Source organism: Neoarius graeffei, chromosome 28 (assembly GCF_027579695.1).
Source record: "Neoarius graeffei isolate fNeoGra1 chromosome 28, fNeoGra1.pri, whole genome shotgun sequence".
NCBI classification, from domain to species: Eukaryota; Metazoa; Chordata; class Actinopteri; order Siluriformes; family Ariidae; genus Neoarius; species Neoarius graeffei.
In genome coordinates this window covers 42,099,059-42,675,774 of record NC_083596.1, presented here as the reverse complement: position 1 = coordinate 42,675,774, position 576,716 = coordinate 42,099,059, and the positions used below count along the sequence as shown (strand labels likewise).

At 42.2% G+C, this 576,716-nt stretch overlaps 10 protein-coding genes across 14 annotated transcripts; 7 read left to right on the top strand and 3 right to left on the bottom strand.

Annotated features, from left to right (window-relative positions):
• Nucleotides 1-23,550: 23,550 nt before the first annotated feature.
• On the bottom strand, nt 23,551-27,653 carry mis12 (MIS12 kinetochore complex component). Its single transcript, XM_060913429.1, has 2 exons — nt 27,559-27,653; nt 23,551-24,718 (listed from the first exon to the last, which is right to left on the bottom strand). The coding sequence occupies exons 1-2, from the start codon at nt 27,581-27,583 to the stop codon at nt 24,084-24,086; spliced, it is 660 nt and encodes a 219-aa protein (XP_060769412.1). The 5' UTR covers nt 27,584-27,653; the 3' UTR covers nt 23,551-24,083.
• A 474-nt stretch (nt 27,654-28,127) lies between these two features.
• On the top strand, nt 28,128-42,220 carry derl2 (derlin 2). Its single transcript, XM_060912233.1, has 7 exons — nt 28,128-28,259; nt 38,159-38,224; nt 38,312-38,385; nt 38,486-38,579; nt 41,098-41,293; nt 41,395-41,485; nt 41,716-42,220. Exons 1-7 carry the CDS (start codon nt 28,167-28,169, stop codon nt 41,819-41,821), a joined length of 720 nt encoding a protein of 239 aa, XP_060768216.1. The 5' UTR covers nt 28,128-28,166; the 3' UTR covers nt 41,822-42,220.
• A 52,257-nt stretch (nt 42,221-94,477) lies between these two features.
• rabep1 (rabaptin, RAB GTPase binding effector protein 1) lies at nt 94,478-151,656 on the top strand. The gene is made up of 18 exons (XM_060912476.1): nt 94,478-94,621; nt 104,545-104,673; nt 110,369-110,572; nt 111,296-111,456; nt 111,617-111,736; nt 113,625-113,760; nt 114,030-114,208; nt 114,368-114,478; nt 119,403-119,825; nt 122,200-122,304; nt 126,330-126,446; nt 126,635-126,733; nt 130,510-130,650; nt 133,887-134,076; nt 144,919-144,974; nt 145,074-145,172; nt 145,794-145,910; nt 149,695-151,656. Exons 1-18 carry the CDS (start codon nt 94,576-94,578, stop codon nt 149,794-149,796), a joined length of 2,535 nt encoding a protein of 844 aa, XP_060768459.1. The 5' UTR covers nt 94,478-94,575; the 3' UTR covers nt 149,797-151,656.
• A 5,637-nt stretch (nt 151,657-157,293) lies between these two features.
• Nucleotides 157,294-192,059, bottom strand: nup88 (nucleoporin 88). The gene is made up of 17 exons (XM_060912477.1): nt 191,804-192,059; nt 189,081-189,250; nt 188,138-188,263; nt 186,689-186,775; nt 186,370-186,546; nt 186,052-186,232; nt 184,109-184,259; nt 183,926-184,024; nt 175,227-175,317; nt 174,891-174,995; nt 174,624-174,782; nt 169,624-169,749; nt 169,477-169,542; nt 169,279-169,359; nt 169,032-169,158; nt 167,011-167,129; nt 157,294-157,519 (listed from the first exon to the last, which is right to left on the bottom strand). The coding sequence occupies exons 1-17, from the start codon at nt 192,038-192,040 to the stop codon at nt 157,456-157,458; spliced, it is 2,166 nt and encodes a 721-aa protein (XP_060768460.1). The 5' UTR covers nt 192,041-192,059; the 3' UTR covers nt 157,294-157,455.
• A 7,713-nt stretch (nt 192,060-199,772) lies between these two features.
• On the top strand, nt 199,773-246,494 carry vps37d (VPS37D subunit of ESCRT-I). Its single transcript, XM_060912964.1, has 4 exons — nt 199,773-200,018; nt 219,800-219,971; nt 235,410-235,492; nt 245,576-246,494. The coding sequence occupies exons 1-4, from the start codon at nt 199,896-199,898 to the stop codon at nt 246,092-246,094; spliced, it is 897 nt and encodes a 298-aa protein (XP_060768947.1). The 5' UTR covers nt 199,773-199,895; the 3' UTR covers nt 246,095-246,494.
• Nucleotides 246,495-281,350: 34,856 nt separating this feature from the next.
• Nucleotides 281,351-295,286, top strand: prkrip1 (PRKR interacting protein 1). The gene is made up of 6 exons (XM_060912965.1): nt 281,351-281,496; nt 281,691-281,769; nt 287,656-287,756; nt 289,350-289,435; nt 294,794-294,858; nt 294,945-295,286. The coding sequence occupies exons 1-6, from the start codon at nt 281,371-281,373 to the stop codon at nt 295,058-295,060; spliced, it is 573 nt and encodes a 190-aa protein (XP_060768948.1). The 5' UTR covers nt 281,351-281,370; the 3' UTR covers nt 295,061-295,286.
• Nucleotides 295,287-303,748: 8,462 nt separating this feature from the next.
• upk3b (uroplakin 3b) lies at nt 303,749-315,374 on the top strand. The gene is made up of 6 exons (XM_060912360.1): nt 303,749-303,877; nt 311,104-311,268; nt 311,731-311,962; nt 312,111-312,190; nt 312,338-312,476; nt 314,950-315,374. Exons 1-6 carry the CDS (start codon nt 303,817-303,819, stop codon nt 315,194-315,196), a joined length of 924 nt encoding a protein of 307 aa, XP_060768343.1. The 5' UTR covers nt 303,749-303,816; the 3' UTR covers nt 315,197-315,374.
• A 10,771-nt stretch (nt 315,375-326,145) lies between these two features.
• rasa4 (RAS p21 protein activator 4) lies at nt 326,146-407,002 on the top strand. 3 transcript variants are annotated; one of them, XM_060913406.1, is made up of 21 exons: nt 326,146-326,426; nt 334,318-334,374; nt 341,739-341,852; nt 342,096-342,157; nt 365,518-365,650; nt 365,934-366,015; nt 368,441-368,575; nt 374,510-374,595; nt 379,797-379,914; nt 380,323-380,476; nt 380,577-380,641; nt 380,749-380,861; nt 388,281-388,473; nt 390,995-391,132; nt 391,583-391,727; nt 396,245-396,417; nt 396,504-396,641; nt 401,148-401,283; nt 402,486-402,606; nt 402,787-402,845; nt 404,486-407,002. In XM_060913406.1, exons 1-21 carry the CDS (start codon nt 326,362-326,364, stop codon nt 404,611-404,613), a joined length of 2,415 nt encoding a protein of 804 aa, XP_060769389.1. In that variant the 5' UTR covers nt 326,146-326,361; the 3' UTR covers nt 404,614-407,002. The 3 variants fall into 3 exon arrangements, with proteins under 3 accessions (XP_060769389.1, XP_060769390.1, XP_060769387.1); XM_060913404.1 differs by having other exon boundaries at nt 326,147-326,426; nt 374,510-374,601; XM_060913407.1 differs by lacking the exons at nt 379,797-379,914; nt 380,323-380,476; nt 380,577-380,641; nt 380,749-380,861 and having other exon boundaries at nt 374,510-374,601.
• Nucleotides 407,003-435,314: 28,312 nt separating this feature from the next.
• clip2 (CAP-GLY domain containing linker protein 2) lies at nt 435,315-570,735 on the top strand. 3 transcript variants are annotated; one of them, XR_009651807.1, is made up of 18 exons: nt 435,315-435,503; nt 453,803-453,989; nt 485,246-485,769; nt 520,266-520,390; nt 523,296-523,509; nt 529,860-530,057; nt 530,204-530,307; nt 530,411-530,471; nt 539,080-539,130; nt 539,951-540,823; nt 540,918-540,975; nt 541,174-541,257; nt 546,672-546,828; nt 552,195-552,354; nt 562,825-563,013; nt 563,264-563,326; nt 566,810-566,873; nt 570,649-570,735. XR_009651807.1 is itself a non-coding variant. In XM_060912136.1 (17 exons), the coding sequence occupies exons 2-17, from the start codon at nt 453,875-453,877 to the stop codon at nt 566,819-566,821; spliced, it is 2,988 nt and encodes a 995-aa protein (XP_060768119.1). In that variant the 5' UTR covers nt 435,316-435,503; nt 453,803-453,874; the 3' UTR covers nt 566,822-567,670. The 3 variants fall into 3 exon arrangements, 2 of the variants coding, with proteins under 2 accessions (XP_060768120.1, XP_060768119.1); XM_060912136.1 differs by lacking the exon at nt 570,649-570,735 and having other exon boundaries at nt 435,316-435,503; nt 566,810-567,670; XM_060912137.1 differs by lacking the exons at nt 539,080-539,130; nt 570,649-570,735 and having other exon boundaries at nt 566,810-567,670.
• LOC132875395 (protein GVQW3-like) lies at nt 466,482-466,873 on the bottom strand. The gene is given in 2 exon segments (XM_060912168.1): nt 466,482-466,804; nt 466,807-466,873. Coding segments are annotated over 2 exon segments (390 nt in total).
• Nucleotides 570,736-576,716: the final 5,981 nt, after the last annotated feature.

Genomic DNA, 576,716 nt, shown 5'->3' with positions numbered 1-576,716 from the left:
AGCGGCACGGTGGTGTAGTGGTTAGAGCTGTCGCCTCACAGCAAGAAGGTCCGGGTTCGAGCCCCGTGGCCGGCGAGGGCCTTTCTGTGCGGAGTTTGCATGTTCTCCCCGTGTCCACGTGGGTTTCCTCCGGGTGCTCCGGTTTCCCCCACAGTCCAAAGACATGCAGGTTAGGTTAACTGGTGACTCTAAATTGACCGTAGGTGTGAATGTGAGTGTGAATGGTTGTCTGTGTCTATGTGTCAGCCCTGTGATGACCTGGCGACTTGTCCAGGGTGTACCCTGCCTTTCGCCCGTAGTCAGCTGGGATAGGCTCCAGCTTGCCTGCGACCCTGTAGAACAGGATAAAGCGGCTAGAGATAATGAGATGAGATAAAATGGATTGCACGCAAATAACCAGCTGAGGGTAAAACCTTTTTTGTTTTGTTTTCTTTACTATTCATGAAACACTACAATTAAAATGTGATTAGTTAAAAACTTAACTGAGTTTTTTTTTCTAATATTTTTACTCAAACATTCCGCATGTTAGATTTGGCACAGTTTTACGCCGGATGCCCTTCCTGACGCAACCCTCTCCAAATTATCCGGGCTTGGGACCGGCACCAAGAGTACGCTTATGCACCCTCAGTGGCTGGATTTTATTATGGAGTCGATGGAAAGAGAAATGGTGTTGGTATTGTTTTGAGGAAAGAGTTGGTCAACGGTGTGATTGATGTGAAGAGGGTGTCAGATAGAGTGATAGGCATGAAGTTGGAGATTCAAGGAGTGGTAATCAATGTTGTGTGTGCGTACGCCCCACAGGTTGGATGTGAGAAGGAAGAGAAAGAGTCTTTCTGGGAAAAGATGGATGAAGTGGGAGAAAGCATACCGAGGGAGGAGCACGTGCTGATAGGAGCAGATTTCAAGGGACATGTTGGCGAGGGAAACAGAGGAGATGAGGACGTGATGGGCAGATATGGTGTAAGAGAGAGAAATGTGGAAGGGCAAATGGTGGTCGATTTTTCAAAGAGGATGAATTTGGGAGTTCCGGTTGAGCATGTGAGAGAGCAAGTCGCAGGTGGAGAGAGCTCCAGGGTGTTGCTAACAATTTTTCATATTTCACAGACATAGTAACACCCCTGTATTATTATCTTTAAAGTTTTAGAACATTTTGGGGTTTTTTTTTACTGAAATGGCATCAGAGAAATTGTGTCGGTACAAGATTACTACCACAGCTATGCCTGCTACTAAGAAATCTGACCATGCTAGCGCGTCGTCTGCTAGTACTCATGGCGCCTCCCCTGTTAAACTATCTGTGGATTTGGACAATCTTCGTTCTGCTTTAATGTCTGATCTAACATCGGTCATTACTGATCAACTTAAACTGGCGATAGACACTACTCTGGCACCAATTGCTGCTGCGATTGAGGGATTTACAGCGAGGACTGATTCTCAAGACCGCCGTATTGTTGATTTGGAGCAACACTTCTCCTCTTACAGTGACCGAGTTGTGTCGCTAGAAAGAGCAGTTGAAGGTCTTGCCACGGCTAACAAGCAGCTAATTGATAAAATGGAAGACCTAGAATCCTGCTCCCGCCGCTGCAATCTTCGTGTCATTGGCATACCTGAGGGGGCAGAAGGAGCTGATCCAGTGGCATATATGTCCAATTTTTTTGCCGACGTTCTGGGAACAGGTGTATTCCAATCACCACCACTTCTGGACAGAGCTCATTGCATCGGCCCTAAACCATCGAACCCCAATGCCGAGGGTCTTCATCGTTCGGTTCCACTATTATCAGGACAAAGAGCGAGCCTGGCGCTGGGGGATTGCCAACAAGAAACAGCTTATTCACAACGGTAGTAAGGTCTACATTTTCCCGGATTTCAATGCTAGCGTCGCTAAAAAGAGGGCTGCTTTCTCCAACGTGAGACAATGTCTGAAGGAGAAAGAGGTGCAGTTTTCCCTGCGTTTTCCTGCCCAACTTCGTATCGACCATGGCAATGAGAAACTCCACTTCAATTCGCCGGTTGATGCACAGAGCTGGTTTGATAGTAACTTTCCTTCAGGGTGAAGTAAGGTCCATTGGACTTTCTATATGCGACAGAATTTTGGATCTTTTGTAGTTTGTACGGCGGTTTGCCTCCTTATAGTTTACCCATCGATGGCAGTTAGCTTACTGGTAGGCTAGAACTAGCTATCTCATTAGCAGCTAACGTTACTTTACAGATTAACCTAGCTCTGTTAGCTTGCAAGCTAGCTTTGGAGGGAATAATCCTGTGCATGTTTTTATTTTAACTATGGTTTGCTATTCCTGGGTCTTTTATAGATGTTTTGAAATACTATTACTAGTTTACTTTGCTTATACATTAATATCCATAAATATGACTGATTTTGCATTGTGTTTAATGTTAGGTTAACAATGAGAATTCTCAAGGTGATTGAGCTGCGGTCTTGCTCTAGCCCAGTTAATACGGTTCTGACTTGCGTTTATCGCAGGGGTGTTTTGATAAACTAGTTTAAATACTAAATGTGAATTTTTCGCCGGGGAGCCTCTCTGTTCAGAAGAGGTGACTTGTTTTGTTTAGATGCATCGGAATCAGACGAGGAGTTTCCCCGCGATTTCTCTCCCATGGGGAGGGAGATTTAGGGACTGGGGGAGGAAGAGGGGGATCCTTTTACCTGTGTGCGCATGTGACTTTGTTTCGTTTTTATGTGTTTATTTCCTCATGTATGTGTTTTGATGTGATTTTGTTAATCTTACAGTTTTTTGTTTATATGGTGGTTGCTCTGATATTACCCCTCCTAGCTGAGGTCCTTTGGTTTTTGCTAGGTGTATGTGCTGTATTTCCAGTTTATTTCTCATACCCATCCTGCTGTTTTATTCACCCTGATTTAAGATATGGGTGATCTTGTTAAAACTGATTCATCCCTGAGATTCTTGAGTTGGAATTTAAAAGGGATGAATAGCCCTGTGAAGAGATCTAGAGTGTTCTCGCACTTAAAACAGTTGATGGTACACTACCGTTCAAAAGTTTGGGGTCACCCAGACAATTTTGTGTTTTCCATGAAAAGTCACACTTTTATTGACCACCATAAGTTGTAAAATGAATAGAAAATATAGTCAAGACCTTTTTCTGGCCATTTTGAGCATTTAATCGACCCCACAAATTAACGTGATGCTCCAGAAACTCAATCTGCTCAAAGGAAGGTCAGTTTTATAGCTTCTCTAAAGAGCTCAACTGTTTTCAGCTGTGCTAACATGATTGTACAAGGGTTTTCTAATCATCCATTAGCCTTCTGAGGCAATGAGCAAACACATTGTACCACGGGTGATTGCTCTAAGACAACGAGGGAGGCTCAGCCTCCTCTAAAAATGACGAACATCGTGTAGGATGAATTGCGCTAGGCTTATGTTATAGCCGACCTTATAACATTGCTATTTCAGATCCAGAATCATAGAAATATATGTGCTCAACCCAACTACAGTGGGAAATCATTTCGTTATAACTTTCCCCAGTTTGCCTAATGTGCGCATAAGTTTTTCCCCCTCGTGACAGCGCGATGCAGCCCAGCCTCAGTGAACTTCAATGGCATTTGGGAGTTATGCGCTTTTCAATATCAAAATGCAAGACGATTATTGGACAAATACTGCGAAAACGCCCGCCCACCGGACTCCCAGCCTCAGTGGACTTCAATGGCATTTGGGAGCTATGCGCTTTTCAATCTCAAAATGCAAGACGGTTATTGGACAAATACTGCGAAAATGCCCGCCTACGGACTCCCAGCCTCACAGTGGGAGGGACATGGCAAAGCTTTCCGCGAGGAGACTGGTGATTAGTGAAAGCGGACGGATATTTTCTTTGATTGACAGCTCGTTTCAAATATACAGGCAGCGGTGAATTTCAGTTCAGTCCCATGCGGATTCACAAGTGCTGTGGTGTATTGTAAGAGATCAGCTTACATTTCGATTTCATTCATTACATACGGTTTCTACCAGGTTTTTTAATTTGTATATATTTTCATTGTAAATAAAGTGTAAATATAGGGTTTGTCAAGTTTGCTATCTTAGTTCCAGAAATTTCGTTTATGCCAGTCTTCCTTTCGAGGAAAAAATTAAAATTAAAGAGCAGGGTAGACCAACGCCTCAAATTGACTTGGTGAAAAGGATAGGGAATAATACTCGCTCCTTTCAGCTCTCCTGGTACGAGAAAGTGAATTGGCTAACAGCAAGTGACCCACATCAACAACAGTAAATAGGCTACTTTAGTAATATGTCATGGATGGACCAAAAATATAGAATCTATTTAAAATGTTTATGCTGAGTATATTATATTGGAATATATATTTCTCTGGATATGAATTAAACACAGCTACAATTTGGAAAACATTTTTAAACAAAAACACAGCCGAGAACATTTCACACTACAGACCTGGATTAAAAGTGAAGGGTTATCAAAATTGTCAATAAAACATTTCTCAGTCAAAATAAGTAAAATATAGGGAAAGTGTCATTGAATGAAATGTGTGGCACCCAGCTCTATGTTTGGCTCCCCAAGGTCAGTGCTTGTGTCTATTCCAGAACACTCTGCTGTTACTGCTGAGGTTCCTGACAAAGAGCTGCTTTCAATAATGATCAATTTTTAAACAACATGCCACAATTTTAAAATATAAAATGTTAAAATATACCCCCCCCCCCAACACCACCATCATGTATATTGGACAGTAGGCTAATGGGCCAAAAGAACCTGTTATTTCACAGTTTGTGACCCTGCCAACAATCAGCCAGATCAGAGGCAAGAGTATGGGCAAAATTGATGTGTTTTTTCTTTTTTCTTTTAAAATCTGGAAATATCATAATCGACCAGCCTCCCCTGTTTGAAAGACTACCAGCCGCCACTGCTATAGAGCCCCTCTCTATTGAGGTATTTCACCTGACATCACAGGGTCACGTGATGCCCCAGTGTCCGCCATTTTGAACGTCAAGCTACATACTAACGCTGCAGACAGAGAGGGAGAACCGGCTTGAAAAAAAACATGTTACAGACACCTAGAATAGATTAATTTGTCAGTAAGCACTCTATAAATAACCATGGTGTTTGCTTGTTGTGCTGTGGGCTGCCACAACAGGCAGGACTCTCCTTTTACCGGTTTCTAGTGATGGGAATTTCGGCTCTTTTTCGGGAGCCGGCTCTTTTGGCTCTTCTTACTATAAGGAGCCGGCTCTTTCGGCTCCCAAACTCAGCTCCCACCGAAGACCCGGCTCCCGTCGTTCACTTCAAAGAGCCGGCTCTTTGAACCGGATCGTTCGCGACCGACACATCACTACCGGTTTACTACTGACCCAAACAAGAGGGATTACAGCTGTGAAGAGACAGGATTGGGAGCCAACAGAGTACTCCAGACTTTGCAGTGATCATTTCATTTCAGGTTAGTTTATCAGTTAACGCAATTTTGATAAAATGTATAGCAAAAAGTAAATGGGTCAGTGTTTGTTAACCCATCTGAGCAGTGAAACAAGACAATGTTAATTTGTCTAGGGTTGCATGTAGCAGACATCAGACATAAAACGCAATAACAGAGGCTAGAAAGAAACGGGACACAGAAATAAACAGGGAAATTAAGTAAAAAGAAAGAAAGAGGAAAAAAAAAAGAAAAAAAAGAGTGCGGATCTCCAAACACATGAGAAGCCTATCTTACGCACATATCACGTGGACTCCACACCTCCACACACGCATCGCGTCTGAAGTCATAACTCATCAGGGGAAATCGTGTCCGCATTGGCATGTTCAAAAAACAACCTCACGTCAACAATGATACCACACGCAAGAAAAAAAAAAAAAAACAGTCAGGCTACTCAACAACCAACCTGGCAGCAGCAGTCGTTGTCATGTAAACACAACACTTCGGATATGCAAATGATCCCCGTTACACACGATTGCTATGTCAATAAACATCATTTTGCCAATATTTTAGAGACCCCCCAACATTTCCCAAATCATGTTTTCAAAGGATCTCATGTCTGTTTCAGGGGATCTCGGATCCCCTGAGTAACAAGACAGTGTTGTGAACATAGCCTACCTTGTACCGTTTCAAACTGCTGGGGTCATCCTTCATCAAACTGTTGACTTCTGTCGACAACCTTGGCTCCATACCAAGGCTGGGTACAGTGTTTGTGATAAAAGACAGATCCAATTTAACACGAATCACAGCTTACTTTCTTGTTAAAATGTGCAAAGGTCTCCACCATCTCATACCGCCTTGCACTGAAGGACTTAAGCGTGCCGTCCAAAATGGCTGCATCACGTGACTTGGTCACGTGGGTGAAATACCTCAATAGCTATCAGAAATTCACCCTCATTCCTGGGGATAACCCGTAGGGGCATTGAACACAGGCTTGCGTTGTATGCAGATGACTTGCTTTTGTACATTACGGATCCTCTTTCTCAACTACCCAACACTCTGTCTTTATTACAAAACTTTGGCTCTTTTTCTGGGTACAAGCTCAATCTACAAAAGAGTGAATGTCTCCCTATAAACTCAAAGGCTCTAATGTAAACATTTCATCTGAATAACTGTAGCTTCAAGTACTTGGGAGTAACTGTTACTCGTACATTGTCTGCTTTATTAGATGCAAATTTTACCCCCCTACTCAGCCATATGAAGGCTGCTTTCCAGAAGTGGCGCAATCTACCCCTGTCTATGCTTGGTAAAATTAATGCAGTTAAGATGAACATTCTTCCAAAATTTCTATATCTTTTTCAATGCATCCCTCTATTTTTGCCAAAATCATATTTTAAATCTATTGCTCAAGCTGTCATTTCCTTCATATGGGGAGGAAAGACTCCTAGGATTAGGAAGTCCCAGGACTCTCATTGCCAAATTTTATGTATTATTACTGGGCAGCAAATATCCATAAATTTCTGTTTTGGGTACATAACCCCCAAACCCTGTGGTGCCAACTTGAGTTGAGGTCTTGTGTGTCGTCCTCTCTTCTCTTCTCTTCTCTTCTCTTCTCTTCTCTTCTCTTCTCTTCTCTTCTCTTCTCTTCTCTTCTCTTCTCTTCTCTTCTCTTCTCTTCTCTTCTCTTCTCTTCTCTTCTCTTCTCTTCTCTTCTCTTCTCATCACTCCCAACATCTCCCTCTCGTTACACAGATAACCAAATTGTCTGTACCTCCTTGAAAATTTGGTATCAATTCAGGCGCCATTTTAAGTCATACTCCCCCTCTACTCTTATGCCTATAACCCGCAATCATCTTTTCCCACCTTCTCTTTTAGACCCTGCATTTCGCTTGTGGGAGAGAAATGGCATACAGGCGTTCAACGAATTATACACAGGCAGAGTTTTTGGTAGCTTCACAGATCTTTCAGCTTCACATGATTTGCCCAAAACATATTTATTTAATTTTTTTCAAATTAGGCATTGTATCTTAAATATTTTTTCTGACTTCCCCCCTCTACCTCCTAAGCAGCCATGGGAAGACTTCTTTAAGCTCAAACCCAATCAGAGGTCACTTGTCTCCCAAATTTATCGAGGTCTTCTGCCATTTAACACTGAGCACTGCTCTAAAAGCTGTGCTGGCAGGAGCTGGGCTTGGAGGTTGAGGAAGATTTCTGGGAGAGAGCCATTAGCAGAATACGTCATTCTTCATCATGTGCCCGTTTGGGCTTGAATCAATTTAAAATTGTGCATAGATTGCATCTGTCGAGTTCAAGGCTATCAAAGATATATCCTGGCATTGAGGACACCTGTGTGAAGTGTGGAGGCACACCTTGCCACTTGGCTCATATGTTTGCGTTATGCCCCAAACTTGAATATTACTGGAACTCCATCTTTAAGATCCTCTCAAAAATATTAGGACTCACTCTGGAACCATGCCCTCTTGTAGCCATATTTGGTGTTTCACCCAGCCCACATGTCCTCAGCAAGACCCATGCAAATGTTGTGACCTTTGCCACCCTACTGGCTAGGCGTAGAATTCTACTTAACTGGAAATCTTCTATCTGTCTGGTTGAAAGACCTCATGTTTTTCTTAAAATTAGAGAAAGTCAAATTCACTCTAGGGGCGGCACGGTGGTGTAGTGGTTAGCGCTGTCGCCTCACAGCAAGAAGGTCCGGGTTCGAGCCCCGTGGCCGGCGAGGGCCTTTCTGTGTGGAGTTTGCATGTTCTCCCCGTGTCCGCGTGGGTTTCCTCCGGGTGCTCCGGTTTCCCCCACAGTCCAAAGACATGCAGGTTAGGTTAACTGGTGACTCTAAATTGACCGTAGGTGTGAATGTGAGTGTGAATGGTTGTCTGTGTCTATGTGTCAGCCCTGTGATGACCTGGCGACTTGTCCAGGGTGTACCCCGCCTTTCGCCCGTAGTCAGCTGGGATAGGCTCCAGCTTGCCTGCGACCCTGTAGAACAGGATAAAGCAGCTACAGATAATGAGATGAGATGAGAATGAAATTCACTCTATGTGGAGACACAAGTAGATTCTTCAAGCACTGGGGTCCTTTTATAGAATACTTTACTGACTTGACTTACAAACACTTCCATGATCTAGTATGTTTAAGATTACTTTCTAACCCACCAACTTTTAGCTGTTCTCCTTCTATACCAGCCTCCTACTTAGGATATGTATCTAATCTCCTCAATGGTACTGTAAAGTCTTCCTATTCTTCACTTTAGGGCCTCTATTACTCTCTTGTTATGATGTTATCACAAATACACCATAACTGTGATTGTTATGCAGACAACCATCAAGGATCTGGCCACCAATGTCCCCTATTTTTTTTATTTTCTTATTTTATTTATTTATTTTTATTATATTTTTTGAGGGGTTTGTATTTATTTACAGTTTATTTGTCTTGTGTTTGCCTTTTTTTTGTTCTCCCTTACTGTTAATGTTTTAGATGTCCTTGCTTGTGATTTGTGTGCCTGTGATGTATTTGTATGCCTGTTTTGTGAAGGGATGGGAATGGTTGGTTGGGTGGCCGGGAGGGGGTGGTGGAAGTTTGTGCTTTTTGACTTTCATACAAATATTTGTACTGTAAAATTTTATATTTGTGCTTTAAAAATGAATAAATAAACCTTGACCAAAAGAGGATGAATTTGGCAATAGTCAATACATACTTCGAGAAGAAAGAGCAGCACAGGGTGACGTTTAAGAGTGGAGGAAGATCTACACAGGTGGACTACATACTCTGCAGAAGGGGTAACCTGAAGGAGATTGGAGACTGTAAAGTGATGGCAGGGGAGAGTGTAGCTAGACAACATCAAGTGGTCGTGTGCAGGATGAGCTTGAAAGTGAAAAAGAGGAAGCGGGAAATAGTGGAGCCGAAGATTAAGTGGTGGAAACTAAAAGAGGTTGAACATCAGAAGGAGTTTAGGGAAGAAATGAGACAAGCATTGAGTGGTCATGGAAGTCTGCCAGAAGATTGGAGTACTACTGCTGTACTAGTAAGAGAGGCAGCAAGGAAGGTGCTAGGGTGGTCATCGGGAAGGAGGAAGGAAGACAAGGAGACATGGTGGTGGAACAAAGAAGTGCAGGAAATTATAAAAGAGAAGAGGCTAGCAAAGAAGAATTGGGACGATCAGAGAGATGAGGAAAGCAGGCGGTTATACAGAGAGACGAGACAGAAGGCAAAAAGAGCGGTAGCAAAGGCGAAAGCAGATGCATACCAGGAGTTGTACGAAAGACTGGAGACCAAAGAAGGAGAGAAAGACCTGTACAGACTAGCTAGGCAGAGAAACAGGGAAGCGAGGGATGTACAGCAGGTAAGAGTGATGAAAGATGGAAATGGAAATGTGCTGACAAACAGAGAGTGTATTAAGAAGGTGGAAAGAGTACTCTGAGGATTTATTAAATGAGGAGAATCCAAGAGAGAAAAGGTCAGATTCGTTGGAGACAGCAAATCAGGAAGCAGAGTTGGTTAGTAAGGATGAGGTGAGGGCAGCCATGAAAAGAATGAAGACTGGGAAAGCAGTCGGACCAGATGGTATCCCGATTGAGGCTTGGAGGTGTTTGGGTGAGACGGCTGTGGAGTTCCTAACAAGATTGTTTAATAAGATCCCAGAGAATGAGAAAATGCCAAATGAATGGAGAAAGAGTGTGCTAGTCCCAATATACAAGAATAAGGGAGATGTACAGAGCTGCAGTAATTACAGAGGAATAAAATTGATGAGCCACTCCATGAAGCTATGGGAAAGGGTATTGGGGGCGAGACTGAGAAGAGAGGTAGCAATCTGTGAACAGCAGTATGGGTTTATGCCAAGGAAGAGCACGTCGGTTGCAATTTTTGCTTTAAGAATGTTAATGGGGTGGCACGGTGGTGTAGTGGTTAGCGCTGTCGCCTCACAGCAAGAAGGTCCGGGTTCGAGCCCCGTGGCTGGCGAGGGCCTTTCTGTGTGGAGTTTGCATGTTTTCCCCGTGTCCGCGTGGGTTTCCTCCGGGTGGTCCGGTTTCCCCCACAGTCTAAAGACATGCAGGTTAGGTTAACTGGTGACTCTAAATTGACCGTAGGTGTGAATGTGAGTGTGAATGGTTGTCTGTGTCTATGTGTCAGCCCTGTGATGACCTGGCGACTTGTCCAGGGTGTACCCCGCCTTTCGCCCGTAGTCAGCTGGGATAGGCTCCAGCTTGCCTGCGACCCTGTAGAACAGGATAAAGTGGCTAGAGATAATGAGATGAGAATGTTAATGGAGAAGTACAGAGAAGGCCAGAGAAAGCTACATTGTGTGTTTGTAGACCTGGAGAAGGCATACGATAGAGTGCCGAGAGATGAGTTATGGTATTGTATGAGAAAGAGTGAAGTGAATGAGAAGTATATTAGAGTGGTGCAAGACATGTATGAGAACAGTGAAACAGCAGTGAGGTGTGCAGTTGGAACAACTGAAGGGTTCAAGGTGAAGGTGGGACTCCATCGAGGATCTGCTTTGAGTCCTTTCTTGTTTGCCATAGTGATGGATAGCTTGATGGACGAAGTGAGGCAAGAGTCACCATGGAACATGATGTTTGCAGATGATATTGTGATATGTGGTGAAAGTAGAAAGGAGGTTGAGTTGGGTTTGGAGAGATGGAGGTATGCATTGGAACGAAGAGGAATGAAGGTGAGCAGTAGCAAAACAGAATACATGTGCATCAGTGAGAATGGGGATGAGAGTGTAGTGAAGATGCAAGGAGTAGACATAAAGAAAGTTGGTGAATTCAAGTACCTGGGGTCAACTGTGCAGGAAAATGGGGGCTGCGATAGTGAGGTGAGAAAGAGAGAGCAGGCAGGGTGGAGCAGTTGGAGAAGGATTTCGGGAGTCATTTGTGATAGGAAAGTCCTAGCAAAAGTGAAAGGTAAGATGTATAAGACAGTAGTGAGACCAGCTGTGATGTATGGATTGGAGACCGTACCCTTAACGAAGAGACAGGAGGCAAAGTTAGAGGTGGCGGAGTTGAGGATGTTAAGGTTTGCGATGGGAGTTACAAGGTTGGACAGGATAAGGAACGAACACATCAGAGGGACAGCACATGTGGAGAGCTTGGGAATTAAGCTAAAAGAGATGAGACTGCGATGGTATGGGTGCATCCTGAGAAGAGATGCAGAGCATGTTGGAAGGAGAATGTTGAGGATGGAGCTGCCAGGCAAACGAAAATGAGGAAGGCCAAAGAGAAGATACACTACCGTTCAAAAGTTTGGGGTCACCCAGACAATTTTGTGTTTTCCATGAAAAGTCGCACTTTTATTTACCGCCATAAGTTGTAAAATGAATAGAAAATCTAGTCAAGACATTTTTCTGGCCATTTTGAGCATTTAATCGACCCCACAAATGTGATGCTCCAGAAACTCAATCTGCTCAAAGGAAGGTCAGTTTTATAGCTTCTCTAAAGAGCTCAACTGTTTTCAGCTGTGCTAACATGATTGTACAAGGGTTTTCTAATCATCCATTAGCCTTCTGAGGCAATGAGCAAACACATTGTACCATTAGAACACTGGAGTGATAGTTGCTGGAAATGGGCCTCTATACACCTATGGAGATATTGCACCAAAAACCAGACATTTGCAGCTAGAATAGTCATTTACCACATTAGCAATGTATAGAGTGTATTTCTGATTAGTTTAAAGTGATCTTCATTGAAAAGAACAGTGCTTTTCTTTCAAAAATAAGGACATTTCAAAGTGACCCCAAACTTTTGAACGGTAGTGTACATGGATGTGGTGAGAGAGGACATGAAAGTGGCAGGTGTGGTAGAGAAGGATGCGGAAGACAATGGAGACAAAAGATCCGCTGTGGTGACCCCTAATCGGGAGCAGCCAAAAGAAGAAGAAGATTTTTACTCAAACATGCTAACTTAAAAGGATAATGAAGAACAAATTGGGAATCCACAGCAATACAAAACATTGTTTACGCACTACATAACCATAAAAAAAATACCTAACACATAACCAAAAGGCAGACCAAGACTGAGCATAGAAGCTGAAAGTACTGTACATTTATCAGTTAGCTATGAGTTCTTAAGTCAGGACTAAATCACAATGGGATGTGCTGTAATGGGAAAATAATCAATGATGCAGTATTGAAGAGAAACTTAGTTACTGTCATCTTCCAAAAGTTGATTCTTTTCCTTTACCATCGTGAAATCTTTTATTCCTCATATACCACAGCAAATACAATTTTTAATAGTTAAGGAATGGCACTGTACTTTTTATCTACTTGTAGTTACATTTAATATTGTGAAAGACCCGTTCAGAAAGTTCCTATCACTTATGTTATAGTAAATATAAACAGTCGTTTAGTCTCTATTTTTATATCTTTTTTGAATACAATAAAACAAAATTAATTCTTCTTGTCACATCACAGAGAAACCTCAATATACGTATCTCAATACTGTATAAACATACTGTATATTCAGTGTAATGTGCGACAGTACGGATTCTTTTACTTCAAAAGGTCATGACAAAAAGGGCATGAGTTAAAATCTTCAAGCTGAGAGTCCTTGAACAACACTCTTAATCCTCACTTGTTCAGGTTATGTTGTATACTGCGTCACTTAGGTAACAATACCTGCAAATGCCCTCACTCTCATTCACCCTGACGCCATAGAGGCCAATTGGCCTGTCAGTTGCCAGCCTCTTACGAGGCTGTCTGCATCTATCTTGAGCACACTTCATCGCCCGCCAACTTGCTAGGCCTGTCGCAGCTTCCCCAGACAAACAACCATTCACACACATGACACCTCTTGGCGATTTATAACTGCATGTCTTTGGACGGTGAGGGAAATCAGAGCACCTGGAGGAAACTCACGCAAACACGGGGAGAACATGCAAACTCCACACAGAAAGGCTTCAGTCGGCCGTGAGGTTTAAACACAGAACCTTCTTGTTGTGCCGCCCACCTACAAACTGTAATGTGTAAATGTTTGGGTGTCAGTTCTTCTTCTTCTTTTTCACCCGTCCAGTGTGGGTTGGGTCTCTATCCTCTGGGTTGGGTCTCTTTCCTATGGTTTCTTGGCTAAGTAAGTACAGCCAGCTAGCCACTCCTCTGCTACACTGCTTTTGGTCATGGACAATTTAGAGTAGCCAATTAACCTAACCGCATGTCTTTGGATGGTGGGGGAAACTGGAGCACCCAGAGGAAACCCACACAGACACAGGGAGAACATGCAAAGAAAGTCCCCCAAGGTTTGAACCCGGAACCTTCTTTCCATGCCACCCACCATAGACGTCGCCAGACCCATTTTAGGGTAGCTCCAGCCACCCTATCTTATGGCAAAGCCACCCTATATTTTTTGCCCTTTTTAAAATTATTTATATTTTTATTTTTTTTCCCAAAAAAAACAAAGGCAGTAAAGCACTGAACATGAGCCATCAAGAACACAAGTTAATCCGAACAACAGTTTCTGCTTGCTTATTTATTGTTTAATGCAATATTATTAATATCATTATGATTCCTCCTCATTGGCTCTGTGTCAAGCGTCACGTCGAGTGGTAGGCTAGTAGGACTTAAAAAACTACGTGGGCATTCTGCAGCAGGCGCGGTGCGGGCTTCCATTGAGTTGGGTTTGCAGAGAGTCAGAATTCTATGCTTTCATTTGCAGACACACACGGTGAGATTATAATTTGATGTCAGTGGTTTGCATTTGCTTAACTTTACCTAGGCTGTAGGTGCTCTGAAAAATGTTCGGCGCGCGCTGCGCACGCACAATACCTTTTCTCCTCTGGGTGCTAAGCTACCCCTGCCACCCACCTGCAAACTGTAATGTGTAGATGTTTGGGTATCAGTTCACCAACTGCAAATTGCTTTGATGTATTAAAAGCTGTTGTCATCATGGGAAAGGTAAGTTCCATAAATAGATCTTGGAAAAGGATAAACTGAGCAAAAACTCAGACATACATTGTATATAACCCCTGACCAGGTAACATGGCACAGCCGCCCATGGGCAGCTGAAAAAAACTGATAAAAATTAAACGATTCAGTCTCCAGAACATTTTAGAATGGATCCTACAGCCATTTTTTTTAGTTCATTTGGTTGACAATACAACCCTCAACCCTTTCAAACAGTACTAAAGCTTTACAACCATACCACATATCTCTACTCTAGCATCATCACTATCATTATGCCAGAATTATAGCAGGGTCACCATTTAGTGACCTCCAGTTATGTCTTTTGTTTTGGCAAAAAGTGATTGTAACTGGTATGAGTTCTATTAGTTTTTAGTATTTTCTATGTTTTTGCATTTCCATTTAATTCAGGTCAGATTACCATGCTGATGACAAGTAGCAGCAATATTACATTTTCATAATAATTATATTTAAAAAAATTTTGATAAGCAAGAGACACAACAGATCTTTTTCTGCTCCACATACATGCGAGTGCTATTTGATCTACACTCTGACAGTGTACACATATAATCAAACCTAAATCCAAATTAATATCATGCTTTTCCAAAAAGGGAAAAATGTCAAAGCCAAGAGGCTTCTATTTCTAACCCACTGCCGTCGGCACACAAAGCAATCAAAGGTTCTCCAAAAACTTTGGCTGAAGAGAAGGTGACCTCCTCCTGGTTGTGCTGGGCTTCTTTCCCAAAGAAGAACAAACAGTCTGTCACCAGCTGTCCACCAACGCCATGCCAAGCTTTCTGTCCCCTCCCCCAAAGATTTGTTCTTGCCAAGGCCTAAAGGACCAGGGGATGGGCACATAACATGAATGCTCCTATCATCTCATCTGCATTCCATAATTTACATTAATAAAACTGATTTGAGTGCTTGGAATATTTCTGAATAACAATTGTCAACTCAGTGATAGAAATGGTTGAGCTGTTTAATGGGAAAGTCCATTTCAATGACTCAAGGAATTTCCCAAGGAATTCCTCTTGGTGGAGGATAAAGAGTAAAATATGCAATACTAAAAAACCCCAAGCATTAAATCATGTAAATAAAACTACAGTATGTATGGTATCTGATATATACAGGTGGATTATATAGTACGTTGCTTTTAAAAAAATTTTAAATAAATAATAATTAAAAAAAAAACCCACAATGTTACAAAATATTGCCAAACCAATAGACAACAGTCTCACATTAATCTCTGATATAATTTTTTTTTAATTACTATTTTCTTAAAGGAAAGCTATTGGTCATTGATTCATTTTCAGTAATGCTTCATCCTAGTCAAGAGGATCCAAAGCCTATCCCAGGAACACTGGCTGTAAGGTAGTTATATACCCTGGAGGGGACACCAGTCCTTCAGGAGCCTATCTTGGGAATACTGGGTATAAGACAGGAATACACCCTGGATGGGATGCCAGTCCATCCCTGAAGCCTATCCCGGGAATACAGGGCACAAGACAGGACTACACTCTGGACAGGATGCCAGTCCATCCCCGAAGCCTATCCCGGGAATACAGGGCACAAGACAGGACTACACTCTGGACAGGATGCCAGTCCATCCCCGAAGCCTATCCAGGGAATACAAGGCACAAGACAGGACTACACTCTGGACAGGATGCCAGTCCATCCCCGAAGCCTATCCCGGGAATACAGGGCACAAGACAGGACTACACTCTGGACAGGATGCCAGTCCATCCCCGAAGCCTATCCCGGGAATACAAGGTACAAGACAAGAATACACCCTGGATGGGATACCAGTCCATGAGGAGCCTGGGCTGGGAATACAGGGCACAAAACAGGAATACACCCTGGATGGGATACCAATCCATGAGGAGCCTAGGCTGGGAATACAGGGCACAAAACAGGAATACACCCTGGACGGGATACCACCCATGCACATTCCCACACTCATTCACACCTAGAGAAATTTAGCAAAGCCAATCCCTATTTCCAATACCAACATGCTTTGGGGACAGGGAAGGAAACTGTGGAACCCAAAGGAAACCCAAATAGACACAGAGATAAAATATAAAACTCTGCACAGGCAGTAAGTTCAGGATCAAACCAGGGACCTTCGAGTTGTTAAGCGTCAGGACACATTTTCTATTGCAGATAATGTGGTTTCGATGGTAAGTAATTTTGAATTTGCAGACTACTTTATCAGACTTCATTACAAAACATTAAGTAAGCAGTGACTCGTATGCTTCCTGAAGAATGAACTATGTTCTTCCAGATCCATCTTGCTCCTTCACCTTGCTTTGTTCCCTGGTTACAGCATGAATGGTATAGAAAAGGGATTGTGCAGGTCATTTAAACCTCACAGCTTGAACAAATGCCATGGAACAAAGACCTCTGACTTGGCAGACCCAAAAAAGGATCTCCAGTGAGTCACCAAGTGGGGTTTGATTAGTGAAAAGGAAATGTGAATTTAGTGCAGGCAGTTGAATAGACTGACACCTTCGCAAATAAATAAATAAATAAATAAATAACAAGTGTTGCCAGGCAAAACAAACCTCTCCTGGCAGCACTGGTTTTATAGCTATATGTTGATAACAGTAATATTTCTCAATCATCAGCTGTCAGGTCCTATGAAAACCCATGACCTTCAGTTTGACTTTTCAAGGACACTCAAAGTCAAAGATCATGGAGCCAAATGAAAGCCCATATGGCACTTCCCATAAGTTGATAATGGTAAATATCTGTCTACCATCAACCGTTTTCAAGTTATAGCCCTCTGAAAATCTGTGACCTTGAGTTTGACCTTTCAAGGTCACTCAAGGTCAAAGATCATGGTGCCAAATGAAATGCCATATGGGAGTTCTTATATGCTCATAATAGTAAACATTGGTCTATCTGCAACAGTTTTTGAGTTATAATGGAAAATGTTATTTTGACCAATGACCTCGACCCCCCTGACTTTTAACCCCCAGCTGCTATGGAGACTGTCCAAGCTACCTCATCATGCAGCATATGACTGGAAGCAGAATTGAAAGATGCACGTTTTGGTTTGAATTCAAAATGATGAATTTGAAGAAAGTTATCGCAAAAAAAATTATTTTGACCTTTCCGGTGACCTTAACCCGATTACCCCCAAAATTTAATCAGGTAATCTACGGACCATTGCCCACCTACCCTGAAAATCTGAAGTCAATCTGTGCAGATGCTAGACAGACAGACAAACAAACAAACAGACAAACAAACAAACTGTACTGATTACAATACCTCACCCCCGCTTACTCCATCGTGGGCAAGGTAAAAAAATTGATGACACAAAATGCAAAGATGAAACAGATATTCTTACATCCTTGTTCTGGGCTCTCAATGCTGCACCAATAGGTAACGTCTGAATGTCCCAGTGGAGTCAAAAAAGAGTGGGGGTGAGGAATTCATTTGGGAATTTTGAAGACCTATATCAAGAACCTAAGGAACTCCTTTTCTGAACCATTGTTATCAGTGCTGTGACTGCCTTATTTTACAACCCCGATTCCAAAAAAGTTGGGACAAAGTACAAATTGTAAATAAAAACGGAATGCAATAATTTACAAATCTCAAAAACTGATATTGTATTCACAATAGAACATAGACAACATATCAAATATCGAAAGTGAGACATTTTGAAATTTCATGCCAAATATTGGTTCATTTGAAATTTCATGAGAGCAACACATCTCAAAAAAGTTGGGACAGGGGCAATAAGAGGCTGGAAAAGTTAAAGGTACAAAAAAGGAACAGCTGGAGGACCAAATTGCAACTCATTAGGTCAATTGGCAATAGGTCATTAACATGACTGGGTATAAAAAGAGCATCTTGGAGTGGCAGCGGCTCTCAGAAGTAAAGATGGGAAGAGGATCACCAATCCCCCTAATTCTGCGCCGACAAATAGTGGAGCAATATCAGAAAGGAGTTCGACAGTGTAAAATTGCAAAGAGTTTGAACATATCATCTACAGTGCATAATATCATCAAAAGATTCAGAGAATCTGGAAGAATCTCTGTGCGTAAGGGTCAAGGCCGGAAATCCATACTGGATGCCCGTGATCTTCGGGCCCTTAGACGGCACTGCATCACATACAGGCATGCTTCTGTATTGGAAATCACAAGATGGGCTCAGGAATATTTCCAGAGAACATTATCTGTGAACACAATTCACCGTGCCATCCGCTGTTGCCAGCTAAAACTCCATAGTTCAAAGAAGAAGCCGTATCTAATCATGATCCAGAAGCGCAGACGTCTTCTCTGGGCCAAGGCTCATTTAAAATGGACTGTGGCAAAGTGGAAAACTGTTCTGTGGTCAGAAGAATCAAAATTTGGAGCTCTTTATGGAAATCAGGGACGCCGTGTCATTCGGACTAAAGAGGAGAAGGATGACCCAAGTTGTTATCAGCGCTCAGTTCAGAAGCCTGCATCTCTGATGGTATGGGGTTGCATTAGTGCATGTGGCAGGGGCAGCTTACACATCTGGAAAGACACCATCAATGCTGAAAGGTATATCCAGGTTCTAGAGCAACATATGCTCCCATCCAGACGATGTCTCTTTCAGGGAAGACCTTGCATTTTCCAACATGACAATGCCAAACCACATACTGCATCAATTACAGCATCATGGCTGCGTAGAAGAAGGGTCTGGGTACTGAACTGGCCAGCCTGCAGTCCAGATCTTTCACCCATAGAAAACATTTGGCGCATCATAAAACGGAAGATACGACAAAAAAGACCTAAGACAGTTGAGCAACTAGAATCCTACATTGGACAAGAATGGGTTAACATTCCTATCCCTAAACTCGAGCAACTTGTCTCCTCAGTCCCCAGACGTTTACAGACTGTTGTAAAGAGAAAAGGGGATGTCTCACAGTGGTAAACATGGCCTTGTCCCAACTTTTTTGAGATGTGGTGTTGTTATGAAATTTAAAATCACCTAATTTTCTCTTTAAATGATACATTTTCTCAGTTTAAACATTTGATATGTCATCTATGTTCTATTCTGAATAAAATATGGAATTTTGAAACTTCCACATCATTGCATTCCATTTTTATTTACAATTTGTACTTTGTCCCAGCTTTTTTGGAATCGGGGTTGTAGTTTTGACCAGGCACCGCCTGAACTGATAATCACATCATCAGTTTTTCTTTGGCTAATCAGACACAAGGTACATGTGGCACTCTTGCCAGAGCAGTTAGGGGTTAGGTGCCTTGCTCAAGGGCACTTCCGCCAGTCCTGCTGGTCCAGGGAATCATACCAGCAATTTTTTGGCCCCAAAGCTGCTTCTCTAATCATGAGGCCATGGCTTCCCTCAAATTGAGTGCCTTAAAGTTGAAATTTTGAGGAACAGACTGTTTTATTAGGCCAAATATGCATTGCGGTCAACAGATTAATCCTGACCTGACTTAAAATAAGTTTTAAAAAAAAGTCAATATGCATAATTACCACTCCTGGCTACAAGGTACTGATATAGATTAGCAACACGACACTTGAAAAATGCTGTATTGATTGTACGTGTGGTATTTATGGTTGCTGTGTGACATTCTGAACTCCTGATATTTTGTTCGCAGAGGGAAACTGCAAGTTTAAGTGATAAATGAGTCCTGAATTTCGCCCAAGAATACCAATCTCTAACACTATATCTCCAGCACAGAGAATAAAAAATGGCTGAAGACTTGGAACAAATGTCTTACGCTCTTAGATGAGCTTTCGCAGGCAGAGCGGGTGGATTTCAAGTCATATCATACTTTATCAGCCCCAGCATTTGACTTGGGAAAATACTGAAGACAAATGATTTCCAGAAGAATGACTATGAATCTATTTCTCTTGGGCTCCCTTGTGTACTCTGAATTTCATACATAATAGTGGCATGTAGCCATTATAACCAAGCTGTAAACCACAGCAATACATGACCTCTGCATAGCATTGGTGCTATTTAATTTTAACATTGCATTCATGGATTGTTGTGTAAGGTCAATCCAGCCGAGAGAACTTTCATATTTTTGCAAGACTGCAGTTTCGCGCATGAGGATGTATCTGACTCCAAGTTTAATCATAGTATATCCATTTTGTCTTGCCTCCACACCTTGTAGCCTCAGTTACTTTTAAACTGAAGCTCAACCCCTTTCTCATTGCCTCAAGTGTCTGTAGTGGTTGAGGTTGTAGATATGGACTCTTTATCAGCATACCCAACAATGTGTTGAGGTGAGGTGTTTCCAGTTCATTTTTTCGAAGCAAAGGTCATAGTTCATGTATAGTTAGTATTTTATACTAAAGCTTTTAACCGCTTTTCAGAATCATCCTGAATGCTAGAACTCAAGTCATCATCAAGTGTGAGTGACACACTGGTGCAGTGGGTAGTATTGGCATCTTACAGCTCTCTGGTTTGATCCTGAGCTTGGATTACAGTCTGTGGAGTTTTGCATGTTCCCCAAATATCTGCTTGGGATACCTCTGGGTTCCCTCCAAAACCATACCTGCAGCAGCCTTTATTTGTCAAAATTCTTCTCTTCACATATCCCAGTCTATTAGGAAGCTGGAGTCCAAGCTTGATATGGTGCCAATGGGTAGCAGGTAGGGTTAAGGGCCTTGTTCCACAGCCCAACAGCGGCAGCTTGGGGGTTTGAACCCCCAGCGTTCTGATCAGCAGCCCAAAGCCTTAACTACTGAGCCACCTCATCCTCTGAAATGGGGTGCTTTGGAGAACGTGTCCATCGATTCTGCAATCTCTCGCACGCTCAGCAAGCACTCTACCGTGTGAGCCAATTCCACTCGTAAACTATGATAAACTGGCCCTTAGTGTGAATGAGTGTGTGAATTTGTATATGCATGGTGCCCTGTGATGGACTGGCATCGTATACAGGGTCTATTTTCACCTCACAACTAGTGTTCCCAGGATAGGCTCCAAATCCTTCTTGACCCTGACCAGGATAAAGAACTGACTGAAAGTTAGTGAATGGTATTCTATGTCCTAGAGTCACATCATGACTTTAAGGTTTTGGTACATGTGCCTGAACAGAAGATGGCCACCAGATCATTCTTGCCACCCTTTTTTTTAGTTGCTCAACATCTATTAATGACTTTCTAAGAACTCAAAAGAAACATTAGCATTTGGGACACACTCCATAAGTGTGTGTGTGGGTTTGGCAGGCTGCCTGATCAGCACCACCTCCATCCTGCAAGGCTGGTAGTGGGCAGACTCCTGCTGTTCCGGCTTAGGCTTTAATGAGAGAGATGAAAGAGGCAGAAATTCACCCAGACTGCTAACTCGGGGTTGTGTTGTTCACTCCACCCAACCCCTTACTGCGCCCATTCCATCTTTCTCTCCCCTCTGTCTACAAGGAAGCCCAAGCTGTTCATCTTCATCATACTCTTTTAGTGACCAGTTTGTTCCTGGCCTTGACATCAAAACATACTGGTTTCAAATTTCTTCAAGAACTTATCTATACTCACTGGGAATCATTTATTAAAAGTAGACGGCCTTTCAATTTCATAAAATCGGTGAAATTTAGTTCCTTCCGAAATGTGGTCATTGTGATGTGTTTATTTTTGTAATATCTTTTTTTTTTAAACTAGCCTGTTCTGTGGCTAAGACGTTATTTAATTTGAGGGAATTCCCTAGCAAATAACGTGCATGAAATTGCTTGTTTCGCGCAAAGCATACAGAGAAAGTCCGTGAGCGCATGCGCAGGTTTACCTGAGTCGTCATCGTCTTCATCTTTTAGGTTTTACAGCACCTGCCATCCATTGTTGCATTACCGCCATCTACAGGTTTACCTTGACCGTGCACTGAGTTACATCATTCTGTCGCTAAAAGAACAGCTGAGCACACCGAGGTGCTCACTGACCGCAGAGATTTATTAGTTTGGTCAGGAATTTCCTTTCCTTTGCAACATAATGTCTTTTCTTCTCGCTTTCAGTTACTGTAGTCGGTTTTTCACGTTTCATTCGCACACTCACGTCCTCCGTTTTCCTCTCCTGTTTCAAATTTGTATCCCACAATGCCTTGTGCAAATAGGGAACACCCATCACGTGATGCATGACGTAGCATCTTGAATTGGGTCATGGCAAAGCAAGAAAAAAAAAAAATAGTGGAGAATTTAGGGCCACATGGCCCTGTATTCATTAATTGTTCTATTTATTTAAAAAAATAAAATTGGATGTCTGTGACTCAAATTCAGTAGTTTTTGGTCCACTAAACCAAACTAACTTGGTGTTAGGGAAAATTCTTTTTATGACCTACACTTGAAAAATCTGAAAGGCAGTCTACCTTTAAACTGTGTGTGGGTGAGTTTACTTGTAAATCGCTTGGATGAATATGTACAAAAGATGTGGCATTCATGTGGACAGTGTTTTTTTTAAATAAAATCATCCGTATTATACAAGAACTGCTGAGTTTATATAAATTTTGTCCAAGAAGACTTACTGACATTGACCTGGATTGATGCTCTTCCAATTGCATAACTGGCAAGGAGTTACTGCAATTTGATATAAACAAACCACGTTAAGTTTAAATAGCTTTTCAAATGCTAACATAATGGGCGGCACGGTGGTCGCCTCACAGCAAGAAGGTCCGGGTTCGAGCCCCGTGGCCGGCAAGGGCCTTTCTGTGCGGAGTTTGCATGTTCTCCCCGTGTCCGCGTGGGTTTCCTCCGGGTGCTCCGGTTTCCCCCACAGTCCAAAGACATGCAGGTCAGGTTAACTGGTGACTCTAAATTGACCGCAACTGTGAATGGTTGTCTATGTGTCAGCCCTGTGGTGACCTGGCGACTTGTCCAGGGTGTACCCCGCCTTTCGCCCATAGTCAGCTGGGATAGGCTCCAGCTTGCCTGCGACCCTGTAGAACAGGATAAAGCGGCTACAGATAATGAGATGAGATGCTAATATAATAAAGAAGTTTAAAAGAAATTTTAAAAAAATAAATAAAATCCACAAGCCTAGCATTTCTATTCAAAGAACTACATGGCAGGAGAGTTAACCTGTGTCTACGTCTACTGAAGATACTCTCATCATTTCGCTTTCAGCTCACTGGGAGCGTTACCTTTTATGGTGTTTTGTGGATGTCAGTACATTTCAATCGGCTGTATCATGAATATACCTTCCTTTGCCATGTTAACACGTGCATACAAAAGGATAAAGAACAATTTTTCTGAATCTGACAGGAATTCACATTGTTCACAATGCAAGAAAACTACAGCAACTTGATCACATATTAGGACTCAAAACATACAAGTAAAAATGAACACGGACTTTTATTGTGTTTACAACCATTACAAAGGAAAATTACAATTCATCGATTTATTTATGAAATCTAGGTTTTGATCAAAGTTAAAAGTGCCAGTTCTTCACAAAAATCATTCAATAACAACAGTATCTACAATAATGGTGCACAATGCACCATGTAAAAGAACTGACCCTTGTATGGATCTTCAGACCTCCTGCTGTGAAGAAGGAAAGCACACAGACTTGGGCTTATCAGAAATTCTGTTTCATCTCATTGCACTGGGGGGGAACCCACATGAACCAGGCCTTAGAGTAGCGCACACAACGGATTTGGTGGAAAAGGGGGGATTTGGGGTGATTGCGTTTCAAGTGTCAAAGAAGGACCTCCAGACTTACAAATGCAACGCCTCGCTGAGAAGAGCGCATCTGATGTTTCAACAAGGTGGCATTATCAGACTGTGCGCTGTCGCCCCCTTGTGGATGGACCGTCTTTACACAGCCAAGTACCATTGGTGTGCAATTGAAAAGAGAAAAAAAAAGGCATCACACTTCATCGAGGGATTTACTCTTCTTCTGGATCTTCCCCATTTCACCCTGCAGCTGGTTCACAGTCTCGATCATATTCTGGAAGCCATCCCGGATATTTCCCATTCCCTCTTTCCTCCAGGATAAACGTAGCTCGTCGAGCCACCGCAGCACCTCGTCCAGCTGCTCCTGCGTTTCCTTCTGCTCTGCGAGCTCAGCCAGGAGAGCTTGTTTCGCACACATCTCTGCCTCATAAGACTTTTGCAGCTCTGCGATCGAAGCCTCCAGCTTTAAAAGCTGTTCTGCACTCTCTGGATATTTCCGGTGCGACTCGTCTTCAGGCAGGACGACGTTTTCGGGAACAGAAAGCACACTGTTGACCAAAAGAGCTTCCATCCGACTCGATAGCTTCCTGAAGCGTTCCTGTAAGAAGTGCAGCAGCTTTTGCGTGCACTCTCGAGTCTTTATGCACAGCTCTTCAGGCGGATCTTTGCCCTGGGACAGTTTTCGGACAAACACGGACTCGACGACGATAAGCATCTCGTACAGACAGTCCTGGAAGGCGCTGTTCATCCTCATCATGCAGGTCTGAGGGGTGAAGCCGAAGAACTGCGCCTCGTACAGTTTGAGGGAATCCGAGGACAAGGATCCCACTGTGGAACATAGTTAGATCACATCTACATGAGTAAAATTTCATCAGACTCGGAAACAAACGTGTAGCAATTTCACATGAAATTAAAGACAGGAACTTATTCGTCCGAAGTGCAAACTGGAACTCAATCGCAGGATTGCTTTGGACCAACATTTTTATTGCAACAGCTAACTGAAAAGAAAGTACAGAGAGGATGATGCTCTACATGATATAAACCTTATAATAAATAGATTATTTATCTAGCCATCTATTTATTTATTTTAAATGAGTCAATGCTTTGTAAGAGTACGTTTTCCACTATGGGAAAGTCTTCAAAATGGATGACTTTCTTATTTCTCAATAACAAACTGCATTTTTAAAAACAGTGTATTAACTTCAAGAGACAAGGGGAAGAAAAAAAAAAAAATCACTTATATTGTCAGTCTTGTGTATAACAAGAACTAACTTGTTTCGTGAACGTTACAAACAACCAGTTGAAGTGTGACGAGTCACGCTGTTATAGGAAAACAAATGACAGGGTTGTGAGATGTGGCCAATGGTCATTACAAAAATGTCCCTTTAAAAAAATAAATCTCACAAATTAATAAGCAAGCATGCAATGTTTGTAAATTGGACAGTAAAACAAATGCTGGCTTTTGCAAGTTTTGCATCTTAACTGGTCAATGGGTTTATTGGGAAGGGATTCGATCGATAAAACCCAACAAATACAGGATGAAACCCACTACAAAGCTCAGTAGACAAAAACACTGTCTTTGCTTCAAACTCAAAAATCTTTTCCGTCAATAACATTTATACTCCCAGAATGCATAAAATATACCTCGACAATTACTGGTAGAGACACTGTTTTTGCCTTTATGTCAGCTACATAGCTACAACTAGCATCATGGCATACTTTATTTTTCAGGAAGACGATCAACAGCGGCGGCACGGTGGTGTAGTGGTTAGCGCTGTCGCCTCACAGCAAGAAGGTCCGGGTTCGAGCCCCGTGGCCGGCGAGGGCCTTTCTGTGCGGAGTTTGCATGTTCTCCCCGTGTCCGCGTGGGTTTCCTCCGGGTGCTCCGGTTTCCCCCACAGTCCAAAGACATGCAGGTTAGGTTAACTGGTGACTCTAAATTGACCGTAGGTGTGAATGTGAGTGTGAATGGTTGTCTGTGTCTATGGCTACGTTTACATTAGACCGTATCTGTCTCGTTTTCTTCGCGGATGCACTGTCCGTTTACATTAAACCACCTGGAAAAGCCGGGAAACGGGAATCCGCCAGCATCCACGTATTCAATCTAGATCGTATCTGGTCCGGTGCTGTGTAAACATTGAGATACGCGAATACGCTGTGCTGAGCTCTAGCTGGTGTCCTCATTGGACAACGTCACTGTGACATACACCTTCCTGATTCGCTGGCATTGGTCATGTGACGCGACTGCTGAAAAACGGCGTGGACTTCCGCCTTGTATCACCTTTCATTAAAGAGTATAAAAGTATGAAAATACTGCAAATACTGATGCAAATACTGCCCATTGTGTAGTTATGATTGTCTTTAGGCTTGCCATCCTTCCACTTGCAAGTAGTAAGTGATGTGCGCTGGGATCACACACACGGCGGCTCAGTCCTGAATCGTGGCTTGTGCACTTCACTCACGCGCTGTGTGAGCTGCGCAGGGCCGGAGTGCGCACCCTCCAGAGGGCACTCGCTGTTCAGGGCGGAGTGATTTGGAGCGCAGGATGCCTGCGGAGCCGAGCGTATCCGTGTATTGGTGTTGCTGTGTGCACGGCTAACAGTTTTAGTGTAAACGCGAATCGTTTTAAGAACGTTAATCTGATGATCCGCTGATTCGACGTAATGTAAACGTAGCCTATGTGTCAGCCCTGTGATGACCTGGCGACTTGTCCAGGGTGTACCCCGCCTTTCGCCCGTAGTCAGCTGGGATAGGCTCCAGCTTGCCTGCGACCCTGTAGAAGGATAAAGCGGCTACAGATAATGAGATGAGACGATCAACAGCCATTTTTAAATCTCTCCACAGAGAATAACCAAATGTTAGAAGACCCACTTCCCAAAACAAAGTCCATATGTTATGTTTCAAGCCAGAAGACAAACTGCTTCTTGGAATTCTGTTTTGACATCAGTCTTTTTCTCATGACATTTTATCTATAAAAATATATACAGCATGCACTTATTCTAGTGACTTAAAAAAAAAAAAAAAAAAGAGACTACAGTATGAAACAAATACATTAAATTCACTGTGAGTTGAGCATGAGAAACATTTCCTGACAAATAAATTAGCATATTTAAATATTCTAAATATCTAATTTGCATATTGCACTACTGTATTACAGATACTTTTAAATGGCTGTCATCTTATTTGACGTGTAAGACACAAACAACCCCCACACACAACAGTATGAAACAAATACCTTAAATTCACTGTGAGTTGAGCATGTTAATCACAATATAACTAAAAACGTTAGAAACATTTCCTGAAAAAAAATTAGCATATTTAAATATTCTAAACATCTTATTTGCATATTATAGCCTACTGTATTACAGATACTTTTAAATGGATGTCATCTTATTTGACGTGTAAAGGAAAGCTATGAGTATTTTGTAGAAGGTTTCAAATAAACTTTGAAGCGTTATAAAACAATATATTCATTATATTTTTATTTAATTTTATTTGCTGAAGTGTAACAGCACAACCTACAAACGCGCGCGCACTTTATTCACAAAGAAACGCTTTAAAACACGAATATTAAGGAAACTTAGAACTTCCTAACAGACAGACATATTAATATGTACTTATAACGATAAAAATTATTTTAAAAATTAAAAAAAAAAAAAATTTCTCACTGTTTGTTTCCTGGTCCTCCGCCATTTCCAAAGCCCGCGCGCCAAACGCTTTTCTTCTTCGTGGCCTTAACGATGACGCAGTGACGTCAGTACACCGCCCTCTAGTGGTGTATTCAGGACGGATTCATTTCCTGTTTCGAAATAATTTATTTATTCATTTGAACACACCATGCAAATAAACCAAAAAAAAAAATCCCTACATCACAGACCCAATCAGAGAATCTCATATTTTAGTTACCTGGACAAATCAGAAAGCGCCACTTAAACGTTTAAACGCAGCCAGCGGGAGGCAGGTTGAATCCTGAATGCAGTCTTGTTGCATGATTTAGGGCACTATATAGGGTGTATCACGCTTTATTGTATCTCTTTTCTAGGCAGCATATATAGGAAGCAGTGATCAATTTGGTATTTAGCCAATTAAAACGCCTCAGAAGGCTCGGACGTTCGGCTGAGCGACCAATCATGTTGCTGCGCGTGCCCTTGAGCTCTGTCAATAGCCAATAAGAAATGTCAATTTCTCAAGCCCCACCCTCTATATTTGTTTTTCTATGTAACGACGTGTCAGGAGATACCGGAAGTGTAACAGTCATCAGGCCAAAAAAAAAAAAATGGCTTACCAGACATTCCAGCAGGAATATCTACAGATCCCTGTGGTTACAAGGACGTACACGACTGCCTGTGTGCTCACTACAGCGGCTGTTGTAAGTTAAATACACGAAATATGATGTTTAATGTTGGTTTGAAGGAAGAGTGAGTGATGCTTTGGGAGAGTTGACTAGTTAGCTTAGCGGTTAGCTGTGAGTTATAGCATGGAGTGTCGTAAAAAAATAATAAATAATAATAATAACAGTTCTGATCTCAGATATGAGCCTTGGCAATCCGGTCCTGAGTGGAAAAAGTTCACCTGCTTCTCAGTACTTATCTTTCACTTTCACAGAATACGTCATAGAACGCTTCGGGACGTGCTGTTAGAGGAAAGTAATCAACGACAGGGCTGGTGTGATGCGTCCAGACGCGAAATAGCATTACTGTTAAAACACCCTGATGTGTTTTATTGCTCTTATCCCACAGCAGTTCTCTAACAATTTCTCATCTCATCATCTGTAGCCTCTTTATCCTGTTCTACAGGGTCGCAGGCAAGCTGGAGCCTATCCCAGCTGACTACGGGCGAAAGGCGGGGTACACCCTGGACAAGTCGCCAGGTCATCACAGGGCTGACACATAGACACAGACAACCATTCACACCTACAGTCAATTTAGAGTCGCCAGTTAACCTAACCTGCATGTCTTTGGACTGTGGGGGAAACCGGAGCACCCAGAGGAAACCCACGGGGAGAACATGCAAACTCCGCACAGAAAGGCCCTCGCCGGCCCCGGGGCTCGAACCCAGGACCTTCTTGCTGTGAGGCGACAGCGCTAACCACTACACCACCGTGCCGCCTCTCTAACAATTTATTTTATTATTATTATTTTTTAAACTTATTACACAACAACGCATCATACAGTACTTTTTATCCATTTACAGATACATTTACATACTTGTTTTGGAACTTTTGACAAGTTATTTGTTATGTTATAGCTGGTGTATGCAGTGACGCGTCTCTTGAAGTGAATAAGACAAAAATAATAACAATCAGAATCATGTTTATTAGCGAGTGAATGTGTGTCGAAAAATGTACAGTTAGGTCCATAAATATTTGGACAGAGGCAACATTTTTCTAATTTTGGTTCTGTACATTACCACAGTGAATTTTGAACAAAACAATTCAGATGCAGTTGAAGTTCAGACTTTCAGCTTTAATTCAGTGGGTTGAACAAAATGATTGCATAAAAATGTGAGGAACTAAAGCATTTTTTAAACACAATCCCTTCATTTCAGGGGCTCAAAAGTAACTGGACAAATTAAATAACTGTAAATAAAATGTTCATTTCTAATACTTGGTTGAAAACCCTTTGTTGGCAATGACTGCCTGAAGTCTTGAACTCATGGACATCACCAGACGCTGTGTTTCCTCCTTTTTAATGCTCTGCCAGGCCTTTACTGTAGCGGTTTTCAGTTGCTGTTTGTTTGTGGGTCTTTCTGTCTGAAGTTTAGTCTTTAACAAGTGAAATGCATGCTCAATTGGGTTGAGATCAGGTGACTGACTTGGCCATTCAAGAATATTCCACTTCTTTGCTTTAATAAACTCCTGGGTTACTTTGGCTTTATGTTCTGGGTCATTGTCCATCTGTATTATGAAACGCTGACCAATCAGTTTGGCTGCATTTGAGCACACAGTATGTCTCTGAATACCTCAGAATTCATCCGGCTGCTTCTGTCCTGTGTCACATCATCAATAAACACTAGTGACCCAGTGCCACTGGCAGCCATGCATGCCCAAGCCATCACACTGCCTCCGCCGTGTTTTACAGATGATGTGGTATGCTTTGGATCATGAGCTGTACCACGCCTTTGCCACACTTTTTTTCTTTCCATCATTCTGGTAGAGGTTGATCTTGGTTTCATCTGTCCAAAGAATGTTCTTCCAGAACTGTGCTGGCTTTTTTTAGATGTTTTTTAGCAAAGTCCAATCTAGCCTTTTTATTCTTGAGGCTTATGAGTGGCTTGCACCATGCAGTGAACCCTCTGTATTTACTTTCATGCAGTCTTCTCTTTATGCTAGATTTAGATATTGATACGCCTACCTCCTGGAGAGTGTTGTTCACTTGGTTGGCTGTTGTGAAGGGGTTTCTCTTCACCATGGAAATTATTCTGCGATCATCCACCACTGTTGTCTTCTGTGGGCGTCCAGGTCTTTTTGCATTGATGAGTTCACCAGTGCTTTCTTTCTTTCTCAGGATGTACCAAACTGTAGATTTTGCCACTCCTAATATTGTAGCAATTTCTCGGATGGGTTTTTTCTCTTTTCGCAGCTTAAGGATGGCTTGTTTCACCTGCATGGAGAGCTCCTTTGACCGCATGTTTTCTTCACAACAAAATCTTCCAAATGCAAGCACCACACCTCAAATCAACTCCAGGCCTTTTATCTGCTTAATTGCGAATGACATAACGAAGGAATTTCCCACACCTGCCCATGAAATAGCCTTTGAGTCAATTGTCCAATTACTTTTGGTCCCTTTAAAAACAGGGTGGCACATGTTAAGGAGCTGAAACTCCTAAACCCTTCATCCAGTTTTAATGTGGATACCCTCAAATGAAAGCTGAAAGTCTGGACTTTATGTCCATGTCCATTACATAACTATAACTTGAATATGTTTCAGTAAACAGGTAAAAAAAGAAAATTTGTGTCAGTGTCCAAATATATATGGACCTAACTGTATATATTAGGGCTGTTGATTGATTTTAAAATATTTAATCACAAATCAGGCTCTTTTTTTTTTTTATCTGTTCTAAACGTGCCTTAACTCTTTACCCGTTAAAGAGCATATCACGGGTAAATTCAGGAGCGAGATCAATGTAATTCTCCTGTTTTATATGAAACTTTGGTCAAATATCTGTCACATTCTGCATTCTCTGCAGTTTTTTTCCCTTGCGCAATACCAGAAAAATTCAGTTGAATTCAAGCCATTTGAGGTGAATTGGTCCGCCTCTGACAAAACTCGGCATTTGGATTTCCCGGCAAACACTGATTTCCGTGACGTCGCGTGTGGGACGCCTCCTTCTGAATCCTACGTCAGCGCTGGTTTGTTTATGAGAAAACGACCTGGTGGTTTTCTGCACATTTCTTCAACGTTATCGCGTAATTATTAAAATGGTTAACAGATGTATCGTAGGAGGGTGGAGCAACACCAATCTTGATGGGATTAGTACTCGTCATTTTCCAAAAGACCAGACGAGAGAAATGGGAGCGCTTGGTCTACACAGGCTGTGCACTGAAACCGTGCAAAGCTCTCGCAGCCTGCTGGCGCTTCCGCAGGTAACGTCACGAATCTGGCTCCAGAGTCCCTTGGGATTTTTCCAGACGCATTTTATTTTTTTCTGCTGTAGACAGATGGCCTTGTGCAAAATCACCTTTCTGGATGAGTGTGTAAAGGGATATACTTTCATATAAAAAAAAAAAACGAAATTGGTCCAGGATATGCACTTTAATGACGACATATGAGAACCCCGTGTACAGTATATCCCATAATGATGACATATGATGCTGGCGCGTATGCACCTTAACGGCGACATTTGACGACTCTGAATTTGCCTCTACGTACGTAGAGTGAAACAAGCTTTCTGATTGAAAGTTGCAGTAATCGTTTATTGTACGCCATTCTTCATGTAAAATGTGATCGGTTTGCACGCAGGTATTACTCACCTTTCAGACACGATCTGTGAGTTGGTGAATGTTGAAACGTAACTTTGAGTGATTTTTGTACTGTCTCATGCCCTCTTTTCAAAAATGTATATGTCGTCATGATTGTTTCAACATAATGAAGGAGAAAACTGATATGAACAAAACCTTGTCTTTAGACTTTTTTTTTTCTTGTAAATATGTTCTAAGGGGGGGGGCGGCACGGTGGTGTAGTGGTTAGCGCTGTCGCCTCACAGCAAGAAGGTCCAGGTTCGAGCCCCGTGGCCGGCGAGGGCCTTTCTGTGCGGAGTTTGCATGTTCTCCCCGTGTCCGCATGGGTTTCCTCCGGGTGCTCCGGTTTCCCCCACAGTCCAAAGACATGCAGGTTAGGTTAACTGGTGACTCTAAATTGACCGTAGGTGTGAATGTGAGTGTGAATGGTTGTCTGTGTCTATGTGTCAGCCCTGTGATGACCTGGCGACTTGTCCAGGGTGTACCCCGCCTTTCGCCCGTAGTCAGCTGGGATAGGCTCCAGCTTGCCTGCGACCCTGTAGAACAGGATAAAGCGGCTAGAGATAATGAGATGAGATGAGATGTTCTAAGGGTGAACAGTATATACATATACAAGGGTAGTTATAGCAACTGCTTTAAGGGGTAAAGTGTGAAAGAGAGACTTTTCAAGTTACTGGGGAGTGGGAGCCAGCGTTGTAGTCGAGTCACTAAACCTCAAGTCCGAGTCCAGTCTTGAGTCCCCAGTGTTCAAGTCCAAGAACAAGACTCGAACCGCACCGTTTGACGGTGGCTGTTTTAGCGCCATTAACATTAGTTTGTTCCTGAACATGTGAATGTGCATTCTTTTTGTCAAGGAGTGTGAAGTATTCTGTCAGAGATGGTTGGGAGACGGAAGTTAGAGCAGAAGGTGTGTTTATTAATACAGGTAAACAATCCAGAATGGCAGGCAAAATCGTAAAGCAGCGAAACAGGCGATAGGTCGAGCGAGGCTGTCGTTGACTCTGCAGAATCAAAGATGAGAATCAGGAAACCAAACAAGGAAATAAGGCTCGGCAATGTCTCAGCAATGCAACTCAATACTTCGCGAAGTAAATGGGTTTTCACAGTTTTTATATAGGCGCGCTGATTGCGCCTTAATCCTGCGCAGGTGTGAGTCGTTTACGGCGCACGTGCGCTGTCCGGAGCGCGCCTATCTGATGCATGCGCCAAGGCGCGCAGGTGTGACTCTCTTGCACGAAATTAGTACAAAATTAATGTAGATATAAATATCTTATGCCAAATTATTATAGCATGTTACAAAAAATCCAAGTCCTTGTCTCCAATTTACGAGTCCGAATGCAGTTAATGCACGAGTCCGAGTCATCAGTGCTCAAGTCCAAGTCGAGTCACAAGCCCTTAAAATTAGGGCACGAGTCAGACTCGAGTACTACAAGCCTGGTAGGAAGGGACAAATCTGCTTGCTTTATGCAAATGATGTGGCCAGGTTAGGAAGGATCAGGCTGCACTCGGCAAAAAAAATTTGGGGGGGTATTTTATTCCCCCACTGCATTAAAAAAAATATTAAAGCAGCGTTAACTTTATAATTTTGAGTGTTTTGCACAATTCAGCGTGAACAAAACAATATAGTATTTTCCTCTAGTTCTGTCCTTAACTTCCAGCCTCAACCTATACAATAAATTAAACGAAACTAAACTCGGTGATCTGGACTCTGGACAACGGTAGTGGTGGCGATCTTTTAAATAAAGAAAATAAAAATACAAAATGCGAATAAATACATTTGTTCAGGCACACAGCTCAGAAAGATGGTTTCCAGCAAAATGCAATAACTTGCTGGTAAATATACAGGACGTTCATGAGCAAAAACTGTATTTCTAAACACTTTTACGTCACTCACATATTTCTCAGACTAAAACAAACTCACTCTCTCCAGTGTGCACCCTGCGTGCACACACACACACCTGGACCTTAACACGTTGTCTTTTCTCCCCTCTGGATCATCAAAAGCATATAAAAATGCATATATTTTACGTAAACAGTCAGAATGCAACAATATAAGTTGATTCTGTACGTAAGTGCACTTTATCACAACTTACACCAACAAGCTACTCACTGCATCACTCGCTCGTGCTACATCACTTCCTGATTTCCCAAACTATGGGGGAGGGGCACAGAACATGCACGCGTTAATTGCGTGTCAAAAAAAAAAACTAGTGGCGTTAAAAGGAATTTGCATTATCGCGTTAACTTTGACAGCTGTAGTATATACACTGTATACATAGTTTTCACTGACGTCACGGCATTCCGGGGAACGCCCTCCAGCCGCCATCTTGTGGGTCAAACAAAACGGACCATCGCCATTACCGGCTACGTTATCTCGGACGAATTTATGAAGTTATATAGTCAGTTTTCTAAAATAAAGATCAGTGTCGGCAAAATCAAGCAAGCAGAAGTCTATAGATACATTAGACGACATCTCACGACAACGGTATGCAGCCAAACTGGCCTTGATTGGGGGAATTGACCCCTACGAAGTGGACAAAGATGCATTTTCAAGTGACTATGCAGGGCTGCCAAAGCCTGAAACTGACTTCATCAAACTTTAAAGGCTGTCTGATATATACAACTTTATATATTCTAGCATGGGCGGCACGGTGGTGTAGTGGTTAGCGCTGTCGCCTCACAGCAAGAAGGTCCTGGGTTCGAGCCCCGGGGCTGGCGAGGGCCTTTCTGTGCGGAGTTTGCATGTTCTCCCCGTGTCCGCGTGGGTTTCCTCCGGGTGCTCCGGTTTCCCCCACAGTCCAAAGACATGCAGGTTAGGTTAACTGGTGACTCTAAATTGACCGTAGGTGTGAATGTGAGTGTGAATGGTTGTCTGTGTCTATGTGTCAGCCCTGTGATGACCTGGCGACTTGTCCAGGGTGTACCCCGCCTTTCGCCCGTAGTCAGCTGGGATAGGCTCCAGCTTGCCTGCGACCCTGTAGAAGGATAAAGCGGCTAGAGATGATGAGATGAGATATTCTAGCATTAAATAGACTGTTGAATGTTATGCAACCGTAATAAGTTGATTAAACACAAATCAAATCATACAGAATAGGCCTAAAATGTTTTTCAAAAATGACCCTTGCGTGAGTGAAGTGACAAGTTTCAAATAGAAACGTGACAAACGAGCGATATTAAGTGTACATTACAATGTAAACGTACACTCAGCAGTTCCAGTTAGGCATTCTCCAGAGATTGTTTACACAATGTTTTGGTTTCCAAAAACAAACTTAAACACAATTGATTGTTTGTTTATTTAAACAACTTCCCACTTATAAAATGATCGGAGCAGACTTTGCTGTGTTTGGAAGGCTGATAATCCTTGCGGTTGATTCTCGCAAGCCATAGATTTCTCCTTTGTATGCTGAGTTTCTTTGTTTGCTCGCCTTCGTGCTCCCGTACAGTGGGAATTCCATAAAAGCTCCGCTTGACGTCATCATCTGACCTATTACGACAGCCGTGAATACAACAGGTGTGCACCATTGCTAGCTTTAAATAGCCTGCTTGGGTTCTTTTGAAGACTTTGTACTCGCGCGTTACAATGTGTGCTCAGTGACCCGTACGGTAAGCTTGACCCACAAGATGGCCGCCACTAGGGAATCCCCGACTCTGTGACGTCATGTGCAAACTATATATTGCCAAAAGTGTTTGCTCACCCATCCAAATTATCGGAATCAGGTGTTCCAATCACTTCCATGGCCACAGGTGTATAAAATCAAGCACCTAGGCATGCAGACTGTTTTTACAGTTTGGAGCTGGCCCCTTCCTCTTCCAACATGACTGTGCACCAGTGCACAAAGCAAGGTCCATAAAGACATGGATGACCGAGTCTGGTGTGGATGAACTTGACTGGCCTGCACAGAGTCCTGACCTCAACCCGATAGAACACCTTTGGGATGAATTAGAGCGGAGACTGAGAGCCAGGCCTTCTCGTCCAACATGTGTGTGACCTCACATATGCGCTTCTGGAAGAATGGTCAAAAATTCCCATAAACACACTCCTAAACCTTGTGGACGGCCTTCCCAGAAGAGTTGAAGCTGTTCTAGCTGCAAAGGGTGGACCGACGTCATATCGAACCCTATGGATTAGGAATGGGATGTCACTTAAACTCATACAGTGGTGCTTGAAAGTTTGTGAACCCTTTAGAATTTTCTATATTTCTGCATAAATATGACCTAAAACATCATCAGATTTTCACACAAGTCCTAAAAGTAGATAAAGAGAACCCAGTGAAACAAATGAGACAAAAATATTATACTTGATCATTTATTTATTGAAGAAAATGATCCAATATTACATATCTGTGAGTGGCAAAAGTATGTGAACCTTTGCTTTCAGTATCTGGTGTGACCCCCTTGTGCAGGAATAACTGCAACTAAACGTTTCTGGTAACTGTTGATCAGTCCTGCACACTGGCTTGGAGGAATTTTAGCCCGTTCCTCCTTACAGAACAGCTTCAACTCTGGGATGTTGGTGGGTTTCCTCACATGAACTGCTCGCTTCAGGTCCTTCCACAACATTTCCATTGGATTTAGGTCAGGACTTTGACTTGGCCATTCCAAAACATTAACTTTATTCTTCTTTAACCATTCTTTGGTAGAATGACTTGTGTGCTTAGGGTCGTTGTCTTGCTGCATGACCCACCTTCTCTTGAGATTCAGTTCATGGACAGATGTCCTGACATTTTCCTTTAGAATTCGCTGGTATAATTCAGAATTCATTGTTCCATCAATGATGGCAAGCCGTCCTGGCCCAGATGCAGCAAAACGGGCCCAAACCATGATACTACCACCACCATGTTTCACAGATGGGATAAGGTTCTTATGCTGGAATGCAGTGTTTTCCTTTCTCCAAACATAACGCTTCTCATTTAAACCAAAAAGTTCTATTTTGGTCTCATCCATCCACAAAACATTTTTCCAATAGCCTTCTGGCTTGTCCACGTGATCTTTGGCAAACTGCAGATGAGCAGCAATGTTGTTTTTGGAGAGCAGTGGCTTTCTCCTTGCAACCCTGCCATGCACACCATTGTTGTTCAGTGTTCTCCTGATGGTGGACTCATGAACATTAACATTAGCCAATGTGAGAGAGGCCTTCAGTTGCTTAGAAGTTACCCTGGGGTCCTTTGTGACCTCGCCGACTATTACACGCCTTGCTCTTGGAGTGATCTTTGTTGGTCGACCACTCCTGGGGAGGGTAACAATGATCCTGAATTTCCTCCATTTATACACAATCTGTCTGACTGTGGATTGGTGGTGTCCAAACTCTTTAGAGATGGTTTTGTAACCTTTTCCAGCCTGATGGGCATCAACAATGCTTTTTCTGAGGTCCTCAGAAATCTCCTTTGTTCGTGCCATGATGCACTTCCACAAACATGTGTTGTGAAGATCAGACTTTGATAGATCCCTGTTCTTTAAATAAAACAGGGTGCCCACTCACACCTGATTGTCATCCCATTGATTGAAAACACCTGACTCTAATTTCACCTTCAAATTAATTGCTAATCCTAGAGGTTCACATACTTTGCCACTCACAGATATGTAATATTGGATCATTTTATTCAGTAAATAAATGACCAAGTATAATATTTTTGTCTCATTTGTTTAACTGGGTTCTCTTTATCTACTTTTAGGACTTGTGTGAAAATCTGATGATGTTTTATGTCATATTTATGCAGAAATATAGAAAATTCTCAAAGGTTCACAAACTTTCAAGCACCACTGTATGTGAGTCAAGGCAGGTGAGCAAATACGTTTGGCAATCTAGTGTATGTATATGTAATAAATACGCAATCTACAAGAACTTGGATACAGTATCTATAATATCCAGTATACGTTATAAATCCGTATGCTATCGACTTTATAAACAGTACATCGTGTACAGATAAGATGCAGGATATTCTGTATTGTTCTTGAGAAACCAACATGAGGAAACTCCTCTAAAGTTTACCCCCGACACTGGAGACTCCTTCCAAAAAGGCTACATAAACATGTCCGAACAGAAAACTTCACCCGACCAATAATGTGTGGTTTATACGGCGTGTACGCCAGACAAGTCCCTGTGGAAGTTGTTACTATAGAAACAATACATATAGAAACTTGCATTACTTTCTGAATTTGAGAATTCATTTCATGGTTTCGTAATCTTTTTGGCCCCTTTTAAACGAGGGCCAAATACAAAGAACCAAAATTTGACTCGCGCTGCTGTTTAGTTGTTTATCTAAATGAGTATTTTGTTTTCCCGTCTTTCTCCTATTTCCTCCCTACAGCAATTAGAGCTCATTACACCTTTCCAGCTGTACTTCAACCCTGATTTGATATTAAAGCACTACCAGGTGAGTGTGTCGTATTTTTCTCCGATATTTCACCCTTTCAGAAATCAGCCTTGACTAAAGTGACACGCTCTACGTCCGTCTTCGCAGGTATGGAGGCTCGTTACCAACTTTCTCTTCTTCGGCCCCGTTGGCTTCAACTTCTTGTTCAACATGATCTTTTTGTATCCTTCATCGCGCGTTTACTTTTGCGACTGGAAATGTGTAGTCTGGATGAATGCTACCGGCTTCTCATTTCCAAAGTCCTTAACCTGATCATCACAGATACCGCTACTGTCGAATGCTGGAGGAGGGCTCGTTCCGAGGCAGAACCGCTGACTTTGTCTTCATGTTCCTGTTTGGTGGCCTTCTCATGACTGTATCCTTGACTGTAATTTTACCAAATTGTGATGGTGGAAAAGACGGAGATCAGTCTGTATCGCCGCACCCATCCAGGAGGGTTTTAGTCCTTACTTCACCATGACAACCCCTGTGTCTGAAATCACTTCCTACTCACTATGTAGTCTAGTGAGTTCGCCATTTTGTAGCGCTGTCCGAATGTATAGTGAGAATTATTACACCCTATATCGTGGACTTGTAGTATCCCTTAATGCACCGTGAAAAGTAGTGTACCGGTACAACCAACTGACGGTCACTAACCAAGCAGTATGAAGCAGCATCATGCATTGCAGTCGTGTTGAAAGAAAAAAAGTGTTGGGGTGAACGGACGGAGGAAGAAACGCGTTATAAACGGACGTTCAGGTACAATTAAAAATGGTAAGAGAACAGAAAAAATAGAATAAAAGTTACAGTATAGCGCGAGGAATTAATCAAAAGCCTCAAATTTGATTTAATAAAATGCAGCGGCAAAGAAGAAAAAATATTCAGCCTTGATTTAAAGGGCTGATGACACGTTTTTGACATTTTTGGCGATGTTTTATGACATAAAAAGTAATTCCCGATGATCCATATATTAATTCACGAAGGCGCCTATTTTACAAGTTATGATAAAAAACGCGGCTATTTGGGCAAATTTGACGGGGCTGCAGCACCCAGGAGACGAAAGAGGAGGAGGAGCTATATGACGTCAGCGAAAGAACCTTCCTCCTCACTTACCAGTTTGTTGTTGATGCGGCAGGTGTTCAGTTTATCATTATTAGTATTATTATTATACATTATTATAATATATAGTTATTATGCCTTCGCGTTGTGTTGCCGGCTTTTGCTCCAAAACCCACAAGGATGGGGTAAGTTTATTCAAGTTTCCCAGAGATCCCGAGCTGCATGCGAAGTGGGTGAAGCAAGTCAGGCGCACTCGTGACAAGTGGGAGCCCTCACCAACATCCGTCCTGTGCTCTGAACACTTCGATTTGGATTGTTTTGACACCCTTCCCAGCTTAAAAGAATCTCTTGGGTGTTCAGTTCAGCACAAACGTGTGCTGCTACCATCAGCAGTGCCTACAGTATTCCGGAGGGGGTCTACTAGTAGCTATGCCGGATCCAACAGTCGCCTGGGACAAGCCGACTCCTCCAAAGACAGTCCTCCTGTCAGAACATGTGTTGAGAAACGACATAAGATAAAGGTACGTAGAGCTATAGAGTGCTCCGACATGATGCTAAAAATAGTAACCATGCGGTCTGCGCGGCCATCTTGGAAGTGACTCGCTCCAGAGCGCTCAGAGTACACATTATAGAGTACACATTCATGATAATCATAAAGTCGGCATAATATCAGTCATGTATTTGCTTGTGAAAGCTTGTTTCTCAAAGCAAACACTGAGGGAAAGCTAACTTAGCCAGACAAGGAGGCTACAGATTGTCATTTGCTTACGCTGATGTAGGTTATCAAATATTTTGCTTCATTCAAGGATAAAACTAAGAAGCCGTAAACTAGAAGACGTGCCTGCCAATATTATCCTAAATGTATCACGGATCAGGCATAGTCGTAAGCTTATTATGTTAGCCGTTTGCATGCTCCATTAGGAACTATGTATTCAGTGTAGCATACGGCTTACATGATATAAGCAGTGTTTACACATGCAAGACAACAATACACAATATTAAAATACTGATTCCGTAACATTTTGAACAAATACGGGTTGACCTACCAATCCTTGTTATCCAACCTTGTGGTGTTCAATGCTGGGCTGTCTGCCTGTCCGCTGTCCATCTCGGAGTCGGAGTCGCTCTCAGATTGCACAGTAACAGGTTCAAACCTGTACGGTTGGATGCACCCGTGTTCGTCATCACTTGATTCTTCCGATCTATCCCACTCACAACACAATTCTAGACTCCCAGAAGAGGAAGAGCTAGAGAGTTCACCGGCGTTTTCATGCGCCATTTCCATTGAGTAGAACAGCCAGTGAACCGCAGCGTGTTCTTCCGCTGACGTCACAACATGGCCGCGAGACACGGACCCAGTTTTCTTGCGCTGTGCAATTAAAAGTTGGATATTCGCGTAACAAGTAATTATAACAGAAATCTAACATGTTTGCCGTGTTGTATAGTTTATTTAAGAAATTGCATAGAGTCATGTTCGTGTCATCAGCACTTTAAAGGAACTGAAAGATGCAGCAGAAACAAAGTGCTTTGTATTTATTAACGTGAGGAATAAGCTCGGTTTATTATTTTTGAAAACCCGTCAGCCGACCGATCTGGCACGTTTTAATTCTGCGCCGGTAATGACGTAAATAACGGCGCAGCAGAGTAGTGTCCGAAAGTGAGCTATAGTGAATAGGGAGTAGCGAATGAGTGAGTGATTTCAGACACAGCCAGTGTTTCTCTTCCTTGCTACGAAAGCGTGACGCTGGAAACTCCGATATCGGAGTTCTTTCCGAAGCCCTAGTTTGTTGCGTGCTCTTTTCTTTTTCTTTTTTTTTCCCTTAATGCACATGTAGATATTTGGCATGTTTGTGAGTCTTGTGTTCCTAGGCCAGGCATTCACGATTATGCTCGTGTATGTGTGGAGCAGACGCAACCCCAGCGTGCGCATGAACTTCTTCGGCCTGCTCAACTTTCAAGCCCCTTTCCTGCCATGGGTCCTCATGGGATTCTCCCTGCTGCTGGGTAACTCCATCATCGTCGACCTTTTAGGTACGTGGTCAAACGGGGCTTGTTACTGTCGACTCTTGGATAGCTTTCGTGAAGAGTATGAGTTTTTTTTTTTTTTTTAAATTTTAAATTGTTCTGTGCAGGCATTGCAGTCGGACATGTGTATTACTTCCTGGAGGATGTATTTCCCAATCAACCCGGTGGAGGCAGATGGCTAAGAACTCCTTCATTTCTGTGAGTTCGCAAGTGTTTTACTCCATTACACCACACAAGTCCTTGTGTAAGTTGTGACCTATAGAAATAACATACTGTCCGTTAAAGTGATCAGAACCGTAGCTGGAACGACTGTCAGAGATGATGCTGTACAGTAGAAACCGAATCGACACCTCCTGACCAATCAGAATCGAGAATTCATCAGTGCTGCCGTATAACTGGATATGTTCCACGTCTTGTTCTTTCCGCAGTAAAATGCTGTTTGATACACCAGAGGAAGATCCGAACTATAACCCCCTCCCCGAGGATCGCCCAGGGGGGTTTCCATGGGGCGAGGGCCAGCGCCTGGGGGGTTAAACTTCAGCGCCGCTGATCCGAGCGCACCTCCATGGACTCCTACTCGTGTTCTCTTGTGCTGTAAGAAAAGACCAGGACTTGATTCGCTCGTCCTGAGCGAGACCTGCAGTGTACGTGCGGGTACTTTTTTGTTCCCCCTCCAAGCTGCTTGCAAGACCCAGACTGACACTCGGACTGCGTGTGTGGGTTTGAGACAGAACGGGAGTTTCAAAGTTTCAACGCTGTTGCTCTTGCAGGTTTTTTTTTTTTTTTTTCTTCTTCTTCGTCGTGTTGTGCAACAGTGATCACTAATGTGGAGCTACTGCAAAAAAAAAAACCCACACACGCTGGATCCACTGAAGCCAGAGCAATTATAATTTTACTTTTTTTTATATATAAAAAATAAATGTATATAAAACATGCAAGTATTTTAAACTTGTTCTTTTTGGCTAAACATAGTCTTATTTAAAAAGGAGGGAAAACGGTACTATTGTCAAATATTTCAGCAAAAAGCAATCATTAGGAAAGATTGGTTAACATACAAGGTTAATAGTCATTTGCATATGGAAAAAAAATAATAAAGGCTGTTTAAATAGAAGCAGATGGTTCAGTATGCAGCGAAACTGCAGTTTCAGTTCTTTTCTACACAAGAGTAATCGTCACGCTGGTTTGCTCAGATCAGCTGCTGGCAGTGAGAGAGAGAGAGAGATCACGTTATGCAGCTGAGGCAATCAAGAGGATCTCATCTCATCTCATTATCTGTAGCCGCTTTATCCTTCTACAGGGTCGCAGGCAAGCTGGAGCCTATCCCAGCTGACTACGGGCGAAAGGCGGGGTACACCCTGGACAAGTCGCCAGGTCATCACAGGGCTGACACATAGACACAGACAACCATTCACACTCACATTCACACCTACGCTCAATTTAGAGTCACCAGTTAACCTAACCTGCATGTCTTTGGACTGTGGGGGAAACCGGAGCACCCGGAGGAAACCCACGCGGACACGGGGAGAACATGCAAACTCCGCACAGAAAGGCCCTCGCCGGCCCCGGGGCTCGAACCCAGGACCTTCTTGCTGTGAGGCGACAGCGCTAACCACTACACCACCGTGCCGCCCTATCAAGAGGATCAAATTTTCATAAATAACTTTTGAGAAAGGGGTGACACGGTGGTGTAGTGGTTAGCGCTGTCGCCTCACAGCAAGAAGGTCCGGGTTCGAGCCCCGGGGCCGGCGAGGGCCTTTCTGTGCGGAGTTTGCATGTTCTCCCCGTGTCCGCGTGGGTTTCCTCCGGGTGCTCCGGTTTCCCCCACAGTCCAAAGACATGCAGGTTAGGTTAACTGGTGACTCTAAATTGAGCGTAGGTGTGAATGTGAGTGTGAATGGTTGTCTGTGTCTATGTGTCAGTCCTGTGATGACCTGGCGACTTGTCCAGGGTGTACCCCGCCTTTCGCCCGTAGTCAGCTGGGATAGGCTCCAGCTTGCCTGCGACCCTGTAGAACAGGATAAAGCGGCTAGAGATAATGAGATGAGATTTGCGTTGCTGTTTGTGAACATTTCAGATTTGCATCCAGCTGTATTTTATTTATTTATTTTTTGTTAAAGCATTGAAGGGTTGTAGTAATTGAAATGAAATTAAGGTTTAAAGCGTCAAAGGTTTCCCCTTGTGTGAGTCACTGATTTTATATACAGTAGATGGGGTTTGTATACCAGGGATCCCAGACGTCCGCTATTTAGCGGAATTCCGCTATTTTTCTAGCCAAAGTGGTGTTTTTTTTTTTGTTTTTTTTTTTTTAAATCTCTTGTATATCTGTTAAAAATATGTTTGTTTAAGTAAAATGACCAGCAGAATACGTTCTGATTTGGTTTGCTTGTTTAGCGATGTTTTTGTCAGCTTCGTTTGTTCTCATTGACATTCGGGAACACTCGGAAGTTAAATTGATGTAAATACCGCGAGACTGTACGCGATAGAACGAGAAAACAATATGGCTGCGCCCATTTGCTAGAAAATGTGTTTTAACTCCGTTCGTGCTTTTGTTTCTAATGCATTGAACTTAATTCAATATGCAGGGCTGTGAAATTTCCACGGATTCTGTCGCGAAAAATATCTTCACAAAACGTCTATTTTTGCATTAAAAATCATTGGGGAGGGGGGTCTAGTCGGTTTTAATCGCCTTGCACGAGACCGGCGGCTCAATACAGCCGGACTCGCGGAGTTTTATGCCAGCTGAGCGTGGAACACGTCTTGACTGCGACTCAGGAGCAGTGTTGCCAGATTGGGCGGTTTCAAGTGCATTTTGGTGGGTTTTGAACATATTTTGGGTTGGAAAACGTCAGGAGTATCTGGCAACACTGCTCAGGAGTGCATGACAGAGCTAAAAATGGCTATTGCGTGACCTGGCACCGCGTACGTGAATTTTGTACTTACAGGGTGCAAGATCAGACATAGTTAAGATGCCATCAAAAAGGAAAGCTAAGGAGGTGTTTTGAGAGAGATGCAAAGAGGGCTAGAAAAGAACACACAGACAGACTGAAGCAAAAGATGAAAAAGAACAAGTTTGCAAAACTGAAAGAGATGGTGTTAAAGAAAAGAAAATTAAAAGACTTTCATTAGATGCTGTTTGACAGACTATGAACATTTTGTAAATAGCTTTAATAGAGGAATGCAAATACTATAGAACTAATAACTAATAGCCTTACTGAAAGATGGATTGAAAGAAATAGCTGGGAGTGATGCAAAGAGGAATAGAAGGAGCCAGAAGTAAAAGAAAAGATGTAAATAATATATTAGATAAGAAACATTAGTTTTTTTAAACTTTTGCTCTGTAGACAAGAGACATTGTGACAGACTCTTGGAAAAAGCCAGGACATAATACAAGAATTAAGTGTAATTTGGAAGACAACAGGTATCTCTCACTTAAATATTGAGCGTGATTTTTCACAAAGTCATTTTGAAAGGCCTATCAAAGTTTTCTCATCTCATTACCTCTAGCCGCTTTATCCTTCTACAGGGTCGCAGGCAAGCTGGAGCCCATCCCAGCTGACTACGGGCGAAAGGCGGGGTACACCCTGGACAAGTCGCCAGGTCATCACAGGGCTGACACATAGACACAGACAACCATTCACACTCACATTCACACCTACGGTCAATTTAGAGTCACCAGTTAACCTAACCTGCATGTCTTTGGACTGTGGGGGAAACCGGAGCACCCGGAGGAAACCCACGCGGACACGGGGAGAACATGCAAACTCCGCACAGAAAGGCCCTCGCTGGCCCCGGGGCTCGAACCCAGGACCTTCTTGCTGTGAGGCGACAGCGCTAACCACTACACCACCGTGCCGCCTCAAAGTTTTCTTTTATTAACATTTCTTTAAATTATTTACACATTTTTTTTAACTTTTATTTTGATTAAGAGAGAAAATACATAGGCACTTATTAGATATTATTATATAGATAATATTAGGTATTTTACACGGATCTTTTCATTTTAAAAGAGAAAACTGTTGATAGGTATTTTATATGGCAAAATGAAGACCAAGACTAGTTAAATATTTACTTGTTGAGATCAATTTTTTACTTGCAGGAAATGCTTAGAATACACCATTTAACACCTAAAATGGCTTGGTGTCTGGGGCCCTGTGGGCCCCAGACCCCCCCTTTTCCTCAGATTTCTTATTTACAATTTCACAGCCCTGAATATGTCATGGAAAAAAGATATCGTCCATAAAAGAGATAGCGGAACAGTGTCCGGGTTAGAAGAAGTATATTCTTCAAAGCTACATTTTCATCTAATTTTTATAAATAACAATTTTTTTTTGCCACTTATGTCATTGATTACAAAATATGGCATCAAATAGATACACATTATTGTTAAATTCTGTTGCTTTTCTATGTTAAATCTATGTAAAAAATGTGTTCTATAGCATCTTTAAATGTTAAAATCTCAACAGCTTCAGGGGGCTTCACCCCCTGTACCCCTAGCAGGGGCGCTGCCCCTGCACCCCGCAAAGGGCTTGCAGCCCCCTTGACCCCTGCTGATAGTTTCTTACATTCCTCTATTTTTTTCAATTACTGCTGGGATCCCTGGTATACATGCTTGTAAGATTTGGGAGAAAGAAAAAAACATTTTAAATGGAGAATGTTGTTTTCATGATTTGTTAGTATAGTTTTCATTGAAGAGTCAGAGAAACAACCACGTGCCAAAGGGTAACGCTCAACATGATTCTACCACCACCATGCTTCTCTGTCAAATGATGAGCAGTGTTGGGTTTCCATCAAACCTAGCTCTTTAGCCCATCTGAAGCAGTGAACACACAAATGAGCACATACGCAGGGCAGTGGGCAGCGATGCTACAGCACCCAGGGAGCGCTTGGGGGTTAGGTGCCTTGCTAAAGGGCACTTCAGCCATGGTGCAAAGAGAGGGAAAAGTGCTGTTTATTCACTCAAGTCCTCTCACGGTTTTCCCGCCGGTCCCAGGAATCAAACCGATGACCCTTTGGGCTCAAGGCTGCTTCTTTAACCTTCAGGCCATGGCTTTAATAAGTCTCACCACTCTATTATAAGGTCCAGATTTGTGGAGTCCCCAGGCTCTGGTAGTCCTGTCAGAACAGCATCTTCCATCTGAGCTGTGGATCTCTCAAACTCCCTCAGGGTTATCCTTTGGCTTCTTGCCTGGTTCTCTGACTGACTAATGCCCTGCTTACTCCATTTTTGGAGAATGGCCTCCTCTAGGCAGTTGCAGTAGTCATGATTTTCAAATAATGGTTTTAAAGCAACATTATGTGAGGAATTATATGTTTTGTTCCTGGGCTCCTCGTACAGTTAGAGTGTAATTTTACTTTTATGTCACTGGTGTAAATACAAATCACTTTTTGAGCTGCCTTCAATACACATGCATTTGTTGACAAGCTGAAGGCTACGGAGCTGGCAGAAGCCAAAGAACCATGTCTACTGACAAGGTAGAGTAATATGACAGGATTTTACACAAATATGACTATAGTTTTATATATTGTGACATTGCAGATAAACATTAACATAAAAAGAATGACAAAGTTTAAGTCATGTACTTTTGAATTGAAGCATCGGAATGTGTGTAATCAAGTCCAAGTCATGAAAGAAAATTTTGAGTCGAGTCCGAGAACAAGACTCCAACTGCACCATTTGACGGTGGCTCTTGCTGCTTTTATGTGAAACTGTCTGTTACTGTGTTGGACTAACGTTCCTGCTCGACTGCCCCGTTTTAGTTAACAGGCTACAGATAAGAAGCTTGTTCATCGCTCAGCAAGTCCCGCCCACTATCAACAGGGCAAATAACATGACAGAGGGTTAACACTAGCTAGTTCATCGGTCAGCAAGCAAACCCCGCTATCGACAGAGCAATGAACATAGCGTGTCACTTCCTTCTCTGGGTGGAGTCTCGCCAAATGGCGATTGAAGTTCGAGGTCGTCCCCGTCATCTCCTCGATAGTTCTTTTACATATCGAACACCTGGCAGTGCATTTTTTATTTTTTTTTTCCCCCACTTCTCAAGAAGTCTGTATAAGCAAAGCGGACAATCCTAGCGGCGTCCTTGTCTCCAATTTACGAGTCCGAATGCAGTTAATGCACGAGTCCGAGTCCATGTCCGAGTCATCAATACTCAAGTCAAGTCACGAGTCCTGAAAATTAGGGCATGAGTCGGACTCCAATCCGAGTCCTGGACTCGAGTACTGCAAGCCTGGTGTAACTGAATACAATTTTGTTGGCAACATGATACAGGCACATACCACACATCATGTACAGTTGTGTTCAAAATAATAGCAGTGTGTTTAAAAACGTGAGTAAAGCTCAAAATCCTTATAATAGTTTTTATTTCCATGCATTGGGGACACTGCACATTATATTCTACATCAAAACATGAAGAAAAATGTATGAATATTTTAATTACTTTACAGAAAATGAAGAAAAATGAACATTGGGCTGTTCAAAAAAATAGCAGTGTCTGCATTTTTCATTACAAACTCCAAATATTTACTGTATAAACTGAAAAAATCTTAAGGATTTAGTATTCCTGTGAATCACTAAACTAATATTTAGTTGTATAACCACGGTTTCTGAGAACTTCTGGCACCTGTGAACAGGTATTCCAGCCCAGGATGATTTGACAACATTCCACAATTCCTCTGCATTTCTTGGTTTTGCCTCAGAAACAGCATTTTTGATGTCACCCCACAAGTTTTCTATCGGATTAAGGTCCGGGGATTGGGCTGGCCACTCCATGACTTTCATTTTGTTGGTCTTGAACCCTGATGCTGCTCGCTTACTGGTGTGTTTGGGGTCGTTGTCTTGTTGAAACACCCATTTCAAGGGCATTTCCTCTTCAGCATAAGGCAACATGACCTCCTCAAGTATTTTGATATATGCAAACTGATCCATGATCCCTGGTATGCGATAAATGGGCCCAACACCACAGTAAGAGAAACATCCCCATATCATGATGCTTGCACCACCATGCTTCACTGTCTTCAGAGTGTACTGTGGCTTGAATTCAGTGTCTGGGGGTCGTCTGAAAAACTGTCTGTGGCCCTTGGACCCAAAAAGAACAATTTTACTTTCATCAGTCCACAAAATGTTTTTCCATTTCTCTTTAGGCCAGTCGATGTGTTCTTTGGCAAATTGTATCCTCTTCAGCACGTCTTTTTTTTAACCGTGGAACTTTGCGGGAGCTTCTTGCCGATAGATTAGCTTCACACAGGCGTCTTCTAATTGTCACAGTACTCACAGGTAACTTCAGACCGTCTTTGATCACCCTGGAGCTGATCATTGGCTGAGTCTTTGCCATTCTGGCTATTTGTCGATCCATTTGAATGGTCGTCTTCTGTTTTCTTCCACGTCTCTCTGGCTTTGCTGTCCATTTTAAAGCACTGGAGATCATTTTAGCCGAGCAGCCCATCATTTTCTGCACTTCTTTACAGTATACGTTTTACCTCTCCAATCAACGTTTTAATCAAAGCACGCTGTTCTTCTGAACAATGTCTGGAACGACCCATGTTTCTCAGGTTTTCAGAGAGAAATGGATGTACAACATGTGCTGGCTTCATCCTTAAATTAGGGCCACCTGATTGACATCTGTTTTTTCACAGAATGAATGACCTCACTAATTAAACTCCACACTGCTATTATTTTGAACACGTCCCTTTCTCTTAATTATTCGATTACACAGACTCAGGAGCATGCGTATGATGAATGTTGGGTCTGTTGGTTTTCTATGACTCTACTACACCTACTGGTAAATTATTTGCCATGTAGTAATATAATTTCCACCAAAAACAGTGATTGATTTGGTTAGTCGTGTTGGACTGCTATTATTTTGAACACAAGTGTATATTGAACAGTGTAATTTATTACAAGATAGCTGAGAGAGGTTTGTAAAGTTGCAAGCTTTCAAGGCTTATTTGACGTGAGATTGAAAAAGACCAACCAAATATTTTGGCACGAGATGAATTTATTTGCATGCTAGCCTGAGATGGGACTGAGGTTAGATGACTTTTGGCATTCAGAAAAGCTATAAATCTCCATGAGACGGGGATAACGCAGATAAGGTTATAACCTATGTCGCAATCTTTCATAAATAATACCGTTCACTCTGCTGTCGGATTGTCATTGTTTTCCTGTTAGCCGTGAGAAAGATCACTACTTACTTTGCACAAATATTGCACACAACTTGGAATAGTAACATTGCTAAGCTAATGCAACCAGAACCACAGACAATAACACCAACATACCTAATACTGGGGGATGCTAATGGACAAATAACAGCTAGTCAACTAAATTAACCTTACAAAACTTGGATGCCCTTGACATACAGTGATGCAAACTTGGGGGGGGGCAAAGTTCACCAACAAAGCTAGACAGCAACTGACACGAGCAGTACCGATGTCCGAGTGTTATCTACCAAGTGTCGTAAAGTGTTATGCAGTTCTCACAAGAGATCTCCAGGACGCAGGGCCGCTGACAGCTTTGGCTGGGCCCGGGACAAAATGCTCTGAATGGGCCCCCCCTGGGCCAACCCACACACACACCCACCTCTCTTGTCCCAGTCTCTACTCACTCCAACCCTTAAATGACAGGTATTCAAAAAGGTATTCCTAAACTCGTGGATAGTCTACTATAATCACGCGATTGGGGTGCTCTTGAAGGAGCAGCGATGGACGGGGGATTTCGGGCAGCGCTGGGGGCGAACATAGTATACTGTGCGTGCGTACTGTCCAGTGTGAAAAGCAGAGAACACACCGCTCGAGAAACGGCGGGATACGATTGCGGGCTAATGTGAATATTCTTAGCTTCAATCAGATATATGAAACACAATGTTATTAAGCTGTTGTGGTTATGAAATGATTCAATGCCCTGTGCGTTTGATATGGTGTTCAGTGTGACTTGCTCTCCCCTCGTTTGTAACATGAATTGCGTGCCGCGCGTGCCTTGGTTGGGGTTACTTTACGGGGCTGGAAAAAGTTGGCTGTGTCTTACCTGGCTCAGCTGCCCCACTGCCTTTGCTAGTACCTGCTGCATCATCCGAATCTTTTTTAAAATATTTATGCAGTGAGCCCCTGAGTCTCTTGGTTTCTTCCTCTCTTTCTCTTTTCTTTTCTGTGCTCCTGACTTGTGCATGTTGGCAAATGGCACGCACGCTGATTGTCGAAGCGCTATGATCGAACGATGTCGTTTTTTTCCCCTTAATCAAAGAGTCAGACCAAACCATTTTTGCATTAGGGGTGGTAGGGGGTTCTTGACGCCTTTTTCAAAGACAATAAAGGCAAAAGATCTAGAAATCATTTATTGAATGCAAATATAGCACATTTCTCCCCCAAATCAACACATTTTGAAATGAAATAAAATAATTTAATCGCAACTTCATGAGAGCCCAGTTCTGGGCCCTCCCCATTCCTGGGCCCGGGACAACATACCCGTTTGTCCCCCCCTGTCGGCGGGCCTGCCAGGACGCACCATCAGAGTTACATAGTCCTATAACTGGCGAACTGGGTGAGGAGACAAGATGGAAGACAAGACATTCTCCCTATTACAACTCGGTGTACCATCAAAATGATTTGAACCTGGTAAGGTAAATTTCCTACATAATGCTGATTTAATAGTGCTCCACTATGCACTATACCTGCTTGCTAATATTCCATTATTCCACTTAAATGGCTACAAGAAATGAAAGCTCCAGGCTATTGCTAAAAAAAAAAAAAAAGTCCCTTCCCCTTGCCAGAACCTGTTCTTCCCAGGCAGTCTCCTGTCCCGGTACTAACCAGGCCCTTGAGGCGCATTGGGCAGCATTGATCTCCACTTCAGTAGCTCTCGGCCTCTCGCCTATTACATAGCTGGGGTTACAGTGGGGGGCTGGTCCTCTGGTAACCACAAGAGTCTGACTCACTACTTGCATCTGTATTGCAGCGTGCCTCACCAGATGGCAGTAGGTACCATTTTGATAATGGTCTTTGGTATGACCCGACCACAAGTTGAACTCATGATCTCTCAGTCGAGAGGCAGGCTATGGTTACAGTGGTTAAAAGTTCAACAAGAAAGAAATGGACTCTTGATTGATCTCTTGATACTTACTGTATAACTTTTGAACCTACAAATTACTGAGTAACTAATTTCAAGAACAATGTTAGCTCAGGTGGCACGGTGATTTAGTGGTTAGCAAGAAGGTTCTGGGTTCGAGCCCAGTAGCCAACGGGGGCCTTTCTGTGTGGAGTCTGTATGCTCTTCCCGTGTCTGTGTGGGTTTCCTCCGGGTGCTCCAGTTTACCCCACAGTCCAAAAACATGCAGGTTAAGCTAATCGGTGACTCTAAATTGACCATAGGTGTGAATGCGAGTGTGACGATTTTATCTTCTATTTTTAGACATGTTTACTTCATCTTTGATTCCGGAGCTTGGTAGCAAATTTGAATTTCCCTCCGGGGATTAATAAAGTAATTCTGATTCTGAATGGTTGTTTGTCTCGATATGTCAGCCCTGCGATGGCCTGGTGACTTGTCCAGGGTGTACCCTGCTTTTTGCCCATAGTCAGCTGGAATAGGCTCCAGCTTGCCTGTGACCGTGCACAGGTTAAGCGGTTATGGATAACGGATGGATGGATGTTAGCTCACTTAACAACAAAAAATACTAATTACAGCAAGTTGTTCATGTGAGTCCTTGTTTCATGAATTTGTCTCATCACTAACTGACCAGTTCAACTAGCAACAAACGGCTAACTCGGTGTACTATTTTAGGTGACTTATAATGAAACAGCACATGAACTTTTGCGATGTAGAGCAAATGAACAAATAATTATGGTCTCGGTGGAACATCGACACAACAAGGGATGTATCCAACATTAGCTAGGTTGTATCTTCACAAATTACTAGTGTTGCTACAGTTGCTGCGGCAAAGCTAATATACAGAAAGTACACCAGCTCCAGACAACGATACGATACAATGCTCCCGCTACTACAACTTGCATCACAACAATAGCATATCCTGGCAAACTAAGTCATTTAACGTTACCTGACACACAAATGTGACCTGCTTGCTAGCTAACCAGTTGGGATTAGCTATCACAAATGGTATGAAATGGGACAAAACTTTACTGACCTATTGTTTCTGGGGAACATAGTAAAACTATCGAAAACTGTTACCCACTTGTCAAGCAGAAACAGAGCAACCTCCGTGTCCGTCTCCATGCCTTTCAAGCCTCTGAAGCCTCTCCACTATTGGAAAGCCTCACCAATGTAAAGATAGCTCTTGGCCCTTGCCTGATCCTCGGCCTTCTTCTCTTTGGCTGTTTCTGTTTTGGCCTATCTTTCTTGACAATACGATTGTGTTATGGAGTTCAGCACGTTAGCATGTTCCAGGTTTACCATCCCTCTTGCTCCCCTCCCCGTTCCTTCCCTGTGCACAAGCATGAATACCCCATGTTGCTGATTTGCTGGAACAGTGATGTGTAGCCTGGTCAGAGTCACTTTGTTTCCCATTTACAGAGCCAAGGCTGTGTACAAACACTGGATTTTTTTTTTTTTGTCAGCGCACACACAGAATGGATAGCTAGTGGACTGCGAAGAGATATTGGCCAAATTTGACAAAAAGTGTATTGGATTAGAATCGCTGACTGCACCTTTAAAGGCAGATAGTGAGTGCAGTTACACTCAGCTGCCACTGGATGGGGTTGTGCAGGGAAGAAAATATAGTACAAGCAGTGCAGAATATGAAAGCTATATTATTTCCTTCATTAAATTATTTAGTTTTTCATCCGTTTAGTCATCTAGAATTGAAGGAATCGGTGGTATTGTTAAATGATGTTGCATCTTTGATCAGGAATTTTGTTTATCAGTGTTTCTCCAAAAGAAAAAAAGTCTAAGAAATTCACTTGATGTTCCTCAACGTTATCCAAAGCAATGGTTGAGTTTGTATTTACTAGACAGTGGCTCCTGTGTTCTGTGTGCAGTATTTTACTTAAAATAGTAAATTGTTATTTAAATAACTGACCCAGGTGCATCCCTGAGAAATACTTGGGGAAAAAAAATCAAACTAGACTACATAAATCTCTTTGCAATAGACACATCAACATCATCAAGAAACAAAGTGCTAAGTTGGAAGGAGAGCTTGTGCCTCATCCCACGTCATCATAGTCCTCATTGTCGCTGTGGAGCTGATCAATATCATCATAGTTTTCTGAGGCACTGTCTGACTGGTTCTGTGATGGAAGAAGTTCCACTTCCAGGTAATCCGGCAACAATGTGAGATCATCGCGGCGTTGTTCCACTGCAAAAAGAAGCATGTGAATAAACATCAACTCAGATCAGATCAGATCAACCGTTATCAGACTACTTTCTCTGGTGAAGAGTCCATGTCTGAAGCAAATGTAATCCAACCGGTGGAAACCAGCACAAGCTGTTTTGCTTTTTATTGGTGACGTGCATTACAAACTTACCACAATGAAAAGCAAAACCTTTATTCGATTGTTCGAAAGCAAGGAATTGTAGTTTAAGAATTAAACACTGAGACTGCTTGAATATGTCGCAGTCGTGCCATACTGAACTGCAATCATTGTCCAAGCTAAGCTGTTCTCTGGGAGAAGGGCCTGAAAGTGTCATTTTTCCCATTGCTTTTCACTCTGGCACTGAATCTTCTCCAAAGTTTTCAACCTATATTTCTCATGCTGAAGAACATCTACTCTATGTACTGTATGCTATATGGCCAAAAGTGTGTGGACACCAGATCATCACATCCATATGTGCTTTTTGAACATCCCATTCGAGATTTAGTCTCCCCTTAAGGCTTTCTATTAGATTTTGGAGCCTGGATTTGGGAGTATTACTGAGGTCAGGCACTGATGGTGGGCGAGAAGGCCTGGCCTTCCAGTTAATCACAAAGATGTTCATTGGGGTTGAGTTTAAGGCTCTGTGCTTGAGTTTTTCCACTCCAACTTGGGCAAACGATGTCTTCATAGACCTTACTTGTCATGTTGGAACAGGTTTGGGCCTCTTAGTTCCAGTGAAGGAAAAGTGTAATGCTACTGCATACAAGGATATTCTTTACAATTGTGTGCTTCTAAATTTGTGGAAACATTTTCAAAAAGGGCCACATATGGGTGGGATGGTCTGCTGTCCAATTACTTTTGGCCATATTATTGTGGAATGTTGCCTCCAACTCGAGGAGACAACTGACTGCTGCTGTCTATACACCATATTGTGATATAAACTGAAAACATGAGTTGTTTATAGTGTATACATTCAAGCTGAAGTTTGTAATCATGATATTTCTCTACTCCTTTTGAATGCTGTACCTTTCACACTGAAAATGGTTCCCCTCAAGCATAGGGGTTGAAAGTAAAAGCCATTTGGAAAGCACTTCACTTCTGAAGTGAAGCTGAAGCCAGCAAGTTAATGAAGAACAAGCAAAGAAAGCGTCAAAAAAAAGAGGAAAGTCCCCACGCTACCACCATTTTGATTTCACGGCGACAGCTTGCTTCGCATGATTGTCAGTTTACACACCCAAACAAATCAAAATCCATGAGCTAAATGCTGTGACCAGAAGTAGAGATTAAAACATACAACCCACATCATAAATTGTTTGATTCAGAACTGTTATATTCTACAATTTACGCTTCAATTTGCTAATTTGAGAACATTTTGTGCATTTACATTTTGCCATTCAGCATGATCCGTCAGTTGTTTTCTTCCAAAATAACTACTGAAGGGACTTTTACAGTTGTTACTTGAGTGGGGATGGTCATGATAGAATGAACAGAAGGGGGCAGTACAGACCTAAAATCTTGACCATCAGTCATCTCTTTAGATCTTTTCCCCACTTCGATGTGGAGTTGATGTGGATCGGTTGATCTGATAGGGTTGACAGCCCAACAGTGGCAACTTGGTGGTGCAAGGGCACAGCTTGAGTCGAGCCTCCGACCCTCCAATCAGTAATCCAGAGCCTTAACGTGTTGAGCTACCACTGCCCAAGACCTTGACCATCAGTAATCCATCATAACTTAAGGAAGGGACTGAATGTATGAGGAAATGTCTTAAAAATGAAAGGTCAAGTCTTGTATTTATGGTGTAACCTTGCACTCTCAGAAAACAAAGTACATTATTGTTGGCAGCTGCCCATTGCTAGCGATGATGACTGCTTCATTAGGATGCGCAGAAACGCGGATGGGCCGCGATTTCCTAACGAAGCGCCTTGCACAGTAAGGTAAGGCAAACAATGTCATGCCCCCATTGTATTGTCTCTCTGGACTTCCAGACCTGATGCCAAGTGGTGCACAAAAGTGCCACAGATCTGACAGGTATGGAAGTTGCCCCACAGTGACAACTGACTTGCTGAGTGATGCCATCCGTTGGCCATTCGAGTGGCTCTTCCGCATGCCATCAGGTGGTGTGCCATTGACCCTGTTGGGTTCACCTGCCACATTGCACCCAAAAGCGCCCTGCTGCCAGTGCCTTATTTGTGATGTACTATTTAACCCATAGCTGGAACCCAGGCAGGTGCTACCACTCCAGGTCAGAGCGGACCTGGGAGCAATAGCGATTAAGGGGTAACTCCACTTTCTCCAATACTCAAGTCCTCCTGGACCCGAGACTCACCATCGTTTGCAGTTTAAAGTATGACATCATTGTACTATACCTTTTACAGGTACAGCAGCTTATCACTGGATCAGTACCCATTAAGGTACTTATTTGTACCCTTTATATCCTGCTTGGGAACATATCGGTACCTTTTTGAGCCTAAAAATAATGAGGGGGTACATTAGTGCAGCTTGGGAGACAGAAATGGACTCCTGTTGGATCTGACAGTGCATGTGTGTAGCCCAAAACTATGCAATTCAGATTACATTAATGGCATTTAGCAGATACTCTTATCCAGAACAACAATGTACAACATACCCAGAGCTGCCTGGGGTTAGGCACCTTGCTCAAGGGCACTTCAGCCAGGAATCAAACCAGCAATATTTTGGGCCCAAAGCTGCTTCTCTAGACTATGGCTTCCCTATTTTGGTTCACCAAGTTAACAGACCAAACTTTTTCCACAGCATACAAATTTCCTTTAAGGAAGTAAAGAAGTTCCTGAATCTAACCATGATTTGGTGGGTCAGCAAAATCATGCTTTTTTTTTTTTTTTTTGCCTCTCATGATATAAAAGACAAGAATGTTGAAGAATAACGGGAGTCGAAGGATAGGTATTGGGGCATCAAAATATTTCTAACGCATACTACTGTAGAAAGTTTTAAATTGTTCATTCTTCAATATTTTGTAAATTAATCTCGACGTATAAAATTTCTCAGAAGTATTTGTGGTTGTGCATAAATAGTGTAGCCTGATCTCACATAAATTCCACACAACCTTTGGGAAAACCTAAGCAACTGGAACTACTTTACACTTTACAGTTCTGTTTGACAAGTTGGATAAAACTACACGAGAGCAGCTTTGGTAAGACTTTCTCTTATGTTAGCCATGTGTTTTAAATATTTATTAGAAAGTTCAAGAACGCCCTGTGATGACCTGGCGACTTGTCCAGGGTGTACAGTACCCCGCCTTTCGCCCGTAGTCAGCTGGGATAGGCTCCAGTTTGCCTGCGACCCTGTAGAACAGGATAAAGCGGCTACAGATAATGAGATGAGATGAGAAGTTCAAGAACTGCCCTTGAATGATATTAAAGGGTAATTGTGAGTGATCGCAGATATGCTGCATATGGAGATACTGGGGTATTCCTTGAAGCTTGCTACCAGAGACAAGAGTCTCACAACAAAATTTGCTTTCTCTGGTACTGCAAGTGGCCATTAGCGTGAAATAACTGATGCACACTTCTGAGTCAAAATAATTGGAGATGGCTGCATTTTGAAACCACTATTGGAACACAAGCTAAGAACAAGGTACTTGTTCAAGGATCATGTCATTCAACCTCACCATCTGTAACTTTGTCCACATCATCGTAGCTCTCTGAGTCACTGCTGTTGTTGGTCTTGTCATCCTGAAAGTTGCTGTGGGTCTCATGGGAAATGCTGATAACAGGGTTCTGTAAACAGGAAGTTTCATCTGCTACCTTAGGGTTTTCAGGCATCTCTTCATAACTATTGGTCGCTGGAAAACAAAAACACCACAGCATTGTAAAATGATGAATTATTATTATTACTGAATTTCTGAATATTTAATATGATTTTAACTGAGTAATATTTCATCTTTATTGACATATTGAGTTTACTTTCAAGTGCAGTCTGAGAACAATGCATGAGGAACACAGGAAGGACAAAATTAACAAAAAGGAAGACAAAAAAGAACTGATACCAAAACAGCACATGCGAAAGAAGGCTCTATCTGTTAGTGACAGGAAATTCAAATTGATAGAAGTGTTTTTTTTAGTATCCTTTTCACATCACTGACCAACATTTAAATGAACAAAATCTTTTTTTTTTTTTCAAAGCAAAAAACGAGATCCTTGACATGTCACGTCGGTCATGAACCTTCATTATATATCCACTTTGGAGATCCAGTGCAAAAAATAATGATGTGAAATTCGGACATCAAACATGTCTTTACGTTTACGATGCATGAAACATTTGTTCAACATCAGAAGTGTGATCTCTGTGACTTTAACCGTGACATGGATGTTGGTACCAGATGGGCTGGTTTGACTATTTCAGAAACTGATACTAATCTCCTGGGATTATTACGCACAACAGTCTCTAGAGTTTACACACAATGGTGCAAAACACATTCAGTGAGTGTCAGTTCTGAAAATGGAAATGACTTGTTGAGAGAAAGTCAGGGGTGAATGGCCAGACTGGTTTGAGCTGACAGGAAGGGTACGATAACTGAAATAATCACTCTATACAACTGTGGTGAACAGAAAAGTATGTCAAAACCCACAACTTGTAGAACATTGAGGAGTTAGGGCTACAACAGCAGACGACCATGTCAGATTCCACTCTTGTCAGACAAGAACATGAATCTGAGCGTACCACGAGCACAGACTCAATGAAACTCGGCAGCTGAACATCAGAAAGACCAGATCACGATTTTCCTTCAGCTGTCTAGTTTCAGTGAGCCTGTACCCGCTGTGGCCTCAGATTTCTGTTCTTTCTGCAACTTGATGTTTTCTCTTTCAGAAAAATGGGAACTGCAGAATAATTAATCATCAAACAGCAACTTTTCATGATTTAAAGTTTCGCTAAAGCGTGTATTATTCTCTAAGCAGGGTTAATCACAGTCTTTTATGTTTCAGTTGTGTGGTTTTTGACTGTAAAAGAGTTTTTGCCCTCAATGCAACTTACATGAATAAAATGAAATGAACAATTAATCAATGAATCAATCGAAAAATAAAATGCTGATCCTTACTGGACTGTGTGTCAAATTGGCTTCTTGGAGGCAGTGGAGGTCTCCCATCTTCCTCATCATTATGCTGAAAAAAGCTTGATTTCCTGTAATGGAAATATGTCTTAGGTCTGATGTACTGTATCTTGATCACATTTTAAAGAGCATCAAGTTAAACAACAGACAGATTTCTACTTACATTTCGTAGCTTGACTTCATGTGATCTATGAACACTGCAGCACCTTCTGCAGCTGAAAGAGGAAAATAATAATAAGAAGTCGCTTCATCTCACACTGAAAAAATGAGAAAAATCCCATTTTCCCATTGAAACTGTACAGTATTTTTGAGTTGAGGTGACACAGAGGTCAAATTCCCTCAACGTCAACATGGGAAAGGTAAGAGAATGCACAAACCAAATGAGGGAGAAGTGTGTTGACCGTCATAAGTCAGGGAATGGTTATAAAAAAAATAGCTGCTCAGCTGGAAATGTCCATTTCTACTGTTACGGCAATAATAAAAATAGGTGCTCTATGGGTACATGTGGCTACTGCTTACAGTGGTGCTTGAAAGTTTGTGAACCCTTTAACATTTTCTATATTTCTGCATAAATATGACCTAAAACATCACCAGATTTTCACACAAGTCCTAAAAGTAGATAAAGAGAACCCAGTGAAACAAATGAGACAAAAATATTGTACCTGGTCATTTATTTATTGAGGAAAATTATCCATTATTACATACGGAATTACTGACCATAGTGCTACCTTAATAGATAATATATTTACTAATGATATAGATAATAACATTATAAGTGGAATATTAATCAATGATATTAGTGATCATCTAGCAGTTTTTACAATTTATGACTGTAATCATAAGAGAAATGTGACAGACCATAAACTTAAGTATAGAAGAATTAGGATTGAGGAAGCCATGTTTGTATTAAATAATGATTTATTAATACAAGAATGGGAATCAGTTTATATAGAGAATAGCATTGATAGAGCATATGATAACTTTTTAAGTATATTCAAATTATTATATGATAAAAATTGCCCACTGAAGCAATATAGTACAAAACAAAACTATAATGACCAACCTTGGATTACTAAGGGATTACAAAATGCCTGTAAGAAGAAAAACACTCTATATAGAGAATTTATTAAATTAAGAACCAAAGAGGCAGAAAATAAATATAAAAAATATAAAAACAAGTTAACGAGTATCATAAGGAGATGTAGGAAGGATTATTATGGTAAATTAATATATAATAGCAAAAATAATATTAAAGGAATATGGAATGTATTAATAAAGATGGCTCTGGACAAATACATTACCCTAAATACTTTAATGACAAAGGTATCAAAAATTATAACATGGATGTAGTTGCTAATAGTTTTAATAATTTTTTTGTTAACGTTGGACCAAGATTACCTCAATTTATCTCTGATCCGGTAACAAATGATGATTGTATAGATAATATTATAAAGAGGAATTCTTGTTCTATGTTTCTTACACCAGTAGATGAGAAGGAAATTATTGATATAGTTAATAAATGTAGTAATAAAATATCCACAGATTGTAATGATATTGATATGAAACTAGTGAAAATTATTATTGGGGGGATTTCTAAACCATTAACATACATATTCAAATTATTATATGATAAAAATTAGGACCCAATACTGACCCCTGAGGGACACCACAATCAATATTCAAATGAGTTGAGACAGAGTCACCCAACTTCACAAATTGTGTCCTGTTGCTCAAATAACTTCTTATCCAATTTAATACAACTCCCCTTATCCCATATTGTTCCATCTTATTAATTAATATATCATGATTAATAGTATCAAAAGCTTTTTGAAGATCAATAAATATCCCAGCGACATATTTCTTATCATCTATAGAGTCATTTCAAACCGGTACTTTCCAAGCAATATGAAAATAGCAAAAGTAATTCCATTGTATAAATCTGGGGACAAACACAACTTCACAAATTACAGACCTGTTTCTTTACTTCCTCAATTCTCCAAAATTCTTGAAAAACTATTCAATAACAGATTAGATAAATTCATTGAAAAATACAAACTACTCAGTGATCGTCAATATGGATTTAGCGCAAATAGATCAACAGAGATGGCACTAATGGAATCAATTGAAGAAATCAGTAACTCTATAGATGATAAGAAATATGTCGCTGGGATATTTATTGATCTTCAAAAAGCTTTTGATACTATTAATCATGATATATTAATTAATAAGATGGAACAATATGGGATAAGGGGAGTTGTATTAAATTGGATAAGAAGTTATTTGAGCAACAGGACACAAGTTGTGAAGTTGGGTGACTGTCTCAACTCGTTTGAATATTGATTGTGGTGTCCCTCAGGGGTCAGTATTGGGTCCTAAACTGTTTATTCTTTATATAAATGATATGTGCAATGTATCAAAGATATTTAAGATGGTATTATTTGCATATGATACAAATATGTTTTGTTCTGGAACAAATTTACATGAGTTAGAAAACATAATCTCTTCAGAATTGTACAGGTTAAAAAGTTGGTTTGATCAAAATAAATTATCATTAAATCTGTCAAAAACAAAAATCATGTTATTTAATAATTAAAATAAATAGGGCAATAAATGTACAGGTAGATGGTGTTGATATTGAAAGAGTTTCTAATAAATTTCTTGGGGTAATAATAGATCTCATCTCATTATCTCTAGCCTCTTGATGATAGAATTAATTGGAAATCACATATAAAATACATACTAATTAAACTATCAAGAAGCATATCTGTGTTGAGTATAGCTAAGCACGTCCTGGACTATAATTCACTCCACATTCTTTACTGTTCCCTGGTTTTACCGTACTTAAATTACTGCTCAGTGGTGTGGGGAAATACATATAAATGTTCACTTCATGCAATAACTATACTTCAAAAAAGAGCTATAAGAATAATTCATAGTGCTGGTTACCGAGATCATACTAATTCACTATTCTTAAATTCAAAATGTTTAAAATTCAGGGATATGATAGAATATAAAACTGCTTTAATAATGTACAAAGTAAGGAATTATAAAGTACCAAGGAATATCCTAACAATGTTCTCGGATAGAGAGGGGGGCTATAATTTTAGTGGGAAATTGAAATTTAAAATTCTCAGTGCTTGGACAACGTTAAAAATGTTCAGTATCTCTATTTGTGGAGTAAAGCTATGGAACAGTTTGAATGTGGAGCTCATGAAATGTACAACTATAAACCAGTTCAGAAAAAGGTATAAGGAACAGATCTTTATGAGGTATAGGGAGGAGGAATTACAATAACATTCTATTGATAATATAAGTGTATATATGTGGGTATGGGTACATACGGATATATATATGATATAAAATGTGAGTAATTTTGTGTATATATGCATAATTGTATATAATATATAAGCATAATATGCATAATTATGATATGGGTGTCTGTACGTATGGATGTGTATAGTTGTAGGTATGTGTATATGTAAGTACTGTATATATGTATTGTACTGTATGTGTTTATATATGCACAACATAAGTATCTGTATATATAATTTGATTTGGTCGAAATTATACCATGTTGGTATGTCTTGGTATGTTGGTATGTTTTTTTTTTTTGTTGATTTTGTTTTTCTTTTGCATATATGGTTTATTATGGTGGAAAGTGACGTTTGATTAGCGGTGGTATAGAGGGTTAGGATTTGATAAGTTATTTACTTCTTCCTAATCCTTTCCGAACATTATTATGTTACTGCCTTGTGGCTATGCTATTCTGTTTGTTTATGACGATGTTTTGATGATTGCATTTTTTATTTTTATTTATTTATTTTGTTTTTATATCTTCTTTACTGTTCGGAATCAATCAATCAATCAATCTGTAAATGGCAAAAGTATGTGAACCTTTGCTTTCAGTATCTGGTGTGACCCCCTTGTGCAGCAATAACTGCAACTAAACGTTTCCGGTAACTGTTGATCAGTCCTGCACATCGGCTTGGAGGAATTTTAGCCCATTCCTCCGTACAGAACAGCTTCAACACTGGGATGTTGGTGGGTTTCCTCACATGAACTGCTCACTTCAGGTCCTTCCACAACATTTCCATTGGAATAAGGTCAGGACTTTGACTTGGCCATTCCAAAACATTAACTTTATTCTTCTTTAGCCATTCTTTAGTAGAACGACTTGTGTGCTTAGGGTTATTGTCTTGCTGCATGACCCACCTTCTCTTGAGATTCAGTTCATGGACAGATGTCCTGATATTTTCCTTTAGAATTCACTGGTATAATTCAGAATTCATTGTTCCATCAATAATGGCAAGCCGTCCTGGCCCAGATGCAGCAAAACAGGCCCAAACCATGATACTACCACCACCATGTTTTACAGATGGGATAAGGTTCTTATGCTGGAATTCAGTGTTTTCCTTTCTCCAAATATAACGCTTCTCATTTAAACCAAAAAGTTCTATTTTGGTCTCATCCGTCCACAAAACATTTTTCCAATAGCCTTCTGGCTTGTCCACGTGATCTTTAGCAAACTGCAGACGAGCAGCAATGTTCTTTTTGGAGAGCAGTGGCTTTCTCCTTGCAACCCTGCCATGCACACCATTGTTGTTCAGTGTTCTCCTGATGGTGGACTCATGAACATTAACATTAGCCAATGTGAGAGAGGCCTTCAGTTGCTTAGAAGTTACCCTGGGGTCCTTTGTGACCTCGCCGACTGTTACACGCCTTGCTCTTGGAGTGATCTTTGTTTGTCGACCACTCCTGGGGAGGGTAACAATGGTCTTGAATTTCCTCCATTTGTACACAATCTGTCTGACTGTGGATTGGTGAAGTCCAAACTCTTCAGAGATGGTTTTGTAACCTTTTCCAGCCTGATGAGCATCAACAATGCTTTTTCTGAGGTCCTAAGAAATCTCCTTTGTTCGTGCCATGATACACTTCCAAAAACATGGGTTGTGAAGCTCAGACTTTGATAGATCCCTGTTCTTTAAATAAAACAGGGTGCCCACTCACACCTGATTGTCATCCCATTGATTGAAAACACCTGACTCTAATTTCACCTTCAAATTAACTGCTAATCCTAGAGGTTCACATACTTTTGCCACTCACAGATATGTAATATTGGATCATTTTCCTCAATGAACAAATGACCAAGTAGAATATTTTTGTCTCATTTGTTTAACTGGGTTCTCTTTATCTACTTTTAGGACTTGTGTGAAAATCTGATGATGTTTTAGAGTCATATTTATGCAGAAATCTAGAAAATTCTAAAGGGTTCACAAACTTTCAAGCACCACTGTGTGTGTATATATATGAGTTTATATATATGAGTTTATCAGCCTGCCACATCTAGACATGGCAATATTTGCCCAATCTTCCTTGCAAAACGCTCCATTTCTGTCAGATTGCAAGGGCATCTCTTGTGCACAGCCCTATTCAGGTCACCCCACAGATTTTCAATTGAATTTGGGTCTGGGCTCTGGCTGGGCCATTCCAAAACTGTTTTGTGGTCATTGTCATGCTGAAAGATGACAATGTCATGCTGAAAAATTCCTCTTCATCTTTCTAGCAGACACCTGAAGGTTTTGGGCCAAACTTGACTGGTATTTAGAACTGTTCATAATTCCCTCCACCTTGACTAAAGCCCCTGTTCCAGCTGAAGAAAAACAACCCCAAAACATGAAGCTGCCACCACCATGCTTCACCGTGGCTATGGTGTTCTTTTGGTGATGCTCAGAGTTGTTTTTGCGCCAAACAGACCTTTTGGAATTGTGGCCAAAAAGTTCAGCCTTGGTTTCATCAGACCAGAACACATTTTCCCACATGCTTTTGGGAGAGTTGATGTTTTTTTTTTTGCAAAATTTATCCGGGCTTGGATGTTTTTCTTTAATCCTACCTCATAGTCCAGACATATGGAGAATACGGGAGATTGTTGTCACATGTAGTACACAATCAGTACTTGCCAGAAATTCCTGCAGCTCCTTCAGTGTTGCTGTAGGCCTCTTGGCAGCCTCCCTGACCAGTTTTCATCTTGTCTTTTCATCAATTTTTGAGGGACGTCCAGTTCTCGGTAATGTCACTGTTGTCCCATATTTTCTCCACTTCTTGATGACTTTCTTCACTGTGCTCCATGGTATATCTAATGGTGTGGAAATGTTTTTGTCCCCTTCTCCTGACTGATACCTTTCAACAATGAGATCCCTTTGATGCTTTGTAAGCTCTCTGTGAACCCTGGCTTTTGCTGGAGGAGGCAACTGAGTCAATGTCTGAACTTTATTTGGAGTTAATCAGAGTCATTTTAACTGATGGTGGTGTGTACCTAAAAAGACTGAATGCTGTAATTAAATCAAAAGATGCTTCAACAAAGTATTAGTTTAAGGGTGTACACACTTACGCAACCAGCTTATTGTACGTTTTTTACTTTATGTTTTTCCCCCTAACAGATTTGTTTGTTTTTCAATTGAATTGTACAGGTTATAGGTCACATTAAAGGTGGGAAAAAGTTTTGAAATTATTTATCGTGGTCTCATTTTTTTACATCAGAAAAACCTAGCATTTCAACGGGGTGTGTACACTTTATATCCTATATATATGTATATATATTAGACTCCTCCCATAAATGTTAAAATAAGGGTCTATTTACACCACATCACAGATAATACTGTTTCTTGATAAAATAATAACATTCGCATTTACCTTTCCTTTTTATGCACATGTTGACGATGATGAATAAGAAGATTATGACCAATGTTGATGAGAACACACCTCCTAGTACCAGCAAGAGAAACACCTTAACTTCCATCCTGGTGATGAAAAAAAACACACACGGAAAAAAAAATATCCACAGTGTATCTTTCTTGGTGGTTAGTTTCAAACAACGCAACACACAATGACTATTATGATAGTCTTCAAAATGCAGGCAGTTATGAAGTGTTATACACACACAGTCCTGTGCAAAAGTCTTCGGCACGTGTAAAGAAATGCTGTAGGCCCGAAATGGCTTAAAAAATAATGAAATGAAATGTTTCAATGTTAAAAAAATACTATAAACAGTAATCAGTAAGCCATAATAAATGAAACAAGGTCGATATTTGGTGTGAGACGACCCTTTGCTTTAGTCTCGGGTCCAGTGAGTGCAGTTTTATAAGGAAATGTCCCAAGCTGTAGGTTTTACTGAGCATCTTGCAGAACCAGCCACAGTTCTTCTGGACACTTTGTGACACTCGCGTCTTCATTTTGCACCAAAACCCAGTAGCCTTCATTATTATTACTTTTTTTATTTGAAAAGTCCGCTCTTACGTATGTAGTATGCTGCTCAGACATATTACAGACTTTTTTTTTTTATAACATAATTTTGTGCTGGAAAATGTTTTTGTCATGTTTTGACTTGAAAGTCATAAAATAGAAATCTATAACAAAGTCTATATGAAAAAAAAAAACATAGGGTGCCTAAGATTTTCACACAGTACCGTATATGCCTATTAATGTCATTATCTCTGCTTGTATTTGTTCTTTTTTTCTTTTCTGTGGCTGACCACCAAGCACACACTTTGCTGAGGCTTGTACGCCAACCAAACTGATGTTTCCTGTGAGGAAAAGCATCATATGTAGTCATCGTCTCGAAATAACTTTTTATTTTTTCTACTTAAGTCGAAACGTGCAGGCTTAAATGTCTCAGCTCTATCTTTGCTCCTAAGGCCCAAAAACACCAAGTCACACACACTTTATCCATAACACACAACTTCCTGTCCAGCAGCAGAAAAAGACATTTTGCATTGTATAAATAGATTGAACTGAAAATGTTCTTTTCACATTGTTCAAGTTGCAACAGTCTAAAAGTATTAACACTGCAGAACCCAAGAGTGGATGAAGTCAATTAGAAAGGCAATGAAATAAAAAAAAAGTTCATACAAAAACAATTTCTAAAAGAAATGCACGTTAAATAAATGCATGCTCATGTTTCACATCATTGTATAGTTTCAAGATAACATTAATTGTAAAAAAAACCCCACTTTTGTTCATGACTTTCTATAGTCTTTAAATACTTTGTTAAATATATATATATATATAATTTCCATTACAGTTTTCTGCAAGCTACGGCATTGTAAATATCTACACTATTACAATTCTTCAATTGTCCACCTGAGGGAACTTTTTAAAAGTTTAACCTTTTAACCCAATCAGAAATCATTCCCATGAGAGCACTTTTGGGAAGCGAAGTACCATTATATATCTATGTATATCTTCAAGAACACTTCTTCTTTTTACTATGAATGTTATGAGACAAAAAATACACCACAAAACAACCCTCAAGCACGCCTTTTGTTTAACAAAATTATTATTTCTATATATATTTTTTAAATATAATGTCCATCAGTTACCTTTATCTCCTTTTTGGACCATAAATCTCCATGACTGTTTAAATGACCGAGACAGAGCGAAACTGAAGCGTGCGTGACTTAAGTTCTTGAAAAAAAAAAAAAAACAGCTTCCTGTTGAGCTTCCTCGAATGTTTTCATCCCTCCTACAAGAACTGACTATTGTATTACACATAAAATATTTCAGTAGTAGGATTGCAACTGCAATGTCAAAAAAAAAAGATAAGAATGAAAGAGTAGGATGAGGAAGATGAGGACGTACAGTGGTGCTTGAAAGTTTGTGAACCCTTTAGAATTTTCTAGATTTCTGCATAAATATGACCTAAAACGTCATCAGATTTTCACACAAGTCCTAAAAGTAGATAAAGAGAACCCAGTTAAACAAATGAGACAAAAATATTCTACTTGGTTATTTATTTATTGAGGAAAATGATCCAATATTACATATCTGTGAGTGGCAAATGTATGTGAACCTCTAGGATTAGCAGTTAATTTGAAGGTGAAATTAGAGTCAGGTGTTTTCGATCAATGGGATGACAATCAGGTGTGAGTGGGCACCCTGTTTTATTTAAAGAACAGGGATCTATCAAAGTCTGAGCTTCACAACATGTTTGTGGAAGTGTATCATGGCACGAACAAAGGAGATTTCTGAGGACCTCAGAAAAAGCGTTGTTGATGTTCATCAGGCTGGAAAAGGTTACAAAACCGTCTCTAAAGAGTTTGGACTCTGCCAATCCACAGTCAGACAGATTGTCTACAAATGGAGGAAATTCAAGACCATTGTTGCCCTCCCCAGGAGTGGTCGACCAACAAAGATCACTCCAAGAGCAAGGCGTGTAATAGTCGGCAAGGTCACAAAGGACCCCAGGGTAACTTCTAAGCAACTGAAGGCCTCTATCACATTGGCTAATGTTAATGTTCATGAGTCCACCCTCAGGAGAACACTGAACAACAATAGTGTGCATGGCAGGGTTGCAAGGAGAAAGCCACTGCTCTCCAAAAAGAACATTGCTGCTCGTCTGCAGTTTGCTAAAGATCACGTGGACAAGCCAGAAGGCTATTGGAAAAATGTTTTGTGGACGGATGAGACCAAAATAGAACTTTTTGGTTGAAATGAGAAGCGTTATGTTTGGAGAAAGCAAAGCACTGCATTCCAGCATAAGAACCTTATCCCATCTGTGAAACATGATGGTGGTAGTATCATGGTTTGGGCCTGTTTTGCTGCATCTGGGCCAGGACGGCTTGCCATCATTGATGGAACAATGAATTCTGAATTATACCAGCAAATTCTAAAGGAAAATGTCAGGGCATCTGTCCATGAACTGAATCTCAAGAGAAGGTGGGTCATGCAGCAAGACAACGACCCTAAGCACACAAGTTGTTCTACCAAAGAATGGCTAAAGAAGAATAAAGTTAATGTTTTGGAATGGCCAAGTCAAAGTCCTGACCTTAAACCAATCGAAATGTTGTGGAAGGACCTGAAGTGAGCAGTTCATGTGAGGAAACCCACCAACATCCCAGAGTTGAAGCTGTTCTGTACGGAGGAACGGGCTAAAATTCCTCCAAGCCGGTGTGCAGGACTGATCAACAGTTACCAGAAACGTTTAGTTGCAGTTATTGCTGCACAAGGGGGTCATACCAGATACTGAAAGCAAAGGTTCACATACTTTTGCCACTCACAGATATGTAATATTGGATCATTTTCCTGAATAAATAAATGACCAAGTAGAATATTTTTGTTTCATTTGTTTAACTGGGTTCTCTTTATCTACTTTTAGGACTTGTGTGAAAATCTGATGATGTTTTAGGTCATATTTATGCCGAAATATAGAAAATTCTAAAGGGTTCACAAACTTTCAAGCACCACTGTACAGTATCTTCCTCATGGAAAGTACCCCCTATCATGAGTTGTTGTATGGTGTAATAAATATACAATAATTTCAGAAATTCTGAAATGCTAAAAGATGATTGTCCAGTGTATCTAATCTGCAACTGATTTTTGATTTAATAATAACCAAGAAAGCTGAAAGTGGTACTCTACTAGCTACTGATGAGTTTAGCTGTGGTAGTGTGAGATCATTATCTTTATTCTCCATAGTAGCTTGTGTATTGTAATATCAGTGTCTGTATTTGACTTCCTGCTTGAGGTTGGCTGGATATTTTTACAGACACCACCGCATTGATGAAGTCTGATAGGGCAGAAGGTACAAATGAATCTTCTCAGACTGGATTTCTGAAAATAGTTCTGACTCATGAAATGTATACCATAGCCTATTAATGCACTCATTCTAACACGTTATTGTTTCTATAGCCACAACTTGGGCGGCACAGTGGTGTAGTAGTTAACACTGTCGCCTCACAGCAAGAAGGTCTTGGGTTCAAGCCCATTACCGACGGGGGCCTTTCTGTGTGGAGTTTGCATGTGTCTGCGTGGGTTTCCTCCAGGTGCTCCAATTTCCCCCAAAGACATGTGGTTAGGCTAATTGGTAGCTCTAAATTGACTGTAGGTGTAAATGAGTGTGAATGGTTGTTTGTCTCTATGTGTCAGTCCTGCGATTGTCTGGTGACTTGTCCAGGGTGTACCCTGCCTCTCGCCCATAATCAGCTGGGATAGGCTCCAGCTTGCCTGTGACCCTGCACAGGATAAGTGGTTACGGATAATGGATGGATGGACAGTCACAGCTTACCCAGGAACTTGTATGGTGATCATTGTACATGATCTAAAATGAATAATAAACAGATTAAAGATGAAGTTTTCAGTTTATTTCACACTAGCAGGTTACCTGGTGTTGCCCAGGTTTTGCAAAATTCTGGGTTGCCCCCAGACTTCCATGTCAAATTTGTTGAAGATCCATCGAGAAATTGTCATGATCCGCCCTGGACTTCCACTCCGGAGATTTACTATCTCCCAGTTCAGCGCAATCTGGATCCAGGATGGGACTTCCATCTTGCCAGCATTCACTTCCTGTTCTGCTCTGCTGTGTATAAATAGGCCGTTCTCAGAAGGGGATTTTGCCAGAACGTCTTGTCTGTTTCTCATGTTGTCTCTGTGCCATTTTTTGCTTCCTGGATTTTTGCTCTCTGTTTTGCCTAGTCTTCGCCACAGTTTTTTGCACTCATGTTTTGTCAGTTTTTCATGTTTTTTGCACTACGTTTTTTGTCTCCAGTTTTTGTCAGAGCTATTTTTCATGTTTTTTCATATGAGCACTTTGTCTACCTAGTTGTTGTCTGGATTATTTTTGCTAATTTTCTTCGTTGACTCTTTTTGGACTTGAATTAAATTATTTTTTATTAATTGGATTTTCTGGTTTGTGTTCTGCTATTGGATCCTAACTCACCACATCTTGCCATCTGGCCAACATGGATCCAGCAGAACTTAACCATCTGAGAGTGGCTATGCAGCAGCAAGGAGCCCTCCTTGGGACCCACCAACAGGAACTCGGGCAGATCACTCAGAACCTGGCCATCCTATCTGACTCACTCAACCTCCTAGCCACACAACTCCAGCACTCCCAAGCCATGCCTACCCCTGCCCAGCCATCTTTTTCTTCACCTCCCGCCACCGCCGCTCTCCACGAACCAAGACTCCCTTCGCCTCAGCCCTACAGTGGAGAGCCAGTTACCTGCAGATCTTTTTTGCTACAGTGTTCGCTGATCTTGGAGCTTCAACCTCTGGCTTTCCCCACAGAACGCTCCCGGGTAGCCTATACCATCATGCTCCTCACCTGCAAGGCCAGGGAATGGGGGATGGTGGTCTGGGACACCGATGCGCCCTGTTGTTCCAGCTTCAAGAAATTCTCTGAGGAAATGAGGCGAACATTCGACCGCTCTCTGTCTGGCCGGGAGGCGGCAAGAGAGCTCATGGAGCTGTGGCAGGGGTCCCAATCTACCTCAGATTATGCCATCGAGTTCTGGACGTTGGCAGCATCATGTGATTGGAACGAGAGTGCCCCGGTCGACGTGTTCCTACATGGCTTATTCAACGCCATCAAGGATGAACTCATCTTGCGGGAACTGCCGTCGGACCTCTCCAGCCTGATGGACCTTGCCAATCATATTGACACACAGGTCCAACAATGGAGGAGAGAGATGAGCCGCCGCAACTTCAACCCCTCTCCACCACTCGCCTCGTCCATTGAACCCATGCAGGTAGATCGGGTATGGGTGTCAACGGCGGAACGACTGTGCCGATGGAGCACGGGAGCTTGTTTCTACTGCAGTCAGCACCTCATCTACTGAGCCTGCCCGCTACAAGGACGAGCCCACCAGTGAAACGAGGGGCCCTGGTGGGCAATGCTCGGAACCAGTCCCCTGCTGACTGACTGTTGCTCCCCATCATCATCACTCCCAACACCATCTTCAGGTGCTCGTCAACTCGGGGGGCGGACAGGAACCTGATCTGCTCCACCACCGCCAAGGATCTCAGAATCCCGTTACTCGCCCTCAAGGTCCCTCTCACCGTCCTGACACTCAATGGCACTGGCTTGACCACCATCACTCACCTCACCACCCCTCTCACCCTAAGGATTTCAGGCAATCACTCCGAAACTATACAACTTCATGTCACGAACAACCCTCATGTTCCCGTTATTCTTGGATTACCCTGGTTGATGCAGCACAACCCCCACTTAAACTGGACTGACTACACCATCTTAGGCTGGAGTCCTTCCTGCCTGGCCTCCTGCCTGAACTCCACTCTGCCTCCCGCCAAACCACCTCAGCCAGTGAGTTTCCTGACCTTTCTCATGTGCCTCCGGAATATCTGGACCTCAACCCTGTCTTCAGTAAGACCCGAGCAGTGTCTCTTCCCCCTCATAGGCCCTATGACTGCGGTATTGACCTCCTGCCAGGGACAGCGCCACCCAAGGGAAGTCTCTACTCTCTTTCCCCCGTGGTATCGACCTCCTGCCAGGGACAGCACCACCCAAGGGACGTCTCTACTCTCTTTCCCCCGCCGAGAGACAAGCCATGGAGAAATACATCACTGAGTCTCTGGCAGCTGGGATCATCTGCCCTTCCTCCTCCCCAGCAGGGGCGGGATTCTTCTTTGTGGAGAAGAAAGTCGCTCCACCCCTGCATTGACTATTGAGATCTCAAAGCCATCACAGTCAAGAACCGCTACCCACTACTGCTCATGACTACAACCTTCAAACTATTCCAGGGAGCTAAGGTGTTCACTAAACTGGACTTACACAATGCCTATCACCTGGTTAGGATCAGGGAAGGGGATGAGTGGAAGATGGCCTTCAACACCACCACAGGCCACTATGAGTACCTCGTAGTCCCTTTCAGCCTGACTAAAGCACCCGCGGTATTCCAGGCATTGGTTAATGATGTCTTGAGGGACTTTCTTAACACCTTTGTCTTTGTTTACCTGGAGGATATCTTGATTTTCTCTTGCTCCCTGGAGGAACATTGGGGTCATGTCCGGCAGGTTCTTCAATACCTGCTGGAGAATAAGCTGTTCATTAAGGCAGAGAAGCGCGAGTTCCACCAAGGTTCTGTCTTGTTCCTGGGGTTCGTCATTTCACTAGCCAAGATCTAGATGGACCCCCTCAAGCTGGAGGCAGTCACTGACTGGCCCACCCCATCTTCGAGACGAGAGCTCCAGCGCTTCCTGGGGTTCGTCAACTTTTACAGGCGTTTCATCCACAACTTCAGCATGGTGGCCAGACCTCTCTCAGCCCTGACCTTGACCAAGACCAAGTTCAAGTGGGGGGAGGAAGCAGAGAAAGCCTTTTCCAGTCTCAAGCACTGGTTTACCACAGCAACCATTCTCACCATACCCGATTCTACCAAGCAGTTTATCATCAAGGTTGACGCCTCCAAGTCAGGGGTCAGAGCCATCCTATCCCAGAGGGCCAACAACAACAAGGCCCACCAATGCTCCTTCTTCTCCTGCCGGCTATCCTCAGCTGAACGAAACTACAACATCGGCAACCGAGAACTACTGGCCGTGAAACTAGCCTCGGAGGAGTGGAGGCACTGGCTCGAGGGGTCTGACCTCCCGTTCCTAGTCTGGACCGACCATAAAAACCTGGAGTACCTCAAGTCTGCCAAACGTCTCAACTCGCGTCAAGCCCATTGGTCTCTCTTCTCCCGATTCAACTTCACGTTCTCCTACCGCTGAGGCTCCAAGAACGACAAACCCGACACCCTGTCCAGGATGTTTTCTTCCCACCAAGAGGAGTCCAAGCCACCCGAGACTATCCTTCCTCCATGCTGCCTGGTGAGAGCTGCTGTTCTAGAAGTTGAGACGCTCATGCAGAAGGCCCTGGAGCAGGACCCCGGTGAAGGTAACTCCAACAATATTCCTTGTAACCATCTGTTTGTTCCCTGTCATGTGCGAACTCAGGTGCTGCAGTGGGGTCATGGTTCCAAGCTGGCCTGTCATCCGGGAGCTGCCAGAACCCTGGCTCTCATCCAGCAGTACTTTTGGTGGCCATCCATCAAGGAGGACGTCCAGGAGTTCGTGGCAGCCTGCGACACATGCTCCCGGAACAAGGCAGCCAATCGACCCCCTGCCGACTTACTAAGACCCCTTCCTACTCTACATCGACCTTGGGCTCACATCGCCCTGGACTTCATCACAGGACTCCCCAACTCAGGTGGCAATACATGCATCCTCACTGTCATTGACCGTTTTTCTAAGACCGTCCATTTCATTCCTCTGCCCAAGCTCCCCTCAGCCAAAGAGACCGCAGAACTACTCATCTACCATGTTTTCTGCCTACATGGTCTGCCTACCAACATAGTTTCTGACCGGGGTCCTCAGTTCACTGCACAGTTCTGGAGAGCCTTCTGCAAACTCATCGGGGCCACCTGTAGTCTCTCCTCAGGCTTCCACCCACAGACCAATGGCCAGGCAGAACGGGCTAACCAGGCTTTGGAGGTTGCACTCAGGTGCATGGCGTCCAGGGATGCCAGTTTTTGGAGCAAGTACCTACCTTGGATCGAATACGCACATAACACTCTCCCTTCCTCTGCCACAGGTCTCTCTCCATTCCAGTGCTTACTAGGGTACCAACCACCACTGTTCCCCAGCCAGGAGAAGGAGGTTGCCATACAATCAGCCCAGGCCTTTATACACCACTGCAGGAGAACGTGGGCATTGGCCCGGAGAAGACTCATTCGCTCTGCACTTGCATCCAAGAATCAGGCCAACAAACGTCGCTCCAAGGCACCCACCTACTGAGTGGGTCAACAAGTTATGCTCTCCACACGCCACCTGCCACTTAGGGCAGTCTCTCACAACCCATGTTCCATTAGACTGGCATTACCACTCACCATGCGACGTGTTCACCCCACCTTTCATGTATCACAGCTTAAACCTCTGGTTTCCAGTCCTTTGCTCCCACCCTCCAAAGCCCTCCTCCTCCTAGGCTCATTGATGGCAGCGAGGCCTACACGATCAAGAAACTGCTTAAGGTGCTGCGGCAAGGCAGAGGTCTCCAGTACCTGGTGGACTGGGAGGGTTACAGTCCCGAGGAGAGAAGTTGGGTCCCCGCCAGGTTCATACTGGACCCAACACTAATCACGGAGTTCCACCGACAACACCCTGACACTCTTCCTAAAGCGCCTGGAGGTGCTTGTTGAAGGGGGGGGTACTGTCATGATCCGCCCTGGACTTCCACTCCAGAGATTTACTATCTCCCAGTTCAGCGCGATCTGGATCCGGGACGGGACTTCCAGCTTGCCGGCATTCGCTTCCTGGTCTGCTCTCCTGTGTATAAATAGGCCATTCTCAGAAGGGGACCTTGCCAGAACGTCTTGTCTGTTTCTCACATCATCTCTGTGCCATTTTTTGCTTCCTGGATTTTTGCTCTCTGTTTTGCCTAGTCTTAGCCGCAGTTTTTTGCACTCACGTTTTGTCAGTTTTTCATGTTTTTTGCACTACGTTTTTTGTCTCCAGTTTTTGTCAACTATTTTTCATGATTTTTCATATTAGCACTTTGTCTTTGTCTACCTCGTTGTTGTCTGGATTATTTTTGCTAATTTTGTTCGTTGACTCTTTTTGGACTTTAATTAAATAATTTTTTATTCATTGGATTTTCTGGTTTGTGTTCTGCTATTGGATCCTAACATCTTGCCACCCTTAACAGTAATGGTGATGTTAACCCAAGATAAACAAAAATCCAAACATCTACCACCCAGGGGCCCACTAGGGACCCTCTGGAGCCCAAATATGGAATTTCTGAGTTCTGCCAAATTATCTCCTATACCTACGTGCCAAGTTTAGTGAAGATCTGTCGAGAGTTTGCGTTGATAAATGTAACGTGAAAAGCATTGACGGAGGGGGTGGGTGGATGTTGTGCCCCCCAGGGATCTCCCTGGGGCCTGTACATGAATTTTGTTTATACCTGCAAAATTCTGGGTCCTCCCCTGACCTACTTGCCAAATTTTGGTGAAAATCCATCAAGAACTGGCGACGTTAGCTCAAGACAAACAAACTTTGCTGCTTATTATACAAATTTATTGAAAGAGTCTCCGTTGTCAGCGCTTTGTGTACGTGTGTGTGTGTGTGTGTGTGTGTGTGTGTGTGTGTGTGTGTGTGTGTGTGTGTACATTTTCAGATATGGGAAAGTCTTGATGAAGGAAAGAGTTTGCACTTCCTGTGTTTTATTAAAACCAAAAGAAAGAGAACAAAAGAAGGCTGGTAAAGAAAGTTATAGCTCTTGTTGTGTTAAGTGACAACAAGAACTAAGTTGTCTTTGTGAATATTCGACAACATTGAATGTACTGTAACTATAAATGGTTAAAATGGTTAACAGTACTACAGCATGTAACTTTCATCCTTTAATGCAGAAATTACTTAAAAATATATCTATGTCATATCTTTAAAAGCATTGGATTTATGTTCAATTCCAGCATTGGTCCGATTTTATATTTTTCTAAAACCAACCTTAAATTGACTGTCTATAAATATGGACACCATGCATGAAAGGGTTAATAAATATAAAAATGCAATCTTGGAATTTGCAGTTGTTTAGAAATGGCTCCAAGAGACATTCCAGAGTTGTGTACATCTGCGATCCTCCTTCTCAGATCTGCACTGAGCTCCTTGGACTTTCCCATTTTACTGTGTGTTGGTCAATCCAATGAGTGCTGTAAACAAACCCTTTTTTAACGAAGACACAGAGAAGCTACCAGCTGTAGTCAATCATGATCACTAACAGGAAGTTAAGAGACCTCGGCCTTGGCAAGATAAGAGACATTTTGGAAGTTTCAGCACCTCTGAATTAATAATCTGAGTGACTGTATGTAAATTTTTGACCCTGTATGTATAATTTTGACCCTGCGTTGATTTCAGAAAACCCAAAGAAAATTAAAACTTGTGAACCAAATTCTAGTGTTTGTTTTTTTCATTAAAGATGTATGCTGTACAATCATTCAATCACAGAAAAAGAACAGTTAAAATAAATTACTGAAAGCCCAAATATTGCCATGACATTCATATCCAAGATGACATTCATGTCACTGTATGTAAACTTCTGACTGCAACTGTACCTATGGGCAATTTAGAGTGGCCAGTTAACCTACTGCATGTCTTTGGACTGTGGGGGAAACCAGAGCACCAGGAGGAAACCCAAACAGACATGGGGAGAAAATGCAAACTCCACACATAAAGGCCCCTGTTGGCCACTGGGCTCAAACCCAGAACCCTAGGGCATAATTTTGGGCAGGGACGCTAGGGACGTGTCCCTACCAATATTCAGCCGCTACTGTGTAATCACAATCAATAAAACCGATGTCCTAACCTGAGCAATGATTATATGGCACACAAAGGGTTAAATGTATGACACTGCGAATAATCCCCCCTCTAACGTAGATATCATTCTCTGATTAGCTACCTGTTTCTCGCTAACTTACATAGTTGGCTATCCCAGCTGTCACTCCATCTGCTGTAAAAGCAGCACACTTCCCACAGCAGCCGTGACTACCCGCCCATCAACCCCCCGTATCTCACACGTACACACCTGACCTACCCCACGCACCCCCCACTCTCCGTCAGCCTACAAATTGAGCTGGACTTCGATGTCCATGCATGCTTGCCCTACGACTCGCATGCTGACTTGAGTATCATGGACGACGCCCCCCCTCCCCCCCCCAAGAAACGAGACATTCGTTCATTCTTCTTCAAAGTCAAGAATGTTTTTTTTAATTTTTATTTATTTATTTATTTCGAACATGTATAAAAATGTATGTAACTATTTGTACATACAAAAGAAAGAAAATGAAAAAAGTGACAAAAAAGAATAAATAAAATAACATAAAGAGCTAAGACATTACAATACACTGCACATTGTTCGAAAAAGGAGTGGGAAGAAGTACAATACTTTTTTTTAATTTCCCACCCCCTTTTTAACTACCCCAAAATCCAAACTACATTAATACACCAATAAAAATATATACCATATATACACTTCATGATTATCCATATAAATATATAATTACAAAAATAAATATATATATATATATATATATATATATATATATATATATATATATATATACACATATACATACACACACATATATACATATATATATATATATATATATATATATATATATATATATATATATATATATATGAGTGACTCCACGCCCATGGGCACTGAAATGGGGACATGAACCCATTCACCCAAAACCATTTCCCCCTTCACCACCAGGTCACAAAACATGCAATCTTCAATGAATGACATGCCAAAAGATAACTTTAATTTTCTGAGATGCAATAAAAACACATTTATATGCCAAAGTCAAGCCTATGAGTTCCAAAATGATGTCTGTTACATTACTTCTGTTACGATTGTCCATCTCGCGTCTGTTACAAATTAATTACAATCTAGCTCTATACCATGTTAATCTTATTGAAAGAATGTGTATGTTTATTCTACTACACATGTTTATTAATTATATTTGCTAAAACATCACCTTCCTATGTTTCAAAAAGTAATTCTACATTGTTAAAATTGAGAATCTATATGTCCACAACACTTCTGTTATGTTCTGACTTTGGCATATAAATATGTTTTTACTGCATCTCAGAAAACCAAAGCCATCCCCCAACATATCATTCATCAAAGACCACATGCCCCGTGACCCGATGGCAAAAAAAAGAAATGGCCCTAGGTGAATTTTTAAAAATAAGTTCATGTCCCCATTTCAGCACCCACAAGCGTGGAATCACCCATACACACACATATATATACATACACATATACATACATACACACACACACTTCATAAATATCTATATAAATGTCTCATCTCATTATCTCTAGCCGCTTTATCCTTCTACAGGGTCGCAGGCAAGCTGGAGCCTATCCCAGCTGACTACGGGCGAAAGGCGGGGTACACCCTGGACAAGTCGCCAGGTCATCACAGGGCTGACACATAGACACAGACAACCATTCACACTCACATTCACACCTACGGTCAATTTAGAGTCACCAGTTAACCTAACCTGCATGTCTTTGGACTGTGGGGGAAACCGGAGCACCCGGAGGAAACCCACGCGGACATGGGGAGAACATGCAAACTCCACACAGAAAGGTCCTCGCCGGCCCCGGGGCTCGAACCCAGACCTTCTTGCTGTGAGGCGACAGCGCTAACCACTACACCACCGTGCCGCCCCTATATAAATGTTTAGTTACAAAATTAAATATATACTTCATTCCATATATACACTTCATAAATATCTATATAAATATATAATTACAAAAATATATATATACTTTATACCATATATACACTTCATAAATATCTATATAAATATATAATTACAAAAATATATATATACTTCATTCCATATATACACTTCATAAATATCTATATAAATATATAATTACAAAAATAAATATCTACTACATACCTATCCCTGTAAATATGAAGATATCTATCCCCATAAATAAATATATACCATATACTAAGTTAGTTCTAATATAACAATCAACCCTATTCTATTTATCCCTCATCATCCTCCATTAACATACTTCCTCTTCAATATACTTATTTAAAAATATTTTTTTGTACCTTTTTTTAAACAGATTTATATTTGCACTTTGTTTTATTTCTGTCTCCAGTCTGTTCCATAAAGTCACCCCACAGCTCGATACGCACATGCTTTTCATATTTGTTCGAACCTTTGGTTTTTAAAATTTAGGTCTCCCCTTAGATTATATCCCCCCTCTCTCTCACTAAACATTCCTTGTATATTTTTCGGCAATAGATTATTTCTCACTTTGTACATTATTTGTGCTGTTCTGAATTTGACCAGATCCATAAATTTCAACATGTGTGATTTTATGAATAGTGGGTTTGTGTGATCTCTGTATCCTGTTTTGTTTATTGTCCTTATTGCTCTTTTCTGTATTGTACATATCGGCTGCAGAGTGGTTTTGTAGGTGTTTCCCCAGACTTTGACACAGTAAGTCAGATATGGCAAAAATAATGAGTAATATAGAGTGTGCAAAGATTTACAATCAAGAATATCTTTTGTTTTCCACAGAATTGCCGAGCACTTTGCCAGTTTTGCTCGTACATATCCTACATGAGGTTTCCAGCAGACTTGATCCAAAATCACACCAAGAAATTTAATTTCCTGTACCATTTCTATCTTAGTATTGTCTATTATCAATTCTACATTACAATCTATTTTGTGTCTCCCAAACAACATAATCTTTGTTTTGCTTAGATTTAATGATAATTTATTTTTGTCAAACCATAGTTTTAGTTTATTTATTTCAGTTGTGATTATCTCTAAAGTCTGCTGCAAATTCTCATCGGAACAAAAAATATTGGTGTCATCTGCAAACAAAACAAATTTCAGTACTTGCGAAATTGTACATATGTCATTGATATATATTATGAATAATTTCGGACCTAATATTGACCCCTGTGGTACCCCGCATGTAATGTTCATGAAATCAGATTTATGGTCACCTATCTGCACAAACTGTTGCCTGTTTCTTAGATAGCTCGACAGCCAACTCCACCCAACTCCCCTAACACCACACTTTTCTAGTTTACTTAATAATATACTATGATCAATAGTATCAAATGCTTTTTTTAGGTCCACAAATACTCCAATTGCTATTTTTTTATTGTCTATACATTTTGTGATTTCCTCTATTAGTTCCATTAGTGCCATCGATGTTGATCTGTCCGTTCTGAATCCATATTGACTGTCTGTAAGGAGGTTGTGTTTTTCAATGAATTTGTCCAATCTATCTGAAAAAAGTTTTTCGAGTATTTTGGAGAATTGGGGGAGTAAAGAAACAGGCCTGTAGTTTGTGAAATGGTGTCTATCTCCATTTTTAAACAATGGTATCACTTTTGCAATTTTCATTTTGTCTGGAAATGTACCTGATTGAAAAGATAAATTGCAGATGTGGGTGAGTGGTTTCACAATTCCCTCAATAACTGTCTTTACTGTTAACATGTCTATATCATTCCAGTCTGCAGAAGTTTTGTTTTTACATTTTCTTACAATTTGGATAATTTCTTCCTCATCAGTTGCAGTTAGAAAAATTGTACTTGGATTTCTGGACCCCATATCTTCTATGTCCCCACATTGTGCTGTCTCGGGTTCCTTTATTTTTGCCGCTAAATCTGGTCCCACATTTACAAAGAATTGATTAAAACCATTCACCACATCCTCCATATTATTTATGGTCTTATCATTTTCAATGTAATACTCCGGGTAATTTGTAGTTTTGGATCCATTTCTCACAATACCATTTAGTACAGTCCATATACCTTTAATATTGTTTTTATTTTTCTCCACTAATTTATTATAATAGTCTTTCTTACATATCCTTATAATATTAGTTAATTTATTTTTATATTGTTTATATTTTTCCTCTGCCTCTATAATTCAATGCTTGAAGAATTGTCTGTATAATATATTTTTCTTTTTGCAGACATTTTGTAGCCCCTTGGTGACCCACGGACTATTTGTATATTTATGTATATTACTGTATTTCTTTATAGGACAATTTTTATTATATAGTTCATTGAATATTATTAAAAATTCCTCATATGCTTTATCAACATCTTTTTCTTTATAAACTACATTCCAGTCCTGTATTATTAAGTCATTTTTTAGTGCAATCATGGTTTCTTCAGTTTTCACTCTTATATATTTATAATTTTTAGTATCCTTTTTCTTGCTATAATTACAGTAATATACATTAAAAATAGGTAGGTGGTCACTGATGTCTGTTAATAGTAGTCCACTCTCTATATTATTTTCCAGGATATTAGTAAATATATTATCTATTAAAGTGGTGCTGTGAGAAGCGATCCTGCTTGGTCTAGTAATAGTTGGATACAGTCCCATACTGAACATTGAGTTAATGAACTCTTCTGTCATTTTGTGTTTCTTATGATTAAAGAGGTCAATGTTAAGATCACCACAGATGTACATGACCTTCTGAGTTGATTTTATAAACATACTTTCCATCCAATCTATAAAAACTTCTATGCTTGCTATGCACTTGAATGTTTCCGTCGAGCTTTAAAAACTCAACAAAATCCTTTTGATGTATGGAAACCCTTCATAAAAGTATTGCTGCGGCTCCTTAGGCAGGTTTAGCAACGTGACAGGACGCATCAGAGCTAGGCTACTGCATAGCTGCAGAGAAAAGGAATGCTGGAGCAATGTAACTTGGTGTTAGGTAATATCCTCGATGAATGAGTGTTAAATTTATAGACCTAATGGTTTTACAGAATGTAAGTAGTCAGATGTAGGCTACTGCATGGCCATGCAGATGTGCAACTTGCATTTCAGAATCAACAGCGTGACAGCCGCTGAGTCTGCTGCTGATTCTGCTGCATTCACCGTTTTACAGAGGCCTCTTTCTACTACTACTAGGCTAGGCTAGATACAACAAATCCATGGTCCTTTACTGCCACCTACAGACGAATATTGGTAACTGCAGCATGAACATAAAAGAAGTCACAAGCACATCTGCAGTGAAAATCACAACACACGTTAGGAACACAGAAACAGGCAACAAAAAGACATCTCATCTCATCTCATTATCTCTAGCCGCTTTATCCTGTTCTACAGGGTCGCAGGCAAGCTGGAGCCTATCCCAGCTGACTACGGGCGAAAGGCCAGGTACACCCTGGACAAGTCGCCAGGTCATCACAGGGCTGACACATAGACACAGACAACCATTCACACTCACATTCACACCTACGCTCAATTTAGAGTCACCAGTTAACCTAACCTGCATGTCTTTGGACTGTGGGGGAAACCGGAGCACCCGGAGGAAACCCACGCGGACACGGGGAGAACATGCAAACTCCACACAGAAAGGCCCTCGCCGGCCCCGGGGCTCAAACCCAGGACCTTCTTGCTGTGAGGCGACAGCGCTAACCACTACACCACCGTGCCGCCCGCAATCACTAAATTATATATCCAAATATCATTTTAACTAAATTTGAGCTTAATTACAGAATAAAAAATGCCACCAGTAGCACCTATTTATGAGTGTCTCAATAAGGCAGTCAGTGAATTTTGAAACCCCCCTCCCCCATGTCAAACAATACAGATACTGAATTTAAAAAAAAAACAATATTTAATGCTAAAAATGCTTAAAGTTTTTAATTCTTATTTTCATGTATTTCTGTGGAAGAGACAGAACGACTGCTTAAACACAAATTAGGAATTGTGTGGTGTAAAGGTAATAAATCATCAGATTCTAGAAGATCATGTGATATTATGCATCCATGTTTTTGTGGGGAATAAATTATAGTCTATGTAATAATTTTGTCCTTTTTGGCTCGCCCTTTTTGCTGAGGCTACAACCTTACCATGAAACTCTACAGTCATTCTATCCCTAATCTGTTCATATGTCATGCATCAACATATTTTTGTAAGGTGACAGACAGCAGAGAGGCTGGAGGAGATGAAAGACAGTGCAGAGAAGGTAGAGGAAGAGAGGCAGGAAGAGAAAGAGGAGCAGAGGCTGAAGGAGAGGATGGAGGAGGTAGAGGAGGGGAATCCACAGCTGGAGGAGATAGAGGAGGAGATGGAGAAGCAGAAAGAGAGGTTGGAAATTCACAGGTGAGGATAATCATGGATATGTCAGTCATGAGATTCAGCCCCACTGTGGCAAATGTTTGTTAGTGTGATGTTGATCTGAATAACAATGCTTCACCCATGTGGCTTTAAAATCAGAGCTTGTATTACTGGTAGTGTGTATGTGTTTACAGTAGTTGCAATATCTCATTATCTGTAGCCGCTTTATCCTGTTCTACAGGGTCGCAGGCAAGCTGGAGCCTATCCCAGCTGACTACGGGCGAAAGGCGGGGTACACCCTGGACAAGTCGCCAGGTCATCACAGGGCTGACACATAGACACAGACAACCATTCACATTCACACCTACGGTCAATTTAGAGTCACCAGTTAACCTAACCTGCATGTCTTTGGACTGTGGGGGAAACCGGAGCACCCGGAGGAAACCCATGCGGACACGGGGAGAACATGCAAACTCCACACAGAAAGGCCCTCGCCGGCCATGGGGCTCGAACCCAGGACCTTCTTGCTGTGAGGCGACAGCGCTAACCACTACACCACCGTGCCGCCCGTAGTTGCAATAGAGTTGATAAATTTACATTGTGGTAGCCTTTCGGAAGTTCTGCCTTGGATCACTTTTGTGTCCCCACCAATGTCAAAATCAAAGTTACTCCCTTGCCAGAACCTTCTTGCTGTGAAGCAACAGTGCTAACAACTGCACCACCATGCTACCAGAATTATGACTTAGCATCACATAATTGTTACTTAAGTTCTCATAATAATGACTTAATATCTCATATTAATGAGATAATTGTCTAATAATTATAACTTTCTATCTCAAGAGATCTTATGTCATAATTATGACTTCCAATCTCATAATAATGAGGTCCTATCGCATAATAGGATGGCGCAGTGGTGCAGTGGTTAGCACTGTTGCCTCACAGCAAGAAGGTTCTGGGTTGGAGCCCAGTGGCTAATGGGGACCTTTCTGTGCGGAGTTTGCTTGTTCTCCTCATGTCTGCGTGGGTTTTCTCCAGGTGCTCCGGTTTCCCCCAAAGACATGCAGTTGGGTTAACTGGCCACTCTAAATTGCCCATAGGTGTGAATGTGTATGTGAGTGTGCAGAAAGGAACTGACCATCCTACTACTGCAATTCTGGCCAAGTCAACCAAACATAGTTCGCCTCAAGCCTGGATCAGTTTCGGCAGTGATGACGATGATGATGATCATGTAATAATAACTTAGTATCCCATAACTATGATTTGTTATCTCATAAGAATGACATGACTTACTATCTCAGAATTATGACTTGGTATCTCATAATAACGAGATATTAAGTCATAATTTTGAGCAGAGATGGACAAAGTACCCAAGTTTATTACTTAAGTCAAAGTACAGATCCCAGTGGTCAAATGTTATTCCAATACAAGTGAAAGTTCATCTCATCTCTCATCTCATTATCTCTAGCCCCTTTATCCTTCTACAGGGTCGCAGGCAAGCTGGAGCCTATCCCAGCTGACTACGGGCGAAAGGCAGGGTACACCCTGGACAAGTCGCCAGGTCATCACAGGGCTGACACATAGACACAGACAACCATTCACACTCACATTCACACCTACGGTCAATTTAGAGTCACCAGTTAACCTAACCTGCATGTCTTTGGACTGTGGGGGAAACCGGAGCACCTGGAGGAAACCCACGCGGACACGGGGAGAACATGCAAACTCCGCACAGAAAGGCCCTCGCCGGCCACGGGGCTCGAACCCGGACCGTCTTGCTGTGAGGCAACAACGCTAACCACTACACCACCGTGCCGCCCCCAAATGAAAGTTGTACAGTCAAATTTTTCATTTCATTTCATTATCTCTAGCCGCTTTATCCTTCTACAGGGTCGCAGACAAGCTGGAGCCTATCCCAGCTGACTACGGGCGAAAGGCGAGGTACACCCTGGACAAGTCGCCAGGTCATCACAGGGCTGACACATAGACACAGACAACCATTCACACTCACATTCACACCTACGGTCAATTTAGAGTCACCAGTTAACCTAACCTGCATGTCTTTGGACTGTGGGGGAAACCGGAGCACCTGGAGGAAACCCACGCGGACACGGGGAGAACATGCAAACTCCGCACAGAAAGGCCCTCGCCGGCCACGGGGCTCGAACCCAGGACCTTCTTGCTGTGAGGCGACAGCGCTAACCACTACACCACCGTGCTGCCCAGTCAAATTTTTACTTAAGTTAAAGTACTGAAGTACTTGCTTTTAAAAATACTTAAGTATTAAAAGTACATTTTTTGTCAATGCATTGTTGTATTATTGCTACAACGCTTACAAAACCTAATGCCTCTGAAGCAACCTACTGGATTTACTGACTAACTTGTAGAACCTGTAGAATAAACACCTTTAAACACAAATGAACACAGATTTCTACATTCGCAAGATTATGCTGAAACATATTTCTGAAAGGACTTCAGATAAGTTAACATTGCTCATGTTAGCATCACTCTGTTTTTACATGCTAACTAACAGTGTCCAGGTTAGCTAGCTGTGTGCTAACGTTAGCTGTGGACAAGGCGATGGCAACTTGGCAGGAAAAACCATAGAAAGTCATTTGACTAACCAGACTGCATAGCTATTGCAACATTATCGCTAGCTCTTAAAGCACAGACGACTTCATTGCAAGCTTTCTCTTGGAATAAAACATTTACAGACGTCAATATGCTTCTGCAGGTTGGATGGCAAGTTTTTATAGGCCGTGACATGGTTCGTTTTAGGCAAACAAAGCAAACGATTAAAACGAAAAGAAACTTTAATCCTTTCAGAAAACTGAAACATGGGTTCTAGGTATGGCCATGGATGCGTGTGCGGAAGAACCGCCTCCTTCCTTTCTGCCATCAACTGATTGTGTTCAAATAATACTGCAGAGAAATCACTGAACTTGATTTTATACAGTCTGTGGACGTGACGTGACCCTAGTGATTACTGATTGTTTTTTTTCGCAGGTGACACTGAGAAAGCCAATCACGTTTTCGAAAAGAAAAGAAAAAAACCTCCACTTTCAAAGCTGCTTTATAGAAATGTCGTAGAGTAAAAAGTATATTTGTCTTTCAAATGTAGTGAAGTTAAAGTAAAAAAAAAAATACTCAAGTAAAGTACAGATATTCAAAAAGTGTACTTAAGTACAGTACTCAAGATGGCAGCACTCTGTTTGTCTCGTCCGACCTGCTGTTAAATTTGTTGCCTCGTTTGTCTAAATGTTATATGTTTTTACATTTTGCGCGACACTCAAAATCACAATTTTAAGTTTGGATAAAATCATACATGTTTTGATAGACTTTTAGTTACCTGCAACGTTGGGAGAAGCTAAGGCTAAAATTTAAGGCTACCTGTAGCACTATACTGGGCCGCCAACATTAATCAACACGTACTTCTTGTCGGTAATTCGGCGATTGGAAAGTCGCTGTTGTTCCCTGAAGGTCTTCCTGGATTACAAACTTGTGGAGCTCGGGGACTACCGTGACTGTGAGGGCAGCTGCAGCTCAGGTTGGTGATTTTCGCCTTTTTTCCTGGGCTTGTGGGCTGTCTGCCTGTTGAGCTGCATCGGGTCATCAGCACCAGTCGGTTACTCGCTCCGGAAAGCGAACGATAACCGATTGGAAAGTCGTAGTTGTTGGATACTGGGCTTGCTGGGGCCCCTGGGTTATCGTGGCAGCGGGACACTTGCAGTTAAGGTTGGTGATTTTTTTTTTGCCTCATCTGAATTCTCCAGCTGCGTATTTCCCACGTTCTCGCGCTGCTGTTGGCTTTGTCTGTCTGCTCCTCCGCAGAGAGGAGGGGAGTGTCTGTACGACTTCTATAACATCACGGCACGAGCATCATGAAGGTACTTTTTTTTATGTAGTTATCCACATTTTTGGGCTATGGGACTCTTCAGGGAATTCAGAAGGCAACGCAAGTGTCTTGATGCATCTTCACATGCATCTCCCATCAAAACACACGGACACCCTGTTTATATCTTGGGTGACTAGTCTTACGACATTGGATATTGTGCCAAAGATCTCATTCATCTTTGCTATTATGCCTGAGAGCATAGCCTTTCCATCTAAGTCTGTATTGTACTCTCCAAACAAACAGTGTAGTCCCCCATTAAAAAATTTAAGGCAACGATTTCTGGTGATGTTGTTGCTTTTATTGGCCGGAATAAATCCAAATCCTGGCCCTGCTGAAATTGTTCTTACTCCTCTGGAATTTTCAAGTCGGTCAGGCCTGGGGATTGTGCATTTGAATGTTCGCAGTTTATTGCCAAAATTGGACCAAGTACAGATTTGGGCCAACACGACCAAAGCAGATATCTTGGTTATCTCTGAGACGTGGCTTAAAAAATCCATATCAAATCACGATATTGCCTTGGTAGGGTATAACGTATTTCGAACTGATCGTAAAAGTAAAGGGGGCGGGGTTGCATTGTATATTAAGTCAAACTTGCACGCATCTGTTCTTAAATCAGTTTCTCTTCCTAAACAGTTTGAATTGTTGGCTATTGATCTGGAATATGGAAAGGATTGTCACTTGTGTTTAGTCGGCTGCTATAGACCACCTGCAGCTATTAGTGATGCTCTATCCTCATTATCGGCTGTCTTAACTGACCTACTGACCAAGGATTTTGTTTTATTGGGCGATTTAAATTGGGACTGGATGTCAACGAACTCAGATCAGTTCAAAGCCTTTTGTGACTCTGTGAATCTCACTCAACTGATTGAATCATCTACACGACTTAATCATAAGAATCCCAGCAAGTCCAGTTTATTAGATGTTATACTCACAAATAAACCCCATAAGTATTCTCATATTGGGGTTTTTCCTGATGATGTCAGTGATCACTGTGCGATAGTTGCTATAAGAAATTGCAAAATTCCCAAAGCAAAACCTAGGATTGTTATAAAGAGGAACTTTAAGCTGTTTGATATGCAAGGCTTTTTGCACGATCTGTTTTTAGCTGACTGGGACAGGATATTGTTAATACCTGATGTGTCCATTGCTTGGCAGTATTTCCACACCTTGTTTCAGAAAATTGTGAACAGGCATGCACCTGTTAAGAAATTCAGAGTAAAAGGCCGTGATAATTCATGGTTTTCAAATGAATTATCTGAACTTATTCATGAAAGAAATTTGGCCTGGGCCACAGCCAGGAAGTTGGACTCAGAAAGGGATTGGGTAGCTTTTAGAGCATTGAGAAATAAATGCACAGCACTGATACGCAGATTAAAATCTGATTATTATCTAAATGAAACTTCACAAAATATTAATAATCCTCTTAAATTTTGGAAAACTATAAAGTCTCTTTCTCCTTTGACATTATGTAATGACTTTCCTGATTATATTTTATTAAATGATCAGTCTATTACAAATAAGCTTGATATTGTAAATAGTTTTAATAAGCATTTTATTTCTTCAGGGTCAATTTTTAAAGAATCTTCTGTGAGTGATGCACCAAACTTATCTCCTCCTTTGAGAAGAAATGGTCCTATATTTAGCTTTTCAGCCATCACAAGAAATGAGGTTGTAAAGGCCCTAAAAAATCTGGATGTTAAGAAGTCTGCAGGGCCTGATGAAATTGAGCCTTATTTCTTAAAATTAGCTGCGGAGATTATTGCTGGGCCACTGTCTTATATTTTCAATTTATCACTAGAACAGAATGTTGTCCCAGATGTCTGGAAATCTGCTTTGGTTGTACCCCTGCCGAAAGGTGGCGATCCAACCATTTTAGATAATTATAGACCAATATCTAAGCTGTCAATTATTGCCAAAATTCTTGAATCTATTGTTAGTGAACAACTAAAGGATTTTCTGGTTAGTAAATGCATTCTGTCTAAGTTTCAGTCAGGCTTTAGAAAGAACCATAGTACAGTAACTGCTACTATGAAAGTTTTAAATGATGTCATTTGTGCGTTAGATTGTGGAAAATCCTGTGCTGCAGTTTTTATTGATTTGACTAAAGCCTTTGATACTGTCAATCATAGGATCCTTTTATCACGTCTTTACAGTATTGGTCTTTCAGAGTCCACAGTAGGTTGGATTTCTAACTACCTAAATGATAGGACCCAGAGGGTACAAATTAAGGGGTTACTTTCTGACAGGCTTAATGTTGACACTGGAGTGCCACAGGGGTCTATTTTGGGCCCCCTGCTATTTACATTATATATTAATAATCTTGGTGATAATTTATCTGATGCAAGTATACACTTATATGCAGATGATACTGTAATTTATTGTTCTGCACCCTCTATTGACAGGTGCATTTTAAAGCTGCAGGAAGCATTTGTAAGGGTTCAGCACAATCTTTTATCACTGAAATTGGTATTAAATGATAAGAAAACTAAATATATGATCTTTTCAAGGAGCCGGAAGTGTATTTCTTCTATACCAACTTTTTATACGTTGCAGGGCAGATCCATAGAATTGGTCTCCTCCTACAAATATTTAGGCTTTGTGTTGGAGGAAGATCTATCTTTTAAACTCCATGTAAAACAATTGCTTTTTAAGCTAAGATTAAAATTGGGGTTTTATTATCGCAATAGTGCTTGCTTTTCTCAGTCTGCCAGAAGAAAGTTGGTAGAAGCTACATTTTTACCTGTTCTAGATTATGGGGATATTTTTTATAGAAACACCACTAAGGCACTTTTACAATCTTTAGATTCTGTTTATCATTCCGCGTTAAGATTTATATCTCGTAAAAATCACTCTACGCACCACTGTGTACTGTATAATCTAGTAGGCTGGCCATCATTACATATTAGACGGCATAAGCATTGGCTCCTCTTTGTATATAAGGCGATACTTGGTCAGTTTCCTTTGTATATCTGTAGTCTTTTATCTTGTAGCAATCAAGGGTATAATCTACGCTCAAGTAGTTACATTCTTTTAAATGTCCCTAAAATGAAGACAGAATTTGGTAAAACTGCTTTTAGTTATTGTGCCTCAGCTGCGTGGAATGAGATTCAAAAATCACTCAGACTTGCTAGTTTTATGTCTGTCAACGAATTCAAATTTTATCTTAATCATACATTCAATACTGTTTGCACTTGTTTTTAATTTTTGATCTTGTTTTATGTATTTACTTAACTATACATTGTTTTTTATGTATTTACTATACCACACGCAAAATTGTTTGCACTTGTTTTATTTTTGATTTTGTTTTATGTATTTTCTTTTGTATTGTATTCTATATTTTATATTTATTTTATTTTTTCTGTTTTTTTTTTTTTTTTTTTGTATCTTGTGTGTTGTAATGTGTGCTGCTGCCTTGGCCAGGGCTCACTTGTAAAAGAGATATTTATCTCAATGTGATTTTGTTTCCCTGGTTAAACAAAGGTAAATAAAAATAATAATAAAATGTACTTTGTTACTGTCCACCTCTGAGGCACTTTTGAGACACTGTTCCCATTATTATGTAATGAGTAATATAATATATGTAGTATAATGTCCATCCATCCATTATCTGTAGCTGCTTATCCTGTCCTACAGGGTCGCAGGCAAGCTGGAGCCTATCCCAGCTGACTACGGGCGAAAGGCGGGGTACACCCTGGACAAGTCGCCAGGTCATCACAGGGCTGACACATAGACACAGACAACCATTCACACTCACATTCACACCTACGGTCAATTTAGAGCCACCAGTTAACCAAACCTGCATGTCTTTGGACTGTGGGGGAAACCGGAGCACCCGGAGGAAACCCACGTGGACACGGGGAGAACATGCAAACTCCGCACAGAAAGGCCCTCGCCGGCCATGGGGCTCGAACCCGGACCTTCTTGCTGTGAGGTGACAGTGCTAACCACTACACCACCGTGCCACCGTAGTATGATCTCATTCTATTATTTTTTTCACGGTCCGGTTTCCATCAAATCGTGCGCTCTGATTGGCTCGCGAGCGGTCCGGAATCCTACGATACGGACCCCAGTTATGGACCTTTGGCGACTCGGTCGTTCACAACAACAACATGCATAGTAGCAATTTTTTGTCAACATTTATTTTCACATTTCTCAGGAGAATAGCATTAATTTTACAGCATGGATAGCGATAATGACAGTGTTCACAGCGAAAGCTAGTTTTACTACCCTGATGAAGACGAAATAAAAGAAAACGTTTCAGGAGAAAGCCGAGTAGCAGGTTTGTTCTAAATATGGTTTCCCTTTTGGGTGCTCTCATTTTCTGTTAGAATTTGGTAAAGAAAAAAATAAATATATTATTTACCAGCTTAGTGTCGGTCCGTATTGTGAAATACCATGACCGAGGTCTTGAAAATACTGACTGAGGCCCAGAGACCTCGGTCAGTATTTTCAAGACCTCGGTCACGGTATTTCATGATACGGACCGACCTTAAAGCATATACACAGAACCATGGCCTCACTTTCATTGATAAACGCCTTGAGACCTCAAGAATGGCACAGGAATAGTTTTAAGCGTTAACAATAAATCCAATATAGTAATTTTTACAATTAAAGTAATTCATATAGGTAGCGGTCTGAGTGAATGACCTTGACGTCCGTAACGTCACAGCAGGAAGTCTATGGGTCTCATCGCCATTTCCGCTATACTAAAACACAGAGCTGACTGCAACTCCGATCCTCCATTTTGAGCTAATTTATCGCCATGCCATGTAGACCTGCCAGCAACATGACAGAAGGTGGATTTATGTTGCATTCATGGCCCAAGAATGTTCAAACTGCAAAGATTTGGACGAGTTTTGCGAGAAGTTCATGGGCACATTGGACGCCTACAAAGTGGTCTCTCCTCTGCTCTGCACATTTTACTGAAGACTCATATGAGACCTTTGATCTGTTGAGGACCGTTGGCTATAAGCCCATATTGAAAGAGGGTGCAGTACCAACAATTAAATAAAACTACAAGAAAAGGAAAGCATTTATTTAATTAATTATTTTAAAGGAAAGTAAGTTCAGTTGCACCAGTTCTCCCGGAGTGTGAGCCGAGGGTTGTTGGTAAAACCCAGGACGGAACGGGACGGGACATATCGCTCGGGCAGTGACCTCCCCGCGGTTGTTGCTAAAACCAGTAACGTTACATTCCTTCCCGAGTTTTAGTAATTGCCTGAGTCGAGCAGTAACGGCGGAGTATTCAGTATGGAGAAAATGGAGAATGAGTGGACCAGCCATCTGATTTCTTCCCTGGATATTGCTGCCATCTCGCCCTTATGTGTAAGAAGCAAATGAATGGAGAACTGAACAAACAACTGAAAGTCAGATTGTTTCAAAACAATCGGCCACAAGATTGGCTTTCAAGAAGCAAGAACGCAGACAGGTAAGCTCCGACTCTCATTTGGATAAAAAACAACAAAATCACGTTGTTTGCCTGCATTTAGATTCATACATATAATTTGTATTGTGTGTTTAAGTTACCGGTATAAGATGATTTAATTTGCTTCAGAATGCGATTGTCTCAGTTCATCTGATTATTTAATTAGCCTTTAAATGCATGCATGTACATGTATGTTGCATAAGTTATAGCACCTATCCTGTTTTAATGAGAGTCAACCCACAATCAATGAAGTCAAATCAGTCTTAATTGAGCAAGTCGGTAACGGTATTTCTGACTTTCACCATAAATTTTTATTTATATGACTTTGGTTTATAGCTGTAAAAGACCTCGGCCTTAAAGGGCACATCACGGGTAAATTCAGGAGCAAGATCAATGTAATTCTCCTATTTTATATTAAACTTTGGTCAAATATCTGTAACATTCTGCATTCTCTGCAATTTTTTTTACCTTGCGCAATACCAGAAAAATTCAGTTGAAATCAAGCCATTTGAGGAGAATTGGTCCGCCTCTGGAAAAAACTTTGCATTTGGATTTCCCGGGAAACATTGATTTTCGTGACGTCATCTGCGGGACGCCTCCATCTGAATCCTACATCAGCGCTGGTTTGTTTATGAGAAAACGACCTGGTGGTTTTCTGCACATTTCTTCAACGTTATCGTGTAATTATTAAAATGGTTAACAGATGTATCGTAGGAGGGTGTAGCAACACCAATCATGATAGGATTAGTACTCATCGTTTCCCAAAAGACCGGACAATGAGAGAGAAATGGGAGCGCTTGGTCTACACAGGCTGTGCACTGAAACCGTGCAAAGCTCTCGCAGCCTGCTGGCGCTTCCGCAGGTAACGTCACGAATCTGGCTCCAGACTCCCTTGGGATTTTTTCCAGATGTCTCATCTCATCTCATTATCTCTAGCCGCTTTATCCTTCTACAGGGTCGCAGGCAAGCTGGAGCCTATCCCAGCTGACTACGGGCGAAAGGCGGGGTACACCCTGGACAAGTCGCCAGGTCATCACAGGGCTGACACATAGACACAGACAACCATTCACACTCACATTCACACCTACGCTCAATTTAGAGTCACCAGTTAACCTAACCTGCATGTCTTTGGACTGTGGGGGAAACCGGAGCACCCGGAGGAAACCCACGCGGACGCGGGGAGAACATGCAAACTCCACACAGAAAGGCCCTTGCCGGCCCCGGGGCTCGAACCCAGGACCTTCTTGCTGTGAGGCGACAGCGCTAACCACTACACCACCGTGCCGCCTTTTTCCAGATGTTTTGTTATTTTATTTTTTTCTGCTGTAGACAGATGGCCTTGTGCAAATTACCCTTCTGGATGAGTGTGTAAAGGGACATACTCATCTCATCTCTAGCCGCTTTATCCTGTTCTACAGGGTCGCAGGCAAGCTGGAGCCTATCCCAGCTGACTACGGGCGAAAGGCGGGGTACACCCTGGACAAGTCGCCAGGTCATCACAGGGCTGACACATAGACACATTCACATTCACACCTAAGGTCAATTTAGAGTCACCAATTAACCTAACCTGCATGTCTTTGGGGGAAACCGGAGCACCCGGAGGAAACCCACGCGGACAACATGCAAACTCCGCACAGAAAGACCCTCGCCAGCCACAGGGCCTCTTGCTGTGAGGCGACAGCGCTAACCACTACACCACTGTGCCGCCCTCTTAAAAATATATACATTTTTATTCCTATTTATGCAGCATACAAGAGTCAAGGACGGAGATATTATCCGCTCAGAAATGTATTTAAAAATAAAGGTATCTCCTTTAAGCTGGTCAATTATAATGACGTAATAAGTCAAAACTATGACCTCATAATTATGATTGCGTTTTTTTTTTTTCCAAGTTTCGGAAACGGGCTTTCAGAGAATTCTGTGAAAATTAATAATAAACAAAAAAAAAAGTGAAAAATACAAACAGAGCGAGGGGAAGTATGTACATTATATGTAGTGTATATATTTTTAAATAACATTAACATCAGTAACACAGCCCATCTCCTCCCATCGAACTCGCGCATGCGCAGTGTGCCTTGTTTCTACAATGACGTTGCCTCGTCTATGGTGGCCTGTTTTGTTTGGCACTCCCTAGCTTTGTTTCTTCGAGCCGGCGATTAAAAGTCTGCCCGGGAGAAGCCATGGCCGAAGAGGCCTCGGGAGCCGCCCGGCCGCCCGAACACGACGGTAAGACTCGCAGGTCGTCAAACGGTTTAATTTTCGTTTCATTTTATGCTAACTCCTTGACTGTAGGCCTGTGGGCCTGTGCGCGTCCCCGGACTCGGCGGCGCGCAATAAGCCGGTGACGCGCTCGAGCTTAGCTGTTAGCAGTTCAGCCTCTGTTTCATGTCACCATTTATTTTTATTTTTTTTTTGCAGGGTTATTATTAAATATGTGGTTAGTCCGAGCAAGTGCACTTTTACAGCTGAGCTTGTTAGCATTAGCCAGCATGCTAGCAGCACTTGCAATGCATGCGCGAGGTGAGCTGTCACTCTGCTGCTGAACTTTGACAGCAACGATTTCATCCGCAGCTGTGGCTGTGTGCTCTGATGCAGATGTGTGCTCTGATGCAGATGTGTGGCTGTGTGCTCTGATGCACATCTGTGCATGGTGATCAACAACTGGTCACTCTGCCAGCTTCTTCAATTTCACAATCAAACCCAGGATTTTGGTGCACTTTAGGGATTGCACTTGCATGGAGATGTCAATCCTGTACATTTTTTTTTGGAATATTTTATTTTTGATTTTTTTCAAGAACAAGATTATATTTACAAACTGACAAGACAAACTCAAATCAAAGAAAAACTCAAAATCCACAAGGTGGCAAAGTAAAAATTAAATGAACTCACAATGACAGGACAATAGAAAGTGGATGGATAGATAGATAGAACCCTGATTCCAAAAAAGTTGGGACAAAGTACAAATTGTAAATGAGTGATTCCACGCTTATGGGTACTGAAATGGGGACATGAACTTATTCACCTAAAACCATTTCTTTTTTTTTTTACCATCAGGTCACAAAACATGTAATCTTTAATGAATGATATGTTAAAAGATGGGCGGCACGGTGGTGTAGTGGTTAGCGCTGTCGCCTCACAGCAAGAAGGTCCTGGGTTCGAGCTCCATTGCCGGCGAGGGCCTTTCTGTGCGGAGTTTGCATGTTCTCCCCGTGTCCGCGTGGGTTTCCTCCGGGTGCTCCGGTTTCCCCCACAGTCCAAAGACATGCAGGTTAGGTTAACTGGTGACTCTAAATTGACCGTAGGTGTGAATGTGAGTGTGAATGGTTGTCTGTGTCTATGTGTCAGCCCTGTGATGACCTGGCGACTTGTCCAGGGTGTACCCCGCCTTTCGCCCGTAGTCAGCTGGGATAGGCTCCAGCTTGCCTGCGACCCTGTAGAAGGATAAAGCGGCTAGAGATAATGAGATGAGATGAGATGTTAAAAGATAACTTTTTAATTTTCTGAGATGTAATAAAAACATATTTATATGCCAAAGTCAAATGCCAAAATGATGTCTGTTACATTACTTCTGTTACGATTGTCCATCTCGTGTCTGTTACAAATTAATTACAATCTAGCTATATACCATGTTAATCTTATTGAAAGAATGTGTATGTTTATTCTACTACACATGTTTATTAATTATATTTGCTAAAACATCACCTTCCTATGTTTCAAAAAGTAATTCTACATTGTTAAAATTGAGAATCTATATGTCCACAACACTTCTGTTATGTTCTGACTTTGGCATATAAATATGTTTTTATTACATCTCAGAAAATTAAAGTTATCTTTTAACATGTCATTCATTAAAGATTACATGTTTTGTGACCTGATGGTAAAAAAAAAAAGAAATGGTTTTAGGTGAATTTTTAAAAATAAGTTCATGTCCCCATTTCAGTACCCATAAGCGTGGAATCACTCAAATAAAAACGGAATTCAATAATATTGTATTCACAATAGAACATAGACAACATATCAAATGTCGAAAGTGAGACATTTTGAAATTTCATTCCAAATATTGGCTCATTTGAAATTTCATGACCGCAAAACATCTCAAAAAAGTTGGGACGGGGGCAATAAGAGGCTGGAAAAAGTTAAAGGTCCAAAAAAGGAACAGCTGGAGGACCAAATTGCAACTCATTAGGTTAATTGGCAATAGGTCATTAACATTACTGGGTATAAAAAGAGCATCTTGGAGTGGCAGCGGCTCTCAGAAATAAAGCTGGGAAGAGGATCACCAATCCCCCTAATTCTGCGCCGACAAATAGTGGAGCAATATCAGAAAGGAGTTCGACAGTGTAAAATTGCAAAGAGTTTGAACATATCATCATCTGCAGTGCATAATATCATCAAAAGATTCAGAGAATCTGGAAGAATCTCTGTGCGTAAGGATCAAGGCCGGAAAACCATACTGGGCGCCCGTGATCTTCGGGCCCTTAGATGGCACTGCATCACATACAGGCATGCTTGGGGTTGTAGATAGAACTTTATTGATCCCTTTGGGAGGGTTCCTTCAGGGAAATTAAGATGCCAGCAGCGTCATTACAGGATAAACAGAATAGAAAATAGAGAAAAAACTTGTAGATAAATTAAGTATTTACATATACAAATATAAAAAGAATAAGATATGGGGAAGGGGGGCAGCAGGAGAGATATTGCACTTTTATATTGCACATTGTCTAGTATTGCTTATTGTTAGGCTAGGCTACTGAAAGAAAAGAAAAGAAAGAAACCTTTATTTGTCACATGCACAGTGAAATTCATCCTCTGCATTTAACCCATCTGAAGCAGTGAACACATGCACGTGCCCGGAGGAAACCCACGCAGACATGGGGAGAACATGCAAACTCCACACAGAAAGGCCCTCGCCAGCCGCTGGGTTCAAACCCAGAACCTTCTTGCTGTGAGGCGACAGTGCTAACCTTCCTGTTACCCTTCCTCCCCCCCAGAGAGGAGTTGTACAGTCTGATGGCGTGAGAGTTTTTAAGTCTGTTCGTCCTGCGCTTGCGAAGGAGCATTCGGTCACTGAACAGGCTCCTCTGGTTGCTGATGACGGTGTGCAGAGGGTGACTGGCATCGTCCATGATGTTCAGTAGTTTGCCCATAGTCGTCATCTCTGCCACCGTCACCATTGAGTCCAGCTTCATGCCGACCACAGTGCCGGCCCGCCTGATCAGTTTGTCCAGCCTGGATGTGTGAATAAATAAATAAAAACAATAATAATAATAATGGCAATAAAAGAATAAATAAAATACATTATGCAATAATCGAAGATACAGAGAGAGACAAAGGGTAGCATCACTACGACGTACCGTAGATCATGTCAAACTCGAATACAGGGAAATTTAGTCAATCTGATGTGCTGGTAGATTTTCCATATAAATTAAAAATGGTTGCCGTATTTTGTAAAAAGTCTTACTTCTTTTCTGCATCCAATAAGTTTTTATTTTCTCTCGAAGCACACAGCTATTGATTTCACAAAGCCACGTTTTAATTGGAAGGGTGTGTGTGTGTCTGATTTCCACTTTATTGCAATACGTTTCTTAGCGATTGTCAAAAGGATTTCTGTTAGTAGCATAATTTGTCTCAAGAATGGAATTAGTAAAGTTCCCCAGTAAACAAATTTCAGGGTCCAGTGGAAATGCAACCCCGTGGATGGTTGATAGAGTTTCACATTACCCCCTGCCAAAACCCCTGCAGTTTAGAACACTGCCAGGTCGAATGAAGTAGTGTTCCTTCCTCTGTGCCACATCTAAAACAAAAAGGTGATATATTGGGGTTGTATTTATGTAATTTATATGGGGTAATATACAGCTGATTCAGGAAGTTGAATTGTATCAGCCTATATCTTGCATTTAAAGTAGACGTGACCCCATCTCTGCACAAGTCCCTCCATAACTGCTCCTTAATACTTATTCCCAGGTCCTTCTCCCATTTAACCCTTGATCTATCCATATCTGGTATTGATAAAGTCGACATACGAGCTGTATACACTCTTCAGATAGTTCTAAATAATGGTTGGCCATCATGACACAGATTCTCAACTGGAGATGTGCTATACATTGCTCTTTATTGTGGAGCTCAGAAACTGACCCTGGGACTATTGAGAGCATGTGCTTTGTTGTCACCCTGTACATCATATGAATCCCATTAAAGGCATGGCTCATGACATTCTCACACACACACACACACACACACACACCTCTTTTTTTTTTTTTTTTAAAGTGTACTCAGTGTTGACGTAAGGATATTTGAATACTAGTATGCTTTGTTGTGAACTCATTGCACTGAGTTAAAGATATGCAGTTTAAATCTTTTGAATCGAGAGCACGGAGACGGCTAACCCAAGAGTGCACAGGAGTGAGCATTAAACAGAAACGTAAACTGCTGTACCTTGACCTACAAGCAAACTGCCTCAGGCCTCAGTGCTCGCACGATCGAACTGCTCCATCTCCTACACGTACATCTGCAAAAGTTTCTCTGCATGCTCGCTTCACTATTGTGCGAACGCAATTCATGGCACCTTGGATTCATTCTGAAAGGAGAACTGAAGGCATATCATCAAAATTCTATTCCTCATTTTATTAAATATAGGAATGCATTTCTGACAGCTATATATGCAATAACTGTACTTCAAAAAAAGAGCTATAAGAATAATTCATAGTGCTGGTTGGCGAGATCATACTAATTAACTATTCTTAAATTCAAAATGTTTAAAATTCAGGAATATTCTAGAATATAAAACTGCCTTGGGCGGCACGGTGGTGTAGTGGTTAGCGCTGTCGCCTCACAGCAAGAAGGTCCTGGGTTCGAGCCCCGTGGCCGGCGAGGGCCTTTCTGTGCGGAGTTTGCATGTTCTCCCCGTGTCCGCGTGGGTTTCCTCCGGGTGCTCCGGTTTCCCCCACAGTCCAAAGACATGCAGGTTAGGTTAACTGGTGACTCTAAATTGACCGTAGGTGTGAATGTGAGTGTGAATGGTTGTCTGTGTCTATGTGTCAGCCCTGTGATGACCTGGTGACTTGTCCAGGGTGTACCCCGCCTTTCGCCCGTAGTCAGCTGGGATAGGCTCCAGCTTGCCTGCGACCCTGTAGAACAGGGTCTATATTATATTTGGTCTATATTATACTGTCTTGGTATGTTTTTTGTTTGTTGCTTTTGTTTTCTTTTATATATATTTTTATTATGGCGGAAAGTAACATTTGATTAGCGGTGGTATAGAGGGTTAGGATTTGATAAGTTATTTACTTCTTCCTTATCCTTTCCGAACATTGTTATTGCCTTGTGGCTACGCTATTCTGTTTGTTCATGACAATGTTTTGATTATTGCATTATTTTATTTATTTATTTATTTATTTTCGTTACTGTTCGGAATAAAGCAAGTAAGCAATCAATCAATCTTGTCACTGCTATCGCAAGTTATGAGTGTTTTGAAATATGCTATGTAATAGATCAGTCCATATGTCAAAGCAATGGCCGTAAACGAGATTTGTTGAGACCTGTGCGAGACATCGTAGGACGGAAGTAAAACGTACGGCGGAACTCAAACCCTGTGTCTGAAATCGCTCACTCGTTCACTACTCCCTATATAGGGAATTGCTATATAGAGGACTGTATAGTGAGGTAATTGGTACAATGAACAAATGCTTTTGGACACTAGTCCGTCGCGCTGGTATTTACATCGTTACTGTCGCACAATTAAAACGTGCCAGATCAGTCGGCTGGTGGGTTTTCAAAATAATAAATGCGCATGTATTTTTGTGATAAATCCATATTATAGAGATCTTGCAGTCACGTGACCGGAAAGTACACAACCCCCATCTTGTCGGTCAAAAACACCGCTGAATACTGCTGCACTCGTGTACAGAATGGATCAATTTAAACCGACGGACTACACGGCTCATTTTTCTAATGAACAGATAACTAGATATATGTCTAAAATAAACAATCTACAGATTTGTGACCCTTATGGCTTACTGGACGGAGTTTTCACGACCGGATTTTGAACTGCCAGCGGAATACCCGGACGTGTATGATTACCTCATCAACTTTCCCTCGCTGTTCAGTGGTGAAGCACTGCGTGCTTATAAATCTCTGGACGGTTTTCTTTACAGAAATTCAGGATTTGTCAGCGACTCAGATGTGGCATCTTGTAAACAAGGAAATAACAATCCTCATTGGATGGGTAAGTCACTTAAGTATTGAGTATAGCACTGACCAGCCGATTATAGAAGAGAATAAGGTAATTCCAGCTGTAATTCCAAATCGTCCGTCTTGTTTACATGGATCTGGCGTTGGAGAGGTAGAGGCTTGGCAGTGGAGGTTTGAGTGGCTGTTTTCTGAGCTTAGTCAACAGGCCGGCTCTGCCTGTAGCCTCGCTTCTGCTCCCGGCACCGCCTCCTTCGCTTTGTTTCCAATAACAATCCACGGAGACCCCGCTGTCTCGTCCGGAATGTTTTTTTTTCTCGTCCAGAATGTTGTGCATGCGATGGAAATCGCTACAAACCGTCATTTTCTGCTGGAAACCAATGTCCAGTAAGTCCATACGGTTGTAGTGGATATTGAAGTCTGGTACAGACGAACAACACGCAAAAATACACACAAAAAACATAAACGTGCACAGGTAGGGAGAGCTTGTAGCCGCAGCCGTTGTAGTAGAATTGTATATAGTAGGGTTTTCCAGAAGAAAAGGTAGAAGTAAAAGCAGAAGTAGAACCAGAAGTAGAAGGCGGAATATGGCGTTTGACCGACACGATGGCGTCTGTCACAATCTGGATCGGCTGTGACGTCACACGCAAGATCTCTATACTGAGCGCATTAACAACATTAATCAATACAAAGTACCTGCGTCTTTCAGTTATTTTTACATCAAGGCTGAATACTTTCTTCTTTGCCGCTGCCTTTTGTTAAATCGAATTTGAGACTTTTAATTTGATTTCTTTCAGCGCGACTGCAATGCATGATGGGATATATTGCTTTGGTTAGTGATCGTCATTGTACACTACTTTTTCATGATGCGTTGTGGGATCCTTTGAGTGCACTATATAGGGTGTAAATAATCCTCACTAAGGTTTCGGACAGCACTACAAAATGGCGTCCTCGCTATACAGTGCTCTATGTAGTGAGTAGGGAGCGAGTTCGGACACCAGGCAACATCTGCCAACGTTGTCATAAGACGCGCACATCCTCTTTCGAATGCTGACGTGATCAAGCCAGAAGTTTTGTTTGTTTTGATAGCAGTCAGGAAAGTTTGAAAAAAGTAGGCAGTAATCGTCATTTAAACTCGTTTTTGTGCAATATTTCATTTGGAAAACAGTTTTCAAAATGGCGGCACCGACACCTGGCTGACACTTCACGTTTCGAAGTCTCGCACAAGTCTTGTGAAGCTCGCCCGGATAAGCGACACCTGCCGTGGACCAAACGAACTACATTCAACATGGCTAAGAACCGAATAGGCCAATAAGTATAATATTTAGTTGCCAATACGAGTCATGATATAAGGTGACTAAAACCGAAAACGTAATTGAATAACACGTTAATTAAGAAATAAAGCAAATTTAAAAATAACTTCAGTTCCCCTTTAATGACAACAGTCGCTGCTGTCTGAATGCCATAAAGATAGAGGAAGATGCTATGGTTCCTCTTCTTGATCTTTTTTCTGAGCAAAAGTCTTGGGCATGTGTAAAGAAATGCTTTAGACCAAAAATGGCTGAAAAATTAACGAAATGTTTCAGCATTTCTTAAAAAAACAAACTATAAACAGCAGTAAGCCATAATTAAGTGAATAAATGCAAAGTCAGTATTTGGTGTGAGACGACCCTTTGTCATTGTTGTTTTTTTTTTTTTTTTTGTTTTTTTTTTAAATGCTGCTCAGATATAATTTTTTTTTCTGTAACGTTTAATTTTATGCTGGAAAACAAACGTTGAGAACTCTAAAATTGTTTTTGTACTGACTCAATAATGTAGAAATCTATAACGAAGTTTGTATGGGGGGGGGAATAGGGTGCCTAAGACTTTTGCACAGTACTGTCATTTCCTGTTCGCTCGAGCGATGACGTACACTAGCTCATGACATGCGATAGGCTACTAGTTATGATAGTAGCATCAGTATCAATGCATCATTAATACCGTCATCGTTGTCACGCAATATTTTGTATCGCAAAGTAAAAAAAAATATATTAATATTGTCTTATTTTTACATCTAAGTCCAGACAAGAATGCAGTCGTTTTGATTATTTTCGTCCATTTCAGTAAAATGACTTAACTACTGGCTAAAGACGCAAATGCCCCAGTAAGTCCTGTGCATCAAATCCCTTCCCTGACTCAATCATGCTTTTTATCTTTTTGCCTCTAAACAATCCTAGATGCCACTTACACCGTATGGCCAAAAGTTTGTGAACACCTGACCATTATACCCATATGCTCTTTCTGAACATCCCAGTCCAGATTTAGTCCTTGCTTTGCTGTTATGATAACCTCCACTCCACTTGCCAATGTAGATCTGGACAGCGTTTGATGGTGTGACTTTTTACAAATAATCTAAAGTACGTTGCAGAACTGAAAACCGTAACGAGCACGTCACTTGGTTTGATGCAGGTGTGCACTTTTTTACCAACTGGTATCACTTGGGGAAACGTTACTGTCAACAAATGTGATTTGAACACGCAGTTCACATGATGCTAGATGATCGTAATATGCATCCATTAGCTAAATTAGCCATAATAATGGTCATGCCTGCTATGTACAATATTAGTAGGCCATTATTGACGGTACGTTATTCACACAGTGTGACTATGTGATCGAATCGAACACTGACAGAAGTGAAGCTGTGATCTATGAAACTTTTATAATAATGCTGTGCATATATTGGGGATTAAAATTTCAAGCATCCACAAGTACGATTTATTAGAATGCACTGTTTAATATAAACATTTACAGTACATGCTCATATATACCTGTGCATTTGACATTTCTTTTATAATCTTGTGCCACCTTAAAAACAGGGCTATTTTTATCTCGGAAGCACAACAATATCCAAAAAAGCTGCTTACTCGATCTAAATGGAGCGCATAGGTAGAGATGGTGTTTTGAGTGGATCCTGTTATGATGTAAGAGTTGCCTGTGGTACAGGGTGATGTGCACCTTGTTTAAGGCTCCCCATGGGGAGCCAAGGGGAGACTTAAACAAGCATTACCAGGGTGACCCAGCTGAGGATATACATGTGTGGTCCCCCTTCAGATCCCTGCATCTGTTCCTGTATGGATTTTGGGGCTTTTGGTCACGCGTGATGATCCTGCATATTTCCAGAATCAGTCAAGTTTCATTTTCACACTTGGCCCAAATACTTGAGTCCACACCCAGGACCACTTTAGAGAGGGGTTCATAATTGGGTTGAAGAATTCCTTCTGAACTGTTACCCAGTTATACCATATCACTAACAGTTTGCGGACACCTGACCATCAGACCTACATGTGGGCCTTTCCTAAGCTGTACTGGTCTTTGTATGCTGTAGCATTACATTTCTCCTTCGCTGAAACTAAGGGGTCGAGCCCAAACCTGTTCCAGCCTGACAGTGCCCCTGTGCAAAAAGCGAGGTCCATGAAGACATAGTTTGCCAAGGTTGGAGTGGAAGAACTTGAATGACTTGCACAGACCTCTGAACTCAACCCCACTGAACACCTTTGGGATGAACTGGAACGCTAGCTGAGGCCTTCTCACCTCACCACATCAGTGCCTGACCTTCCTTCCTGGCTGAATGAGCACATTTGTAGTGGAAGAGGACAAGGTCTAGAATGGGATGTTAAAAAAATGAGGGTACAACCCTTGGGCCCAATAGTGTATTTTCCTTTGGTAGTCAAGTTGAACCAAACGTGTCACCCTGCTCGCAGTGCTGAGTTCGGGTAACTTAAACACATGATGTTGACCGAACCAGGAATCAATTGAAGCAAGCCCTAGACCACTATTGCCAAGAGGACTTCAACAAACGTACCCGATTCTTGGGCCTAATCACCCCGAAGTCAATGTGTGATGGGATTTTGAGAATTTGAATTAACATGGTGGTATTGCGCCAGTTGGCCCCAATGGTAAACAGTGTTTTCTTGTTATGGCAGGGCTTCTCCAGCAGCGTATCGAAGATCTGGAGCAGGAGCGGGCCGAGTTCCACAAGCTCAAACAGCAGCTGGAGATGGAGTTCAACCAGAAGCGTGCTAAGTTCAAGGAGCTCTATTTGTCCAAAGAAGGTGTGTTTGTCAATGGCTTAATTTCTGTTAAAGCCGAGAAAAGAAATTGTAAATCAGTTGGTGGTTCCATTGAATACTGTAACATGCCAGGGATCCCAGACGTCCGCTATTTAGCAGAATTCCGCTATTTTCTAGCGAAAGTGGTTGTTTTTTTTAAACGTTTATGTTTTTTTATATGTTTAAGTAAAATGACCAGCAGAATACGTTCTGATTTGGTTTGCTTGTTTAGCGATGTTTTCGTCAGCTTCGTTTGTTCTCGTTGACATTCGGGAACACTCGGAAGTTAAATTGATGTAAATACCGCGAGCAGTGTTGCCAGATTGCGCGGTTCTCCACCCAGTTGGGGGGTTTCAAGTGCATTTTGGTGGGTTTTGAACATATTTTGGGCTGGAAAACGTCAGGAGTATCTGGCAACACTGACCGCGAGACTGTACGCGATAGAACAAGAAAACAATATGGCTGCGCCCATTTGCTAGAAAACATGTTTTAACTCCGTTCGTGCTTTTGTTTCTAATGCGTTGAACTTAATTCAGAGCACTGCAGGAACATCAGAAAAGCAGAAGGAAAGATCAGAGAAACAAAAGCAGAGAAAACTGGAGGAAAGACAGAATGCACCCCAGAAAAGAGCATTAAATTCCTTTGCAGTGAAACCTTTCAAAAAGAGAGAGGTTTAAATCAAATATCTCCAGTATTTGCTGTACATATGTATATATCTAATATTACTGAATCATTGATTTCTGCTCATATTCATGATTTTTGAAAAAAGAATGTGGCTTATATTAGACTAGTTTTGACATTAACTTGAAACAAAAAAATAAACAAATGAGATGAACTATGGATACTATTGTTATAACAAAATCCGTGGAATATTTAGGCAAGTATATTCTTCAAAGCTACATTTTCGTCTAATTTTTATAATTTTTTTTTTTTTTGCCACTTATGTCATTGATTACAAAATATGGCATCAAATAGATACACATTATGGTTAAATTCTGTTGCTTTTCTATGTTAAATCTATGTAAAAAATGTGTTCTATAGCATCTTTTAATGTTAAAATCTCAACAGCTTCAGGCAGCCCCCTTGACCCCTGCTGATAGTTTCTCATCTCATTATCTCTAGCCGCTTTATCCTGTTCTACAGGGTCGCAGGCAAGCTGGAGCCTATCCCAGCTGACTACGGGCGAAAGGCAGGGTACACCCTGGACAAGTCGCCAGGTCATCACAGGGCCGACACATAGACACAGACAACCATTCACACTCACATTCACACCTACGGTCAATTTAGAGTCACCAGTTAACCTAACCTGCATGTCTTTGGACTGTGGGGGAAACCGGAGCACCCGGAGGAAACCCACGCGGACACGGGGAGAACATGCAAACTCCGCACAGAAAGGCCCTCGCCGGCCACGGGGCTCGAACCCGGACCTTCTTGCTGTGAGGCGACAGCGCTAACCACTAGCCTACACCACCGTGCCGCCCGGTGATAGTTTCTTACATTCCTCTATTTTTTTCAATTACTGCTGGGATCCCTGACATGCAAAATGTACGCCTACTTATAACTTGTGTACAGCAAAGCATAGGCGCCAACTTCATGTCAACATTGGGGGGTCAGAATTATGTTCTTGCACCGTGATGTCATGACGTCGGCAGTGTATGTGGCTGAATATCAAAGACTCCGTTCTAAGTCATTTTCATTCATTACTATTCACCGTTGCAAGTGGGAAGCGCCCATTTTAACGATAACTTATTATGATGCATTAAAAAAATCTCACGACTTTAAACATTGTATGAGAAACAATTTATTCAATAAACAAATTTAGTTTAATGCAATTTTCTTTGAGATGAATTTGGCAGATAACTGACAAGAATAGTGCAAAAAAAAAAAGTGCACCATACTCTATAAAAAAGGCTTAAGCGCGTTAAACTCATATATCCGCATCGGCTTTAACACAGACTTCAGTGTCTAAATTCTGCACAACGTGATCACCTTCATTGCTGGTGGCTGCCGGCCTATTGGTTCGGATAATCCACTTGTCCATTTTGCTTCGTTTCTATGTTCACTGTTCAGTGAAAACGGTTGCGGGAGGCCACACAGAACTTTTCGCCTCAGTAGTGCTGCCTTGGTTGCTACGCAACAAACCATTTTATTTATGGTTTTTTTTTTGCCTGGGCCGCGTAGGCCTAGTGCTATGCAGTGTAAATTTTGCGGAGTGCAACCTGTCAATCACTCACTGCCAACCATTGGAATATTGCAAGCGGAAAAGGGGGCGGGTCATGTCCGATCATAACATTTTAGGTGACGTTTCAATAGATTACTTATTTTGCATTCAAAGCTAGGCTATTATTTGTTTAGTTGGTTTCAATCGTCAGTTAACATGAATTCATCTGTACTGTTTACTACTTTTTCACGTTTCATTATTGGGGTGTTTTTGCCCCCCCCCCCCCAACTTTATCTTTGGGGGGTCAAAAAGGTCCGTGCCCCCTCGCAGATGGCGCCAGTGCAGCAAAGAAAGAATTTGACCCTGTTGATGGCAGGATTATTGTCAAGATGCATTCAAGTGTTAAGTCTTGCTCAGGAGCTGAACGGTGGTTCTTTGGTATTCCTGGGTTTTAAACTTGTAATCTTCCAATCACTGTATCATCGTCTTAACAAATAAGATACCAGGCTTTTTACATCCCTCCATCGCCTGTATATACCTGGATTACTATGAGCTAAGAGACACCATGCAGCAGAGCAGTGGTCCGTTTAATGGAAAACTCCAGCCATCCTTCCTTCCATCCATCCATCCATCCATCCATGTAACAGCTGGAAAAACAAACAGTACCGAATGGAAATGCAACCTGTTACAATTTATCTAAAAGAAAAATCCATTACGCTTTTTCCACCTCCTCCTTACCGCTAGACTGACTTCTCAACCTCAGTCACACTTTTGTGGAAATAAAAATGGAGGGGTGAGCTAATTTGAGCTAATGGTCCAGTGCATATTGTAAATTATTATACACACACAGGACGCTTTTTTCTTTTCCGATGGAATAAAAACATGTTCTGTTCCCTTCTAGCGGGTTTCACTCATTTGGTTTGATAGCATGCAGTTTTGTTAGCATATCGCTAATCCTACGTGTATTACGCCACTTTACTCAGTGGAAAATGAGTGTTGAATACGGTTTACGATATCGCATGTTGTCAAGACAACACGACATCACATGTCGAAGCTGATGCGAATATCCACCGAGAGAGTTTTCTGTTGCACACGCGCAGAATCATTTCTTTGTTCGCCGGGAAAGAGAAAGACGCATTGAACGCTCAAAAGGCTAGCAAAACTTCATTAGACGTTCTTCATGCATATTTACAAGCAGTGGCGAACCGTTACAATTGAGGTATTTCACCTGACGTCACAGGGTCACGTGACGCCCCGGTGTCCGCCATTTTGAACGTCAAGCTAGCTAATGTCAACAACAGTAGCTGGTATATTATTGTAGCAATGTTTACGTTCAGTCATTTGGATGACTGTTAAAACCTTTCAGTCTCAAGTTTTTCCTTTACTGGATTTACTAGTTTACTGAGCTAGTGCGCCGGCCGGCTAGCGCGCGCCGGCAGGCTAGCGTGCGCCGGCAGGCTAGCGCGCGCTAGCTCCCAGCTTGCCCGAGCGCGCTAGCTCAGTACACTAGTAAATCCAGTAAAGGAAAAACTTGAGACTGAAAGGTTTTAACAGTCATCCAAATGACTGAACGTAAACATTGCTACAGTAACATACCAGCTGTGATGTTGTTGACATTAGCTAGTGCTAACAGCTAGTTGCTAGTACACTGCTACAACACAGACACCGACCCTAATAATACAGTTCTTGGTCATTGCCTGGTAACAGCAAATTTATAACGGGCCATGTCTCAACAGACTAAGAAGTTATTTCAATGACATTTAATAACATTTTGTTTATCCTGAGGACCGGAAGTAAATGAAAATGTGAACAAACCTTAGCTGTAATAAGATGGCGACCACCGGCTCCAGGGACGACCCGCTGATGTAGGCATGTTACCCAGCCTGACACAAAATATTTGTAGGCATCCAAACTCTTATACGCTTTCAGATCAATACCTGTGTATGGCGATGGGTTTTTAACGACATAGGTATACAGATCATGTGGGCCGAAGTCAGGTAAAGACGAGGGCTTCGTGTACTTCCGTACGTCAGTGAACAATCCTGGTGGAAGCAGGTAAACGTCGTTCTCTAAGCCTGCTAACCTCAATTTTTGCAAATACCTCTCCCTCTGCTCGCCCTGTAAATGCCCTACGTCGCTGGATAGTGAAGGTGTTTTCTGCATCTCGCTCCTTTTTCTTTTATGTTTTTCGTTTGTCGCCTTCCTCGCATTCAAACTGATTCGAGCCGTGACGTCCAAAATGGCAGCATCACATGACTTGGTCACGTGGGTGAAATACCTCAATTAGAGCTGGGACTTGAGCTCAGCCAAAACTTAGCCAGACACCAAAAAAGCAACAGGGCAAAGGATTTTGCAAGGGATTAGCGGCAGGCTGCCAGGTCGCGCCGTTGTGTGTAGCTGTCTATTGATTTTAAAATTAAGTAAATTACTGTACATAGGGAAATGAATGCTTAAGTACGAGTGGAAGAAGAGTCTGGAAACGGAGATCTTAGTTTCTTGGTCATTAGCCTTGCTCTCGATAGCACTGGCTTGACTGCTTTATTAGCATTCGCTAACACTACTGATGAACGCTACACTGGCTGGAAGGTGACTTCACTGCTGCGCTGACAGCGCCAACATGCAGGTAAGCTAGCGTTAGCCTTCGAGAATGCTGATATCAAGAGTGTGTGTATGTATAATAATAATAAGAATAATAATATTGGCTGGCTTTTTTTGTGGTATATCAGATATATTCCATTCAGCTAGCATGATATTGAACTCGTCTTCATCTCATTCAGTATCATGCTAGCTGAATGGAATATATCTGATATACCACTCAACGCCAGCCAATATTATTTAATATTTTAACCTTCAGAGATTCGGAGCTTCCTCCTTTTTTAGTGACACGTTTTAGCTTAAGGTTCGTGGCTAAACTCAAATATACAAATCAGTATGGTGTTGGTTCTGGAATGGTTAATTTTTGAAGGCTGTGATGTAAATATACCAAATGTTCCATATTGTAAGGAAAACTGTTCTGGATTGTATCTTTCCACGATAGCAAAGGGTTAAAACCTTTGCCACATTTAGGCGCTCTCCCTCCCCCCCCCCCTTGTTGGTGTAGACTTGCATAAACAAATGGATGGAAACACTAATAGTCATGTAACTGTCACTTTTTACCACTGCGCCTTAAACAAGCACCTAAAACATTAATGCTTCCATCCAAACAAGCCTTCGTAGGTCTTCAGATATGGTCAAGTGAGACAGTTTGGAAAGAAATGCGTTTTCTGATGCGGAAACTGGTGGGGGTCCTCTTTTCAAATGAGCTTTGAATCAAATCCAAAAGTCTCAAATAATCAAATTCTAGCCCATAATTTTCCATTAGGTGAACCTGCTGATAAGAAAAAACAAAACAAAAAACTTCGCAGCAGAACCTCCTCCTTGCTGTCTACTGCCCACCCCTTTCTTTGACGGACAGCTAGTACAGGTATTCTCTCACGGTTCTTGAAAACGACGAAAACTCAAAGCTCTTTTTTTTTGATTCCTTGGTTTGCCTCTCAGAGGAGCTGAAGCGTCAGGCAGCGTCTCTGGAGAGCGCCCAGGTAGAGCTGAGCAACATGCAGGCCCAGCTGGCCGACGCCAAGGCCGAGATGGAGAACATCAAAGCTGTGGCCACCGTCTCGGAGAGCACCAAGCAGGAGGCCATCGACCAGGTCAAGCAGCAGTGGCAGGAGGAGGTGGTGTCCTTACAGGCCATCATGAAAGGTAGGCGTGCACCGAAATCCATGAGCGGTTCTGGTTTATCCCAGGTGGAGCGACGTTACAGTTACAGAGGTGCCAACTTGTACAGTTTAGTTGGATTTCCAGTTTTTGACTTGCTGCTACAGTGATACAGGAAGCACTTTTTTGGAGCGTGAATAAAATTTGCCTGCTGGAAAGGTCAGTTGAGCACATGGGATGTGAAAAATGCATTTGCGGTTACTTTTGCGTCGCACTGTTTATATTGGTGAACTTTTTAAATAAATTCGCGGACCTCAGTCTTGTAAAGGTGTCCTGTACGTCACCATTTCATATTTTCTTGACAGGTTTACTTCGTAATTAGCTTTATTTCTTATGGATTGAGCCATTTTGTGTTCCTTGGGCATACAATGTATTGTGTTGTAAGATATTTACATACTAATATTCGTCTAATACTAATACGTCTATGGTTTAAGTGCAGTATGATATGGGTATGGACCGGACTTGTTGGCAATGTCGGCACCTCTGTAGTCTTTTCCTAGTCACATGTCACTTCAGCTTGTTTTTATTAAATAAATTGAAGTGCTTGTTACACTTAGACGAATGCAAAAGCTATAGCACACAAACATGGTCTGGAAATTATGCTCCTAAAAATCCCTCCGCTATGACACAGCAGTTCCTGATTTAACTACTGCATTGAAGTAAAATGGTTACCGAATGATATTCAAGCTGTAGCCGATCTGCGTTCAGACACGTTGCGGGAGTACGAGGTGCAATTCCACCAACGACTGGAGCAGGAGCGAGGGCAGTGGGCGCAGTATCGAGAAGGGGTCGAGAGAGAGCTGGCGGAACTGCGGCGCAGACTCTCCGAAGGCCAAGTGGAGGAGAACCTGGAGAACGAGATGAAAAAGGTCTGTGAAAATCAGTGATGTTTTCTGAAGCCTAGTCAATCTGGTTCAAGAGAACGTTTTAAGGAACTGGTTTAACTTCGGTGAATAGTAGTCTTGTTTTCTCGGAATAAAAGCGAACGGAAAAAAAACGTTGACTGAGCGGAAACCGCTTTCCCCTCAGGCTCAGGAGGATGCTGAGAAACTTCGCTCTGTGGTGATGCCAATGGAGCATGAAATCGCTGCTCTGAAGGCCAAGCTGACAAGCGCAGAGGAGCGGGTTAAGGAACTTGAAGCAGCTAAGGTCGGTTTTGAGGAAGCGAAAGTCACAATGCTTCTATTTATTCTTGTTTGTTTCTTTTTTAACCTCAGCTGGTGGTGAAACACCTGAATTGCTCTTCCAATTTACAACCCCAATTCAAAAAAAGTTGGGTGGTTGTGTAAACCTTAAATAAAAACAGAATGCGACAATTTTGCAAATCATGGAAACCTTTTATATTTTAATTGAAAAGGGTACAAAGACAACATATCAAATGTTGAAACTGAGATTTTATTACACTAAGTAACTTTAAAAACGCACATTGATAAAACTTGCTGAATTCGTGCTGAGTTTATCTCAAGAAGAAAAGAAATATATCACAATGGAAAAATAACTTCGTTCCGCCTGAATAAGTTCCAAATCTGTGCTCAAATCAGAATTTAAGGGAGTTGTACTCAATAACGTACAATATGACTCGGGTAGTCAATGACATGGACAGGCTTTAATTTTCAAACAAATTTTGCATACACTGTACACACACAATCTTGCCTATAAATACCCGGGGGAAATGATGGGAAAATTGTCATTATTGAAGATGCCACGCCTAAGCCAAAATCAACGTGAACAGGCCATCGGGACGTTGCGTGCCGGAAGTACACAGACAGATGTCGCCCGGCACTTCGGTGTTCATCATTCGACCATTTCCCGTTTGAGTCAGCGTTACAGACAGACAGGGAGCACCAGGGATCGTCCACGCCCTGGTCAGCCTCGAGTCACGACGCCAGTTCAAGATCAGCACATCAGGCTAGCTCACCTCCGTGACAGATTCCTGACACCCTCAGTCACTGCTGCTGAGACCCCTGGACGACACAGACCCAGAATCTCCAGCGTGACGGTCCGAACATGGACCAACTGTCACTTTGAATTTTTTTATTGTGAATTAATTCTTGAGTTTGACAATAAATGTCCTTTATCGATGTTTCAAGATGTGTGTGCATTACATACAATATCATACATTTCAAATATATGCATGGATCTAAAGTGATATCGTGTTGAATTCCATTGTGCGTTTTTAAAGTTACTTAGTATATTTTTAGAAAAAAAAAGCTCATTTTTAAAAAAATTTGTCAGCAAAACATTTCAGAAAAGTTGAGACAGGGGCATGTTTAACACTGTGTTGCATCACCTCTACTTTTGTAAACGTTTGGGAACTGAGACAACCAGTTGCTGTAGTTTTGAAAAAGAAATGTTGTCCCATTCTTGCCTGATATACAGTTTCAGTTGTTCAACAGTTCAGGGTCTCCTTTGTCATATTTTGCACTTCGTAACGTGCCAAATGTTTTAAACAGGAGACAGGTCTGGACTGCAGGCAGGCCGGTTTAGCGCCCGGACTCTTTTACTATGGAGCTATGCAGTTTTGTCTTGCTGAAAGAAGGAAGGCCTTCCCTGAAAAAGAGTTTGTCTGGATGGCAGTATATTGCTCTGAAATGTGTGCGTGTGTATTATTCAGCATTAACGATACCTTCCCAGATGTACAGGCTACCCATGTCATGTGCACTAATGTACCCGCATACTATCACAGATGCTGGCTTTTGAACTGCGCGCTGATGGTAAGCCGGATGGTCCCTCTCCTCTTTAGCCTGGATGACGTGGTGTCCATGGTTTCCATAAAAAAATCTCAAAATGAGCGCATATTTTTCAAAAAAAAAAAAAATTCTCAGTTTCAACATTTGACATGTTGTCTTTGTACTATTTCCAATGAAATATCAGGTTTCCTTGATTTGCAAAGCTTCGCATTCTGTTTGTTTTACAGTGTCCCAAGCTTTTTTGGAATATTGGCGTTGTAGTTTCCTGGGAACTCTTAAGAATTGCAGCTTGTAAAAGGATAACAATATAAATGATCACGTTTGGAATATTTATTCTTGCTTCACAGGTGAAGGAGCTCAACCATGTTCTCGAGGCTGAGAAGTCGTGCCGGACCGATTTGGAGATGTACGTTGCTGTTCTCAATACCCAGAAATCTGTCCTCCAGGAGGACGCTGAGAAACTTCGGAAAGAGCTCCACGAAGGTGCGTATTTAGCAGCGATGGCCATGGCCTGCCATGTAAATCTGCTTTGAGGTCTCATTTTTCTTTTCGTTTTGTTAAATTCAAGCAGCTGCACCAGTCCGAATAACGAACTTGTGGTTGGAATCAGAATAGCAACAAATGGGTTGTCTTCTAACACCAGTCAACACTTCACATCCTAATGTTTACAAATGATTAAAGCCCTTACATCATAGAGCTTTTAAACGTTTCGACGGATAACCGCTATAAAGTAAGTCAGTGTGTATGTACAGTGTGTCACATGTTGGAGCTTGAGCGGCAGCAGCACAACCAGTTGAAACACACTTGGCAGCGCGCCAACGACCAGTTCCTGGAGTCGCAGCGGCTGCTGATGCGAGACATGCAACGCATAGAGAGCGTGCTGAGCTCTGAACAGCTGCGCCAGGTCGAGGAGATGAAAAGGAGGGACCAGGTACAACAGCTCACGTTCCAAAGTGACCGTTTTGTCAAACGTTGGACGACATTATAATGATGTCCTCCATTTATTTTCACTTGAGATGCCAATCAAATTCTCACACTGATGTATATTGATACGGAGACCATGTTTTTTTTGTTTTTTTTTTTTCTCCAGGAGGAGGATGAGAAGGAGCAGCTCAGTCAGGCTCAGGAAGTTGGCGAGGATGACACCGCAGACCACACGGAGGCCGGAGAGGACTCTTTTCTTGGCTTTTCTATAGAGGAGGTACCAAAACCACAGTACGACAAAGTCAAGGGCCGTTCTTCATACAGAGCTGGATCGAGCTGTCTGATTGATTGATTTGACATGATCTTGGATTTGTCTGATGTTTGTTTGAAGCTTTTGATGGACTTGTAGTTGGACAAGAAGCCGATGAAACTTGCTTACCAGCTACCAACTGTGCTTCGTTGCCAGTCACATCATTTTTTGACTTGCTGCTCATGCGGTAGAAGTTTAGCATAACGCGCTCGGAGGAGAGCACGACCCACCCTTGATACACTCGCGAGGTTTTGAATGAATTAGTTAAATTGTGCTCTTATTTCAAGCAAACGAGAACCAGGATAAGGCTACTCATGGGCACAATTGATTCGCTGATCATACTTTTTGAGTCGTGATCCAGCTTCCTTCAATCTGGCGAAACGAATCTCTCTCGAACTCTCGGGTGCATTTGAAGAACCAGTATATGCAGTTTATTATGCTGCATCATGAGTACAATACACCTTTATTAATTCTCCCAAATGGGTTTTTCAGAATTAATTTACATGAAACTTAAATAAAGAAAATTACAATAAAATATACAATTATATAATACTAGAATAAATGATGTATAAAATATATGCATATATACAAAATTAAAATCCGTGTCTCTTCAGTTCTGGTCTTGCTTGCCTCTTGAAGGAAGCGAGTGTTGTCGCATTCTTTACTTCCGGTGATAATTCATTCAAAGAATTTACGGCTCTGAAGAAAAAAAAAACGCTGCGCTGTTGCAGTGCGGCACTTGGGTACAGTGGTGCTTGAAAGTTTGTGAACCCTTTAGAATTTTCTATATTTCTGCATAAATATGACCTAAAACATCATCAGATTTTCACACAAGTCCTAAAAGTAGATAAAGAGAACCCAGTTAAACAAATGAGACAAAAATATTATACTTGGTCATTTATTTATTGAGGAAAATGATCCAATATTACATATCTGTGAGTGGCAAAAGTATGTGAACCTCTAGGATTAGCAGTTAATTTGAAGGTGAAATTAGACTCAGGTGTTTTCAATCAATGAGATGACAATCAGGTGTGAGTGGGCACCCTGTTTTATTTAAAGAACGGATCTATCAAAGTCTGATCTTCACAACACATGTTTGTGGAAATGTATCATGGCACGAACAAAGGAGATTTCTGAGGACCTCAGAAAAAGCGTTGTTGATGCTCATCAGGCTGGAAAAGGTTACAAAACCATCTCGAAAGAGTTTGGACTCCACCAATCCACAGTCAGACAGATTGTGCACAAATGGAGGAAATTCAAGACCATTGTTACCCTCCCCAGGAGTGGTCGACCAGCAAAGATCACTCCAAGAGCAAGGTGTGTAATAGTCGGCGAGGTCACAAAGGACCCCAGGGAAACTTCTAAGCAACTGAAGGCCTCTCTCACATTGGCTAAGGTTAATGTTCATGAGTCCAACATCAGGAGAATGCTGAACAACAATGGTGTGCATGGCAGGGTTGCAAGGAGAAAGCCACTGCTCTCCAAAAAGAACATTGCTGCTCGTCTGTAGTTTGCTAAAGATCACGTGGACAAGCCAGAAGGCTATTGGAAAAATGTTTTGTGGACAGATGAGACCAAAATAGAACTTTTTAGTTTAAATGAGAAGCATTATGTTTGGAGAAAGGAAAAAACTGCATTCCAGCATAAGAACCTTATCCCATCTGTGAAACATGGTGGTGGTAGTATCATGGTTTGGGCCTGTTTTGCTGCATCTGGGCCAGGACGGCTTGCCATCATTGATGGAACAATGAATTCTGAATTATACCAGCGAAGTCTAAAGGAAAATATCAGGACATCTGTCCATGAACTGAATCTCAAGAGAAGGCGGGTCATGCAACAAGATAACGACCCTAAGCACACAAGTCGTTCTACCAAAGAATGGTGAAAGAAGAATAAAGTTAATGTTTTGCAATGGCCAAGTCAAAGTCCTGACCTTAATCCAATGGAAATGTTGTGGAAGGACCTGAAGCGAGCAGTTCATGTGAGGAACCTCGCCAACATCCCAGAGTTGAAGCTGTTCTGTACGGAGGAACGGGCTAAAATTCCTCCAAGCCGGTGTGCAGGACTGATCAACAGTTACCGGAAATGTTTAGTGGCAGTTACTGCTGCACAAGGGGGTCACAGCAGATACTGAAAGCAAAGGTTCACATACTTTTGCCACTCACAGATATGTACTATTGGATCATTTTCCTCAATAAATAAATGACCAAGTATAATATTTTTTGTCTCATTTGTTTAACTGGGTTCTCTTTATCTACTTTTAGGACTTGTGTGAAAATCTGATGATGTTTTAGGTCATATTTATGCAGAAATATAGAAAATTTTAAAGGGTTCACAAACTTCCAAGCACCACTGTACATTTAAGAGATCCTTGCGTCTCGTATTATACCTAAGAACGTCAGAACGTTTGGTAAGCCTTGTACTTAAATAGTTATTAGGTGCCAAGTTATTTAAACATTTATAAACCATAGTAACATCACGCAGGCGTAACATATATTATCTACAGTCAGCCAACCAAGCTCATTTAGTGTAGGAGAGATGTGGTCATATTTTCTAGTATTAGTAAGTATTCATGCAGCAAAGTTTTGCATAAGTTGCAGCTTGTGGATATTCTGTTTAAAAGTTCCAAACCAAACAGTAGAACAGTACATTAATTTGCTAAAAACAACAGAGTTCAAAATTACATACAAAACTTCCTTGGAGAATAAATAACGAACCCTACTTATTTGACATAGACTCGACAAAAGTGATGAAGACAGTGCAGAAATATGATCAGTAAAAGTCAAACTGGAGTCCAGTGTAACACCCAGATCTCTTGCGGATAGTACGGGTGTTAACTGTTTGCCCAGGAAGGGTAATGTGATGTCAGATAGCTGGGATGTAAGTTGGCTCACTCCAAACAACACAAGCTTGGTCTTGTCGGGATTAATCAGAAGATGGTTTACACAGCACCAACCTGCCACAAGAAGGAGGTCTTCAGCTACCTGGCTGAGGCAAATGTCGAGGTCCTTAGTTGAAAAGGACAAGTAGATCTTAGTATCATCAACATACGACTCGATGTTACTAAACTTGATTACTTTGTGTAAATCGTTCAAATACACGGCAAACAGCATAGGCCCTAAAACTGACCCCTGAGGTACTCCGTGTGTTCTTGTAAGAGGTTCCGATAAGGATGTCCCAACTCGAGTACGTTGTTCTCTGTCCCTTAAATAGCTGTCGAACCAGCGGAGAGCCCTGTAGTAAATCTTGCATGTGGAACTGGGCCCAGCTTTGTTGAACTTCCTCATTTTATTGTTGGACACACACACGATCCTGAATTGAAGTGATTCCACTAAACTATTAGCTCATCTGTCCATAAAGCTGATGAGCTGTTGCGTTGGCGTCCATCGTCTGCCCATCCGTCATCCGCAATTCAGTTAAATCGTATCTCCTCCGTCAGTCCTCCACGGATTTCCGTTCTGATTGTTTTGTTTGAAAGAACTCATCGCTCCGCACAAAACTCGGTCGTTGTTTTGTCAAATTTTTTTGCTAACGAGTTAGGCCAAATTAACAAATTTTCCAGGCCTCTCACTAGAATTGTATCTCCTCTCTCGTTTCTTACCCGATACCAGTCCTGATAGATGTTTTTCAATTTGTTTACAACTTTGTTTATTTTCAGTTAAATCGTATCTCCTCCCTCCGTTCTCGATAGATTTCGGTTCTGATTGTTTGTTTTTTTTGAAAGAACTAGTCCTTCTGCACAACACTTGGTCATTGTATTGTCACTTTTTTTTTGCTCACAAACTGCTAAGGCCAAATAAAAAAAAAAATAGTGTGTTTCCGGTAACCCGACCGATCGAGAATTTCCGCGTCTCAATTGCCGACCGTAAAGTTTTTCTTACAAATTTCCCTCGATATTTTAGTGTAAGCGGCGTTAGTTTGTCATAATTTTTTGTTTCAACGCATTCAAGTTGTGAAAGAAACGATAAAAATTAAATGTTTTGCCACTTCTATCAGCCCTCCTGCATAAACATGGAAGCGCACTTGTATACTGAAGGAGGAAGGGAAAACTGAGCCGAGCCGCCATTTTGAATCCTCATTCAAGGCTGTAATGCAAATTGCTTCCTTTTCAGTATACAAGTGCACTTCCATGGCAGGGAAAAACACTACATTTTGCCGCCTATGTAGTCCCCTATTTATACAAATAGGAGTCATTCAGGATTCAGCCATGTTTTTGCTCGGTGTTTTTGCTCGACCCAAGTTCTACAGTAGGCTAGGCGAGGCCGTCTGCTTTTAATGGAAGTAGCCTAGCCTAGGACGTTATTTTCACGTTATTTCTTGATAAGGTGTTTTCATGTTATTACATGAAAATATCATGAAATATCGCTTCCGTAGATCATAACTCGAACTCTCGCGATATATTTTTTTTATTCGTTTAAAGATTTAAAACACTTATTATATTATGATGTGTGGTATAAAGGATTCTGTGCCAAAATACTATTTTGTAAGATGTTTACTTGTTAATTTTTTCGAACAAAATAAAAAAAAAATTAAGAAAAAAAAAAACCTTTCCTACCTACCGACCTTATTTTAGTATTTCATGTTACCAGAAACACACTTTTTTTTTTTTTTTGGCCTAACGAGTTTTCGGACTTTTCGTTAGAATTGTATCTCGTCTCTCATTCCTTATGCGAATTCAGTTCTGATCGATGCTTTGGGTCGATCTTCCCTTACGGAACAAAATTTACTCCTTTGTTGTGAACAATTTGTCATGGAGGTTGGTCCTCTTTCACATCGTCACATTTCAGTTGTGTTTGATGTTTTGGTCGTCATGGTTCTTTTGATGGCAGGCCAGATGAGCTACAATACTACGTCCTTGACATTCTGGTTTCTCTTGTGTCTCTCATGTCAGTCCCACCTGAATCACAGCATCCACAGCTCTATACACTCGCTGGACGAGGACAGGCCGGACTCGTGCGACCCCTGTAGGGATGGCCTCCGTCGTGTCCAGTCCACAGACAGCCTGGGCTCTTCTGGAAACGCCCTGCAACCTCAAGGACTCAACCACAAAGCCAAATCAGCCAGCAATCTGGACGAGTCAGAGTTCGGCCCGCTGGTCGGGGCCGAGTACAGCCCCTCTGTGGCACCCTCGATCGGTTCCCTTCCTTTCCTCCTCACCAAGGACCAGGAGAAGGCCATCAAGGCCATGACACCCGAGCAGGAGGAAACAGCGTCACTCCTCTCGAGCATATCACAGCGGCTCGACGCGACCTACCTGCCTCCAGCCGGCTACCGATTGGTCAGCGACTCGGAGTGGAACCTGCTTCAGCAGGAGGTAGGAAGATTAAACTGACAGAAAATGCGTGTGAATAGTATTTTGATTGATTTGATTGAAATGAAAAGCTTAGTAACAGATGTCAGTCCATTTCAACCATGTGATTGTGTGGAAGATGACTAAATGAGGAACACGCAAAACTGGAAATATAAGTTTAATAGACCGGCACCAGCAGTGTGACGAGGATTTGTCATCAACAGTGTTGTCGTCAATCAAAATTACTTTGTTTTTTACATGTTCCTCAATGAGGGGACTTTCACACTGTATCTACCGTACCTCACACCAAAAATTAAGGAGCGTGCACATATACATAAAATAATATATTTGTACCAGCCAAAAGTTTGGACACCCCTACTCATTCCTTTTTTTTCCCCCCCCGTAACTTGTATCTTCTACGTTGTAGAACAGGACTGAAGAAATCAAAACTATGGAATTGCATAGTGAGCAATTCCAGCGTTATGGACGTGACACTTGAACTCAAAATGGCAACAAATGACCCAGTGCATGTTTTATTGTCTCCCAGTATTTAAACAGGTGTTGCATATTTTAAGGCTGTACCATACTGGAGAAGTGATAGAACAAGAACAATTCCCATAGTACATCTAGGGCATGCCAGAAAACGCCAATAAAAGATGCGTTATGGATGTGACAGAAAAAGTATCACTTTTCTTGGGTGACTGTACATTTTTATCAAACTCTGTGAAATTGTAAACCTAATGTCGAAATGGAGATATCCATTTGATAGAGGGGTCCAAGGTGAATATTAAAAAATCTTTGTTTAAAATATTTTGTATTTCATGCAGAGTTTCGGAAGGAAAAGTCAGCGTTATGGATGTGACGAAATTCCGTTATGGATGTGACGCGTCTGAAATAGACATGGCATATGTTTAGAAAATCAGCAATTTAACCACCATAACCCTTTGAAAAACTCTCTAAATATCAGCTAAAACTATCAAAGTTCTTAAATAATATTTAGGATGGCTATTGTTTTGCTGTTTTGTGGATTTTAGCATACATTTCTGTGGCTTGTGGCAATAATATAGAATTGTACATGATCAAAGTTGATTTTAGCTTGGGGTTTACATTATAAGAAAGAAAGACTGACAGTGACATATTAGGTTGGTTACAAATTGGTTCAACTTATTCACATCTGTAAAATACAGGCCTAGGTGATATCTCTGGGAGTGGTTTTGATGTATTACATGTTGCTTTATTTTTGCATGGTGAGGTTGACATTTACATGGAATTGCCCACGTGTAAAAAAAAAAAAGGTTCATTACTTTGATGACACTTGGCATTCTCATAACCAGCTTCACGAGGTAGTCACCTGGAATGCTTTTCATTTAACAGGTGTGCCTCGTCAAAAGGTAATTAGTGGATGAGTTTCGTAACTCCTTAACGCGTTCGAGATCAAAGAGTAAATAATAAAAATGCCCTCTTTAAATAAACCTATTCCACACCACAACTGTAGTAATCGATCAAGAACCGCTCAACTGAGTAAAGAGAAACGACATCCATCATTACTTTGACATGAAGTGACAAAGAGCATATCACGGGTAAATTCAGGAGCGAGATCAATGTAATTCTCCTGTTTTATATTAAACTTTGGTCAAATATCTGTAACATTCTGCATTCTCTGCAATTTTTTTTTTTTTACCTTGTGCAATACCAGAAAAATTCAGTTGAAATCAAGCCATTTGAGGCGAATTGGTCCGCCTCTGACAAAACTTGGCATTTGGATTTCCCGGCAAACATTGATTTTCGTGACGTCGCATGCGGGACGCCTCTTTCTGAATCCTACGTCAACGCTGGTTTGTTTATGAGAAAACGACCTGGTGGTTTTCTGCACATTTCTTCAACGTTATCGCGTAATTATTAAAATGGTTAACAGATGTATCGTACCGGTATGAGGGTGTAGCAACACCAATCTTGATGGGATTAGTACTCATCGTTTCCCAAAAGACCGGACAATGAGAGAGAAATGGGAGCGCTTGGTCTACACAGGCTGTGCACTGAAACCGTGCAAAGCTCTCGCAGCCTGCTGGCGCTTCCGCAGGTAACGTCACGAATCTGGCTCCAGACTCCCTTGGGATTTTTCCAGACGCGTTTTATTTTATTTTTTTCTGCTGTAGACAGACAGATGGCCTTGTGCAAAATTACCCTTCTGGATGAGTGTGTAAAGGGACATACTTTCATATTAAAAAAAACAACAACACTAAATTGGTCCAGAATATGCACTTTAAGTATAAAGAACCCCATTGAAGTAGGTGGTGTCCAAACTTTTGACTGGTACCGTGTGTGTTTTAGTACTTTATACATTATAAAAATGATCGACTCTTTGCACTGTGTGTGTGTGTTTTGATCTGGTGTGCAGCTGAAGAATGCAGGGAGGAAGTTGGGCCGGCGCTGTGACATGTGCTCCAATTATGAGAAACAGCTTCAGGTCATTCAGGGGCAGGAGGCGGAGACACGAGATCAGGTCAGACTCGGGCTTCTCTTTTACACAGGAAAGAAAAAACCCCACACTCTCAACCCAGAGCCGTATTATTTCATTGTTCTGTTGTAAACTGTGTATGGAAACTGGAGAAAGTTTCCTCCTGAACCATTTCTGATGCTACTTTTAATTGACGCTAGGTGCAAGCGTGTTTGAAGCATAGCCAGGGGCTCTGTGATGGCCATTATTATTATTATTATTATTATTATTATTATTTTGGGAATTTGTTACGGTGGTGGACATGTGAGTTATAATTGATGTCTTATAATTATTAGCTAATGATTGGGGATTTCAATGAAACTGGTTTAATCCGGTATCTAGTCTTAGGCACCGTATTTTTATTATTATTTTTTTTTTTTTCCCCATCATACAAACTTTGTTATAGATTTCTATTTTATGACCTCTACATTGAGTCAAAACATTACAAAAACATTTTAGCGTTCCAAACGTTCATTCATTTTCCAGCACAAAATTCAATGTTACAGAAAAAAAAAAAGTTTGTATCTGAGCCACGCCCGGATCACCGCACAGGCTTCATATGGCTTCAGCCTAGGGGCCCCCACGCCCCCTGCCTCGCAGGGGGGCCCCCAATTGGTCAAAAGAAAAAAAAAACCCTTCATATTCATTGGCTCATGACCATAGGTCCTATGACCTATGGTCACGAGCTTTGGGTAATGACCGAAAGAACAAGATCGCGGATACAAGCGGCCGAAATGAGTTTTCTTCGCAGGGCGGCTGGGCGCTCCCTTAGAGATAGGGTGAGAAGCACAGTCACTCGGGAGGAGCTCGGAGTAGAGCCGCTGCTCCTCCACATCGAGAGGAATCAGCTGAGGTGGCTCGGGCATCTTTTTCGGATGCCTCCTGGACGCCTCCCTGGGGAGGTGTTCCAGGCATGTCCCCCTGGGAGGAGGCCCCGGGGAAGACCCAGGACACGCTGGAGGGACTATGTCTCTCGGCTGGCCTGGGAACGCCTCGGTGTTCTTCCCGAGGAGCTGGCCGAGGTGTCTGGGGAAAGGGAAGTTTTAGTCTGGCTAACGCGACTTCAAAGCTTTGTGAGCATTTGGTCTGGCAAAGATATTAAGCCCAGCCGTTTCCCAAAGCGCGTGGTTGACCCGCCTCCCTGAAATGCCTCAGTTTGCTACTGGTCGAAGCCAGAAAAGGCTGTGACGAAGCTTAAACCAATCACATCACTCTTTCCTCTGACGTATGCGACGCGACGGGGCTAACTGGTAGATTAAACTCTTACCGAAGCCGGTCGGGAGCAAGGCGAAAACGTCCTTCCTTTCAATAAATACCTCCAGGGCTGCTCTTTGCTCCGTTTTCAATGAGAACTTGCTCCATGTTCGTAATGTTTCTAGTGAATGAAGCGCTTCCGGCATAGATTCTGTAAACAATCTATGGCTTCCGGTCGCAGTTCTACTACGTCAGTGCCTTGAACACGCCTCTACCCAGGGCCGTTGGAGATGCTCAAAGTTGATTGGCTCCCGATTTTTCGGGAGCTTGGAAGAGTTGTAGATAGCTTGCCTTGCCAGACTAAGCTCGCAACAGGCCCTCGTGTTGCGTCACACTTAGGATGGGCGGGCCCAGGCTAGGGAAGTTCAGGCTTCCATGCTTAGACTGCTGCCTCCGCGACCCGGCCCCGGATAAAGCGGAAGAAGACGAGACGAGATATTCATTGGCTCAAAATGAATATTTAAATAAACGGACGCTGATTGGGTGAGGCAAATCCGCCTTCCATATATAAACGTTAGACGTCACGCACGACGTCACTCCACAGTTGAACAGTGAACATGTGTGACAGAAAATACGAGAGCGGTGCTCAAAAGCGCAAGGCGCAACGGCAAAAAGCCCAACGTGACAAAGCTCTATTGAGCAATATACCAAAACTAACAGGTTTTTTTTTTTTTTAAACCTAATGAAACCCAACTGGCAAGTGCAAGTCATCATGACACTAGCGTAGCAAACGTTATGTTAGCTGCAGCTGCAGCCAGTAGTACTACTAGCTCTGGTGAGGGTGAAGGACCATCCCTTTCAGACCCCGTCCTATTTGTGGATGAATGTGCCACTGCCACTAGTTTCACAAACGCGCGCGCGCACACACTCTCACTCCGATGACATTGACATGCATGATAGTTTCCTTTTTAATAACTTTTAATAAAAGTTTAATAATTGGAAAAAAAAAAAAAACTTTAAAATGTAGAAAATAGACAGTTCTTTACAGGTAGATGGGATAAGATGGTGGTGGCCGGTGGGGGCCTACAGCAACTTGTAGCCTAGGGGCCCCTGGCCATGTCAATCCGGCCCTGATCTGAGCATGTTGCATTTTTAAAGGACCCATGGCATGGTGGTTTGTTGATGCTTTAAACAGGCTCGTGGAGGTTTCCGGATGTTATATCCGCAGCCTTTCTTGAAATGAACCCTCGGCACGTAGATATAGCCTCCTGGGAGAAAGCCCCATTTCAGCGCTTTTCCCAGTGCGTCGTTTTGCTAATGAGAAGCAGGAGGCGGGGAAGGGTAGAGGGTGGGGGCGGGTCTTATCATTAATATTCATGACATGTAAACGTGTTACCTCTGATTGGCTAACAGCACTGTGACGCTACCTCCAGTGGGTCAGAACAAGCGGATGTGGGTGTCTTACTATGGCGAGAGAGAAGGAACAAACCGCGAAGGGAAAAATACTGCGCACTGACGTCATTAAGGTGCGACGCGAGGAAATAAAATAAATTCAACAAATGTTTGGGTTTTTACTGAACAAACAAACAAATAAAATGAACGAGTGACTTAAAAAAAAGAATGTGGGTGTCTTTTGTAAAAACTGTTTTGATTGGCTATTATAACAGAGCATGCTGCATGCTTTTTGGTTTTGTAGCACAGAGTACCTGGCTAACTGCAGGAAGCGGTTAGCTGCACAGCTAATGTAGCCATTGCAAGGCTAACGTGGCACCGATTTTAAAACACGGCAAAACGACTTAACAGTTCTACACTTACTTGTTCGGTGTTTGTGGCTGATGCGGCAGGGATGCTTGGTACGGACCCAGGCTTCAGTGACAGTTGATGTGCAAAACCTGCCCTGTACTGTCCCAAGTTGTGGAAACATTCCTCAGGAAAATGCTTCCGACAAACATACACCGTCTTAGATAGACTCGACGGCGTATTATTGGAGTAAATAAAATTAAGCCACTGCGTCTTCAGGGGCTCTCCCGTCGGCAGTAAAAACAGACTCTTTTCTGTGTTGTCACATCCATGTACAGCGCAACTTCCATGTTTCGCTCGCTTAGGTGATGCCATGTTGTTGTGTCCTCCTATGGTCTCCTCACTACAACTGGGCGGGCAATCCATACAGTGGGTGGGAATCCAGAGGGGGGGCGTGGGGATCATCTCCCTTGCTGACGTAGTAAAGGGAAGAGCTTATCAATGCGCCGTTTTGACGCGCCATTCTCAAATGTTGGGCATAGTTTGGTTTACACATTATGAAATTTCTAGCCACTGGGGTGACTTAAGAAGGTCAGAGGAACTCATTTTAACGTTAAAAAAACTCAAAGTGAAAATTTCATGCCATGGGACCTTTAAGAGCGCACTTTTCAGATTAAAAAAGAAAATATAACGAAGGCTACTGGGTTTTGGTGCAAAACGAAGACACGAGTGTGACAAAGTATCCAGAAGAACTGTGGCTGGTTCTGCAAGATGCTCAGTAAAACCTACAGCTTGGGACATTTTCCTTGTAAAACTGCACTCATTGGAAATGAGACCAAAGCAAAAGGTCGTCTCACACCAAATATCGACTTTTGTTTCATTTATTATGGCTTACTGATTACTGTTTTAATGTTGAAACATTTCGTTTCATTACTTTTTAAGCCATTTTTGGTCTACAGCATTTCTTTAGATGTGCCTACATGAAGTTCAGTAATTAAAAAAAAAAAAAAGTTCCATGAATGCAGTAGATGGGCAAAAATATTATTCGACATATTTAAATAATAAACCTCGCACTTGTTTCTCTTTGTCCTGTTCAGGTGAAGAAGCTGCAGGTCATGCTTCGGCAGGCCAACGATCAGCTGGAGAGGACGATGAACGAGAAGCAGGAGTTGGAAGACTCGATGAAGCAGGGCCATGAAGAAACCAACACTAAGGTAGGAAACATTTTCAGCCTCAACTTCAGCCGTCAGACAGACGGCGGCCTCGCGGCGACGGGACAAAAGCGTTCCACCTCGTCATCGTTTAGCAGTGATTAAAAATCATACACATGTGAGTGGAACTGGAACACTCACCGTGCTGGTTTAGTCAGACAGATGATGTCTGTCTTGGTCGTGTCCCAAAGGTCTCAGCGCTGATGCAGAAAGTCCAGGAGTCCGAGTCGACGCTGAGCGCGCTCCAGCAAGCCTTCAGCCAGGCCAAGAGGAACACCCAGGAACAGATGGTACGCTTACTTCACACACAAACATTGATCTTCAGCCCAGATAGGAGCCAAGGAGGTTTTAGTTCGAGTGCATTTTTCATCCATTTGACAAAGATCTCACAGTGGTGATGATCATCAGGAGTGGACAAATCGGAAATATGTACAGTCATCATTAGCAGTAGATTTTTTTTTTCCCCCTGTCTTTTGTTCAACAACCAGACAAAGTTTTTAAAAAAAAAACCTCACTCTCTAAACAAAACTTGTAACCTCCATAGCAGAGGTAATATTTTTTGGTGTTTTTTTTTTTTTTAAAGCAGGATTGTGCAAAACCTACCAACCCGATTTCCATGAAACTTGGTGGAAGGGTGCATCATTGGCCAAGGAAGAACCCATGATATTTTGGAGCGGATCCAAGTCACAGGATGGATCCACGAGTTTATTTTCCCTTTTGCCAGCATTGCGAGATACGGCATCTGGCCTTGGTGGAAGTCTGCACTCAAAAATGACAACCATCTTAAAATCCAGTAGATGGCAGTAAAGTGGCAAAACATAGCCAGTGTAGAAATGCGATGACCCCAGATCACAATCCACGTTCACGGGTACCAGTAATCCTCTGGAATACACACGTAGGCATGCAATTCTTTTCATTTTGGAAATATAAACAGCCGGACATATGAAATGGTTGAGGTTCCAGATTATCAGGAACAAACACTGACGCGAGCCCCGCCCCCATTATACCATTAGTTTGTTGTCTTGCTACAAAACCGCTCCAAGTCTCTTGTTAATGACCTGGTGGCCAGTGGAAGCAGAATATAATATTTCTGGTGCAAAAGGAGCCAGTGTTTTGCGCACAAAATCCGTAAAATCACAACGAACCTTTTTCGTAGTCGAGTTCTCTCTTCCGATTGTCCCGGTTTGATCTTAATTTGCTTTCAGTAAAGAGTTGTTTTTGCCTCTTGTTCTGTTTGTTACATGTGGTATTGTATCTTTTCTGGAACTGTGAGTTCTGTACCTTCCTGTGCTCGGCGTATTTGACGTCATGTGACAGGTGTTTTACAAGCACAAGATTTTATTGCTACTTGGAAGCGTTCGCTAGAGCCCTGCACTCCTGCGGGAGACTCGTGGGACCCGCCGCAAAGCAGTGCGGCGCGGGACAAATTTTGAAAGCTCATTGCGGGCGCGGGCGGGACCGGAAGTGCACATATGCGCGCGCGGGCGGGAGCGGGAGTGCACATATGTGGCGCGGGCAGGAGCGGTGATGAGCTGCAGTCCCGCTAACTAAAGATGTGTTTGAAATAAAATGTATAAATTATTAATTTATGTCTGTCACATATAATTTGTGCTGGATATTTTATTTGGCATTAATAAAAACATTTTAAGATGCCTAAATTTGCAGAGAGAGTCAGATTGCCAGAGAAATAGCATCTTAAATTTGCGGGAAATCCTTTGATCACTCTAATGACTCGCAGTTCACACCCAACTAGCAAAAAAACCATGAGTGAAGTGATTTATGGCTTGCGTTAGTCTACGACTTTAGTCAGAGAGACATGTTACACAGTGACGGTAGGCTTGACTCAATGCTATCCCAGAAATCCTTCCTGTAATATGCAAATTTGGCTGTCCAATCAGAGGCGGCCACATTTGCATATTACAGGAAGGATTTCTGGGATAGCATTGAGTTAAGCCTACCGTCACTGTGTAACCTGTCTCTCTGACTAAAGTTGTAGACTAACTCAAGCAGTAAATCAGTTCACTTCCCTTACTAGCTCTGCTTTGCAATAATAAAAAACAAAACAAAACTATTGCTACAAAGCAAGCCCTTTCACTTTTTTATGCTGATCAGAGAATTACAATGGTTTCTCATATGATAAAAATGTGTGATTCGCGATTAAATATTTTGTTTGACAGCACTAATTATTATTATTGTTATTAGAGACAGTACATGCTGAATTCTGAAACAAGGTAAATAATAACAACAACATGAGCTGTAGATATTCATGCTGAAATCCACTGAAAGTAGGGGGCGAGGCACCATCACGCTGTGTCAAGACAAGAACTTTCCTGAGAAATAACGCGAACGTCTGTATCATGCGGGATTTGCGGGCGGGAGCGGGACTGAAAATCATAATTTTTTTTGTGGGCGCGGGCGGGAGCGGGACTGAAAATCATAATTCTTTGCGGGCGCGGGCGGGAGTGGGACTGCACAATGCGGGCGGGAGCGGGACTGAAAAATCCGACCCGCGCAGACCTCTAGCGTTCGCTCCGTTCGACTATATTTCGGCCACACCGTTTACGTTTTTTGGGTCTCGGAGTGGTGCGTGCGACTTATTGTGTAACTCCGCCTCTTTGGAAAGAGACAGAAACGTGAGCCTTTTGAACGTAGGTTACGTGCACCAACCCGAGCCACAATTAAAATATTCTTGCGCCTGGTTAATAATCTATGCTTTTAAACGTTAAAATGGTTTTGGTCAACGTCCTGGAATTTTAATCAAGCCCAGTTTCTGAAGTCCATAGTTTAAATACCGTAATGGATTTGCCTTAGCCAGAAGCTAGAAACACTCGACTCATTTGTGGAATTTGGCATTCAGATCAGCTGGGTGGAGCGCTGAAAACTCTCTGGAGTTAATTTAGTAAGTCGTGCATTCCTTTCGATCACTCAGTCAAATTTGTAGACAACGTGGCACATTCACTTAAAGCTTCTGACTGCAACGTTGAATTCTGGGCAAGACGTTCCATTTCTATTGCTGTTGGAGTTTCGAGATGTTTCGCTGCTGCACGCACACACACATACACTGTGTGTAAATGTTTTGCTGAGATAAAATGCGTCCCGAAGCAAGTGAGCAACAATATCACGTGACCACCGCGCAGCATGTTTGACCTACTACTATCTAAAACAAGGTGGCGTGGGAAAAACGGCGGACTCTGCTTTCCCGCCAGCGGAAAAGAAAAGGAAAGCCTGCCTCGTGAGTGCACCTGCAAGATTACATGACGTGTCATTTTTTTCTGGACAGATAACTCAATCGTTCTAGCTAGCACTTAGCTATCTTAGCCTTAGAATCCACGGGCTCGACGCCACGATAGTGAGTATGGAGTTATACACCGAATGTTTTGATCTTACAGAGAAAGAAACAAGAACAGAGAAAAGATGTATGTTATTCGTCTTTTTTTTTTTTTCCCTTGGTGTGACGCGGTTCCATAGTTACGCTAATTAGTTTTAAAGCTCCTTGCGTTCGGCCGTTTCCTGTTTCCGCACAGTTTACCTCAGGAGGTACGAAAACAGTCCCAAAATGGAGATAAGCGACCATCAGGACAACAAAATGATCACATCTCGTCTGTAGTCAGTCCCTTTTAAATTATTAAGAAAAGCAAATACGGGGGGGGGGAAGTTTCTTGTTAGTGAGCGAAGATAAATAAGATTTATGACCCACTCTTGTGATGCTCCACTGTTGCAGTATATCGAAAAATAACATTTTATCACTTGTCTATTTGCTTGGACGCGATGTGATTATTGCGTTTAACTGTGCCACACAAGCAGCTCAAGTCCTCTTAATTTTCTGCCTCGGAAGCTACAACGAAGGCAATTATTTGCTGAAAACGATAAGTCTAAACTAGATACCAAGCTCGACTAGTTAGGTCTAGCTAGTCTGTTGTCGGTTTCAGCGCACTAGCTAGCTGGTTACAGTGACCATGTTGTACGAGATGATTTCTTTCAGCACAAAAGGTGTTCCAGCCATTTTTGTATGTTTAAAGTATCCTGGATATGCCATAAAAATCTCCGTGTGTGTGTGTTTCTCCAGTCTGTGTTGCTGAAATCCCGGGAACAGGTGGCTGAGGAGCTGAGCAGGCTGCAGAGAGACAACGAGAGTCTACAGGGCAAACACAGGCTTCACCTGACGCTGCAGCAGGAGGAGAACTTCCAGATGCCCACAACCACCCAGGTACTGCTGACGTCTTCATTTAAGAATGCAACAATTAAAGCTAGACTGCCTTTCAGATTTTTCAAGTGTAGGTCGTAAAAAGAATTTTCCCTGACACGCAGTTTTTTGTTTAATGGACCAAGAGCGACTGAATTTGAATCACAGACTTCCAATTTTTTTATTATTATTATTATTACTTTTAAAAATAGAATAGTTAATGAATTTAAGGCCACATGGCCCTAAATTCTCCGCTGTTTTTTTCCTGCTTCACCAATTCAAAATACTACGTCATGCATGACGTGGTGGGCTTTCCTCGTTCGTGCAAGGCATTGTGGGATACAAATTTGAAACAGGAGAGAAAAATGGAGGACGTGAATGAAACGTGACGGAAAGTGAGAAGAAAAGATGTTACGTTATATACGAAGGAAAGGAAACGCAGGACCAAACTAATAAATATCGGCGCTCAGCGAGCACCTCGGTGTGATCAGCTGTTCGTTTAGCGACAGAATGATGGAACGGTCAGTGCACGCTCGAAGGTAAACCTGTGCATGCATATGCACGCACGCATGCACTGACTTCCTCTGTCCGCCTGACTGTGCGAAGCGAGCGATTTCATGCACGTTATTTACTCGGGAATCCCTTCAAATTAAAAAATAACTTCAAGGCCACAGAATGGCCCGATTTTTGAGATATTACAGAAATAAACATATCACAATGACCACATTTCAGATGGAACCGAATTTCACCAATTTTATGAAATCGAAAGGCTTTAAGCGGAATCTTAAATGTTACGGGTATTGAACCTGTCCAGTCCTAGTTGTGGATTCATCTCTGTTACAGACCTGAACAGCTGATTATGTCGTCCTGTATTCTGAAAGGATGTCTATGGGGGGGAGAAAAAAAAAAAAAACAGAACCATGTTCATTAAAAAAAAAAAATCACATTTTAAAGGTTGAAGCGATGTAAGGTTTTATTTTTTTTGGTGTACGTATCTACGTGAAAGTTTTATTTCATTGTGTTCAATCAGAGATGTGTTCTGTGATGTTCCTCAAAGTATCAGTCACTAGTAGACACGTAATGATTCGACCGATTCATTCCGATTTGATTCACGATATTCGGTTCACGATTCAATTCTTTCATGATATTTTAGAAAAAAATATTAAATGAAGAAAAGTTTACCACCTTAAAAAAAGCAACATTTTATTTCCCTATCTTTATCAACTTAGGCCCACTTTACACGGGGACGGTCTGAAACAAAAACGCAAAAGTCCGTTTTCGTTCTCACTTTTTTCCGCGTCTACACGACCGTTTTCAAGGAGGAAATCTGCGTCTATACGGTGACGCATAAATGTGTGGAATTCAATTGGATGTGCATGCCAGGCGGCTTGGTGGCGCTGTGAAAGACCTCCGCTATGTCTGCACACATGCGCAACGTCTTCCGTCTTGTCCGATCTGCACATCTGCGCCGCGAAAACTTTGACTACTCTGCCTATGGCTACTCGTGAGGTTGCCAGAGCAGCTTGAAGGTCCGTTGGATCGATGTAATCAGACATGCTGTAGCCGTTCTATATGAGTGGGTGGAGCACAGGGGACGGCAGGACAGAGATCAGGTTTACAAATAGGCTTTATTGCCACACTTTTCAGTCTAATAAGATTTTTAAACCAACAGACACACGCAACCGGCGTCTAGCTTGGGGATGAGCGTCTCTGCTCTCCCTCTTTAAATAGGGCGCGGTCACTGGGAAGACACACAAACACAGGTTAATTGACATCAGGTGTAGTGATTCTGCCACTTACCTTCCCTGACTCCACCCTCCTGTCACAGACCGGCGCTTGACCGCGCCCCCGCTGCCACACATGCTCTTACTATGACGTAAACGCGTACCCGACGTGAGCAGATCCGAGCGAGTTTCGCGTATTGGGTAATTTTAGATGGATATGCAACGGGAGCTGTTTTTAACTTATCCACTCTGGAAGGCGTTTTCAAATTTTTCCGTTTTTCAGCCTCGAAAACGCCGTCCCTGTGTAGACAAAAGGCACTTCCGATAAAATATTTAGTCGTTTTTACCCGACAGCGTCCTCGTGTAAACGGGCCCTTAAATTTTATTTTTAAGTAAAAAAACAAACAAAAAAAACCTTTTGTTTAATTTTCTTTACAATAATTATCGCTCTGTCCGTCCGTCTGAAAACGTTTTAGTTTCCGGAGCATAACTCAAAACCTATTAGGAATTTTTCCACGAAACCTGACAGTTATATTAAGTGACTATAAAGGAGTTGTGCCTTTTGACATTTTGGGATTTCTGTGATTAATTTTTTCCGTATTTCCATGGCAGTTCAACGTAGGAAAATTTGGAGTGGGGGGCCAGGGGGAGACGTCATCTCCTCATGACTGGCTCTTTTTTATTTTTTTTAATGCCTCCGCCACCTTAAGGCGCAGGAGGCGTTATGTTTTTGGGTTGTCCGTGCGTCCGTCCATGCTTCCGTCCCGAAACCTTGTGAACGCGATATCTCAAAGGCTAATGAAAGGAATTTCACCAAACTTTCACCATTTGTGCACTTTGGGACAAACACGAACTGATTAGATTTTGAGGTAAAAAGGTCATAGGTCAAGATTACTGTGAGGTCAAATGTCCATCCCCAAATCACAACTTAATAAGGCGTGCAGTCTACCAGGCGGAGGCATCCCCGTCGAGTTCTATCTATCTAGTTTTAACCTATATTTGTAAAGGTTGGACTAAAATATAAAGCCCATTATCTAAAATATATTGTAAAAAATGAAAGTTAATTACAAACGGGCCTTTTCTTAATCAACTTTTATGAACATTTGTTACTCCCTGCATTTTCTTCTCTTTTCTTTAACGTTCAGCGGTCTGTAAAAAGAGAACTCTCGAATTTCTTGTTATATCTGTTTGTACGGTCATTTCCCATTTTGTGTGTGTGTGTGTTCACACAGCATTGGATCGGTGTTACTTCCTCATACAGTGAAGTCACATGCATTCTGGCAGTTGTACACTGTTGTCTGCTGCTGTCTAAACAATGCAATTATGGATAGGAAAAACAAAGATGATCGTTTTTTGCTTTTTTTTTTAAATTTCAGTGATTCGAAGAATCATAAATTTCTATCGCAGTTTATTCTAGTACAGTATATTGTTACATGCCTAATAGCGAGTCAGTTATTTCTGTGATGTTCGCTTGGACTATTTATTTGACAAACTTCAGTGAAGTAAAATTCTGTATGTCATCTCGACACTCCTTAGGAGCTCCAGTCTCTGGTGCTGCAGTACCGCGAGGACATCGTCTCCGTGCGCACTGCATCCGAGCACCTGGAAGAGAAGCTGAAGGCCGAGATCTTGTTCCTGAAGGAGCAGATCCAGGCAGAGCAGTGCCTCAAAGAGAACCTAGAGGACACACTACAGCTGGAGATCGAGGGCTGCAAAGAGGAGATTGGTGAGCCTTAATAACGAGTAGAAGCAGCTAGGAGTAACTTTTTAAAGCGTTAATAAATTTCTAGATGGTTCTATTCCTTTACATTTTACGCATCGGTTAGTTCCTTCATATTGAATCCGAGCGCAAAGCTGACGAGTACTACCTACCTTCTGCTCACGCGAAGTAGTTGGAGGAGGCGCGACCTTCCGTCCTCCCGGAGTTTGCAATTGGCTAGTGCTGCTCTGATTGACAGGACAGCAGCGTTCTTTTGAACCCTTGACCTCTCAAGCTAACATTTAAACCAGGGCTCATCAACCAAGCGCTATAAAAAAAAAAAAAAGTATATAGGGGAGAGTGGGGTAAGATGAGCCACTTTACATTTTTCATCATAACTACATGTTAAAGCCATTTTTGCTTCCAGTCTACACACCATACCAAATTTCAAAGTGTACTGTTACTATCTGAGCAAAACATAATTGATAAGCTCTTATGGTTAGAGTGATATTACCTCTTGAAAAAAAAATGTCAAGTGGCTCAACTTACCCCATGCACGGGGTAAGATGAGCCACTGTGTGGGGTAAATTGAGCCAACACAAAACATGTTAGGTTAACAAAGTAAACAACTTTTATTATTAGAAATGCAATCAATGAATCAAGTCAAGTCAATCAAGTGGGGGATAGGGCCGTTGCATAGAGAAGGGGAGATGAAGAGAGAGGTGATATAACGAGGGATAGATAGGGAGGGATAGATAGATGGATAGAGAGATATGCGTAGATAGATAGAAAGAGGGATGGTTAGAGAGGGAATGAGAGATATACTATATTATAGAAATTACTAAAACAGTAGAACAGTGCCAAAAAAATCTTATTTCTTTCAGTAGGTTAAAACATTGCTAAAACATGCAGCAATCATTCCATCAATCATTCAATCATTTCATCATTATTCAATGTTCCAAGCGTTCAAATGGCAAGGGAACACCATTTGCCTCTCCCTCCGTGCTGTCCCCCCAACAGTAAAGGGGCGGGGCAATTTTTTCACAATATCCTGTCTTGACAGGACAGCCTCATCTTTCTCTTTGAAGACAAAGGTTGGCTTTCATGCAGAGCCATGGCATGACCGGCTTCTTTTGAGAAATCTTGCCTCTATTTCGAAGACATCCAATTTGATTATCTGGCCAATGAAGAAATGCACTTTCTTCTTCCCCGTGTATTTTGCCACAACATAATCCCCCACAACTAACAACTGGTCTTCTTCATCTGATGTCATATATACAGGGATTAAAGTATTCCGGCCCCCTGCCGGATTTCCGGCATGCAGCGCTTGACTCCGGGCAATATATATATATATATATATATATATATATATATATATATATATATATATATATATATATATAATTATTAGGAGGAAAAAAACGTTCGATAACCCCATGGCTTTCGAGTGTGTTCATTCTCTGCCAATGATAGGAAAGAAGCGCAACTCTCCAGTTCTGAAACTAACAGTATTAGCCAATCAGAAGTAAAATGGGGCGGGTCTTAACACAATGTGCTTCGAGCAACTTCAGAGTAGAGAGAGCGGCATTTCATGGAGTGGGGGCGATGCAGTATATGAAGCCAGGGGAAAATACCCTCGCCATAGATAAAGGTCTGAAGAATAAATGGCGCTGGGCATGGCTGGAGGAGATTGGACGAGACTGCAAGCCATTTAGCAGTTGGTGTAGGAAGTTGAAGGAGCCAGGTGCTTGCTTCTGCATGCTGTGCTCCAAGAAGCTCATATATGCATCCAGCGGCAAAAAGGTTCTTCCTAGACACAAGTCAGACCCTGCTCACAGAGCAGCTGTGAGTTAAAAGTTAAAAGTTATTGAAATGTTGAAATTGTTGAATTATTTGAATTATTAAAACTGTTTCAAAAGTAAACCACTGTCCTTTTAATGTACCCTAAATTAAATGGTTACAAAGATTTTATTTTTCCAATGCTAGACTGAATTTCACATACCCTTGTAACAGTTCACCTTGTGATTGTAGGTCAATTTGTAACCTGTTAAGGACAAAGCTTAGCATCAAAACTTGATATCAAAAGAAATCCTAAATGCTACATGTAGATTTTGGTGAGGTGCACTTTTGCCATCTACTGGCCGTTTTTGGTATTGCATTTTCAAAAGTCAAACATATGCCGCTTTTCCACTACAAACGCGGCTGAGCCGTGCCGTGCCGAGTCGAGCTGAGTCGGGCTGAGCGGGGCTGTTGAAGTTGCATTTCGACTACAACCGCGCTGAACCGTGCTGGCTGGAAGTGGGTGGACACATTGGGTGGAGTTAGCGAAAGTGGGTGGACGTCATGTGATGTCGTTAAGCAGCGCAAACAGTGACATCAGTGACAGTGGCGGAACAAGTCAGAGCCGGGCCGGGGGCGGGGCAAATGACCGGGCCCTTTATTAAAGCTTATCATAACATCATTTTAGGCTACAAAATGTCCGCAACTGCGGTGTTTACCAATTTCAACACTACCGGGTGCAACTATGTTATTTAGTACATCAAGTCCTTCAAACGAACATGTAACTCAGAAACAAAAAACATTAGGATACTGTACATGGCTCATAATAAAACATCAATAGCCTATACTGCGCACATTATTTGAAGGGCATACGAATGAGCGCTCAGAGGTTGCAGCAGTGACAGGAAGAGTCAGAAATAAAAGGAGGGCGGTGCAAACCTCACTGAATGCACTGTGTTTACCAATTTCAACACTATGGGGTGCAACTATGTTATTTTGTACATTAAGTCCTTCAAACGAGCATGTAACTCAGAAACAAAAAAACATTCGGCGACATACTGTACATGGCTCATAATAAAACATCAATAGCCTACTGCGCGCATTATTTGAAGGGCATACGGCGAGCCTTGCGCTCCGCGAACTCGTCCACGATGCTCTGTATGTCACTGATTCAGTGAGCTTTTAAGCGGTAGTCTCACGACCCGAATAGTAAACAATAAACATGGAGGACATGGAGTCGTTAGTGTTGCTGGTCTTGGTGCTGTGGCTTGTTGTCACCGACAACGCCAACAGATACTGGCAAGAGCGTATAGATGAGGCGAGGCGCATAAGGCTTCAGAAATTCTCGTAATTCGTAATTATTATTCTTCCGGGTTTACGGTGTTTACAGATCCCAGCGCGCTCGCGGGGCGTGTGGGGGCATGTGAGGACACTCCTCCTCACCAATCAGTGCACAGGGGAGTGTCTGCTCACGCCCCCAACCTCAGTCGGCTCGCTTTGGCTCGCTTCAGCCCCACTCCAAAACGGTGCGAGTTTTAGGGGCTAAGCAGGGCTGAAGCGAGCCGAGTCGTGCTGGTTTTTGGTAGTCGAAACGCGAGCCGTGTCGGGCTGAAGTGAGCTGAAGCGAGCTGAAGTGAGCTGAAAAAGGGTAGTGGAAAAGGGCCATTAGTCTGCAATCATTCATGCAATCTTTTTGACCCTGTGAATGTGTTCATGTCGCATATTACGACCCCTGCAACCACATAAAACATATATATGCCTATATTGTGTGCCAACTCTTCCAACTGACCGGCCATATAGAGTCGCTTGCATGAGTCTAAAAAGTTCAGGCTCAGGATTTTTTTTTTTTTTTTGCTTTAATCCCTGTGTATATATATATATATATATATATATATGTTGTTGTCATATATGACCAGTAAATGTGAAAACTTAAGTGTCATCCATATTGGGTAAGCTCAGCCACCAATGGGGTAAGTTGAGCCAGTGGCTCAACTTGCCCCACATCTAATGGCTCATCTTACCCCATGGCCACCATTTTGTAGAAAAATGCTAATAAAGGGGATTAGGCTAATCAAAATTATTTTTATTAGCATTCATATCATAGCTTAGAAAGCCACTAACTTAACCCTAATGTGTCTAAATATTATTCTACTTTTGTCTTCTCTAAATCATCTTCACTGTGGACAAACATGGAATTGACTTAGAAAGCACAAAAACACATTTTTATAAATATGTCCCTCACTTAGTTTGACATGTGGTGCTCCTCTCCACAAGTGTAAGTAAATGGTCCCGGCCCCCTTTGAATGTGGTCACATGGTCACAATTGTTTACTGTTTCTTAGAAACAGGGGGTGGCTCATCTTACCCCCTGGCTCATCTTACCCCGCTCTCCCCTACGGCACTTTCTCGATGGAATAAAAACGTGTTCTATTCCCTTCTAGCGGGTTTCGTTCATTTGGTTTGATAGCATGCAATATTGTTAGCATATCGCTTATCCTACGTCTATTACGTCACTCTACCCAATGGAGAACGAGCGTTGAATACGGTTTACGATATTGCATGGTTGTCAAGGCGACGTAAAGCTTCCGCGCTAGTGAGCGGGCGGGACAATTTGTAAACAAACATGGCCGCCACAGAAGGTTTTGAAAGACAATGACGCACTGAACACCCGAAATGAATGTGTATGTATAATAATAATAATAATAATGTCTGGCTTTTTTTCCATGATATATCAGATATATTCCGTTCAGTAACTATTGACCCTTCCCACTCACATGACCTTCGTGAACGCGACCGCCATTTTGGACATGAAGTGGACTTCGGTTCGAATCGGTTTGAATGCGAGGAAGACGACAAACGAAAAACATAAAAGAAAAAGGAGCGAGATGCAGAAAACACCTTCACTATCCAGCGACGTAGGGCATTTACAGGGCGAGCAGAGGGAGAGGTATTTGCAAAAATTGAGGTTAGCAGGCTTAGAGAACGACGTTTACCTGCTTCCACCAGGATTGTTCACTGACGTACGGAAGTACACGAAGCCCTCGTCTTTACCTGACTTTGGCCCACATGATCTGTATACCTATGTCGTTAAAAACCCATCGCCATACACAGGTATTGATCTGAAAGCGTATAAGAGTTTGGATACCTACAAATATTTTGTGTCAGGCTGGGTAACATGCCTACATCAGCGGGTCGTCCCTGGAGCCGGTGGTCGCCATCTTATTACAGCTAAGGTTTGTTCACATTTTCATTTAATGTCGGTCCTCAGGATAAACAAAATGGCTAATTTTATTCGTCTTACCTCCAACAAAGTGGTCACTACACAAGCGCTGGTATGCCGAGGGCTGCCAATCTTTCCTGTTAATGGCCGCTATCCATCTTCTCCGTCGGTCAGCATCTGTCGGGATCCGATAAAATGATAAATCTTGCCGTGTGTGTTGATGGTTACTACATCCAGGTGCACAACAATATAATGGCATGATGGAAGTCTTGCTGAAAGTAAAAACTTTCTTTGATGGCTATACTCCTTTCGATGCTTCGCCGTCGTTCCTCGTTGTTGGCTGTGGTAGACTACTGGTAGTTCGTGTCCAAAATGGCGGCCGCGTTTGTCGTGACGTCACGTGGGATGGGTCAATAAGTTTCGTAAACAGGAGCCGGCTTCTGGAGCAGATTCTCAGCTTTGCTTTATCCAATCACATGCATTTATGTAAATAAGGCCGCTCATCAGGCCAGAGCTACAGGGCTCCAGCTGCCAAGTCAGAAAGTGAAACGTTCTGTTCAATCATCCATTTGCGCCCCCATTCCTATTCTGATTTCCTCTTCCATAGTGCCTACACTCAAAAAAACAAAACAAAAAAAACATTGGATTTACTTAACCGAGTTATGGCAACCGGTCCCACGAAACTGTGTTAATTTAGATGTATTGAATACAGTTATGTTGAGTTTTTCAACACATAACTGTATTCAGGGGTTAAATTGGGATTGGTTATGCGGGGGGGGCTCTGCCTCGTACCCGCCCCTGTCCCCGCCGCCCTGCCCCAATATACTTTTTGGAAAATAACCCTCTAATTTGATAACCATATCATATATTGCACAGAGATATACACCTTATCTGTGTGTTGTAGGCCTGTGTGTGTCTTGTAGTGCCCCCCTACACATTATGGCAGTTTGAATGTAGATTGGTTGGTCAGTGTAACAGATTGTACAGGTTGTTGTACATTGGTTTGAAGGAAATGATTAGTGGGGGGTCTGGGGGTCCTCCCCCAGAAGTTTTTTATTATCATACATGTTATTTGCTGAATTCTGGTGCATTTTAATAAGTTGTTAGCTGACTTTACAGAGGTAGGTTGAGCAATATCATGTTAAATCTTGTCACATGCCTACAGGTGAAAAATGTGAAGGAGAAATGTTCAGTGAGAAAATGTGAAGGCTTGCACAATCTTAAACCAAAACAGTTGATTTATTTTGGAGGATAAATGTTAAATATGCCAAAACACTGTCAGTCAAATTGTCAATCCAATATATTCATGCAGTGAATGCAACCAAATACAAACAACACTATAACATTGGAAGCATTTATTATTATTGTTATTATTATGTATTCAGTTATTTATTTGGCATGTGGTGCTTTTTGTATTGTCTAGAACATACATAAGATGAGCATATTATAGCAGCAAAATAGAAGCACAATCATTTGAATGCAGCAAAAGTTTTGCTGCATTCAAATGATTAATGCAGGTAAAAGGGGAGACGGTGTACGGAGAAAATTATAAACAAGTCACAACGCTGAAACACAAGCCCAAAAACCCGCAAACCACGACTTCTGATTTTTTTTTTTTTTTAAAGCGAGCTCACAAAAAAAGAAACCCCAAAGTCGCTTATAAAAAGCGGAATTGGCAACCCACGCAGTGTTCCAGAAACCAGAATCTCTGATCGCAAGTTCTGTTCTAAATAGCTTTGACAGGTCGTCTTGTTATCAGGAAAACTATGATCTATCTCATAAAAGTCATGGGTTTATTGATTAATAAAACGATATTTAATTATTCAGAACTGAAAATCGTGAAAAGGGTTTGTTGCTTTTGATGTGTGCGTGATCATATGCCATCCGCTCCGAGCTTATGTGCCGGGGCTCAGCCCCGGCCCAATTTAACCCGACTGTATTCAATACATCTAAATTAACACAGTTTCGTGGGACCGGTTGCCATAACTCGGTTAAGTAAATCCAATGTTTTTTTTTTGTTTTTTTTTTGAGTGTAAGCATATACTAAATCTGTTCACTGCTGCCCCCTAGTGGTACGGAGTGTCCTAGAAAAACCATGCATTCGACATTTTTTGTTCATCATCATTCAAAACATGAAGCACGTACTTAAATATATTTTGATTCAGTTACGGTTGCTGATTGTTGTACTTTCTTAATATCAAAAAACGGAAGCCCCAGTTCCTCTCATCTCTGATTCAAATCTTTGTTTCCCCTCCTTCTCCTTCTCCCTCCACTGGGGACATGTGTTCAGACATCCTGGAAGGTATGAGTCACTGGCTGTCATACATGTTGTGTCTCGGCTGTCTGTCTCCACTGGTAGTACTAATGCCATTTTAACGCTCCCCGTACACAGCGTAACATCACATTAATGTCACGCGAGCGCGCCGTGTCCAGCAGTGACAGCACCGCTTGCGCATCTAGAATCAGCTGTGTTTTTTTTAAGCATGCTACCAGTCCTCATGTAGCATGTTCATGTGTGTGTTTGAAAGCCACTAATAACACCAGGCATGTTTGTTTCCATGTCATAAATATTAGTAGACAAAAGGTGGTGGTGGTGGTGGTGTGTTGATAGCTTGCAGACATGATGCTGTTGATTTATTTTCCAGTATCGGCAGAGCCTGATGTTGTTGTATTCCTCTTATACCACAGCCATAACAGCTTCACGTTATCATAGCCGTTCCTTCATCACCCTCTTTTATTCTCTCTCGAAGCAACTTGAGACCGAGAAAGCACAAAATCTCTCTTTCTTTCTTAAATAACATGTTTATTGTTGGTCTTCGGCCGCACCTGAATTTTTAGTATGGACTATCGTACCTACTCGTCGTCGTCTCTGCCGAACCATGTTTGGTCGACTTGGCCGGAATTGCAGCAGTAGGGTGGCCAGTTCCTTTCTGCGCACCTGTGGACAACTTGGGGCCCGTTTACACGAGGACGCTGTCGGGTAAAAATGACTAAATATTTAACGGAAGTGCCTTTCGTCTACACGGGGACGGTGTTTCCGAGGCTGAAAAACGGAAAAAATTGAAAACGCCTTCCAGAGTGGATAAGTTAAAAACAGCCCCCGTTGCATATCCGTCTAAACTACCCAATACGCGAAACTCTGCTCGGATCTGCTCACGTCGGGTACGCGTTTACGTCATACATATGTCATATACTGTACATGCCAGCCCGGGAAGTAAGAAAGTAAGTAAAAAAGTAAGAGCATGTCTGATTACATCGATCCAACGGACCTTCAAGCTGCTCTGGCAGCTTTAATAAACGTCCAGGAGTCCTTCGAACATCTATACCGAATCTGCACATATACCGTTAATGAACAGAGGCGGGTATAGTATGCTCTTACTTTTTTACTTACTTTCTTACTTACCATAGCCAGAGTAGTCAAAGTTTTCGCGGCGCAGATGTGCAGATCAGACAAGACGGAAGACGTTGCGCATGCGTGCAGACATAGCGGAGGTCTTTCACAGCACCACCTGGCCGCCTGGCATGCACATCCAATTGAATTCCACACATTTATGCGTCACCGTATAGACGCAGATTTCCTCCTTGAAAACGGTCGTGTAGACGCGGAAAAAAGTGAGAACGAAAACGGACTTTTGCGTTTCAGACCGTCCCCGTGTAAAGTGGGCCTTAGAGTGGTCAATTAACCGACTGCATGTCTTTTTAACCGTGGGGGGGGGAACCCACGCGGATGCAAACTCCACACCGAAAGGCCTCGATCAGCCACTGGGCTCGAACCCGGCACCTTCTTGCCGTAAGGAGACAGTGCTGCCCGCTAAGTACCTACTACCTGACCATAACTGTAGTATGTTCCCGTCAGTACACGAGCGAGTACCAAGGACACAATTCGGACGTACTCCGCCACCCTGTGACCCAGATGATGTAGATCTACGTACGCTGAAGAAGTTATTTCTGCAGAAACAATTCTTGATGCATTTATATCAAGCACCAACCGCCATCGCTTTGGCCAGCCGTCGTCTTTCTATCTTTCTCAGCAGAAAAATATTCTTCTTCTTCTTTGGTTATCATCGAGCTGAATTGTGGGATCTTAATCAAATCTACCACGCACCGAGAGGCTCCGGTTGAAAGGGGCTGCACCCTTCAGAAAATAGTACTGCGCCAGTCACCAAAGAGAATCCGTCATTCCCAGTGTCTCTCAGTGCATCGTATGCTAGGTTTTTATTCTATCCACATTCACTGGATATGAGCGATCTGATCGGCTACTCTCCTACTAGGATATCGGCTCATATACCGTGAGTAGAGAAAAACAAAATGGCTGAGCATGTTGCTGAACCAACCGAGGATGAAATAAAAACTCTGCTCGGAAAGAAAACCCCGAAAAATGGAACAAAAGTATTTTTTTTATTTTATTTTTCTATTTCCTTTTATTTATTTATTTTTTGTGTAGTTTGATGTTTGAGTGTTTTGTCCGCCGGTTGTGGTGTAGCTCCAGACCCAGTATTGGGCGTCGGTTCCCTCCAGGCCTTGGTTCGCCGTGGGTGGTGCCTGTGCTCCCAGCTGTGGACTGCAGTGAGCTCGTTGCTCATTTTACATCGTGGTTGTCCAGCGCTCTGTGCTTTAGTGCTTGGCATGATGTTCCGAGCGATGTTGCTCGGTGGCGTCGCAGCAGCTGTGCAGTCGGTTTGGGACACACCAGTGCTCTGCGTGGCGGAGCTTCTCTGCTCGCTTTGTGGATCCATGGCGCGATGTCACGGCGGTGCTGGAGATGTGGGACTCGTTTTCGTGCGCCTTTTGGTGGGACTGTGGCTGCTACACCACGGGAATTACATCCTGACCCCTACTTGGTGGACTTTTTTTATTATTATTTTTATTTTTTTAATTTTTATTTATTTATTTTTTCTTTGTCTATAATTGTAAATCGTCCTTGGGTTTCTTGAAAGGCGCTATATAAATTTAACTTATTATTATTGATTGTAAGATCGTAACACCCCCCCCCCCCCCCCAGAATTGTTACCATTTTATAGCATTTTTCACAAATTGCTCTCATTTCGCCAGCTTGTTTACATTCTAAGCGTTCTGTATAATGTTTTTATCTGTCGAATTTGCAAAAAATAAAAATGCTCCGTTTCTCAAAATCCAGCGCATGTGGATAGAATAAATCCGTTATTCCACTCAATCTCGTCGTACACGGCTTATGATCCATCAGCTCATGGACGACTCGATTTTGTGGAATAACTTAAATGTCCCTCATCAGAAAATTCCAAAGTTTTAAGACCGAATCTCGGCACAAACTCGCTGGAGGCTGTGGTGTTTGTTGTTCACGTCGGAGCGACCTTCGACCTGCGCATGTTCCACGCTATCGCCTGCCTCGCTAGGCATGATCATGATACGGAAATACTCACGGAGCCACGGCTGTGACTCGAGTCGGCCGCATGGCTTGAAACCGCGATGTCAGTTCATGGTATATCCAGGATATACCATGACTGACTCGCACCATATCTATTTAATTGTGGATGTCATGAGATGCATTGCTTAATCAATGGTGGAACTATTTTACGTCGCGTGAGCAAATCCCTGCACGGGAATTTTTTGATGAGGGATCTAAAGTAGTAGAGCGTAACGTGGTACGTTTGCTTACTATGGCTGTAGTTCATCATCATCATCATCATCATCCTCCAGGTACCAACAACTACTATAAATGCCTACGAAGTACTTGGATGCATCCAGATTCCGCAGCGCTGTGGTGTGATGTACTAACATCTCGCCGGCACGAACGTCCTAGTGTCCTAACTCTAGATAAATGTTTTGTATTGCTAATGGGACGTTAGTCACAATGTTGAGTCTTTTAACTCTGACTTCCGTCTCCTCTTCCAGCGTCTTTCTCCAGCCTGAAGACGGAGTTGGAGCGAGTGAAGACTGAAAAAGAGCAGGTAAAGAACCCTCCGAACGAGCTGGAACGTCCTGAGTGAAGGTGTATGGATGGTAGGCATTTGAATTTGGCTGATCCTGAACTGTTCTGTCGCGAACAGCTCGAGAGCAGCCTGGCCGAGAAGAGCCGAGCATTAGAGAGCGTCCAGGGTCTGAAAAGCAGCTTGGAGGACCAGCTGAAAGACGCGCTCTCCAGCAAGGTGCGATCCATAACAGGAAGTTATTCGCTTGTAAAATATCCGCCGTTTTTGGTTAAAATTGCTAACCTGGATAGTTTAACGTGACCACGGTGGGTTGTGTTTCGAGGCATTTGTGCTGACTATGAATGACTTTTTCATCTGTCATTAAAAAAAGTTGTGAAAGGTCTTCGTGCACAAAGCACATCGAACAGCCAATCAGATTACAGCCTTCAAGATCCCAAAGCTTGTGATGAGCTCATTCTACAAAATGCCAACAGGAGTTTCGGCTCTTTCTAACGAGTCCGATCACTTGGTTCAGCTCACCAGTAAGAGTCGACTCTTTTTTTGGCTCCCAGACAGTACACGTTGGCGCTTCGAGAACCGTTTCTCCAGCGCACAATGAGAAGTCCGATTTCTTTCACAGACCCACAGGGAAGGGGGGGAGGGGAAGAATCGTTGAGCTGAGCCAAATGAATTTGACTCACTGAAAAGAGACCTAATTCCTGAGGGCAAGCATGACAAACCGACTCCCTGTGCAGTGCCGTAAGGAACCATGTGATCTTGAGATAAAACCCTAGAGTAAAAGGAGCTAGCTCTGGCGCCGCTCACTGACCACCTTGGTGTGCGTTCTGGATTTTACAGACTGCCCTGGAGAGTCAAGTGTTTGACGAGAAGGACAAAGCACAGAGACTACAAACAGAGCTGGATGTCAGCGAGCAGGTCCAGAGAGACTTCGTCAAGCTTTCACAGACTCTGCAAGTAAGTCGTGCGTTCTCTGTTTAACCAGAAGGCAGTCAGGGACTTGGCAGCCTGGAGTGAATGAAAAACGCTGTAGAAGGATCGTTTCGTTGTTTAAAGGGGTACCGAATATAATATATACTGTTGCTGATGTGACAAAGTAACGTATTCTATCAAATTTATATACTAGAAAACAACAAAATATCTTGGTAATTGTAAATATAATACTTTATACGCTAAACCGCACAAGAGTCGCCATTTTTAAAAGACCGTGACGTCAGCGCTACCCACTGCACTAGCGGAACTCTCCGAAATAGAGGAGATAAGCGTGTAATCATGGCGTCGGGCGCATCAAGTGAAAGCGACAGCTCTGTCGAATCATACGAAGAGATCCCGCAAGACACACTGCAAGCAGGCTATGGCTTAGAAGGGTACCAGTTTGAACCTAGGAGAGGTACTATGTAGTGGAAGTTCGTTATGTCTAACTATTAAAGCTATTTTAAGTTCGTTTCTTAAGACAAGGATTTTTTAAGATGTTCCCTTGTTGACGGTTTCGGCGAGAATCTTCCGCCTTCTTCAAAACAGTCAGCAGATGTCGAGTGGTGACGTGCCTTATCAGCTGATGTTACGCTACGGAGGCGTGAACGTCCCGCCCAGTTTGACAGGTAGTTCACGCCTCCTGCTGTCAGGTCGCTCCCCCAGGACACATCTGGTGACTGTTTTGAAGAAGGCGGAAGATTCTCGCCGAAACTGTCAACAGGGTAACATCTTAAAAAATCCTTGTCTTAAGAAACGAACTTAAAATAGCTAGGAGAGGTACTCTTGACTCCGGTGATGAAATAAGAGAAGAAAGCTCGGATGACGGCGAGGATGAGACTGATGCTGACCATGGGCGTGGCGAGCGTGGGGCAGAGCGTCTGCGTGCAGGTGACACGGCGTGGCGCTCGTGCGGAAAATGTAACGTGGAGTTGCTCACGAGTCCAGCAGAATTTATTTGCTGCAATGAGATAGGCGCCACCCGTGGACTTGCGAAATCGTCGCAAGAGGCAGAAACAGGTATTTCACACGTGCTATTCCCAACCTCAATGAGCCAACACAACTGGGCACATACATACGTCATGAGTGTTACGCAGAGAAAATGAACGTGCATTCTGATTGGATAAAATTAATATCATGGCGGGCTGTTCAAACTGCGGAAATAGTTTGCTCGAGCTACTTTCAAAACACTATAACTTTCCAACCTTAGAACAAAAAACTTTTGTAAGTCTTGAATAAGGTTCGTTAATGTGTGTTTTATTGTTATATTTACTCTATATATTGCCCTCTGTTCCCCTTTAAAGGGGAACCGAAGTCATTTTTAAACTTGCTTTATTTCTTAATTAACGTTACGTTTTCGGTTTTATTAACCCCATATCGTGACTCCTATTGGCATGTTATATTACACTTATCGGCCTTTAGCCATGTTGAACGTAGTTCGTTCGGTCCACGGCAGGTTTCGCTTATCCGCGCGATCTTCACGCTGCCGTTTTGAAAACCGTTTACACAGCGGTCAGATCGGCATATTGTTCCAATTTAGATTAATTTGGAGATTATGCCATACGACTTCAAACCATTGGTTAAATGGGGGGAAAAAACAAAAACGCTTTCGGACACTAGTCCGCCACACAATTAAAACGTGCCAGATCAGTCAGCTGGTGGGTTTCAAAATAATAAACACGTGCGTGTATTTTTGTGACAAATCCATATTATACTGAGCGCATTTCCTGCATTAATAAATGCAAAGTACCTGCATCTTTCTTCCTTGCCGTTGCCTTTTATTAAATCAAATTTGAGACTTTTAATTTGATTTCTTTCAGCGCGACTGCAATGCATGATGGGATATATTGCTTTGGTTACTGACCATCGTTGTGCACTATATAGGGTGTGAATAATAGTGCCCACGGAGCGATTTCGGACACGGGAAAACTTCCGGCTTGATTACATCAGCATTCGAAGGAGGGCGCGCGCGTCTTTTGACACCGTTGGCGGACGTCGGTCACTTTGATTTCCGCTGTACGTTTTTCTTCCGTCCTACGGTGTCTCGCACAGGTCTCGGCGAATCTCGTTTACGAAGTCCCGTTGCTTTGACATACGGACCGATATATATATTGCATAGCGTATTTCAAACACTCAACTTGCTATAGCGGTGACAAAGTAGCGATCAGAAATGCATTCCTATATTTTATAAAATGAGAAATAGAATTTTGATGATGATAAAAATAAATTTGCCTTCAGTTCCCCTTTAAAAACTAGGCAGCCATTTTGAAAATAATCAACTTCTGAGTGGTCGTAACTATACTTCACAATGGGTATTTTCCTAACAGCCAGTGTTGTAGTCGAGTCACTAAGACTACGTTCAGACTGCACCCTGAAACGACCCATATCCGACTTTTTTGCCCATATGCGACCTGTATCCGATTTATTGACAATCTGAACGACACAGATCCGATTTTTTTCACATGCGACCCAGGCCGCTTGGATATGTGGTCCTAATTCCGATGCATATCCGTTATTTTCACATGCGACTGCAGTCTGACCGGACAGGTCGCATTCATGCGACCTACACGTCATCAACAAGAGACAAACGTCACTATTCTGCGTTGGCTAATCCCGCCTCTTTGGTGGAAACTTGAAGAGTGCGCTTTTTTTTTTTGTTGTTGTTTACGTATTACGTAGATGTGCTTATTACGTGTCAATTTGCGCATGCGGGACACTTTTGGGTCGTTTTCCGTTCATATTGGAGATCGCATACAAGTCTCATGTAATTGGTAATGTGAACGGCCTAACAAAAAAATCGGATTTCACAACAAATCGGATATGGGTCGTTTCAGGTTGCAGTCTGAACGTAGTGTAAACCTCGAGTCCGAGTCAGCGCCATGAATGTGCTTCTCTTTATCAGGGAGTGTTTAGTATTCTGTCAGAGACGGTTGGGAGACGGATGTAAGTGCAGAAGGTGGGTTTATTAATACAAGCGAAGACGGTAAACAATCCAGAACGGCAGGCAGTAGGTCGAGCGAGGCACAAACAGGCTATCGTAGACTCGGCGGAACCCAAACGCGGAAATAAGGCTCGGTAATGTGTCAGCAATGCAACTCAATACTTCGCAAAGCAAGTGCGTTTTCACCGACTGCGCCTTAATCCTATGCAGGTGCGAGTTGTTTATGGTGCGTGCTGTCCGGAGCGCCCCGAGAGTCTCTCTGATGCACACGCCAAGGCGCGACACACTTGCATGAAATTAGTATAAAAATGAATGAAACAACAAACAAAATACTACAAGCCTGGAACGGCACACCCAAAAGTATTTTCTTTTTTTTTTCATACCAGGCAGTGACTTGAATTCAGGTCATGTTTAACGGTGATGCATTAAACCCCTTTCTCCCCCTCCCCAAGCTGACACGCTTCCCTGAGGTCTAAATGAAATGTGATTTTAGTCAAAATACCCCACTGCTCCCTTCTCGCCCCGTTCAAAACGATAACGAGCCACTGCTCACTCCACCCGCTTCTTCTGCCAGCTAAGTCAGGTAGCACTTTCGGCATGAATGAACGTTTGTCCGCAAAGGTAGTTCTCAAGCCATGAGAGGGCGGGATTATTCTAACGGGCTGTGCTCGTGACCCAGAACGAGGAGCCGGATTTGAACAGCTTGTTGAAACGGGTGCGAAAGAAACTGATTTTGTAGTTTGGTTGGTACTTCAGATACCCTAATGTTTGTGCACAATACGGTATGTCCCCTTTTAAAGATTTTTTTTTTTTTTTCCCCCGTCTCAGGTCCAGTTGGAGAGAATCCGGCAGGCGGACTCTTTAGAGCGAATCCGCGCCATCCTCAACGACACCAACCTGACAGACATCAGCCAGCTTCCTGAGACATGATACCCCCTCTTCATCCAGCATCCTCCTTTCTTCTCTCTCTCTCTCTCTCTCTCTCTCTCTCTCACACACACACACACACACACTTCCCTTGTTTCTCAGATCTCCGTACATCTCCATCCCTTACTGAGGGTCGGGCTGGGCTGGGCTTTTTAAAAACACTCCACTGTACCACTTTAAGAAAAAGAAAAGGCTCTGACACACGAGAGAACACTACGACTATTTACTACGGCTCTTCGAGCATGACTAAATGTGAAACGTCTCTGTGTGTCTTTCTCCTCATGCTTCACTTCGTTCCTGGCCTACTTTACTTTCTTGTTTCATCTGCTGAGCCGAAAAAGACGGGGACTTATGAAGGATCTGCTAGTAGTATTTGTACATACGCGTGTGTGTGTGTGTATACAGAATATATGTATATTGCATTAAGTTAATTTGGCCGTACGTGTGGCTTCCAGCGTCCGTGACTCATTTCATAGTTCGAACCCGTGCTGTCAGTATTCCTCTCGTTCAAAAGGGTTATCGGACAAATCGAGGACTCCCGCCACTCGACGGAGCAAAGGCGTCGAACGATTTCCCGACGCCGCAGTCTGTCCGGTGGGTCTGATGACGTTTGTACGTTTTCGGTTCTCCCCATCACCGATTCACGTCGGACGCCGAACGTGTAGCCGCTGCCATGTTCCAATGTCCAGTAACACTGTAAAGCTCAGTGAGGTGAGTACCGTGTACGTTCTTCATTACTATAAGAAAACGTAGCGCTTTTTATGTCCTGAATTAAAACCGCACAACGAGGAATCCTGATCCAAAGGCGAGCGCTATGGACGCGAGTCGAGTAGAAAATAGGACGGGAGTATTATCCGGCTGCTGCTCAAACCCCGGAATTAATTCTGGATCACTTCAAGGGTGGACAAATCGTAGATTTATGAGGCCTCCAGGCTCGGAAACAACAATAATAATAGGCAAAAAGAGCTAACGGAACGTTTTATAATATATCCCTGGCTATATGGTTTGCTAGTTGTGTATGCAAAATCCCATGCGAGTAGTGCGGCAGGTGGTTTAATTCGGAAAGGATAGCATGCCGTAGCATTGAGAGCACGTTTTGTTGAACAACCGAAGGACAAGTCCACACGCATCGTCGTCATCTGCACGAGAGTCATTTTTCTAAACCGGGCTATGTTGTTGTATATGAATAATTTGTACAAATTACACACGTATGATCATATCTTGCGTACAGTGCTGCTGATTCTCCCTGCAAACACAATGTCGAAATTGATTAATCAGCAAGTTCACTGTGTGGCCTGACACTTTTTTTTTTCTTTCTTTCTCGCCCATTGCGTAACGTTTCTTAGAGAATCAGTCGCTGATGAAATGCAGCTTCCTTCTTTCTCTCGTTCTGAACGGAACGTCTAGACGACACAAGTTTACACAACGCTGCTGGTTAAATGTAAGCAGCACCTTCCTGACCTGAAGTAGTGTTAGGGTTTTGTTTTTTTTTTTTTAATTATGAGTGTCATCTTTCTTTTTAATTCACATCCATCTGTTGGTTCATTGAAACAGGCTACAGTTATGGATTTTGCTGCTTCCCCATTTATTCGATAGGAACACCACACTGACACACAATGAACTTTTCTAACTACCTTTTAAAATATTCATGGAGCTCTAAACGACAGTGATATCGTGTGGATTAAACCGAGTGACGAGATCATGTTCCTCTAATCCAGTCTGATTTTATGGTTCTACTCTTGCCTTGTGGAAAACTAGTTTAACAACATTAACGTTCTGTTCGCATGGAAGATTTATATACTGTACTGTGTACATATCTCTGTACATATCTAATAAACCAGACTGTACTGAAAGCACAGCCGAGCGGTCGACTGGGATGATTTGAGTCGGTGCACTTTATCATACTCGATCTGACCTCAAGAAACAGGACGGTAACCCATACGCTCGCGTCATAAAGATCTCTGAAGGTGGACGAATGAGCACGTCCTGCTCATTTGGTCTCTTTTTGCTTCTGATATCATGCCACAAAAAATACAAAGCTTTAAAGAAGAAGAAACCTTTATTATTCATCACATTCACACTTCAAGCACAGTGAAATTCATCCTCTGCATTTAACCCATCTGAAGCAGTGAACACACATGCACACACTCAGAGCAGTGGGCAGCCATACCAGAGCGCCCGGGGAGCAGTCAGGGGTCAGGTACCTTGCTCAAGGGCACCTCAGCCCAAGGCCACACCACGTTAACCTAACTGCAATGTCTTTGGACTGTGGTGGAAACTGGAGCACCCGGAGGAAAACCACACAGACACGGGGAGAACATGCAAACTCCACACAGAAAGGCCCTCGCTGGCTGCTGGGTTCGAACCCGGAACCTTCTTGCTGTGAGGCGACCGTGCTAACCACTACACCACCGTGCCACCCCCTTTTAAAAAACCTTTATTATTCATCACATGCACACTTCAAGCACAGTGAAATTCAAGGGACCCTCCAGTGGATTTGAACTTGCTCTACGAATACTTAACAGTCAAACGTCCATTTTCGGAGACCAAATAGGGGTTTAGAAAATAAAATAGCAGATGGACCTCCCGTGGAAGCTTGGAGCAACTCGGTTCTTTATATCCTGGTTTTGCTAGTAGAGTTTGAACGAATCATCTAATGAGACGCTTTTATCGTCCAACGAAGAACGCTGGATTTCAACAGCGACTGGTTCAGCGGTTATCCCGCTTTCTGGTCAATTTGCGTTCCGAGGACATAAACGAAACAAACTACCAAAACTTCAAACAAGTGAGTTTCATGCAAAACGTTGAGTAATTCTCTTATCTGTTGTCTAGTCGACCGTACCTGAAGCTCAAACGAATGTTTCTCGATCAGGCGGTGGTTATTGTTGTTTAACGTTTTTTTGTTACCTGTACTTTCTTTCCAGTATACGAAAAAGAGCCTACAACTCACCAGGGATGGATCCAGACCAATGCGCATGCAGAAATGTATAGGCGCACCACTTGGCATCAGTCATGGGACGTTTGCTTACTTTACCGCTAGCCGACTACACGGGCTATAGCACCCCTGTGAAAATATTTCTGCAAATGTGTGTCCGTCTGATTCTTGGGCTGGATCCGTCCCTGTACTAAAGTCGAAACTAACCTCCCGGTGTTGTCGTCTCCGTTCCCGTTCGACGCTGCATCGGCGGACTTTTGGAGCGGAACAAATATTGCTGGCACGGCCTCGTCTTATCTTTTGATCCTGCAAGCCTCCATTAATCTTGCCCTTGATTACGGCGCTGTTTACACATACCCGGGTATTTTTAAAAACGCATATTTTCTAAACTCCGTTTTCCAAAATAACTTCGTGCACACAGCTGCGTTTTTTAAAAAAAATTACGTTTATATTAGTGCTGTCAAAAATGTCGCGTTATTAACGCGTTAACTTGACTCAATTTTAACGGCGATAATTTTATCGCGAGATTAACGCTCTGTGACATGCCACGCCCCGCACAGCCAGAGTCCTTTGCCCTCCCCCGAAGAGCCACGGTGCTCGGCTTAGGTTTCGTTTTCCCATCGGCGGCTCCAGCCCCACTTTGCAGTGGCTGTGACAAGACGTGTTATGCTCTGCAATAAAAAAAAAAAAACACATTGGTACAACCAGTGTTCGAACTATGCCGATATTTTCGGGGGGTCCCTTTTTTTTCCCTTGGGGGGGTGCTTGCGCTTGTCTCAGAGCACGGATCTCCATCGCACGCTCACTTCGGATATGCAAATGCTTCCCGTTACACACGATTGCTATGTCAATAAACATCATTTTGCCAATATTTTAGAGACCCCCCAACATTTCCCAAATCATGTTTTCAAGGGATCTCATGTCTGTTTCAGGGGATCTCGGATCCCCCGAGTACCCCCGTAGTTCGAACGGTGAGCAAGCTCGTTCACTTTTTTATGCTAAGAGAATTTACAATGGTTTTTCATGTGACAAAAATGTGCGATTTAAATTGCGATTAATCGCGAGTTAACTATGACAGTCGCGACATTAATCGCGATTAAATATTTTAATCGCTTGACAGCACTAGTTTATATTGATCCGCATAAATACGCTGTCAAGAGCTGTTAAACTACGCCAGAGTGTGCGGGCAACTTTTTTGCCGACATCGACAGAAGCGCGCATGTGAGTACACTCACCCTGTATGTACGGACGTACCAACTCTGCGAGTGACAGGAGTGAGGATCGCGACATTCTGAAATTTTCCTGCCATTCCTCCGGGACGACAACGCCATTCTCGAAATTCTCCCACCAGATAGCAGTCCGTCCAGGTCGAACCCAAAATCGCCGACGCTGGCGGTGGTACGGTCGGGCTCTTTTGGTCACCAGAAGCTCCGCAATTGCTGCCCTCCGAGCCCTAATGCGTCTCTGCTGGTCAATGAGCTTTATTCTCAAAAGCAAAACAGGCGAATATAGCTCTTAATAACAGAAATGCTGCTACTCTGAGTGTTTCCATGCTTGTCATATGTACAATGGTCGCTCTTTTGTGGCGCGAAGATTGCCTAAAACGCCGTTTTGGTCTCTTTACACACAAACGCAAAACGGAGTTTTCAAAAAAATCTCCACTTTTGCCGGGGTTTTTAGAAAGAATCGTTTTCAGAGGAAAAAAAACTCCGTTTGTGTATAGACGAAAGGCACAAACGAAGGCAAAGGTCTGCGTTTTTAAAAATACCCGGGTATGTGTAAACGGCGCCTTGATCGAAACAGGATGATTCAAAATGTTCGGAGCATGCGGGCACCACAGGCAAGTTGTTTTGAGGTCTTCCGATGGCACGAATCCATTTCTTGCGAGTAGTCGGACGATCCTGGCCAGGTAAACGGTGAAAAGATGCATCTTCTCGTCCTTTTTAGCATCATTTTGGAATTTACAGCATATGCTGCGCAACGAGACGTACTTATTTAAAAATGTATAAATTCAATAAAACCACGCTGTAAACAGAGGATATAAAGAGCAGAGTTGCTCCAAGCTTCCACTACACCACGTCATCACACGGGAGGCCCGTCTGGTATTTTCATAAAAATTTTATTTTTCTAGAACGCTATTTGGTCTCCGAAAATGAAACGTTTGACTGAAATCGACGAATGTTTAAGTAAGAGTAAATCTGCCGGAGGATCCCTTTAAATATCCCTTACTGGCATCTTGAAATGACTAGCGCTACATCTTACCTTTATATGTAGCCAGGTGTCCTATTAAAAGATCAGCTACGTGAGGAATAAAATAAAACCAGACAGACATGAGACAGAACTATGTTACAGAAAAATTTATTTTTTAAATTTATTTTTGGAAGGAGTTTCTAGTGTCAAGCGAGAATAACAGCTGTTATCTTTTTTTGCAGTGCGGTTTCCATCAAATCCTGCACTCTCATTGGCTGGCAACTCGCTCGTTCACAACAAACAACATAGTAGAATTTGTCAGCTTTTTTTTTTAAAATAAGTATCAAAAATGTTAATTTTTGCCAGCATTTCTCAGGAGAATAGCATTAATTTTACAGCATGGATAGTGATAGTCTGCACGGAGAAAGCTAAAAACCTCTAACTTGCTAACGCCGAGCAAAAACATGGCTGAATCCTGAATGGCGGCAAAATGTAGTGTTTTTTCCTGCCAAGGAAGTGCACTTGCATACCGAGGAGGAAGCAATTTGCATTACAGCCGTGAATGAGGATTCAAAATGGCAGCTCGGCTCAGTTTTCCTTTTTGGGCGCTCTCGTTTTCTGTTAGAATTTGGTAAAGAAAAAAATATACTCCGCAAAAATAACTTGACATTCATTATTTTTCAAATAGTGTTTAGAAACTTTTCTTGAGAGAGTTCTTGTTGTGATTATGGTTAAATGCATTGTCAAGGGCATTACGTCAAACATTCATTCTACTGGTTGGGCCTACGTAGCACGTGTGAGAGCACTGCACGCTAAAATCACGTTTCCACGTGACACAAGTGACGTGACCTATTGATACACGTGCAATTGATCTCACGGTAGCAGAGTACAGTGTCATCTCAGAAAAACAAGGTTTTATGGTTAATTATTCGTTAATTTTCAATGCCACGACTGTCAAACATTCAGCGTGAACGTGCCATTGGCATGCTGAATACGGGAACATCCGTCACTGACGTTGCGAGGGTTATGGGATGCAGTCGACAGACCATCCATAATCTCCAGACACGTCTCCATCAAACTGGCACCACAGCCGACCGTAAGGAACCCTCCACAGAACTTGCAGGAGCTTGGTGCCATGTTGGTACAAATATGGCGGCGCATTCCCCAAGCTGTGTTCAGACGCATCATCCAATCCATGAGGAGACGTTGTATCGCAGTTGTGAACGCCCATGGAGGACACACCCGATATTGACATGATTTCATTAAGTTGTGACTCACGGTTTTTGATCATGGACATTGTCGTCGCATTTCCGGTGGAACCGATTCCATGACAAACATGATCTGTATGCTATAGCATCTTTAATGACAAGATAATTGAATACAATCGTTATTTCAAACCTATTTTCCAAAATGTTCAAATTATTGACTTTGAAACGAGTGTAAAGTTTTTATTTTTGTTGAGTTTATATATATTACACTAAGTAACTTTAAAAACGCACATTGATAAAACTTGCTGAATTCGTGCTGAGTTTATCTCAAGAAGAAAAGAAATATCACAATGGAAAAATAACTTCGTTCCGCCCGAATAAGTTCCAAATCTGTGCTCAAATCAGAATTTAAGGGAGTTGTACTCAATAACGTACAATATGACTCGGGTAGTCAATGACATGGACAGGCTTTAATTTTCAAACAAATTTTGCATACACTGTACACACACAATCTTGCCTATAAATACCCGGGGGAAATGATGGGAAAATTGTCATTATTGAAGATGCCACGCCTAAGCCAAAATCAACGTGAACAGGCCATCGGGACGTTGCGTGCCGGAAGTACACAGACAGATGTCGCCCGGCACTTCGGTGTTCATCATTCGACCGTTTCCCGTTTGAGTCAGCGTTACAGACAGACAGGGAGCACCAGGGATCGTCCACGCCCTGGTCAGCCTCGAGTCACGACGCCAGTTCAGGATCAGCACATCAGGCTAGCTCACCTCCGTGACAGATTCCTGACACCCTCAGTCACTGCTGCTGAGACCCCTGGACGACACAGACCCAGAATCTCCAGCGTGACGGTCCGAACATGGACCAACTGTCACTTTGAATTTTTTTATTGTGAATTAATTCTTGAGTTTGACAATAAATGTCCTTTATCGATGTTTCAAGATGTGTGTGCATTACATACAATATCAAATTTCAAATATATGCATGAATCTAAAGTGATATCGTGTTGAATTCCATTGTGCGTTTTTAAAGTTACTTAGTATATTTACCAGCTTGAGGTCGGTCCGTATGGTGAAATACCGTAGTCACGGTCTTTCACGATACGGACCTCCCCGCTGCTAAACACCACATGTACTCACAAATAACCAAATGCTCTTAAATGTACAAAAAAAACTTATTTATTTTCCACATAACATCACTACTGTATTCAAACATGTTGGCTGATATTTCACCCGCAGCATCGATAAACAAGCCACTGCGAGTTGAATATAAACGAGATTTGTGGTAGGAGGTCAGCGAACCCTTGGCTTCTGCTCTTCAGAAACTGAAATGGTTCTTGATGTCTTTGATCTGCTTCATCATGTCAGCAATGTGTTCACCCCTACGAGAGAAATGAGATGACAAACAGCACTTAACTTGGAGTTCGTCGGTATTAGCGTCAAAACTACAGCTGTTGCAATAATTAAAAAAAAAAAAAAAAAAAAAGTGTCTCTTAAACTTGCAATGGGCAATTAAAGGTTTGGACTCATGATGTTTTCACTTGTAGAAAGAGGGTTCTGAATGAATAAATTTTACAACATATATACCTCTCTCATTTTCTACTCCTTTAAAAAAAAAAAGTTTGATCAGGTGTTTCCAGAGTCCCTCTTTCGTCCGTGGTGGAATTTCAAAAGGATATTGAGTACATGAATGTGATTTGGGAGAGGAATTTAAAATGTAAGTCAGTAGAGATGCCAACATTGAGAAATGAAAGCGCATCTCCTCCAAGTGAGGCTTCCTGTTAGGCTGGGGGCCACAGAAACCAAATTTCAGGGAAGCAGCCTTTTTGAGGAAAATAAAGTGCAGGGATTACTGTACGGAGTAAGCGCAATTATCCAAACTCTCTGGCGGCGGCGGGGGGGGGGGGGGGGGGGAGAAAAATAGTTTGGCGAACTAAGGGTGTATTCAGACCAGGATAGTTTGATAGTTCACTTGCTTTGGTCCAAACCAAATGTTTTTTTTATTTTTTCATTTTGGTGCGGTTCGCTTTCACACTGTACATTTTAGTAAGCGGACCCAAAATCTGTCAACAAAGCCACGCCTCAATTATATTTTGACCCCAGAATAGTATCCAGGTCATCGTAATAGATGAATTTCTTTTTTGCGTCGCTAGTACCACCACTTTTTGAAAGAATGTCCCTGATTTTAAAGGAACAGTCCACCGTACTTCCATAATGAAATATGCTCTTATCTGAATTGAGACGAGCTGCTCCGTACCTCTCCGAGCTTTGCGCGACCTCCCAGTCAGTCAGACACAGTCAGACGCGCTGTCACTCCTGTTAGCAATGTAGCTAGGCTCAGCATGGCCAATGGTATTTTTTGGGGCTGTAGTTAGATGCGACCAAACTCTTCCGCGTTTTTCCTGTTTACATAGGTTTATATGACCAGTGATATGAAACAAGTTCAGTTACACAAATTGAAACGTAGCGATTTTCTATGCTATGGAAAGTCCGCACTATAATGACAGGCGTACTAACACCTTCTGCGCGCTTCGACAGCGCATTGATACGGAGCTCAGATATCGATGCGCTGCCGAAGGTGTTAGTACGCCTGTCATTATAGTGCGCACTTTCCATAGCATAGAAAATCGCTACGTTTCAATTTGTGTAACTGAACTTGTTTCATATCACTGGTCATATAAACCTATGTAAACAGGAAAAACGCGGAAGAGTTTGGTCGCATCTAACTACAGCCCCGAAAAATACCATTGGCCATACTGAGCCTAGCTACATTGCTAACAGGAGTGACAGCGCGTCTGACTGACTGGGAGGTCGCACAAAGCTCGGAGAGGTACGGATCAGCTCGTCTCAATTCAGATAAGAGCATATTTCATTATGGAAGTACGGTGGACTGTTCCTTTAAAGGGGAACAGAGGGCAATATATAGAGTAAATAACAATAAAACACACATTAACGAACCTTATTCAAGACTTACAAAAGTTTTTTGTTCTAAGGTTGGAAAGTTATAGTGTTTTGAAAGTAGCTCGAGCAAACTATTTCCGCAGTTTGAACAGCCCGCCGTGATATTAATTTTATCCGATCAGAATGCACGTTCATTTTCTCTGCGTAACACTCATGACGTATGTATGAGCCCAGTTGTGTCGGCTCATTGAGGTTGGGAATAGCACGTGTGAAATACCCGTTTCTGCCTCTTGCGACGATTTCGCAAGTCCACGGGTGGCGCCTATCTCATTGCAGCAAATAAATTCTGCTGGACTCGTGAGCAACTCCACGTTACATTTTCCGCACGAGCACCACGCCGTGTCACCTGCACGCAGACGCTCTGCCCCACGCTCGCCATGCCCATGGTCAGCATCAGTCTCATCCTCGCCGTCATCCGAGCTTTCTTCTCTTATTTCATCACCGGAGTCGAGAGGACCTCTCCTAGGTTCAAACTGGTACCCTTCTAAGCCATAGCCTGCTTGCAGTGTGTCTTGCGGGATCTCTTCGTATGATTCGACAGAGCTGTCGCTTTCACTTGATGCGCCCGACGCCATGATTACACGCTTCTCTCCTCTATTTCGGAGAGTTCCGCTAGTGCAGTGGGTAGCACTGACGTCACGGTCTTTTAAAAATGGCGACTCTTGTGCGGTTTGGCGTATAAAAGTATTATACTTACAATTACCAAGATATTTCGTTGTTTTCTAGTATATAAATTTGATAGAATACGTTACTTTGTCACATCAGCAACTGTATATATTATATTTGGTACCCCTTTAATGTAGGTCTGACGGAGTTTCTTCACTTTTAGCCGACATTGTTCTGGGGAGCGCGTGAACCCCTTCTCCTTCATTTTCTCACTGAATACAGCAAACACGTCGGCATTTTTGTGTGTTCTCTCCAAAAGCTCAGATATGTGGACATCTGCCCATATATCCACAAGGGTGCGCGTTTCTTCCTCGGCCCATGTTTGCCCCCTACTCATTTTTTGTACTCTGTAGTCTAGCCTACCACTGGTGACTGAACGACTGTTGTAAGGTTTCCTTGACAACCGAAACAGTGTTTGCACTTTGCGGTGGAGTGTCAAGACTCTGTTTCCCATAATGCTCGACAAACGACGGAAGCTCCCGAGGTACAAAAAAGCAAAACTGTCGGATTAGGTCCGGTCTGCTTTCACACCTCCAAAAGATCCGCACCAGGGTTCCTTTGGTCCGGACCGAGTCCGACCTTGCAGCTCGGTCTCGGTCCGCTTGTTTGGTCCGGACCAGAGTTCGGTGGTTTGTATTCGGACCAAGGGAAATTTGGTTCGTTTTGTCCAGACCAAACAACGTAGGTGTGAATACGTCCTAAAGGCCTCTGCATGCTCTTGCGACAAGGCTTTCGCAGATAGCTTTTCGCAGACAGTTGTAATTTATCGTTGAGCGGGGAGTAATAGGCGTGCGCGATGTTATTCACCGCTACAACGCAAGGGGGCGCGAAATCGCTAGGAGTAGTTGGTGGGTGTGGTTAGTGGAGTGTTTATCCTCCGGTTACTTATAATGACTAGAACTGGAGTCGTATAGATGTACGTACTTCCTCACTTCCTCGATCAACCGCTCTTCGTGCTGCTCCATCTTCGCTCGTGTTTTTAAAAATGGCGGTCGTGAAAACAAACCAAACCGGGAAAGTAGGGAAGCGGAAGTGCGTGTACAGCGGATGTAGAGTGGACCAATCAGAGCCCTCTTGTCTGCGAGGCTTCTGCAGTGGTCAATTTTTGGGAGGTGAGCGCAGAGCATCTGCGAAGGTGGGGGGGCTACGCAGACGCTATCTGCGACACCGTCTGCAAGGACTGCGTTGTCAGCATAAATTGGCCTTAAGAGGACATTCAGGTAACAGAGCTTGTACTGTAATACAGGGGTTCAGTAGTTATGATCAACAACAACAAAATCACTACTGTATTCACTTCCTGAACTGTGCACCAGTCCACCGCTGGATTTACTAAAGTCAATACTGAAAGCTGCCCATCTGTACAACGTTTAATTAAACTGAACATGCTGAAGTTACGCAAGTAGTAATTTGTTGCTGACTTGACTTTTCAGTCAGGGTTTCTGCAGAAATCAGCAAATCTAATTGAATGCTTTTTAGTGGCAGTGGGGGCGTGGCCAGGGAAGGTGAATGGCAAAGTCAGTACACTTGTCGATTTAATGTTGTGTTTGTTGCAGTGACGGTGGAGGATAGAAAAGGAGGGAGAGAGCAAAGAGAAGAGAGCTCTCCTGACCAGAACGTACGTGAGAGAGAGAGAGAGAGAGAGAGCAGTGAGAGAGAGTGAATGAAGCTGAAAAGCAATGAAAATAGTAAAAATAAAAGGTGTGAGAGAGAGAGATCAGCCCCCACCTGCCATGCTTGAGTATTCCACCCACATCAGGGGCGCCGGGAATACTGAAGCACGGCAGATGGGAACCGATGTTCTCACTTTTTTTTTTTTTTTTTTTAAATTTCAGCTTCATGAACTCACTCATGTTCTGGTCGGGAGAGCTCTCTTCTCTTTGCTCTCTCCCTCCTTTTCTTTCCTCCACCATCACCGCAACAAACACACAACGTAATATATATATTAGGGTGCATCAGTTGCCCCCTAAAAATGAAAAGTTCCTCCGATCATGATGCATTTTTGTTTTTATGTTCCTTTTGGTAAGAAAACACACTGGGTGAAATATTTTGACAAAATTCAAAAAGTTTAATGGTGGCACCAGGAGCTCAAAGTTATGGAAAAAGCTGCTATTTTATGACTTTCATGACAAAATTTCGATCACTTTTCATGAAACATTACGGCACCTTATAGAGTATACCAAATATCTTAGATACACATTTTTAGTACATATTCTAAATATATTATCAAGCACAGTTTGAGTTTTAGCTGTTCATTGAATCATTGTTCAACTACTTTTAAACAAACAATACAAATGTATTATGAATCACATTAATGCTTCTCAATCCCTTGCAAAGGTTCTTAACATGATCTCTGGCTCACAGGAAATCAATAAATGGAGTCCAACATTGTGATTCAAACCTTACGCGAAAACATTAAGCGTTTTTTGGCAAAAAATTAACCTCATGGTGCCACCATTAGACTTTTGAATATGGTCAAAACATTTTACAGGATGTCTTTATTGGTGTAAAGCAGTGGTCACCAACCTTTTTATGCCCAAGATCCCTAACCTCTGCCTAGATGGCAAGCAAGATCTACCCCTTGAAGTGTTGACAGAAAAAGAAATCCAGACTAGACTGTTTCAAGTTGAGGCTTTTTATTTAGCCTAATTTTAACTGAATAAGATTTAAGATCCTGGTCCAACTTTTTAATTTCTTGTGAGAGCTGACGAAATGACTTAATTTCAGTACAACATACAATGGAAATTAACTATACACAAAAAATATATAGGCCTATATCTGTAGTGAGCAGAATGAATGAACCACCAATGACTCAGATTGTTAAGGCCAAAAAAAAAAAAAAGTAAAGTGTGTTTCCGGTTACCCGACTGACCCCAATCCGTACCGCCCGACCCTAAACTTTTTTTTTCATTTTTTTCCCCAGTCGCGACTTTTACATATAACCCAACTGCGTGAACCGGAAGTTTTTGTCACTCACTGGGAAAATCAGGGCTTTCCACAAGCGCCGGCTGCCGGCCATACAGCCGACTACACAATTAAGTCCAGCCGGCTACTTTAATGACTTATTTTTGTAGCCCACAGGCTCTAAATATTAATTTTTGATTTTAATAAAATTAAATGTTTATCTAACGGACTGACAATAATGTCAAACTGAACCGCATTCATTTAAGTTGTGATTCGCGCCGTTTGTACCGATAATAACCACAAATTCCCCGCCGACTTCGTTGATCAGGGGAGAGTAACTCATCCGCGGCCCCGACATGCGGTGTGCGCGCGCACTCGGCGGAGGCAGTAGTGTGTCGGGGCCGGCGGAGGGAACAGAAGCAGAGATAACGCTTATTTTGTCTTTCACCTAGAGACATGATTCAAACTTTAAAACGGAGACAAAATTCTCCTGTGTGGATCTGGCATTCAACTTTTTTGCTAGGTTCTATACTTTTTGATCAGTCACAGCTCAAACACCATGAGCAAATCTGGAGAAATTCAGACTTTATAATGGGTGTCTATTGCGTTACACACCAGTGGAGCTCAGGAGTTGAGTGTAGGCAGCCTGAAAAAAAAAAAGCTCTAACTTTCTCATTTAAACTGTTTTCTCAGCCACAATTTTCACTCTACACACACACTTTTCTCAAAAGTTGTAGTCACACATTGTGTGAATCAAGACAAGTGTCTACCTGAGCGATAGGATTTACAGTTTTTGAATGAGAAGCCTGAAAGTAAGGAGAGGACAGCCACGCTCTCTCATAGACTCACATAAACGTGGCAGCGCTTTTACTGCAAAATCAGAAAAGTCACTTGTTTTTAACTCGCTCTAGTGTCCACATTTTTTACACTAGGGACAAAAAAATTACATTAATGTGTTCATGGGAGCCTTGTAGTACTCAATGTGAAAGAATTGTGAATAGCTCTTTTCGTTTCCGTGTAAATCAGCGTTGTTCGAGGAGAGGGAACTCTGAGAAAAAGCGCTCTTTGCTTGTTATATTGTGTCTTTTCCCTGCACCGTTACCAAGGCGACGAGCTGCACTCAGGGAGCAGAGAGGGGCGGGGCTGCTCTCTCTCATGGTGTATTGAGCGGTTATATTTACAGAAAAATTCATGTTAAAAGGTGTCTCATGCTGCATCAGATTCATCAGAAGGTGGTAACTCAGGTGACCTGCAAAGAAATTCATTATATTTTGTGAAATTATTCCTGTCTAAATATAGGTTATGGCAGCCATCTTGAAAAAAAAAATTCAAAAAAAAAAAAAGCCTGCCTACCGACCCTAGTTTTGAAATCTACGTAACCGGAAACACACTTCTTTTTTTGGCCTAATATCAACTAATAATATTGTAATGAGAAAGCTGAACTGTTAACGTCAGTTGCACTGTCTTGTTTGTATTGTAACACTAAATTAATTAATTTCACAGCAACATAAAATGGAAATTGTCAACTGAAATTACAACACAACAGTGATGATACATCACAAATTGTAACTTAAGTGACAAAATGACAACTTCAATTCAACATGAACTGATTTTCTTTAACCATACATACACAATAAAGACAAATATGAACTTGCAGTGATGCTACTACCAATGACTGGGGTCATGCTACAGAGGTTACAGTTCATCACGCAACTCAAGTCAATGTGATGGCTGTGACTGAACACGGTCAGTGAGTGCCTTATAGTTAGGTTCATATCGCGTATCATATTACGGCAGGAACAAGCAGTAGGAACATCCATGACCTTACGCTTAAAGCTCGACAAAGGAAAAACTTGACAGCAAGCTAATTAGCATTTGTTAGCGGCTACAGTCGGTACTCGGCACGTTAAAAGTGGGTCAGCGTTGTAACGACATAACGTTACTGTACAAGCAATGCTTATTTAACGCTAACAAACTTAAGCCCTATATGTTGAAATTCCTCTCTTATTCGTTCGTTAATTTATCACACAGTCTTACCTCAGTCAACTTCTTCCCTCCTTCTGAGAAAATTCAACGTCTCAGACGCGGACACGAGTGGGCGGGGGATGCGTTTGATTAAGTCTCCTGATTGGCTGGTGATAGATTGGTGTCATTATAGCGCGTCGGAGCGGTTCATGCCAGGCTCGAGTCCGATCCACCACTCCGCGGAAACACTTCAAGAGCTACAGTAACACTGACAGCCAGGTTATATCCTCACGGTTTTATAGGCAATATCACGCTTCCTTTTGTAAAGGGGCGGCAGAAATTAAACGGGGGCGGGAATCACAGAAAGGGGGGCGGCCCGCACCTCTAAAACCCCTCGTGGAGAACCCTGAACTGTATTGCGAGGCTATCACCATGGTGACGACGCTCAGAGACGTAAGACGTAAGCAGCAGGAGTTAAAAAAAAAAATAATAAGAGCCCTGCGACACCGAGGGGGAAAGCTGTAGTGGGCCTATCGGAAGACATGTAATATGAACGCCAATCAGATATACTGCAGTGTATTTCTGTATAATCTTCCAATTTCTTTCCTCATCCCCCAAGATCGACTGGGAAAGCCTCCGAGATCGACCAGTCAATCGTGATCGACGGGTTGGTGACCTCTGGTGTAAAGGAACACCCAAACAAAAATGCATCAGATTTTATGAAAGTGAGGGCAACCAATGCACCCATATAGTGAAGAAAAACTCGAAGCTCTTAATTTATTGTAAAGTGTCTTGAGAGATGTATTTTATGATTTGGTGCTATACAAATAAAAATCACTGCATGTGTCTCTTACTTAGAGTATTTCTGAATCACTAGCTGGAACACCCTCGTCGGACGCGCACGGCTGGTGCTGCACAGCTGTGTTCAGACACCAGAGGGCCTCTGGCTGCAGCGTTGCGTTCGATCCAAATGATGCTCGAAGGTTGGCCGATTTTCCGACGGAAGCTGTGGTTGTGCTGGTTGTAGTAGTTGAAGACGTTACTTTTCCGTGACCGACAAAGTAACTAGACGCAATTTAACTGCTGTCTGCATGCGAGATTTAACGGCGTTGACGCCCATTGTAACCGCAAGTTGGCCTAGTGCCCGCCTCTCGATCAGGTCATACCAAAGACCATCATAAAAATAGTACCTACTGCCGTCTGGCAAGGCACGCTGCAACACAGATGCGAGTGGGGAGTCAAACTCTCGCGGTTACCAGAGGACCCGCCCCCCCACTGTAACCTTAGCTATGTAATAGGCGAGAGGCCGAGGGCTATAGAAACGGAGATCGGTGCTGCCCTGTGCGCCACATGGTATGGAAGGACTTTGATTTGACACACCGCAACATCCTTCTCCATCTTGACAATCAATCAACGGGCTGCAACTACATCCTCGTTTTCCAGTGACTTTTGAATTTCTTTTCTGCTTTAAGTTAAGTTTTCGTCCTTCCAGTCCAAAACAGCCGGTGTTACGGGAACTCTACACTGAATAGACCCTATATTATATATTTCAAAATAAATACTTTTCTTGAAAACTACCGAAAGAGTTTTAACGCTACTGGAAATCAAATTTAATGCCCCGTGGACTTCCGCGATATGACTGGTGGCGGCACGCTGAACCTTTGGCGATCACGAATTGCTTGTGTGTGACCAGGCTGCTCAGTCTCGGTCTTCACGTTTGGCTTGAACGCCATCTTATTGTTGGTTACAAGACTGACCACTCGCTCGCACTCTGCATTAGAGTGGAATATACACCGTACTGACAGCGTTCCCTTACGCGTCGCTCGCTGAAATCGCGCCTACACAGAGGTACGGTAGGCGTGGCGATTGTCCTGTTTCGACCGTACAATACACAGCAGCTAGAAATTGCTCCTCTTTAGGCGGAGACTCCATCATTCACGATCCACGGCCTGTCTTCACTTCATACCGGACACTAATTCGTGAGAGAAAACGAAAGCTGCAGTTCTCGAAGACGACTACGCATCACTGAGCGCTGTGATTGGCTACCTGATTCATGCTCTCGGCCAATCACAGCACGGCTAACATAAGGATACGGGCAAAACCGGCTGAAAAACGTATTATATTCAGGTTTACGCATAATTGTGCTATGCAAGTCAGGAAACGGACAGTGATGCTGCAGGCCCCTGGTTGGTTGCGGTGTTTTTGGTTTCTCTCCCCCACCCACTTCAGAAGCAGTGACGTGGTTTGAGTAACGGTGAAGATGTACAGTGCAGTTTTTTTAAAAACCCGACCTGAAATGTACCGATTTTAAAAGGACGGCCTCAACAGATAGTGAGTAAAAGCCGATGGCGTAAGTATTGGGTGCTGTGTGTTGACTCACTGTTCCTTTAAGACGCCCTGAACACACTTCCTCTGGTGGGCGTTGAGCGTTATGGTGGCTCGAGCTGAATACAAGCCTTTATCCATCTGCTTCTTCTGGTAATCCTTCTTCATGTTCACCTGAGAAATGTCACATCAGCAGACGAGGGTTATTAGATTATCTCTGGGTCTCGACGCAAACAAAACAGCTAAGCTTCGTTATCTAACGTGCACATGAATATTTTCTTAATATCGCTTGACCATTGGTCATGTGACCCCCACTGGACAAACACGTACACGGTAAACTCCCTGACCAGCATGACCACAAACTAGGCCTTGGTTTCTACTCTGTAAGAACGCTGGTGTTTGAGACGGCTGCGTAAGTATTCGCCCCCGTGAATGCTTCCGCATGTACAACCCCGATTCCAAAAAAGTTGGGACAAAGTACAAATTGTAAATAAAAACGGAATGCAATAATTTACAGATCTCAAAAACTGATATTATATTCACAATAGAACATAGACAACATATCAAATGTCGAAAGTGAGACATTTTGAAATTTCATGCCAAATATTGGCTCATTTGAAATTTCATGACAGCAACACATCTCAAAAAAGTTGGGACAGGGGCAATAAGAGGCTGGAAAAGTTAAAGGTACAAAAAAGGAACAGCTGGAGGACCAAATTGCAACTCATTAGGTCAATTGGCAATAGGTCATTAACATGACTGGGTATAAAAAGAGCATCTTGGAGTGGCAGGTGCTCTCAGAAGTAAAGATGGGAAGAGGATCACCAATCCCCCTAATTCTGCGCCGACAAATAGTGGAGCAATATCAGAAAGGAGTTCGACAGTGTAAAATTGCAAAGAGTTTGAACATATCATCATCTACAGTGCATAATATCATCAAAAGATTCAGAGAATCTGGAAGAATCTCTGTGCGTAAGGGTCAAGGCCGGAAAACCATACTGGGTGCCCGTGATCTTCGGGCCCTTAGACGGCACTGCATCACATACAGGCATGCTTCTGTATTGGAAATCACAAAATGGGCTCAGGAATATTTCCAGAGAACATTATCTGTGAGCACAATTCACCGTGCCATCCGCCGTTGCCAGCTAAAACTCTATAGTTCAAAGAAGAAGCCATATCTAAACATGATCCAGAAGCGCAGACGTCTTCTCTGGGCCAAGGCTCATTTAAAATGGACTGTGGCAAAGTGGAAAACTGTTCTGTGGTCAGACGAATCAAAATTTGAAGTTCTTTATGGAAATCAGGGACGCCGTGTCATTCGGACTAAAGAGGAGAAGGACGACCCAAGTTGTTATCAGCGCTCAGTTCAGAAGCCTGCATCTCTGATGGTATGGGGTTGCATTAGTGCGTGTGGCATGGGCAGCTTACACATCTGGAAAGACACCATCAATGCTGAAAGGTATATCCAGGTTCTAGAGCAACATATGCTCCCATCCAGACGACGTCACTTTCAGGGAAGACCTTGCATTTTCCAACATGACAATGCCAAACCACATACTGCATCAATTACAGCATCATGGCTGCGTAGAAGAAGGGTCCGGGTACTGAACTGGCCAGCCTGCAGTCCAGATCTTTCACCCATAGAAAACATTTGGCGCATCATAAAACGGAAGATACGACAAAAAAGACCTAAGACAGTTGAGCAACTAGAATCCTACATTAGACAAGAATGGGTTAACATTCCTATCCCTAAACTTGAGCAACTTGTCTCCTCAGTCCCCAGACGTTTACAGACTGTTGTAAAGAGAAAAGGGGATGTCTCACAGTGGTAAACATGGCCTTGTCCCAGCTCTTTTGAGATGTGTTGTTGTCGTCATGAAATTTAAAATCACCTCATTTTTCTCTTTAAATGATACATTTTCTCACTTTAAACATTTGATATGTCGTCTCTGTTCTATTCTGAATAAAATATGGAATTTTGAAACTTCCACATCATTGCATTCCATTTTTATTTACAATTTGTACTTTGTCCCAACTTTTTTGGAGTCGGGGTTGTATTAAATAGAACCTTGGGACCTGTGTGATGCTGTTGCCAAGGTGACGCAGCTGGTCGTTGATGGCCTGCAGCTCTTTCTTCATGTCTTTCTCGCTGTCGGACAGCACGGGAAGCTGACTGCGCAGGCTGCCCAGCACATGCTTCATCCTACACGCCCAAACAAACAAGAAGCACTTTGTACGTTTGTTGAATTGATGTGAAAATCCTGTTTACAACAAGCAAAGCAATTGCGATGAACGTTTCACCCAGCATTGTCTCAGAAGGCACCTGTTCATAATGGCTTCCTGTCGATATTTAGCGTCCTCATACTTGTCGGCCAGGCGCTCTGCTGCCTCCCTCAGGCTCTTTCTGTTCAACACACACACACACAGCAAAACTAATGACCGAGGACGAGCAGTGGGTTATTTATTCAATGCATTAGATATCCAAAAAAAAACAGCTTCAAAGATGCAGTGTGATAGCGACCTCTCCTCCCGGCACATGGTCAGGTCCTCCAGCTGCTTGTTCTTCTGGCTGGTCAGCAGTTTGACTCTGTGGACAAAAGCAGCCACGATAAATTGCACCATAATTAGGAGGAGTTTCTGTTCAGACGAAATCGATTTAAACGCGTACCTTTTCTGCATTTCCTCACGGGCCAGGTCCAGCTTGAGAATGTACTCCTCCCGAAAGACCTGCGTGGCTCTGCTCAGTAGCTGGAGACACTCTGGAGTGGGAGTAGAGGTGTCCTTATCCCCTGACCTGAAACGCATGCCACGTACAATCGCGTTTATAATCCCACTCATCAAAACAAATTCCTGGGCAGCGATTGGCCAAGCATGGCATTCAAAAGAAAAAAAAATATGGATAAAGCTATACGGCAAGTATTTGTGCGCGCGTGTGTGTAGATCTATGCATCATGATCATGCCTAGCGAGGCAGGTGATAGCATGGTATATTCGACATGCGTAAGGTCGCCCCGACGTAAACAACAAACACTACTGCCTCCGGTGAGGTTAGGCTGAGATTCAATCTTAACACATGGATTAAAGCAAAAAAAAATTATTTGACTGAAAATTTACGTGTGTGTGTGTGTGTGTGTGTGTGTGTGTGTGTTATGGGTGGATTTCGATGAAATTCTGAGAATGGTTAACTTAGAACTGATAACTTTATCAATTAATTAATGGATTAATATATTCAATTTATTGCACTCTCTTTCCATTGCTTCCGTATATTATTTCTTTGTGGCAAACCACACAAATGCAAGCGCCTGGAATGTTTAGTTTTTTGCACCATGAACTAAACGGCTTTCCGTTTTCACCTATTTCGTACAGCCAAGCCCACCTCCACTTGTTTTTTACACCTTTATCGATGGCAGACACATCAGTGCCTTCTTTCATGTAAAGCACATCCATGCTGCCGAAACCAAAAGCAGAACGACATGCTCCTCTGTGCTCGACGCCAATATAGATCTTCGCTTAAAGGTCCCATGGCATGAAATTTTCACTTTCTGAGGTTTAACAACGTTAAAATGAGTTCCTCTGACCTTCTTAAGTCACCCCAGTGGCTAGAAATTTCATAATGTGTAAACCAAACTATGCTCAACATTTGAGAATGGCGCGTCAAAACGGCGCGTTGATAAACTCTTCCCTTTACTACGTCAGCAAGGGAGATGATCCCCACGCCCCCCCTCTGGATTCCCACCCACTGTATGGATTGCCCGCCCAGTTGTAGTGAGGAGACCATAGAGGAAACAACAACATGGCATCGCCTAAGCGAGCGAAACATGGAAATTGCGCTGTACATGGATGTGACAACACAGAAAAGAGTCTGTTTTTACTGCCGACGGGAGAGCCCCTGAAGACGCAGTGGCTTAATTTTATTTACTCCAATAATACGCCGTCGAGTCTACCTAAGACGGTGTATGTTTGTCGGAAGCATTTTCCTGAGGAATGTTTCCACAACTTGGGACAGTACAGGGCAGGTTTTGCACATCAACTGTCACTGAAGCCTGGGTCCGTACCAAGCATCCCTGCCGCATCAGCCACAAACACCGAACAAGTAAGTGTAGAACTGTTAAGTCGTTTTGCCGTGTTTTAAAATCGGTGCCACGTTAGCCTTGCAATGGCTACATTAGCTGTGCAGCTAACCGCTTCCTGCAGTTAGCCAGGTACTCTGCGCTACAAAACCAAAAAGCATGCAGCATGCTCTGTTATAATAGCCAATCAAAAGAGTTTTTACAAAGACACCCACATTCTTTTTTTAAGTCACTCATTCATTTTATTTGTTTGTTTAGTAAAAACCCAAACATTTGTTGAATTTATTTTATTTCCTCGCGTCGCACCTTAATGACGTCAGCGCGCGGTATTTTTCCCTTCGCGGTTTGTTCCTTCTCTCTCGCCATAGTAAGACACCCACATCCACTTGTTCTGACCCACTGGAGGTAGCGTCACAGTGCTGTTAGCCAATCAGAGGTAACACGTTTACATGTCATGAATATTAATGATAAGACCCGCCCCCACCCTCTACCCTTCCCCGCCTCCTGCTTCTCATTAGCAAAACGACGCACTGGGAAAAGCGCTGAAATGGGGCTTTCTCCCAGGAGGCTATATCTACGTGCCGAGGGTTCATTTCGAGAAAGGCTGCGGATATAACATCCGGAAGCCTCCACAAGCCCGTTTAAAGCATCAACAAACCACCATGCCATGGGTCCTTTAAATTAAAATTGGGGTTTGACCTTACTTTGTGTTGAATACGACTTCAAAAACAATTCAAGATTTTATTAAGAGAAATATTGTGGCCGACACGAGTGTTAAGTTCCCTAAAAGATCGCGTGAAGTTGGCTGCTATCTGCTTTGCGTTCGTTCTCATTTTCCTCCATCATTTCATAGGCCAGAAACAGATGTTTTGACGTAATTTAACTTAGTAGGCTATGATTATTATTTAACCGTAGTCTTCTAGACATTTTGGCTGTTTGGGGCATTGAACGCTGGTGTATGATTTTCAGGGAATAAAGTTTAGCGCATGTCGGAGCATCATTGCGCTCGCAGCCTCCAACTCCTCAAACGTCCTTTAAATTGTGATATAACGTAGGCTATAAGGCACGGTTCTAACATACCTTACACACTGGCCTAACGAAAATAATTGTTGGGGCGTCTGCTGATTCGTTAGCTATAAATTTAGGTCTAATTACTTCTGACAGTCTGCAAGCATTGCACCGTCGGGTCTTCAAGTCTGGCTGAAGCAGAGGAGCGGGCTTTCCGGGGTTTATTTTTTAACAGCTCTATTTCTATATGTCCAGGTTTGAACTGAGTCATTTTGGCAAGATTTAATTTAATACAAAACAGAAATGGTCAGACACAAGCACGCCAAGCACATGGGAATGTATTTTGCCAATTTTGACAGCGCATGTTTTTTTAATGCCGCACCGTAGACGGCGAACGTTTAAACATGATCAAACATAGGAAATGAACGACACAAAGCATGGCTCAAAAACAAAAAAGTTAAATAAACCCTGCTGATAGTTGATGGTGTTGCAACACATCAGTGTTATAACCCAATCTCTACCCAACCACCCGTCATTTTAATTCTCCTCGGATCAGCACCGACCTCACGTTTGGCCTTGGGAGAGTTCAGTTGACGGAAATCCGTCACACGACGGAAAACTTTAATCCATGCTAACACTTGCAGTTTGGAATTTTTTGATGAGGGATGTAAAATCAAAACACACCATGCACTATGAGGCAGCGGCTGGAGTAGTACACTTTTCTGAGGGTCACCTCAGAGAATCTGTAATTTCAGCCACAGCCTCTCTGTGCACAGCAGATTTGATGATTCTTATACAGACCAATGGAGCCATTTGGAACTTTGAAGCCGTCTGCAGTTAAGATGAAAACTGACAAAACGTCCATCAGGTTGAGTCGGACCCGAGGCGGCGACAAGCTAAAAGCCCAGGACGTGGAGTGTGTTTAAAGTGCGTATCACGGGTAAATTCAGGAGCAAGATAAATGTAACTCTTCTATTTTATATTAAACTTTGGTCAAATATCTGTGTCACATTTTGCATTTTATGCAATTTTTTTTTTTTTACCTTGCACAATACCAGAAAAGCTCAGTTGAAATCAAGCCATTTGGATTTCTCGGCAAACATTGATTTTTGTGACGTCGCGTGCGGGACGCCTCCTTCTGAATCCTACGTCAGCGCTGGTTTGTTTGAGAAAACGACCTGGTGGTTTTCTGCACATTTCTTCAACGTTCTCACGTAATTATTAAAATGATTAACAGATGTATCGTACCGGTAGGAGGGTGTAGCAACACCAATCTTGATGGGATTAGTACTCATCGTTTCCCAAAAGACCGGACAATGAGAGAGAAATGGGAGCGCTTGGTCTACACAGGCTGTGCACTGAAACCGTGCAAAGCTCGCGCAGCCTGCTGGCGCTTCCACAGGTAACGTCACGAATCTGGCTCCAGACTCCCTTGGGATTTTTCCAGACGTGTTTTATTTTTTTCTGCTGTAGACAGATGGCCTTGTGCAAAATTATCCTTCTGGATGAGTGTGTAAAGGGACATACTTTAATTAAAAAAAAAAAAAAAACACTAAATTGGTCCAGAATATGCACTTTAATGTTTTTCTATGGGTGTGGTTTAGGGGTTTTTGGATTAGGTTTCAGAGGAGTTGGATCAGATCCAGCCCCGCCTCCTGGACTTTTGGTTCCGGAGCAAAAATTATTTCCAAACCGTCCCGCAACGCACTGCACCAGTCTGTTGGAACGACAGATGTGTCGTGAGTTCAATCAAAGCTTAGCCACTGATTCAGCTGGGGGCCAGAGTTCATTTCCAGGATGGAGAAACTGAAACAGAAGCCTGAGATAAAGATTCAGTTCATTCATTTAAAGCTAGACTGCCTTTCAGATTTTAAGTGTGGGTCATAAAAAGAATTTTCCCTAACACCTAATTATTTTTGTTTAGTGGACCAAAAGCTACTGAATTCGAATCACAAACTTTTTTTTGTTTAAATAGAACAATTAATGAAGTTAAGGCCACACGGCCCTAAATTCTCTGTTATTTTTTTCTTCACCATGACACTACGTCATGCATCACGTGGTGGGCTTTCCTCGTTCGCGCAAGGCATTGTGGGATACAAATTTGAAACAAAAAAACGGAGGCCGTGAATGAAACGTGAAAGATCGACTACAGTAACAAAGCGAAAAGAATGTCGCGAAGGAAAGGAAACGCAGGACGCAGCGAGCACCTCGGTGTGATCAGCTGTTCGTTTAGCGACAGGATGATGGAACTGTCAGTGCACGCTCAAAGGGAAACCTGTGGACGCGCACACGGACTTCCTCTACCTGCTTGACTGCACAAAGCGAGCTTTTTTTTTTTTAAATGCACATTTGCTTTAATCCCCTCAAATTAAATAACTTCCCAGCCACAGAATGGCCTTTGAGATATTACAGAAATAAACCTAGATCACAACGACCACATTTCAGAGGTCAATTTCACTGATTTACTGAAATCGAAAGGTTTTAATAGCCTGAATTTTTTTTTTTTTTTTAACAAAGGCGGGATTATTCTCGAAACCATGTGCAAACTCCGACTTTAAAGGTGATATTTATGGTGAACTCGTTCAACTTACCTGAGCATGATCGGATTGGTGGAGCTGCGTGCCAGTATGTTCCGGATGTGCTGCTCAAACGAGTCGTGAGCCAGTCCACGCAGCGGGGAGCTCACAGACCCCTCCTCCGCTCCCACCCGTGAACACAACAGAGGAGGAGACGGAGGACGTATAGAACTACTGCAGGATTGAACAGGGATTAAAAGCAACATTAATGCCTGTTGCGGATTTCTCTCATTATATATAACGCCAGGACGCTTAGCGAGAATAGAGGGACGTGTCTCTTACAGCAGAGGAAGCAGGAGACACTCGTAAGTGCTGGTGATGCAGATCATTGTGGCGCCCAGAGACAGATCAGATACGATCCAGAAACCACGAACTGGAGCTGGTAAACTACACACACAAACAAGATGGTGATCAAAAAGCAACCTTTTTTTTTTAAAAATCTGGCTGAGGATTTATATGCAGGTTTTTAAATCAAATCAGGACACATTAACGACCTGCAGGGAATACTTTTAATCTCCTGCATGATATCTCCAGGGTCATTTAGCCCCTCCAAAAATCTTAAAAAACACTCATGTATGAATTTTTTCCTTTCATGACTATGTTGGATTTTCAATCTACCTGCTTGCGAGAGGTTTGGTGCAGAGGATGTGTTCAACTATGCAGCGCTGCTCAGCTGCCAACTCTTGCAGGCTGTCCTTATCCTCCTCATCTGCAAACACACACACACACTTGCTTGGACTAGCACTAGATCCAAAAGACTTTCCCTGTGTCCGAAATCACTCACTCGTTCACTACTCCCTACATGGGGGAATTACCATATAGAGGACTATACAGTGAGCTCATTGATAAAATGAAAAAACGCTTTTGGACACTACTCCGTCACGCTGTTATTTACGTCATTACTGTCGCACAATTAAAACGTGCCGGATCAGTCGGCTGGTGGGGTTTCATCAAAAATAATAAATGCGTTTATTTTTTTCGCGGTCCAAATCCTGCGCTCTGATTGGCTGGCGAGCGGGTCTGTATCCTACGGTACGGACCTCTGGCAACTCGCTTGTTCAGAACAACAAACATTAGCATTTTTTGTCAACATTTTTTTTTTAAATAAGATTTTATTTATAAGATTATCAAAAATCTTATAAATTTTTGCCAGCATTTCTCAGGAGAATAGCATTAGTTTTACAGCATGGATAGCGATAACGACAGTGTTCACAGCGAAAGCAAGTTTTACTACCCTGAGGAAGAAGAAATAAAAGAAAACATTTCAGGAGAAAGCTAAAAACCTGTAACTGTTGCTAACGCCGAGCAAAAACATGGCTGAATCCTGAATGACTCAAGTTTGTATAAATAGGGGACTACATAGGCGGCAAAATGTAGTTTTTTTCCTGCCATGGAAGTGCACTTGTATACCGAGGAGGAAGCAATTTGCATTACAGCCGTGAATGAGGATTCAAAATAGCATTAATTTTACAGCATGGACAGTGATGATGACTGTTCACAGCAAAAGTGAGTTTTACTACCCTGAGGAAGAAGAAATAAAAGAAAACAATTCAGGAGAAAGCTAAAACGTGTAACTTGCTAACAGTTTGATCTCATTAGTTAATGAGGCCCATTTTGGACCACATATATAATATTACATTTGGTAAAAAACTTTAAACCAGTACAATCTATTCTTCAAAGTTTCACCAAATAGCTTTATGCAATATAAAGGTCATAATACTGTATAACTTTGGTCGAGCAAAAACACGGCTGAATGACTCAATTTTGTATAAATAGGGGACTATATAGGCGGCAAAATGTAGTTTTTTCCTGCCATGGAAGTGCACTTGTATACCGAGGAGGAAGCCATTTGCATTACAGCCATGAATGAGGATTCAAAATGGCGGCTCGGCTCGGTTTTCCCTTTCGGGCGCTCTCGCTTTCTGTTTAGAAGTTGGTAAAGAAAAATATATTTACCAGCTTAAGGTCGGTCCGTATGGTGAAATACCGTGACCTCGGCCTTGGTCAGTACTTTCAAGACCTTGGTCACGGTATTTCATGATACGGACCTCCCAGCTGGTAAATAACATATGTATTTTTGTGATCAATACATATTATACTGAGCGTATTTCCCACATTAATAAATGGGGCAGTCCATATGAAATCACTTGAGGCCTCCTGACGGACCATCTCCGATTTGCTTCATACTTCCACAAACAAATTATTATTCCCAGTAAACACCATACAAAATTTCAGCCTTGTATCTTTATTAGTTTTTGAGATATTGGGGCGTGACAAGGATCGTACTGTAAAAACCAGCAGTACAGAAAAAGACTCCTTCAAGAAGTCATTAGTTTTGAACCAATCGTGCTAGACGCATGAAGTTTTCAGGAGTTGTTCTTAGCTATTACACGTCTTTAACTAGTATAAAAGATGATCCACAGTTGCATATTTGTCAGTTTATAGCTTGCTGAAAACTGTTAAATGATTTTTTTTTTTTTGTGCTTTTGGAGCAGGTTTGGCCCTCTGTATTTCCACGCTGAAGCACATCAGATCTTTCAAATTTTGGTATTATTTCTCATGTTGTAGTACTAATTTTTTTTTTCCTAAAAGAAAGAAAAATCTGACTTATGAGACATTAAAAAAAAAATAATTTCACGCCTATATTTCAAGTGCACATTGCTCATGTATGACAAGGTCTACTATTAAAAGAATAACAATATATTCACAAAAAATACGAAGTTGGCATCTTGAACCAAACTATATTTATTAAAAGGTCTCACTGCATCGTTTTTTTTTTTTTTCCTTAAGGGTGTATTCAGACCAGGATAGTTCGATAGTTCACTTGCTTTGGTCCGAACCAAATGTTTTTTTTATTTTTTCATTTTGGTGCGGTTCGCTTTCACACTGTACATTTTAGTAAGCGGACCAAAATCTGTCAGCAAAGCCACGCGCCCTGAGGTCGTTCAGCTATTGGTCAGAGACGACACGCGCACAAAGCGTTAAGTTCAAAAGTAGTCATGGAGGCTTTCCGTGCTGTTCTCATCTCATCTCATCTCATTATCTGTAGCCGCTTTATCCTGTTCTACAGGGTCGCAGGCAAGCTGGAGCCTATCCCAGCTGACTACGGGCGAAAGGCGGGGTACACCCTGGACAAGTCGCCAGGTCATCACAGGGCTGACACATAGACACAGACAACCATTCACACTCACATTCACACCTACGCTCAATTTAGAGTCACCAGTTAACCTAACCTGCATGTCTTTGGACTGTGGGGGAAACCGGAGCACCCGGAGGAAACCCACGCGGACACGGGGAGAACATGCAAACTCCGCACAGAAAGGCCCTCGCAGGCCCCGGGGCTCGAACCCAGGACCTTCTTGCTGTGAGGCGACAGCGCTAACCACTACACCACCGTGCCGCACCTTCCGTGCTGTTATTCTTTTTAATGTCAAAGCTATATGTTTTTTCCAGTTTTTACTGTTTGCACAATTGTGCGATTACTATGCTGTTGTACAAGTAATTTATCAACGACGACGACAAAGGGCAAGGCGGCTACGGAGGATAGCGCTGATGAGCGCACATCATGTTGTGACAGTTCTGGCTCTTCACGCAATAGATGAATTTCTTTTTTGCGTCGCTAATACCGCCACTTTTTGAAAGAATGTCCCTGATTTTAATGTAGGTCTGACGGAGTTTCTTCACTTTTAGCCGACATTGTTCTGGGGAGCGCGTGAACCCCTTCTCCTTCATTTTCTCACTGAATACAGCAAACACGTCGGCATTTTTGTGTGTTCTCTCCAAAAGCTCAGATATGTGGACATCTGCCCATATATCCACAAGGGTACGCGTTTCTTCCTCGGCCCACGTTTGCCCCCTACTCATTTTTTGTACTCTGTAGTCGAGCCTACCACTGGTCTGAATGACTGAACGACTGTTGTAAGGTTCCCTTGACAACCGAAACAGTGTTTGCACTTTGCGGTGGAGTGTCAAGACTCTGTTTCCCATAATGCTCGACAAACGACGGAAGCTCCCGAGGCACAAAAAAGCAAAACTGTCGGATTAGGTCCGGTCTGCTTTCACACCTCCAAAAGATCCGCACCAGGGTTCCTTTGGTCCGGACCGAGTCCGACCTTGCAGCTCGGTCTCGGTCCGCTTGTTTGGTCTGGACCAGAGTTCGGTGGTTTGTATTCAGACCAACCAAAAAGGTCCGGACCAAGGGAAATTTGGTTTGTTTGGTCCGGACCAAACAACGTAGGTGTGAATACGCCATAATTGTGCGGTGGTCTCTAGTATGAATGAATGCCTTGTGAGCGGTTTTGGTGAAAAAAAAAAAAAAATGCTGTGGTTCTCCTGTTTCAGGCTGTTCTAGTTTGATGGAGGAGTGGGTGGGGAGAGAACGACAGGATTTCAGCTCTTACTCATGACATGTAAACATATCGCTTCTGATTGGCTAACAGCACTGTGACGCTCCCTCCAGTGGGTTATGGGCGAGGCCATGACTACTAATTTTCGAAGTGATGCAAGTTCATAGGCTAATACAGGGAATGGGGGTAGAAGAACATTTTCACGTGCAGCATGCATATGCAACTCGGAGTGACCTATGGCATTTCAAAAAGAGCAAGTACTAAACGGTTTGTCGTGGAATGACACCTTTAAAGGTATTGAATACGCCACGTTTTGCTACAGACGGACATGCCGTTTCAAGGCGTATGATACAGTAACTTATATACTCCAACTGATGCGTAAAACCTGGAAACTGACATTCATATAGATTTTTAATATTAGGCTATTATTAGCATCCTTCAGAAGCACATAGCTGTGTGCTTCTACTTGCTACCTAGATACAGTGGCTGATGTTTGAAGTTTTGCTTCTACGGACACCATAGTCTGTTTAAATTGTAGAACTGGGTATGGTAAAACTCGCAGAATCAAGATGAGCTGATTTTTTTTCCCCGTTTTATCTTTTGCAATTACGACCACCTGATATGTGCAATAAGTGTGTTTCATCTACTTTATAATTTCTCCAATTTAGCATTTCTTATGTATAAACTTATACCTGTAGTTTTTTTTTAAACTTGTGTGGCTTAATATGTCCTCTTCTGCTGCAAACAGGAAATTTCCCCATGGTGGGATAATAAAGGTCTTCCCTCATTTCGACATAAAATACACTACCGTTCAAAAGTTTGGGGTCACTTTGAAATGTCGTTATTTTTGAAAGAAAAGCACTGTTCTTTTCAGTGAAGATCACTTTAAACTAATCAGAAATCCACTCTATACATTGCTAATGTGGTAAATGACTATTCTAGCTGCAAATGTCTGGTTTTTGGTGCAATATCTCCATAGGTGTATAGAGGCCCATTTCCAGCAACTCTCACTCCAGTGTTCTAATGGTACAATGTGTTTGCTCATTGCCTCAGAAGGCTAATGGATGATTAGAAAACCCTTGTACAATCATGTTAGCACAGCTGAAAACAGTTGAGCTCTTTAGAGAAGCTATAAAACTGACCTTCCTTTGAGCAGATTGAGTTTCTGGAGCATCACATTAATTTGTGGGGTCGATTAAATGCTCAAAATGGCCAGAAAAATGTCTTGACTATATTTTCTATTCAGTTTACAACTTATGGTGGGAAATAAAAGTGTGACTTTTCATGGAAAACAAAATTGTCTGGGTGACCCCAAACTTTTGAACGGTAGTGTACAAAGAGTTCAATTTTCTGATTGTATTTTACATTTCGGTTTGTGGCGAAACATGGTGTATTTGATACCTTAAATATAGTTCAGTTCAAGATTCTTTTATAGTAGATAAAGACGTCTCATACCTAAGCACAACTCCAGAAAACCTCATGCAACTAGCACGAATAATTCAAAAGTAATGACTTACTGAACTACACACAGCTATGTGCTTCTGAAAGATGCTAATAATAGCCATCTAATATTAAAAATCTATATGAATGTCAACTTCCAGGTTTTATGTATTAGCTGGAGCATCTACTGCATCAAATGCCTCGAAACGGCATTTCTGTCTGTAGCAAAACATGGCGTATTCAATACCTTAAAGAGCATATCCTGGACCAATTTCGTTTTTTTTTTTTAATAAAAAAGTATGTCCCTTTACACACTCATCCAGAAGGGTAATTTTGCACAAGGCCATCTGTCTACAGCAAAAAAAAAATAAAACAACAAAACGCGTCTGGAAAAATCCCAAGGGAGTCTGGAGCCAGATTCGTGACGTTACCTGCGGAAGCGCCAGCAGGCTACGAGAGCTTTGCACGGTTTCAGTGCACAGCCTGTGTAGACCAAGCGCTCCCATTTCTCTCTCATTGTCCGGTCTTTTGGGAAACGATGAGTACTAATCCCATCAAGATTGGTGTTGCTACACCCTCCTACGATACATCTGTTAACCATTTTAATAATTACACGAGAACGTTGAAGAAATTTGCAGAAAACCACCAGGTCGTTTTCTCAAACAAACCAGCGCTGACGTAGGATTCAGAAGGAGGCGTCCCGCAGATGACGTCACGAAAATCAATGTTTGCCTGGAAATCCAAATGCCAAGTTTTTTCAGAGGCGGACCAATTCGCCTCAAATGGCTTGATTTCTACTGAATTTTTCTGGTATTGCGCAAAACGTTACAGATATTTGACCAAAGTTTAATATAAAATAGGAGATTTACATTGATCTTGCTCCTGATATGCACTTTAATAAATTATAATTTGATTCAAGATACCAGCTTCTTATTTTTTGTGAATATATTAATGAAGACCTGCTCTTTCCAGTGCTGTTATTCTTTTTATGGAAGACCTCGTCATAGATGAGCAAAACGCGTTTGAAATATAGGCGTGAAATGATTTTTTTTCTTCATTTTTAATGCCTCATAAATCAGAAAATTCTATTTCTTTTCGAAAAACACTTAAATCACCAAAATAGAACTAGAACACGAGAAATAAATACCAAAATGTGAACGATCTGATGTGCTTCAGTGTGGAAATACAGAGCGCCAAATCTGCGCCAAAGCACAAACGAATTTTTTTTTTTTTTTTAAACAGTTTTCAGCAAGCTATAAACTGACAGATATGCAACTGTGGATCTTTTATAGTAATTAAAAACATCTAGTGCCCAAGAACAACTCCTGAAAACTTCATGCATCTAGCATGAATAGTTCAAAACTAATGACTTCTTGAACTTGGCGTCTTTTCCTGTACCGCTGGTTTTTATAGTAAAATCAATGTCGCGCCCCATTTTTAAAGCCCCAATATCTCAAAAACCAATAAGGATGAGGCTGAAATTTTGTATGGTGTTTACTGGAATAATAAAATTACTTTGTGAAAGTACGAAACAAATCAGAGATGGGCAGTCGGGAACATTTTCCGAAATCTGGTGATTTGAGGTGGATTTACCCCGAATCCAAAGTAGTTTGTGTCTGCTGCATCTTTCAGTTCTTTTTAAATCAAGGCTGAATACTTTCTTCTTTGCTGAGGCTTTTGATTTGATTCCTTTCAGCGTGACCACAGTGCATGATGGGATATATTGCTTGGTTAGTGACCATCGGTTGTACACTACTGTTCGTGATGCGTTGTGGGATACGTACTTTGAGTGAGTGCACTATATACAGTGGGGAAAAAAGTATTTAGTCAGTCACCAATTGTGCAAGTTCTCCCACTTAAAAAGATGAGAGAGGCCTGTAATTTTCATCATAGGTACACTTCAACTATGAGAGACAAAATGAGAAAAAAAAAATCCAGAAAATCACATTGTCTGATTTTTAACGAATTTATTTGCAAATTATGGTGGAAAATAAGTATTTGGTCAATAACAAAAGTTCATCTCAATACTTTGTTATATACCCTTTGTTGGCAATGACAGAGGTCAAATGTTTTCTGTAAGTCTTCACAAGGTTTTCACACACTGTTGCTGGTATTTTGGCCCATTCCTCCATGCAGATCTCCTCTAGAGCAGTGATGTTTTGGGGCTGTCGCTGGGCAACACGGACTTTCAACTCCCTCCAAAGATTTTCTATGGGGTTGAGATCTGGAGACTGGCTAGGCCACTCCAGGACCTTGAAATGCTTCTTACGAAGCCACTCCTTCGTTGCCCGGGCGGTGTGTTTGGGATCATTGTCATGCTGAAAGACCCAGCCACATTTCATCTTCAATGCCCTTGCTGATGGAAGGAGGTTTTCACTCAAAATCTCACGATACATGGCCCCATTCATTCTTTCCTTTACACGGATCAGTCGTCCTGGTCCCTTTGCAGAAAAACAGCCCCAAAGCATGATGTTTCCACCCCCATGCTTCACAGTAGGTATGGTGTTCTTTGGATGCAACTCAGCATTCTTTCTCCTCCAAACACGACAAGTTGAGTTTTTACCAAAAAGTTCTATTTTGGTTTCATCTGACCATATGCCATTCTCCCAATCCTCTTCTGGATCATCCAAATGCTCTCTAGCAAACTTCAGACGGGCCTGGACATGCACTGGCTTAAGCAGGGGGACACGTCTGGCACTGCAGGATTTGAGTCCCTGGCGGCGTAGTGCGTTACTGATGGTAGCCTTTGTTACTTTGGTCCCAGCTCTCTGCAGGTCATTCACTAGGTCCCCCCGTGTGGTTCTGGGATTTTTGCTCACCGTTCTTGTGATCATTTTGACCCCACGGGGTGAGATCTTGCGTGGAGCCCCAGATCGAGGGAGATTATCAGTGGTCTTGTATGTCTTCCATTTTCTAATAATTGCTCCCACAGCTGATTTCTTCACACCAAGCTGCTTACCTATTGCAGATTCAGTCTTCCCAGCCTGGTGCAGGTCTACAATTTTGTTTCTGGTGTCCTTTGACAGCTCTTTGGTCTTGGCCATAGTGGAGTTTGGAGTGTGACTGTTTGAGGTTGTGGACAGGTGTCTTTTATACTGATAACGAGTTCAAACAGGTGCCATTAATACAGGTAACGAGTGGAGGACAGAGGAGCCTCTTAAAGAAGAAGTTACAGGTCTGTGAGAGCCAGAAATCTTGCTTGTTTGTAGGTGACCAAATACTTATTTTACCGAGGAATTTACCAATTAATTCATTAAAAATCCTACAATGTGAGTTCCTGGATTCTTTCCCCCCATTCTGTCTCTCATAGTTGAAGTGTACCTATGATGAAAATTACAGGCCTCTCTCATCTTTCTAAGTGGGAGAACTTGCACAATTGGTGGCTGACTAAATACTTTTTTGCCCCACTGTAGGGTGTAATAATTCACACAGCGCTACAAAATGGCGACCTCACTAGACTATATAGTGAGTTGGGAGTGATTTCGGACACAGGGCTTGTGTTAAAGCAGCACGTTTCCAGCGTGCACTCACCTGACTGCAGGAACTTGTGGAGTTTGTTGAACCACGTGAGTCCTACACTGTGAACACCTGCTTCGTGCGTACAGTGGTACCTGTGCTGACACAGAGGGTCTGAAAAACAACTTCAATAATCAGACAACTGTATGAATTATGAGTAGCTATTTGCACAAATCCCCCTCCTCCAAGCAGCCTGACCTCCGTGTAACCGGATCGGGCAGGTGAAGTCCGAATCTGCTGTATCCTCTTCTTCCCCAGTGGCCAGTTTGAGAGTGAGCTCCAACTCGACACACTCAAATACATAGAGCGATGGCACGGTGTCTGATCCTCGGGACCACCTCTCTACAGCCTCAACACACACCGCAAACAATAAAACATCCCCTTATGCTTTTAACTATGGGTCCGTCTCAGAAACTGCTCTCTCATTTGGGACATTATGGTCAAAAAATAAATTCTCTAATTTTACTATATATATATATTTTTTGCATTTCCCCAACACTCAGTGTTTCTTTTGTCATGTTTAATAAGAATAAAGAGAGCGTCTTGCTTTATCTGTCCTTCACTGCAGAATTTTTTTTTTGATTACAATTCAAATGCTTTTGTAAAATTGATTTCCATCTAAAATAACTCCATCATGAAGAATTAAAGCTCCTCCTTCACAGATGAGTGAAAATATTGAATAAATTTCCTCTTTTTGATTGCTTGGGTTAAAAATGCCTAGTGATGATGACTGAATTGATTATTCACGTAAATATGAATAATATGATACATTTTGTGTATTTGATATGGCGAAATAGGACACAATGGAAAAATCAAGAACACACCGGAAAGATGAGATTAACGGCGGTGGTAAAAGAACAGTGACTGTACCGGCTGAAGGTCGCGCGGGTCTCTGCTGCGGCACGCGAGCAACAGGACATCACTACCGCACCGGACGGAGCGCGAGGCGGGGGCGGGGCAAAATGACTGGCCGTAGATTCTATCAAAAGTTCAAACTAAATTGACCGTGGTTGCAAAATATTGGCCAAAAATACGCAAACACTACGAAATATGAAAGTAAGATGAAAAAGAAACAAATATTCTATTGCCTTATACTGCAAGACTAAAACAAAATAAAACTGTCAAAACTCACCTTTTCAGTGATAACGTCCGAACAGATCACCCGCGTAACAGAAAGACCGCAAATGGAAGCACGATCAACTTCTAACTGTTGGAGTGGAAAATTCCATTCTACACACGCAAATTGTTAATGCGTGTCCTTCCCCGCACACAAATAACACGCTACGGTAAAAAATAGACCACAACTCATCTTATAGCTCAGAAATTCATACAAGACCAGCTACCATCGTAACATATTCTGTAAGCAACATATTCTATACCTAACTTTCAGCTTTCGTTTTAAAAAACAACATCGCAGATTTACAACTAAATTTTTTTTATATGGCGTAGTGATTTTAAGTTACTGCTTTTGGTGAGGTAGTGACCTCGACCCTGAGGCTTTCCGTTTAGATCAAAACACACGATCGTATTGGTTTTGGGTCTGCGGAAAATGGAGTTACAATGGTGATGAAATATTTTGCGTGATGTTTTATTACGGTTATGATTATTCTGTGAGCGCACCAATCCTTAGGTGGATAAAGTTACAACTTAAAATACAATTAGTGATAACTGTAGACTTTTCAGTGGACTACGACCTTTGTAAGGGAATGCAATGTAGTCAAGCATTTATCATGTCCCAGATCAAGCCGCCATTTTTCCACAAATTTGCAGAATTTTTGCCAAATTCTGAATAAAGATTTAGTTTTGTCTGTATTATTTCTTTCATCATTTTATTTCAAATTAAAACCATCACCATTCAAAACCGGATAGTTTACTGACTGAGTATATTTAGTGGGGTTCCCCACAGTACCCAGTTTCTGAGACAGACCCGTATACACAATACTAAAGGAAACAGAAGCGACTTTTGTTTCAATACCACGACCAGAATATCAACACCACCCATCTCTTTAACCGAGGATGCTGATAATTCTGAAACCGACTGTGTATATTATGTACAACATAACGTAATATATCTCATCTACAAATCACTTATAGGATACCAAAATGTGTGCATTTATTAAAGGGATTTTGCTTGGACTTACTCCACCATCCTCTTCCTCCTCTGCTTCTAAAACGACACAGTGATAGAGGATTCCCGATTCAGTGGCGATCACCAGGATGTTGGGCACGCACGGCAGACAGAGCACGGCGCAGGCGTCGTAGCCGTAGTTATCCTCTGCAGCAGGGTACATGGGTAGAGGACCCAGGAGCTTCCCCAGATTACTGACACACACACAGTTTAAAAAAAAGTTAAAAACATTCACAACATTTTGAATATTACTTAAAATCGAGGACACTTTGTACATAAAAAAATGAATAGATAGGTATGCTTCTGTGTGTTTAGAAACAAGAGGCTTTACGCATAAGTAAGAGACGTGTAACTCAGAAAAGTTTCTCCATTCCCGTAGAGGATGTATAACGGGTAAACCAGCAGGTCTTCCTTCAGCCGTGTCCCGGTGAGGTGGCGAGGGGCGTCGACTAACAGTCCGAAGTCAAACGCCACTGCGATCTCGCCCAGAGAGGCTGCGTAGGATCGCCTAGGAGACAAGACTCAATACAGTGACAGCATACAGCACACAAGTGTTTATCAGGATCTACTGGGATTCAGTTAACTGGCAATTCAAGCTTCGGATCTTAATATAGCTTGGATTCAAATGCAAGTGTCGAAAACATGTCTACCCTCTTGGATGGATGCTGCTTTCCTCCTCAGACTGAGACACTGAAAGCACTCGTGCTGGAGTCTGAGGCTCTTTCAGACTGTAGAACCTGCACATCAAGACCACGTTGTTAACGGTGCATGAAGTAATACGGTCAAACCTACCATAAAACCAAAACCGTCAGCTAGGACCGTACTATTTTTTTCGATGCCGCTTGTTACTTTATCAATTGCGTTTCCCGTGCTGCCAAGGAAAGCGCTTCTATTTTTTTAAAATATACATGTTTATTAAATTTTCAACAGGTAAAACAAAAACATTATGATAAACATACATTTAGCTTACATACACACTAAAATTTGAGTTTATACATAGGCGAAAAAGGTTCAGGAGTCGCCTCTCACAACAAATACAAACAAATAGGTAAGCAGGTAACATGTATTGTGTGTGTGTGTATATATATATACACACACACACAGAGGAAGTAAAATAAATTGAAAGCACACGCCCATGCATGATACATCCACATAATCAGACAGAGAGGTACATAAGGCCCTTTTCCACTACCCTTTTTCAGCTCGCTTCAGCTCACTTCAGCCCGACACGGCTCGCGTTTCGACTACCAAAAACCAGCACGACTTGGCTCACTTCAGCCCTGCTTAGCCCCTAAAACTCGCACCGTTTTGGAGTGGGGCTGAAGCGAGCCAAGCCGTGCCGAGTGAGGCTGGGGGCGTGAGCAGACACTCCCCTGTGCACTGATTGGTGAGGAGGAGTGTCCTCACATGCTCACACACGCCCTGTGAGCGCGCTGGGATCTGTAAACACCGTAAACCCGGAAGAAGAAGAATTACGAGAATTTCTGAAGCCTTATGTGCCTCGCCTCATCTATACGCTCTTGCCAGTATCTGTCCGCGTTGTCAGTGACCACAAGCCACAGCACCAAGACCAGCAACACTAACGACTCCATGTCCTCCATGTTTATTGTTTACTCTCCGGGTCGTGAGACTACCGCTTAAAAGATCACTGATGTCACTGTTTGCGCTGCTTAACGACATCACCTGACGTCCACCCACTTTCGCTAACTCCACCCAATGTGTCCACCCACTTCCAGCCAGCACGGTTCAGCGCGGTTGTAGTCGAAATGCAACTCCAACAGCCCCGCTCAGCCCGACTCAGCACGGCACGGCTCAGCCGCGTTTGTAGTGGAAAAGCGGCAATAGAAACAAAATACATCAACCAAGCGGCCAAGTGTCATTTATGAGATCGAGTGTTCGGAGCTATACAACCAACCCTCTTGCCAGAATGGTAGACACATTCAAACCAATATAAGAGAGGAAGGGTTCCCATATTTTACGCGCTCTCTATTTTTGACAGCAACATCAATGACTTCCTGAGTGAAAAGTAACTCGAACATGACAGTCTTTGGATTAAAGATTAATTTCGTCATGGTATTCCTACACGCTCTTGTTCGTACCTGATGGTGTTGTCCGAGGTGAGCAGCACTAAATGGGGCTCCTCGGTCTCACTGGGATACCAAGCAGCCTGGCGCAGGGTCACGGAGGTCGAGCTGGTGAAGAAGCGCTCAGCCACAGGAATGGTCCTGAAAAAGAAAGCAGGGAGCGTAAATAGAAGCAACGGCACGAGTACCGACGCACTGAGGGAAAACGTTAAACATTGCATTACAAGTTTTGGGAATGCCCTCCTGTTGGACAACTGTAGTGCAATGTTGCATCTAAGTTACCTGATTTGATACAAGAAACGGTACCTGTTAATATGTGTGTGTTGCTTCTGAATGACCTGACTACTCTTAATATTTCCAAGCTCAAGAAGCGTATAATTTTTGCCGGGCTGACAGCAGCCAAGAAAATGGTTGGCACTCGCTGGAAGCCACCTCATTCTCTCACTATCGAGTCTTGGACTCTTTCTTTTCTGGATGTCGTATATTTGGAACTTTCAGCAGCCCGAATTAATGGTGCTAATGAGAGCACACTAAATGCCTGGCATAGTACTGCTGAGACTCTGAAAGATATGCTGTGAGCTTGTTTTTCACCACTGACTCTCATTCATTCCTGTGTCCCTGCATGTCAAGTTCCTCTCTGTTTTGTGTGTGTCCTGTGTCTGTATATGTGCATTTTTATATTTCCATTTTATTTTTTATATATATATTTTTTGCTTGTCATTAATAATGTTACTTCTTTCATGTTCTGTGGTGTCACATGACACGCTCCTTTGTCTCGGGCCTACTGTATGCCTAATGTGTAAACTGAGACTGTGTTGTGATGTTGAATCCCTAAAAGTCTTGGCATGCTTCTTTTTGACTTTTTCTCAAACTTCAATAAAAATTTGATCGCAAAAAAAAAAAAAAAGATTGCATTACAGGGCTGAGAACCAGCATGGCGCATGATGACTGAACTCACTTGCAGTTGATCTCAAGGCGTCCACCTTCGAATTCGGACTTCTTGCCCCAGCGCTGGGGTAACTCCAAGACTGTTGCCCCACGTTGACTAATGAGAGCCACATGATATTCAGTGGGACTGAGCAAAACCTGACACACTTCAAATAGTGGTGGGTTGATGCACATTAAAGTCTGTGGACAGGAGAAAAACAAAACACACACATCAGCAGTCAGATACATAAAAATCTAAGGAAATAAACCTGACAGGAAACCTGCTTTACTTTTAACTCAATTGTCAATGAGATCAGGAACAACTTTCACTTCTAAGTCGAATAATAATACTTAGCTAGCTAGCGCTAGCTAAGTATTATTATTTGACTTACACGACCGTTCAAAAGTTTGGGGTCACTTTGAAATGTCCTTATTTTTGAAAGAAAAGCACTGTTCTTTTCAATGAAGATCACTTTAAACTAATCAGAAATACACTCTATACATTGCTAATGTGGTAAATGACTATTCTAGCTGCAAACGTCTGGTTTTTGGTGCAATATCTCCATAGGTGTATAGAGGCCCATTTCCAGCAACTCTCACTCCAGTGTTCTAATGGTACAATGTGTTTGCTCATTGCCTAAATAAACTTGGTTGTTTATTGTAGCCCTGTGATAGCTCTATTTACCATGCAAAAAAAAAAAAAAAAGTGGTGATAACGTTATTTTTGATGAATGTACGGCAATATATGTCATATTTAGCAAAATTACTCGTGTCATTTAGAAAAAGTGCTTTTTTGACCACAGGTAGCTCCAAAAGGGATGCACTTACATCATTCTTTATACCATAAAACACATATTTGGTTCCATATCATTGGAAACATAGTTACGTTTTAATGTTGAATGCCAGAAAGTTTTCAGACTATTTTGATCAAATTAGTATGGAATTGTGTCAAAAAAAAAAAAGTCCTCTCCGAGACAGCTAATTTTTCAATAAAAGAATAACATAGCTAAAATGATTATTTTCATCCTAAAATGTGCTTTATATTTAAAAGCACTATGGAAGTCGTGGATTCTGAATTGTCCAAAAAAAAGTCACTTCATTTGTTTCAGGGTACGCAAGCTAAAAATCACATTTAACACTTATTATCTTCAATATCAAAAGGCTTAACTAAATAAACTTGGTTGTTTATTGTAGCCCTGTGATAGCTCTATTTACCATGCAAAAAAAAAAAAAAAAGTGGTGATAACGTTATTTTTGATGAATGTACGGCAATATATGTCATATTTAGCAAAATTACTCGTGTCATTTAGAAAAAGTGCTTTTTTGACCACAGGTAGCTCCAAAAGGGATGCACTTACATCATTCTTTATACCATAAAACACATATTTGGTTCCATATCATTGGAAACATAGTTACGTTTTAATGTTGAATGCCAGAAAGTTTTCAGACTATTTTGATCAAATTAGTATGGAATTGTGTCAAAAAAAAAAAAGTCCTCTCCGAGACAGCTAATTTTTCAATAAAAGAATAACATAGCTAAAATGATTATTTTCATCCTAAAATGTGCTTTATATTTAAAAGCACTATGGAAGTCGTGGATTCTGAATTGTCCAAAAAAAAGTCACTTCATTTGTTTCAGGGTACGCAAGCTAAAAATCACATTTAACACTTATTATCTTCAATATCAAAAGGCTTGACTAAATAAACTTGGTTGTTTATTGTAGCCCTGTGATAGCTCTATTTACCATGCAAAAAAAAAAATGGTGATAACGTTATTTTTGGTGAATGTATGGCAATACATGTCATATTTAACAAAATTACTCGTGTCATTTAGAAAAAGTGCTTTTTTGACCACAGGTAGCTCCAAAAGGGATGCACTTACATCATTCTTTATACCATAAAACACATATTTGGTTCCATATCATTGGAAACATAGTTAAGTTTTAATGTTGAATGCCAGGAAGTTTTCAGACTATTTTGATCAAATTAGTATGGAATTGTGTCAAAAAAAGTCCTCTCCGAGACAGCTAATTTTTCAATATAGAATAACATATCTAAAATGATTTTCATCCTAAAATGTGGTCAAGATATTGGGACATACACTACCGTTCAAAAGTTTGGGGTCACTTTGAAATGTCCTTATTTTTGAAAGAAAAGCACTGTTCTTTTCAATGAAGATCACTTTAAACTAATCAGAAATCCACTCTATACATTGCTAATGTGGTAAATGACTATTCTAGCTGCAAATGTCTGGTTTTTGGTGCAATATCTCCATAGGTGTATAGAGGCCCATTTCCAGCAACTCTCACTCCAGTGTTCTAATGGTACAATGTGTTTGCTCATTGCCTCAGAAGGCTAATGGATGATTAGAAAACCCTTGTACAATCATGTTAGCACAGCTGAAAACAGTTGAGCTCTTTAGAGAAGCTATAAAACTGACCTTCCTTTGAGCAGATTGAGTTTCTGGAGCATCACATTAATTTGTGGGGTCGATTAAATGCTCAAAATGGCCAGAAAAATGTCTCGACTATATTTTCTATTCATTTTACAACTTATGGTGGGAAATAAACGTGCGACTTTTCATGGAAAACACAAAACTGTCTGGGTGACCCTAAACTTTTGAACGGTAGTGTAGAAATAAGCTAGCTAGCTAGCTAACTTCCTTCCTTCCTTCCTTCCTTCAAGGGTGATTTAAAAAAAATACTTCCTTAACAAACCACACAAGCTAATTCGCCAACACATTAATGTCCTCACCTGGTATCTGTCTGTGTGTGAAGTAAACTCAGAGTTGAGCTGCCGCAGGTTTGTTGTATAAAACACACTCTCTACATTATCCCACACAAACAAATCTCCATTCAGACAAAACGTAAGGTTTTTAACTATCCTCCTGCTCGTCCCCTGTGGCTCCAAACTCCTGCTGTCTTGCAATTTACGGAATATTTCATGAGCAGGCAGCTCATCCCTCCAGCGGTCCCCGGCTAGCGTCGCCATTTTCCTTCTTTCCTTCCTCCCTCCCTCTCTGTGTGGTCGTCGCAGGATGATGACGTCAGACCACTGGCAGCCTATACGGTTCATCAGCGACTCTGGTTTCATTTTATTAAATATGTTTGTGCGTAAATATTTGTCGGTTGTTCCCTGAATCGCCAAGTTGATATGTAGTCCTGTGAAGGTTGAAAAAAGAAAAATTTAAATTCAAATTATGTAAAATCAAAGTGTATGTCATGTAGATAGATAGATAGATAGATAGATAGATAGATAGATAGATAGATAGATAGATAGATAGATGGGAAGGTAAATAAATCGTTGCGTCGATATTATTGGACGATATGAGTTCGAAATGACAAAAAAAACCCAGACTGAAGATAGATGCTTCAACCATGTCATGTGTTGTAATTGCGTGGTTTGTCCACTAGATGACGCACTGCAGCTACTTTTGTCAAACGCACGAATCCCAACAATCAGTTGATCCAAGCACACAGTTTTAAATGTATAATTTGTCTTTTATATTCATCTAACAGCCCCTCCCACACACACACACACACTTTCCTTTAAGAAGCTTTTATTTGTTACACGTAAAATTTAACCTCTGCATTTAAACCATCTGAAGCAGTGAGCACACACACGTACCCAGAACAGTGGGCAGCTATGCTACAACACCCAGGAAGCAGTTGGGGTGCCCTTGCTCAAGGGCACTTCAGTCTAACCTCAGGCCATGGCTGCCTCATGTTAACCTAACCGCATGTCTTTAACGTTCATTAGTAGTAGTATGCTATAGTTTATAATGGATCTGACATTTTATACATCCGTCCATAGCCGCTTATCCTGTTCTACAGGGTTGTGGGCAAGCTGGAGCCGATCCCAACTGACTATGGGTGAGAGGCGGGGGTACACCCTGGACAAGTCGCCAGGTCAGATAAACAACCATTCACACCTACGGTCAATTTAGAGCCGCCAATTAGCCTAACCTGCATGTCTTTGGACTGTGGGGGAAACCCACACGGACACGTGGAGAACATGCAAACTCCACACAGAAAGGCCCTCGCCGGCTGCTGGGCTCGAACCCAGGACCTTCTTGCTGTGAGGCGACAGCGCTAACCACTACACCACCGTACCACCACATTTTATACATATTTGGTATAAATACGGAGGTGATTATAGGAAATTGCCCACTGATTGGTCAAGAAATTAGGACTATTTCTCGATAATCACCTCGAGCGACTTGGCAAAATGTCCACCAATCGCTTTGTCACCGTAAGTAAGGAAGAAATACAAATTATGAAAGAAAAGTTTGGCCAAAACTATTCAAAGGTAAGGTGAATTGTGAGCTATTTTATCTATTTCAAAACAACATGTTTTATGTGAGTGTGGCATAGATAAATGACACAAGCCTTACATTTGCATGTTGCTTTTGAAGTTTGAAATAAATTATTTTTAAGACAATTTTTTAAATAATCACCTGTACATTTATACGAAAACAATTATCCACCTCAGGCTCGGTGAATATCGGTGAATAATGACCTTGACTTCGTCTCGGTTATTATTCACCGATATTCACTTTGCCTTTGGTGAATAATTGTTAAATATAACTGTTTTTTATTTTCATACATTCGACTCTTATTTATCAAAACTTTAATATATTTTGTTGTACATTTGTTCACAGTACTATTTATGACAATAAAACAAGTTTTTTTTTTTAAGCAGGATTATGTCACGTTATCTTGGTGAGGATTATTAAATAACTATACATAAATCTTTGGGAGGCGACACGGTGGTGTAGTGGTTAGTGCTGTTGCCTCACAGCAAGAAGGTCCGGGTTCGAGCCCCGTGGCCGGCAAGGGCCTTTCTGTGCGGAGTTTGCATGTTCTCCCCGTGTCCGCGTGGGTTTCCTCCGGGTGCTCCGGTTTCCCCCACAGTCCAAAGACATGCAGGTTAGGTTAACTGGTGACTCTAAATTGACCGTAGGTGTGAATGTGAGTGTGAATGGTTGTCTGTGTCTATGTGTCAGCCCTGTGATGACCTGGCGACTTGTCCAAGGTGTACCCCGCCTTTCGCCCGTAGTCAGCTGGGATAGGCTCCAGCTTGCCTGCGACCCTGTAGGACAGGATAAAGCGGCTAGAGATAATGAGATGAGATGAAAAAAACCATATGAATGTCAGGCTGATATATCGTTATCAGATTCTGGTCCTGGGTATGACTTTAAACTACAACCGATGGTGAGTCTCAGGTCTGGGACGACTTGAGTATTGGGGAAAGTGGAGTTACCCCTTAATCACCATTGCTCCCAGGTTATCTGACCCAGAGTGGTAGCACCTGCCTGGGTTCCAGCTGTGGATTAAATAGTACATTACTAATAAGGCACTGGCAGCAGGGCACATTTCAGTGCAATGTGGCAGATGAACCCAACAGGTTCAATGGCACACCACCTGATGGCATGCGGAAGAGCCAATGGATGGCATCACTCGGCAAGTCAGTTGTCACGGGGCAACTTCTATACCACAGCAGCAACAAAAACAACAGGGGACCGTACTACGAAGCGAGGTAACTAGCTTATCCAAGTTCAGGGGTAACTTTGTGATGTCAGGTGGAACTTCTCGATTAACCCATAAAGGTGGATAAGTTCTACCCAGGGTATGTTGTCATGGCAACTTACTCTGCCTCTCTTTAATGGTGACCAGTTTGGAGGCTGGGTGGCCCGAGTCGGTGCATGGTTCACACATTTTTTTGGGAATCCATTCTTGGGCAGAGTTTTGAATAAGGTAAGACGACCACCACCACCCTATATTTCACACATCTTGCTGTATTGTGATTTTTTTTTTTTAATCGTTCAAAGGGCGTTTTGATGGCCTGCTGCTTGGGGACAGAGGCTACCCATGTCTGCGGTACCTGATGACCCCCCCCCATCCTGACCCACAAACAAGTGCACAAAACAATTCTAATATGGTTCACAGTAACACAAGGGTCAGGATAGGGATGACATTTAGGGTCATCAAGGCATGCTTTGTTTGCCTGCAAGGTTGGAGGGTGTGTCTGGAGTGCGCTTGTGAAGGGTTTATCTGGGATTCCACCAGATGTAGTGGACCCAGTGATGTTGGATCACCCACCATGAAGAGCCATCAGAGAAGCCAACACTAATCAATTTTTCCACCACTAAAAGACACATGAAAATATTTTTCTTTATTTATTGCCATTCTCTCTTTCCTAAAAATTAAAACAAAAGTGACACATGGTAGAGACCTATTGATCAAAAGAATGGTCATCCATTCATTCATCCATCCATCCATCCATCCATTATCTGTAGCCGCTTTATCCTGTTCAGGGTTGCAGGCAAGCTGGAGCCGATCCCAGCTGACTACGGGCGAAAGGCAGGGTACACCCTGGACAAGTCGCCAGGTCATCGCAGAGCCGACACACAGAGACAAACAACCATTCACGCTCACATTCACACCTACGCTCAATTTAGAGCCACCAGTTAACCTAACCTGCATGTCTTTGGACTGTGGGGGAAACCGGAGCACCCGGAGGAAACCCACGCAGACACGGGGAGAACATGCAAACTCCGCACAGAAAGGCCCTCGCCGGCCACGGGGCTTGAACCCAGGACCTTCTTGCTGTGAGGCGACAGCGATAACCACTACACCACACTAAAGAATGGTGAATGTGTAGCAATACCATTTTGTCATATTCCAGTTTTTCTCTTTCCAGCTTAAGTTTTTTTTATTCTTCACATTTATTTTCTTCGCACATTGTCAGATCCAGCCTGCACAGTAAAACAACACATCAAGAGAAAGAACAATGCATGCAGGATTCTGAATCATTAATGTTACATATTGTCAGTATGAATAATCCTTTTAATAGCAAAGGAACAGCCCTTTGGGTTCTCGGAGAGGCCTGAGATGAGGTAGCTTCGGGTGGGGAGCGTGGTTGATTTAACTCCTCCTGAAAGATAATAACGTGACTGCCAACTGACCAAAGCTTTGCTATCTTGAATGTTTATTCTCATTCAGTAGATGCATGACTGAAAATATCAGCTCAAAAATATTTTAAACTGAGCAATCAAAACAATTGATATGATAAGATATTATCCTGTATATAAAAGGTGGACACTGAGCTGCCACCAGGGTCTGGACCGACTGCCCCCTCAACCCCCTTCATTATAGACTTTCCCCTATTGTTTGCAATTGCCAGCTCCTCTACATGTGATAATGTAGCAGGAGGTGGCCCTCCTCCATCCATCCATTCACCCATCCATCCATTGTCCACAACCGCTTATCCTGTGCAGCGTCATGGGCAGGCTGGAGCTTATCCCAGCTGACTGTGGGCGAGAGGTGGGGTACACCCTGGACAAGTCGCCAGATCATCGCAGGGCTGACACATAGACACAGACAACCATTCACACTCACATTCACACCTACGCTCAATTTAGAGCCACCAATTAACCTAACCTGCATGTCTTTGGACTGTGGGGGAAACCGGACCCAGAACCTTCTTGCTGTGAGGCGACAGTGCTAACCACTACGCCGCTGTGGCCCTCCTCCAGTTTTCACAATCTCAGCCTGTTTTCCGTTTGTCGTGAACACATTATAAGTGCACGCTGCACACCACATCTGTACACAGCATTAATAATGAAAACTATTAATACACACCACTTGATAGAATATTTTCATATTTCATCCTAACTTCTTGTTAGGTACGCTTTCCACTGGGGTTGCAGCTGAAATGACTGTTAGAATGAAGTTATTCTTAATATATTACATTCATACATGTAGCTGAGGGACTGTTGAGAGTTCTCGGATGTTACGTCACTGTCTGGTTCAGGAACTGCAACGTCGCTGAACAAAAGTCCCTGCAGCGGATAGCGTGGACGGTAGAGAGGACCACTGAGGTTCCTCTCCCTGCCATCTCCCAACATCGTCCGCTGTGCCAACAGCATAGTGCAGGACAAGTCCTGCCCATCACATGCATCACCTGCACTGTTCTACTTACTGCCGTCTGGCAGAAGGTTCAGTTGCATCTGAACACTGCACCAGCTTTATCCCCCAGGCAGTCAGAGTCCTCAACTCGCTATTACCCCTGAAGAACTAACACTTCAAACTGCTAGTTTTCTCATCCATTTCCACGACACATACACAATAATCACTTTGTCTTGTCATTTATGCTGTTTACTGAACTTCGATACCTAGATCTATACATCGCTAAATGTCTACTCAGATAGCCGTAGATAGTTATTTATATACCTTATTTTGTAATCTTCTACTTTCTCTATGAATGCACCATGAGGGAAACAGTATTTCAATGCACTGTATACTTATACACTCACCGGCCACTTTATTAGGAGCACCCATCCACCTACAGCGGTTTTATGCAGTTATCTCGTCAGCCAATCCCGTGACAGCAGCACAATGCATCAAATCACGCAGATACAACTCAAGAGCTTCAGTTCACGTTCACTTCAAACATCAGAATGGGAAAAAATTATTGTGATCTCAAAAAGTGTGACTTTCTTTCTTTCTTTCACTGTGGCATGGGGGTTGGTTTGAGCCAGATGGACCGGGTTGAGTATTTCCGAAACTGCTGATCTCCTGAGGGCTTTCACACACAACAGTCTGTAGGGTTGACACAGAATGGTGCAAAAAACAAACAACATCAAGTGAGTGAGTGGCAGTTCTGTGGGTAGAAAGAAATGCCTTGTTGATAAGAGCGGTCAGAGGAAAATGGACAGATTGATTTGAGGGTTTTTTTTTTGCCAGGAAGGATATAGTAGGTCATAGCAACTCTTTACGACCGTGCTGAGCAGAAAAGCATCTCAGCGTGCAATAGCAGAGGAACAGATTGGGTTCTACTCCTGCTTGAAAGAACGGGAATCTTAGAATCAAGAACAAGTTCCTGCTAAAGTGGTTGGTGAGTTGAATCTAGCCCTCCAGCCTATGTACTCCAGCAGGGGCATAGCTGTGTGTGTGTGTCCTGGGGTGCCCGTGACCCCCCCTTTGTCGGACCATACATTTTTCCAATAGCCGCATAAGAATATTAGAAAAGCACCCACTGTTATTTTCCTAACATTTAAAAAAAAAACTAGATTATCACCTCAGCCTCATTAGGGTTTCTATAACCTTGTCTGGACTTCCTGTGGTTTGGGCGCGAAAACCCAGTCCTGCACAAGCGCAACACGATCGCACTAGAAAGCATGGTCAAGCGGCCAATGTAGCTGCAGTCTTTTAAGTTGCAAATTACGAGTATTTCCTCTTGTGTTAATAATTCGCCATGTCAAAACAAGTGAAACTTTCCTCCTTCTTTCGACGTGAAGAGAGGTAAGCAATTTATTATCTCATCTCATCTCATTATCTCTAGCCGCTTTATCCTGTTCTACAGGGTCGCAGGCGAGCTGGAGCCTATCCCAGCTGACTACGGGCGAAAGGCGGGGTACACCCTGGACAAGTCGCCAGGTCATCACAGGGCTGACACATAGACACAGACAACCGTTCACACTCACATTCACACCTACGGTCAATTTAGAGTCACCAGTTAACCTAACCTGCACGTCTTTGGACTGTGGGGGAAACCGGAGCACCCGGAGGAAACCCACGCGGACACGGGGAGAACATGCAAACTCCGCACAGAAAGGCCTTCGCCGACCACGGGGCTTGAACCCGGACCTTCTTGCTGTGAGGCAACAGCGCTAACCACTACACCACCGTGCCGCCCAATGAAAAGTTTTTTAAATTCCAAATGTGAAAATACAATAAAAACAAAATAAATAAGGCCTCGGGGGCCCTGAGCAGTTGCCTGCCTTGCCTGTTCACAAGCTGCACGTCGGCTGCTGGGCTCGAACCCAGGACCTTCTTGCTATGAGGCGACAGTGCACTACACCTTTAGTACGAGTTTAATAACTCAGACTGAGTGGCAACCGGGTGCTCCAGTTTCCCCGACAGTCCAAAGACATGCAGGTTAGGTTAACTGGCGACTCTAAATTGACCGTAGGTGTGAATGTGAGTGTGAATGGTTGTCTGTGTCTATGTGTCAGCCCTGTGATGACCTGGCGACTTGTCCAGGGTGTACCCCGCCTTTCACCCGTAGTCAGCTGGGATAGGCTCCAGCTTGCCTGCGACCCTGTAGAACAGGATAAAGCGGCTCGAGATAATAAAATGAGATGAGATGAGATATTTTACCTCAGACAAAAATTCAACAAAGCTACCTTAAGAGTTGAAGGAGAGTGTTTTTATTTTGTTTATTTTTGAGGGGTGTTACAGTGGCGTCGTGGTTAGCGCTGTCGCCTCACAGCAAGAAGGTCGTGGGTTTGAGCCCAGCAGCCGACGAGGGCCTTTCTGTGTGGAGTTTGCATGTTCTCCGCACGGGCTTCCTCCACAGTCCAAAGACATGCAGGTTAGGCTAATTGGTCGCTCTAAATTGACCGTAGGTGTGAATGTGAGTGTGAATGTGTCTATGTGTCAGCCCTGTGATGACCTGGCGACTTGTCCAGGGTGTACCCCGCCTTTCGCCTGTAGTCAGCTGGGATAGGCTCCAGCTTGCCTGCGACCCTGTAGAACAGGATAAAGCAGCTAGAGATAATGAGATGAGATGAGATGAGATGAGATGAGATGAGTGGCAACCCTCTTGATGGAGTGAGTGAGTGTCATCGGACACGTACAAGTCGTTCGCCCCCTTGTGGCCAAGGAAAGTCTTGCACCACAAGCGCAAACGTGTGATATCCAATTGCATTGTCTCGAAACAGTGGTGTGCCTTCATACCGATGAGAGCTCCCCAGCTTGCTCCTCGCCTTGCACGAGCGCGATGCTTTCCCGAGTCGTTTAATTCGTTTTATTTATTCATTTCTTTTTAAACGGGGACGACAATGTCCCAAAAGAGGGAAGTGAACTCTTGCCCGGACGGGTACAGGGTCCTCAGTACTAGTGAACTACGGGAGCTTCTCCAAGATGAAGCCAAAATGGATAAGATCGTGCGCCTTAGTGAAAAGGTGAGATTGAGATCTTTCTCATGTGGAATAAACGACATGAAGGTGCGCGCGCGCGCTTTCCTTTTCTCTCTCTCTATATATATATATATTGATATGTGTGTGTATGTATATATATGTGTATATTTTTCCAATGCATGCTTCTTTTTTTGTCCGTCCAGATGTTTGAGTGATGAGCGATTGTGCTGTAGCAGCATCAGAGCCCGCATTCTCCCGCACTCTCCGCTGTCGGATTTACGACGCAGCTGTGTCGTTCTCTCTGCGGCGTGGTTCGCATCGTTAATAAGCGCGCGTGCTGTTCTCAGGCGCAGGTTTTACGACATGCAACAATGCGTCCTGCTCAACAGATAGCCGAGATCTTTAATAGATCTCAGATCACCAGCTCAGGTTCCGTTGCGTAATCACTGGCACCGTGCATGAACAAATTACAAATGAAGAACTGTCCAAACTTGGAGTGCCATTTCGAAGACTTTTCCCAGATTATCAAGAGCCGAGTCCATCCACCGTAATCCATCCACTCTGCCTCCTGACTCTGACGTGGATCGCAGACCTTGATCCATCCATCCATACATCCATCCATCCATCCATCTCCTGTCCTACAGGGTTGCAGGCAAGCTGGAGCCTATCCCAGCTGACTATGGGCGAGACCCTGGACAAGTCGCCAGGTCATCGCAGGGCACAGACAACCATTCACACACCTTCACACTCACACCTACGGTCAATTTAGAGTCACCGGTTCATCTAACCTGCATGTCTTTGGACTGTCGGGGAAACCGGAGCACCTGGAAGAAACCCTCGCGGACATGCAAACTCCGCACAGAAAGGCTCTCGCCTGGCCCACCCAGGACCTTCTTGCTGTGGTGTAGTGGTTAGCGCTGTCGCCTCACAGCAAGAAGGTCCGGGTTCGAGCCCTGTGGCCGGCAAGGACCTTTGTGTGCGGAGTTTGCATGTTGTCCGCGTGGGTTTCCCCCACAGTCCAAAGACATGCAGGTTAGGTTAACTGGTGGCTCTAAATTGACCGTGAGTGTGAATGGTTGTCTGTGTCTATGTGTCAGCCCTGTGATGACCTGGCGACTTGTCCACGGTGTGCCCCGCCTTTCGCCCGTAGGCAGCTGGGATAGGCTCCAGCTTGCCTGTGACCCTGAAGGATAAAGCGGCTAGAGATAATGAGATGAGAGATCAATTAGACCCCTAGTACATCCAAGAAGAACCTGACGTTCGGGCGACGTCAGCTGTTCTTTTGAGCTACCGTACTCTCAGCATAGTATTATATAGTACATACAGGACATTTTTTTTCGATGGACTAAAAACACATGTTCTATTCCCTTCTTCCAAACAGATTCCTTTCGTTTGGTTTGATAGCATGCAATATTATTAGCATTTCGCTTATCCTACGTCTATTACATCACTTTACCCAATGGAGAATCTTCTTCTTTTTCTTCTTTTGGCTGCTCCCAATTAGGGATCACCACAGCGGATCTTTCGTCTCCATTGCTCCCTGTCTTCCGCATCCTTCTCTACCACACCTGCCACTTTCATGTCCTGTCTCACTACATCCATGTATCTCCTCTTTGGCCTTCCTTGTTTTCATGTACCTGGCAGCTCCATCCTCAACATTCTCCTTCCAACATGCTCTGCATGTCTTCTCAGGATGTGCCCATACCATCTCCGTCTCATCTCTCTTAGCTTCTACCCAATGGAGAATGAGCATCGAATATGGTTTATGGTTTATGTTGACAGCATGACGTCGCACGTCAGAGACGTAAAACTTCCACACTAGGTAGCGGCTGTGACAACTTGGAAACAAACATGGCTGCCAGGTTTGTTTCATGAAATACAGCAGATTTTGAGAGAATTTTGAAAGAGAAAGATGCGTTGAACACCTGAAAGGAATGTGTATGTATAATAATAATAATAATAATAATAATAATAATAATAATATTGTCTCATCTTTGATTTGTTCAATATCATGCTAGCTGAATGGAATATATCTGATATACCATGAAAAAAAGCCAGCCAATATTATTTAATTATTGTTTCTTTAGGGGGGTGGCGCGGTGGTGTAGTAGTTAGCACTGTCGCCTCACAGCAAGAAGGTCCTGGGTTCGAGGCCGGCGAGGGCCTTTCTGTGTGGAGTTTGCATGTTCTCCCCGTGTCCGCGTGGGTTTCCTCCGGGTGCTCCGGTTTCCCCCACAGTCCAAAGACATGCAGTTAGGTTAACTGGTGACTCTAAATTGACCGTAGGTGTGAATGTGAGTGTGAATGGTTGTTCGTATCTGTGTCAGCCCTGCGATAATCTGGTGACTTGTCCAGGGCGTACCCCGCCTCTCGCCCATAGTCAGCTGGGATAGGCTCCAGCTTGCCTGCGACCTTGTAGAACAGGATAAGCGGCTACAAATAATGGATGGATGTATCTTTAGGGGTACAACGGCTTGTCACTGATCACTGGTGCAGTTGCCTCTAAAGTGCTTATTTGTACCCTTTATATACTGCTAGGGAACATATGTGTACCTTCTTGGCCCTAAAAAGGTACACATTTTTGGACCTTGAGGTGTTATAGCGGGTACATTAGTGTAGATTGTACCTTGGAAAACAGAAATGGACTCCTACTCTAGCCCTATTTCCTGTCTTTGACAGTGCAATGTTGACAGATTTTCACCAGTTCTGAGGAAACGTCAGCAGTTCTGTTGGCTGTTGGGTCAGTTTTGTTTGGCCGTGCTTTCACGCAATGTAATTTTGCTTGTCGTGCCACCAAGAGCCACAGACTTCCAGCCAACTTGGCAATTGTTATGAAACATGCTCTTTTACCAACATTGGTCCAAAGTTGTAGAGTTGTACAGGAGGGCCAACATGCCACCAGAATAGACTTTGAGATAACATCAGTTTGCTGCCTGTATAAGGCGCACACCCCTGATTCAACACTGACAAGAAGAACTCCATGAGAGAACATTAGAAGGAAACCTTAACCCATTCTCTTCTAAGTGACACCGGATAGTTGGATTGTAAATCATTATTCTTCTGCAGCTATATATACTATAAGGTCAAACAGTACTAAATGTGTTGAACAGATGTTTAGTTTGAGCATATTGTGAATAAGAATCTTGGAACAGTCTTTATGATGACAGAAGTGGTTCTGATCTACACATCTACAATCCAGATGATATTATCTACTGAAGCGAAGGGCAAAAAAAAAAGTTTTTAAGCAATACTCGAAATACTAATTTCCTTTTGCATTTGTATCGTCCAGGGCATGGCTGCTTGGATGGAACGGGGTGGAATTATCTTGAAATTATCTTTGCCACCCCAACTTAAGAGGTCTATACACTCACGGGCCACTTTTATCAGGTACACCCGTCCGTAGACCTGCTGTTTTATGCAGTTCTCTAATCAGTCGATCCCTTGACAGCAGCAGCACAATGCATAAAATAATGCAGATAGGCATCAAGAGTTTCAGTTAATGTTCACTTCAAACATCAGAATGGGAAAAATTATTATGATCTCACAGTGTGACTTTCTTTCACCGTGGCATGGGTGTTGGTTTGAGCCAGATGGACTGGTTTGAGCATTTCAGAAACTGCTGATCTCCTGGGGTTTTCACACACACACAACAGTCTGTAGAGTTTACACAGAATGGTGTGATAAACAAGCAACTTCGAGTGACCCTCCAGATTGGTTCGAGCTTTTTTTTTTGCCAGGAAGGATATCGTAACTCATAGCAACTCTTTACAACCGTGCTGAGCAGAAAAGCATCTCAGCACGCGACAGCAGAAAACCACATTGGGTTCCAGTCCTGCAGCCAAGAACAGGAACCTTAGAATCAAGAACAAGTTCCTGTTAAAGTGGCTGGCGAGTGTATGTAGCTGATGTTAACTGAAATCATAATTGTAGCACTACAGGTGTTTAATAATAGCGTAATAATAATAATCAAAATAATAATAGAGCAAGTCCTAACTCGCAGTAATGCTTTGTTATGGCCATTCATTCCACAGCACCATTGATAACCTATAATTCAAAACAAAGTGTATGCAAGCCTTTTGTGTGTGTCTGGGGCAGGGGAGGGCTTTAAACACAATCATTTTGCAGCCATTATCTCGTGCGCATATTCAAAGTGCAGGGAACATTATCTTTTCAAATATTTCCTGTTGTGTGAATGTGCTCCGTCCCTGACTGCACTGCTGAAAGTTTATCACTGCTGACCAGCCGGGGGGCTGTGGAGGGTCACGTGATCTGTCTTTGGCGCTCGAGCCTCATTGTGGGTGAGTGATGCATGATGCACGAGCCGAGTCGCGACGCCTAAATTCATTAGCGCGCAAAGGTCTCCAAGGGCAACCAGTCCGAGACTCATGCAACGGCTCAGTGAGACGGATGAGGGTCCTCGCCTGAGTGGGTTTTGCTTTACCGTGTACATTACCTGGCATTGTTGTCTTGAAACACTATTCAAGTATGCAAAGCTCCCGTCTGTCCGCTTTTAGCAGCGGAGATGAATGAGAGCCTGTTTTCTCGTTACTCTGAAGTAAATAAAGGACGCACTTCATAATCTTCACAGAGTCCTGAAGAATTTGGCAAATGCCCCTACCCCCTAACAACACACGTAGTGCTGCGTTCATGTGCTCCTCATAAAACTCACATTTACAACTTTGACTTGTAATTCCTCCTTGGAAAGATTTCAAGTGCTTGTGGTACGTATTGCCAACCAAGATGGATGCTGTTCTTGTTAGTTTTATTGGAGTACAGAGTTCTCTTTTGTTTTCTTTGTTCATTTCGTCTATTTTAAAAACAGCACAAGACATTCTGTGTTTCCGAATCATATACAGCGGTCGGCGTAACATGTTCTTCTTTTTAACCAGGAACAACATTTCAGTGAGGTCTACGCTCCAGAAATGTGTCAGAGTTAATATATGATTATCATAGTCCAGTATTGCCAATTTCTCGTTCTTTCATTCTTCCATAAACTGCTCTGACTCTCGTTAGACCTTTTTATTTGACGGAGTTAAATATTTTGGTTTAATATTGAAGTTACTTGTTGATTTCTGAATTTTGTTCCATGTCATCAGTGTCGTCAATAATTAATAATCCACTTATTAATATCATGCTCGGAGTATATTATTTCGAAAGTTACATGGGAAATGGTGGTGCATTGGTTCACGCTTTGGGCTGCTCATCCTATGGCTTACAACGACTTCAAAAATTCACATTAAGTGTTTATTTATAGCCAGCTAAGTAGCTTACAGCTTGACCTGATCAGCTGACATGACTGGAACCAGTAAGCTGATTTGGATAGTAATGTGTATATAAGAAAAACAAACTCAGGCAAACATTTTAAAAAGTGCAAATAGTCACATTTACACTGATCAGCCATGAAATTAAAAAACACTGATGGGTGAAGTGAATAACATTGATTATGTTGTTACAATGGCACCTGTCAAGGGGTGGGATATACAACCCCGATTCCAAAAAAGTTGGAACAAAGTACAAATTGTAAATAAAAATGAAATGCAATGATGTGGAAGTTTCAAAATTCCATATTTTATTCAGAATAGAGCATATACGACATATCAAATGTTTAAACTGAGAAAATGTATCATTTAAAGAGAAAAATTAGGTGATTTTAAATTTCATGACAACAGCACATCTCAAAAAAAGTTGGGACAAGGCCATGTTTACCACTGTGAGACATCCCCTTTTCTCTTTACAACAGTCTGTAAACGTCTGGGGACTGAGGAGACAAGTTGCTCAAGTTTAGGGATAGGAATGTTAACCCATTCTTGTCTAATGCAGGATTCTAGTTGCTCAACTGTCTTAGGTCTTTTTTGTCGTATCTTCCGTTTTATGATGCGCCAAATGTTTTCTATGGGTGAAAGATCTGGACTGCAGGCTGGCCAGTTCAGTACCCGGACCCTTCTTCTACGCAGCCATGATGCTGTAATCGATGCAGTATGTGGTTTGGCATTGTCATGTTGGAAAATGCAAGGTCTTCCCTGAAAGAGACGTCGTCTGGATGGGAGCATATGTTGCTCTAGAACCTGGATATACATTTCAGCATTGATGGTGTCTTTCCAGATGTGTAAGCTGCCCATGCCACACGCACTAATGCAACCCCATACCATCAGAGATGCAGGCTTCTGAACTGAGCGCTGATAACAACTTGGGTCGTCCTTCTCCTCTTTAGTCCGAATGACACGGCGTCCCTGATTTCCATAAAGAACTTCAAATTTTGATTCGTCTGAGCACAGAACAGTTTTTCACTTTGCCACAGTCCATTTTAAATGAGCCAATTGGCCCAGAGAAGACGTCTACGCTTCTGGATCATGTTTAGATACGGCTTCTTCTTTGAACTGTAGAGTTTTAGCTGGCAACGGCGGATGGCACGGTGAATTGCGTTCACAGATAATGTTCTCTGGAAATATTCCTGAGCCCATTTTGTGATTTCCAATACAGAAGCATGCCTGTATGTGATGCAGTGCCGTCTAAGGGCCCGAAGATCACGGGCACCCAGTATGGTTTTCCGGCCTTGACCCTTACGCACAGAGATTCTTCCAGATTCTCTGAATCTTTTGATGATATTATGCACTGTAGATGATGATATGTTCAAACTCTTTGCAATTTTACACTGTCGAACGCCTTTCTGATATTGCTCCACTATTTGTCGGTGCAGAATTAGGGGGATTGGTGATCCTCTTCCCATCTTTACTTCTGAGAGCCGCTGCCACTCCAAGATGCTCTTTTTATACCCAGTCATGTTGCCAATTGACCTAATGAGTTGCAATTTGGTCCTCCAGCTGTTCCTTTTTTGTACCTTTAACTTTTCCAGCCTCTTATTGCCCCTGTCCCAACTTTTTTGAGATGTGTTGCTGTCATGAAATTTCAAATGAGCCAATATTTGGCATGAAATTTCAAAATGTCTCACTTTCGACATTTGATATGTTGTCTATGTTCTATTGTGAATAGAATATCAGTTTTTGAGATTTGTAAATTATTGCATTCCGTTTTTATTTACAATTTGTACTTTGTCCCAACTTTTTTGGAATCGGGGTTGTATTAGACAGCAAGAGAACAGTCAATAATCAAAGTTGATGTGTTGGAAGCAGGAAAAATGGGCAAGCGTAAGGATCTGAGCGGCTTTGACAAGGGCCAAATTGCGATGGCTAGATGACTGGGTCTGAGCATCTCCAGAACGGCACATCTTGAGGGGTGTTCCCGGTATGCAGTGGTTAGTACCTACCAAAAGTGGTCCAAGGAAAGACAACCAGAGAACCGGTGACAAGGTCATGGGCATCCAAGGCTCATTGATTTGCATGGCTCAAGAAGGCTAGTCCAGTCCCACAGAAGACCTACTGTAGCACAAACTTCTGAAAAAGTTAATGTTGACACCTTTCTGTTTTAGCCAGCATTAACTTTTTCAGCAGTTTGTGCTACAGTAGCTCTTCTGTGGGATTGGACCATATGGGGATTGGACCTTCGTGCCCCATGCGAATCAGTGAGCCTTCGACACCCATGACCCTGTCGCCGGTTCACCGGTTCTCCTTCCTTGGACCACTTTTGGTAGGTACTAACCACTGCATACTGGGAACAACCGACAAGATGTGCCATTTTGGAGATGCTCAGACCCAGTCATCTAGCCATCACGATTTGGCGCTTGCCCATTTTTAGCTCATCCAGCCGCAGTCCAGGCCGGATGAGCTTATGCGATCATGCGTCGTCCGTCCGTCTGTCATCTGTCCACAATTTACAAAAATCACTACCCCTCCTACAGGATTGATCAGATTTCGAACAAACTCACAATGTTCCCCAGGTGGGTGTGCATCAAAGTTGTCAAGACGGTGGTGCCACCTATGATATTTACAATTTTTGAGTGACTCGTGACATTAAACGCTACTCTTCGATCGGATTTCAAACACATGCAAAAACAGTGGTCGGTATGAGCTACAGCCTTACTGAGGCTATTTTTCCTGCTTCCAAAACATCAACTTCGAGAACTGGCTGTTCTCCTGCTGCCTAATATATCCCACTCCTTGACAGGTGCCATTGTAATGAGATAAATCAATGTTATTCACTTCACTTGTCCGCGTTTTTTCATTTTATGGCCGATCAGTGTATAGTATATATTCTTGCATCATTAGGTCTATGGGTGATCTTAAAGCGTGCTCCTGAGCTGCTCTGAGGTCAGCAAGTCATACCCATGCTGATGTTACAAATATCGTTTGTTGTTTCAGGTGACATTTCACCCGATAGAACCCTTGGAAATGATTTCATCTTCAGTAAATATAGCTCCAGGCGAAAATATATGGATACTGTAGATCATGTTTATTTCCTTGACCAGACTTTCTCAGTTTTAATAAACTAGCTGTTGCTGTGTCCGAATTGGCGTCACAACGTGTTGATCGATTGTGCCGCAAATGCGTTTTGACTTGACAACTCCAGGAAGTGCAGGCATCAGTTTTATTGAAACAGACTGTGCTTGAGGATATCACCATCATCTATTTTTTATTTATTTATTTGTTTTTTTAAGCTACCGAGTCAGGTCTTGTTGTGGGGCTGTAATTCTCACTGATGAATGGAATCAGACGTGTATAGAGTCGATCCCCAGCTATTCATTTCACATTTAGATTTCTCATCGCTCCTGATGCTTTATACGGTATCACACTGCTCATGAATTGTTCAGTTGGTTAAAAAGGCGTTGATTTAATTTTCTCCAACGGCAGTTTGGCTAGTATTGACGGTTGTCAAGCAAATGGCAGGTTCATATTAATGCATTCATTGTAACACAGTCGACGTTTATTGCACGTTAAGTCAGAGGTGAAGCTGTAACTGCAATCTGTGGCACATTTCTCACACTTTTTATGACAGAGCTTCAGGATGGGAAGGCTCTCTCGTTTCTCTGGAACATGACAAGCTGCATAGTTTTTGCATTGTTAACTTTTATACAAAAAGTGAGGCTGGTTCTTGTGGTATAAAAGAGGAATAAAATACAACCCCGATTCCAAAAAAGTTGGTACAGAGTACAAATTGTAAATAAAAACGGAATGCAATGATGTGGAAGTTTCAAAATTCCATATTTTATTCAGAATAGAACATATACGACATATCAAATGTTTAAACTGAGAAAATGTATCATTTAAAGAGAAAAATTAGGTGATTTTTAAATTTCATGACAACAGCACATCTCAAAAAAGTTGGGACAAGGCCATGTTTACCACTGTGAGACATCCCCTTTTCTCTTTACAGCAGTCTGTAAACGTCTGGGGACTGAGGAGACAAGTTGCTCAAGTTTAGGGATAGGAATGTTAACCCATTCTTGTCTAATGTAGGATTCTAGTTGCTCAACTGTCTTAGGTCTTTTTTGTCGTATCTTCCGTTTTATGATGCGCCAAATGTTTTCTATGGGTGAAAGATCTGGACTGCAGGCTGGCCAGTTCAGTACCCGGACCCTTCTTCTACGCAGCCATGATGCTGTAATTGATGCAGTATGTGGTTTGGCATTGTCATGTTGGAAAATGCAAGGTCTTCCCTGAAAGAGACGTCATCTGGATGGGAGCATATGTTGCTCTAGAACCTGGATATACCTTTCAGCATTGATGGTGTCTTTCCAGATGTGTAAGCTGCCCATGCCACACGCACTGATGCGACCCCATACCATCAGAGATGCAGGCTTCTGAACTGAGCGCTGATAACAACTTGGGTCGTCCTTCTCCTCTTTAGTCCAAATGACACGGCGTCCCTTATTTCCATAAAGAACTTCAAATTTGATTCGTCTGACCACAGAACAGTTTTCCACTTTGCCACAGTCCATTTTAAATGAGCCTTGGCCCAGAGAAGACGTCTGCGCTTCTGGATCATGTTTAGATACGGCTTCTTCTTTGAACTATAGAGTTTTAGCTGGCAACGGCGGATGGCACGGTGAATTGTGTTCACAGATAATGTTCTCTAGAAATATTCCTGAGCCCATTTTGTGATTTCCAATACAGAAGCATGCCTGTATGTGATGCAGTGCCGTCTAAGGGCCCGAAGATCACGGGTGCCCAGTATGGTTTTCCGCCCTTGACCCTTACGCACAGAGTTTCTTCCAGATTCTCTGACTCTTTTGATGATATTATGCACTGTAGATGATGATATGTTCAAACTCTTTGCAATTTTACACTGTCGAACTCCTTTCTGATATTGCTCCACTATTTGTCGGCGCAGAATTAGGGGGATTGGTGATCCTCTTCCCATCTTTACTTCTGAGAGCCGCTGCCACTCCAAGATGCTCTTTTTATACCCAGTCATGTTAATGACCTATTGCCAATTGACCTAATGAGTTGCAATTTGGTCCTCCAGCTGTTCCTTTTTTGTACCTTTAACTTTTCCAGCCTCTTATTGCCCCTGTCCCAACTTTTTTGAGATGTGTTGCTGTCATGAAATTTCAAATGAGCCAATATTTGGCATGAAATTTCAAAATGTCTCACTTTCGACATTTGATATGTTGTCTATGTTCTATTGTGAATACAATATCAGTTTTTGAGATTTTTATATTATTGCATTCTGTTTTTATTTACAATTTGCACTTTGTCCCAACTTTTTTGGAATCTGGGTTGTACATGGGATATGCTGTTATTGGAAAGTAATCTACTTTGGGGTGTAACGTTCTTCATGTCAGGCTGCATCACATTTTCCCATAACAACACCCTTTTTCTTTTGTGTTTTAAGTCTTACTTCAGAGGAGTTAAGGTTTCTTTGACCTTAAAGTTGAGTGAGTTTGGTTGGTGTGGAAGCTTGTTTAGGGTGCTTCAGGCTGTTTAAATTGAATCGTGGGATGCTTATTCTCTGATGCATTGTGTTTGAGCAGGTGTAAATACAGCTATTATACTCGAGCAAAGTCATCAAGACCATGGCTGTTTGCACGAAGAGGTCTCGGGCTGTTTCGAACCAAACCCTGGTACAGTTCCATTGCAGTGCCAGCATGATTTAATTATAAAGGAAGCACCTAATAAGTCAAAGGCCTGGGGCAGACTTTCCAGCCCTGCCCCTTTCCACAAGCACTTCATTATTATTTATTTATTGCCAAAAAAAAAAAAAAAGACCGGATTGAAAACTTTAGCTATCACATCAGTTTGGATTGCACAAACTGACTAACCCCTTAGGAGCACAAATGAAGCGAACCTAGAAACGAGAAAACTATGTCCTGGAGTCTGGTTTGTGTAAACTGTAATACAGTTAGAAAAAACAAACAGTCGGATTTCATTTGTCTAGACGACTGTTGGTATGAAAACAGTCTGGATGCGCCACTATTTATGAAGTATATTTTGTTAAACCGTTGTACAAGTTTTGCCGTGACGGCAGGCAAAGAGTTACCACGGTCAATCAGAGAAGACCAGAAATGACTTCAGCAGTAACCGAGGGCTTGTGCTCTGAAAGACAGAAAGCTCAAATGATCAACGATGGCCTGACAAGTAAAGAGACCCATACTGCTGTCTTCTTTCAAACTTTTATATGCCTGCAGCTCACGTTCTGTCCCAGAACTCAAATGCAATATGCGCCATTGTCGTTCTTGCTGTCTTTGTGACATTTTGATAGTAAAACATAAAAAGCATTGCCAGGGAGCAGAACACAGTTTTCCATTTTATCTACAAACCTCATTGCCAGGCGACAATGGTAACCAGCTGCCTCTAATGCTCAGGCTGATGATGAAAGTATTACACAAATGTGTGGTGGTTCGGAGCAACAAAGTATAGTTTGAAAGCAATGTAGGGGCAGCAGGCGGAGGGATTCAGTCTCCTTAAAGGAAAACCGTCCTTAAAGGATAAATGCACCCTGAACGACTTGCATATTAAGTTTTTTTGGCATACGGCATTTATTTTGGAATGAAATTCTTGTTGATTTCTTTCACTGGTTTCTTACATTATCCACAATCCACAGTTTTACCTGCTGGTAGTGGAGCCAGTGGCACTGAGCCCTTGCTAATCTCTACCATCTCTACTTAAAGAGACCGATACGGCAGTGCTTTAGGTTCCTAAGGTTTAGCTTCCTAAAGCTGCTTTTACACAGGCAAGTTGTGCCCACTTTCCTTCGTGGTTACGTGCTCACTCTCTATTGGTGGCAAATCAGAAGTTAGACAGGTAAACACAAAAGTGTGCAAATCAGTGATCAGAAACAAAAGTCCTTTAACTTGTTGCTCGTTTTTCTGTTTAAACACTTGGTGAGTCGGTGGTAAATCGGCTCATTGCGACCTGATTTCTCCAAATCCGACTGGATTTCTACAGTACATCTCCCCACAACTAGATGAGGGTAAGAACTTTCTTCTTTAGTCCAGTTATCACTGCGATTGGCTTGGGAATCGCTTGACTCCATCGTTTAAAGGCGGAGAAGTTTGACAGGGAAAAGCATTCGAGAAGAACTGCCCATTGAATTTGCCGTGAAGCGGTCTCGTCCGGATGATAAATGACCCGGATGAACGCTACCGCACATGCGTAAGCCCTCCTACTTGCCACCGATTGTGTTTGGATGGTAAGCGGGAACAAGTTGCGCCCGGAACAAGATGTTCCAGAACAAGTTGCACCACCTCGTAAAGTGGAGCAAGTTGCACCCATCCATTATCTGTAACCGCTCATCCTGTGCAGGGTCGCAGGCAAGCTGGAGCCTATCCCAGCTGACTACGGGCGAGAGGCGGGGTACACCCTGGACAAGTCGCCAGGTCATCACAGGGCTGACACATAGACACAGACAACCATTCACACTCACATTCACACCTACGGTCAATTTAGAGTCACCAGTTAACCTAACCTGCATGTCTTTGGACTGCGGGGGGAAACCGGAGCACCCGGAGCAAACCCACGCAGACACGGGGAGAACATGCAAACTCCACACAGAAAGGCCCCCGTTGGCCACTAGGCTCGAAACCAGAACCTTCTTGCTCTGAAGCAACAGTGCTAACCACTACACCACCGTGCCACCCCAAGTTGCACCTACTGCTGTCAAATTTTTCCAGAACAAATCATGTTTAGACGAGCAGTTGCGCCGGGGCAACTTGTTCTGGTGCGAGTGCTTGTGTACATCTAGCTTAAGATTCAACTTTCATGCTAATCCCACCGTCATCACCATCACACTTGTCATCCCGTTTTTTGCCAACTAGCCAAGCCGAGTTCCTGCCGTAACTCTGTATCCTATAACTCCAAGTTCCAGAACGCAATGCAATCCTACTTCTATGTTAGATTTCTTATTAATATGATTGCTGGAGGGCGGCATGGTGGTGTAGTGGTTAGCGCTGTCGCCTCACAGCAAGAAGGTCCGGGTTTGAGTCCCGTGGCCGGCGAGGGCCTTTCTGTGCGGAGTTTGCATGTTGTCCGTGTGGGTTTCCTCTGGGTGCTCCGGTTTCCCCCACAGTCCAAAGACATGCAGGTTAGGTTAACTGGTGACTCTAAATTGGCCGTAGGTGTGAATGGTTGTCTGTGTCTATGTGTCAGCCCTGTGATGACCTGGCAACTTGTCCAGGGTGAACCCTGCCTTTCGCCCGTAGTCAGCTGGGATAGGCTCCAGCTTGCCTGCGACCCTGTAGAACAGGATAAAGCGGCTACAGATAATGAGATGAGATGTTAAATTTCTTTGCCTTGTACAAAATTATATATACACAGCACCAATACTTCAATAAAGCCACATTTAATGTATTTTTGGGGTGGGGTGTTCGTTTAATCAGCTGATGTCTTCATGTACCATTTTCTAGAACGGAACTCTGGGATATGCTATGGAATGGTTACCTGTAAGGCAGCCTAGAATGGTAAGACAGGCTTACTGGAAAAGTATCCGGTCAGTGATGGTTGTTTTATGATTCGGCGGCTGATAATCTGCCAAATTTGAATCCACGAAAATCCAGGAAACTGGATTTTAATCCAAGGATCGGTTTGCGTACTTTGAGAAGCAAGTTTGTATGGTTACTCAGTCGCTTAGTCCGTTTCTTTCTGACGTCAAGCACATCAAACTAAACAATGTGTACAAAATAGCCTGTGTGACATTTAATGCCCAGACACAATAGAACTGGAAAAACACTACCATCCATCCAGCGTAAAAGACTTCAACTTTTATTTTCTGACTGCCACCCAAGCGTGTGACTTCAAAGTGTGTTTCCAGACTGTTTGGTCTATGTAGCTTGCTGTAATACCCAAATAGCATGGCTTTGGAGTGTTTGAAGGAAGCAACCACATTTTTCTCACAGCTGGCGAAAGGCTACTCAAAGAATTTTAGACCAAGTGAATCATTTGCAGTAAACAGAACACGCAGTAAAAAAAAATAAAAATTTGACAAATCTGCCACGGTAAACAGGTCTATATCCATTTACTGGACTATATATCATCTAAACCACAAGGTCCTCGGAGACTTTGTATCCATGAAGTGAGGAAACCGAAATCAAGGCATGTGCGAGAGGAAATGGCTAATCCATGTTGATTCCTGTTTAGGGTAAGACTGGGAGCTGTTCAGGCTGCACTCCGTGCTGTGCAGAGATTGTCAGAATCACGGCAAGAGAGGAAACTGTAAGAATAAACACAGTGTTAAGTCTAAGCCAGTGATATTTTCTGATGAGGGGCCAAATGCTCGGGATTCCAAAGGCTCTGAAATGCAGCAGTGGTGGTTGACTCTGCAATCTCGCTATCCAAGATCGCATTCAAAACAGGCTGAGAAATGGCAAAAAAAAGAGAGAGAGAGAGAGAGAGAGAGAGAGAGATGAGGCTCAAATGGTTATGGACTCCGGGTGAGTTAAAACACATGGTGCAAAGTCAGCAGGCCGACGTATTAAACGCTCAGGAAGTGGGAGCGAGTAGAAGGTAAGAGAAGAACAGAAGACTTCATAAGTCTCTGAAAGACCATTTGCGGTGGTCTGCGTGTTTTTCTTGCTAATGTCACGGTGTAAAACCACATCCTTTACCAAACACGACTTATTCAGGATAAATTGCAAAAAAAAAAAAATCCCGTGTGGTTAAGATTCAGTCTGGTAAGTGAGAGATAATTGTGTTTAAAGAAAGTGAAAGATTTTTGTAATCAGTTGAATCTGTACCTTAAGATAAATAAAATACAATAAAGAGTTGAATTCAGCGAATGTCTTTGAACAGTATCCGAAGCAGAATTAATGAGAATGTTCGTCTGTAAACAGGACCAATTAACGCGTGTCTAAAATGAACTCGAAGGCTTTAGACGCCCCTTTTTTTTTAAACTTTTCATCATTCTTTGCAGAACCCTGAATATTCATTAGTCCAGTATGGCTCCTAATTAAAACCTGAACGCATCATCTGTTATACTATACACAATCAAGCTTAAAAAAACAACAACAACACATGCTCCTTTTTTTTTTTTCCAGTCCAATGAATATTCATTAGTTTAGTGTCGGAGACGTGAGTGCTCGCCTTCAAATGTTGGATAGCTTTAGTTTTGCCAGCACGGTTAAGATGTACATCCATAACCATACACATGCCAAAAAAAAAAAGGCGCGGGGGGGGGTGTCACAACCACAATAATTGGGAAGAAAGAAAATGCTCATAAATGTGCCCTACATTAACAACTTTGTGCCAATTAGAAGCAGTGGAAACTTTAAAAGTGAGCAAGCCGCTTTCATTAGCTTAAGTATTTGGCATGAATAATGTTTTCTCTGCGATCATAATGGACGTGCTGTGATATCGGCCACATAGAAGCGTTCGAGGGAGATCAAATTTACTGCACACAATAGCTCAAACCCAGTGGAAGCCAACTTTTTTTTCCCCTCTGTCTCTTCTGGAAACAGATTCATTACCCAATCCATTTGTCATTTTGTCGTCTCTATTGCCGAAAAGATCTCAAGATGTTTAGATGATCCATCCCAATGTGAAGTCTGTTTCAGCTCATACAGCTATTCAGCAGTGGAGAGTATGAGTGTCTCTAAAATGGATGGAGAATCCTTGAGGGATTCCATGGGAGCGGAGTTGGCTTTTATTTAGACTGTGAAACCAAAGAATCGGAGAATAATAACTGCTCATGATGGGTTTGCGCACAGAATTGTGGAGTGGTTTTTCTCACGCCAGTGTACAACCGAGTAAGGAATAAAACGCATGCTGTTTTCGGAAAATAATGAACGACAGGGTGGTGAATCAGAGTTCCTGTTTCCGATAACGTCATGGTTTGAAATGTTTTATTCCTTTTATATCACAGCAATACTTTTTTTTTTAAATCCATTTATAGTTGTTCATTTCATGTTGCAGAAAATCTCATTATCTCGAGCCGCTTTATCCTTCTACAGGGTCGCAGGCAAGCTGGAGCCTATCCCAGCTGACTGCAGGCAAAAGGCGGGGTACACCCTGGACAAGTCGCCAGGTCATCACAGGGCTGACACATACACTACGTTCACACTGCAGGCTGAAGTGACTCAAATCCGATTTTTTCGCCCATATGTGACCTGTATCCGATCTTTTATTGACAATATGAACGACACAGATCCGATTTTTTCAAATCCGACCCAGGCCGTTTGGATATGTGGTCCTAATTCCGATTCCTATCCGATCTTTTCATATGCGACTTCAGTCTGAACCGCCAGGTCGCATTCATCCGACTTACACGTTATCAACAAGCCACAAACGTCACTATTCTGCGCTGAAGTAGGCGGCGGGTCTCTCAAAAAAAGTTACAACAACAAAACCCTTGCCCTCTTCCTTCTCAACCTCCTCCTTAACATCAGGCTATTGTGCATGTTCTGGCTCCGTCGCAACAACAACTGCATCATCGCCAGGTACTCCATGCTGGCTACTGTCATACACAGGAAACTTTAGGTTACTTCCGTAAACACTGGCCATGCTCACTGCGTGTGACGTCGACGTATCCTGCAATGCGCATGCGGAACACTTTTAGGTCGCTTTTTGTTCATACTGAGGATCACATACAAGTTGCATATATTTGTTAATGTGAACGACCTCACAAAAATATCGGAATTGAGCATTAAGCCTTGCAGTGTGAACGTAGTAATAGACAACCATTCACACTCAATTTAGAGTCACCAATTAACCTAACCTGCATATCTTTGGACTGTGGGGGAAACCCACGCGGACAATATGCAAACTCCGCACAGAAAAGCCCTCGCCTGCCACGGGGCTCGAACCCGGACCTTCTTATTGTGAGGCGACAGCACTAACCACTACACCACCGTGCCACCCCTGCAGAAAATCTGTGAAAGTTCATTTCTGATTAGATTATCAAAGCTATAAAAAGTCATTCTCTAACGAGCCTCTCTGTTTCTTTTTTTTTTCCCTTAATAAGCCAAAAAAATACTTTCCTGTGTCAGAAAAGTTACAGTTTCACCTCTGACTGTGACTGGAGACTCCTTCCAACGATTCTAAATAAACGTCTCGTCCCAGAATGCTTCGCCGTATGAAAAAAAATCGCATACGTTTTTAATACCTTTCAGCCAGAGGTACGGTACTGTCAGAACTGTCGTTTCAGATAAAGAATCAGCACTTTCGAGCATTCAAGAGCGCTTTGGTATAAAGCGTTTAAAAACATTCTTTATTTCAGTGACGCCAGTCACAACAAAACATGTAATCACGAGGGTTATTTTGTCTAAGGTGACCAATGTTTTTGAATTAGTCAGTGGTAAGCATGCACAGTGTGACGCTTATGCATTTGCCGCTGTAATCTTTTTGTCTTAGAAAAGCTTGTTACACACACACACAAAATTACCACTCAGTGGGCTTTCTCCTAAAGGCACCATTTGTTGTACAGAAATTGAACATTTAATTTTCAATCTGTTAACACCCAGGGACAGAGGAAAGAACCATGTGATTCCGTCTCTGCGTTTGAATCCAAACCATGAATTTGTGTTAATTAGAAAATGATTACTTAAATGCTCTGAAGTTTCGCTAAGTTCATCTGAAAAGGGAACAGGTGCTGTTATGTGGGGAAAAATGCACAATACTAATGATAATTAGCCGCAGTGATGAATTGCACTGTCGGTGCTATGACGCATGGAATTTACAAAGGCAGTACATGGCCCTGCTGTGATTAAGAAAAAAAAAAGTTTGAATTTGGAAGCGCTTTAAAAAAAAAAGGAACCTTACATAACCCCCAAAAGATTTTTTTTTCTTTCCATCTCTTTAAGCAGCTCAAATACGACTCGTTTTTGCGAGCGCCCAAAAAAATCATCTTGCCTGTTTCACTTTCTTCTTAGCAAAATGGAGACTGAAATGGAAAAGGATCTTGTGGGGATACCAAAGCGGTGTTTGAAGTTATACAGAGGAACAGCAATACAGGCAATATTCTCATATTCATCGAGCAAATGGAACATTAATCCTCTTATATGCTCTGCTAAGTACAGTAAGGCTCTGCAATATTGAAACACACGAAACTAGTAGTTAAGGCCACCTCCTGGATTCGTCTTAATATTTCTGGCATAAACTAGGGGAAAGAAACACAAATTCCACAAAATTTCAGGACGACCCATACCTCATAGTCTGGCACGGGCAATTACACTTAGTGTAGAGAATGTGGTTTTGTTTTTTTGGGTTTTTTTTTTTTTTTGAAATGGCTGAACTTTTTGCAAATGCTTTCCATTAGAACATTGGTTTGGGGTTTTTGGAGGTTTAGAGGTTTGGATTTGTCTCTTCTGTTCCCCAAAGGGCTGGAGTTAGTGGTCTTGGACAATGTCATGGAGGGCAGAGTTACCAAATGACATTCTGAACTGTTAAGCAACCCATTATGTACAGGAGTTTTATAATTAGATCTACAGCGAGTGAGTCGTGGCAGACTGAGGCGGTCGTTCAATAAATATTGTCCCCACCACTGCTTTAGGCCTTGGCTCTTCCTGTGTGAGTTAAATATTCCAAATTGGCTTTCATCTGGAAGTCATTCATTTGCACCCACAGCAATAAGTTGGATTATTGGCTTTTGAAAAATTTTTTTTTTTTTTGAAGTATCTAGGATGATTTTGTTTATTTCCTGATTATTGTTTACAGACGTTCCACTTGATTGTACAAAGAACGTCAAGTTCCATGAATTTCACCTCTAGATAAAAATAAATCAAAAGCCTGAAAAGTGAATTAAGCAGAACCCCTCATAACTATAGCCAGTGCCAGGTTTATAGCTCGAAGTTTACAGCTACATGGTTCCATGCCAAACCCTTTAAAGCATTCACTCTGGCCCTGTGAAACACGAGCAGCGCTGTAGCCTTGACCTGGAATTCAAGCCCAATACCCAGCAAGGTGGATAGCCACGCTGGTATAAAAAGGCCTCTGGCTTGTACAGGCTCATGGGTGGTCGTCTATTCATTTTCAAGCTTACTTCGTCATGAATAGTGTGAACTATCCCCATGATTCGTCTCACACTGCTTATACACATCCAGTAATTAACACCCAAGAGCTCTATGTGCTAGCATTTCCTCTAAACCGTAGTCAGACCTTGAACACTGTCTCATATGAGGAACTGTGACAAGGCACCGTTGTTGGTTTATTGGGGTCCTGATGGATAATAAGAAGTCTTGGCCAGGGCAGAGTTGGAACACAGTGTGTGCAGGTGTGGATCAGAGATGTACAGTAAATCAAGAACAGATGATGTGCTTTGGGATTGAGTTTGATTGAGTATTTGTGTGATTGGTCCTTCAGTAGATACAAACACTGATTTTCTTTCTTTGTGCTCACTTTTTCTAATTGCTAGTGTTTTTTCTTTACCATTTTGGGTCCAGCCTTAAAACTTGATTAGGCTTTGTTTGAAGCCCTTGAACTTGCGCTACCTGTCCAAACTTAGCAAACAGATGGAATTGCCTATTGTTCCTGGCCTGCTTGGTTTAATTGGGAATTTGTGTTCAGTTTCAGGAGCTGCAGGTGGAGAGGGAAACCCTGCTGGTGACTAATCGAGGTCTCGCAGAAGAAAGCCTTACACATCGGCCCCGGCTCCAGAATGGTAAACTTCAGTTGGCTGCTAAGTATGAGGAACTTGCAAAGCTGACCGCTTCCTACAGGGAAAAGCAAAGCCGACTTGGTGAGTAACTTTGCTTAGCATGATGCCAAGGACCAAAATTCACAAGTCTGTTAACCATTGTGTTGTTCTGGTACCTCTTAACAAACGCTCATGGTAAATTCTAACAATAGAAGAAAGTCTGACCTAATTATTCACTGGTCCTCAGTAGCTTTCCTTCATTATTAGGATGGTTCATATATTTGTGTGAAGCTGATTAAGAGCATTGATGCTGTTCACTGGAGCAAGCCCTGTGTTAGAAACACTAAATCCCACCTCATTTCTGTCCATAGATACACATTCAGGACATGTTCTAGAGCAGGGGTTTTCAAAGTATGGGAGAGTCAGCCCCCCCTCGGAGAGCAAATAAACAACAGCGGCCCCCCCCACACACACACACACACAATTTTTGTTGTTGCTATACTTAATGTTCCAATTGTATTTTTAAAAAATGGTTGTTGTACACATTTTTATTTTTTTCTTTTTCACATTTTAAACATCTGTGCTTTTTAAAACATCTTGTTTTACACATTTTAAACATCTCATAGCATCGTTAGCTAGCATCTCTTGGCAGACAACACACTGTGGCAGTGGAGCGTCTTCAGATCCAGTCCATGAAAATCCAAACTTTAAATAATCGTGGTCATACTTCCTTCTTTTTCCAGTCCCCCCAGGATTTCGCGGGCCTTTTTTGTGATTGTTGCGGGCTAAAATGTCTGATGTTGCGGGGGGTTTTCCAAAAAAAATTGCGACGAAAGTTGCGGTGTTTTTTAGGTTTTTGTTGCGATTACATTGCGGGAGGAAGTGAAAGTTGCGAGAAATTGTTGCGATTTTCTCTTTCTGTGATTAAAATTGAGTGATATGTTAAATATTAAGTTATTACTGAAAAACTATTGATTAAAAAACAAAGACACTGAGAAATGGTCCTATAAACAACTTTACCAATATAAAAGATTACCAGGACTACAAAAATGCAGAAAAATAGGCTTTACTTATCCAAATGCACCTGTTGGTTCAAAAGTTCAAGTGCAGAGAACCTCACAGCACAACATGAAGTTACCTTCAAATATAATATAAATGCCTCAGCTTTCATGTAAGAAAAAAAACTTAATACTAGTACTGTGTGCAGGCAGTCTCTCCTGAAGACTAAATTAAACAATAATTATAAACTAATAAAATAAATGTCTCAGGGTTCATAGAAGAAAAAAAAAAACAATTTGAACAGAATCTCACAGTATGATGCTGAAGCTGCCTAAACAATGGAAAATAAAATACCATTTTGGCAAAAATGTTGGCATCCATTACTCTCTTGTATTAAGTAAAAAAATAAATAAAGTGCACACAGTGCTTCACTGTAAACATAACACACTCGCACATCATGCAATGTTGCCAGATACTGCTGACGTTTTCCAGTCCAAAATATGTTCAAAACCCGCCAAAATGCACTTAAAACCAATCTGGCAACACTGCACACATGCTGCTTCTCTTGAACTTAAACACGGAAGTAAGGCGGAAGGTAGTTTGTCGACGTCACCTCAAGACGACGCCAACGATTGGTCAAATTTGCGGGAAAGTTGCGGTGATTGGATATAATTGTAACACCGCCCTGAATTCGCGGGGATTGGTTGAATTTGTGCTGAAGTTGCAAATCGCAACATCCTGGAGGCTCTGGGTTTTTTTGCTTGGCCCAAACTCTATCTCCTCACTCACTGTAGCTTTAGGTACTAAAAAGCGATCCATTTTGTCTCTGGTAAAGGCTCCTCACGTTGCGCCCCCCCTGAAGAACTCTGGCGCCCCCCAGGGGGGGCGCGCCCCACACTTTGAAAAGCCCTGTTCTAGAGGAAAAAAACCCAAAGTGATTCGGTCATGAGGCAGTCAGCACTGCTGTACAAATCCTCCATGGAAAATGTGATCAGCACACTTTTTAAAATTAAAAGTTGTCATTAGTGCACCGTTATTTTTACCATTTGACAAAGCCCATGTTAAGAATAGTATTCTGACACTCTCAGCACCTGCTTTTGCTGGTCATATTGAAATCACATATCGCCATGTGAACTTGTTCCATAATAATGTGACCTATTGGTCTGGTGCCACCTCATCCATGTGACAAACAAACGATTGTTGGCATTGTGGCCTGTTCCCGAATTGATCATCCACACACCCCTTGACACTAGAACAGCCCACCCTCTGGACTCCCCACATCCAGGGTGGAGTAGTATAATTCAGTCCCAAAGGGTGATCCGAGGTCATCAGGTCTCCACCTGGCTTTCCCACCTCCTTTCAACAGGGGCCAGGAATAACTGCTGTTAACCAGAGCAGGCCTACTTAAAGTGCTCAAGTTACATTGCCCTAACTGAACCACACAATATTAAGGAAGCAGTTTGCATTTGTTGTTTTTTCCTCAATCATTCTAACCAGAATAAGAGAAATATTATTATATTCCTTCTCACTGTTCCTCTCTTGGCTAAAACTTTAGTTTGTCTAGTTCTCACGCCCCATTATTGTTCTGTGGACTGTAAGGGCCTCTTGGCTATTATCAGCTAATAAAAGTTTAAGCTTGTGGAGAGTTTATGAAAACTATAGAACATCTGATGGTAAACTGTGAACGAGGTGACCTCGATTGCAAAGTACAAGGGCCAACTTAAACGAAACAGAACCCACAAGAACAGCGAGCAAGTTTAAACCGCAATGGTCTGGACATTGGGTCTGAACAGGATGACTGCCCCTGCTTGCTTGCACTGGTGTTTGCTGGAAAACAAAAGGCTGTAATTAGAACGGCCCTGCAGGGACCTCAGAGGAAGATCTCCCGCTCCCTCTCTTTCTGTCCGTCTCTCCCTTCCTATCTTATGTCTTCTTGGTCTGTTTACACTCCCAGCCTATGAATGATTCAGGGCTGTTGGACGCACTCATATTCCTCCTGACTACATTAATTCTCATTAAGGATAGAGAAGCCCTGGAGAGCTACCTCGGCAACAGCCCACCACAATCCTTAAACACCTCTCACCCTCCTTCCTTAAACACCCTCTCCATCTCCATTTGAGGCGGGAGACTACATTCCAGCTCTCAGCCCAACAAAGCCAATATGAATTATTTGTCGACATTTTCCCAGGCCCCTCCCTGCCATTCTACAGATGCAAATGGCGAGGCAGATCCATTTGAAAGGGCCTTTGTTTGGACCATTACCTCCAGCGCTGTTCAGAGAACAAGGCCCAAGATTTGCAAGATTCTCAAAGGTCTTGACTGAATAAGTCTTGTTCTTTGGTGTACAGGAATAGCGCGTTACTGTGCACTAGTCCATATCGCCATTGCCATCTTCGTAGCTCAAGAAGTGCTGCTCTATCAACACAGTCTTCCTCTGTTCTTCTGTCTCCCCCTCGGAGCAGCTGGCCAGTGATGGAAGAAGGGTGGAATGTTCACCTTCCTGTCACCATGTTGCACACGCGAAGCTGCTTCTCCAGCTGCAGCCTGGAGCAGGATGGGTGGGAGAGAGAGATCCTTCCTCCAACTCGGAACATCTGATTCTCATTCTGCCAAGGCTACAAGAAAAGCGTGACAGAGTGAGAGATACAGGGTGAAAATGACTAGATTCCCGCGCATGACGAAGAGAAAAGCCTTGTCTTATGTCTCAGAGCTTTGCATAATCAGCCTCAGCCATCAGACAAGTCAAGAGGGAGCAACAGCTATTGAAGACTAGTCCAGTTTCAGGCTTAGAGCCTTAACCGTCTGTTCAGTGTGTTTTGCAGGGTTATTTTTCGGCGTAGTACAGTCAGTCTGCTACTGACGAACTTCACTGGCATACAGATAAGCTTCCTCAAAAATCTTCAGCAACGTTGTTCTGCTGCTAGGCCACATGTTTCCAATAGCACATTACTGGCCTACATTTTTCTCTGGAGACTGACAGCTTTGGTATGTTTTAGACTATTTGTTCTGCTTGTAAAGCAGAGATAGTTGTCATAGTTTTGTAATGTGACATAGCACCTTGGCCTGCTGCTGTGGGACATGAGGAAACCTGTTTTTGACCATTTCAGCAAGACAACTTGAGGAAAGACTGGTCTACATACCCATCCAGAGCATGTAAAATAAAAGAAATGAGGTGGAAGCAGGTGGAGGGATTTGGGCGGCTTTGGATAAAGTGGAGATGTAAATCATCATCCAGCGTGAAAAGGGATCAATTTTGTTTGAAAGCTCCAGTAAATCAAATGCGTCACTCTATAGCTTAGATGAAGGTTTCCCTAACCTTTTTAGTATCGAGTAAATTTAGAATCGGTGGGATTATAATATTTCTTAGAATAACCTTACTGGAATGAATCCCAATCAGGGTTGCCAGGTCTCAGCAGAAATTTCAAGCTTAACCAAATCTGAAAAACTGCACAAAAAGAGCCGAAACAAAAAAGTTTAGGCGTTAGAAAAGGAAGCTGTATTCATTTCTTAGGTCTTTGCATGGGAAACAAGGCGCAGTGGTGCTTACACGCACTTCTGATTTGCAGTAATCTATCATCACCCCCTGGTACGGACGTTATCCACTCCATAATCCCCTTCCCTCTTCCAATATATCTTACGACAGAAAAGCTCTGTATGTTGTGCATAGTGTCTGCACTTATAATTTCCTTCTGTTTGCCTAGGCTTGTGGCCACAGACTACTTTTAAACTAGACCAAAAATCCACCAGTAGAATTTTTTTTTTTTTAAATCCACAGCCTTGTTTCAAAATTAGCCCAATTTGGTGTAAATGCTGATCCTACCGGTAGTACAGGATAACTCTGTGCTTTGGTAGAAGCTGCAAACCATAAGGTTTCTTGACAATGTTTTATTCTTTTTTTTTTAATCCATAATATAGCCTACATTAACATATGTTATTCGATAGCTAGGGATCTATGCTGATTCATTCCAGCGAGAAGAATGGAAACTCAACAGGAGATTATAAAAGTGCCCAAGGTAGAAAACTAAATCTGTCTGCTTATATTGCTCATCAGGGTTCAAATGAATGTTAGCATAGCTATTATATTACCATTAACATCAGTCTACTTTCTAGCTGGCTTACCATACATTATAATCGTGCAAGCAAAGCCAGTGGAGTGAAAGACTATTAAAATCTCTCTCTCTCTCTCTCTCTCTCACTCACACACACAATTTTTGCTGATTAAAAACATTTTTAAATGTTTATTTAAAAAAATTAAATTTAAAATATTTTTACCCATTTTCATTATCATTCAGTGGTTATACTTTATTACATTAACATTTGCACATATGAAATATATCAAGTCAAATTTATTTGTATAGCGCTTTTAACAATAAACATTGTCGCAAAGCAGCTTTACAGAATTTGAACGACTTAAGACATGAGCTAATTTTATCCCTAATCTATCCCCAATGAGCAAGCCTGTGGCGACGGTGGCGAGGAAAAACTCCCTCAGACAACATGAGGAAGAAACCTTGAGAGGAACCAGACTCAAAAGGGAACCCATCCTCATTTGGGCGACAACAGACAACATGACTATAACATTAACAGTCCTAACATAAAGTCAGCTTCGTTGATGCTATAAACCCCCCACTGACGGAAACCCGAGCGCAATACCGTTCACGACAACCGCATTCCCAAAGTCAGCAAGTCAACTGCAGTCCCCAGCCACAAAAACACCATTGCAAGAGTCCAGAGTATCCTTCAGGCGCGACCCCCAACTGTCCACATGGGGCCGTCCTCCACAGGAGCGATGCGATGAGACTCCAACCAGACACAGGGCACCAGGATGGATCAGGCAGGTCCGAGGAGCAGAAGAGGTCAGCATCTCGATCCCAGGACCGACATGTAACTCAGAGGGACAGGTTTTTTTTGGGGGAGAGAGAGAGAGAGAGAAAACACAGGTTGTTAGGTATGCCCGATGTCACCTGAATAAGTAGGAACAGTATACATATTGTACCGAGTACAAGCAGGGACTTCGGCAACTAACTATGACAGCATAACTAAAAGGAGAGAGCCAGAAGGTAACACAGGCATGAGGGAGCCCCGGGACATAAAGCAGCCAGCCACTACACCGTCAACAAACTCGAGTGAGCAAGCGAGTGGGGACTGACAGCATCCATACATCCCAGTTTACCAAAACACTCTATGTCTGAGGACCCTCCAGATCTACTCCTTTACCTCATAAACACCGTTAACAAAAGGCTTGACTAAACAGATATGTTTTCAGCCTAGACTTAAACGCTGAGACTGTGTCTGATTCCCGAACATTACTTGGAAGGCTGTTCCATAACTGTGGGGCTTTGTAAGAAAAGGCTCCGCCCCCTGATGTAGCCTTCACTATACGAGGTAGCCTGCACCTTTTGATCTAAGTAGGCGTGGCAGGTCATAGAGGACCAGAAGTTCACTCAGGTACTGTGGTGCGAGACCATTCAGTGCTTTAAAGGTCAATAGTAGTATTTTATAATCAATACGAAATTTGATTGGGAGCCAATGCAGTGTGGATAAGACAGGCGTGATGTGGTCATATTTTTTAGTTCTAGTAAGGACTCTCGCTGCTGCATTTTGAACTAACTGGAGCTTGTTTATGCACTTATTGGAACATCCAGACAGTAAGGCATTACAATAATCCAACCCGGAGGTAACGAAAGCATGAACGAGTTTTTCCGCGGCATGTAGTGACATTACATTTCTTATCTTAGCAATATTTCTGAGATGAAAGAAAGCTATCCGGGTAATGTTATCAATGTGAGTTTCGAATGAAAGACTGGGGTCAATAATCACTCCGAGGTCTTTTCCTGCTGCACGTGAAGAAACAGAAAGGCCATCCAGAGTTACTGTGTAATCAGAAAACTTACTTCTAGCTGCATGTGGTCCGAGTACAAGTACTTCAGTCTTGTCAGAGTTAAGCAGAAGGAAGTTAATAAGCATCCAGTGTCTAATATCTTTCACACATTCCTCAATTCTATTAAGCTGGTGTCTCTCATCAGGTTTTGCAGAAACATACAACTGTGTGTCATCAGCGTAACAGAAATTCTTGTATATAAATTACAAATTCTTGTAAATATATAAATTACACCAGCCTATATTATTGGTTACAGGATGTTTTAGCTTCTGTAACTGATAATATTGCTTTACGGTGTTAGTAAAAGGCTTAATGACAATATTTCCAAAAGGGTCCGGCTCTACTAGTAACCAAAGAGGATTTTTTTTTCTTGTGACAGAGTGCTGTAGTTCTCACTGGTGGGAGAGTTTATATATAACAGGATTTTAGTCCCCTGCCTTTTGCTTCTCAGTATTTTAAATAAGACGGGGTGGATATCAAAGTTGGATTAGGGCTATTGAGCTACCCCACGCCTTGGCTTAGTCTCTCAGTAGGAGAACGAGGCCTCTCACAGACGTTTGAAATTCATCCCTTGAAAATCTACCCAACTGTACAAGTCCCTGGAATAATATACTTTCCATTATATCATCATTGCTAGCATTGGATGAGGGTTCACATGAGTTCAAGCACACTGAATATAAAAAGAACATTTGAGACCTGATTTAAAAAAACAACAAAAAAAAACATAGTGACAATTTAAGAAGGAAGTTTAAACTAATATGCAGTAATGGCACTTTCTTACAGTAAGCATGCTTTTGTTGCTTATGGTAGGTTTTAATTAAAACAAGACACTGGAGGATGATATTCAAAGTAAAAAACACCATTATCGTGTGTAACACAGTTGGCATGTACTTATTTAGCAACATTAGCGAAACTACTCAACTATTCAGCTTATCTCTTAACCCTCCAGCAATAGCTATTTGATTTTAGTAGCTAGGCTAAGTAATTGCTAGTAATACTAAGAAGTATCAAGCTACCTAAGATGTAATATTGTGTAAACCAAGTACCCAAGATCACTCTTAAGCTAGCTAAAGTTACTATACTGGGTAAACCTACACCCAAAGTTACTATCAAGCTAGCTAAAAAAATAATAATAAGGTACTATTTGGTGTAAAATAGTTCAAAAGGTCACTACCAACTTAGCTAAAATTAAAGCTAGTAAACTAGTTCCAAAGGTCAGTACAAACCAAGCTAAAATTAAGCTAGTAAACTAGTTCCAAAGGTTACTGCCAACCTAATTAAAATTAAACTCGTAAGCTAGTTCCAAAGATTACTACCAAGCTAGTTAAAATTAAGCTAGTGAGATAGTTCCAAAGGTTACTACCAAGTTAGTTAAAGTTAATCTAGTAAGCTAGCTCCAAAGGTCAGTACCAAGCTAGTTAAAATTAAGCTACCAAGCTAGTTCCAAAGGTTACTACCAAGCTAGTTAAAATTAAGCTAGCAAGCTAATTCCAAAGGTTACTACCAAACTAGTTAAAGTTAATCTAGCAAGCTAGTTCCAAAGGTCACTACCAAGCTAGCTAAAATTAAGCTAGTAAACTAGTTCCAAAGATTACTACCAAGCTAGTTAAAATTAAGCTAGCGAGATAGTTCCAAAGGTTACTACCAAGTTAGTTAAAGTTAATCTAGCAAGCTAGCTCCAAAGGTCACTACCAAGCTAGTTAAAATTAAGCTAGCAAGCTAGTTCCAAAGGTTACTACCAAGCTAGTTAAAATTAAGCTAGCAAGCTAATTCCAAAGGTTACTACCAAACTAGTTAATCTAGCAAGCTAGCTCCAAAGGTCACTACCAAGCTAGCTAAAATTAAGCTAGTAAACTAGTTCCAAAGGTTATTACCAAGCTAGTTCCAAAGGTTACTACCAAGCTAGTTAAAATTAAGCTAGCAAGCTAGTTCCAAAGGTTACTACCAAACTAGTTAAAGTTAATCTAGCAAGCTAGCTCCAAAGGTCACTACCAAGCTAGCTAAAATTAGGCTAGTAAACTAGTTCCAAAGGTTATTACCAAGCTAGTTCCAAAGGTTACTACCAAGCTAGTTAAAATTAAGCTAGCAAGCTAGTTCCAAAGGTTACTACCAAACTAGTTAAAGTTAATCTAGCAAGCTAGCTCCAAAGGTCACTACCAAGCTAGCTAAAATTAGGCTAGTAAACTAGTTCCAAAGGTTATTACCAAGCTAGTTCCAAAGGTTACTACCAAGCTAGTTAAAATTAAGCTAGCAAGCTAGTTCCAAAGGTTACTACCAAACTAGTTAAAGTTAATCTAGCAAGCTAGCTCCAAAGGTCACTACCAAGCTAGCTAAAATTAAGCTAGTAAACTAGTTCCAAAGGTTATTACCAAGCTAGTTCCAAAGGTTACTACCAAGCTAGTTAAAATTAAGCTAGCAAGCTAGTTCCAAAGGTTACTACCAAACTAGTTAAAGTTAATCTAGCAAGCTAGCTCCAAAGGTCACTACCAAGCTAGCTAAAATTAGGCTAGTAAACTAGTTCCAAAGGTTATTACCAAGCTAGTTCCAAAGGTTACTACCAAGCTAGTTAAAATTAAGCTAGCAAGCTAGTTCCAAAGGTTACTACCAAACTAGTTAAAGTTAATCTAGCAAGCTAGCTCCAAAGGTCACTACCAAGCTAGCTAAAATTAGGCTAGTAAACTAGTTCCAAAGGTTATTACCAAGCTAGTTCCAAAGGTTACTACCAAGCTAGTTAAAATTAAGCTAGCAAGCTAGTTCCAAAGGTTACTACCAAACTAGTTAAAGTTAATCTAGCAAGCTAGCTCCAAAGGTCACTACCAAGCTAGCTAAAATTAAGCTAGTAAACTAGTTCCAAAGGTTATTACCAAGCTAGTTCCAAAGGTTACTACCAAGCTAGTTAAAATTAAGCTAGCAAGCTAGTTCCAAAGGTTACTACCAAACTAGTTAAAGTTAATCTAGCAAGCTAGCTCCAAAGGTCACTACCAAGCTAGCTAAAATTAAGCTAGTAAACTAGTTCCAAAGGTTATTACCAAGCTAGTTCCAAAGGTTACTACCAAGCTAGTTGAAATTAAGCTAGCAAGCTAGTTCCAAAGGTTACTACCAAACTAGTTAAAATTAAGCGAAATACTCTGTAACTAAAACCACTGGTCAGGTTCAGAATTCTATTATGCAAATCATTAACCAAGTTTAAGCCTTCAGGCTCTCAGTATTAGTGAGGAATTCGTGAAGAAAAATTTGTTTTAGTCCAAAGGCAAAAAGCCTTGTAACATGATGCATATATTATAAAATAATAAGTTATAGTACGTTTAGTGATGTCTTAAAAAGTCTCTCTTAACTTGTGCCCTGTCATAAGCAGTATTCACTTCTCCTTAAGTAGCCCTCGAGGCTCTTTTCTCTTTGTCTCCATTTTTGAGCCTGCAAGTATTTATGTGTTTGGATGAGAGGAAACATTTCCGAAATTGACCCCAAACAGCCGCTGTATAAGAGCTCTTGTGCGCATTGCCTCTAGTCAATCTGCTCCTGTAATGCTCTCGTGAGGCTGAGCTGGAGAAATTGCCTGGCTACAGATGTCAGCTCAATGCCTTCATCAGGAAGTGAGTGAAAACAAGAGCCTGAGCAAGGAGTTTGTGCCAATCAAGCTCATTTTAGCGTCCAAACTGGTGCCTGAAGTCATTTTCCCTCCTCTTTTGTGAGCGAAACAGTCGGCGGTATTTATCTTCAAAAACCACAAGAGGACACCCACTGCTCTGGTGTTTTGACAGGAAGTGTGTATATTTGTGTGGGGTTGAATGTATGTCTAGGCACATGTACCGGTATGTGTGTGTGCAAAAATGAGAGATCCATTTTCCGGTGTGTAGAAAGTTAACAAAAATCAAACTATTGCTTTGTGGAATGTCTAAATCAAGACTGTCCATGGTGAAGGTGCTGGTCTGATTTCAGATTTTCATTCCAGCCAAGCAGGAGCTACAGCTGATTTCACTTGTTGAAATCTCGGCCATCAGGTGCGGCCGTGTTTAGATGAAATGAAAGCCTGTAGTCAGATAAAATCAGACTCCAATGCTGTATCCAGCTTGATCATTCTTTTAAGCTATGTGTCTAATTTTAAGCTTACCGGCGCTACTGCTAGTTTCAGACAAGGGCTAACCACTGGAAGCATATGCATAACTGTAAATACTGTTAATTATGTGGTTAGTGTGGAAAAAAATAGTATGAAATCTCAGAGAAAAGATGCTATTAGAAGAGAAGATAACTATTAGAGAAGAATCAGAAGGGGGAAAATCCTTCATGGTGGTTTGCACCAGTGGTTTTTCCTTCTTCTTAGCCTCCTATTGAAGGTTTTGTTTGCGCACCATAAGAACCATTTATTTGGTACAAATGGAGCTCGGAACCTATAATTTAGTCCTCCAGAAGCCTCTTATGCCTCCAGAACCCCGTATAATCCCATTAGTCCCAATCGTTTCATAGCATTCAGCAAGCTTGTTACAGCTATAGGTTCTTGCTCATATCCTGATTGTAAAAAAAAAAAGCTGCACTTATTAGCTTTGTGTCAGTCATTTATGCATTTTAATCAATTGAATGGGACTGGATTGATGTTCAAGTCTCAGTGTTTGTAGTTTTTTTTTATTTGAGGATATCAGGGGGTCAGGGTTGAGACCATTGTGACAGCCTTGCACTATGGGTCTCGATTCCCTGGTTCCCACAAGCCTCTAGATTTTATTGGCTCTAAAGTACCCACCCCCAACACACCCTTCATCCATGTGAAGTGCCGGAGCCCTGAGGGGCCCACTGGGCAAGTTCTCTCTAGAATGTAGGTCACCTACAGCTGCTCCCCAAGTGAATGTTTGGCTTTGCCTGTCACCTTCCATTACAACTACAACATCTGGCTAGCAGGGTCACGCAAGTGCCAAGCCATTCATACTCCCTTTACGGCCAGGCTGGGATGTGCGAGGTTTATAGCACTCAAAAGTGATCCATGAAATAATATCTAAAGCCTGTTTTAAATCATGTGATTACTGTAGTCTTTTATGATTATGACTTGTCACACTATACGAGATGATCCCAGTAAAGTCTTGGCTATAATCTATAACAGACGATCAGATTATACGATGAAATTCCCCCTGACCTGCGACTAAAGAAAATTCTACCTACATCATCAATTATTGCGATCTGGGTTCGAGCTGAAGGATAATTTTCTGTTCATTATGGTTCGCCATTGCCTCTGTCATATTTGTAGCGGTCCTTTGAGATTCACATCGTCCTATGCCAACCTCCTTCTTTTTTCTGACCCTGCAAGAACTTTATTGCCGGCCAATGGTGAGCATGTCTTATCATGCAATCCAAGACCACCACCAAACTCACAACTGTCATGTTGCTACATATTTCCATCACAAACTCCAGTTCCCATAGCCAAACACTCAAACTCAATTTCCCAGCATCATAATGAACTACAGACTCTACCACATGACCAGGCACATCATTCATACCCCAGATGCAGTCAACCATTTAAGAAACTCGACACCCCTGTTTCCAGTGACAAAGTGGACTTTCATTCATTCTGCCCAAAGTCTTGGTCTCGTAGCGCTTGTGGTGATTCCAAGCTTTTTTTCTTCATTGGTTGCCATTCTGGGGGTGGTGTAGTGGTTAGCACTGTCACCTCATAGCAAGAAGGTCCTGGGTTCGAGCCCAGTGGCTGATGAGGCCCTTTCTGTGTGGGTTTCCTCCAGGTGCTCTGATTTCCCCCACAGTCCAAAGACATGCAGGTTAGGCTAATTGGTCAAATGGGAACCCATCACCCAAATGAGGATGGGTTCCCTTTTGAGTCTGGCTCCCCTCAAGGTTTCTTCCTCATGTCGTCTGAGGGAGTTTTTCCTTGCCACTGTCGCCACAGGCTTGCTCATTGGGGATAGATTAGGGATAAAATTAGCTCATGTTTAAAGTCATTAAAATTCTGTAAAGCTGCTTTGTGACAAAGTCTGTTGTTAAAAGCACTATAAAAATAAACTTGACTTAATTGGTGGCTCTAAATTGACCGTAGGTGTGAATGTGAGTGTGAATCGTTGTTTGTCTCTGTGTGTCAGCCCTGTGATGACCTGGCGACTTGTCCAGGGTGTACCCCGCCTCTCGCCCGTAGTCAGCTGGGATAGGCTCCAGCTCACCTCTGACCCTCTACAGGATAAGTGGCTATGGATAATGGATGGATGGATGGATGGATGGATGGATGGTTGCTGCTCTGGTTTTGACCATGTAATGTTCATGTACTTTGAGCCTTGTTTTTGCCCTGATTAGTCTGGTTTTTTTTTTGATAATGATATGATACTGAATTTGTTTGCTGATTGATTGAACCACCAATTAACCTAACCTGCATGTCTTTGGACTGTGGGGGAAACCGGAGCACCCGGAGGAAACCCACACGGACACGGGGAGAACATGCAAACTCCGCACAGAAAGGCCCTCGCCGGCCGCTGGGCTCCAACCCAGGACCTTCTTGAGTGTTTTAATAAACTCCATGTTTGCATCCAACATGTGCCTCATTCCTGATAACTATGATGTGAGATTTCTGTCTGCGACAGCAAAATCAGGGTAAAAATCATACAGTGTAAAGCCGGCTTAAGAAGAACAGCGCACGTACAGGCAGAGGAAAGATGAGGATGTTATCAGTAGACACCTAAGGCTGGCTTAGTAAGGCAAATTAGTTTTGGTGAACTCTGTTACAAGTGAATCAGGCCTTTAAATGCCACAAGAAGTTTAAATATCTCCCAGCCTGCTGTGCTTGCGTTCATCACATCAACATTTTGCATCTTTATGGACTTTTCTCAAGCTGAGGATGAGACGTCAAGCCATTTTGGAAGGTATCATTTTCTCAGGGTTACACTGTTGACAAAATGCTTGCATGTTTTCTTCGTAAGGAAAATTCCTGTATCTGACTGGCTATGAATTAATACAGGAATTTTTTTGTGATCGTATAATTTACATCCAGTACAATACAGTAAGGCGGCATGGTGGTGTAGTGGTTAGCGCTGTCGCCTCACAGCAAGAAGGTCCGGGTTCGAGCCCCGGGGCCGGCGAGGGCCTTTCTGTGCGGAGTTTGCATGTTCTCCCCGTGTCCGTGTGGGTTTCCTCCGGGTGCTCCGGTTTCCCCCACAGTCCAAAGACATGCAGGTTCGGTTAACTGGTGACTCTAAATTGACCGTAGGTGTGAATGTGAGTGTGAATGGTTGTCTGTGTCTATGTGTCAGCCCTGTGATGACCTGGCGACTTGTCCAGGGTGTACCCCGCCTTTCGCCCGTAGTCAGCTGGGATAGGCTCCAGCTTGCCTGCGACCCTGTAGAACAGGATAAAGCGGCTAGAGATAATGAGATGAGAATGAGACAATCGTGACCAACCTAAAGTGAAGCTTTAAATCTCAGTATCGTGTCCTTTTTCTTATTACTTCTAAGAGTAAAGACTGTGTAGAACTGAGGTAAATACAAGCCACAGAAAACACTTTTGAAATTCCTCCCAAGCTATATCATTTTGTTGATTGCATTAAGTATACATCCACAAAGATGACGGCCTACCCTTGAGCGTGTAGCAGCAGACAAAAAAAAAAAAAAGGTTCCCTACAAAAAGAGGCGACATCTGCTTGTAAAATCACAGACGCATATCCACACGAGAAAATGATCAGACCACCCTTGAGTTGTTGGATATTTTGAGCTGGAATTTTCTCTCGTGTAGAGCGATAGAACTGCTGATCTGGCCAGAAATAAAATCACAGTAGCACCTGAAAGGGTGAAATTACCCATAAAATTACTGCTGACCGAACTCCATTTCTAACAAGTTGGCTCGAATTAAGGAACATAATGGAGGCCAGTTGGTGTCATAGTGCTGACCCGGATTTGCCCTCCTTAGCTACTAGCGCGCATACTGTCTTTGCTCATCTCCCCAGAGGGCTTGGACGTTAGTTAGCACACATTAAACTGGCTGGTCGCTATAGTAACCTCATGAGAACACTCTCTGTGGGACCAGACCACCCCCTGTACTTATTAGCGGAGATGAGCTAACAGAAAGTGATTGCTTCCTGTGTCCCCTACAAAGACTCTGTCACACAGCAAACAGCTCAAGCACACAGCTATACACGTGTACACCATAGTGTGTTTGTGCAAAGCTAACCATCCTGTCCTGGATGTTCATACGCTCATATTTCTTTCAATATGGACATACCAGGGGCGGCGTAGTGGTTAGCGCTGTCGCCTCACAGCAAGAAGGTCCGGGTTCGAGCCCCGTGGCTGGCGAGGGCCTTTCTGTGCGGAGTTTGCAAGTTCTCCCCGTGTCCACATGGGTTTCCTCCGGGTGCTCCGGTTTCCCCCACAGTCCAAAGACATGCAGGTTAGGTTAACTGGTGACTCTAAATTGACCGTAGGTGTGAATGTGAGTGTGAATGGTTGTCTGTGTCTATGTGTCAGCCCTGTGATGACCTGGCGACTTGTCCAGGGTGTACCCCGCCTTTCGCCCGTAGTCAGCTGGGATAGGCTCCAGCTTGCCTGCGACCCTGTAGAACAGGATAAAGCGGCTAGAGATAATGAGATGAGATGGACATGCCACCATATACCGACCCTCTCAGTGCGAATTTAACTCCTAGTGGTAATGACACCTGAAACGTGTTATACTTTCTCTGCTTTCAGAGACCCACATGCCGAAACACGGTCCACAGATGGCTCAGAATCTCCTGCAAGAGGAAGTGGCACATGCTGAAGAGCAATCTGAGGTAAACTGAACTCCTTAACTTCTCTTTCTTCAGTGTTTTTCTTCTCCTGTAAGCAGAAGCAGTCTTTTTTCCCCTCCAAATAATCAAAAATTCAGTCCTAGCGTTCTTACAGCGTAACTCGGATTGCTTCCAGTTACATCAAACACTTATGCAATGCTAAACACACCAGAGTGGAAATGGAGGGAAAAAAACTGGTTTGGAAATTGTTTATACTTTCTAGGTGACCCAGAAAAGCATGCTGAGATCTTCAGAAACATTATGAACCTGATGGACGAAGCTGTTTCCAGTTGCAGGCGTAATTAAGCTGCATTCTGTGCTAAAATCCATGTACGAAACTGGCATACGAATATAACCATCCAGTTTATGCACTTTGGTGAAAAGAAGTATTCAGACAAGCTGTGTTTTAATTCCGCTTGTCCATTGGGTTGCTTCGGTCGCCCTGTTCATAGCACGTACTGCAAATTAGTCACATTTACATCAATTTTCTTTAAATCTAGCAAAGAAATTTGACACCATTAAACAGGATACTTTTTTACTAGGCCTTAATCATGCCTTCCACTTACGCATTGTTTACTCGATCATTGTTAACATATTTAGCTCTTTGTTATGGAATGTGCATTTCCTGTTTAGTCCCAAGGTCTTGTTCAAGTCAATATTTGCCCATTTCCACCATTTTGTAGCTTTTCAACTGCAGTTTATGTGCCTTTAAATGTGCCTTGAAATGTAAAAGCCCATTTAGTATGCGGATTTCAAGCACATGTTGTGGCACATGAAGTCATGTTTGGGCTGTTTCACAATCATGGTTGCCATTTTGAATCACACCAACTAAGTCCGCCAACTAGGTCCAATATATATACACTACCGTTCAAAAGTTTGGGGTCACCCAGACAATTTTGTGTTTTCCATGAAAAGTCACACTTTTATTTACTACCATAAGTTGTAAACTGAATAGAAAATATAGTCAAGACATTTTCCTGGCCATTTTGAGCATTTAATCGACCCCACAAATGTGATGCTCCAGAAACTCAGGCCCTGTCCACACGGCAACGGATTCAGGTGACTCCGATACAATTGCTTATTGTTTAGGCCTGGCATCCACACGGCACCGGCGTTTTGGGTGCCCAAAACGCAATCTTTTTGAGAACGGGTTCCAGAGTGGAAAGATCTGGCAACGTTGCCGTTGTGAAGTCGTCTGGATGAGTAGAACGGATTTGTTTACGATGACGTCACAACCACATGACTGTGAGTGCTTCACGCCGGGTAGAAGTGTAACGAATATCACCAGGATATCACCAGGAAAAAGCCTTACAGAGCACTAGTGAGAGTGAAATACGAGCTTGGATATTATTATTATTATTATTATGTTCAGTGTTAGTTCACAGTAGTAATGCAAGAAGCAGAATAGTGACAGTAATAGTGAAGCAAAAACATGCAATTGTACAAACACTGCAGCGCTACAGCAAAATATTCATTTATGAAATGGTCTGATTCTTAACACCAGTAGTGCCAATGATCTTCTCATTGCGATGCGAGTTGTCAACAAATCCTATAACTTGGTTCATGAAACGCGCTTACAAAATATTTTCACTGTGAATATTTATTGTGTAATGGTGCAAAGTGAGAGAGAGAGAGAGAGAGAGAGAGAGAGACTCCCGCTAGCAAAAATAGGGGAAAAAAAAGGAGCGATCTCACCTCTTCAGATGTGGGTTTAAGTCCTACAATACATTCCTCAAAAAGGGCGTAGGAGAAATTAATCCATCAACGTGTAGCATTCAATTTATTCCGGACCATTAAAGACGCCGCCTTCAGCGTAGAATCATACGTCATCCTCGTCGCCATATTGGATGGGTCAAAGCGGAGAATAAAGATTCATGTGCTGCGTTTAACTGTACCAACAGGTTTACCGTCCAAACGAGATCACATGGGATTACCTTTCACAGGTGAGAAGCAACAAATTAATCCATCAACGTGTATCATTCAATTTATTCCGGACCATTAAAGACGCCGCCTTCCGCGTAGAATCATGTCATCCTCGCCGCCATTTTGGAGAGGTCAAAGCGGAGAATAAAGATTAGCTGCGTTTAACTGTACCAACAGGTTTGCCGTCCAAACGAGATCACATGGGATTACCTTTCACAGGTGAGACTGGAAAAATACTTTTCATTGTATTTGGTCATTTATAATGTAATTTTACGAACAGATTTTCCTGACTTTGTGGCTAATATGAAGTCTCGCGCATAATAGTTTATGCGCATGCGTCCTTACTACTTCTATTGTTCTGGTGTCTCCGAAGGGACCGTCTTACAGCGCCCCTAGAGGTGTGGCATGTGTATTGCATCGTTTTCAGCAAGCGTTGCGTTGCCATATGGACCTGATATTTTACTGATTGTTGCCAATTTGGACGCGATATATTTTTAAATAATATCTCGTTGCCGTTGTCGTGTGGATGTAGCCTCAATCTGCTCAAAGGAAGGTCAGTTTTATAGCTTCTCTAAAGAGCTCAACTGTTTTCAGCTGTGCTAACATGATTGTACAAGGGTTTTCTAATCATCCATTAGCCTTCTGAGGCAATGAGCAAACACATTGTACCATTAGAACACTGGAGTGAGAGTTGCTGGAAATGGGCCTCTATACACCTATGGAGATATTGCACCAAAAACCAGACATTTGCAGCTAGAATAGTCATTTACCACATTAGCAATGTATAGAGTGGATTTCTGATTAGTTTAAAGTGATCTTCATTGAAAAGAACAGTGCTTTTCTTTCAAAAATAAGGACATTTCAAAGTGACCCCAAACTTTTGAACGGTAGTGTACGCTGGAGTTTCTTCGACCTTATTTTACAGGGACACCTACAACCCTACCTATAGCAGTAATGTCTCTTATAAGTTCTTATAAATATGTTTAAGCGTGGGCGGCACGGTGGTGTAGTGGTTAGCGCTGTTGCCTCACAGCAAGAAGGTTCCGGGTTCGAGGGCCTTTCTGTGCAGAGTTTGCATGTTGTCCGCCTGGGTTTCCTCCGGGTGCTCCGGTTTCCCCCAAAGACATGCAGGTTAGGTTAACTGGTGACTCTAAATTGACTGTGAGTGTGAATGGTTGTCTGTGTCTATGTGTCGGCCCTGTGATGACCTGGCGACTTGTCCAGGGTGTACCCCGCCTCTCGCCCGTAGTCAGCTGGGATAGGCTCCAGCTTGCCTGCGACCCTGTAGAACAGGACAAAGCGGCTACAGATAATGAGATGAGATGTTTAAGAGTCAAATGCGGACTCGGTTTTGACCTTGTGGTCATTTCACTTAATTCTACTTTAATTATTACACTTCGATTTTACTGGTTAAATTCAGAACTGCATTTTTAACACTAACTTGGTTTTACTTTGGGACGTATACAGTACTTTCATTCACAACAGAAGGATATTTAAGTGGAAGTTACATCGTTTTGCAAATTAAGTGCCTCTGACAGGATCCTTTGTCCGTCAAAAATGTCCACTCAGGAAAACACTGACCGTATGATGAGGTTGTAAATGATTTTTGAAGAAAATATATTTGTCTCTTTTGAAACGGAATACTCTGCTGTTGCACAGTAAAAAAAAAATACAGGATTTGAAACAGACACATTTGCAGCGGAGCTTCACATGTGGTTATAATGTGAGTCCGTCAACAAGTGTCCTCTCCAGAAAACCACAAGGATTGACACCACTTCTAAAGTCGAAAGTCCTTCCGGCGCCTCAGGCGGCGCCAATCTCTGATTTTAATGGGAAATCCAGTCAGACGTCGAACGCTGGATCGCATACCTGGATGTTTTACTGAAACCAGTGCAGGAGTGAAGCAAAAGTGCCTCTACAGCGCAGATAATATAAAAGGAATGTAAAAGAAATGTGCCAGTAAAAGTAAGGCAGATAATAAAAGCTAGTTAAAATCCAAAGTGGAAAAAAATATGCTTTTAGCTGGGTTTTTTTTTTCTATCGGTGATGGATGGAGCCTGATGAATGTTTATTGGTTTATTGGTAATGTGTTCCACATCTGTGGTGCTTAAAAACAAAAGACTGCTTCAGAACGTTTTTTGAAAAAGTTTCATATACGGAATGTGGAGAAAGCACTAAATGATCTTAAGATGCGATTTGAAACTGTTTATCAGGGAATCGGTGATGTATGAAGGTGGTGTGCCAAAGAGATTTAAAAACTAGGAATACATTTTTAGAATATACAGTAGTATCTCCACTAGTATGTCAAATGAGATGTTATGAAACCAATTAACATGGCCTTGTATTTAGTTTCGCTAGAAGTTTGAAGTGGGCGGCACGGTGGTGTAGTGGTTAGCGCTGTCGCCTCACAGCAAGAAGGTCCGGGTTCGAGCCCCGTGGCTGACGAGGGCCTTTCTGTGTGGAGTTTGCATGTTCTCCCCGTGTCCGCGTGGGTTTCCTCCGGGTGCTCCGGTTTCCCCCACAGTCCAAAGACATGCAGGTTAGGTTAACTGGTGACTCTAAATTGACCGTAGGTGTGAATGTGAGTGTGAATGGTTGTCTGTGTCTATGTGTCAGCCCTGTGATGACCTGGCGACTTGTCCAGGGTGTACCCTGCCTTTCGCCCGTAGTCAGCTGGGATAGGCTCCAGCTTGCCTGCGACCCTGTAGAACAGGATAAAGCGGCTAGAGATAATGAGATGAGATGAGATGAGATGAGAAGTTCGAAGTTAACCGCACTTTTTTTTTTTTTTTGCCTCTGACAAGCCATAATTACTTAAATACTATATGTGTATATTTTTTGAGGCTCCTAATTGTTTTTTTTCTTCCAGTCAAGTTCAATTTGATTTGTACAGCACTTTTAACAGCAGACATTGTCACGAAGCAGCTTTAAAAAAAAAAAAAATCCAGATATAGGTTTCGATCCCTAATGAGCAAGCCAGGTTTGTGGCACAGCGCGAATGCAATGTGTAGCAAGATAATCAAACATGCTATTTTTATCCATTTCTAGCAGCCCTTTTTCCTTCACTGTGGTTTTCTTTCAATGTTACAAGCGCACACACACACACTCAATGAGGAATGCTTGATTTTTTTACATCCTGTTTATTTGTCTTTTCAAAGGTCCACACTATACTACATTTAATATTTAATCTCCTTGCATTAGGAAACCTCCAGCCACATAAAGCAATCCAGTGATAACATCAGATATCCAATTACCATAAACCTAATGCTATTAAATTAACCATAATTGAATCATGGATAGGATAAAATATACACATTTGCTGAGCAGCATGAAAATGACTCGTTCTTCTCCTGCTGGTGTGGCACCAAACCGAATCAAAAGAACATTATCAAGCTCACAAGTCGTTATAGCTTAACTTAAATTGCTCATTATGATCCATGAACCCCGCCACAAACTATTAAAATGGCGCGAAAACGTTTTGAGCATAACATGGCTTCGATATACGCAAATGACAGTCTAACCCTTGCGGTCAGATCTCGCTATGTTCTCAGCTGGTGTGCACCTGATTGATCGAAGATCCATAAATAAACATCCTGCTTTTCAGCCCACTGTCAAGGCCTGAGTGACAGCAGTGAGACTTCGAGTCATTAAGCTGCTCTGCTCTGATCGATGGCCAGGCTAAATGGATAGTCACCTTGTGCCTGGTGGTGCTGTCAGCCACGTACAAACGGGCTGCACTTTGTTGGAGGCAGACATCTCCGTGGTCTATCCATTTACCTGCTGGATTAGAGCCATCGATTTCCTGTTGGAGCAGAAAGACTAAGATGCAACACGTTCGTGTTATAAAATAGATACACGAAGCTGTGCAGTATATAATTATCTGATGCAAAAGCATAAATGAAGTTATATCGACTGTCTAACATTAGTCATTTTCTCAGAGGTTCCTAAAAGCTAGTTAGTTAGTTAATCCTGAAGACGGAGATTTCTCTGCCCATATTGAGTGTCCTTAGTAAAGACTCGAGACCAAAATTGCTTAGTATGTGTATCTGCAGACTTAAAGGAGATATGCAGAACCTTTATTTTTAAATACATTTCTGAGTGGATAGTATCATCATCCTTGACTCTTGTATGCTGCATAAATGAGAATAAAAAATATATTTTTTTGGGAGTTAAAATCGACCACAAAGTTGGCGTTTGAGCCGCCCCGCTGAGCCGGCCAGCCCTGACTGCGTGACGTCACAGCGATAACCGGTTTTAAGGCCGAGGCCTTTTACAGCTATAGACCAAAGTCATATAAATAAAAATTTATGGTGAAAGTAAGAAATACCGTCACCGACTTGCTCAACTAAGACTGATTTGACTTCATTGATTGTGGGTTGACTCTCATTAAAACAGGATGGGTGCTATAACTTATGCAACATACATGTACATGCATGCATTTTCACTGATAAAACGTAAAAGGCTCCTTAAATAATCAGATGAACTGAGACAATCACATTCTGAAGCAAATTAAATAATCTTATACCAGTAACTTAAATACACAATACAAGTTACATGTATTAATCTAAATGCAGGTAAACAACGTGTGTTGTTGTTTAAGTTGTTTTGTATCCAAACGGGAGTCACATCTTACCCGTCTGTGTTCTCGCTTCTTGAAGGCCGAGCTTGTGGCCGATTGTTTTTAAACAATCTGACTTTCAGTTGTTCGTTCAGTTCTCCGTTCATTCGCTTTTTCCACGTAAGGGCGAGATATTGCTGCTGAGGCGAGCATATCCAGCGGAGAAATTAGACGGCTGGTCCACTCATTCTCCATTTTCTCCATACTGAGTACTCCACCATTACTGCTCGGCTCAGGCGATTACTAAAACCCAGGATGGGACGGGACGTCACCGGTTTTAGTAACAATCACTGCCCAAGCAATAATATGTCCCGTTCCATCCCGGGTTTTAGCAGCAACCTTCGGCTCACACTCCTGGAGAACTGGTGCAACTGAACTTACTTTCCTTTTCTTATAGTTTTATTTTCCTTTAATTGTTGGTACTGCACCCTCTTTCAATACGGGCTTATAGCCAACGCTCCTCAACAGATCAGAGGTCTCGTACGAGTCTTCAGTAAAATGTGCAGAGCAGAGGAGAGACCACTTCGTAGGCGCCCAATGTGCCCGTGAACTTCTCGCAAAACGCGTCCAAATCTTTGCAGGTTGAGCATTCTTGGGCCATGAATGCAACGTAAATTCACCTTCTGTCGTGTTGCTGCATCCGCCAGCAACACATCTACGTGGCATGGCGATAAATTAGCTCAAAATGGAGGATCGGAGTTGCAGTCAGCTCTGTGTTTTAGTATAGCGGAAATGGCGATGAGACCCATAGACTTCCTGCTATAACGTCGCTATAGCAGGAAGTCTATGAATGACGTTAAGGTCATTCACTCAGACCGCTACCTATATGAATCACTTTAATCATAAATATTACTATATTCGATTTATTGTTAACGCTTAAAACTATCTTTGTGCTATTCTTGAGGTCTCAAGGCATTTATAAACGAAAAGCAAAGCCATGGTTCTGCGTATATGCTTTAAGGACTATTCAGAAGTTATGCGAGACTTCTGAAAGGGGGTGGAGTTTGAGTGAAAAGGCGTGACACATCCACTATAATAGAATGTGCTGGATCAAGTGCTATTTTATAAGCTGCTGCATACTGTAACTATTGATTAATGCGATTGCCATTTAGTTTCAGTACTTGGGATATATCGTATTATTCTATCCACATTCACTGGATATGAGCAATCGCGCACTCTGATTGGCTACTCTACTACTAGGATATCAGCTCATATACCGTGAGTAGAGGAAAACAAAATGGTGGAGCGCATCAAGTCAGATATCACTTTGTGATCTCATCTCATCTCATTATCTCTAGCCGCTTTATCCTGTTCTACAGGGTCGCAGGCAAGCTGGAGCCTATCCCAGCTGACTACGGGCGAAAGGCGGGGTACACCCTGGACAAGTCGCCAGGTCATCACAGGGCTGACACATAGACACAGACAACCATTCACACTCACATTCACACCTACGGTCAATTTAGAGTCACCAGTTAACCTAACCTGCATGTCTTTGGACTGTGGGGGAAACCGGAGCACCCGGAGGAAACCCACGCGGACACGGGGAGAACATGCAAACTCCGCACAGAAAGGCCCTCGCCGGCCACGGGGCTCGAACCTGGACCTTCTTGCTGTGAGGCGACAGTGCTAACCACCACATCACCGTGCCGCCCCCCACTTTGTGATCAAGTATTTAAAAGAAACCGGAATAGCAAATACTCCAACTCAGTCGGTGGTGGTAACGCACCTTTAAGTTGGTTTGCCAACCACCAAAAAACCCGGCGATGAAGAAAATGCCGGCGTGTGCTGCTGAGCCAACCGAGGACGAAATAAAAACTATTCGCAAACAAAACCCCAAAAAATACAAAAAAAGCAACAAAATATGGAATAAAAGTAGTATTTGATGGTAAGAACGTATCTTCTTTTTTGTTTTTCAAGAATTATTATCACATTTTTCACAAATTGCTCCTGTCATTTCGCCTGTTTGTTTACATTCTAAGCGGAAATGATTTTGTCGGACGTTTTGTACAAAGTTTCTAACTCATCGAATTTGCAAAAAAAAAAGAAATAAAAATGCTCTGTTTCTCCAAATCCAGTGAATGTGGAGAGAATAAAACAGTTATTCCACTCAATCTCGTCGTACGTGGCTTGTAGCCGAATCGGTGCTACGCTCCTCGTCAGCTATCAGCTCATGTATGACTCGATTTCGTGGAATAATGAGTGTTAATTAGTTCATTTAATTTATTTTGATAGGAATTCATAGTTGTCTCTTGCTTTTAAGTTATTACATTACATACACAGCAATGTAAAAAAAAAACCCCACACTATTCCATTTTCAGTCCATATTTTCTTTCCGCAATATTTTCAGGCTTAAAAGTTTGTGCTTATATTTAAATATTAGTAGTCTAGATGCGATGGCGGCACGGTGGTGTAGTGGTTAGCGCTGTTGCCTCACAGCGAGAAGGTCCGGGTTCGAGCCCCGTGGCCGATGAGGGCCTTTCTGTGTGGAGTCTGCATGTTCTCCCCGTGTCCGCGTGGGTTTCCTCCGGGTGCTCCGGTTTCCCCCACAGTCCAAAGACATGCAGGTTAGGTTAACTGGTGACTCTAAATTGACCGTAGGTGTGAATGTGAGTGTGAATGGTTGTCTGTGTCTATGTGTCAGCCCTGTGATGACCTGGCGACTTGTCCAGGGTGTACCCCGCCTTTCGCCCGTAGTCAGCTGGGATAGGCTCCAGCTCGCCTGCGACCCTGTAGAACAGGATAAAGCGGCTACAGATAATGAGATAAGATGAGATGGGTCTAGATGTGATTGGAAAAAAAAAACCCCACAGTCTCAGATGTTTCTACTGAAGAATTTTATCTGGCAAAATTAGCATAATCTGAATGGGCGGTCCAAGCAAGCAGCTGTGTAAGCAAACTCTCAGTAGGGATAACTTTTCCCATGTAAATATTGATGTAACTTTTGAATTCTGAACATGACCCTCATGGTGCAATGTAACAGAATGGCTAATTTGGATCAGATAAGCTCCAAATTACTATGACTCTTTGCAGCAGATGGCAAAAGCCACTGATTTATGGCTCGCTGATTTATGGCTGATCTATGCCTCGACACGGACTATATTGTGTTTACCAGGGTGGAAATCGGAGTGAGGCAGCGAGAAGACCCAGGTATCATGAATAATTTAATTACCCCATACTGGGCTGGATACAAGCCTACCACCTGCTCTCTAGAACAGAATCTCCTGTAGACAAATTAATATCATGTTAAATGAAACACATGCCGTAATCAGTCAGCTCACTTGTCTGTACAGAGTCCAGTTCCGGAGCTCTTGAGGTGTGACAAACAGGAAACAAGTACATGAGTGCCAAATGTGTTCCCAGTCAGTATTTGAGTTAGCAGTGAATTCCTCAGTTTTTATTTTTACACTGGAATAAATGTGCTCAAAATAAGCAAAAAAAAAAAAAAAAGAGACTTGGTCTGGAACAAGATGAGTCAAAGAACGCTGTATGCTTGCGAATCCTGTCTGACTTCCTGCTCTCTGATTGCTGTTGTTTGACCTCCATAGGAACTTCTGAAGAGATTCATGGAGGGGCACGTCCCACTGGAGGGCTTCCTGGACTCCTTTCAAAGCTTCAGAAAGACGTATCACGTCCGCCGTGCACAGGTTGAGAAGATCCAGGAACTCAACCGACCTGAGAGGAAGCAAACCAAGAGATCAGAGGAAGAGGAGGAGGAGGAGGAGGAGCAGGAAGAGAAGAAGAAAAAGGATGAGGGGAAAAAGGAGCTCCGGCCCAATGGCATTACCTCACACGGGTCAGCTCGTGTCTTCCAGGTGCGTTACGGCCTTACACCGGCCATCCTGGTGCCCCTGTCTACATCCCCAGCTCCAGCTACTAGCTTGTCTCCTCTGGACTCGTGCACAGGACAGCGGCAGGCTTTAGGGCATGGTGTCCCTCATTCATGTCCTGGGCAACCTGTTGGCCTCAGAGTGATAGGACAGTTACCAGGCTGGCCGATCAGACCGGTGCGGTTACAGCAGCTCTATAGGCCCAGTCCACATCAGCATGAACCTCCATATCGATAACGTCCAAACACTGTGCATCAGTAATGTCTGACTTGATCTGCTCAGAGACCTTTGGCTTAATGTAAAAAAAATCTTCATCGGTCGGCGCAAAGGTCGTTTTCATCCGCCTAAACGGGAGATGATTGGAAAGCCATAAAATGTCTTGTCTATGTCGTGAACAAGCCAGTGGATTACACAACTCCAGGGTGTCTCTGTCATTGTTGCCAGTTTGTGTCATTTTGTTTTCTTCCTGTCCCTTTTGTCGGGATATGGCTGCTGCTTTTGTGAGGTAATAAGAGTCGTTAAGACACTGATTTCTGACTGGAAGGACTTGTTTGATGCCAATGATGTTCTGAGAAATGCCAGGCTATGATTATGCCTTGTTATGGTGATGATGATCAATAAAGTCTATTATAATGTTTATTATAAACCAGTATTTTAGTGCTTCCAAAGCTCATTTATGTCCTTCGTCGTTTGTTGAACAATGCACTGCACTCTCAAAAAAAAAAAAAAAGACCAAGTACGGTATGCCAGTCACTGGGGTCTAAGCCTGAAGGGTAAGTTTAGTTCTTTTACTGTGCATCTTTTACATGGTAACGTGAATGTAAAGTTAAAGCATTACTCTAAAAGCTAATTAACAATACAAGACTGGCTCTTAAGGTCCACTTGTGTACTTTAAATCTTCTTTACGTTCAGATTACCATGTAAAATATTCACAGGAAGGAATGGTACGGTTTAGTACCCGCTGTTTTCATACAAGTTGAAGGCTTTTACAGCGCCCTCCACAATTATTGGCACCCATCGTTAAGATATGTTCTTAGGCTTCTAATAAATCTCATCTCATCTCATTATCTGTAGCCGCTTTATCCTTCTACAGGGTCGCAGGCAAGCTGGAGCCTATCCCAGCTGACTACGGGCGAAAGGCGGGGTACACCCTGGACAAGTCACCAGATCATCACAGGGCTGACACATAGACACAGACAACCATTCACACTCACATTCACACCTACGCTCAATTTAGAGTCACCAGTTAACCTAACCTGCATGTCTTTGGACTGTGGGGGAAACCGGAGCACCCGGAGGAAACCCACGCGGACACGGGGAGAACATGCAAACTCCACACAGAAAGGCCCTCGCCGGCCCCGGGGCTCGAACCCAGGACCTTCTTGCTGTGAGGCGACAGTGCTAACCACTACACCACCGTGCCACCCTTCTAATAAATTCATTTTTTTTAAAAATAATAATAATATAGGACAACAATGCAAAAAAAGAGAAAAATCCAACCTTTAATTCAAGTGCATTTATTCAGTGGGGAAAAAAATCCCACATTAAGAAATAATTCTTTTACATGAAATCATGTGTGCCACAATTATTGGCACCCCTGACGTTAATACTTTGTACAACTCTCTTTTGCCAACAAGACAGCACTTAATATTCTCCTATAACATTTCACAAGATGGGAGAATACAGAGAGAAGGATCTTCGACCATTCCTCTTTGCACAATCTCTCTAAATCGTCTTGGGTCCTCTCCTATGCACTCTCCTCTTCAGCTCACCCCACAGGTTTTCAACTGGGTTGAGGTCAGGGGACTGAGGCCAAGTTTACATTAGACGTATCGGTCTTGTTTTCTTCGCGGATGCACTGTCCGTTTACATTAAAACGCCTGGAAACACCGGGAAACGGGAATCCGCCAGCGTCCACGTATTCAATCCAGATCATGTCTGGTCCGGTGCTGTGTAAACATTGAGAATATGCGGATACGCTGTGCTGAGCTCTAGCTGGCGTCGTCATTGGACAACGTCACTGTGACATCCACCTTCCTGATTCGCTGGCATTGGTCATGTGACGCGACTGCTGAAAAACGGCGCGGACTTCCGCTTTGTATCACCTTTCATTAAAGAGTATAAAAGTATGAAAATACTGCAAATACTGATGCAAATACTGCCCATTGTGTAGTTATGATTGTCTTTAGGCTTGCCATCCTTCCACTTGCAAGTAGTAAGTGATGTGCGCTGGGATCACACACACAGCGGCTCAGTCCCGAATCACAGCTTGTGCACTCCACTCACGCGCTCTGTGAGCTGCGCAGGGCCGGAGTGCGCACCCTCCAGAGGGCACTCGCTGTTCAGGGCGGAGTGATTTGGAGCGCAGGATGCCTGCGGAGCCGAGCGTATCCGTGTATTGGTGTTGCTGTGTGCATGCGAATCGTGTATTGGCGTTGCTGTGTGCACACTAATCGTTTTAAAAACGTTAATCTGATGATCCGCTGATACGGTCTAATGTAAACCCCACCTGAGATGGCCATGGGAGGAGCCTGATTTTGTGTCTGGTGAACCATTTTTGTGTAGATTTGGCCACATGTTTAGGGTCATTATCTTGCTGAAAGACCCAGTGACGACCCATCTTCAGCTTTCAGACAGAGGCCACCAGATTTTGATTTAAAATGCCCTGGTATTTCAAAGAGTTCATGATGCCATGCACCCTAACAAGGTTCTCGGGGCCTTTGGAAGAGAAACAGGCCCACAGCATCACCGATCCTCCCCCGTACTTCACAGTGGCATGAGGTGCTTTTCCGCATACTCATCTTTTGTGATGTATTAGAGTGTTTGTTGCCAAAAAATTCTATCTTGGTCTCATCTGACCAAAGCACACGGTCCCAGTTAGCGAACTCCAGACGTTTAGGTTTATGCTTGTAAGTGAGAAAAGGCTTTTTCCGTGCATGCCTCCCAAACAGCTTGTTGGCATGTAGATAGCGCCTGATGGTTGTTACGGAGACTTTGTGACCCCAAGATGCTACTCTTTGATGCAATTCTCCAACAGTGAGCTTTGGAGAACTTTTTACTTCTCTTACCATCCTCTTCACTGTGCGTGGTGGTAAGATAAACTTGCATCCTTGTCCAGGCTTGTTTGCCACTGTTCCAGTTGTTTCAAACTTCTTGGCTGTAGATATGGGCAGGTGAAGGCGAGTGACTATTTTCTTGTAGCCGTTGCCTGACTTATGAAGGTCGATACGCATCTGCCTGGTGTGTTCTCTTGTCTTTCCCATGTTGAAGAGTGGATAAGAGAAATAGGCCTCTGTATCACATCATATTTATACCCCAGGGAAACAGGATGTGATGAATTACTAATTAAAGGTTCCTAGATACTCTGATCAACTTCATAAACTACAGTAGAAATGACAGAAATGCTTCAATTACATTTTATTTTCTAGGAATTGTTATGGGTGCCAATAATTGTGGAACAGGTGATTTTATGAAAAATAATTATTTCTTAGTCAGGGATTTTGTATTTTTTTTTAATTCACTTGAGTTAATGGTTACATTTTTCGACAATTTTCAGTGCGAGATTATGCTTCTGCAATAAAAATTGAATTTATTTTAAGGCTTTTAAGACGTCTTAACCAGGGGTGCCAATAATTGTGGAGGGCGCTGTAACTGAAAAATTCACTTCTGGAGATTTTTATTATTTATTCATTCACATGCATTGAGAGTGATGGTCCCAGGCTTTGCAAAAGACTTAGGTCTCAGAATATGTTCGTGATTTTGTTCCTGAACGCTGTTGTCAGAAGTGTGGGTCTGTTTCATGAGATACAGACAGTTTCATGAACCAAAATTGATTACAGCTTTCCAAATAAATTCTAAGCCACAAAAATGAATGCGAGTGTGTTCCCACATTATTCAGGCTGGAAGTCATATCAAAGAAGGCGGAATCTATTTATTTATGGAAATCCTGTTTATGGAGCGCTTTGCATCATTTTGAAATGCTGCTTGTATGCTCTGACTAATAAGACCGGTTTTAATTCCAGATGTGGAATATTTCATAGCCACATAAAATTAAAAATAACTTTTAATATCAATAACAGTACGTAGGTGGGTGGCACGGTGGTGTAGTGGTTAGCGCTGTCGCCTCACAGCAAGAAGGTCCGGGTTCGAGCCCCGTGGCCGGCGAGGGTCTTTCTGTGCAGAGTTTGCATGTTGTCCGCGTGGGTTTCCTCCGGGTGCTCCGGTTTCCCCCACAGTCCAAAGACATGCAGGTTAGGTTAACTGGTGACTCTAAATTGAGCGTAGGTGTGAATGTGAGTGTGAATGGTTGTCTGTGTCTATGTGTCAGCCCTGTGATGACCTGGCGACTTGTCCAGGGTGTACCCCGCCTTTCGCCCGTAGTCAGCTGGGATAGGCTCCAGCTTGCCTGCGACCCTGTAGAACAGGATAAAGCGGCTACAGATAATGACATGAGTACGTAGGTGACGATTGCTTTGTGGACAGTAGGTTTCGGCAAGACGCGAATATGAAGTCATGTAAGTATCGCAGGTATCATCAGTACTTCTAATACCATCTGTATTTAATTTTTCCTGCTTTTCCTTGTTAAATCGTTTCATTTTTGAAGGTGTTAAATAAACATGCTATTTGACCAAAAGTATCTGGACACCTGACCATCACACCCGTATATGGTTCTTCTCCGAACTGTTACCACAAAGTTGTAAGCACACGATTGTACAGACGTCTTTGTATACTGTAGTGTTACGGTTTCCCTTCACTGGAAATAAAGGACCCGATGACATTGCCCCTGTGCACAAAGCAAGATCCAGAAAGACACGGTTTCCCAAGCATGGTGTGGAAGAACTTGAGTGGCCTGTACAGAACCCTGTGGCTGAATGAGGATAAATCCTACAGCCATATTCCAAAATCTACTGGAAAGCCTTCCCAGAAGAGCAAATGGGGTACCAGTTCCATGTTGGAATGGGCACATATATACAGTATATGGTTGTGATGGCCAGGTGTCCACATACTTTTGGCCATCTAGGGTATATAATTCAAGCCACGGGTTTAATAATGTGGCACTGCTGTTTTACTCCCAAGTAAAGCTAAATATAGTGAAGTGCATCTCCTAACAAGAAGTCTTGAAGTGATTTTTTTTTTTTTTTTGCTTTATACTGCGACACTGTGAAATTCTCAATTCTGATTGGCCAGAAGGTGTTGCTTAGCTTCCTATAGCAGCAGCATCGATACCAGTGCGACAATCAAAGTCTAATAATAAACAAATCAGAAACGTGTTGCTATGTAACAAAGAAAAACCTTTATGCTTGTGTCACACATTGGCGTTTCAGCCTTGCGTATGTACGGCGTATCAGGATACGTGGCAGTAAGAAAGGGACGTCACAGCATCGCCAGCTTACGTAGCTAATACTCTAGGATGCGTAATACGATCTCCTTGTACGCCAGGGTGTGGCGTATTTTTAAGTCCGCACTTAAAAATCCATAGCACCTACGTAGCAGCTTTGATACGTCACACATACGTCACGTGTACGCCGTAAAAACAAAAGCTACGCAGCAGTGACGCAGCAGGAACGTTGCTCGAACACCTATTACGCTGTGCAAACGCTTTAGTTGACATGTATCTGATGAAGGTGGCTCCGGGGCTGGCTGGGTGGATGCGGCTGATGTCTTCCCTCTTCCCTTGCCCTTCTTGGGTCCTGACTTCTTCGCTGGCATGATGCTTTCTTGACTGTGACAAATGACAACGAATGCAGTGTGGGGCCCCCTTTTATACCCAACTGTGAACGCCACAGGTACGTAGCAGCAATGTCACACATAAGAACGAAACGCCACGGCAACGAAACGGTTATGCCACGACAACACATCATACACCACGCCTTATGGCCTCAGTACGCCATAACTTAACGTCCCTTGAACCCCATACAAACCCCAGATACGCCACACATACACCGTGTACGTCACAGGACTTTAATTTTGGACAAAATACACCTCATTTTTTTGCCGTTTGACCCACATGCCTCTTACATCGCAAGATACAAGACACTGCGACACAAGCATTAGTCACTGACATAGTGATTTTTTTTCTGGAAGTAGAACTTAACATTTTGGAAGGAGTCTCCAGTGTTAGCACTTTGCAACAGTCAGAGGAAGTATATTTGTAAACCAATTTTCATCACAGGAAAGTGTTCAACTCGGACGGCTTTGTGATTTCTCAGTAACACGACAAGTTGCTTTTTTCTGGCTTACTGTCTTCAAGAAAAAGTGATGCGATGACTGGCTACAGCCGCTATAATGTAAGCGATAACAGGAATTACTTGATTTATGGATGTTCCATAACATTACTGACAGAGATATTTGCTTAGCATGCTTGAAACTGGTACAGGCCGGTCTGATTGCTACTTATTCTTGAAACTGGAACAGGCAGGCTGTTCTGATTGCTATTTGTTTGGTTTGTTAAATCCTTGAGATTTATCTTCACTTACACATTCTGCTCTCTGTTTAATGAAGGTGATGTTGACCGGTTATGTCTTTCTTCTTTTCATAAGACTATGATCCCGACAGGTGATGTAAAGGTACATAATGTCGCTCTTCTTTCATACAGTAGTGTAGTCTCAATCAGTGATGTAATGCTTCATCACCCATTTACGTTATACACAGATAACTTTGCTTCGTCAATCACATCACCATCATCATCACCATCATCCAAAAGCTTTAAAGTACTGGATAAGCATGGTTTTAAGGTTCTGACCTTGCCAAGAAATTCCTTCTTCATACATTTTGTCATTTCATTGCTGCTATAGCAACAGCCAGCAGTACCTACACTACCATTCAAAAGTTTGAGGTCACCCAGACAATTTTGTGTTTTCCATGAAAAGTCACACTTTTATTTACCACCATAAGTTCTAAAATGAATAGAAAATATAGTCAAGACATTTTTCTGGCCATTTTGAGCATTTAATCGACCCCACAAATTAATGTGATGCTCCAGAAACTCAATCTGCTCAAAGGAAGGTCAGTTTTATAGCTTCTCTAAAGAGCTCAACTGTTTTCAGCTGTGCTAACATGATTGTACAAGGGTTTTCTAATCATCCATTAGCCTTCTGAGGCAATGAGCAAACACATTGTACCATTAGAACACTGGAGTGAGAGTTGCTGGAAATGGGCCTCTATACACCTATGGAGATATTGCACCAAAAACCAGACATTTGCAGCTAGAATAGTCATTTACCACATTAGCAATGTATAGAGTGGATTTCTGATTAGTTTAAAGTGATCTTCATTGAAAAGAACAGTGCTTTTCTTTCAAAAATAAGGAAATTTCAAAGTGACTCCAAACTTTTGAACGGTAGTGTATGACTGGAGATATCTCATCTCATCTCATTATCTCTAGCCACTTTATCCTGTTCTACAGGGTCGCAGGCAAGCTGGAGCCTATCCCAGCTGACTACGGGCGAAAGGCGGGGTACACCCTGGACAAGTCGCCAGGTCATCACAGGGCTGACACATAGACACAGACAACCATTCACACTCACATTCACACCTACGGTCAATTTAGAGTCACCAGTTAACCTAACCTGCATGTCTTTGGACTGTGGGGGAAACCGGAGCACCCGGAGGAAACCCACGCGGACACGGGGAGAACATGCAAACTCCGCACAGAAAGGCCCTCGCCGGCCACGGGGCTCGAACCCGGACCTTCTTGCTGTGAGGCAACAGCGCTAACCACTACGCCACCGTGCCACCCTGACTGGAGATATCATTTTATATATATAATGTTTTGTCTGTTATTTAAATATTTAAATGTCTCAGGACTGGAAGAGAGAAAACAAACCTTCCAAACTTCAAGGAAACACACATCTGACTCCTGCTGATGCCAAAGGACAAATGGGTGAAGAAAAATGAATTCAAATGCCATTTTGAATGCTTATATGCGACTTTCTTTGATGTTTGTGAGAACCTATTGGTGGTTCCTATAAAAGTCGAAAATTATATATGATTATTAACCCAAATAACATCTGGTCATCAGTGTTCCATTGATGGATGGAGGGGCGCTGATTAATTCTGCACAGAAACAGATGGGCTTGCAATGGACTGGTGTGTATCCAGGGTGTATTCCTGCCTCACACCCAGCATTCTCCAGATAGGCTCTGGATCCAGCCTGACCGGAGATAAAGTGGTCACTCCTGGAAAGTGAGTGAGAAAAACAGATGGGCTTTGGTGAATGATTGTATACCTTATCTATAATGTAGGTGTAGATGATAAAATGGCCAGGAAGTGTAGCTATAAGGTAGATGAATTCTGAAATCCAACGAGAATTGGTGTACTGTTGTATTTTCCATTTCCATTGGTGTGTTTCAATCTAGTACTTTTTCTAATGCATACAAAACTCGGTTTACTCATTTAATACATTTACTCATTTCGTTGACGCTTTTTATCCAATGACACTTACAACTGCTCCAACAGACTAACCTGGTCATAAATATACACTCCTTGGCAAGAAAAACTGGCCAAACCCAATGTTTCTCACTTGGGTTTTGGACACCCCCCCCCCCCCCCCCCCTTTTTTTTTTTTTTGCCCAGGAGTGTAGTCTAAGACTAACCTGGGCATAAACGAACACATACTACATCGCTGTTGAATTCTCAAATCTGATTGGTCAGAAAGTGTATAATAGGAATAAAACACTTTACAGGATGTAGTCTTATAGGACAGTATTTCACTCCTCTTCATGTCCACACACGCTCATATTTTATTTCCTGCATTTCCTGCATTTCAACTGGAGTCTAATTTAGCACCCCACCCTTTCGAGAGAATTTCCTAGATGCCACTTATCTGTAAACGAATCAGCCTGTAGGGTCAGCTGGGGTCTACGTTTGTCCATGGAATGACGTATCTACCAAAAATGCGACCCTAAATGGACCAAGTCTTGGACTCAGATATTCAGTATACAGATATTCAGCAGTGCCTCTTGTTCTAACACGAATCATTACAGCGTAGATCAGTGTTTGGATTACAAAAGACAAGATCTACAACTTTGCCAGAGAGATCCAAGGTGACATCTGAGTTCTGGAATAGAAAACGTTTTTTAAAATTCATGTCACAAATATGAAGCTGCCACACACGTGATGTGATTACAACAAAGCCTCCAGGTTCAAAAAGCTGCAACCTGATACTGCTCATTGGAGTGCGGTTGGTTCTCAAAATAAACATGACAACGGCAAAAATTCCCAAAACTCAACAGAGCATTTCTGAATCATGACTGCCTGGATGGAAGATGCAGGTTCATTGCCATTGCTTTCATTCTGGTCCCATGTAGTTCAGATCTTATTATATCTAACAAAACCATGGACGGGGGACAGTGCTGAGGAGCTGAAACGCTGCCAGATTTGTACTGTTTTGCATAACAAGAATGTCATCTAAAAAAAAAAAGGAAAAGAGGTGTCAGCTCCTTGAGACAAACCCTTTTGAAGAATGTCATACAGCATGCGTCTTGAGACGAACCGTCCCCTGCTGTCCTGTGGTGCATTTCAATAGCCCTGGCTTTTATGCAGGGAAGCTTCGGTTGTGTAAAAGTGAATGGTGAATGTAAATGAAGTGGGAGCTGCTATACCTCAGGGCTTTACGAGGGAATATCGATTTGTATGGCATCACAGAACCTGAACTGGTCTGCTTTCTGATATGTTGTCACGCACACATAAGCCGATGTGTTTGTGTTTAGAGATATGCACAAGGAACGGAAAGGCAGACGTACACCATGATCATTTCCAGCTCAAATGATATTGTTTAGGTTGCTGTAAACTGGGACAGGATCCAGGATTATGAATGCATGGTGGGATTTGTCACTACCAGAGCAAATGGTATCATCTGACGTATGTAATAGAAACATTTCATTTTCCTGGTAGATCTTGACGAATTACAAATCTGATTATAAAACGATGCCCATTGAAAAAAAAAAGATTTCTCAGTGAACTGTAAAATTCCCAAGAAATAAATCTGTACCATGAAGCTGCCCAATGAACATGCAAGCACATCAGCATCTACCTTTTAAGATGGCCACTTCTCATTTTATTATAATGCTATAAACTTCCTGGAACTAAGCTCCAAGCATCCCATCCATATGACGGAGCTCGTCTTTCTATCAGGCAGAACTGTCATCGTTGTTCATTTTCTGCTTGATATGATACCCTCAGAAGGAAGACAAAGGGTTACGACCCCATCCTCCCCCACCTCATGCTTCAGGCTGTTTGTGAACTGGCCAGCTGAACCCCCAGAGCAAGGCCAATCTAGTACAGGATAAGCACAGCAGGGTTTATCAATGCTGATGGCTTTGGATGGCAGGAGCTGTTTGTCTTCTTCAAGTGGTTCACGCAAACGACTCCATGATGTCGGTAATGCGAGTCAGCTTGGCCAACAGTGTCTCGCAACTAATCCCTACCGTTCAAATGGATGTGTTGCTCGGAAAGGCACAGTTTACTTGTCTTTGGTGTACTAAAAATCCTATAAGAGTGGAACTTCTTTGATTTGCAATGCGTTTTTTGAATTGAACCTACGACAGCTACCATATTTATAGTGTGTATGGTAATTGAATATACTTAATATCAGTATTTAATAAATAAATAAATAGAGTCCAGAATGTAGGCTCCAAAAGCCTTTTGTGAAGAAGTGTTATTTCATAATTTTCCAAAAAAAACATTAACTTAAAACATATTGGGGGTGTCGTGGCTCAGTTGGATAAAGCGCCATACCATAAATCCGGCGACCCAGGTTTGATTCCAACCTGAGTTCATTTCCCGATCCGTCTCTCTCTCCTGCTCATTTACTGTCTCTATGCTGTCCTATTCAATAAAGGTGAAAAAAAACCATATTATACTAAAGTACTGTTGAATTCTCGATTCTGATTAGTGTTTGATTAATTTTTAATACAAACTACAGATTTATACGTAAGGCCTAATAATACCTGAAATCTCTCATCTCATCTCATTATCTCTAGCTGCTTTATCCTGTTCTACAGGGTCTCAGGCAAGCTGGAGCCTATCCCAGCTGACTACGGGTGAAAGGTGGGGTACACCCTGGACAAGTCGCCAGGTCATCACAGGGCTGACACATAGACACAGACAACCATTCACACTCACATTCACACCTACGGTCAATTTAGAGTCACCAGTTAACCTAACCTGCATGTCTTTGGACTGTGGGGGAAACCAGAGCATCCACGGCTCGAACCCAGGACCTTCTTGCTGTGAGGCGACAGCGCTAACCACTACACCACCGTGCCATCCTACCTGAAATCTATGCAGTAATTTATAACAGTTTTCCACCATGGGTGAGTCTTCAAGACCGAGGACTTTCCACTTTTTTCAGAAACATTTGACTCATTCAAGAAAGACAAAGCTGGTGAATGATCGACTGTAATCTTAGTGCTAACAAGAACTAACTTGTTTCGTGGATGTTCCACAACATTAAAGGTAACTCTTTAACAATTATTCGCCAAAGGCAAAGTGAATCTCTGTGAATAATAGCCGAGATGAAATCAAGGTTATTATTCGCTGCTATTCACTGAGCCTGAGGCGGATTGTTTTAGTAGAAAGACACAGATGATTATATTGTATTTAAAAGATAATTTCTTTCAAATTTCAAAAGTGGCATGCAAAATAATAAAGGTGAGGCATAGACTTGTCACTTATCTATGCCAGGCTTGTAGTACTCAAGTCTGACTCATGCCATAATTTTCCGAACCCGTGACTTGAGCACTGATGACTCGGACTCGTGCATTAACTGCATTCGGACTTGTAAATTGGAGACGAGGACTTGGATTTTTTCTTTATTTTTTTGTAACATGCCATAATAATTTGGTGGAAGATATTTATATCTACATTAACTTTTATACTAATTTCGTGCAAGAGAATGCACGTTCACCTGTTCATACGCCATGTTCAGGAACAAACTAACGTTAACGGCATTAAAATGCCTGGACGGAACGCCCCTAGGATTGTCCGCTTTGCTTATACAGACTTCTCATGCAGTGGAAAAAATGCACTGCTATGTGTTCCATATGTAGAAGAACTATCGAGGAGACGACGGGGACGACCTCGAACTTCAATCGTCATTTGGTGAGACTCCACCCAGAGAAGGAAGTGACATGCTATGTTCATTGTTCTGTTGATAGCGGGGCTTGCTTGCTGAGCGATGAACTAGCTAGGGTTAACCCTCTGTCATGTTATTTGCCCTGTTGATAGTGGGCAGGGCTTGCTGAGCGATGAGCAAGCTTTTTATTTGTAGCCTCTTAACTAAGGCCCTGTCCACACAGCAACGGATTCAGGTGAATCTGATAAAATTGTTTATCGTTTCGGCCTGGCGTCCACACGGCACCGGCGTTTTGGGTGCCCCAAAATGATATTTTTTGAGAACGGGTTCCAGAGTGGAAAAATCTGGCAATGGCGCCGTTGCGAAGTCGTCTGGATGAGTAGAACGGATTTGTTTACGATAACGTCACAACCACATGACTAGAACAAGCAGCACTCTCGCTGTTTTGTATGAACCACTGCATTGCATTCACTTTTGTATACAGCTTTTCTTTTAAATAAACAAGTAACTGAACCATTTCTTGAATTTCTTTTTTTTATTGGATAAGACTGCTTTTCAAAATGTTCACACACAATATAAAAAGTTATATAAATTATATAAAAATGCTTTTCAAAATGTTCACACACAATAAGAAAATTAAGTTATATAAAACTATGCACACTAATAAAACTAATTTGTACACACAGAAGGCACGATTTCCTCGCGTAGTCGCAGCCATCTTCTTCTTGTTGTTGTGTGCTTGTTCCTGTGAGTGCTTCACGCCGGGTAGAAGAAGGGGTTTATGCGCATGCGTCCTACTTCTTCTATTGTTCTGGTGTCTCCGATGGGACCGTCTTACAGCGCACGTAGAGGTGTGGCATGTGTATTGCATCGTTTTCAGCAAGCGTTGCGTTGCCATGATATTTTACTGATCCGTTGCCCATGTGGACGTGATTTTTTTTAATAAAATCTCGTTGTGGCAGCACGGTGGTGTAGTGGTTAGCTCTGTCGCCTCACAGCAAGAAGGTCCTGGGTTCGAGCCCCGGGGCTGGCGAGGGCCTTTCTGTGTGGAGTTTGCATGTTCTCCCCGTGTCCGCGTGGGTTTCCTCCGGGTGCTCCGGTTTCCCCCACAGTCCAAAGACATGCAGGTTAGGTTAACTGGTGACTCTAAATTGACCGTAGGTGTGAATGTGAGTGTGAATGGTTGTCTGTGTCTATGTGTTAGCCCTGTGATGACCTGGCGACTTGTCCAGGGTGTACCCTGCCTTTCGCCCGTAGTCAGCTGGGATAGGCTCCAGCTTGCCTGCGACCCTGTAGAAGGATAAAGCGGCTAGAGATAATGAGATGAGATGAAAATCTCATTGCCATTGTCGTGTGGATGTAGCCTAAAATGGGGCAGTTGAGCAGGAACGTTAGTCCAACACAGTAGCGGAAATGCTTTCACATAAAGGCAGCAACAGGCACCATCAAATGGTGCGGTTGGTGTCTTGTTCTCAGACTCGACTCGAAATTTTCTTTCATGACTTGGACTTGACTCAGATTTGAGCACTGGGGACTCGAGACTGGACTCAGACTGGAGGTTTAGTGACTCAACTACAACACTGATCTATGCCGACTCACATAAAATACCTTGTCTTGAAATCAATAAAATAAATCACAATTCCACCTTACCTCGGAATAGTTTGAAACCAAACTTCGTAGCATCTTCAGTGATTTTAGGAACAGCATTTTCTTTCATCATTTGGATTTCTTCCTCACTTACAGTGACAAAGCGATTGGCCGCCATTTTGCCGAGTCACTCGACGTGATTATCAAGAAATAGTCCAAATTTCTCGACCAATCAGCGCACAATTTTCTTTCATCACTTCTGTATTTATACTAAAAACAGATAAAAAGTATGTGCCGTTCTTGAATGTTATTTAATTCTTAAGTGTAATTAAGAGGAATAAAACATCCTGGGATGTGCTGTTGTAGGAAGACAATCAACTTAGGGTTGGTAAGATTAACTTTGTTTCACATTGGGCTGCATCACATCACAACATTAATTATATTCCTAAAATCAATCAATCAATCAATCAATCTATCTATCTATCTATCTATCTATCTATCTATCTATCTATCTATCTATCTATCTATCTATCTATCTATCTATCTATCTAAATTTGGGGTTTACTATATAAAGTGTGCCAAAGAATTGCTGGCATGTTCTTCCAAACCATCTTTACAGTCATTTATTAAACGGGGGGCCACACAAAGGCTTCCTCATGAATTCTCTGCAATAATTACAACCTTGTCAATAATTAATATTCATTTTCTCCATGACATAGCAGCTGATGCTAATAGAGTCTGTTGATTGATAGACTTGCCCTCAGGCTCCTCTGAGTCTGGGCTTAATATTCCTGCTTTTATCCCTCACCCCCAGCCATGCTGGAAAAACCCACCACAATTCCAAATGTTCAAAGATGGATGGACTTGATTAAAACGGATAACGTCCCTCCTTTTCAAGTCAAGTTAAAACCTTAGAGTCAGACACATATGGGTTTGATGTTTGGTTAGAGGTCTCCTCCAATTAAAATGACCTTGTCTCTGGTCTTTGTGGGCATTTTTCTCCTGCACATTCAAACATGAGAACTGTCTCAAACCAGAACCAATGGAACTTGTAGCTCTAGTTTTGGTTTAATTTCCACCACCAAGGCGAGACAACTTTAAAAGTCACAATGACCACAGGAAAGGGACTGCATCATCATCATCATCATCATCATCATCATCATCATTATCATCATCACTGCAATGTCACCAAATGATATTGATGTTGTTTGGACTGATATCTTTTATGTATGTGCAATCAGGAATAATCAAGCCTCATAACTTATGCACATAAGGAATGGCAAGACTTCGCAACAGGCTTATACACATGAGCTGCTTAAATAGTTTTTTTTTTTTTTAAAGAGGGAATGTCCTAGAAGTGATGTAGAAATCACACGAGAACTCCTATCAACATAACAGGGAGGAGAAATAACACAGTTGAGAAATAAAACAGCAAAATCTTGGATGGTTAACTCAAACATAGCACCAACCAATGAACCAACCAACAGTCATTTTTTTATTCCGTATGGTGCCACTTTGCGATATGTGTATGTGCATGTGCATAACCAATCAAAGTTAAACACTGTTGCTGAGCCCATGTGAAGTGTGATGAGTGATTTCAGAATGCAAGCGTATAAACTATGTATTTTATTTGAGCATATTCATCGGCGGCGGCACGGTGGTGTAGTGGTTAGCGCTGTCGCCTCACAGCAAGAAGGTCCGGGTTCGAGCCCCGTGGCCGGCGAGGCCCTTTCTGTGTGGAGTTTGCATGTTCTCCCCGTGTCCGCGTGGGTTTCCTCCGGGTGCTCCGGTTTCCCCCACAGTCCAAAGACATGCAGGTTAGGTTAACTGGTGACTCTAAATTGACCGTAGGTGTGAATGTGAGTGTGAATGGTTGTCTGTGTCTATGTGTCAGCCCTGTGATGACCTGGCGACTTGTCCAGGGTGTACCCCACCTTTCGGCCGTAGTCAGCTGGGATAGGCTCCAGCTTGCCTGCGACCCTGTAGAAGGATAAAGCGGCTAGAGATAATGAGATGAGATGAGATGAGATATTCATCGGCCATATTGAAGGTCAAAGAACAAGCAGGCAGCATCAAACAAGAAATATCCATAATCAAAAATGAGGAAAACTGGAAAACATGGAAACTTGGAAAATAGGGCCAAGATTTAACAACACTAAACACACAATTAAACTTTGCAACAAAGCAATAACAGTCAGTTATAAATAGAGAAACTAAATATAGCTGCAAGCAGTGATGAAGGGCCCGAGCACCAAATCTGGCATGAATCCAACAAACTACCTTGGAGAAGAATGTTAAAATGTCAAGTCAAGTCAAGTCTATTTGTATAGCGCTTTTAACAATAAACATTGTTGCAAAGCAGCTTTACAGAATTTCAACGACTTAAAACATGAGCTAATTTTATCCCTAAAATGTAATGCGGGTCAAAATGCACCAAACCAAAAATAACTAATTTCCTGTTGAGTATGGCTAATACAATCTACATTACAATTTTGTTCATCTTGGGGCACCCTACATACCTACCAAATTTGACATGGATAGATGAAGCTATATACCAAGCAAAAGTCTCAATGACATGGGGGCACTATGGAGTCCTCCAGACACACCTGGGGCCAAGCCTTTATTACTAAGTAGCAGTGGCCAGGACTGATGTGTGTACCAAATTTTGTGAGTTTTTGCCCATGGGAACCACCTCAAAAATGGCCAAATCTCAAAGCAAAATAATAATAACAATAGGGCCGGGTGGCACGGTGGTGTAGTGGTTAGCGCTTTAGCCTCACAGCAAGAAGGTCCGGGTTCGTGGCTGGCGAGGGCCTTTCTGTGCGGAGTTTGCATGTTCTTCCCGTGCCCGCGTGGGTTTCCTCCGGGTGCTCCACTTTCCCCCACAGTCCAAAGACATGCAGGTTAGGTTAACTGGTGACTCTAAATTGACCGTAGGTGTGAATGGTTGTTTGTCTCTGTGTGTCAGCCCTGTGATGACCTGGCGACTTGTCCAGGGTGTACCCCGCCTTTCGCCCATAGTCAGCTGGGATAGGCTCCAGCTTGCCTGCGACCCTGTAGAGCAGGATAAAGTGGCTAGAGATAATGAGATGAGATGAGGGCCGGGTGGCACGGTGGTGTAGTGGTTAGCGCTTTAGCCTCACAGCAAGAAGGTCTGGGTTCGAGCCCTGTGGCCGGCGAGGGCCTTTCTGTGCGGAGTTTGCATGTTCTTCCCGTGCCCGCGTGGGTTTCCTCCGGGTGCTCCGCTTTCCCCCACAGTCCAAAGACATGCAGGTTAGGTTAACTGGTGACTCTAAATTGACCGTAGGTGTGAATGGTTGTCTGTGTCTATGTGTCAGCCCTGTGATGACCTGGCGACTTGTCCAGGGTGTACCCCGCCTTTCGCCCATAGTCAGCTGGGATAGGCTCCAGCTTGCCTGCGACCCTGTAGAGCAGGATAAAGTGGCTAGAGATGATGAGATGAGATGAGATGAGATGAGATGAGACAATAGGGCCTTGCACCTCGGTGCAGTGCCCTCCGGTGGACACTGGAGGCCACGTGCCTCTAATGCATGGGCCCTAATTAAAGGTTAACTGCAATAGGTAACTGACTAATGATAAACTCACCAGTGATTCTATGGACCCTCAGGAGATGGGGGTCCAATGAAACTGTAAGGAAGTATAAAATTGTCTGGATGACTTGAGGCAGACTTCATACTGGCGCCCTTGACTGGAACCTCTGGTGCTGGACCAGTGGAACAAGCACAACAGTCACAGTTTTCCAGTGTCAAAAGTTTCCTCTCGAGGTTTTTTCCTTGTGTCATCTCAGGGAGATTTTCCTTACCACTGTCACCTCTGGCTTGCTCATTAGAGTTCGAAATCCACGTCTAGATTTTTGTAAAGCTGCTTTGTGACAATGTCTCACTTTTAAAATACGTTGTGTGGTGGGAAAAAAACACTGCATTTCTCAGGGTGCGGTTTGAGGCTGAGAGAAGTTCGTTACATCTAAATCTTAGGGTTTTCCCCACTTCATGCTTAGAAGGATTAAGCTTTGAGCCTTTACCCGCAGTCAGGGGAATGACTCAAGATATTTAGATGGAGTAGAGAACTTGAGGTGACATTAATGTGTGTCTGAGAGAGGGAGAGAGAGAAGCTGGGATCTGATATGACCCCTGGGATTACATGAGATGCTCACAGGAGCCTTTGGCCAGCTCTATCTGCTGCAGCTCCACCACAGCCTGGACTTGAAAAACACGTTTATGTAGCATATCATCCTTCTCATCTCATCATATCTCTCGGCTAATCTATTTCCTGGCCATGTGAGCATCTTGTTATGTAACGAGACACCGCTCGGCATGCATTACCTCATTATTTGTGTCACAGAATGGAATTGTGTCGACAGGACAGGAAAGTTGACCACGTGAAGGGATTAAACTTCAGGCAAGCTGAGGAACCCAGAGATGTTTGAGTCAGAGTCCATGTGGGGCGACTGCCAGGACATATTAGGACCCACACTGTTGTTAATCAACACACAACTAGCTCGGACAGGATTCGACTCTCACACACACATACATGTTCACTCGTGCGACTCTAAGTGCACTCGGAAAAGCACACGTGCAACGCGGTATGTAGAACATGTAGTGGCATGCAAGGTCTCACACACACAGAAACATATGTATGCCTACAGAAATCACAGTGCTGTTCTGATTTACCTGAATGACTGGCTTCAAGGATGTTTTTATTATATACAGCCGTACAAATAGCACTGTCATTCTTTTACATCAAGGTATGGCGTCTAAATATGTACAGTATATATAAGCTTCTGCAGAGGTTTGAAAGCAGATTATATTCAAAATACCTTCAAAGTTTAAAGGTGAACAAAACTAATTTCACCATAATTGAACTCTACCTCACCCAAAACCATTTCCGCAATTATTTCTCCACACAGTTGCCTAAAATAAATCACCTACTGTTCGTCAGTAATGTCTCTCTCACACACACACGTAAACAAACCTAGCAGGACTCTGCAATATTATCTCCCATTAGGTTGAAATGTCCTGGAATCTTTTGCTGGAAGTTACACTAACTTGTGATAACAGGTTCCATACAGTTACCTATAATCGTCAAGGAACACTCAAGGCTGATACCTTAGCATTAGCTTAACTTTGACTTCATATTTTAATCTCATCTCATCTCATTATCTGTAGCCGCTTTATCCTGTTCTACAGGGTCGCAGGCAAGCTGGAGCCTATCCCAGCTGACTACGGGCGAAAGGCGGGGTACACCCTGGACAAGTCACCAGGTCATCACAGGGCTGACACATAGACACAGACAACCATTCACACTCACATTCACACCTATGGTCAATTTAGAGTCACCAGTTAACCTAACCTGCATGTCTTTGGACTGTGGGGGAAACTGGAGCACCCGGAGGAAACCCACGCGGACACGGGGAGAACATGCAAACTCCGCACAGAAAGGCCCTCGCCAGCCACGGGGCTCGAACCCGGACCTTCTTGCTGTGAGGCGACAGCGCTAACCACTGCACCACCGTGCCGCCTGCCAGAAAATTGTGAAGTCAAAATGTTAGCATTGGGTGCTCTTTTAGAGTCTGATGTAACCATTGGTGTAATGACTTGTTAAAATATGTTAAAATACCTATCCAGTCCAGACACAATCTAAAAATTTTTACATACCAAGTTGCTAGTTGGTGCCTTGTTTTAGAGTAAATAGTAACCTGCATTATTACCTCCGCCAACTTTGTTGGAGGAGGTTATGTTTTCGTCTCCATTTGTTTGCTGTTCCCAACGTAACTCAAAAAGTACTGAACGGATTTTGGTGAAATTCGGAGGAAAGGTAGATGATGGGCCAAGGAACAAACGATTAAATTTTGATGCAAATCTGGATATGTACAGCATGTAGAGTCAGGATCCAGATATGTATGCAGATCCAGGATATTTTTGCTTCTTCCCAACGTAACTCAAAAAGTAGTGAATGGATTTTGGTGAAATTTGGAGGAAAGGTGGGAGATGGGCCAAGGAACAAACGATTACATTTTAATGCAAATCTGGATATGTATGTAGAGCCAGGATCCAGATATGTATGCGGATCCAGGATAATTTTGCTTCTTCCCAACATAACTCAAAAAGTAGTAAATGGATTTTGGTGAAATTTGGAGGAAAGGTGGGTGATAGGCCAAGGAACAATTGATTAGATTTTGATGGAAATCCAGATATGTACGTGGATCCGTTCCCAGCATAACTCAAAAAGTAGTGAACAGAGTTGAATGAAATTTTGAGGAAAGGTGGGCCTTGATTTTGATGTAAATCCAAAATCAAGTGCCCTTGTAGTTATTATTTATACTATAGAGTTGAAATATACTATACAAATTGTTCATTTAATAATGAGATTATTATGTCAGTTAATGACTGAAAGCAATTATGTATTTACGGAAGGAAAAACCTTGAGTGAGATTTGGGATCCACTTGAATGCATAGAGGTGGTGTAGTGGTTAGCACTGTCTCCTCACAGCAAGAAGGTTCTGGGTTCGAGTCCAGTGGCCGACAGTCCAAAGACATGCAGGTTAGGTTAACTGGTGGCGCTAAACTGACCATAGGTATTAATGTGAGTGTGAATGGTTGTTTGTCTCTATGTGTCAGCCCTGCGATGATCTAGTGACTTGTCCAGGGTGTACCCTGCCTCTTGCCCATAGTCAGCTGGGATAGGCTTTGGCTTGCCCGTGACCCTGCACAGGATAAGCGGTTATGGATAGAATGTGTAGAGGATTTTGTTGTTGCCATGGCATTGAAACAACTAGCATTGCTAACAGTGATGTATTTATTATTTAAGGAATCAAAATAACAAGGTTCATTGTAATAGGGTAACAGAGTGGTGTGATGACGCAGCATTACTGCTATTATGCACAAATTTATTTTCCAATAACAGCATATCCTGAAGTGTTTTATTCCTTTTAAACCACGTCAATTTGCCAACGATTAGCTTGTTTTAAATTACAGACCAACATATAATACTTTTTAGCAGTTTATAGTTACAAATAATGTTGTGGAACATCCTTGTGAAACAAGTTAGACCCTAACACATATAAGTTATCACTTATGTTATAATGGTTATAAATAGCCGCTCCCTCACCAAGTTACAAAGACATAAACATAGCTTATCATGTTACAGAGAAACTGCAAAGTGCAAACGTCATCCGTCTTGAATAGTTTCCCATGTCGGAAAAGTTATAGCTTTAACTCCAAATGTTACAAAGTGCTGACACTGGAGACTCCTCCCAAAAAATGTTAAATAAACATCACCATATCAACAAAAACTGCAATATCTCATCTCATTCTCTCTAGCTGCTTTATCCTTGTACAGGGTCGTAGGCAAGCTGGAGCCTATCCCAGCTGACTACGGGCGAAAGGCGGGGTACACCCTGGACAAGTCGCCAGGTCATCACAGGGCTGACACATAGACACAGACAACCATTCACACTCACATTCACACCTAAGGTCAATTTAGAGTCACCAGTTAACCTAACCTGCATGTCTTTGGACTGTGGGGGAAACCGGAGCACCCGGAGGAAACCCATGCGGACACGGGGAGAACATGCAAACTCCGCACAGAAAGGCCCTCGCCGGCCACGGGGCTCGAACCCGGACCTTCTTGCTGTGAGGCGACAGCGCTAACCACTACACCACCGTGCCGCCCAAAAAACTGCAATATATCAATGATTTCTATAAACAACCTGTGTCGTCCCAGTGGAAATTGTTACTATAGAAACTACTGCCAATGCTCCTGCTAAAGAAAATGACTCGACACCTTCTGATGAACACCTTCAGAGTTGAGAAACAAACAGCGCTGCCGTATAAATCCATATGAAGTTGATGCGTAGTAATGAAAAACCTTGATTCTGGAGGTACCAAGGAGTTCGACCAAATAATCAGCTCATCTTTTTTTAGTTCTCCAATATCGAATGGACTGCAGTAGACACTGCAGTATAACACAAAGAGTCAAGAGTGATGGTGTTATATAGCCTCATATACATTCACCCCCACCTCCCAAGACTCGTCCTATTAACTTGAACCTGAGGGTCAGCACGCCATTAAACATTAACAGCATTATGGATCGTTTTTGCTGTGATGGGATTTGCACGTGCAGTGTGTGTGTGTGTGTGTGTGTGTGTGTGTGTGTGTGTGAGCTCTGCGGCACAGGTCTGTTTCATTAATTCAGGGGCTGAGGGACCACAGCTCCCTGAAACGGCGTTATGTTTCATGGTGGTGTGTGATCAGAGGACGGTGCTCCTTTCCCACATTAATGGTTGACTCTGTGGCAGGCATTTCAATGCTTTTCACTTAGGCGCAGCATTCCTTTCCCTAGGAGGTGTGCTGAAGAAAAAAAGGCAGCAAGAAAACAAAAAAGGAAAAAAAAAAACATCTAATGTCACCTGGGGCAACAGCTTCTCTTTGCTGCATACACAATGAAAGGGTTACAGCATGTGTGTGGAATGTAAGCGTAATAAGCCATCAGATGGGAAAGTGTGTGTCTGTGTGTGTAGGTGTTTCCCAGGTGATGAATGCAGAGTGCCTGGGAAAATGTGTGTGGCTGACATGTCGGAGTACAGTCAATAAGAGATACTGACTCCACCTAAGGGCGGACAATCGATCGGAGAGCTTGCTTAGTAGTAATTATGTGCTGCGTTTGGTTATTTTTAGTGTCCATTGTGTGATAATATCATCTATATAATATATTATTATTATGAATATGTAGGTTCATGTTCTCAACATACAGTATGTTGTTACTTGATTAAAGACCACAGACATATTAAAGACCGGTGTATCCAACAGAAGAACATAACAGAATTTGACAGTATCTATGGAACTAGAAGGGCATTTGGCGGCGTCTATCCCTCCACCAAGCCACATATTAGAATATCCAGTCATTCCTCGGCCCATGGTTCACCTTTTCTCAAAATTTCACCAAAATCCGTTCACTAATTTTTGAGTCAAGTTGCGAACAAACGGAGGCAAAAACAAACAGCAGAAAATCGCTAATGTGAGCCATTTCATGTTTGACAATGTTATGCATACGTTTCAGAATTACAGAAACAGAATAACTGTAGTGTTTTCAGTTAAAGTACCGCAATGTCGAAAACCGCACATTGATCTCTGCAATAATAAAGATTTGACGGCAGTGAACGTGAGTCAAAATTGCTACAATTTCATGGATCTTTTGTCTCATTTTTTCAATGAGGAAAGTTGTACATCTTCTGTATTGTAATATACAGTAGTGTGATTTCAACTTATTGGATGCACTGTTTGTGTATCGTATTTCTTTATCTTTCAGGCTGAAGTACACCGTTTTGTTGCAAAACATACATCTTGTTGGACCACGCATGAAATGTCTGCAGTGTAACAGATTTACTATTGAGATATTTTCTGTCAAATTGATCAAACTCATGATGTCAAATTTGCATTTAATATCTAGTTTATAATGAAGTTCTCATCTATCCAGATGGGGAAAAAAACCCAAACATGTTCACAATAGGGGCGGCATGGTGGTGTAGTGGTTAGCGCTGTCGCCTCACAGCAAGAAGGTCCGGGTTCGAGCCGTGTGGCCGGCGAGGGCCTTTCTGTGCGGAGTTTGCATGTTCTCCCCGTGTCCGTGTGGGTTTCCTCCGGGTGCTCCGGTTTCCCCCACAGTCCAAAGACATGCAGGTTAGGTTAACTGGTGACTCTAAATTGAGCGTAGGTGTGAATGTGAGTGTGAATGGTTGTCTGTGTCTATGTGTCAGCCCTGTGATGACCTGGCGACTTGTCCAGGGTGTACCCCGCCTTTCGCCCGTAGTCAGCTGGGATAGGCTCCAGCTTGCCTGCGACCCTGTAGAACAGGATAAAGCGGCTAGAGATAATGAGATAATGAGATGAGATCTAGTTTATAATGAAGTTCTCATCTATCCAGATGGGGAAAAAAAAAACCAAACATGTTCACAATAGGGGTGGCATGGTGGTGTAGTGGTTAGCGCTGTCGCCTCACAGTAAGATGGTTCGGGTTCGAGCCCCGTGGCCGGCGAGGGCCTTTCTGTGCGGAGTTTGCATGTTCTCCCCGTGTCCGCGTGGGTTTCCTCCGGGTGCTCCGGTTTCCCCCACAGTCTAAAGACATGCAGGTTAGGTTAACTGGTGACTCTAAATTGACCGTAGGTGTGAATAATAAGATAAGATTAAATGAGATTAACTCGTCCGTAGGCTCCATGTTATCTCATACAAAAGAGTCTCATCTCATCTCATTATCTGTAGCCACTTTATCCTGTTCTACAGGGTCGCAGGCAAGCTGGAGCCTATCCCAGCTGACTACGGGCGAAAGGCGGGGTACACCCTGGACAAGTCACCAGGTCATCGCAGGGCCGACACATAGACACAGACAACCATTCACACTCACATTCACACCTACGGTCAATTTAGAGTCACCAGTTAACCTAACCTGCATGTCTTTGGACTGTGGGGGAAACCGGAGCACCCGGAGGAAACCCACGCGGACACGGGGAGAACATGCAAACTCCGCACAGAAAGGCCCTCGCCGGCCATGGGGCTCGAACCCAGACCTTCTTGCTGTGAGGCGACAGCACTAACCACTACACCACTGTGCCGCCCATACAAAAGAGTCAATTACATAAAAAGTTATTATGAAGTAATCAGGAAAAATCATTCATTTTCTCTGGATGTGACACAGAAAAAAATACACAACAAACTTTTTTCCATGATATTTGGAAGATTTAATTACAGTTCAAAACACCACATGCCGAGACTTCTGATCTTGGGTGGCACTGTGGTGTAGTGGTTAGCATGGTTGTCTCACAGCAAGAAGGTTCTGGGTTCGAACCCGGCGTCTGGCGAGGGCCTTTCTGTGTGGAGTTTGCATGTTGTCCACGTGGGTTTCCTCCGGGTGCTCCGGTTTCCCCCACAATCCAAAGACATGCAGTTCGGTTAATATGGGACGGCCTTGGGCTGAGGTGCCCTTGAGCGAGGCACTGAACTCCCAACTGCTCCCCGGGCGCTGTTAGCATGGCTGCCCACTGCTCTGGGTATGTGTGTTTGTTCATTGCTTCAGATGGGTTAAATGCAGAGAGGAAATTTCACAAGTGTGTGATGAATAAAGTTGTGCTTTCTTCTTCTTAAAACAAAGTACTGGGATAGTACTGCTTTTAAAAATTGCAGACCTGAATATTGTTCATCAATCAGAACATGAAAAGCATCCTTTATAAGAGAAATGCTTTGAAAACAATTCAAAATAGTTGGGAGTTGTAACTGACTACCTTGTAGTATCTGTAGCCCCTTTGCAGTAATATTCTTTAAACCATAAAAATCATTCTTTGAATTCAACTACATTGGAATATAAATTTTAATATCATTGTAGAGATGTAAATGATAAGACAAATGTATATTAATGACAAATTTCAGGTGTTTCAGGTGTTCTGGCTTCTTACAAGGAAGAGTTTATATGACCTTTTTTTTTCCCAGTGCGGAGAGCAGTCTTTTCAGTAATGGGGAAGATATTGTTGTTCTCTGCTCTTAATATGACTGATTTTACATACCCAATTAATTTATGTCAGTAATTTTGTCCTTAGGGCGGCACAGTGGTTTAGTGGGCAGCACTGTTACCTCACAGCAAGAAGGTCCGGGTTCGAGCCCCGTGGCCGACGAGGGCCTTTCTGTGTGGAGTTTGCATGTTGTCTGCGTGGGTTTCCTCCGGGTGCTCCGGTTTCCCCCACAGTCCAAAGACATGCAGGTTAGGTTAACTGGTGACTAAATTGAGCGTAGGTGTGAATGTGAGTGTGAATGGTTGTCTGTGTCTATGTGTCAGCCCTGCGATAACCTGGCGACTTGTCCAGGGTGTACCCCGCCTCTCGCCCATAGTCAGCTGGGATAGGCTCCAGCTTGCCTGCGACCCTATTGGACAGGATAAGCGGCTACAGATAATGGATGGATGGATGGAATTTTGTCCTTACAAGTATATTTACAGCATTTCTTTATCACAAATACAAAGTAATATGGCAAAACGTAGTGTCCGTAGGCCCCAATAGTGCTGTAACTTGAACGTATGTAACTTTTTTTGTCGTTGAAGATCTCATCTCATCTCATTATCTCTAGCCACTTTATCCTGTTCTACAGGGTCGCAGGCAAGCTGGAGCCTATCCCAGCTGACTACGGGCGAAAGGCGGGGTACACCCTGGACAAGTCGCCAGGTCATCACAGGGCTGGCACATAGACGCAGACAACCATTCACACTCACATTCACACCTACGGTCAATTTAGAGTCACCAGTTAACCTAACCTGCATGTCTTTGGACTGTGGGGGAAACCGGAGCACCCAGAGGAAACCCACGCGGACAACATGCAAACTCCACACAGAAAGGCCCTCGCCGGCCACGGGGCTCGAACCCGGACCTTCTTGCTGTGAGGCGACAGCGCTAACCACTACACCACCATGCCGCCCTCGTTGAAGGCTAGTGAGAAAAATTTTACAGGTATAAATTAGACATAATTTGTGGCAATATACCATAGGTTTCTGCTGGAAAGGACATGGTCGGTTTTTGGCCCTCAGTGAGACAGATTTGGTACACATTAGTGATTTTCTGCTGTAAACATGCTGTCGTAGCAAAATAATCAATGTGGCCCAATACAATCCCGGAGTTAATTTTTGTCTATAACAGCGTGACATGAATTGTTTTATTTCTCTTACACAATAGCAACTTACCAATGCTAAATATTTTGTTGTGGCTAGTTCCTAGATATTCTCTAAGTAACACCAGACAGGGTGTCTCCCATAACCCGATACGGAAAGTACGAACTGGAACGGGACGGTACGTTACAATAACGTTACGTTTTCTAAATATTCAGGGGTTTCATACTTAACATCTTGTACTCACATGTATCACCGTCATGTATTCTTTGATTATCCAGGATTATTATATCCCGTCACACTGTTTTAACGTTATATTCACGATATTTTCAATTGAAACTGATCTAAAAGCCCGGAACTCCAATTACGGAATATACCTTGGTCTTACATCACAAAGAAATCCCTTGTGGTGGAATGAGCGCCATCCTGTTGGGATGGGTTCTCACTGGATGGTTGTCTCCACTTTTAACTGTCATGATGGAGAGTGGAGGAGGCAACTATCTCAAGTTAACATGTTTAAGAAGTGTGGCTCGGTTTGCAAGACCAGTGTCATCAATGTCACTAGTTTTGAAATTTGTAGATCAATCCCAACTTCCCGTGGTGTATTTGCCATAGCAAACTGTCAGTATTTTACATGGCATTGACCCATGTACTGTCGAGTATGATGTTAGGGTCATGAGAGACCACTCACATACTCATATGCAAAACAAAGTCTTGACCATGTTCCCACATAAAATTGTTAAGAAAACCGATAGATAGACAGTGCCTTGAAAAAGTATTCACACCCCTTGAACTTTTTCACATTTTTCCACCTTAAAACCACGAACTTAAAAGTTTTTTTTAATTGAGATTTTATGTGATAGACCAACACAGAGTAGCACATAATTGTGAAGTAAAATGATAAATGGTCTTCAAAATTTTAAACAAATAAAAATCTGAAAAATGTGATGTGCATTAGTATTCAGCCCCCCTGTGTCAATACTTTGTAGAGCCACCTTTTGCTGCAATTACAGCTGCAAGTCTTTTGTGGTATGTCTCTACCAGCTTTGCACATCTAGACACTGAAATTTTTGCCCATTCTTCTTTGCAAAATAGCTCAAGCTCAGCCAGATTGGATGGAGAGCGTCTGTGAACAGCAATTTTCAAGTCTTGCCACAGATGCTCAATGGGATTTAGGTCTGGACTTTGACTGGGCCATTCTAACACATGAATATTCTTTGATCTAAACCATTCCATTGTCGCTCTGGCTGTATGTTTAGGTTAATTGTCTTGCTGGAAGGTGAATCTCCTTCCCAGTCTCAAGTCTTTTGCAGCCTCCAACAGGTTTTCTTCCAGGATTGCCCTGTATTTAGCGCCATCCATCTTCCCATCAACTCTGACCAGCTTCCCTGTCCCTGCTGAAGAAAAGCATCCCCATAGCATGATGCTGCCACCACCATGTTTCACAGTGGGGATGGTGTGTGCAGGGTGATGAGCAGTGTTAGTTTTCCGCCACACATAGCGCTTTGCATTTAGGCCAAAAAGTTCAACTTTGGTCTCATCTGACCAAAGCACCTTCTTCCACATGTTTGCTGCGTCTCCTACATGGCTTCTGGCAAACTGCAAACGGGACTTCTTATGCCTGTCTTTCAACAATGGCTTTCTTCTTGCCACTCTTCCAAAAAGGCCAGATTTGTGGAGTGTACGACTTATAGTTGTCCTGTGCACAGATTCTCCCACCTGAGCTGTGGATTTCTGCAGCTCCTCCAGAGTGATCATGGGCCTCTTGGCTGCTTCTCTGACCAGTGCTCTCCTTGCTCGTTCTGTCAGTTTAGGTGGATGGCCATGTCTTGGTAGGTTTGCAGTTGTGCCATACTTTTTCCATTTTTGAATGATGGATTGAACAGTGCTTCTTGAGATGTTCAGAGCTTGGGATATTTTTTTATAACCTAACCCTGCTTTAAACTTCTCCAGAACTTTATCCCTGACCTGTCTGGTGAGTTATTTGGTCTTCATGATGCTGTTTGTTCTTCAGTGTTCTCTAACAAACCACTGAGGCCTTCACAGAGCAAGTGTATTTATGCTGAGAGTAAATTACACACAGCAGGACTCTATTAACTAATTAGGTGACTTCTGAAGGCAATTAATTGCACTGGATTGTATTTAGAGGTATCAGAGGACAGGGGGCTGAATGCTAATGCACACCACATTTTTCAGATTTTTATTTGTTTAAAATTTTGAAGACCATTTATCATTTTCATTTCACTTCACAATTATGTGCTACTCTGTGTTGGTCTATCACATAAACTCTCATCTCATCTCATTATCTCTAGCCGCTTTATCCTTCTACAGGGTCGCAGGCAAGCTGGAGCCTATCCCAGCTGACTACGGGCGAAAGGCGGGGTACACCCTGGACAAGTCGCCAGGTCATCACAGGGCTGACACATAGACACAGACAACCATTCACACTCACATTCACACCTACGGTCAATTTAGAGTCACCAGTTAACCTAACCTGCATGTCTTTGGACTGTGGGGGAAACCGGAGCACCCGGAGGAAACCCACACGGACACGGGGAGAACATGCAAACTCCGCACAGAAAGGCCTTCGCTGGCCACGGGGCTCGAACCTGGACCTTCTTGCTGTGAGGCGACAGCGCTAACCACTACACCACCGTGCCACCTATAAAATCTCAATAAAAACTTTTAAGTTCGTGGTTGTAAGGTGGGAAAATGTGAAAAAGTTCAAGGGGTGTGAATACTTGTTCAAGGCACTGTAGAACCATTCATGTAGAAAGGCTTTACTGTAGTTGTAAGTTACCAGAAGATTCAGATTTGTATTTTATGTGCAATGAATGTAAAATGTGGTTTCACACTGATCGTGAAAATGTGGGTCATAAAACAGAAGCACAGATAAAAAAAAAAGAACTTGAAATGTATACAATGTCAGCTGAAGAAACGAAAAAAGGTAGAGGTAGGGGAAGAGGCAAGAAATTGTAAAATAGATGAATAAATAGTAGTGAAGTTATATGTTTTGACAATAAAACAACTAAACAACATATTTTGTTTTTCTTCTAACTTTATTTATCATACGGGACGGGACGGGTTCATCTATAAAGGCGGGATGACTAATGTAAGTACCGATTAATAAAATGGTGGATGTGACGGATGTCTCTGTGAAACTGGAACAAAAAAGGTACGATTATACATTATGTAAATAAATGTCGCAAAAATGGTATTGCGGGACGGAACACTTGTTATACATGGGACGGAACAGCATCTAAAAATCCGGAAGGCAAATCTAAGAAAATACATGACACCACATTAAAATACGTGACGGTACTGTTCCGTCCCGTTCTGGGTTATGGGAGATGTGCCAGACAGTGTGTTCATGCTAACATGACAGAATGTACACATGAACAGTGAAATGCAGGCTAAAAATGACTTCAGGTACATCATACAGCTGATTTTTGTTTTTTAAAAAACACAGAAAACACTGATGTTATTATCAGCTTCAGTCACAATGGAAAGATTTTTCCTCAGCGTTGCTATGACTAGGTAACCCAGACGTTGAAGAAGTGTTGGGGAATGAAGCTAAATACAGTACTTGAATGAATTTATTCACTATTATAATACATAGGGCCAAATTACTCAATTCTGATTGGTCAATCAAGGAGGGCTTTTTTCCTTAACACGGGGCCGTATTTCTGAAATGCTATTGGCTAGTTCGTTGCTTGGTTACGGTTACAAAAATTAGCAAATTTTGTAAAAATGTCAAAATCCTCGTGTCGTGTCGCCGTGTCATGATGAAAGACGCTTTAGAAACTGATTCAAACGTGCAAGATAGTATATATATATATATATATATATTATAAACCGGCGGCACGGTGGTGTAGTGGTTAGCGCTGTCGCCTCACAGCAAGAAGGTCCTGGGTTCAAGCCCCGGGGCCGGCGAGGGCCTTTCTGTGCGGAGTTTGCATGTTCTCCCCGTGTCCGTGTGGGTTTCCTCCGGGTGCTCCGGTTTCCCCCACAGTCCAAAGACATGCAGGTTAGGTTAACTGGTGACTCTAAATTGACCGTAGGTGTGAATGTGAGTGTGAATGGTTGTCTGTGTCTATGTGTCAGCCCTGTGATGACCTGGCGACTTGTCCAGGGTGTACCCCGCCTTTCGCCTGTAGTCAGCTGGGATAGGCTCCAGCTTGCCTGCGACCCTGTAGAAAGATAAAGCGGCTAGAGATAATGAGATGAGATATTATAAACCAGTAATCGTATGGTTCCTCGTAAAATTAAGGATCAATTTCACAGTTTTGAAATTTTCAAAAAACTTCGAAATCACTCATGAAATTAATCCTTAATTTTATTCGGCCCCATACGATTACCTATACTTATTAACACCAGGTTTGGTCTAGCTTCTAGCGCCTTTAACGCTCTGAATAATATATGGAAGAATAAAGGGATCACATTGAGCACCAAAATTACAATCTACGAGTGCGGAGTAATCACGACACTGCTCTATGGCTGTGCAACATGGGCTCTTAAACAACAACAACAACAACTATAGCGTTTGGATGCATTCCATCACAACTGCTTACGGAGGATTTTGAATGTCCGGTTTTACGATCACGTTACGAAACTGCGAGATAAGGAGAAGAACTGGGTGCTCCACACTAGCAACCATCATCAGTCATCGACGTCTCCTTTACTTCGGCCATGTGGCTAGAATGCCAAGTGAAAGGCTTCCGTTACGTCTCCTCTACTGGTTGCTCTCGATGCGTTGGGCGTCCCAGGCTATCCCTGTTGAAGATCTTAGAACAGGACCTCTGGCTCCTCTTGGGTGACGATTGCAACATCTCGGATGGTGCGAGACGAGCATTAGATCGCAACGTCTTGTTAACCGCACTGATTGAACGCAAAAAATGTGAGCAGGCAGAGCTGTCGACTGAAGACCTGGACAAGGTAGAAAGGTAAGAAGGAATTTATTCACAGCTAGGATGGACAGGTATTTCATCAGGGCAGGAGATACGTATACTTTTAGACATGGTGCCAACATAGAAAAAAGACAAACAAACAAACCACTTTCCAAATAGTACACTATACTAGTGTATCTCAAAAAATTTGAATATTGTGAAAAAGTTCAATATTTTCCATCAGTTATTTAAGAAAGTGAAAATGTTAGATATTATAGACTCATAACACATAAACTAAAATGTTTCAAGGATTTTTCTATTTTAATTTTAATCAGTATGGCATACAGTACAAAAACAAAAAAAAAACATCTCAAAATATTAGAATATTTCATTTCGAGTTTGAGTAAAACAGTATGAACACAGTGTATCTCTCGGTCTAGTTCAGTACACACAACCACAATCATGGGGAAGACTGCTGACTTGACTGTTGTCCAGAAGATGATCACTGATGCCCTCCACAAGGAGGGTAAGCCACAAAAGGTCATTGCTGAAAAGGGTGGCTGGAAAAGGTGCACAAGCGACAGGGATGGCCGCAGTCTTGAGAGGATTGTCAAGAAAAGTTGATTCAAGAACTTGGGAGAGCTTCACAAGGAGTGGACTGAGGCTGGTGTCAGTGTATCAAGACCCATCACGAACAGACATCTTCAAGAAAGGGGATACAACTTTCGCATTCCTAATATCAAGCTACTCCTGAGCCAATGTCAGAAGTGTCTTATCTGGGCTAAGGAGAGAAAGAAATAGACTGTTGCTCAGTGGTCCAAAGTCCTCTTTTCAGATGAAAGTACATTTTGCATTTAATTTGGAAATCACGGTTCTAGAGTCTGGAGGAAGAGTGGAGAGGCACAGAATCCAAGGTGTTTGAAGCCCAGTGTGAAGTTTCCACAGTCTGTGATGATTTGGGGTGCCGTGTCATCTGCTGGTGTTGGTCCACTGTATTTTATCAAGTCCAAAGTCAACACAGCCATCTACCAGGAGATTTTAGAGCACTTCATGCTTCCATCTGCTGACAAGCTTTTTGGAGATGCTGATTTCCTTTTCCAGCAGGACTTAGCACCTACTGTACCCGCAGTGCCAAAACTACTACCAAATGGTTTGCTGACCATGATATTACTGTGTTTGATTGGCCAGCCAACTTGCCTGACCTGAACCCCATAGAGAATCTATGGGATATTGTCAAGAGGAAGATGAGAAACACCTGACCCAAAAATACAGATATGCTGAAGGCCACTATCAAAGCAACCTGGGCTTCAATAACACAGCAGTGCCACAGACTGATCACCTCCATGCCACACTGCATTGATACAGTAATTCATGGTAAAGGAGCCCCAACCAAGTATTGAGTGTATAAATGAATATACTTTTCAGAAGTTGGACATTTCTGTATTGTAAATCTTTTTTTTTTATTGAACTTAGGGAAGTGACATTCCATGTCCCAACAGCTAGCCGCTGTGTCCGGGGATCAGGTCGTCGAGGCCCCTGCCTTCGACTGCCGCCCAATCCACACTGCACCAGCCCCCTACTGCTACCTCTGTGGGTCGCTTTACTGGTCCGTCGTGGTGAAGAAGGAGCTGAGCCAAAAGGCGAAGCTCTCAATTTACCGGTCGATCTATGTTCCGACTCTCACCTATGGTCATGAGCTTTGGGTAATGACCGAAAGAACAAGATCGCGGATACAAGCGGCCGAAATGAGTTTCCTTCGCAGGGTGGCTGGGCGCTCCCTTAGAGATAGGGTGAGAAGCACAGTCACTCAGGAGGAGCTCGGAGTAGAGCCGCTGCTCCTCCACATCGAGAGGAATCAGCTGAGGTGGCTCGGGCATCTTTTTCGGATGCCTCCTGGACGCCTCCCTGGGGAGGTGTTCCAGGCATGTCCCCCCAGGAGGAGGCCCCTGGGAAGACCCAGGACACGCTGGAGGGACTATGTCTCTTGACTGGCCTGGGAACGCCTCGGTGTTCTTCCCGAGGAGCTGGCCGAGGTGTCTGGGGAAAGGGAAGTTTGGGCTTCCATGCTCAGACTGCTGCCTCCGCGACCCGGCCCCGGATAAAGCGGAAGAAGACGAGACGAGAACTTAGGGAATATTCTAATAATTTGAGATACTGGATTTCTGATTTTCATGAGCTATAAGCCATAATCATCAAAATTAAAACAAAAAAGGCTTTAAATATTTCACTTTACATGTAATGAATATAGATTATATGAAAGTTTACCTTTTTGAATTTAATTATGAAAAAAAGGAATTTTTTCATGGTATTCTAATTTTTTGAGATGCACTAGTGCAGTGGTTTTCAAAGTGGGGGCCGTGGCCCTCTGGGGGGGCTGCCAGGGGGCTCTAGGGGGGCCTCAGAAAGTTGGAGGGATGATAACAAAAAAATATACTTTTTTAAAATAAGTATTATTAAATATATTGTAATTAGTTTTTTAATCATTATTATAAAATATAATTATTAATAATAATACATTATATCGAAACGTTGTTTGCCATGCTCATCTCTCCGATTGCCTGTGACGTTGCGGTTTGCGACATTTATCAAGCTGCTTTGCTCCTCAAGCTAGTGTATTGCTAGCGCAAAATGGACAGGTTTTTGAAGAAGAGACCGAAGGAACAAACCAACAGCCCTGCTGTGGAGGACACTGCTGCGAAAAAACTAAGGAGTCCTGGCCAACTAAAATCCAAAAATATGAGGCATCATACATTAAGTATGGCTTTACAGCCTTACAGAAAAATGGCCATGATTGCCCGAAATGCGTCCTCTGTCTGGAGACCCTGTCAAACGAGTGCTTAAAACCTTCGAAACTTCAGCGTCACTTGGTACAAAAACATCCGACAGATGCCGAAAAAACAGTAGATTTCTTCAGACGCAAAGAAGAGCATTTGGTCAGGCAATCTGCTGCATTCACCCAGCAAGCTACTGTCCCCGAGCGGGCCCTGAAGGCATCATTTTTAGCCTCGTACCACATTGCTCGTGCTAAAAAACCTCACTCAATTGGAGAAGATTTGATTTTACCAGCCACCAAAGACATTGTCCGAGAATTGCTTGGTGAGGATGCTGCCAAAAAAAATCGATGCTGACCCACTCTCTGATAACACCGTGAGCCGACGGATTGGTGACATGGCACAAGACGTATCTGCTCAGCTGTTGGAGCAGGTCAGAGCCAGCGAATACTTCGCACTTCAGCTGGATGAGGGCACAGATTTATCCAATGAGGCCCAACTGCTTGTGTACATCAGATTTATTTCACAGGAAAGATTTGTGGAGGAAATACTATTTTGTAAAGCACTTGAAAGAAGAACTACTGGGAAAGACATTTTTCAAGTTTTCGACGATTACATCGAGTCTAACGGATTGGACTGGACCCGTTGTGTGTTCGGACGGAGCCGTGGCAATGACCGGGAAGATCAGTGGAGTGACCGCTCTCATTAAGCAGAAGGCCCCGCATGTAGTGGCCACGCACTGCATGCTCCATCACGAGGCACTGGTTGCAAAGAGGATGGATAATGAGTTGAATCAGGTACTACAGGAGGTTATACAGTTTATTGTTCAGCGCGAAAATATTTGTGTTGAAAACATGTTAATTAATAATATTCTTATGCTAAACAAATGTAACAATTATTGACTATTGAATAAAAGTAAGAGAAAACATTCTAAAAGTTGATGTTTCTTTAGGGCGGCATGGTGGTGTAGTGGTTAGCACTGTCGCCTCACAGCAAGAAGGTCCGGGTTCGAGCCCTGTGGCCGGCGAGGGCCTTTCTGTGTGGAGTTTGCATGTTCTCCCCGTGTCCGCGTGGGTTTCCTCCGGGTGCTCCGGTTTCCCCCACAGTCCAAAGACATGCAGGTTAGGTTAACTGGTGACTCTAAATTGAGCGTAGGTGTGAATGTGAGTGTGAATGGTTGTCTGTGTCTATGTGTCAGCCCTGTGATGACCTGGCGACTTGTCCAGGGTGTACCCCGCCTTTCGCCCGTAGTCAGCTGGGATAGGCTCCAGCTTGCCTGCGACCCTGTAGAACAGGATAAAGCGGCTAGAGATAATGAGATGAGATGTTTCTTTACATATTTTGTAGCATTGTCTGTGGGTTTGCAAAGGGGGTCCCCGGCCAGAAGCTAATGCTGTTTGGGGGGCCTCGGCATGGAAAAGTTTGGGAACCCCTGTTGGTCATGAGACGTGCAATGCTCGGTTCGTCCTTTAGGTGGCAGTGTGTTCATTTCATTTCCCGGATTTATTGAACAACCCGAAGAAGACGGACAACATGGCGGCGTCTGAGAAAGACTCCAAACCGGGGAAACCTCCAAAGAAGGAGTCGCAGCCTTTAATCGTTGCTAAAACTCCTGCAGAGGAGCAGCGGTTCAAACTGGAGAAATTAATGCGCAACCCGGTGAGTTTTATTCTCACCTAGTTAGCCGCATGCTAGCTGATTAGCTCTTTAGCTGAACAACAAGGCTGCGTCCTGAAATAAACGCGGCGTTAAGTGAGTGCGCCTCCTGCAGTCAGTTAGCGGTAGTGTGCAGTTTGGGAGGCAACCGAAATTAGAAACACAATGATACAAACAGACGTGATGATATTTTCCAGGACAAACCGGCACCGATACCGGAAGGACAGAAAGAATGGACTCCGCGCGCGCCTCCGGAGTTCGTGCGTGACGTCATGGGTAAGGCGAATAAGCGCTGTTCAGTGATTGGCTGACTGTTTATTACTGAACAATAGAACCGAGGACTGTGTATCGGTATCAGGGTATTAATTGAGTATTTAAAAAAAAAAAAAACCCGCATACAAGCTGGTGGTGAAAATCGAGGGAAAAGATAAAATATTTACATTTGCAATCAGAAATATTCACCCCCCCAAAAAAAATATTTTAAGGATTTATCAATTAAAGTTTTTTCAAAGAGCAAGATTCTGCTTTATGAGTTGAGCGATACATAAAATCAACACAGAAAATGCATGATGCACTATTTGTGTGTAATAGTGTGTAGAAATATGTTATTTACCAGCTGGGAGGTCCGTATCGTGAAATACCGTGACCAAGGGCCGAGGTCAGTATTCAAGGCCGAGGTCACGGTATTTCACCATACGGACCGACCTTAAGCTGGTAAATAATATTTTATTTTTTTCTTTACCAAATTCTAACAAAATGAGAGCGCACGAGCACGGTGGTGTAGTGGTTAGCGCTGTCGCTTCACAGCAAGAAGGTCCGGGTTCGAGCCCCGTGGCCGGCGAGGGCCTTTCTGTGTGGAGTTTGCATGTTCTCCCCGTGTCCGCGTGGGTTTCCTCCGGGTGCTCCGGTTTCCCCCACAGTCCAAAGACATGCAGGTTAGGTTAACTGGTGACTCTAAGGTGGTGTTTACATTAGACCGTATCACCGGATCATCAGATTAACGTTTTTAAAACGATTCGCGTGCACACAGCAACGCCAATACACGATTCGCGTGCACACAGCAACGCCAATACACGGATACGCTAATCACATGACTAATTAGACGGCACGTCACATGATCCCAGTGCATATCAGGCATGCGCAAGTCACTCACCACTTGCAAGTGGAAGGATGGCAAGCGAACACCTTCTCCAGCAGATAAACACACCTGGCTGTGATGTTCATGTTCTCACTGAGTTTAAGCGCCTGAAGGAGGTAAATAAGTTGAAATGTGTAAATAAACCTCAGTGCGTCTCAGCGCTTCCTCCTGTGCTTCAAATCACTCCGCCCTGAACAGCGAGTGCCCTCTGGAGGGTGCGCACTCCGGCCCTGCGCAGCTCACAGAGCGCGCGAGTGAAGCGCACGAGCAGTGATTCGGGACTGAGCCGCTGTGTGTGTGATCCCAACGCCAGCGAATCAGGAAGGTGGATGTCACAGTGACGTTGTCCAATGACGACGTCAGCGAGAGCTCAGCACAGCGTTTCCTCGTTCCTCAATGTTTACACAGCACCGGATCAGATACGAACTGGGTTGAATACGTGGGCCCTGGCGGATTCAAGTTGTTCCGCCTGTGGAGTCGTTTCCCGGCGTTTTAATGTGCACGGACAGTGCATCCGCAACGAAAACGAGACGGATACGGTCTAATGTAAACACCACCTAAATTGACCGTAGGTGTGGATGTGAGTGTGAATGGTTGTCTGTGTCTATGTGTCAGCCCTGTGATGACCTGGCGACTTGTCCAGGGTGTACCCCGCCTTTCGCCCGTAGTCAGCTGGGATAGGCTCCAGCTTGCCTGCGACCCTGTAGAAGGATAAAGCGGCTAGAGATAATGAGATGAGATGAGAGGATTCAGCCATGTTTTTGCTCAGCGTTAGCAACAGTTACAGGTTTTAGCTTTCTCCTGAAATGTTTTTTCTTTTATTTCTTCTTCCTCAGGGTAGTAAAACTCGCTTTCGCTGTGAAGACTGTCGTTGTCACTATCCATGCTGTAAAATTAATGCTATTCTCCTGAAAAATGCGGAAATAAATGTTGACAAAAATTGCTACTATGTTTGTTGCTGTGAACGACCGAGTCGCCCAGGGTCCGTACCATAGGATACGGACCCGCTCGCCAGCCAATCAGAGCGCAAGATTTGGACCGCGAAAAAAAATACATTTTGTTAAGATAGCCATGTCACAATTATTCACCCCCTATAGAACCTACAGGGTTCTCCACTTTTCAAAAATAAAAGGTGGTGGCGGGGGTTTGGGGGCCGCGTAGGCCCCCAATAGGATCGTCCCCCTGAAGCTGACTGACTTTGGGCTTTTTTGACAGTGAAACTGGCCAATAAACGGATAGGAAATGCTAAATCATTGTTAAAATCATTTTACAAAAAATTAACACATTCTTACTGTACATATCTTTATTGTCAACGTGAGACTCATTTGAGACTGATGCGTCTGTTGCACATCCCTGAATTAATTATATTTTTTTCTGTGTGAAAAATAAATTAACTTCTATGCATAAACAAAATACCCAATTACAATAAATGCATACATTTTTTACAGTACACGCAATGTTAATTGGGTGAAAGCACTCCAATCCATACACGAGCTGGTGTGCGTGCCCGAGACTGGCACTACAAAGCCACCCCGGCCTCTGTAATTCGGGTCCTTTAACCCAGGAGCCTGGAAGTCCTGCAGTAAACAACCACAGGGAAGCAACGGGAAAATGCAGCTCTCGCCTACACAATCACGAAGAGTTATTTAGCTGCCTTGTAGCTTCCAGCGTTACTATGTGTCAGTATAGTATGATGTGGTGCGGTGTAGTGTAACGCAGGGATAGACCTCAATCTGCAGAGCTCTGTGTCACAATCTGTACGCAGCCGGCCAGATGTTTTTCTATTGCAATCACGTGGCCACTTCAGGTAGCCCTGTATGCATTCATTTAAAGGTCTTCTACGTGTTAAATAGCTACAAAATTATAATAAAGTGAATGCTTTACGATTTATTTGGTGTATACTGATGAAGTTACTTTTTTTTTTTGGGCCAAGGGTGGCGGGCCAGAATTATAACGTGGCGGTGCGCCACTTTAAAAATGCCCGTGGAGAACACTGTAATATTGTTGTTTTTAAAGCTTTCTGACAGTTTTTATGGCCTAAAGTGGATCTGAAACATAATTAAGCTTTTGAGAACTCTTATAATGATCCTTCATTTGCTCCCGCTGTGATGCATATATAAACCCCACCCATGAAAGTATTCAAAGTCAGTTGCAATCATAGGAAAGACAAAGGAGCTTCCACAAAAGCTGAGAGAGGCGATTATTTCATCACACCTAAAAGGCCTTGGGTATAAGAAGATCTCATCTCATTATCTGTAGCCGCTTTATCCTGTTCTACAGGGTCGCAGGCAAGCTGGAGCCTATCCCAGCTGACTACGGGCGAAAGGCGGGGTACACCCTGGACAAGTCGCCAGGTCATCACAGGGCTGACACATAGACACAGACAACCATTCACACTCACAGTCAATTTAGAGTCACCAGTTAACCTAACCTGCATGTCTTTGGACTGTGGGGGAAACCGGAGCACCCGGAGGAAACCCACGCGGACACGGGGAGAACATGCAAACTCCGCACAGAAAGGCCCTCGCCGGCCACGGGGCTCGAACCCGGACCTTCTTGCTGTGAGGCGACAGCGCTAACCACTACACCACCGTGCTGCCCACGGTATAAGAAGATTTCCAAAAAAATTAACATTCTAAGAGACACCACTGGGAGCATTATGAGGAAGTTTAAAACTTATGGAGCAGTTGCAAACCTGCCTGGCCGTGGAAGAAAGCCCAAAATTTCATCAAGGGCCCTTAGCCACTTAGTCAGGACAACTAAAGAAAAACACCCGTGTGAGTGCAGGACACCTACAGGATGACATGATGAAGGCTGGTACAAGTGCTTCAGTGGCAACTATAAGACGCACACTGAATAAATAAGGATTTCATGGCTGGGCTCCAAGACGCACTCTGTTCTTGATCACAAGGAACATCAGAAGTCGACTAGAATATGCCAGGAGGAATTTGGATAAGACTACAGAGTTTTGGGAGGCAGTTCTATGGACCGATGAACCCAAACTGGAACTGTTTGGACATATGGACCAGCGGTATGTCTGGCGTGCGAAAGGCCAGGCTTATGACCAGAAGAATACCATCCCCACAGTCAAGCATGGAAGTGGGTTATTGATGCGGGGCTGTTTTTCTGCGGCAAGACCTGGCAATCTTGGATCGTGTACCTGACATCGTGGATTCCCAGAAATACCAGGCCATTTTAAAGAGGAATGCGATGCCTTCTGTTGACAAATTAAACCTTGGTGATCAATGGACTTTCTAGCGAGACAGTTATCCCAAGCACACCTCCAAGCCAAAAGGTCCTGGAGTGGCCTTCTCAGTCACCGGAAAATCTTTGGTGGGATTTAAAGAAGGCAGTTGCAACATGGAAGCCATCAAACATCACCAAGCTAGAGGCTTTTGCACGTGAAGAATGGGCAAAGATTCCAATCGAGAGGTGTAAGAAGCTTGTCAGTACTTAACGAAAACGTTATCTTTCATCCACATCAATATAATGTCTTTTGAGGTGAGGCAGTTGAATATTTCTGATTGCAACTGCGTTATAAGATTTTTTTTTTTTCCTACAAAGTTGTTGTTTGTGTGTATGTATTTACACCAGTCAGCCATAACATTATGACCACTGACCGGTGACGTAAACAACAATGATTCTCATTACAATGGCACCTATCAAGGGGTGGGATATATTAGGCAGCAAGAGAACAGTCAGTTCTCGAAGTTGATGTGTTGGAAGCAGGAAAACTGGGCAAACTGAGAGACGAGGGCCAAATTGCAATGGCTGGATGACTGGGTCTTGTGAGGTGTTCCTGGTACGCAGTGGTTAGTACCTACCAAAAATGGTCCAAGGAAGAACAACCAGTGAACTGGCTGAAAAAGTTAATGCTGACACCTTTATGTTTCAGCCAGCATATACTTTTTCAGCAGTTTGTGCTTTCTGTGGGATTGGGCCATCTGGGCTAGCCTTCGTGCCCCATGCGAATCAATGAGCCTCCGACACCCATGACCCTGTCGCCGGTTCACTGGTCGTCCTTTTTTTATTTTTTTGGACCATTTTTTGGTAACCAGTGCATACCGGGAACACTCCACAAGATGTGCCATTTTGAAGATGCTCAGACCCAGTCATCTAGCCCAGTGATTCCTAACCACTGTGCCGCGGCACATTAGTGTGCCGTGAGAGATCATCAGGTGTACCATGGGAAATTATCCAATTTCACTTAATTGTTCCAAAAATTAATTGTTTACTGCAAATAATTTGTCTTCGTTCGTCTATGCCAGCGACCTATAGTAACAGGCAAAACAATTAAATACTCTTCCACTAGATGGCAACAGGTAGCTAATTAACCTGTGTATCTACCTGTTGCCATTCAAACAATAGAATTAGTAATGCTTTGGGTGTGACAGCGGTGATGGCGATGGATAAATATTTGAAAAGAAAAAGTACACAATCCAAACTGGGCCCTGGAGAAAATTCTGACCCAGACAAAGGCCCTAGTATGAGTAGAGGTCAGAAGAAAGCAAAAAAGGTGATTTTCCACAACCTATATGTGCGAGCTGGGCTTTTCAAGCATGGCTGCTATAAAAACTAAAAAAAGGAGAGAGACTCCGAGCTGTTGAGGAAGATCTTTGTGTGTGTCTTTCTTCAATTCCTGCAAGTATATCAGCTTTGTGTTCAACTAAACAGGCCCAGGTTTCACACGGAGTAAGTAAATTGTGAGTAAATTGAGATGAGATGGTCATATATACACGCTTTTTTGTGGCAATTTGCTTGGTGGTGTGCCGTGGGATTTTTCGAATGTAAAATATGTGCCGTGGCTCAAGAAAGGTTGGGAAACACTGATCTAGCCATCACAATTTGACCCTTGTTAGTCATTCCAGATCCTTACGCTTGCCCGTTTTTCCTGCTTCCAACGCGTTAACTTCGAGAACTGACTGTATTCTTGCTGTCTAATATATCCCACTCCTTCTGAATGGATTATTTGTATATTAGTTACCAGAAATGAGTCTAATCATCATGACGTAATCCATAAACAGGCTCCAGTGCCGGAGCAGGCAGCGGTGAGTTCCACGTCTACAGACACTTGAGGCGGCGCGAGTATCAGAGACAAGACTTTCTGGACCGGCTGTCTGAAAAGGTATCGGCTTCATGTAAGAAAGACTAGTGTTTTGAATCCTATTCAGGTGGGATTAAATTTCCGAGGGTCTTCATGATGTACGGTATGTCACACTAAACATTTCATGTGTACAGTCCATAAAACAGACTGATTTTGTGCTTGTTGTAGTGCACATGACCGTAAGAATGTAGGTTATACCTCTGACATTTAAAGGAACAGTCCACCGTACTTCCATAATGAAATATGCTCTTATCTGAATTGAGACGAGCTGCTCCGTACCTCTCCGAGCAGCGCATTGATACGGAGCTCAGATATCAATGCGCTGCCGAAGCGCGCAGAAGGTGTTAGTACGCCTGTCATTATAGTGCGGACTTTCCATAGCATAGAAAATCGCCACGTTTCAATTTGTGTAACTGAACTTGTTTCATGTCACTGGTCATATAAACCTATGTAAACAGGAAAAACGCGGAAGAGTTTGGTCGCATCTAACTACAGCCCCAAAAAATACCATTGGCCATGCTGAGCCTAGCTGCATTGCTAACAGGAGTGACAGCGCGTCTGACTGACTGGGAGGTCGCGCGAAGCTCGGAGAGGTACGGAGCAGCTCGTCTCAATTCAGATAAGAGCATATTTCATTATGGAAGTACGGTGGACTGTTCCTTTAAGGAAGTCCAGAAAGGCAATGAGGCATTGTTATCTCGGGTTCACAACTTTTTATTTTTGTCCTGAACTCAAAGTTGTTTTCTTGAGATGATTGATTTTTCTCATGATGTCAGAATGCATGATTAGGCTTTACGTAATGGATGAGCGAGGGTGGATTTTCACTCCTGTCCCACCCCATCCCAGTCCTGGAAGAATGACTCCTGTCCCATCTCCTTTCTGTGCTCAAATTCAAGATGTTTTTAAGAGGAATAACAAGAAACGGGAATTTCTTGTTGTAATCTGTAGAAATGTCGACAAGTGCTGCGTATGCATGGTTTTGTTTTTTTTTAAAACAGTTACCAGCATCCTGGTTTCTGTGAGTAATGTATTTACACTACCGTTCAAAAGTTTGGGGTCACTTTGAAATGTCGTTATTTTTTAAAGAAAAGCACTGTTCTTTTCAGTGAAGATCACTTTTTAAACTAATCAGAAATCCACTCTATACATTGCTAATGTGGTAAATGACTATTCTAGCTGCAAATGTCTGGTTTTTGGTGCAATATCTCCATAGGTGTATAGAGGCCCATTTCCAGCAACTCTCACTCCAGTGTTCTAATGGTACAATGTGTTTGCTCATTGCCTCAGAAGGCTAATGGATGATTAGAAAACCCTTGTACAATCATGTTAGCACAGCTGAAAACAGTTGAGCTCTTTAGAGAAGCTATAAAACTGACCTTCCTTTGAGCAGATTGAGTTTCTGGAGCATCACATTAATTTGTGGGGTCGATTAAATGCTCAAAATGGCCAGAAAAATGTCTTGACTATATTTTCTATTCATTTTACAACTTATGGTGGTAAATAAAAGTGCGACTTTTCATGGAAAACACAAAATTGTCTGGGTGACCCCAAACTTTTGAACGGTAGTGTACTACCTGAGAATGTAACTCCTGCCATATCATTCTTCTACTTCAGCAAAAGCTCGATGAAGAGTATCAGGAGAAAATGAAGGAAAACCAGCAGGCTGCTGAGGAGAGGACGGCCAAACGCAAGAAGAAGAGGTGGCTGTGGTGTTTATCGTTTTTAATTTAAGGGGTTAAAAATCCGCAGCAGTGTTTTTGATTTTTTTTTTTTTAATTGAATTTTATTGATTGAGTGATTTGAAAGAAATGCCTGGTTTGGGTTGAGAAACAATCTGCCAATCCAAAGCCAACAAAATCCAGCCAGCTATGGTTCCATATTATTATTATTATTATTATTATTATTATTAGCCTAATTATTTTACTCCAGAATTAATGGTACCCTTCATTAAAAAAAAAAATTTTGTCATTGTGATATTCGGCTTTCGATGGTTTCCTTGAGCCGTTCTTTTTCTGTGGCAGAATGATTGTACAACAAACATCTTGAATAGAAGAAACAAGAATTTGGTGCACAAGTTAATTTATGTAGGGTTTTCTGACATCAGTCCAGGGTCAAAAATTTACATACGCCCACTTCCGTGATTCATTCAGCGGTGCTGAAAGTGCCAAAATGTCTTAACTTGCCAAGGCCTTTTAACTTCCTGTTCGTTATTGATTGATTAACATAAAGTATTTGACAAGTTCAAGTTGTTGGGAGGTATAGCCACTTTGCCAAGCCATTTTGCTTGAAGAAGACCCAAGCGGGTCACCCTCAGGTGAGAGGAAATTTGTTCGGATGGTCAGGACCAACCCAGTAACCACCAAGGCACAGGCCTGCTATGAACCAGAAGCTGCTGGAACGCCAGTGTCACTGTCTCCAGTCAAGAAACTTTTACATCACCATGGACTGAGAAGCTGCCGTCCAAGACAGAAGCCCCTGCTTCAAAGTCAACACCTTCAAGCTGGACTGAAGTTTTCAACTGACCACGTGGACAAAGAAAAAGCCTTCTGGAGAAAAGTTTTATGGTCAGATCAGATGAAGAATGAGTTGTTTTTTGGCCCCGTTGACCAGAAGATGTGTTTGGAGGAGTAAAGGTGAGGCATTCAACTCCAAGAACACTGTAGTAACTGTTAAACATCCAAAAGTGGATGGAATAATGAAGAACGTCCACCTCAGAATTTGTAAGCATAACCTCAAACCATCAGCTAGACAGTTGGGTGCTCCAACAGGGCAGTGACCCCAAACACAACAAAGCTGGTTGAAGAGGATAAAGCAGGCTAACCTTAAGCTTTTGGAATGGTCTTCTCAAAGTCCTGACCTCAATACTATTGAAAGTATGTGGGCTGTGCTTGAAAGTCAGGTCTGTTTTCAGGAAACACACAAATATTTAATTACGCTCTACTAATTCTGGAAAGAAGAATGGACAAATATTCAACCAGAATTCTGCCGGAGGCTTGTTGATGTTTCCAAAAAGCATCTGGTCAAGGTGAAACTTCCTAAAGGAAAGGGACATTTAACTAATAATTGCTTGTGCTTTTATGTATAATTTCGACCGTGTGTTGATTTCAGAAAACCCAGTACGAAAGCCCAATATCACTGTGACTTTGAGGTCCATGATGAATGTCATCATCATCATCATCATTTGACTGCTGTCGAGATAGACGACACGATACTCCACCATAGGGGCCTCTCGGACATTGCCCGAGCTAATTCCTCAAAGACTAAGCTGGAGTCTCTGGATAAAGTATCAGGGTCTCAACATTAAAGGTCTGTTTCCCTTTTTTAGGCACGGTAATGTCCATAGAATGACATCGGGCATGATTTGATCTTTTGCTCCAAAACGATGGCCAGCGAACCTAGTTCTCCTTTGTGCCATTGTTCTAGAAATGGACAGGGTTTCACCATAGATCACAGTTTTGGTTGGGTGGTCTTTCCAGGATAGGTTTTGGACCTGCATTAGCAGTTTTGTGTATGTGCCGCCAAGGCGTTTTTCAATTTCTTTACTAATGGTCTATGTTTCAGCACCATAAAGTAGTATGCTTTCAACACAGGCCCAAAAGAAGCTAACCTCGGTAAATTTGGCGATGTCCGACTGCCATATATGATCTAACCTGTTGCATGCGGCCCACGCTTGACCCTTTTCTTGATATAAAGTCCTTTTTACTATCGGCAACAAAAGATCCAAGATATTTAAAGTCGTTCACCTCTTTTATGACCGAACCATCTTTTGAGCAGATTGGATTGTGGTCCCTATCTTCATTTATAGCCATGCATTCTGTCTTCTTTGTATTGAACACGAGGCCGACTTTTATCGCTGCTTCTTCTAAAGACATGAGCGCTCGGCTATAAGAGCAGTGTCGTCAGCATAGTCTAGGTCAGTTATGCCGCTTTTCCACTACCAATGCGGCTGAGTTGGGCTGAGTCGAGCTGAGCAGGGCTGTTGGAGTTGCATTTCGACTACAACCGCGCTGAACCGTGCTGGCTGGAAGTGGGTGGACACATTGGGTGGAGTTAGCGAAAGTGGGTGGATGTCACGTGATGTCGTTAGGCGGCGCAAACAGTGACATCAGTGATCTTTTAAGCAGTAGTCTCATGACCCGGATAGTAAACAATAAACATGGAGTCGTTAGTGTTGCTGGTCTTGGTGCTGTGGCTTGTTGTCACTGACAACGCCAACAGATACTGGCAAGAGCGTTCAGCGTATAGATGAGGCGAGGCGCATAAGGCTTCAGAAATTCTCGTAATTCTTCTTATTCCGGGTTTACGGTGTTTACAGATCCCAGCGTGCTTGCGGGGTGTGTGTGGGCATGTGAGGACACTCCTCCTCACCAATCAGTGTACAGGGGAGTGTCTGCTCATGCCCCTAGCCCCACTCGGCTCGGTTTGGCTCGCTTCAGCCCTACTCCAAAACCGTGCGAGTTTTGGGTGCTAAGCAGGGCTGAAGCGAGCTGAGTCGTGCTGCTCTAAGGTAGTCGAAACGCGAGCCGTGTCGGGGTGAAGTGAGCTGAAGCGAGCTGAAAAAGGGTAGTGGAAAAGGGCCATTAGGTACTTCAAGCTCTGACGATCAGATCGTTTGCCTATGGCAAGAGCAGTGTTGCAGTCAAATCACTAAACCTCGAGTCTGAGTCCAGTCTCGAGTCCCCAGTGTTCAAGCCCAAGCCGAGTCAGAGAACAAGACTCCAACCACACCATTTGACGGTGGCTGTTTCAGCGCCATTAACATTAGTTTGTTCCTGAACATGATGTATGAACCGGTGGATGTGTTTCTCTTTGTCAGGGAGTGCGAAGTATTCTGTCAGACATGGTTGGGAGACGGATGTAAGTGCAAAAGGTGTGTTTTTATTAATACAAGTGAAGACAGGTAAACAATCCAGATCGGCAGGCAAAATCGTGAAACAGCCAATGGAGCACTTGCATGTGACGTCACATCCGATCCAGATTGTAAACAGACACCACCTTGTCGGTCAAACACCATATTTCCGCCTTCTACTTCTGCTTCTACCTTTTCTTCTGGAAAACCCTACTATATACAATTCTACTACAACGTCAACTCCACTGAAAATCAATAAAACACAAGACGAGTGGAATCCTGTGTCCGAGTCCTTCCCTTTCAAGTGTGGGAAACCCATGATGCTCACATACACTTGACAGTAGGCTGCCACGGGACCCTGACAGGCGTGCAAAATGGATTGCTGCTATCAGGTATACCATATATACAGTAATAGTGAGAGACTACTGATACTTGATCTAACTGATAATATAAAATATTTAACCATAATAGTGGATATGACGGCGCATGATGGGGATGCTGCGACTACAAGCTCTCCCTACCTGTGCACGTTTTTTATGTTTTTTGTGTGTATTTTTGCGTGTTGTTCGTCTGTACCGGACTTCAACATCCACTACAACCGTATGGACTTACTGGACATTGGTTTCCAGCAGAAAATGACGGTTTGTAGCGATTTCCATCGCATGCACAACATTCCGGACGAGATAGCGAGACCAGCGGGGTCTCAATACTTAAGTGACTTACCCGTCCAATGAGGATTGTTATTTTCTTGTTTACAAGATGCCACATCTGAGGGCGGCTGACAAATCCTGAATTTCTGTAAAGATAACTGTCCAGAGATTTATAAGCACGCAGTGCTTCACCACTGAACAGCGAGGGAAAGTTAATGAGGTAATTATACACATCTGGGTATTCCGCTGGCAGTTCAATATCCACCGACACGGTCGTGAAAACTACGTCCGGTAAGCCATAAGGGTCACTAATCTGTAGGTCGTTTATTTTAGACATATATCTAGTTATCTGTTCATTAGAAAAATGAGCCGTGTAGTCCGTCGGTTGAAATTGATCCATTTTGTACACGAGTGCAGCAATATTCAGCTGTGTTTTTTACCGACAAGATGGCAGCTGTTTACATTTCGGTCACGTGACTGCAAGAGGTCTATAGGTCGAGCGAGGCACAAACAGGCTATCATAGACTTGGCAGAGTCAAAGATGCGAAACAAGAAATCGGGGATCAGGAAACCAAATAAGGCTCGGTAATGTGTCAGCAACGCAACTGAATACTTTGCAAAGTAAGTGTGTTTTCACAGTTTTTATATAGGCGCGCCGACTGCGCCTTAATCCTGTGCAGGAGCGAGTCGTTTACAGCGCGCGCAAAAGTCCGCTTGGTACGCGTGCTGTCTGGAGCACGCCTGAGAGTCTATCCGATGCACGCGCCAAGGCACGCAGGTGTGACACTCTTGCACGAAATTAGTATAAAAATGAATGTAGATATAAATATCTTACGCCAAATTATTATGGCATGTTACAAAAAATAAAGAAAAAATCCGAGTCCTCGTCTCCAATTTATGAGTCCGAATGCAGTTGATGCACACGAGTCCTTAAAATTAGGGCATGTGTCGGAGTCTAGTCCAAGTCCTGGACTCAAGTACTACAAGCCTGGGCAAGACCTTTCTAGCCGATGGTGTCAACTGATTGTCGTAGGACATAGTCCACAGTGATGACAAAAAGAAAAGGAGCGAGTGTACCACCTTGGAGTATACCTGCTGTTGGTGGAAGCACCTTTGTTGGACTGTCCAGAGTATCTACAAAGCATGATGGATTATGGTACATAACCGCAATCGCCTTGACTATTTCCTCTGACGCTCCAGAATTGAGCAGGATGTGGAGCATCACTTTCCTGTTCGCACTGTCAAATGCTTCTGAGAAGTCTACAAACACGAGTGATGCATTCTTTTTTCAGTTCTTCAGTTAATCATGAGGATGAATGTATTTAATCTTCTGACTGCAAATGTACCCACCTGCTTCGTAAAGGGTGCCAATAATTCTGGAGTGTATTGTATGTTCAGTGGTGTTTTTTTTTTTTTTAAAGATAAATATATAACATGTAATGTGATTTTACAGTAAAATACAAAAGAAAATGGAAAACAAAGGGAAGGTGATGCAATATTTTTAAATGGTTTAAAAAAACCAAATACACGATTGTAGCGTTCGTGCTTTTCTCGTTTAGGGAGAAGCTCAAACAGAAAAAGCTGATGGCCAAGAAAGCCAAACAGGAGAGCAAGAACCAAGCAGGTATGACGAAACTTCCCCACATTATTTCATATTTGATACTTTTACACCAATACAAATTGGTCACTGGCTTAAATATGTCTCATTAGAGTCTGAAAAGGAGGAAGAAGAGTCCTCGGCAAGTGGGAAGGATGAGGATGAGGAGGAAAAGAAAGAACGTGAAGATGATGCTGAGGAGCCCAGCTTTGTCATGGGAAAGAGGTGACTCTTGAAGAATCTCAAGTCCTGAATTCCAGTGAAAGTTTCAAACATCTTCAACATGGAGCACAGACTTTTATTTAATAAAAAAAAAAAAAAGCTTGGGTGGAGTGGACAAGCAGGAGTTGTATGTAGAAAAATACTAAAAATTACTGCACATCGTATTTCTTCTCAAGAATGTTCTTCCCCCCCGAACTGTACATATATTTTTAATAAACATCAAAGAAAAATCATATTGCCTTGTATTGACATTTATTTATTTCCAGAGAGCGTGGGGGAAAAACTGTTTTTAAATGCATGACATGAAAAGACGGCTTGGTTTTCTAATGAGATCTGTTCCCCAAAGCTACTCTTACCCCTTCTCCAATATTGTCACAAGAAACCAAATGTTTCATTTCCTTTTTCTTTTTTTTTTAAGAAGTCAAGCAAAGCCTCCAGTTCATGTTTTAGACTTAGTAACCATGAAACTGAAAATTCTTTAACCACAATCACCAGAGGACATAAACAGGAAGTTGTTGCTTTTGGAATTTACAAGAGAGTTTTGCTTATTTTAATCCCCCACAAAATTTGACATGCGTGCTAAATCATGCAGCGAAAATCTGGAAAAGCGTGAGGTTGTGGGGTTTTTAATCCCCCACTAGCCGAAAGGCCCAAAGGGGGTTATGTCGTTGCGATGTCCGTCCGTCCCAGGAAGGGTGTTCGCTTTCTGAAATCAACTCCTCTCTCAATTTTTGGAGGAATTTCATTAAACTTGTCAGGATTCTTTGTCATGGTGATTAATATCTCATCTCATTATCTCTAGCCGCTTTATCCTGTTCTACAGGGTCGCAGGCAAGCTGGAGCCTATCCCAGCTGACTACGGGCGAAAGGCGGGGTACACCCTGGACAAGTCGCCAGGTCATAACAGGGCTGACACGTAGGCCAAGTTTACATTAGACCGTATCTGTCTCGTTTTCTTCGCGGATGCACTGTCCATTTACATTAAAACGCCGGGAAACCGCCAGGGTCCACGTATTCAATCCAGATCGTGTCAGCTCCGGTGCTGTGTAAACATTGAGAATACGCGGATACGCTGTGCTGAGCTCTAGCTGGCGTCGTCATTGGACAACGTCACTGTGACATCCACCTTCCTGATTCGCTGGCGTTGGTCATGTGACGCGACTGCTGAAAAACGGCGCAGACTTCCGCCTTGTATCACCTTTCATTAAAGAGTATAAAAGTATGAAAATACTGCAAATACTGATGCAAATACTGCCCATTGTGTAGTTATGATTGTCTTTAGGCTTGCCATCCTTCCACTTGCAAGTGGTAAGTGATGTGCGCTGGGATCACACACACAGCGGCTCAGTCCCGAATCACTGCTTGTGCGCTTCACTCGCGCGCTCTGTGAGCTGCGCAGGGCCGGAGTGCGCACCCTCCAGAGAGCACTCGCTGTTCAGGGCGGAGTGATTTGGAGCGCAGGATGCCTGCGGAGCCGAGCGTATCCGTGTATTGGTGTTGCTGTGTGCACGCAAATCGTGTATTGGTGTTGCTGTGTGCACACTAATCGTTTTAAAAACGTTAATCTTATGATCCGCTGATACGGTCTAATGTAAACATGGGCATAGACACAGACAACCATTCACACTCACATTCACACCTACGGTCAATTTAGAGTCACCAGTTAACCTAACCTGCATGTCTTTGGACTGTGGGGGAAACCGGAGCACCCGGAGGAAACCCACGCAGACACGGGGAGAACATGCAAGCTCCACACAGAAAGGCCCTCGCCGGCCACGGGGCTCGAACCCGGACCTTCTTGCTGTGAGGCGACAGTGCTAACCACTACACCACCGTGCCGCCGGCGATTAATATGCATATTGTAATTTCGTTCAGTTGGGTCGCATTTTACCAGAGTTACAGCCCTTGATTAACAAAATTATACTTTGATAATTTAATGAAAGTGTGTTTTTCCTTCTGAAATCAACTCCTCTCACAATTTTTGGAGGAATTTCACCAAACCTGGTACAAGGCATTGTTATATGTCGGTAGTACGCATATTATAACTTTGTTCAATTCGGTTTTATTTTACCAGAGTTCCAGCCCTTGATTAACAACCTTGTACTTTCACAATTTCATGAAGGTGTGCTCGCCTTCTGACATCAACTCCTCTCACAATTTGTGGACGAATTTCTCGAAGCTTGGTAAAAGGTCTTGTTATATGACGGTAATACGCATATTGCGATTTAATTTCGTTTGTGAAAATTCGACCAGAGTTTTGACACTTGATTAAATAACTTGTACTTTGACAATTTCATGAGGGTGTACGTTCTTCTGAAATCAACTCCTCTCACAATTTGTGAAGGAATTTTACCAAACTTGGCAAAAGGCTTTGTTATATGACAGTTATACACATATTCAAATTTCGTTTAATTTGGGCAAATTTGACCAGAGTTATGCCCTTGATTATTAACAAATTTGGACTTTGGCAATTTCATCAAGGTGTGCTTGCTTTCTGAAATCAACTTCCCTCACAATTTTTATCCCCCGCTGGCCAAAAGGACCGAATGGGGATTATGTCGTGGCAATGTCCGTCCATCCTGGGAAGGGTACTCACCTTCTGAAATCAACTCCTTTCATAATTTTGGAGGAATTTCATGAAACTTGACAGGATTCTTTGTTATACTGTATGTCGGTAATACGCATATTGCAGTTTCGTTCAATTGAGTCGTATTTTACCAGAGTTATGGCAGAGTTGCCAGCGGCGGATATTGTGCTCTCAGAGCACTCTTGTTGTCTAGTAGATGTGTGCTAACATTTAACATTCAAAAGAATGTTACCTCGGCAAACTTTGTTGGAGGAGGTTATGTTTTCGCCTCCATTTCTTTGTTTGCCTGTTCCCAACGTAACTCAAAAAGTAGTGAACGGATTTTGAGGAAAGGTGAGCCATGGGCCAAGGAACAATTGATTTAGATTTTGATGCAAATCCGAATATGTGGCTTGCCAGAAGTATGCACTCTACCGAGTGCCCTTCTAGTTGTTGTGGATGTTTTAAATGTACCATCAACAGCACTAGGTTCAGTCAGAAGGAGGATAATAAGTTTATTAGCACAATTTCCAGAACTGTTGCGGTGACCAAAAGTTATGTAAGGAACGATGCACTTTGGGATGTATTGTTATCGGAAAATAATCAAGTTCAGGGTTCCTGGTACCACCCTGAAGTGAATTATTTTCCAAGAATCATTCCTGTTATATCACAGCTATTTTACATTTTATTTCTTCATTAAACCATGATGCATCATGCTTTTTATCCATTTATAGTTACAATCCTGATTCCAAAAAAGTTGGGACAAAGTACAAATTGTAAATAAAAACGGAATGCAATGATGTGGAAGTTTCAAAGTTCCATATTTTATTCAGAATAGAACATATACGACATATCAAATGTTTAAACTGAGAAAATGTATCATTTAAAGAGAAAAATTAGGTGATTTTAAATTTCATGACAACAACACATCTCAGAAAAGTTGGGACAAGGCCATGTTTACCACTGTGGGACATCCCCTTTTCTCTTTACAACAGTCTGTAAACGTCTGGGGACTGAGGAGACAAGTTGCTCAAGTTTAGGGATAGGAATGTTAACCCATTCTTGTCTAATGTAGGATTCTAGTTGCTCAACTGTCTTAGGTCTTTTTTGTCGTATCTTCCATTTTATGATGCGCCAAATGTTTTCTATGGGTGAAAGATCTGGACTGCAGGCTGGCCAGTTCAGTACCCGGACCCTTCTTCTACGCAGCCATGATGCTGTAATTGATGCAGTATGTGGTTTGGCATTGTCATGTTGGAAAATGCAAGGTCTTCCCTGAAAGAGACGTCGTCGGGATGGGAGCATATGTTGCTCTAGAACCTGGATATACCTTTCAGCATTGATGGTGTCTTTCCAGATGTGTAAGCTGCCCATGCCACACGCACTAATGCAACCCCATACCATCAGAGATGCAGACTTCTGAACTGAGCGCTGATAACAACTTGGGTCGTCCTTCTCCTCTTTAGTCTGAGTGACATGGCGTCCCTGATTTCCATAAAGAACTTCAAATTTTGATTCGTCTGACCACAGAACAGTTTTCCACTTTGCCACAGTCCATTTTAAATGAGCCTTGGCCCAGAGAAGACGTCTGCGCTTCTGGATCATGTTTAGGTACGGCTTCTTCTTTGAACTATAGAGTTTTAGCTGGCGACGGCGGATGGCACAGTGAATTGTGTTCACAGATAATGTTCTCTAGAAATATTCCTGAGCCCATTTTGTGATTTCCAATACAGAAGCATGCCTGTATGTGATGCAGTGCCGTCTAAGGGCCCGAAGATCACGGGCACCCAGTATGGTTTTCCGGCCTTGACCCATACGCACAGAGATTCTTCCAGATTCTCTGAATCTTTTGATGATGATATGCACTGTAGATGATGATATGTTCAAATTCTTTGCAATTTTACACTGTCGAACTCCTTTCTGATATTGCTCCACTATTTGTCGGCGCAGAATTAGGGGGATTGGTGATCCTCTTCCCATCTTTACTTCTGAGAGCCACTGCCACTCCAAGATGCTCTTTTTATACCCAGTCATGTTAATGACCTATTGCCAATTGACCTAATGAGTTGCAATTTGGTCCTCCAGCTGTTCCTTTTTTGTACCTTTAACTTTTCCAGCCTCTTATTGCCAGAGGTGGAAAAACCCGGGTGCAGAAAGTAAAAACCCTGCCACATTTTTGCTCCAGCCAATTCAATGAACCAGCTGATCCTAATTACCACATCCCCTAAGCCAGGTTGATGAGCTAATTGGTGAAATCACCTGTGTTGAGAGCACAGGCAGAAGGAAAACCTAAGCAGGACTTTTACTTTGTCAATCCAGTTTTTCCACCTCTGCTTATTGCCCCTGTCCCAACTTTTTTGAGATGTGTTGCTGTCATGAAATTTCAAATGAGCCAATATTTGGCATGAAATTTCAAAATGTCTCACTTTCGACATTTGATATGTTGTCTATGTTCTATTGTGAATACAATATCAGTTTTTGAGATTTGTAAATTATTGCATTCCATTTTTATTTACAATTTGTACTTTGTCCCAACTTTTTGGGAATCGGGGTTGTACATGGAATATCCTGTTTCCTGTTATCACTTATCTTGTAATAGCTATAAAACCCTTAAACAGTTGTTTGGACATTACCCTATGTCTCTTGAAATGAACAAGTCCAAAAAAAATGCAGCTTGTCATGTTACTGAGAAATCACAAAGCTGTCTGTACTGCGGATTAGAAAATTTGACTGTGAGAAAGCACTGACACTGTGGACAAATTATATACACGACCGTTCAAAAGTTTGGGGTCACCCAGACAATTTTGTGTTTTCCATGAAAAGTCACACTTTTATTTACCACCATAAGTTGTAAAATGAATAGAAAATATAGTCGAGACATTTTTCTGGCCATTTTGAGCATTTAATCGACCCCACAAATTAATGTGATGCTCCAGAAACTCAATCTGCTCAAAGGAAGGTCAGTTTTATAGCTTCTCTAAAGAGCTAAACTGTTTTCAGCTGTGCTAACATGATTGTACAAGGGTTTTCTAATCATCCATTAGCCTTCTGAGGCAATGAGCAAACACATTGTACCATTAGAACACTGGAGTGAGAGTTGCTGGAAATGGGCCTCTATACACCTATGGAGATATTGCACCAAAAACCAGACATTTGCAGCTAGAATAGTCATTTAGCACATTAGCAATGTATAGAGTGGATTTCTGATTAGTTTAAAGTGATCTTCACTGAAAAGAACAGTGCTTTTCTTTCAAAAAATAAGGACATTTCAAAGTGACCCCAAACTTTTGAACGGTAGTGTAGATGTTGATCTCCCTGCAGAAAACTTCACCGTATTGGCTCTTTTTTTTTTCTTAAATATGAATGTTTAAATAAATTCAATGAAATGTGTTTGTTTCGCTTTGCTTATATGGAGGGTTCACATACAAGTTGATACGAATGAGCTGTTACTATAGAAACCGATCAGGTTTGAGAATTCAACAGTGAACAAATGAATATATCAGTTTTGAAGATGCCCCTCTTTCTGAATGTGAGACAGAATCCGTGTATCACTTCACTTTCGTGTCGTTTGGAAAAACTTCCAGAAAGTTTTCTCTTGTGCAGGCTTGTAGTACTCGAGTCCGACTCGTGCCCTAATTTTAAGGACTCGTGACTTGACTTGGACTCGAACACTGATGACTTGGACTCGGACTCATGCATTAACTGCATTTGGACTCGTAAATTGGAGATGAGGACTCGGATTTTTTCTTTATTTTTTTTGTAACGTGCCATAATAATTTGACATAAGATTTTTATATCTACATTAATTTTTGTACTAATTTCATGCAAGAGTGTCACACCTGCGCACCTTGGTGCATGCATCAGATAGGCTCTTGGGCGCGCTCTGGACAACGTGTGCGCCAAGCGGACTCTCTCACATGCTGTAAACGACTTGTACCTGCACAGGATTAAGGTGCAATCAGCACACCTATATAAAAACCGTGAAAACACACTTACTTTGCGAAGTATTGGAGTTGCGTTGTTAACACATTACCGAGCCTTATTTCCTGTTTGGGGCAGCACGGTGGTGTAGTGGTTAGCACTGTCGCCTCACAGCAAGAAGGTTCTGGGTTCGAGCCCAGTGGCCGACAGGGGCCTTTCTGTATGGAGTTTGCATGTTCTCCCCATGCCTGCGTGGGTTTCCTCCGGGTGCTCCAGTCCAAAGACATGCAGGTTAGGCTAATTGGTGTCTCTAAATTGACCGTAGGTATGAATGTGTGCGTGAATGATTGATAGTCTCTGATGACCCGGCGACTTGTCCAGGGTGTACCCCGCCTCTCGCCCATAGTCAGCTGGGATAGGCTCCAGCTTGCCCATAACCCTGTACAGGATAAGCAGCTGTGGATAATGGATGGATGGATTTCCTGTTTCTCGTCTTTGATTCTGCCGAGTCTACGATAGCCTGTTTGTGCCTAGCTCGACCTATTGCTTGTTTTACGATTTTGCCTGCCGTTCTGGATTGTTTACCTGTCTTTACTTGTATTAATAAACACACCTCCTGCACTTACATCTGTCTCCCAACCATCTCTGACAGAATACTTCGCGCTCCCTGATAAAGAGAAGCACATTCACCTGTTCATACGTGATGTTCAGGAACAAACTAATGTTAATGGCGCCGAAACAGCCACTGTCACATGGTGCGGTTGGAGTCTTGGACTTGACTCGGATCAGTAGTGGACTCGACTCGAAATTTTCTTTAATGACTTGAACTTGACTCAGACTTGAACACTGGGGACTCGAGACTGGACTCGGACTCGAGGTTTAGTTTCAATCGGAGCATTATTTTCCATTCGTTGAACATTCTGCCACAACTGTCCATTCATCTCATCTCATTATCTCTAGCCGCTTTATCCTGTTCTACAGGGTCGCAGGCAAGCTGGAGCCTATCCCAGCTGACTACGGGCGAAAGGCGGGGTACACCCTGGACAAGCCGCCAGGTCATCACAGGGCTGACACATAGACACAGACAACCATTCACACTCACATTCACACCTACGGTCAATTTAGAGTCACCAGTTAACCTAACCTGCATGTCTTTGGACTGTGGGGGAAACCGGAGCACCCGGAGGAAACCCACGCGGACACGGGGAGAACATGCAAACTCCACACAGAAAGGCCCTCGCCGGCCACGGGGCTCGAACCCGGACCTTCTTGCTGTGAGGCGACAGCGCTAACCACTACACCACCGTGCCGCCCACAACTGTCCAGTATTGTCATAATATTATGAACCATAATGTAACACATTGCTCTGTCTACCCTGTTTCACAGCTCTGATTCTGACTCTGAGTTCAGCTTAACTAGAGGTTTTCCCCCCAGCAAATCTGAGTCATCGTACCGTAAACATCCATGTTGTGTCTGTGCAGGCCCTGGCCAAGCTGGTTTCACCCATCCCTTTTAATTCAACTTGATAATCTCTATAGACATGGTAAATATGTGGAAGTCTAGGAAAAATTCTTGAAAATTCTTTTCATTTTTTCAAGCTTATGTTATTGCTCTGGACTTACATCAACGAGAACATATCACTGGCTTATGAAAGGCTTGCATATCTTAATGGTGAATTATTTAAGCAGAGCTTCTTTCTTTCTTTCTTTCTTTCTTTCTTTCTTTCTTTCTTTCTTTCATCACAATGTTGCATGAGGAAGTTGTGCAGTTCATTCACCTGTTCTGGAAGACTCACTGGATGCCATTACATCATTAAATAAATAGTGTCCGCCATTATTTGTGCAGTTTGTTGAGGAATAAAACTCTGACCTTCCCTTTAAAGACTACAAATGTTTATGTTTACACTCTCAGTAAAGCTTTTCCACTCTTGTGTTAAGTGTCTCTTAATCACACGGTTGGGGCTACTTGCGGTTTGATGATTTAGAAAGTAAATCTTTGGGCTTCAGGGCTTTGGTTAGGGCAAACTTACAGAAAGGAGCTGAACCAGCCTTTGTCAGGACATTTGTCATTTGTACCTCCCAGTTTCCACTAGAAATGCAAAAACACACGCACACACACATGCACGCTCCACTCCCTTGAACTGTTATCTCCTCCTCTTATTATGGGAGGGATGATATTTAATGGAAAGGCTTTTTAAGTGGTAAAACCTGCCAGGTTTGAGCCACACAGCATTTTGCAATACGAAGAACACATTGTCCTCACTGCACGACTCCAAAATGAAGGCCTACCTTGTGGTCTGTCTGGTGTGTATGATCTTCCCTGAGATCTTTGCAGTCGGTGAGTGTTTTTTCCCACCTTTAATTCAGAGAGATATAAAATTGTATCTGTTTTTTTTAATTCTTTTTATTTATTCATTTATTTTTCCTGGATATTGGCTTTCAGCACGAACATGTCCTTATACTGTAGTCGACATATAAGTTTTGTGACGGCAGGTTACTGTAATGCGGGTGTTGTTTGTGCAGATCAAATTCCACTTCTCATTGTTTTTGATTTGGCAGAAAGCCAAAAGAAAATTTAGTGAAATTTATCTCAAAAATAAACCGTTCTTGATTGAGCGAGTTCATCTAGGGCCATGGGACTGCTCTAGAACCCCCTTTCGTCTTTCATTTTAGAATACTTTAATCCCTTAGAATGTTTTACTTCTAGGAATATTTTTTTCTTGCTATATCTCTATACAGATTGTTAAAGACATACTTATGCATGCGTTATATACTGTATGACTCTCGATATTCTGTATTTTGTCTATTTCCTACATTGTAGAACAATACTGAAGACATCAAAACTATGAAATAATATGGAACATATGTGGAATCATGTGGCAAGCAAAAAAAAAAAAAAATCATATTTAGATTCTTCAAAGTAGCCAGTGTTTACCTTGACGAGGCTTTGTACACTATTAGCATTATCTTAACCAGCTTTATGAGGTAGTCACCTGGAATGCTTTTCAATTAACGGGTGTGTCTTGTCAAAAGTTGATTAGAAGGACGAGTTTCTAGCCGCCTTAATGCGTTTGAGATCAAACAGTAAATAATAAAAATAAATAGCCCTATTCCATAACTGTAGTAATCCATATTATGTCAAGAACTGCTCAAGTAAGCCAACAGAAATGACATCTATCATTACTTTAAGGCATGAAGTGTGTTTTAATTCATAAAAATAAAGAATAAAACATTGAATTAGAAGGTGTGTCCAAACTTTTGACTGGTACTGTATATGACTTTGTCCATCTTGGAGAAAAATAAACGCCTTATAACATTTCAACAAATCTTCATATATTAAAAAAACCTTATTAGATTCAATCAATCACTATATGAATGGCCAAAGTTTTTTTGACACCTGACTATCACACTGGTATGTGCTTGGTGAACATCCCATTCCTGCTTTGCTGTTATAATAACCTCCACTCTTCTGGAAAGGCTTTCCAATAGGTTTTGGAGTGTGACTGTGGGGATTAGTGATCATTCAAACACAAGAGCATTGGCGAGGCCAGGCAGTGATATTGGATGAGGAGGCCTGGGGTTCAGTCTGTGTTCTACTCCAACCTTGGCAAACCATGTCATGGATCTCCCTGAGAACTACCCTTTAGTTCCAGTGAAGAACAAGATCAACTGTGAGCTACTGCTCATTTACGTATACCCCCACTCTTGCTTATATCAGAATGCAAGCAATTGAAGGAATAGGACACTTATTTTGAATGTTGACTTCAACAAATAATTAACCTTGAAACAAGTAAGTAAAGAGCACTGTTCTCCCCAGAGATTTCAAATAGCATCTTGGTAAACTGTCATTTTGAAATCGCATTTTGCTTCTTGAAATAGCGTCAAAATCCGCCCTATATGTTTCGTAAATACATTCAGTCGGTAAACAGGAAGTCGATATGGGACAGACCTTAAAACGGTATACATGGTATAGAACCCCAAGCTGAAGCTCGGTACCAAATATCAAGCGGTTGTGATTTGTAGTTGCTGAGAAAAGCTGTTACGAAAATTTTGTAAATCCACCCTATATGTTTCGTAAATACATTCAGTCGGTAAACAGGAAGTCGATGCGCGACAGACCTGAAAATGGTATACACGGTACAGAACCCCAAGCTGAAGTTTGGTACCAAGTACCGAGTGGCTATGATTTGTGGTTGCTGAGAAAAAGGGTGTTTCGGGCGGACAGATGGACAGACAGAGGTAAACCAGTATACCCCCCCCACACACACACACACACACACACTTTGGAGTGGGGGTATAAAAATCTGAATACAACTGAGAGAGAGAGAGCACCAAGCCAGTAATTGCGGTGTACTTAAGTAATTAAAATTAAGTGATGCACACAAAGGTTTTAGAGAATCAAGATGTTTTGGATATCAGGTGTGTGCGCAGGTGTAGACACACAAACACCACACACATTTGTATAACAGGACATTTATTCAGTTTCCTGGTCACTGCAAATCAATACAAAGTCCTTCCCCAATGACGAAACATTTTCTATCTTAACGTGAGGATGACCTCACCCTCATCCATGGAGTACAAGGGTTCTTAATTGTTTAATGAAGATGAAAATGATGTAAATCATATGCTATGGCCTACACAGTCACCAGATTGATCTCTTGGGGGAGATTTTAGAGTGGCATGGAATATTCAGGGAATGTATTTTGGAAGAACGGTGAATAGAACCTTCCAGAACCTTGTAAAATTAAGTAGAGTCCTGGTGGCACTTAATGTTGACTTTTCCTTTAATTTGCACTTAATAATACACTACATACTGACAAAGCTAACAATCAACATGTTCTAGTGTGTGGTTCCGTATACTCTCCTGAAAGTCTAATTTTGGTGTGAGGTCATCAATTTGGCAATCAATTTGCCTTTTGTAATTCCCAATTCATCCTGTTTGGATCAACCATTCAGTCATTTTGGCCTCATCATAAACCTTACCCTCCCATACTAAATATTCACTCAAATCTCTACCCCACCTACGGTGGCGTACATTTTTGTCATATTGTTTCCGTAATCCTGATCTTTTCATTGTCACAAAATCTCATGCCACCTTCACCATGAACTGGGAGTGGTAGTCACCAAACCCTTCCTTCTAATTATGACGCTTAAATGTGTGTAATTTTTTGGGTGGATTTGGAAAAAGAAAACAAAAACCTCACGTTAGTGTTGAATGAAAATTTTGCTTTAATTTTGCTCCAGGTTTTATATGTATACTTAAAATATATGTCAAATACATAGTATATATTAAACCCAGGATTCACAGATGCTCAGTGTTGAGACATGCTTACTGTGGGAAAGAAGCCGTTAAAATTGAACACTGACAGAAACTCAAGACAAGACTTAACTTGTATGTTAACACTCCATTGTTGGCAATGACAAGCCACTTCAACAGGTGCAAAAGTAAACAGCTACAGTATTCAGGTCTCCAGTTATAACGGACAACATGGTGTAGTGATAAAAACATCCAAAACCATACACTTTTCGACTAAATACAGTAATGCGTCATTTAATTGAGCAAAATTAAAGCAAATTTTTCATTCAGTACGTGCATAAATCCATTCGTAAATAAAATTCTGGCCTTAATGGGTAAGCTGAACATCTTTTGTTTAGCATATTTGTGGTCATGAAAGTCAAGTCAAGTCAAAGTCCCTCTCACGCCAGAATCTGGTCTTCCCAGGCAGTCTCCTGTCCCAGTACTAACCAACTCTTTAAGGCGTATGGGTGTGGCGCCAATCTACAACCCCGATTCCAAAAAAGTTGGGACAAAGTATAAATTGTAAATAAAAACAGAATGCAATCATTTAAAAATCTCAAAAACTGATATTGTATTCACAATACAACATATCAAATATCAAAAGTGAGACATTTTGAAATTTCATGCCAAATATTGGCTCATTTGAAATTTCATGACAGCAACACATCTCAAAAAAGTTGGGACAGGGGCAATAAGAGGCTGGAAAAGTTAAAGGTACAAAAAAGGAGCAGCTGGAGGACCAAATTGCAACTCATTAGGTCAATTGGCAATAGGTCATTAACATGACTGGGTATAAAAAGAGCATCTTGGAGTGGCAGCGGCTCTCAGAAGTAAAGCTTGGGAAGAGGATCACCAATCCCCCTAATTCTGCGCCGACAAATAGTGGAGCAATATCAGAAAGGAGTTCGACAGTGTGAAATTGCAGAGTTTGAACATATCATCTACAGTGCATAATATCATCAAAAGATTCAGAGAATCTGGAAGAATCTCTGTGCGTAAGGGTCAAGGCCGGAAAACCATACTGGGTGCCCGTGATCTTCGGGCCCTTGGACGGCACTGCATCACATACAGGCATGCTTCTGTATTGGAAATCACAAAATGGGCTCAGGAATATTTCCAGAGAACATTATCTGTGAACACAATTCACTGTGCCATCCGCCGTCGCCAGCTAAAACTCTATAGTTCAAAGAAGAAGCCGTATCTAAACACGATCCAGAAGCGCAGACGTCTTCTCTGGGCCAAGGCTCATTTAAAATGGACTGTGGCAAAGTGGAAAACTGTTCTGTGGTCAGACGAATCAAAATTTGAAGTTCTTTATGGAAATCAGGGACGCCGTGTCATTCGGACTAAAGGGGAGAAGGACGACCCAAGTTGTTATCAGTGCTCAGTTCAGAAGCCTGCATCTCTGATGGTATGGGGTTGCATTAGTGCATGTGGCATGGGCAGCTTACACATCTGGAAAGACACCATCAATGCTGAAAGGTATAATCCAGGTTCTAGAGCAACATATGCTCCCATCCAGACGACGTCTCTTTCAGGGAAGACCTTGCATTTTCCAACATGACTATGCCAAACCACATACTGCATCAATTACAGCATCATGGCTGCGTAGAAGAAGGGTCCGGGTACTGACCTGGCCAGCCTGCAGTCCAGATCTTTCACCCATAGAAAACATTTGGCGCATCATAAAACGGAAGATACGACAAAAAAGACCTAAGACAGTTGAGCAACTAGAATCCTACATTAGACAAGAATGGGTTAACATTCCTATCCCTAAACTTGAGCAACTTGTCTCCTCAGTCCCCAGACGTTTACAGACTGTTGTAAAGAGAAAAGGGGATGTCTCACAGTGGGAAACATGGCCTTGTCCCAACTTTTTTGAGATGTGTTGTTGTCATGAAATTTAAAATCACCTAATTTTTCTCTTTAAATGATACATTCTCTCACTTTAAACATTTGATATGTCATCTATGTTCTATTCTGAATAAAATATGGAATTTTGAAACTTCCACATCATTGCATTCCGTTTTTATTTACAATTTGTACTTTGTCCCAACTTTTTTGGAATCGGGGTTGTACATTTTGATAGCCTTCGGCCTCTCGCCTATAAAGCTAGGGTTACAGTGGGGGCTAGTCCTCTGGCAACCGCAAGAGTTTGATTTCCCCACTCGCATCTATATTGCAGCGTGCCTTGCCAGATGGTAGTAGGTACCATTTTTATGATGGTCTTTGGTATGACCTGACTATGAGTCAAACTCGCGATCTCCCGGTCGAGAGGCAGACACGCTAACCACTAGGCCGACTTGCGGTCACTATGAAAAGGAAAAGCATTTTCAGAATTAAAGAATATGGTCTAATTTAGTTTGGTTTGTATACTACTAACATTGAAACACTGAATGTCAATTATAAATGTGCACACTTACTCTGGTGAATTTGTTAACGTTACTCATCGTTTATTCTGGCTAATGTTCACTTGTGTGAACGTTAACTAATGCAGTTCATTAAGGCAAGACTCTTCAACTAGAAATTACAATTTTTATCAAATGTTTAAGGTTTTGGGATAAATTGTACCTGTAACATGTTTTAAACTGTAGCTATAAAAAGATAAAATCTCAGTGGAAAAATGTTAATTTCATGGTTTTTGTCCAACTTTTGACGACTGTCTTCAACTTCACAAACTTTAGGAATGCTTTAAACTTCACGATCTTAAAAGTTTGCTTGCTGATATATACAGCATGTAAAGTTATGTCCATCCATTATCCGTAACCGCTTATCCTGTGATAGTAATTTCCACTACAGACACGTGTCTGCTTTTAACTCAGTGTTGCCTGAGGGCCTGAAGATCATGGACATCCAGTGTCAGTTTTCAGCCTTGTCTCTTGCATACAGAGATTTCTCCAGCCATTATCCGTAACCGTGTATCCTGCGCAGGGTCACGGGCAAGCTGGAGCCTATCCCAGCTGACTATGGGCAAGAGGCAGGTTACACCCTGGACAAGTTACCAGATCATTGCAGGGCTGACAGATAGAGACAAACAACCATGGACACTCACATTCACACCTATGGTCAATTTAGAGCCACCAATTAGCCTAACCTGCATGTCTTTGGACTGTGGGGGAAACTGGAGCACCTGGAGGAAACCTATGCAGACATGGGGAGAACATGCAAACTCCACACAGAAAGGCCCCTCTTGGCCACTGGGCTCGATCCCAGAACCTTCTTGCTAACCACTACACCACCGTGCCACCCTGTAAAGTTATGTGTCAAGTTAAAACCAAAAATCCCAATTTCTATATAGCCTGCATTTATGAAATTGAATATTGTACAACAGAACTTTCCAAAATCTTAATTAGTGTTGGATTTACATTTGATTTGATAGTGAAACATTTATATACTACAGGGTGACCTCAGCCACTCTGTCCCTTACGAAAATCTACCATGGTTTACTATGGTTTTACCATAGTTTTTATGTAGTAACCATGATTCTACCATGGTATCTCATGGTTATTCTAAGTACTATGAACCAACCATAGTATTACTATGGTTCATCCATGGTAGTAACCATGGATCTACTATGGTATTTCATGGTGATTTTCAGTACTATGAACCAACCATAGCATTACTGTGGTTTATCCATAGTACTGCAGTAGCTGTGGTAGCGTCATAGTTGTATGTGTAATAGGTCATAGTAACTACGAAATTAGTTTAAAAAGGGATAGTATGGTTTTTAAAAGGATGCACTAACTGTAGTATTGCCATGCTTTCGTCCAACAGTCAATGCTGTAGAGAAGGATCTCGATTAACAGCCCAGATACATTAACATTTACTTAGAACCTAAAAATTTAAGTGAACATTGAGGTAAAATGCACCATGGTTTTCATGGTTACCCAAAAAAAACATGAATAACTATAAACCCTGGTAAAACCATGGTTAGTTTTCATAGTAAAACCATGGTTAATTTATGGAATGACATATTTGCTCAAAATATTCCCGTTGGTTCCTGGCTTTTTTGCAAACAACACCCAAAGACTAGATTTTTAGTTGGTTTGAAAACCCATCATGAAAAATGCTTGTAAGAATATCAGCATCAACTGGTGAAGGTTGAATGTGATATCTATTGTTTAACTATGCAGTGTGTAGCCTTAAAGGAACCTTGGTGTAAAGGGTTACCAATATTTACTATTTGATTTCCAGGATATGCCATTTTTAACATAGCCAACACAGTCTTAACCTGTCTGGTTAACCATGTTCATTTTGTTCAACAGATGTGGTTGACATCGTACCAGGTCTTTCATCAGATGTGGTCGTACCAGTCACTACCGACACCGTGTACCTTCAGAAGCCATTTTGTTACTTTGACAAAGTCAATAACTCAAACTGTATTACCAATTCCCCATGTTCTATACGGCTGGTGGCTGCACTGAGCTCCGGTGAGGGTTTTTTTTTTCCTTCCAAAACTCTTAAATTAAAGGAAAATTACAATCTAACACTTTCACCTTGAAAAAGGAAATAGCTAAAGTACAGCAAAGGGGTGGAATTTTAGCCTTCTTTTTTTAAACAAATTTCTCTCAATTCTTAGAATTTCCTTACATTTTATGTAAGCTATCAGTACAGAAATCCTGATGCGAACGCATAGCAAGTTTCCACCTGAAGTTAGCTAACCATGTTAACATTTCAATGTGATCTTGTGAAATTTCTATTAAAGCATTTCACAGCATAATGGTCCCTTTTATCATTAGCCTCAATAAATCTTAATTCCCGTGAGAGAAGTATGTTCGTTTCCATTAGCCCATTCCATAGTTTTCTTCTTAATGATTAGCATCATGTTAAGATCAGTGACTTCAGCTGATATGAAACAACGTTGTGTCTGTTTTTTCCCCACTTCATCATAGCAACAAGCACATTTGACGAAGACAAACAATCGAGTGGTTTCCTCTTTGACACTCCATATAAAGATGCTTTTGGTCCTGGTGGGAAGGACTACTTTCTGACCAACCTTGGTCCTCAAAGTGATTTCCCATGCCCAGCCCCTGGTACTACTCCTTCCTATTACCTAGTTGGAGCAGATGGTGCTTGCAGTACCACGAACTGCAATGGTGTGTTGCCTGAAGGCTCGACTGTGAGGTAGTCCAAATTTTAGTATCTTTTTTTCTACAATATTGTTTTGTTCCGGAGACAAGGAAGTCATTCTAGTTGGCTAAACATATTTTTGTCTCTATCTGGTAATCATTTTCATGCTAATGTTTGATCTGTTATTGTGCCCCCTCCCCAGGTTTAAGCATATTCTTCTCAGTCAAGGCACCAATCTTGTTGCAGAGACACGTTGGTCTGACAACATTACTCTCATGAACGGTAAGGTATCATCAGTCCTCTATTCCGTTACCAGGAGTCAGCCATTTAAATGAAGCCAACATTGGGACTTGGCCATGACTAAAACGAGGAAAAAAATCCCAAACCAATAAAAATTAAGCCAAAATAAAATAACTTTTCTTTGTTTAGTTTCCACAGTAAAGCATCCTGAGAGTCTTGGTAGTGGCTATGCTGGAAGGTCCGGCGCAATGGTGGTGATCACAACAATTCTTTGTATTGCTGCGGTCCTGCTTTTGCTATTGCTGCTCATTGCCTTGATACTGGCCTGGTAGGTCAACCACTAAAAATTATTAATATTACCACTGATGGCTGGTTATAATATTAGATCAGAGGCTGAAATCTAAACTCCATCAATAGCCCAATAGTGAAAGTATTAGTGTTGAGTGCTGCATTATGTCACGAGGTCTCATCAATGCCATAAAAAGAATAATGTGGGGCAAAATATTAAACGCAGTGACGGGTAGCTGCAGGCCCCATAAATCTGTAGTCTGGGCTAGAAAGAAATCAGTCCCAGCTTCACTTCTTCATACAACCCCGATTTCAAAAAAGTTGGGACAACGTACAAATTGTAAATAAAAACGGAATGCAATGATGTGGAAGTTTCAAAATTCCATATTTTATTCAGAATAGAACATAGATGACATATCAAATGTTTAAAGTGAGAGAATGTATCATTTAAAGAGAAAAATTAGGTGATTTTAAATTTCATGACAACACATCTCAAAAAAGTTGGGACAAGGCCATGTTTACCACTGTGAGACATCCCCTTTTCTCTTTACAACAGTCTGTAAACGTCTGGGGACTGAGGAGACAAGTTGCTCAAGTTTAGGGATAGGAATGTTAACCCATTCTTGTCTAATGTAGGATTCTAGTTGCTCAACTGTCTTAGGTCTTTTTTGTCGTATCTTCCGTTTTATGATGCGCCAAATGTTTTCTATGGGTGAAAGATCTGGACTGCAGGCTGGCCAGTTCAGTACCCGGACCCTTCTTCTACGCAGCCATGATGCTGTAATTGATGCAGTATGTGGTTTGGCATTGTCATGTTGGAAAATGCAAGGTCTTCCCTGAAAGAGACGTCGTCTGGATGGGAGCGTATGTTGCTCTAGAACCTGGATATACCTTTCAGCACTGATGGTGTCTTTCCAGATGTGTAAGCTGCCCATGCCACACGCACTAATGCAACCCCATACCATCAGAGATGCAGGCTTCTGAACTGAGCGCCGATAACAACTTGGGTCGTCCTTCTCCTCTTTAGTCCGAATGACACGGCGTCCCTGATTTCCATAAAGAACTTCAAATTTTGATTCGTCTGACCACAGAACAGTTTTCCACTTTGCCACAGTCCATTTTAAATGAGCCTTGGCCCAGAGAAGACGTCTGCGCTTCTGGATCATGTTTAGATACGGCTTCTTCTTTGAACTATAGAGTTTTAGCTGGCAACGGCAGATGGCACGGTGAATTGTGTTCACAGATAATGTTCTCTGGAAATATTCCTGAGCCCATTTTGTGATTTCCAATACAGAAGCATGCCTGTATGTGATGCAGTGCCGTCTAAGGGCCCAAAGATCACGGGCACCCAGTATGGTTTTCCGGCCTTGACCCTTATGCACAGAGATTCTTCCAGATTCTCTGAATCTTTTGATGATATTATGCACTGTAGATGATGATATATTCAAACTCTTTGCAATTTTACACTGTCGAACTCCTTTCTGATATTGCTCCACTATTTGTCGGCGCAGAATTAGGGGGATTGGTGATCCTCTTCCCATCTTTACTTCTGAGAGCCGCTGCCACTCCAAGATGCTCTTTTTATACCCAGTCATGTTAATGACCTATTGCCAATTGACCTAATGAGTTGCAATTTGGTCCTCCAGCTGTTCCTTTTTTGTACCTTTAACTTTTCCAGCCTCTTATTGCCCCGTCCCAACTTTTTTGAGATGTGTTGCTGTCATGAAATTTCAAATGAGCCAATATTTGGCATGAAATTTCAAAATGTCTCTTTCGACATTTGATATGTTGTCTATGTTTTATTGTGAATACAATATCAGTTTTTGAGATTTGTAAATTATTGCATTCCGTTTTTATTTACAATTTGTACTTTGTCCCAACTTTTTTGGAATCGGGGTTGTACGATTCTGTGTGTTTTTACTTACGACCGTTTGTGGTGTTGTTGCGTTTGGTTCCACATATTTCCACTTTAAGACATTTGTTCACAAATAATTAGATTTGGATGCCAAAAATGAAACTGGTCATATCAGCAAGACAACAGGGCTTAGCCATGTTTTTCATCAAGTTACCCAATGAGCCGTATTTCTGATCAAGATGAGTTTCAGGTTAGACAGAGAGGTGTCTGGTTGTCTGGAGTAAAAACTGTCTAATCTGTCTAATTATTGGGTAAATTGTCTAACGTACCGGTAGATGAACATAAAAGGGATATAGTTCTCATGTCAGAATGTTCTTTTAGGTGTATTCACTGCTATTTTGTTATTGCTTTCTCAGAAGGTAGTACTTTAATGCTCTAAATGTTCTAATAAGGTCTAATAAGACCTTCCATAAACGATTGGCAGAGTTCTCAACATGATAGAAAAGAATCTGTGCTGTTGAATCAGGCTTCACATGTTTTGTCTTGTTCTTATGCAAAGGGTTAAATGCAAATTATGTTCAGGACAGTTTCCCCTGCAGCCATGCTGTCACTCTGATGTAAAAAGTTGACAGAAAGTTGACAGAGGTTTCTCTTCCAGCTGCTACAGCAAAGGGACAACACAGTCATATGACGCAAAGCGTCAAACTTCAGTGGGAGGATCCCTCCGTATCCCCAGCTATGACGTGCACTACCTAAAGGAAAGTGCCCCCTATGACAACCCTGCATATGAGCAAGACCTGAAGAAGAGATACGCTACGAATTCCACACTGCCCCAGAAAACCACAACAGTCATCACCACGATGCAATCTGAGTTTCCGGACAACGTCACTCTGCAGAAAATGTGAAAAAAAAAAAATTGTGGGAAAACACTCTGATTTTCACAGCACGCATGATATCTGACACTTTAAGAAATGATTTGATCAAATGCAAGTTTGGCTAAAAATATGGGTGGCTAAGCACAGCATGAAAGCCTACTAACTAGTTTGATGTGTTTAATTCACTCAGATTAAAATTTTAAACATTTGTTTCACTCTTATTTTGCAAATTTGATCACCTGTTTCTGATTTAACTTAAAATTCTCTTTAATACTACTGTTACGACCACTAGAAATATTAATAATGTGAAAATCATAATCATAATATTAACCTTCATTTAAATAGCACAGTATATCAAGTATGAGCTAACAGTACTGTAGGTCAGCTAAAACAAGCCCATTTTGGTCTGGGTTTACAATGTTTGGAATCACTTATTTTAGAAATTGTACAGAACCACTTTCATAAAAATATGAAAAAAAAAAGGGCTGAAGATAAATTCAAGTCAGCAGCAGGACTTGCTTAATAGTTTTCATAGCTACAGTAGCATTTTAAATATTCTGAACTCTCTAACTCTCAAGTCAAAGCAAGTTTTTCTTCCTTTTTCTGTACTATAATTAAAAAAAAAACTTTCTCAGCTATTACCAAAGAGTATACTGTATTATTGAAATGGTATTGTACTTGGCAGTAAATAGAATAATGGTTCATACAGGGTTCGATGAAGTACTGAGAAATTTATACTTAAGTGAAATTATAGATCATGTCCCAAAGTCTTCCTTAATTAAGTGCATCCAGCCAAAACTGCACTTAAAATGCTCATTTTGCTCATTCAGTTAAATGTATTACAACCCCATTTCCGAAAAAGTTGGCATGCCTTGTGTGAAATATAAATTAAACCAGAACGCGATGATTTCCAAATCGTGTAAACTCTCTATTTTACTGAATATAGTACAAAGACAACAAATTTTCCAATCTTTTCTTGACCCTCTATCAACTTTAAAAAAAAAAAAAAACATGATGCTGGCATTAAATCCAAAATGAGCACTTAAAAAAAATTTCAATAAAATTTTTCAGTTTGATCATTTGGCATGCTGTACTATTTTCAGTGAAATACAGGATTTCTATGATGTTCAAACTATTATATTGTGTTTTTATTTAAAGTTTACAGCGTCCCAACTTTTTTGGAATCACGGTTGTAAAAAGTAAAAGGTTAATTTTTTTTTAGTTAACTATAAAGTAAGATCATACCAGTGGCGGCTGCTGGCTTTTAAAACAGGGGAAGCCCATTTTACGCATTCTTCGTAAAACCTGTAGGCCGGATATCAAAGCATAGAAAGGTGTGCCCCATTAGCATAGTGAACTAGACAACCCTACCTAGTGGCAGAAAGTATTTTTGCATGTACATTTCATGTTATAGTCTGGCTTGCCAGGCTAGTGCCTCATATCCTTAATCAAAAATATCAAACATCCAAAAATCACTGGCTATTCAACAAAGAGCCTTGAACAATCATACCCTGATATGCAACACAGAGTCTTTAACACAACACCCAGCTGTGCAACACATCCTTGAACATCTTCTGCAACACAATCTGGAAATTCATAACCAGGTAGGCTATGCAACACACAGAACCTTGAATATTATACCCAGGTATAACCTATAACACAGAGCCCACCATTCTCTTAACATTACTGAACAATATACACTCACACTTCAGATTCATGAACATGAACACTATTTATACACAAATTCTGCCCTCCGCTCCTTTTCCAGAAAATGGTCTGTGACCCTGTCATACCAGCTGGTTGTGCTTTCCGGAGACTTCACCAATTTCTGTTAGCAGCTAGCACTGCAGATCCCAATAAGGCTCAAGCTAGCCTACAACCAGATTGAACTACAAATGAAATAAACGAGTGAATTCACGAATGATCAAACTGATAGAGTGGATGAAAGTTAACGGAGCACAACGAGTAATATTTACATTTATTTACAGAGTAATGTACAGAGACATCAATGAGAAGAAACGTTTATATGAAAAGAAATTCGGACAGCACTTTGGCACACGACTACACTTTCTCGACATCCGCTAGGGACTGACTGATCATGCTTCCGTGTTCCTCGCCGAAGTACCGCCCTACTCATGTCTTTCAAACACTACCTCCAATAATCCTTTATCAGCCCGGCTTCTTGTCCCTCCCACTGTCTCGTTTAGTCCCAGAGAAGCCCGGCTTCCCTGGAAGTGACGATTTTGTTGATTTTAACCAATAACAACTAGCCGAAATTGGCTGTTCAGAGCCGTCTCGTAGACTGCAATGGATACCCGGCTGCCAGTCAGTGTTGCCAGATACTGCTGACGTTTTCCATCCCAAAATATGTTCAAAACCCGCCAAAATGCACTTAAAACCGCCCAATCTGGCAACACTGCTGCCAGTCCATAGAGCCCATTGAAATAAGAAAGGTTACAGCCTGGCAGCAAAGGTGATTCTCGTAGCGAACTGCAAGTTCGTCAGACATCACTCAAATAAGTTACAGGATAGTTATGAACATAAATACAATCTTGGGCATATATTATGTTATGCAAGTTATTGTTTTAATGAGAATTCAACGTCGTAGACGCCGCAGTTTGGGGAGAGAATTTTAGGGGAAGCTCGGCTTCCCTTGTTGTCTCTGAGAAATCGCCCCTGGATCATACTCGTAAATTGTTGAATTTATTTTATTTTGCTATTTACGTTTGCATTATTTAACATTAGCTGTAATTTAACTTGCCGCCTAATGAATTATGCTAGCTCTTTGGTCAATGCTAGGGTCATTTGGCATTAGCAAAGAAAACAAGCTAGTTATAGTTAACTCCGTTAAATATAGACAGTTAATATGAGCAAATTAGCAAAACTTACTTCAACATGCCTCTGATTTTTCAATGACATGCCTTCTAGAGAGGCAAAAGTAATGGTCCATTTGATATGAGTTTTTACTGGAGTATCTTTACTGGTAAGGCCAAGGGCACTCATCCTCATCTCATCTCCTCTAGCTGCTTTATCCTGTTCTACAGGGTCGCAGGCAAGCTGGAGCCTATCCCAGCTGACTACGGGCGAAAGGTGGGGTACACCCTGGACAAGTCGCCAGGTCATCACAGGGCTGACACATAGACACAGACAACCATTCACACTCACATTCACACCTACAGTCAATTTAGAGTCACCAGTTAACCTAACCTGCATGTCTTTGGACTGTGGGGGAAACCGGAGCACACGGAGGAAACCCACGCGGACACGGGAAGAACATGCAAACTCCACACAGAAAGGCTCTCGCCAGCAACGGGGCTCGAACCCAGGACCTTCTTGCTGTGAGGCGACAGTGCTAACCACTACACCACCGTGCCGGCCCCTTAAGTACAGTAATGAAGTACAATTACTCAAGTATTTCCACACTCACTGTAGGTTTATAAGACTTGGGTGTATTTAGGTTCACTGGAACCTACCTAATGAACCCATCCTCTTATTGCCAATGCTTCAGTTATTGAAAACAAACTTAACTCCAATGTACCAATGTACCGTTTTAGATGTTATAAATCAAATAAACCAGATATATCTGTAATGTTGGGTACCAAGAAAAGAACAAATACCGAAATGAATGCTGACTACTGCTTTCAACTTTCAGGACAATATGAAATAAAATGAAACGAAACACAAAGGGGTGTGAATGTGCCATCCTGAATGTTTAATGAATTGTGATGTTCACCAGGTGGAGCTGTTTGCCATAAAGCTCAATTACACATTTCATACCCTCTAATGGCAAATTATGAGAAGGACTATTGAGCAGAGATCATTAATTATCTTTTAAAATCAGACCTGTGAGTGATATCTATACACTGTTTAATGCTGCCTGGATGTATAAACCACAGGATTTGATACATTTGCTGAGACGGTAAATCCAGTTTGCTATTGGATAAGAACAGAGCGACTACTGAATACTAATTCCTTCGCAGTGGCTTCATAAAAACTCAGTAAAGAGGAAACAAATTGGTAGCTAGTTCTAGCATTGTCGAAAACTATTATTCATAAATACTTGGCTGCAATGGAGTGTAACGATGAATAATTTGTAAATGCTTGAGCAGCACCACAAGCAGAGCATTTTTTAAGGATTTTCCACTAGGAGACCAACTGGTCTGGGCAACACAATCACAGACCCCAGAGTCCATGCGGCTGCACCGCTGCGGCATATTCTGTGATGCAAAATGGTTCACCAATCACCATACAGACAAACACACTACAGTGACTACATAGCTATCAAGAGCAATTACCAAGCACAAATGTTATGTCAAAGACACTCAAAGTTACACAGTAATGACATCGGATTCTGACATCAGCCATCTCAGTAACCAAATTTTAGTTTTGTTTTTCTTAACCAACATGATCTTGTGTGTATATCTTATAACATCGATCTTCGTTTTCCTTGTTAAATGTATACTTACATGGTACTTGGTTAATTAATTGCAACTGATTGAACCAAATGATAAGACATAACTTGGTTTAAAATTTGGTCTCCCAGTGAAGCTGGTTTGGTATTGACTAGGAGACCAAATCTGGCCACTGGGAGACCAGTGGGGCCTGTGATTGTGTTGCCCAGACCAGTTGGTCTCCCAGTAACTATGTTAAAAAATGCTCTGACCACAAGAGTTGGGAGAAAGAACAGTTTTGGCGAATATACTGTATATTTTTTGAGAATTTTTTTTAAAAATCTGGCAACAAACCTCGTTCCAGACACTTAAAAACCACACATAGTTGGTATAACGATTATGCACATTAATTTATGACTTTAAAGTGGCAGTTTGAATTCTTAGAGCCCTCTGCTGCCTGTGTGGCAAACTGCAATATACACTATATTGCCAAAAGTGTTTGCTCACCCATCCAAATTATCAGAATCAGGTGTTCCAATCACTTCCATGGCCACAGGTGTATAAAATCAAGCACCTAGGCATGCAGACTGTTTTTACAGTTTGGAGCTGGCCCCTTCCTCTTCCAACATGACTGTGCACCAGTGCACAAAGCAAGGTCCATAAAGACATGGATGACCGAGTCTGGTGTGGATGAACTTGACTGGCCTGCACAGAGTCCTGACCTCAACCCAATAGAACACCTTTGGGATGAATTAGAGCGGAGACTGAGAGCCAGGCCTTCTCGTCCAACATCAGTGTGTGACCTCACAAATGCGCTTCTGGAAGAATGGTCGAAAATTCCCATAAACACACTCCTAAACCTTGTGGACAGCCTTCCCAGAAGAGTCGAAGCTGTTCTAGCTGCAAAGGGTGGACCGACGTCATATCGAACCCTATGGATTAGGAATGGGATGTCACTTAAGCTCACATGTGAGTCAAGGCAGGTGAGCAAATACTTTTGGCAATATACAGTGGGGCAAAAAAGTATTTAGTCAGTCACCAATTGTGCAAGTTCTCCCACTTAAAAAGATGAGAGAGGCCTGTAATTTTCATCATAGGTACACTTCAACTATGAGAGACAAAATGAGAAAAAAAATCCAGAAAATCACATTGTCTGATTTTTAAAGAATTTATTTGCAAATTATGGTGGAAAATATGTATTTGGTCAATAACAAAAGTTCATCTCAATACTTTGTTATATACCCTTTGTTGGCAATGACAGAGGTCAAACGTTTTCTGTAAGTCTTCACAAGGTTTTCACACACTGTTGCTGGTATTTTGGCCCATTCCTCCATGCAGATCTCCTCTAGAGCAGTGATGTTTTGGGGCTGTCGCTGGGCAACACGGACTTTCAACTCCCTCCAAAGATTTTCTATGGGGTTGAGATCTGGAGACTGGCTAGGCCAGTCCAGAACCTTGAAATGCTTCTTACGAAGCCACTCCTTCGTTGCCCGGGTGGTGTGTTTGGGATCATTGTCATGCTGAAAGACCCAGCCATGTTTCATCTTCAATGCCCTTGCTGATGGAAGGAGGTTTTCACTCAAAATCTCACGATACATGGCCCCATTCATTCTTTCCTTTACACGGATCAGTCGTCCTGGTCCCTTTGCAGAAAAACAGCCCCAAAGCATGATGTTTCCACCCCCATGCTTCACAGTAGGTATGGTGTTCTTTGGATGCAACTCAGCATTCTTTCTCCTCCAAACACGACAAGTTGAGTTTTTACCAAAAAGTTCTTTTTTGGTTTCATCTGACCATATGACATTCTCCCAATCCTCTTCTGGATCATCCAAATGCTCTCTAGCAAACTTCAGACGGGCCTGGACATGTACTGGCTTAAGCAGGGAGACACGTCTGGCACTGCAGGATTTGAGTCCCTGGCGGCGTAGTGTGTTACTGATGGTAGCCTTTGTTACTTTGGTCCCAGCTCTCTGCAGGTCATTCACTAGGTCCCCCCGTGTGGTTCTGGGATTTTTGCTCACCGTTCTTGTGATCATTTTGACTCCACGGGGTGAGATCTTGTGTGGAGCCCCAGATCGAGGGAGATTATCAGTGATCTTGTATGTCTTCCATTTTCTAATAATTGCTCCCACAGTTGATTTCTTCACACCAAGCTGCTTACCTATTGCAGATTCAGTCTTCCCAGCCTGGTGCAGGCCTACAATTTTGTTTCTGGTGTCCTTTGACAGCTCTTTGGTCTTGGCCATAGTGGAGTTTGGAGTGTGACTGTTTGAGGTTGTGGACAGGTGTCTTTTATACTGATCACGAGTTCAAACAGGTGCCATTAATACAGGTAACGAGTGGAGGACAGAGGAGCCTCTTAAAGAAGTTGTTACAGGTCTGTGAGAGACAGAAATCTTGTTTGTTTGTAGGTGACCAAATACTTATTTTACAGAGGAATTTACCAATTAATTCATTAAAAATCCTACAATGTGATTTCCTGGATTCTTTCCCCCCATTCTGTCTCTCATAATTGAAGTGTACCTATGATGAAAATTACAGGCCTCTCTCATCTTTTTAAGTGGGAGAACTTGCACAATTGGTGGCTGACTAAATACTTTTTTGCCCCACTGTAGTGTATGTCTTTTCTTTCAATACACCTATTCCACTCCTTGTCCAAACTATCCACACCTCATGGGCTTCCTTTTCAGGAGTTTTTTTTTTCAGGGCCAGAAAAAAAAAAAATCTAAACACAAGCTTGAAATGAAAAAAGCTAACCGCATGCTTTGCACGGAAATTTAACAAATGTTTTATAAGGTATCTTTGAAATTATATTCTTTTCACATGTCTAGAAACACTTCATTTAAAGGAAGAAGACCAGTTTCAATCGAAAATATGATATGTGGTGGTGGCGTTTTTTTTTTTAAGAGTCCTTCTGATGTGCGATTTTATCATTTCCTTGACAGCTTGATTTCAAGGTGTGCTCTGTGAGTTTAGCTCGACAAATTGATACATACACTGAGGATTCTTTGGTTCTTTAAATAAGGTGAAATACTTTTGAGACAACTCAGGGTCCAGTCCAGTCCCCCCCCCCCATTTCTGACCTCAGTGGATAGATGATTGAGTCACAGAAAGCCCACATCGGCAGGGCTGTCAACTCCAGGTCACCAGTCTATGGATAAAGGATAGATTTGTGAGCCAGTGAATCACCCAAGCCCACACACACATGCAGGCTCAATACCCCCATCTTTACCCTTCATCTTGATTCACGCTCAAGAAAGGATCCCTTTAATTTAAAGAAGCACCTTAAGCATGCTGGTTTTTAAGCAGATGCTGTGATTCTAACCATCAATGATTGGTGTTCGTTTTGAAGTTACAAATTCTTGTTATTCCAAGGAATCCCTCACTGACGGTTATATCTCTTCAGATCATGAACCATTCTCTTTCTCTACTCGTCACAGCCTCGGAAAACCCTTCTGCTTCTGGGGAAGAATGAGTCATCCCTCGCTCACACCATAATCATAGCAGACCGTTTTACAAAACCTCAACATTAATCCCAGTGCAAATGTTTTTGCCAAGCAGGTCCCCAGACTGTGTGCGTTTCGACACCTCCTCTCCCCTGCTGTTGGCTTGCAGTCATTTTTTAAATATCTAAAACCAAACATGACATTTGTCCTTTGGATTTTTTTCCCCTTGAGCACCGGATACTTCATCTTTCTGTGTAGACATATGGTCGGGTTGATAAGGCTTTTATATTAAAAGGCACTTTTGTTTGCATGGGAAAACTTTCAGTTCCCTTTTGACAGCTTTTTTTTTTTTCTGGTTCCACCATTTATCAGCAGTCTCACCAACACGCACAGAAAGCAGCCCAAGCCGCATCAGCTGTTCTGGTGTAGGATAAGATTCAAAGGATACCAGCAAAATCCTGCGAAAAATCTTTCATAACCATGTGCTTTCCTGCTACATATGCTGAGATCAATTTAAAACAGCATAGCTCTGAATGAAAATCTCATCTCATCTCATTATCTGTAGCCGCTTTATCCTGTCCTACAGGGTCGCAGGCAAGCTGGAGCCTATCCCAGCTGACTACGGGCGAAAGGCGGGGTACACCCTGGACAAGTCGCCAGGTCATCACAGGGCTGACACATAGACACAGACAACCATTCACACTCACATTCACACCTACGGTCAATTTAGAGTCACCAGTTAACCTAGCCTGCATGTCTTTGGACTGTGGGGGAAACCGGAGCACCCGGAGGAAACCCACGCGGACACGGGGAGAACGTGCAAACTTCGCACAGAAAGGCCCTCGCTGGCCACGGGGCTCGAACCCAGGACCTTCTTGCTGTGAGGCGACAGCGCTAACCACTACACCACCGTGCCACCCTGTAAAAAATATCTATGCAGTTGTAATAAAAAAAACAACAACCTTAAAATCAATCACTGTTTATTTTAACTTGACAAAATGGCCGAGGTACATCTGTATACCTTTTATTTATTAAAGAATACAAAGAACATATAAATATTCATGAATATGGAAACTGAAAATCAGAGGAAAGCTTTGGCTGCTAGGAACCCCCCTGCCCAAGGATTCCCATGCCCTGTATGTGCCAGAGTGTACCGTTGAAGGATCAGTCATTAAGGGTATGCCGTCAGAGACTTTCTTCCTAGTGATCCAAGGATACGATGAATCAGTCATTATCACATCATGAAATTTTTATTTTTCTTGCACTGCCTGTTTGCACCGTGGGTCAGAGAGGACTGATATTTCATCTGTGCTGTATGTCGAGCATGTATAGCATATTTGACAATAAAGTTGACTTGACTTGAAAAAAAGAATCTTAACACCCTCTAACCAGAGGTGGGTGGCCCACCTGCCCCATCATCCATCCTTGAGTGGGAGTCTGTGAAACCACGCTCGTTTTCAAATATAGGCTGATCAAAACTCACTGAGCAACACACATCCATCCATCTCTGGGATGAGTTGGACAGACAAGTCCGATCCATGAAGGCCCACTTATAGGGCTTAAAGGATCTGTTGCTCACGTGTTGGTGCTAGATACCACAACGCACCTTCAGAGGTCTTGTGGAGGACATGCATCGATGGATCAGAGCTGTTTTGGTGGCATAAGATGGATTTGTACAATATTAGGCTGATTGGTCAAGTCAAAGTCCCTTTCACACCAGAATTTGGTCTTCCCAGGCAGTCTCTTGTCCCAGTCCTAACCAGCTCTTTGAGGCGTATGGGTGCGGCGCTGATCTCCGTTTCAATATCCCTTGGCCTCTTGCCTATACAGCTAGGGTTACAGTGGGGGCTAGTCCTCTGGTAACCGCAAGAGTTTGACTTCCCCACTTGCATCTGTATTGCACCATGCCTTGCCAGACATTAGTAGGTACCATTTTTATGATGGTCTTTGGCATGACCCGACCACGAGTCGAACTCGCGATCTCCTGATCAAGAAGCGGACATGCTAACCACTAGGCTAACTCGCAGTCAGGCTGAACGGTAGAAGCATATTATTACCTCCACCAACTTTGTTGGAAGAGGTTATGTTTTTGCCTCTGTTTGTTTGCCCGTTCCCAATGTAACTCAAAAAGTAGTGAACAGATTTTGATCAAATTTTGAGAAAAGGTGGGCCATGGGCCAAGGAACAATTCTGATGCAAAACCGGATACATATGTGGATCCAGAATCCAGACAGGTGTGTGGATCCAGGATCCCCCCCCAGTATAACTCAAAAAGTAGTGAACTGATTTTGATAAGGGGGCGGCACGGTGGTGTAGTGGTTAGCACTGTCACCTCACAGCAAGAAGGTCCTGTGTTCGAGCCCAGTGGCCAGTGAGGGCCTTTCTGTGTGGAGTTTGCATGTTCTCCACGTGTCTGCATAGGTTTCCCCTACAGTCCAAAGACATGCAGGTTAGGTTAATTGGTGGCTCTAAATTGAGCGTAGGTGTGAATGTGAGTGTGAATGGTTGTCTGTGTCTGTGTGTCAGCCCTGTGATGACCTGGCGACTTGTCCAGGGTGTACCCCGCCTTTCGCCCGTAGTCAGCTGGGATAGGCTCCAGCTTGCCTGCGACCCTGTAGAACAGGATAAAGCGGCTAGAGATAATGGATGGATGGATGGATGGATTTTGATGAGACTTTGAGGAAAGGTGGGGTCAAGGAACAATTGATCAAATTTTGAGGCAAATCTGGATTTGTGCCTCGTTTGCCTTGCAGCCAGAGCTAATTCAACATAAGATCACAAACAGTGTTATTGCTGGAATTATGATCAGTTATTTATTAAAACGGGAGAACTTGGTATTAAGGAACCCTGAAAGAAAATAAATACACGTCACTCCTGCGAAGAGGACGGAGTTGCAAAGACTGCCACACCCTCCTTCAGGGTTGCCAAATTGAAGTGTTAATTTTATTCTTTTTGTAACGAGTTGGTCGATTTCAGTTTTTTTTTTTTTTTGCTTGTGCGGTGATTTTGGGTGCGTTTATAAGGATCGGTCTGAGCACTTGGACTGATATTAAAGCGAAGTGGATGAAAAGGGTGAGTGATTAAGGAAAGAGGGTTTCGTTCTAATCTGGCAACCCGGATTTCACTCGCGGTTTGCACGCGCACTGAGCGTGTCGTCCTGGGGTAAATCTGTCTGTACTGACCAGCGCGTGAGCGTCTGTGTGTGTGCGCATGTGTGTGTGCGCGCACGCGCGCCAGTTGTGCCAGCTGTTTGATTGAAAGGAGCCGTGTTGTTGAGATGTTCTGCCATGTTCACCACATCATCACCTGTTAGTGGATCGAATCCCGCCGAGCTGTGAGGGCTGGGACACCGGTGCAGATGGCCAAGAGGAGCACTCTCTTCATCCGGATTGTGGAAGGCAAAAATTTGCCCATCAAGGATATGTGAGTAACTGTTTAATGTCATTTCCGGGGAGGATTTTTGTTTGAACCTTTGAGGATAGAGTTCAAGACTTACCTCTTGTCCAAGAGGACTCACCTGTTAGTGACATGGTGATTGTGGAATTCAATTTTACCCAGAACAAAATATTCCAAAAATGGAGATCCTACTGTTTTTCAAAACATGTACATCTATTTGTTTTTAATGTATTTAATTTTTTACTTTCATTTTCCATCCATCCATCCATCCATCCATAAATTGCTCCTTAATCACCAATTTCAGATCACTTATTCCTACTATGGTGTTTGCCAGAAACTGTCCTTATCTCATCTCATGGGGCGGCATGGTGGTGTAGTGGTTAGCGCTGTTGCCTCACAGCAAGAAGGTCTGGGTTCGAGCCCCGTGGCCGGCGAGGGCCTTTCTGTGCGGAGTTTGCATGTTCTCCCCGTGTCCGCGTGGGTTTCCTCCGGGTGCTCCGGTTTCCCCCACAGTCCAAAGACATGCAGGTTAGGTTAACTGGTGACTCTAAATTGACCGTAGGTGTGAATGGTTGTCTGTGTCTATGTGTCAGCCCTGTGATGACCTGGCGACTTGTCCAGGGTGTACCCCGCCTTTCGCCCGTAGTCAGCTGGGATAGGCTCCAGCTTGCCTGCGACCCTGTAGAAGGATAAAGCGGCTAGAGATAATGAGATGAGATGAGATCTCATCTCATCATCTCTAGCCGCTTTATCCTGTTCTACAGGGTCGCAGGCGAGCTGGAGCCTATCCCAGCAGGTACACCCTGGACGAGTCGCCAGGTCATCGCCGGCTGACACATAGACACACCAAGCATTCACACACCTTCACATTCACACTGGTCAATTACAGAGCCACCAATTAACCTAACCTGCATGCCTTGGGAAACCGGAGCACCCGGAGGAAACCCACACAGACACGTGGAGAACATGCAAACTCCACACAGAAAGGCCCTCGCTGGCTGCTGAGTTCGAACCCAGGACCGTCTTTGCTCTGAGGCGACAGCGCTAACCACTACCATCCATCCATTATCTGTAGCCGCTTTATCCTGTTCTACAGGGTCGCAGGCAAGCTGGATCCTATCCCAGCTGACTACGGGCGAAAGGCGGGGTACACCCTGGACAAGTCGCCAGGTCATCACAGGGCTGACACATAGAGACGCAACCATTCACACCGGTCAATTATAGAGCCACCAATTAGCCTAACCTGCATGCCTTGGGAAACCGGAGCACCCGGAGGAAACCCACGCAGACACGTGGAGAAGATGCAAACTCCGCACAGAAAGGCCCTCGCCGGCCGCTGAGCTCGAACACAGGATCCTCTTGCTGTGAGGCGACAGTGCTAACCACTGCCATTCATCCATTATCTGTAGCCGCCTTATCCTGTTCTACAGGGTCGCAGGCAAGCTGGAGCCTATCCCAGCTGACTACGGGCAAGAGGCGGGGTACACCCTGGACAAGTCGCCAGGTCATCACATGGCTGGGCTGACACATAGACAATCATTCGCACTCACATTCACACCGGTCAATTATAGAGCCACCAATTAGCCTAACCTTGGGAAACCAGAGTACCCGGAGGAAACCCACACGGACATGGGGAGAACATACAAACTCCACACAGAAAGGCCCTCGCCGGCTGCTGAGCTCGAACACAGGACCTTCTCGCTGTGAGGCGACAGCGCTAATCACTACACCACCGTGCCGCCAATACAACAACATTAATCTGTCAAATGTGACTGAAAATAGGCATGACACTTTTAAAAAGATGGTATTATTTAATGTTGCAGCCTCCTTCAAATCATAACACTGAGACATATGTACTATTTTTTGCTTTCTGTTTCTGATGAGGAAATAGCTGGATCCTGTGTTAAATGCCGGGTAACATAGAACTACAAATGTCCAAAAAAAAAAATCCTGGTTAAAGTTGTAAATTCCCTTCAGATTTGAATAGAAGAATGAGCTCTGTTTAACACAAAAGGTTTCATAAAATATACTTTTTTTGAGCTTGAAAAAAACATCATGCACTGTTCACAGTTCTTGTCAAGCGTAATGATAATGTGTCTCTGGAAAACAGCATGATGGATAGAGCTTAATTCCTGTTAATGGATTCTGCGTAGCGAGTGCATGTTTCATAGGAACTGTTTGGTATTAACGTGTAAGCACACATCAGATGAGTCCCTAAATATTTGCTCCAGGTGACGTGATGATAAAAAATCAAGCACATCCACTGGATAGTGCTGCCCATTTATTTCTGGCAGGTCTTCGAACCAGAATTGAAACAAGTCCTGTTTTTGACTTGTTCTCATGGGCATTGGTTATGAAACCCGTTTTCGCCCACAACCTCAGGCAGTGTCTTTCTGTGTTGCGTTAAACAAAGATCTGCTTCACAGTCGGACAAATAAGGCTCCGTTAATTAGACATTTCTGCTGCCCACTGACCCATGATGCTGAAGTTTTGGAAAGATTTTGAGAATGCCCCAGTTTGTGTTCTCTTGTTTGTAGGCTTGGTGAAGTACCTGCATATATGTGTGTGTGTGTGTGTGTGTACACTGGCGCTGAGGGACAGATGTCGTGTGGAGTGTTTACACTGACACTGTGGTGACTTTGCCAAGCGGCGCGGCAACAGATTGCATCCGAGCGGCTTTGCTGACAGCCCTTACGCACACACCCGCACTTGGGAATATGAGAAATGTTGTTCCATCTGCAGAATTATTTCAAAGAAAAGAGCAGTTGTGTATATAAAAGGACTTGAGCGATCAAAGTCCTGCGTTTGTTTTTATGAGACATCATAAAAACTAAATAAAGCCTGTATTTATTATGCGTTGGCCATAATTTCTGTGAGACCATTTGAAACATTCAGTTGTGCATCATTTCAGTGACCGTACTTATTTTCATGTTGAATATAGCTCATTGTAGTTAATGCACATTCCTCTCCTGGCCTGCTGGCATTCAGTATTAGTTGATTGTCTGTCGGTCTGTCAGCAGATGGCTCAGATAGTCTCACACGGCCTTTAAAAAGTTCAGTGGTTGGCTTTGGTACAGGATGGGTGGCTGGACTTTGTTTTCCTTAAGACTGTCCAGAGGTGCATTCCAAAAGAGTGTGTGTGTGAGAGAGAGAGAGAGAGTGTGTGTGTGTAGGGGCTGGTGTGTGTTTTTATACTCTTCCAGGGACCAAATGTGACCTTTTTTTAGTTTCTTTTATTTACTGAGTTTAAGGTTATAATTAAATTTAGGTGTAGGCATCAGTCAGTTAGCTGCAATAGTAGTTGTCCGACTTGTGCCCTCATTTTAAGGACTCGTGACTTGACTTGGACTTGAGCACTCAGTGCGTTTACATGCACATCCAAATCGAGCTACTGTCGGTAATCGAGCTAAGGGTCCCAGCAGGGGTGCCAGAGACTACGTAGCTCGGTAGGGTATACATGCACTAAGTAGCTCGGCTACAATCGCATAATCTAGGTCGCGTAGCTCGATTATGAGAAATCCAGTTCGGTTCGATTTCAGCTGAGCTAAGGTGTTTCCATGGCATTTAGAACTTCGATTTCAGTCGAGCTACGGCAGAAATTCGATTTTCTCTATGTGCATGTAAACGCACTGAGTGATGACTCGGACTCGTGCATTGACTGACTGCATTCGGACTTGTAAATTGGAGACTCGGACTCGGATTTTTTCTTTATTTTTTTTTGTAACGTGCCATAATAACTTGGCATAAGATATTTATATCTACATTTAATTTTTGTACTAATTTTATGCAAGAGTGTCAGACCTGCGCACCTTGGCACATGCATCAGATAGACTCTTGGGCGTGCTCTGGACAGCGTGCGCGCCAAGTGGACTCTCGCGCACGCTATAAACGACTTGCACCTGCACAGGATTAAGGTGCAATCAGCACGCCTATATAAAAACCGTGAAAACACACTTACTTTGCGAAGTATTGAGTTGCGTTGCTGACACATTACCGAGCCTTATTTCCTGTTTGGGGCAGCACGGTGGTGTAGTGGTTAGCACTGTCGCCTCACAGCAAGAAGGTTCTGGGTTCGAGCCCAGTGGCTAATTGGCCTTTCTGTATGGAGTTTGCATGTTCTCCCCATGCCTGGGTGGGTTTCCTCCGGGTGCTCCAGTCCAAAGACATGCAGGTTAGGCTAATTGGTGTCTCTAAATTGACAGTAGGTATGAATGTGAGCTTGAATGGTTGTTGGTCTCTGATGACCTGGCGACTTGTCCAGGGTGTACCCCGCCTCTTGCCCATAGTCAGCTGGGATAGGCTGGCGGACTCTCCTGCACAGGATAAAGGCGCAATCGGCGTGCCTACAGTATATAAAAACTGTGAAAATGCACTTACTTTGCGAAGAATTGACGTGTTGCTGACACATTACCGAGCCTTATTTCCTTGTTTGGGTTCCTGATCCCTGATTTCCTGTTTCTCGTCTTTGATTCTGCCGAGTCTACGATAGCCTGTTTGTGCCTCGCGCGACCTACTGCCTGTTTCACCGTTTTACGATTTTGCCTGCCGTTCTGGATTGTTTGCCTGTCTTTACTTGTATTAATAAACACACCTTCTGCACTTATATCCGTCTCCCAACCGTCTCTGACAGAATACTTCACACTCCTTGACAAAGAGAAGCACATTCACCTGTTCATACGTCATGTTCAGGAACAAACTAATGTTAATGGTGCCGAAACAGCCACCGTCAAATGGTGCGGTTGGAGTGTTGGACTCGACTCGGACTTGAACACTGGGGATTCGAGACTGGACTCGGACTTGAGGTTTAGTGACTCGACTACAACATTGTCATGATGTCAGTGGAAGGTCTTGACAAGGATTGTAAGACGCGTATGTGTGCGCGCACGTGCACCTTACATTTGCTATCATCTTTCTGCAGGCACTGTGCAGACGAACACATGTGGTTCAACTGCCGAGCCATGCAGCTGTCTGTTGTAACACCTGTGTCTGACATACATTTTTTTTTTCACTCTTACACTTATAGGCATAGATGAATCACCTTATCCACTAGTACATTCCCCTTTATTGTGCGTGCGTGCACACACACGGCATAGTGAATACTCGCACCTCTGGCAGTCATGACTCCCTCGACGAAGGTCTTCATGCTGTCAATGGCACTCCCTCTATATGTACCTCGCATTAGTTATGAAAAGACTGCTGCTCCAGGTTTCTAATTACTCTGATCAGGTTTGCAGGCGTGCCACTGCTGGAGTGAAAAAGCAATACACAGCCAGAATGAGGGATTTGGACTGACATGACTAATAATACCCAGCAAACAATGGCAACATCAGAGATGATGTGATTAGCCAGAGAAACTCTATGTTGTGTTAATGGTTTAATCGTTGCAATTTCATTGCAGGTGGTTAGTGCTGTAGCATTGCCTTTCTACAAAATACATCTTATAAATTATGTATGCGGGTCTGTCTCAGAAACTGGCTACTGTGGGGGTCCCCCACTAAATATACTCAGTCAGTAAACTATACGGTTTTGAATGGTGATGTTGGTTTTAATTTGAAATAAAATGATGAAAGAAATCATACAGATAAAACTAAATCTTTATTCAGAATTTGGCAAAAATTCTGCAAATTTGTGGAAAAATGGCGGCTTGATCTGGGACATGATAAATGCTTGACTACATCGCATTCCCGTAAAAAGGTTGTAGTCCACCGAAAAGTCTACAGTTATCAGTAATTATATTTTAAGTTGTAACTCTATCCACCTAAGGATTGGTGCGCTCACAGAATAATCCTAACCGTAATAAAACATCATGCAAAATATTTCATCACCGTTGTAACTCCATTTTCCGCAGACCCAAAACCAATATGATCGTGTGTTTTGACTAAACGGAAAGCCTCAGGGTCGAGGTCACGACCTCACCAAAAGCAGTAACTTAAAATCACTACGCCATATAAAAATTTAGTTTTAAATCTGCGATTTTGTTTTTTAAAACGAAAGCTGAAAGTTAGGTATAGAATACATTTCTTACAGAATATGTTACGATGGTAGCTGGTCTTGTATGAATTTCTGAGCTATAAAATTGAGTTGTGGTGTATTTTTTACCGTAGCGTGTTATTTGTGTGCGGGGAAGGACACACATTAACAATTTGCGTGTGTAGAATGGAATTTTCCACTCCAACAGTTAGAAGTTGATCGTGCTTCCATTTGCGGTCTTTCTGTTACGCGGGTGATCTGTTCGGACGTTATCACTGAAAAGGTGAGTTTTGACAGTTTTATTTTGTTTTAGTCTTGCGGTATAAGGCAATAGAATGTTTCTTTTTCATCTTACTTTCATATTTCGTAGTGTTTGCGTATTTTTGGCCAATATTTTGCAACCACGGTCAATTTAAATCGAACTTTTGATAGAATCTACAGCCAGTCATTTTGCCCCGGCCCCGCCTCACGCTCCGTCCGGTGCGGTAGTGATGTCCCGTTGCTCGCACGCCGCAGCAGAGACCCGCGCGACCTTCAGCCGGTACAGTCGCTGTTCTTTTACCAGCGCCTTTATTCTCATCTTTCCGGTGTGTCCTTGATTTTTCCATTGTGTCCTATTTCGCCATATCAAATCCCCAAAATGTATCATATTATTCATATTTAAGTGAATAATCAATTCAGTCATCATAACTTGGCATTTTTAACCCAAGCAATCAAAAAGAGGAAATGTATTCAATATTTTCACTCATCAGTGAAGGAGGAGCTTTAATTCTTCATGATGGAGTTATTTTAGATGGAAATCAATTTTACAAAAGCATTTGAATTGTAATCAAAAAAAGTTCCACAGTGGAGGCCAGATAAAGCAAGACGCTCTCTTTATTCTTATTAAACATGACAAAAGAAACATTGAGTGTTAGGTAAATGCAAAAAAAAAGTAAAATTAGAGAATTTATTTTTTGACCATCATAATGTCCCAAATGAGAGACCGGTTTCTGAGACGGACCCTCATGGGCCTTTCCCAAAACGATATTCCACATCCCGTTTTGAAAGATCTAAAATATAGCTATAAAAGACTCTGAGGTACACTAAAGCCTTAAAGGGACCCAGAAGTCTTCAACTGTATTGGAAAATGATGAATAGTTTCTGGTCAGTTTATACTCAACATCTGAGTCATGACCTGTCATGTTTGTGATGACCTCAGTGCTTGGTGTTTAAACCCATGGTCATTCATGACTGGTGCACTTTGTTGGCATCACTAAAGGAATTAGAATAGGACTGCAGTGCATATGTGTGACTTTAAGGGAACGAACCTCCCTTTTTTGTCATGTGTGACATTTAAAGCATGTTTTTGAGTGAGCAGTCAGACACATTTATCAGTTTATCTGTTTGCGTCTGTCTATCTCTCAGGCCATCCGTTTGTAACTCGATCTATGTGTATATCTTGACTGGAGGCTGCTTTGAACTGATGCTCTCCAAAGGCTTCACTAGGGACTCCTTCATGTACCGTAGGCGTAGCCTTTGGCACAGGCTTTAACACACCAAAGAATTCACATCTCTACCTGTGGCACATGGGATGAAAGAGCAATAGGAGCAGGAAAGAAAAGAAATCCCTGCTTTTGTGTTAAGATTTTCATTACAGGTCTACAGATAAAGGCTGTATTTTGTCCAGCGACAATTGGAATTGTCATTCCAATCAAGCGTGGGCTGCCTAGAGCAATTTTGGGACTTAAAAATCCAGAGAGTATTGTGTCACCTGCCAGTCTGATAACAATGGGACTTGGTTATTGGCTTAATAGGCTATTTTATGAAAACTTTTTGGTCATATGTTTTAAATCAAGTCCATTACTCAGTTCATCCTTATTTGAAAAGTTATGGGAATTTACCTCTTTAACCAGTGCTTTTTACATTTTTCATTCTGCATTAATTGCTGTTACTATTCCTCTTGTAGAACTGGAAGCAGTGATCCATATTGCATCGTGAGAATTGACAATGAAGCCATTATAAGGTACAGCATGACTGATTTTTCTGTTTTCTCCATGCTCATGTTTGGACCCTTTTTCATCTCCCCTTAGATGATTAGTGTAGATTTAAAAGGCTCTCTGCACCAAATCTTATTTTCATTCCAGTCAACATAATTGAAATCCGGACTATTATTTGCACAGAATAAACTGCTGAGGGCAACAGTGCGGAAAAGAGCAGATACTGTGATTGGTTGTACTGTGCACTGTGATGAAATATCGCTTTATTTATCAATGACGTCTCAACCGCCTGTGTTCTATCGAGACCCCAGGAGCGGCCTCCGCAAATCAAAATGAATCATGCTTCATGCTGAAAAGTCCATTAAGGAGGTGTCATCACATCAGTATCAGCACTAAATGACTCAGGTTCTGCTTATGTTTCTCATTGCAATAGTCTAAAAATGGGATTCTTTCATATCCTGTAATTAAAAATGGTGAAATGATATTCTGCGCTGACACTGCTGGGTAATGAGAGCTCTTAGTCATGAGGCATCAAATGTGTGTATGAATCACAAAACGCACGGCATTCCACTGAAACTAGAAAATGACCTCTCCGTTTCATGCTTACACTGGCATTCCAGTCTACAGTACACTGGAAAAAAAACAAAACAAATTGTTTACGAAACATTTTATGGAAAACATTCACGACAGTTTCATATAAAACTAGTTAAATTGACAGTTTCTTTCATGTAAATGCAGGAAGGGTTTTACGGAAAACACGCTAGCAAACAGATCCAAAACATAGTTGAGCGAGGTAGAGACAGGATATTAAAGGTACTCAAAATTCAAAAACATAAACGGGGTCAAAACCAGAAAAGTGATACAAAATATTATGCTTGGTAACCTCAGACGCAGGGTACAGAGTGTATACTTTGGAAAGTCTGTGTGTTATTGAGAGTCCTTTTATATATGCACTGTGACTGCACTCTAATCAGGAACAGGTGCATGGTAATTATGCCTAATGGCGTTGTGTGCATGTTGCAGTCTGCAGCACGCACTGTGCACTTTGAGCACCAACACGCATGGACGTGATGGATGTAACCAGACAACTGTTTCCCATATCAAGTTTGATATTTGATCGTAACTATATAGTGATGATGTAAAGTGAAAGTGCCGGTTCACTGCTGTCCAACAGGCACCCAGCAGAGTCACACCATAATAAATATCATGGTGTTGTTTCTGGCGCATGGCATATGGTGTCAGAAAGAAATAAATACAGTGATGCTTGAAAGTTTGCGAACCCTTTAGAATTTTCTATATTTCTGCATAAATATGACCGAAAACATCATCAGATTTTCACACAAGTTATAAAAGTAGATAAAGAGAACCCAGTTAAACAAATGAGACAAAAATATTATACTTGGTCATTTATTTATTGAGGAAAATGATCCAATATTACATATCTGTGAGTGGCAAAAGTATGTGAACCTCTAGGATTAGCAGTTAATTTGAAGGTGAAATTAGAGTCCAGTGTTTTCAATCAATGGGATGACAATCAGGTGTGAGTGGGCACCCTGTTTTATTTAAAGAACAGGGATCTATCAAAGTCTGATCTTCACAGCACGTTTGTGCAAGTGTATCGTGGCAGGAACAAAGGAGATTTCTGAGGACCTCAGAAAAAGCGCTGTTGATGCTCATCAAGCTGGAAAAGGTTACAAAACCATCTCTAAAGAGTTTGGACTCCACCAATCCACAGTCAGACAGATTGTGTACAAATGGAGGAAATTCAAGACCATTGTTACCCTCCCCAGGAGTGGTCGACCAACAAAGATCACTCCAAGAGCAAGGCATGTAATAGTCGGCAAGGTCACAAAGGACCCCCCAGGGTACCTTCTAAGCAACTGAAGGCCTCTCTCACATTGGCTAATGTTCATGAGTCCACCATCAGGAGAACACTGAACAACAATGGTGTGCATGACAGGGTTGCAAGGAGAAAGCCACTGCTCTCCAAAAAGAACACTGCTCCTCATCTGCAGTTTGCTAAAGATCACATGGACAAGTCAGAAGGCTATTGAAAAATGTTTTGTGGACGGATGAGACCAAAATAGAACTTTTTGGTTTAAATGAGAAGCATTATGTTTGGAGAAAGGAAAACACTGCATTCCAGCATAAGAACCTCATCCCATCTATGAAACATGGTGGTGGTAGTATCGTGGTTTGGGCCTGTTTTGCTGCTTCTGGGCCTGGATGGCTTGCCATCATTGATGGAACAATGAATTCTGAATTATACCAGCAAATTCTAAAGGAAAATGTCAGGACATCTGTCCATGAACTGAATCTCAAGAGAAGGTGGGTCATGCAGCAAGACAACAACCCTAAGCGCACAAGTCATTCTACCAAAGAATGGTTAAAGAAGAATAAAGTTGTTTTGGAATGGCCAAGTCAAAGTCCTGACCTTAATCCAATCGAAATGTCTTGGAACGACCTAAAGCGAGCAGTTCATATGAGGAAACCCACCAACATCCCAGAGTTGAAGCTGTTCTGTACGGAGGAACGGGCTAAAATTCCTCCAAGCCGGTGTGCAGGACTGATCAACAGTTACCGGAAACGTTTAGTTGCAGTTACTGCTGCACAAGGGGGTCACACCAGATACTGAAAGCAAAGGTTCACATAAAATGTAATGTAATATTGGATCATTTTCCTGAATAAATAAATGACCAAGTATAATATTTTTGCCTCATTTGTTTAACTGGGTTCTCTTTATCTACTTTAAGGACTTGTGTGAAAATCTGATGATGTTTTCGGTCATATTTATGCAGAAATATAGAAAATTCTAAAGGGTTCACAAACTTTCAAGCACCACTGTATGTATTTGTAACTGCGACGTGTATCTCATTATTGGTGTCACTATCACAAGACAATGCTGCAATCTATTGACGCAAAATACGCTACGCTACACTACACAGTTCTATGGTTCATATGCTATAACGTTGTTGTTGTTATTCTATTCAGGTCGATTTTGTGCTCTTGCAAATATCTTGCTCATCGGGAGCTCCACTTTTAGGCAGTTCCTAAATGTATATTACAGGGCAACTTCATAGTAATAAATCTAAAACGAACAAGCTTTGGTCAAAACTGATTAAAAACTCAAACACAAAATGAGGAACTTGGCAAATGTGAGGAACAAATTCTTAGACTTAAAAGACAATAAAACATGAATACATGGCAATAAAAGGGAACACGGTATATTTCTATATGTAGGTAGTCCCTCAATGACGAGGATGATGCCTCGTTGTGTTGTCATTTGTGTGATCGTATGTGGCTCTGAAGTCCAAAAGCTGAAGCACAAATGCGACTACACGCAGGGCAATGGACACCCGTCCGTGGCGCAGGATTTGTGGCTGCTTGGTGGCGGCATTCGCATGCAGCAGCTAGATGTCGGTGACGTCCGTTTTTCCAAATTGGAGATTGCTTTTCTGGTCAAGGCACGCCATCTGGTCCAGTCAGAGGCAGCATCCTCAAGTTGATTGGGCAAGAGGTCAGCCCACATGTAGTACGTCTTGAGGTTGTCTTTTCTTTGGGCAACCTTGATTTCGACTGCCAGATGATAGCTCCCCATAGAATATTTGCCTAGGGATTCTTGAACTGTCCATGCGGATTACATGGCCAGCCCAGTGAAGCTGGGCCTGGAGCAGTTTTGCCTCGATGCTTGTGGTATTCGCTCTGTCGAGAACAGCAGTGTTGGAGCACTTTGTACTTTACCAAGTCTGCCCATAAACTACATAACAGTTCACAGTACTATTTATATATTTTTCTTTTTGCTTGAAATTACTTCGTTAGTCTTGCTGATTCTAACACTGGAAGAAATCTACTTTTTCAGTACTTTTCTACACTGCATGGCCAAAAGTTTGTGGGCACTTGACCATCACACCTATATATGGACTTTTCCCAAAACTGTTGCCACAAAGTTGAAGGCACACAATTAGAATGTAGCTTTACAGTTTCCCTTGAATGGAAGTAAGGGGCCCAAACATGCTCCAGCACGACAGTGTCTCTGTGCACAAAGTGAGTTCCATGAAGACGTGTTTTGCCAAGTTTGGTGTGGAAGAACTCGCGAGGCCTGCACAAAGCCCTGACCTCAACCCCATGATGAATGCGGAATGGCGACTGCACCCCAGACCTCCTTGCCTGACATTGGTACCCAAACTCACTAGACCTCTTGTTGAATGAGCGCATACCCCCACAGGAAATCCTTCTCCAAAGAGTGGTGGTTATTCTTCTTATAACTGCAAAGGGGGACTAAGTCTGGAACAAGATGTTCAAGAAGCACATATTCATATGATGATAAGGTCTCATCAAACTTTTGGCCATGTACTTTGTAAACAAAAGATAGCAGTGAGATTGTTCACTAAACTTAAACCATAGGTGCTAAAGAAGGCAACTGGACTTTGCTTAAAATACTTGAAGACACTTCACCTCTCATATAAAAGGCTTCTTCAGTTCTGTTTGATTAGTGGGGAGTTCCAGGTATTTATCCTCTAGTGGACCAAAAGCAAACCTAAGGGGAGTTGTTGAGGTCACATGGGTCGTTGACACTCTCAGTCATCCTGTAGGTGTTGGGGTCACTGGAGGCTGGGTGTGAACGGTGTTAGCAGCCTAAAGGGTCGTTAGGGTGATCTGTGGGTCGTTAGCTCTCTCTGCCATCATGTGAGTCATTGAAGTCAGCTGAGTCTTGGTGTGGTCAGTTTTCTGGGAAGTGTGCCAAGGACTGCATTGTAGGTGGCTGATAAGTGGTGTCTCAGACCACCTCCTCTGTTCAGTGATGGTCATTCCAGGTTGACGAAGATGGCTTCTTTTACTCCTTTTTCAAACCATAGGTCTTCTCTGGTTAGAATGCGTACATTGCAGTCCTGAAACGAGTGTCCTTTGTTATTGAAATGAAGATAGACTGCAGAGTCCTGGCCTGAGGAACTGGCTGTCCTGTGTTGAGCCATGTGCCTGTGAAGTGGTTGTTTTGTTTCTCCAATATACAAGTCTGTGTATTCCTTACTGCATTGACTTGCGTACACTACATTATCCTGTTTTGCGTCTGGGTATCCTGTCCTGAGGAACTGCTAACACTGTTCACATCCGGCATCCAGTGACCCTAATACCTACAGGATGACTGAGGCCCTGTCCACACGGCAATGGATTCAGGTGACTCCGATACAATTGCTTATCGTTTAGGCCTGGCGTCCACATGGCACCGGCATTTTGGGTGCCCAAAACGCAATCTTTTTGAGAACGGGTTCCAGAGTGGAAAGATCTGGCAACGTTGCCGTTGTGAAGTCGTCTGGATGAGTAGAACGGATTTGTTTACGATGACGTCACAACCACATGACTGTGAGTGCTTCACGCCGGGTAGAAGTGTAACGAACTCGATGCGAGTTGTCAACAAATCCTGTAACTTGGTTCATGAAACGTGCTTACAAAATATTTTCACTGTGAATATTTATTGTGTAATGGTGCAAAGTGAGAGAGAGAGAGACTCTGCCCTTAGGGCAGAGTCAATCCCGCCAGCAAAAATAGGGAAAAAAAGGAGCGATCTCACCTCTTCAGATGTTGGTTTAAGTCCTACAATACATTCCTCAAAAAGGGCATAGAAGAGCAAATTAATCCATCAACGTGTAGCATTCAATTTATTCCGGACCATTAAAGATGCCGCCTTCCGCGTAGAATCATACGTCGTCCTCGCCGCCATATTGGATAGGTCAAAGCGGAGAATAAAGATTCATGTGCTGCGTTTAACTGTACCAACAGGTTTACCGTCCAAACGAGATCACATGGGATTACCTTTCACAGGTGAGAAACAACAAATTAATCCATCAACGTGTATCATTCAATTTATTCCGGACCATTAAAGACGCCGCCTTCCGCGTAGAATCATACGTCATCCTCGCCGCCATATTGGATAGGTCAAAGCGGAGAATAAAGATTAGCTGCGTTTAACTGTATCAACAGGTTTGCCGTCCAAACGAGATCACATGGGATTACCTTTCACAGGTGAGACTGGAAAAATACTTTTCATTGTATTTGGTCATTATAACGTAATTTTACGAACAGATTTTTCTGACTTTGTGGCTAATATGAAGTCTCGCACATAATAGTTTATGCGCATGCGTCCTTACTTCTTCTATTGTTCTGGTGTCTCCGAAGGGACCATCTTACAGCGCCCCTAGAGGTGTGGCATGTGTATTGCATCGTTTTCAGCAAGCGTTGCGTTGCCATATGGACCTGATATTTTACTGATCGTTGCCCATTTGGACGCGATATATTTTTAAATAACATCTCGTTGCCGTTGTCGTGTGGATGTAGCCTCAGAGTGTCAACACTCCATGTGATCTTAACGACTCTCCTTAGGGTTGCTTTTGGTCCACTAGAGGATAAACACCTGGAACTCCTCACTAGTCTGAAGAAGGCTTTCGGATGAGAGGTGAAACATCTTCAAGAATTTCAAGCAAGTCCAGTTGCCTTCTTTAGCACCCACGGTTTACGATGACCTGGATGACTGAGACCTTCACAGACATATTTGCTAAACTTATTGCTAGCCATCTTGGATTTGGCTTAACAGTTCCCCTGCAGCCTGTGAGTTTTCTTTCAATTGCAAGGAAAACTTTGAAACAAGCCTTTCCTCCAGACGGGCTCCAAAAGACTCTCAAACAACCCCACTCTCATAACGTAATCGCCTTTTAAGGAAAGGAGGCAGACCAGAGCAGGCCACTTCTGGCTGAGGTTGGAGCCTATTTCTGAACTAGGAAATGCTTTTATTTTTCAGCATAAACTCTCTTAATTTTGTTTTTTGGATAATTAAGGCTACATTTCTTGAAGGGGTTCTATTAGCAACCATTTCTGAAAGGGGAAACCCTCAGTAGTAGGGTACTATAAGAGTACAAACTAAACCAAAGAACTCTTTAGGGGTCAAGATTTGACCTATAGAGTATAATGTAAGAGTCTTGTGAATTTAAATATGTTTGTTTAAAACTGTGCAAAATGTATACGAAGGAAAATGGCCCAGTTAGATCAGTCATACCCCAAAGTATTTCGAAATCAGTTAAGATTACATGTTCAACTACTGCAGTCATAACTCACATTAATGATTGTCTTTTAGTCATGTAATTTGTAATCCGTAACAGTTCTTTGGTCACTGGGAATACATATTACAAAGTGTAAAAAGTGCAACAATGCGAATATTTCTAACTATAAGCAAAATATTTTAGTACCGGTCAGCACTTTGCACATAAAATAGTGCTAATTGGTAACTATTCTTAGCGATTTACCCTGTTTTTAACTGAAATGTTGCTTCAGCAGTGCTTCAAGATTGTGTGGTTGGTTTTTTTGGTTAGTTTTTAAAAAAAATACCTTTCCTACTCAGGACGGCGACAATATGGAAGACGCTGTCCCCTTTCTGGGGAGAGGAATACAATGTCCATGTTCCACCTTCCTTTCACACTATGTCCCTGTATGTGATGGATGAGGACAATCTGAGGTCAGGATCTCCGTGCGCGTCACACGCACAAACACTGCCATATCCTCTTCACTTTACTACTTGAACACCACTGTTTGTTTATCATGTTCGTTCATGATGTGCTAATAATAAATCATTCATATGCCTTTTGCTAATTAGTGTCTCTGTATTCTGTACAGTGTATATACAGTATGACCTAGAGATAATTTATTAATTTAACACTGCGAGTACGTTCACATGTTATTTGATCTGGCTTGGTTCCAGCCGTGATGACGTCATTGGAAAAGTTTCGATCAGCAAAGAGGCACTCAGTGTCAACCCACAAGGTAAGACATTTCCTATGGAGATTTTTTATTTATTTTTTTCTCCTTCAAGATGTTTCCTCTGAACTGCTGTTTATCATGATGATGATTTCGCTGGTCAGCTCAGAATGACCCACAATGACTTGGTAGATCACATGAGTCTGGGTTTCCATCACCAGACTTTTGCAAATTTACCCAGTGACTGCAGAATACAGGAAGTCAAGGGGTTGTCTTACTTCCTCTGAATTGACTGGAATACTTCTTCTTGTCCAGCTTGGGTTTTTCCAATATATAGTAGATGTGCACTATATAGAGGGGGAAAAAATGTATTTTGGTGACTGTTATATAATTGATTGCAAAACGCCTTGCTTTATTTATTTATTTATTTATTTATTTGAAGCATTTTATTTGTTTTTTTTAATACCTCAATTTGCTCCAGGCAGCAACTAGATAGGCAGTAACTCAAAAATCAATTAAAATTTACTGAATCATGATTCACTAACGATTCGCTAACGATACCTAATTATACCCCCTCTCCGAAGGGGGGGGGGGGGGGGGGGGGGGTATACCGGTTTACCGCTGTCCATATTCCCATCCGTCCGAAGCACCCTTTTTCTCAGCAACCACAGATCATAGCCACTTGGTACCAAACTTCAGCTTGGGGTTCTATACAGTACCGTGTATACCATTTTCAGGTCTGTCCCACATCGACTTCCTGTTTACCGACTGAATGTATTTACGAAACACACAGCATAGATTTTCAAAATTTTCATAACGTTTTTCTCAGCAACTACGAATCACAACTGCTTGATATTTGGTACCGAGCTTCAGCTTGGGGTTCTATACCGTGTATACCGTTTTCAGGTCTGTCGCACATCGACTTCCTGTTTACCGACTGAATATATTTACGAAACCTATAGTGTGGATTTTGACGCTATTTCAAGAAGCAAAATGCGATTTCAAAATGACAGTTTACCGGGATGCTATTTGAAATCCCTGGGGAGAGACACGGCTCTTTACTTATTTGCTTCAGGGTTCATTATTTGTTGAAGTCAACATTCATAATAAGTGTCCTATTCCTTCGATTGCTTGCATTCTGATATAAGCAAGAGTGGGGGGATACGTAAGTGAGCAGTAGCTCATAGTTGATCTTGTTTCATCTCGATAACCCTGAATGCATAACAAATTTTGACAAACGGCATAATTTTGACATTAAAAATTCGATTCGGTATTCGGAGCTGTACGTGGGCACAGCCGTGTTTGTGGTTGCTATAGCAATCTCGCAAGATCACGCATTGGTTTGTGAACAACGTGGCGGACGACTCGGAATTCCTGAAGCCACTGGCTTTTAAAAGCCCAGTTTGGCGGCATTTCTTACAATCCCAGTGCCTTATGCACTCTCTGGACAATGAATGTTGTGTCTCAAAAGGTGGTATTCGCTTTAACACAAGTGACTGTATTTTTGTATTTTAAAAGTTCGAGACAAAAGTCGTGAAGTTTTCATTGCTTTTTTTTGTTTCTTAGCGTTTTGCGGTTTGAAAATTAAAATGTGCCAAAAACGACTGAACATTTTTGTACCTACATTCATCGTTGCATCCCAAGTCAATCGAGTGACTGGAGTCTGAATAAAGACTACAAAGGCAACACGACTTGTTTGCTTTTTATTGCTCTACATTTCTAGGCTGTCGGTTAACAGAATATTGACAGTGACTTGCATCAGTTATAAAATGGAGGACAAAAAAAACGTGAATCGAATCAGAAGGTCAAAATCGTGATTCGAATCGTGAAAAAACAAAACCTGAATCGTCACACCTCTAGTACCTAGACAGAAATCACAGAATAATGAACATTTAAACAATTAGCAGCTTGTCTCGAAATGTGCTCCTATAATTTATGATATGGTAGAAGACTGGCCTGCATCATTTTGCTCAGGTTATGTGGTTGCCATGGTTCCTCAAATCTCCCACCAAGATCATCTGAAACCTCTTTGTCAGTTGATAATGTTCCATGTGTGAATGGCTGTATTGAATGAGCCAGTGGATGAAAATCAACATGGAGGCATGTCAGGCCTAACTGGAGTACCACACTGACCACCCCATACACCACCCTCGATAGTTTTTGTGTCCATTGCCTCCACCAAGTACATCCAGAACCCTAAATTGCCCTTAGGTAAAAATGTGCATGGAGAAATCTTGGAGTTTTGCAGATAGCTAACTAGCTATCTTTCAGCTATCTTGCTCTACTCGGAGTATGCCTGCCTCCATTGATTCAACAGTTTTCATTCAAAACCAACTGCATTCCAAATAAACGATCTGAATTGGAATGCGATAGGTTGGCAGCCTGCCCAGGGTGTACCCCATCTCTCGCCCGAAGTCATCTGGGATTGGCTCTAGCTTCCCCCGCGACCCTGACAGATGAGCGGAGTCGATAATGGATAGATGAATTGAAATAGTCGTAAGTTGCAGCATAGAAATCAGATTTGCCCTGCTGTTTAAACGAAACCACAGAGCTCAAATCAACAACATGCTGTCAGTCATGCCTATTGTTTTGGAGTGAGCGTCAGTTATTGATATTTCTATATCCGAGCCTCTTTCTCCTGAGAGAAGCAGACCTCTGAAGTGCATGAACTTCAAATAGTTTAGTAATCGAGTCCCACCGGGAGGCTTTAAGCTGTCAGGGCTGACTCATGCCGGGGCAGGGCTCGTGCCTGCAATTGATGTTCAGGAGGCTAAAGACAGAGGCGACTGAGTCACAGAGCGCTGTGGGGACCAACAGTATCTCAAGTGGAGGAGAACCTTATTCTCTATGTGCTTGGGTAAAGGTTTGCGTCTCTTGACCCCGCGTCAGACCACGGGACCAACAGGGCAAGGTCCTGTGATGGGGATGAAGGCCTAAAGTACGTTTATTGATTGCGCCGTTTATTTACAGATGTATGTTTTCTCAATCTCGTCGCTCAAAGGCTGAAATCCTTATCACGACCAGTGGAAATGTAATGCAAATTGGAGCCTGTTAGTCGATCATACATTGCATTAGTCCCTTTTAAGCCTCAGTCATTATACTGGTAAACTCTTGATGCGGCATGGTTTAAAAAAAAAAAAAAAAGTAGCTTGTGTTTTTTGTTCCGATCATGTGGTCGACACAGTTCCTGAACCCCCCTACCCAAACACATCTGAAACCTCTGCGGTACATAAGAAGTCATTTTGTCAATTGTTAGAAGGATCATGTGGATGTCAGCGTTGAAAGAGCCAATAGTGTAGTAATGGTGAAGTAAGGAAGGAAACCCAACGGGGCATGCTGTTATAGGAAAATAATCACCGATTGAAGTTACTTTTTATCCATTTCTAGTCCTACTGAATTGCAGCTTGGCACATTACCAAGAAACCCCAAAGTATAAAGTTGTTCATCCTGAAGACTTTCCCATAGTGGAAAACCTTTCCCTCCAACTATTACAAAGTCCTGACACTGGAGACTCCTTTACAAATCATGTTAAACACCTTTTTTTTTTTTAATAGAAAAATTCACCATGTCTGTAATTGCAAATGTTTTTTTATTAGTGTATGTGGAGATTTTATAACAGAATAGACGTATTAGAAGATTAATGACCATGTTCTGACCAGTCGGAGTCAAGAATTCTGTGGTATAAATAACATTCACCGGAAATGAGCAATCGTGAGCTCTGTGATATCGGCTCATATACCGTGAGTAGAGAGAAACAAAATGGCTGAGCGCATCAAGTCAGAGATATCACTTTTATCAAGTATTTAAAAGAAACCGAAATGGCTAAAAGAATTTCGTCCCCCCCCCATATCTCCTGTTCCACACTCCAGCCCAGTCGGTGGCCGTAATGCATATTTAAAGCTGGACCGCCTTTCAGATTTTTCAAGTGGAGGTCAAAAAAAAAAATTTTCCCCGACACTCAATTATTTTTGTTTCGTGGACTGAAAGCTACTGAATTTGATTCACAGACTTCCAATTTTCTCATCTCATCTCATTATCTCTAGCCGCTTTATCCTTCTACAGGGTCGCAGGCAAGCTGGAGCCTATCCCAGCTGACTACGGGCGAAAGGCGGGGTACACCCTGGACAAGTCGCCAGGTCATCACAGGGCTGACACATAGACACAGACAACCATTCACACTCACATTCACACCTACGGTCAATTTAGAGTCACCAGTTAACCTAACCTGCATGTTTTTGGACTGTGGGGGAAACCGGAGCACCCGGAGAAAACCCACGCGGACACGGGGAGGACATGCAAACTCCACACAGAAAGGCCCTCGCCGGCCCCGGGGCTCGAACCCAGGACCTTCTTGCTGTGAGGCAACAGCGCTAACCACTACACCACCGTGCCGCCCAGACTTCCAATTTTATGATATACATTTTAAAAACAGAACAGTTCATGAATTTAGAGCAGGGGTGGGCAATTATTTTTTCCATGGGGCCACATGAGAAACAGAAAATGTTGTGGAGGGCCGGACCAAAAGGCTGAACTAAATTCTGCATAATATTAATTGTATTTCTTTATATAAAGCAGTAAATAACATTGTTTTTACAAGCTGCTCAGACTGGTAAGAGTATGGAAAAAACGAGGTTGCCTTACAATAAATGTCATTTATTCAATCAAATTTCCCAAAATAATGGTTAACAAAATGTGAACGTTTGTACCTTTTTTTTTTTTTTTTTTTTTCAGTCACATTCACCCCAAAACACAGTAAAGACAGACAATATTGTCTTTCTACTCCACATATCAAGCAAGATACATCAGATTATAATAATGATGCCGTGTAGGTATCAGATCTACAGATCGGCTCGGGCTCCGGCACCTGCTGGTGACGTCACACTATGTGATTGGCTGGACCGTTTGAAGGATGACGTACAAGTTTGTGGTTGGTCTGGACAAATTACGGAAGTAGTTATTGCGGGATTAGGTTTCGTGGGATTTCATGTCATGTTCATGTCGCGCGCATTGCGTTTTTGTTGAACACAACTTCAAAATAAAAGCAATGCACATTCAGTCCATGCATGAGGTAAAATTAGAAAATGTGTTTATTTTGTAATTTCTAATTAACCTTACGCGGGCCGGACAGAATGAACCAAAGGGCCGGATGTGGCCCGCCGGCCGTAACCCAGGTCTGATTTAGAGCCACGTGGCCCTAAACTCGCTGCTATGTTTTTTCCTGCTTCACCATGACCCAATACAAGATACATCATGCATGACGTCGTGGGCTTTCCCCGTTCGCGCAAGGCATTGTGGGATACAAATTTGAAACAGGAGAGAAAAATAGAGGATGCGAATGAAACACGAAAGACCGACTACAGTAACAGAGAGCAAGAAGAAAAGCCGTTATGTTGTATATGAAGGAAAGGAAACGCAGGACCAAACGAATAAATATCGGCGCTCAGCGAGCACCTCGGTGTGATCGGCTGCCCGTTTAGCGACAGGATGATGGAACTGTCAGTGCACGCTCAAAGATAAACCTGCGCATGCGAACACACACACACACACACACGGACTTCCTCTGTGTGAAGCGAGCGATTTCATGCACGTTATTTGCTCGGGAATCCCCTCAAATTAAATAACTTCCCAGCCACAGAATGGCCTGATATTTTGTAAGATATTACAGAAATAAATATATAGCAATTACCAAATTTCAGAGGGAGCTAAATTTCACCGATTTTATGAAATCGAAAGATAGTCTTACTTTAACTTAACCGCCAAAAAAATCCTGAAGAAGAAGAAAATGGCGGCGCGTGTTACTGAACCAACTCGGTGCTACGCACCTCATCATCTCACGTACAGTACGACTTGATTTCGTGGAATAACTGTTAATTATATCGGCCGCCTATAAGCAGTGTTCTCGCTAAGGTACAATCCGAGCTTCTTTTCTACTGATCTCACTTTGTAGTTCGTCTTTGTCTGTCTGTATTCAGCCCATATAGAAACCCGACTCTTTCCAACCACGTTTGTATGTGGTGCCAGATTTGATTATCATTTCTGGACAAGCGCCTCACTTTGACCATCATTACTTGTGCACACGTAATGCAAATCAGAGCCTGTTCTCAATCGCATTAGTCCTGATGGTGCATTTAAGCACTAGCCATTTATATGCACACCCTCTACTCCTCGCTCTCTCTCCATGGAGCGAGAAAGCTTTTGTCCTCTTTTTTTTTTCTCCCAAGACATGCCGGTACGACTTAATGCGAAGGCTGTGTTGAAGAGGGCATGGAAATAGCAGCACACTTCCCGTGCTGCAGTTGACAGGGTGTGAATATGTTACCCAGCTGGAGGCTAGCAAGTGAAATATGGTTAGCATCACCAGGAAGCTAACCATTTTTGGAGTGAGCGCTGAGAATGAAAGCCCTGGAAGCACACCGAATGGCTCTTAATAGAACAGGTTAAGCCTACACCTGCTTTGCCGCCTATAGAGACGCCTACAGAAACACTGACGCGAGTTTATATACCCAGTTTATCTGGTAGCTGATGTGAAACTCTGACACATGCTACAGTACGCAGCAGCCTGACTGACTGCAGTCGGGGATAATAGTGATAATGAAAAGTGATGTGGTTAAAGAGCATGACGCAGGCGTCATGATGAGAAGGGATGAAATGTGAGAAGGGAGAAGGAAGCAGGAGGCAAACTGTATCTCACAGTTCCAGGTCAGTGAATCTCACAGTCCTGCACAGTCCATTTTTATAGTCAGACCTTTCACATGTGTATATATATTTTAACAGTTATTCCACGAAATCGAGTCGTACAGTACATGAGCTGATATCCGATGAGGCGCTATTCTCCCCACATTCACTGGATTTTGAGAAACGGAGCATTTTTTATTTTTTGCAAATTCAATTAAAAAAAAACCCCTTTATACACAACGTCCGACAAAATAATTTCCGCTTAGAATGTACACAAACCGGCGAAATGACCGTAGCGATTTCTGAAAAATGCTATAATAATGATAATTCTTTAAAAATAAAAATACACGTTCTTACCATCAAATGCTTCATTTCATATTTTGTTGCCTCGTCCTGGGTTGGTTCAGCAAAACGCTCCGCCATTTTGTTTTTCCTCTACTCGCGGTATATGAGCTGATATCCTAGTAGTAGAGTAGCCAATCAGAGCGCGCGGTTGCTCATATCCAGTGAATGTGGAGATGTAGATCTCATCTCATCTCATTATCTCTAGCCGCTTTATCCTTCTACAGGGTCGCAGGCAAGCTGGAGCCTATCCCAGCTGACTACGGGCGAAAGGTGGGGTACACCCTGGACAAGTTGCCAGGTCATCACAGGGCTGACACATAGACACAGACAACCATTCACACTCACATTCACACCTACGGTCAATTTAGAGTCACCAGTTAACCTAACCTGCATGTCTTTGGACTGTGGGGGAAACCGGAGCACCCGGAGGAAACCCACGCGGACACGGGGAGAACATGCAAACTCCACACAGAAAGGCCCTCGCCGGCCCCGGGGCTCGAACCCAGGACCTTCTTGCTGTGAGGCGACAGCGCTAACCACTACACCACCGTGCCGCCCGAGATGTAGATCAAATATAAAATATAAGACCCACAAAGTAACATCATAATATACCACAGCGCGACTGAATTCTCAATTCTGTTTGTAACATAAATGATGGGTTTAGATGAATGCACCTGCTTTAATGTGTAATCAGGTTTATACGAATGGTTCATTCACAGGAACTTGTATTTGATTTAGGTGTGTACGTGAGCCGACTTCTTCTGATTTAGCGCTTGTAAGTAAATCATGGGCGGCACGGTGGTGTAGTGGTTAGCGCTGTCGCCTCACAGCAAGAAGGTCCTGGGTTCGAGCCCCGGGGCTGGCGAGGGCCTTTCTGTGTGGAGTTTGCATGTTCTCCCCGTGTCCGCGTGGGTTTCCTCCGGGTGCTCCGGTTTCCCCCACAGTCCAAAGACATGCAGGTTAGGTTAACTGGTGACTCTAAATTGAGCGTAGGTGTGAGTGTGAATGGTTGTCTGTGTCTATGTGTCAGCCCTGTGATGACCTGGCGACTTGTCCAGGGTGTACCCCGCCTTTCGCCCATAGTCAGCTGGGATAGGCTCCAGCTTGCCTGCGACCCTGTAGAAGGATAAAGCGGCTAGAGATAATGAGATGAGATGAGAAGTAAATCATTCGACTGCATGTAAGTCAGGATTGTAGTATTCTAGTCCAGGACTCGTGACTTGACTTGGACTCGGACTCGTAAATTGGAGACGAGGACTCGGATGTTTTTCTTCTTCTTTTTTTTTGTAACGTGCCATAGTAATTTGGAATAATTTGACACGTTCACCTGTTCATACGTCATGTTCAGGAACAAACTAACGTTAACGGCGCTGAAATGCCTGGACGGAGCGCCGCTAGGATTGTCCGCTTCGCTTATACAGACTTCTCGTGCAGTGGGAAAAAATGCACTGCTATGTGTTCCATGTGTAGAAGAACTATCGAGGGGACGACCTCGAACTTCAATCGTCATTTGGCAAGACTCCACCCAGAGAAATAAGTGACATGCTATGTTCATTGCTCTGTTGATAGTGGGCGGGGCTTGCTTGCTGACCGATGAACTATCTAGTGTTAACCCTCTCATGTTATTTGGCCTGTTGATAGTGGGCGGGGCTTGCTGAGCGATGAACAAGCTTTTTATGTGTAGCCTTTTAACTAAAACGGGTCAGTCGAGCAGGATCGTCAGTCCAACACGGTAGCAGAACCGGTTTCACGTAAAGGTGGCAACAGCCGCCGTCAAATGGTGCGACTGGAGCCTTGTTCTCGGACTCGACTCGAAATTTTCTTTAATGACTCGGACTTGAACACCGGCGACTCAAGGTTTAGTGACTCGACTACAACACTGGTGTAAACGTAGCTCTGTCTGTTTTGGTGGTGGTGTAGCTGATCTGGGATCATTAGATTGATACTGACTGTCCTTGAGACATTTTAAAAAAAAACAAAACGTCATTGGCTGCAAACAGTCCGTTTGAAGCAGAAACCTTTTAAAGGTTATCCCCCAGTATGTGTGTGTGGGTGTGTTGTCACTTCCTGTAGACCTTCACAGCTTCAGATGCCAGAACTTTCACATATTGTGATATTGGCATAACACCTATAAGCTACACTGTGGAGTTTAAAAAAAAAAAAAAAAAAAGACTTTTTTTTTTTCCCTGTGATATTTCAGTATGGCTGTCATGTCATCTCCTGTCACGGCATTTGAATAGTCCAAGTCTCATCCTCGTGATTTGAGGGTTCTCTCTCTCACTCACATACACACACACACACACCCGTCTGGCAGTTATTATAGTGATTTTCAGTCTCATTTTCCCCTCTAACTGGTGCCACCAGACTGAGTAACAAACAACGGTGCCTCTGCGCTTTCCCAGAAGACGGTGGACGAGATTTAATTCATTTTCTTTTCTCGTTTCAATATTTTTTGCCATCCTGAGACTCCAGGGATGCAAGCTGGAACTGTTGGGCAAATGGCATTGGCGAGTAATTGACTAAATTTGCAGAGCTCATTAATGTAACCCGGGTTCAAAGCAAACACTGAATGCGTCTCTCCGTCACGTTTGAAACCCCCTGGAGTGATGCATGCAAAACGACAGAAGCATTATTTCCATTCAGCTAAATGGTAGACTTGACATGGCTTGGCCGGGTGCAATTTATGTTCAGGCTACTCAATGGTGCAAGAAAGGCATAATGAGCCATGACAAGACTGACTTGGAATACTAATAGGGAGGAGAACTTCTGTCAACTTTTCCACTGCGATATACAGAGAGAAGATTGAAGCATTTATCTGACATCCAGCGATACAGGGTCCTGCGTGCGGACTAACTTTTTCACAGACGTTCAGCAGTATTACAGCGCCCTCCACAATTATTGGCACCCCTGGTTAAGATGTGTTAAAAGCCTTAAAATAAAATTCAATTTTTATTGCAGAAGCATCATCTCACACTGAAAATTGTAGAAGAATGTGACCCTTAACTCAAGTGAATTTAAAAAAAATAAAAAATCCCTGCCTGCAGGTGGCACGGTGATGTAGTGGTTAGCGCTGTCGCCTCACAGCAAGAAGGTCCTGGGTTCGAGCCCCGGGGCCGATGAGGGCCTTTCTGTGTGGAGTTCGCATGTTCTCCCCGTGTCCACGTGGGTTTCCTCCGGGTGCTCCGGTTTCCCCCACAGTCCAAAGACATGCAGGTTAGGTTAACTGGTGACTCTAAATTGACCGTAGGTGTGAATGTGAGTGTGAATGGTTGTCTGTGTCTATGTGTCAGCCCTGTGATGACCTGGCGACTTGTCCAGGGTGTACCCCGCCTTTCGCCCGTAGTCAGCTGGGATAGGCTCCAGCTTGCCTGCAACCCTGTAGAAGGATAAAGCGGCTAGAGATAATGAGATGAGATGAGAAAAAATCCCTGCCCTAAGAAATAATTATTTTTCATAAAATCACCTGTTCCACAATTATTGGCAATTCCTAGAAAATAAAATGTAATTGAAGCATTTCTGTCATTTCTACTGTAGTTTATAAAGTTGATCAGAGTATCTAGGAACCTTTTAATTAGTAATTCATCACATCCTGTTTCCCTGGGGTATAAATATGAGGTGACACAGACGTTCAGGATTTCTCTTATCCACTCTTCAACATGGGAAAGACAAGAGAACACACCAGGCAGATGCGTGTCGACCTTCATAAGTCAGGCAACGGCTACAAGAAAATAGTCACTCGCCTTCACCTGCCCATATCTACAGCCAAGAAGTTTAAAACAACTAGAACAGTGGCAAACAAGCCTGGACGAGGATGCAAGTTTATCTTGCCACCACGCACAGTGAGGAGGATGGTAAGAGAAGTAAAAAGTTCTCCAAAGCTCACTGTTAGAGAATTGCATCAAAGAGTAGCATCTTGGGGTCACAAAGTCTCCATAACAACCATCAGGCGCTATCTACATGCCAACAAGCTGTTTGGGAGGCATGCATGGAAAAAGCCTTTTCTCACTTACAAGCATAAATCTAAACGTCTGGAGTTCGCTAACTGGGACCGTGTGCTTTGGTCAGATGAGACCAAGATAGAGCTTTTTGGCAACAAACACTCTAATACATCACAAAAGATGAGTATGCGGAAAAGCACCTCATGCCCACTGTGAAGTATGGGGGAGGATCGGTGATGCTGTGGGCCTGTTTCTCTTCCACAGGCCCCGGGACCCTTGTTAGGGTGCATGGCATCATGAACTCTTTGAAACACCAGGACATTTTAAATCAAAATCTGGTGGCCTCTGTCTGAAAGCTGAAGATGGGTCGTCACTGGGACTTTCAGCAAGATAGTGACCCTAAACATGTGGCCAAATCTACACAGAAATGGTTCACCAGACACAAAATCAGGGTCCTCCCATGGCCATCTCAGGCTACATCCACACGACAACAGCAACGAGATTTTTTTTTTTTTTAGCGGATAAAAAAAAATATCGCGTCCACATGGGCAACGGATCAGTAAAATATCAGGTACATATGGCAACGCAACGCTTGCTGAAAACGATGCAATACACATGCCACACCTCTACGTGCGCTGTAAGACGGTCCCATCGGAGACACCAGAACAATAGAAGAAGTAGGACGCATGCGCATAAACCCCTTCTTCTACCCGGCGTGAATGAGTGAATGCTGCTTGTTCTAGTCATGTGGTTGTGACGTCATCGTAAACAAATCCGTTCTACTCATCCAGACGACTTCGCAACGGCGCCGTTGCCAGATTTTTCCACTCTGGAAACCATTCTCGAAAAATATCGTTTTGGGGCACCCAAAACGCCAGTGCCGTGTGGACGCCAGGCCGAAACGATAAATTTTATCGGATTCACCTGAATCCGTTGCCGTGTGGTCAGGGCTTCAGTCCCCAGACCCCAACCCAGTTGAAAACCTGTGGGGTGAGCTGAAGAGGAGAGTGCATAGGAGAGGACCCAGGACGATTTAGAGAGATTGTGCAAAGAGGAATGGTCGAATATCCTTCTTGCTGTATTCTCCCATCTTGTGAAATGTTATAGGAGAAAATTGTTGGCAAAAGGGAGTTGTACAAAGTATTAACATCAGGGGTGCCAATAATTGTGGCACACATGATTTCATGTCAAATAATTATTTCTTAATGTGGGATTTTTGTCCTACTGAATAAATGCACTTGAATTAAAGGTTGGATTTTTCTCTTTTTGCATTGTTGTCCTATATTATTATTATTATTATTATTATTTTTAAAAAAGAAGAATTTATTAGAAGCCTAAGAACATAGCTTAACGAGGGGTGCCAATAATTGTGGAGGGCGCTGTAAATGTGACTATAAACAGATAGAAAGTACGATTTATATCATTGTCGTTGATTCTTTTCCGAATATAGCTCATTACAAAATGCTTTATTCCTTACTTATCCCATGCCTTACAGTCTGTACAGCACTGGAATGAAAGCAGAGGTGGACGGTAACGAAGTACGTTCACTTGAGTACTGTACTTAAGTACACTTTTTGAGTATCTGTACTTTTTGAGTTTTTTTTTTTTGGAAGCTTATGACTTCACTACATTTGAAAGACAAATATCGTACTTTTCACTCCACTACATTTCTACCAAGGTCCTCGTTACTATGAAGCAGCTTTGAAATTGGATGTTTTTTTTCTTTTCTAAAACGTCATTTGTTTTATTCGCAGGTGACACCGAGACAACCTGTCAGTAATCACTAGGGTCGCGTCACGTCCGTAGACCGTATAAAATCGAGCTCAATTATTTCCCAGTAGCATGATTTGATCAAGATTGGTTGATTTGATGGCAGAACGGAAGGAGGCGGTTCTTCTGGAGAATGCACGCACTCATGGCCCATGAACCCATATTTCAGGTTTCTGAAAAGATTAAAGATTCATTTCATTTTACAACCCCGATTCCAAAAAAGTTGGGACAAAGTACAAATTGTAAATAAAAATGGAATGCAATGATGTGGAAGTTTCAAAATTCCATATTTTATTCAGAATAGAACATAGATGACATATCAAATGTTTAAACTGAGAAAATGTATCATTTAAAGAGAAAAATTAGGTGATTTTAAATTTCATGACAACACATCTCAAAGTTGGGACAAGGCCATGTTTACCACTGTGAGACATCCCCTTTTCTCTTTACAACAGTCTGTAAACGTCTGGGGACTGAGGAGACAAGTTGCTCAAGTTTAGGGATAGGAATGTTAACCCATTCTTGTCTAATGTAGGATTCAAGTTGCTCAACTGTCTTGGGTCTTTTTTGTCATATCTTCCGTTTTATGATGCACCAAATGTTTTCTATGGGTGAAAGATCTGGACTGCAGGCTGGCCAGTTCAGTACCCGGACCCTTCTTCTACGCAGCCATGATGCTGTAATTGATGCAGTATGTGGTTTGGCATTGTCATGTTGGAAAATGCAAGGTCTTCCCTGAAAGTGACGTCGTCTGGATGGGAGCATATGTTGCTCTAGAACCTGGATATACCTTTCAGCATTGATGGTGTCTTTCCAGATGTGCAAGCTGCCCATGCCACACGCACTAATGCAACCCCATACCATCAGAGATGCAGGCTTCTGAACTGAGCGCTGATGACAACTTGGGTCGTCCTTCTCTTTAGTCCGAATGACACGGCGTCCCTGATTTCCATAAAGAACTTCAAATTTTGATTCATCTGACCACAGAATAGTTTTCCACTTTGCCACAGTCCATTTTAAATGAGCCTTGGCCCAGAGAAGACTTCTGCACTTCTGGATCATGTTTAGATACGGCTTCTTCTTTGAACTGTAGAGTTTTAGCTGGCAACGGCGGATGGTGCGGTGAATTGTGCTCACAGATAATGTTCTCTGGAAATATTTCTGAGCCCATTTTGTGATTTCCAATCCAGAAGCATGCCTGTATGTGATGCAGTGCCGTCTAAGGGCCCGAAGATCACGGGCACCCAGCATGGTTTTCCGGCCTTGACCCTTACGCACAGAGATTCTTCCAGATTCTCTGAATCTTTTGATGATATTATGCACTGTAGATGATGATATGTTCAAACTCTTTGCAATTTTACACTGTCGAACTCCTTTCTGATATTGCTCCACTATTTGTCGGCGCAGAATTAGGGGGGTTGGTGATCCTCTTCCCATCTTTACTTCTGAGAGCCGCTGCCACTCCAAGATGCTCTTTTTATACCCAGTCATGTTAATGACCTATTGCCAATTGACCTAATGAGTTGCAATTTGGTCCTCCAGCTGTTCCTTTTTTGTACCTTTTAACTTTTCCAGCCTCTTATTGCCCCTGTCCCAACTTTTTTGAGATATGTTGCTGTCCTAAAATTTCAGATGAGCCAATATTTGGAATGAGATTTCAACATGTCTCACTTTCGACATTCGATATGTTGTCTATGTTCTATTGTGAATAGAATATCAATTTTTGAGATTTTGTAAATTATTGCATTCCGTTTTTATTTACAATTTGTACTTTTGTCCCAACTTTTTTGGAATCGGGGTTGTAAAATGTTTGCCGTGTTTGCCTAAAACGAACCACATCACAGCCTGTAAAACCCCACCGTCCAACCTGCGGAAACATGTTGAGGTATATGAACGTTTTATTCCAAGAGAAAGCTTGCAATGAAATTGTCTGCGCTTTTAGAGCTAGCGATAACGTAGCTATGCAGTCTGGTTAGTCAAATGATTTGCTATGGATTTACCCACCAAGTTGCCATTGTCTTGTCCACGGCTAACGTTAACACATCACTCAGTTAGCGTGTAAAAACGGAGTTACGCTAACATGAATAACGTTAACTTGTCTGAAGTCCTTTCAGAAGTGTTTTAGCGTCATCTTTCCAAATAAACAGAATGTAGAAATCTTTCTTTTCTAGTAGCGTTAGCTACCCAATATGATTTCGAGTTTGAAAAGTGTTTGCTAGCATGTCAGATGGCGCGCCACTGACTAGCTAGCTTAACGTTAAACCACCATGATGGCGCAGCATGCGTTCATTTTGTAAATCCAGTTGGTTGCTTCAGAGGCATTAGGTTTTGTAAGCGTCGTGGCAATAATACAACAGTGCGTTAACATAAAATGTACTTTTAATACTTAAGTATTTTTAAAAGCAAGTAAAAATTTGACTGGACAACTTTCACTTGTATCGGAGTAACATTTGACGAATGGGATCTGTACTTTGACTGACTCAAGTTGGGTACTTTGTCCACCTCTGAATGAAAGGAAACAAGCTTTCTGTTTCTTTTAGCTCTTCAGTCTTCATTTAGCACACAGTATTCCCCCAAAACTTATTCGTCTTGGTCAGAGGTGTGAAAGCAGTGCGGCAGTCCTGGAGTTAAAACTTCTTCAAACCTCCAGGTCACTAATGCAGCACCTGAAACCACTGAACTATCACTGACCTCAATTTCTCGTGCTTCGTTTCTTGTTTTTTGGTCGGTTGGTTTCCTAAGTGCAGAGTAATGATGTGTTCTGTCTTCGACCTTGCTTTTGCAGTTCATGATCGGTCTGTAGCGTCTTATTCCTCGGTGGTCTTCACTCAGATTTTCTCCGACATGTAATCCTGCCAAAGTTTACAGATCGACTGTTAAGCTGCGGACATGAATTAATCGATTACGCGAAGCTTCTTAAAACCTGAGGCACAAAGCAATCGATACGATGTCGGATTTGTTTTTATTGTACAGTGGCTGTATGTCAACGGTTCAATATTCAACCTTACAACAGAGCTTTTTTTCTGTTGGACAGGGTTCTGCTTTATGTAATTGCAATGCAGGGGGAAAAAACACCACCACCACCACCAAATGGACGGTTGGAACAGTTACTACGTTTTTCCACCATGGGAAAGTCTTCATCATGAAAGACGAGCGTCGGAGTGACATGACGAGCTGCATTTCACTTTAGTGAAAAAAAACTGTTACCAAGTTCCACAACAGTAAACGTTTACAGTGCTGAGCGTAAATGAGTGCACCCCCTTTGAAAAGTAACAATGAACACAATATCTCAATGAACACAAACAATTTCCAAAATGTTGACAAGACAAAGTTTAATATAACATCTGTTTAACTTATAACGGGAAAGTAAGGTTAATAATATAACTTGGATTACACGTTTTTTCAATTTTACTCAAATTAGGGTGGTGCAAAAATGAGTACACCCCACAACAAAAACTACTACATCTAGTACTTTGTATGGCCTCCATGATTTTTAATGACAGCACCAAGTCTTCTAGGCATGGAATGAACAAGTTGGCGACATTTTGCAACATCAATCTGTTTCCATTCTTCAGCAACGACCTCTTTTAGTGACTGGATGCTGGATGGAGAGCGATGCTCAACTTGTCTCTTCAGAATTCCCCGTCCTGTAGGTGTTTGATTGGGTTCAGATCAGGAGACATACTTGGCCACTGAATCACTTTCACCCTGTTCTTCTTCAGAAATCCAACAGTGGCCTTAGATGTGTGTTTAGTCATGTTGGAAAAGTGCACAACGACCAAGGGCACGGAGTGATGGTAGCATCGTCTCTTTCAGTATAGAGCAATACGTCTGTGAATTCATGATGCCATCAATGAAATGCAGCTCCCCGACACCAGCAGCACTCATGCAGCCCCACATAAGGACACTGCCACCACCATGTTTCACTGTAGGCACCATGCATTTTTCTTTGTATTCCTCACCTTTGCGACGCCATACAGTTTTGAAGCCATCGGTTCCAAAAACATTTATCTTGGTCTCATCACTCCAGAGTATAGAGTCCCAGTAGTCTTCATCTTTGTCAGCATGGGCCCTGGCAAACTCTAGGCGGGCTTTTTTGTGCCTGGACTTTAGGAGAGGCTTCTTTCGTGGACGGCATCCATGCATGCCATTCCTCTGCAGTGTACGCCATATTGTGTCATGGGAAATAGTCACCCCAGTTTGGCTTTCTGCTTCTTTAGATAACTGCAGTGAACTTGCATGCTGATTTTCTTCAACCCTTCTCATCAGAAGGCGCTCCTGTCCAGGTGTCAACTTCCGTGGATGACCTGGACGTCTCTGTGAGATGGCTGCAGTTCCATCTTTCTTAAATTTTTGTACCATTTTTGCTACAGTATTCTGACTGATAAGTAAAGCTTTGCTGATCTTCTTGTAGCCTTCACCTTTGTGGTGTAAAGAAATTATTTTCTTTGGGGAATTCTGAAGAGACAAGTTGAGCATCACTCTCCATCCAGCATCCAGTCACTAAAAGAGGTCATTGTTGAAGAATGGAAAAAGATTGATGTTGCAAAATGTCGCCAACTTGTTCATTCCACGCCTAGAAGACTTGCGGTCATTAAAAATCATGGAGACCATACAAAGTACTAGATGTAGTAGTTTTTGTTGTGGGGTGTACTCATTTTTGCACCACCCTAATTTGAGTAAAACTGAAAAATGTGTAATCTAAGTTATATTATTAACCTTACTTTCCCGTTATAAGTTAAACAGATGTTATATTAAACTTTGTCTCATCAACATTTTGGAAATTGTTTGTGTTCATTGACATATTGTTTAAAATGTTACTTTTCAAAGGGGGTGCACTCATTTACGCTCAGCACTGTAAGAATAAATGGATAAAGAGTACCACATATTGTTTTTGGGTTTTTTTTTAAGTAAAAAAAAAAAATCTCAAACTCTGGTTAGTGCCGAGATTTTGTTGTGGTATAAGAGGAATGAATAAAATGTACCTTTCCATCAGCTAATGGAATTAAGGATAATTTTCTTTTCTTTTAATTTCTAGAAATCGGTTTAAAATTTATTTTAAAAAATATTGGCTGACTCAGATATCATGCTAGCTGACTGGAATATATCTGATGAACCAGGAAAAAAAAAGCCAGCCGATATTATTATATGTACGCATTCCTTTCGGGTGTTCAACGCGTCCTTCTGTCTCTCTTTTTTTCAAAATTCTCTCAAAATCTTCCGTATTTAACGAAGCAAACCTGGCAGCCATGTTTGTCTCCAAATTGTCACAGTTGCTCGCTAGTGAGGAAGTTTTATATCTCTGATGTGTGATGTCATGTTGTCAATGTTGTAAACCGTATTCAACGCTCGTTCTCCATTGGGTAGAGTGATGTAATGCATGTAGGATAAGCGATATGCTAACAACATTGCATGCCAGGCTTGTAGTACTCGAGTCCGACTCGTGCCCTAATTTTAAGGACTCGTGACTTGACTCGGACTCGCGCATTAACTGCATTCAGACTCTTTTTTTTTTTTTTTCTTCTTGATGGCATGTTACAAAAAATAACAATTTGGCATATGATATTTATATCTACATTAATTTTTATACTAATTTTGTACAAGAAACGCACATTCACCTGTTCATACGTCATGTTCAGGAACAAGCTAACGTTAACGGCGCTAAAATGCCTGGAGAGAACGCCGCTAGGATTGTCCGCTTTGCTTATACAGACTTCTCGTGCAGTGGGAAAAATGCACTGCTGTGTGTTCCATATGAAGAAGAACTATCGAGGAGACGACGGGGACAACCTCGAACTTCACTCATCATTTGGCAAGACTCCACCCAGAGAAATAAGTGACGTGCTATGTTCATTGCTCTGTTGATAGTGGGCGGGGCTTGCTGAGCGATGAACAAGCTTTTTATTTGTAGCCTGTTAACTAAAATGGGGCAGTCGAGCAGGAACGTCAGTCCAACACGGTAGCAGAGACGCTTTCACATAAAGGCAGCAGCAGCCACCGTCAAATGGTGCGACTGGAGTCTTGTCCTCGGACTCGACTTGAAATTTTCTTTAATGACTTGGACTTGAACAATGGGGACTCGAGACGACTCGGACTCGAGGATTAGTGACTCGACTACAACGCTGTCGCATGCTATCAAACCAAATGAACAAAACCCGCTAGAAAGGAATAGAATATGTGTTTTAATTCCATCGAAAAGGTGCCCTGTATGTATAATCTCATCTCATTATCTCTAGCCGCTTTATCCTTCTACAGGGTCGCAGGCAAGCTGGAGCCTATCCCAGCTGACTATGGGCGAAAGGCGGGGTACACCCTGGACAAGTTGCCAGGTCATCACAGGGCTGACACATAGACACAGACAACCATTCACACTCACATTCGGTCAAATTAGAGTCACCAGTTAACCTAACCTGCATGTCTTTGGACTGTGGGGGAAACCGGAGCACCCGGAGGAAACCCACGCGGACACGGGGAGAACATGCAAACTCCACACAGAAAGGCCCTCGCCGGCCACGGGGCTCGAACCCGGACCTTCTCGCTGTGAGGCGACAGCGCTAACCACTACACCACCGCGCCGCCCCTGTATGTATAATAATTAAGAATATTTACTTAGAATATTAGTTTTTATAGTGTAATGAAATCTGCGTATATATATATTTTTCCATTTCAGTAATCGGTTTTTCTTCAGCTTTGTGGAGATGATTTAACTTCACAGTAAGAGCTTCGGCTTTTTCATTCATTTCTGCAGCAGCTGTTTATTACCCAGGGCTCGAAATTCGCGGTGGTCCGGTCGCCCGAGGCGACTTAATTTGTCATTTGGCGGGTAATTCCTGTCACTAGGCAGCCCGGCTGGCTAGTTGAAAAATAAAAAAATATATATGAAGCGAAGATTCAGACTAGGGCTGTGCGATATATCGAATATACTCGATATATCTTTGAAAATTCTGTGTGAGGTACGTAAAATTTCTTATATCGTAACTATCGAGTATTTTATGGTCGTCTGCCGACTTGCGTTTGTTTCGTGTTTGTTGCGTTTGTTTAAAACATTTTCCGGTGGTTTTCTCCCTGTCCCTCAGGCAGTAACGTGAGAGGCTGCCTAAGGGTAAAAAAAAAAACAATAACGTCACACACTCGCCAACCAATCCCGGGCGACAGTTAGGTGCTGAAAGGAACTTGCGGGAAGATTTTCTAGTTTCGGTCAGTGTTGCCAGATTGGGCGGTTTTGAATTCTACTTTGCGGGCAAAAAATGGCTTGGGCTGGTTGACAAAAATTGGGCGGGTTTGACGTTAGTTCAGCGGGTTTTTATCCGATGTTTATATAGTTTTGCTACCACTAGAAAGCAGAGCTGGGAGAGCGTGTAAACACCTAAGCCGAATGATGTTCTTGAATATGCGAAGGAAATCAGGAAAAACAGCTCTCTTCGATCAGCTGAGGCAAGTCATAGACCTAGTTTACCCAGCACCCATTAGGTATTTTAAACAACCAAAATCGAGTATTGGCCTAAATTAATCATTAACAATAAACATTAATCTCATTTAAGTATTATTTAAACAAAAAAATGTCGATGTAACTGTAAGACTAATATGAATGTGTGTAATGTAGTGCAGAAACTGAACTCATAAACTAGTAAATAAGAATGACGCAATCCATTCTCCATTTTCTCTTCTCATGTTACATTCAGCCATGCATCGGAGCCTAACTTTTTTTTTTTTTTTAATTGAAGTATATAAAACAGGTACAATCTAACAAATCCACAAAAATCAGGATAACAGATGAAGAAAATACATCGATGTAGACAAAAATAAATTAAGCAGAATAACTAGGCCTATAAAATGAATAAAACAAACAGAATAAATAAGAAGATAAATAAATAAAAAAATAAATAACCTCAGCAATGCAGATGTTCGATATACATCGTAGCCTAACATAGCCTACATAATATTATGCGTGTGCGCCACCTACTGGTGCATGTAGGATTCAGAACACAGCAGATGATTGCAGAGTTATAATCTGATTCAACCATACGGAGCCGAGTACCAGACAGCAGATTTTTCACCTCCAGCACTGACGGTCTCATGCTGCCATTTAGAAGTTGTTTGCATTGTTGTTCGATTTACAAATAGTATACTGGACTTTAGCTGCATGTTTTTACTTTACAAGATAGGCATCAAGTACAGCTTACATTTTGGGCGGTTTTAAGTGCATTTTGGCGGGTTTTGAACATATTTTGGGCTGGAAAACGTCAGCAGTATCTGGCAACACTGGTTTCGGTTTACAGCGCTGACTCAGTTCATGCAGTCGCTGGTGCTGCATAGGCTACCGTGTAAGCTCAGTCAATTTCAGCGACGCGTTAAAAATGGAAGCGGACGAATTGGTTCCTAAAAGAACTAGTAAGGGGTTAGTCATCTGGCATTTTTTTTGGATATCGCGAGGAGGACGTGGAACAGCAAATGCCAGTTTGTAAAGTGTGCAAAAAAAAAAACAGTATCAAAATACTCGGGTCTTGAAATAAATGCACATTAGTCATGAACAATGGTAACGACTCTCTTTTGTGTTATTTTTGACAGAAGTAAAATTCATACATGAACAAATCTTGGCGAGTTGATTTTCTGTTTGGGCGGCACGGTGGTGTAGTGGTTAGTGCTGTCGCCTCACAGCAAGAAGGTCCGGGTTCGAGCCCCGTGGCCGGCGAGGGCCTTTCTGTGCGGAGTTTGCATGTTCTCCCCGTGTCTGCGTGGGTTTCCTCCGGGTGCTCCGGTTTCCCCCACAGTCCAAAGACATGCAGGTTAGGTTAACTGGTGACTCTAAATTGACCGTAGGTGTGAATGTGAGTGTGAATGGTTGTCTGTGTCTATGTGTCAGCCCTGTGATGACCTGGCGACTTGTCCAGGGTGTACCCCGCCTTTCGCCCGTAGTCAGCTGGGATAGGCTCCAGCTTGCCTGCGACCCTGTAGAACAGGATAAAGCGGCTAGAGATAATGAGATGAGATGAGATTTTCTGTTTGGCTAGTTACTTTGGAAGGTAACTAGTCCGGCTGGCTGGTGAAAAAATATATGAATTTCGAGCCCTGTTACCGATTGCTGGGTAAACTGGGATACCTGTCTGCGTCTGCTCTTGAAAATGAATACAGTCTCGAAAAATGTTTTATAGCAGAAGCAGAAAATGAAAGTGTTCACACGCCACAGATTACCGTCATTAGTACTTTCTTGCAAAGCTGTTGTTGGCAATTCCGGCTTCAAAACATCTACGGTAAGAAGTGATTAGCTTTTGGCAGCATTGTGGTTCAATTTGATCCACTTCTCTTAGCAAGTCATCTTCATTTCCCCCAGTGTTATATGGGTTCCTCTAATGGACTCTGTTTCAAAGAGTAACTTTTTTTTTTCTCCAAATATAATGAGCTTAATGTCTTTTGCTGCTAAAGAGCTCTTTGTTCCAAAAGAGTTCTGACTTGCCTAAATGCTAATGTATGAATTTCAGACACACATCTCTGTGCCCCTTTTTTTTTTTTAATTTTAATCCCCCACTGGCCGAAAGGCCCAAAGGGGGATTATGTTGTGGCGATTTCCGTCCATCTATCCGTCCTGGGAAGGGTACTCACCTTCTGAAATCAACTCCTCTCCTCTCAATTTTTGGAGGAATTTCATGAAACTTGGCAGGATTCTTTGTTATATGTCGGTAATGCGCATACTGTAATTTCGTTCAATTCGGTCGCATTTTACCAGAGTTCCAGCCCTTGATTAACAACCTTGTACTTTCACAATTTCATGAAGGTGCGCTCGCCTTCTGACATCAACTCCTCTCACAATTTGTGGACGAATTTCTCGAAGCTTGGCAAAAGGTCTTGTTATATGACGGTAATACGCATATTGCGATTTAAATTCATTTGTGAAAATTCTACCAGAGTTTTGACCCTTGATTAATTAACTCGTACGTTGACAATTTCATGAGGGTGTACGTTCTTCTGAAATCAACTCCTCTCTCAATTTGTGGAGGAATTTCACCAAACTTGGCAAAAGGCTTTGTTATATGACAGTTATACGCATATCGAAATTTCGTTTAATTTGGGCAGATTTGACCAGAGTTATGCCCTTGATTATTAACAAACTTGGACTTTGGCAATTTCATCAAGGTGTGCTTGCTTTCTGAAATCAACTTCCCTCACAATTTTTATCCCCCGCTGGCCGAAAGGACCAAAGGGGGATTATGTCGTGGCAAAATCAACTCCTCTCACAATTTTTTTGGAGGAATTTCACGAAACTTGACAGGATTCTTTGTTATATGTTGGTAATAAACGTATTTGTAATTTCGTTCAATTCAGTCGCATTTTACCAGAGTTATGGCAGAGTTACCAGCGGGGGATATTGTGGTCTCGGAGCACTCTTGTATTTTGGGGGAGGGGGGTGCGGTGCAGAAACAGACTTGCAACGCAGACTTTAATTGGTTTCTGTGTAGCTGTCGTTCCTGCTGCTTTCAGGTCGTCCTGCAACTCTTTTCAAGCGACTGATTAATTCTCGCCTTCATTATCATGAGTCTGAGGGCGTGTTGTGAAATTTTGCATGCACTGGAGGTATATTATATAGCAGCACAGTAGGCTTTTGCACACTACTGTATGTATATACAGCAGATGTATAACATTTAAGTGTGTGTGCGTGTGTGTGTATGGTTGTATGCACCTCATTGTTCTTGCCGTGTGCAGGTCTGGATGGCTGGATGAACCTGACTGAAATAGATCCCAACGAGGAAGTTCAGGGAGAGATTCACCTGCAGATCTCGCTGCTGGGGGACGGCAACGTGCCACGCAAACTCCGCTGTCGAGTGCTGGAGGCCAGGTGAGTTTCAGACGCGTCACGAAATCTGTTGGGTTCCAGCACCTGACCTGGGTTTAACTATACTTAAAAATGGTGCACCAGTGATGTCAGACGTGGTGTTTTTTTTTTTTCCCCAATAACAATAAGTTGTGATTGAAGAGAGTGTCGTTTTTAACGTTATTTAAAAATGTTGCATCCTCAACCAGCAAATTCTGTTATGTAAGTACTGGCTTTGGATATGAAAATGCCAAATGGTCTGGTCCAAATGAACTCATTAACGTGTGGTTTTGTTTCTGTGTTCTAGAGATCTTGCCAAAAAAGACCGCAATGGAGCATCGGATCCATTTGTCCGAGTCCGATATAATGGCAAAACCCACGAAAGTGCAGTAAGTCCTTGGCTTTCATCCCACGACTAAACCTCAAAAGTGGAATAGATGAAGCTGTGGAAGAGTAAAGAAAGGGAGAGGAGTCCTGTGTCTTTTTCATCCACTGTTTAGCTTTTCCTCTTCCCTTAGTGTTCGGAGAGAGAGAGAGTAAAGAAAAAGACCATAAACCGCATAAGAAAGAAATAAAGGTAGAAAGATGAAAGGAAAGCATCAAGTAAAAATAAAAGATGAAAAAGGGTCAATAAAAGGGAAAATAAGAAGGAATGAAGAAAGTAAAGCTCAAAAGAAGAAATAACAAAAAATAAGTATAGATGGATATGAAATTAAACCAAGAAAAATGCAAGCAATGAATAATTAACGAATGGAAGAAAGAATGAAGGAAACCTTCACAATACATTTTTTTTTTTAATTATTAACAAACGTTTCACTGGTCAAATATCAAAGGTCACAGTAAGCATGAACCATCTGGTACAGTGGTGCTTGAAAGTTTGTGAGCTCTTTAGAATTTTCTATATTTCTGCATAAATATGACCGAAAACAACATCAGATTTTCACACAAGTCCTAAAAGTACATAGATAAAGAGAACCCAGTTAAACAAATGAGACAAAAATATTATACTTGGTCATTTATTTATTGAAGAAAATTATCCAGTATGACATATCTGTGAGTGGCAAAAGTATGTGAACCTCTAGGATTAGCAGTTAATTTGAAGGTGAAATTAGAGTCAGGTGTTTTCAATCAATGGGATGACAATCAGGTGTGAGTGGGCACCCTGTTTTATTTAAAGAACAGGGATCTATCAAAGTCCGATCTTCACAGCACATGTTTGTGGAAGTGTATCATGGCACGAACAAAGGAGATTTCTGAGGATCTCGGAAAAAGCGTTGTTGATGCTCATCAGGCTGGAAAAGGTTACAAAACCATCTCTAAAGAGTTTGGACTCCACCAATCCACAGTCAGACAGATTGTGTACAAATGGAGGAAATTCTAGACCATCGTTACCCTCCCCAGGAGTGGTCGACCAACAAAGATCACTCCAAGAGCAAGGTGTGTAATAGTCGGCGAGGTCACAAAGGACCCCAGGGTAACTTCTAAGCAACTGAAGGCCTCTCTCACATTGGTTAATGTTCATGAGTCCACCATCAGGAGAACACTGAACAACAATGGTGTGCATGGCAGAGTTGCAAGGAGAAAGCCACTGCTCTCCAAAAAGAACATTGCTGCTCATCTGAGGTTTGCTAAAGATCACGTGGACAAGCCAGAAGGCTATTGGAGAAATGTTTTGTGGAATGAATGTTTTGTGGAACAACGAATTCTGAATTATACCAGCGAATTCTAAAGGAAAATGTCAGGACATCTGTCCATGAACTGAATCTCAAGAGAAGGTGGGTCATGCAGCAAGACAACGACCCTAAGCGCACAAGTCGCTCACGTGGACAAGCCAGAAGGCTATTGGAAAATGTTTTGTGGACGGATGAGACCAAAACAGAACTTTTTGGTTTAAATGAGAAGCGTTATATTTGGAGAAAGGAACACACTGCATTCCAGCATAAGAACCTTATCCCATCTGTGAAACATGGTGGTGGTAGTATCATGGTTTGGGCCTGTTTTGCTGCATCTGGGCCAGGACGGTTTGCCATCATTGATGGAACAATGAATTCTCAATTATACCAGCAAATTCTAAAGGAAAATGTCAGGACATCTGTCCATGAACTGAATCTCAAGAGAAGGTGGGTCATGCAGCAAGACAACGACCCTAAGCGCACAAGTCGCTCTATCAAAGAATGGTTAAAGAAGAATAAAGTTAATGTTTTGGAATGGCCAAGTCAAAGTCCTGACCTTAATCCAATCGAAATGTTGTGGAAGGACCTGAAGTGAGCGGTTCATGTGAGGAAACCCACCAACATCCCAGAGTTGAAGCTGTTCTGTACGGAGGAACGGGCTAAAATTCCTCCAAGCCGGTGTGCAGGACTGATCAACAATTACCGCAAACGTTTAGTTGCAGTTATTGCTGCACAAGGGGGTCACACTAGATACTGAAAGCAAAGGTTCACATACTTTTGCCACTCACAGATATGTAATATCAGATCATTTTCCTCAATAGATAAATAACCAAGTATAAATTTTTGTCTCATTTGTTTAACTGGGTTCTCTTTATCTACTTTTAAGACTTGTGTGAAAATCTGATGTTGTTTTCGGTCATATTTGTGCAGAAATATAGAAAATTCTAAAGGCTTCACAAACTTTCAAGCACCACTGTATACTGCTAGTTTCCTCGCTTCCTTAAACTCTTTAAAAGTATTTCTCCATCATGGACAGCTATTAACTCTTGCGTCTTGATAATTGCTGTCTCTTTGCTACTTTCTTGAAGATTGATTGTTCATTCATGTGATGCCAATCTTGCACAACATGGTTGCTGTGTAGGTGGTGAAGAAGTCTTGCTATCCACGCTGGAATGAGAGTTTTGAGTTTGAGCTGGACGACACGCTGGCTGACAGCCCGCTCAGTGTGGAGGTGTGGGACTGGGACCTGGTGAGCAGAAACGACTTCCTTGGAAAGGTAACTTGAAAAATTCCTGAATTTTCTGAGTACTTGAATTTAATGACTCGGCCTGGAGTAAGTGACACTGGCAAGCAAAAAAATAAATCTGTCAATTGGGGGGAAAATCCCCAACCTCCTGATTTTTGCAATGGTTGGATCGATATGCAAGTGTACTTTTCAAGTAATCCAAGTTAATAAATGGGAAAACTTTGGATTTATACTTTAGTCTTGACAGACTTTGCAGCTGAAAGAGTTTGCCTGATGTAAAATTCAACATGATGCCACTGGTAACACTTTAATTGAAGGTTACCTACATTGGACCTTCATAAGACATTCATAAGTATTGCATAAATGTTTTATGAAGCAGTGCTGGAATATTAATGAAAGCCTTTACGGAGATGAGTTTTATATACAGTGTCTTGCAAAAGTATTCATCCCCCTTGGTGTTTGTCCTGTTTTGTCGCATTGCAAGCTGGAATTAAAATGGATTTTTGGTGGGTTCGCGCCATTTTGATTTACACAACATGCTGACCACTTTAAAGGTGAAAATTGTTGTTTTATTGTAACACAAACAATAATTAAGATGAAAAAACAAAACCGAAATCTGGAGTGTGCATAGGTATTCACCCCCTTTCGTATGAAACCCCTAAATAAGAGCTGGTCCAACCAATTCACTTCATAAGCATGGATTAAAGTTTTCCGTCGTGTGACGGATTTCCGTCAACTGAACTCTCCCAAGGCCAAATGTGAGGTCGGTGCTGATCCGAGGAGAATTAAAATGACGGGTGGTTGGGTAGAGATTGGGTTATAACACTGATGTGTTGCAACACTGTCAACTATCAGCAGGGTTTATTTAACTTTTTTTGTTTTTGAGCCATGCTTTGTGTCGTTCATTTCCTATGTTTGATCATGTTTAAACGTTTGCCGTCTACGGTGCGGCATTAAAAAAACATGCGCTGTCAAAATTGGCAAAATACATTCCCATGTGCTTGGCGTGCTTGTGTCTGACCATTTCTGTTTTGTATTAAATTAAATCTTGCCAAAATGACTTAGTTCAAACCTGGACATATAGAAATAGAGCTGCTAAAAAAAATTAGACCTAAATTTATAGCTAACAAATCAGCAGACGCCCCAACAATTATTATTTTCGTTAGGCCAGTGTGTAAGGTATGTTAGAACCGTGCCTTATAGCCTACATTATATCACAATTTAAGGACGTTTGAGGAGTTGGAGGTTGCGAGCCCAATGATGTTCCGACATGCGCTAAACTTTATTCCCTGAAAATCATACACCAGCGTTCAATGCACCAAACAGTCAAAATGTCTAGAAGACTACGGTTAAATAATAATCATAGCCTACTAAGTTAAATTACGTCAAAACATCTGTTTCTGGCCTATGGAATGATGGAGGAAAATGAGAACGAACGCAAAGTAGATAGCAGCCAACTTCACGCGATCTTTTAGGGAACTTAACACTCGTGTTGGTCACAATATTTCTCTTAATAAAATCCTGAATTGTTTTTGAAGTCGTATTCAACACAAAGTAAGGTCAAACCCCAATTTTAATTTAAGCGAAGATCCAAACTTTTTTCTATATTGACGTCGAGCACAGAGGAGCATGTCATTCTGCTTTCGGTTTCGGCAGCATGGATGTGCTTTACATGAAAGAAGGCACTGATGTGTCTGCCATCGATAAAGGGGTAAAAAACAAGTGGAGGTGGGCTTGGCTGTACGAAATAGGTGAAAACGGAAAGCCATTTAGTTCATGGTGCAAAAAACTAAACATTCCAGGCGCTTGCATTTGTGTGGTTTGCCACAAAGAAATAATATACAGAAGCAATGGAAAGAGAGTGCAATAAATTGAATATATTAATCCATTAATTAATTGATAAAGTTATCAGTTCTAAGTTAATTATTCTCAGAATTTCATCGAAATCCACCCATACCCCCCCCCGTAGAATTTCATCGAAATCCACCCATAACACCCCCCCCCCCCCCCCCCCCCGTAAATTTTCAGTCAAATAATTTTTTTTTGCTTTAATCCATGCACAAGTCACATGATTAGTTGATTAAGATCTACGTGTGTGCAATCAAAGTGTCACATGATCTGTCACATGATGTCTGGATAAATCACCCTGTTCTGGAAGGGCCCGGACACTGCAACACTACTAAGCAAGCAACATGAAAACCAAGGAGCCTCCGAACAGGTCAGAGACCATCATTTCCATTCCTCTAGCTTTAGACTAATGTTGTAAAAGTGTACAACATCAAAATATAAGATGACCTTGGTGCTTTATATATAACGTCTCGAAAATCCGTGGATGTTCTATTAGTGAAGACAAACTCATAACAGTGTGGTATGTTTTCCAGTGGAAAGGGCACAGCTCTTGCATGTTTTGTACACGTTATGGCCACGTTCCTCTGTTTTGGTTTCCATCTCCGCCCCATCTTATCATTGGTTTTGTTTCCCTCATTCTTTTCAGAGTTCAACCCATGTATGCGGTCTCGTTTTGCATTTTATGTGCGTTACGGAACCTTGTTTTCCGTCCCTGTTTGCATCTGTTTGACAATTAGTGCCCATTTTTGTTTTTTTAATTTATTGCCTGCGTATGTACTGACTGCTGCATTCAACCATGGCCCACAATAAACAGCATGCTGAGTCTATGCATTTGCTTCCTGGTCTAATACCTGCCTGTTATACAGAATCGACAGTCTTAAAACTTGAGAAACATAATGATACAATATCAATCCTGGGATAAATTATCTTTCGCAATATCTTTTTAGAAGAGCTATTAACTTTGATTGCAGTTTTATTGTGTGTTTTCTAACCACTTCAATATACTGGTAACTGCCGAAGTCATACAGATTTTATTATTAGGGTGCAAGTGCACTTGCATGATTTATGGGTGCAGTTGGGTTGGAAATTGAACAAATCAAGATGAAACCTGTAAACGGTAACGGTCCTATGATGGAGCCTGGAGGAACGCCAGAATGAATCTGTGGTGTGGGATGAGGGGAGGATCTTTTGCTAATTCCATGCACTGTTGTTATGAGGCGTATCGGGTATATTCAATCCAAATTGCTTGAAACTGGTCTCATTGGATTCAGAACTGAATGCAGAACAACACAATTTTTCCAGAATTAAAATACGTTTATCCGTTCTTGAGATATTACAAATCAAAGATTGAATAAATAGCTTAATTTTTAGAAAACTGATGTAATATTATGTATTGGGATCACATGGTCCAAAATGGGCCTCGTTAACAAATAATAAATGTTTTTTTTTCTTAATAACTTTATTTTTTAAGATATTTACATGGAAATTGGAAGGCACATAGATGGTTATATACTGAATACAAAGTTTGAAAAATTAGTTTTAAAAAAATTATGCAAATTAGCATTTAGCCCTCTGAGGTCTGAAGGTATTTTCTGGCACTAATGATTTTGGCACACTCTGATTTTGTCAATTTCAACAGATCTAAGCAATATTTTCAAAGTCGTATTACTTTTTTTTCTGTATTCAGCACAAGTTCAGATACAATAATATCTGTGTAGTATGTATGTCATGACTGTCATGAAAAAAAAACAGATAAATGAAGCTGTTGTAAAAAGCAGTTTTAGAACTGTGTTGGAATGTGTGAAAAAGCATTACTCTTACCCATTGTGACAAACCATTCTGAACACTTGAGGTGGTTCTGTTCAGTCTTAGGGATGTCTCAAGCACAAAAACTTAAATCTCCTCCATTGATTTGGACAATTAACTGGCCATCAAAAAAATGTATGTCCTATTGTTTTGGGATAAAGGGTTGGCAGTGGGAGGGGTATTCAATGAGAAGGGTAAAAATTTTCATTCCATTCAATGAGAAGAGGGAAACCCCCTCCTACTGCCAACTCTTAATTAGTATGACTTATGCTAATTAGGTAAAAACGTTAAAGCTAGACGGTCTTTCGAGTTCATAAACTCAGAGAAACTTAGTTCCCTCTGAAATTTGCTCATTGTGATATGTTTATTTCTGTAATATATCACAAAATATGAGGCCATTCTGTGGCTGGGAAATTATTCCCGAGCAAATAATGTGCATGAAACCGCTCACTTCGTGGAGTCAAGCAGACAGCGGAAGTCCATATGCGCATGCACAGGTTTACCACCTTCTTTTTCTTCTTCTTTTGGGTTTTACAGCAGCTGGCATCTACAGTGTTACATTACTGCCATCTACAGGTTTACCTTTGAGCGTGCACTGATTGTTCCATCGTTCTGTTGCTAAACGAACAGCTGATCACACCAAGGTGCTCGCTGACCACCGATATTTATTAGCTTGCGTTTCCTTTCCTTCACGACATTAGCGTCTTCTCGCTTTCGGTTACTGTAGTCGGTCTTTCACGTTTCATTCGCACACTCACATCCTCCATTTTTCTCTCCTGTTTCAAATTTGTATCCCACAATGCCTTGCATGAACGGGGAAAGCCCAACATGTGATGCATGATGTAGTATCTTGATTGGGTCATGGTGAAGCAGGAAAAAATAGCGAAGGATTTGGGACCACATGGCCCTAAATTCATTAATTGTTCTATTTTTAAAAAAAAACTAATTAAATTGGAAGTCTGAGATTCAAATTTGGTAGCTTTCGGTCCACTAAACAAAAACAATTGGGTGTCGGGGAACATTATTTTTATGACCTACAGGTGAAAAAATCTGAAAGGCAGTCTAGCTTTAAAATGGCTTTATTTGTGCAATATAAAGAAGGAGAGATCAATGTTAATTACAAATACAGTTATAAAATATGCCTAAATAAGCATTGAATGTCATTCACATCTACCATTCTCTATCAAAATAAAAAAAAGTAATAAAAGATTATTTCTAATACTCTTTGTGCTTTGTATTTCTCAAAAGTAGGGCCTACTAGTGTGTATATGAAAGAATATAAATTATTATTTCGATTAATATTCACAGCTTTCAAGGCAAACCTTGAAAAAACTGATCCACACCCAATAAACAATTCCAGTTAATTGAATTAAAATTGACACTCGCATTTCTGACTTGCGATTAAAAAAAAAATAATCATTCCGACCACTAAGATCTCAATATTTTTCATCGAAACAACTACAGTTATAATCTAAAATTAGTTATTTATTTACATGAACCAGTTTGATTTGAAAAAATAAGTCGGTAAAGCTATGAAAACTCACTTCAAAGTCTTCCATGAATCATAACATCAAAACTAGCTGATGGAAATTTTGCTCAATATTTCATCAGAAACAGTGAGAGCGAGAGAACATCCCGATAAAAGTTATCGGAAACCGATCAGAAGAGAGAGCGAGCCTGACGGCTTTCCCGTGACTCAAAAAGAAAATCACCGGCAGTTTCCCGACGGCCCGCGAGCAGAGTTTTTACACTGTTGTACCAACTTCAACCTGCCGTTACTCCCAAAGTACTGAACAGATATTAACCAGATACGTTTCTTTGTAAAGCAGAGATTACAAGTTTTTTAATGATAATATTCACAATAGAAAATATTCTCGAGTTAAGCAATGACAGATTTGGAAACTTAAATGAGCGTCTGCATGGACAATTTTCACAGCACGGCAGCGAGCGTCTGATATGCCTAGTGTTTATTGCGAATATTTGGTGCTACATATTTACGTTTTTCAACAATATATTAATAAACGGTGAGGTATCGATGATTTGTATTGTGGTATTTGTGCCTAGTTTTTAAGTATTTTAGTTCCCCAGTGATGGACTATAACTCCATCATTCATGTGTGAGATTGCATTTTAGGGCTTTTCACCCTCATAGCTTCCAGTGTTTTTCATTTCACACTGGCCTGCTAAACAATCAGTCAAACTGAATTTCCCACACTGCGAATAAACGTCTTGATCATTGTCTCTGCCTCGGCTTACTTTGACATTTAATTTTCGAGTCGTTTGACACGTCGTGTCTCGTGCTGTCCCTCAGGTCCTGTTCAACATTAACAGGCTTCATTCGGCACAGCAAGAAGAGGGCTGGTTTCGCCTGGGGCCGGACAAACCCAAACACAGCCGGTACGAGTAAGTGCTTTTCATTTCATGGCATCTACATCCAACAGCCAGCTTCAACGCGGAAGAGTAAAGAAGATTTATCAATGATGGTCCTGAGATCTGAGCCGTGATTGTCAACATGTCTAAATAAAGTTAAATATCTGCATTCAGTTGTGGTCAGGAGCTTAATACACTCCTCGTGGACGCGAATGTCATGGTAATGTCAAGTTGTCAGTTATTTCTTTGAACTTTTTTCTTTTGCCGTGGCAGAATGATCGCACAACATCTTTTAATGGGGAAAAAAACAAGAATTTGGTGCACACATTGTCAAAACTATACATACAGAGTCAAATGTTAGATGTGCTGGATGTATATAATTGGTTAAATGTCCCTGAGCAAGTTTCACCTTGACCAGATGCTTTTGGTAGCCATCAACAATCTGCTGGCAGAATTCTGGTTGGATATTTGACCACGCTTCTTGGCAGTTAATTGTTGGAGCTCAATTAAATTTGTGTTTTTCCTGGCACGGACTTGACTTTTAAGAATAGGGTCAGAACTTGTTTTAAGCTTAACATTCGCCTGCTTTATCCATTGCGGTTACACTTGTTGGAACACCCACTTGTGTCCAAGTTTCTGATGGTTTGAGGTTGTGCTGAAGAATTCTGATGTAGTTCTCCTTCATTATTCCATTCGCTTTGGGCAATACAGACCACAAGTTGGCCTAGTGGTTAGTGTGTCCGTCTCTCGACTGGGAGATCGTGAATTCTACTTGCGGTCAGGTCATAGCAAAGACCATCATAAAAATGGTACCTACTACCATCTGGCAAGGCATGCTGCAATACAGATGTGCATGAGGAAGTCAAACTCTCGTGGTTACCAGAGGACTAGCCCCCCACTGTAACCCTAGCTGTATAGGCTGAGGGCTATCGAAACAGAGATCAGCGCTGCACCCATATGCCTCAAAGAGCTGGTTAGTACTGGGACAGGAGACTGCCTGGGAAGACCAGATTCTGGCGTGAGAGGGACTTCAACTTTTTGACTTGTGCAATGCACCAGTTCCACTGGCACCAAAACAGCCCCAGAGCATGATCCTACCACCACTACCATGTTTAACAGCTGGTGCAGTGTTCCTCTGTACCTCTGGTCATTGTGACCAAACAACATCTTTGTCTGACCTGGCTAAAACTTCCACCAGAAGGCTTTTCCTTTGCCCATGTGGACAGCTGCAAATTTTAGTCAAGTTTGAAGGTGTTGATATTAGTGCAGGAGCTTCTTTCTTGGACAGCAGCCTCTCAGTCCATGGTAACGTAAGTCTTGTTTGACTAGACAGTGTTCCAGAAGCTTCTAGTTTATGGCAAGCCTGTTCCTTGATGGTTCCTGGGTTATTCCTGACTATCTGAATCAGTTTCTTCTCAGCTGAGGGGGATAGTTTGGGTCTTCTTCCAGCTAAGTAGCTTGGCAAAGTAGCTACCCCTCCCAATAACTTGTCAAAAGTCAAAGTCCCTTCCACGCCAGGATCTGTTCTTCCCAGGCAGTCTCCTATCCCAGTACTAACCAGCTCTTTGAGGCGCATGGGTGTGGCGCTGATCTCCATTCCGATAGCCCTCGGCCTTTCGCCTATACGGCTAGGGTTACAGTGGGGAGCAAGTCCTCTGGTTTGACTTCCCTGCTCGCATATGTATTGCAGCATGCCTTGCCAGATGGCAGTAGGTAGAACTCGCGATCTCCCGGTCAAGAGGCAGACACGCTAACCACTAGGCCAGCTCGCGATCCCAATAACTTGCGTAAAATTGTTTGACTTGATCTTGGAATCTGTTGTTGTTTAGGTATGGCTCCTGAAGTTTATAAATCTGTGATCCTCTTTCTCAGATCTGCACTGAGCTCCTTGGACTTTCCAATTGTACTGTGTGTTGGTCAGTCCAATGACCGCTATCAAACAAACCCTTTTTATTTTGGCACAGAGAAGCTCCCAGCTGTACTCAATCATCACGACTAACAGGAAGTTAAGAGACCTTGGCCTTGGTGAATTAAAAGACGTTTTAGACCTTTCGGCATGTCTGTATAATTTTGACCCTTTGTTAATTTCAGAAAACCCAAAATAAAGTAAATGGTGCCGTGCAACAAATTCTTTTTTTTTCTGTTCAAGATGCACGTTGTAAAAAGAACAGTTCAGAGAAATCATGGAAAGCCCAATATTGCCATGATGTTCATGTTCATGTATGTAAATTTTTGTATGCCATCTGTCGGTTATGTATAGGAAGCACTAATCTTTTCTATGACTAAACCCTGGACTTTTTTTTTTTTCTTCTTCTCCATTCTCTATATCTCACTTACTTCCTGCTGTCATGTGTGGATGTGTATGCAAGGATTATAAAGCAGACTAGAGTGATATCAGGGCTTAGGGATTGGGTCACGGTGATGACAAATGTGTGTGTGTGTGGGGGGGGGGGGGGATGGGGATTGGGATTACGAGGAGAGTATTTTGTGGGCAAGCAAGCTTGAGAGTTTATAACCCAGATCACCCATCCATCTGTTCATTCATGCATTCACACACATACTTATCCACAGTGTGGTCAGAAGATGTTGATTTAATTTTCTATAACAGCAGCCCTGGCATGATGAACAAAAAAAAGTAAAATAAAAAAAAAAGGGCAACAGATTTGATAGTTTTGATCTTCTGGATTAGTAATATTATCCTACAACTGGATATGATAAAGAAAAATTAAAAAGGAAATCCTAGTACACCCGGGCGGCACGGTGGTGTAGTGGTTAGCGCTGTCGCCTCACAGCAAGAAGGTCCTGGGTTCGAGCCCCGTGGCCGGCGAGGGCCTTTCTGTGCGGAGTTTGCATGTTCTCCCCGTGTCCGCGTGGGTTTCCTCCGGGTGCTCCGGTTTCCCCCACAGTCCAAAGACATGCAGGTTAGGTTAACTGGTGACTCTAAATTGACCGTAGGTGTGAATGTGAGTGTGAATGGTTGTCTGTGTCTGTGTGTCAGCCCTGTGATGACCTGGCTGGCGACTTGTCCAGGGTGTACCCCGCCTTTCGCCCGTAGTCAGCTGGGATAGGCTCCAGCTTGCCTGCGACCCTGTAGAACAGGATAAAGCGGCTACAGATAATGAGATGAGATGAGATCCTACTACAACCAACCAAATAGATAGATAGATAAATCAGAAAACAGATGTGACACACACACAGGCCACTTTATAAGAAACACCTACCTACCTACCTACCCACCCACCCACCTCCCTCCCTCCCTCCCTCCTCAGCCGATCCCTTGACAGCAGCACAATGCATCAAATCATGCAGATACAAATCAAGAGCTTCAGTTAATGTTCACTAACATTCAAACATCACAATGAGAAAAATTGTGATCTCCAAAGCGTGACTTTCCTTCACTGTGGCATGGGTGTTGGTTTGAGCCAGATGGACTGGTTTGAATCTTTCCAAAACTGCTGATTTCCTGGGGTTTTCACACACGACAGTCTCTAGAGTTTGCACAGAGTGGTGCGAAAAACAAAAAACATCGAGTGAGCGAGCGGCATTTCTGTGGGTGGAAACAAACGTCTCGTCGATAAGAGAGGTCAGAGGAAAATGGCCAGATTGGTTCGAGCTGCCATAGTAACTCATAGCAACTCTTTACAACCGTGGTGAGCAGAAAAGCATCTCGGCATGCGACAGCAGAAGACCACATTGGGTTCCACTCCTGCAGCCAAGAACAGGAATCTTAGAATCAAGAACAGGTTCCTATTTAAAGTGGCTGGTGAGTGTAAACATTTTATAACTGGACAAACTGTAAATTTGTCCAGTTATATATTAAAGTGGTTCTACAACGGTCAGTGTCTCATGTTTAAACCCATTTTTGCAGCACATCTGACAAAGCATTGATATTGACTTGGCTTTTTAAATCCCTCTCTGGTGATGTGATGTGCTGTAATCCTAATGAAATCATTTGTAAGAAAAGAAAGTAGTCTGAAATGGGGGACGGCATGACCCAAGCACCCATGATCTATCCCCTTCTCTTCCTGCTTGATGCATGCTCAAGTGAGTCAAGCTGCCATCATTATGGGGTTTTTTTGTTGTTGTTCTTGTTTTTTTTTTTTTAACCCCCTTTCTCTTTTTTCTCGGCTTTTTTTTTTTGACGCCCAGCCATCTGCTGCCTGCTGTTCAGTGACTGGCTGCTGATGGTGGTGCTTGGCACATGCTCATTTGTCTTCAAAACTCCCACTCTCCCGTAAGCGATAGCCCTCTTTGGCATTGAGATCATGGAGTGCAAGTGATGGAGTGGAGGTGAGTGAGGGTGTGCTGTGAGTAGGCGCTGGGAAAAGAAAAGAAGAAAAACTGATGCGATCAGACTCTTCAGGAGAGCAAAATAATGGCTGGTATTTGATCATACGAGCCCCGGTGTTCCAGCATGTTCTGTCTGTAAAATATAAAATGGCACCGTGGGATAGGATGAAACGCAAGTGTGCGCATACAAGTATGCTGCAAAGGGCAATTTTTAAAAATGACTAGTCCTGTATTAACCCTCATGCTCATAGCAATGGATGTCTCCTTGCCCATGAAGATCATTCTAATGATATTGCATCAGTTATTATTATCATTTTTTTTATTACACATCCCATTTTGATAAACATTTTAAAACCGATCCAAACAAAGCAACAGGGTTCAAATCCAGTTCAGTTCGTTTTACGTTTCAGCAGATCGGATGCTCCTTTGACCTTCAGCAGCTGCCGCCTACGGACCATGACATTGTTTTTCCTTTTATGTGCTCGTTTTCAGTTGATTTTTCTTCGTGTCAGTTTTATACACCTCCATCTACCCACACGCTGTTAAAGCCGTCTCTTTTATGAGCTGTTTTATTCACAGTAATAGAGTCATTTTCTTTATTATTGTTTGTCTGTCCTTCTGGTCATATTTCCTGGAACCGTTGAAGTGGAGTGAGTCAGAGCTTGTGGGGTTTTTTTTTTTCTTCTTTTAGTAATCTTCAGTGGAAGATAAAAGCAAAATAAATTGTGGTATAACATGAGAGAGTGAGTTTGGTTTGGTTTTTTTTTCCCCCCCAGAATGTAGCAAAACTCTTGACTTTTAATGTACCTAATCTGGAAGGTTAAGTATCTTTGAGCTTCGTGATGATTGCAGAGTTACTCAAAACACCCCCCTCTTTCTCACTCTCTCTCTCTCTCTCTCTCTCTCTCTCTCTCTCTCTCTCTCTCTCTCTCTCGAAGAGGTACTCTGGGCTCCTTGCGGCTGCAGCTGCGGCTCAGAGACGAGACGGTCCTGCCGTCCAGCCATTACCAACCACTTACAGAATTACTGTGCCAGTCCGTCGAGACTCACCTCAACGTGAGTCCGAGTCATCACCACATGCAACTCTCGAAACAGTGGCTCTTATTCCAATTTTAGACACCGTAACAATTGTCATTAAAAAAAAAAAGACTTCTTTTAGCGTGTCTGATGACGACAATGGGACGGTATGACCAATTTGGTCACTTTTAATGAGGAACACTGGCTCAGAGCTTATTTTCCTTTCAGACGGGGATATTTTCATAACGTACCATACTTGATTTGCTTTCCTCTGGATCAGGGACGTGTGTGTGGGGGGGAAAAAAAAAGTTTGCATTTATCCTCCTGGAAAAAGTATGAACTAATCTACAAAACCATTGTAAGCTATAGAACAGTGCAGTGGCATTCTTTTCTTTCCCTCGATATCTTTCATACTGCTCTAACATAAGAATATGGTGTATATGATAGGGCAACTGGCCTGACCTGATCATGCTAATCGACGAGACAACGACATCCGAGAACAGACAGGAAGTGGCCACGAACCTGGTGAAGCTTTTCCTGGGTCAAGGACTCATCAAAGAGTTCCTGGATGTGCTTTTCAAACTGGAGCTGGAAAAGAATAGTAAGTATATAAGAAATCTTATTTAGCAACACGCATCTCAGGATAAAACCAAATAACGCGGAGTGTTCGGAACCCATCCACTGTTTCTGATGTTCCTCAGCCGAACCCAACACTTTATTCAGGAGCAACTCTTTAGCGTCCAAGTCCATGGAGTCCTTTCTCAAGGTAACTGCGATATATATAGATGGATGGTTTTGGGTGTTTCAAACGAATGCACTGAAAGCAGTTTGTTTTTTGAAACTCGACAACGTTGTTTTGTTTTGTGCTGGAAGGTGGCCGGGATGCAGTATCTCCACAGGCTTCTGGGCCCCATCATCAATCGAATTTTTGAGGAGAAGAAGTACGTGGAACTGGATCCAAACAAGGTGGAACTGAAAGAAGCTGGGTAAGAAAATGAACCTTGCAATAAAGAACGATCGAAAGTTCTAGCAGGCTTCTCTTCTTACAGGGCCAAAAAAGTTACGTCAACATTTACACAGGGAAAGTGTACGCATACTAGTGCATCTCAAAAAATGAGAATATTGTGAAAAAGTTCAATATTTTCCATCAGTTATTTAAGAAAGTGAAAATGTTATATATTATAGACTCATTACACATAAACTAAAATGTTTCAAGCATTTTTCTACTTTAATTTTAATCAGTATGGCATACAGTACAAAAACATAAAAAAACCCATCTCAAAATATTAGAATATTTCATTTCAAGTTTGAATAAAACAGTATGAACACAGTGTATCTCTCGGTCTAGTTCAGTACACACAACCACAATCATGGGGAAGACTGCTGACTTGACTGTTGTCCAGAAGATGATCACTGATGCCCTCCACAAGGAGGCTAAGCCACAAAAGGTCATTGCTGAAAAGGGTGGCTGGAAAAGGTGCACAAGCAACAGGGATGGCCGCAGTCTTGAGAGGATTGTCAAGAAAAGTTGATTCAAGAACTTGGGAGAGCTTCATAAGGAGTGGACTGAGGCTGGTGTCAGTGTATCAAGACCCATCACGAACAGACATCTTCAAGAAAGGGGATACAACTTTCGCATTCCTAATATCAAGCTACTCCTGAGCCAGAGCCAATGTCAGAAGTGTCTTATCTGGGCTAAGGAGAGAAAGAAATGGACTGTTGCTCAGTGGTGCAAAGTCCTCTTTTCAGATGAAAGTACATTTTGCATTTAATTTGGAAATCACGGTTCTAGAGTCTGGAGGAAGAGTGGACAGGCACAGAATCCAAGGTGTTTGAAGCCCAGTGTGAAGTTTCCACAGTCTGTGATGATTTGGGGTGCCATGTCATCTGCTGGTGTTGGTCCACTGTATTTTATCAAGTCCAAAGTCAACACAGCCATCTACCAGGAGATTTTAGAGCACTTCATGCTTCCATCTGCTGACGAGCTTTTTGGAGATGCTGATTTCCTTTTCCAGCAGGACTTAGCAGCTACCCACAGTGCCAAAACTACTACCAAATGGTTTGCTGACCATGATATTACTGTGTTTGATTGGCCAGCCAACTTGCCTGACCTGAACCCCATAGAGAATCTATGGGGTATTGTCAAGAGGAAGATGAGAAACACCCGCCCCAAAAATACAGATATACCGAAGGCCACTATCAAAGCAACCTGGGCTTCAATAACACCTCAGCAGTGCCACAGACTGATCACCTCCATGCCACACCGCATTGATACAGTAATTCATGGTAAAGGAGCCCCAACCAAGTATTGAGTGTCTCATCTCATCTCATTATCTCTAGCCGCTTTATCCTTCTACAGGGTCGCAGGCAAGCTGGAGCCTATCCCAGCTGACTACGGGCGAAAGGCGGGGTACACCCTGGACAAGTCGCCAGCCAGGTCATCACAGGGCTGACACATAGACACAGACAACCATTCACACTCACATTCACACCTACGGTCAATTTAGAGTCACCAGTTAACCTAACCTGCATGTCTTTGGACTGTGGGGGAAACCGGAGCACCCGGAGGAAACCCACGCGGACACGGGGAGAACATGCAAACTCCACACAGAAAGGCCGGCGCTGGGGCTCGAACCCAGGACCTTCTTGCTGTGAGGCGACAGCGCTAACCACTACACCACCGTGCCGCCCAGTATTGAGTGTATAAATGAATATACTTTTCAGAAGCTGGATATTTCTGTATTGTACTAAATCCTTTTTTGATTGATCTTAGGGAATATTCTAATAATTTGAGATACTGGATTTCTGATTTTCATAAGCTATAAGCCATAGTCATCAAAATTAAAACAAAAAAGGCTTTAAATATTTCACTTTTCACTTTACTGCTCCGAAGGGGGGGGGGTGTACTGGTTTGCCTCTGTCCATATCTCCATCCGTCCGAAACACCCCTTTTTCTCAGCAACCACAAATCATAGCCACTTGGTACCAAAGTTCAGCTTGGGGTTCTATACCGTGTGTACCATGTTCAGGTCTGTCCCACATCGACTTCCTGTTTACCGACTGAATGTATTTACGAAACGCGCAGCATGGATTTACAAAATTTTCGTAACGTTTTTCTCAGCAGCTACAAATCACAACTGCTTGATATTTGGTACCGAGCTTCAGCTTGGGGTTCCATACCATGCGTACCGTTTTCAGGTCTGTCGCGCATCGACTTCCTGTTTACCAACCGAACGTATTTACGAAACATATAGTGTGGATTTTGACGCTGTTTCAAGAAGCAAAATGCGATTTCAAAATGACAGTTTACCAGGGTGCTATTTGAAATCCCTGGGGAGAGATACTGCTCTTTACTTGCTCGTTTCAGGGTTAATTATTTGTTGAAGTCAACATTCGTAATAAGCGTCCTATTCCTTCGAGTGCTTGCGTTCTGATATATTTGAGGGAGGGGGAATACGTAAGTAAGCAGTAGCTCGCAGTTGATCTTGTTAATTTGGTTTAATTTATCATTATTCACCAGGTTATAATAAAATAGCACTTGATCCAGCACATTTAGAATTTTATTCTCACAGTTGTTTGTCTGCACAATTTAACGTGGCCACAAGATACAGAATCGAGGTCATGACTTGTACATGTGCACAGGATGTTGGTTTTGATTTGTGTGTTTTTAATTTTTAACTTGTCAAGTTATTAAAATAACGCCGTAAAGCGTTAAATTATTTAATACGCTCTCCGATACAGAAATCAGGCTAATGGTTTGAAGAATGAGCTCTTTTTTTGATATAATGTGTGTGTATGTGTGTATGTTTATAAATTACACTTGAATGTCATTTATAATTTAATCTGTATCACAAGTCTTGGAAACAAAACCAACAAAACATTATTACAAACATATTAAGTGTTCTTCACAAAGAACAACTCCAGTGAAGTAAACACTGCTCTTTCCTCTCAACCTTCTCTGGTGTGTCTAATGCCCGGTGAAGTGCCACAGCTGGGCTCACTTGAGGTTGAGTGCAGCTACATTTGGACTCTGTAGTCTGTTTGATTTAAGTCTGTGGGCAAAACTTCCCACGGCAGGCCAGATACAAAACACTGAGATGATTAGTGGAGGCTCATTTAACCCTTTTGCGAGAGTTTGGAGTTTACCGAGAACAGAGGCAGATTCACATCATATTTTGCATATACATTCACTGGCCACTTTTTATCAAGAACTGCTGTTTTTATGCAGTTATCTAATCAGCCCAACCCTCGACAGCAGCACGCTCCATCAGATCATGCAGATATAAAATCAAACCCTTCAGTTAACGTTCACTTCAAACATCAGAACAGGGGGAAAAATTACTGTGATCTCAAAGTGTGACTTTGTTTCACTGTGGCATGGGTGTTGGTTTGACCCAGATGGACTGGTTTATTTGAGTATTTCAGAAACTGCTGATCTCCTGGGGTTTTCACACCCAGCAGTCTCGACACAGAATGGTGCGAAAAACAAAAAAAAACACATCGTGTGACTGAGCGACAGTGCTGTGGGTGGAAACGAACGCCTTGTTGATAAGAGAAGTCGGAGGAAAATGGACAGATCAGTTCGAGCTTTCTTTGCCAGGAAGGATATAATAACTCATAGCAACTCTTTACAACCGTGGTGAGCAGAAAAGCATCTCAGCACGCAACAGCAGAAGACCACATTGGGTTTGGGTTCCACTCCTGCCAGCCAAGAACAGGAATCTTTGAATCAAGATCAAGTTCCTATTAAAGTGGGTGGTGAATGTATTACACTGCGTTACATATGACAGAAAAGGGGGGGGGTGCGGTTTAATTCTTCTTCAGTCGGTATTTTCTATCCCTTTTTTTTTTTGGTGGGGATTAAAGGTATTTAGTCTTTGTATTTAAAAGTGGTGGTCTAGAGGCTACTGAAAAACCCTGTCTCAGAGGGCAAACTAGGCAACCTCAGAGGAAGAATTAGGCATAATCGGAAAGCCCCTTCATATCATGGGAGGGGGGCAGAAAATAACTTGCGCAGATGCTTAAACCATTGCTGAATGCACAACTTTCCCTGTGTAAATATTGACCTACTTTTAGACTTAAGTCAGCAACTCTGAATACAACGCAAGGCACAATGAAAGTGTTATTAAAAAAAAAAAAAACAAGATGAAATGGGGGACTAGTCGACAGTAAAATCTCCAAAACAACTAGAATTATACTAGTAAAGCCATTATTCACGAGTACATATCCATTTTTAATAAGTGAACTAAGTATTAGGTTAATGTATTGACATGAAATTGTATTTTAATATACAACCCCAATTCCAAAAAAGTTGGGACAAAGTACAAATTGTAAATAAAAATGGAATGCAATGATGTGGAAGTTTCAAAATTCCATATTTTATTCAGAATAGAACATAGATGACATATCAAATGTTTAAAGTGAGAAAATGTATCATTTAAAGAGAAAAATTAGGTGATTTTAAATTTCATGACAACACATCTCAAAAAAGTTGGGACAAGGCCATGTTTACCACTGTGAGACATCCCTTTTTCTCTTTACAACAGTCTGTAAACGTCTGGGGACTGAGGAGACAAGTTGCTCAAGTTTAGGGATAAGAATGTTAACCCGTTCTTGTCTAATGTAGGATTCTAGTTGCTCAACTGTCTTAGGTCTTTTTTGTCGTATCTTCCGTTTTATGATGCGCCAAATGTTTTCTATGGGTGAAAGATCTGGACTGCAGGCTGGCCAGTTCAGTACCCGGACCCTTCTTCTACGCAGCCATGATGCTGTAATTGATGCAGTATGTGGTTTGGCATTGTCATGTTGGAAAATGCAAGGTCTTCCCTGAAAGAGACGTCGTCTGGATGGGAGCATATGTTGCTCTAGAACAGGGGTCATCAAATTGCGGCCCGCGGGCCGACTCCGGCCCGCCACCCTCCTTTGACCGGCCCCCCAGCCCCTCTGTCCCCCACCACTTGAACCGGCCCTATGAGGCAATCCCCAAAAGTGGTCATGGCCTATTTTTTTAAATTGCTTTTTGGCAAATAATATGTCTGCATCTTGTATTTTCTTGATTTTATCAATTAAAATTGATATTTAGTTATAAAATGAACTATTCATATTTTCCGAATTTTCGTCATATGCTCGCGATCAAGCAGTGACAGGGAGCGCACACGCAGAGAACTGTCAGCGTTCAGGACAGCAAAATGGCTAGCGGTCAGCGAAAAGCTGACAGAGAGTGCAGAGTTTTTAAAGAACAGTGGACCACCGATTATTTTTTCGTTCAGTGTAAGGACCGTGCAGTTTGTCTTGTATGTAAAGAAAGCGTGTCGGTTTTCAAAGAATATAATCTGCGTCGTCACTACGAAACCCGCCACAAAGAGTATGCTAGTTTGCGAGGGCAAACAAGAGAAGACAGGATTCGGAGGATGAAATGCGGACTGGCTGCACAACAGAATGTATTCCTTCACCAAACCCAGATCAACCAGGCTGCTGTCTGAGCTAGCTATAAGGTAGCTCACCTACTAGCTACCCATGGAAAGCCGTTTACTGATGGGGACTTTGTTAAAGTATGCATGCTTGCTGTGGCCGAGGAGGTGTGTCCCGACAAAAAGGATGTGCTCAACACGGTGAGTCTCTCTGCACCTACTATGACCAGGCGAACCGAAGATTTGGGGGACAACGTGTATGACCAGCTGAATGAGAGAGCGTCAGAATTCGAGTTTTTTGCTTTGGCCATGGATGAGAGCAATGACGTGCAGGACACAGCACAACTGCTGTGATCTATTGATCTATTGCTCATATTATAATTTCATTTTTTTAATGTATTTATTTTATAGGCCTATTTATTTGACCTTTATTAAGTGCTGTACACATTATTATTATTATTATTATTATTATTAATATCAACAGGCCTACCTACAATTTATAATTTTCCACTCACCTTCGCCAGTGCCAATCACCTCAACTAGACAGATGTTTCTTACCTTGACAGCTTTGATGTTATTTTTATTAGAAAATAAATAAATGGAATATCAGTGGTATTTCAAATTAAAACAAAGTGTGAAGACTCGATTACTACTTTTGCAAACCACTAGTAAAGATAAACAAATATGTGCCAGGAATCAAGTGTTGATATAGTAGTATGGATATACGGTAGTAGTGGGGATGGCCGTGCCAGGCTAGTAATCTCTACTACACAATGAGGCCTGCTGGTGGTCATATTTGTCTGGGTCATACAATTCTATGTTATGTAGCTGACCCGACCCCGGCCCCCATCACAGTCAGGAACGACAATGTGGCCCCCAGAGAAAAAAGTTTGGTGATCCCTGATCTAGAACCTGGATATACCTTTCAGCATTGATGATGTCTTTCCAGATGTGTAAGCTGCCCATGCCACACGCACTAATGCAACCCCATACCATCAGAGATGCAGGCTTCTGAACTGAGCGCTGATAACAACTTGGGTCATCCTTCTCCTCTTTAGTCCGAATGACATGGCGTCCCTGATTTCCATAAAGAACTTCAAATTTTGATTCGTCTGACCACAGAACAGTTTTCCACTTTGCCACAGTCCATTTTAAATGAGCCTTGGCCCAGAGAAGACGTCTGCGCTTCTGGATCATGTTTAGATACGGCTTCTTCTTTGAACTATAGAGTTTTAGCTGGCAACGGCGGATGGCACGGTGAATTGTGTTCACAGATAATGTTCTCTGGAAATATTCCTGAGCCCATTTTGTGATTTCCAATACAGAAGCATGCCTGTATGTGATGCAGTGCCGTCTAAGGGCCCGAAGATCACGGGCACCCAGTATGGTTTTCCGGCCTTGACCCTTACGCACAGAGATTCTTCCAGATTCTCTGAATCTTTTGATGATATTATGCACTGTAGATGATGATATGTTCAAACTCTTTGCAATTTTACACTGTCAAACTCCTTTCTGATATTGCTCCACTATTTGTCGGCGCAGAATTAGGGGGATTGGTGATCCTCTTCCCATCTTTACTTCTGAGAGCTGCTGCCACTCCAAGATGCTCTTTTTATACCCAGTCATGTTAATGACCTATTGCCAATTGACCTAATGAGTTGCAATTTGGTCCTCCAGCTGTTCCTTTTTTGTACCTTTAACTTTTCCAGCCTCTTATTGCCCCTGTCCCAACTTTTTTGAGATGTGTTGCTGTCATGAAATTTCAAATGAGCCAATATTTGGCATGAAATTTCAAAACGTCTCACTTTTGACATTTGATATGTTGTCTATGTTCTATCGTGAATACAATATCAGTTTTTGAGATTTTTAAATTATTGCATTCTGTTTTTATTTACAATGTGTACTTTGTCCCAACTTTTTTGGAATCGGGGTTGTATTTGCATTTTCAGTGGTGGTTAGGATTTAGATCTCATGACGGCTAATTTGTGCTTACAGGTGCACGGGATTGCATCGTGTACAGACAGAAGCCGATGTGATCCAGCAGAGCTCCAGCCTGCTCCAGTCGTACCTGTCCGAACTGATGGCTGCCATCCTGCAGTCTTCCTCCTACTGCCCGCTGCTCCTCTGTCAGGCCTTCCAGCAGCTCTTCCAGCGAGTACAAGCTCGTTTCCCAGACCCAGAGTACAGGGTAAAGCTCCACTCAGGAAACAAACACCAGGCTTGTTTTTGATTCGTGAGGCATTTGGATCCATTTGGATTCCTTTATGAACTCCATACAATTTTTTAATAATATTATTATACTGGTTTACCTCTGTCTGTCTATCCGTCCGTCCGAAACACCCTTTTTCTCAGCAACCACAAATCATAGCCACTTGGTACCAAACTTCAGCTTGGGGTTCTGTACCATGTATACCGTTTTCAGGTCTGTCGCACATCGACTTCCTGTTTACCGACTGAATGTATTTACAAAACATATAGGGTGGATTTTGACGCTGTTTCAAGACGCAAAAATGCAATTTCAAAATGACAATTTATCAGGATGCGATTTGAGATCCCTGGGGAGAGACACTGCTCTTTACTTGTTTCAGGGTTCATTATTTGTTCAAGTCAACATTCATAAGTGTCCTATTCCTTCGATTGCTCGCATTCTGATATAAGCAAGAGTGGGGGGAATACATACAGTGGTGCTTGAAAGTTTGTGAATCCTTTAGAATTTTCTATATTTCTGCATAAATATGACCAAAAACAACATCAGATTTTCACACAAGTCCTAAAAGTAGATAAAGAGAACCCAGTTAAACAAATGAGACAAAAATATTATACTTGGTCATTTATTTATTGAGGAAAATGATCCAATATTACATATCTTTGAGTGGCAAAAGTATGTGAACCTTTGCTTTCAGTATCTGGTGTGACCCCCTTGTGCAGCAGTAACTGCAACTAAACGTTTGCGGTAACTGTTGATCAGTCCTGCACACCGGCTTGGAGGAATTTTAGCCCATTCCTCCGTACAGAACAGCTTCAACTCTGGGATGTTGGTGGGTTTCCTCACATGAACTGCTCGCTTCAGGTCCTTCCACAACATTTCCATTGGATTAAGGTCAGGACTTTGACTTGGCCGTTCCAAAACATTATTCTTCTTTAACCATTCTTTGGTAGAACAACTTGTGTCCTTAGGGTCGTTGTCTTGCTGCATGACCCATCTTCTCCATTTTCCTTTAAAATTCATTGTTCCATCAATGATGGCAAGCCGTCCTGGCCCAGATGCAGCAAAACAGGCCCAAACCATGATACTACCACCATCATGTTTCACAGATGGGATAAGGTTCTTATGCTGGAATGCAGTGTGTTCCTTTCTCCAAACATAACACTTCTCATTTAAACCAAAAAGTTCTGTTTTGGTCTCATCCATCCACAAAACATTTTTCCAATAGCCTTCTGGCTTGTCCACGTGATCTTTAGCAAACTGCAGACGAGCAGCAATGTTCTTTTTGGAGAGCAGTGGCTTTCTCCTTGCAACCCTGCCATGCACACCATTTGTTGTTCAGTGTTCTCCTGATGGTGGACTCAGGAACATTAACATTAGCCAATGTGAGAGAGGCCTTCAGTTGCTTAGAAGTTACCCTGGGGTCCTTTGTGACCTCGCCGACTATTACATGCCTTGCTCTTGGAGTGATCTTTGTTGGTCAACCACTCCTGGGGAGGGTAACAATGGTCTTGCATTTCCTCAATTTGTACACAATCTGTCTGACTGTGGATTGGTGGAGTCCAAACTCTTTAGAGATGGTTTTGTAACCTTTTCCTGCCTGATGAACATCAACAACGCTTTTTCTGAGGTCCTCAGAAATCTCCTTTGTTTGTGCCATGATACACTTCCACAAACATGTGTTGTGAAGATCAGACTTTGATAGATCCCTGTTCTTTAAATAAAACAGGGTGCCCACTCACACCTGATTGTCATCCCATTGATTTGAAAACACCTGACTCTAATTTCACCTTCAAATTAACTGCTAATCCTAGAGGTTCACATACTTTTGCCACTCACAGATATGTAATATTGGATCATTTTTCCTCAATAAATAAATGACCAAGTATAATATTTTTATCTCATTTGTTTAACTGGGTTCTCTTTATCTACTTTTAGGACTTGTGTGAAAATCTGATGTTGTTTTCGGTCATATTTATGCAGAAATGTATAGAAAATTCGAAAGGGTTCACAAACTTTCAAGCACCACTGTAAGTGAGCAGTAGCTCACAGTTGATCTTGTTATTCCAGCATTTGCATTGATCTTGGACTTTATCCATAGCAGAGAATTTGGAAACAGTTAAATGTGTTGGTGATTTGATTGCAGGGCTTTGCACAAGGTGCTTGAAGCACATGAATTTGAAGGTTTGAATTCCTGAACGTATAAGGAAACCTGGAAATTAGCCCTTTTCCTGAGGGGGTGGGCAAAAAACCCACTCAGTTATATTTCATGAATGAGGAAATAATTTACAATGGCTGTTATTTTAAAAAGTTTCATCAAGCCTGCCTGAAAAATGAAGCTAATATTTAATATAATCTAGCTACTAACGAAGAATTGTTTCGAAGACGTGTTAAGGAACCTGGTGTTGCCTGGTGTAAAACGGCACATCTCAAAGTGTTTCATTCTGCTTATATCACTTGCTTTGAGCTGGTAAGTCCTAACTATGTCACTTCCTTTTTATAGAAAGTGAAGTTCATTGCGGTGACTAGCTTCCTGTGCCTACGCTTCATTTCTCCTGCCATCATGTCGCCTAAGCTCTTTCACCTGAGGGAGAAACACGCCGATGCCCGCACCAGCCGCACTCTTCTGCTCCTGGCGAAAGTAATTTTAGCTTCAGCATCAAAACTCCACATTTTCCTTTTTAAAATCGGGCCACAGATTTATGCTAAGGAGGAAAGAAATCCTTCAAATATTCTCCACTTCCACCTACATATTGACAAATCTTGCCTAATGTCGCTTTAGCAATAACATGTTGGCCTGTAGTAAGGAAAAATAACAAAACCTTTGTTGACTCAAACCTCACTTAAAGGTTAATGTAGATCGGAGCACCTTGATGAATTTGTAAATGAAAGTCCAAGTCTGTGTAATTTTTAACCTTCCTAGAAAAGGTTTCCACCTGATTGCACGTAAATTTGACAGAACTTTTAAACGGAAAGCACAGGTAACCAGAATGTCCTTTACTGTTTTACTCCGGTGTTCAAACATTGATTAGTAAATTAAGAACAACGTGTTTTGTTTGACGTTCTTGTCATGTTTAATGTTTGTTTTCAGGCTGTTCAGACCATTGGCAATCTGGACACACTGGTGTGTTGCTCTAAGGAGCCGTGGATGGTGCCACTGCAGCCTGCCATCCAGCAGGGCATCGCCCAGCTCAAAGACTTCATCACCCGCCTGGTCAGCTGTCACGACTCGGAAGGTGAACAATAACTTTTGCGATAGCTTTCTTCAAATTCATCATTTTGACTTCAAAACCCAAAACGTGCATCTTTCAATTCTGCTTCCGAGCATATGCTGCATGATGACAGTCTCCGTAGCGGCTGGGGGTTAAAAGTCAGGGGGCGGGTCAAGGTCATTGGTCAAAATAACACTTTCCATTATAACTCAAAAATGGTTGCCGATAGACAGATGTTTACTATGATGAGCGTATAAGAACTCCCATATGGGCTTTCAGTTGCCATCATGATCTTTGACCTTGAGTGGCCTTGAAAGGTCAAACTCAAGGTCATGGGTTTTCAAAGGGCTATAACTTTTAAAATGGTTCATGATTGCCATATGTTTACCCTTATCGACATGTAGGAACTCCCATATAGGCTTTCAGTTGCTAGCATGATCTTTGACCTTGAGTGATCTTGAAAGGTCAAACGCAAGGTCATGGGTTTTCAAAGGGCTATAACTTTTCAAGTGGTTCATGATTGCCAGATGTTTACCCTTGTTGACATAGAGGAACTCCCATATGGGCTTTCAGTTGCCATCATGATCTTTGACCTTGAGTGGCCTTGAAAGGTCAAACTCAAGGTCATGGGTTTTCAAAGGGCTATAACTTTTAAAATGGTTCATGATTGACATATGTTTACCCTTATCGACATGTAGGAGCTCCCATATGGGCTTTCAGTTTCTGCCATGATCTTTGACCTTGAGTGACCTTGAAAGGTCAAACGCAAGGTCATGGGTTTTCAAAGGGCTATAACTTTTAAAATGGTTCATGATTGCCAGATGTTTACCCTTGTTGACATAGAGGAACTCCCATATGGGCTTTCAGTTGCTGGCATGATCTTTGACCTTGAAAGGTCAAATGCAAGGTCATGGGTTTTCAAAGAGCTGTAACTTTTAAAATGGTTCATGATAGCCAGATGTTTACCCTTATCGACATGTAGGAACTCCCATATGGGCTTTCAGTTTCCGCCATGATCTTTGACCTTGAGTGACCTTGAAAGGTCAAACGCAAGGTCATGGGTTTTCAAAGGGCTATAACTTTTAAAATGGTTCATGATTGCCAGATGTTTACCCTTATCGACATGTAGGAACTCCCATATGGGCTTTCAGTTGCCATCATGATCTTTGACCTTGAGTGACCTTGAAAGGTCAAACACAAGGTCATGGGTTTTCAAAGGGCTTATAACTTTAAAATGGTTCATGATTGCCAGATGTTTACCCTTATCGACATGTAGGAACTCCCATATAGGCTTTCAGTTTCCGCCATGATCTTTGACCTTGAGTGACCTTGAAAGGTCAAACACAAGGTCATGGGTTTTCAAAGGGCTGTAACTTTTAAAATGGTTCATGATAGCCAGATGTTTACCCTTATCGACATGTAGGAACTCCCATATGGGCTTTCAGTTTCTGCCATGATCTTTGACCTTGAGTGACCTTGAAAGGTCAAACACAAGGTCATGGGTTTTCAAAGGGCTATAACTTTAAAATGGTTCATGATAGCCAGATGTTTGCTGTTATCGACATATAAGAAGTCCCATATGGGCTTTCAGTTGCCACCATGACCTTTGACCCGGAATGACTTAGAAATGTCAAACTCAAGGTCATGGATTTTCATAGGACTATAACCTGACAGCTGAAGATTGAGAAATATTACCATTATCAACATTATAGGTATAAAATAAATGCTGCCGGGCGAGGTTCGTTTTGCCTAGCAACACTTGTTTTTTCCCTTTTTCAAGTTAATAAGGCAAAAAAAAAACCTTTGTCCTGAAGACTTTCCTGTGGTGGAAAACCTACAGGAACAGCCTTACCTGTGACTGTTCACTTTAGCCTCAGAATACACATTTTCTCACAGAAAGCTTCAACAGATCACTGTTTTTCTTTGGTAAATGGCTAATAATCTGTTCATTAGGCTTTAGTTATGTGGCGCGTCCACTATAGAAGTCCTTGTGCAAGTTGTTACTCGAGAAACAAGCGTATTAATTTGGAGCCAGTCAAAGTTATTCAACAGTAGTTACAGTGCTGAGCGTAAATGAGTACACCCCCTTTGAAAAGTAACATTTTAAACAATATCTCGATGAACACAAACAATTTCCAAAATGTTGACGAGACAAAGTTTAATAGAACATCTGTTTAACTTATAACGTGAAAGTAAGGTTAATAATATAACTTAGATTACACATTTTTCAGTTTTACTCAAATTAGGGTGGTGCAAAAATGAGTACACCCCACAACAAAAACTACTACATCTAGTACTGAGCAATTCCAGCGTTATGGACGGGACACTTGAACTCAAAATGGCAACAAATGACCCAGTGCATGTTTTATTGTCTCCCAGTATTTAAACAGGTGTTGCATATTTTAAGGCTGTACCATACTGGAGAAGTGATAGAACAAGAACAATTCCCATAGTACATCTAGGGCATGCCAAAAAATGCCAATAAAAGATGCGTTATGGATGTGACAGAAAAAGTATCACTTTTCTTGGGTGACTGTACATTTTAATCAAACTCTGTGAAATTGTAAACCTAATGTCGAAATGGAGATATCCATTTGATAGAGGGGTCCAAGGTGAATATTAAAAAATCTTTGTTTAAAATATTTTGTATTTCATGCAGAGTTTCGGAAGGAAAAGTCGGCGTTATGGATGTGACGAAATTCCGTTATGGATGTGACGCGTCTGAAATAGACATGGCATATGTTTAGAAAATCAGCAATTTAACCATCATAACCCTTTGAAAAACTCTCTAAATATCAGCTAAAACTATCAAAGTTCTTAAATAATATTTAGGATGGCTATTGTTTTGCTGTTTTGTGGATTTTAGCATACATTTCTGTGGCTTGTGGCAATAATACAGAATTGTACATGATCAAAGTTGATTTTAGCTTGGGGTTTACATTATAAGAAAGAAAGACTGACAGTGACATATTAGGTTGGTTACAAATTGGTTCAACTTATTCACATCTGTAAAATACAGGCCTAGGTGATATCTCTGGGAGTGGTTTTGATGTATTACATGTTGCTTTATTTTTGCATGGTGAGGTTGACATTTACATGGAATTGCCCTACTTTGTATGGCCTCCATGATTTTTAATGGCAGCACCAAGTCTTCTAGGCATGGAATGAACAAGTTGGCGACATTTTGCAACATCAATCTTTTTCCATTCTTCAACAACGACCTCTTTTAGTGACTGGATGCTGGACAGAGAGTGATGCTCAGCTTGTCTCTTCAGAATTCCCCATCCTGTAGGTTTTCGATTGGGTTCAGATCAGGAGACGTACTTGGCCACTGAATCACTTTCACCCTGTTCTTCTTCAGAAATCCAACAGTGGCCTTAGATGTGTGTTTAGTCATGTTGGAAAAGTGCACGACGACCAAGGGCACGGAGTGATGGTAGCATCTTCTCTTTCAGTATAGAGCAATACGTCTGTGAATTCATGATGCCATCAATGAAATGCAGCTCCCCGACACCAGCAGCACTCATGCAGCCCCACATAAGGACACTGCCACCACCATGTTTCACTGTAGGCACCAGGCATTTTCCTTTGTATTCCTCACCTTTGCGACGCCATACAGTTTTGAAGCCATCGGTTCCAAAAACATTTATCTTGGTCTCATCACTCCAGAGTATAGAGTCCCAGTAGTCTTCATCTTTGTCAGCATGGGCCCTGGCAAACTAGGCGGGCTTTTTAGTGCCTGGGCTTTAGGAGAGGCTTCTTTCCATGCATGCCATTCCTCTGCAGTGTACGCCGTATTGTGTCACAGGAAATAGTCACCCCAGTTTGGCTTTCTGCTTCTTTAGATAACTGCAGTGAACTTGCATGCCGATTTTCTTCAACCCTTCTCATCAGAAGGCGCTCCTGTCGAGGTGTTAACTTCCGTGGACGACCTGGACGTCTCTGTGAGATGGTTGCAGTTCCATCTTTCTTAAATTTTTGTACCACTTTCGCTACAGTATTCTGACTGATAAGTAAAGCTTTGCTGATCTTCTTGTAGCCTTCACCTTTGTGGTGTAAAGAAATTATTTTCTTTGGGGAATTCTGAAGAGACAAGTTGAGCATCACTCTCCATCCAGCATCCAGTCACTAAAAGAGGTCATTGTTGAAGAATGGAAAAAGATGGATGTTGCAAAATGTCGCCAACTTGTTCATTCCATGCCTAGAAGACTTGGTGCTGTCATTAAAAATCATGGAGGCCATACAAAGTCCTAGATGTAGTAGTTTTTGTTGTGGGGTGTACTCATTTTTGCACCACCCTAATTTGAGTAAAACTGAAAAATGTGTAATCTAAGTTATATTATTAACCTTACTTTCCCGTTATAAGTTAAACAGATGTTATATTAAACTTTGTCTCGTCAACATTTTGGAGATTGTTTGTGCTCATTGAGAGATTGTTTAAAATGTTACTTTTCAAACGGGGTGTACTCATTTACGCTCAGCACTGTATATCACGTGACCACACAAAGGGTACATTATATTCATTCATGCTTTTCTACTAGATCTCGGTTTGCAAACTCGGATGAGTCTTCAGTGCGGCTCTATGGAAAAAGAAGGCTTCCTCCTCTTGCATAAGACCAAAGACAAGTGCATTCTCATGACCTCTCCGTTTAAGAAGTATTACGTCACGCTCAGCAAAGATGTTCTGTCTTACTCACGGACTCCGCACTCCAAGGTGAGGGACACTAACTCCTCTGGATTGGTCCATCGTTCTTATCTGTAGTATACGGGAATTCTGTAACTTCCATTTTGACAATGCAGAAGAGCTCGTTCATCTCCCTGCCCAAGATCTGTGCGGTGGAAAAGGTGGAGGAGAAGTGCTTCGGCAGCGCCAATGTCATGCAGATAATCTCGAGCGAGGACTCCGGGCAGCAGGAGACACTGTACCTGGACTGCAAGGTACACATTCACAAGGGCTTTGAAATGAACACAATAAAAACAAAAGGTAGTGGAGGGTCTTGTGATTTTTTTTTTTTTTTCCCTCCTAATTTGGTCAGCAAGTTCTCCTCTCTCCTTTTCTCTGGGACAGCTACTGCAATCTGCCCTCTTCCTCATACATGAGCTCATAGACACCCGTGATTGGTTAGTGTCGGTGTTGTAGTCGAGTCACTAAACCTCAAGTCCAAATCATGAAAGAAAATTTTGAGTCGAGTCCGAGAACAAGACTCCAGTCGCACCATTTGACGGCAGCTGTTGCTGCCTTTATGTGAAAGCGTCTCTGCTACTGTGTTGGACTGACGTTCCTGCTCGACTGCCCCATTTTAGGCCCTGTCCACACGGCAACGGATTCAGGTGACTCCGATACAATTGCTTATCGTTTAGGCCTGGCGTCCACACGGCACCGGCGTTTTGGGTGCCCAAAACGCAATCTTTTTGAGAACGGGTTCCAGAGTGGAAAGATCTGGCAATGTTGCCGTTGTGAAGTCGTCTGGATGAGTAGAACGGATTTGTTTACGATGACGTCACAACCACATGACTGTCAGTGCTTCACGCCGGGTAGAAGTGTAACGAACTCGATGCGAGTTGTCAACAAATCCTATAACTTGGTTCATGAAACGCGCTTACAAAATATTTTCACTGTGAATATTTATTGTGTAATGGTGCAAAGTGAGAGAGAGAGAGAGAGAGAGACTCTGCCCTTAGGGCAGAGTCAATCCCGCCAGCAAAAATAGGGAAAAAAAAGGAGCGATCTCACCTCTTCAGATGTTGGTTTAAGTCCGACAATACATTCCTCAAAAAGGGCATAGAGGAGCAAATTAAACCATCAACATGTAGCATTCAATTTATTCCGGACCATTAAAGACGCCGCCTTCCGCGTAGAATTATACGTCATCCTCGCCGCCATATTGGATAGGTCAAAGCGGAGAATAAAGATTCATGTGCTGCGTTTAACTGTACCAACAGGTTTACCGTCCAAACGAGATCACATGGGATTACCTTTCACAGGTGAGAAACAACAAGTTAATCCATCAACGTGTAGCATTCAATTTATTCCGGACCATTAAAGACGCCGCCTTCCGCATAGAATCATACGTCATCCTCGCCGCCATATTGGATAGGTCAAAGCGGAGAATAAAGATTAGCTGCGTTTAACTGTACCAACAGGTTTGCCGTCCAAACGAGATCACATGGGATTACCTTTCACAGGTGAGACTGGAAAAATACTTTTCATTGTATTTGGTCATTATAATGTAATTTTACGAACAGATTTTCCTGACTTTGTGGCTAATATGAAGTCTCGCGCATAATAGTTTATGTGCATGCGTCCTTACTTCTTCTATTGTTCTGGTGTCTCCGAAGGGACCGTCTTACAGCTCCCCAGAGGTGTGGCATGTGTATTGCATCGTTTTCAGCAAGCGTTGCGTTGCCATATGGACCTGATATTTTACTGATCGTTGCCCATTTGGACGCGATATATTTTTAAATAACATCTCGTTGCTGTTGTCGTGTGGATGTAGCCTTAGTTAACAGGCTACAGATAAAAAGCTTGTTCATCGCTCAGCAAGCCCCACCCACTATCAACAGGGCAAATAACATGACAAAGGGTTCATCGCTCAGCAAGCAAGCCCCACGATCAACAGAGCAATGAACATAGCGTGTCGCTTATTTCTCTGGGTGGAGTCTTGCCAAATGACGATTGAAGTTCGAGGTCGTCCCCGTCGTTTCCTCGACGGTTCTTCTACATATGGAACACACAGCAGTGCATTTTTTCCCACTGCACGAGAAGTCCATATAAGCAAAGCAGACAATCCTAGCGGCGTTCCGTCCAGGCATTTTAGCGCCGTTAACGTTAGTTTGTTCCTGAACATGACGTATGAACAGATGAATGTGCGTCTCTTGCATGAAATTAGTATAAAAATTAATGTCGATATAAATATCTTGTGCCAATTCATTATGGCGTGTTAAGAAAAAATAAAGAAAAAATCCGAATCCTCGTCTCCAATTTACGAGTCCGAATGCGGTGAATGCACGAGTCCGAGTCATCAGTGCTCAAGTCCAACACTACGTTCAGACTGCAACCTGAAACGACCCATATCCGATTTGTTGTGAAATCCGATTTTTTTTTTGTTAGGCCGTTCACATTACCAATTATATGAGACTTGTATGCGATCTCCAATATGAACGGAAAACGACCCGCATGCGCAAATTGACACGTAATAAGCACATCTACGTAATACGTAAACCAAAAAAAAGCGCACTCTTCATGTTTAATGATTTCTTTTTTGTCTGTTTAATTATCTGGTTAGTGTTAAAGTGTGAGGTCTCGTGTGTGTTTTTGTTTCTGAACTGAAATGAAAACGTGTAGCCTGGTAACGAGGGTTGACTCCTAAATCTCATCTCATCTCATTATCTCTAGCCGCTTTATCCTTCTACAGGGTCGCAGGCAAGCTGGAGCCTATCCCAGCTGACTACGGGTGAAAGGCGGGGTACACCCTGGACAAGTCGCCAGGTCATCACAGGGCTGACACATAGACACAGACAACCATTCACACTCACATTCACACCTACGGTCAATTTAGAGTCACCAGTTAACCTAACCTGCATGTCTTTGGACTGTGGGGGAAACCGGAGCACCCGGAGGAAACCCAGGCGGACACGGGGATTACATGCAAACTCCACACAGAAAGGCCCTCGCCGGCCACGGGGCTCGAACCCGGACCTTCTTGCTGTGAGGCGACAACGCTAACCACTACACCACCGTGCCGCCCTGACTCCTAAATGTCTCTCTAATTTCTATATAAGTGCACTACATGTTACTAGGAAGTAATGGATTTTTAAACTCTATATAGTGCACTCGAGCTTCAGTAGGCAGTCATTTGGGATACGGCCGCTGTATTACCAAACTCTTAATTCAGGCTTAATAATTTGCACATATTTATTTCGTCATATTAATAAACTTTTTCTACATTTTTATAAATATTTATTTAGATTGTTTATAGCCAGCTGAATTCTGCAACTTCTCTCAGCGCTGGCTCAAGGTGCAGAAACACCAGTGCAGTTTGCGATGGAGATGAGGCGAGACCTGGCGATGTGGTTTTTGTGGCGGCGGCGGAACTCGCACAATAATCTGATTAATGTGGGCAGCAGACTAATGAGACCGAAGGTGTCAAATTACTGGAAATTTCCAGAACAATCTTATAATCTTGTAATACAGGATGGTTTAAGTTATAAATCAGTTATAGAAACTGTTTTATTTAATCAGGCTAACAGATCAACATCCAGGTCCCTACCAAATCCACCATTAGCTTGATCAATTCTATAAAAGTCTATTTAAATTCTGAAAACTGTACAAATGTTGTTGTTTTCCACCAAAGAGGCGGGATTAGCCAACGCAGAATAGTGACGTTTGTCTCTTGTTGATGACGTGTAGGTCGCATGAATGCGACCTGTCTGGTCAGACTGCAGTCGCATGTGAAAATATCGGATATGCATCGGAATTAGGACCACATATCCAAGCGGCCTGGGTCGCATGTGAAAAAATCGGATCTGTGTCGTTCAGATTGTCAATAACAAATCGGATACAGGTCGCATACGGGCAAAAAAATCGGATATGGGTCGTTTCAGGGTGCAGTCTGAACGTAGTCCAAGTCAAGTCACGAGTCCTGGACTTGAGTACTACAAGCCTGTTTAGCGTCTCTATGATTGACAGTGTGTCAACCTTCTCCCCGAAGACAGCACGGCCAAACTTATCTCGGCCCTCTGAGCATGGATTGATGGGGTTTGAACTCACAATCTGTGGTGAATGCTTTCCCTGTTGCCCCGCTTGGAAGCCTGTAGAATTTGACTTTGGATAAGAACACATTGTTCTCTTAACCAAAAGCACCGCTTGTGTATAGTCCTACATCTTTTTTTTTTTTTAAAGTTTTATAACCAGACTCCCACATCTGGTTATATAACATTTTGCCTGTTAAACCAACGCAGGATCATATAAGGATCGTATCATTATTTTTCATTCCTAGTCATGTGCACCTCGCTCGTGTTTTTGTTTTATGTTGAATGATGGTTTGGAATAATATTGGAAGTGATCAACTAACAAGTTAGTTGTTGTCTTACCAGCCTCTCTTTTCTTTTCTCTCTCTCTCTTTCATGAAACTCAAACAGTTTGTCATGTTGTATAGAAACTGGACAATGGAATGTCCTCCAACCTGAAGACTCTTGTGGTGGGAAACTTACTGACTGTTGCTCTGACACTGGAGACTCTTTCCATAAATGTTTAATAAACCTCATGATAATACAGAAAACATACGAATCAACGATTATAGACTTTTTTTTTTTTTGGTAGAACAGGTCTGGTTGTTGTTAGGCTAAATTATGTAAGCATCAGCCATCTGAGTTCCTGTGATTAAGTTGCTTTGTAATAGCTAAGGCTCGGATATGTCTCTCTGTACACGTCTTTCTCTTCAGAGCGTAAACGAACTGAACCACTGGCTCTCGGCTTTACGGAAAGCGTGCAGTCACAACACCAACACCATGAGCTGTTATCATCCAGGGATCTACAAAGCTGACAGATGGAGTTGCTGCCACCAAAAGGAGAAAACAGGTACTGCAGATGTTTTCACCATGGAAAATGTATACAGATACCTCATCTCATCTCATCTCATCTCATTATCTGTAGCCGCTTTATCCTGTTCTACAGGGTCGCAGGCAAGCTGGAGCCTATCCCAGCTGACTACGGGCGAAAGGCGGGGTACACCCTGGACAAGTCGCCAGGTCATCACAGGGCTGACACATAGACACAGACAACCATTCACACTCACATTCACACCTACGCTCAATTTAGAGTCACCAGTTAACCTAACCTGCATGTCTTTGGACTGTGGGGGAAACCGGAGCACCCGGAGGAAACCCACGCGGACACGGGGAGAACATGCAAACTCCGCACAGAAAGGCCCTCGCCGGCCACGGGGCTCGAACCCGGACCTTCTTGCTGTGAGGCGACAGCGCTAACCACTACACCACCGTGCCGCCACAGATACAATTTTAATTTTTTTTAAAGTGTTTTACAATTATCCACACAAATCTTTTTTTTTTTTTTTTCAATTATTAATAAAAGTAGATCCTGCAACAAGACAACAATCTAAATTATACAGCAAGACCAAAAGCAATTCTTTCGAATGGAGAAAAATGTATATTATTGCTTTTTATTGGACAAAAAAAAAAATCCCAATTTTAAAACCTCCTTGAGTCAAAATGCTGTTAATCTAATCTCTTTAACATTAATGATTTTTTTTCATGTGTATATTATTTTATATTACCGAACCCAGCACAGGATCTCATCTCATTATCTCCAGCCGCTTTATCCTGTTCTACAGGGTCGCAGGTGAGCTGGAGCCTATCCCAGCTGACTACGGGCGAAAGGCGGGGTACGCCCTGGACAAGTCGCCAGGTCATCACAGGGCTGACACATAGACACAGACAACCATTCACACTCACATTCACACCTACACTCAATTTAGAGTCACCAGTTAACCTAACCTGCATGTCTTTGGACTGTGGGGGAAACCGGAGCACCCGGAGGAAACCCACGCGGACACGGGGAGAACATGCAAACTCCACACAGAAAGGCCCTCGCCGGCCACGGGGCTCGAACCCGGACCTTCTTGCTGTGAGGCGACAGCGCTAACCGTGCCGCCCCAGCACAGGATATTACTTATTATTTTGTTTTACTTTTTTTTAAAAACCCATTTATAATTATAAATAATTTATAATTAATTTCCCTGTGGGTAAATCTTCTTAACTCAGACCCAGGCTGTGATAAGACCAGACATGGTGTCACCCTTCAGGAATGGTACGACCCACTGGATCCAGACCTGGAATCTCAGCTGATTTATCGCCACCTGAGCAGCGTCCAACACGCCATGAGGTATTCACTAATCCAGACACGCTGCTCTGGAAGAAACTTGCTGCAGTATATTTCACGATTTATCTCTCCGACGATAGCAATAACAATGCAGGAAATATAGTGCTCTGTATATCTGCATATCTACAGCATGATGTTTCACAAGCCTAAATTTAACATGCGATGCTCTCTAATGTCTTCCAGGGATAAATATTATGAACTGATGAAGCAAAAAGAAGTTGATGACACCGACACTGACCAAGGTAATATGAAAATACAGACGTTCTTGTACAGTGTCTTGCAAAAGTATTCATCCCCCTTGGTGTTTGTCCTGTTTTGTCGCATTACAAGCCGCAATTAAAATGGATTTTTGGAGGGTTAGCACCATTTGATTCACACAACATGCCTACCGCTTTAAAGGTGAAAATTGTTTTACTGTGACACAAACAATAATTGAGATGAAAAAAAAATAGAAATCTGGAGTGTGCATAGGTATTCACCCCCTTTCGTATGAAACCCCTAAATAAAAGCTGCTCCAACCAATTCGCTTCATAAGTCAGATAATTAGTTGATTAATATGGCACCACTACAAACCTGACGAGAAGGCCCCGCCCACCAAAACTCACAGACCGGGCAAGGAGGGTGTTAATCAGAGATGCAAAAAAAAACACCAAAGATAACACTGAAGGAGCTGCAAAGCTCCACAGCGAAGATGGGAGTATCTGTCCATAGGACCACTTTAAGCTGTACACCCCACAGAGTGGCCAGAAATAAGAAAACACGTTTGGAGTTTGCCCAGCAGCATGTGGCAGACTTCCCAAACACATGGAAGAAGGTTCTCTGGTCAAATGAGACTAAAATTGATCTTTTTGGCCATCATGGGAAACGCCATGTGTGGCTCAAACCCAACACCCTGAGAACACCATCCCTACAGTGAAGCATGGTGGTGGCAGCATCATGCTGTGGGGATATTTTTCATCTGCAGGGACAGGAAAGCTGGTCAGGATTGAAAGATGGATGGCACTAAATACAGGGCAGTTCTGGAGGAAAACCTGTTCGAGTCGGCCAAAAGTTTGAGACTGGGACGAAGGTTCACGTTCCAGCAGGACAATGACCCTAAACATACTGCTAAAGCTACACTGGAATGGTTCAAGGGGAAACATTTAAATGTCTTGGAATGGCCTAATCAAAGCCCAGACCTCAATCCAATTGAGAATCTGTGGCATAACTTGAAGATTGCTGTACACCAACGCAACCCATCTAACTTGAAGGAGTTGGAGCAGTTTTGCCTTGAGGAATGGGCAAAAATCCCAGTGGCTAGATGTGCTAAGCTAATAGAGACATACTCCAAGAGACTTGCAGCTGTAATTGCAGTAAAAGGTGGCTCTACAAAGTATTGACTTTGGGGGGGTGAATACCTATGCACACTCCAGATTTCTGTTTTTTCATCTTAATTATTGTTTGTGCCACAATAAAACAATTTTCACCTTTAAAGTGGTCGGCATGTTGTGTGAATCAAATGATGCTAACTCTCCAAAAATCCATTTTAATTCCGGCTTGTAATGTGACAAAACGGGACAAATACCAAGGGGGATGAATACTTTTGCAAGACACTGCACGTTAAACATGATGGTAGAAAACAGAACACTTGAAAGCATCGCCAGTAAGGGACTTAAACATGTGGGGGAGGGGGAATAAACCATGACATAAATTGTAGTTCCTGTTACACCAGCAAAGTTGATTATTTTCCAAGTACAGCACCTCCCAAAATGATTTATTCCATGTATACCACAGCAGTTTGCCAACACTTTTTCTGCACATCTGCAATACAAATTGTTTAACGTTATCCCTCTTTTTGAAACGTTTACTCATGATTTTCTGCTGTTTCTTAAATGCCATCTAGATCCAAAGAAGGTGGACGGTATAACGAGACTTTTCCAGATTCTCAAAGATTTGCACGACGCTCACGCGGCAGTAGAAGAGGAGGAGCGTTTGAAAAACAAGAACGTTTTCCTCGAGTTGCAGACGTAAACCGAGTCTCCTTTAAAAAAAAAAAGAAGACAAAGCGTGTTTAATCCTGCGTCACACATTGTACACTTCATGGACAGGGTTTATTATGTGAACCTGCTAAACTGCAATGCACAGCAAGTTCAAATTTTGGAAAGAAATTTTTGAGAACAAGTTTGCTTTCCATGGCTTTTATTTAAGGCGAGTGAGTTTTCATGATTAGTGGGCTGCCTTCGAAAGCTCGTACGCATCGAGGATCGTGTGTAGTGTGTATTTTACACAAATGTATAAATGTTGCAGCTTAATAAGGTCCTGAAAATCATAAGTTCTCGCTGGTTATTCTTGCTTAGAGGCACTTTATCACGCTTGGATTCTATCTTTGTGATTTTTTTTCATCATACAAGCATTAATTTTTTTCCTTTGTAAATAAGCAGAGTCCACAAGTTTACAGTATACGCTCTTAATTTAAAATATGACACAAGTAGACTTCCTGTTTACCAGTTTCATGTCCAATTCTGCACGATTTATTCATGTCCTGTTCCCGAGCCCTTAATGACTCCCAGAAATTAATGCTGTATCCGAAGTCTGCCACAGCATCTATTTGACCAATTCGCCACAGGTTTTTGATCCACTCTGGTCTCTGTTCAAATATATAAGTGCAAGACTGATCAGTACTTCAATTTCAGAAGGAGGAAAGGTGCTAGAGATGTGCATCATCATGAAGGAGTGATTTATAGGAAGGAGCGCATCACAACATGAGGCATAAGGAGTCATTTTTCTTGCTTCTAAGCGTCATGATACAGTTGAGCATAAACATTTGACAACAAAAATAGTGTAAGTATTATGAGTAAGTGTTCTACAACGATCCTAGGATTAAGGCAAAATCAACAGGAAACAAATCAGTGCAGTTGAGTGAAAAAGTTTGCATTCCCTATGGTTTCTGGGTGGGAGGAAAAAAACGCACCACGAGTCGGCTATAAGCCATGTACGACGAGATTGAGTGGAATAACTATTTTATTCTATCCGCATTCGCTGGATTTTGAGAGGGAGCATTTTCATTTTTATTTTTTGCAAATTCAATAAATAAAAACTTGACACAAAACGTCCGACAAAATCATTTCTGCTTGGAATGTAAACAAACCTGCGAAATGACTAGAAATTTGTGAAAAATGCAATAATAATTCTTGAGAAATAAAAAAGGATATGTTCTTGCCATCAAATACTTTTTTCCATATTTTGTTGCTTTTTTATTTTTTGGGGTTTTGTAGCGTAGAGTCTTTTTTTCGTCCTCGGTTGTTTCAGCAACACGCTCCGCCATTTTGTTTTTCTCTACTCACGGTATATGAGCTGGTAGGAGAGTAGCCAATCAGAGCGCACGATTGATCATATCCAGTGACTGTGGATAGAATAATAAAGTTTATCCACAACAATAGAAGTCGAGTATGTTAAAAATAAAATTTGCAGTATATTCTACAACAATACAATCCCAAACTTAAGGAAGAGTAAGCAGATTAAAGAATACAGTTGAGTGCATTCCCCCCCCCCTTTTTTTTTGGGGGGGGGGAGGGGGTTAGAAATCTGAGAAACTTTGATACATTGAAAGTTATGTTGGAATAAATAATTTGTTTGGTGGGGTTTTTTGGCCATAAGGGTGCACAAACTTTTGCACCCAACTGTATGATGTAAGAAAATTACTATACAGCTTGTATTTAATACATTTCAGAAACTACACGTTTATAAACATAAACTAAGGCATATTTTTTTAACAATTGGTTTAGCAAAAAGTCTACTATTAACCTGACCTTTAAAAAAAAATGCACACCCTCAATCCAATCAAAAAAAAAAACCCAATCCTTGTGAACATTGTTCATTCCCTCTAAACTCCCATCAATAAACAGCTCATATTATCTCCGCTTTATTGACAGCATTGCTAGAGACGCAACACTTGGGATCCTCTATCTGCACTCAGTATTCACTCATCTATCAATTATTCAAATCTCGCAGTATATACACATGTAATTTCTATTGTTGCCATGTTTCAACTTGTCGATTTTGTATATTGTATTAGTATGTCCCAGACCAGTGTGTATTATAGGCATGACATGTATTTCTGATTGTCTTTTATAGTTTTGTTTTTGTTATGACATGAATGTATATGACCTGAGGACATTTTTGCAGGTAAGGGCCTCGTTTTGTACACTAGATGGCTCTGCAGTATTGAAATATTTATACCACAAACTGGGCCGTAGAAATACTATACATCTTTAGATTGATGCATTGATTAGTAAATGTACACAAATCGATCCATGAAATGTAACACCCGTTTCAAGCAACAGTTCACTGTTTAGGCCTGATTTTGTGACATACTCGTTTATAACCTATTATAAAGTGTTATGATGACTTGGACAGAAAATACTTTCTGTAGGATGAATTATTTTGGCAGTGTGTGTTACTATTGTAAAGTAGAGGTGTATATTGGGACTCGGACCCTCTAGGATCCAACAATAACAAAAATGAGTGCTCTGAGAGCGCAATATCCCCTGCTGGCAACTCTACCATAACTCTGGTTAAATGCGACTGAATTGAACGAAATTGCAATACGCATATTACCGACATATAACAAAAAATTCTGCCAAGTTTTGTGAAATTCTTCCAAAAATTGTGAGAGGAGTTGATTTCAGAAGGTGAGTACCCTTCCCAGGATGGACAGATGGACAGACGGACGGACAGACATCGCCATGACATAATCCCCCTTCGGGCCTTTCGGCCAGCGGAGGATAAAAATTGTCTGAGTGGACGGTTAGATATGAAAGTGAAGAAGGTTCATTAATATACAAGCATATATAATATATACAAACACTTTACCTTGGTTAGGAACATTGGGGTTTAAGTCGCAAAGGTTTTCCAGAGTAAAACTGACTGTATTAATAATGGGATTGTTTGAACGTTCTGTGGGAGGGATTGGGATGAGTCGAGAGAGTTCAGGCTTTTTCTAGGAGAGAGTGGGGTTGATCAAATTTTCTGTGCGTGTGCCTGGGATTGGTCAACTTTTACTCAAGGAATGGACAAGATTGGTGAAGTGTGTTTGTCGGAGTGGGCAGGATTGGTAAAGTTTTCATGGGAGTAGGCAGACTTGATCAAGAGTGTCTACAGGGGCAAGTGAGATTAGTCAAATGTTCTGTGGGAATGAGTAGGATTACATTACATTGCAGGCATTTGGCAGATGTTCTTATCCAGAGCGACGTACGACATACCCAGAGCAGCCTGGGAAGCAGTTGAGGGGTTAGATGCCTTGCTCAAGGGTACTTCAGCCATTCCTGCTGGTCCAGAGAATCAAACCAGCGACCTTTTGGTCCCAAAGCTGCTTCTAACCATTAGTAGCCTGGCAAGCCAGACTAAATGTGAATATTTAGTCTGGTCTCGGTCATAGACATTTCCGAAGGGTGTGGGTAGGAACAACCTGTTGTCTTTCAAACTGTCTCTGTGCGTATAGGCCAACGCTCTGACCAATCAGCGCAACAGTGACTCTGACGTAGTCAGAGTGACAGAAAGCAGTGGGGGAGGGTAAACAGCTGGTAAATCAGACTTTTGCCATAGCCAGTCGGCAAAACAGCGAAAACGTCCTTCTTGAAATGGAATGATCGGCGAGCCTCTTCCTGCTCATGTTTCAATGAAAACTCCAAGTCTAATTCTTCTAAAACTGATTCCAAAGCGGAGTCAAACGAGCGCTGCTCAATAGCCGTAGCCATCTTTCCTGTTGTGCTTTCTCCAGCGTTGCGCAGCCTTGTCGTCACTCCTGCAAAAGCCCGCCCAAAGAATCCAAACAAAAACCTTGTGTTGTGATTGGCGGGCACGATTTGATGCCTGGGGTGTGTTGTTGATATGGTCCGAGGCTAGGCCCACTCGTAGGCAAAAATATTTTTGGCCGCTAGGCGGGTGGGTCGAGTTTACTAGGCTAAACCATTAGGCCATGGTTCCCCTGATTAGTCAGCAGTGTCTGTAGAAACAGGAAGAATTGGTCAAACTTTCTTTGGGAGCAGGCAGGATTGGTCGCGTGTCTATGGGAGTTGGTGGAAATGGTCAAACTTTTTGCAGAAGCAGGCAGGATTGGTCAAACTTTCTGTGGAAACAGGAGGGTACGTCAACCTCTCTCAGCAAGCAGCTAATCAAGAATATCTCTGGCCGCAGGCAGGATTGGTCAAATTTTTACCGCAGTAGACAACAGTGGGCTTAATAAAGCAGTTTGGTGCACATTCTTCATTTTTAATCAAACAGCCTTTTTTATTAGTTATAGTAATAATTTCCTGGCTTTTTGCAGCTAACACACATCTAAGTATCACTTCCTAAACAACGGAGTCTGGTTTTGTCCCCAATTGAATACCATATGGGTAACATACTAAACCATGGAGACCTCTGAAAACATATGGCATACTATCCCAACATACTACTGGTAACATGTTGCTTTTGAGAGAGCTCGCAACTGCCTAATATTCCACTGTAAGCATTTTTATTCATCCTAATGTTTCGCCTGGTCTTGGAGCTTGTAAAAGGTTCATGAAGTCTATATATGAGGCCACTTATAAATGTAGTTGAGACACTTAAAGGCAATAAGAAGACTAAGGACCAGAATGAAAACTGTCACATGGGTAGGTATTCATGAAAGTTTATAAATCTTTGTACTATATAAGCCTTGCGTGCTGTATTTCATAAAAAGGATCAGTTTAAATTAATTCTGTGTCTTACAAAGTGGAGGAGGAATGTGTTTCCTGTTTATGCCTCTGCAACTTGAGCAGTCCATATGTTTCTCTCATCTGCTTGCCCACACAAATCAGACGAGCACACTGTCTGCTGTCACTGGCTACTAAATAGTTGGTGTATGTACGGTATGGCCATAGGTGACATATGTTTCACAAATGGTTGAGTGCAGTAGTGTTCACCTTTCTCCATAGCCCTACTCTCAGGCTCTGTCTTTCAGCCTACCAAAGCAATGAAAGGTCTACATATAGAACATACCATGTCAGAAATAAAGGTGCAAAAGCAGTGGTGATCAACGTCGCTTCAAAGTAGGTAGGTTCTGGATTCAAATGTGGAAACCGAATGGGGCCTTTCTGTGTGGAGATTACATTAAACTCAAGGAAAATACTGACATTCTCTCTCTCTCTCTCATATGCGCGCACACACATACCTGTGAACTGATGGAAGGTACAACCCCAATTCCAAAAAAGTTGGGACAAAGTACAAATTGTAAATAAAAACGGAATGCAATAATTTACAAATCTCAAAAACTGATATTGTATTCACAATAGAACATAGACAACATATCAAATGTCGAAAGTGAGACATTTTGAAATTTCATGCCAAATATTGGCTCATTTGAAATTTCATGACAGCAACACATCTCAAAAAAGTTGGGACAGGGGCAATAAGAGGCTGGAAAAGTTAAAGGTACAAAAAAGGAACAGCTGGAGGACCAAATTGCAACTCATTAGGTCAATTGGCAATAGGTCATTAACATGACTGGGTATAAAAAGAGCATCTTGGAGTGGCAGCGGCTCTCAGAAGTAAAGATGGGAAGAGGATCACCAATCCTCCTAATTCTGCGCCGACAAATAGTGGAGCAATATCAGAAAGGAGTTCGACAGTGTAAAATTGCAAAGAGTTTGAACATATCATCATCTACAGTGCATAATATCATCAAAAGATTCAGAGAACCTGGAAGAATCTCTGTGCGTAAGGGTCAAGGCCGGAAAACCATACTGGGTGCCCGTGATCTTCGGGCCCTTAGACGGCACTGTATCACATACAGGCGTGCTTCTGTATTGGAAATCACAAAATGGGCTCAGGAATATTTCCAGAGAACATTATCTGTGAACACAATTCACCGTGCCATCCGCCGTTGCCAGCTAAAACTCTATAGTTCAAAGAAGAAGCCGTATCTAAACATGATCCAGAAGCGCAGACGTCTTCTCTGGGCCAAGGCTCATTTAAAATGGACTGTGGCAAAGTGGGAAACTGTTCTGTGGTCAGACGAATCAAAATTTGAAGTTCTTTATGGAAATCAGGGACGCCGTGTCATTTGGACTAAATGGAGAAGGACGACCCAAGTTGTTATCAGTGCTCAGTTCAGAAGCCTGCATCTCTGATGGTATGGGGTTGCATTAGTGCGTGTGGCATGGGCAGCTTACACATCTGGAAAGACATCATCAATGCTGAAAGGTATATCCAGGTTCAAGAGCAACATATGCTCCCATCCAGATGACGTCTCTTTCAGGGAAGACCTTGCATTTTCCAACATGACAATGCCAAACCACATACTGCATGAATTACAGCATCATGGCTGCGTAGAAGAAGGGTCCGGGTACTGAACTGGCCAGCCTGCAGTCCAGATCTTTCACCCATAGAAAACATTTGGCGCATCATAAAACGGAAGATACAACAAAAAAGACCTAAGACAGTTGAGCAACTAGAATCATGCATTAAACAAGAATGGGTTAACATTCCTATCCCGAAACTTGAGCAACTTGTCCCCTCAGTCCCCAGACGTTTACAGACTGTTGTAAAGAGAAAAGGGGATGTCTCACAGTGGTAAACATGGCCTTGTCCCAACTTTTTTGAGATGTGTTGTTGTCATGAAATTTAAAATCACCTCATTTTTCTCTTTAAATTATACATTTTCTCAGTTTAAACATTTGATGTGTCATCTACAGTGGGGCAAAAAAGTATTTAGTTAGTCAGCCACCAATTGTGCAAGTTCTCCCACTTAAAAAGATGAGAGAGGCCTGTAATTTTCATCATAGGTACACTTCAACTATGAGAGACAGAATGGGGGGAAAGAATCCAGGAAATCACATTGTAGGATTTTTAATGAATTGATTGGTAAATTCCTCGGTAAAATAAGTATTTGGTCACCTACAAACAAGCAAGATTTCTGGCTCTCACAGACCTGTAACAACTTCTTTAAGAAGCTCCTCTGTCCTCCACTCGTTACCTGTATTAATGGCACCTGTTTGAACTCGTTATCAGTATAAAAGACACCTGTCCACAACCTCAAACAGTCACACTCCAAACTCCACTATGGCCAAGACCAAAGAGCTGTCAAAGGTCACCAGAAACAAAATTGTAGACCTGCACCAGGCTGGGAAAACTGAATCTGCAATAGATAAGCAGCTTGGTGTGAAGAAATCAACTGTGGGAGCACTTATTAGAAAATGGAAGACATACAAGACCACTGATAATCTCCCTCGATCTGGGGCTCCACGCAAGATCTCACCCCGTGGGGTCAAAATGATCACAAGAACGGTGAGCAAAAATCCCAGAACCACACAGGGGGACCTAGTGAATGACCTGCAGAGAGCTGGGACCAAAGTAACAAAGGCTACCATCAGTAACACACTACGCCGCCAGGGACTCAAATCCTGCAGTGCCAGATGTCTCCCCCTGCTTAAGCCAGTACATGTCCAGGCCCGTCTGAAGTTTGCTAGAGAGCATTTGGATGATCCAGAAGAGGATTGGGAGAATGTCATATGGTCAGATGAAACCAAAATAGAACTTTTTGGTAAAAACTCAACTTGTCGTGTTTGGAGGAGAAAGAATGCTGAGTTGCATCCAAAGAACACCATACCTACTGTGAAGCATGGGGGTGGAAACATCATGCTTTGGGGCTGTTTTTCTGCAAAGGGACCAGGACGACTGATCTGTGTTAAGGAAAGAATGAATGGGGCCATGTATCATGAGATTTTGAGTGAAAACCTCCTTCCATCAGCAAGGGCATTGAAGATGAAATGTGGCTGGGTCTTTCAGCATGACAGTGATCCCAAATACACCACCCGGGCAATGAAGGAGTGGCTTCGTAAGAAGCATTTCAAGGTCCTGGAGTGGCCTAGCCAGTCTCCAGATCTCAACCCCATAGAAAATCTTTGGAGGGAGTTGAAAGTCCGTGTTGCCCAGTGACAGCCCCAAAACATCACTGCTCTAGAGGAGATCTGCATGGAGGAATGGGCCAAAATACCAGCAACAGTGTGTGAAAACCTGGTGAAGACTTACAGAAAACGTTTGACCTCTGTCATTGCCAACAAAGGGTATATAACAAAGTATTGAGATGAACTTTTGTTATTGACCAAATACTTATTTTCCACCATAATCTGCAAATAAATTCTTAAAAAATCAGACAATGTGATTTTCTGGATTCTTTTTTCTCATTCTGTCTCTCATAGTTAAGGTGTACCTATGATGAAAATTACAGGCCTCTCTCATCTTTTTAAGTGGGAGAACTTGCACAATTGGTGACTGACTAAATACTTTTTTGCCCCACTGTATGTTCTATTCTGAATAAAATATGGAATTTTGAAACTTCCACATCATTGCATTCCGTTTTTATTTACAATTTGTACTTTTGTCCCAACTTTTTTGGAATCGGGGTTGTAGATTTGATGAGTTTGGCAGATTAAAAAACACTAACCATTCACAGGAAAGGTGTTTTTTTTTTTTGACCTTCACGTCTTTGGCCTGCATCTTCTGGGAGGTTTTCTCTGCAGACCTCTAAACCCCTACAGTGTAACCTTTTGTTTGTTTGCTGCAGTGCTAGCCTTGGCTGCTTGAGCGAGTAGTTCTCTTTAACTGTCAGTTGATAGTTAGAGGTCTACACTCAACTTGGCGTTAGTTAGCGTTCTATACTCAAGTTGCCACATTGAATCCAAGTCTTCTTGTTTCACTCAGACACTTTAATGAGAAGGTTGTGTCCTCTTTAAAGTCTGCGTTGTGGAATGTCACAAATAGCTGTTACAATTGCATTATCTCTTTGTATATGCTACTTTTATTGACCCCGCTGTGGCTGGTAGGTTGAGCAAATTCACCCCGCCACTACGCAAAATCACCTGCATTTGGCGGGGAGCGGGTGCTAATTTCCAACACTGGTTTACATGTTCTACCCGTGCCTGTGTGGGTTTCCTCCAAGTGCTCTGGTTTCCTCCAACAGTCCAAAGAAATGCGGATTAGGTCAACCGGCCACTCTAAACTGCCCATAGATATGAATGAGAGTGTGAATGGCTGTTTGTTTCTGTGTTAGCCGTGCAATAGATTGGTGACCTGCCCAGGGTGTACACCTCCTCTCGCCTGAAATCAGCTGGGTTTGGCTCCTGTCAAAGTCAAAGTTTTGTCACCCTCTCTGTTTCCAGACCTGATCTGAAGAAAGTACTGTATGAAATTTGGCTAATGTATATGACAAATATACATCAGGAATAAACCACTTGGAGAATGCCATTATAGGGAAATAATGCAAAGTGTAGTTACTGTTACCACCAAGTTGATTATTTTCCTCTTATACCATACCAATTTGCTACACCCATCATACTTTTTATCCGTTTATAATTATGCCTTCTTTTTCTCTCTTGAAGTTTAATAAGGTTAAACGTTTCTGATAAACTTTGAGACATAATAAGACAAAACGTTTCCTCTGTCCCATCCATGGTGGAAAAAACAACATAGCTTTACTTCTGTTACAAAATACTGCAGATTCCTTCCATAAATGCTAATGTCTGAGCTGCTGTCACTGACAACCGATCACTTTCTGACCAATCAGAATCAAGCAGTCAGCAGTGCTGAGTAAAGATTGGTCAAGCAGTCTGGGGTTGGGGTTGGGAAGGAATTTAAAGGGACTACAGTCGGCACCCTATTGCACATGAGAATTGTCTCGAACCAAAATGATCTGAGGTGAAGATCCCAGTGCATTAACATGTGAGGGGACTAAAATTTGACACCATCATCAACCAGCTTTGTAGCCTTACTTTCCTGTAATGTGTTATTAACACTGTTGTTGGACCTATAATTAATGCATTTCCATGTGTAAGCCCAAATATCTTGGATAATACATGGAGTCAGGAACTGTGATAAAATGAACGGGGGTGTGGTAAGTGACCTCAGATTACACCTCTCAGAGGTCTATTACCTCCATGCTGTTTTAATGAATAATATCTAGCTTCTTGTTGTAGCACTCTGTAGTATAATTTAACCACATTTCTATGAACTATAAATCCAATTCTGTAAGGTCATTATGTGGCCTTTCATTCGTTCAGTTCCTCTGTCAACTTTGTTAGAGGAGGTTATGTTTTCGCCTGTTTGTTTGTCTGTTCCCAATGTACAACCCCGATTCCAAAAAAGTTGGGACAAAGTACAAATTGTAAATAAAAACGGAATGAAATGATGTGGAAGTTTCAAAATTCCATATTTTATTCAGAATAGAACATAGATGACATATCAAAATGTTTAAACTGAGAAAATGTATCATTTAAAGAGAAAAATGAGGTGATTTTAAATTTCATGACAACAACACATCTCAAAAAAGTTGGGACAAGGCCATGTTTGCCACCGTGAGACATCCCCTTTTCTCTTTACAACAGTCTGTAAACGTCTGGGGACTGAGGAGACAAGTTGCTCAAGTTTAGGGATAGGAATGTTAACCCATTCTTGTCTAATGTAGGATTCTAGTTGCTCAACTGTCTTAGGTCTTTTTTGTCGTATCTTCCGTTTTATGATGCGCCAAATGTTTTCTATGGGTGAAAGATCTGGACTGCAGGCTGGCCAGTTCAGTACCCGGACCCTTCTTCTACGCATATGTTGGAAAATGCAAGGTCTTCCCTGAAAGAGACATCGTCTGGATGGGAGCATATGTTGCTCTTGAACCTGGATATACCTTTCAGCATTGATGGTGTCTTTCCAGATGTGTAAGCTGCCCATGCCACACGCACTAATGCAACCCCATACCATCAGAGATGCAGGCTTCTGAACTGAGCGCTGATAACAACTTGGGTCGTCCTTCTCCTCTTTAGTCCGAATGACACGGCGTCCCTGATTTCCATAAAGAACTTCAAATTTTGATTCGTCTGACCACAGAACAGTTTTCCACTTTGCCACAGTCCATTTTAAATGAGCCTTGGCCCAGAGAAGACGTCTGCGCTTCTGGATCATGTTCAGATACGGCTTCTTCTTTGAACTATAGAGTTTTAGCTGGCAACGGCGGATGGCACGGTGAATTGTGTTCACAGATAATGTTCTCTGGAAATATTCCTGAGCCCATTTTGTGATTTCCAATACAGAAGCACGCCTGTATGTGATACAGTGCCGTCTAAGGGCCTGAAGATCACGGGCACCCAGTATGGTTTTCCGGCCTTGACCCTTACGCACAGAGATTCTTCCAGGTTCTCTGAATCTTTTGATGATATTATGCACTGTAGATGATGATATGTTCAAACTCTTTGCAATTTTACACTGTCGAACTCCTTTCTGATATTGCTCCACTATTTGTCGGCGCAGAATTAGGAGGATTGGTGATCCTCTTCCCATCTTTACTTCTGAGAGCCGCTGCCACTCCAAGATGCTCTTTTTATACCCAGTCATGTTAATGACCTATTGCCAATTGACCTAATGAGTTGCAATTTGGTCCTCCAGCTGTTCCTTTTTTGTACCTTTAACTTTTCCAGCCTCTTATTGCCCCTGTCCCAACTTTTTTGAGATGTGTTGCTGTCATGAAATTTCAAATGAGCCAATATTTGGCATGAAATTTCAAAATGTCTCACTTTTGACATTTGATATGTTGTCTATGTTCTATTGTGAATACAATATTAGTTTTTGAGATTTGTAAATTATTGCATTCCATTTTTATTTACAATTTGTACTTTGTCCCAACTTTTTTGGAATCGGGGTTGTACAGTGGTGCTTGAAAGTTTGTGAATCCTTTAGAATTTTCTATATTTCTGGATAAATATGATCTAAAACATCATCAGATTTTCACACAAGTCCTAAAAGTAGATAAAGAGAACCCAGTTAAACAAATGAGACAAAAACATTATACTTTGTCATTTATTTATTGAGGAAAATGATCCAATATTACATATCTGTGAGTGGCAAAAGTATGTGAACCTCTAGGATTAGCAGTTAATTTGAAGGTGAAATTAGAGTCAGGTGTTTTCAATCAATGGGATGAGAATCAGGTGTGAGTGGGCACCCTGTTTTATTTAAAGAACAGGGATCTATCAAAGTCTGATCTTCACAACACATGTTTATGGAAGTGTATCATGGCACAAACAAAGGAGATTTCTGAGGACCTCAGAAAAAGCGTTGTTGATGCTCATCATGCTGGAAAAGGTTACAAAACCATCTCTAAAGAGTTTGGACTCCACCAATCCACAGTCAGACAGATTGTGTACAATCTGGAGAAAATTCAAGACCATTGTTACCCTCCCCAGGAGCGATTTGACCAATAAAGATCACTCCAAGCAAAAAATATGGAATCACTACTCTTGGAGGATGTTCATTCAGCTGTTTTACTTTGTAGCAAAAAAACCAAATCAGAGACATGACACAAAATTGTTTTATTTAACAGCTGAACATTCTGGCTTTGTAAAATATACCTCAAAAAATTATATGAAATTGTTGTAATTAATGGCACGTTTTTTTAAAGATCAAGTAGAAGAAAAAATTATGGAATCACTCAATGATGAAAAAATTATGGAATCAAGCTATAACTTGCATTTCTAAAACAAATATCCACACAAGCCTAAATGTGCAAATTAGTCTGCAGTTAAGAGATTGCTTGTAGACCTGAATGAGCTGTTGCACCTGGCTGATTGACAGAAAACATGGCTTCAACAAGAGAGCTGTCAGTTGAAACAATGGAAAGGATTATAAAATTCCTTAAAGAAGGTAATTCAACACGGAGTGTGGTAAAAGATGTTGGTTGTTTCCAGTCAGCTGTGTCTAAAATTTGGAGCAAGTACAAACAAAATGGGAAGGTTGTAAAAGGGAAACATACAGGTAGATCAAAGCATCAGGACAGGAAACTCAAAGCAAGATGCCTTGAAAATAGACAATGCACAAGAAAAGAAATGAAAAACAAATGGGCAGAAACAGGAGTCAATGTTTGTGACCAAAATTTAAGAAATCGGCTGGAGGAAATGGGATTTACATACAGAAAAGCCAAACGTTAACCATCATTAACACCTAAACAGAAGAAAACAAGGTTACAGAGGGGTTAAAGAGAAGGAGTCGTGGACTGTGGGTGATTGGATGAAAGTTATATTCAGTGATGAATCATGAATCTGCATTGGCCAAGGAGATGATGCTGGAACTTTTGTTTGGTGCTGTTCCAATGAAACATATAAAGATGACTGCCTGAAGAAAACAAGCAAATTTCCACGGTCATTGATGATACGGGGTTGGATGTCAGGTAAAGGACCTGGGCAGATGGCAGTCATTACCTCTACAGTAAATGCACAGGTGTACATTGAAATTTTGGACACTTTTCTCATTCCATCAATCAAAAGTACTTTTGGTGGTGATGAAGTCATTTTTCAGGATGATAATGCATCTTGCTACAGAGCCAAGAGCATTAAAACTTTTCTTCAGGAAAGGCAGATCAACTCAATGGCATGGCCAGGAAACAGTCTGGATCTCAATCCAATTGAAAATATATGGTGGAAATTGGGGGGGGGGGGGGGGGGGGAGTCCATGACAAGGCTTCATCCTGCAAAGCTGATCTGTCATCTGCTATACGAGAAAGTTGGAACCTGACTGATAAAGAATATTGTTTTTCATTAGTGAAGTACACGCCTCAAAGAATTCAAGCGGTCATAAAAGCCAGAGGAGGTACAGCAAAGTACTAATTGTGATTTTTTTTTAAATTTATGATTCCATAATTTTTCCTCATCATTGAGTGATTCCATAATTTTTTCTTCTACTTGATCTTGAAAAAAATGTGCCATTAATTACAAAAAATTAATTAAATTTTTTGAGGTATATTTTACAAAGCCAGAATGTTCAGCTATTAAATTAAATAATTTTGTGTCATATCTGTGATTTTTTTTTTTTTTTGTGCTACAAAGTAAAACAGCTGAATTAAAGGATATGGGACATGAAACATAAATGCACGCTATATCAGTTTCTTTCCATTAAAAATATGAATTAATTGCATCAACAAATACAAAATCATCTATTAAATTCAGCAAAATCGTTATATTCATGATGATTATATGGCATTTCTGCTCGAGCTCCGATATGCATATTTTACAACCGGAAGAGCCGCTGTCACGTGATCATACGTCACAAAAACTTTCGGGCACAGCACAAGCGGGTACAGTAGATGAATGGAGAAGTGAATGACAAGAAAATTGTTTTTATAGTCTTTAACGTACATTGAACATCATGGTGTATTGTGCTGCTTATGGTTGCAATAATTCCAATGGGAAATGCCCTGGAGTAAGTTTTTTTGCATTTCCCAAGGACCCGAAGCTGAGGAAAGTGTGGGCTCACCTGCGAATGCGCAGTAGGCTTCACGCATGCGCAGTAGGCTTGGTAGGACAAATCCAAGAGGTAGGATAACTTTACAGAACACCTGTTGAAAAAACTTTGCACCTACTGTTTCACACAAACTGTGTTCGGACCATTTCACTGAAGATTCTTTCAACATTAATACTCAGGTACTGAGCGATATTAATTGCCAAGCCAAATTTAAGAGGCTACTTAAAGATGGAGCCGTTCCCAACGTCCCAATTCAGGAACAAGACGGCGGAGTGAAACCCGAAGTGCTACGGCTACCACTAGGTGCATTCGCTAAGCGACTGAAAGCCGAGGTAAGGATTAGTATTATAATTTTGGGTGTATCAATTATTATCATAATTCTGACTCGTTTCGCCATTTTGAATGTTTTCATCTCGGACTCTGGAAGCATTGTATCTCAATCAATCTCGAAAAATATCAGCAAAAAAAAAAACTAGCTTGCAACGGACTTTAGCTAGATCTATGATGAACTTTCAATGTATGATACAAAAATAATACTTCTTTCAACAGATCATTAGCCTTTGAGCAGAATTGTTTTTAACTTACCAGGAAGTGTTATCGAGCCGACCGCTTTCAGTTTCATGGGGGCTGAATGAACTCTCACTCTCAATCATCTGACCCGTCAGAGTAAAGACAAGATCTATGTTCATGTGAATTTCCAGCTATCAGTTCGGATTGATAGGGTCTAACTTCACATCTCTGTGAAACATCGGGAATGTCACTGTCGATGGTGTCCATTTTGGTAACCTGTTTACATTAGATACCCAAGCGCTGGCTCCTTGGAAAGTTTTTGTGACGTCACGGGTCACGTGACCACCTAGCTAATTAACGAATCATTGTTTTACGCTGATGTATAAAAAAAGTTGAATAATGTGATGATTTTCACATTTTTGACGCCCTGCAGTGATTTAGATGGCATTTCTTATGTCCTTTATACATAATTATACCCAGAAAAAAATCCATGTCCCATATCCTTTAACATCCTCCAGGAGTAGTGATTCCATATTTTTTGCCAGGGGTTGTAATAGTCGGCGAGGTCACAAAGGACCCCAGGGTAACTTCTAAGCAACTGAAGGCCTCTCTCACATTGGCTAATGTTAATATTCATGAGTCCACCGTCAGGAGAACACTGAACAACAATGGTATGCATGGCAGGGTTGCAAGGAGAAAGCCACTGCTCTCCAAAAAGAACATTGCTGCTCGTCTGCAGTTTGCTAAAGCTCACATGGACAAGCCAGAAGGCTATTGGAAAAATGTTTTGTGGATGGATGAGACCAAAACAGAACTTTTTGGTTTAAATGAGAAGCGTTGTGTTTGGAGAAAGGAAAACACTGCATTCCAGCATAAGAACCTTATCCCATCTGTGAAACATGGTGGTGGTAGTATCATGGTTTGGGCCTGTTTTGCTGCATCTGGGCCAGGACAGCTTGCCATCATTGATGGAACAATGAATTCTGAATTATACCAGCAAATTCTAAAGGAAAATGTCAGGGCATCTGTCCATGAACTGAATCTCAAGAGAAGGTGGGTCATGCAGCAAGACAATGACCCTAAGCACACAAGTTGTTCTACCAAAGAATGAATGAATGAATGAATGAATTTATTTATTTCGAACATGTATAAAAATGTATGTAACTATTTATACATACAAAAGAAAGAAAATGAAAAAAGTGACAAAAAAAGAATAAATAAAATAATATAAAGAGCTAATACATTACAATACACCGCACATTGTTCGAAAAAGGAGTGGGAAGAAGTACAATACTTTTTTTAATTTCCCACCCCTTTTTAACTACCCCGAAATCCAAACTACATTAATACACTTATAAAAATATATACCACATATACACTTCATGATTATCCATATAAATATATAATTACAAAAATAAATATATACTACATACCATATCCATATACATATATATACATATACACATAACTATCTATATAAATATATAATTACAAAAAAAAAAATATCTACTACATACTTATCCCTGTAAATATGAAGATATCTATCCCCATAAATAAATATATACCATATACTAAGCTAGTTCTAATATAACAATCAACCCTATTCTATTTATCCCTCATCATCCTCCATTAACATATTTCCTCTGCAATATACTTGTTTAAAAATATTTTTTTGTACCTTTTTTTAAACAGATTTATATTTGCACTTTGTTTTATTTCTGTCTCCAGTCTGTTCCATAAAGTCACCCCACAGCTCGATACGCACATGCTTTTCATATTTGTTCGAACCTTTGGTTTTTTAAAATTTAGGTCTCCCCTTAGATTATATCCCCCCTCTCTCTCACTGAACATTCCTTGTATATTTTTTGGCAATAGATTATTTCTTGCTTTGTACATTATTTGTGCTGTTCTGAATTTGACCAGATCCATAAATTTCAACATGTGTGATTTTATGAATAGTGGGTTTGTGTGATCTCTGTATCCTGTTTTGTTTATTGTCCTTATTGCTCTTTTCTGTATTGTACATATCGGCTGCAGAGTGGTTTTGTAGGTGTTTCCCCAGACTTCTACACAATAAGTCAGATATGGCAAAAATAATGAGTAATATAGAGTATGCAAAGATTTACAATCAAGAATATATTTTGTTTTCCACAGAATTGCCGAGCACTTTGCCAGTTTTGCTCGTACGTATCCTACATGAGGTTTCCAGCAGACTTTAGGATCCAAAATCACACCAAGAAATTTAATTTCCTGTACCATTTCTATCTTAGTATTGTCTATTATCAATTCTACATTACAATCTATTTTATGTCTCCCAAACAACATAATCTTTGTTTTGCTTAGATTTAATGATAATTTATTTTTGTCAAACCATAGTTTTAGTTTATTTATTTCAGTTGTGATTATCTCTAAAGTCTGCTGCAAATTCTCACCGGAACAAAAAATATTGGTGTCATCTGCAAACAAAACAAATTTCAATTCTTGCGAAATTGTACATATGTCATTGATGTATATTATGAATAATTTCGGACCTAATATTGACCCCTGTGGTACCCCGCATGTAATGTTCATGAAATCAGATTTATGGTCACCTATCTGCACAAACTGTTGCCTGTTTCTTAGATAGCTCGACAGCCAGCTCCACCCAACTCCCCTAACACCACACTTTTCTAGTTTACTTAATAATATACTATGATCAATAGTATCGAATGCTTTTTTTAGGTCCACAAATACTCCAATTGCTATTTTTTTATTGTCTATACATTTTGTGATTTCCTCTATTAGTTCCATTAGTGCCATCGATGTTGATCTGTCCGTTCTGAATCCATATTGACTGTCTGTAAGGAGGTTGTGTTTTTCAATGAATTTGTCCAGTCTATCTGAAAAAAGTTTTTCGAGTATTTTGGAGAATTGGGGGAGTAAAGAAACAGGCCTGTAGTTTGTGAAATGGTGTCTATCTCCGGTTTTAAACAATGGTATCACTTTTGCAATTTTCATTTTGTCTGGAAATGTACCTGATTGAAAAGATAAATTGCAGATGTGGGTGAGTGGTTTCACAATTCCCTCAATAACTGTCTTTACTGTTAACATGTCTATATCATTCCAGTCTGCAGAAGTTTTGTTTTTACATTTTCTTACAATTTGGATAATTTCTTCCTCATCAGTTGCAGTTAGAAAAATTGTACTTGGATTTCTGTCCCCCATATCTTCTATGTCCCCACATTGTGTTGTTTCGGGTTCCTTTATTTTTGCCGCTAAATCTGGTCCCACATTTACAAAGAATTGATTAAAACCATTCACCACATCCTCCATATTATTTATGGTCTTATCATTTACAGTGTAGTACTCTGGGTAATTTGTAGTTTTGGATCCATTTCTCACAATACCATTCAATACAGTCCATATACCTTTAATATTGTTTTTATTTTTCTCCACTAATTTATTATAATAGTCTTTCTTACATATCCTCATAATATTAGTTAATTTATTTTTATATTTTTTATATTTTTCCTCTGCCTCTATAGTTCGATGCTTTAAGAATTGTCTGTATAATATATTTTTCTTTTTGCAGGCATTTTGTAGCCCCTTGGTGACCCACGGACTATTTGTATATTTATGTATATTACTGTATTTCTTTATAGGACAATTTTTATTATATAGTTCATTGAATATTATTAAAAATTCCTCATATGCTTTATCAACATCTTTTTCTTTATAAACTACATTCCAGTCCTGTATTATTAAGTCATTTTTTAGTGCAATCATGGTTTCTTCAGTTTTCATTCTTATATATTTATAATTTTTATTATCCTTTTTCTTGCTATAATTACAGTAATATACATTAAAAATAGGTAGGTGGTCACTGATGTCTGTTAATAGTAGACCGCTCTCTATATTATTTTCCAGGATATTAGTAAATATATTATCTATTAAAGTGGTGCTGTGAGAAGTGATCCTGCTTGGTCTGGTAATAGTTGGGTACAGTCCCATACTGAACATTGAATTAATGAACTCTTCTGTCATTTTATGTTTCTTATGATTTAAGAGGTCGATGTTAAAATCACCACAGATGTACCTGACCTTCTGAGTTGATTTTATAAACATACTTTCCATCCAATCTATAAAAACTTCTATGCTTGATCCAGGAGATCTGTATATACAGCTCACCATTATATTTTTCATTTTTTCACAGCATATTTCTATTGTAATACACTCCATCCAATCATCAACAGCTACCGTCATTTTATTATTAATTTTATATTCCAAACTATTATCAACATATATTGCCACTCCCCCTCCTCTTTTGTTCTTTCTATTGATATAATTTAATTCATACCCGTTCAGCTCAAAATCTACTCCCATCTCATCGTTGATCCAAGTTTCTGATATGGCTATTATATTGAATGGAGTATTGAACTGACTGAGATATTCCTTCATTTTATGGAAATTGGCATACAGACTTCTGATATTGAAATGAATAATTGATATCTTATTTCCGTCTCTGATCTTTGCATTGTATTGATATTCAGTGTAATACCGGCAGCTGATATTGATGTTGCTGAAAAGATTATTTTCCGGATCAATATTATTTTCCATATCTTGTATTTTGTGCTCAGTATAATGGAAAGTGTCCAGTTCTTGTGTCCAGTGTCCAGTGTCCAGTCCTTGTGTCATGATTGTAAATTGCTTTATTTGGCTCCCTCAGAATTTGTCCAGTTCCCCAATATCTCGGATGACCAAGATCTTGGCCTCTTCTGGAGATCCCTTCAGCTTGATGAAAATCTTGCAGTTTTGTGTCCAAGTGTTTTGGATTTTCCCCTGTTTCCTTAGTAGTCTCGCCTTTTTTGCAATATCTGCATTTTTTTTTGTTAAGTGCTCATTTAAAAACACATCTGAGCCTTTCAGTTTCTTCCCTTGTTTTAACAATTGCATCTTATGCTTTCTGTTGACAAATCTCATTATTACAGCTGGTTTGCCTGTGTTGCTTCTCCGTGGGAGAGGGTGACATGCTTCAATGTTATTGCTTTTTACCTCAATCCCCTTGGAGTGCAGGAATGCTAACACCTGTTTCTCCACAGAGTTAGCATCCTCCTCATTCAGTTCCTCTCCGTCTCTTCTCGCCACTGCTCCAGCATATGAGCGGGGTTGAATTTGCAGTCCGGTCACAATGATGTCATTCATCCGGGTGTACTGCTCCAGCTCCTCCACTCGGTTCTCGAGAATGGCGATCCTCTTTGCCTTCTCTGAATTCTGCAGCCTCAGAGCTTTGACCTCTTCTACCAGGTCCAGGATGGTCTTCTGCTGCACCCTGACAGCAGAGATTTCTTCCCCCAGAAAGTCGAGGGATTTTTTAATATCATCAATCTCCTCGACCGTAGGAGCTTTCTTCGGGGGCATTGCGTTTGTTATTACGCGGCCCGTTCCTGCGCAACCTCGCTCCCGCGCAACCTCTCGGCCCGCTCTCGCGCAGCCTCGCTCCCGCGCAACCTCTTGGCCAGGTCACTATTGGAAAAGAGATTTTGTGATGATAGTAGACTAGCGAGAGTCGGCACGAGTTAACTCGGCAAGAAACCAGACTAAAGAATGGTTAAAGAAGAATAAAGTTAATGTTTTGGAATGGCCAAGTCAAAGTCCTGACCTTAATCCAATCGAAATGTTGTGGAAGGACCTGAAGCGAGCAGTTCATGTGAGGAAACCCACCAACATCCCAGAGTTGAAGCTGTTCTGTATGGAGGAACGGGCTAAAATTCCTCCAAGCCGGTGTGCAGCACTGATCAACAGTTACCGGAAACATTTAGTTGCAGTTATTGCTGCACAAGGGAGTCACACCAGATACTGAAAGCAAAGGTTCACATACTTTTGCCACTCACAGATATGTAATATTGGGTAATTTTCCTCAATAAATAAATGACCAAGCATAATATTTTTGTCTCATTTGTTTAACTGGGTTCTCTTTATCTACTTTTAGGACTTGTGTGAAAATCTGATGATGTTTTAGATCATCTTTATGCAGAAATATAGAAAATTCTAAAGGGTTCACAAACTTTCAAGCACCACTGTAACTCAAAGTAGAGAACTGATTTTGATGAAATTTTGAGGAAAGGTGATCTGGACCAAGAAAGAATTGATTAGATTTTAATGCAAATCCGGATATGCATGTGGATCCAGAGTTTTTTTTTTTGCTGTTCCCAGTGTAACTCAAAAAGTAATGAACACATTTTGATGAAATTTGGTGTACAGCTTTAGTATTATCCTAGGTTCAAGTGATTTTTAATTTTGATGTTGATAACATGTGGCTTGGCAGAGGTTTGCACTCGACCGAGTGTCCTTCTGCAACCCCTGGCAGAAAATATGGTAACACTACTCTCGGAAGATGTTCATTCAGCTTTTTTACTTTGTAGAAAAAAAAAATTCATAGATATGACACAAAACTGTTTTTGTTTAAGAGCTGAACATTCTGGCTTTGTAAAACATACCTCAAACAAATAAAATTATGGTAAATTGTTGTAATTAATGGTATATCTTTTTGCCTGATCAAATAGAGGGAAAATTATGGAATCACTCAATGATGAGGTAACAATTATGGAATCAGCTTATTTGTATTTCTAAAACAAATACCTGTACAAGTCTAAATATGCTAATTATTCTGTGATTAAAAGAGAGTGCTGTTGCTCCGGCTTATTGAAAGAAAGCATGGCCCTAATGAGAGCGGTCAGTTGAACCAATGGAAAGGATTTAAACTCCTTAAAAAAGGTAATTCACCGACTGGTGGCCTAGTGGTAGCGTGTCCGCCTCTCGATCGGGAGATCGTGAGTTCTATTCACGGTCGGGTCATACCAAAGACCATCATAAAAATGGTACCTACCGCCATCTGGCAAGGCACGCTGCAATACAGATGTGCATGGGGAGTTAAACTCTCGTGGTTACCAGAGGACTAGCCCCCCACTGTAACCCTAGCTATGTAATAGGCGAGAGGCCGAGGGCTATGGAAACGGAGATCGGCGCCGCCTGATGCGCCACATACAGGTTGGGCCTGGTTAGTACTTGTGTGGGAGACTGCCTAGGAATACCAGGTACTGTAAGGCGTGGGAAGGACTTTGACTTTTGACTTTGAAAAAAGGTAATTCAGCACAGAGTTTGGCAAAAGATGTTGGTTGTTCTCAGTCAGCTGTGTCTAAAATTTGGAGCAAGTACAAACAAAATGGGAAGGTTGTAAAAGGAAAACGTGCAGCTAGCTCACGGAAGCCGTCAAAGCATCAGGACAGAAAACTCAAAGCAATATGCCTTGAAAATAGAAAAGTCACAACACAACAAATGGGCAGAAACGGGAGTCAACATTTGTGACCGAACTGTAAGAAACTGGCTGAAGGAAATGGGATTTACCGACAGAAAAGCCAAATGAAAATCATCACTATCACCTAAACAGAAGGAAACAATGTGACTGTGGGCTAAAGGGAAGCAGTCGTTGACTGTGGATGATTGGATGAAAATGACGTTCAGTGATGAATCACGAATCTGCATTGGCCAAAGAGATGATGCTGGAACCTTCGTCTTGTGCTGTTCCACTGAAGCATATAAAGATGACTGCTTGAAGAAAAGAAGCACATTTCCACAATCATCTATGATATGGAGTTACATATCAGGTAAAAGACCAAGGAAGATGGCAATCATGATCTCTATAGTAAATGCACAAGTGTACATTGACATTTTGGACACTTTCCTCATTCCATCAATAGAAAGTAGGTTTGGTGGGGCGTCGTGGCTAAGGCGCCATACCATAAATCCGGGGACCTGGGTTCGATTCCGACCCAAGGTCATTTCCCGATCCCTCCCTGTCTCACACTCATTTCCTGTCTCTATGCTGTCCTATCCAATAAAGGTGAAAAAAAGCCCCCAAAAAATAAAAAAAAAAAAGAAAGTGGGTTTGGTGATACAGTGCCTTGCAAAAGTATTCATACCCCTTGAACTTTTTCACATTTTTCCACCTTACAACCACGAACTTAAAAGTTTTTTTATTGAGATTTTATGTGATAGACCAACACAGAGTAGCACATAATTGTGAAGTAAAACGAAAATGATAAATGGTCTTAAAAATTTTAAACAAATAAAAATCTGAAAAATGTGATGTGCATTAGTATTCAGCCCCCCTGCGTCAATACTTTGTAGAGCCACCTTTTGCTTCAATTACAGCTGCAAGTCTTTTGTGGTATGTCTCTACCAGCTTTGCACATCTAGACACTGAAATTTTTGCCCATTCTTCTTTGCAAAATAGCTCAAGCTCAGCCAGATTGGATGGAGAGCGTCTGTGAACAGCAATTTTCAAGTCTTGCCACAGATGCTCAATGGGATTTAGGTCTGGACTTTGACTGGGCCATTCTAACACATGAATATTCTTTGATCTAAACCATTCCATTGTCGCTCTGGCTGTATGTTTAGGGTCATTGTCTTGCTGGAAGGTGAATCTCCTTCCCAGTCTCAAGTCTTTTTGCAGCCTCCAACAGGTTTTCTTCCAGGATTGCCCTGTATTTAGCTCCATCCATCTTCCCATCAACTCTGACCAGCTTCCCTGTCCCTGCTGAAGAAAAGCATCCCCATAGCATGATGCTGCCACCACCATGTTTCACAGTGGGGATGGTGTGTGCAGGGTGATGAGCAGTGTTAGTTTTCCGCCACACATAGCGCTTTGCATTTAGGCCAAAAAGTTCAACTTTGGTCTCATCTGACCAAAGCACCTTCTTCCACATGTTTGCTGTGTCCCCTACATTTCTTATGCCTGTCTTTCAACAATGGCTTTCTTCTTGTCACTCTTCCAAAAAGGCCAGATTTGTGGAGTGTACGACTTATAGTTGTCCTGTTCACAGATTCTCCCACCTGAGCTGTGGATTTCTGCAGCTCCTCCAGAGTGATCATGGGCCTCTTGGCTGCTTCTCTGACCAGTGCTCTCCTTGCTCGTTCTGTCAGTTTAGGTGGATGGCCATGTCTTGGTAGGTTTGCAGTTGTGCCATACTTTTTCCATTTTTGAATGATGGATTGAACAGTGTTTCTTGAGATGTTCAGAGCTTGAGATTTTTTTTATAACCTAACCCTGCTTTAAACTTTTCCAGAACTTTATCCCTGACCTGTCTGGTGAGTTCTTTGGTCTTCATGATGCTGTTTGTTCTTCAGTGTTCTCTAACAAACCACTGAGGCCTTCACAGAACAAGTGTATTTATGCTGAGAGTAAATTACACACAGTAGGACTCTATTAACTAATTAGATGACTTCTGAAGGCAATTGATTGCACTGGATTGTATTTAGAGGTATGAGAGGACAGGGGGCTGAATACTAATGCACACCACATTTTTCAGATTTTCATTTGTTTAAAATTTTGAAGACCATTTATCATTTTCATTTCACTTCACAATTATGTGCTACTCTGTGTTGGTCTATCACATAAAATCTCAATAAAAAACTTTTAAGTTCGTAGTTGTAAGGTGGAAAAATGTGAAAAAGTTCAAGGGGTATGAATACTTTTGCAAGGCACTGTATGTCATTTTTATCCCCCGCTGACCGAAAGGCCCGACGTGGGGTACTGTCCGTCCGTCCGTCCCAGGAAGGGTGCTCACCTTCCGACATCTATTGCTCTCACAATTTTTGGAGGAATTTCATGAAACTTGACGAGAGGCGTTGTTATATGTCGGTACTATGCAGATTGCAATTTTGTTAAATTCGGTCACATTTTCCCAGAGTTACAGCCCATCATTAACAAAATGTATATAATTTGACAATTTAATGAGCATGTGTTTTCCGTCTGAAATCAACTCCTCTCAAAATTTTTGGAGGAATTTCACGAAACTTGACGAGAGGCGTTGTTACATGTCGGTACTATGCAGATTGTAATTTCTTTCAATTCGGTCACATTTTACCAGAGTTACAGCCCTTGGTTAACAAAATTATACTTTGACAATTTCATGAGAGTGTGTGTTTTCCTTCTGAAATCAACTCTCACAATTTTTGGAGGAATTTCATGAAACTTGACAGGATTCTTTCTTATATGTCAGTAACATGCATATTATATTTTTGTTAAATTCAGTCGCATTTTACCAGAGTTATGGCATAGGTGCCAGCGGGGGATATTGTACTCTCAGATGTAGGTGCAATTGGTAATTGAGTGATCAATCTCGTTAAATCAGTCTCATTAAGTCATTAAATAATACCATTAATTTTGGTGCTTAATAATAAATTATCAAACAGCTAAATTATGGTATATTCCAAATTATTATGATCACTTACCGTATTACATAACTCGTATGCACCTTGGAATTCTTTGAGATTGTGTGATTTCAAGGAATATGGAACAACAAACACAGTTTCAATAATAATTGAATTTATTATAACAAAGATAAAAATGGATAATAACAGTTGAAATCTTCAGCAAACAGTGAGGTGTGTGTGTGTGTGTGTGTGTGTGTGTGTGTGTGTGTGTGTGTGTGTGTGTGTGTGTGTGTGTGTGAGATAAAAGATTAGCTTTGTGTGGCTAGCTAAGGCCCACTACCTCGTGGAGTTAAGAACAAAGGAATGTTATCTAAGGTGTGGGGGAGGGTGACCATGTGTTGGAGACAAAAGATTAGCTCTGTGTAGCTAACCCACTAGCTTATAGCATTACTAAATCCCCTGAAATCTTGGTAAGGTCAAAATGTGTAATAAGGAAATTGAGGATGTTAGTAAGGAATAAAGAGAAGCATGCACAGCCTATCTATTAAAACAACTGAGAGGTCAAAACAAAATAGAACAATCAATCAATTCAACATCCTAAGTGTTTACAGTGTACGCAATTAAACCGTTCCTGAGTTTAAATTCACGCTGCTTCATAAAAGCTAATTCCTAAGACTAGGTTTTGCCCAAATGCCAGTCTTACTTCAGCATCTCGTCTCTATGCGAGATTATGAGAAGATGTTCCGAGACTTTTGGAGTTTCACCGTTGTGGAGACCTGCGTGAGGCGCAGAGAATTTCTTGGTCCGACGCATGGTCGCTCGTGATGAAAAGAAAGTCTCTGATCAGACAATGTGCACAGAGAATTAATTAGAAGGATCCGGTCGCTTCTAATTTTAAATTAACTGCTTGGGCTGCAGTCGTACATACTTATAATGAATAAAACCGGTTGTAACTCAAGCTGAGTTTAAAGTCGTGCGAGTCTAGAATCAACCGTGGCCAAAGGTGAAAGAGAAGTGTGAAAAGAAAAGGAAAGATGTCTTTATCTGGTTTTCTGGTGCAGGGTATCTCTTTGTGTCCAGATGGCTTGACATCCACGACGAGAGAGAGAGACGGAAGCATTGTTCCGTTACTTATGCCTTCCTGGAGGATGTGACGTTGTTGAGCCCGTCCAGGCGTGACGTAGGTCAACGCGGAAGTTGGCTAATGGGAAATGTAGTTTCTTAAAGGGACTGTACCTACACAGAGCACTCTTGTTCGGGATGATAATGCAGCTTGCTACAGAGCAAAGAGCATTTAAAAGTTTTCTTCAGGAAAGGCAGATCAACTCAGTGACACGGCCAGCAAACAGTCCGGATCTCAATCCGATTTATGGTGGAAATTGGGGGGGACAAAAAGGTCCAAAGATGCATCACAAGGCTCCATCCTGCAAAGCTGACCTGTCAACGGCTATACGAGAAAGTTGGAACCTGATTGATGAAGAATATTGTTTTTCATTAGTGAAGTCCATGCCTCAAAGAATCCAAGCTGTCATAAAAGCCTGAGGAGGTGCAATAAAGTACTAATTGTGATTTTCTTTTGTTTGCTTGATGACTCCATAATTTTTCCCCTCATTTATTGTGTGATGCCATACTTGACCAGGAAAAAAATATGCCATTAATTACAATTTAGTTTAATTTGTTTGAGGTATGCTTTACAAAGCCAGAATGTTCAGCTCTTAAACAAAAATAGTTCTGTGTCATATCTGTGAATTGTGTGTTTTTTGTTTTGTTTTTTTGCGACAATGTAAAACCACTGAATGAGCATCCTCCAAGAACAGTGATTTTCCATATTTTTTTTGCTAGGGGTTGTAGTTCATTCATGTACCAAGGGAACAATTCAGACATCCTTAAAATAATGCAACCTTGTTTTATACTCGTTTGTGTGTTCTCTTATCTTTACCATGTTGATATTGAGGGAATTTGGCCTCGGTGTCACCTCATATTTGTACTCTAGTTCATCAGGAAGTCATGGATTACAGTCTGAAAGTTCGTACACACTCCAGTCAACTCAAAAATGTACAATTTAAATGGGAAACATGCTTCAGGTACATTGTGTTCACTATAATTTCCAGGGGTGCCAATAATAGTGGCATGTGTTTTTGTAGAAAATAATTTTTTGATGAGGGATGTATGCACATAATTTAGGAGACGATAACTCAACTGTTATAGGCTAATTTGACCCCAAGGAATAATTTGGGATGTGTGCCAAAATCACTGTCTGGGGCGAACAGCCTGTATATTACCAATCCAAGATGGCCACCGGTATTACGGTATTATTATTGTGTTACACTTCATGTTCCTGACCCTGGTTTATGTGACACATAAACAGTAATAATGTGATGTTAAAAGTTGTATTGTTGGCTGTTAAACATTTAGGCTCAAGATATTGCTACCTATGCAAGTAACAAGTTTTGTATTTTTCACTTTAAGTTAACATTCGATTGATCATAATAGTATGATTGAAAATACGATTTCTTTATATTAATCAAATGCTTGCTTTCTTATACTCTCCTAGATTACGTGCATAGGTCTCCCAATTCCATGAGTTCATGTTTGAGTTCTGTTTTTCTCATGTTTTCTGTGAAACTGCAATTTTGACCAATTTTTGGTGGTTTTTATATTTTTAACCTTGTCCTTGACCATAACATAAATCATGAAAGTGATGTCACTAATGGATTCCCCATACCCAAAAACCCATAAAATGAGGTATTGCACATACTTCCGTGGTGAGTGGTTCAAAAATTGATATTTTCAATATGGCTACCGGCAGCCACCTTGGATTGGTAATTTTCGGCCTGTTTGCCCTGGATAGCGATTTTGGCACACATCCCAAGTTGTTCCTTGGGTTCAAATAACAGTTGAGTTATCCTCTCCTAAATTATGTGCATACATGTATAACCCAGGTCCTCTACTATCACCAAAAGGTGGATTTTTTTTAAAAACCATTTTACTAATCTTTAAAAGTGGTGCCAATAATCATGGAGGCCACTGTAATTAGGTGGGGCCACCCTTTAGTGTGTTCTTTCCCCCTTTACCACTGCTTAGTGTGTCCTTGGCCCTTTTCACCACCCTTTAGCACGTTGTTGCCCCCTTTTCGCCACCCTTTAGCATGTTCTTGCCTCTCTTTGTCACCTCTTAGCGTCTTTATTGCCCCTCTTTACCACTTTTTGCCACCCTATAGTGTGCTCTTGCCCCTCTTTGCCGCCCCCTAGTGTGCTCTTGCCCCTCTTTGCCGCCCCTTAGTGTGCTCTTGCCCCTCTTCGCCGCCCCTTAGTGTGCTCTTGCCCCTCTTCGCCGCCCCTTAGTGTGCTCTTGCCCCTCTTCGCCGCCCCTTAGTGTGCTTTTTCCCCTCTTCGCCACCCCTTAGTGTGTTCTTGCCCCTCTTCGCCACCCCTTAGTGTGCTCTTGCCCCCTTTGCCACCCCTTAGTGTGCTCTTGCCCCTCTTTGTCACCTCTTAATGTGTTTATTGCCCCTCTTTACCACTTTTTGCCACCCCATAGTGTGTTCTTGCCCCTCTTTGCACCCCATAGTGTGCTCTTGCCTCTTTTTGCAACCCCTTAGTGTGCTTTTGCCCCTCTTTGCCACCCCTTAGTGTGTTCTTGCCCCCTTTTCGCCACCCTTTAGCATGTTCTTGCCCCCTTTTCGCCACCCTTTAGCATGTTCTTGCCTCTCTTTGTCACCTCTTAGTGTATTATTACCCCTCTTTACCACCTTTTCACCACCCCATAGTGTGTTCTTGCCCCTATTCACGACCCCTTAGTGCGCTCTTGCCCCTCTTTGCCACCCCTTAGTGCGCTCTTGCCCCTCTTTGCCACCCCTTAGTGCGCGCTTGCCTCTTTTTGCCACCCGTTAGTGTGCTTTTGCCCCTCTTTGCCACCCTTTAGCGTGTTCTTGCCCCCTTTTCGCCACCCTTTAACATGTTCTTGCCCCCTTTTCGCCACCCTTTAGCATGTTCTTGCCTCTCTTTGTCACCTCTTAGTGTATTATTGCCCCTCTTTGCCACCTTTTCGCCACCCCTGAGTGCGCTCTTGCCCCTCTTCTCCACCCCTGAGTGCGCTCTTGCCACCTTTTCGCCACTCCATGTCTAAAAACCTGGACACACCATTGAAAATTAAGTTTTTTATTAAACCAACATCTCTGTCCAGTCATATCAGGGCTCTGGCTGACTCACAAATTTACTGTCTCTTTAGCAATAGGAGTCAGTGGCTTACTTTTCCTGATTAGCTTTTTTGAGTGATGAATGAGCCCTGTGATGACCTGGCGACTTGTCCAGGGTGAACCCCGCCTTTCGCCCGTAGTCAGCTGGGATAGGCTCCAGCTTGCCTGCGACCCTGTAGAACAGGATAAAGCGGCTAGAGATAATGAGATGAGATGAGTGATGAATGACTCTGGAGCGGCTGGCCGGAAGTGGAGAAATTCCAGAGGTGGATTCCAGCAGCAGTGCTTCCGTTCGGTCCATTTGTGGTGCATAATGAGCAGGGCTGTTCGATTCAAAACCAGCTCGGATTCAACTCCGATTCTGATTGTATCGTTTGAATCGATTCCACAAAATCATTGTCTGGATTTCTTTCATTCATTCATTCGAGAAATTAGACATGGTACAGTGGAAAGTGAAATATTAAGCATGTATTTAATATTCAGGAAATTGACACATTTACAAACTTTGATTCTATTTGAACATTCGTGAAGAAACACTTGGTAATATAATTAGGAAAGATCACGCTAGTTAAATTATCATATCTTCTTCGTGTAGCAATGTTTTTTTTTAATTATTATTATTGGTATTGGTGGCACGGTGGTGTAGTGGTTAGCACTGTCGCCTCACAGCAAGAAGGTCCTGGGTTCGAGCCCCGGGGCCGGCGAGGGCCTTTCTGTGTGGAGTTTGCATGTTCTCCCCGTGTCCGCGTGGGTTTCCTCCGGGTGCTCCGGTTTCCCCCACAGTCCAAAGACATGCAGGTTAGGTTAACTGGTGACTCTAAATTGAGCGTAGGTGTGAATGTGAGTGTGAATGGTTGTCTGTGTCTATGTGTCAGCCCTGTGATGACCTGGCGACTTGTCCAGGGTGTACCCCGCCTTTCGCCCGTAGTCAGCTGGGATAGGCTCCAGCTTGCCTGCGACCCTGTAGAAGGATAAAGCGGCTAGAGATAATGAGATGAGATGAGTAAAAGTGTGTCAGGGATTCTTGTAGAGTCGAAGCTTTCGAGTCGACTCTTGTGTTCCAGTCCCTGGAGTCGGAGAATCGACTCTTTTTCGAGCGCGTGTGTCCAACTCAGTGAAAGACTGAAGAACTCCATCCGTATTTTGCTCCTTTAGACCGGAACCGGTCGGGTTTCTGCAGCGGTTCTTTAAATTAAACCAGATACCGAGACCAAAGCTGTTTCAAGGAAATAAAACTCCGAATCGTATCAACATAATCACGCAGCTGCTGTAACACAACACACGGCTACAGTGAGTGGGGAATATGAATGTCTTCTTCTTGAATGAATAAACAAACACTGTTTGTTTGTTTGTTTGTTTGTTTGTGCGCCGCTTTCAGAGTCCAAATCAATCAGTGGTGGAAGAAAACCGGTTTCACGATTAGAACTGGTTAGTCAGTCCTGCACGAAGAGTCGAAATACGTCCACAAAACGAGTCGCTGTGTAACGTGGCCGGCTTTTCCCTGCAGTTAGCATCCTGCTACACTCCACCCTCTCCACCTCAGCATCCATGTTTTTCGCATCCGTGAGAGAGTGTGTGTGTGAGAGTGTGTGTGTGTGTAGGGAGTGGCAGCTACAGAGAAATCGCATGCCGGCAGATACACGAGTGATTTTCATTCAAAGGAAACCGTGAAGTTGTTCTCAGGCGGCTCGGTTAGGATTTTGTAGCAGCTGGACTTTCTGAGGTAAACGCCATTTTTTTTTTTGCTTTGCTTTAACGGCTGTCGCGCGTGACAGGGCCGCACAAGCCGCATAGCCAAAACAATAGAGCAGCGGTTTGTTGTGCCCCGGCGCCGCCGTTATAAACTTTCTCATCAAATGTTTGGAGGATTTTCACTGTTTTGTTTTTTTTTTGTCCGTTTTCACTGTTTCATTCTGCTCTCCTCTCTTCTCCTCTCTTCAATGAGTCATTTCAGGTCTAAACCGCGGATTAGATGCTGATTTAAAGCCTTGAAAGGAGGACAGGAGCTCGTCTTTATTAACATTCCAAAATGTTTTATCATCCTTTCAGGATAAACTACAGACTGACTGACTGACTGACTGTATTTTTATTGCTACGTTTTATTTAAAACACTGGATGTGTCAAGACTGTCTCAGTCCTCCACATGACGGTGGCTCGATATGAGAATCCACGGTATGATGGAGGACCGTGCGGTTTCATAGTGCGGTATGTTAGGGTGTTTTCACACCTGGTCCCCTTTAAAGGAACCAGACTCAGTCCTCTTTAATACCCCTTTTCCACCAAATCAGTTCCAGGGCTGGTTCGGGGCTGGTGCTGGTTCACAACTCGTTCAACTTGCGAGCCAGCTGAGAACCAGTTTGCTTTTCCATCGCCAGGGGCGTCGTAGTGGGGGGGAAAGGGGGACCGAGTTACCAGGGCCCCAAGTGGGGGGAGGACCCTTGAGGAGTCTGTAATTTTATTTTCCTTTAAATATCAATACCATTTAAAGATCACAATATATGTTGCTAACGAATGTAATGTTTTGGGTAAAAAAACGCTACGTTCACACTACAAGGCTTAATGCTCAATTCCGATTTTTTTGTGAAATCCCATTTTTTTGTGAGGTCGTTCACATTAACAAATATATGCGACTTGTATGTGATCCTCAGTATGAACGAAAAGCGACCGAAAAGTGTTCCGCATGCGCATTGCAGGATACGACGACGTCACACGCAGTGAGCATGGCCAGTGTTTACGGAAGTAAAACCGCCCGGTTGCGGTATGACCCATCCAATCTAGCTTGAATAGCTGCATCCCCCCCAAATGGAAATCAGCTCCCTAACCTCTGCGTCCTTCCATTGAGAAGATTCAGAACCTTCACAGCCCGAAGCGTCCCTCGCATTGATGTCATACGCAGGGGCGCAGATACGTTTTTTGAACTGGGGGGGGACAAAAAACTGGGAGGGACAAAGCTGCCAGCAAACCAACCCCAACCCCGATATGCCTGTCAAACTTGTTGTTAGTAACCATAGCAACCAAGCTCGAGCTCGCAACCTGTGCAGTCTGCGCAGCTCAACCAACCGAATATCAGTTTTTGTTTTGTTTTATGTGAGTTGTTGTAACTATGTATACACTGCCGTGCACCTCAATAAACCGAATGGTAATTAGTCTTTTGATTTTTCCGTGAGGTTTGCCTTATGCAAAGAAAGACAGCATAGATGTTTTTTCCTCCCTATAAGTGGGGGGACCGAACAAGGTGAATTTAAATCTGGGTGGGACTCGTCCCACCCTCTATCTGCGCCCGTGGTCATGCGCCATGTTGTTGTAACTTTTTTTGAGAGACCCGCCGCCTACTTCAGCGCAGAATAGTGACGTTTGTGGCTTGTTGATGACGTGTAAGTCGGATGAATGCGACCTGGCGGTTCAGACTGAAGTCGCATATGAAAAGAGCGGATAGGAATCGGAATTAGGACCACATATCCAAACGGCCTGGGTTGGATTTGAAAAAATCGGATCTGTGTCGTTCATATTGTCAATAAAAGATCGGATACAGGTCACATATGGGCGAAAAGATCGGATTTGAGTCACTTCAGCCTGCAGTGTGAACGTAGCCTAAATCATTTGATTAATGGATTGAATTGTGTGTCCTAGCCTACATATAGTGTCTGGGGACAGGCCCCCCCCACCCTTTGCACGAAATGGTTTAGTCCGCTTTTTAACTAGGCGTATTTAACGTAGCGTTCATTCCGCCGAAGCAGCACTGCACGTTGTAGGCTATCTGTGCTATGGAAGATAATGCACAAGAAAACAAAATCCGGTTTTCAGAAATGAAAAGAGAGGCAGGAAAGAGACAAGAAAAGAAATGAGAGAAAGCAACTGCTCATAAACTTCTTTCCCAAGAAAGGTGAGCCCAAATGTGAAAGCAAATAGCCTACATTAAAAGTTGTTAGATACTTTTTTTGGGGGGGCGGCATGGCCACTGCTTGTGCATAGGGCCCAGAATTTGGTGCTACGCCCCTGTCCATCGCTCGCGGTGCCACGTCATTACGTCGCTGTATACGTCAGTTACGTCGCTACGTTTGCTTAAACCTTGGCGCGAATATCAAAGCAAAAACAACACGGAAGAAGCAGCAGCAGCAACAACAACAATAATAATAGATGACTTCGCGTTTGTACAGCTGCAGCTTCTCGGTGCTTAAAAATGGCGATCTTTCCCGGTCTTGTTATTGTTGTTGGTCTTAACAACTCCGCCCCCCCGCTGACGTAAGCGGTTCTTTCCTCTGGCCCAGCAGAGAGTTGGTGCTAGCCTGGAACCGGTTTATCTGGCCCTAGAGCCAGTTCTTTGTCAGTGGAAACAGAAAACCCGGTTCCAAACTAAGCACTGGCCCCAAACCAGCCCTGGAACTGCTTTGGTGGAAAAGGGGCATGTGTAGACCAACAGAAAAAGAACTCAGTTCTTTTTGTGTTCACACTGTGAATTTATTACAAAGAGGACTGGGTTCTCTTTCTGGTCTAGTTAAGCTTTGATGGGGCCTCAGTCCTCTTTCTGTTCACACCAGGTCCTCTAGAGCCCTCAGACCCCCAGTGCACGAAATTCTGGGTAATTTTCTCTTGAATCAACATGTCTGCTGCCATGCTTGCCCTGCTGTATTCTTTGATCAAAATAGTGCGGATTAAGGAAAATAAATTTATTCCAGCGGCTGTGGTAAGTTCCAAAAGGAAGTCGAGTTTCCCTGCTACAGTCACGTGACCAACTACGGCAAACGAAGAAGGTTAAACTACAGTGAAAAAGGCGAAGTGAACCCGGTGCGCATTTTGTTCACAATGCGCAGATTAGGCGAACCGTACCGTTGATTTTTAGCGAACTGTACTGAGACCACCTCCTGAGGTGGTCTCAGTTCGGTTTGCTTTAAAGGGGTCTGGGTACGGTTGGAGTGTTCACATATGCGCAAAAAATGCTGAGTCATCGATCTGAGTTCGGTTAGATGGCTGAAAGGGACCAAGTGTGAAAACACCCTTGAACTAGAAGGGTACTCGATAGAGTCTTTGCGGCACAGTGGTGTCGCCTCAAAGCAAGAACATACATGTCAACCTATACGGAATGTCCGTATTTTATACGGATTTGATTCAATAAACGTAGTATACGGGCGTACAAATATACGGATAGTTTAAAAAAAACTTCAATATTTATTTAGAGCTATAATCAATTCCCACGATGATAAAAGCGCGCATAACATTTACAAACGTACTGTACACCACAGAAAGCACAAACAGCCAGTAAAGAGTCTTATGAAATCGCGCGTTATCTTGTGGTAGCGAGACTTCGTTCCACTTCTGATCATGTGCACACCACATTGCGAGAATCCCGCCAACCGGGAAGTAACATTTTGTTTGAAACGCGTATTTCCACCTGAGCGACTTTCACTAGCGACTGAAAAGATTCTGAATGGGCACTCCGGCAAGATCAACACAGACACTTGCTGTGACATGCAGCCTAGTGAGGTATTGGTGCAGAGCGCTAAAAAAGCTGCCATGGAGTACAATTCAGAACATTAGAGTGACACTTTTTTTTGTCGAACATTGGAGCTTTGTATTCATTCTGAAGGTTTATTGTTATTAATATTGAATAAAAAGTAACTTGGATATATCATTGTGAATTATCATTCAAATTTTAGGTAAATTATTTTAATGTGCATCTTATAAGGATTTTATAAGGGAAATACAGATTTTCGAGGTTGGTTATACAGGTTTGATTGACCAAAGGTTGACATGTATGCAAGAAGGTCCTGGGTTCGAGCTAGGGATGGCGAAAACTAAAAAAAAATCTTGACCGACCACCGAGCCTCATTAGCCGGTTAACGTCGGTTAACCTATGAGTTTATTCTAGAATTGGAATTATTAGAATCTATTCTAAATCTAACCGTGAGCATCCGTACATTCAGTCCCAGTCGCTGCCCTCCAGTCACATTACCTTTTCTACAGCGCGAAACATTTAGTCAAATGCGGCGCTGATGTCGAGGGGTTTGTATTGGAGCGGAGGACAAATGGCTCCAGCTTAGAGACAGTTTGTTGGCCATGATGGCGTTGAAAATAAAGTCAAGTACTAGAAGAAGTACATAACATTCAGTGATGGGAATAACGGCATTAAAATAAAGGCTGTTATAATGCCGGGTAATCTAATTAATTAGCTACAATCGTTATAACGCCGTTACCAATATCAACACGCCATTACTGCATGGTATTGAAGTTGCTCTGAAGCCGTCACCGACTTGGCTCACAGACATAAAAGCTGCATTTGTCACTCCCCCTCCAGACACCGCTGTCATTTCATTCTTTCCCCTTCCCTCCAAAAGTCGGCATCTGCGCCTTTAGCTTGTGTGGAGAGATATGATCTGCAATAACATGCATTGTTGGCTACAGACCGAAACATGCTTTCGGAATGCACTGACCAAGGCAGGACTAAACTCCATGTGCCTTCTAATAATAATTAAAAAAAAAAACAGAATAGTAATTTGTAAGCTAAAAAGCCTGTGTCTACACTTTTCTTTCACCGAGTGGCAGCTGTCTTCAACTGGGGCGGGAGGGCGGGACATGACTGAATGGGTGTTTCTGATTTGTCAGCTGTCGACCTTACACCGCATGGCATGCCCCAAGCGTTTACAACACAGAATTCCAGGTTCTCCGCTCCAAAATCGGCAGCTTCAAAACGATTGATTTTTTTTTTAACCGACAACCAAAAAAAAATTAACCGGTTGACGTTGATTCGGTCAACCATCGGTCAAACAGTCATCGGTTAACATCCCTAGTTCGAGCCCAGCCACTGGCGGGGGCCTTTCTGCGTGGAGTTTGCATGTTCTCCCCATGTCCGCGTGGGTTTCCTCCGGGTTCTCCGGTTTCCCCCACAGTCCAAGGACATGCAGGTTAGGTTAACTGGTGACTCTAAATTGAGCGTAGGTGTGAATGTGAGTGTGATGGTTGTGTCTCTATGTGTCGGCCCTGTGATGACCTGGCGACTTGTCCAGGGTGTACCCCGCCTTTCGCCCGTAGTCAGCCGGGATAGGCTCTAGCTTGCCTGCAACCAGGATAAAGCGGCTACAGATGATGAGATGAGATGAGTCTGGAGCCAGATTCGTGACGTTATCTGCGGAAGCGCCGGCAGGCTGCGTGAGCTTTTCACGGTTTCAGTGCACAGCCTGTGTAGACCAAGCGCTCCCATTTCTCTCTCATTGTCCGGTCTTTTGGGAAACGATGAGTACTAATCCCATCAAGATTGGTGTTGCTACACCCTCCTATGATACATCTGTTAACCATTTTAATAATTACGCGATAACGTTGAAGAAATTTGCAGAAAACCATCAGGTTGTTTTCTCATAAACAAACCAGCGTTGACTTTTTACCAGGCTGTGGACTGTATCTTTTTAATTTCCCTGAGGGAACCCTCTCAAAGGGATCAATAAAGTTCTATCTAATCTAATCTAATCTCAGTAAGTGTATTATTGCCCAGCTCTTTCGTGTTGTTTACTTTTGTGTGTGTCAATATATAACATTATCCGTGTACCACACAAACACAGGAACACCTAATTTAGAGTATTGTCTCTTATTTCTTACCCTGGCAACGGTCAACTTGTGAATTGCCGATTTTCTTGGTCTTTTTCTCGGCTCTGCTTTGGTCCTCGGCTTCCGGGTGCCTCGCACGAAGCGCTCCCATTTCTCTCTCGTTGTCCGGTCTTTTGGAAAACGATGAGTACTAATCCCATCAAGATTGGTGTTGCTACACCCTCCTACGATACATCTGTTAACCATTTTAATAATTACGTGATAACGTTGAAGAAATGTGCAGAAAACCACCAGGTCATTTTCTCATAAACAAACCAGCGCTGACGTAGGATTCAGAAGGAGGCGTCCCGCACGCGACGTCACGGAAATCAATGTTTGCCGGGAAATCCAAATGGCGAGTTTTGTCAGAGGCGGACCAATTCGCCTCAAATGGCTTGATTTCAACTGAATTTTTCTGGTATTGCGCAAGGTAAAAAATATTGCAGAGAATGCAGAATGTTACAGATATTTGACCAAAGTTTCATATAAAACAGGAGAATTACATTGATCTTGCTCCTGAATTTACCCATGATATGCACTTTAAGCCAGTATCTCACTGGGCTGCGACAGCTTGCGAACGTCATTCGTGAGAGAGTTTCAAAAGTGTTGTGAAACATTGGCGGGGCTTCTCAATTTCCTCGCATGAGTCGCAAAGTGTCGCTCCTTCATCGCTGAAATTTTGAACGTGTTCAAAAAATTCGTGCGACAAAATTTCTCTCAAAATGGCCACAAATGCGCCGCTGGTGTTGCAAAGCCGTCACAAACCCTTCTCAAGTCAGTTTCCGTGAGACAGGAAGGGCGAGTGCATCTCACTGGGCTGCGACTAGTTGGAGACACAACAATCGTGATAAAATATGTGAATATCAATTCAGTTTGATTACAAGTGAAAAGTGTCGCTAATTCACATATTTTATCGCAATTGTTGTGTCTCCAACTAGTCGCAGGCTCTCGCAGCCCAGTGAGATACTACCCTTAAACTAGAAGGGTACTCGATAGAGTCTGGCCGGCACAGTGGTGTCGCCTCACAGCAAGAAGGTCCTGGGTTCGAGCCCAGCCGCTGGCGAGGGCCTTTCTGTGCGGAGTTTGCATGCTCTCCCTGTGTCTGCGTGGGTTTCCTCCGGGTGCTCCGGTTTCCCCCACAGTCCCAAGACATGCAGGTTAGGCTAATTGGTGACTCTAAATTGACCGTAGGTGTGAATGTGAATGGTTGTATCTCTATGTGTCAGCCCGGCAATGACCTGGCGACTTGTCCAGGGTGTACCCCGCCTCTCACCCATAGTCAGCTGGGATAGGCTCCAGCTTGCCTGCGACTCTGTAGAACAGGATAAGCAGCTACAGATGATGGATGGATGGATGTGTCAAGAAGATTTAGCATATCCTTCCGAGACTGTCTCAGTCCTCCACATGAGGGTGGCTCGATATGAGAATCCACGGTATGATGGACAACTGTGCGGTTTCATATTGCGGTATGTTAAACTAGAAGGGTACTCGATAGAGTCTGGGCGGCACAGTGGTGTCGCCTCAAAGCAAGAAGGTCCTGGGTTCGAGCCCAGCCACCGGCGGGGGCCTTTCTGTGCGGACTTTGCATGTTCTCCCCGTGTCCGCGTGGGTTTCCTCTGGGTGCTCCGGTTTCCCCCACAGTCCAAAGACCTGCAGGTTAGGCTAATCGGTGACTCTAAATTGACCGTAGTTGTGAATGTGAGTGTGATGGTTGTGTCTCTGTGTCAGCCCGGCGATGACCTGGCGACTTGTCCAGGGTGTACCCCGCCTCTCGCCCGTAGTCAGCTGGAATAGGCTCCAGCTTGCCTGCGACCCTGTAGAACAGGATAAGCGGCTACAGATGATGGATGGATGGATGTGTCAAGAAGCTTTAGTATATCCTTCTGAGACTGTCTCAGTCCTCCACATGAGGGTGGCTCGATATGAGAATCCACGGTATGATGGACGACCGTGCGGTTTCATATTGCGGTATATCATAATGTTTACAGCATTAAACTAGAAGGGTACTCGATAGAGTCCAGGTGAAACAGTGGTGTAGTGGTTAGCACTGTTGCCTCAGAGCAAGAAGGTTCTGGGTTTGATCCCAGTAGCCGACGGGGGCCTTTCTGTGTGGAGTTTGCATGTTCTCCCCGTGTCTGCGTGGGTTTCCTCCGAGTTCTCCGGTTTCCTCCACAGTCCAAAGGCATGCAGTTCAGTTAGCTGGCTACTCTAAATTGTCCATAGGTGTGAATGTGTGTGTGAATAGTTGTGTCCCAAGCCCGGAAAAGGGAGGGTTGTGGCAGGAAGGGCATCTGGTGTAAAACTATGCTCCAGTTAACATGACATGTGGATCAATAGGGTCCACATGGACCCCGACCTGGCATCAGTGCTGGACGATGGAGATGATGATGATGTACTTAAGAGTCCATACTTCCGCCAATATCCACATACAAATCTGGATCCACAAAAATATGTGGATTTGCATCAGAATCTAAGGAATTGTTTCTTGGCCCATGGCTCACTTTTCCTCTAAATTTCATCAGATTCCATTCATTACTTTTTCATTTACGTTGGGAAAAGGCAAAAAAAAATCCTGGCTCCACATACATATTTGGATTTGCTTCAAAATCTAATCAACTGTTCCTTGATCCATGGCCCATCTTTCCTCCAAATTTCATCAAAATCTGTTCACTACTTTTTGAGTTACGTTGGGAACAGACAAACAAACGGAGGCCAAAACATAACCTCCTCCAACAATGTTGGCAGAGGTAAAAAAAAAAAAAAAAAGGTGACACTGAATGACATTTAAAGACACCAGGAAACTATTCATTTCTGTTATAAATAAATAGATTGCTATATAGATTTACGTGGGGTCCAGGTGTAACTTGCGGTTTTGAGCAATTCCAGCGTTATGGACGTGACACTTGAACTCAAAATGGCAACAAATGACCCAGTGCATGTTTTATTGTCTCACAGTATTTAAACAGGTGTTGCATATTTTAAGGCTGTACCATACTGGAGAAGTGATAGAACAAGAACAATTCCCATAGTACATCTAGGGCATGCCAGAAAATGCCAATAAAAGATGCGTTATGGATGTGACAGAAAAAGTATCACTTTTCTTGGGTGACTGTACATTTTTATCAAACTCTGTGAAATTGTAAACCTAATGTCGAAATGGAGATATCCATTTGATAGAGGGGTCCAAGGTGAATATTAAAAAATCTTTGTTTAAAATATTTTGTATTTCATGCAGAGTTTCGGAAGGAAAAGTCAGCGTTATGGATGTGACGAAATTCCGTTATGGATGTGACGCGTCTGAAATAGACATGGCATATGTTTAGAAAATCAGCAATTTAACCACCATAACCCTTTGAAAAACTCTCTAAATATCAGCTAAAACTATCAAAGTTCTTAAATAATATTTAGGATGGCTATTGTTTTGCTGTTTTGTGGATTTTAGCATACATTTCTGTGGCTTGTGGCAATAATATAGAATTGTACATGATCAGAGTTGATTTTAGCTTGGGGTTTACATTATAAGAAAGAAAGACTGACAGTGACATATTAGGTTGGTTACAAATTGGTTCAACTTATTCACATCTGTAAAATACAGGCCTAGGTGATATCTCTGGGAGTGGTTTTGATGTATTACATGTTGCTTTAATTTTGCATGGTGAGGTTGACATTTACATGGAATTGCCCTTTTACAGGTTCTTCTCTGTTGTGGGTTTCGATTAACCTGCTTAATGTGCAATTTGAAATTGCGAACTAAAAACGAGTACATTTACATTGTATTACATTTCATTACATGGCATTTAGCAGACACTGTTATCCAGAATGACATACAATGAGTGCAAAAGTCAGGTACACAAAGTGCTGAACTTCTAGACAAGAAAGTTCTAGTGCCAACTGAACAAGTCGTAGATCAATAATTAGTGTACTGTTGATGGGCGGCACGGTGGTGTAGTGGTTAGCACTGTCGCCTCACAGCAAGAAGGTCCTGGGTTCGAGCCCAGCAGCCGGCGAGGGCCTTTCTGTGTGGGGTTTCCTCCGGGTGCTCCGGTTTCCCCCACAGTCCAAAGATATGCAGGTCTAAATTGACTGTAGGTGTGAATGTGAGTGTGAATGGTTGTTTGTCTCTGTGTGTCAGCCGTGCGATAACCTGGTGACTTGTCCAGGGTGTACCCCGCCTCTCACCCATAGTCAGCTGGGATAGGCTCCAGCTTGTCTGCGACCCTATAGAACAGGATAAGCGGCTACAGATAATGGATGGATGGATGGATGTTCTGTTGATGTACCAATACGGCTACAGATTTTGGATGGATGGATGTTCTGTTGATGTACCAGTACTCAGCAAACAGCCAAGGAAACAAACCAACCATACAAAGGACAACTAAATAGAGAATAATAAAACTCGCAGCTAACCCCAGGCTAGACAGGACACAGCCTGGGTTGGTCTAGACGGATACGCAGTTACACAGTGGGCAGGGGAGAGGTGCAGCCTGAAGAGGTGAGTCTTCAGTCTGCGCTTGAAGGTGGTCAGGGAGTTGGCAGTTCTGACCTCAATGGGAAGGTCATTCCACCAGCAGGGAGCCAGGACAGACAGCAGTCTTGAGCAGGTTGGGCAGGAACAGAGAGGAGGGGGGGAAGGTGGCCAGTAGCAGAGGAGCGTAGGGATCTGGCTGGCATGTAGGGGTGGATCGGTTTCTGGAGGTATGCTGGCCCTAACCCCTTGCCAGCCTGGTAAGCTAGCACCAATGTCTTACATTTGATAAAAGCTGTGATCGGTAGAGCAGGGGGGTGACATGGGAAGAACAAGGGAGGTTGTAGACTAGGTGACCTGCAGGGGTCTGATGGCAGAAGCTGGATGGCCAGTAAGGAGAGAGTTGCAGTAGTCCAAGCAGGAGACTGAACATTTCTCATTGGTTTGGGATAAAGAGATCTTAGCCATTTTAGATAGCAAGCAACAAAGAATTGCTAATGTTTATAGGAAGCTTGAGGTAGATATGAGGAAGAGAGGATCGGACAAACCCTGGCAAGTTCTTTAGAGCAAATGGAAGATGCTGAAGCAGCATTACCTTCCTGTAAGTGTGGTTCTGGGGGCAAAGCGAAGATATAATTCCATGTTTTCAATGTCATGGACCAAATAGTGGGACAACAACCTTCGCCGTGTTTCACTGGAATAAACCCAGCTTTAATCGCTGAGCATCACTCGTTGGCAACACAGACCTTTCGCAATTGTGTTTTTTGTCGACTTTTTTTTTTTTTAAATCGCTTTTACTTTGTGGAAAATGGCAATGGAATCCCACCTTTGTGATTTTATTTCTGTCTGGATTGCTGTTTTTCTCTGTCCTTTTCTGAGAAAATTAGAGGCAGAATTACCTACTGTTTTTCACCAAACTTGGCTGTCAATTTTCATCCCATCTGGATGCACATGACCATGATTTTCTGTACAGATGTCACCTCACATTGGGAAGCAAAGATGTTTCACGGCTGCTGCTTTCTGTCTTTAATATCTGATATGCACGCTACGACAATAAACACTTCCCAAGTCTCGAAATGAAAAAGATGATCCCAATAAAATCTATGTGCGATAGCGCATGTCGTTCGTGTCAGATTAGACAGTGACGATCTTCCAACAAGAGACCTCGGATAAACAGAAACAGTGAGATTGACGTAATAAGAATTGTTTTTTCTGTCCATTAGAATATTTCATCAGTTACCATTTCATAATCGCCACGATTGTGTTTGTAGCTATGTCATGAGTTTCACGTAATCCTTACGTAAGATTCCGTACTCCACTTGGTTGCTTGTAGATGAGCGTTATAGAAGAGATTTTGTCCCTGGCAGATGAAAATTGTAATCTGAAGAACTAAGACTAGCCAAACTACCTCGGATCCATTGGGTGACTAGCTTAAAATATTTTTTGATTGGTGACTTTTTTGGTAAATTTATATTTTTCTTGGTTTTCCAAATTAAAAGACAGGCACAATTCTTATGTTTGTGGGTTGTTGGGGTGTAACAGTGTAATAACTGTATAACTCGGATAGCGTTACAGTTTTTTGGTACACTACAATGTTTTTCTTGGAGTATTTGGAAATATTTACATCAGTAACAAAAATCAGGGGAACATATGTCCGGGAACATGCTAAAGCTGTAATTGATTTATGATTACATTAATTTGCTTCGATTAAAAAGGAACAGGGGGAGCCATTGTTAGAGAAGCAGCTTTGGGACCAAAAGGTCACCGGTTTGATTCCCTGGACCAGCAGGAATGGCTGAGTGCCCTTGAGCAAGGCACCTAACCCCCAGCTGCTCCCCAGGCTGCTCTGGATATGTTGTACATCACTCTGGATAAGAGCGTCTGCCAGGCTTGTAGTACTCGAGTCCGACTCGTGCCCTAATTTTAAGGACTCGTAACTTGACTTGGACTTGAGCGCTGATGACTCGGACTCGGACTTGTGCATTAACTGTATTCGGACTCGTAAATTGGAGATGAGGACTCGGATTTTTTCTTTATTTTTTGTAACATGCCATAATAATTTGGCATAAGATATTTATATCTACATTATATGAGTAGCACGCTGTGTGAGCAGAATCGCTATCAGGCGCGTTAAAATGTAAATAAGTTTTCTAGAATTTCACCAAAACTCATTGAATTTTCAGCATTGTAAGAGAACTCCCTAAAGTATTATTCAGCAAAACCCCAGAATGATGGCACAAATCTAGAATTTTTAACAGAATTTTAGTTCTTAAAATTTAACGTAATTATGGACGTCACGCGTACCATTTACACCCGTGAAAAATCACTTTGAATGCTGTTTTGAAAGTTTTGATCAAATATACTCTGTAATTAAAAAAAAAAAATCGCTTAAATATTATAAACACAGTCTTTTAATGTATCAAAAAATAATTTTGATAAAGCAAGGAAATTCGGAAGAAAATTTGTTTTTTCTTTTGCTTGTTGTGTGCGTCACGCTACCAAAATCTAACTAACCCCTTCACGAACAATTCCAACTTTCATGGACTTGTAGCGCGAATAAACCTTTCAAAAAATATATATAATACTTCTCACCCAGTAAATTAGAATCCTGGTGATTTATATCCTCGTAGCTTCAGTAGATCTAGAGATTTAGTCGATTTAGTAAATCCCAAACGCTGTGAAACGCGCCAGCCATCTATGGTGAGAAGTGCTGCTGTAGTTGAGAAACTCTCATTTCTCTCGCTTCCAACTAACTCCGTGACCCAGACCAAAATAACAATGTCACGCTCATCACTTAAGGATGATTTATGCCAAGTTTCACGGAAAAATACAACGAAATAAATTTGCTAGAAGCATTTTTCAAAATCCCAAACATTATGAAACATTTCTTGTAGGGTTTCAGGTTACAAATTTCGAGAATAGAGAAATTGCGGCGCAAAAGTTTGCCACTAAACTCGCGAAAATGCTCCATCCTAGCGAGTTTCACAACCGAACTAGGCTACATGACAGTCCGTGACCACCCAGGAATGTTCTAGAAGGTACGCTTCTAGGCACGTGCGATCGAGAAAGACGCCACGTGAAGGTAGTAAAGGTAGTATTTCCACTGTCTTATGACGTTTTTGCTTGTTTTAGCGCGATAAACAATGCATTATGGGTAATCATTAAAATGCTGATTTCAAGGTTAAAATGGGTAAAAACAACTCATTTATATAGATATTATAAACATTGTGCCTAATAGTTATTTCAGTACATAAAATCAAAACCTGAATTTTTTATTTTTTTCCCTATGTTACACCGTTGTGCGTCTATAGCATGCTACTCATCATTAATTTTTGTACTAATTTCCTGCAAGAGTGTCACACCTGCGCGCCTTAGCGCGTGCATCAGCTAGACTCTCGGGTGCGCTCTGGACAGCACGCGCACCAAGCGGATTCTCTCGCGCGCCGTAAACGACTCGCACCTGCACGGGATTAAGGCGCAATCAGCACGCCTGTATAAAAACTGTGAAAACACACTTACTTTGCGAAGTATTGAGTTGCATTGCTGACACATTACTGAGCCTTATTTCCTTGTTTGGGTTCCTGATCCCTGATTTCCTGTTTTTCGTCTTTGATTCATTCTGCCGAGTCTACGATAGCCTGTTTGTGCCTCGCTCGACCTGTTGCCTGTTTCACTGTTTTACAATTTGGCCTGCCGTTCTGGATTGTTTACCGTCTTCACTTGTATTAATAAACACACTTTCTGCGCTCACATCCGTCTCCCAACCATCTCTGACAGAATACTTTGCACTCCCTGACAAAGAGAAGCACGTTCACCTGTTCATACGTCATGTTCAGGAACAAACTAAATGTTAATGGCTGAAACAGCCACCGTCCAATGGTGCGGTTGCAGTCTTGTTCTCGGACTCGACTTGAAATTTTCTTTAATGACTTGACTCGGACTTGAACACTGGGGACTCGAGACTGGACTCAGACTCGAGGTTTAGTGACTCGACTACAACGCTGGTGTCTGCTCAGTGCCTGCATTGTAAACAGTAGACAGGTAAGCATCTCGCTGGAAGGGTTTGCAGTAGGGTTGGGCGGTATCCAAATTTTGATACCTTTAAACTGTCTCTGTGTTTTCTCGGGGTATACGGTATTACCGAGAAAAAAATAATATTTTGTTTCGGCCTACTGTGTAACGTGCGCCTATGCCTCAAATGTACTATTTAAAAGCAGCATAGCGAATTGTGTGCATTGTGGTATGGATTAAGCAGCAAAGCGAATTTTGTGCATTGATGAATGGATTAAGAGATATTTCAAAGCATCACGCAACTCTTCCTTCATCTTGAAAATAGCATACAACTGTCTGCGTTGAAACGCCATTTGCAGCACTATTTCACCTACTCCATCAAAAAAAAAGTACACGATGAGCAGGATCATACCCTTTCAAGCATGGGAAATAAAAAAAAGAAAAAGAATCAACCAACACCCAAGTCCGTTTAGACTGCGCGATAAACCATATTCTTCAGCGCAAATGAGGCGAACCTAATTCAAATGCGTGATAGCTGCACAAGGCAAAATCATATGGGCCCACGTCATGCCATGGCGGGGAAATTAATAATCAAATGGCCTTACCTTGCTTAAAATGTTGTCTTGATCACATAACTCCTTACAATTATTCCACTTAAATCCATACGGTTTAACACACCCAACAAAGACAGCAAGCGCATTGCTAATTCCCACCAGAAACCTAACAGTTTACGCTACGATGCTTTCTTCCGTTTCTTCAGTAGATGACATTTCAAACGTTTATTACCCACATCCCAAATGTCATACGTTATATTATTTTACCTTGTTGTTACTCATGTAACCTACTCAAAACACAACTCATTGGAGAGATCTCGTGGAAGTGGAGTACCCCAGGCTATGGTGTGCCTTAGGGGACATATTAGATTTTTCGTTTGGTTTGAAACCAAAATACTGCCACACTGCCGATGTTGTATTTTTTTTTGCCACTAACTCGTTATCTTGACTTGCCATCTTTCCATCACGGTCTCAGTCTCTTTTTTTTTTTTTTTTTTTAGATAGGACAGTATAGAGAGACAGGAAATGAGCGGGGGAGAGAGAGACGGGATCGGGAAATAACCTCGGGTCGGAATCGAACCCGGGTCCCCGGATTTATGGTACGGTGCCTTAGCCATCTGAGCCATGACACCCCCAGTCTCAGTCTCTTGCGAAGCTTTCTGTCAGACTCCAAATGTCACGCAGGGTTGCCATGGTAACGACATAAACAACCCTGCACGCGATGAGAACAACTTTAGGAAATTGATAGAATTAGTGAAAATACGATCACACAGTTATTCGGGATGATCTTCAATTTATTATTTTATATTATGACCTCATGTACTCCATATTTATTTAGATATTATATATTTTTTTAAAATGACGGTAATGAGACCGATACCGTTGGTACTTTTGGATACCTCGGGATACCTTCTTACCGTAATACCGCCCAACCCTAGTTTGCAGTAAGCTCTGTGGTTGTCATGGGAATTGAACCCATAACCCTCTGGTGATGGAACCTAAATTGCTGACTCGTCACTACTGTTACAGTCGTTTTGTGTCTGGAATAAACAGTGCAACCAGAAACCATTACTCAGGGTGTGGCTTGGTCTTAATGTATGATAATACTTACCATAATTCAGTTCAACTCAATTTTATTTGTGTAAAGCTTTTAACAGTAGATTTAGCAGCATTACATAAATCTAGACGTGGACTTGGATCCATAACGAACAAGCCAGAGGCAACAGTGTCAAGAAAAAAACATCTGTGAGACGGCATGAGGAAGAAACCTTGAGAGGAACCAGATTCAAACTAGAACCCAAATTCTTCTAGGGATAATAAATGATTACTCTTTTACAAATGTATACCACGCTGCTGTGAAAAAGTATGTGCCGCCTCATGATTTCCTTTTTTTAAATATATTTTTCAGACCAAATGGTTTCAAAATGACAAGAACACGAGGAAACACAAAATTGTTTTTAAATGCTAATTTGATTTATGGAAGAAAAAAAAATGATGTAACGTTTGTATCACCCATATGACAAAGGAAATTTCCCAAACTTAATCACCAGTTGTTCCATTTTTAGCAGCAACAACTGCAAGTAAATGCTTTTAAAAATTCAAGATCAGTCCTTCACATTGTCGGAGAATAATTTTGGCTCACTCTTCTTTGTAGAAATGCTTTAATTCAGCTTCTTTGGAGGACTTTTGAGCAGGACTATTGCCCCTTTTCCACCAAAGCAGTTTCAGGGCTGGTTCGGGGCCAGTGCTTAGTTTGGAACCGGGTTTTCTGTTTCCACTGAACAAAGAACTGGCTCTGGGGCCAGAAAAACCGGTCCCAGGCTAGCACCAACTCTCTGCTGGGCCAGAGGAAAGAACCACTTACGTCAGCGGGGGGGCGGAGTTGTTAAGACCAACAACAATAGCAAGACCGCGAAAGGTCGCCATTTTTAAGCGACGAGAAGCTGCAGCTGTACAAACGCGAAGTCATCCATTATTATTGTTGTTGTTGTTGTTGTTGCTGCTGCTTCTTCTCCGTGTTGTTGTTGCTTCGATGTTCGCGCCAAGGTTTATGCAAACGCAGCGACGTAACTGACGTATACAGCGACGTAATGATGTGTCTCCCCTTAGCACCGTGAGCTATGGAAAAGCAAACTGGTTTTCAGCTGGCTCGCAAGTTGAACGAGTTATGAACCAGCACCAGCACTGGCCCCGAACCAGCCCTGGAACTGATTTGGTGGAAAAGGGGTATCTGTAAGGTCCTGCCACAGCATCTCAATGGGGTTCAAGTCAGGTCTTTGACTTGGCCACTAGGTGCATTCAGAAAAACTGAATCGGAATTATTATGGTCAGTAAATCTTGGAGAAGTCATGCGATGGTTCCCCTGACTGCGTCAAGAAGGGAAAAAAATGCCGTGGACCAACAATATCCATCCATCCAGTCAGCTGTCAGTGATGTTTCATGTTACTTCAGAACGTTAACACTTCTGAAGTAATATTCAAGCTTTTGGAGATCTGGATTTGGAAGGAATGTTGAAATGAGGGTCTGTATTAGTGTTGCACCGATACCAGTATCGGGCGGGGCCCCGATCTGGCACTAAAATGGTGGTATCGGTATTGGCGAGTAGCAAGAAATAGGGCGCCGATACCATTTACCGATGCTAGTATGACACTTGAACGCAGCCTTCTCTCTCCCGACACTCACTACACTCTGTGTTGTGTGATCACTGTGCATGCCTGCCAAGCACGCCAAGCAGCTATTGCTATTGACCTGCTCCAGACCAATGAGAGCGGGCCAATAGCCGCTCTTCGGCCAATAGCCGCTCTTAACCAATACAGGGGCAGCTTTTTCATGCGGAGGAAAAACAAACCACGAGAAGAAAATGTCGGCGGTCTGGATATATTTCAGCATAGAAACTCCGGCGAGTACAATGGCTACATGCAAGATTTGCGGCCTGAAAGTTTCGAGAGGTGGAGTTAAATCGGCCAGTTTCAATACCTCGAACCTGATAAAACACTTGAAGACGAAACATGTGAATGAACACAAAGAGTTTCTACTGGATTCACTTTGTATTAGTCTTTTTCCTGTTTCACAAAGGTAAGCAGCAGCCTGACAAAGCCATGATAGCAATGATTTTACATCCAAGTATGCAGCTCTTCATATATATATATATATATATATATATATATATATATATATATATATATATATATATATATATACACACACACATTTCAAACGGAGTGGTATCGGTATCGGCCGGTACTGCACAGCCAGGTATAGGTATCGGGGCCAAAAAAATGGTATCGGTGCAACACTAGTCTGTATTATTATTTTTTTCAGTACAGCCAGCTTTTATTCAGCTCGAACTGGATATGAGGTTGTAAATTACCTTGTAGAGCAAATGTACATTTCTGATCAGATCACACTTCTTCTCAGTCCTACAGATAAAATGGAGAGAGAGCGACCCACGGTCTGAACGTCAAGTGCCTCCCCCCCCCAGCGGACACCATGAACATGCTGAAATCGAGCGGCCTTAAGATCCCCGGCAGGGGTCCGAAGCACTCCAGCCCGGTGGGACGAACCACCACGGGGTCACCGTCCTCCCCTGCAACTCAGAAAGACAGTAAGTCGCCATTTTGTCCCTAATCTCTCACTGCCAATCCCCAGCGCTCAGGAAGTCATGATGCCTTCCTCTGTGGTTAGCCATGATTCAGCTGTTTTCACTAGTGAAAATAGCAGCAGGGAATATCTTAATTTCAGGGAGCCTAGATCAGGAACGAGACGTTGACTCCTTTTTTCCGCTCCATGGTTGCTGACAGACCATGAAGTGAGTAATAATAAGCTCTAGGGCCGAGTACTACATTGTGTGACACAGAAGGGCGTCATGGTTCAGCTCTGCTGTGGAATGCTTTGAGCGGGGAAAAAGGGGAAACACAGGAAGTGAAGTCTCACTAGGTAAACAGCAAGCAGCCTTTAACTGCACACAGTTTATAAAGAGTCTCTTGTTTGCTCTTTATCAGGTTATGTTATTGTGGCAACACTATTTGTATTTTCTACGACGCGCAGCTATCAGAAAAAGCTTGCATTATTTCTAAACGTAGTGTAGCTATTCTTCCAACATCAGTAAAAAGTTTTCTGGGGTTTAGCAGCTTGCCTGTATTTCGAACTTTTGTAGACCTCGTACTTTCATCCAGTGGACAGAATTATGCGGTTGCCTTTGCCAAGAAGCAACGACTTGTCCAAAATATGACATCTGGGCTCATGATGTCCCCCGAATCGAACACAGGGCTAGATTGCACAATCTTGGACTGATAAAAACCATAATGTTTCATTCAGGGATGAGAATTTTCCGCCGATTGGCAGATTTCCGACTTTTTCAGACCAAAATGATCGTTTTTGAGATCGATGTAAATCCGTTGAGAAATTTTTTTTTTTTGGGGGGGGGGGGGGGGGTGTATGATTAACGATCTGTGGTCACCTTATAACGCAGACATCCCAAGTCTCCCGGAAGTTCCGGGAGTCTCCTGCATATTGATAGAAGCGAGCAAGAGCGTGCGCGTGCAACATTAAGGTCTGCATCACGCACCTTAGAATGTGCGCGTGCGAGGGGGTGCGCGAGGGAGACTGTATGCAGTGTTGCCAGATACTGCTGACGTTTTCCAGCCCAAAATATGTTCAAAACCCGCCAAAATGCACTTAAAAGCACCCAATGTGGCAACACTGCCTGTGTGCCTGTTCATGTAGCGCATGCCAGACAAAGAGCATCTTGATTGGGTTACTCAGCAAAATAAGCCAATCAGCTTTCGGTGTGGGCGGGCTTTTATCTCTTTTCTCGAGTACCGGAGTTTGAGTCAGTGCAGCCTACAGGATCGGCATGGCAGAGAGAGAGCGCGAGCCCCAAAAAATATATATCAATTACACGTCATATATAAGTGTGTATCTTTTATAAATGAGGTTAGCTTATCTAATGTAGCATGTTGGGGAGAATCATAGTATCATATCTATATTTCTGATAAAATTTTAGGTATGATAGCATGTATAACTCTCCTACTTATTGCTCATTTCATAGGGGGACGGGGGGGGGAATTGCTGGCATGTGCCGCGCGGGAGCGTCTGCCCACGTTTTTTAGGCCGAGATGAACTTATAGTTTTTGATTTAAAAAAAATTTCCAATATGTAATGCCCATTGTACATGCCTGTTCTTTAACTCAAAATCACCATCTCGATCTTCAGATTGACCGTATGGTATCTGTATTACATTACACAACATCCTGTCCAGATAAAACCTCGTTAGTCCACACAACAGTTGAAAGGGAAGTGATGAGTGATGTTGAATGTTGCCTGCTTAATATGCAAGAGCTCCTGCTACCATGATAACATCAGAAGAAAGCTTCAGAGAATTATATGATAGAACTTTTTTCTGGTTTGCACTTCATTGTAAAGGATTAGAGTATTCAAAGACATGAATCACAAAAATGCAGAAATATAATACTGTCGAGCTCGTTTATATTAAAAGGTGCATTGATTTTTTTGAAATCATCAAATGTGAATTGATTAAAAACAAGTCTCTTGTATCATATTAATCATTTTCACCTGGGAGTCCACCAAGAAGGGGAATTTATTTCCAAATACATTGCAAATTTTTGCTGATAAAATTAATGGTTTTGGGGTAAAAAAAAAAAAAATAGCCAAAAATAATTAGCCCCATGGGCCCCACCCCTCCCCCCGTGCCCCGCCCCATTTTTTTCAGACTTTTAAAATATTTTTCATTCTCATCCCTGTTCATTCTTTAAAGGTGACCTATTATACCCCTTTTCCAGAAGTTAACACAGCTCCCAGAGGTTTTAATGAAATGTCTGTGACATGCTTTGGGAAAATACCACAAGGATAAAGCTCTCTCCTCACCCGGTCTAAACAGCCCTGTTCAAAACAGCCGATTTGAGTGCCTGCTCCTTTAAATGATAATGAGCCACTGTTCACCCCGCCCTCCTCTTCCATCGACCAAGCAGGTATCACTTTCATCATAAATATTCATTCGCAATGGCATTTCTCACGCCATGAGTGGAGATACTCCGATGAGAGGGTGGGATCATGCTAATGAGATGATCCCCTTATGACATAGAAAGGGGAGACGAATCTGAACAGCTTGCTGAAGCACATGTGTTTTGAACAAAACAAACCGACTGGGTGTCTTATTTCAGAGTTTGTTGGTGGTAGGCACTTCAGATACCCAAATGTAAGCACTGAAAAAACAATATGTCGCCTTTAATAAAATCCTATGACCAGGGCTCGACATTAACGGTTGTCCGCTTGTCCGGGACAAGTGATCCTTTATGTCGGACAAGTTCATCGTCTCAGTTACGTGTCCGATTGGACAAGTGCCAAAATACGCCGATATTCGGGTTACATATCAAATTTATCAGTTTATTCACATGATTTCCGAAGCATATTGTTTTGATGAATCGCCGGATGTTTCTCTTCGGAAAGAGCGATGTGCGCATGCGCAATATTCCGCTTGCGAAACCGGCCAATACCGCTTCGTGTATTTGAGCTGAAAAGTAAACGGTCGTTTACCAAACCCTCCAGGATTTTGCGATGTTGCGATTTGCAACATCAACACAAATTCAACCAATCCCCGCGAATTCAGAGCGGTGTTGCAATTGTATCCAATCACCGCAACTTTCCCGTAAATTTGACCAATCGTTGGCGTCGTCTTGAGGTGACGTCGACAAACTACCTTCTGCCTTACTTCCGTGTTTCCGTTCAAGAGAAGCAGCATGTGCGAGTCAGTGTTTATGTTGGCTTAAATTCTGTTACTGAAAGTGTGTTGTGTTTACAGTGAAGGACTGTGCACACTTTACATTATTTTTTACTTAATACAATAAATTAATGGATGCCAACATTTTTGCCAAAATGGTATTTTATTTTCCATTGTTTAGGCAGCTTCAGCATCATACTGTGAGATTCCGTTCAAATAGTTTTTTTTTTTTATGAAGCCTGAGCCATTTATTTTATTAGTTTATAATTATTGTTTAATTTAGTCTTCAGGAGAGACTGCCTGCACACAGTACTAGTATTAATAGTTTTTTTTGTCTTGCATGAAAGCTGAGGCATTTATATTATATTTGAAGGTAACTTCATGTTGTGCTGTGAGGTTCTCTGCACTTTAACTTTTGAACCAACAGGAGCATTTGGATAAGTAAAGCCTATTTTTCTGCATTTTTGTAGTCCTGGTAATCTTTTATATTGGTAAAGTTGTTTATAGGACCATTTCTCAGTGTCTTTTTGTTTTTTTTTAATCAATAGTTTTTCAGTAATAACTTAATATTTAACATATCACTCAATTTTAATCACAAACAGAGAAAATCGCAACAATTTCTTGCAACTTTCACTTCCTCCCGCAATGTAATCGCAACAAAAACCTAAAAAACACCGCAACTTTCATCGCAACCATTAAATACCATACAGGAGCCACACTGAATAATTAGACAACAACAATTAATCAGTGGAGGATATATATTCAAAGTTAATAATTTAAAAATGAAAATATATGAGTGATTCCATGCTTATGGGTACTGAAATGGGGACATGAACTTATTTTTAAAAATTCACCTAAAACCATTTCTTTTTTTACCATCCGGTCACAAAACATGTAATCTTTAATGAATGATATGTTAAAAGATAACTTTAATTTTCTGAGACGTAATAAAAACATATTTATATGCCAAAGTCAGAACGTAACAGAAGTGTTGTGGACATATATATTCTCAATTTTAACAACGTAGAATTACTTTTTGAAACATAGGAAGGTGATGTTTTAGCAAATATAATTAATAAACATGTGTAGTAGAATAAACATACACATTCTTTCAATAAGATTAACATGGTATATAGTAGGGGTGTGCAAAAATATCGATACGGCGATATATCGCGATACTTTGTCTTCTGATTCAATATCGATACTCAATTTGAATATCGATATTTTTTCAAATAATAAATCATGTTTCAGACGGGTTGTAAATCCAGTACGACTTCCGCACCTCCGCTCCGCGAGGTGTCGCTGTGCCGCTCCCTCACTGCAAGGCACTCTTCGTCTTCTCTTTTTTCCCCGGCGGTTGCAGTGAGGAAAAAAAACAGGCAAGCATGGCTGTTAACGTAAACCTAGAGACGCCGCCGAACTTTAAGGCAGATGTTTGGAGGCACTTTGGATTCCAAAGGAAAGGAGAAAAAACAGTGAGCCGGTGTTCTGTAAAGTTATCCTACCTCTTGGATATGTCCTACCAAGCCTACTGCGCATGCGCGAAATCCAGGCGGGTAGGAAAATTCAACAGTAGTTTTGTCCTACCGATCAGCTGGGCTGATAGAAAATCGGTGAGTATTTCACGCATTTGCCGATTTTTATGTTTTGTGCGTATTGGTCGAGTCTTTGGCCGAGTCAAATAATTTGTAATGCCTTGTTTTGAATAATAAACCGGTCTGTATGAGAACTTGCTAATTCATGTGTTCTGCGCATGCGCAGTAGGCTTCGCGCATGCGCAGTAGGAGACTAAGATGCACACTGCACTTTTCAGTGTGTTTCAGACAGTGTGTTGTTCCTGCAAAATAAGCACAAGTTAAATGTTCTCAGGTATATGTTCTCAAGTTTACAAAGAACAAATTGATATTAGTGTTAGCACTGAAATGTATGTGCAGTCTGCAGTGCAAGTTTTAAGTTTTCATAAAACAATTTGATTCTGCTTGTTAAGCAGCACTGATGTGTCCATGCTTACAGAAAAGTTGATAATACTAGCACAGAAATGGGAATTTTCTGTATGTTGTAGTGAAGCAACTCTTGGTTTTGCCAGCAGTGGAATAGAGACAAATATATGTCTGGCAAGAGTGTGTAGTTATGTATGTGAAATGTAATTTTACAGTGGTCAATAAATTCTGATTTTCTTCAGTGACACAGATATCGTGATGTGGTTGAAATTTCTTGCAATATATCGATTATCGCAGAATCGCTGTACCGTGATATTATCGTTATCGTGGGCAAAATATCGCCATAGTATCGTATCGTGAGGTATCTGGTGAGACCCAGCCCTAGTATATAGCTAGATTGTAATTAATTTGTAACAGACGTGAGATGGACAATCGTAACAGAAGTAATGTAACAGACATCATTTTGGAACTCATAGGCTTGACTTTGGCATATACAGTAAATGTTTTTATTACATCTCAGAAAATTCAAGTTATCTTTTAACATATCATTCGTTAAAGATTACATGTTTTGTGACCTGATGGTAAAAAAAGAAATGGTTTTAGGTGAATTTTTAAAAATAAGTTCATGTCCCCATTTCAGTACCCATAAGCGTGGAATCACGCATATATAATTCTAATTTTCTGGTTTTTAATTTCTCATAAATAAATTAATGATTGGAGTCCAATTTTTTTCTGCAGTGAATAGATTTTTGTGTTAAAGTCATCTCATCTCATTATCTGTAGCCGCTTTATCCTTCTACAGGGTCGCAGGCAAGCTGGAGCCTATCCCAGCTGACTATGGGCGAAAGGCGGGGTACACCCTGGACAAGTCGCCAGGTCATCACAGGGCTGACACATAGACACAGACAACCATTCACACTCACATTCACACCTACGCTCAATTTAGAGTCACCAGTTAACCTAACCTGCATGTCTTTGGACTGTGGGGGAAACCGGAGCACCCGGAGGAAACCCACGCGGACACGGGGAGAACATGCAAACTCCACACAGAAAGGCCCTCGCCGGCCCCGGGGCTCGAACCCAGGACCTTCTTGCTGTGAGGTGACAGCGCTAACCACTACACCACCGTGCCGCCGTGTTAAAGTAATTCTGGTGAAATTAGTTTATTACAAATAGTTTGTGTTTTTTTTTTTCCTCAAATTTTTTTTGGACAACTCAACTTCACATTCGGACAAGTAAATTTCCTTTCAACTTGCTCGACAGGACAAGTGGTTTCAAAAGTTAATGTAGAGCCCTGCCTTTGACACATGCAGTTATTGGAAAATAATCAACTTCCGGGTGGTAAAAGTATCTCTGCTTCTTGTTGGACCCTATTCTCATGTAACAGCACTAAGGCTACATCCACACGACAATGGCAACGAGATTTTTTTTTTAAATATCGCGTCCACATGGGCAACGGATCAGTAAAATATCAGGTTCATATGGCAACGCAACACTTGCTGAAAATGATGCAATACACATGCCACACCTCTACGTGCGCTGTAAGACGGTCCCATCGGAGACACCAGAACAATAGAAGAAATAGACGCATGCGCATAAACCCCTTCTTCTGTAGCATCAGCCACAAAGTTTTGATGATTAATCAGTAGCGTAAAACGAAAGACGCAGAAAGAGGAATGAATGGGGGTAGATGGAAGCCGGTACGCCAACATTCTGATATCCTCCAGAATTCTTTAATGGTCCGTAATAAATTGAATGCTACATGTTGATGGATTACTTTGTTCTTCTACGCACTTTTTGAGGAATGTATTGTCGGACTTAAACCAACATCTGAAGAGGTGAGATCGCTCCTTTTTTTTTTTCCTATTTTTGCTGTCGGGATTGTTTTTGTTTTTGGAAAGCGCACGGGCGGTGCACGGTTTGGTACTGCTTCCGCAGTGTTTGGACTAAAGACTCTGCCCTAAGGGCTATTCTCTCACTCCTCTCTCTCTCTCTCTCTCTCACTTTGCACCATTACACAATAAATATTCACAGTGAAAATATTTTGTAAGCGCGTTTCATGAACCAAGTTATAGGATTTGTTGACAACTCGCATCAAGTTTGTTACACTTCTACCCGGCGTGAAGCACTGACAGTCATGTGGTTGTGACGTCATCGTAAACAAATCCGTTCTACTCATCCAGACGACTTCGCAACGGGGCCGTTGCCAGATTTTTCCACTCTGGAACCCGTTCTCAAAAGATTTCGTTTTGGGGCACCCAAAACGCCGGTGCCGTGTGGACGCCAGGCCGAAACGATAAACGATTTTCTCAGGTTCACCTGAATCCGTTGCCGTGTGGACAGGGCCTAAGATGATGCGTTTTCAGGTGTTTCTGGGAAAAGGTGGATCCGCATTACAAAAGATGATGCAGATTCCATTCAGATTGTATTCCTTCCATGAATAATGCACGCTCGCTCTTGGAGACGGCCTTTGTATTTTTTTGGCTGCCTCTCACTGAGCTTAGAGATTGGCTTCATTAGCTGGAATATTTCTAAATGCACTTGTCTGACATACTTTGGTGTTCAGTGAGTGGTGATTTAGGGTTGGGAATGGTCCTATGTAAATTAAATCTACTTCCATATCTGGACTTTAGTTCAGATTGACTTTCTGTCCAATCCATATCGCATGCTTGTCTGCAGGAATGGAGCACGGTTACGTTTTAATAAATAAAAGAAGGGGGAAAAAGAAATGCTTGTATATATAACAGTGTGAATATAACATTGGCAAGCAAGGGCAGGGCTCGCTGTCAAAGAGCCAACCGTAATTACAGCACAGTTCACCAAGTGTGACATTAGACAATGGGACAATGAACAAGCAGTGCATTTGAGGTTATTTTGGTTCTCTATGTCTGTGTAATGAGTATCATTACAGTATAAACACTTTGCTTTGCAGACAACACTAGTACGATCATAACGAAGGATCTGAAGATATTAAGTAGGGATGCTTGAGCTAATTGACAGAATTGATATTCAGTTAATGTAAATAGTTATAACTCAAATAACATTTAGCTTGTTTGTGTTATGAATCACGTAGTGCATCACTTTACAACACAAGTATAAGTAGTTGAATCTTTTTTTTGTCAGACTGGTGGCATTGATGAGCGCCGCATTGTTTAATTTATCGTATGTGTCAAGGTATCGAAGGTTGTGATTCACATCGAAGGAGGAGTCACTCCCAAAAAGAGCCGATTCACTGATTCCAGGTGTTGAATACTGAGTCAAGCCCAAAGCTTTGGAGTCGATTCCACACTTGTAAAATAATTTAGCGCAAGCAAAACGAATTCATCATTGGAGTGTTTCAGACAGCGAGCCAGTCAATGGATAATTTGAATCTGACATGTTGGAATTGAACAAACCGTGGCTAGAAATGCAGGTGAGACCATCCCCCAGTGATTGAGAACATTGGCCCATGGGTCTTACTAAAATATTGTTGTGTAGAGCCTGTAAGAAAATCCATCCATCCATTATCCATAACCGCTTATCCTGTGCAGGGTTGCGGGCAAGTTGGAGCCTATCCCAGCTGACTATGGGCGAGAGGCGGGGTACACCCTGGACAAATCGCCAGGTCATTGCAGAGCTGACGCATAGAGACAAACAAACATTCACACCTACGGTTAATTTAGAGCCACCAGTTAGCCTAACCTGCACGTCTTTGGACGGTGGGGGAAACCAGAGCACCCAGAGGAAACCCACGCAGAACATGCAAACTCCACACAGAAAGGCCCCCGTCGGCCACGGGGCTCGAACCCAGGACCTTCTTGCTGTGAGGCGACAGTGCTAACCACTACACCACTGTGCCACCCCTGTAAGAAAATGTACCATGAAATACAGTGATCTTAACTTTAGTTTGGGTGACTGCACTGTAAAACAAGTTAGTCACCTCATTTGCTACTTGTGTTATAACAGCTATAAACAGCAATGTGGCAACCAGAGACCACGGAATGTTCATGGAATTTGGTGACTTGTAGCGATGACGAGTGAAATAACCATTGGCGAGACAAAGTGTGCCTTAGAGCATTAAACTAATCTCAACTCGACTACCAGAAGGAGTGAAGGATGACACAGCAATGACCGTTGACTGACAGATGAATCTTGGAAACATTTGGGGTGGGAAAGGTATTCAAGAGGGATACCTAGGTAACCAGAGCCTGGAATTTCCACTTGTAACCAGCTGTCAGTTACAAAGTGATGGGTGACAAGCAAATCGCTTGAGATATGGATGGCCCTTAAATGTCCCTGACCACCTCCTCCTTCTTTCGGCTGCTCCCGTACGTTTGGGATCACCACAGCAGATCTTTCCCACATGTTTGATTTGGCATAGGTTTTACACAACTGACTCCCCAACCTATCCTAAGTACAACCCCACTAAGGCACGAAGTACAACCCCAGCGGTTGGGTATTTTATCAAATCTGCATGTCTTTGAACTGCAGGGGAAGCCGGAGCACTCCAAGGAAACCCACACAGACATGGGGAGAACATGCAAATTCCACACAGAAAGGCCCCCGTTGGCCGTGAGGTTTGAACCCGGAACCTCCTTGTTGTGAGGTGACAGTTTTAACTACTACACCACCGTGCTGTGCTTAAATGTCCCTCAACAACATCTTGTTTTATGCCTTTTGAATGTCCATTGTTTGTAAAGGAACAGCTTTATTTCTGACTGTTATAAAGTGTTGACACTGGAGACTCCTTCCAAAAATGTGGAATGTCCACTATACAAGTCCCTGTCTTATTTGTTACTCCAGAAACTTGGTGTTTGAACGAGTGCATGTAATATTAACCTGTGAGTTGTTGGTTATAATTAAGGGGCAGTTTCACAATCAGGGTATACTTTTCAGGTCCACAGTAGTCCAAAAACCAAACCTTAAATATTTGTTTCTTTGCTACCAGAAATGACCTTTTGAGATGGAAATGAACTGCGCAGAATTTCCAAGCTACAGTGGTGCTTGAAAGTTTGTGAACCCTTTAGAATTTTCTATATTTCTGTATAAATATGACCCAAAACATCATCAGATTTTCACACAAGTCCTAAAAGTAGATAAAGAGAACCCAGTTAAACAAATGAGACAAAAATATTATACTTGGTCATTTATTTATTGAGGAAAATGATCCAATATTACATATCTGTGAGTGGCAAAAGTATGTGAACCTCTAGGATTTGCAGTTCATTTGAAGGTGAAATTAGAGTCAGGTGTTTTCAATCAATGGGATGATAATCAGGTGTGAGTGGGCACCCTGTTTTATTTAAAGAACAGGGATCTATCAAAGTCTGATCTTCACAACACATGTTTGTGGAAGTGTATCATGGCATGAACAAAGGAGATTTCTGAGGACCTCAGAAAAAGCGTTGTTGATGCTCATCAGGCTGGAAAAGGTTACAAAACCATCTCTAAAGAGTTTGGACTCCACCAATCCACAGTCAGACAGATTGTGTACAAATGGAGGAGATTAAAGACCACTCTTACCCTCCCCAGGAGTGGTCAACCAACAAAGATCACTCCAAGAGCAAGGTGTGTAATAGTCAGCGAGGTCACAAAGGACCCCAGAGTAACTTCTAAGCAACTGAAGGCCTCTCTCACATTAGCTAATGTTAATGTTCATGAGTCCATCATCAGGAGAACACTGAACAACAATGGTATGCATGGCAGGGTTGCAAGGAGAAAGCCACTGCTCTCCAAAACGAACATTGCTGCTTGTCTGCAGTTTGCTAAAGATCATGTGGACAAGCCAGAAGGCTATTGGAAAAATGTTTTGTGGATGGATGAGACCAAAATAGAACTGTTTGGTTTAAACGAGAAGCATTATATTTGGAGAAAGGAAAACACTGCATTCCAGCATAAGAACCTTATCCCATCTGTGAAACATGGTGATGGTAGTATCATGGTTTGGGCCTGTTTTGCTGCATCTGGGCCAGGACGGCTTGCCATCATTGATGTAACAATGAATTCTGAATTATACCAGTGAATTCTAAAGGAAAATGTCAGGACATCTGTCCATGAACTGAATCTCAAGAGAAGATGAGTCATGCAGCAAGACAACGACCCTAAGCACACAAGTCATTCTACCAAAGAATGATTAAAGAAGAATAATGTTAATGTTTTGGAATGGCCAAGTCAAAGTCCTGACCTTAATCCAATTGAAATGTTGTGGAAGGACCTGAAGTGAGCAGTTCATGTGAGGAAACCCACCAACATCCCAGAGTTGAAGCTGTTCTGTACAGAGGAATGGGCTAAAATTCCTCCAAGCCGGTGTGCAGGACTGATCAACAATTACCGGGAACGTTGAGTTGCAGTTATTGCTGCACAAGGGGGTCACACCAGACACTGAAAGCAAAGGTTCACATACTTTTGCCACTCACAGATATGTAATATTGGATCATTTTCCTCAATAAATAAATGACCAAGTATAATATTTTTGTCTCATTTGTTTAACTGGGTTCTCTTTATCTACTTTTAGGACTCGTGTGAAAATCTGATGATGTTTTAGGTCATATTTATGCAGAAATATAGAAAATTCTAAAGGGTTCACAAACTTTCAAGCACCACTGTACAGGTCATATACTGGGCGTGTTACTTGTGTTGAGAAGACATCAGCATATAGTGTATTTCTAAAATTGACCACCTTTCTTATAGTCCATAAGAGTAAGGTATACAAAGTGGAAAAACTGTTGAAATGTCTGTGACGTACGAGGTGTGTCAGAAAAGAAACAGGACTGGAGTCACAAATTTATGTCAACTACAAACTAAAAGTTTTCCCCTTCGAAATAATCCCCCTCGAGTCTAACGCACTTTCCCATCCTTCTCCACCACGCCTCCATGCACTCCTGGGAGGATTCTCTCAGGATTCCCTGCAGCTCCGTTGTCACGGCCCTCTTGATGGCTTCCGCATCAGGAAAACGGGTCCCCTTGATGACCCTCTTGAGCTTGGGGAAAAGGAAAAAATCACACGGAGCCAGGTCGGGTGAGTAGGGAGGTTGCTGCAGCACGGCAATGTTCTTCTTGGCAAGGAACTGCTGGATGCTCAGGACGTTGTGAGCTGGCACGTTGTCGTGGTGAAGCAGCCACAAGTTGTCTTGCCACAACTCTCGTCTCTTCTCGCGCACTGAATGAAGCGAACGCCACAGGATCTCTTTGTAGACGTGCTGGTTGATCATCTGGCCCTGTGGCAAGAACTCTATGTATTGAACGCGATCAACATGAGTTTGACTTTGGACTTCGATGGTCTGGCTTTCTTTGGCCTCGGTGACTCTGGACTCTTCCACTGAAGGCTTTGGCGCTTGGTCTCTGGGTCGTACTCAGAGATCCATGACTCCTCACCTGTGATGACTCTCCCAAGCAAGTCTGGTTCGGTTTCAAGACGCTCGAGGATGTCTTGGCACACCTACATACGCCGCTCCTTCTGGTCATCGTTCAGCAGCTTCGGCACCATCTTCACGCAGATCTTCCGCATGCCCAAATCTTCGGTGATAATCTTCCAGACGTTGTTGCAGTTCATGCCCAGCTCACTTGCGATCAGTTGAACAGTCAGCCGACGATCGCCTCGCACCACCTGCCTCACGCGCTCAACGTTGGCCTCAGTCCTGCTTGTTGAAGGCCTTCCGCTCCTGGGGTCGTCTTCCATGTCCTTGCGTCCCTCTTTGAACCTCTTGTGCCACTTGAAAACCCGTGAGCGTGACATCGTCTCATCTCCGTACACTTGCTGCAGTGTGTTTCTGATGGAGTTTTCCCCAGCCAGACCAGAAACTTCAGGTTGGTTCGTTGCTCTGTGCCCATCGCTTGGCAGCCTAAAATTGAGGAGCTGTTAACAGAAGCACGTGAAAAAACATACAATGGCTGCAGAGAGCCGAGATCGCAGTTATATACTCCCCGGATATTACTTCGCACAGTGACGCAACCTGCTAATCCCTACCCCACTCATAACTCACACAGCACACCAAGTCCTGTTACTTTTCTGACACACCTCGTATGTTAAGTACAAATTTTCAAGTCCTGTGCAGCGATGTTTGGACACGGTGGTAACTGTAGTAAGTAACAACTGAAGTGGTGACGATCCTTGTGGTTTTCCTAAGAGGACACTTTTTGACGGACTCGCATTTCAACCACATGTGAAGCTCTCCTGCAAATGTGTCTCACATCTGTTTCAAGTCCTTTTTTTTTTTTTTACTATGCAACAACAGTGTCTTCAAAAGAGACAAATATTTTCTTCAAAAATCATTTACAACCGCATCATATGGTCAGTGATTTCTGGAGAGGACATTTTTGACGGCTTTTAAAGGAGTCTGTCAGAGGCACTTAGTTTCCAAAACAGTGTAACTTCCACTTAAGTATCCTTCTGTTGTGAATGAAAGCACCGTATACGTCCCAAAGTAAAACCTAGTTAGTGCTAAAAATGCAGTTCTGAATTTAACCAGTAAAATCGAAGTGTAATAATTAAAGTAGAAGGAAATGACCACAAGGTCAAAACTGAGCCCGTATTTGACTCTTAAAAATGCATTTATAAGAACTCATAAGAGACATTGGTGCTGTAAGTAGGGCTGGTGTGTCCCTGTAAAATAAGGTAGAAGAAACTCCAGCGCATATACAGTATCCTGGACCTAGTTGCAGGAGTTAGGGTGTTTTCACACCTGGTCCCCTTTAAAGGAACCAGACTCAGTCCTCTTTAAGTGGACCAAAAAGTGGACCAACAGAAAAAGAACTCAGTTCTTTTTGTGTTCACACTGTGAATTTATTACAAAGAGGACTGGGTTCTCTTTCTGGTCCAGTTAAGCTTTGATGGGGCCTCAGTCCTCTTTCTGTTCACACCAGGTCCTCTAGAGCCCTCAGACCCCCAGTGCACGGAATTCTGGGTAATTTTCTCTTGAATCAAAATGTCTGCTGCCATGCTTGCCCTGCTGTATTCTTTGATCAAAATAGTGCGGATTAAGGAAAATAAATTTATTATACTTTTTATATATATAAGTGCTGTCAAAAATGTCGCGTTATTAACGCGTTAACTTGACTCAATTTTAACGGCGATAATTTTTTTATCGCGAGATTAACGCTCTGTGACATGATGTAGGTTTTTCATAAGCTTTTGAAACTGCCAGGAACTTGGAACAGAGACTTTGGTTAGAAAACCGATAGCAGCTAGACTGTGATGCCACGCCCCGCACAGCCAGAGTCCTCTGCGCGCTAGTCGAGATGGGATTTATGGCTCTTTGATGGGATCCGCATCTTTGTGATCCGTTCTTTGAAAAGAGCCGTTCAAAAGACTGGCTCATTTGGCTCTTTTTAAATATTTATTCAGTTTTAAGAAGACAGCGTCTAAAGAAGCCAGATCCCTCTGAACTGTAAACTCAATGCTATCCCAGAAATCCTTCCTGTAATATGCAAATTTGGCCGCCTCTGATTGGACAGCGCGACGCATCAACAGGCAGAAAGTGTAAAAGTACAAAATGTGTTAAGTGAGCTGAAACAGTAAAGATCAGATTCAATGCGATATTTATCAACGAACAACTTAAACTTAATATAATAGTGTACTTTATATAATAATCAAGCATGTCAAGCCTACCGTCACTGTGTAACCTGTCTCTCTGATTAAAAGTTGTAGACTAACTCAAACAGTAGATCATTTCACTCATGGTTCTCTTGCTAGCCCCGCGCCGGTGCTCGGCTTAGGTTTCACTTTGCAGTGGCTGTGTCAAGACGTGTTATGCTTTGCAATAAAAAAAAAAAAAAAACATTGGTGCAAAGCAAGCCCATTCACTTTTTTATGCTGATAAGAGAATTATAATGGTTTTTATGTGACAAAAATGTGCGATTAAATTGCGATTAATCGCGAGTTAACTATGACTGTCGCGACATTAATCGCAATTAAATATTTTAATCGCTTGACAGCACTAATATATATATATATATATATATATATATATATATATATATATATATAAAATTTATATTTATATTATATTATGTATTTATAATATAGTTATATTATTGTGGCCAACTCATCAGTCAGTAAGTTCAGAGAACTGTAAAGCAGCTGTGGTAAGTTCCAAACGGAAGTTGAGTTTCCCTGCTACAGTCACGTGACCAACTACGGCAAACGAAGAAGGTTAAACTCCAGTGAAAAAGGCGAAGTGAACCCGGTGCACTTTTTGTTCACAATGCGCAGATTAGGCGAACCGTACCGTTGATTTTTAGCGAACCGTACTGAGACCACCTCCTGAGGTGGTCTCAGTTCGGTTCGCTTTAAAGGGGTCTGGGTACGGTTGGAGTGTTCACATACAGTATGCGCAAAAAATGCTGAGTCATCGATCTGAGTTCGGTTAGATGGCTGAAAGGGACCAAGTGTGAAAACACCCTTAGTTGGTGTTTTTCAAAAAGACAACCATGATTGTGAAACTGTCCTAAGGATAATCAATACATTCTGACCAATCAGAATCCAGAATTCAAGCCACTGGGTTACTAACACGTTAGTATTTGATTCGTTATGGGAATCAGCAGACACTCAGAGCTCTGATATTGTTATTGTGTCAATATATTTGTTGTCTTCATGATATTTATGCTTGATCGTGGAAAAAAAAATAGACACAGTGCACAAAAGAAGGGTAGGACGGATTGTGTTTGAGTCGGTGGACTCAAATGGTTGAAAACATCGAAGTGTATGTTTTCCATGAGCCAAGCAGCTTTTGGTTGTGAATGAGCATCCCATACTCATTTCTGAGAGCTTGGGTTTTTCCAGCAGATGTTACAGATGTTTCTTTGACTCAACTCTTCCAGTTAGGCACATTGTAAATAAAGCGGATGAGACTGCAGAAAGGAAACTGATTATATTCTGTGATACAAACATCAGGATGAATATCCAAGTGTCTGGAGAAGCAACCATGAGGGCTGGGCTGCTCTGAGACCCTCGTGTGTGTGTGTGTTGGGGTGAGAGGCTGAGCTGAGGTCATCATGATGGTTCATGCTGAATGGTGGGATTCAGTCAGCGGGAGGAGGTGACTGGGCCACAATAGTGCTTTTCTCTTCCTTTTGCCTTGAACATGTGTGTGTGTGTCCTCCCCGATCCCCTGTTACCCCAGCAACTTAGCCACTTGGGCAAACGATGCAGTGGGCCTTCAGCTCTCTCTCCAACCCAACCCATGACTTCCGGAGTGAGTTCTGCTCTTAATGACCAGCTTTAATGCCACACGACGAGTGACAGAATGACGGATGCAGGTCACGTGCGAGGCTCAAGATCTGACTACGCCCTCAAACAAACCTGTATCCACCTGCAGGGTTGTTTTCTTGACTTAACAGCGTAAAGGATTTTAAAGCTGTTGCTGTCTTTAATAGACAAGTTTCTAATTCCTTGATTTTGAAATATGGCTTATTCGATTCGGTTTCTTTCAGGGGGCCACGATACATTTATTTATTAACTGATGCTTTATGAGTCTTGGTGCACCTGCATTTTCCATTTCTGTCGCACACCCGTATGATTTTTCCAGTGTGACTGATTTCTGGCTTCAAAACCCAATATTTTCATTTCTGCCCATCATCAAGAAAGCTATCTGTGTATCATTTTGTTTTTTGTTAAATATTTTTATATTCAGTATATTTCAATCGTGATTTTTATCAGGTTGGCTAGGTAATATTAAGCCCCGTCTACACGATCATACATTTGTCCATGGACATCGTCATACAAATGTATGATGATGTTCATGGACAAATGTATAATCGTGTGGACGGTTTTCCCAACAAACTTGAACAACGTCATACTTGTATGACGTTGTATGATGATGTTCAAATTTTTAGAATCGGGGGGCGTCATGACTCAGGTGGATAAGGCGCCATACCATAAATCCGGGCGACCCGGGTTCGATTCCGGCCCGAGGTCATTTCCCGATCCCTCCCCGTCTCTCTCTCCTGCTCATTTCCTGTCTCTACACTGTCCTATCCAATAATAAAGGTGAAAACAAGCCCAAAAAATATCTTTAAAAAAAAAATTTTTAGAATCGTGTTTCTACTTTCCAACAAATGTTCACAACATCTTACAACATTTTGGGTCATCCACCAATCAGATTGTTAATTCGGGTCATGTGACATACAAAATGGCAGCCCCCAAGGAAGAGAAGGTATGGACCTTTCAAGAGGTTAATTATTTAATTGAGCTGTATGAGGATGAGCCATGCCTCTGGAATACGAAGATTAAAGACTACAAGGATAAGAATAAGAGATCGGGTGCCCTCCAATATATTGCTACCACTCTAAATACTACAGGTAAACTGATTTTCTTTAATCGATCAGTATAAAATTCAATTCAAACAATACAAATGTCATCATACAAATGTCCACGAATGTATGATCGTGTGGACAGAAATCCACAACATGATCATACAAACTTGAACATCATCATACATTTGTATGATAATGTTTTGGACAAATGTATGATCGTGTAGACGGGGCTTTAAACCTCGAGTGACTCATGAACACAAATCTAGATCTGAGAAATTTTAAGGTTCATTTGGATAGTCGGCTGTAAAGTTCTAACCCTTAATAAGGTCAAATCCGATATAGCGCATGTCCTTATAACTGTTCTTATTCCATTCAAACAAGTACTTGGTGACTGATTTGTCGCATATATTCAGTGGTATGCAAAAAAGAAAACTCGTCCACGGTATTTAGAACATTTTAAGTTATTCTGAACTAAAAAGTCAGAAAGGGCATAATAATTAGACGCTTGCTCCATGAGATCGATAGAATGCGATATCTTTTGTACACTTTTCTGGCCGCAAGCTTCAGGATCTTCACGGTTCTGTCTGCACGCATTTCTGTACACCAGGAAAACAAACATCTGAATGTGAAAAAAAGCTCACGTAATCCTATCTTAAAAAGTGATTATAGTTTTGTATGAAAAAAATTATCTTTTGCATTTTTGTAAACAGACTGTGGGAAAAGGTCTGCACTTGGTCTTCTGTCATGTCGTCGGTGAAATTGCATTTCTCTCTTAAAGTAGGTGGTTCTTTATGGAATCAATTTTGTGCCAAAATGTTCATACAATACTTTTGAAATATCAGACAAAAACGATAAATCAAAATTCAAAAAAAAAAAAGTCAATTTTTTTTTTAGACTGGCAAACAAATTATTCGTGTAATCGTGCAAAATATCAGTCTATTATGGAGCACTTGCATGTGACGTCACAGCCGATCCAGATTGTGACAGACACCATCTTGTCGGTCAAACGCCATTTTCCGCCTTCTACTTCTGGTTCTACCTTTTCTTCTGGAAAACCCTACTATATACAATTCTACTACAACGGCTGCGACTACAAGCTCTCCCTACCTGTGCATGTTTATGTTTTTTGTGTGTATTTTTGCGTGTTGTTCGTCTGTACCAGACTTCAGTATCCACTACAACCGTATGGACTTACTGGACATTGGTTTCCAGCAGAAAATGACGGTTTGTAGCGATTTCCATCGCATGCACAACATTCCGGACGAGATAGCGAGACCAGCGGGGTCTCCGTGGATTGTTATCGGAAGCAAAGCGAAGGAGGCGGCGTCGGGAGAGGAAGCAAAAGCGAGGCTGCAGGCAGAGCCGGCCTGTTGACTAAGCTCAGAAAACAGCCACTTAAATCTCCACTGCTAAGCCTCTACCTCTCCAACGCCAGATCCATGGTAAACAAGACGGACGATTTGGAATTACAGCTGGAATTACCTTATTCTATTCTATAATCGGCTGGTCAGTGCTATACTCAATACTTAAGTGACTTACCCATCCAATGAGGATTATTTTCTTGTTTACAAGATGCTGCGGCTGACAAATCCTGAATTTCTGTAAAGATAACTGTCCAGAGATTTATAAGCACGCAGTGCTTCACCACTGAACAGCGAGGGAAAGTTAATGAGGTAATTATACACATCTGGGTATTCCGCTGGCAGTTCAACATCCACTGACACGGTCGTGAAAACTCCGTCCGGTAAGCCATAAGGGTCACTAATCTGTAGATCGTTTATTTTAGACATATATCTAGTTATCTGTTCATTAGAAAAATGAGCCGTGTAGTCCGTCGGTTGAAATTGATCCATTCTGTACACGAGTGCAGCAGTATTCAGCTGTGTTTTTTACCGACAAGATGGCGGCTGTGTACTTTCCGGTCACGTGACTGCAAGATCTCTATTACTCTTCAGAAACCTTTTATTTTTGTTCCGCGTCTTTCTCGGTTTTGTTTGACGTAATTTATTTTGGTTGCGATTCCAGCTTTGTCGTTTGCGCTCCCTGACTTTTTGCTTGCAGTTTTGGCACAAACTTCACGTGTGGGTGGGCTGTCCAGGAATGCATTCCCATTGGCTAACTTGTGTTTGACTGACAGCTACGCTCAGCCATTCACTACTCGGATTCTGGCGGACTGTTTGACGAGTGACCGATCCATTGACGGTAAACAAGGATCGAGTGGACTTCAGTGGTGACTATGATATTGAATTAATTCAACAAAGTGTAAGTGCGGGACAAATGTGTTGTATGTGTTGCAGTAGTACACATTATGCAGGTGTTTCGTGGCAAGTCAAATGTTAGACTTGGCTCCACTACCCCAATATAATAGCTGTCTTGCTAACGTTAAACATGCCTGCATAATGTGTACTACTGCAACACATACAACACATTTGTCCCGCACTTACACTTTGTTGAATTAATTCAATATCATAGTCGCCACTGAAGTCCACTCGATCCTTGTTTACCGTCAATGGATCGGTCACTCGTCAAGCAGTCCGCCAGAATCCGAGTAGGGAATGGCTGAGCGGAGCTGTCAGTCAAACACAAGTTAGCCAATGGGAATGCATTCCTGGACAGCCCACCCACACGTGAAGTTTGTGCCAAAACTCCAAGCAAAAAGTCAGGGAGCGCAAACGACAAAGCTGGAATCGCAACCAAAATCAATTACATCAAACAAAACTGAGAAAGCCGCAGAACAAAAATAAAAGGTTTCTGAAGAGTAATAGACTGATATTTTGCACGATTACACGAATAATTTGTTTGCCAATCTAAAAAAAAAAGACTTTTTGAATTTTGATTTATCGTTTTTGTTTGATATTTCAAAAGTATTGTATGAACATTTTGGCACAAAATTGATTCCATAGTTCTTGGCCACATTTATTCTCTAATAAATGCTCGCAGTCTGGCTTGCGAGACTAATGAGCATTACGGACTCCTGCACCAAAGCAGCAGTTTGGTCCGCATTATTTGTTGACGCTTTCATAAAAGCTTGTCCAAAAAAAAAAAAAGAAATCAAAGTCCTTCCTACGCCATGTGGCGGCGCTGATCTCCATTTCCGTAGCCCTCGGCCTCTCGCCTATTACATAGCTAGGGTTACGGTGGGGGGGGCGTATCCTCTGGTAACCGCGAGAGTTTGACTCCCTACTCACATCTGTATTTCAGCGTGCCTTGCCAGATGGCAGTAGGTACCATTTTTAGGATGGTCTTTGGTATGACACGACCGTGAATAAATCTCCCGATTGAGAGGCGGACACGCTAACCACTGAGCCACTCGCCGGTCATAAAAGCTTGTAACGAAGACTAACTATCAGTGACCAGAGAACATTACTTTGTTCTCCAGTCGTAAAAGTAAAAAATTAGGCTGAAATATTTTTGTTTATGGTAAAAGCAAAATATTTAAGTTATTCCACGAAATCGAGTCGTACATGAGCTGATAGCGGCTATAAGCCACATATGACGAGATTGAGATTGACCCCTCCTAGAACTGCCACCTTATTGTGGTGGAGGGGTTTGTGTGCTTGAATGATCCTAGGAGCTATGTTGTCGGGGGCATTATGCCCCTGTCAGGGTTTCCCAAGGCAGACAGGTCCTAGGTGACAGGCCAGACCAAGAGCAGTTCACCAAAACCCCTATGGAGAAAAAACCGAGGACCGTGACGTCGCCCGGTATGACGCAGCCGGGGCCCCACCCTGGAGCCAGGCCCGGGGTTGGGGCTCATATGCGAGCGCTTGGTGGCCGGGCCTTTGCCCATGGGGCCCGGCCGGGCTCAGCCCGAAGAGGTGACGTGGGCCCGACCTCCTGTGGGTTCACCACCCACAGAGATAGCAGTAGGGGACTGGTGCAGTGTGGATTGGGTGGCAGTCGAAGGCAGGGGCCTCGACGACCTCATCCCCGGACACAGCGGCTGGCTGTTGGGACATGGAATGCTATGACAGTAGCCATTTGTGAAAAACGTGATGATAATAATTCTTGAAAAATAATTTAAAAAAAGATCTGTTCTTACCATCAAATACTTTTTTTTTAATTTCATATTTTGTTGCTTTTTTTGCATTTTTTTGGAGTTTTGTTTTCGAGTAGTCTTTATCTCGTCCTCGGTTGGTTCAGCAACACACTCCGCCATTTTGTTTTGTTTTTCTCTACTCACTGTATATGAGCTGATATCCTAGTAGTAGAGTAGCCAATCAGAGCGCGCGGTTGCTCATATCCAGTGACTGCGGATAGAATAATACTCTTTACTTTTATGTGACACGAACACACAGTGCAACATTTAGAGAATCATTAATTTTCGAAAGCATTCGGATGCTAAATAATTTCTGTAAAATTCAAATGCAGACGGGCCATATGGGTTATTTTTCATCCGAAATGTTGGTTGTGGGGGAAAAAAAGACACCAATGGTGTTTTTCTTCCTTTGTAATATTTGGCTCAGGTCAGTGTTTGATTCATCCTGCAGCTTGAGTAACATTTTGCTGAATAAGCAGTCATGATCTTCTCTATCTGTTTTTTTTTTTCCTCCCCCTTGGTGTCTTTTTGGTTGGTAGGAGTTTGGCTGCTCAGATTCACGCAGTCCAAATGACCTGTCTGCCAGCTGATGAGGAGGGAAAGCTGACCACATTACTGCTTCCCACCATTTAGCATGAAACACACTATCTCAGATGCTAGCACTAATTTTGCTTATATCTTGACTCCATGCATGACTGCATTTGCCAGTTGAACATATGGGAGCAATTGGCGCAGCTATTTACCCCCCTTCCCCCTTAACTGAGATCTACAAAACCACAAGCTCCAGAACCAGCTGTTTGTGTCAGAGGCTGAGGTCGATAATCTGTGTATTACGGCAAAATCCTACTGATTCGGGGAAAGCAGCGTAGTACTGAGTGCAGCATGAAGACTGCTGTGACCAGGAGGAGAAGATACGAGCCAATGCTTTAATGCAGTGCAGTGAACGAGGTGTGTGGGGCATGTGGTTGGCAGCTGGTTCAGTGTAAATACTGGAACGATCTTGTGACTGAATAAACCATTGTCACAAAATATTGGAGTAGATTCTCCTATTAAAAATGCCTTAAGCCTCGGTCACAACCGGCCGTACGTGCTCCTACGGCCGGTCTACCAGGGGCGCAGATACGTTTTTTGAACTGGGGGGGACAAAAAACTGGGGGGGACAAAGCTGCCAGCAAACCAACCCCAACCCCGATATGCCTGTCAAACTTGTTGTGGGTAACCATAGCAACCAAGCTCGAGCTCGCAACCTGTGCAGTCTGCACAGCTCAACCAACCGAATATCAGTCTTTGTTTTGTTTTATGTGAGTTGTTGCAACTATGTATGTACTGCTGTGCACCTCAATAAACCGAATGGTAATTAGTCTTTTGATTTTTCCGTGAGGTTTGCCTTATGCAAAGAAAGACAGCATAGACGTTTTTTTCCTCCCTATAAGTGGGGGGGACCGAACGAGGTGAATTTAAATCTGGGTGGGACAAATCCCACCCGTCCCACCCTCTGTCTGCACCCGTGCGGTCTACGTGCAAGAAACGCACAGAGGGCGCGCGTGAAACGCACGGAGGGCGCGCGTGTGACGTGCTGATTTTCGAGCCGTAGACTGGCCGCAGACCGGCCGCAGAGGTTCTTTGTCATGTCAAACAAACTCTACGGGCGCTTACGTTTTTTTTTTTTCAGGTTGCAAGACAAACTTACGGCCAACGTGCGTCTTTCTCCACGAACAAAAAAAAACCGCAGCGATTTGGGAAACGCCAAAAATCGCACGGCCAAAAAATCGTACGTCCGGTTGTGACCTAGGCTTTAGTGTGGAAATCAGCTGTATGTGTAATAATACGATGTGATAGTTTTACATGCTGGCTGAAAGTTTTGCGTTTAGAGAAAAGTATTATGCAATCTAATAAAATCTAGAACCCGAGTCCCACTTTATTGTAGTCTGGCTAACGCGACTTCAAAGCTCTCCGAGCTATTGGTCTGGCCAAGATATTCAGCCCAACCGTTTCCCAGAGCCCGTGGTTGACCCGCCTCCCTGAAATGCCTCAGTTTGCTATTGGTCGAAGCCAGAAAAGGCTGTGACGAAGCTTAAACCAATCACATCACTCTTTCCTCTGAAGTATGTGACGCGACGATAGGATTCTCGCTGAGCCCCATTGATTTGGCTACTAGCGGGGCTAATGCCGCTTTTCCACTACAAACGCGGCTGAGCCGTGCCGTGCCGAGTCGAGCTGAGTCGAGCTGAGCGGGGCTGTTGGAGTTGCATTTCGACTACAACCGCGCTGAACCGTGCTGGCTGGAAGTGGGTGGACACATTGGGTGGAGTTAGCGAAAGTGGGTGGACGTCATGTGATGCCGTTAAGCAGCGCAAACAGTGACATCAGTGACAGTGGCGGAACAAGTCAGAGCCGGGCCGGGGGCGGGGCAAATGACCGGGCCCTTTATTAAAGCTTATCATAACATCATTTTAGGCTACAAAATGTCCGCAACTGCGGTGTTTACCAATTTCAACACTACCGGGTGCAACTATGTTATTTAGTACATCAAGTCCTTCAAACGAACATGTAACTCAGAAACAAAAAACATTAGGATACTGTACATGGCTCATAATAAAACATCAATAGCCTATACTGCGCACATTATTTGAAGGGCATACGAATGAGCGCTCAGAGTGGTGACAGGAAGAGTCAGAAATAAAAGGAGGGCGGTGCAAACCTCACTGAATGCACTGTGTTTACCAATTTCAACACTACGGGGTGCAACTATGTTATTTTGTACATTAAGTCCTTCAAACGAACATGTAACTCAGAAACAAAAAAACATTAGGCGACATACTGTACATGGCTCATAATAAAACATCAATAGCCTACTGCGCGCATTATTTGAAGGGCATACGGCGAGCCTTGCGCTCCGCGAACTCGTCCACGATGCTCTGTATGTCACTGATTCAGTGAGCTTTTAAGCGGTAGTCTCACGACCCGAATAGTAAACAATAAACATGGAGGACATGGAGTCGTTAGTGTTGCTGGTCTTGGTGCTGTGGCTTGTTGTCACCGACAACGCAGACAGATACTGGCAAGAGCGTATAGATGAGGCGAGGCGCATAAGGCTTCAGAAATTCTCGTAATTCATAATTATTCTCCTTCCGGGTTTGCGGTGTTTACAGATCCCAGCGTGCTCGCGGGGCGTGTGTGGGCATGTGAGGACACGCCTCCTCACCAATCAGTGCACAGGGGAGTGTCTGCTCACGCCCCCAACCTCAGTCGGCACGGTTTGGCTCGCTTCAGCCCCACTCCAAAACGGTGCGAGTTTTAGGGGCTAAGCAGGGCTGAAACGAGCTGAGTCGTGCTGGTTTTTGGTAGTCGAAACGCGAGCCGTGTCGGGCTGAAGTGAGCTGAAGCGAGCTGAAGCGAGCTGAAAAAGGGTAGTGGAAAAGGGCCATAACTGGTAGATTAAACTCTTACCGAAGCCGGTCGGGAGCAAGGCGAAAACGTCCTTCCTTTCAATAAATACCTCCAGGGCTGCTCTTTGCTCCGTTTTCAATGAGAACTTCCCGTTGAATGCTTTCAATACAGCATGATTCTGTAAACAATCTATGGCTTCCGGTCGCAGTTCTACTACGTCAGTGCCTAGAACACGCCTCTACCCAGGGCCGTTGGAGATGCTCAAAGTTGATTGGCTCCCGATTTTTCGGGAGCTTGGAAGAGCTGGAGATAGCTTGCCTGGCCTGACTAAGCTCGCAACAGGCCCTCGTGTTGCGTCACGCTTAGGATGGGCGGGCCCAGGCTAACTTTATTGGCTATTGTGCAAAGTGAAGTCGGAATTACAGCGTTGATAAGCTTCTGGTGTTTAAAAAGCTTTGACATAAGCTTATTTCTGAAGTCACTGGTGAAAAAATTGGGTCATGTTCTTCAACGCACTTGAGACCAATAAAATAAAAGTAGCAGTGGCTTTCATACTAAACAAAAACATGAAGGTGACCGAGGTGAACTGGTAAGGAATACGGGTCAGTCCATGAAATGATGTTACTTTTCATTGGTCCGGGTTTACATAATCATTTCATCTTTAATTTCCATGATTTAAAGAAATATTTAGCAGATTATCCATAAATGTTGTTTGAAGAAATAAAATAAATAAAAAAATGAAGTTTTCTTTTGAAATAAAGAAATGTGAAACATTTTCTTCCCCTGTGACTGGACACGGATGACACGTTTTTTGTGACATGGAATATTTGCTGACTTTGAGCTTAAATAAACCTTCATTACTTTCTGAGAATTTCAATAAAATTAGTTTCATGGTACTTGCAATTTAGTTTTACACTCACATAAAGTTAAGAAGGTTCTATAAACTATTTAGCTTCGAATTCATCCACTAAAAATAGGTTGTGAGCGTAACATTGTGGTGTCCTACCGTGTTACGTTAGAAACCAGGCTTATAAAAAATGATAAAACGAGTTGAAATCATGATTGATGTTTTTAATATAAAGAAGAATATACTATAAAACGATGTAGGTAGAAAGAAATTTAAACAAACGGCAATAAAAGAAATTATCGATGTTTTTTCTCACATCCTAACTTAGCGTCCACTCACTTCCTGGTTTGTTCACAACCAGCGAGACCTATTTACTCAATCTAGGTCAGCTGAACTGACGTGAGAGAACTTCTCGCGGGATCTCACACACCACAACACGTGCTCGAGAGAAGTGCAGATATAAGTGTGACTAAGTAAAGTAATGAATTCAATAATCTCATTTACCCCATATAGGATGAAACTGTTTCCTGTTAATAACTGTCGTTATTGTTCAAATCTTAGAGATTTTATGAAGTTTGTGAAATGCTGGTATTTCATATTTTCAGTGTTTATGATGTTGAACTAATATTTCTAATGAATTCTTATTCAGTGTTAATGTTTAAAGTAAGCAAATAAAAGCAAAAAATTGATTTTATCAATATTTTTCCTTTATTTTTAAAAGCTTGTTCGTGTCCTTGTTACATTAGCAACCGGGTAAATATTTATGGATTTTATCATACATTGTAGAGCAGGAGTTATCTTAACAACTATGTTATATTTTCTTATATGGTCAATGCTTCATGGAAATAAAAGTTGTTTTCAGTTGTAAATTGTTTTAAGTGACTCCCTCTATGTCACATTTTGGTAACCCCATTTCATGGACTGACCCTTATCCGTCAACAAAGGTATCTATCTAGCTAAGCCAGAAAATGTTAGTCGACATAATTTAACCCTGATGTTAAGCTAAATAATGTGATGTAAACTATTTTTTTTAACTGAAGCTGCATATCTTAAGGCCAAGGGTATCCTGCTAGCTAGCAAGAAAAATAAGCTAATTTATTATTTTTTTCGCGGTCCGGTTTCCATCAAATCCTGCGCTCTGATTGGCTGGCGAGCGGGTCCGTATCCTACGATACAGACCCCGGTTACGAACCTCTGGCGAGTCGCTCGTTCACAACAACAACAAACATAGTAGCAATTTTTGTCAACATTTTATTTTCACATTTCTCAGGAGAATAGCATTAATTTTACAGCATGGATAGCGATAACGACAGTGTTCACAGCGAAAGCGAGTTTTACTACCCTGAGGAAGAAGAAATAAAAGAAAACATTTCAGGAGAAAGCTAAAAACCTGTAACTGTTGCTAACGCCGAGCAAAAACATGGCTGAATCCTGACTGACTCAATTTTGTATAAATAGTGGACTACATAGGCGGCAAAATGTAGGATTTTTTTTTTCTGCCATGGAAGTGCACTTGTATACCGAGGAGGGAGCAATTTGCATTAAAGCCGTGAATGAGGATTCAAAATGGCGGCTCGCCTTGGCTTGGTTTTCCCTTTCGGGCGCTCTCGTTTTCTGTTAGAATTTGGTAAAAAAAAAAAAAAAAGATATTATTTACCAGCTTAAGGTCGGTCCGTATGGTGAAATACCGTGACCTCGGCCCAGAGGGCCTCGCTCAGTACTTTCAAGACCTCGGTCACGGTATTTCACGATACGGACCTCCCAGCTGGTAAATAACATGTATATCATCAACCACGCAAGATGCCCCTCGTTAACTTTTGACATATCAGAGTGAGCATGATGAGAAGATAACAAAAACAAGCTTACGCAGTCCTTAATAAGCTGTGTGCGTGCAGACCCCCAATCAAACAAGACAAAAATCGTTGTTTGAAAGTGTCTCCTGTCCAGTGTGTTGAGAGAATTTTCTGCATCTCTTTGCATTTCGAACTTGTGCTCAGTGCCGTTGTGGTTCACAGTCAGTGTAGCTGGGAAGCGCATGGTTTTTTTAGAAGAAGCCTTTATTTGTCACATGCACGCTCAAGCAGACAGTGAAATTCAACCTCTGCATTTAACCCATCTGAAGCAGTGCACACGCGCACATACCCAGAGCAGTGGGCAGCCATACTACAGCGCCCGGGGAGCAGTTGGGGGTTAGGTACCTTGCTCAAGGGCACTTCAGCCCAAGGCCACCCCATGTTAACCTAACCGCATGTCTTTGGACTGTGGGGGAAACCGGAGCACCTGGAGGAAACCCACGCAGACACTGGGCTCGAACCCAGAACCTTCTTGCTGTGAGGCGACAGTGCGAACCACCACACCAATAAATGCCGCCCAATGTTAAAGCGGATGCCCTTTTTAATCAGAGCCTGACACACACCATTGAAAGCCCACCGTCTCTCTCGAACCGAAGCAGAGAAGTCCTGAGGTATGAAGATCCGCTGTCCTTCATATTCCAGATTAGGCATCGCCCTCATTGCTGCATTATCCTCGGTTTATCTTTGGAGTTGTGAAGTTTGATAATCACTGGACGGGAACGTGGCCCCAAGCTCCGGTGAGCCCGGTCGATTTTAATACGGTTTTTAACACCGGTGCTCGCTTCTAGGCCAAGCACACTGGGCAGCCAAGTCTCAAAGAAATGGACAGGGCGTTTTCCTTCCATGCCTTCTTTCAGATTGAGAACACGGATGTTATCCCGCCTGCTCCGGTTCTCCAAATCATCTATGTTAGCAGCCATTACCTTTATTTCCTTCTCTGCTTCGGCAAGTCTCCCCTCCAGACCGGTCACCATGTCCTCCACATCCGAGACTCTCTGCTCTACCTCGGTAGTGCGTTTCGACTGGCTTTCCAGTGTCGTGCATAATTTTTTCCAAAGTCTCCGCGAACTTGGAGAGCTTCCCTTCCATTATGTCGCTAAAGTTTTGAGTCATCTCGTGAATCAGAGCCATGGTATCCCCCTCCGGCGAGGCCTCACGTGTTGAGGGCGAAGTATTAGCAGTCGTCATTCTCCGTGAGTTAATTTTCATCTGTTTCGCCATCACTTGTTATCGGAAGGGCACCTTTTCTTCTCGCCGCAGATTCTTACTCCACTTAATCAGTATAATGAGCCCTGATGATGATGATGATAACTTATGTTAAATATGATTAAAGATGAATGGGAGCGGGAGCTCTGTGCAAACACGTCTTCTAGCCAGCCATCGTCACGTGATCTCCAAGAAAAATAAGCTAACGTTGTTATCTAACTTTGTGTGAAATGGTAGCTAATGAAATTTAGCTAAATTGTAGACCAAGCAAGTTGGTGCAAAATTAAAAAAAAAAAAAAGTTAAATATTGTCCTGAGATTGACGGAAATGAGTACGATGACTTTTATCTCGCAAGCTAGCATGGAATGCCCGTTAACAATGGTATCTAGCTAGCTGGCAAAAGTAACCAAGTCAGGAAATGTTATTCAGTGTACAGTAATTTAAGCCAAATGTCAAGCTTGGCAAAGTAATCTTAATTTATTTTCTTGACGTTATATACCTTAAGACTAAGGATCTCTTGTAAGCTAGCAAGAAATATAGGATGAATAGCTAGCTTTACTAGAAATGAAACGTAACTAAAATGCACAAGAAGCCAGTGAATTGCATATATTATTATCCCCCCCCCCGGCATGTAGTGCGGGCGGATATAGCTATCACTCTGTCCGTCTGTAAACATTTTAGTTTCTGGAGCATAACTCTATAACCTGACAGCTATGTTAAGTGACTCGAGGAGTTGTGCCTTTTGACGTTTTGGGATTTCTGCGATTTTTCTGTATTTCCCTGGCAACCAGTTCAAGTTAGGAAAATTTGGAGTGGGGTTTCATGTGATCTGACAAATAAAATAGTTCTTACCTACAGCCAGAAGTTGTCCTCAGTTAATGTGTGTAGTGTGGGGATGGGATTTAGGATCTAGCAAAAAGCTACAGCTCCCATGATGTGCCATTCTAGCAAGAAATCTATGAACCATGTTCAGAAATACAGCTTGGATGAAGAATTTAAAGTTTAGAGAGCTGAGCAGGGAAAAGTTGAGAGCTTTGTAGGGAAAATAATATTAGCAGCTTTTGTAGTCACAGCTCATTTCATCCATCGGGTAATTAGGGGAAAAAAATCTGAATCTCTTGGGGGACCGGATTTCCACCCACATCAAGCTTTCGTCTAAACCGGGGAACAGGGGCACTGCGCCCTCTTACCGAAATGCCGATTGAACCACAAGTCACACATATGGCCCTTTTCCACTACGCTTTTTCAGCTCACTTCAGCCCGATACGGCTCGCGTTTCGACTACCTCATTGCAGCACGACTCGGCTCACTTCAGCCCTGCTCAGCACTCAAAACTCGCACGGTTTTGGAGTGGGGCTGAAGCGAGCCAAACCGAGCCGAGTGGGGCTAGGGGCGTGAGGAGACACTCCCCTGTGCACTGATTGGTGAGGAGGAATGTCCTCACATGCCCACACACGCCCCGCGAGCACGCTGGGATCTGTAAACACCGTAAACCCGGAAGAAGAATAATTATGAAGCCTTATGTGCCTCGCCTCATCTATACACTCTTGCCAGTATCTGTTGGCGTTGTCGGTGACAACAAGCCACAGCACCAAGACCAGCAACACTAACGACTCCATGTCCTCCATGTTTATTGTTTACTCTCCGGGTCGTGAGACTACCGCTTAAAAGGTCACTGATGTCACTGTTTGCGCCGCCTAACGACATCACGTGACGTCCACCCACTTTCGCTAACTCCACCCAATGTGTCCACCCACTTCCAGCCAGCACGGTTCAGCGCGATTGTAGTCGAAATGCAACTCCAACAGCCCCGCTTAGCCCGACTCAGCCCAACTCAGCACGGCACGGCTCAGCCCAACTCAGCCGCGTTGTTAGTGGAAAAGCGGCATTAGGCCATGCACTTGTATGCTACTGCACAACATGCAATCGTTCTCAAAACGATCTTTTCTCCGTGAAAACATCCCAGCAACACCACGTGACAATGTGTCTGATCATCAAATACGTTATAATTACTCCAAAAATATTCCAATCATAGTAGATACACCGCCAGATGGTGCAAAAACAATCCGATTTGGCGTTTTCCAGACTGAGGTGCCATGTTGTTTACTTGTCGCGGCTGCTCTCGCGAGATTTGACATGGGTTACATACAAGGTCAGCTGACTTGTAGAGCGAGATTTCTCGAGACTGAATGACCTTTCACCCACCGGCGCGGGAGTTTTTGACAGAAGTAGTTCACGAGTTGTTTTTGTTGATACTTGGGCATTTAAAGATGTCATCCCGCGGCACGAAACGGAAGAAAGCCAAAGACTGTCCGGGGCAGAAGAAGATTACTTCTTTCTTTTTCAATGTTGACAAACAATTTGCTACAATTTCCCTCTCAGATAGCCTCAGAATGTCCCATTGTAGCCTCAGTTTTTCAAAGGCTTCGCACAGCGGAGGGGGGGACGGACCCCCCCCCGGTTGCTTCGCTCCCTCGCCATGGGAGCCATTTGTTTTGTGCAATTTTGCATGTGTTTGCCAGACTTGCTATTCATATAATAGATAAAATGCTTGATACTGATGATTCTATATATTTATATTGATTGACTTTCATTCATTAAACATCTCTTTCCAGATGTTCCTCACAAACAGCCCCTGCCGGCCCAGAGCAGCAGCGCATCAGACAAGTCAAGCTCGAAAGCTTCAGAGGTGGGCGACGAAGTGCCGAGCGATTTTGCATTGGGCGAGCGTGTATGGGTGAACGGTGTGAAGCCGGGCCGTGTGGCTTATCTCGGCGAGACCCAGTTCGCCCCGGGTCAGTGGGCCGGCGTTGTTCTTGATGAACCTGTGGGCAAGAATGATGGCTCAGTGGGCGGTGTGCGCTACTTCGAGTGCTTGCCTCTCCAGGGTATCTTCACACGGCCCTCCAAGCTCACGCGACAGCTGGCAGCTGAAAGTAGCGATGCCCACCCTGCAGACCCACTCGCTGGACCGAACTGCCAGTCGGGTACAGGAGCCCAGCGTGTGGTCGTGCCACTGCGAGAGGGAATACTGAACAGTGCAACGAAGACGGGCAACGAGTCCGGCTCCAACATGTCCGACAGTGGCTCGGTGAAGAAAGGAGGAGAGAAGGATCTGCGAGTGGGAGACCGCGTACTGGTGAGTCTGCTTTGTATTTGATTTTAGATGCAACACCTTGGCGTTTTCTAACTCTATTGGTCGAGTTCCCCCAAGCACACCTGCCAACATCCATCCCTTTCTCCCTTTCTCCCTCCCTCCCTCCCTCCTCTGGTTGACTTTGTCCACAGCTTGCCACGGATCCACTTGATCCATCTGTCTAGATGGAAAGGCCACGTGTCCGCTCCCTCCCTCTTAGACAACAGAAAGCATGCAACAGCTTTCTTACCGTACGCGGCCGTCTTCTCTTGATTGGCTTTGGGTCAGATTGCCTTCCATTTAGCACAGCTCTGGCTAAAAGCTTTCGAAGCAGTCAATAGCGTTAATCAAACGGGATTACCGCAGAGGAGCCTCCACCAATGATCAGCTATCGATCGGCAGCTCTGACTGTCAGACTGCGTGTTTTTTCATTGTTTCGTTTCTCCATCAGTAAGGGCGTTGTGGAGGCTTTACACACCGGTCAGCATCAGCTCAGTGTCTGTTTCAGTGGTTCAAGTTACATCGTACAATATGGTGTAGGTGGTGTGGAGCTACGGAGTAGATCAGAAAGTGTAGGTGTGAGTTTTGTAGATCTGGTCTTAGTTTTCAGTGTTCTCACTGGTTGGAGCATGTGTTTACACCACAGTGATGTTAAATTCTTGAATCTGATTGGTCAGAAGGTGTTGGTTAACCTTCTCTAACAGCAGCTCTGACAGTAGTTCCGGCTTCAAGGCAAATCACAGGTCTATATTAATACGGTCTGCCTAATGCATTATTGTTTCTCTAGTAGTAAGCAGGGCTGTAGTCAAGTCCACCTTAGTTGAGTCCAAGTCAAGTCCGAGTCCAAAGAGGTTCGAGTCCGAGTCAAGTCCGAGTCCAAAGAGGTTCGAGTCTGAGTCAAGTCCGAGTACAAAGAGGTTCGAGTCCGAGTCAAGTCCGAGTCCAGGACAGCAAATACAAGTCATATACTTGGAGCATCAAGATAATAACTTTGGGTTATTACTAACACAGTGTCACAGTACTTATGGTTTGTGTATATATACAAACAATAGCTTGTTCAATATAGCTTCACTCATACAGTAAGTGTGAAAAATTATTACCAGTATTATACTGTAAGTGTGTACCTGTGGTTAGAGTATGCCTTGCCTGAAAAAAAAAAAAAAAAAAACTGTACATGCCGTGAGTGTAATGAAATAAGTAATTTTTATTTGAGCATTAACTGTAACAAACCCCCCCATAGAATCATTTGTCAACATTAATCAACAGTCTCACTCACTCACACACACACTCTCTCTCTCTCTCTCTCTCTCTCTCTCTCTCTCTCTCTCTCTCTCTCTCACACACACACAGGCACAACCACAAACGTCACCTGAAACTGCGCTGCACGTAGTTAATATTGTAACTTAATTCTCATTTAGCATCTAACGTTTTACCTGATGAAAAAAATACTAACGTAAGGAATTGTAGCGTCGTATCCATATCTTCCATTGGCCAGTGTTCGCTACTGTTAGCACAAGATAAAGCTAAGCACTTTCTAACTGTCACTTACCTTGCTGGGTGGTTCCTCTGCAGGTGTCTGTTAAAATTGGACGTCGTCCCAAGCGTGTCTGAAATTGTTTTTTTGCAGAATCTGCAGTCTGCCCGGTGTTTCTTTTTCTGATCTGTTGTTGAAAACTCATGGTGATTTGTGTAGGCGAATTTAATTACCCCCGAATTAGCCGACATCTTCGCTGTATAGGCTATGTGTGAGAGAAAACAATGAAGGTCGCGCGGGAAGATAATAAAACACATATTTAGAATCTTAAAGTAACAAGTTCAAGTGTGAGACTCTACCATTGGTTGGCGGATTCCTTGGTGGACTTGACGAGTCCTGCAGCTATATTTAGCGAGACCACTAGGGGAGTCCGAGACAAGTCCAAGTCCAATTACAAGCGAGTCCGAGTCAAGTCCAAGTCCATCAAAAAAACGTCTCGAGACGGACTCGAGTCAGGACTTACTACAGCCCTGGTAGTAAGTAACACAGGGACTTGTACACCAGATGTCGCATATAGATGTAGAGAAAAACGGTGTATCATTAATTAATATTGGCTGGCGTTGAGTGGTATATCAGCTAGCATGATATTGAATGAGTTGAAGACGAGTAGATGAATGGAATATATCTGATAGACCACAAAAATTTTTTTATTATTATTATACATACTCTCTTCATATCGGCATTCTCAAAGGCCAACGCTAGCTTACCCACGACTCGGTGCTGTTAGCGCGGCAGTCCAGTTACCTTCCAGCCGGTGCAGTGTTAGTGAAGGCCAATGCTAGCGCAGTCAAGCCAAATATTATTATTTGGAGCGACCTGGCAGCCAAAATTCTCTCGCAATCTTCCACTTTTAACGACGCAAACCTCGCAGCCATGTTTGTTTACAAATTGTCAGTCACTTGCTAGCACAGAAGTTTTACATCTCCGACGTGTCTCTCTTCCAGTTTTTCGATGTCCGTTGTAGGGATGGCGAAAACTAAAAAAAAATCTTGACCGACCACCGAGCCTCATTAGCCGGTTAAAGCCGGTTAACCTATGAGTTTAAACAGGGATGCAAACGGCGCGCATTTTTCACGGCTCGTGCAGATCCGATTTTTTTTTGGGGGGGGGGCGCGTTGGAGTGTCTGAATAATTTCTGTATTAAAATTACTACATAAGCAAATGCCGTTACAGTCCATGAAAAAGCCGTGAAAAAGTCGGCATCTGCGCCTTTAGTTTGTGTGGAGAGATATGATCTGCAATAACATGCATTGTTGGCTACAGACCGAAACATACTTTCAGAATGCACTGGCCAAGGCAGGACTAAACTCCATGTGCCTTCTAATGATAATTAAAAAAAAAAAAAAAACAGAATAGTAATTTGTAAGCTAAAAAGCCTGTGTCTACACTTTTTTTCTTTTGCCGAGTGGCAGCTGTGTTCAACTGGGGCGGGACATGACTGAATAGGTGTTTCTGATTTGTCAGCTGTCTTTAACTGGGGCAGGAGGGCGGGACATGACTGAATGGGTGTTTCTGATTTGTCAGCTGTCTTTAACTGGGGCGGGAGGGCGGGACATGACTGAATGGGTGTTTCTGATTTGTCAGCTGTCGTCCTTACACCGCATGGCATGCCCCAAGCGTTTACAACACAGAATTCCAGGTTCTCCGCTCCAAAATCGGCAGCTTCAAAATGATTGATTTCTTTTTTTTTTTTTCACCGACAACCAAAAAAAAAAAATTAACCGGTTGACATTGATTCGGTCAACCACTGGTCAAACGGTCATCAGTTAACATCCCTAGTCCATTGGTATGTTTTTCTCTTGTAAATATGCATGAAGAATGTATAATGAAGTTTTGGTAGCCTTTCGGGTGTTCAGCGCATCTTTGGTTTCAGTTTATTTATTTAGTGCTTAAACCTAGCACTGGATTAGCCTCGTATTCTCTCTTTCCCGGCCAATAAAGAAATGATTGTGCGCATTGTCATTGGATCTTTGCATGAGCTGCAGTGTGTGACGTTATGTTGTCTTGACAACGTGCAATATAATAACAATACTGCACACTCGTTCTCCATTAGGGAGAGTGGCGTAATACCTGGAGGATAAGCGATATGACAACAATATTGCATCAGGGTTTTTTCTAGAAAAATTTAGTATGAGGGCGCTCACCATGGCGAGGGAGCGAAGCGGGGGGAGATGGTGCCGGTTGTCCCCCCCCTGCCGTGCAAAGCCTTTGAAAAATGCTCCAATGGGACATTCTGAGTATCTGAGAGGGAAATTGTAACAAATTGTCTATCAACATTGAAAAAAAAAGAAGTAATCTTCTTCTGCCCCGGACAGTCTTTGGCTTTCTTCCGCTTCGTGCCGCGGGATGACATCTTTAAATGCCCAAGTGTCAACAAAAACAACTCGTGAACTACTTCTGTCAAAAGCTCCCGCGCCGGTGGGTGAAAGGTCATTCAGTCTCGAGAAATCTCGCGCTACAAGTCAGCTGACCTTGTATGCAACCCATGTCAAATCTCGCGAGAGCAGCCGCGACAAGTAAACAACTAAACAACATGGCGCCTCAGTCTGGAAAACGCCAATTCGGATTGTTTTTGCACCGTCTGGCGGTGTATCTACTATGATTGGAATATTTTTGGAGCAATTATAACGTATTTGATGATCAGACACATTGTCACGTGGTGTTGCTGGGATGTTTTCACGGAGTCGGTAAGAGGGCGCAGCGCCCCTGTTCCCCCGTTTAGATGAAAGCCTGTTGCATGCTATCAATAAACCCGCTAGAAGGGAATACAGTACCGTACATGTTTTTATTCCATGGGAAAAAAATGTCCTGTACGTATAATAATTATTGATATGGTGATGGTGTTGATTTTCTGTGAGGAGACCTTTATTTACCTTCAGGGTTCTCCAGAAAATCTGAAGTACCCGGCTAAAAAAAAAAAAAAAGTAGTAGGTGGCTAATGCTAGGGAGGTCTGGGGGCATGCCGCCTCCAGAAAATTTTGAAATTGACATGCCTTCAGGTGCATTCTTAGCTACTAAATTACAAACCCTTTCCTTCTAAAATACTTGCAAAATATGTATGAAATTTCCTTCCCGATGCGCTTGACTTTCTGTAGTACACTGCCTGGCTCTGTAACATGACAACGCCGTAGCGTTTGTAGTTATGTGGTCCGGCTCAGCCAATCAGAGCGCGAGAATTGATCAACAAATATGGCATCGCTTCCGGTCATGACCCGAATTTCGGAGTGAAGACAATTTCGGAGTGAAATAATTGGATTTACAGCAAATTATGCACAGCAGAGACGATATAAATCGCTTGAACAGTGAAAGCAAGTTTTTATTTTATCTGGGATCGAGTAGCTGGCGCTGACCGTCTGTGTAGGGGGAGAAAACTGCCAGTCGCCGGCGCTTGTGAACATTTTTTTTTTTTGGAAGGAGTCTCCAGTGTCAGTGCTCAGACGTAAAGCTGGACGTTTCTTCTTCTGGACATTGTCCTTTCTCTGCAACGTGACCTGCTGCTTTGATTTGCTTTATTAAAACAGGCTGATGAAGACACGACGGTGCATAGCTGCTGTAACGCAAGTGCTAACTTGTTTTGTGGACGTGCCACAACGGTAATTGTTTAAATCAATGACAAGGTTACTATGTCGAAGTTAATTTCCAGAATTTTTTCCCCCCCAATAGTAACTTGAGCAACGTTTTTATTAGGGATATTAACCGATGACCGTTTGACCGGTGGTTGACCGAATCAACCGGTTAATTTTTTTTTGGTTGTCGGTTAAAAAAAAAATCAATCGCTTTGAAGCTGCCGATTTTGGAGCGGAGAACCTGGAATTCTGTGTTGTAAACGCTTGGGGCATGCCATGCAGTGTAAGGACGACAGCTGACAAATCAGAAACACCCATTCAGTCATGTCCCGCCCTTGCGCCCCAGTTGAAGACAGCTGACAAATCAGAAACACCCATTCAGTCATGTCCCGCCCTCCCGCCCCAGTTGAAAACAGCTACCACTCGGCGAGAGAAAAATGTAGACACAGGCTTTTTAGCTTACAAATTACTATTCTGTTTTTTTTTTTAATTATTATTAGAAGGCACATGGAGTTTAGTCCTGCCTTGGTCAGTGCATTCTGAAAGTATGTTTCGGTCTGTAGCCAACAATGCATGTTATTGCAGATCATATCTCTCCACACAAACTAAAGGCGCAGATGCCGACTTTTTCACGGCTGAATCGTGCAGATCCGATTTTTTTTTTTTTTTTTAGGGGGGGCGTTGGAGTGTCTGAATAATTTCATCAGAGTAAATTCTGTATTAAAATTACTAAATAAGCAAATGCCGTTGAAATTATTCAGACACTCCAACGCCCCCCCTAAAAAAAAAATCGGATTTGCACGATTCAGCCGTGAAAAAGGCGGCATCCGCCAAAAGGCGCACCATTTGCATCCCTGTTAAACTCATAGGTTAACCGACTTTAACCGGCTAATGAGGCTCGGTGGTTGGTCAAGATTTTTTTTTTTAGTTTTCGCCATCCCTAGTTTTTATTACATAATACGCTCCGTTTCTAGCTTATTTACTTCTAATTTATTAAGCAGTGGGGATTGCGAATGATTTCGGAGAATGAAGCGTTCTTCTTTTCGATTCATTTTGGAAAACGTGACTATTTTAAACATTCGCTGATACCAGTATGTCATTTAGTTTATTGGTGCTTTTTCGAAAACTTCTCTCTTGCAGCTGAATTGCATCAGTGTGTTGATCAGAGTTTCCCTTTTGTGTTTTCAGTCTCTTTTCACCCAGTCTTCAGGTAGCTCCTGGCTGTTTGAAATGAGACACCATTCAGGGAGACGCTATTCTTTCCCCTTCTTTGTATGGGGTTCAATAGTTGAGTCAAAACTTGAATGCCTAGCTTTAGAACAAAATAAAGAGGATGTTTGAATTCTCCTGGAAGACATGAAAGATGTTTCTTAGTTATTCCAAACAAAGATGGAACAAATGAACAAAATCAACAAGATTTGTATCCACCTTTCGGAATGTGGTTTCTCCGAATTCAAAATCTGGCCGTTGGGGAAGGATGTGCAAACTTTTGCTCTCGGTTACAGTGTATATATAGTGATTTAGTTTAATGGCATACAGAGTTTACATGGAAAGTCCCATAAATCTTGATAAGCTGTACTTCACATATAACGCCCACCACGTTTCTGTACATATGACGATGTGTAGCTAGTATGCGTCACCATAGCAAGAAGAAATGTCTGTTAATACTGTCAACGTAACAGGAAAAGAGAGTGATTGTGTTCTTTTCCTTTTCCAAACGTCGACAAGCAGGTACAGTGGTGTTTGAAAGTTTGTGAACCCTTTAGAATTTTCTATATTTCTGCATAAATATTACCTTAAAACGTCATCAGACTTTCACACAAGTCCTAAAAGTAGATAAAGAGAACCCAGTTAAACAAATGAGACAAAAATATTATACTCGGTCATTTATTTATTGAGGAAAATGATCCAATATTACATATCTGTGAGTGGCAAAAGTATGTGAACCTCTAGGATTAGCAGTTAATTTGAAGGTGAAATTAGAGTCAGGTGTTTTCAATCAATGGGATGACAATCAGGTGTGAGTGGGCACCCTGTTTTATTTAAAGAACAGGGATCTATCAAAGTCTGATCTTCACAACACATGTTTGTGGAAGTGTATCATGGTACAAACAAAGGAGATTTCTGAGGACCTCAGAAAAAGCGTTGTTGATGCTCATCAGGCTGGAAAAGGTTACAAAACCATCTCGAAAGAGTTTGGACTCCACCAATCCACAGTCAGGGAGATTGCGTACAAATGGAGGAAATTCAAGACCATTGTTACCCTCCCTGGGAGTGGTCGACCAACAAAGATCACTCCAAGAGCAAGGCGTGTAATAGTCGGCGAGGTCACAAAGGACCCCAGGGTAACTTCTAAGCAGCTGAAGGCCTCTCTCACATTGGCTAATGTTCATGAGTCCACCCTCAGGAGAACACTGAACAACAATGGTGTGCATGGCAGGGTTGCAAGGAGAACGCCACTGCTCTCCAAAAAGAATGTTGCTGCTCATCTGCAGTTTGCTAAAGATCACGTGGACAAGCCAGAAGGCTATTGGAAAAATGTTTTGTGGACGGATGAGACCAAAATAGAACTTTTTGGTTTAAATGAGAAGCGTTATGTTTGGAGAAAGGAAAACACTGCATTCCAGCATAAGAACCTTATCCCATCTGTGAAACATGGTGGTGGTAGTATCATGGTTTGGGCTTGTTTTGCTGCATCTGGGCCAGGACGGCTTGCCATCATTGATGGAACAATGAATTTTAAAGGAAAATGGAGAAGGTGGGTCATGCAGCAAGACAACGACCCTAAGCACACAAGTCGTTCTACCAAAGAATGGTTAAAGAAGAATAAAGTTAATGTTTTGGAATGGCCAAGTCAAAGTCCTGACCTTAATCCAATGGAAATGTTGTGGAAGGACCTGAAGCGAGCAGTTCATGTGAGGAAACCCACCAACATCCCAGAGTTGAAGCTGTTCTGTACGGAGGAATGGGCTAAAATTCCTCCAAGCCGGTGTGCAGGACTGATCAACAGTTACTGGAAACGTTTAGTTGCAGTTATTGCTGCACAAGGGGGTCACACCAGATACTGAAAGCAAAGGTTCACATACTTTTGCCACTCACAGATATGTAATATTGGATCATTTTCCTCAATAAATAAATGACCAAGTATAATATTTTTGTCTCATTTGTTTAACTGGGTTCTCTTTATCTACTTTTAGGACTTGTGTGAAAATCTGATGATGTTTTAGGTCATATATTTATGCAGAAATATAGAAAATTCTAAAGGGTTCACAAACTGTCAAGCACCACTGTCAACGTTTATATACATTTTGTGTCGTAAATTGAAAGTAAATCAAATTTTTTTGTTTCACGGCTGTCTGGAAGCAGACTTTTCTCAGCTGTATTCCCTGATGTTTGCTCCCAGAGAGGCGTCTCATATTACCACGACTGCATCATAGCACGTGAAGGACTCCTCAATTTCGTGTCACTCAATAAAGCAAAGATTTTTGTCAATATGCTCAGGGTCTGGTTGTTCAAAACATGGTTATTTTAACGGCAGGTTAACCTGTAACCATCCGTTAAAATTTTAACCTGCCGTTAGTTAATTAGCTGTTAAAAAATCATTTCTTGAAGCTAATTTTAACCATACCGTTAGCAAACCAATTGGTTTAGCCCTATCCAGTTGGTTATGACGTCACACCGTGTCAAAATCAAAACCCTTCCTTAATTCATCGCACCTGTATGTCGTCACAAGGGCATTTGTCACTACTTTAACCACTCTACTAACAGTTCCTTTCTCGACGCCCATTGTATCGCCGATGACTTGGAAAAAAACTGCTGCTTGCATAAAATCTAAGGGCAATGAGCATCTACTCCTCAACAGACAATGCATGGCTTCTTCACATTGGGCGTCCCAAATCTTCTTGCAACAAATCAAATATACTAGTGCATCTCAAAAATATACCATGAAATACCATGAATACCATGAAAAAGTTCCTTTCTTTTCATAATTTAATTCAAAAAGGTAAACTTTCATATATTCTATATTCATTACATGTAAAGTGAAATATTTAAAGCCTTTTTTTGTTTTAATTTTCATGATTATGGCTTATAGCTCATGAAAGTCAGAAATCCAGTATCTCAAATTATTAGAATATTCCCTAAGGTCTTGTCTTCTTCCACTTTATCCGGGGCCGGGTCGCGGAGGCAGCAGTCTGAGCATGGAAGCCCAAACTTCCCTTTCCCCAGACACCGCGGCCAGCTCCTCGGGAAGAACACCGAGGTGTTCCCAGGCCAGCCGAGAGACATAGTCCCTCCAGCGTGTCCTGGGTCTTCCCCGGGGCCTCCTCCCGGGGGGACATGCCTGGAACACCTCCCCAGGGAGGCGTCCAGGAGACATCCGAAAAAGATGCCCAAGCCACCTCAGCTGATTCCTCTCGATGTGGAGGAGCAGCGGCTCTACTCCGAGCTCCTCCTGAGTGACTGTGCTTCTCACCCTATCTCTAAGGGAGCGCCCAGCCACCCTGCGAAGGAAACTCATTTCGGCCGCTTGTATCCGCGATCTTGTTCTTTCAGTCATTACCCAAAGCTCATGACCATAGGTGAGAGTCGGAACGTAGATCGACCGGTAAATTGAGAGCTTCGCCTTTTGGCTCAGCTCCTTCTTCACCACGACGGACCAGTAAAGTGATCCACAGAGGTAGCAGAAGGGGGCTGGTGCAGTGTGGATTGGGCAGCAGTCGAAGGCAGGGGCCTTGACGACCTGATCCCCGGACACAGCGGCTAGCTGTTGGGACATGGAATGTCACTTCCCTAAGTTCAATAAAAAAAAAAGATTTACAATACAGAAATGTCCAGCTTCTGAAAAGTATATTCATTTATACACTCAATACTTGGTTGGGGCTCCTTTACCATGAATTACTGTATCAGTGCGGTGTGGCATGGAGGTGATCAGTCTGTGGCACTGCTGAGGTGTTATTGAAGCCCAGGTTGCTTTGATAGTGGCCTTCAGCGTATCTGTATTTTTGGGTCGGGTGTTTCTCATCTTCCTCTTGACAATACCCCATAGATTCTCTATGGGGTTCAGGTCAGGCAAGTTGGCTGGCCAATCAAACAGTAATATCATGGTCGGCAAACCATTTGGTAGTAGTTTTGGCACTGTGGGTAGGTGCCAAGTCCTGCTGGAAAAGGAAATCAGCATCTCCAAAAAGCTCGTCAGCAGATGGAAGCATGGAGTGCTCTAAAATCTCCTGGTAGATGGCTGTGTTGACTTTGGACTTGATAAAATACAGTGGACCAACACCAGCAGATGACACGGCACCCCAAATCATCACAGACTGTGGAAACTTCACACTGGGCTTCAAACACCTTGGATTCTGTGCCTCTCCACTCTTCCTCCAGACTCTAGAACCGTGATTTCCAAATTAAATGCAAAATGTACTTTCATCTGAAAAGAGGACTTTGGACCACTGAGCAACAGTCCATTTCTTTCTCTCCTTAGCCCAGATAAGACACTTCTGACATTGTCTCTGGCTCAGGAGTAGCTTGATATTAGGAATGCGAAAGTTGTATCCCCTTTCTTGAAGATGTCTGTTCGTGATGGGTCTTGGTACACTGACACCAGCCTCAGTCCACTCCTTGTGAAGCTCTCCCAAGTTCTTGAATCAACTTTTCTTGACAATCCTCTCAAGACTGCGGCCATCCCTGTTGCTTGTGCACCTTTTCCAGCCACCCTTTTCAGCAATGACCTTTTGTGGCTTACCCTCCTTGTGGAGGGCATCAGTGATCATCTTCTGGACAACAGTCAAGTCAGCAGTCTTCCCCATGATTGTGGTTGTGTACACTGAACTAGACCGAGAGATACACTCTGTTCATACTGTTTTACTCAAACTCGAAATGAAATATTCTAATATTTTGAGATGGGTTTTTTTTTTATGTTTTTGTACTGTATGCCATACTGATTAAAATTAAAATAGAAAAATGCTTGAAACATTTTAGTTTATGTGTAATGAGTCTAGAATATATAACATTTTCACTTTCTTAAATAACTGATGGAAAATATTGAACTTTTTCACAATATTCTAATTTTTTGAGATGCACTAGTATAACAGAGATTCTCTACCAAATCGGTACCGATGTCAAAGCTCTGTGTCATTGTATCGAAGTAACTCGTTTGGTCTTCATCTGAATTGTTTTGGACGGCGTGCATTAACAATGTCAGCAGCGTTCGCCTGTAAGATGAACGCCGTTTTGATGTTTACATAACCACTTTGTTAACTTTAACGGAGTTTTGAACCACAGTTTAACGGTATGTTATATTTAACATAATGTTAAATAGTGATTTAACCATTGGTTAAAAGATAACCATGTTTTGAACAACCGGAACCAGAGCTTCTCACATGGGCATAAATGGTAGAGAGGGGGAAAAAAAAATCATATATATATATATATATATATATATATATATATATATATATATATATGATTGGTTAATTTGTTTACAATTAACATTGGCAATACAATTGAGAAACTATCTTGAACTTAAATGATAACATACTATATTGAACTTTTAATGCCTACTGATTCTCAGAAGACAAAGAGATTATGAATCAGCAACTGTTTAAACCCTATGTTGGTTCTTTATGGAAGCTCTCAAGCTAAGGAACCCAAGGGATTCGTGTTGTACACACTGTTGGAAGTGGTAGAAAGCTAGATTTTACAAGCTGGCAGTAAAAATTTGTATTTTTCATTAATTGCCATAAGAGCGATTGAGATCCTAAGAACGTTTTAGAGGGTTGGCTGCTGGTGGTTAGTCGCCATGTTGTCTTGCAGAATGCAGAAGCTGTTCATTTCATGTCGCCTGTTTGAGAAACAGGAAGGTGGACTGTTTGACTGCCAAGTGGAGGTTCGTGCAGATGTTTTGCCTGATCTCACTATTACAGTGTTGAGAATGAATCCATAAGCTGATGTCTGGGAAAGAGAGAGAGAAAGATTAAGTTGGTCCTGTCTTTTGTATCCAAAGTACAATTTTAGTACTGACCAGAATTTGACTTGGCTTTTCTGTCTCACTTACCACCAAGGCAGTTCCAGGGCCGGTTCGGAGCCTTATCTCGAACCAGTTCTTCGCGTTGTGAAGGCCAAAGAACTGGCTTTCGGCCAGGAAAACTGGTTCCAAAGTGGCACCAACTCAGTCTAGAACCAAGAACCACTTACGTTAGGGGCTAGCGGCGGGAATGTCGTGACTGACAAGACCAACTAAAACTTTATGATGACCGTTTCTTAAAAAAAAAAAAAAAAAGATTATAACTCGTGTAGCGTCTCGTCTGACCAATCCAAAGAAGAAGAAAAAGAGACGATGTAGTCCGCCATTGTTGTTAATGTACATGGTGCAGCTGGGAAAGCAGAGACGTAAACAGTGATGTGATGTTGCTCTGTGGTGGCTCTCTCGTCCATGGAAAAGCAAACCAGTTCTTAGAAGGTTGGTTCACACGTTGAACCGGCTCTAGCACCAGCCCAGGACTAGAACCTGGTTCGTGTTGATGGAAAGGGGGTAACTGACTCATTCTTGCTTTGATTTTTGGAGCCAGTCAAACACTTCCTGCGTGATAATCATCCACTTTTAAGTAAACACCAAGGATGTCATTTAGACACCTGGGCTCTGCACGCCGAAAGGATGCCACATCTCAAACAGTGGTGGGGTGAAATCTGACGCCCTGTTGAAATATGGCATCGCAAGGTAAGATTCGGATAGAATGCTACACTTACGGGTATGCTGTTATCGGAAAATAATCAACGACAGGAAGTGGAGTTACTGTTACCACCCTGAAGTTGATTCATTTTCAGTAACCGCACATGTGGACGTGTTTTATTCCTTTTATACCGCAGACATTTGCCAACACTAATGATGATTTATTTATTAAAGAACGGCATTTCCTACCTTTTTATCCCACACTGACCAAAAGGCCCGAAGGGGGATTATGTCGTGGCGATGTCCGTCCGTCCCAAGAAAGGGTACTCACCTTCTGAAATCAACTCCTCTCACAATTTTTGGAGGAATTTCAAGAAACTTATCCCTCGCTGGCCGAAAGGCCCGAACGGGGATTATGTCATGGCAATGTCCATCCATCTGTCTGTCCATCCGTCCCAGGAAAGGGTACTCACCTTCTGAAATCAACTCCTCTCACAATTTTTGAAGGAATTTCACAAAACTTGTTACCCCTTACTGGCCGTAAGGCCCAAAGGAGGATTATGTCATGGAAATGTCTGTCCGTCCGTCCCAGGAAAGGGTACTCACCTTCTGAAATCAACTCCTCTCACAATTTTTGGAGGAATTTCAAGAAACTTATCCCTCGCTGGCCGAAAGGCCCAAACGGGGATTATGTCATGGCAATGTCCATCCATCTGTCTGTCCATCCGTCCCAGGAAAGGGTACTCACCTTCTGAAATCAACTCCTCTCACAATTTTTGAAGGAATTTCACAAAACTTGTTACCCCTTACTGGCCGTAAGGCCCAAAGGAGGATTATGTCATGGAAATGTCTGTCCGTCCGTCCCAGGAAAGGGTACTCACCTTCTGAAATCAACTCCTCTCACAATTTTTGAAGGAATTTCACGAAACTTGCTATCCTCCGTTGGCCAAAAAGCCCGAAGGGGGATTATGTCGTGGCGATGTCCGTCCATCTGTTGGTCCGTCCGTCCCAGGAAAGGGTACTCACCTTCTGAAATCAACTCCTCTCACAATTTTTGAAGGAATTTCACAAAACTTGTTACCCCTTACTAGCCGAAAGGCCCAAAGGGGGATTATGTCATGGTGATGTCCGTCCATCCCAGGAAAGGGTACTCACCTTCTGAAATCAACTCCTCTCACAATTTTTCAAGGAATTTCACGAAACTTGCTATCCCCCATTGCCCAAAAAGCCCGAAGGGGGATTATGTCGTGGCGATGTCCGTCCATCTGTTGGTCCGTCCGTCCCAGGAAAGGGTAGTCACCTTCTGAAATCAACTCCTCACACAATTTTTGAAGGATTCTTCTATTCTTTAAATTCGTTTCTTAAGACAAGGATTTTTTAAGATGTTACCTTGACAGTTTCGGCGATAAACTTCCGCCTTCTTCAAAACAGTCACCAGATGTCGAGTGGTGACGTGCCTTATCAGCTGATGTTACTCTAAGGAGGCGTGAACGTCCCGCCCAATTTGACAGGTAGTTCACGCCTCCTGCTGTCAGGTCGCTCCTCCAGGACGGCGCTCCAGGTGTGTGACAGCGCGTACGCTCCCTCATCCCGGTTCATCGTTCTCTGCGCACGCTTTCGTATCTCCACTGCCTCTAAAATCCAACGCTGGAATCTATTTTCTTCAGCGCGAATGACTCTGGCCTCTTCCCAATTCATTATATGATTTTGCCGTTTACAGTGGTCTGAAATGGCTGATTTTAAGTTTCCTTGGTGTGCTTTTTCTTTTTCGGATCTTGTGAGTCTTTTTGTTGTTTCTTTTTCACATTCTATTTGGTGTTTTTTTTTGCGAGTATGGAAGCATCTGCCCGTTTCGCCAATATAAACTTTATTACATGAACGGCAAGGGATTTCATATCTGACGTTGCATTTATTGTCCAGTTGTATTTAAAATACAACTGGCCGTCCTGGAGGAGCGACCTGACAGCAGGAGGCGTGAACTACCTGTCAAATTGGGCGGGACGTTCACGCCTCCTTAGAGTAACATCAGCTGATAAGGCATGTCACCACTCGACATCTGGTGACTGTTTTGAAGAAGGCGGAAGTTTATCGCCGAAACTGTCAAGGTAACATCTTAAAAAATCCTTGTCTTAAGAAACGAATTTAAAGAATAGTTTCAATAGGTAGACATAATGAACTTTCACTACATACAAATTTTTGAAGGAATTTCACAAAACTTGTTACCCCTTACTGGCTGAAAGGCCCAAAGGGGGATTATGTCATGGCAATGTCCGTCCGTCCCAGGAAAGGGTACTCACCTTCTGAAATCAACTCCTTTCACAATTTTTCGAGGAATTTCACGAAACTTGTTATCCCCCATTGGCCAAAAAGCCCGAAGAGGGATTATGTCATGGTGATGTCCGTCCATCTGTCGGTCCGTCCGTCCCAGGAAAGGGTACTCACCTTCTGAAATCAACTCCTCTCACAATTTTTGGAGGAATTTCACAAAACTTGGCAGAAGGCTTTGTTATAGGACAGTAATACACATATTGCAATTTCATTTGCAGTATATTGTAGCGGGTGATATTGTGCTCTCAGAGCACTCTTCCATTTGTAGTTGCATTTAACATTGTGGAACGTTCTCAAAGTAAGTGAGTTCCTGTTAACTCTTACGCTATCGGAGCTATAAACAGTCATTTCCTCACCTCTTGTATTTTTTTTTCATTCTAGAAATTAATAATGCAAGAAAATACAAGAAAACTTCAAGTTACAGCTTCACCTCTGTCTGTAACAGTGCCGATAAACTCGAGTCCTTCAAAAAATGCGAAATAAAGATGTAACAGAAAATGAACACCTTCTGACCAGTTAGAACTGAGAATTCAACAGTGCTGTGGTATGCAGCGTAATAACGTGTCTCATTTCATGAGCAATGCAAATATTGTGCTTTATTTTGGCTTTGCCAGTATTTCTAAAGACCATTAATGGTAGCACCAATTTTAAGAAAAGATAAAACCAGCTATTCTGACTGATTCTGTGAAGTCCAGGACATTAACTGGATCGATGAGCTCCATCAGCACACATTCGTTCGGTTTCATTCACTTTTCGTATGAAATTCAGCTGAAATGTTTTTCAAAGGTTCTTATTTGGTTTGATTGTCTGGAAGTTTGCACTCCATTATAAAGTGCCAGTTTAAAGACCACCTCACCCTTGTGTTCATCTGGATGCACTCTCCACCAGATGTTTGAGGATAAAGGTTCGCTTCATAAGCCACCTGCATTACCAACACCTCCAGACAGATTTAGACCAGAAATGGAAAAACACATTGTCTTCCAATTTGCTTCCAACTTTGTTACATTACTGCCACATGTGGAATGAAGCTGTCTCATCTGCTTCCTGTCTCGTCGGAACTCACAGCTGGAGAGCTTGACGACTTTTCCACTGAGGTTCAGTAGAAACTAAGTAATAGTATAATAATAGTAAATGCTGTCAGCAAGAAATTGAATATTGCTTTAGTGAGAACTGCTTAGTAAATTTGGTTCCTTGGTGCTATTGGTAGTGCCTTAAAAATCACACTATATCTGTTAGTTGAGACTTCAGGAATAAGCTAGATCAAAGTCCCTCCCATGCCAGGACCTGGTCTTCCCAGGCAGACTCCCGTCCTAGTACTAGCCAGGCCCTTATGGCACATTGGGCCGATCAGTGCCGATCTCCGTTTCTATAGCCCTTGGCAGGGATCCCAGACGTCCGCTGTTTAGCAGAATTCTGCTATTTTCTAGCGAAAGTGTTGTTGTTTTTTTTTAAATCTCTTGTATATCCATTAAAAATATGTTTAAGTAAAATGACCAGCAGAATACGTTCTGATTTGGTTTGCTTGTTTAGCGATGTTTTCGTCGGCTTTGTTTGTTCTCGTTGACATTCGGGAACACTCGGAAGTTAAATTGATGTAAATACCGTGAGTAGTGTTGCCAGATTGCACGGTTCTCCGCCCAGTTGGGGGGTTTTAAGTGCATTTTGGCGGGTTTTGAACATATTTTGGGCTGGAAAACGTCAGGAGTATCTGGCAACACTGACCGCGAGACTGTACGCGATAGAACAAGAAAACAATATGGCTGCGCCCATTTGCTAGAAAACATGTTTTAACTCCGTTCGTGCTTTTGTTTCTAATGCGTTGAACTTAATTCAGAGCACTGCAGGAACATCAGGAAAGCAGAAGGAAAGATCAGAGAAACAAAAGCAGAGAAAACTGGAGGAAAGACAGAATGCACCCCAGAAAAGAGCATTAAATTCCTTTGCAGTGAAACCTTTCAAAGAGAGAAAGGTTTATATCAAATATCTCCAGTATTTGCTGTACATATGTATATATCTAATATTACTGAATCATTGATTTCTGCTCATATTCATGATTTTTGAAAAATGAATGTGGCTTATATTAGACTAGTTTTGACATTAACTTGAAACAAAAAAAATAAACAAATGAGATGAACTATGGATACTATTGTTATAACAAAATCAGTGGAATATTTAGGCAAGTATATTCTTCAAAGCTACATTTTCGTCTAATTTTTATAATTTTTTTTTTGCCACTTATGTCATTGATTACAAAATATGGCATCAAATAGATACACATTATAGTTAAATTCTGTTGCTTTTCTATGTTAAATCTATGTAAAAAATGTGTTCTATAGCATCTTTAAATGTTAAAATCTCAACAGCTTCAGGCAGCCCCCTTGACCCCTGCTGATAGTTTCTCATCTCATCTCATTATCTCTAGCCGCTTTATCCTGTTCTACAGGGTCGCAGGCAAGCTGGAGTCTATCCCAGCTGACTACGGGCGAAAGGCGGGGTACACCCTGGACAAGTCGCCAGGTCATCACAGGGCTGACACATAGACACAGACAACCATTCACACTCACATTCACACCTACGGTCAATTTAGAGTCACCAGTTAACCTAACCTGCATGTCTTTGGACTGTGGGGGAAACCGGAGCACCCGGAGGAAACCCACGCGGACACGGGGAGAACATGCAAACTCCGCACAGAAAGGCCCTTGCTGGCCACGGGGCTCGAACCCGGACCTTCTTGCTGTGAGGCGACAGCGCTAACCACTACACCACCGTGCCGCCCGGTGATAGTTTCTTACATTCCTCTATTTTTTTCAATTACTGCTGGGATCCCTGCCTTGGCCTCTCGCCTATTGCATAGTTAGGGTTACGGTCAGGGCCTAGTCCTCTGGTAACCAGGCTTGTAGTACTCGTGCCCTAATTTTAAGGACTCGTGACTTGACTTGGACTTGAGCACTGATGACTCGGACTTGGACTCGTGCACTAACTGCATTCGGACTCGTAAATTGGAGACGAGGACTCGGATTTTTTCTTTATTTTTGTAACACGCCATAATAATTTGGCATAAGATATTAATATCTACATTAATTTTTATACTAATTTTGTGCAAGAGAATGCACATTCACTTGTTCATACGTCATGTTCAGGAACAAACTAACGTTAATGGCGCTAAAATGCCCGGAGAGAACACCCCAGGATTGTCCGCTTTGCTTATACAGACTTCTCGTGCAGTGGGGAAAAATGCACTGCTATGTGTTCCATATGTAGAAGAACTATCGAGGAGACGACGGGGACGACCTCGAACTTCACTCGTCATTTGGCAAGACTCCACCCAGAGAAGGAAGTGACACACTGTGTTCATTGCCCGGTTGATAGCGGGGCTTACTTATCTAGTGTTAACCCTCTCTCATGTTATTGGCCCTGTTGATAGCGGGCGGGGCTTGCTGAGCGATGAACAAGCTTTTTATCTGTAGCCTATTAACTAAAATGGGGCAGTCGAGCAGGAATGTTAGTCCAACACAGTTAGCAGAAACGGTTTCACATAAAGGCAGCAACAGCCGCGGTCAAATTATGTGGTTGGAGTCTTGTTCTCAGACTCGACTTGAACTTGACTCAAAATTTTCTTTAATGACTTGGACTTGAACACTGGGGGCTCGAGACTGGACTCGGACTCGAGGTTTAGTGACTCAGCTACAACACTGCCTATTACATAGCTAGGGTTGCAGTCGGGGGTAGTTCTCTGGTAACCATGAGAGTTTGACTCCCTCCTGACATTTTGTATTGCAGCATGCCTTGCCAGATGGCACTAGGGTACCATTTTTACGATGGCCTTTGGTATGACCCAACTGCTTAAGAACTCGTAATTTCCCGGTCGAGAGGTGGACACGCTAACCACTAGGCCAGCTTGTGCTAACAAGTTATATACCATGGATTATCCACATTTAAATAACGGTCATAAAATGATCATGCACATATGTCCAAAAATGTGTGGACACCTGACCATCACCCGTTACTTAAAAAAGTTGCAAGCACGCAGTTGTAAGCACATCTATAGCATTGTGATTTCCCTTCCCTGGAACTAAGAGGTCCAAACCTATTCCAGCATGGTCCTTGAAGACCTGCTTTCCAAGGTTGGGCTGGAAGAACTTGAGGTGCCTGCACAGAGCCCTGACCTCAACCCCGGTGAACACCTTTGGGATGAGCTGGAATTGGCACCAGGCCTGCGTACTTGACCTCAGTTCCTGACCTCACTAATGCTCTTCTGGCAGAATGAGCACAAATCCCCACAGCCACGCTCCAGAATCTAGTGGAAAGACTTCTTAGAAGAGTGCTGGCTGTTATGACAGTGAAGTGGGGACCAACACCATGTTGATGTCCATGGTTTTAGAATGGGCACATATGGGTGTGATGGTCAGGTGTCGACATACTTTTGGCCATATAATGTAGTTAAAGAGTTCCCTGGCTATGAAATGTTTGAGAACCCTTGTACTTGAGAACAGACTCCAATGATTTCGCATATTTGTTGATTTGTAGTGTAGATGAAATTCTTATTATAGTGAAATGGTAGAAAGTTGAATATATACTGATACATAATGATGCTAAGATAAATGCAAACATAAATACAGTCTGCAGGGGCTTCAAAGTTTGGGAGAATAGCAGGGTACAAATAATTTACAGCAGGGTGCAAAATGGTAAAATGTCTGCCAGCGGCAGACATAATGCACGCAAAGCGTGCAGGGATATATATATATATATATATATATATATATATATATATATATATATATATATATGCAAGTACGAATTTTTCATGGGGCGGGATGGTTTGGAACAGGCCATCTAAAATTGGGATAACATTTACCCGGGACGGGTATTTGAGGCGGGTCGTCTAGCTTAAGCTTGATTAGCGTTGTTACGCACGCCAGTGTTTCCCACAGAAATTTTGGAGACTATGGGGGAGGAGCAGGGGTTGTTTAAAATTGAGTGATATGTTAAATATTAAGTTATTACTGAAAAACTATTGATTAAAAAAACAGACACTGAGAAATGGTCCTATAAACAACTTTACCAATATAAAAGATTACCAGGACTACAAAAATGCAGAAAAATAGGCTTTACTTATCCAAATGCTCCTGTTGGTTCAAAAGTTAAAGTGCAGAGAACCTCACAGCACAACATGAAGTTACCTTAAAATATAATGTAAATGCCTCAGCTTTCAAGTAAGAAAAAAAAAATATTAATACTAGTACTGTGTGCAGGCAGTCTCTCCTGAAGACCAAATTAAGCAATAATTATAAACTAATAAAATAAATGACGGGCGGCACGGTGGTGTAGTGGTTAGTGCTGTCGCCTCACAGCAAGAAGGTCCTGGGTTTGAGCCCCGTGGCCGGCGAGGGCCTTTCTGTGTGGAGTTTGCATGTTCTCCCCGTGTCCGCGTGGGTTTCCTCCGGGTGCTCCGGTTTCCTCCACAGTCCAAAGACATGCAGGTTAGGTTAACTGGTGACTCTAAATTGAGCGTAGGTGTGAATGTGAGTGTGAATGGTTGTCTGTGTCTATGTGTCAGCCCTGTGATGACCTGGCGACTTGTCCAGGGTGTACCCCGCCTTTCGCCCGTAGTCAGCTGGGATAGGCTCCAGCTTGCCTGCGACCCTGTAGAACAGGATAAAGCGGCTACAGATAATGAGATGAAATAAATGGCTCAGGCTTCATAGAAGAAAAAAAACAATTTGAACAGAATCTCACAGTATGATGCTGAAGCTGCCTAAACAATGGAAAATAAAATACCATTTTGGTAAAAACGTTGGCATCCATTAATTTCTTGTATTAAGTAAAAAAAATATGTTCCCAGATACTGCTGACGTTTTACAGCCCAAAATATGTTCAAAACCTGCCAAAATGCACTTAAAACCGCCCATATTGGGCAGGAAACATCCCAATCTGGCAACACAGGCGGCAGTAATGGCTGCACTCATGTCGAGGATGTAAACACAATCTGGCAACACAGGCGGCAGTAATGGCTGCACTCATGTCGAGGATGTAAACACAGTTGACGCGGCAACGGACATACATGACATAGTGGATGTAATTTACGTTCACAACTTTTTTTGCTGTCAGAAATATTAAATATTAAATTTTGTGACTCGACTGACAATAGCCGACGGCATAACAAGCCACAGACGGCGATTTGCCGCCGGTGACCGGCTACTTTTGAGACCGCTGAGTCTGCAGCCTGATAAGTGTACAATATCATCCAAATGACCTGTGGTCAAAATAACTAAAACTGATGAAACATTCATAAAAAGACTAAAATCCATGCCAAAATTAACAATACCAGTCAGGCAAGAAAACCGTGCTCGCATTGCTCCTTTATCACATCCAGTATGAAGGTTCACTGTGAGATTCACACAAAAGCTCCTCTGTCTGAGGTTTCGCTGGAGATACAACCCTGAACACTGTGCAGCACTGGCCCGTGTTTTGCTCAGTCCAAAACAGACAAGGTGGCTTTGTTTTCCTGGGTAAAGCTGTGGCAGTGATCTGTGAAGCAGCATTATCTATTGACGTGCTTGAATTTATTGGGGGAATGAGGTTTGTTGAAGAGGAGTAGGAAAAGGATGATTTTGTCATGCTTCCAAGGAATCCGTAAAAACAATATTATAGTTAAAAGAATAACTGTATCACTTATGTAACATTTTGGAATGTTCAGTCAAAAATGTGCCACAAGGCTCTATTTTAGGTCCGTTGTCAATTTATAATATTTGTTTACTCCTTTGTTATACAATCTCAAATCAGAAAACGTTGGGACGGTATGTTGAAATTGAAATTAAAACTGAAAACAGCGATTTGTACATAATCTTTGACCTTTGATTGCGCTCAAAACAATACATGACTTTAATTTTTCAAAATAAACACTGAAATCAATTTTGATTCTTGCAACACATTTCAAAAAAGTTGGGACGGTAAAACAGTTAGGCCAAATAAAAAAAAAAAAAAAAGTGTGTTTCCGGTAACCCGACCGATTGAGAATTTCCACGTCGAAATTGCCAACCGTAAAGTTTTTATTACAAATTTCCCTCGATATTTTAGTGTAAGCGGCGTTAGTTTGTCATAATTCTTTGTTTCAACGCATGTGAACGAAACGATAAAAAGTAAAACGTTTCGCCACTTCTATCAGCCCCCCTGCACAAACACGGGCGCAGCCATCTTGCGCAGAACATCATAACTCGAACTCTCGCGATATTCACGTCGATCGCGTGAGTCGTCTGATAAACTAACATCATGGCGGCCACTGACAGTGGATATCTGAAGCAACTGTGGAAATGGAGACGCAGAAACTGATCCTGACTAGGGATGGCGAAAACTAAAAAAAAAATCTTGACCAACCACCGAGCCTCATTAGCCGGTTAAAGTCGGTTAACCTATGAGTTTAACAGGGATGCAAATGGCGCGACTTTTGGCGGATGCCGCCTTTTTCACGGCTGAATCATGCAGATCCGATTTTTTTTTGGGGGGGGTGGCGTTGGAGTGTCTGAATAATTTCAACGGCATTTGCTTATTTAGTAATTTTAATACAGAATTTACTCTGATGAAATTATTCAGACACTCCAACGCCCCCCCTAAAAAAAAAAAAAAAAAAAAAAAAAAAAAATCGGATCTGCACGATTCAGCCGTGAAAAAGTCGGCATCTGCGCCTTTAGCTTGTGTGGAGAGATATGATCTGCAATAACATGCATTGTTGGCTACAGACCGAAACATACTTTCGGAATGCACTGGCCAAGGCAGGACTAAACTCCATGTGCCTTCTAATAATAATTAAAAAAAAAAAAAAACAGAATAGTAATTTGTAAGCTAAAAAGCCTGTGTCTATACTTTTCTTTCACCGAGTGGCAGCTGTCTTCAACTGGGGCGGGAGGGCGGGACATGACTGATAAATAAATGACCAAGTATAATATTTTTGTCTCATTTGTTTAACTGGGTTCTCTTTATCTACTTTTAGGACTTGTGTGAAAATCTGATGATGTTTTAGGTCATATTTATGCAGAAATATAGAAAATTCTAAAGGGTTCACAAACTTTCAAGCACCACTGTGTGTGTGTGTGTGTGTGTGTGTGTGTGTGTGTGTGTGTGTGTGTATATACATTAGTGCTGTCAAGCGATTAAAATATTTAATCGCGATTAATGTCGCGACTGTCATAGTTAACTCGCGATTAATCGCAATTTAATCGCACATTTTTGTCAAATGAAAAACCATTGTAATTCTCTTATCAGCATAAAAAAGTGAATGGGCTTGCTTTGTACCAATGTTTTTTTTTTTTTTATTGCAGAGCATAACACGTCTTGTCACAGCCACTGACATCCATAACTTCCATATTAGATGAGAAAACCAAGGGATGAAAAATAAAGTGCATATCACTGTGAAAATAAAAAAGTTTTATTTTACTCTTCATTAGTTTCTTTTGAAGAGAAGTATTTGCCATAAAAGAAGAAAAAATAGATAACAAAAATAAAAACATTCATCATACGTTCAAAAACGTTCATCATAGTGTGGCGCTGTATTATCTAATGCTCACTGCTTATAACTCTACACCTACCCGGTGGAGATGAGCTGGGAAACTGAAGACTGAAGGAACAGTATTGAAAAGTATTTTTCCAGTCTCACCTGTGAAAGGTAATCCCATGTGATCTCGTTTGGACGGTAAACCTGTTGGTACAGTTAAACGCAGCACATGAATTAGGCTTCTTTATTCTCGGCTACTGTCTAGACGCTATACCAGAGACGGGTGAAGAATCTCCACTTTGCCCCATCCAATATGGCGGCGAGGATGTTTATATGTCTATGCCTTTCTCCATCACTCACACGTACTCTTATTGAAGCAGCGCGCGACAAGCCTCAACAGGAACTACGGGTGACTCGCAGGGCCAAATTAGAATTTGCGTTAACGGCACTTTTTTTTAAAATCGCGATAAATTGAGATCGCGTTAACGCATTATTATCGCGTTAACTTTGACAGCACTAATATATTTATATACTAAGTAACTTTAAAAACGCACAATGGAATTCAACACGATATCACTTTAGATCCATGCATATATTTGAAATTTGATATTGTATGTAATGCACACACATCTTGAAACATCGATAAAGGACATTTATTGTCAAACTCAAGAATTAATTCACAATAAAAAAATTCAAAGTGACAGTTGGTCCATGTTCGGACCGTCACGCTGGAGATTCTGGGTCTGTGTCGTCCAGGGGTCTCAGCAGCAGTGACTGAGGGTGTCAGGAATCTGTCACGGAGGTGAGCTAGCCTGATGTGCTGATCCTGAACTGGCGTCGTGACTCGAGGCTGACCAGGGCGTGGACGATCCCTGGTGCTCCCTGTCTGTCTGTAACGCTGACTCAAACGGGAAATGGTCGAATGATGAACACCGAAGTGCCGGGCGACCTCTGTCTGTGTACTTCCGGCACGCAACGTCCCGATGGCCTGTTCACGTTGATTTTGGCTTAGGCGTGGCATCTTCAATAATGACAATTTTCCCATCATTTCCCATCATATAGGCAAGATTGTGTGTGTACAGTGTATGCAAAATTTGTTTGAAAATTAAAGCCTGTCCATGTCACTGACTACCCGAGTCATATTGTACGTTATTGAGTACAACTCCCTTAAATTCTGATTTGAGCACAGATTTGGAACTTATTCGGGCGGAACGAAGTTATTTTTCCATTGTGATATATTTCTTTTCTTCTTGAGATAAACTCAGCACGAATTCAGCAAGTTTTATCAATGTGCGTTTTTAAAGTTACTTAGTGTATGTATATATACACTCACCGGCCACTTTATTAGGTACACCATGCTAGTAACGGGTTGGACCCCCTTTTGCCTTCAGAACTGCCTCAATTCTTCGTGGCATAGATTCAACAAGGTGCTGGAAGCATTCCTCAGAGAGTTTGGTCCATATTGACATGATGGCATCACACAGTTGGCGCAGATTTGTCGGCTGCACATCCATGATGCGAATCTCCCGTTCCACCACATCCCAAAGATGCTCTATTGGATTGAGATCTGGTGACTGTGGAGGCCATTTGAGTACAGTGAACTCATTGTCATGTTCAAGAAACCAGTCTGAGATGATTCCAGCTTTATGACATGGCGCATTATCCTGCTGAAAGTAGCCATCAGAAGTTGGGTACATTGTGGTCATAAAGGGATGGACATGGTCAGCAACAATACTCAGGTAGGCTGTGGCGTTGCAACGATGCTCAATTGGTACCAAGGGGCCCAAAGAGTGCCAAGAAAATATTCCACACACCATTACACTACCACCACCAGCCTGAACCGTTGATACAAGGCAGGATGGATCCATGCTTTCATGTTGTTGACGCCAAATTCTGACCCTACCATTCGAATGTCGCAGCAGAAATCGAGACTCATCAGACCAGGCAACGTTTTTCCAATCTTCTATTGTCCAATTTCGATGAGCTTGTGCAAATTGTAGCCTCAGTTTCCTGTTCTTAGCTGAAAGGAGTGGCACCCGGCGTGGTCTTCTGCTGCTGTAGCCCATCTGCCTCAAAGTTCGACGTACTGTGCGTTCAGAGATGCTCTTCTGCCTACCTTGGTTGTAACGGGTGGTTATTTGAGTCACTGTTGCCTTTCTATCAGCTCGAACCAGTCTGGCCATTCTCCTCTGACCTCTGGCATCAACAAGGCATTTCCGCCCACAGAACTGCCGCTCACTGGATATTTTTTCTTTTTCGGACCATTCTCTCTAAACCCTAGAGATGGTTGTGCGTGAAAATCCCAGTAGATCAGCAGTTTCTGAAATACTCAGACCAGCCCTTCTGGCACCAACAACCATGCCACGTTCAAAGTCACTCAAATCACCTTTCTTCCCCATACTGATGCTCGGTTTGAACTGCAGGAGATTGTCTTGACCATGTCTACATGCCTAAATGCACTGAGTTGCCGCCATGTGATTGGCTGATTAGAAATTAAGTGTTAACGAGCAGTTGGACAGGTGTACCTAATAAAGTGGCCGGTGACTGTATATATATATATATATATATATATATATATATATATATATATATATATATATATATAAAGGCGCACCCCCCCCTTTGAAACCCCCCCCATGCATGCTTTGCGTGCATTATGTCTGCCCTTGGCAGACATTTCATTTTTTTTAAATGTCCCATTCTCATCCCTGATATAGGGTGGATTTTGACGCTATTTCAAAATGACAGTTTACCAGGATGCTACTTGAAATCCCTGGGGAGAGACACTGCTCTTTACGTACTTGTTTCAGGGTTCATTATTTGTTGAAGTCAACATTCATAATAAGCGTCCTATTCCTTTGATTGCTTGCGTTCTGATATGAGCGAGAGCAGGGGGGGGATACGTAAGTGAGCAGTAGCTTACAGTTGATCTTGTTTAACCTGGTCAAGTTTGTTACTCCCTTAATCCTGCATTCACCTCAGAAGTGTGAATTCGGTGCTCGGAATTACGTCATTTTTAAACTCCATACATTTGAGCTGCAGCGTGGGGAAAAATGTTTGCCTTTTGTTAGCAATAAGCCAACCAATGAACTGTGATGAGTGATGTAAAAAAGTTTCTCAAAACGGCAAACTTTATAGTTGATGTTATAGATTTAACAAGTGTATACACAGTATAACTCATTTAAAGGTAGGAGCAGCCATATCCTGTGTAGGAATTGCAATTAAGGGGACGTTTTCTTTGTGTTTTCCTGGTCAGATGCCGGGAATTACGAGTTACGACCTCGAGTTGATTGAAACTTTAATCGTACTACGTTAATCTCCGTTTCCCGCTGCACTGTAAACATGTTACGTTGCTACCTCTACTGTCACTTCTAACACGTTCGTAAGTTTATCAGACACAGCAACTATCAAATGCCAGGGCTTTGAACCAGAATTTTTTTCCTGTTGGTTCGTTCCGAACAGAAACGGAATTTTAACGTTTCCGGTTTTGGGTTCCACCATTAAATAGACGTTCCCGAACCGGTTAGAACAAAAAAATTTCGTTCCCGGAACGGTTAATCACGTTCCCTGTCAGCTGTTTAACAAATGGCTATAAAGTTATGTCTCTGTCTCATCCAGCTTAAGCCAAATGTAGGCTAATTCTATTACAACCTTCATTAAATAAGACAAGAAATAATTCAAAACAATTATTATTTCAAATGTTGGCGATTTGGATTCTCAGTACGTCTTCCCATCTACACAAACAGAAAAAGTGCCAAAAATGAAAGATAATTCGTTTAGTGTGTTACCAAAGGCTAGTCAGGCCCTATGCATTGATAGGCTAACAGAGGTTAACGTCATTTAATGTTCGCGAGCCTCTCATTAATGTGGACAAATATATTGATATCGTGTTTGAAATTGACGTTTTTGAATAACGATAGACTGCAATATTTACCTCTTATTTAAGATGTGGAGACGTGATAGTAGTCCACCCTCCCACTCTCTCCATTCAGTCAGCGACCGTCACACAGGAAGTGAACCCCAGCGGGTCATAGAAACTTGCGCAGGAGAAGAATGACTTTTTTATTTGTAGGCTATGAAAACTTTGGGGAACGAAATAAAAACCGGTATTAACCGGTTACCATTATTTTTAATAAGCGTTTCTGTTCCGGAACATAAAAAATAATAGTTTCTGGTTTCGTTTCTGTTCCATGTGAAATAGAAAAAGTTCCCGGTTTTCGTTTTCGTTCCTTGAACCGGTTCAAAGCCCTGTCAAACACACAAAAGAACATGGCATTGCTGACCAGAAATAAACCCAACATCGCTGTCATTGTTGTTTAAAATCTACTTAATCTGTTTTGGCTAACTTCCACGCTCGTAAGATTTTTTTTTTTTGAAGGATAGTATGATAAATACTGACCCTGTAATAGATGTTACACGATGTTGTTTCAAACAATTATGGAATTTAATGTTCACTAATATGCTCCAGATGCAGTTCAGAAATTCCCTTTAAAGGTGTGCAAATGGATATCCAGGTCGTGGCTCAGTGCCGATGCTCAGCAGTTTGCACGCACATACTGTAGTGGAAGAGGTCATGGTAGCTCTCAGATTGCTCCTCTTTACTCCACACTGCCTGACTTTTACGTCTCCAGGCCGCATTCCCGGGTTTGATGTGATGCATAATTTAGCAATGAAGCGATACATGCGATCTGCATGGAACCAGAGCTGCTGTCAAACTGCTTGAAGGTGGTCTTTGTGTGTGTGTGCGTATCTGAGCACATGGATGGGACTTTTCTAGTGTGTGACCCATTTTCACTCACAATCCCTGAATGCATGTAGGGCAGATCGGACTCGTGCCCAATTAGGTCTTGGAGTGAGCACCGACTTGCAAGCATGCAGATGCCATCCTGATTTCCTTCCCGTGCTTGTGTTCTTTCAGGGTGGACTGATCTTAGTCTTTCTACGCACCATTACATACAGTGAATTCTGATCTCATTTTCTTTCAGTGCACTGGTGAAGCATGTATTTTTGATGCCCCAAGTACAACCCCGATTCCAAAAAAGTTGGGACAAAGTACAAATTGTAAATAAAAACGGAATGCAATGATGTGGAAGTTTCAAAATTCCATATTTTATTCAGAATAGAACATAGATAACATATCAAATGTTTAAACTGAGAAAATGTATCATTTAAAGAGAAAAATTAGGTGATTTTAAATTTCATGACAACAACACATCTCAAAAAAGTTGGGACAAGGCCATGTTTACCACTGTGAGACATCCCCTTTTCTCTTTACAACAGTCTGTAAACGTCTGGGGACTGAGGAGACAAGTTGCTCAAGTTTAGGGATAGGAATGTTAACCCATTCTTGTCTAATGTAGGATTCTAGTTGCTCAACTGTCTTAGGTCTTTTTTGTCGTATCTTCCGTTTTATGATGCGCCAAATGTTTTCTATGGGTGAAAGATCTGGACTGCAGGCTGGCCAGTTCAGTACCCGGACCCTTCTTCTACGCAGCCATGATGCTGTAATTGATGCAGTATGTGGTTTGGCATTGTCATGTTGGAAAATGCAAGGTCTTCCCTGAAAGAGACGTCATCTGGATGGGAGCATATGTTGCTCTAGAACCTGGATATACCTTTCAGCATTGATGGTGTCTTTCCAGATGTGTAAGCTGCCCATGCCACACGCACTAATGCAACCCCATACCATCAGAGATGCAGGCTTCTGAACTGAGCGCCGATAACAACTTGGGTCGTTCTTCTCCTCTTTAGTCCGAATGACACGGCGTCCCTGATTTCCATAAAGAACTTCACATTTTGATTCGTCTGACCACAGAACAGTTTTCCACTTTGCCACAGTCCATTTTAAATGAGCCTTGGCCCAGAGAAGACGTCTGCGCTTCTGGATCATGTTTAGATACGGCTTCTTCTTTGAACTATAGAGTTTTAGCTGGCAACAGCGGATGGCACGGTGAATTGTGTTCACAGATAATGTTCTCTGGAAATATTCCTGAGCCCATTTTGTGATTTCCAATACAGAAGCATGCCTGTATGTGATGCAGTGCCGTCTAAGGGCCCGAAGATCACGGGCACCCAGTATGGTTTTCCGGCCTTGACCCTTACACACAGAGATTCTTCCAGATTCTCTGAATCTTTTGATGATATTATGCACTGTAGATGATATGTTCAAACTCTTTGCAATTTTACACTGTCGAACTCCTTTCTGATATTGCTCCACTATTTGTCGGCGCAGAATTAGGGGGATTGGTGATCCTCTTCCCATCTTTACTTCTGAGAGCCGCTGCCACTCCAAGATGCTCTTTTTATACCCAGTCATGTTAATGACCTATTGCCAATTGACCTAATGAGTTGCAATTTGGTCCTCCAGCTGTTCCTTTTTTGTACCTTTAACTTTTCCAGCCTCTTATTGCCCCTGTTCCAACTTTTTTGAGATGTGTTGCTGTCATGAAATTTCAAATGAGCCAATATTTGGCATGAAATTTCAAAATGTCTCACTTTCGACATTTGATATGTTGTCTATGTTCTATTGTGAATACAATATCAGTTTTTGAGATTTGTAAGTTATTGCATTCCGTTTTTATTTACAATTTGTACTTTGTCCCAACTTTTTTGGAATCGGGGTTGTATTTCCTGAACCAAACCTGTTTTCTTGTATCTTGCTGGACAAATATAACTATAATAGGTAACGTGCCACAAGGCTCTATGTTAAGTCCTGTTTTGATTCGAAATCTACTGATTTGTTCATTTCTTTAATATTTACACGAGGGTCCAAAATGAGTAAAAGTGCCACAAGGCTCGGCGTTAAGTCCTGTGTTGATTTTGAAATATTTTAATCTTTCTTTTTTTTATACTTGCTCACAGGTCCATAATGAGTAAGAATGCCACAGGGCTCGATGTTAAGTCCTGTGCTGATGTAAAATATACTAATTTGTTCCTTTCTTTAATATTTACAGTCAGGTCCAAAAACTGTAAAATTGCAGCAAGGCTCTATAACAAGTCTTTTGTTGATTTGACACACTTTTTGTTTGTTTCTTTACAGTAAGGTCCGAAGGCAGTGATACAATTGGTAAAAAGTGCCACAAGGCTCTACATTACTTCCTGTTTAAATTTGACAAATATTCATTTTTTTTCTTCAACATTTACAGTACAGTCTAAGATCAGTGACAAAATTTAAAAGAAGTGCCTCAAAAGGCTCTGTGTTACAGTGTCTTGCAAAAATATTCATCCCCCGTGGTGTTTGTCCTGTTTTGTCGCATTACAAGCTGGAATTAAAATGGATTTTTGGAGGGTTAGCACCATTTGATTTACACAACACGCCTACCACTTTAATGGTGAAAACTGTTGTTTTATTGTGACACAAACAATAATTAAGATGAAAAAACAAAACAGAAATCTGGAGTGTGCATAGGTATTCACCCCCTTTCGTATGAAACCCCTAAATAAGATCTGGTCCAGCCGATTCACTTCATAAGTCACGTAATTAGTTGATTAAGATCCACCTGTGTGCAATCAAAGTGTCACATGATCTGTCACATGATGTCTGTATAAATCAACCTGTTCTGGAAGGACCCTGACTCTGCAACACTACTAAGCAAGCAACATGAAAACCAAGGAGCCTCCAAACAGGTCAGAGACAAAGTTGTGGAGAAGTATAGATCAGGGTTGGGTTATAAAAAATATCCCAAACTCTGAATATCCCAGGGAGCTCCATTAAATCCATTATAGCAGAATGGAAAGAATATGACACCACTACAAACCTGACAAGAGAAGGCCGCCCACCAAAACTCACAGACCGGGCAAGGAGGGCATTAATCAGAGATGCAACAAAGACACCAAAGATAACACTGAAGGAGCTGCCAAGATCCACAGTGGAGATGGAAGCATCTATTCATCGGACCACTTTAAAGCCATACACTCCACAGAGTGGGGCTTTATGGAAGAGTGGCCAGAAAAAAGCCATTGCTTAAGAAAACACATTTGGAGTTTGCCCAACAGCATGTGGCAGACTTCCCAAACACATGGAAGATGATTCTCTGGGCAAATGAGACTAAAATTGAACTTTTTGGCCATCATGGGAAACGCCATGTGTGGCACAAACCCAACACCCTGAGAACACCATTCCTACAGTGAAACATGGTGGTGGCAGTATCATGCTGTGGGGATATTTTTCATCTGCAGGGACAGGAAAGCTGGTCAGGACTGAAGGAAAGCTGGATGGCACTAAATACAGGGCAGTTCTGGAGGAAAACCTGTTTGAGACTGGGATGAAGGTTCACGTTCCAGCAGGACAATGATCCTACACATACTGCTAAAGCTGCACTGGAGTGGTTTAAAGGGAAACATTTAAATGTCTTGGAATGGCCTAATCAAAGCCCAGACCTCAATCCAATTGAGAATCTGTGGCATAACTTGAAGATTGCTGTACACCAACGCAACCCATCTAACTTGTAAGGAGTTGGAGCAGTTTTGCCTTGAGAAATGGGCAAAAATCCCAGTGGCTAGATGTGCTAAGCTAATAGAGACATACCCCAAGAGACTTGCAGCTGTAATTGCAGCAAAAGGTGGTTCTACAAAATATTGACACACTTTTTGGGGGGGGTGAATACCTATGCACACTCCAGATTTCTGTTTTTTTTTTGTCTTAATTATTGCTTGTGTCACAATAAAACAATTTTCACCATTAAAGTGGTAGGCATGTTGTGTAAATCAAATGGTGCTAACCCTCCAAAAATCCATTTTAATTCCAGCTTGTAATGCGACAAAACAGGACAAACACCAAGGGGGGATGAATACTTTTGCAAGACACTGTAAGTCTTGTGTTGTTTTGAAATATATAGATTTTCCTTTCATTAATATTTACAGTAGCATCTAAAATCAGTGTTATGCTCAGTAAAAAGTGCCACAAGGCTCGATGTTAAGTCCTGTCTCAATTTGGCCTGTATTCATTTAATATTATCCAGTAGTCCCAGAGTATTTGAACCTAATTACTGTTACGAAATCACATGGCTTTTGTTAGTCACTATTTCTCAGGTGACGTCATAACGTTCTTCACTTCTAATTAAATAGTAGTTTTACTAAATAGTAGGTTGTTTTTTGTTTTAACTTGTGTATAATTAAAAACGTCCTGAATATATTGCCAGGCAAAAAGTGACCCTACTTCAGTGTGAAGGACGAATCATAGTCATTTTGACAGCATTACATGATCTTTCACTTACAGTGGTGCTTGAAAGTTTGTGAACCCTTTAGAATTTTCTATAGTTCTGCATAAACATGACCTAAAACATCATCAGATTTTCACACAAGTCCTAAAAGTAGATAAAGAGAACCCAGTTAAACAAATGAGACAAAAATATTATACTTGGTCATTTATTTATTGAGGAAAATGATCCAATATTACATATCTGTGAGTGGCAAAAGTATGTGAACCTCTAGGATTAGCAGTTAATTTGAAGGTGAAATTAGAGTCAGGTGTTTTCAATCAATGGGATGACAATCAGGTGTGAGTGGGCACCCTGTTTTATTTAAAGAACAGGGATCTATCAAAGTCTGATCTTCACAACACATGTTTGTGGAAGTGTGTCATGGCACGAACAAAGGAGATTTCTGAGGACCTCAGAAAAAGCACTGTTGATGCTCATCAGGCTGGAAAAGGTTACAAAACCATCTCGAAAGAGTTTGGACTCCACCAGTCCACAGTCAGACAGATTGTGTACAAATGGAGGAAATTCAAGACCATTGTTTCCCTCCCCAGGAGTGGTCGACCAACAAAGATCACTCCAAGAGCAAGGCGTGTAATAGTCGGTGAGGTCACAAAGGACCCCAGGGTAACTTCTAAACAGCTGAAGGCCTCTCTCACATTGGCTAATGTTAATATTCATGAATCCATCATCAGGAGAACACTGAACAACAATGGTGTGCATGGCAGGGTTACAAGGAGAAAGCCACTGCTCTCCAAAAAAAACATTGCTGCTCATCTGCAGTTTGCTAAAGATCACATGGACAAGCCAGAAGGCTATTGGAAAAATGTTTTGTGGACGGATGAGACCAAAATAGAACTTTTTGGTTTAAATGAGAAGCGTTATGTTTGAAGAAAAGAAAACACTGCATTCCAGCATAAGAACCTTATCCCATCTGTGAAACATGGTGGTGGTAGTATCATGGTTTGGGCCTGTTTTGCTGCATCTGGGCCAGGACGGGTTGCCATCATTGATGGAACAGGCATCTGTCCATGAACTGAATCTCAAGAGAAGGTGGGTCATGCAGCAAGACAACGACCCTAAGCACACAAGTCATTCTACCAAAGAATGGTTAAAGAAGAATAAAGTTAATGTTTTGGAATGGCCAAGTCAAAGTCCTGACCTTAATCCAATGGAAATGTTGTGGAAGGACCTAAAGTGAGCAGTTCATGTGAGGAAACCCACCAACATCCCAGAGTTGAAGCTGTTCTGTACGGAGGAACGGGCTAAAATTCCTCCAAGCCGGTGTGCAGGACTGATCAACAGTTACCGCAAACGTTTAGTTGCAGTTATTGCTGCACAAGAGGGTCACACCAGATACTGAAAGCAAAGGTTCACATACTTTTGCCATTCACAGATATGTAATATTGGATCATTTTCCTCAATAAATAAATGACCAAGTATAATATTTTTGTCTCATTTGTTTAACTGGGTTCTCTTTATCTACTTTTAGGACTTGTGTGAAAATCTGATGATGTTTTAGGTCATATTTATGCAGAAATATAGAAAATTCTAAAGGGTTCACAAACTTTCAAGCACCACTGTATACAAGTAAAAAAAAAAAAAAAAAAGGTCCAATAATAATGCAGAAGTAATAAGCAGGAGATAAATTCTTGTTGTTGTTCATGTTTAGAAGATCGCACCATCCCTGACTTGCCATCCTCCTTTATTCTCTGCTCAGGTGGGCGGTACTAAGACCGGCGTGGTACGTTATGTAGGCGAGACAGACTTTGCCAAGGGCGAGTGGTGCGGTGTGGAGCTGGACGAGCCTCTCGGGAAGAACGATGGAGCCGTGGCCGGGACCAGGTCTGCTGCAAGAATCCTTCTCTGCCCACATAATAATACACTGCTCCAAAGCCGAAGAAATTTTAGGCAGAAAAAGAAATAGATTGATCCATTACATTACATTCCACACACTACCTGCCAGTCAGAGGTTTTATCCATTTCAACCATTTCAGGGATATTGGAACAATTTAGATTTTGTTTGGTAAAAATAATAGTGATTTAAAACATAAGAAACCTTTGACTGGCAGCGTGTACACGTACATATAGGCTACGACTCTATATGAGAAACCGAGTCGCAAAAATGGCCGCGATCGCTCATGTTGATAGGAAATTATGGGCGATGTCCGTAATCACGTCTCCATGACTCAGCAGCTTCAAAGAAGCTAAATAAATAATTGAATAACATCAGTGTGTGCTTCTGGCGTTCTTGCGATTACATTTATGCACAAATTAGTTAATGCAGTTTGATCTTGGAGTAGACCTAGAATATTTAATGTTCGAATTTTCCTTGTGCTCTGTCTACTCTAACTAACCTTCGACAGAAACGCTGCTCATGTAGAAAATTAATCAACACCCTTCTGATCAGGAACAATCCAGAATTCAAGAGTGCTCTGGTATACACTACCGTTCAAAAGTTTGGGGTCACCCAGACAATTTTGTGTTTTCCATGAAAAGTCACACTTTTATTTACCGCCATAAGTTGTAAAATGAATAGAAAATATAGTCGAGACATTTTTCTGGCCATTTTGAGCATTTAATCGACCCCACAAATTAATGTGATGCTCCAGAAACTCAATCTGCTCAAAGGAAGGTCAGTTTTATAGGGGTCAGTCCATGAAATGGGGTTACCAAAATGTGACATAAAACAATTTACAACTGAAAACAACTTTTATTTCCATGAAGCATTGACCATATAAGAAAATATAACATAGTTGTTAAGATAACTCCTGCTCTACAATGTATGATAAAATCCATAAATATTTACCCGGTTGCTAATGTAACAAGGACACGAACAAGCTTTTAAAAATAAAGGAAAAATATTGATAAAATCAATTTTTTGCTTTTATTTGCTTACTTTAAACATTAACACTGAATAAGAATTCATTAGAAATATTAGTTCAACATCATAAACACTGAAAATATGAAATACCAGCATTTCACAAACTTCATAAAATCTCTAAGATTTGAACAATAACAACAGTCATTAACAGGAAACAGTTTCATCCTATATGGGGTAAATGAGATTATTGAATTCATTACTTTACTTAGTCACACTTATATCTGCACTTCTCTCGAGCACGTGTTGTGGTGTGTGAGATCCCGCGAGAAGTTCTCTCGCGTCAGTTCAGCTGACCTAGATTGAGTAAATAGGTCTCGCAGGTTGTGAACGAACCAGGAAGTGAGTGGACGCTAAGTTAGGATGCGAGAAAAAACATCGATAATTTCTTTTATTGCCGTTTGTTTAAATTTCTTTCTACCTACATCGTTGTATAGTACCGTATTTTCTGGACTATAGAGCGCACCTGTATATAAGCCGCATCCGCTCTATTTAAAAATAAAAAATAAAAAAAAGATATACAAGCCGCACCGGGCTATAAGCCGCAGATATCTATGCTGAAAAATTAGATATTTACTGCATGTACAGAACGATTTTGTACTGTAAATGTACATGTATGTACCTGAACAGATTCTTTCCGAACAGTGCCTTTTAACACGGCAGCAACTTTGCTGATTAAAACGGAACAGAACCAAGAGAAAATAACCGGTATTTATTTACCTTCGTTTCTCCTGTGTTTGAAACCACAAGTCACTTTAATCGTCTTCGCTGGATTTGAAAATAATTACCAGTTAGTAATTTGTCGTGCGTGTTCTATCTGCTAAAGATCTGCTAATTCTTCTTTGCATTGATTTTTCGTCTATCTTATTTTTGATTCTACTTCCGGTTAGAGCGCCCCTAGCAGTGGAAGAAAAATCCACAGAATAGCCGCACCTTTGTATAAGCCGCATGGTTCAAAACCTAGGAAAAAAGTAGCGGCTTATAGTCCAGAAAATACGGTATATTCTTCCTTATATTAAAAACATCAATCACGATTTCAACTCGTTTTATCATTTTTTATAAGCCTGGTTTCTAACGTAACACGGTAGGACACCACAATGTTACGTTCACAACCCATTTTTAGTGGATGAATTCGAAGCTAAATAGTTTATAGAACCTTCTTAACTTTATTATGCGAGTGTAAAACTAAATTGCAAGTACCATGAAACTCATTTTATTGAAATTCTCAGAAAGTAATGAAGGTTTATTTAAGCTCAAAGTCAGCAGATATTCCATGTCACAAAAAACGTGTCATCCGTGTCCAGTCACAGGGGAAGAAAATGTTTCACATTTCTTTATTTCAAAAGCAAACTTCATTTTTTTAATTTATTTTATTTCTTCAAACAATATTTATGGATAATCTGCTAAATATTTCTTTAAATCATGGAAATTAAAGATGAAATGATTATGTAAACCCGGACCAATGAAAAGTAACATCATTTCATGGACTGACCCATAGCTTCTCTAAAGAGCTAAACTGTTTTCAGCTGCGCTAACATGATTGTACAAGGGTTTTCTAATCATCCATTAGCCTTCTGAGGCAATGAGCAAACACATTGTACCATTAGAACACTGGAGTGAGAGTTGCTGGAAATGGGCCTCTATACACCTATGGAGATATTGCACCAAAAACCAGACATTTGCAGCTAGAATAGTCATTTACCACATTAGCAATGTATAGAGTGGATTTCTGATTAGTTTAAAGTGATCTTCATTGAAAAGAACAGTGCTTTTCTTTCAAAAATAACGACATTTCAAAGTGACCCCAAACTTTTGAACGGTAGTGTACTTTGTCAGTTTCTTTGACCTTCTTGTTCCAACCCTGTTCAGGTACTTCCAGTGCCCACCCAAATTCGGCCTGTTTGCCCCCATCCACAAGGTGATCCGCATCGGCTTCCCATCCACAAGTCCAGCCAAGGCCAAGAAAAGCAAACGTGTGGCCATGGGAGTGTCATCACTGGCGCACAGCCCCAGCAGCTCATCCATCAGCTCTGTCAGCTCCGTGGCCTCCAGCGTCGGCGGCAGGCCCAGCCGCACTGGCCTGGTGAGGGAGAAAGGGGGCTGGTTTGTTGGAGGAGGTTTGAAATGAAGTGATATTTCAGCTATAAAATCCTTTGGGGAAAATGTTACAAATATAGAGATGGCATTTGTATAAAAAATAATAGCGACGAGACCTCAGCTAGAGCGGCGGCTGCAATTATCGACGGTCCATAATTATCGACATCTTGTCAGATTTACCAATAAAAAAAAACTATTTTACAAAGGTGAGTTTCAGTTCCAACAGTTATTATTGGTTAATCAATCAACCGGAAGACCCGCCTCACTCTTTGATCTTGTCGTCTGATGACGCAGCTCGTTACCCGAGATGGAAATTTTTTTAGCACGATCAGCAATTTGAGGAAAACCCGGACGTTATCATCATCATCGCAGGTAAGCATGGTGGAAAGATCGTGGACGTGTTTTTACTGATCAAATTCACCGATATTTCACGATCTCCTCGTCGAAACCTACTTTGTTTCTTACTCTTTCATTCGACAGTCGCCGTTTTGTCTCTAAACGCGCGTTTGAGAAGTCACGTGAGGTGTCGATAATGTTGATCACTTTCACCGGCGTCCACCATTATCGACACCCTGTGGAATTAAGGCCATGTACACACGTAGCCGGGTATTTTTAAAACCGAACATTTTCCCCCCCTTCGTTTATAAAAATGTTTTATCCACACCACCTCGTCTTCGAAAAAAATCCCTTCCACACATAACCGAACATCTGCGTTTTCAATCACATTCATAAGCATTCCAAACCTGTAAGATGGTATTATTTCCCCAAATCCTACCCCCTAATCACATCAGAATAGAGATCTTGCAGTCACGTGACCGGAAAGTACACAACCGCCATCTTGTCGGTCAAAAACACCGCTGAATACTGCTGCACTCGTGTACAGAATGGATCAATTTCAACCGACGGACTACACGGCTCATTTTTCTAATGAACAGATAACTAGATATATGTCTAAAATAAACGATCTACAGATTTGTGACCCTTATGGCTTACCGGACGGAGTTTTCACGACCGGATTTTGAACTGCCAGCGGAATACCCGGACGTGTATAATTACCTCATTAACTTTCCCTCGCTGTTCAGTGGTGAAGCACTGCGTGCTTATAAATCTCTGGACAGTTATCTTTACAGAAATTCAGGATTTGTCAGCGACTCAGATGTGGCATCTTGTAAACAAGAATCCTCATTGGATGGGTAAGTCACTTAAGTTTTTTTTTTTTGTAAGTCACTTAAGTATTGAGTATAGCACTGACCAGCCGATTATAGAATAGAATAAGGTAATTCCATCTGTAATTCCAAATCGTCCGTCTTGTTTACATGGATCTGGCGTTGGAGAGGTAGAGGCTTGGCAGTGGAGATTTGAGTAGCTGTTTTCTGAGCTTAGTCAACAGGCCGGCTCTGCAGCCTCGCTTTTGCTTCCGCTCCCGACGCCGCCTCCTTCGCTTTGCTTCCGATAACAATCCACGGAGACCCCGCTGGTCTCGCTATCTCGTCCGGAATGTTGTGCATGCGATGGAAATCGCTACAAACCGTCATTTTCTGCTGGAAACCAATGTCCAGTAAGTCCATACGGTTGTAGTGGATATTGAAGTCCGGTACAGACGAACAACACGCAAAAATACACACAAAAAACATAAAAAACGTGCACAGGTAGGGAGAGCTTGTAGCCGCAGCCGTTGTAGTAGAATTGTATATAGTAGGGTTTTCCAGAAGAAAAGGTAGAAGTAGAAGGCGGAATATGGCGTTTGACCTACAAGATGGCGTCTGTCACAATCTGGATCGGCTGTGACGTCACATGCAAGTGCTCCATAGCCCTCTGTTGGCGTCACTTCCGCCTAAACATAAAACATGGCGCCAAGCTCGTTCGTCTGGACAGACTCGGAGACAGAATTGCTTCTAAACACAGTTTTGGAGTATAAACTTCAAAAGACACAAGAAAACGTTGATTGGGAATCTTGTCAGTAGTTGGGCTTCTAAAATTAAACATGTAAATAGCACCTGCACAATAATTAACGCTTTCAAGGCACTACTCCGATCCATTACTCTTTGTCCATGCTTAATCTGGCTTCTGCAGTAAACAAAGGTCGCACGTTTGACGTCAGGGCAGATTTGTCGTCATTTTTTTGGCGCAGATTGCGACGTTCTAAAACGCAAAACTCTGGTTATCTCGGTCTACACGAAAAGGCATACACGGAGTTTTCAAAAATCTTCACTTTGCCCGGAGTTTTTTTTTTTAATATTAGTTTTTGATGTGTTTTCATGTGGATGACAGGCTAAAACGTAGAAAAATATCTTCGATTTAGCAGATACCCGGCTACGTGTGGACACCCGGGGTCTAAGCGACATTTACAACTGTTATGGGTCGATCTTTGTGTAACATTGTTGACGTAGATGAAGTAGTTTTTAAAAAAAATAAAATAAAATTGCTGTGATTTATAATATGTTTTTTTTTTCTGATCCATAACAGAATGGAATCTTTATAGAGTATTTGGAATCCTATTGCAATAAATAGAATTAGACCAGAATTAAATTCCTAGCATATTTTTAAGAAATTACATGCTTGAAATATTCAGATTTTTCTATTCCATTCAGAATTTTTTTTTTTTTGCAGTTTGTTGTAAATATCAACCACATATTACAATATCAGTCGACATTTTATATTTTGGTTTGAGGAATGGCATGCGACATTTGACCTGGATTTTCATGTGGTTACAATCTCATTTGCCCGTTGACATTTATTGGTAAACTACAAAACTAGAAATTAATACAAACAACAACAAATGTTTAACGAAACGTGATCTGCGAAAATACTTAAAGTGGAACAAAAAGATTTTCGGACACAGGTTCAACATGATCTGGGCCCTGTACTACGAAGCGGGTTTTCTGGCTTACCAGGGTAACTTCGAGAGTAACTTCCCGATTAACCCATACTACGAAAGTTGGCTATGTTCAAACCGAGGTATGCTGCCATGGCAACTTACGCTGCATCTCAAACCTGCTCGTCTCAGGTTATGTTCTTGGTTAACCCGAGGTTTCCGATTAACCACACCCTTTTTAAACACCACCTCTCCACCGACGTTTCCTCTAGAGACAATGCCAGCGTACCTGGATGACCCGTGCGATATCGGAGCGCAGATTAGAGATGGGATTTATGGCTTTTTGATGGGATCCGTTCTTTGAAAAGAGCCGTTCAAAAGACTGGCTCATTTGGCTCTTTTTAAATATTTATTCAGTTTTCAGAAGCCAGCGTCTAAAGAAGCCAGATCCCTCTGCTTAGACAGTGACATCAATATTTCTGGACATACCTTTTATATAAAGCAACCTAGACTTACATTATTGTAACCCCTAAACGCTCATAAATAACCATTAAAAAACAATGAGGGCTTCAATGCATGTCCATGCAGAACGGCTTTTCTGTAAAAAAAAAAGAACCCATTCAAGAACATAGTTATCAAGAACGCAAGAATATTTTATAGAAAAACACTTGTTTTACGAAAATATTTAAGTCTGAGATACAAAATAGATACAACTACAATAAATATAACACAAGAACTAGTTATCACACAAGAACATTTTAATAGAAAAAAACAAACTTTCTATATTAAAAATATTGAAATTGTAACAAAAATAGATACAACTAAACAGTCAGATAAATAGATAAAGTCATAACAAGAACACAAGATTATTTTAATAGGAAAAAACAAACTATTAATGCAAAAAATATATTATTATTAGAAAAATGGATACAACTAGACAAACAGATAAATAAATAAAATACACAAAAATAGAACAAACAAAATGACGATAGAATAAATTAAATGAACATCCGTGCAAAGTAGTTTTCCCACAATATTATCATTAATATCACACAACAACATTATAAACTATATACAAAACAATTTGAACTATTAGGCAAACAGATAAAACTTGAATAAATAAAAGGCAAATGAATGCTTGCTTGCACGCGCGCGCACACACACACCATTATGAATGATGTTTTTATATTTCATTTTCACCTGTTGCCAGGTGCGTTTGGCACTGCTGTTGCCTCTGAAATGTTCACAGGACATACACCAACTTAGTCAAAGGGACTGAACAGTCAGTCATCCTAATTCATGTGACTCTGTGCACATATCAGCTTAAGTAGGCTACTCCATGAATTTACCATACCAAATTTTATTCAGGATTTTTCGGACATTAAACTAGAGGTCTGCGCGGGTCGGATTTTTCAGTCCCGCTCCCTCCCGTGCCCGCATTGTGCAGTCCCGCCCGCGCCCGCAAAGAATTATGATTTTCAGTCCCACTCCCGCCCGCGCCCACAAAAAAATTATGATTTTCAGTCCCGCTCCCGCCTGCCCCTGCCATATTTTGTCCCGCTCCCGTCCGCAAATCCCGCATGATGCAGACGTTCGCGTTATTTCTCAGGAAAGTTCTTGTCTTGACACAGCGTGATGGTGCCCCGCCCCCTACTTTGAGTGGATTTGAGCATAAATATCTACAGCTCACGTTTGTTATTGTTTACCTTGTTTCTGAATTCAGCATGTAGTATTTCTAATAATAATAACTAGTGCTGTCAAATTATTAAAATATTTAATCGCAAATCGCACATTTTTATCACATGAGAAACCATTGTAATTCTCTGATCAGCATAAAAAAAGTGAATGGGCTTGCTTTGTACCAATGGTGTTTTTTTTATTTTTTTATTTTTTTTATTGCAAAGCAGAGCTAGTAAAAGAAGTGAATTGATTTCCTGCTTGCGTTAGTCTACAACTCTAATCAGAGAGACAGGTTACACAGTGACGGTAGGCTTGACTCAATGCTATCCCAGAAATCCTTCCTGTAATATGCAAATTTGGCTGTCCAATCAGAGGCGGCCAAATTTGCATATTACAGGAAGGATTTCTGGGATAGCATTGAGTCAAGCCTACCGTCACTGTGTAACCTGTCTCTCTGATTAAAGTTGTAGACTAACGCAACAAGTAAATCAATTCACTCATGGTTATCTTGCTAGCTGGGTGTGAACTGCGAGTCATTAGAGTGATCAATGGCAAGTTTAAAATGCCATTTCTCACTCAATCTGACTTTCTCTGCAAATTTAGGCATCTTAAAATGTTTTTATTAATGCCAAATAAAATATCCAGCATAAATTACATATGATAGACATAAATTAATAATTTATACATTTTATTTCAAGCACATTTTTAGTTAGCGGGACTGCAGCTTTTCACCGCTCCCACCCGCGCCGCATATGTGCACTCCCGCTCCCGCCCGCGCGCGCATATGTGCACTTCCGGTCCCGCCCGCGCCCGCAATGAGCTTTCAAAATTTGTCCCGCGCTGCACTGCTTTGCGGCGGGTCCCGCGGGACTCCCGCGGGAGTGCAGGGCTCTACATTAAACAAGCTACATATGACTGGGGCCACGTTGAAGGACCATTTTCTGTGACTTGTGATTGATCATGAAGCTTTCTCTCATCCTATACTTCTGTTCTGGAACATGTAGAAGGGAGAATGTACTTGCGCATTTACCCGATCGGCAATTCGTTGCCAACATGCTTGCCGCTCCTTATTGGCAGCCGCTGTGTTAGATTTTGCTCTTAATGTTGTTTTGAACTCCTCGTAGCTTCGCATTATGACAGCGCATTCTTCCTCCGTGAAGTACGGCGACCGTGCCATTGTGAACAGTGGTGATTTGCGCTGATAACCTCCCCTTTCACGTGAACGCGCATTAACCCTGATTAGGTTAACACGGGTTCAACAAATCAACTTCATAACTGGCGTCGTAGTACCGTTTAACCCCAAACAAGATAACCAGGTTTTGTCAACCCCGGTTTAGCGGGGGAACCCTGGGTTACTTCTGGGTAGGTTAACCTCCGTTCGTAGTACAGGGCCCAGTTCATTCGTTTACAAACATTAGAATTACTTCCTCATTTATGTAAGCACCCACATCGATATATTCATATAAAAGCTATTTTGCACTAGATACAAGTCGATGTAAAACAAATTTTAAATAAAAACTTTGTTTTGTTAATTTAATACCACATACTGATTATTTTGTGGTATCATCTTGGATGTCGATAATTGTGGAACGGTGTCAGGTGATGCGATATGCTAAGTAGTCGGGAAACAACTCTTTTTTTTTTTTTTTTTACAGTGGAAGTTTGAGTCATCATTCATGCACAATTTACGTATTGAAAGTCTTTTCTACTTTCGCAACGGCCAAAAGATCGTTAAGGTGTCGATAATTGTAGCCGCCGCTCTATTATATTCCATTAAACTTGTGAACCGTTTCTCATCACTGTTCGGGTCATGTGACAAACTATACGTATCCGACGCACAGTTGACGGAGACGTCGTCCCGTTACGCGCGCAAGATCTCGGGCACCACCGCACTGCAGGAGGCGCTCAAAGAAAAGCAGCAGCACATCGAACAGCTCCTGGCCGAGCGCGACCTGGAACGAGCCGAAGTAGCCAAGGCCACCAGCCACATCTGTGAAGTGGAGAAAGAACTAAACACACTCAAAGCCCAGCACCTGCAGGTTTGTCTTCACCTCATAAGACTATTAATAAGTTTGTCACTTATTGTTGCCGTATTGGAAAACCGTCCTGACTTCTATGATTATTAGAGGCCCAGAATTTCCAGTCGAGTGTTTTTTCTAGTCCTTCTCGTCTGTCCTTTCTTCAGTATGCAACAGAATCGGAGAGCAACCTGCAGCAAGTGCGTACCCTGTTGGCCAGTGCGCAGAGAGACAAAATGGAACTGGCCAATCAGCTTGAGGAAGAGAAAAGGTACAACCCCAAGCTCCAATGTGCTCCAGCTCATGTGTGTGATGCTTTCTCCTCCAAATGAGATGCTTTTCTGACTCCTAGCGGTTGTTCTGTGTTAAAACAGGAAAGTGGAGGACCTTCAGTTCAGGGTGGAGGAGGAATCCATCACCAAAGGGGATCTAGAGGTATTGCACTGCATAAGTAATATAAATTAAAAAAAAAAAAAAATCCCAAATCACGCAGATGCATAGTGACGTATCCACTAAATAAACAGTACACTATACTAACGCAAACTAAATCTACTAATATAACGTGATTTGTCATAAAATGAAGGAAAACCACATACACAGAATTAGTTCACTTCCTGAAAGCTGCATTTGCTCAGTGAAAAATATATCTATGGACAAAATTGCCTTAAAAAATGAGAAAAAAAATTCACAGTTGTTATAGATGAGTGTTTTGCATAAGAATTCAGATTTTTCACGCTTTGTAGCGTGATAACAGATTCAAGGGTGTGAATACTTATGCAAGCCACTTGACATTTGTTCTCTATGTCCTCCTGCTTTCCTCCATCTCAGTTTCCTCTCTTTAAGCTTTGTGAAAGAAAATCTTTTCATAAAGTTAAACTTTTGTTCTTTGTACTATATCTTGTTTGCGATTTTCTCCTTTCTCTTTTTTCCTCTCGCCTGGTGAAAATCTTTCGAAGATCTTCAAGGATCCATAAAGTCCTTTGTTGAGGGTCTTTGAGGATCCTGTTGAGGATCTCAACAAGGATCCTCAAAAGATTTTCAAGGATCTTTAAAATTCTTGCCAAGATCTTCAAGGTTCTACAAAGATCTTTTAGCTTCTTGCCAAGATCTTCAAGGACCTTTAAAATTCTTGGAAAGATCTTCAAGGTTCTACGAAGATCCTTTAACTTCTTGCCAAGATCTTCAAGGATCTTCAATTTTCTTGCCAAGATCTTCAAGGATCTACAAAGGTCTTTGATTTAATGTCTTGCCAAGATCTTCAGGGATTTTCAAAGTTCTTTTCAAGATCTTCAAGGATAGTCAAAGTTCTTTATGAGATCTTCAAGGATCTTCACAGTTTTTTTTTTCAAGATCTTCAAGGATCTTTAGAATTTGAAAAGAACTGTGAAGACCCTTGTAGATCCTTGATGATCTTGGCAAGAAAATTGAAGATCTTCGCAATAAGTTAAAAGAACTTCTTTTGTAGGTCCGTGAAGATGTGAAAAGAACTTTGAAGATCTTGGCAAGAATATTAAAGATCATTGACGATCTTGACAAGAATTCTAAAGATTCTTGAAGATCTTGAAAAAAACTTTGAAGATCCTTGACGATCTTGGAAAGAACTTTGAAGATCTTGGCAAGATGTGAAAAGATCTTTGTAGATCCTTGAAGATCTTGCCAAGAATTTTAAAGATCCTTGAAGATCTTTTGAGGATCTATGTTGAGATCCTCAACAGGATCCTCAAAGACCCCCACAAAGAACTTTATGGATCCTTGAAGATCCTTGAAAGATTTTCACCAGGGTCTCTTTCCTTCTCTTGTTCCTTTTATCTCTCCATAGACTCAGACCAAACTGGAGCATGCCCGTATTCGGCAGCTTGAGCGGAATCTGCGTTTGGAAAAGTCCAAAGCAGAGAAGCTTCAGAAAGAGTTAGAGGAAAAAATGGTAAACGTGCAGCGAGAGTAGATGTCGCACTTGCCTGAAGCCATCGTCATCCCCACATTTTTTTTTTTTTTTTGCTTTTGGTTCTGCCTTTCTGTGATGTTCCAGCCTCGCCTGAGCTTTTGCTCACATTGAGCACATCAAGGTCTCCATCATTTTGCTTGCAGCTAGAACGTTCCATCTGGTGCACTTGTATGGTAGCTTCATCACTTCCGTCACTATGGTGTCCTGAATGGTCCAGCACTTAAATATAATCGGCAGTTGTCCTATCAGGAGTTGACAATTCACTAATTTATTGGCTAGCCCATTGGCTAGCCCATTGGCAAAGTGAAAGCGCCAATGTGTTGCCCAGTCCTCAGTTTTGATAGCCGGAAAAACCTGACTTAAATATTGATCGCTAACTTGACACGATAACATACGCAGAGCTAGTTAGTTAGGTATTGATATACAAAGATGAGTATAGGATCATGTAGCAAGCTTTAAGCTGTGGTGTCCGATCAGATGTTATTGGAGTTTCTTGATATCCATCCATTATCTGTAGCCGCTTATCCTATACAGGGTCACGGGCAAGCTGGAGCCTATCCCAGCTGACTATGGGCGAGAGGCGGGGCACACACTGGACAAGTCGCCAGATCATCACAGGGCTGACACATAGAGACAGACTCACATTCACACCTACGGTCAGTTTAGAGCCACCAGTTAGCCTAACATGTCTTCGGACTGTGGGGGACACCGGAGCACCCGGAGGAAACCCATGCAGACACGGGGAGAACATGCAAACTCCACACAGAAAGGCCCCCGTCGGCCACTGGGCTCGAACCCGGAACCTTCTTCCTCTGAGGCAACAGTGCTAACCATTACACCACCGTGCCGCCCCGTATGATAACTGTGTTAAAAACTTAAAGCCCGGACACAGGATCCGTCCTGTGCTATTGATTTGTCCATTCCTGCCTATGTTACTCTACTTACACTGATAGACGGTTGCTATTCCACATAGCAACAGATGAGCGAAGTGACCTACAGTGGTGCTTGAAAGTTTGTGAACCCTTTAAAATTTTCTGTATTTCTGCATAACTATGACTTAAAACATCATCAGATTTTCACACAAACCTTAAAAGTAGATAAAGAGAACCCAGTTAAACAAATGAGGCAAAAAATATTATACTTGGTCATTTGTTTATTGAGGAAAATGATCCAATATTACATATCTGTGAGTGGCAAAAGTATGTGAACCTCAAGGATTAGCAGTTAATTTGAAGGTGAAATCAGAGTCAGGTGTTTTCAATCAATGGGATGACAATCAGGTGTGAGTGAGCACCCTGTTTTATTTAAAGAACAGGGATCTGTCAAAGTCTGATCTTCACAGCACATGTTTGTGGAAGTGTGTCATGGCACGAACAAAGCAGATTTCTGAGGATCTCAGAAAAAGCATTGTTGATGCTCATCAGGCTGGAAAAGGTTACAAAACCATCTCTAAAGAGTTTGGACTCCACCAATCCACAGTCCGACAGATTGTGTACAAATGGAGGAAATTCAAGACCATTGTTACCCTCCCCAGGAGTGGTCAACCAACAAAGATCACTCCAAGAGCAAGGCATGTAATAGTTGGCGAGGTCACAAAGGACCCCAGGGTAACTTCTAAGCAACTGAAGGCCTCTCTCACATTGGCTAATGTTCATGAGTCCACCATCAGGAGAACGCTGAACAACAATGGTGTGCATGGCAGGGTTGCAAGGAGAAAGCCGCTGCTCTCCAAAAAGAACATTGCTGCTTGTCTTCAGTTTGCTAAAGATCACATGAACAAGCCAGAAGGCTATTGGAAAAATGTTTTGTGGCTGGATGAGACCAAAATAGAACTTTTTGGTTTAAATGAGAAGCGTTATGTTTGGAGAAAGGAAAACACTGCATTCCAGCATAAGGACCTTATCCCATCTGTGAAACATGGTGGTGGTAGTATCATGGTTTGGGCCTGTTTTGCTGCATCTGGGCCAGGACGGCTTGCCATCATTGATGGAACAATGAATTCTGAATTATACCAGCGAATTCTAAAGGAAAATGTCAGGACATCTGTCCATGAACTGAATCTCAAGAGAAGGTGGGTCATGCAGCAAGACAACGACCCTAAGCACACAAGTCGTTCTACCAAAGAATGATTAAAGAAGAATAAAGTTAATGTTTTGGAATGACCAAGTCAAAGTCCTGACCTTGATCCAATGGAAATGTTGTGGAAGGACCTGAAGCGAGCAGTTCATGTGAGGAAACCCACCAACATCCCAGAGTTGAAGCTATTCTGTACGGAGGAACGGGCTAAAATTCCTCCAAGCCGGTGTGCAGGACTGATCAACAGTTACCGGAAACGTTTAGTTGCAGTTATTGCTGCACAAGGGGGTCACACCAGATACTGAAAGCAAAGGTTCACATTCTTTTGCCACTCACAGATATGTAATATTGGATCATTTTCCTCGATAAATAAATGACCAAGCATAATATTTTTGTCTCATTTGTTTAACTGGGTTCTCTTTATCTATGTTTAGGACTTGTGTGAAAATCTGATGATGTTTTAGGTCATATTTATGTAGAAATATAGAAAATTCTAAAGGGTTCACAAACTTTCAAGCACCACTTTATATGGTATGTGAACCTAATAAACTGGCCTGTCTGGGTTCCCTTCCTCGATTAAAAGCTCTCCCTTCATCCCACGTTGCATTATTGGATTAGACCTAATTAGATCTTGCTGCCGAATTTTCCAGTAGTATCACAGTAACAAGAACATTCATGTTGGAGGCCGTTTGATACCTGGCCGTCCATGCAGTGCAGTTCCATCACTGACATTCGACGTCTTTCAGAACAACACAGTCTGTCTTCAGTACCTTTCTATCCTTTGTATATTTTAACCCTTTCCATTTCAGAAGGGCTCCAAGATAGATAGGTTTGGAGCGTGGTTGAACCATAATCCCATTAATCACCTGAGTGACCGTGAACATGATCGATGAAGAATAGCTGCATGAATATGGGGGTTCCTCGGAGAGTTTCTACAGAAGGTGGAACGTTCTCTTATAAGAAAAAAAACCCATAGTGTTCTCATAGAGGGACAAACCGATATACCATTATACAGGCTTACAAGCAGAACGCTTGAATTTCTAGTATAGAAGCTGTAGAACAGACTTCAGGATTCTTCTAGTTAGAAACTTCTCTGGAAAGAAAAAGGCTTTGTTGTGAAGTTCTACCCAGAACCTTAAAATGTTTTTCCAGACCCCAGGTATTCAAACCGTGGGGCATTGTAAGGGTGGGGGAGTTGGGCCTTGGGTGAGGGGTGAATACGTTTTGAACTTTCTGATATTAACCGACGCATCGCAGCATCACAACGTTTTGACTCGTGCCCTTGTTTTGACTCCGTTTTCCCACTTGAAAATTACACCGAGACTTTCTGTCATAAAAAATGAAGAATGTTGAGAAAAAAAGAAGCGCTCAAAAACCAGGAAGTGAGCCCCATTGGGAAAAAGTTTGAATAGAGACATGTCAAAGGATCCTTTGGAGCCTTTTATTCTTATAGTGTCTTATGAAAGTCAGTCAGAATATGTCAAAAAAAAAAAAATCTGCCTACACCAAGCAGCTTTCATAACTTATTTTCATAACTGAAATGCTGATTGCTTTGTTCTCCATGACATTATGCAATATATACATACCGTAGATGGATGATAAAGGGAAAAACGCTGGCGCTGTTATACTGTGGGTGGCATTTTTATTTATTTATTTGCTTGCTGACATGGTTTGGCTCCACTTGTCACCTTAGAGTGAAGCATCAGTGTAAATCAATACTTCGTTTGAAACCACATGACCAAAACTGCTTGCGTCATTGACCGCCGCCATGTTGGAGGATACAATATACATACACTACCATTCAAAAGTTTGGGGTCACTTTGAAATGTCCTTATTTTTGAAAGAAAAGCACTGTTCTTTTCAATGAAGATCACTTTAAACTAATCAGAAATCCACTCTATACATTGCTAATGTGGTAAATGACTATTCTAGCTGCAAATGTCTGGTTTTTGGTGCAATATCTCCATAGGTGTATAGAGGCCCATTTCCAGCAACTCTCACTCCAGTGTTCTAATGGTACAATGTGTTTGCTCATTGCCTCAGAAGGCTAATGGATGATTAGAAAACCCTTGTACAATCATGTTAGCACAGCTGAAAACAGTTGAGCTCTTTAGAGAAGCTATAAAACTGACCTTCCTTTGAGCAGATTGAGTTTCTGGAGCATCACATTAATTTGTGGGGTCGATTAAATGCTCAAAATGGCCAGAAAAATGTCTCGACTATATTTTCTATTCATTTTACAACTTATGGTGGGAAATAAAAGTGTGACTTTTCATGGAAAACACAAAATTGTCTGGGTGACCCCAAACTTTTGAACGGTAGTGTATATACACAGTGGTAAGAGTACAGACTGGAAGGTAAAGAGGAGTTACATTTAGAAGCTTATAGTCTCATCTCATTATCTGTAGCCGCTTTATCCTGTTCTACAGGGTCGCAGGCGAGCTGGAGCCTATCCCAGCTGACTACGGGTGAAAGGCGGGGTACACCCTGGACAAGTCGCCAGGTCATCACAGGGCTGACACATAGACACAGACAACCATTCACACTCACATTCACACCTACGGTCAATTTAGAGTCACCAGTTAACCTAACCTGCATGTCTTTGGACTGTGGGGGAAACCGGAGCACCCGGAGGAAACCCACGCGGACACGGGGAGAACATGCAAACTCCACACAGAAAGGCCCTCGCCGGCCACTGGGCTGGAACCCAGAACCTCCTTGCTGTGAGGCGACAGTGCTAACCACTACACCACCGTGCCGCCCCACTATATAACATATTTAGTTCTAAAAGGCTTTAGTGTTTGAGCTAGTGGATTGACATGAATCTTGTTTGACTGACCCTGTGATCATTTGGAAGATTCTTCAATAATTTTGCGTTTCTTTCTGCGCTCTGTAAGCCGAGCATTTCAATCTACTGCTGTAGTAGCTACCATCTTTGATTTTGCTGTAGCTCATATTTTGTGTTGGAGCCCAGTCTGGATCCGTGAAATTGTAGAGATCAGCTGGTTACCCTGATGGAAAGAAATTATATACAGCTCTTTTTAAAATCGTAGAAGCCTTTGATTGTCGGCTCACGCACTCGATGATCACAGCGAGTTTATACACGACCAGGTGATTAAACGACCCAGTATTTCATATGTATTGCGATCTTTCATTAGTACCTAGTTCCATTGATCAAATGTTCAGTGCAGACTCGTGCGGTTTCTGCTTTCTCGTCACTTAGATCAGCCTGGTTTATGTTGGACAGCCATTGACGTCTCCGCTCCGTGGACAACTCTCTTTTTTTTTTTTCTCTCCTTGATTATTTATAATTGCTGGAATTCTAAAGAACTTATAAGTCCTCTTGTCTCGAACAGAGTTGTGCTCGCATCCAGTTACAGCACAAAGAGTCGGCATAGTGCAGAAATGAAAGGAATTCTTGAGCATAACAACCTCTCAAGCATATTTTCTATAGTAAACGTGCACCACGTGAGTTTGTGTATATCCTCCAACATGGCCGACTTCCGGTTCAAAGCCTCATGAATAATTAGCTATGATGTCGCGTGCAAACGAAGAATACAAAGTTCTTCAAACTGATAACCTTTTATCCTCTGATGAGAGATTTCTTTCTTGATAGGAGTGGTCTCTTTCAATATGACTCCGCCCTCATCTACAGGGCCAGTGGGCTCACTGAATAGTTTGAATGATGTACTGTAAATCATATGCGATGGCCTATGGAATCAATTTTGTGCCAAAATGTTCATACAATACTTTTGAAATATCAAACAAAAACGACAAATCAAAATGTAAAAAAAAAAGTCATTTTTTTTTTTTAGACTGGCAAACAAATTATTCGTGTAATCGTGCAAAATATCAGTCTATTACTCTTCAGAAACCTTTTATTTTTGTTCCGCGTCTTTCTCGGTTTTGTTTGACGTAATTGATTTTGGTTGCGATTCCAGCTTTCTCGTTTGCGCTCCCTGACTTTTTGCTTGCAGTTTTGGCACAAACTTCACGTGTGGGTGGGCTGTCCAGGAACGCATTCCCATTGGCTAACTTGTGTTTGATTGACAGCTACGCTCAGCCATTCCCTACTCGGATTCTGGCGGACTGTTTGACGAGTGACCGATCCATTGACGGTAAACAAGGATCGAGTGGACTTCAGTGGCGACTATGATATTGAATTTACACTTTGTTGAATTAATTCAGTATCATAGTCGCCACTGAAGTCCACTCGATCCTTGTTTACCGTCAATGGATCGGTCACTCGTCAAACAGTCCGCCAGAGTCCGAGTAGGGAATGGCTGAGCGGAGCTGTCAGTCAAACACAAGTTAGCCAATGGGAATGCATTCCTGGACAGCCCACCCACACGTCAAGTTTGTGCCAAAACTGCAAGCAAAAAGTCAGGGAGCGCAAACGAGAAAGCTGGAATCGCAACCAAAATAAATTACGTCAAACAAAACCGAGAAAGACGCGGAACAAAAGTAAAAGGCTTCTGAAGAGTAATAGACTGATATTTTGCACGATTACATGAATAATTTGTTTGCCAGTCTAAAAAAAATTGACTTTTTTTGTTTGATATTTCATAAGTATTGGATGAACATTTTGGCACAAAATTGATTCCATAACGGCCTTCCCAAACAACACATCTCAAGTACTTTTGAGATTTCGGAGCGACGTGTTCGACAGCCATCGCCGCCGTCATCATCATCATCGATGCACCAAACATATAGGAAGATCTTTTGGCAGAACGGTGTTCATCCCTCAGTCCAGTTCCAGAGACGTGTATAATCAATGCAAGGTTGTTGTGGTGGCCAAAAACCTTACTAAGCCATGTTTTTTTTTTTGGTCACTCATCTGTATAAAATCATAAAAAGAGTCACATTGCACACATCCAATGGAATTTTCATTACAGCTAAAGCCGTGATGGCACACTTTTTTTGTAATTTTAATGAAACATGTCGTTTTGTGGTCGTAAAGCTGGGGCAGTGTTACGTGCACTGACCCAAAATCCCAATTTAAGCTTTGCTATTTATTAACAGGGCAGAAGGCGCCATCAGGCAACACCCATGAGGTTGGGTAAGAGTATCAAGGTGAAATACAACTGCTAATCCCATGTGTAGTCTCAACTTTCTAAACGTCTTCCTAAATCAGCAGTGAACACTAAGAGGAGTGGTGTGATCTTTCTCTCACTCTCTCTTTTTTTTTTTTTCTTCCCTCTTCTTTCTTTTGGGGTTGCATCTCTGAATGTTTTCTGGTGCTGTCTGATGGCAGCATATACCTTCAGTGATTTGCTGAGAAATGCAAGGGAACGATCCCTGTAAATCTCTGTCAACACTAACACTAGGTCTCCTCTTTCAAAATCCAGGATACTTCAACTGGTTCTTCTTTAACAGCTGGTTAGACGTGTGTACATGTGTGTGTCTTGAATGCGTCATCTCACATTTGCTTGGCTGCTTCTAGGAACACAGTGCAAAGAATGGCTTGCTTGGGTATGTGTCCTTTCCCCTCGTAGGTTGCCTTTTCTATGCTTTTAAACAAGGTGTTTGTGAAAAGATGCTTCTGAATCAGACTCTCACTTGGCTGAAAAACGTCAGCGGTCGACTGAGATGTGCACGTGCAAAGCGACGCTGACGATGCATTAGAGAACGCCGAAAGTTCTGTTTTTGCGGGTGATTTGGCAGAACATTTTCAAAACGAGCCAGTACAAACTACGTAATCTTATGATTTCTGATTCTGTTGGTTTGGCTTCATACCAACATTTTACCTTTTCATAATGGCTGTGGGTTTGGACATTTCTCAACATTAAAATGTTCTGCTCTTGAATTCAACCCATGAAAAGCAAGAACTGAAGGCTTGACCACATTCACAAGAGGACCAGAGCATAAAACCCTCTATTTTCTTGTCCACCAGCAAACCACGGTTGAGGAGAAGAGCCGTGTGATGCAGCTGGAGGAGGAATTAACCCTGCGCAAAGCTGAGGTGGACGAACTCCAGGCACGCCTGCAGAGAGCCTCGTCTTCCGTAGTGGAAGGCAGAGATGTGATTTCAAGCTCGGAGGCTCTCCGAGAACGCTTCGAATCTGCACGCCGCGAGGAGAGCAGCCAACTACGCGAACGCTACGAGGCCATGCTGAGCGCCAGCCGCCAAGAAACCGAACGCCTCAAGGCTACCACGGAGCGGCAGGCCTCGGAGATCACAAAACTGCGCCAACGGCTCCAGCAGGCCACACGCGAGAACATGGAGATGATGGATAGCTGGAAGGCCAAGCTGGACGCCTTGGTTGGAGACCACCAACGTGCCCTGGAGGAGCTCAAATCCTCACTGATCAATGATTCCAAAGCTTCCGAGACCAGTGGAGGAGATGGAGATGGTCCCACACCTGAAATGAGGGCCACTGTGGAGAGCATGAGGATGGAGCAACAGCTGGAAGTGGAGAACCTCAAGGCCAAGCATGAGATTGAAGTGGCCGTGCTAGCTAAGGAACGTGAGGAGCTTCGAGCCAAGGTCCAAGAACTGCAAGATAAGCTAGAGGAGAGCGAGGAGAATGCCAGGAGCAACCAGGAGCTCAACGAGTCCCTGGAGAAGCTTCAGGAGGCCGAGCTGAAGGTCGCCGGATTGAGGGAACGGCTAGAGTTGGCTGAGAAGAAGATTGCTGACTACGAGGCTCTGCAGAACGCTGAAGCGCAAAGCCGTGCCGAGATCCGAGATCTGCAAGAGAAGCTGAGGGTTAGCGAGAACCGACTACAGGCTGTCGAGGCTGATCATATCGGCCAGGACGTCAACGTGAGTTATTAGCCTGTAAATTGAACGTTTATTGCGTTTGGATGCGTTTTTCTTATCTTTTGATGATGCGTGCAATGCTTTTGTTTTTCCTCAGATGATAGAAAATAATGACAGCTCTGAAGAGAAGATTAAGTTAAAGCAAAATATGGAAGGTCTGTAAATCAATCCTTTTTTCATTATGATAATCGCATTTCTCCCCGCTGTCACTTTCGTAATTAATTATTCTGCGTCGCACAACAGTTCTGAGTGATGATGACTAGTGGCCTATTTGTTTCTCGACTTTTTAAATGAACGTCATTTATTTTCAAGATGTTTTTTTTTCTAACTTTTATGCTTTCATATTTCCACAGAAACTTTGGAGAAACTGGCAAAAAGGGAAAAAGAAGTTTCGACTCTTACTACACAAGTAGATGACCTCAAAACACAGATAACAGGTAATGAATATACTCTGCATGTAGATTCATTTGCTACAGTGAACTCTCGGCTGGATTACACTATTGGGAAATGGTGCGGGGTGGGGGACCAAAAAAAAACTTCTTAAAATTTGGTACAACCCCGATTCCAAAAAAGTTGGGACGAAGTACAAATTGTAAATAAAAACGGAATGCAATGATGTGGAAGTTTCAAAATTCCATAGTTTATTCAGAATAGAACATAGATGACATATCAAATGTTTAAACTGAGAAAATGTATCATTTAAAGAGAAAAATTAGGTGATTTTAAATTTCATGACAACAACACATCTCAAAAAAGTTGGGACAAGGCCATGTTTACCACTGTGAGACATCCCCTTTTCTCTTTACAACAGTCTGTAAACGTCTGGGGACTGAGGAGACAAGTTGCTCAAGTTTAGGGATAGGAATGTTAACCCATTCTTGTCTAATGTAGGATTCTAGTTGCTCAACTGTCTTAGGTCTTTTTTGTCATATCTTCCATTTTATGATGCGCCAAATGTTTTCTATGGGTGAAAGATCTGGACTGCAGGCTGGCCAGTTCAGTACCCGGACCCTTCTTCTACGCAGCCATGATGCTGTAATTGATGCAGTATGTGGTTTGGCATTGTCATGTTGGAAAATGCAAGGTCTTCCCTGAAAGAGACGTCGTCTGGATGGGAGCATATGTTGCTCTAGAACCTGGATATACCTTTCAGCATTGATGGTGTCTTTCCAGATGTGTAAGCTGCCCATGCCACACGCACTAATGCGACCCCATACCATCAGAGATGCAGGCTTCTGAACTGAGCGCCGATAACAACTTGGGTCGTCCTTCTCCTCTTTAGTCCGAATGACACAGCGTCCCTGATTTCCATAAAGAACTTCAAATTTTGATTCGTCTGACCACAGAACAGTTTTCCACTTTGCCACAGTCCATTTTAAATGAGCCTTGGCCCAGAGAAGACGTCTGCGCTTCTGGATCATGTTTAGATACGGCTTCTTCTTTGAACTATAGAGTTTTAGCTGGCAACGGCGGATGGCACGGTGAATTGTGTTCACAGATAATGTTCTCTGGAAATATTCCTGAGCCCATTTTGTGATTTCCAATACAGAAGCATGCCTGTATGTGATGCAGTGCCGTCTAAGGGCCCGAAGATCACGGGCGCCCAGTATGGTTTTCCGGCCTTGACCCTTACGCACAGAGATTCTTCCAGAGTCTCTGAATCTTTTGATGATATTATGCACTGTAGATGATGATATGTTCAAACTCTTTGCAGTTTTACACTGTCGAACTCCTTTCTGATATTGCTCCACTATTTGTCAGCGCAGAATTAGGGGGATTGGTGATCCTCTTCCCATCTTTACTTCTGAGAGCCGCTGCCACTCCAAGATGCTCTTTTTATACCCAGTCATGTTAATGACCTATTGCCAATTGACCTAATGAGTTGCAATTTGGTCCTCCAGCTGTTCCTTTTTTGTACCTTTAACTTTTCCAGCCTCTTATTGCCCCTGTCCCAACTTTTTTGAGATGTGTTGCTGTCATGAAATTTCAAATGAGCCAATATTTGGCATGAAATTTCAAAATGTCTCACTTTTGACATTTGATCTGTTGTCTATGTTCTATTGTGAATACAATATCAGTTTTTGAGATTTGTAAATTATTGCATTCCGTTTTTATTTACAATTTGTACTTTGTCCCAACTTTTTTGGAATCGGGGTTGTAGACGGCTCGAAGGTTTTCAAGATAGACAGAAAGCCATGTGAATTTGTTTACTCCTTGGGTCCCGTTGCCTCATTTGGCAGCTAGCGAGCTCACTTTCTTTTGTGGAATGCAAGGAGCAAGACTTTGCAAAGGTTCAATGAAAGTCTGGGTTGTTTATGGGACGTGTGATAATTGGGAAGAGGTGATTTTGATTAAAAGTCCAGGGACCGTGAAAGAGGCAGCGGATTATGTGACGGATCATATGATTGGGTGTGTAGTTCATTGTTTAGCTAGGGATTCTGGGAAATGGAGTGTGTGTTGGTGCAAGGAACAGACATGACTACTACCTAGTGTTGTCGTACTCGAGACTGGTCTCAAGACCACTTTTTGAAGGTTTCGTCTTGGACGTAAAGGACTGGGGTCTTTTATTTCAAGACTAGTCAAGACCACAACTTTGGGGATTTCACTAAATTGGCCACGCATTGATTGATTGATTGATTGATTGATTGATTGATTGATTGATTGATTGATTGATTTGTTAACATTGTTACTGTGATTGGATATAAAACTTCCTGCTTTAAATGCAACCAATAATGTGACTCATTGCCAATTGGAAATTTTCATTACTGTTAACGGCCATCACCCCTCCCCCACCCCCTTCATACACTGGTCTGATGTCTGGTCCTGGTCTTGACTCGGTCTCGCACTGCCTTGGTCTCAACCAGTCAGTCTCGTTCTCGATACACTTTGGTCTTGGTCGTGACTTGGTCTTGGTTTAGGTGGTCTTAACTACAACACCACTGCTACCTTCAGGAGATCTGCAGGTTTCTCCATCTTGGATGGTTAAAAGTTTTTTTTTTTTTCTTTTTCTTTAAAGCCAGGGCCACACCAATTTAATTAGTTGGTTCTCGGAATTTTTGAGGAAAAATATGAAGCGAGCGGGCGAAATAAAAATAAAATTTAAAAAATGCTCTGATGGTAAAATTAGCGGTGGAAATCGACCAAACAATGCAGGCAAACCAGTAAACAGAATTTCAACACACCGGTCAAAGATTTTACGCTTCTGTTCGCCGAATATCCTAACAATCACAAACACAGGCTTTGCAGGACTCCCCTCCACAGGCATGTTTCTTCCACAAGTCTTTATCGAAAGTGAAAGGGGCGATTTGATTGGGTTTCGACGTCACATGACCTCACGTCACATGACCTTTACTGTTGGCGGGAGTTTGATTTCGATTTTTTTTTTTCATTTTGCATTTTCTTCAAGCGGCGATTCCGAGAACCACCTAACTGAATTGGTGTGGCCTAGATGGCCTTTCAAGTTCATTTAAAAAAAAAACTAAAAAAAAAAAAACCAGGCCGTTCTGTGGCTGGGAAGTTATTTCATTTGGTTCGCCTTCATACGCTTCTTTTTCTTCTTCTTTTGGGTTTTACGGCAGCTGGCACCCAGTGTCGCATTACCACCATCCACCATGGTTTCCCTTTGAGCGTGCACTAACAGTTCCATCATCCTGTCGCTAAACGAACGGCTGATCACACCGAGGTGCTCGCTGAGCGCCGATATTTATTAGTTTGGTCCTGCGTTTCCTTTCCTTCGCAAGATAACGTCTTTTCTTCTCGCGTCCCGTTACTATAGTCGGTCTTTCACGTTTCATTCGCGCCCTCTCCTGTTTCAAATTTGTATCCCGCGATGCCTTGCGCGAACGGGGAAAGCCCACTACGTGATTCATGACGTAGTATCTTGTATTGGGTCATGGTGAAGCAGGAAAAAACAGCGGAGAATTTCGGGCCACGTGGAGATAAATTGTTCTATTTAAATAATAATAATAATATCGGAAGTCTGTGATTCGGATTCAGTAGCTTTCAGTCCACTAAACAAAAATAATTGAGTGTCGGGGGAAATTCTTTTTACAACCTACACTTGGAAAATCTGAAAGGCAGTCTAGCTTTACTTATTGTTCTTTTTTTTTTTTTGGAGAGGATCGTGTTTATTTCTCCTCAGCCTTTGTATCTGTTTATTCCAGCCATTATGGCATTCCACTATGTTTCTGAGCACGAAAGGTTGGATTGTTTAGGCTGCAAAATGTTCAACAGTGTTTCTCTGATGTTTCCACGTTAGTTGTGACGATCAGGAAAAGGAATAGAACAGTATTGACCAGTGCACCTTGAAACGTAGGTCACGTTAACCGACAATTGTCCGTCATTGACGGATTTTTTTTTTAGCTATGACGGAAAAATCTGAAGGCCGTCGGTCATTTTGACGGATGTTTACCGTTACCATTACCAATAATAGCCTAATAATAACAATAATAAAACATAATGAAACACACAATTGAAATGATTGGCAAGTTGTGGCAGAGTTTTCTTACATACAGTATACATAGTCTTCACTGCCGTCACTTTCAATCTGAGCCGACGTTGCGGCAGTCTTGATGTTCAGTGCATAGGCTGCTCATGTATACACTGTAGCCACTGCGCAAGGCTGTTCCCCCCCCATCGCGCTCCTGACTGCGCTCTGACTTTTCTAACCACTAGCACAGTGAGATGTATTAATGTTTCCCTTCTCTGCAGAAGACACGTCATTTTTGCTATTAAAAAAAGAGATGCATTGGGTTGTTTGTGTCGTTTCCCTGCCTGTACGTCTTAATGCAATAGCGCTCATTTAGGCTAGTTGTTTTCTTGTTTTTAAAATGAAACAAATGCCGATTTATTGTATTCTTCCCCAGCAAGCTTAGGAAGCTTAGGAACATCACTGCTCGAATATCTGCTAAACTATCATTTTAATGAGAGCACGGGTAGACAAACTAACATTTAAACATAACTTTGTTTTATTTAAGACCTTCCGTGTCAGCCCACTACGGGTCACCGCGGGGTGCAGCTGCACCACTGGTGCAGAAAGACCGCATGCTGCAGGATTTCCTCCCTATGAAGAGAGTACTAGCAGGGTCGGGTAATCCAACTTTCAGAGGCTCTTGCCGGCTTCTGATCACTTCCCTGGGAGAAATGTTTCCCGACTTCAGAACTTTGGCTGAAGTGGCGCTGGTTATTCCAGTCTCCAGTGTCGCAGCAGAGCGCGGGTTCAGCCTTCAGAATAAAATTAAAACGTCAATGAGAAGTCGTCTGTCCGAGGCAAAGACGCAAAATTTAATGACAATTGCCTCGGCAGCAGTCTCCATTGACGACTTTGATTATGCACAAGCGAGCTCCCAATTTAAATCCATGCGGGCCAGAAGGAAGGTTTGAGCTCACGCAAACAGGTCAAATTAGATTGTCACTTAAATCGTTGTAGTGGACTGTTCATATTTTAACTGCAATTGTCTTGCTACGTTGTAAAATAACATTGTTCATATGCCCGTTAAGGCACAACAGCCGCAATGTTTTTAGCGGAGGGAAAATGGGTTCACAAGCGACCGAACGTCAGAATCTCTGTTCATCTTTTTGCATCATAAATAAATGATTAAATAATACAAGCTTGTTCTGTGAATTAATTTTTAAATGAAAATGAGTCCATGAAAACACAAGTTATTAAATATATAGCATTTATAGCCTATATACGTTGTCATTTAAAAGTTAAAATAAAATGACAGATAATAATGGACAATGACGGAATTTTTACGACCCTGTCCGTCAAAATGACGGACGATGAAAAAGTCTAACGCAACCACTGCCTTGAAACAGCTAAAACGTTATTCTCAATATTATTTGCTCGTAGCCTTGGAGACTAAAGTCCGTGTAGGGGAGAGAAAGGCGGACAGCCTCCTCAGAGACAAGACGCGTCTGGAGGCGGAGCTGGAGGCCATCACCAAGAAATCTCACGATGCTTCAGGCCAGCTGGTGATCATTAGCCAGGAACTTCTGAAGAAAGAGAGGTAAGGAATGTTAGCAAGATTAGTAAAAGAGGTATTAGAGCTTGATGATTTAAACGCTTGGGCCATCTGGAGGTTGATTTCACTTGTTTATTTATGGTCTTGTTTTATGAAGTGCACTGGAACAAAGCGTCTCACTCTGTCCGTCTCTCTCTACACACCCACGCACACCTGTATCCTCCCTAAATAGCTGTTCCACCTTCTCGCTTTATCATTTTTCACTGAAATCTGCTGGCTGTCACTCCCCTTTCCCAGAGTGCACTCATGAATTGTTCTCATTTCACCGTCTAATCCACTTAAGAACCATTTAGGTTAATGAGGACAATCTGTCTAATTAAAACTCCTCCTTAAACATTATTCAGCCTTTTTGGATCGATGCCCTGTCCTGACTCAGAATGCCACCTGTGCTTTTAGTGCTCATTTACGTTCAGAAAGAGGCTTAGGAAGATGTACAGACCTAATAAGTGAAAAAGATCAATAGTTACAAATGAATAAAAATGCAAATCAGTTATAAGTGTAATTAAAAGTGTAATCAGGTATACAATACATCATTGATATTGCGTGAACATATTGTAATCAAGGAGGTTTCATAGTCCATGGATAATCTCCATTTCTGAGAAAGTTGACTAGATAGGTGGCTTTCTGTCTGTTTGTGTTTTCATCAACGAGTGTTGTTTTTTTTAAATTTTATTTGGGTATATGCTCGGTGCTTAGACCCCATACGTCACCGCTTGAGGGTGTGTATATATATATATATATATATATATATATATATATATATGTATATATATATATATATATATATATGTATATATATAGTGCTGTCAAGTGATTAAAATATTTAGTCGCGATTAATGTCGCGACTGTCATAGTTAACTCGCGATTAATCGCAATTTAATCGCACATTTTTGTCACATGAAAAACCATTGTAATTCTCTTATCAGCATAAAAACGTGAATGGGCTTGCTTTGTATTGCAAAGCATAACACGTCTTGACACAGCCACTGCAAAGTGAAACCTAAGCCGAACACCGGGGCTAGCAAAAGAACCATGAGTGAAGTGATCTACTGCTTGAGTTAGTCTACAACTCTAATCAGAGAGACAGGTTACACAGTGACGGTAGGCTTGACATGCTTGATTATTATATAAAGTACACTATTATATTAAGTTTAAGTTGTTCGTTGATAAATATTGCATTGAATCTGAGCTTTACTGTTTCAGCTCACTTAACACATTTTGTACTTTTACACTTTCTGCCTGTTGATGCGTCGCGCTGTCCAATCAGAGGCGGCCAAATTTGCATATTACAGGAAGGATTTCTGGGATAGCATTGAGTTTACAGTTCAGAGGGATCTGCCTTCTTTAGACGCTGTCTTCTTAAAACTGAATAAATATTTAAAAAGAGCCAAATGAGCCAGTCTTTTGAACGGCTCTTTTCAAAGAACGGATCACAAAGATGCGGATCCCATCAAAGAGCCATAAATCCCATCTCTACTAGCGCGCCCTGCCTGCGCTGGTTCTTTGGGGGAGGGCAGAGGACTCTGGCTGTGCGGGGCGTGGCATTACAGTCTAGCTGCTATCGGTTTTCTAAGCAAAGTCTCTGTTCCAAGTTCCTGGCAGTTTCAAAAGCTTATGAAAAACCTACATCATGCCACAGAGTGTTAATCTCGCGATAAAAAAATTATCGCCGTTAAAATTGAGTCAAGTTAACGCATTAATAACGCGACATTTTTGACAGCACTAATATATATATATGTATTTATTCTATCCACATTCACTGGATATGAGCAGTAGGATGCATCAGTTGCCCCCTAAAAATGAAAAGTTCCTCCGATCATGGTGCATTTTTGTTTTTATGTTCCTTTTGGTAAGAAAACACACTGGGTGAAATATTTTGACAAAATTCAAAAGTTTAACGGTGGCACCAGGAGCTCAAAGTTATGGAAAAAGCTGCTATTTTATGACTTTTATGACAAAATTTCGATCACTTTTCATGAAACATTATGGCACCTTATAGAGTATAGACCAGACCTGGGCATTTTACGGCCCACGGGCCGCATCCGGCCCTTTGGTTCATTCTGACCGGCCCGCGTAAGGTTAATTAGAAATTACAAAATAAACGTATTTTCTAATTTTACCTCATGCATGGACTGAATGTGCATTGCTTTTATTTTGAAGTTGTGTTCAACAAAAACGCAATGCGCGCGACATGAAATCCCACGAAACCTAATCCCGCGATAACTACTTCCGTAATTTGTCCAGACCAACCACAAACTTGTACGTCATCCTTCAAACGGTCCAGCCAATCACATAGTGTGACGTCACCAGCAAGCGCTGGAGCCCGAGACGATCTGTAGATCTGATCCCTACACCGAATCGACACGGCATCATTATTATAATATGATGTATCTTGCTTGATATTTGGAGTAGAAAGACAACATTGTGATGTCTTTATTGTGTTTTGGGGTGAATGTGACTGAAAAAAAATGGTACAAACGTTCACATTTTGTTAACCATTGTTTTGGGAAATTTGATTGAATAAATGACCTTTTTTTTTTGTAAGGCAACCTCGTTTTTTCCATACTCTTACCAGTCTTAGCAGCTTGTAAAAACAATGTTATTTACTGCTTTATATAAAGAAATACAATTAATATTACGCAGAATTTTTAGTTCAGCCTTTTGGTCCGGCCCGCCACAAAATTTTCTGTTTCTCATGTGGCCCCATGGAGAAAATAATTGCCCACCCCTGTTATAGAGTATAGACCCTTTTCACTCACGTGACCTTCGTAAACGCGACCGCCATTTTGGACATGAAGAAATAACGGTTTATGGCACAGACCCTTTCGGTTCTCGCTCATCTAGCTGCTACAATGACTGCTTAGACTGCAACAATAATACCTAACACACATTTAAGTATCCGTCGTAAAGACGTGAAACTCGTCGAGTGACGAGTGTGTTCATTGATAAGCTAACACAATCTAAAAGTAAACATACCATCACACTGCCCTGGCGCTGTGTACAGTTTACCTTCTATGGTTTGTGCACTCACTATTTGCCATTACTTTCTCCAACCCAGTGTTCGAACTATGCCGATATTTTCGGGGGGTCCCTTTTTTTCCCTTGGGGGGGGGGGGGTGCTTGCGCTTGTCTCAGAGCGCGGATCTCCAAACACATGAGAAGCCTATCTTACGCACATATCACGCGGACTCCACACACGCATCGCGTCTGAAGTCATAACTCATCAGGGGAAATCGTGTCCGCATCGGCATGTTCAAAAAACAACCTCGCGTCAACAATGATACCACACGCAAGAAAAAAAAAAACAGTCAGGCTACTCAACACATCTGATCCACAGCAGCACCAAAGCATCACTGGAAATCATGTCAACAACCAATCTTCCATTTCAACACGCGTCAACAAACAAATGGCACCACAAACATGAACGAATCGCTCAGGCTACCGATTCCAAACCCGCAGCAGACGAATAATTAAATGCATCTTACCTTAAAGCAGAATCGACCACTAAGGAAGTCTGTTGGCACTGTTGGCACACTTCCTTTCTACTAGCTTGTGTCCCCAACCTGGCAGCAGCAGTCGTCGTCATATCGGTTTATTTTATCTTTGATGTAAACACAACACTTCGGATATGCAAATGCTTCCCGTTACACACGATTGCTGTGTCAATAAACATCATTTTGCCAATATTTTAGAGACCATCCATCTTCTCCGTCGGTCAGCATCTGTCGGGATCCGATAAAATGATAAATCTTGCCTTGTGTGTTGATGGTTACTACATCCAGGTGCACAACAATATAATGGCATGATGGAAGTCTTGCTGAAAGTAAAAACTTTCTTTGATGGCTATATTCCTTTCGATGCTTCGCCGTCGTTCCTCGTTGTTGGCTGTGGTAGACTACTGGTAGTTCATGTCCAAAATGGCGGCCGCGTTTGTCGTGACGTCACGTGAAAAGGGTCTATACCAAATATCTTAGATCCACATTTTTAGTCCATATTCTAAATATATCATCAAGCACAGTTTGAGTTTTAGCTGTTCATTGAATCATTGTTCAACTACTTTTAAACAATACAAATGTATTATGAATCACATTAATGCTTCTCGATCCCTTGCAAAGGTTCTTAACATGATCTCTGGGTCACAAGAAATCAATAAATGGAGTCCAACATTGTGATTCAAACCTTACGCGAAAACATAAAATAAGCGTTTTTTGGCAGAAAATGAACCTCATGGTGCCACCATTAGACTTTTGAATATGGTCAAAATATTTTACAGGATGTCTTTATTGGTGAAAAAGAACACCCGAACAAAAATGCATCAGATTTTATGAAAGTGAGGGCAACTGATGCACCCTAATGAGCAGTCGCGCGCTCTGATCGGCTGCTCTACTACTAGGATATCAGCTCATAGACCGTGAGTAGAGAAAAACAAAATGGCGGAGCATGCTGCTGAACCAACCGAGGACGAAATAAAAACTACTCGAAAACAAACACCCAAAAATTATCATCAGGTATTTAAAAAAAACAAACAGAAATGGCTAAAAGAATATAGGGGTTCCCCCCCCCCAATATCGCCTGTTTCACACTCCAGCCCAGTTGGTGGCGGTAATGCACCTTTAGGTTGGTTTGCCAACCGTGAAAAAAAAACCTAAAGAAGAAGAAAACTCCAAAAAATACAAAAAAAAAAGCAACAAAATATGGGATGAAAGTATTTGATGGTAAGAGCATTTTTTTTTCAAGAATTCTTATTATTAACGCGTTTTCCACAAATTGCTCCTGTCGTTTCGCCGGTTTGTTTACATTCGAAGCGGAAATGATTTTGTCGGACGTTTTGTATAACGTTTTTATTTATCGAATTTGCAAAAAATAAAAATGCTCCATTTCTCCAAATCCGGTGAATGTGGATAGAATAAAACAGTTATTCCACTCAATCTCGTCGTACATAGCTCGGTGCTACGCGCCTCGTCGGCTGTCAGCTCATGCACGACTCGATTTCATGGAATAACTGGTAAATAGTTGCAACTTCCAACCGATTGTCACATTATTTTAGCGAGCGTAATCCCGACTTGAAAACTTCAGCAGGCGTACATAAAGAAAAAGTTCTGAAGGCCCTTTGAGCGAAAAGTTCAGGAGTACAAAGCTCATAGCTCCAGTGACTGAATACGATGATGCATGTTTGCTTAATGTCTCATAGTTCAGTAGTTAAATTATGCCCTAAAATAAATCTATCAGATTTCTGGCTGTGGAACAAAAAAAAAAAAAGGAAGAGCGTATGTCCTGAGGATCTTATTTTGATTACAGTTCATTTTTTTACTGCCCTGAATTGTGTGTATATTTGCGTGTGTTTGTATCAGGAGTCTGAACGAGCTGCGCGTCTTGCTGCTGGACTCGCCGCGCCACTCGCCCAGCATGGACCGCGACTTGAGCCGTGAGGTGCACAAGGCCGAGTGGAGGATGAAGGAACAGAAGCTGCAGGACGACATCAAGAGCCTGAGGGAGAAGCTGCTGCTTCTGGTGAGCCTCCTGATGTCCACCATTTTGATTTACTCCATCCGGGCAGCTCAAAGACGACGGAGCTCTCCAGAATGCTCCGTGTGGATGTGCTGCTTTACTGTGGTTTCCGTTTGGCCTTGTTGCTTTGATGAAAACTGGATTGTGTTTAATTAACATGGCTCTTTTTTTTCATATTTTCATATGCTGAAGTTAACGGAGTAATTGTTTACTTAAAAAAAACCCCACACGTTAGCTCATGAGGCCATAAAGCCGATGAGCTGTTGCCATGGCGTAGCATCCGTCGTCCACAATCCAGCTAAATCGTATCTCCTCCGTCAGTTCTTCACGGATTCCCGTTCCAATTGTTTTGCTTGAAAGAACTCCTCACTCCACACAAAACTTGGTCAAATAGGCCACATTAACGAATTTTCCAGGCCTCTCACTCGATTTGTATCTCATTGCTCATCCGATTCCAGTTCTGCTCGATGTTTTGCGTAGATCTTCTCTTGAGGAACAAAACTTGCTTGTTTGTTTGTTGATTTTCCTGTTGTAAAGATATTTTTTTGGGCTTTTTTTCACCTTTATTATTGGATAGGACAGTGTAGAGACAGGAAATGAGCGGGAGAGAGAGACGGGGAGGGATCGGGAAATGACCTCGGGCCGGAATCGAACCTGGGTCCCCGGATTTATGGTATGGCGCCTTATCCACCTGAGCCACGACGCCCCTGATTTTCCTGTTGTAAACAATTTGTTTATTTTCAGTCAGTGCGTTTACATGCACATAGAGAAAATCGAATTTCTGCCGTAGCTTGACTGAAATCGAAGTTCTAAATGCCATGGAAACACCTTAGCTCGGCTGAAATCGAACCGAACTGGATTTCTCGTAATCAAGCTACGCGACCTAGATTATGCGATTGTAGCCGAGCTACTTAGTGCATGTAAAGCCTATCGAGCTACTCACTTCAGCACTGCCCCTTCCGGGAGTGACGAGACCACAAGCGGGAAACACAACAGCCTCGGTCGGCATGACAACAGTAGTAGTAGCGAGCAGCAGAAGAGGTCAGGAGGAACAAGGACAACTTTGTTTATACTCTTGAATAGCTCTTCATGACGACAACCGGAAGCGTACCAACATGATGGGGCGTGTAGCGCCACCTGTGGCTCGGGTGCACAATATACCTCACACAATAGCTCGATTTCCTTGTGTGCATGTAGGATTGGATTTCTCTGGCACCCCTGCTGGGACCCTTAGCTCGATTACCGACAGTAGCTCGATTTGGATGTGCATGTAAACGCACTGAGTGAAATCGGATCTCCTCCCACTCATCGAAATGGATTTCAGTTCTGATTGTTTTTTTTTTTTTAAAGAACTAGACCTTCTGCACAAAACTTGGTCATCGTATTGTCTCAGTTTTGCTAACGAACCGCTAATTAGGTCACCTTAACGAGTTTTCGGACTTTTCACTCGAACTGTGGCCATGTTTACATTAGACCGTATCAGCGGATCATCAGATTAACGTTTTAAAAACGATTAGTGTGCACACAGCAACACCAATACACAATTCGCGTGCACACAGCAACGCCAATACACAGATACGCTCGGCTCCGCAGGCATCCTGCGCTCCAAATCACTCCGCCCTGAACAGCGAGTGCCCTCTGGAGGGTGCGCACTCCGGCCCTGCGCAGCTCACAGAGCGCGCGAGTGAAGCGCACGAGCCACGATTCGGGACTGAGCCGCTGTGTGTGTGATCCCAGCGCATATCACTTACCACTTGCAAGTGGAAGGATGGCAAGCCTAAAGACAATCATAACTACACAATGGGCAGTATTTGCATCAGTATTTGCAGTATTTTCATACTTTTATACTCTTTAATGAAAGGTGATACAAGGCGGATGTCCGCGCCGTTTTTCAGCAGTCGCGTCACATGACCAACGCCAGCGAATCAGGAAGGTGGATGTCACAGTGACGTTGTCCAATGAGACGCCAGCTAGAGCTCAGCACAGCGTATTTGCGTATTCTCAATGTTTACACAGCACCGGACCAGACACGATCTGGATTGAATACGTGGGCCCTGGCGGATTCCCGTTTCCCGGCGTTTTAATGTAAACAGACAGTGCATCCGCGAAGAAAACGAGACAGATACGGTCTAATGTAAACTTGGCCTGTATCTCGTCTCGCAGTTCTCACCCGATTCCAGTTCTGATCGGTGTTTGCGTAGATCTTCCCTCGAGGAACAAAACTTGCTTGTTTGTTTGTTGATTTTCCTGTTGGAAACAATTATTTTTCAGTAAAATCGTATCTCCTCCCTCTGCAGTTTTTTGCTAACAAATTAGTAATTAGGTCAACTTAACGCCTTTTTTTTTTTTTTTTCTGACTGGAATTGTGTCTCCTCTCTCGTTTATCATGCGAATTCAGTTCTGATCGATGTTTTGGGTCGAGCTTCCCTCAGGGAACAAAATTTAGTCCTTTGTTGATTTTCCTGTTGTGAACAGTTTGTCATGGAGGTTGGTCCTCTCTAACACTGTGATGAACTACTACGTCCTTGACGTTCTGGTTATACACTTTTCTATACTCAAGTTAACCGAGTAATTGTTTACTTAACAAAAAGCACTTCTAATGGACGTATAAGGGCAGTTGTAAAATAAATATTTTACCAATTCGTTAAGTCAGGGGTTTTCAAAGTGTGGGAGAGTCAGCCCCCCCCTCAGAGAGCAAATAAACAACAGTGCCCCCCCTTACAATTTTTGTTGTTGCTATACTTAATGTTCCATTCGTATTTAAAAAAATGGTTGTTGTACACATTTTTATTTTTTTCTTTTACACATTTTAAACATCTGTGCTTTTTGAAAAAGCTTTTTTTTAACACATTTACAAACATATGAGCTTTATTAAAACATCTTTTTTACACATTTTAAACATCTCATAGCATCGTTAGCTAGCTCCTCTTGGCAGACAACACACTGTGGCAGTGGAGCATCTTCAGATCCAGTCCATGAAAATCCAAACTTGAAATAATCGTGGTCATACTTCCTTCTTTTTTTGCTTGGCCCAGACTCTGTCTCCTCACTCACTGTAGCTTTAGGTACTAAAAATCGGTCCATTTTGTCTCTGGCAAAGGCTAGCTGAAGTTCGCTAAATGTCCACAATAGTAACTTATTCTGGTTTATTTTTCCTCATGTTGCGCCCCCCCGAAGAACTCTGGCGCCCCCTAGGGGAGGCGCGCCCCACACTTTGAAAAGCCCTGCGTTAAGTCATTCTGGTTATTACTTAGTATTTTTCCAGATGTTTTTGGGTACGAAGTACATTGGACGGAGGCTACATTTCCAAACGCGTAACCACGTTCCTCCGTCTGTAAAAGCAGACCAGTCTCTGAAACGATGACTTGTACAGATTCAGAACTGAAAGTACAAATACCTGAATGGAAGTTTGATTGAAGCGTTCTACAGAAATTGTTGTTGTTCATCTCATCTCATTATCTGTAGCTGCTTTATCCTGTTCTACAGGGTCGCAGGCAAGCTGGAGCCTATCCCAGCTGACTACGGGCGAAAGGCGGGGTACACCCTGGACAAGTCGCCAGGTCATCACAGGGCTGACACATAGACACAGACAACCATTCACATTCACACTCACACCTGCGGTCAATTTAGGTGGGGTTTGCATTAGACCGTATCAGCGGATCAGATTAACGTTTTTAAAACGATTAGTGTGCACACAGCAACGCCAATACACGATTCACGTGCACACAGCAACGCCAATACACGGATACGCTCGGCTCCGCAGGCATCCTGCCCTCCAAATCACTCCGCCCTGAACAGCGAGTACCCTCTGGAGGGTGCGCACTCCGGCCCTGCGCAGCTCACAGAGCGCGCGAGTGAAGCACACGAGCAGTGATTCGGGACTGAGCCGCTGTGTGTGTGATCCCAGCGCATATCACTTACCACTTGCAAGTGGAAGGATGGCAAGCCTAAAGACAATCATAACTACACAATGGGCAGTATTTGCATCAGTATTTGCAGTATTTTCATACTTTTATACTCTTTAATGAAAGGTGATACAAGGCGGAAGTCCGCGCCGTTTTTCAGCAGTCGCGTCACATGACCAATGCCAGCGAATCAGGAAGGTGGATGTCACAGTGACGTTGTCCAATGACGACGCCAGCTAGAGCTCAGCACAGCGTATCCGCGTATTCTCAATGTTTACACAGCACCGGACCAGACACGATCTGGATTGAATATGTGGACCCTGGCGGATTCCCGTTTCCCGGCGGTTTAATGTAAACGGACAGTGCATCCGCGAAGAAAACGAGACAGATACGGTCTAATGTAAACTTGGCCTTAGAGTCACCAGTTAACCTAACCTGCATGTCTTTGGACTGTGGGGGAAACCGGAGCACCCGGAGGAAACCCACGCGGACACGGGGAGAACATGCAAACTCCGCACAGAAAGGCCCTCGCCGGCCACGGGGCTCGAACCCGGACCTTCTTGTTGTGAGGCGACAGCACTAACCACTACACCACCGTGCCGCCAATTGTTGTTGTTGTTCAAGGTATTTTTATTAATTTTTTGGTTATACAAAATACAATTTTAAATACAGTTTAATATAGTCCAACACACACAGCACATGTGTAACCCTTTACACCGTCCCAAACGTAAAACATTACACATCATATTAAGAATGAGAAACAATTTGTAGAAGACACAAAAAGAACCACAGATGAGTTTAAAAAAGAAAAAATAATAATAGGGGAAAAAAGGAGAAGGGGAGGGGTTTACATCTATACATGTAATATGTCTGAAGCATCCATCTTTTTTTTTTTTTTTTAACCTGATCCTGAACTGGTCTCCAGATGGTGTAAAATTTAAGCGCACAGCCACTTGTAGCATTTTCTCTAGGGTCAGATGATCCATAAGATCGCTAATCCATGGAGGGGATCTTTCTTTCCATTTGAGCAGTAAAAGTCTCCTGGCCAGGACTGTAGCAGAAGGTATTATATGCTTGCCACATTTGTTGAGACAGAGATCCTGTGGTACTGTGCCAGATATTGCTATTATGGCGTGGGGCTCTGAGTGTTCCTAGCATGTCGGAAAAAAATGTAAATATAGCTTGCCAAAAGTCTGTTAATTTTGGGCAGAGCCAAAACATATGTGATAAAGTGGCTGGTGTTGTTCCACAGCAATCACAGTTAGGGTTGAAATTTGGCCAATCTGGCTTTAGACCAGTGCAATCTATGCACAATCTTGAATTGTATTACTTTGTTTTACAGTGGTGTTTGAAAGTTTGTGAACCCTTTAGAATTTTCTACATTTCTGCATAAACATGACCGAAAACATCATCAGATTTTCACACAACTCCTAAAAGTAGATAAAGAGAACCCAGTTAAACAAATAAGACAAAAATATTATACTTGGTCATTTATTTATTGAGGAAAATGATCCAATACTACATATCTGTGAGTGGCAAAAGTATGTGAACCTTTGCTTTCAGTATCTGGTGTGACCCCCTTGTGCAGCAAGAACTGCAACTAAACGTTTCCGGTAACTGTTGATCAGTCCTGCACACCGGCTTGGAGGAATTTTAGCCCGTTCCTCCGTACAGAACAGCTTCAACTCTGGGATGTTGGTGGGTTTCCTCACATGAACTGCTCACTTCAGGTCCTTCCACAACATTTTGATTGGATTAAGGTCATGACTTTGACTTGGCCATTCCAAAACATTAACTTTATTCTTCTTTAACCATTCTTTGGTAGAACGACTTGTGTGCTTAGGGTCGTTGTCTTGCTGCATGACCCACCTTCTCTTGAGATTCAGTTCATGGACAGATGTCCTGACATTTTCCTTTAGAATTCACTGGTATAATTCAGAATTCATTGTTCCATCAATGATGGCAAGCCGTCCTGGCCCAGATGCAGCAAAACAGGCCCAAACCATGATACTACCACCACCATGTTTCACAGATGGGATAAGGTTCTTATGCTGGAATGCAGTGTTTTCCTTTCACCAAACATAACGCTGCTCATATAGACCAAAAAGTTCTATTTTGGTCTCATCCGTCCAGAAAACATTTTTCCAACAGCCTTCTGGCTTGTCCATGTGATCTTTAGCAAACTGCAGACGAGCAGCAATGTTCTTTTTGGAGAGCAGTGGCTTTCTCCTTGCAACCAACCCTGCCATGCACATCATTATTGTTCAGTGTTCTCCTGATGGTGGACTCATGAGCATTAACATTAGCCAATGTGAGAGAGGCCTTCAGTTGCTTAGAAGTTACCCTGGGGTCCTTTGTGACCTCACCGACTATTACATGCTTTGCTCTTGGAGTGATCTTTGCTGGTCGACCACTCCTGGGGAGGGAAACAATGGTCTTGAATTTCCTCCATTTGTACACAATCTGTCTGACTGTGGATTGGTGGAGTCCAAACTCTTTAGAGATGGTTTTGTAACCTTTTCCAGCCTGATGATCATCAACAACACTTTCTGAGGTCCTCAGAAATCTCCTTTGTTCGTGCCATGATACACTTCCACAAACATGTGTTGTGAAGATCAGACTTTGATAGATCCCTGTTCTTTAAATAAAACAGGGTGCCCACTCACACCTGATTGTCATCCCATTGATTGAAAACACTTGACTCTAATTTCACCTTCAAATTAACTGCTAATCCTAGAGGTTCACATACTTTTGCCACTCACAGATATGTAATATTGGATCATTTTCCTCAATAAATAAATGGCAAAGTATAATATTTTTGTCTCATTTGTTTAACTGGGTTCTCTTTATCTACTTTTAGGACTTGTGTGAAAGTCTGATGCTGTTTTAGGTCATATTTATGCAGAAATGTATAGAAAATTCTAAAGGGTTCACAAACTTTCAAGCACCACTGTACACAAATTGAGGATGAGTGTATCTTATCTAATGTTGATTGCCATATGTCTTCAGAAAGTTCTGTATCTAATTCTTCCTCCCATTGTCTTTTTAAACATGTCAGGGATTCTAAATTGTAAGAGTTGAGTAAAGTATAGATTTTTCCAATCCTCTTTTTAGAGTTGGAACTGAGCTCTAAAACCAACTTAAGGAGAGTACTGGATAGTAGTGATGGAAAATTAGCTGAATTTGATGATACAAAGCTGCGACGTTGCAAGTATTTGAAAACATGAGAGTTAAGGATTTTGAATTTAGATCTCAGCTGCTCAAATGATGCAAAACCTATCATCAACATACAAGTCCTTTAATGTGACCACACTGTTCTTGGTCCAAGCACTGAAAGATCCATCTGTAATAGAGGGTTTAAACATATTGTTTCTTGCTATAGGGGCATTAACTGAGGCTACATCCACACGACAACGGCAACGAGATTTTTTTTTTTTAAATATCGCGTCCACATGGGCAACGGATCAGTAAAATATCACTGAAAACTTTTACTGAAATTACTGAAAACGATGCAATACACATGCCACACCACTACGTGCGCTGTAAGACGGTCCCATTGGAGACACCAGAACAATAGAAGTAGACGCATGCACATAAACCCCTTCTTCTGTAGCATCAGCCACATAAAGTTTTGATTACAACCCCGATTCCAAAAAAGTTGGGACAAAGTACAAATTGTAAATAAAAACGGAATGCAATAATTTACAATTCTCAAAAACTGATATTGTATTCACAATAGAACATAGACAACATATCAAATGTCGAAAGTGAGACATTTTGAAATTTCATGCCAAATATTGGCTCATTTGAAATTTCATGACAGCAACACATCTCAAAAAAGTTGGGACAGGGGCAATAAGAGGCTGGAAAAGTTAAAGGTACAAAAAAGGAACAGCTGGAGGACCAAACTGCAACTCATTAGGTCAATTGGCAATAGGTCATTAACATGACTGGGTATAAAAAGAGCATCATGGAGTGGCAGCGGCTCTCAGAAGTAAAGATGGGAAGAAGATCACCAATCCCCCTAATTCTGCGCCGACAAATAGTGGAGCAATATCAGAAAGGAGTTCGACAGTGTAAAATTGCAAAGAGTTTGAACATATCATCATCGACAGTGCATAATATCATCAAAAGATTCAGAGAATCTGGAAGAATCTCTGTGCATAAGGGTCAAGGCCGGAAAACCATACTGGGTGCCCGTGATCTTCGGGCCCTTAGACGGCACTGCATCACATACAGGCATGCTTCTGTATTGGAAATCACAAAATGAGCTCAGGAATATTTCCAGAGAACATTATCTGTGAACACAATTCACCGTGCCATCCGCCGTTGCCAGCTAAAACTCTATAGTTTAAAGAAGAAGCCGTATCTAAACATGATCCAGAAGCGCAGACGTCTTCTCTGGGCCAAGGCTCATTTAAAATGGACTGTGGCAAAGTGGAAAACTGTTCTGTGGTCAGACGAATCAAAATTTGAAGTTCTTTATGGAAATCAGGGACGCCGTGTCATTCGGACTAAAGAGGAGAAGGACGACCCAAGTTGTTATCAGCGCTCAGTTCAGAAGCCTGCATCTCTGATGGTATGGGGCTGCATTAGTGCGTGTGGCATGGGCAGCTTACACATCTGGAAAGACACCATCAATGCTGAAAGGTATATCCAGGTTCTAGAACAACATATGCTCCCACCCAGACGACGTCTCTTTCAGGGAAGACCTTGCATTTTCCAACATGACAATGCCAAACCACATACTGCATCAATTACAGCATCATGGCTGCGTAGAAGAAGGGTCCGGGTACTGAACTGGCCAGCCTGCAGTCCAGATCTTTCACCCATAGAAAACATTTGGCGCATCATAAAACGGAAGATTCGACAAAAAAGACCTAAGACAGTTGAGCAACTAGAATCCTACATTAGACAAGAATGGGTTAACATTCCTATCCCTAAACTTGAGCAACTTGTCTCCTCAGTCCCCAGACGTTTACAGACTGTTGTAAAGAGAAAAGGGGATGTCTCACAGTGGTAAACATGGCCTTGTCCCAACTTTTTTGAGATGTGTTGTTGTGATGAAATTTAAAATCACCTAATTTTTCTCTTTAAATGATACATTTTCTCAGTTTAAACATTTGATATGTCATCTATGTTCTATTCTGAATAAAATATGGAATTTTGAAACTTCCACATCATTGCATTCCGTTTTTATTTACTATTTGTACTTTGTCCCAACTTTTTTGGAATCGGGGTTGTATTAATCAGTAGCGTAAAACGAAAGACGCGGAAAGAGGAACGAATGGGGGTAGATGGAAGCCGGTACGCCAACATTCTGATATCCTCCAGAATTCTTTAATGGTCCGGAATAAATTGAATGCTACACGTTGATGGATTACTTTGTTCTTCTATGCCCTTTTTGAGGAATGTATTGTCGGACTTAAACCAACATCTGAAGAGGTGAGATCGCTCCTTTTTTTCCCTATTTTTGCTGGCGGGATTGTTTTTGTTTTTGGAAAGCGCACGGGCGGTGCGCGGTTTGGTACTGCTTCCGCAGTGTTTGGACTAAAGACTCTGCCCTAAGGGCTATTCTCTCTCTCTCTCTCTCTCTCTCTCTCTCTCTCTCTCTCTCTCTCACTTTGCACCATTACACAATAAATATTCACATTGAAAATATTTTGTAAGTGCGTTTCATGAACCAAGTTATAGGATTTGTTGACAACTCGCATCGAGTTCGTTACACTTCTACCCGGCGTGAAGCATTGACAGCCATGTGGTTGTGACGTCATCGTAAACAAATCCGTTCTACTCATCCAGACGACTTCGCAACGGCGCCGTTGCCAGATTTTTTCACTCTGGAACCCGTTCTCAAAAGGTTTCGTTTTGGGGCACCGAAAATGCCGGTGCCGTGTGGACGCCAGGCCGAAACGATAAACAGTTTTATCAGATTCACCTGAATCCGTTGCCGTGTGGACAGGGCCTTAGAGACTGTTGAGTAAAAATGCTCGTCTAAACTGTGCCCAGATCTTCCAGAAAGCTGTTTTGCATTGATTGATTGAGTTCAACAGCTGCACTTGGACATCCATCACGTGGGTTTTGAATAAACGGGCTTTCGGTTCTTAGAAATTGTGTCTTGTTCATGAAAATCACATTTGTGCTACAGATCCAGGGAGTAGAGCTTGAATAGAGAGAGGGAGGCCGTTGAATGTTCCCATTCGCTCAGTAACCTGAAAAAGTGCGTCTTTTGCCTTTAATAGAGAGGAAACATAACTTAAGAGAGGCTGGTGAGGGAGCGTTTATCGCTGCTGTAATTTAAATTCCACAAAAGTCAGTGTAACTAGAAACGGGTTGAAAAATTGCTATGGTCTGAGAGAAATAACACTTTGGCGCTGTTATAGGACCGTAATCGAATGTGCATCAGGTCAAATGATGAACTACTTCTTTTAAATGATTCGAACGATTCTGAACATCCAGTAAGTTTAAAAAAAAAATGCACGTCCTGAACCGGGACAGTGTCTGAACTGAAAATGTCTGTATTGTTCAAAATTCTTACTTTGTATTTCATGCCCTGTCCTGACCTTAGGGGCGTGAAAGGTCGTCACCCGAGCATCGTCGCTTCTCTATGATGGAGGCGTCAGGAACAGATGCGGAGGTGGCGCGCCTACGCCAACGGCTCTTGAGCACCGAGGAGGCCTTGAGGAACGCGCTGGAACACAACCAGGAGGTGGACCAGCTGGTGCAGGCCATGCGCACGCGACCCGATAAGAGCCAGGTAAAGCTGCACAAACGCCACGAATCCTATTTTTCCATCTCCTCTTACCTGGAGCGCGATTCCAAATTTTAAATACACTCCATGCGTAGAGTTTGGATTCTTTGAAATTAAGCACTGCTATTATATTAGCTTAGTTATTTGTTTAGTGCTCAAATTCTGCACATGTATCTGTATTCGGATTTAAACCCACAGTGGGTGTGGCCTAAATGGAAGGGTTTTGGGTTTTTTTATGATATGCATCTTTTAACAGGCATACAGCAGTGCAAATTCAGCGAATGGGATCCATCAACAAGACGCTACCTTCGCGGATGAGGTTCATGCTCACACCAAATAAATATCTGTTCTCCAACCCCAAATCAGAAAAAGTTGGGACAGTTTGGAAAATGCAAATTAAAAAAAAAAGAGAGAGCAGTGATTTTCTAAATTTACTTTGACTTGTATTTCATTGCAGACAGGACTGTGAATCCAAGATAGTTCGTGTCGTGTTTGTCTGGTCAACTTCATTTCATTTGTTAATATGCATCCATTCCTGTGTTTCAACAAAGCAACTCATTCCAAAAAAAAAAACAAAAACGAACAATGGGACGGGGCAGTTTAGGGCTAGTTATGAGGTAAAACAATTAAACAATGGTGTCAGCAGGTGATTGTCATCATGATTTGGTACAAAATCAGTATCCAGGAAAGGCCGAGTCTTTGAGGAGCAAAGATGGGCTGAGGATCTCCAGTTCGTCAACAGATGCGTGAGAAAATGATTGCCTTGTTTAAAAACAGTGTTGCTCAAAGAAAGATACGAAGGGATTTGGATATTTCACTGTCTACGGTGCATAACATCATTAAACGATTCAAGGAATTTCAGTGTGTAAAGGGCAAGGGCTCAAGCCTAAGCTGAACACCCGCGATCTCGGATCCCTCAGACGGCACTGCATCAAGAACCGTCATTCATCTAGAGCTGATAGAACCACATGGGCTTCGGATTACTTTGGCAAACCTTCGTCAGGCACGACAATACGGAGTTACATCCACAAATGCCAGTTAAAACTTTACTGTGCAAAAAGGAAGCCTTATGTTAACTGTGTCCAGAAGCCCCGTCGACTTTTCTGAGCTCGGAGGCATCTGGGATGGACCAGCACACAGTGGAAATGTGTATTGTGGTCAGACGAATCAGTATTCCAGACCTTTTTTGTAAGAAATGGAGCAACAAGTCCAAAAGCCAGGGTGTGTCATGGTATGGGGTTGGGTCAGCACCCTTGGCAAAGATAAATTCTGTGTTGGAGCATTAATGCAGAAAAGTACAGTGGTGCTTGAAAGTTTGTGAACCCTTTAGAGTTTTCTATATTTTTGCATAAATATGACCTAAAACAACATCAGATTTTCACACAAGTCGTAAAAGTAGATAAAGAGAACCCAGTTAAACAAATGAGACAAAAATATTATACTTGGTCATTTATTTATTGAGGAAAATGATCCAATATTACATATCTGTGAGTGGCAAAAGTATGTGAACCTCTAGGATTAGCAGTTAATTTGAAGGTGAAATTAGAGTCAGGTGTTTTCAATCAATGGGATGACAATCAGGTGTGAGTGGGCACCCTGTTTTATTGAAAGAACAGGGATCTATCAAAGTCTGATCTTCACAACACATGGTTGTGGAAGTGTATCATGGCACGAAAAAAGGAGATTCCTGAGGACCTCAGAAAAAGCGTTGTTGACGCTCATCAGGCTGGAAAAGGTTACAAAACCATCTCTAAAGAGTTTGGACTCCACCAATCCACAGTCAGACAGATTGTGTACAAATGGAGGAAATTCAAGGCCATTGTTACCCTCCCCAGGAGTGGTTGACCAGCAAAGATCACTCCAAGAGCAAGGCATGTAATAGTCGGCGAGGTCACAAAGGACCACATGGTAACTTGTAAGCAACTGAAGGCCTCTCTCACATTGGTTAATGTTCCTGAGTCCGCCATCAGGAGAACACTGAACAACAATGGTGTGCATGGCAGGGTTGCAAGGAGAAAGCCACTGCTCTCCAAAAGTAACATTGCTGCTCGTCTGCAGTTTGCTAAAGATCACGTGGACAAGCCAGAAGGCTATTGGAAAAATGTTTTGTGGACAGATGAGACCAAAATAGAACTTTTTGGTTTAAATGAGAAGCGTTATGTTTGGAGAAAGGAAAACGCTGCATTCCAGCATAAGAACCTTATCCCATCTGTGAAACATGGTGGTGGTAGTATCATGGTTTGGGCCTGTTTTGCTGCATCTGGGCCAGGACGGCTTGCCATCATTGATGGAACAATGAATTCTGAATTATACCAGCGAATTCTAAAGGAAAATGTCAGAACATCTGTCCATGAACTGAATCTCAAGAGAAGGTGGGTCATGCAGCAAGACAACGACCCTAAGCACACAAGTCGTTCTACCAAAGAATGATTAAATTAGAATAAAGTTAATGTTTTGGAATGGCCAAGTCAAAGTCCTGACCTTAATCCAATGGAAATGTTGTGGAAGGACCTGAAGCGAGCAGTTCATGTGAGGAAACCCACCAACATCCCAGAGTTGAAGCTGTTCTGTACGGAGGAATGGGCTAAAATTCCTCCAAGCCGGTGTGCAGGACTGATCAACAGTTACCGCAAACGTTTAGTTGCAGTTATTGCTGCACAAGGGGGTCACACCAGATACTGAAAGCAAAGGTTCACATACTTTTGCCACTCACAGATATGTAATATTGGATCATTTTCCTCAATACATAAATGACCAAGTATAATATTTTTGTCTCATTTGTTTAACTGGGTTCTCTTTATCCACTTTTAGGACTTGTGTGAAAATCTGATATTGTTTTAGGTCATATTTATGCAGAAATATAGAAAATTCTAAAGGGTTCACAAACTTTCAAGCACCACTGTACATTGAGATTTTGGAACATCAAGCCGACATCTTTTCCAGGGAGATTTCAGCAAGACCGTGCAAAACCGCATTCTGCTTACATTACAAAGGCGTGGCTGTGGAAGAAGAGGGTGCCTGTCCAGTCTGTTCTCAATAGAGAACGTGTAGCGAATTTTGAAATGAACACTACGACAATGACGACTTTGTACTGTCGTACACCTTAAGACCTGTTTGCAGGAAGAATGGGACAAAATGACACCTGAAACACTCCATCGCTTGGCGTCTTCAGTCCCTAAAGCCTCGGTCACAACCGGCCGTACGTGCTCCTACGGCCGGTCTATGTGCAAGAAACGCATGGAGGGCACGCGTGCGATGTGCTGATTTTCAAGCCGTAGACCGACCGCAGAGGTTCTTTGTCATGTCAGACAAACTCTACGGGCGCTTACGTTTTTTTCAGGTCGCAAGACAAACTTACGGCCAACGTGCGTCTTTCTCCACGAACAAAAAAAACGCAGCGATTTGGGAAACGTCAAAAATCGCACGGCCAGAAAATCGTACGTCCGGTTGTGACCTAGGCTTAAGTGTTGCGAGAAGGAATGGCAACATTCGAAAGTGGTAAATGCTTCACTGTCCCGACTTTTCTTTTCTTTTTTTAAATGTATCGCAAGAATCAAAATTCATGAGGTAAACCGTCAAATAATGTGCTGTTGTACCGTATTGTTCTGAGTGCAATACAGGTCAAAGGTTATTGACAAATCGTTGCTTTCGGTTTCAGTCTGAACTTCAACATACCGTCCCAACTTTTTCTGATTCAGGGTTGTGCTTTCTTCATGACTTCTTCTTTTTTCTAATCTTTTAATTTGATGCCTTGTTACAACTCTGATGCTGATGTATCTTTTATATTTGTGTATCTGTTCAGGGACAGCACTGATGATCGGGGTCGTTGAAGCAACTCTCGACCATTTTAGGGAAAAATCACGGAGGTACGCTGCAAAAAAAAAAAGCCCCCGAGATGTCTGATGCTTAGACCTTGGACTAACGCCTCATTGGACAGCTTTGCATTCTTTTCAGAGTTAGCACCAAGCCAACGAACAAAACTGCGACCACTTAGCAAATGTGTATGTAAAACAATGTGAGATGCTATTTAAACAAAAACAAAGCATTATCTTTGAAGCGGTACGTTACGGTCGTGGTTTTAAACTCAGACCACCGGTCCACCTTGTACACTACCTCCAGTATGGACAGTTAATCCAAGAGAAGTAAGAAAAAGCAGCGGTCTTGATGCTCGAGACTTCCGTTAAGCTAAGCACTGTAGACCGATTGGCCAGGATGCAGTTTAGTAAACCTTTTGGCCTGGATTTATACTTTAATTTATTTGCCTTTTATGCTATTGGAGTTAGACGGAGCGGCCATCTTGATTTTTGCCTTGAAAGACTTGCTCCCCTTAGCCTCTGTAGTGAATGTCTGAGTAAAGGAGACGGGATTATTTCACTCGGGCTTGTTCTCGTTTTTCTTTGTCCTTATGTACTGTATGAATGCCACAGTGTTCAGCCACCTACCAGTATCCATCCTCTATAACCCAGTAAACAGTGCACCATTTTAAGGATGCCAGCATTTCAAACGAATGGGACTCCTACACCGCTGTATTCCTGTAAAAGACTTGAGAAATCAAACGCTCAGACTTATTATTCAGCCTAGTACTGTGTTTATGCTGTACAGTATATTTATGTGTCGAAATACCGTCCGAGGTGAATTTAGGCTTTAAAGGAGCAGTCCACCGTACTTCCATAATGAAACATGCTCTTCTCTGAATTGAGACGAGCTGCTCCGTACCTCTCCGAGCTTTGCGCGACCTCCCAGTCAGTCAGACGCGCTGTCACTCCTGTTAGCAATGTAGCTAGGCTCAGTATGGCCAATGGTATTTTTCGGGGCTGTAGTTAGATGCGACCAAACTCTTCCGCGTTTTTCCTGTTTACATAGGTTTATATGACCAGTGATATGAAACAAGTTCAGTTACACAAATTGAAACGTAGCGATTTTCTATGCTATGGAAAGTCCGCACTATAATGACAGGCGTACTAACACCTTCGACAGCTCATTGATACCTTCACTGTGTCGCTGGTGATGTCACTGGTCATATAAACCTATGTAAACAGGAAAAACGCGGAAGAGTTTGGTCGCATCTAACTACAGCCCCAAAAAATACCATTGGATATACTGAGCCTAGCTACATTGCTAACAGGAGTGACAGCGCGTCTGACTGACTGGGAGGTCGCGCAAAGCTCGGAGAGGTACGGATCAGCTCGTCTCAATTCAGATAAGAGCATATTTCATTATGGAAGTACGGTGGACTGTTCCTTTAAACGTACGCCGTCTAATTCAACGACAACAATAATCCCTATTTCCGATTTTCTACAAGCAAGCACATTATGGTTTGAACGTGAGCAGGTCAGTTTGAGAAATGATATCCGCCCTGTTATAATGATTAGCTCAGTAATGGTTTGAATCTTTCTATCAGGGTGAATATTATGGGATCAAGACAAAGGGATTTCATATCGGCTAAAACGATAGGGCTGGCCCCAAGTTTTGCAAAACTCAAGCTTCAAGTCGTTGGACTCGGATGTTCTTTTATGCTGTTAAGAAAACGATTTACTCCCTTGGCTCTAGCTGTAACCGTCCCCGGGATTCAATCATTAAACCTAAATAAAACAAAACTTGTGCACTGTGGTGTTTTTTGTTTTGCTTTGTTTTTCCATGCATCATTTCATTCCATTTCTTTTACAGCTCTGATTGTAATACGAATATTGATATGTTAAATAAATCGATGTTGATGTTGATATTGACACGACGGTAAGTGGTTTGAACAGGTAACCTGAATGCTGAATGACCCTTGTTGTCAAGTTTAAGTTTCATTTCGGTAAAAACGCAGGTATCAATCAGTGCTAACTATATACAAGATGAATAACTACGACAACTCTTTTGAATTCTCAAATCTGATTGGTCCAAACGTGTTTTGTCTATAAGGGTTGATATTAGGGGGCGGCACGGTGGTGTAGTGGTTAGCGCTGTCGCCTCACGGCAAGAAGGTCCGGGTTCGAGCCCCGTGTCCGTGTGGGTTTCCTCCGGGTGCTCCGGTTTCCCCCACAGTCCAAAGACATGCAGGTTAGGTTAACTGGTGACTCTAAATTGAGCGTAGGTGTGAATGTGAGTGTGAATGGTTGTCTGTGTCTATGTGTCAGCCCTGTGATGACCTGGCGACTTGTCCAGGGTGTACCCCGCCTTTCGCCCGTAGTCAGCTGGGATAGGCTCCAGCTTGCCTGCGACCCTGTAGGACAGGATAAAGCGGCTAGAGATAACGGATGGGTTGATATTAGTGCACTTGTTAATTAAAGCGCCATGTAATCCAGTACAAAGAAAAACATCTCATCTCATCTCATTATCTCTAGCCGCTTTATCCTTCTACAGGGTCGCAGGCAAGCTGGAGCCTATCCCAGCTGACTACGGGTGAAAGGCGGGGTACACCCTGGACAAGTCGCCAGCCGGGTCATCACAGGGCTGACACATAGACACAGACAACCATTCACACTCACATTCACACCTACGGTCAATTTAGACTCACCAGTTAACCTAACCTGCATGTCTTTGGACTGTGGGGGAAACCGGAGCACCCGGAGGAAACCCACGCGGACACGGGGAGAACATGCAAACTCCACACAGAAAGGCCCTCGCCGGCCCCGGGGCTCGAACCCAGGACCTTCTTGCTGTGAGGCGACAGCGCTAACCACTACACCACCGTCCTGCCCCTTTATTTATTTATATTGACACAAATTTTTATACTAATTTTGTGCAAGAGAACGCACATTCAGTTGTTCATGCGTCATGTTCAGGAACAAACTAACGTTAACGGTGCTAAAATGCCTGCAGAGAACGCTGCTAGGATTGTCCGCTTTGCTTATACAGACTTCTCGTGCAGTGGGAAAAAATGCACTGCTATGTGTTCCATATATAGAAGAACTATCGAGGAGACGACGGGGACGACCTCGAACTTCAATCGTCGTTTGGCAAGACTCCACCCAGAGAAGGAAGTGACACACTGTGTTCATTGCCCTGTTGATAGTGGGCGGGGTTTGCTTGCTGAGCGATGAACTAGCTAGTGTTAACCCGCTCTCATGTTATTTGCCCTGTTGATAGTGGGCGGGGCTTGCTGAGCGATGAACAAGCCTTTTATCTGTAGCCTGTTAACTAAAATGTGGCAGTCGAGCAGGAACGTCAGTCCAACACGGCAGCAGAGACGCTTTCACATAAAGGCAGCAACAGCCGCCGTCAAATGGTGCGACTGGAGTCTTGTTCTCGGACTCGACTCGAAATTTTCTTTCATGACTTGGACTTGAACACCGGCGACTCGAGACTGGACTCGGATTCGAAGTTTAGTGACTTGACTACAACGCTGCCATAACTGTAAAGTGTAATAATTTTGTTCTTTTACAAAGAAAAATAGAACTAACTTGTTTCACAGATGTTCCACAAAATTAATTGTAACTATAAATGGATCAAAAATGTGTCAAGTTGTTTTGTAATTAATAAAACTTTATAATCATTGACAAGTTGCTGGAAATGGATCACCTTTGGAGTGGTTACACTAACTCTGCTTTCAAAAGAAAGCAGTAGCTGAATAATAGCATTTCTAAAAACCGAGGTTTCTTATTATCCTTGATTCTTTTTTTTTTTTTTTGACATAACCTTTGTTCTAATTTACAGCACATCTGGCAGTGAGGACTCCTACAGGAAGCGGCAGGAAGCAGCATCTTTATATTTATACTTCAGCCTAATGGTTATACATCATTCTCGCTCATAATTCAGATATAAAGAGAAAAATAACCACAAGAAATGTTTGTTTTATTGGAGTAAGTCCTGGTCTGGAAAATTACAGTATGTAACATGGGTACAGTATATTGGGCTGATCGGGCTGTTGTTCACTCTGGTGATGGTTGATTTTGGGTTTTATGCCATAAGCTGGATGATTTATCTGTAACTCGTATGCAAAATACATAATTATAATCATTTGCAAATGAACGGTAGTCCTGTTCCAGATTCCGAATGAGCTTGGTCACATTTTAGTTGGAGGCTACTAACTGGGATTGTTTCGTATCATTTGGTGGTATTGTGAAATATCAAATTGTTGACGATTCACTTGGTATCGCCAAATACCAAAATTGTATCATAATGTGTGAAAGCCTATGGTTTACTATTATTATTATTAGGGATGCGCTGATATCTGAACTACTTTCGATGCACTATCTTGATGTCGATCAACACAAATTTATGATGTAGAAATTATAATTACATCACTTGAATTAGCAGTACAGATACTTGTGTATAACATTTGAGAAACTGGCAAAATGTGGCTGTGGTATAAGAAGAATAAAACACTTAAGGGTGTGCTCTTATTAAATCTGAAATTTTCATACTTGTGATTAAGGATGCCCTGATATGTTTTATCTGATATACATAATCCATCCATTATCCGTAACCGCTTATCCTGTATAGGGTCGTGGAGCCTATCCCAGCTGACTATGGGCGAGAGGCGGGGTACACCCTGGACAAGTCACCAGATCATCACAGTGATATACATCATATAACTTGTTTTTTTTTTAATCTATCTATATAAATTACCATTTGTTGTAATCATTTGCAAATGAACGGTAGTCCTGTTCCAGATTCCGAATGAGCTTGGTCACATTTTAGTTGGAGGCTACTAACTGGGATTGTTTCGTATCATTTGGTGGTATTGTGAAATATCAAATCGTTGACGATTCACTTGGTATCGTCAAATACCAAAATTGTATCATAATGTGTGAAAGCCTATGGTTTACACCCTTATTATTATTATTATTATTATTATTATTATTATTATTAGGGATGCGCTGATATCTGAACTACTTTCGATGCACGATCTTGATGTCGATCAACACAAATTTATGATGTAGAAATTATAACTACATCACTTGAATTAGCAGTACAGATACTTGTGTATAACATTTGAGAAACTGGCAAAATGTGGCTGTGGCATAAGAAGAATAAAACACTTAAGGGTGTGCGCTTATTAAATCTGAAATTTTCATACTTGTGATTAAGGATGCCCTGATATCTGTTTTATCTGATCCATCATCCATCCATTATCTGTAACCGCTTATGCTGTACAGGGTCGCGGGCAAGCTGGAGCCTATCCCAGCTGACTATGGGCAAGAGGCGGGATACACCCTGGACAAGTCGCCAGATCATCACAGTGATATACATCATATAACTTGTTTTTTTTTTTAATCTATCTATATAAATTACCATTTGTTGTTGGGAGAACCCGTTGTTAATGTTGCCTCTTTTCAGAGCCCCAGTGTCCCCATTTCGACGATTACAGTCCTGAGCTCAGAATGAATCTGCGGAGTTTCAAATGTTCTACCCATGTCTGTGCGGGTTTCATCTGGGTTCTTTGGCTTCCTAACAAAAACCACTGAATATAGTCGGGGTCAATTCTTTCACAGACACCCCTTTTCAACCAACTCGAAGAGGTTCTTGAACCGGTACCGTTCAGGATTCTTTGAACCTTGGTGCCATCTAGCAAACCAGCGCACGTTTTCACCGGTTTTGAGCAGAACCGTTGTAATCAAGGATGCGTCATGGATGGATGGTGTAATACAGTCTACAACAGGAATAAACAGTAGTAGCAAGATGGCGGTGCACGTTGATTGACTACCTCTGAGCTTGTGTTTTGTTATTGCACATATATGTTTAAAGTCCATTTTCCTTTTCTGTTGCGTTCTCCATTGCTTTTTTTCCTATGCAAACTAAAGACGTGCCCCCTGATGTCACTGTTTGCGCTGGAAAAACCAGCTATATCTTGGTTCCAGCTGGGAACCAACTTTTCAGGTTCCGGACCAGTTTAATTTTGATTGAAATGATTTGAACGGTTTCAAGTCCGAACGGAACCCATTCCCTGTTGGTCGAACAGGGGTACCAGTGTTTGTTATCGGCTCTGGATCCAACGTGAAGCTGACCAGGATAAAAATTCATTAAGAAAGTCAATTTGGGTGGCACGGTTGTGCACTGTTGCCTCACAGCAAGCAGTGAGCCTTTGTCTGCGGAGTTCGCACTTTCTCCTCGTGCCTGCGTGGGTTTCCTCCGGTTTCCTTCCATAGTCCAAAAACATGCATTTTTGTCAAGGAACAACTCTAAATCGCCTGTGAGTGTGAATGTCATATCTGTCTGGCTACTTGTCAATAGATTGGCAATTTTTGGTTGAGAGCATCCATCCATCCATCCATCCATCCATCCATCCATCATCTCTAGCCGCTTATCCTGTTCTACAGGGTCACAGGCAAGCTGGAGCCTATCCCAGCTGAGTATGGGTGAGAGCTGGGGTACACCCTGGACAAGTCGCCAGGTCATCACAGGGCTGACACACAGAGACAAACAACCATTCACACCTACAGTCAATTTAGAGTCACCAGTTAACCTAACCTGCATGTCTTTGGACTGTAGGGAAAACCGGAGCACCCGAATGAAACCCATGCAGACACGGGGAGAACATGCAAACTCCGCACAGAAAGACCCTCGCCGGCCGCGAACCCAGGACCTTGTTGCTATGAGGTGACAGTGCTAACCACTACACCACCTGAGAGCATTTCAACCAAAAATAACTGGCAACCGGGCAGCATGGTGGTGTAGTGGTTAGCGCTGTCGCCTCACAGCAAGAAGGTCCGGGTTCGAGCCCCGTGTCTCCCTGTGTCCGTGTGGGTTTCCTCCGAGTGCTCCGCTTTCCCCCACAGTCCAAAGATATTCAGGTTAGGTTAACTGGTGACTCTAAATTGACCGTAGGTGTGAATGGTTGTCTGTGTCTATGTGTCAGCCCTGTGATGACCTGGCGACTTGTCCAGGGTGTACCCCGCCTTTCGTCCGTAGTCAACTGGGATTGGCTCCGGGTCACCCGCAACCTATGATGGATGGATGGACGTGGGTTTCCTCACAATCCAAAGACATGCAGGTTAGGTTAATATGGGATGGTCTTGGGCTGAGGTGCCCTTGAGCAAGGCACCTAACTCCCAGAGAGGAAATTTCACAAGTGTGTGATGAATAAAAGTTTCTTTCTTGTTGAAGGATGAACATGGATCTATCCTTCTTAGAAATGCTCAAGTGTCAAAGTGCACTTGAGGAAAGGAAGGGGGGGGGGAGAGTTACACTACAGTTCAAAAGTTTGGGGTCACTTTGAAATGTCCTTATTTTTGAAAGAAAAGCACTGTTCTTTTCAGTGAAGATCACTTTAAACTAATCAGAAATCCACTCTATACATTGCTAATGTGGTAAATGACTATTCTAGCTGCAAATGTCTGGTTTTTGGTGCAATATCTCCATAGGTGTATAGAGGCCCATTTCCAGCAACTCTCACTCCAGTGTTCTAATGGTACAATGTGTTTGCTCATTGCCTCAGAAGGCTAATGGATGATTAGAAAACCCTTGTACAATCATGTTAGCACAGCTGAAAACAGTTGAGCTCTTTAGAGAAGCTATAAAACTGACCTTCCTTTGAGCAGATTGAGTTTCTGGAGCATCACATTAATTTGTGGGGTCGATTAAATGCTCAAAATGGCCAGAAAAATGTCTTGACTATATTTTCTATTCATTTTACAACTTATGGTGGGAAATAAAAGTGTGACTTTTCATGGAAAACACAAAATTTGTCTGGGTGACCCCAAACTTTTGAACGGTAGTGTAGTTAATGCAGTGCCAAGTTACCATAACTTCATCATAAGTATGGTAAAATACTAAAATTACACTGAGTTTAAGTTATTGTTTTATCAACTTTCATAATATTATGTATTTTAAGAAACAGTGAAAAATAAGAAATAAGAAAATCTTCAATTTTATTGCTCAATGTGAAACATAGTATCAAATAACTGTATCTTTAGTCTATAATTTGGAAATTGGAACAGGTCTTGACAACCCAACTTCAATATTTCTTTAACATTCCAATCCAGAGAAAACAGTCTGATGAATTTGGACCAGCAATTCAAGCATCTCCCATAATCCCATTTCAGTTTTACCTTTCAGCATCAATCGAACACACACTACTGTTCAAAAGTTTGGGGTCACTTTGAAATGTCCTTATTTTTGAAAGAAAAGCACTGTTCTTTTCAATGAAGATCACTTTAAACTAATCAGAAATCCACTCTATACATTGCTAATGTGGTAAATGACTATTCTCGCTGCAAATGTGTGGTTTTTGGTGCAATATCTCCATAGGTGTATAGAGGCCCATTTCCAGCAACTCTCACTCCAGTGTTCTAATGGTACAATGTGTTTGCTCATTGCCTCAGAAGGCTAATGGATGATTAGAAAACCCTTGTACAATCATGTTAGCACAGCTGAAAACAGTTTAGCTCTTTAGAGAAGCTAGAAAACTCGGCGCGAACAACTCAGGAAGTGCGTAAACCAGGAAGTCCTTCTGAGTTACATGTTGATCCTGGGATTGAGATGCTGGCCTCTTCTGCCCCTCGGACCTGCTTGATCCATCCTGGTGCCCTGTGTCTGGTCGGAGTTTTACCGCACCGCTCCTGTGAAGGACGGCCCCATGAGGACAGTTGAGGGTTATACCTGTTAAAACTGTTAATGTTATAGTCATGCTGTCTGTTGTTGCCCAAATGACGATGGGTTCCCTTTTGAGTCCGGTTCCTCTCGAGGTTTCTTCCTCATGTCGTCTGAGGGAGTTTTTCCTCGCCACCGTCGCCACAGGCTTGCTCATTGGGGATAGATTAGGGATAAAATTAGCTCATGTCTTAAGTCGTTCAAATTCTGTAAAGCTGCTTTGCGACAATGTTTATTGTTAAAAGCGCTATAGAAATAAACTTGACTTGATAAAACTGACCTTCCTTTGAGCAGATTGAGTTTCTGGAGCATCACATTAATTTGTGGGGTCGATTAAATGCTCAAAACGGCCAGAAAAATGTCTCGACTATATTTTCTATTCATTTTACAACTTATGGTGGGAAATAAAAGTGTGACTTTTCATGGAAAACACAAAATTTGTCTGGGTGACCCCAAACTTTTGAACGGTAGTGTAGTTAATGCAGTGCCAAGTTACTGTAACTTCATCATAAGTATGGTAAAATACTAAAATTACACTATGGGTTTAAGTTGTTTTATCAACTTTCATAATATTATGTATTTTAAGAAACAGTGAAAAATAAGAAAATCTTCAATTTTATTGCTCAATGTGAAACATAGTATCAAATAACTGTATCTTTAGTCTATAATTTGGAAATTGGAACAGGTCTTGACAACCCAACTTCAATATTTCTTAAACATTCCAATCCAGAGAAAACAGTCTGATGAATTTGGACCAGCAATTCAAGCATCTCCCATAATCCCATTTCAGCTTTACCTTTCAGCATCAATCGAACACACAAAAGTTTGGGGTCACTTTGAAATGTCGTTATTTTTGAAAGAAAAGCACTGTTCTTTTCAATGAAGATCACTTTAAACTAATCAGAAATCCACTCTATACATTGCTAATGTGGTAAATGACTATTCTAGCTGCAAATGTCTGGTTTTTGGTGCAATATCTCCATAGGTGTATAGAGGCCCATTTCCAGCAACTCTCACTCCAGTGTTCTAATGGTACAATGTGTTTGCTCATTGCCTCAGAAGGCTAATGGATGATTAGAAAACCCTTGTACAATCATGTTAGCACAGCTGAAAACAGTTGAGCTCTTTAGAGAAGCTAGAAAACTTGGCGCGAACAACTCAGGAAGTGCGTAAACCAGGAAGTCCTGAGT

Excerpts from the sequence above, each read along its gene's own strand:
- nup88 (XM_060912477.1), bottom strand. The coding sequence starts at position 192,040 with ATGGCGACGCTAGCCGGGGACCGCTGGAGGGATGAGCTGCCTGCTCAT. Across the intron at positions 169,360-169,476 it reads ACCATGTGCCGGGAGGAGAG|AAAGAGCCTGAGGGAGGCAG; the intron begins GTCGCTATCACA and ends TGTGTTGAACAG. Across the intron at positions 157,520-167,010 it reads CAGGGCGTCTTAAAGGAACA|GGGTGAACACATTGCTGACA; the intron begins GTGAGTCAACAC and ends TTTCTCTCGTAG.
- rasa4 (XM_060913404.1), top strand. The coding sequence starts at position 326,362 with ATGGCCAAGAGGAGCACTCTCTTCATCCGGATTGTGGAAGGCAAAAAT. Across the intron at positions 380,862-388,280 it reads GTGGAACTGAAAGAAGCTGG|GTGCACGGGATTGCATCGTG; the intron begins GTAAGAAAATGA and ends TTGTGCTTACAG. Across the intron at positions 388,474-390,994 it reads TCCCAGACCCAGAGTACAGG|AAAGTGAAGTTCATTGCGGT; the intron begins GTAAAGCTCCAC and ends TCCTTTTTATAG.
- upk3b (XM_060912360.1), top strand. The coding sequence starts at position 303,817 with ATGAAGGCCTACCTTGTGGTCTGTCTGGTGTGTATGATCTTCCCTGAG. Across the intron at positions 311,963-312,110 it reads CCTGAAGGCTCGACTGTGAG|GTTTAAGCATATTCTTCTCA; the intron begins GTAGTCCAAATT and ends CCCCCTCCCCAG. Across the intron at positions 312,477-314,949 it reads ATTGCCTTGATACTGGCCTG|CTGCTACAGCAAAGGGACAA; the intron begins GTAGGTCAACCA and ends TTTCTCTTCCAG.
- prkrip1 (XM_060912965.1), top strand. The coding sequence starts at position 281,371 with ATGGCGGCGTCTGAGAAAGACTCCAAACCGGGGAAACCTCCAAAGAAG. Across the intron at positions 281,497-281,690 it reads AGAAATTAATGCGCAACCCG|GACAAACCGGCACCGATACC; the intron begins GTGAGTTTTATT and ends GATATTTTCCAG. Across the intron at positions 281,770-287,655 it reads GTTCGTGCGTGACGTCATGG|GCTCCAGTGCCGGAGCAGGC; the intron begins GTAAGGCGAATA and ends ATCCATAAACAG.
- mis12 (XM_060913429.1), bottom strand. The coding sequence starts at position 27,583 with ATGGCGGAGGACCAGGAAACAAACA. Across the intron at positions 24,719-27,558 it reads GGAGGACCAGGAAACAAACA|TGGGATCCTTGTCCTCGGAT; the intron begins GTGAGAAATTTT and ends TATGTTCCACAG.
- rabep1 (XM_060912476.1), top strand. The coding sequence starts at position 94,576 with ATGGCCGAAGAGGCCTCGGGAGCCGCCCGGCCGCCCGAACACGACG. Across the intron at positions 110,573-111,295 it reads CTTACAGGCCATCATGAAAG|ACACGTTGCGGGAGTACGAG; the intron begins GTAGGCGTGCAC and ends ATCTGCGTTCAG. Across the intron at positions 145,911-149,694 it reads AGCTTTCACAGACTCTGCAA|GTCCAGTTGGAGAGAATCCG; the intron begins GTAAGTCGTGCG and ends CCCCCGTCTCAG.
- derl2 (XM_060912233.1), top strand. The coding sequence starts at position 28,167 with ATGGCTTACCAGACATTCCAGCAGGAATATCTACAGATCCCTGTGGTT. Across the intron at positions 38,580-41,097 it reads TTGGTGGCCTTCTCATGACT|ATATTTGGCATGTTTGTGAG; the intron begins GTATCCTTGACT and ends ATGCACATGTAG. Across the intron at positions 41,294-41,394 it reads CATCATCGTCGACCTTTTAG|GCATTGCAGTCGGACATGTG; the intron begins GTACGTGGTCAA and ends TGTTCTGTGCAG.
- vps37d (XM_060912964.1), top strand. The coding sequence starts at position 199,896 with ATGTCCCAAAAGAGGGAAGTGAACTCTTGCCCGGACGGGTACAGGGTC. Across the intron at positions 200,019-219,799 it reads TCGTGCGCCTTAGTGAAAAG|TTTCAGGAGCTGCAGGTGGA; the intron begins GTGAGATTGAGA and ends ATTTGTGTTCAG. Across the intron at positions 219,972-235,409 it reads GGAAAAGCAAAGCCGACTTG|AGACCCACATGCCGAAACAC; the intron begins GTGAGTAACTTT and ends CTCTGCTTTCAG.
- clip2 (XM_060912136.1), top strand. The coding sequence starts at position 453,875 with ATGAACATGCTGAAATCGAGCGGCCTTAAGATCCCCGGCAGGGGTCCG. Across the intron at positions 485,770-520,265 it reads GAGTGGGAGACCGCGTACTG|GTGGGCGGTACTAAGACCGG; the intron begins GTGAGTCTGCTT and ends TTCTCTGCTCAG. Across the intron at positions 530,058-530,203 it reads TCAAAGCCCAGCACCTGCAG|TATGCAACAGAATCGGAGAG; the intron begins GTTTGTCTTCAC and ends TCCTTTCTTCAG.